The following is a 413,173-nucleotide window of genomic DNA, read 5'->3' on the forward strand; positions in this document are numbered from 1 at the left end:
GATGCTGACCCTCTGAAGTTTGATTGAGTAAGTAATGGGGGATGGTACTACTTATTCTAGCCTGGAACTCTTCCTGCATCACTTTATACTAAGTGTTGGTAGCCTTTACAAGGACGTTAAGTCCCATTATTCCTATCTCTGAATCTCCCACTGTGTCTAGCAGAGGAGATACACAAAGTACACACTCAATATTAGATGAATGAAATTCATCATGAAACTGGAACTCCTCATTACACATGACTGGGTTTCAAAATTGCAGAATCTGAGGTTGGAGGCATGGCTTAGTTGGTGGAGTGCTAGCCAATGATTGAAAGCCATGGCAGGTACCAGATTCAAGTCCTGATCTTGGACCTAAAAAAGAAAAGAATATTACACAATCTGAATTAAGAAGGGGCAATCCATTCATGTTTAACTCACCACAGTACCATACGCTGTTTGAGAGGAAGCCTTCTAGCCTCAGCTCCCTGATCATCTCCACAACTACAATGCTTAAGGAAGTTCAAACCTCTCATAACAGCTGTTTATGAGACAGTCATTTCATCTGTTGACCAAAAATCTATTCTTTCCACGTCTGCGTCCTACACACAATGACCACAGAACTGTACACAGGGCTTGTGTTTTCCAGGCTAGTTTAAGTAACACCAACTCAGTGACTTGAGTAAGCGCCCTGGACAACTTGGCTTGTGGGTTGGTTTACTAACTGAAAGTAATGAGTTCCCTCTAGAACAACTGGAAAAATAAGATGGTAGGAAGGGATGCCAAGCCTCACAGCTCTGCTCACGCCTCTCCCAAATCCACACAGCCCAGTGTCCACCCCTTCAGATCTTCTTCCTTTTGACTTAAGGGAGCAACTTTTTAAAAGCCACAGGATCCTAGAGGGGCTAGAGGGGTAACTTGGTGGTAGAGCATATCTCATATGTGCAAGGACTGCCTTCCATCTCCAGCACCACACACACAAAAGGATCCTAAATCACTGACTTCCTTCTGGATTCTACCCCCGTCTTAGGATATGGAAATGTTGGTAATGCTCTCTCCCCAAAGAACATGCTCACAGATGAGCTTTTGCACGGTCCCTCTGGCCTCAGTTCGTGTTCAGGACACTTAACTAATCCAGGAAATAAGAAAAGAAACATCAGGTTAACCTTGCTCTAGGTTTTAGACAAGATCTTCCAAAAACACTGTTTTGTTTTTTTTTTAAATCACTCTGGGGCTTTTTTTTTTTTAATTTTTTTTGGGTCCGGTCATGGGGCCTGAACTCTGGGCCTGGGTGCTGTCCCTCAGCTCTTCAGCTCAAGGCTAGCACTCTACCACTTGAGCCATAGCGCCACTTCCAGCTTTTTTTTCTTTTTGCTTATGTGGTGCTGAGGAATCAAACCCAGAGCCTCATGCATGCAAGGCAAGCGCTCTACCACTGAGCCACCTTCCCAGCCCCACCCTGGGGCTTTTAAGAAATAAGATGACACTAATAAAGCCAGAAACTTGGTTGGTAGTTTCTTGTCCATTTGGTTTTAAGTAAATGGAGACCCAGCTATTCTTTAAAAAAAAAAAAAAAATCACCACAGTGCAAACTTCTATAAGCATTTTGGCTACCAGATCAGAGGTGTCCATGACTAAAGCACTACCTTATCTGTGCTTCTGAGGCCTGTACTTGGCCCAGGGCCTAGGGTGGAGTCATATTCAAGAATATTTATTTCCTGAAAGGCTGAGTTTTAGAATTGGTGAGTAGTAGGTGCTGGTGTTGCTCCAGGGGTAGAGCACTGGCCTAACATGCCCAAGGCCCTAGGGTTTTGATCCCCAGTATGTAAAAAGTGAACTAAAAGAGTGGGGAAAAAAGTGGGATCATAACAGCTAAAACAAAGTATTGTTAAGTAGGAGAAACAACAGTGTCTCATGTTCACAGGTAGACTAGAAGTTCCTCAAGGGATGTTAATACACATTTCCTTCTGTGAGGCACAGGGCTACCTGTTGGACATAATAGAACCAGAAAGAAAGCCCACATCAAAATGTGTTCATAATTTGCAGCCTACATTGAACTACCTAAATGTCTGCATTTGCCAGTCTCCAACAAGGTGCTCTGTTAGGGTATTGCGATGAGAGATGGCAGAACCTTGGTTCTAGTGTGACCTTGGGCTTGACTTCCCAAAACTGTAAAGGAAAGAAGTTAAAACAATGAAAAGCCCTCCCACCGGATTCCACCTTCGGTTGGCCATTTCCTTCCTTCCCTCCTTTTTCCTTCCCTTCCTGCAGGAGCTGCTCTGCCCCACCTTCCTTCCTGAAGAAGACTGACCTGCCCTTTCCTCTTCTAGAGCTGGTGCCAAAGGGACAAACAATATGATTACCGGGGGGTGGGTGGGTGGTGAATGGAGACAGGCACCTGGCGTGTGAGCCAAGGCAAGGGATGCGTGACAAGCGGAGACCGAGCGAAAGATGTTCAGGACTTGTATTTCAAGGGTCTCTGGCCAGTTCCCAGTAGTTTCTTTCACTTGAATTTCTGCCACAGAGGCAAAACCCCCACAAGCCCCACCGATGGCTCCCAGATAATGAGCTTTCAGGGTGGCAGATACCACCAATGCGGGAGGGGGGGGGAATGCGATGAGACACAAAGGAGATTTAACCGAAGAAGCCATTGGAGATCTAGTGTCCCACGGTCCCCTAAGAAAAGCAGTGGGGAGGAGAGGGAGGTGTCAAGACCATCCGCCAAGCCTTGCCAGGACTAAGGGCAGAAAAGTAGATCCTGGTAGGAGGAAGAGGACAACTGAGAATGCGGCGGGAGCAGTCGCCCTCGCCCCAAATGTGCCAGGCTGCCCAAAGAGCGGGGGAGGGGGTCCGCTAAGACTTGCTTTTGGGGAGAAGGCCAAGCCTGAGGTGCAAGCACAAAAGACCGCACTCCAGGAGGCAGCCGAGCGGGGTGGGACGGAGGGAGAGGGACGGAGACGGAGAGGGGGAAGAAATCAAAGGGTTCGTCCCGGGAGGGGGGCAGGAAGCACGGCTGCGATGGCCCCCCTTTGTCTGGCGAGGCGGCGGCGGGGACAGCACGTGCAGCCCGCAGTGCCCCGGGGCCGCGGGCTCCCCGCCGCGGAGCGCGCACTCGAGAAGGTTCGACGCGCGGGGGCGGCCCCGACAACCTCGCCCTCCCCGCCGTTGAACCAGCAGGAGGTTTCTTGCCCGAGGGATCCACGCTGCAGAAGGGGCGCATTGTTACGTCCCCTGCCGCAGCAGATTGCCTCTGTCCTGCAATACCCTCGCACCCTGGCACCGCGCCACTGGCACGGCCCGGGGGTTGGAAATAACTGCGCCGTTCCCATGACGACCAGGCAGCGCCTCCCGCCCCCGCCCCGCCCGCTGCGCTCCGCCCGCCGGCTCCGGCCCCGCCGGCCTCTCCGCCCCCTCCACCCCCCCCCCGGTAACCCTGGCAACGGCGGCTGCGGCGCGCGGGAGGCGACTCCGGCCGCGGCCGGCCCCCTCCCCGCTCTCCCCGCCCTCCCCGCCCGCGGAGCGCGGGCTCCCGCCGCGGGCGCCGGCGCAGGAAGCCTCGGCTCCCCTCCGCCCGCCCGGCCCGGAAAGGCGGGAGCCGGAGGAAGAGCCCGCCCGTGCGCCGGGCTGCGGCCGCCCTCGTCCCGTTTTCTCTGCGGAGCCTCCCCGGGCTGGGTCTGACCTCCAGGCCCCACCGGGCCCTCCCAGGAGCACCCCGCCCTTCCTCCTGGGGTGGGAAAGAAACCTCGGGGCGGGCGGGCGGGCGTCCCCAGCCGGCCCTGCACCTCCCGCCCCGGTGCAGTGCGCCCCGGGAATGCAGGTCTCTCTGATGGAGCCGACTGTTAGCATGGAGGTGTTTGCGGGGTCGGGAAGGGAAGGCACCGCACACCGTCCCCACCAAGGGACCGTCTGCTGACACTTGACTTGTTTCTTTTGGGGGGATCGGCCGTGGAGCTTGAACTCTGGGCCTGGCGCTGCCCCTCAGGGCCAGCGCTCTATCACTCGAGCCCCAGCGCCGCTTGCGGTTTTCTGAGTGGTTTATTGGAGATCAGAGTCTCACGGATTTTTCCTGCCCGGGCTGGCTTTGAACCGCGATCCTTGGATCTCAGCCTCCTGAGTAGCTAGGATTAGGGGCGTGAGCCACGGGCACCAGGTTCTACTGACATTGAAAGTGAGCACTTGCAAGCAGAGGCCCCAACGCAAGGAAGCCTCTAAAGTTAATTACTATTGAGCAAATGAGGGTGATTCAAACTACAGAGAGCCTCCTTTGGTTGTCCTGGGTGGGTAGGGCCTCCCGAAGAAATACACAAAGTGTGGAAGGTGTCTTGAAATTGGTCTCAACACAAACGAGTAGGTTAATACCTGGCATTTCTAAACGTCCTTCCCCCACCTAACAAAATGACACCTTATTCCATTTGTATTTTCTTATTTCCAACTCCATTAAAAGCTCAGAAGGGGGCAACTCGGCTGTGGTCAAAGCTGCGGGGCTGAAAGTGGAGTCTACCAGTGCTTGGAGCTCTGTATTTCGTTTGGCGTTGGTGTGGCCAGACTGGATAACGGGAAGAGTTGAGTATGGTTAGAGAAAAGAAGCATAAGACTCTACTAAGCTATTTAGGCCTCAGCCTATGTGAAATAGTGATTATGAAGATGAGATAAAACATTTTATGGACTATCTTTTCTTTGTGTGCTGGTACTGAGACTTAAACTCAAGGCCTGGGTGCTGTCCCTGGGGCTTTTGTTCATGGCTAGCATCCTACCTCTTGAGCCATAGCTCCACTTCTGGCTTTTTGCTGGTTAATTGGAGATAGTCTCATGGACTTTCTTGCCTGAGCTGGCTTTTAACTGTTATCCTCAGATCTCAACCTCCTGAGTAGCTAGGATTAGAGGCCACCAGGCACCCTGCTTATAGACTATTCTTCATAAGCCACAGGATATCATTCAAATTCTTTAGTTACTGGGCCATCTATAATAATCTGTGCAAGTCATGCTCATATATTATAGCAGCAAAATGGCAGGGGGTGGGGGGCGGCTAGATTTGCAGGCTGGGGAAGGTTGGGGGAAGGGCCCAAGAGTTGTTGGTGTCTTTTAGGTCCCAGTCAGGGACTCAAACTCAGTACCTGATGCTCATTGGATAGCACTCTACCAACTGAGCCACACCTCCAATCCCAAAACCAAGGAGTTCTAAGTGTTAATGAATCCTTTAATGTTTCTAGGAACTGAATTATACTCTCTACTATTCATTTGTTCAAGCCCTGAGTCTACATCTGGGTCTTCAGGAGATTAAATGAGGTCATAAGGGTGGAGCCCTAATCTACTTGGACTGTGGCCTTAGAAAAGAAAGATCTACCAAGAGGGAACACAGTTGAGAAGATAGCCATCTTCCAGCCAGTAAGAGTACTCTTAACAAGAATCCGACTTTGCTGGCACTCTTGATCTTAGAATACCAGCATCCAGAACTAGGATAAAATAAAATTTCTGTTGTTTAAACCACCAAGTCCGATGGTATTTCATTATGGCAGCTTGAGCAGACTGAAGCAAATATGTCTTTGCTTGGAGATAAGCGCCCCTCCTACCACCTCCACCACCTGGCATTTTGTTCAGCACTTCCACAGTTGTCTCATTTTTAATTCATAACTGTGTGAGGTGGAATTGGCAAGATTTATTTTTAAATGAAGAACCTAAGTCTCAGAAAGATGAAGTGATTTGCTGAAAGGCCTACAGTTTGAATGACTGACCCAGGACTTGAGTTGCCCCAGACATTGCCAGTCCTTAGCCAGTTCCAGATTCTGGGGATAGAAAGATGGATGTGATTTGGAGGTCGGGAAGGCAGGGCCTGGTCAGAAAAACTTTTAAAAAGTAAATGAATAATTACAAACGTGTCTGCTGGGATTAATTGGCCCTGCAGGTATGAGGGAGAGCTGCCAGGAAGAGGAAGCAAGCGTGGGAAAACATGGCTTTGGGGGAGCTACAAGTTCTGCTGCATTTAGGATACTGAGGGAGGGATGGAAAGGGCAGAGATGCCCCAGATGCCTTTGGAGATAGGGGTCTTCATTCCTCTGCCAAAGACTCAGATGGCATCTCTCCTGGGCCCTAGCCAAAGGGGAGGGATGGAACCTGGATTTCAAGGCTGGGTCCTAAAGGACCCCATGCCCCTGAGGAAAAGCAATAGTAAACACTTCATTTAGGTTCTTATGGACACTCCATAGTAAATTACCTTTGGTTGGTTGACCAGGAGTCTCCTACAAGTACCTTTATTACAGCCCTTACCCTGTGTAAGTGAGTGGTAATGTGCTTTAATTGGAAAGTGTGGATTGTAAACACCTTGCTTTTTCTCATGAGGTCCCTGCCCCAGGTCAATGTTTTCACACAGAATGATGGGTCTCCAGAGGGACAGAGTCTTTTTAAAATGAATACACGATCATTCTTCACAAAAGGAATGCAGACAACTACTTTAATTAATGAAGGGACTAATGAAGGGTCTGTCTCCTTCTGGGAGCTTTGATACAAGCTCTTAGCAGTTATAGGCAGATATAAGGATCTACTTACCTTGCACAGTCTTTTTTTTTTTTTTTTTGTAAGTGTGATCTGCATACTTGTGCTTATCACATTTTAATCCATTCTGGCTTTGGGGGATTTATTAAATCCCAGCACTCAAATAACCCTGTCTGGGGAAGAAATGGGCCTAGCAGGGCTTCATGCACTTAGAGAGCCTCTCCCAGAAGCCAGGTTCCAGAGGCCTGCCCACCTCCCAGGGGTCCTCATTCCGAGCACCAGGCCAACAGCCAATTTAAAGGCTGGCTCTGGGATTTCAACTCCTCTCGGCCTGGCACTGAATGAACACTATCACCTCTACCTCACTGGAGACCTCATTAGGACTTGAACTCCTGTCTTTGTTCCTTCCCAGAGGGTTCTATACAGGAGGAGAAGTGGAGGGAAAGAAAGGGTCAGGTAAACCCACAACTCCCAGAGCAGCAGGAGTCCAACAGCCTCAGAGAACTGGGAAGTGAGTAAACAAGCAATTACCAAAAAGAAAGGCAAGAAAGCCAGTAACCTGAGAGGCGGCTTAACTAATTTGATTCTCCTCCCTGCCTTCCCTTCCAGGTCTCCTCCCACCCAGCCTCCCCAGGCTGATTTCTCCACCCAGTGCCTACTTTCCAAGTGAAATTTCATACCCCTTGGTTGCAAGGGCCAGGGGTGAGAGACAGTTATATTCTGGCCGAATTCCTCCATGGCTTGGCCATTGGCATCTCTGTTCTTTGTTTAAGGACAGTGCTGAAATCCTCCCTACTCCAATATCCGACAGCCTTTCGGTCCCTCTCCCGGGGAGAGAGGAGGTTAGGAAGAAGGAGGTGACTCAGAACTGCTTCTCAGAAACTGCAGCAGGAACCCAGCTGGGCTGCAGGAAGTGTGGGGTGGAGTGGAAGAACCCTCACACTCCCCACTTTGGCTTGTGAACAAGCTGCCTCCTGCCTACAGCTTCTAGGCTAGTCCGTTCTTTTCACTTCCTCTGGTTCTGCTGACATCAGATTCTGGCAGGTCCAGCACTTACCTTCAAAGGCTTTACACTTTGGTAGGGAATGAAGATGGAAGAACTTTCAGGAAGTTAGACATTGTATATATAAAGAACACCGCTGTACTGGCCCCAATAATTTCTCATCTGAATCTAGTTATCCTTATCTATCCATCCATCTGTCCATCCATCCATCCATCCATCCATCCACTAGGTCTTACTAGGCAACCCATGATCCTCTTGCCTCAGCCTCCCATGTGCTGATAATACAGGCATGAAATACTACATCTGGCTTTTCACCTGGAACATTGAACAGCTCTCTACCCTTCTTTTCTCTCCTCCAGTCTTTCTTCTCTCCAGTCCTATCTCCTTACCTCAGTGGCAAATCTAAATACATACCTGATTCCTACCTCTTCTTAAGTGCCTTCCTATTTCGTGCTAGGCAAGCACTTTAACTGTAGCTACTTCACATATTTTAAGATGAAACCATTTTCCCCAGCACAGCATGTTTTATCTTTTATAGTCTAATCCTTTGAACCTTGGGGCCATGCACCACTCTTCACTCCTACCTGGACCAGAATGAAGCATTTGTAATGCCCAGCTCCATTTCACTATCCTAGCATCAGTCTTGGTACAGGCAAAGATTGTTTTATCTGGAATGATTTCTTCCTTATTCCCAACTTAGTTAATTCCATCTGGAACTCGGTACAGAAATAACCTCCCCCTCCCCGGGAACCCTTCTAACTCTCTCTTCCACACTTCTCAACATTCCTGTATCACCCTAATATTAAACATGATGGAAAACCAGTTTTTTATTCCTCTCCCTTCTAGACATTAAGTCTCTTACTCATCATCTTACCCAGCATGAGGCACAAGGAAGACAGTAGATGGTTGGATGAAAAGCTGACTGGCAGACAGAGGAGTTTGTGGAAGATACAGAAAGTCAGAAACTGATAACATCACTAAAACTAAACTGTAAGATGAGTAACCTATTACTTGTAAAACTCAGCTGGGGTAGGATGGCGGGGGACAGAGGGTTGACATAAGAGAAGAGACTGAAGTGATGATTGTTTAAAATTACGAGTGAAGACAGTTTTCAGTGGAAGCTGGAGAGCAGGAATGAAAATAAGCTACACTAGAGGTAATGCTGCGGGTTTAACCAGTATTTGGGTGCGTTGGCCAGAGGGATGGGGGAGGGGAGAAAAGGCCAGGATTTGTCACTCTGGTGATTAGAAGGGATGTAGACTTGGGTTAAAGAGAACCCTCCTAAAGTCGAGAGAAGGTCTTGGGTGCAGATAGCAGTGAAGGGGTGGGGGGCGGGGGACAGGGCTTCAGGGAATGTGGGAGAGGAGATGATCTGTCTGTTTTTAGAAATAGCTTCAGCTAATTAAAACAGAAAGCAAACAGACTGGAGGAATTTTGAGCTCTGGGTTGAGTTTTGTCTCTGGGTGGTCTAAGCAGACAAAGACTAACAAGTTAGGGCTTTACCTTATCCTTTAGAAAATTGAGACAAAGGTCCAGTAATGATGTTGGTTTGTAAATCACTGTCACAGCTTTAACAAGAAAGGATCCCACTACCAAGGGCTGCTATTCCCCCTCCACCCCCCAATTTCTCACCATGTTCCAGAAGGCTTTCTTGGGGAATAATGCTATTTCTCCATTTGAATGGAGCTACGTTTTACCAAGTACATTCATTGCCTGTCTCAGTCCACCTTTTCCTACTTCTCACTGCTCTCCTGTTTTCTGACTCTGAGTTTATTTTAGTCTTCTGTTTCTCTTTTAATCATCACAGACATCTGTCTCTCTTGCTGTCCCCATCCAGCCACCCCACTTTCTCCCACTCCTATTTTCATCTCCTTACCTCTCTGGTTGCCTTAACAGGCCTACAAACTGCTTGGCTTCCCTCCCTCTTCTCTCCAGATCTGCAGTCTCTTTGTTGGACATGTCTCAACCTGTTTTCAGCCTCAAGACTAATCCTCCATAACACTGAAAAAGACAGATGAGGTCAGACTTGGTGGGGAGGGAAGAAAGAGAAAATTTCGTACCCAGGAAACCACACTCATTCATAACTGGCTTTTCAAATGAGAACAGACTACAAGTGTGTGTGTGTGTGTGTGTGTGTGTGTGTGTGTGTGTGTGTGTATACATGTGAACACGTGTGCAAATGTGTTTCCTCCTGGCAAGATCACCAATTCCTTCTTTGCTCATAGCACATGGCTACATTCCAGTAGGTTTTAAACTCTTAATATATAAAGGGGAAGAAGCATCAGAAATCTCTATCTTTAGATTAGTAGCTGGCGGCACTAGGGTTTCAGGAGTCATCCTTTTATTCTCCAGGATCCTCTAGCAGTTTGTTACCTTGCCAACTGGTAGGCTGGAGTTAAAGCTGCAAGGGTCTTCGTAGGCTGGGAAAAAGGAAGAGAAAGCAGGCTGCTGAAACTAACAAGGTCCCTGGAGTAATTTAGTAGTGTCTCTGGTCTCCTTTTATTTGACAGAAGAATGAAAAGAAGGTGTTTATTCCTCCTGATAAGAGACATATTTAGTTTTTTATTCCAACCTTTTTGACCCTCGTTATGGCCCTTTTTGTACCCACCCAGCTCTGTCTTCAGACATGTTCAAGTCCTTCCAGCTGACCCAAAGGCTTTCTTGCTGTGACCCTGGTTCTTTCTCTTTTGTCCTTTATGCCAGGTTTTTCTTGGGGAAAGGGTTATAGCCAGAGGTGCCACATCCTTCTCTTTACTCTCCTTATAATCTGGTTCTGTCTAATCTTCTGCCAGGACCTCTGTTAAAATCACCCATGATAATCTCTAGCTCTTTTTTCTTCTTTCCCTGTTCTGCTTTCCTAATCTTTGGCAGTAGCCTAGCTCTGCTCCTACCTCTTTACAGTACCCCACCATCACCCCCCCCCCCCCCCACACACACACACATACACACAAGCGCGCACGAGTACAGGCTTAAAGTTAGGGCTTCAGTTTTGTCCTTAGTTTTTTTCAAAGCTGATGCTTGACCACTGGAGCCACAGCTCCACTTGCAGCTTTTTGGTGGTGAATTAGAACTAAGATTCTCACTGACCAGACTTTGTGCTTGAGCTGGCTTAGAATGATGATCCTTAGATCTTAGCTTTCTGAATAGTTAGGATTATAGGCAGGAGCCACTGGTATTGTCCTGGCATCTTGCTCCTTTGGACAGCTCTCTCTTTTTCTCTCCTCAAGACCCCAGCTCTATCTTAGCTTTCTGCCCTTCTTTCTTTCCCTAAAGAGTTTCTTTAGGATCAAAGGTCTCAATGTGACCGTCCCTTCCCGTCCCAAAGCAATGGAGGAAAAGGCCCAGAAGCCTGCAAGAATGTTTCTCAAATTGCATTGTTTCATATGGCTGAAGGCAGCATGTGAGGGGAAGATTGACAAGAGGGAACTAGGCCTCCAAGGATCTAAAGCTGATTATTTCACACTTTACCTTGAGATCAGCAGAAATACCTGCTTTTTACATCTTTATGTGCACGTCAATCATCTGAGGGATCTTGTTAAACTGGAATCAGTAGGCCTGGAATGGGGCCTGAGATTCTGCATTTCTTGTAAGCTCCCAAATAGTAAAGCATCTTATTTTGAGACTAAGGAACTGGACACACTTGATCTATTATCAGATTTTCTGGAGGTTTCTATGTTGTTTTTTCAACTCAGCTAGAATGTAATCACCCTAAGGGCCAAGATTCTGTTTTTTTACTATATCTTTGCATTCCCCATAAGTGAGCTCCCTGTGGGTGTTTGTATGTGTGTTTATTTTTGTCATCACTGGGGCTTCAACTCAGGGCCAGAGCACTCTCTCTTAGTTTTTTCTCAAGGTTGGTGTTTCACTACTTGAGTCATACTTCCACTTCCCCTTCTGGGTATCCTTGTAAGTACTTAAATGGGACTCAGTGCTGAGCCCTTTACAGGTGTTTTGTTGCACTAATTTATCTTCTAACTACAATTACAAGCAAGTGGATAGTTAAAACAAAAACAAAAAAACAGCCTATATGAGCCGGGTGGCAGTGGCTCACTGAAATCCTAGCTACTCAGGAGGCTGAGATCTAAGGATTGTGATTCAAAGCCAGCCCAGGCAGGAAAGTCTGTGATACTCTTATCTCCAATAAACCATTAGAAAACCGGAAGTGGTTCTGTGTCTCAAGAGGTAGAGCACTCTCCTTGAGCTGAAGAGCTGAGGGATAGCGCCCAAGCCCAGAGTTCAAGCCCCACGACCAAAAAAAAAAAAAAGCCTATAAATAAAAATGAAGAAAGATCAGTGACTTTCCAAGCAGAAAGTCCATAATCAGATTCAAGTTCATAGTCCTCTGGTCAGATGGGTCTTTAGGAAATAGAGGAGCAATGAACTTGAATACTGCTTTTACTTGAGTCCTCACTTGACCATGCAATATGATCAACCACTTACCTTAAATCTCATTTATTCTCTCCTACTGGTAAGTAGGACTCTCCCCTCTTTCTTCTCTCTCATTCAGGAACCCTGAGTAAGCCCACTTAGGGGACTCATACCTGATGCTGAGGAGATTAGAAGGTTGGGAAGCAGACAGCTGGACCAGCCCACATGCCAGGACTGCCCACACGCCACACCCCAGCCTCCCTCAGCAGTGCACACTTGCTCTCAGCAGTGCCATTTGAACACAGTAAAGTGAGGGGAGAAAGCTACAGAAATTATAGAGCAACCACAGCCCTAGCTTAGTGTCCCATGTACCTCAACTTCAGTTTCTGAGGTGGAATGTTGGCTTTTAGTGACTGCTCCTGTGATCATAAAAATAAAAGGCACTCTAGTCTCTAAAGTGGGTCATGTGGGGGGCAAGGGTGGAGAGCTGATAAATGCAGATGCCAAAGAACTTTCACCCTTGTCCAGACCAAAAATAAAACTTGGAAATTGTCTGAAGAAGACAGAGTTACAGCCTAAGAAAAGTCTGGAAGAAGAAGGTGGGTGGGGTGTTCCTGCCCTAAATTCACTTGGCCCACAGCAGACCTTGAGCAGAAGTTCCTCCGGATGCCTCCCCCTACCCCATCACTTCAAAGCCTTGAGCTCACTTCCTGCTGGTCATATCTGCTGCTTGATGCCAGATAACTGAACCCTTCTCCCACTTCTAGTAGTAACTCACTGTAAAGTGTCTCTATTAATCAAAGCGAGAGGGAAGACAAGGCAAAGAGGCCCTTTGTGATTTCTCCATCCTAGCAGTTTTGTGATTGTTTTAGAAAGTGACCTCTGCAGTTCCAGAAAAGGACCACATTCTACATAGATGTTGTAGAGTTCATGTCTGGGCTGTCCTTGGATTTCTTTTTTTTTTCCTGCATCTGGCTACCAGCCAAGCTGGCTTTTAGTTGCTGCTAGTACGTAGACTCCTCTCCCATTCCTTCTATTATGATGGGACTGGGGAGTGTGATGAGGGACAGGGAGAGAGTAACTTCCAGCTCTCACAGCTGTGGCTTGATCTCTAAGTCCCAGAGTCTTTGCAAATCTTACAGTCAGGAAATCCGTGTCTTTGCTCTCTTAGTGGGCTGTTCCATTCCCGACCATAGCTATTCACTGAGCAGACTCGTTCTCACTTTAATGATGACAATGAGTACCATCCAGTGAGAGAGTCAGGGAAATGAGACTTAGAAGACTCAGCCAGACAGAAACGGAAGATGAATAGCTACAACCCTAGCGGAAATATCTATGCCAGATAGGCCAGGATGATGTAACTAGGGCGAAATAGCTAAGTAGGTGCAGATCAGCTTGGGAGAGAAATACTTGGTTGGATGGCATCCTAGATTCAAGAAGGTGACCAAGTATGGAGAGCAGCCACAGGAAGTCCCAAGTCTAGAAACAACTATCAGTGCTTTGAGAAAAGGAAACACAGGTTTACAAAGGGAACAGAATAGTTTGGTTTGGTTTTGCTTGTTTTTGGTTATTTCAGACCAAGCAAGTTCCCAACTACTTCTCTGTCCCAAGACTTAGGAGGTGAATGGGCAGAAGAATAAGCATGTGGGAACACACAGCTTTTAGCACATCCCTAGTTCTAGAAAAAAGGAGAAGAGCCTTGCCTTGGCATCTGGTGAAATGACTGGGCAGGGAAACTTGGCAGAAGTCCAGTTTGTTGGGAGAAAGCAGAGATCTGGGATCAGGGCTGGCTTGGTGCTAAATGAGTGGGAAAAGAATAGCTAATTCTCACCTTCATCCTGGAAGTTAGGAATATGGCTTATCACACAGGCCTAAGGGCTGCTTGTCACCAGATCTCAGACCACTTTATTATACAAGACTCTTAATAAGTAGATTTACCAGCAGATACCACGGGCCTCCTCTAAGCCAGTCCCCTGAATCACCAGCTAGAGATGCACAGTAGAGTAACTGGGACCAGCTCCTTTCCTCCTTTCCAAAATGACCACCATTCATCTCTGCAGAAGTGGACAGCACGCGCTGCTGTGGGCTGCTGTTGGTCTGCAGAGCAGTGAAAGGGAGAGGCACTTTCAGGAATGCAGTCCCTGGAGGTTTCCCCTTCCTTGCCCGAAGGATTCCAAAGGTCTGAGACAAACCCCACGATGTCATCCAACTGAGATGCTTTGGGCTATATTCTTCTGGGAGAGGGCAATCACTAGAGAAGGACTTTATTTTTTAAACCCTCATTCCCACTGGGGGAGGGGAGTAAGACTGGCACACTTTAGGAAAAACTGTTTGGATAAGGAAAGGAAACATTCAACTAGATGTGTGTTCTCTATGTACCCTGAGGAACTGTTACTGCAAACTCCAAGGGCATGAGTTAGGATCTCTGATTCCTAACACCAACTCTGCTTCTACCATGGTTTTTCCTCCCGAGGCTTTCCACGGGGTAGATTTTTAAATGTGAACAATGGTTCAAAGGTTGAGAGACAAACTGCTCATTACTGGAAAGAGTGCCAGGAATCCTGGGAAGTCGACCTCACTCTCCACTGGAACACTGTGCCTCATGGTTACGCTTCTTTTATAGTCACTGGAAGGTTGGCTCAGCTTTTCTTTTCATTCCCATCTTCTTTCAGGAACTGCTGGGATAAAAGGGAGCCAAGGAGAATAAAAAATTCACAAACGGGACAGGAATAAAATATTTAGGGCAAAAGATCAGAAATTCTTTGCTTATCAGAACTGAACTAACTCTTCGTTGTAAAAAAAAAAAAGTAGTATAGGGAAATAAATGCCAGTTAAACTCCATGTAACAGTGATATTAGTCTATAGACTCATCACTGTCTCTAAGCAAGACAGTCATGCCTCTTAAGTTGAAGACACTCAGATTAACCCAGTGATGAAAACAGAACATTTCTGCCATCATTAAAGTCTGTTCCAATATGAAATACATCCTTATTCTGAGTATTCTCTCCCACTTCTCATTCCCATTGATGAATGGGAGGAATGGAAAAGTTATCAGATGCTACAAAGAAAACCTAGTCACTTTGGAGTAGCAATCCAATTTTTCTATCATTAGCTCTTTTCCCAAATGAAGATAGTTTCTGAAAGGGAGGACAATAAAAATATTAAAGCAAGCTGCGTGCTGGTGGCTCTCACCTGTAAATCTAGCTACGTGGGAGGGAGGCTAAGATTTGAGGATCTCGATTTGTGATTTGTAACCAGCCTGGGGAGAAAAATCTGTGAGACTTTTTATTTCAAATTAACTCTTAAAAAGCCAGGGGTGGCTTTTGAGTGGAAAAAGCTGAGAAACATTGCCCAAGCCCTGAGTTCAAACCCCAGTACCAGCTCCAAAGAATTTATTTAAAAAAATTAAAGCAGTGCAATTGAAAAGTATTGTATTAAAAATCATTATCTCCTATTATAATCTTGGAGTGCTTGTCAAAAAGCACTTCAAATACTTAGCCTTTACATAGCAGTCAGAAAAAAGAAAACAAAATCAGGGAAGGAGTGCTTAGAGGTGAAGCTCAGAAGTAGAGCACTTGCCTAGCTAGTATGGCCTAGGGTCCCAAGTTCAATTCTCAGCATGAGGAGGCAAAAAAAATTCCAGACTACAGCTATGGTCTGGAGTTTTCCAAAGTGGTAGGAAATGGTTAGATACCAAAACTCTGGCTTTGTTTCTAGTCATCCTGCATCTGATTTAGCTATGTGATAATCCCGTCTTGGCATCATCTTGTTCAGGGTCTATCAATGGGCATGACTTAAGGAGCATTCTGTGCCAAGAAATTCAGGCTAAAAATAACTCTGTGAACTATTTTTTTTCCCTTTACTCATCACAGAGAGCATTTGTATGTCAACAAGAACTTTGCTCCTTGTGAGTTTTTCACTCCTGTTACTCCTTCCTGAAAATAGAGTTGTTTAATATAACCCAGGAAAGTCAGTTTGGTGTGAGACATACACAGCAACAAATCTATGTCGGTAGAACAAAGCTTTATGATGGCTAAGCATCCAGAGAAAAAAGAATGAAAGAACCCACACTCAGATAATTTAAAGATTTGTTCTTCTTCTTTCTTACAAACATGAGAATATTTGATTTATATACAGAATTTGCTTCTATAGTAGTAAAAACTATTAAGCACTTACTATGTATGAAGTATTTGGTTTGGTTTGGTTTTTTAAACAGTCTCACTATGTAGTCCAGGCTAGCTTGGTATTCTCAATCCTCTTGCCTTGGCCTCCTGAGGGCTGAGATTACTTTACAGGGACATACCACCACGCCCATCGGTTATGAGGTATTTTTCTAAGATCATTAACTCATTAATTTTCACAACTCTATGAGGTTCAATTATACCAATTTCATATTTGAAAAGAAAATTGAAGTAGAGAGATGAAATAACTTGTCCAAGGTCCAAGGTCCAAGGTAGCAGAATCTTAGCAGAGCTAAGATTCAAAAATCCAGGCTGCCTGGCTCCAGCCAGAGTCCATATTCAAACACTATACAGTTCTCTAACAATTCTGTAACCCCCCCACAAAGATTTTAAAAAAGTTTTCTACACAGCTTTCTCCTTTTCAAATATGTCAGTTTGCATTTTCTAAATTAAGCAGACACATGGTCCCATGGTTCATCTTCATGGGAAATGAGGCATCAACAGGAATTTCAGTCTCATCCAAAATATACAGCTTTTTTAACACACCAAGTGTCACCACCTTTCTAATATTGAAAAAAAATGCATTGATAGCTGTTCAAGTGTAACTACTATCTAGCAACAGGAAATTTGTTCCAACATTAAGTCCTCGTCACTTTTAGTTTAAGCAGTCAGCCTTCAGTGGATCTTTGGTGATTATGGCAGACCTAAAGTAGCTCATCTTTTAATGAAAATCAAAACAACTTAGGGAATTGCCTAGTTGAATAATATACAGTTATATGTGTATTACAGTGATGAGGCATAAAGTAAAAAATTCTGTATGCCTACTTATGTTAATAGTTCACTAACAGATTTGAAGAGATACCAAAGCAGTGGCTCACTTCCCTATGAAGGTTCATGTAATTGTAACTGTTAAGTAAGGCCAGGTACCATTCACAAGCTTTTTATTATAAAGGTCATAACCTTTACTTAAAGCTTTGTCTGTTTTGTCAACTTCTCCCACCTCTTAAAACATTCTAGTACTCATAAACTGGAACCATCTTTTAAAGTACTGGCATTTTAAAACAACTTTCTAATTGCTTTGCTCCTGAAATACAGATTACCTAATACCTTTCAAATACTGAACATCTTGATTTAGACAAAAACAGAAAACCTCCTGGAATAGCAATAATTTTAGCAAAATGATATGGCTGTCATGTGTTTTATCAGAACCAAAACACTGATGTCATCATTTAGGTGGCAAAAGCCAATCTGGAAGTGTTGCTTTATGAAAATTAACTTAGCTCTCTTCCTTATCTGGTTTGACACAGGAATTTCACTTTCACATATAAAACTACTTTCTACAGCTATACTAGTAAAGAAAAATAAAAAATTTCAATCCTGACACCTAGTGGAATGTAGGGGTGGACCTGTCCACTTGGACAAGTCTCAGCTTTACCTATGTTCTAGTTCTAACAGGCAGGTAAAGTCAGCATTTTTTTTTCCAGTTCAAATCTGTAAAATAATCCATGATATATAAATTAACAGATTAGTTTTAGGTAGAAACATTTTTGTGGATAAGGGCTTCAGAAGTTGATGCTAATTGGTGTTAGTTATTGATGCTTATTAATGTTAGACACCATCAGATTAGGCTGGAGAAAATTGGCCTAAATTGACTATAGAAAGGGCAGTTGTAGTCGTACCCATTTCAAGAAACTGCTGGTCACTGATATTAGTATCTAATAGCAGTCTTATGGTATGGGGATGGGGGGGACAGTACATGTGTCTCTCCTGATACTCAGTGAAACCAGTGAACAATGTCCTTGGTCTGTGAATGTCTGATATTAAGAACCACACCTTTAATTTTCTAGCGCAGACCTTGGCACCCCTCCCCCACTTTGCTGGAAAACCCAGGCAGGTGATTACAGACAAGGAGGCAGTGAAGTTGCTTCAAAATATTTAATACGTGTTAGACACGTAAAGTTACATTTTTATACAAAAATCAATACAAGGAAGGAGAAAATACTGTACAAAAACCTTATCAGCTCCCCCAACCTTTATACAACAAAGACTGGAGTCACCATATCTACAAACCCATAAGGTCTTTCCACATAGGGCTTGTCTGTAAACTCTGTTTCATTAAACACTTTTTTAAAAGCACTGTGTAGTTCTGAGCTAGAGCTTTTAAAAATATATCTTTTCTCTATAAACTCCGTATTTCCAAGCTTGAACTCTTGGGTGAAGTTCATCAAGCTTTCCCTCCCTCCCGCCCCCCCCCCCCCCCGCCGTGAGGAGATGAAGGTCCCTTAATATTCCCCTTTCCCCAGAGTAATCACAGGGTCAGAACGTTTCTTCTGTGCGAAGATGGTGGGGAGGAGAGAAGGAATGAGAGTCTCCGCTGCGGGCTGCTCCCCGCCAGTGGCAGGCAATCCGGGGAGGAGGCCCCTCCCGGCTCGGGGGGGGGGGCAGCTCAACTCGCACGACAAAGGTGTGTAAAGTCCCCTTCCTCCCCGAGATCAGCCGGGGAACTCCCGCGCCCCCGCCGTCAGCCGCTTCCTTCTCCGGGCGGAGGGCGGAGGAAAGTCCCTGTCAGTCCCCAAAGTCTCAAGCCCCGGGGAAGGGGTGGTGCGTTCCAGGCGGACAACAACAACAACAACAACAAAAAAAAAAGTCTAAATTCAACAAGACGGACTTACAGACACACACGTACACAAAAGGTTAACGATCGATCGTCCTCTTCCTAGGATTAAGCCTCCGACTCCAGGTCTCCCGCACGAGCCTCGAGTCTCGACACAGCAGGGCTGCCAGGCCGGGGTCAGGGTGCTGCCCCGCAGCCACCAGTCTCCCCCGACGCGCACGGCGCCTGCCGTCTCGGGGCGTCCTCGCCGCCGGGAGAGGCCCGGCCCTCACTTCGGGGACGCCCGCTGCTCAACCTCCACCCCGCCGCCCGGGACCTGGGGCTCAGAAGGCCACGATGGCTGTGCTCCAGGGGTTCATGTCTCTCAGCACCGGCTTATCGCAGCAGATCTGCCCCGGCTCGGCGGTTTCCGGACCGCCCTCCCCGGCCTCTTCCTCCTCCCGGCCGCCCCCGGGGCTTTTCCGTAAGAGTCCCGAGAAACTGGAACCGAAGATGCTGATGAGGTTAGCCACGTTGCCCGTCTCCATCTCCTCCTCGCCGCCGTCCTCTTCGCCGCTGCAGCCGGGCTGCTCGCACTCCGAGTGCCGGCGCGGCTTCTTCTGCGGGGTGGCGCCGGGCGCCGGGCAGCCCGCGTGGCCGCCGCCCACCCCCGCCGCGCCGCGCTTCCTGGGGCCCACGGCGGGCGGCGCGGGGGCTGCGTCCTCGGCGGGCCGGGGCGCGCAGCGGCAGTCAGCTCCGAGGGACGCGGCGGCCAGCGCGCCCGGCGGGTCCTCCCCGGCGGGGGGGCAGCCGCACGGACGGCGCGCGGCCCCGGGCCCCTCCGAGGGCGGCGCAGCCGGGCAGCCGCCGGCCGCCACGCTCGCCGCTTCCTCGCGGCTCCCGCCGGCAGCTTCGGCCGCGTCCTCCGCGCTCCCCGCCCGCGGCGCGCGGGAGGTCTCGGGGCACCCCGGCTGCGGCTGCTCGGGCTCCGGCCAGGCGACGACGTGGGCCGCCGGGGGAGGCGGCTCGCCCCAGCCCGCGGGGGGCCCGGACGCCGGCTCCCCGGGCTGCTGCGGCGGCGGCGGCGCCAGCGGAGTCCCCGCGGGGCCGGCGAGGTAGAGGCCAGGGCAGGGGTCGCTCAGGTAGACCTGGCGTGCGCTGCGCAGCACCAGCGAGACCAGAAGGTTCTTGTGCAGCTTGATGCCGCCCCGCTGGACCCGCGAGTTGTAGATCTTGCCCAGGGAGATGCTGACGATGCGGTGAGCCTCCAGCTTGAACTCCATCCTGCCTCCTCTACCCAGGGCGAGCGTCGAGGTGACTGGACCCACCCCTGCCTCCGGTCCGGTGGCGACAGGGAGAGCGACGAGCGCAGACAAGTCCGCTCCGGGGGCGCGCCCTCGACAGCGCTCCGAAGAAAAACGACTCCGAGCCGCGCGCGCCAGCCGGCTTCAGCCCCCTGGCCCCGGACAACCGCTTCCTCCCACGTCCGGTCGCTCAACTGAGGTGCGCTGCGCCGCCCCGCGCTTTATATAAGCTGCTCGAACGCCAATCACGGCGCGCTGCCAACCGTTCGGGGCGGGCCGGAACGCGTTTGTGTGCTGCGTGCGGCCAATCAGAGGCTGAGGGAGGAGCTTCAGCGCTCGTTCGAACGTTAGTCCCGCGGAGCAAGGCCTTAAAGGGGTCGAAGATGAGTGGCCACCGGCTAGTGCTGACCGGGCTTGGGCTCGTGGGGGTTCGCGGGTGCGGGGCTTGTTTGTTATGAAGGGTTCTGGCTCGTGCGCTGGCTTACTGGAACCAAAGTAAACGGGGCCATTCCAATTTTCAGTGGACTTTTGGTGGTCTCTGCTCCACCACAAAGTCCTGATCCTTCCTTGGCCAACCGCACATCCCTTTTCCTCCCCCCTCCTTCCCACCCAGTCTAGGCCTCTACTCCTGGCCAGCCACCCCGCCCCCCCTTCCCACCCAGTCTAGGCCTCTACTCCTGGCCAGCCACCCCCTTCCCACCCAGTCTAGGCCTCTACTCCTGGCCAGCCCCCCCGCCCCCCCTTCCCACCCAGTCTAGGCCTCTACTCCTGGCCAGCCACCCCGCCCCCCCTTCCCACCCAGTCTAGGCCTCTACTCCTGGCCAGCCACGACAGCACTGGAGGCAATGGCGGTACAAGGCCAGGGACGCCCCTGGGTAGAAAACAGTATTACTGCCGGGCACTTGGCAGTGTTACTTTGTGATAAACCCCTTGGCCTACTAGTCTTAGCACACTTACACACTCTTAGCATCTGACTAGTCGAATCCCGTTGTTTGTAAAGAGGTTCCAGAAATGTTGAGGTTTTTGTCCTTTTGAGGAATTGGGACTAGGTACAAGGTGGTTGGTTCTCACCTAAGGCCGGCATCTCTTTGTCTTCTAGGTTCTAGAACAAGCCCAGATGCTGCTACATGGTTTAAATGGAAGGTTTTTTTTTTTTTTTTAACATGTTTCTCCACAATGATTTTATTTTGTTATTTCTTTAGTGCCGGTCCTGTGGCTTGAACGCAGGGCCTGGGTGCCCACTCTGCTGCTCAAGCCTAGTGTTCAACTACTTGAGCAGCTCCACTTTTGACTTTGTGGTAGTTGGTTAATGAGGGATAAGAGTCTCAGGGACTTCCCTGTCCGGAGTGGCTTTGAACTGAGAATCTCAGATCTCAGCCTCTGAGTAGCTAAGATAATAAGCATGAACCACAGGTTCCTGGCCCTTGGTAATAGACTCCTTACCACAGTCACTGACTGGTAACTCTTGGGAAAACCTAACAAGTTCTGAAAATACAAATAGAGAAGTCATGAACTCCCATAATGATGGCATAATTTTATTTTGTGTCAAGGTAAAACTGTAGAAGTGTTCTAGAATTTTCTAATTGGTCAACAATGTAGTCCATCCACTGATCCTTATAAATACAGGATCTTAGGGCAATAGAATTGTATAGGGTCCTGAACTAGGATGATAGTCATTCTAATTAGTACCACTACAGCTCCACCACAGACCTTCCTGATGACTCCGTATATAATCTCAGGATCCAGGCAGGCAGATGGCTCAAGCCTGTACTACTTAGAAGGTAGAGATGTAGGATTGAGATTCAAGGCCTTCTCCAGCTTCAGAAAGCTTAGCTCAAGTAGAGTGCCAGACTGGGAACCACTGAGTTCAATATCAAGTACCACCCTGAAAATAAGTGAATAACCTCAGGGACCTGTAGTTTCAACTCTAAAAGGGACAAATCACCTAAACATCTACTTCATTATGCAGAAAAGAAATGAAAACTCCCAGCTTCAATCTGAATAGTAAAATGAAGCACAGCTTTCTTGGAGTCCATGGGGAACAGTTGGTTGATGATGCACCAGAGTTTGGTCAAGCTATGTATTTGTTTAGGAGGAATATTAGTGAAAAGTGGGCTAGATCCTGGCCAGTTCACCATCATGAAACCTTTGAAGATGTGATGGTTCAGTAACATTACCTTTGCCAACAGTTGTGGCTGGAAACTCAAACATCGTCTATGAGACTAGAATTTTTACCCTCTAGAAATTTTCAGCCCACATACAAAAGCAGATAAAATAATTACAAGAATAAACACAAAACAAATATAAGTTGAATAATGTTTTCTTCTATTTTTTCTTTCTTTGAGAGCTTTTAGCCACAGGAGTGTTTAAGCACACAGGATTCAGATCCCAGCTCCAGTTCTGGCTCTGTGCCTTTTGGAAAGATTTCATCTCCCTTGCCTTACCTGTGTCTTAGAGTTTTTCATAAGACAAAACAAGATAATACATATAGAATTGTTAGTGCAGCACCTGGCATACAGTAAGTAATCTATATGTTAGTTATTAGAGCACATTGGCACACACAAGAACTTTGTGCTAAAGGATAGAGAAGGTTTGAACAAAGAAGATGCATTTGAGGAGGGTATTGAAAATCCCTGAGGTAGAATCCCATAAGTTCTGAGCTAGGATTATAGGCAAGAGCCATCAGCACCTTGTCTGAGTAATTAAGTACTTTGCAACTACATATGAAGATGGCATAGGGAATCTCACAACTGTTGATAAAAGGGGCTGGGGAGACATGGAAAGAAAACAATGGAGGTGATTCTGATTAAATATATAATATCTGTATATCTGAAATGCTATGATGAAACCCTTTGGTAAAATTAATATATACATAAAAATAATGACTGGAAAGTTAAACGGAGCTTAACTGCCAAAATAGTTGGCAGGGAGTAGGGAGCTGGTACCGGCAGGAGCAGGTGGGTAGGGCTAACAGAGAAAAGATGAATGAGAATGAATGTGGTCAAAGTAGTTTATTTCCATGTGGGAGAATACAGAAATGAAAACTTGTGGAACTCATTTTAAAAAGGGAAGAAAGTGGAGATAAAGAAGAGTTAGGAGAAGAGATGAGTTTGATTGTATACATATGTGGAAATGTCATGGTGAATGCTCCTTCACTGTACAACTAATGTATGTATCTCTTAAAAGGCAAAATGTGGTGCAGGAATATCTCATTTGGTAGGTATTCTTGGCACATACCCAAAAGTTAAGTGGGAGAGTTTAGAAACCAAAGCTGGGGCTCCACTGGAAGGGCCATGGATGTCTCAATGAAAAGACAGGGCCACAGGAATCTACTTGCCGAGTAAGAAAACCAGAGTAGATTCTAGAGCAGGTAGTGCACAGAGATCCTTTAATTGTAAAACCCTTATTTGCAGTTAGGCTAAGGGTTATGTCATAAAGGCCTGAACTAGGTAGAGAGAATAAAAGTGAAAAAAGCCAGGAAACAAAAACCTCCAGCAATATAGAATGCTCCCACTTACTACCCACAAAGGATATTACTAAGACTCATTGTGTGTGTGTGTGTGTGTATGTGCACAAGCGCACGAGTACGTGCACACACTTGAACCAGGGGTCTTGTGCACTTGCCTGTTTTTTGTTCAAGGCTGGTACCACTTGAACCATACAATCTGACAGATTTGTCTCAGATTTGTCTACCCTCGATGGCTTTGAGCTGCGGTAATCAGACCTCAGCCTCCAGGTTACTAAGATTATAAATGTGAGCCAATGGCCCCTAGCCCAATTGTACTTACATTTTGTTAAGTTTTTAAAATCTATGTTATTTAATTTCATTAGAAAACTATTACCTATATAAAATTTTTGGTCTACTTTAATTCTCTCAGATGAGAAATACTTCATGTCATTAAATTGAATTAGATATATTCTTTATTATGTTTCAGGAACAATACCTCATCATTTCTATAATAATGCACCTCTTCCTTACATTTATTTATCTGAATAACCACGTAATGAGTGTCTTTTCTCCCACACTCTGTAATTACAGTTTATATAAGTGTAATTTATAGTGTTAATAACTGGATTCATTATCTAATCTTTAATTTATTTCAAATCTCCCTATGATGTGATAGTTCCACGATAACTAGATAGCGTGGTTATCAAAGCATTGACAAAGTCACTTTTGTTTTTCTGGTCCTGGGTCTTGAACTCAGGGCCTGGGCACTATCCATAAGCCTCTTTGTGCTCAAGGCTAGAGCCCTATCATGTAAGCACAGTGCCACTTCTGGCTTTCTCTGAGTAGTTTATTGGAGATAAGAATCTCACAGATTTCCCCACCTCAGCTGGCTTCAAACTGCAAACCTTAGATCTCAGCCTCCTGAGTAGCTAGGATTATAGGTGTGAGACACTGGTGCCTGGCTGAATGCACTTTTTCCTCAGCTCTTCAACTCAAGGCTAGTGCTCTACCACTTCCAGCTTTTTCTGCTTATGTGGTACTGAGGAATCAAACCCAGGTCCTCATGTATGCAGGGCAAGCACTCTACCACTGAGCCACCTTCCCAGCCCCCGAAGGCACTTTTTGATTATCATATGTTATTTTGCATCTTTTTTTTTCTCTTGGATGCTTGACTTCTACAGAATTCTTTATATTCATGTAGCTTTTGACTAGAGGTTGTCACCAAAACCTTTGCCCTTTTCCTCATTTCCCTTACTTAGAACAATATCACTCTCTTGTCCTAAATTTTGTATCTTTTTTTTTGTCAGTCATGGGGCTTGAACTCTGGGCCTGAGCACTGTTCCCTCAGCTCTTCAGCTCAAGGCAAGTGCTCTACCACTTTGAGCCACAGTGCCACTTCTGGTTTTCTGGTGGTTTATTGGAGATGAGTCTCACAGACTTTCCTGCCTGAGCTGGTTTAGAACTGTGATCCTCAGATCTCAGCCTCCTGGGTAGCTAGGATTATAGGTGTGAGCCACCGGCACCCTGCTTAAATTTTATATCTTAATGATTGCCTTTTTCATACTTTGTCTCCCTTAAGATTCTCAAGGAATCAAATTCCTTAGAAAGTTGAGCAAACTCATTAAAATGAGTCTAGCATCCTCCTAAATCCAAAATGGTAAAACACCACTGTATATAACCCTAACCTATGCTGTTCAGTATGGTGGCCACTAGCACATGTGACTGCTGAGCACATGAATTGTGGCTAGGACAACCAAAGCAAGAGGTTTGAACTGTAGTCAATTTGAATTTAGGAATTAAAACTGAACCATTTTTTCCCCCCTGAAATACAGTTGTGTTGTATTTTTGAAGTTTGAAAACCTAGCATCCCAACTGATATGTGCCCTAAATATAAAATATTCAACACATTTATTTCTTTTTTTCCTCCTCCTCCTCCTCCTCCTCCTCCTCCTCCTCCTCCTTCTCCTCCTCCTCCTCCTCCTCCTCCTCCTCCTCCTCCTCTTCCTTCCTCCTCTCCTTTTTCTCCTCCTCCTCCTCCTTCTCTTCCTCCTCCTCCTCCTCCTCCTTCTCTTCCTCCTCCTCCTCCTCCTCCTCCTCCTCCTCCTCCTCCTCCTCCTCTTCCTCCTCCTCCTCCTCCTCCTCCTCTTCCTCCTCCTCCTCCTCCTCCTTTTCCTCTCCTTTTCCTCCTCCTCCTCCTTCTTCTTGAGACACAGCTTTGTAGTTTAGCTGGCCCCAAATTAAAAATTCTCCTGTCTTAGCCTCCCGAAAGCTGACTTTACAAGGGATACATCATTATACCTGGCTACATGACAAGTTTCAAAGATTTAGTATCAAAAAGAAAATGTAAAGTATCTCATTAATAATCTTATAGTGGTTACATGTTGAAATGGAATTTTAGATGAGTTAAATAAAATATATCACTGGAAGTAATTTAGCCAATTTCTAAAACAAGGTTTTCCCCCCTAGTACCAGGATTTGAACTTAGGGCCTCAAGCTTGCTCAGCTTGCTCTACCATTTGAGCCATACCTCCAGCCCAGGCTGGATTCAAAACTCAGTCCTCCAGATCTGAGCTTCCTGAATAGCTAGGATTACAGGTATGAGCCATTGGTGGCAGCTCTTAATTGTATTTCAATTGGACAATACTGCCTTGAGGACAAAAAGGAGCTGGGCACTGGTGGCTCACCCTTGTACTCCTAGCTACTCAGGACACTGAGATCTGAGGATTACAGTTCAAAACCAGCCCAGGCAAGGAAAGTCCATGAGACTTTTATCTCCAGTTAACCCCCAGAAAACTAGAAGTGACACTGTGGCTCAAAGTGGTAGAGTGCTAGCCTTGCGCAAAAAAGCTCAGGGATAGCACCCAGGCCTTGAGTTCAAGACCCAAGACTGACAAAAAAGGCAGGGATGGGAAGCTTCAATATACAAATATGTACAAACATCTTGTAACAGCTTTGGTAACAAGTAACAAATAACATCTTTGGTTGGAGAAGAAGGAAAGGAAAAGGAAGACAAAGGAAGCGAAACACAAGCCAGTAGTAGAGTCAGAGAGAAAAATCAGAGTGTAAAAATGCCCAATTGGTCTATTTTTTTTTGTATGTTTGAAGTATTAGGTTTGATCTCAGGGCCTTGCACTGGTAGGCAGATGTTCTACCATTGAGCCACAACTCCAAGCCTGAAAGTTCTTTCTAAAACTGAGAAGCCACAGAGCTACAGAAGCAAAATTCTACTTATCTGGATACAATGATGAAGAAAGTTTTGCAATATCATATTTTAATTCAAAATACAAGCATATAAATGGATTTCAAAGAGAACACTTCCTTGGATAACACCATTCTCCTGGGGGTTTCTTCGGGTGAGTCTATTTTCTCTTCTAATGTTCACTTGGAAGTTGCAGGACCATTTATTTTTAATGTGCTGTTTTCTTCCACACAAAAAACTTTAGTGGCTTCCTATGACCTTTACGGCAAAAATCCAATTTTCTGGCCTAGTCTCCAGAGTACCACACAATATATTGTCAAGATGAACTACCAGGAGCCATGAACAAAGCTGGAGCTGAGCTGGATGCCTGGCAGTTCACTATAGCTGCACATTTAAATCACCTGGGAGCTTTTAAACATCCAGACACCCAGGCTTTACCAGATAACTTAAAATCAGAGTCTCTGATAGGAGAGACAAGCATCAGGGATTTTTACAGTAGCCAGGTACCAGTGGCTTATGCCTAGATTAATCCCAGATACTCAGGAAGCTGAAATCTAAGAAGTGAAGTTCACAGCCAGCCCAGGAAGAAAACTCCTCCAAACTCTTTATTTCCAAAGAAGCAGCAAAAACAAAACCACCCCCCGCCCCCCCCACCCCCAAAATGGAGATAGTAGAGTATCAGTCACAAGCAAAAAAGCTCAGTGAAAGCTTTGTGTACAAGCCCCACTACCTCTATAGTGATTATACTATGCTAACAGAATGAGTAGTCTAGCTTATTGTTTCAGGATCAGATGTAAAATTCTGATTCTCTAAATGCAGGCAAACTCTTCCAGTATTTTTACTAACCCGAGGAACATAAATGCCCTAAGCTTTTTTTCAGCGAGGCAGAGCTAACAAAAAGTGTATCACTTACAGCCAGGTGCCTATGGCTCACACCTGTAAACCTAGCTTTTTTTCTGCCAGCCTGAAACTGCCAGCCCTGGGCAGAAAAGTTCATGAGGCCACTTCTAACCAAGAGCTGGGCACGATGGTACTCACCTGTTATCCTAGCTGTGACAGGAAGCCTAAATTAGATGGATCATGGCCCAAACTTACACCAGGGCAGGAAATAAAATCTTATTTCAAAAAATCAGCATCACAAAAAGGAATGAAGTCATGGCTCAGAAGTCAAGTACCTGCCTAGCAAAGCAAAGCCTGAGTTGAGTTCAAACCCCAGTACTTCCTCTGCTCAAAAATAGTCTATCTCTTAGGGCTCAGAGTGTTTCTTAATGTTAGAGCCATTCTCAAGCATATAAGAAGCCCAGTATACACAACACACACACACACACACACACACACACACCCCACCACCACCACCACCACCACCACCACCACCACCACCACCACCACCACCACCACCACCACTACCACCATCACCACCACCACCATCATCATCATCTCATTTCCTCAACAAAATACCTTTTAGCCTCCTGCCCTAATTCTGTACCTTACTTCTTCCAGAAAGCTTTTGATGCCCATTGGTGTATAGTTCATTCACATGTACTCTCTTATTCTCTTCCTCTCTCCCTCCCTCCTCACTCTCATAACCCAGTATTTGTTAGTTAGAACCATAATACAACTTATTATCTTGTGATAACCCTTATTTCTCTGCTTTGCATTTTATTTACTCACATATTATTCATTGATCTTTTTATGGGTTTATTTATTTCCCAGTAACATTAAAAGGTGCTGGGAATTGTAACTTTGCATTTATTTGTGCCTGCCTCCCCGATACTACTCCTCCACCTTGACACTGCTATGTGTATGTCAATGAATAACTATTGAATATCTACTCAATAATTATTTTCAATTCTGAAACCAAAGCATTCAAATGCAGGCAAGTAGAGGATAAAAAAAAGAGTATGCCACCACCTAAATCACTCTATTAATGTATTAAGAAAATTATCCCCTTGAATACCTTCTCTTACCTCATCATAAGCATTCATGACCCTATGTTATATCATTTCCCTACAAAAGGTGTTTCCCACATAAAATGAGTTGATTTTAGATCAGTGGTTTGTTTCTTTGGCCATACTATTTACGAATATGTGATTTTTATTACTGAGAAAGTAGTGGCTTGCCTACTCTTCTTTATCACATTGACTGTGAGTTAGTGAAAGCCTACTGGGTAGGAAGTAGCTCCTACCAGGGATACTCTAGTGAGGATATGTCATGAACAGGCAACCGATACATCTTTCAGACAGAAGGAAAGGCTAGCCCCTCTCCTCTCTCCTATTCAAACTGCTGTGGCAATAGAACATTGTTTAGGTCCATTTTTATCCACACAGCTGATCTCAATTCTTTTTTTCTTTCTGTCTTTTTTTTCCTTCTTCTTCTGTCAGTTATGGGGTTTGAACTCAGGGCCCGGGCGCTGTCCGTAAGCTTTTTCCACTCAAGGCTAGCACTCTACCACTTTGAGCCACAGCCCTACTTGGTCATTGGAGATAAGAGTCTCACCGACTTTCCTGCCCAGGCTGGTTTTGAACCATGATCCTCAGGTCTCAGCCTCCTGAGTAGCTAGGATTACAGACGTGAGCCACCCAGTGCCCAGCTAGCTTATCTCAATGAATGTTCCTTCAGCTCAAAAACCCCAAAATCATTAACCCATCTCATGTTCATTTTGACTAAGTAGAATGATTAATTACTTACACAAACACTCAATACCTGCCCCCCTCCAGTGTAAAAGGGAAGTTTCAGAACTGTTGTCTAACCAGCAGCAAGCATGTGGATTAGCAGACCTAGATTTGTAAGACAGTTTGTGAGCTCTTCTGAGGACAAATGGTTGTAAAACAGGTAGATTTTCATATCCTTGCCTTACCACAAACACTAAAGAGGTTCTCTGAGTCCCACTCCTCTCTTTACCAGAAGCAAAAAACAAACAAACAAAAAACCAAAAGGAAATAAATTCCTCTGATGTTCCCAGAAAATACCTAAAAATATTGTTTGTTTGTTTTTAAAGTTGTCTTTTAAAAGTCAAGTTGGAGCCGGGGATACTCGTTCATTTCTCTAATTCCAATACTTGGGAGGTTGTGGCCAGAGGATCAGGAGGTGGAGGCTAAATGGACTACATATTGAGAAAAGACGAAAAAGAAAAAGTAGGAACTCCAATAGGGCAATTGGTTAGCACTCAGTGCGTACACAGAAGAAAAAATAGCACCGGAAGTCCTTCCATAGGAGAATTGGCAAGAAAGAATGAACTAACCCACTATGATTGGTGTCATTGCTCTTTTAAGAAAAGTAAGATTTTGGTTCCCAGTTTCCGGCCTCCTCCCCACCACACCCCACTTCTGTCACAAGCTGACCTAATGCTGAGAAAGTTTCAAAGTCATGAGGGGCCTCTGAGGTCAGACTCCCGAGGAGCTTTTCCTCAGTCTGGGTCACTTTCTGTTTGCTTTTGAGCTTGTCCGTGTCGCGTTGGAGTCTATGTCACTGTGAATGTTGAGTCAGTGTGCCTGGGTGGGATTGTTGTCAAGTGTGTCAGCGTGGGGGGTGGGGGGCAGAGTCTTGGGTCTGCTTAGTCTGGCGGTGGTTTGAATAAATGCTGTTGTCACAGTGGAAGGCTGAGCCCTGTTGTCTCTTTTTAGTTATCATGGGGCATTCCTGTGATTATTTTTGCTTCTTTTGTTTTTGAGTCTTATGTGTGACATTTAAGCTATCTTGATTGGTGCCTGGACCAACATTATGTTTGTTTTATGTGTTTCTAATTGTGGAAAATAATTAGATTTGTTATTAAAAAAATCAAGTATGTGAAGTGTGTGTGTGTGTGTGTGTGTGTGTGTATGTGTGTATGTGTGTGTATGTGTGTGTATGTGTGTGTGTGTGTGCGCGCGCGCTTATACACCTGAAGAAGTAAGGGCGCCCTTGTCCTGTTCCCTCTCACATATGAGACAGTAAAATAGAATGAAGCTATGGCTTGGGTCTTTTTTTCCTTTTCTTTTTTTCCATGAGATCTGACTAGACTAGAAGGGCTTGACAAACAATTAACAACCCTCCCTGCTCAGCTGCCGTTTCCCAAAATAGCATCTCCTCTGCTGCCAGGGTAGATGGGGGCCTTCAGGGGAGGAAGATACAAAGGTGCCCTCTTTATGAAGCCTGAATGTCTGTGAGATCCTGAAGGCAGAGGGGAAACCCAGGGGATTAAATTAGCAGGCAGCCCAGGCTCCACCTGGAAGGGAAAGAGATAATAGGTTTTAAAGACAGGAAGCAGCTTGTGCTCCAAAATAATAATTTTCAAAAGCAACACCTGATGGATGCTGGGAGGGGTCCATCCCCCTATGGCACCCCCACCCCAATCTTCTTCATCATTTCCAAGTGAAATTGACCTTTGAAACTTGGCCTTGTGAATGAGCCAGGTTGTCTGGTATTCCTACAATCCTGCTCTACCTTGCCCCCATATTTGGATGTACTGTCACAGCCAGCCCTGTCATAAACCTGATTCCTGGTTACAGAAATTGCTCAACACCAGGTCTTGAAGAGAGTGATTAGGACAGATGTTGCTTTGTCTTCTGCATATTCTGCCTTGTCCTTGGTCTGTTTTCTTCCTCTCCATGCCTCCAAGAAAGAAAGGGAAGGAAAGGAAAGAAGGAAGGAAGGAAGGAAGGAAGGAAGGAAGGCAGGAAGGAAAAGGAAAGGAAAGGAAAGGAAAGGAAAGGAAAAAGGAAAGGAAAGGAAAGGAAAGGAAAGGAAAGGAAAGGAAAGGAAAGGAAAGGAAAGGAAAGGAAAGGAAAGGGAAAAGAAAGCTCTTTTCTCTGAAAGACTGCCTCTCGCTCCCACATGTCAATGGGTTCTGCCAGCCCAGGCTCTCTGGGGTCCTGAAATGTTGCTTGTTTGTGCATGGGAAGAGAAAGCACACAATGAGCTAAACAAAGGAAGTAGGCAGGCAGCTCACCTTTGAGAAGGTCAGGAGCCTGAAGAAAAAGGAAGGTACAGAAATACAAGGACTCAAATATGTCCCCAAAGGAATAAAAGATTATACATATCATATTGGATTCTGGATTTTTGTTGTTTTTAAATTTCCTTCAAGCTATACTCAAGGGGAATTAAAACAGCCCTCAAGAAAGGTCTGGCCCATGAATTAACTCACCATGAGCTGTAGCTGCTGGAAACTATAGACTTGATTCCTTTGTTTTGTGTGCATGCTTTCACTCTAATCATAGGACTGTGTCCCTCTGGATTGGGAATTTGAGGTCAGAGGGCTGGTCTCATTCTGTATATGCGTGTCCTCAGCACCTAACATATTACTGGGTTCAAAGAAAGCACTCAAGTGTTCAAAGGATTCTTTTTTTTTTTTTTTGGTCCGGTCGTGGGGCCTGAACTCTGGGCCTGGGTGCTGTCCCTCAGCTCTTCAGCTCAAGGCTAGCGCTCTACCACTTGAGCCACAGCGTCACTTCTGGCTTTTTGCTTATGTGGTGCTGAGGAATCGAACCCAGGGCCTCAGGCATGCAAGGCAAGCACTCTACCACTGAGCCACCTTCCCAGCCCCTCAAAGGATTCTTAAAGTTGGATGGATGCATGGATGAATGGGTGGATAGTGGGTAGATGTGCGAATGGATGCATGGACGGATAGTGGAAGAGATATTTGGAATACTCACAAATCACCTTTTTCTTCCAATAGTCTAGGAAAGGAATTACAAAGTTGGCAAATTTTCTTCTCACAAATAGGTAAAAAATAAAGGACATGATTAACATGAAGATTCCAACAAGATCCACTCCTCATTATATCCGCATCAGTGCCTAGTGCTATAGACGATAAGCACAGAGTTACACTCAGCATATGTTCATTGAATTCATGATGTAGAAGATAAATAGCTATTCTACTTTGAGGAAGAGCTTTCCAGAAAAGAGAATGAAAGAGTATACAGCAATGTCAGTATAAGGCACTTGGTGACACCCTTTCTTGCCTTATTATGCGAAACATCGTAAAAGAGAGTAAACCTAGTGAGTACAAGGGATATTTTGGCCACCCTGGAAGGGCTTTCTACATAAGGAGAGTGGAATGGAAATATTTACGGTGTGGTATCTCCAAAGGCTGCCCTGTATAGGCAGCTGGGGCCCACTCAGGTGTTAGATATTTAGATCCAGAGAGGCTTCATTCTCTTTTGCCTTGGCAAGGACATGGCATGCTAGAGGGATAGTAATTAGGGAGGAAGGTCAGCTTCAGAACAGTGCGCAAAATAGAATCCTTGCAGCCCAGCGAGCAGAGCTTCTGCTCTGACCCAGGGGTGATAACAGATCTGCAAGGGGCAGAGGCAATGCTAAGCAAATACATGGTTGTGTATATTGGTGTATCACCAATTTGTAGTCTAACAAGATAGCTCATCCTGGGATTTGTCGTTCTGCTAGCTTTAAGGCCTTTTTAAATTCAATATTTCTTTGTTCCTCAGGCCCTGGGGTAGGGGAAGCACAAGAGAGCTAAGATTTGCCTAGATGAGTTGTGTTACCGAGTTTGGAACATAGAAAATGCCTAGAAGGTATTAGAAAGGGCAGTTAATTGGTTGGGTCCTGAATATGTTCATCTTGAGCAGAGCTCTGTTAGTACCTCATTAGCACATTAATTCCGCTGACTATTCTCTACAGTCCTATATCACTTAATATCCTGAACATTTCTGGAGGTGGTTGTTGCAAAAATCAAGTTGTATTGACTAGAATTGCAAACTAAGATACTTGGCTCAAAAGTCCTCTTTGCAAGCTGGGTGGGCGCCAGTGGCTCACGCCTGTAATCCTTAGCTACTCAGGAGGCTGAGATCTGAGGATTGCGGTTCAAAGCCAGCCCGGGGAAGGAAAAGTCCGTGAGACTCTTATCTCCAAAAAACCACTCAGAAAACCAGAAGTGGTGCTGGGGCTCAAGTGGTAGAGCGCTTGCCTTGAGCTGAAGAGCTGAGGGACAGTCCAGGCCCAGAGTTCAAGCCCTGTGACCAACAACAACAACAAAAAATCCTCCCTGCTCAAATTCAAAGATAAAGTTGTAACTGTGTGCCTGAAATACTGACTTTGGTTCTTTCTGCTTAGAAAACAGAGGTTGGTCTGGGTATCTTCAGGGCTCTTTTGTAAGTACACAAGAAGTGAGCTGCCAGCATTCCACCTCAGTGTCTAGCTGTGCAAGAAGTGATCCATGGGGACCAGCGGGGAAGGCAGTGTCCCCATCTCCACACACCCACCCCTGCTCCCTGGTGGCCATCAGAAGCCTCCAAACATGCTTAGTGTCCGATTTCTATCTGTGTTATTTGTTGAGGTGTCTCTGGCCACACCTGGGACAGTAGCCGGCACATAGTGAGGCTCAAAAATATTTGTGAAGTGAAAGTCTTACACTGCCCTCACTACTTTTTTGACTGGCTCAGAATGCTATATAGGGGAGTCCAAGAAAGGACTTTCAGGGGCACTATGGCATTGACTGCAAAGAGGGACACCCTCAGGAGGACCCTGGGAAGTTGGGAGTTTCTGGGTAACCTGCTTAGAGACAGCAGGCCACTAACAAACATGGAAGTGGTGACAGAAGTGTGCAGAGCACTGAAGAGCAGAGTGACCTGGACGTGAGGTGGAGGCAGCTAGCTGAGGCTCGCTCTTGGGAACTGTGGTAATAAAGATAAGGAAAAATCTTGAGTAGAGAGAAAAACACAGGAATTTGGGAGCTCCCCCCTCTCCTCCCTGGGGCTTGAACTCAGGATCTGGGCGCTGTCCCTGAGCCTTTGTGCTCAAGGCTAGCATGCTACCACTGGAGCCACAGTTGTTGTTTCTTCTTCTTCTTCTTCTTCTTCTTCTTCTTCTTCTTCTTCTTCTTCTTCTTCTTCTTCTTCTTCTTCTTCTTCTTCTTCTTCTTCCTCCTCCTCCTCCTCCTCCTCCTCCTCCTCCTCCTCCTCCTCCTCCTCCTCCTCCTCCTCCTCCTCCTCCTCCTCCTCCTCCTCCTCCTCCTCCTCCTCCTCCTCCTCCTCCTCCTCCTCCTCCTCCTCCTCCTCCTCCTCTCTATTGGTGATAAGAGTCTCACAGACTTTCCTGCCCATGCTGGCTTCCAAATGTGATCCTCTGATCTCAGCCTCCTTAGTAGCAGGCATGAACCACTGACGCCCAGCTTTGGGAGGAATTTTGAAAGCTGAGAAAGATGTATTAAAGGTCAAGACATTAATTGAGGCACCCAAGAAATAGAAGGCTAGCCTAATAAGCATGAGGGTCTGAGTTAAAGACCCATTATTGCCAGAAAAAAAAAAGAGATAAGGAAGAGGAGGAAGAGGGAGAAGAGAAGGAAGAGGAGGAGGAAGAAGAGGAGGAGGAGGAGAAGATAGAAGAGGAGGAGAAGGAAGAGGAAGAAAGTAAAAAAGGAGGGAGGGAGACAGAGAGAGAGAGAGTGTGGGGGGGAGAACAGATGAGCAAGTCTTTATGCACAGGAAGACCATAAAGAATTCAACAGCAGTCCGTCAACAAAGCAATGAAGGAACATCTGAAAATCTCCATTGTCTGTGAGGTTCGAGGCAAGTGGTGTGAAATCGAGTTAGGGGTCTGGAAAGGAGTGAAGAGCGTTTGGAATCCTTGTTATGGACCAAATAACCAGAGTAGATCTGTAAATATAAATAGATGCAAAGTAGTGTTCAAATCTGGCCAGCATGTTAACTAAATATGTGAATAAATTCCATGTGGAACTGCCCCTAAGGGAGTCTGTAGTTCACTGAACTTTGTTTATTGGGTTAACTGATGGTCCCTTTGGGAAGGAAGCATTAGTCATACTACACAGCGGCTTAAGGTTCAAATTATTTTGAGCTACTCACCACCTAGTGGTGACAGTTTTCAATCACACAGGTAAAACAGTGGTGGCCACAATGATGGTGACATCACATTGTGACAGACAATAGCAAGATCCAGGCACTAAATACCGTGGGCTTTTTCTTCCATGCAATTTTAAACCAATAATAATGATTTCATATTCCCCCAAACAAATAACACTTAGTGTTATACTATAAGATTACCAACTTCTAATAGTACAAACTTTTCAGATTATGTGTTAATGGATTTCCTGCAGTATCATAATTTCCAATCTTCTGACCGTGAACCAAGTGGGATTAAAAGAAAAACAAAAACCCACATTTATTTTGGATAGATGGAACAATGGATATATATATATAACTATATATGTCATGCATATATAAATACATATATTGTCATACATAGATTTATGTGATGACCACAACAATCAAGAGATAACACTGTTCCACCACAGTACAGGCCTATCTTCTGTTAACCCTCCCTCGACCATCCCTCATCATGGCAACCACTGGTCACTTTTCTATCTCTATAATTTTGTCATGTTGAGAATATTATGCAAGTGGAATTATATACTAACCTTTTACGACTGGCTTTTTTTCACTTAGCATAATACCTTTTGGATTCATCCAAATCATTGCACCTCTCAGTGGTTTATTCTTATTGCTAAGTAAGATTCCATAGCAGGGTTTTCCATTGTTTAAGCATTCACTTATTAAGAGACATTTTCAACTGTTTCCAGATTGGGTTATTACACCTAAAGGCTGCTGTAAACGCTCATGTACACATTCTAATGTGGGCAAAAGTCTTCATTTCTCTAGAGTAATGTCCAGGGGTGACAGTGGTGGGTAAGTGTATATTATGGGATTGTTTGTTGTAGTGCTTGGGATCAAATCCAGGGCTTGGCACATATTAGACATGCACTGTACTATACCACTGAGTTTCATCTGTAGCTCATAAATTGAGGAGGTTCTTTTTTTTTTTTTTGCTTTTGGTGATACTGAGATTTGAACTCAGTGCCTTGTAACTTGCTAGGCAGGTGCTCTATCTTTTGAACCTCCAGCCAGCCCTTCTTTCTTTACCTATTGCTTAGATGTGGTTTTTCTTTTTTGATTTTGTTGGCTTAGACTGTGTGGGTGACAGATGCTCACCATTCATCATTCCTAGCTTAATGGCTGAGTTGGGGATCTCACTTTTTGCCTGGGCTAGCTTTGAACACTGATTCTCCTGATCTCTGACTTCCAAGTTAACTGAGATTACAGGTATGAACAATTGTATTTAGCCTAAACTGAGTTTTTCTTGTTTTACATATGTTTTAATGATGATGATGATGATGATGATGATGATGATGATGATGATGATGATGATGATGATGATGATGATAAAGCACTATTATTATAGTAGGCCTTTTTACTCTTTGGGTAGCACTCTACCAACTGAGCATAAACTAGCCAACCCCTCAACTGAGTTTTTAAAGAAACCTAACTGCATTTCCAGAGTGACTGGAAATGTATTTCCCATCATGTCTGAGCTCAAATTTCCCATGATCTTGTCAGAATTTGGCATTGTCACTAGCTTACTTTTTTATTTTAGTTGTTCTTGCTGATGTGTAGTGATATCTCATTTGGTCTTAATTTACATTTCTATAACAATTAATAATGTTAAATATATGTCAAGATATGAAATTTATAATTAATTTAGAGTTTCTTTTGGAAAATCATTTTATTTTCTACTAAGTTCAATTATCTCATCTGTTAAATGAGGAAACTGACTTACATGACATCTAATAAGCTTTACATCTCTACAATTCTGCATGCCCATTGTCACAGAATGTGTGTGTGTGTGTGTGTGTGTGTGTGTGTGTGTGTGTGTGTGTGTGTGTGTGTGTTGGTCGTGGGGCTTGAACTGAGGGCCGAGGCGCAGTCCTTGAGCTCTTTTGCTCAAGCTAGTGCTCTACCACTTTGAGCCACAGTGCCACTTCCTGTTTCTGGTGGTTAATTGGGGATAAGGCTCTCATGGACTTTCCTGCACAGGCTGGCTTTGAACCATGATCTCCAGATCTCAGCCTCCTGAGTAAGCTAGGATTACAGGCGTAAGCCACTAGTGCCCAGCAGAGTGAGGTTTTTGATGTTAATGTTTTTGTTTTTGTTTTTGGCAAGGGGAAAAGCTTTTATCAGCTATTCCCATATTCCAAGAATTGACAAGCAATATATCTTATCCATAAGCTTCATTGACATTTCCATGAATTGTAAGGCAACCTCATTTGACTCTCCAGGATTTACTTAGCACTTAAGTCACATCATTAAAGGCTGAGCAAACAGATTCAGGCTTCCAGCAATGTATAAGAGACTTACATTCTCTGATTCATTGCATAGATGTTTGATTTTTGTTGCTGTTGTTGTTGCTCTCAAGATTCCAGTGTATGATAGCTATAATTTTTGGTCAAACATCAATTGAGGGCCTCTTGTATGAAAGGAAGGTGGTGTACTGGAGAGAACATAGTTGTACACAGAGCAAAGGGTGGGCTTGATTCCTGCCCCTGCCACTTGTTAATTATGTACACTGGTCCATTTCTCACTGTTACAAGGAAATACCAGAGGCAAGCTACTTTTGAAGTGTTTTTTTGTTTTGTTTTTAATAACAATTCTGTCCCTGACCTACCCAGGATCCCACCAGAAACACCTTAATTCCTTCTCAAGCCACACTCCTAGTTGACCTAAGAACTCCCATGAGGCTCAGTTCTTACAGGTTCCATAATGTCTCCCACCGCCATCATCCTGGCACCAAACTCCCAACACATGGGCCTTTTAGGAAGGGGCAACATCCACATCGTAGTGCTACATGGCCTTATGGAGAACCACAACTAAACTCCAACCATATGGGGACAACAGTATCTGCTGACAAGATGTCATGAGTAATAATGATGGCAGTTGATTGCAAGTGGTCTGTAGCCCTGTTTTTGTAACACTGAGACTCAGAGAACTGAAAGATGAAAAAAAAAACCCCAAAACTCCAAATCCATGAAACTAAGTGAAGGAGTTGACATTCAAACTGTATCCTTAAAGTACTTACAGTCTAGCCAGGGAGAAGCTGTGAAGACACATGAATGCAACAAAATAGCTAAGAGTCAGGCCCAGAGCCAAAAATTACTGGGAATTAGCAGGGGAGTTCTTTCTCAGGATCGTGCTGTTGAGAAGCCAAAAAGAAAAAGAAAAAAGAAAAAGAAAAGAAACTAGAGGATTAGAACTCACTATCATGCGAGTCTCAGAGCTCCTGACTGCCACCATCACAGCTGTCTCTGGTATGGGAAACTCAGCCCAGCTGCTGCAGGGAGGGAGGGGGCCTTGGGGTGTTCACAGCCCACTCTTCCTGTGTGAAGAGCTCACAGTAGATTTACATGCAGGCTATCTAATTTCACTTAAATTTTACCAATCTGTGTTTCTCAGTGTTATTACAAAAGCTCATTGCCGGAGTTGGTGTGTGTGTGTGTGTGTGTGTGTGTGTGTGTGTGTGTGTGTGTGTGTGTGTGTGTGTGTGTGTGTGTGTGTGTGTGTGCATATGTGTATATGTGTATGTGTGTGTGGTTTGGTTACTGGGGCTTAAACTTAGGTCCTGGGCACTGTCCTTTGGCTTTTTCCATTCAAGGCTGGCATGCCACCATTTGAGCCACACACTGGCTTTTGAATAGTTAATTGGAGCTATGAGTCTGATGGCTTTCCTGCTTGGGCTGGCTTTGAACTGCAGTCCTCAGATGTCAGCCTCCTGAATAGCTAGGATTACAGATGTGAGCCACCAGTGCCCAGCTGGTGCTTAGCTGGTTTTGTTTCGGGAACAAGGTATCACTATTTAGCCCAAGTTGAACTTAAACTCTCAGATTCTCCTGCCTCAGCCTCCCAAGTGGTAGGATTAAATTTATGTCCCCATGCATGGCTTCAGAGTTGTATTTCTCTTATGAACACAAAACCCAGGGCTATCTTATAGAAGTACTTTCTAGATTGCTTTCTTTCTCTAAAATTACTTTTTTTTTTCTGGCACCAGGGCTTGAACTGAAGACCTCTTGCTCTCTAGTTCAGCTTCTTTTGCTCACAGTTGGTGCTCTACCACTTGAACCACACTTTCAGTCCATCTTTTGGGCTGGTTAATTGGAGATCATCTCTTGGACTTTTCTGCTGGTCTGGTTTCAAACCCTGATTCTCAGATCTGTTTTTTGAGTAGCTAGGAATAGAGCTATGTGGCACTTGTGGATGGCTAAAATTATTTTCTATGATGTGAGCTCAATTTGCTATCACTGTTTGGTCGAGTTTTGCACTTGCTAGTTTTCAAGACAACTTTGGTTGGGTCTCTTGTCTATATTGTCTGGTTCTTAGCAGGTGTCATAGCAATTTATTTAGTCAATATTAAATGAATTCAAGTGCCTTCCCAGTCCAGATATTAGAGTCTCAGGCTTCATGGAAGCTATTCTCAGAATAACTGATTAGTGAAGACTAACAGAAGTTAATTTGAATATCAGTAACTGTGGCAGGTTATGAATAATAAATTGGGACAAACACATTTTGTGGCTTTAATGAGAATAGAGTACATATGATGCCACACAGAAAAAAAATTAATAGTTCTTGTGACAGGTCCCAGCCTTTGAAATTTTCAACACTGGGCCTAGAAACAGGACTTCTTTTTGTTTTACATTTAATTTTTTAATATTATCTTTAAGTAATTGTACAAAGGGGTTTCAACAAGTCAGTTTATGAGTACAAGGCATCTTGATCAATGTGATCCCTTCCACAGTCCTCCCCATCTTTCCCAACCCTATCTATACCCATAAGTCATGTGGCTCCATTTTCACATATGTACATTGAATAAAATGACTGTATTTGCCCACTCTTCCTCTCTCCATTCATCTATTCTGACTTCCCTTGACCTCCCCATCCAGACAAAACACAGTTCGTTTCCGTTCCTATTCATTTTGTTAAACTGTTGTTAGCTGTTCAGAGGAGTTTCCCCCATTGGAGTCTTAAAGCAAACAGGTCATGTTGTGGACTAATTTCAAGTTTAAAGAACTTGAGCTGGTTTACAAGTCTTTGAAATTTGATCTTGCAAAATCAAAATCAAATTACTGCAGCTTGCCCTTCCTCTTTAGAGATCCTCAGGGATCAATGACTAATTCCGTTTTCTAAGATTAAGGTGGAAGGAGGCCAGGGTACTCAGCCTGGGGCTGGGGTATGTCTAGTCCAACAACTTCCTGTTGTGTATAATACACAGACGACGTATTCGGAGCTGTCTGGTGAGTAATATGGAGAGTGAGTGCTTAGGTAAAGTATGTGAGAGAGTATTTTGGCAGCTGATGCAACTCCAACTGTTTCCATTTTTATTATTCCAGCCTCTCAAATTTTCCCAGAAAATTAAAGCATGTTTCTTCTCAGAGTGTTCCTGGAATTTTCTATTTAGGCTACTGTCATTTACTCAGGGAAAAAAAAAAGAGACCATTTACTCAGTTCAGGTAACTTTAGAATCTGCTCTAAAACCTCAGAAAGGAAACAAGGCAAAGACGACTTCAGCTTGGGGTTATGTGTGTCATTTTTCTGTTGGTTTCACTTCCTTTTCCCACAGGCCAGGTCCCCTCCCCCCTCCCACCCCCCATCTTTCTTCTCCCTCTGCTCCTCTTCCTTCTTCCCCTCTCCCTCTTTTTATGCCAGTATTGGGGCTTGAACTCAGGGCCTATCCACTGTCCCTTAGCTCTTTTGTTCTAGGGTGACACTCTTAGCACTTGAGGCACAGCTCTACTGCCAGTCTTTGTTTTTGTTTTGTTTTTGCTGGTTAATTGGAGATAACAGTCTCGTGGACTTTCCCATCCAGGCTAGCTTCAAACAGATCCTCAGATCTCAGCCTCCACCAGCTCAGAGGAGGTCTTTGCAGCAGCCCTGCTGCTTCTCCTTCATTGTCCCCACTCTCTGGCCACTCAACTGTCTTGCTTCTTGTTATATGGCTACAGATAACACACTTGCCTCAGACCCAGAGTTGCCTAGCAGGAGGCCCCAGGCTAACCCCGCCTCCCAGCTGCCACTCAGCTACTCAGAGCCAACAACTGGCCCCCAGCTTTCTCTCATCCCCAACACCTTCTAAGGGACAAGTGCAGAAGCCCCTGCTGGGTTTGGTTCAGACTGAGTGGGAGGAAGGGGTGAAAGAAAAACCATCCAGGATCAATGCTCTTAAGAGGAAATCGTTTTCTATACGTCCCAGTTTAAAGGTCTTAACAAGAATAGATGAAATTTGTATTTTAAGAATCTGATTCAAATACTGGTAGAAAAGAAAATCCACATTATATTACAACTCTAAGCTTGGAGAATAAGAAATACAGAGATGATACCAGGTATTTGGGCACCCAAGATGTCTGAGAATTCATTTCTCAAGCACCTGTTACTGGAAACCAGTGTTGTCTGTGAGAAAGCTCTGAAGTTGTCCTTGTCTTTCATATGGAGGTGGCAGGAGGGGGGGGGAGGTGTTAGAATCTCTGGTATCTCTAATCCCACAGACAAGGCAATGACACGATCCAGTTTATGAAATAAAGGATGTTAATGCTGCTGAAACTTTAGAAGAATTCAAATCAGTGCCTGGACTATTGACCCTTGGTACCCAGGATGATACAGGACCCTAGGGATATTTCCCCTCAATGACTCAGTTATAAGATGACACTGTTCTTTTGCACTCGTACACAAAGGCTAGCTAGTTAAAATACTGTACTGGTTCATTCAAGAAGTATTTATTGAGTCTCTGCTACATACAAGGCATCATGCAAACACTGTGTACTGTTACATAAAGATTTTAAAAATAGATTGACATAGATAAACATCATGATTGGATTATGTAAAGTCATTCAGATAATGTTGAGTATTTGGATAAATTACATAGAGCTGCTAGTTCTAACATTTTGGGTAAACTGACTTGGTTTTTTGGGTTTTCTTCCATAAAATTCATTCATTGTCAATCTCTATTTTTGAATATGACTTGAGCTTGGAAGGATCTCCCCTGGAGAGGGCAAACAGGGTCAAAATCCAGTCTATTTCTGCCTTCCCAAGCCATATGACCTGGCCTAGGCCAGTGTGCACCCACAAATGGCCTTTGTGGGTTAGCTAGGACCCTGCTTGTGTCCTACATTGTTTCACAGGCCAGAAACAGAATAAATAGGCTTAATCCCATATTTTAATCAACAAAATTGACAACACATCTAACGGCATATATAGATGCGTCTTATCTTTTTACATGGTAAATTTCTCATGTAATCATCATATTCATAAATCAATACTCACATATTTAGTGGTTTTTTTTTTCTTCTTCAGCCATGCCAGCCATGAGAAATGAAGAAGGGGACTTGTTGAACAAGAAGGCCACAGTGAAAGTCCCAGGATGTTGTCTTGGAGACAATTGTTTGGGCTTCTTCCTGGGAAACACCCATCCCCAGTCTTTCCAGAAATATTATGTACAGGGTACCTGAGGGCTAGAGGGGTTGTATGAACTAAACCTCTGAAAGGCATCAATATCTCCCCTTGGGTAGAACTTGGCCTTCCTGGTGGTCAAGATTCAAAGATGAATTCAAAAGAAATCTCAGGCTGCAGAGGAGCTATTTGGTTAGCTCCCATGTACATGCTCTTCTTACAATGTAATTTTTATAATCTATCCACTGAGTGTTGGGGTTTATGACACCTCTTCTTAAAACTGAGCAGGATTGTGTGACTTTCTTGCTTAAGAATATTACAAAAGTGATATACATCAATGGATTTCCAAGTCTAGGTAATAAAAACATGTACTTTTTGGTGTGTATATGTGTGTGCCAATACTAGGGCTTGAATTCGGCCTGGGCACAGTTCCTTAGTTTTTCCACTCAAGGCTGATGCTCTACCATTTGAATCAAAGATCCACTTCCATTTTCTTTTTTTTTAGGAAGGTTAATTGGAGATATGAGTCTCATGGACTTTTCTTGCTTGGGCTGGCTCTGAACTATGTATTCTCAAAACTCTGCCTTCTGAGTTGCTAGGATCACAGCCATGAATCACTGGTGTCAGGCTAATATTATGTACTGAGTTTAAGCTCCAGTACTAATGTACACACACACACACACACACACACACACACACACACACACACACACACACACACACACACACACACACACACACACACACACACACACAGAAAAGAAGAAAAAAAGAAGAGAAAAAACAGAGAAAAACCCTCAGAAATAAGGGGAAAATCAGAAAGTGAAAATTGTGGGAAGGAGGACAGAGAAAAGGGAAGCCAGATTCCCAACAGCAAAGTTCAAGAAGCTTCTAATAGAAAAGTTGGCCTAGGAAAACCTGACTTCCATACTGTGCCTCAAATTGTTTCTCCTTCCTTGCTTGTTACATCTATGATTCTGGGCTGTGTGATTTTTTAAAAAAGCAAAGAAATTTATCAAGCGATATTATCCAAAATATTTTAAAAAGATAATTTGACACGTGACTGTAACCTCTCTGTACATCACCTTTGTAATAACGGTTTTAAAAAGGGAAAAAGTAGTTTGAGGCCAAACATAATTCAAAGCTCTTGAATAGTAAACATTTTCATGACAGAAGAAGAACAAGAAGAAAGTTTATTTTGGGATGTATTGAGATACCCTGCACATAAGGTCTAAGTTGAATGCTCAAATCTAAAGCATTGTAGCGGTGGGCACTGGTGGCTTATACCTGTAATCCTAGCAGCTCAGGAGACTGAAATCTGAGGATCATGGTTCAAAGACCTGAGATCATGTAACTCCAAGTAACTACCAGAAGTGGAGGTGTGGCTCAAGTGGTAGAGTACCAGATTTGAGCAAAAAAGCTAAGGGACAACACTAAGGCCCTGGATTCAAGCCATAGAACCAGTGTGTGCATGCACACCCACACACCCACACACAGCATTGGAGAAGACATTTCCTGCCTAGATGACAAAGTTCCTTCCAAGTCTGAGATTTTCTAATCTCATAAATCATCACTGAGAAAAGCGATGTAGGAAGTGTTGTGTTATGAGACAAACCGTACTTAAGACCAGACATGATAAAGGAGTCTATCAAAAAGAGCCTTAAAACTGACAGTTCTTTTGCAGCCAAAGAACAAGGAGAAATTTGTGTCTCATATCTTTTTGACATAAATGTTCAATCCTGTAATACCCACGTGTTGTCAAGAGTGTCAAGCAATACACTTGAGAACATGTAGGACAGAGGAGATCTTGGTTACCAGAGGGTGAACTGCAATCTTCAATCTGGTGTAGGATGGTAGATGATTCCATTTTTCTTTGAAAGAAAAAAAAGAGTTTTCAGTCAGATGCATGTATGTTTCCTCACAGCTCAAAAATAAAATGTGCAGTGCTCAGCAAAATCTGCAAAGCAGATACTGACAATTTTAGCCTGCTTTGTCAAGATTCTCCTAGTACTTGACAAATTTTAGCACAAATTCACAAACTCCCCAAGATAAAAAGCAGGAACTCAGTTCTTGAAAGAGCTATAATTATTTTTCTTTTTCAGTAACTATCATTTATTGGATTGAGATTAGTGTTGTACTTTATTTAAGAAGGAAATATTAATGACCCACTAACAGTCTAGAAAATAATTTCTAGTAAAGGAGTCAGGCTTACTTATAATAATATGCTTTTGTTATTGTTGTTGTTGGTGTTGGTCATGAGGCTTGAATTTGGGACCTGGGCATTGTTACTGAGCTCTTTTGCTCAAGGCTAGCACTCTACCATGTTAAGCCACAGTGCCACTTTGGTTTTCTGGTGGTTAATTGGAAATAAAATTCTCATGGACTTTCCTGCCTGAGCTGGCTTTGAACTGTGATCCTCAGATCTCAGCCTCCTGAGTAGCTAGGATTACAGGCGTGAGCCACCAGAGCCCGACTTAATATACTTTTTATATAGCATTACCTACATTGAGTTTAACTCCATGACTATGAAGCACAACCAACATCTGCCTACCTGGGTTCCAAGTTATGCTCCAAGTCTCATCAATATTTGTTGTGATCAACTTGAAAAACTAGTAAAACCAGAGGCAAGAAATGACCTTATAGGACATAATGTGATCAGGGTGCTGGTAGCTCACACCTGTAAGTCCAGCTTCTCAAGAGCCTGAGATATGAGGATCATGGTTCAAATTCAGTCTGGACAGCAAAGTCTGTGAGACTCTTATTTCCAATTATCCAGAAAAATACCAGACATGGAGCTGTGGCCTAAGTGGTAGAGCACCAGCCTTGAGCATAAAAGCCAAGAGAAAGAAGCCTTGCATTCAAGCCCCAGTACCAGTGCATGCGCGTGCGAGCACACACACACACACACACACACACACACACACACACACACACACACACACACACACACACAGAGGACCGTACCATGATCTATGACAACAGAGACCAGGGATCATGTCTCTCTTCCCATTGCTATTTCCCAGCAACCAGTAGGGTACCTTGAACGCAGTAGGTATTTCATACTGAAATAATTAATGAACTTATTTTCCTTCACAATACCAATAGCCTATCTATCTCCTGTTTCTCCTTCTCCTTTTACTTATTGCAAATCCCATTTTTACAAAGATAACTATTCTTAAATACCTCATGTTTTAAAGAATGAATTTAGATGAAAAAGATCATAAGACTGGGAAAGAAAAATGGTTGTCAAAATGGGAAACTGACTAGTCTTGACATGAAAGACAACATTCCCTCAAGTCAATAGTCATTAATAACAAGGATGGCCTGAAAAAAGAGAAATCACAGTCACTGATACTTTTTGCCTCTCCTTGGAAACATTATCCAGGATATGTGCATTCCCTACATGCTGGCAAGGTGTCCCCTGTTCTTTTATGATCCCAATACGAAGGACAACCCATTTCTTTCTTTCTTTCTTTTTTTTTTTTGTCGGTCATGGGGCTTGAACTCTGGGCCTGGGCGCTGTCCCTCAGCTCTTCAGCTCAAGGCGAGTGCTCTACCACTTGAGCTATAGCGCCACTTCCGGTTTTCTGGTGGTTTATTGGAGATAGGAGTCTCACGGTCTCTCCTGCTCGGGCTGGCTTTGAACCTCGATCCTCAGATCTCAGCCTCCTGAGTAGCTAGGATTACAGGCGTGAGCCACCGGCGCCCGGCTAGGACAACCCATTTCTAAACGGAGCTCAGAGTGGCAGATGTCAAGTCAAACATCTCAGGAGAACAGAATAGAAGGGAATATCTGCAGCTCTCTACAACTCTTCCACATGCCTCTCACCTCGGGTCTTCTCCAGGCCAGAATACCAACTCCAGTCACAACAATGGCGAGAACACTGGCTCCAAAGACAGTTTTGGTTCCCGATTCTGCAAGCCAGCAAGCAAATGAGGAAAATCCACAAGTCCCCTTTTCTCTTCTAGGTTTCCTTTCTGGGACTTCTGTTCCTGTGATTACCAGAAACCTAACACCTCTCTCACTCATCAAACTGATGGGTAATGGAGTATGTGCTAGTGTTTGCTTGTGTTGAACTTAAGAAAAAAATTATTCTGCAACGCAATAAATAGCAATAGGTATAATTCACATAAACAAAAACCTTTTGGGATTTCAGAAATTTTGAAGTGGGACCAAATGTGAAAATTGCTGATCTAGGAGACCCATGTTATAGCATGTTGGGTGATGCTGTGATGTCTCCTCCTCTCCCTGCAGGCAGTGTGGCTTCCTGATCAGGCTCTTTCCTCAGGTTCACTCCTCAGCCAGCCATGATCCCTGTTCTTACCCTGGATGTCATGAACAACACAGAGGTCAGAGTGCTCCATGTCACAGGAGTAGAGGTTGCTGCCCTGAGGGTCCAGCTTGTGTCTGGTAGGTTCTATCCCCACTGGGAAGAATATCTCCATACTCTACTTCTTCCCCATTTTTCATCCACATTATGGAAATTTGTGGAGGGTAAAAGACAGGAGCTCTGCAGAAGAGAGTTGCAATCCTTGGAAAAGTTTCTTCGTGATTCAGTCTGACCAGTGGGGGGGTCTAGGAAGAAGAATATAATGTAAGTACAACTGGATCCTAAGCATCTAGCATTCAAATTTGGCAACTGGATTTCCCAATTAATTTTCTTCACTAAGTACCTAAAAATCAAGAATTTTCCAGAGTCAAAGTTCATGATCATTATTGTGTACGTCCTACTGGGCCAGGGGCTAGGCAATGAAGAATATGAAGGTGAGTCATACTATGTCCCCTAGGGGGTAAAAAGCCAGGTGGCACTCAGTGTTTTGGATGTGTGTTTGTGTGTTGTGACTTTTTACCTTTGAAATACCTTTTTTTTTTTTTTTGTCATGGGGCTTGAACTCAGGGCCCGGGTGTTATCTCTGAGCTTTTTTTCTCAAGGCCAGCGCTCTATCACTTTGAGCCACAGTGCAACTTCCAGTTTCTAGTGGCTAATTGGAGATAAGAGTCTCAGACTTTCCTGCTGGAGCTGGCTTTGAACTGTGATCCTCAGATCTCAGCCTCCTGAGTAGCTAGGATTACAGGTGTGAGCTACTGGTACCCCACTGAAATATCTTTCTGTGTCAAAGAAAAGTACACAAAATGTGTGACTATTCATGGGAGGTGATTTACCAGGAGATTGGGTATTAGAACTCAGTATTCCTCAATCTCAATTTTTGGTTTAGTAACCATAGCCCTTTTTAGCCCAGCTTTGATTCTGAATTGCCTTAGGTGTTCAGGTTGGCATTTGATGGCTGTCACCAGGTGCACACAACAGTTAACATTAAATTTTACCCTCAAAGAAGCCACAAAAATTTTCATGAGGCTGGGTGCTGGTGGCTCACATCTGTAATCTTAGCTACTCAGGAGGCTGAAATCTGACGATCATCATTCTAAGCCAGCCCTGGCAGTAAAGTCTGTGAGACTCTTATCTCCAATTAACACTAAAAAGCTGGAAGTAGAACTGTGGCTCAAAGTGGTAGAGTGCTAACCTTGAGCAAAAACAAAACCAGCTCAGAGACAGCATCTAGGCGCTGAGTTCAATCCCTAGGACTGGCACAAAACAACAACAACAATTCACATAAGAGCTCCAGCAGTGACAAGGGATTGTCCATTGGTGACATTGCTTCCTCATGACTGCGCTGTTAATCTTCCATATGGTGCTGCTCATAACAGTTCTGCTGAAACTGGACTATGGTGTCATATAGAGAGCAACCACAGTGTGGAAGACCTGTTTCCTGATCTTCATCATCATCTCTCCTTTCTTCCACCTTATTATCTGTCATCCCAGTTACAGAAAAGAGCCTCCACCTCAACAATACCCTCGTAGTCTTTTTCCTCAGACATGAAATTTAGTAGGAAAAGGGTCCCAACACTAAAAGTAAAATATTATGTTACCAGGAGGAACTGATTTTTGACAGTTTCTGTAACAATCTAATCCTACATTCTTTTCTAGGCATAGGATTTGATCAAAAGGCAGAGATCCCATTCGGACACTCATGGTAGATACTGAGAAGGCCAGGAGAGGGGAGCAGGTGCACTGAAATCAAACTTCCCACACTTACTACAGCTCAGGTTCCCCGTATTTCTCCAAAGAATTTCTTGCACTGGACCTAATCAACATAATTAGGATTAACCTTCAAATCTCAGTTGACAGCATCTCTGCTGAACTTTCCCTACTTTTCCTACAATGCTGTATTCGTTGAGGGCTACAGAAAAGGCAATTAGGGGCTCTCTTTGTTTCCAGTCAAAGGAGAGGCAGTGCATCAAGATCAAGAAGTGAGCTCAAGACCCTCTTCACATATACCTAGCCTTAGCCTAAAATGTCTCAGTAATTAAAGGTACAATGCCAAGTTGGCCTTAGATTTTAACTAGGTTCTAAGTTTTCATTCTTTGGCCAGGCAACAATAATGACATTTATGATGTGAACAGAGTCCTACAGATTACTGCTTTGCTGGCCTAGCATCTTAAATACTCCCCCTTTCCCCCTGATAACAGGAACCTCTTCTCCTGACAAACAATAGCATATTTTGGAAAATTACTCCAGTCTACTCCAACAAGTACTGTTATTAAGTATCACTTTTAATCTCCTCTCCCCAACCACTGGCTGTGGTTGTATATATTGATAGTCTCTCTTTACTAGTCTCCCATTTAATTCCTGACATCCTGCCCAGTGCTTCAGGAGCTTATACTCTTAAGATTGTACCCTTATTGGGCACAGTGGCTCAGCTCACACCAATAACGTAGCTACTCAAGAGGTGAAGATTGGGAGGATTATGGTTTGAGGCCAGCCCAAACCAATCCATCTCTACCAGTAAGAAGCTGTGTTTCCAGCTATATGGGAAACAAATTGGAGTATCAAGTTCCAGGCTGGCCTAGGCATAAACTGGAGACCCTATCTCAAAAATAACCAAAACAACCAGGCCTGTAATCCTCGCTATTCAGAAGGCTGAGATCTGAGGATCACAGTTCAAAGCCAGCCTAGGCAGGAAAGTAGCCCTATGGCTCCAGTGGTACAGAACTTGCCTTGAGCTGAAGAGCTTAGGGACAGCACCCAGTCCCAGAGTTCAAGCCCCATGACTGACCAAACAACAACAACAACAACAACAACAAAAACAAAGTAAAAAAGGTTGGGAGGTTGCATAGCTCAGTATGTAGGACTTCAGGCTAGTAAAGCACAAGTCCTTTTGTTTAACTTTCTGATCATTCCCTTAAAAAAACTGAGCGTACCTCTCCCAGTGATCCCTGATGCCAGGTTCTCTACCATCCATGGGGCCCGTGGCTCCTTCTGTCCAGTGATACTGTCATATGTGATGATAGGGTATGAGTCCACATACCCAACAAGAGATAAACTCAGGGACCCCATGGCTAGGATCAGAAATGCCCAGGGGAAAATAGCCGAGAGAATGAGTGCCGGGGAGAGAGCAAGGTAGAAGATAGAGTCACAGAAGACTGGGTATAGAAACTGTGTTCCAGGGGCTGGGAAGGTGGCTCAGTGGTAGAGCGCTTGCCTTGCATGCCTGAGGCCATGGGTTCGATTCCTCAGCACCACATAAGCAAAAAGAAAAAAGCCGGAAGTGGCACTGTGGCTCAAGTGGTAGAGCACTAGCCTTGAGCTGAAGAGCTGAGGGACAGCGCCCAGGGGCCCAGAGTTCAGGCCCCTTGACCGGACCCTCCCCTCCCCCCCAAAAAAAGAACTTTAGACTCTGTTCCACAGCGTCCCCGTCTTCATGTCTTCATAGTCAGTGGTATCCATGACTTCCTGGACCATTTCCAATAGAGGTCCATAAAATTGAGAGATTCAAATATTTAAAAAGGCATGAATCAAAAAGAAAACAAAAACCACCTTGTTAACAATGTTCTATCCTGCTATTTTGAGGGAAAATCCTTCATGTGACCTTGAAGGCCAAGTTCAAATTTTAACATCTTGGTCTTTGTGAAATTTTGGACCTGAATGTGGCAGCCCAGAGAATACTGGCCTCCATCCTCTAGTCTCTGGTCCTCAGTCTGGAACTCACTTTTTCTTCTCACTTCTGGCTTTACACATCTCTGCTGAAGGCCTTGTACTTACATTTAAATACCCATACTCTCTCATTCAAGCTTCATCCATAAATATGGCCTACTGGCCACCCCTCAGATATAGCAGGGCCTCACAAGCCACCTTTCAGAGGATGGACTAAAGTGAGAGACCTGTATGCACCCACACCTTAGACATCGAGCAGGGAACTCCAATTCCTGGGGGCATGGAGTGTGTACTGTGTACTGGAGGGGCACAGACACTGGGTGGCCACATCCTCTTAGCCACATGTACCTCTTGTTCTGGGTGATGGGTGTGGACAGTAGAGGGCCAGTGTTAGGCTCTGAAGAGTGGCAAAGCCTGTGTTAAATAAAGGTTTGCATTAGCCATCATTTCCCTAGACTCTTTCCAGATTGTCCAACCCAATGCTATTATCCCTTTTGGGAACTCAGTAGCACTCGATTTTCTGATGTGGCTCTTGTCACTACAGAGAAGCTCGCATAGCTACCAGGTTCCTATTTGTTAGGCTGAATTCCAGTTAATGATATTCTCGCCTGTCTCTCCATTCATTTACATGTAGATGAGGAGAAGAGCCCCAAAGTAAAACACAACACATAAAATGGTTGGGTTAGCTTTGCAAGGAAGTCTGTATCTATTTAACTTTCTGCTATTGTTTGGATCTTCTAGGTGTGCTATCCCCAAAGTCTTGGTGCCCAGTGTGGCACTACTGGGAGGTAGAAAAACATTTACCATCTCAGGTCTAGTAGAAGATCTTAGGTCACTAGGGCGTGGCATTGAAGGGAATTGTAGGACACCGCCCCTTCCTTGTTTGACTTCCTGGCTACCAAGAGGTAAGCAGTTAGCTTTACCACATGCTCCCACCGTGACGTGCTACCTCATCACAGACTGAAACCTCTAAAACTATGAGCCCCAAATCAGCCTTCTCTCCTTGTAAGTTGGTAAGTTCAGGCATTTGTTACAAGCTGACTAACGTGCTGCTTATGAAAGAATCTATGCTGTGCAGGTCATCTTTGAGTATTGGCCATCCCCAGTCAGAGATCATTTACTTACCTTTACCACTAGGGAAGACTTGATGATCTGAGATAGAAACAGGACTGTCAGGTAACTTCCCTCTAACTACACTGGTTCTGTAGGGCCAATGTGAGCACCTCTTTCTTCCTGCTCCTTGAATGAGGTGTACAGCTTAGCAGGATTCAGAAAAGGCACTCAGCTGCCTCCTGTCAGACTTCATACTGCATGTGGTGCTGAGCAAGATGAGGGCTGGTCTCTCCTTGGGTTAGGTAGCATAAAGGTCCATATGTTCCTCTCTATTGCTTTGAATTTTACGTTCCCCTTCCCCTTCTATGCTGGATGGGGTCAGGGTTGGGCAGCAACACAGCAGAAGCCTCTAAGGTGATCAGGAAGGTTTCTTCTCATAGAAGTGTTGGTTCCTGTGAACACAAGAGCCAGAGATTTGAAGCAGCAAAGTTCTATCACAAAACCAACAGGTCCCATATCTGCCTGCTATGTTATTTATCTTTGCCTACTTTTTTTTCTTTTTTGGGGGGGGAGGAGGTCCAGTCGTGGGGCCTGAACTCTGGGCCTGGGCGCTGTCCCTCAGCTCTTCAGCTCAAGGCTAGTGCTCTACCACTTGAGCCACAGCGCCACTTCTGGCTTTTTTCTTTTTGCTTATGTGGTGCTGAGGAATCAAACCCATGGCCTCACGCATGCAAGGCAAGCACTCTACCACTGAGCCACCTTCCCAGCCCCTTATCTTTGCCTACTTTCTACCTGCTTCTCCATCCTAGAGCATATGGACACTTAGCTCTTTTCTTTTGTATTTCCTGCAAGGCCTAACATAGGGAGCATGACACATGTTAGGAAGCTGGTAAATATTTGGTAAAGATTTTATTTCTCTGCTTTGAAAAAAAATGCTAAAATGAATATGTTTATTTAATCTTGAACTCATGGTTTAAAATATTTTTCATTTCAGGAACGGCTGATGGGTGAGTTACCAATCTGAAATCTAATTTACATCCAATCTGGAATCTGAAAAAGGTAGATATGCTTCAATCTGCAATTGACTTTGAAATTGTGTTCACATCTGGAAGTTTTATAGATACTCTGGAGATAAATCTGTTCAAAAATGGAGGCAAAGGGAAGGGCAAATCATAAGCATTAGCTTGCCTCCCTCCCTCCCTTCTTCCCTCCTTCCTTCTCTCCCTTCCTTCCTTCTCTCCCTTCCTTCCTTCCTTCCTTCTTTCCCTCCTTCCTTCTTCTTTCTCTCTCCTTCCTTCCCTTTCTTTCTCCTTTCTCTCTCTCTCCCTCCCTCCCTCTCTCTGTCTCTGTCTCTCTCTCTCTCTCTTCCCCCCCTCACTCCCCTCTTTCTCCTCCCCCTGGTTTTAATACAGAGTATTTCTATGTAGCTCAGGCTAGCCTAAAACTTGCTATATAGCTCAGGCAGGCCAGATCTCACATCAACCTGAGTACTAGGATTACAGTACTATAGTTTGCACATATTTTCTTTTTTTTTTTTTTTTTTTTTTGGTCGGTCGTGGGGCTTGAACTCTGGGCCTGGGCGCTGTCCCTCAGCTCTTCAGCTCAAGGCGAGTGCTCTACCACTTGAGCTACAATGCCACGTCCGGTTTTCTGGTGGTTTATTGGAGATAGGAGTCTCACGGTCTCTCCTTCCCCGGGCTGGCTTTGAACCGCGATCCTCAGATCTCAGCCTCCTAAGTAGCTAGGATTACAGGCATGAGCCACCAGCGCCCGGCTGCACATATTTCCTTTATATTCACTTATATATTCAACATATCTGAGCATCTTGTCTGTACTAGTCACATATAGATTTTGAGCACACACCAAACCAAACAGATACAAATGTCAGTCCTTATGGCACCTACACTCTAGGAGGGAAAACAGGAAAAAAGACAGCTAACAGAAAAATAAATATTAGATGTGTTTTTAAAGTGCAATGGTGAAAAATAAACCTGTAATCAGAATAAGTTATACAATTTTAGACAAGGAAACCTTTTAGGAAAGAAGCCTCCCCCCAAAAGTGGTTATTAAGCAAGGCCCAGCAGGGGGAAGACAGGTAGGTATCTGGGACAACAGTCCAGGTGGAAGGGACCTCAGAAAGGAAAGAGCATATGTGACCAGTTCCATGAGCAACAAGCAGGCCTGGGCCTGGAGCTGAGGCACGAGGGGTGGAGGAAGAGGTAGACATTACTTTCATGGTTATCCATAGGAAAAACCACTACTGAAAAGATTTTAGGCTAAGTATAGGAAGAGGGGAGAAAAAGGAAGGGGAAAAAATGCCATGTTATCAAGCAAAGTTGGATTGATCTAGAACTTCCCCTGGAATGTAGGGTTTCTGTTATAGTAATCTAAGGTTCACATTCTTCATAGATGCCAACAAGCAAAAAGAATTTGGGCCATTAACTTCCACAATGGGAGGTCTTATTCTAGTTCTCAATATCATCTCTAAACACTTTATTTATCATTTGTACTTTCTTAGTGTATTAGTCAACTTTCCATGGTTATAACAAAACGCCTGGAGTAACTAAACTTAAAAAGAGAAAGGCTTTATTTTGGTGCACAGTTTTGGAGGTTTCATGAACAACTGTCTCATTGCTTCAGGCCTGTGGGAAGGCAGCACATCATGGTGGGAACATGGGGTAGAGCAAAGCCACTTATATCATGAGCCCAGCGGCAAAAAGGAAGGAAGGAAGAGGCCAGAATCCCATAATGCTTTTCAAGGGGATGGCTCCAACAGTCTGAAGATCTCTCATAGGGTCCAGCTGTAAAAAGTTCCATTTTCTCCCACCACCACTACTCTGGCCACAATGTCTTTAACACATGGGTTGGAACGCATTCGAGATAAAAAAATACAAACTTTACTGCCTTATAAAAATATAACTTCATAAAATTCTGCATTTGGTGAAATAAGAAGTAGATATAAGTAAGATCTGACCATACAGTATAGTTTCCATTGTTTGACCCCAAACTCAGTCTAGTTCCTGGTTTTGGAGAGCCTTGACTTCAAAGGCTGCTTGGTCTCTTAAAGGCTGGACTCTGTCTGCTGTCTGCTGTCTACCCCTCATAGTCCATACAACTCTGCCCTTTCCTCTTCACTGGCCATGGGTGCATTTACCCATATGGTACAAGGCACAAATCACACTAGCAAATCATACTAGCTCCTTTATTTTGACTTCCAAATGTTACTTCACTGTGATAGGATATTGACTTACAGATATGAAATCAGTAACTGAGATCAGAAAAGGAAGAAAAGTTTCTGGTTCTCTCTCTGTCTCTGTCTCTCTCGAGCACTTTCTCATAGCATGATAGATCTTGTGATCATTGACCACCTACCAAGATATGTGGCCCAGTTCTTCAAACGTCTGGTATAACTATTAAGGTTGAGTCATATGAAAATAGCAGTATTGGCCTATGACAATTCCATCTAATCTTCCAATTTTCTCCTCCTCCTCCTCTTCCTCCTCCTCCTCCTCCTCTGCTTCTTCTTCTTCTTCTTTCTTCTTCTTTTTCTTCTTTTGTTGGTTGTGGGGCTTGAACTCTGAGCTTGGGAGCTTTCCCTGCGCTCTTCAGCTCAAGGCAAGTGCTCTACCACTTGAGCCACAGCACCATTTCCAGTTTTCTAGTGGTTTACTGGAGATAATTGTCTCACAGATTTTGCTGCCCCGGCTGGCTTTGAACCATGATCCTCAGATCTCAGTCTCCTAAGTAGCTAGGATTACAGGCATGAGCCACCAGTGCCTAGCCAATTTTCTCTTCTTGAGAAGCTACTTCTTATAAAGTATCTGCTGCTTTGTCCTATTAGCATCAGATTGGCTTAAAGAGGCTCGCTAAAAACCAAATCGCCCTTACATCTTGCATTGGTTACTTAATTGTTCCAAATTATGCTCCTTTAATCTGCAGCATAGCTAGTAGGACCTTTTTTTATTTTATTTATTTATTTTATTTTATTTTATTTTGTCAGTGATGGGGCCTGAACTCGGCCTGGGCGCTGACCCTCAGCTCTTCAGCTCAAGGTTAGCATTCTACCACTTGAGCCATAGCTCCACTTCTGACTTTTTCTGCTTATGTGGTGCTGAGGAATCGAACCCAGGGCCTCATGCATGCAAGGCAAGCACTCTACCACTGAGCCACCTTCCCAGCCCCCCCCTTTTTTTTTTTTTTAAAAAAAAACAAAACAACCAAAGGCTGTGGAAATTCTTGGCTTGTAAAATAATTGATCAAACATCAAAACAAAACCCCTTTATAAAACTATATATGCTAATAAAAGCAAAAAAATGATCATATGTTATTAGGTAAATACCTAATACTATGAAGTTAATTTATAAATATTGAGCATCTCCAAATAGGAGGAATTGGGAGACAATGTCAGCAAGAAAAAAACAAATCAGATATTGTGATTTCCTATAGGAATTTGTGGTATTATTGAGGAACTAATGCACATAACACAAGTAAATACAAGCCAAAGGAGGCAGATGGTAGATGGACTGCTCTAGCAACTCAGAGACAGAGACCCTGTTCTCACATGAAGCCATCCATTGGTAAATCTCCAAGGAGAATATACTGGAAGTTTATTTGAGTCTTCAATGAGTCATAAAGGGCAGCAGTATCTTTTATCAAACCATCAGAACTGCATGTATTTATTGATCAAGTACCATGTTTTAGAAACCATTCTAAGCCCTTGAGAAACACGGCTTTCACCCCTCACAACCACCTTTTGAGGCATGACTTATAATTCCCATTTCATTCCATAGCTGGAAAATGGGTACAGAGAGATTAAGCAAATTGCCCAAGATTATCCTTAGAATCTGTAAGTGGAGGATCTTGGAATCACAATCTGATCTCTACTTTAGGAGACCCAACCTATCCTAGAGGGGCATTTCCCCAACCTATGCTGTGTTTCAACCTTCTAGCCTCTGGATCATCACTGCTCTTTCTCGCCCCCTTGTGTCAAGGATGACTCATTGTCTCTGATTTCCCAGTCCCAGGTAGTGACAGTTTAGGCTCCAGACATTTCCTCAGGTGACAGTGGGTCCTAGCTGGGTAAGAGGTCAACAAAGTCCAATGTATTTGTTGTCCAATCCAAGAAGCTTGATGCCTAAATAAGGTCAAAATGGTTATAATTCCTGAGGACTGATTTGGAATTTCAGACATCGTAGGAATGAGGGGGAGAAGTAAATGGTGATATTTTTAGTTAAGAGAACCTTTGGACACTTCTGAAATCATGGAGCGGCGTAGACAGTTCTACACACAACAGGAGCTATTAGTCCCTTCTTCTAATTAGTCCCTTACCTTGTGACAGGGACGTACTGGGATCCTAAATGAGCTAAGTATGTCAGTCTTACTTCTTAGCTGCTTTTTTTAATGGCCATCCATTTGAAGATTACCAAGCTTCTCATTTTGTAAATCTTATTCTTAGGAAACTTCTACTGAATTTCCAGTAAGCACAGTTCTAGCTGTGAGGGTCTCAGTAATGAACAAGTCAGTTTCAGATCTCTGAGATAGTTTCTAGAAGGTAGCCTGGCAATCAACAACTATAGAAGACAAAGCAGAGAAAGAAGGAATAGAGACTGATCTTTTAGGTCAAAGGGGCCAGAAAAGGCTTTTCTGCACATAACTTTTGGGCAGAGATGACTAGACAAGGGACTGAGCCACAGGAGAAGAACTTTCCAGACACAAGAGCAGGCCCCATCCTTGAGACAGGTGCATGTTCCACATGTTGGAAGAATAACAAGGGGACCCAATAGGGCCCTGGAGAGAGTGAATAAATTAACATGAATGAATAAAAACGTAATGTGAGGTTTTTATTTCAGCACTCTGGGTACAATGATAACCATATGTCCCATATTTCCCAGAAGAATTCCAATTTTATGAGACCTATTCTTTTTAAATGATTCATTGAAGTTGTAATAGAATGTGATTTGGTATATATGCTCTTGAAAGGTTTTCCCTAATAAATATAAATACAGATGTCAGAAATAATGTCCTTTGTCATCTGTCTCAATTTGGACTTCATAAAAGTATTTAAAGAGTCACATGTTTGATCTTGAATCTAGACCTCCTCCCCTTCTTCCAGTTCTTGGCAATCCTCTGGGGTAGGAGGATTAAGATCAAGTGAGAAAATACAGATATTTCACCTCGTTAAAAAGCAAAACAAGATTTGGAGGCATGACTCAGGTGATAGAGTGCCAGCCAATGAGTGAACGTGTCAGATACTGAGATAGAGTCCTGGTTTTGGAAGGAAAAAAAAGGCAAAACAACTAGTTAAGTTTCTACAACTTAGTTGAATTTCTCTGATCTAGGTATATTCAATGTCAACCAAGAAGAACAAGGCCTTACAAAGTAAAATATTATCTTGGAGATTTTGCTATTCCATGTACTTTGGAAACAGCTCTATGGAAACACACCAAAGTCTAACGAAGTATATATCAAATGCCTATATTTTCTCCTGTTAACTCTTTGAACTTAAGATCATTTCTAAGCAATTAGCCTACGTCAGAAGCTGTCTTCAAACACTTGTCCATTTGGCAGCCTAGAGGGCTTTTCCATTATCGGTCCTTGTCTCTGAAGAAATCCATCAGTCACAAAATACATAAAAATATCAGACTGATAGCTGTAGAACTATGAGTAATTGATTATGCCACAGTGAAACATACAGATCATATACTGCTATGCAAGAGAAAAAAAGTCTCCCAAGGTCCTACCTGATGATACCCAGCCACATAGCAATTAAGTTTCCCAGGAGCTAAAATGAAGAACAAGATGAATTGTAAAAGCCCCAAACACCGTTTCCTTGTCTCTTGTATCTAAGGTAAATCAATTTGAATTTGTAGTCCTTACTGCTGCCCAAACTCTCCATAGCTCACAGTTAGATTCACTATCCTAAAGACATCATTTCTGAACATAAACTCACCCAGGTAGCACTTATAAGTTCTATTGGATTTCCTATTAGGTAGGAAAATAAGAGAAAAATGAAACTACCTCTCCCTGCTTTGAAGGAATGTTCCATAGGGAATATTCTGGAAATAAAACATCATACAACTGTAAATGGGAGCTATGGGAGCACAGAGGAAGGAGTTGGTACCCAAGGGCTATGGACTCCATGCCAACAACACTAAAAGTGAATCTGAGCTATTTTTCCTGGAGTTGTAGCCTCAAACACTCTGGTATCTCTATATACCATGGTCACTGTGCATAGTATAGAAGCACCTACTCAGGGCCAAGGCTAGGCACCAATGTCAAGCAGACTTCGTCTTTTGCTAAAACTCCAAACTACTTTCCTTATCAGTGATCCTTAAAATTCAGGAATGTTTAGTCAGTCATAGCAGGAAACAACCTTCTCCCAATGGGTCACACAGAGGGTCTTAATGAGGGGATTCCTTGTGGAGGTATATGCTATGTATGATAAAGGAACAAACAGGATCATATGTTCCTAGATGGTAGCCACTGGGAAGACTTTTTTTCTACTTAGAGATGAAGATGTAAGAATTGCAAATAAGGCTGGGCACCAGTGGCTCTTGCCTGTAATCTTAGCTACTCAGGAGGCGGAGGTCTGAGGATCACAGTTCAAAGCCAGCCTAGGCAGGAAAGCCCATTAGATTCTTTTTTTTTTTTTTGTCAGCCTCTGGGTCTGGGCGCTGTCCCTCAGCTCTTCAGCTCAAGGCGAGCGCTCTACCACTTGAGCTACAGCGCCACTTCCAGTTTTCTGGTGGTTTATTGGAGATAGGAGTCTCACGGTCTCTCCTGCCCGGGCTGGCTTTGAACCGCGATCCTCAGATCTCAGCCTCCTGAGTAGCTAGGATTACAGGCGTGAGCCACCAGCGCCCGGCCCCATTAGACTCTTATCTGCAATTAACCACCAGAAAACCAGAAATGGTGCTGTGGTTCAAAGTGGTAGCTTTGAGCAAAAGTGCTTAGGAATAGTGGCTAGGCCCTGAGTTCAAGCCCCACAACCAACAATAATAACAACAAAAAGGAATTGCAAATAAGAAAAACAGATGACCAGGCTAGCAGTGGCTCATTCCTGTAAGCTCAGTTACTCAAGAGGCTGAGATCAAACAAATCAGAAGCTAGCAATATCTCACCTCAATAGAAAAAGATGTATGGTGGCATGTACCAAACTATTCAGGAAAAAAACACGACCCTATCTGAATTGGAGGTATGTTCAAGTGGTAGAGTGCCTGTCTAGCAAGTATGATCCTGAGTTCAACCCCCAGTACTACCTTAAAAAAAGTTACTTAACCCCACTGGGACCTAGAACTATAAAGAAAAGGTTATTCAGAAATTAGCCACTACAGAGAGACAGCTCTGCAAAGGTTTTATAGGAAGACGGGAAGGAACAAGAAAAACACATCCATCCCATCTTCTCCTATTTTCTGGTCTCCTTTCAGTGTCTTCTACTGGGAAAACCTAGCAGGGAATCATCCAGCAAGTGAGAAGGGTTAGTATAGTCTTTTAATAGTTGGCTTCCAGGACACAAAACAACACAGAAAAGGAAGGGATTCAAAGGAGAATTATCAGCAAAGCGATCTACTTTACCTTTTCTAAGTCACTTGCTTTATTTCTCACTCTACCAATGATTAAAGCACCAAGTGCTCCCACATAAGATATTGTGGAAAAGCCCTCAGATAGCTCACTGTAAGAGTCTCATTAACCTTTCCAGGCATAGAGAAATCTAGGCTTCTTCCTAACTTTTTTTTTTTTTTGGTCAGTCCTGGGGCCTGAACTCTGGGCCTGGGCGCTGTCCCTCAGCTCTTCAGCTCAAGGCTAGCACTCTACCACTTGAGCCACAGCGCCACTTCCGGCTTTTTCTGTTTATGTGGTGCTGAGGAATGGAACCCAGGGCCTCATGCATGCAAGTCAAGCACTCTACCACAGAGCCATCTTCCCAGCCTTCTTTTTTTTTTTTTTTTTTTTTTTTGGAGATAGGGTCTCACTAAGATTGCTCGAGTGGCCTCAAATGCATATGTTCTCTCCTTAGTTTCCTGAGTAGCTAGGATAGCAGGCTTGTACCAACATGCCCAGTTATTATATTTCAAAAAGTACCTGGTACCCGTCAGCCTGTAATATTTGTATAATATACAGATGTTTGAAAGAGATCTTTCATAACATGTTCACCAGTCCTCAGCTCGGGTGGTGGCCACATCTGAGCTTTGAACACTTTCCCACCAACCCAGTGCAAGACCTAGCCTGGAGATCAGGTACTCAGGCTAGAAGGCTGGTGCTTCCTGAGCCCCAAAGGTCTTTTGTATATTGAGGACAAAGAAGGCTTCTCCTTCCCTAGTGACATGAACTTCCTAAGCTTTGAAACCTTCTTCCTTTTACAACCAGGTGGGCACTGGTGTCTCACACTTGTAATCCTAGCTACTCAGGTGGCTGAGATCTGAGGCTCATGGTTCAAAGCAATCCTGTGCAGGAAAGTCCATGAGACTCTTATCTCCAATAAACTAGCTGAGAACTGGTAGTGGCACTGTGGCTCGAGAGGCAGAGCACTTGCCTTGAGCTGAAGAGCTGAGGGACAGCACCCAGGCCCAGAGTTCAAGCCCCATGACCGACCAAAAAAAAAGAAAAAGAAGAGAGAAAGAGAGGAAGAGAGAAAGAAAGAAAGAAAGAAAGGAAGAAGGGAGGGAAGAAAGAAAAAAAGATCCTATTAAAAAAAATTAAGGGGACAACAAAGGTTAAGTTATGGTTCAAGCCATAAAGTACCTGCTTAGTGAGTTCAAGGCCCTAAGTTCAAACCCATTACTGTTCTCCCCACCCAAAAGTAGGTATGGTGTTCATTTTTAAGTTATCTCATTTTAATTGCAAATTAATATATTCAGTCCAGAACACTTGGAAAACATACCAAAAAATAAAACGACAGAGAGTAAGACTCATTCACCAGAGAAAATCACCGCTGGTATGTCTTAGCACATGTCCTCTCAGAGCTTTCACTGTGAATATTCACATCTTTTGTGTACCCAAGATTTCATATCCTCATCTGCTCATCGATTTTACAAATTATTTTCAAACTACTTTTTCCACCATCAGGTGGCTTGATTGTTTCTGATTTCCAATCTCCTTGGCTGGGTGGACTGGCCACATGTGGCTATCTCTTTATTTCTGGACAAGGTTCTGTGCAGGACCCAAGCAGCTCTTTCCATTGCTTACTCTCTTAACCTTGGGGGGTCACCCAGGGATCGGAGGTTCTCCTGAATGCCCCTTGGGAGCTTGAGGTAGAATGAAGGCTTGCTGTGATAGCAGAATTTTAGGGACAAAGTTCAATAAATCCAGACAAATGCATACACCCCTGTAACCCATACCCTGGTAAGATTGTGTATGTCTATCTTCCCAGGAAGTTTGCCTTCCCAGTAACACTCTCCACCCTGAGGCAGCTACTCTGGTGATTTTCTTTTCCCGACTTGATATAAATTTTAATTCTTTCTAGGGGGTTGCAGATAGGGAAGGAAATAAAGGAGGAGAAGACTGTTTGCAGTTATCTTTCCTAAGCTATTGCTCACCTCTCTCGACCTGAGAAGCAAGAAATCCAGAATACAAAGGAGTAGCTTCTTTTGCCTCTCCTGGGTTAGCAAATGCTTCCCGTTCACTGGAACAGCAAAGACCAAGGGTTAGTCTGATGGGAGGAGAAGGGGAACATTGTAAGGTAGCCAAATGGATTTTTTTTTTTGCCAGTCCTGAGGCTTTAACTGGGGGCTTGGGTGCTGTCGCTGAGCTGCTTTTTCTCAAGGCTAGCAGTCTACCAAATGAGACACAGCACCTCTTTCAGCTGGTTATGTGGTACTGAGGAATCGAACCTAGGGCTTCATGCATGGTAGGCAAGCACTCTACCACTAAGCCACATTCCCAGCCCACCAAGTGGATTTCTTATCTCTGCCCTTCACTATCTCTACATGGTACTTTCCTCCAAACTACTAATCAATCATAGAAATCCCTCCAACTCTCTACTGCTCTTTGTTTCCACTTATAAATCTCTGCCACTTGTGGATCATTTAACAAGTTTATGGACTGGATAATAAAAGGCTGTGGTAGGCCTTGAGCTGGTAATAACATTCACAGTCTGGTCCCTAAAGGAGTTTAAAGTCTAGTGAAAAGCCTCATTTATATCTGCCTTAAACTAAGTCTTCCTCCTATGTTCTTTCATGGTAATGCAACCAATAACTATTTATGGACAACTCCAGAACTTTGTAAGCCTTCTTCCTCCTTCTTTTACTAACTCCTCCATACTAAGTCTACGGTTGTTACCTCTCCAGTAGATCTTGAAGGCATCCCTCCTCTCCATCCTAGTTGCCACAAACCTGGCTCTAGATACTACTCTCATTCTTTCTCTGGACCTTGATTTTCCAGCCACCTTATCATCTATCTTAATTGTCAACCTAACCCAATAAACTCCCTCAATCCCCATGATCTATATATTTCTTTGCATCTAACCCTGTCCACTTTCAGCCTTAACTCTTGCCACTTCAGCAAGGCCCTTGGTGTGGCTCTTCTGTAGGCTACCATGTTGTTCCATGTTACTGACCTCTCCTCCTAAATGACTCAAGTTACTGTTTGGGAAACATCTACTCTAGCCCTGATACATCCACAAGGATACTGGTATCTTGGCTATGTGTTTCTAAGGAAACCTATGTCCTCTCTCATTGTGGGTAACTGCCTGCCTCTTTCACTAGTCTGACAGCTCCTTAAAGGCCAAAACCAGGCCTTATTCATCTCTGTGTCCTCAGTGCCCAGAACAGAGTAGGAACACAGCATGTGTCAGGTGCTGTTTTAAGCCCTTTTCACACATCAGTTTAGTCTTCATGACACTGTGTGAGGAAAGCATTTCTATGGTGTCCATTTCATAGCTGAGGACAGACAGAAATTAAGAAGCTTGCCCACAGATACTCCTGTATCTGTAGTCGAACTGAGATGGAAACTCAAGCAATAAGGCTGCAAGTATGGCTCTTAATCATGTGCTCTTCTGTCAGATTTGCTCCTTTCCCCTCCAATTACTTTTTTTTTTTTTTTTGGTCAGTTGTAGGGCCTGAACTCTGGTCCTGGGCACTGTCCCTCAGTTCTTCAGCTCTAGGATAGCACTCTACCACTTAAGCCATAGCCACTTCTGGCTTTTTCTGCTTATGTGGTGCTGAGGTATGGAACCCAGGGCCTCAAGCAATCAAGGCAAGCACTCTAACTCTAAGCCACCTTCCCAGCACCCCCCTCCAATTACTATTATCCTGTGTGCACTCATACCTTCAGGCCAGATGACCATAGTATAAGGTCAGCTCATGGATGGCTAGCAGACTCCACCCTCCTCGCAGCAAAGTCTCCACCAAGTACCTGCGTTACCTAGGCAACTGGGACACCTGGAAGAGGTCACATCTGCATCCGCTGAGGTCACACCTGAATTTGATGTGGCCACACCTTTCTCCGCCCATACCCTAGATAAGGCCTAGCCCAGGCCCAGATCCCTCTCTCTGACCTTTTCTAGTTCTCCCTGCTCTCTTGCTGCTCTGCTCTCTCTGCTCTTTTCTAGCTCTTTCCTCTCTCTCTTTCCCAGCTCTCTCTCTTTCCTAGGCCTTTTCCAGCCACGTGGTGTGCCAACCTTGCCTGGTCCCAGCAGGTCTACTGAATAAACCTACCCCTTACCTGAATACCACGTGCGTGCTGGTGCTGTTCTTACTCGGCTACCTCTTTTAAAAAACCTAACACATAGCAGCTTCCTGACTTGTGTCTTTGGCTTTATTATCTCTCTCCTTTGGGGGGCCTCAGGGTTTACATGCTATTATTGTTTATATTTAACTGACAAGGAATGATGCAGGTTCCAATGAGGTATGTCCAACTTGGAAGACTCTGCCAGCTCTCCAGAGCCTGATGATCTTGGGCAAGTCACTTAAATCCTTCCCATCCCCAAGTCTCAGATTCCTCATTTATAAAATGCAGATAATAAATAATAGTAATTATCTTATGGGGAGAGCTATTGTGATAACACAATCCTGCCTAACATTAAGTGCTCAGTGATTATTAGCAATTCAAGTTAACAGTTCACATCCAGGAAAGCTATAGCATATCTAGCATGAGTTGGCTAATCATCTTGGACTAAACCCTTTCTGTAAGTTCTTGAATCATAACTGAGAGGAAGTTACCCTACCTAGCTCCTTATTTGTTCCTCTGAGGTGTTCTCCATTGGGAAACATACCGTGTGAAAAAAAAACATGAGCAATCATTTGTAGAATGTTCTGCAAAAGAAAAATATACTTCATCCAGTGTTAGGTGTACAGAAACTTGTGGCTGTGCTTTGAGGACTATGAATCCTCTCTGAACTTGTTTTCTCACCTAAAAATATGATGGATATAATACCTTTCCCACAGGCGTATGGACAGGATGCACAGACACCTTTCAACACAAGGCTTGACCAAAAGAGTTGTGTAGCCTCCTCAAGATCAGATAACATGTGTGAGTTGCGGTACTGTAAATTGAAAATGAGATGGATTTAAAACTCACGTACTAAAAGGAAAGGAAAGGTAAAAGGATTATGCAAATCAGGCACAAACACTACTTTCCCCAAAAGCTGACTGCCTTCCTACCTTGGATTGAATCAGGTAGCTCCAGCGCCTCCAGGCTCCAGGGACAAGCTAGAGCCGACCGGCCCAACCACCCCGGAGCCCCGCCCACGCCCCCAGAACTCCGCCCCATTACCCCTAGAGCCCCGCCCCCAACGTCGCGCGACTCCTTGCCCAAGTCTCGCCAGCGAGAGGGCGGGCCCAGCCCGGGTCACGTGAACGCAGGTGCGGAAGTGGAACTGAGGGCCGCGTACGTGATTGGCCGAGGCGGAGAGCCCCGAAGGCGGAATCAGCCCTACGAACGTGCTGGGCGGAGCCGAGGGAGGAGGCTGCCGCTGGGGCCGGTCGCTGAAGTCCCGGGGCTCGGCCTGCAGTGCTGACCGAGTGCTGGACCAGCGGTGGTCCGGGCAGCCCCGCCTGCGTGAGCCAGCTGCTCACCGTCTCCTAAGCCGAGGCGCCGGCTGCTGTGGGAGGCCGGTGGGCAGGCCGAGGGCGGCCGGGAGGGCGCGGGCGCCCCGAGCTCGGAGCAGCGGAGGCGGCCGGGGGCCGGGACGCCATGTCCATGGAGGACCCATTCTTTGTGGTGAAAGGGTGAGCGTGGGTCGAGGGCTCTTGCTGGAGGAGGAGGTGGCTGCCGGGCCTCCCCGGGCTCCTCGCTGTCGGGAAGAAGAGGCGAGTTGAGGCTGGGGAGGGTGCCAGGGAGGGGTAGGGGGGAGAAGGCTTATCCTTGAAGGCCGCGACCCTGGGCCCGGAGACCTCAGGGCGACCTGGACTGGGACGCTCCCGCCTCACCCACACCCTCGGGTCGGTGCGCCGCGGACTGAGGGCCGGGGAGGGGGGTTCCGCAGCCCTGCAGGTGGGGAGGGAAGGCTGGGGCCAGGTCCGAGCCGCTCCGAAGGAGGGCTGGCAGCATCTGGGCAGGAAAAGGGAAATGGCCCTCCTGAGCTTTGTAGTTGGCGTGCTTGGGGGTGGGTTCCATTGTCCACCGAGTTGGAGCGCTCGCCCGCGGACCGGCGGGGCCGCAGCCCGCCCCCGAGGCGTCGGAGCGCGTTTGCGGGGAGTCGCGCGGGGGCGGGTGCGGATCCCCGGAGGCCGGGCAGGCGGGGCACCCCGAGTCCGGCTCCATCCCGTGAGGGGAGTAATGTGAGGGGAGGAAAGCAAGCCCTCTTCCTTCAGACTCGGTGCTGATGTTGGAAGGAACACAAAATGAATCGAGCCAAGCCAAACTTACCTCGCCTTTCCATGAGCAGCCGGGATTTTCCCACAGCGCTAAAGGAAATGAGTCGTTTCTCTTTTTAAAATTCCTTGATTTCGAACACAAATATTGGACAGTTTTCCGACGCGTCTTATTCGGCCTTTCAGAATAGAACTGTCATGGTTTTTTTTTTCCCTTGAGAACTCTCCCTGACTCCATCTTTGATTGCTCGATTGTTGGAAACTTCATTAGGATTTTGTTCTGTCAGCTTTGTAGCCGTTACACACAAGTGCCATGAAAATCAATTCTGATACTGCCACGCAACTTCTAGTAACTTGTCAACTTAGTTTTGAATGTCAAACCAGTGTCAACAATCTGAAAACCACCAAGGTCCCAGAAGATACCTACTAATAAACGATACGATGTCCCTTGCTTTCAGACCTAGTTATCACGAGCTTCTTCATGTAGGAGTAAAATCTGAACAGTTGTGAGGGTGTTTACTTTCAGATGTAAGAGTTCCTAGTGAAACATTTTTAAACATTTCCCTAGAACAGCTTTTATCTTTATTTTGTAGATTTACTAGTAACATGTGGCTATCTGGAAAATGTGGTATTTATTAGAAGTGTAATTTAGCGGTTACTTTTTAAAATCTAAAGTTGTATGTTTTCCTTTTGAATGCCAGGGTTTATTGTTTTGTTTTTGGTGTGTGCGTGTGCACATTTGCAAGCCAGTATTGGACATTGAACTCAAGAGCTTATTGCTCTTGCTCCATTTTTGTCCATTCAGGGCTGAGGCTCCACCACTTGAGCCATGCCTCCAGTTCTTGCTTTTTGGTAGTTAATTGGATATAAGAATCTTGCCAATTTGTCTGCTCAGGGTGTTTTCCAACTTAGATCCTCAGATCTCAGCCTCCTAGGTAGCTAGAATTATAGATATGAACTGAAGGGAGTGTTTTAAACAATTTGGTTAAAAAGGTTACAAAGGTTATCTTTTGCAGAGGTGAACAGAGATACCAGAACGTTTTTTTTGCGTGTGACTTTGAGTGGAATTTGTGAAAAACCTTAATTGCTGTGCCTTCTTACATTATTTTTACTAATAATGTCTAGCACAGTCTACTAATGCTTGCTTACTGATTAGGTATCACTGCAGCATTGGGATACTGGATGGTATTTTAGCTGACTTATGTTGTTTTACCTCATGTCTCTTAAGATGCCTGAAGGAAGAGGTTCTCATTATTTTCTGCTGTGGAAAGGTAAAATCAGCCTCATGGGTGTCTTAGATGTTTGTATTATGGCATATTTGGGGAAGACATGTACTTCAGTTTGTTGAAAGTATTAGAAACTCATCGTACAACATAGACAAAAATAAGGTGCCAAATATGGTCTTAAGCTGTGAGCTTTTTGTCTATAACCTGAAGAAATGACCCCAGAATTAAGTAGAAAGGACCGGCAGTAAATGAGTGCAGTAGTGAGTACTATAGATGATAAACATCCCGTAAGGCAGTTCCTTAGGAATTGTTATGATGGGTAAAACTTTGGGAGCTGGTAATAGGTGTAGAATGAAGATAGACAAAATTTAGATAATTGAAGCTTTTCTCATATCTTAATGATAATGAACGAGTTGTGTAATTGGTTCTTCCTACTTCGAACTATTTCCTCTGCCTTTAGGTCTATTTGATCAGCCCTTGTAGTAGAAATAAAGTATAAGCCACATATGCTATTTTACATTTTTTTAGTAACTACACTAAAAAATAAAAATGGGTGAAATTAATTTTAACGTCTTCAATACATTCACAATTTATTTCAATGTGTTTCAAGTAGAGATTATTAATGGAGCTATGTGCCAGTGGGCCTGTAATCCTAGCTACTCAGAAGGCTGAGCTCTGGAGGATAGTGGTAGGATAAAGCCAAGAAGCCAGAAAACTTCACTAGACCAGCAAAAAGCTTGAGTGGAGGTGTGTGTCAAGTGGTAGAGCACCAGCTGAGCAAGTGTGAAGCCCTGAGTTCAAACTCTGGAACTCACCTCCTAAAAAGATTATTAATGGCTGGGTGTTGGTGGCTCACGCCTGTAATCCTAGCTTTCTCCGAGGCTGAGATCTGAGGAATGCCGCCGTTCAAAGCCAGCCCAGGAAGAAAAGTCCTTGAGACTCTTATCTCCAATTAACCACCAGAAGACCAGAAGTGTTGCTGTGGCTCAAGTGATAGTGTTAGCCTTGAGCTGAAGAGCTCAGGGATAGTGCCCAGGCCCAGAGTTCAAGCCCCATGACTGACAAAAAAAAAAAAAAAAGATCCCCCCCCCAAAAAAGATTATTAATGAATAGTTTACTGATTTTGTGCCAACTCTTCAAAATCTATTACATTATTTTACACTTAGCATCTCCTTTTAATTTATATGTTAGATTTTCACAATGCATTGATCTGTACTTAGAGGTCATTAAACTTCACAGTTGAAAAGGCCAGTTCATATACCCTAATTGTAAATGTAATGATTTTCTGGTCACTAAATTCTGGGTCAATTTTTAAATTAAATTCTAGTTTCTTAGTCACACTAGCCACATTTTAAGTCAGTAGTTATATATGGCTTCCTTATGGTCCAGCACAGTGTAGATCCAAGCAGGTATCACCTACTTAGTATTTATGGCTACCTGTTGCCTAAGGAATAAAATGCAAGCACTTCATGGCCTCCCCAATGCAGCACCTTCCTAGGCCTAAACCTCCTACTCATTGTGCCTTCTCTGGCTTCAGTGCATTAGCATTACCAGATTCCACGCAGTGACTTTGCCTTCAGTGTTATGAGTGGGCCCACATGGAGCCACACTGTCTGATTCAGCTTCTCAGTCTTCAAGAGGCTGTGTAAAGCACCCCAGGAAGGACTTCCTGGGGCACCCGTAACACATTTTTGTGCTTTCCTCTGGCTCTCTTTCATTATTATACTATGAGCTATTGAAGTTTGGGACTGTTTGTTTTTCCTGCATTTCTAGCCTAATGCCTTGAGTGTATTGTGCAAATGTTGAACACACTGTAGGTTATGGTGATGATGTTTAGTGGGTGGGACCACTATCAGCAGATGCATGGACAGACAGACATTGGATGTTTAGAAATTACAAAGGGGAATAGCCCAGGAGAGCAAATTTACTGGTGGAATTAAGAATAGTAGCTAACATTTAAAGTGATTCATCTCCTGGGCCAGGCTTTATTTGCTAAGGAAGCATTTTGTACTGAGTTTCATGTTGTATGGACAGCCAGATGATGTGAACATGTACAGATAGGTGAAGAGTTATATGATTTGGAAATACTGGCTGACTGAACCTAGTAAGGCTTCAATCTAGTCCTTAAGGCAAGTGTCTGTTTCTAATTACAGGGATATAAGGGCTGTGTCAGGTAGGGCAGCAGCTGACCCAAAGACTAGAAGAAGAACCAGGAATGAGAAAGGTGAGGATGGGAAGAAAACCTGGCAACTGAAGCAATTCATTTTAGTGAGAAATCAGGTTGGATATTTCAGGTGGCCAATTTGGGCTGCAGAAAACATGAGGAGGGATTGGAAAGGTTGGATTAAGAGTTAAATTTTGTCGAGGGGGGGGAGGGAAGGATGGTCATGGGGCTTGAACTCTGGGCCTGGGCACTGCCCCGATCTCTTCAGCTCAAGGCTAGCACTCTACCACTTACGGTTTTCTGAGTGAGTTATTGGAGATGACAGTCTCATGGACATTCCTTCCCTGGCAGACTTTGAATGGTGATCCTCAGATCTCAGCCTTCTGAGTAGCTAGGATTATAGGCATGAGCCACCGGTGCCTGGATAAGAGTTTAAATTTAATCAGGTTCCTATTAGACATTTTATATAGTCACATGAGGACTCAAACTCAAATCTTCTGATTCCACAAAGAAAATAGATTTGTCTGGAGACTTTGTAAAAGTGAAGTTAAATAGATCTTGGTCATAGAAAGCTTCTGATAGGCAGGGTCAGAAGAACTTGAGGCAAGCAGCTAAGATGCGTGAACCCCAGGTCTCTCTTCCTTGTTCAGCAAGTATAGGTGAGATTATGTTGAAAGTTTCTTCATATCTAAAAATCCAGTGACTGAGTGTAGAGGTTGTACAAGGTGAGAAGAAGAAGGAGGAGTCAAAGATGACTTGTCTGCACAAGTTTTGAAATCTGGGGATTAGCCCTGTTGGCTAAAATGAAGAGGAGAAAGAAGCATGTTTTCTTTTTCTTTTTTTGTTTTACTTTTGTTTGCTTATTTGAACACTACTTTTCTTGTAGCAAAGATGTGGTTAGTTTGATTTTAGGTGAGTGGAAAGTTCCTCTACAGGCAACGGAAGATAAAGGAAGTAATCCTGTGTGAGTAATTAGCATTGGAAATGCAATTGAGGAGTCTTTGAAACATGTGAATGCCAGTGAGCCCAGGAGCTGTAGGAAGAATGCAGGGAAGTACTGGGATTGATCAAGTAGAGGGAAAGAAAAAAAAATGGTAGGAAACTAGAATAAAACAGTGTCACAGAAAGAGCGGAAGTTTGTTTTTTTGTTTTTAAACAGATGTGCTGGGTATTATGTCATGTACATAAGTTAAATGTTTATTGATGGCATTAGTGTAATCTGTGGAAACAGCAGGAAGCTAGGATCAAAATTACATGATAATGAAGATAATTAAGTAGTGATAATCTATTTTATTTGCTTTCCCTAACCATGGGAGTACTTACCAAAAAATACCATAGTGTAGTTAAATTTGGAAATGGTGTGTGGGGGGGTGGGGTGGGGGGGATATTTCTCTTAAAAAAAAAGATATAAGGCATGGATGGGCAGTGGATTAGGTTTGTGTAGTAGGAGCCAGCTTTGGTGGAGAGAGTGAAGGATGATGTGTTTGCAAAGGCTTGCACAGCCTGGGTCTTCCAGGTTTCATCACTGGATTAGAAACCATCTGCCTCTGCTAGCCTCTTACATATTCTAGGACTAAGCCTCCAAAATGAACCTTTAGGGCATCACACATAAACCATATCCAAACATAATGGATGAGCTACTGCTTCCTTTTCTTCTTCTTGGCAAACTTGATTAAGTACAAGTAAGAAAACTGATTTTGTGGACATTTGCATATATTGTTTGTCCTAGAGACAAGTTGCGGCATGATGGGAAAGATCAATCACAGCGATCTTACCAGGACAGTGCTTACTACCAAAGCAGCTCTGTTACAAGTGATCCCATGGGAATTGTGGTGGCTCACAGTGAAGGGCCTTCATTATGATGTTTAGTCCTTTAGAACATGATGAGTCTTGTAATTTTGACAGACTGTTTGTCGGACAGCAAAGGGAAGTCTCTTCTGGAATATTAACACTGGGGCTCTTGTTATCTGTGAAATGTTGTAGGATTAAGACTGACTTTGGGAGCATCTACAACAGAAAATGTGCTTGATTTAGTAATTTCTCCTTTAAGGACATGTATGTTTATCTGGGTCAGGAGCTAAAACTAATTCCTCAAAAAGTGATTAGCAACCTCTCAATGAAATTTTCAAGATGTTGGTGAATAGACTCTTTATCAATAAGTTTTCTGATCTGAACTCTTTAAGAATTCAAAGAATATCTATGCTCCATTTACTTCTGAGTATCAGGCTTTAATAATTTCGAGTACATTGTTGGAAGAAAAATATACTCTATAGGGTAAAGAGGGTGATTTCAGCCTTTCTGGAACCACAGACACATGGAGACTGTTAAGTAACCAGCAGCTGCAGTTATTCACTTAGACTGAAGTGCTCCTCACAGAATGAAGTGCTCACATGGGCTGCCTGTGTGGGGTAGAAAACAAAGCTGGTGTGCATTTGTGGGAAATGCCTAGCTCACCAGTTTCAGGAGTATCTATCTCCTGAAACAACTACCTTGCCTTTCCTGAGAAAGTGTAATAGAAATTGTGTTGACTCTCACACTTTCAAACAGATGGTACCATTATACACTGTCATGTTTTGTGAATTGACTTATTTGAAATGTGATCCTCAGTGTTTATTCCAGGTGCTCACAGGTGGTTCTGATTAGAGAGATGTCTGGTATATTAGGTATGTCTTGTGGCTTGACACTCTACAGAAGATTTGTTGTTGGTCAAGAGGTCCCTGATTGCTTCTGTCTGTATCCAGTATCATCTCTCTAATAGTCAGCCTTTGAATGCTCATCAGTATGCCAGAAACTGAAATGTTGTAAGGTTCTTTTCTTCTTTCTCTGTTTTGGGACTTGAACATGGTATTTGATGCTTTTGCTCATGAGCTGGCACTGTACCACTTGAGCCATGCCTCTAGTCCCTCTTCTTCATTTTTATTAGTGTTTTTTTTTTCTCTTCTGGTACTTAAAATGTTGGAAGGAATAAGATGCCTGAAATTTCTATCTTAAAGCCATAGTCAGCAGTCAGCAGACACCTTGATCAGCCAGAACACATTTTTGTCCTGGCTATTTCAGAAGAATTGGTTAATAAATTATAAAGGAACAGTTCTTTTAGTTTGGGCACAGTGAATTTCCTGCCTTTATGGGCTAGTGGTAGGGAAAATGTTCTTAAAACCTTGTAACGGTATCATATCTAAAAGCTTGCTCGATCATAGCAGGCTTGTCTCATATCTAAAAGCATGCTGGATCGGAGCATGCACAGGCCTTGTCTCAGACTTCTTAAAAAATATGATTTTATTGTTATTATTTAGGTGTTGTACAGAGGGTTTACCATTTCAGAAATCAAATACTACATACATTTCTTTTTTTGAACAATGTCACCCCTTCTTTTGCTTTTCTCCAGTTTCCCCCTCTCATCCCTGCCCACAAGCTACACATTCCATTTTCTACGTAGTGTATACTGTGTCCCCTATAGCCCCCCACCAAAAAGAAAAAAAAACCCCAAAGCAAAAACAGATACCACTATTACCACCAGCAACAAAGAAACCCATGTTTCCATTTCCTGGAATTCGTTTTGTAATAGTATTTTAAATTTTCAGAGGGGTTATACCTTTGTATTCCTCTGGTAAGGGTATCCTCCTTGAGTCTCTGTGTGAATGCCTAGAGTCCTACATAAGTCATTATGTACAGTTGCATTTTAGATCTAGCTTCCACCTATGAGAGAAAATGTGTCATTTGTTTCTCTGAACTTGTCTTACCTCACTTAACATGATTGTTGTAGGTCTATCCATTTTCCTGCAAATGACGTACTCTTTTTCTTTCTAATAAATAAGTAAAATTCCATTGTGTATGTGTACTATATTGTAATGATCCATTCATCTATTGTAGGGCATCTGGGCTATTTCCATAACTTGGCTATCGTGGTGAGTAGTGCAGCAGTGAACATGGATGTGCAAGTGTTTTTTACAGTATCCTGACTCAAAATGTGTACTGGGTAGATGCCCAAACTTTTCTCATACACCTAAAAAATAAAAATATTAACCAGTTACATAGCATTACTTAATCCAGGAAAGCAGGTATGTTTACAGCTAATAATATAAAACCTAGATAGATTTTAAACCCCAAATCTTCTAGATTAAAATATCTTAAAGTATTCAACCCATAAACACAAGATGCATAAGAGTCATTTTCCTTTCGCCCTTCAAGCCCCAAGAAAAGAAAGGTAGTGCCAGGGCATTTCCATCTAAATATAAATTATTATTAAAAATTAAATTGTTATTATAAAGGTGATGTACAGAGATATTACAGTTACATAAACCAGGTAAAGAATACATTTCTCTTTGGACACTATCACCCCTTCCCTTGCTTTCTTCATTTTCCCTTCCATTCTCACAAGTTGCATAGTTCATTTTCAATATAGTGTCTAGTGAGTACCACTGCTGCATTTGTTCACCCTGAATATAAATTATTATCAACACCAAATGGAAGCAGTGGGAACATTAAGTGCCCTTTAATTTGTGGAATTGTTTCTTTGTATTTTTTTTAAAGTCTGTTCATACAAAAATTAAATTTGTCTTCTTTAAATGTTGTATTATGGCTACTTAATGGTTCCTTTCACTCCCAGATACTGTAGTTTGAACTCAGACCTCCAGCTTGCCAGACAGGTGCTCTAGAATTTAAACTTCATTTCCGGCTGAGAACATAATAGTCTGTGTATTTGAATTTTGATACTTGTCCATGATGAACCTTCTTCTGTGGGAATGGTGGTTGATGAGGATGGTGTATGATTGTAATGTTAACTTAGGTCATGCACCAACTTGTTGGGAACTGTCATGTGTGATGTCTCCTTTTCTTCACCTTGATTGTAGAGAGGTACAGAAAGCAGTCAACACTGCCCAGGGATTGTTTCAGAGATGGACGGAACTCCTCCAGGACCCCTCTGTGGCAACAAGGGAAGAAATCGACTGGACTACAAACGAGTTGAGAAACAACCTCCGTAGCATCGAGTGGGATCTGGAGGACCTTGATGAAACTATCAATATCCTTTTCTGTGCCTGTCTGTGCTGCTTGGGGTATATGCACAAGTGGACAAGTTTTACCCACATGTCTCAAGTACATGGATGATACATTTCCTTTTCTAATCGATTGTGTTGCTCCTGTTTGTATCATGACACACACACACAATTTTCCCTGTAAGCTAAGGTAGCATAGCCCATTTCCCCAGTGCTTAACACATCCTGTAGTTACAGAAGCAGCATATTTGGTTGTCTGACTTTCACTGTGGAGTCAGACTATTAATGTTCAGATTCTGGTTCCACCACTAAGAGGTAAAAGCAAACTTTTTCTCTCTACTCACACTGAGTAAAGTTTTTCTGATAACACATATATGTGAATATTTTCCCCCCACACCAAGCATTTCTCCAGCAGACACCAGGTGGAAGTCATGCAGTTGAATTTCATTTTGGCACTGTCTTCCTGGAGATAGTATCACATCCCATTGGAGCCAAGACTACTCCCAATTCAGATGCTTCTCAGGTCCTAGTTTCTGACCTATTCGTCATCTTCCCTCAGAGCAGCTCATAGAATTCAGGGAGACACATTACTCATGTTCCCATTTATTATAAAGGCTGTTATTGGCGGCAGGGGGCAGTGCAGGGGAGAGAGAAATAAAGGCTATTACAAAGTAGGCAGATGAAAGAGATGCTTAGGACAAGGTATGGGAAAATAGAAAAGGACAATACTCTTTTCTGGAGCACCACCATCCACCATCTAAACAAATTCAGACAGCTATCTTGAAGCTCCTGTTACCCTATCCATTTGGGGAATTATGGGAGCTTCATTACATAGGCATGATTCATTACATCATTGGGCATTTAACTCCCCGAGGTAGGAAGTAGGTTGAGGCTGAAAGTTCCTACTCTCTAATCACACAGTTGATTTCTCTGATGAGCAGCCCCCATCCTGAGGAGCTCTGTGAACTCCTAGACCATAGTTACCTCATTAGCATACAGAATGACCCTTACAACTTAAAGAGATTGCAAGTATTTTAGGAACTATGTACCTGGAACTGGGACTGAAACCAAACATCCATTTAATACAGAATCACAACCAGTTACTGTGACTTTGAGCACATTGCTGAACCTTTCTATTTCAGTTTCTTCTTCAGTAGAGAATTGGGATAATCAGAGTACTTACTCCATAGGTATTCTTGTACTCGTGTACATGGGTAGAGGGTTACATAGGTAAAGAGCTTAGAATGGTGGCATGGCACATAGTAAACTTCTAGAAAACTTTCAGCAGTTGTGTTGGGGATGTAGCTCAGTGGTACGGCGTTTGTCCAGCCTAATATACAGGGCCCTGTATTCTATCCCCAGTACCACAGGGAAAAAATAGTATTTGTTATTATTATATAGATTTATATTGCATACTGATATACTACAGACCAATGTTATCCATTGTTTATCAGAGAACAAAAGAAAATATTTTTGGTTGTTAAGAAGTAATGTTAAGGGGCTGGGAAGGTAGCTCAGTGGTAGAGTGCTTGCCTTGCATGCATGAGTTCAATTCCTCAGCACCACATAAGCAGAAAAAGCTGGAAGTGGAGCTATGGCTCAAGTGGTAGAGCACTAGCCTTAAGCTGAAGAGCTGAGGGACAGTGCCCAGACCCAGAGTTCAGGCCTCATCACGGACCTAAATAAATAAAAATAAAAGAAGTAATGTTAAAATTCTGCTACATTGGAGAGTTATCTGTTACTGGGAAACTATTGAGTAAAAGCAGGTTTTCCTATTGATGTTCTAAGATCAAGTCCAGACACCTTACTGATGAATTAGAGATCTGTTGGAAGCTGAATTATGTGGGCTCTTTTCAACTAAAAAACTAACCAAAACTTTAGATGGAAGATAAAACAATTGCATGTCTGTGTTGTGTTACTGTTTTCTATAAGTGAAACAAAACATTAAGGAAACCAGCTTGTTTAAGGATCACCCACTAGTTAGCACAGGTTAATATGCAGTTGATAGCTAGTGCTTACTTGCTATTATGATCCTAGGTGCCTTTTAGGTTATTAAAGGCAAGTGTGTTACATAAAACATAGTAGGTGATGGATCAAAATCACAGTCTTATTCAGATACTTCTTCCTTTGAGATAGGAGGGAATTAATAAAGATCGGGGAAGATTTAAAAAGAAACAAAACTGGGAGGACCAAGTATAGTAGTTCAAGCCTATAATCTCAGCAGTCAGGAGGATATAAGAAGAGGATCACAAATTCCAAGCCAGGCTGAATTATGTAGTTGTTTGTCACAAACAAAAGAAATGATGAGCTAAAGTTTTGAGGGATACTCATTTATTTAGTAAACGTTTCTTTCTTTTTTGTTGGTTGTGGGGCTGGAACTCAGGGCCTGGTCACTGTCCCTGAGCTCTTCTGCTCAAGGCTACCTACCTCTCTACCACTTTGAGCCACAGCTCCACTTCGTTTCTCAGTGGTTAACCGGAGATAAGAGTCTCATGGGGACTTTTCTGCCAGGGCTGTCTTCTAACCCCCATCCTTAGGTCTCAGACTTCTGAGACCTAAGCCATGAGCCACCAGCTCCCAGCAAACATTTCTTCAGTGTACTATGTCCCAGGCATTTTGTTGGATTATTAAGATTAGGTTAGTAAATTAAATAGTGTACCAGCCCTCACGGAACTTAAGGTTGAGAACAGATATTAAATAATAACACATATTACCTAAAGTCCAGGCTAGAGTATAAGATAGCTTCTCTAAAGGTTTGATTTTTTTTTTTTTGGTAGAAGAGAGTATTTTGAAATGAAAATTGAAAATGCTTTTAAACACTATCATAAATCAGAAGATAAGTGTTGGTAGGTCAGGAAGAACCCAGCTTTCCTGTGATCAGAGAGGCCATAAGTATAGTAAATACAACCAGTAGGAGCTTGTGTGTATATGTGTGTGTGTGTGTGCAAACACACATGCAAACGCACGTGTGTGCGCATGTATGTGCCCTGGGGATTTAACCCAAGGCTTTGGGTTAGGCAAGCTATCACTAAGTTATATACTGAACCTTTTTTTTTTTTTTTTTGTCTGTTGTGGGGCTTGAAGTCAGAGGCTCTCTCTGAACCTCTTTGTGCTCAAGACTAGTGCTCTACTACTTGAGCCACAGTGCCACTTCCAGTTTTTGAGTGGTTAATTGGAAATAAGAATCTCATGAGAAGCCGGGTGCTGGTGGCTCATGTCTGTAATCCTAGTTACCCAGGAAGCTGAGATCTGAGGATGGCGGTTCAAAGCCAGCCAGGGCAGGAAAGTCCATGAGTTTCTTACTTCCAGTAAACCAACAGAAAACTGGAAGTGGCTCAAGTGGTAGAGCACTAGCCTTGAGCTGAAGAGCTGAGCCCAGGCCCAGAATTCAAGCCCCATGACTGACAAAAATAAAAAATAAAAATAAAAAAGAGTCTCATGGGGACTTTTCTTTTCTGCCTGGGCTATCTTTGAACTGCAATCCTCATATTTCAGCCTCCTGACTAGCTGAGCTTACAGGTATGAGCCACTGGTGCCTGGCCACCCTTTATTTTTTGAGAAAGGGTCTTGTCCCGTAGCTCAGGCTAGCCTGTAACTTGCTTCCCTCCTCTGCATCCGAAGTACTGGAATTACAGGTGTGTACCATTATAGAATACCATAGCAGAAGCTCTTTCTTAACTGGGAGACCATCTCACTTGTCGTGGAGTGAAGGAGTCTTCACATTGTTATGGGCAGAGAAAGTTTGGGAATGTTTAGGTTCAAATTGTCTTTGCTTTCAAAAAGTTTGGGTCAGCTTTTACTGATGGCATGTAAAACATTCTTTAGTTTAACTATATGTTGTTAGGCTTTTGATTGTGGAATTGCTGAGCCTTGACTTTCGACTCACGCATAGTTGAAGCAAATCCTAGAAAATTCAACCTTGATGCATCTGAATTGAGTATAAGAAAAGCCTTCATTACAAGTACTCGACAAATCGTCAGGGTAAGAAATAAGATCTTACTTACTGTGTTACCTGTGTAAGAAAAGGCCAAATTTCTTAGAACTCTTTCCTGTAATTGTAAACTAGTAGGTCAAGTCTCAGGCCATGTTTTAGTATGAATTCAATGTCAGTTTCCCACAAACAACTTCTCTGATTGAGAAAACAAAAAGAATGTTTTTAGTATTGTATGGCTTATTAGAGAAAAAAATAAACTACTGGCTATGGAAAGCTTGTTGTAATATATGATCTACTTGTTCATGTCTCTGATTTCTTAAACTAGCAAGTTCTTTTCCTTGGTATGCTTTGTTTCTGGACAAATGGAAGAATTCTGTTGTAGAAGACATTTGATGGATGGGTAATCACTTGTGTTCTGAACATTGCAAACCCTCTCCCCCCCCCCCCCCCCTTGGTTTGGATGATAGTCTCTTCTACCATCTGAGTTGCTTCTGGACTCTTGTAGCCTATGTTATTGACACTGTCATATACAACTTGGCAGCCTCTCAGGATTTATCCAGAACAAGCATCTATCAGTGTGGGGAAAAAACCCAACATATGCACAAAACGTAGTTGACTAAATTTTTAGTCCCTAATTTTTAAAAATACATCAGTTATTAAAAAATGTACGAGAGTATGGTTTAAACATAATCTTGCATCATTAAGATGTTTTGTATTTTGAAACTATATGGCCAAGCTATTTGGTTAGCGTAACTAGATGTAAGAGAACCAGATGTCTTTAACATATGTACTAGAGAGCAGCCTCTTTGAATAAAAAGACTTGGGATCAGACCAGTGCTAACATATGGCAGGAACCTTGGTGTGTATTTGCCAAAGACTTTCTGTCATGTGATTTCCTCTTGAAAGTATTTGAAATGCTAGGTTATCATTGAACTTTATATATTGTTTCTATTTAATTCAATAGTTGCATTTCTGTATACTTATGCCTAAATTGTTTATAACTAAAACCACATGGTAGAAACCTTTCTGACTTACGGTACTCCCATCTATGAAGTAAGTGTTTAGATTGTAGTCTACTAATATCTAGCCAGTTCAAAATGCTGTTCTAGTAGGCCCTGTTGGTAGATGACATCTTTTGTATAATGACCTAATTCCCTGGTTGTTTTTGATGAATATAATTTTCTTTCCTTCCTTTTTTGTAATAGGTTTTCAGAAAGATGCTACCGTCAATTGTAATATTTAGTGGTGGCTTGCAGGCTAAGCAAATACTCTTCTTCTTTCTTTTTTGGTGCCAGTTCTAGGCTTGAATTCAGGGGTTAGGTGCTGTTACTGTACTTTTGTGCTCAAGGCTAGCACTGTACCACTTGAGCCACAGCTCTGCTTCTGGCTTTTGAGTGGTTAATTGGTGATAAGATTCTCACACTTTCCTGCCCAGGCTGCCTTTGCAACACAATCCTTAGAACTCAGTCTCCTGAGTAGCTAGGATTACAGGTCACTAATGCCTGGCCTGGAAAGGTTTCAAAAGTGCATTCATAATAAGGAAATAGCAATGGAACTGGGTTGAATTTCTTCTAGAATCTTGGTCGTGATGACAGTTATTGGTTTTTATGACAGAGAAGCAAGATTTCCTTTTCTGGATGAAAATGTTGTCTCTTTTTCCTAAATTCCCTACCAGTTTGGGAAAAGGCAAATTTGGAATTGGTGAAAAATTACCTCTATGTCTTGCAGCTGTGGAACTTGGTCTTACATCCTCCACTATTCTGCCAAAATGGGCCATGCAGTTTGGATCTAGAATTTCAAAAGTGGAAAAAATAACAAAAAAACATCTGGAATATAATAATGTGGAAGGTTCCATATAGTTTCTTAGAAAACCTTTCTTTTGAAAAGAAAGGTTTTTTGAAAGGATATTAAGCCATAATATGATCTCATATCACTTACTAAATACTAGTTATATAAAAATATTCTTGTCTTATTATTTTTAAAAAAAGTACATTCAAAGGATTATTTTAACTCGTCAGTACATCAAAATTTTGCTGTAGATTGGCCACTACTGGCCAGTTGTGAGGTAATAGTATTTGACAACTCTTCTGCTTTGACTTAAATAAATTTTACTTGAAAGTATAATAGAAGAAAGTAGCAGTGATGCTAACGTGATTAAAAATAAAAAGAAGAAAATATATTGATTGCAGTGTTGCTTTATTCAGCTAAACAGTGTTTGTATAGGTACCTCTAGGTTCTAGATGGAGGAGATTGATAAGAGAGGTCAGGAAGTCAGCAGATGTGGAAAGTAAGACAATACCAAATTCAGATTACAGGTTTATAAAAATTCTTGTTACTGGGGCTGGGAAGGTGGCTCAGTGGTAGAGCACTTGCCTTGCATGCTCGAGGCCCTGGGCTCGATTCCTCAGCACCACATAAGCAAAAAGAAAAAAGCCGGAAGTGGCGCTGTGGCTCAAGTGGTAGAATGCTAGCCTTGAGCTGAAGAGCTGAGGGACAGTGCCCAGGCCCAGAGTTCAGGCCCCACTACTGGACCCCCCCCAAAAAAAATTTAATAAATAAAATAAAAATTCTTGTTACTGTTGTCAGTTGGCTCTCATTTAATATTCAGATTTTTTTTTTGTCGGTTGTGGGGCTTAAACTCAAGGCCTGGGTGCTGTCCCTGAGTCTCTTTGTGCTCAAAGCTATTGCTCTACTACTTGAGCCACAGTGCCACTTCTGGTTTTTGAGTGGTTAATTGGAGATAAGAGTCTCATGGGGACTTTTCTGCCCTACTTGGCTTCGAACCACAATCCTCAGATCTCAGCCTCCTGAGTAGCTAGGATTATAGGTGTGAGCCACCTGCATCCGGCTCAATAAGTTTTAATATACAAGTCAAAATATAGCATTGGTTAAGATAGCTAGTGTGGATAAGATATCTGATGTGTTCTCTGATAATGGAATGTGAGGCCTCTGAGTAGGAAACCCTGGGATTTTTTTTTTTTTTTTGGGTCCGGTCATGGGGCCTGAACTCTGGGCCTGGGCGCTGTCCCTCAGCTCTTCAGCTCAAGGCTAGCGCTCTACCACTTGAGCCACAGCACCACTTCCGGCTTTTTTCTTTTTGCTTATGTGGTGCTGAGGAATTGAACCCAGGGCCTCAAGCATGCAAGGCAAGCGCTCTACCACTGAGCCACCTTCCCAGCCCAACCCTGGGATTTATGATGTCTCATTTGTTCAGCCTGGAAGACTGTGAGATGGAAACGGGCATTTATTGTTCTTTTGCACATGAACCATATTTTATTGGGACTAACTGCTTCTTGATTGCTGGTTTTAAACTTCATGTGTTGGGAAGAGGATAAGTAATTAGGTTTTTGGCATAATAGATGGTTACAATGTTTTAAAATGGTTTAGTAACAGCTTAAAATTTCATATCCCAGTAAGGAAGGTGAGCTTCTGTGGAGTGTCTGTGATTTTAACCTACATAGATAAAAGGTCATCCTGGAAGTAAAAGCCATAGCTCCTGAAGCTCCTCTACCTGCAGCTGGGGCCTCATGCCGGCTGCCCATGACATGACTACCAGTGCTCCACGCATTCTCCATAGTTTTTATTAAGCAAGATCTTAAAATCTGAGATTGGAGAATAGCATTAAAATCTTGGTTGTAATTTTTTTTAGTCATTTTCCTATCAGTACAATCAGGGCGTGCTAGACAATCAGGCTACTCTGGAGTTACATCTGCAGGCCACCTTTATATTTTCTTTTATTCTGATATGGGATCTTGAACTCAGGGATTTGCCACTTGAGCAAGTGCTCTAGCTCTGCTTTTTGCTGGTTATTTTGGAGATGGTGTATTGAGTTTTCTGCCTACTCTAGCTTTAAACTGTCATCCTCTAGGTCTCAGCCTCCTGAGTAGCTAGGATTATAGGCGTGGAACATTTTGAAGTTGTGATCTTACTGTTTTTCAATTACATGTCTTAAAATTTTTTTAAGTAAAAATTATTTATACTTACTATTTAAAAAATGCTAATAATTGTAATTGTAATTGAAAGATGTCCCTCCATTCTGTAATTTGCTCCCTAGATATAATCGTCAGTATTTTTCTAATCATTTTGTGGACATTGAAATAACATCAATTCTTAAAAAGAAGTGACATGATATTCTGTAATTTTTTTTTTCTGTGAAAATGCATATGGTAAATTGTGTGGGAGGCTGAGATAGGAGGAGCTGAGCTTCAGGCCATTCTTGGCTATGTACTTGGCTATGTAAAAATTGTACTTTGGACACGATCTTATATCTATGCATATATGTGTATATATATGCCACACTGTCTAGTAGAAAGATATGTGAACCATTGTGTTTTGTAAAATTTTCTGGTATCCACATTAAAAAAATAGAAATAAGTGAATCAAATATAGATTATTGAGCCTAATATATCCAGACGATTATCTGAACATGCAGACAACATAAGAAATATTTATGAGAAGCTAAATTTTGTTTTGGCCTTTTGTACTGAGAATTCTAGGAGCCAGGCGCCATGGCTCACATCTAGTTACTCAGGGGGCTGAGGTCTGAGGATCGCAGTTCAAAGCCAGCCCAGGCAAGAAAGTCCTTGAGACTCTTATCTCCAATTAACCACCAGAAAACCAGAAATGGCACTGTGGCTCAGAGTGACAGAGCATTAGCCTTGAGCAAAAGAGCTCAGCGCCTATGCTAGTTTAAACCCCACAACCAATAAATAAATAAATAAAATTCTAGGGCTGGATATGTGGCTCAAGTAGTATAATACTAGCCTAGCAAACACAAAGTCCTGATTTCAAACACCAGCATTCATGGGAAAAAAAACTCAAATATGAATTTAAAGTCTGGGATTTTACATTTAAGTGCATCTCAATTCAGATGTGAATTTTTCACTGGAAATATTTAACTTATATTTAGAATTCATAAAACAACTGAAAAAGTAGATTTATAAACTCAATTTTCTCAGCTACACTTAAAAATTTTTCTAGTAAGAGAACATGTTTCAGTTAATTAAAATAAATGGATTCAGTTCCTTGATTGTACTGACCCTGTTCTGAGTGCTCAGTAGCTATAGTTGGTTGTTGTGTCTGTTCCTGGGCCTGACAGCTTTAAATGGTCCTTTGTTATAATTGTATACTTCCATATGGTGGTAATATTGACTTGCCCGGTTACTGTGTTGTTGACTGCTGTTAATCATACTTCATATACTATCTCTTAATTGTGCTTCTGTGATATATTACCCAAATGTGTAGAAGTAGTAGAGAAATGGGGTAATTTTGTCCGTCTTAACACTGATATTAAAAAAACGTTGTGAAGTCTTGACCCCAGATCTTTTACGTGAAAGAGTATATGACTGAACCTAATGGCTTCTGTAGTCTGGCTCTGCTAAGATTTAGTTATTGACCTAGCAGTCAAAAACTGTACTTTAGGTACCAGTGGCTCATGGCTATAATCCTGATTTAGGAGGCTGAAGTATGAGTTTAGAGTTTATTATCTCCAATTAACCAGCAGAAATCTTGAGTGTAGCCCAAGTGTTAAGAGTGTCAGACAGGAGCAAAAAAGCCAACCAAGAGTGCAATCCCCTGTACCATAAATAAATAAATAATAAATATTTAATTAAAATCTAGGGGCTGGGAAGGTGGCTTAGTGGTAGAGCGCTTGCCTTGCATGCCTGAGGCCCTGGGTTTGATTCCTCAGCACCACATAAGCAAAAAGAAAAAAGCCGGAAGTGTCGCTGTGGCTCAAGTGGTATAGCGCTAGCCTTGAGCTGAAGAGCTAAGGGACAGCGCCCAGGCCCAGAGTACAGGCCCCACGACCTGACCCCTTCCCCCCCCCCCAAAAAAAATCTAGCTTATACTTTGAGTATAAGCTAGATTTTTCTAAGTATCCAATTAGAATACCTGTTTTAAATATTGATTAATTTCAGAGTATATTATAAAAGGATTTATTTTTATAATCTGTTATTTATTTATTTATTTATTTATTTATTTATTTATTTATTTATTTATTTATTTAGGTCATGGGGCTTGAACTCTGGGCCTGGGAGCTGTCCGTGCATTCTTCAGTTCAAGGATAGTGCTCTATTGCTTGAGCCAGAGCACCACTTCTAGTTTTCTAGCGGTTTATTGGAGATAAGAGGCTCACCGAATTTTCCTGTCCGGGCTGGCTTTGAACCGTGATCCTCAGATCTCAGCCATCTGAGTAGCTAGGATTACAGGTGTGAGCCACTGGTGCCTGGCAGATTATATATATTTTGTTTTGTTTTATTTGTTTTTTGGCACTACTAGAACTCAGGGCTTATGCTTGGCAAGCAGGCCCTTTACTTCTTGATCTATTCCTCCTACTCTTTTTCATTCTGGTTAGCTTTGACATTGGGTTTTGCTTTGTCCAGGTCACCTTGGACTATGATCCTTCTGTTTTTGTTTCCTGAAGTAGCTGGGATAACAGGCACATATCACTTGTAGCTTTTTTTCTCCTGTGGAGGAGTCTCACAATTTTTGTTTATTTTCTGTGCTGGTCTTAAGTCTCATTCCTCTTGATCTTCACTTCCTGAGTAACCTGGTATGAGCCACCAGCACTGACTAGACTCTATATTTATTAATATATTCACCAAGTCTATCTTCCCTGGTCTGATGGGAAAAATCTGTTAGTTCTACTTTTGCAAAATTTATTTTTGAAGATTTAGTCCATTTACCATCTAATTATTATTTGGAAGCATTAGTATTAAAAAATTTTTTATTGAAGTATAACAATACATAAAAATTCATGTATCCTAAATACACAGCTTCAATAATTTATTAACTGGGTACACTCACCTGAGCAACTCCCAGAAGCATCATAGGGCATGACCAGATGCCACCCCTATCCCCAGGCCTCTCTGCGCTCCATTTCAGTCATTACCTTTGCCCTCACTGTCCAACTTCCAACCACAAAAACACATTCTGCTTATGATGCTTGAAGGCTAAGAGACTAATTTTTTCTGTATACTTTTGAAAGTAGCATGCTTATTGTTTTGTGGTTTATTTGTTTATTTATTTTCTGTCATGGGGCTTGAACTCTGGCCTGGGCACTCCCTCAGCTCTTCAGTTCAAGGCGATCGCTCTACTACTTGAGCCACAGCGCCACTTCCGGTTTTTGAGTAGTTTATTGGAGATAAGTGTCACGGATTTTTCCTGTCTGGGCTGGCTTTGAACCATGATCCTCAGATCTCAGCCTCCTGAGTAGCTAGGATTACAGGCGTGAGCCACTGGCGCCTAGCATGGTTTTATTTTTTAGAAAGACTTATAAAATGCATCAAGTGCATTTAAAAGCATATAGTAGGGAACATTTCAGATATGGTGCTATGTAGTTATTGGTAGATAAAGTTTATGGAATATTGGAATGTTTATCTTAAACTCTAATGGGTAAATAACAGTGGCAGTCCATAGATATGGTGGCTACAGCCATCTTGAGGTTTCTAGATTTGTGTAAACGAGAGGTTCTCAAGTTTTTAAGACATACCAAAAGGATTTGTTAAAGTGCATCATAAAAAGTTGGACCTAGGCTAACATCTGTCATCCTAACACTCAGGAAGCTGAGATATAAGGATTGTGGTTCAAAGCCAGGGCAGGAAAGTTCATGAGATTCTTATTTCTAACCACCAAAAAGTCAGAAGTGGAGCCGTGGCTCAAGTGGTAGAGTGCTAATTTTGAGCATGGTCAAAGTGAGCCCCAGGACACACACACTCTCGTAGATGTGTGATTAAGGCACACACACACACACACACACACACACACACTTGACACACACACACACACACACACACACACACACACACACACACACTTGTAGATGTGTGATTAAGACCTAGAAAGTGTCTTTTTTGTTGTTAGTTGTGGGGCTTGAACTCTGGGCCTGGGGCACTGTCCCTGAACTCTTCAGCTCAAGGCAAGTGCTCTATCACTTGAGCCACAGTGCCACTACCATTTTCTGGTGGTTAATTGGAGATAAGAGTCTCACAGATGTCCCTGCCCAAGCTGGCTTTGAAATGCGATCTCCAGATCTCAGCCTCTTGAGTAGCTAAGATGACGCGTGAGCCACCAGCGCCTGGCTGAAAGTGGAATTTTAATAGCCCCTCAGGTGTCTGACCCAGTAAATCATCATGTGGGCTCTAAGGGGACCGGTGCTACACAGTATCATTCACTGCTGTGTGCCTGGCATATAATAGACACAGGAAGTTTTTGCTGACTGAGTGATTGAATACTTTAAAGTTGAAGCAGGGTGGTTACTATTCAAATTTACTACACAAGGAATTATAAAAGCCACCATACTTTCTGACTTTGCATTCACTTGTCATGGGTCTTGGAGGGAGTTTCTTGCCAACAAAATGGTGCAAAGTACCTTGACGCCTTGTTGGTTTTTCTTTTTTCAGAAAACAAAATTGTATTGGAATTAGCATGTACTTTAAATCATTTTCTAGCATATCAGGTTGTAATTAAATATAAGAAGCTAAGTCACTAATAGAAAGTGTTTGCTAAATATATATGGAAGATAAAACTATGGAATAAAACATTTTGAACTCAAAAATAAGTGTTTGCTTCAGATTAAGTAATAGATCTATTTGTTCCTATGAAACTATTCTTGATACCTCTAGGAATTATTTTTGTTTAAAAGAAGAAAATAACAGATTATGAATATTTTGCTATTGTATGGAATATTAGCCATGATTTTCTTTTATGGATATTTTAAATTTATTTTCTGGTCTTCTGTTTGTCTGTTAGGACATGAAGGATCAGATGTCAACTTCATCTGTGCAGGCATTAACTGAAAGGAAAAATAGACAGGTGAGAAAACATCAGTATCTGTCAAACCAATCTCCCTTCCTTTCTCCTTCCTTCCCTTCCTTCTTTTCTCTTTCTCTTTTGCTTTCTTTTTCTGTCTCTCTCTCTCTTTCTCCCTCCTCCCTCTTTCTCTTTCTTTCTTTCTTTCTTTCTTTCTTTCTTTCTTTCTTTCTCTCTCTCTCTCTCTCTCTCTTTCTTTCTTTCTTCCTGTCTCTTTCTTTCCTTTCTGTTCTTTTTTTTTTTGGTTGGTCGTGGGGCTTGAACTCTGGCTTGGGCGCTGTCCTTCAGCTCTTCAGCTCAAGGTGAGCTCTCTACCACTTGAACCACAGCGCCACTTCCTTTTCCTACTTTCTTTCTGCTGTCTGTCTGTCTGTCTTTATTTCTGTCTGTCTCTCAGTATTTCCATGTCCCAGGCTGGTCTTGAAGTGGTCATATTCCTGCCTCAGCTTTGATTTCGGGCATGCAGTACATGTCAGGCCCAGAATATAAGTATCTGTCCAAGAAAATACATAGTTAGATATTTGGAATTTTTAAATGCTGACCGTTTTGCTGGGTCATGAGACCCAGGGCCTGGACACTGTCCCTTGGGCTTTTATTTTTCTTCTTTTGGTCATGGGGCTTGAACTCGGGGCCTGGACACTGTCCCTGAGTGATTTTGTTCAAGGCTAGTGCTCTACCACTTTAACTGAAGCTCCACTTGCAGTTTTTGAGTGGTCAATTGGAGGTAACAGTCTTCTTCTATCTCTTTTGCATTTATTTATTTATGTATTTATTTATTTAACAGTGCAGCTAGGAAAAGCCATTGGCTAGCTTATCCTCTGTGGCACTCACTCTTGAACGAAAGTAGTGAATGGCCGTAACTGGCTGGTTTGGAGTTTCTTTGTTCACATTTGACAGCTGAAGCAGTTGTGAAAGTGAGGTACCTGGTAACATTTGTCCTCTGCTACTAATAATATGGATGCTTTATTCTCTAGATACTGTAATTAAAATAACAAAGAAAATAAGTATATGCATTGTCCTTCTAAGTTGAGCTTTGAATCTCATTTTAGGCCATGAAAGAAATGTCATAGAGCCTCAAGTTTTCAAGGGTTCTCTAGATACTCTAGTGGGCAAAGTTGCCTTAGTGCCAGGTCCCAGGTGCTGCTAGTCTGGCACTCAGTATCCTCTCCCATTGTGACAGATTCTTGGAGTCAGACTGATAACTTCTAAGCAATTTCACTGTAAAATCTAGGTGATTCTAAAAGCATAACTGATACACGTCCCCCATAAGTGTACACCCTGGCCGATATGGGAGCACATAGACTGAAGGAGCCCCAATTTTCTGCCAGCAGCCTAACTCTGCCTTCATTTTGGCCCTGAAGAAAGTATCACGAGGTCCATGTGTTCTCCATGAAGTCCTTAAGAGTTTGGAATCAGAATGAGCAGGTTCTTTTCACAAACCAAGGCTGAATCAGGGCAGAGCCACCCTGTTTTTCCCAAGAGATAGTCTTTTGACAGGGCTGAGCCCCACGGCTTGGAGCTCTCATTAAGAACTTCTGGGCACCAGTGGCTCACGCCTGTAATCCTCACTACATAGAGATCTGAGGATTATGGTGCAGAACCAGCCCGAGCAGGAAAGCCTGTGAGACTTACCTCCAATGAACCACCAGAAAACCGGAAGTGATGCTGTGGCTCAAAGTGGTAGAGCCTTGAAAAAGTGCAAGGACAGTGCCCAGGCCCTGAGTTCAAGCCCCATGACCAACTGAGCAAAAAAGAACTTCTGAGAACTGAATGTATGAGGAACTCTTCTGATAATAACCTAAGAACTTGATACTCTGCATCCTGAGCTTTCTACTCCTAGCTCCTGGAATCTGGACAATAGATGGAGTTCACCTCTAAAAAGTCATGTCAGTGTCAGTATGGAAGAGGGGAATGGAGACCAACTACGTTGGTCAGGCTTTTAAATGTACCAGGGATAAATACGCTTGGGCTGGGCATGTTGGCTCATTCCTGTCCTCCCAGCTCTGGGGAGAGGCGTAGATAGGAGGATTGCAGTCCAAGGCCAGGGTTGGGCAAAAACACAAAACCCCATTAGAAAAATGACTAAAGCTAAAAAGGGTAGGGACTGTGGCTCATGTGGTAGAGTATCTTCCTGGCAAATGTGAGGCTCTGAGTTCAAACGCCAGTACTACCAACAACAACAAAAGGAAAGCTGTGCCTTTATCTTGTGGAATTTTGGGCAACACTGTTCAAGGGAAGAGTCTTGGTCACCAGTATCTTCTCAATCTTGTCTTGGTACAGTATTGCCATGAGCAGTTATTTGGCCAGTTAGGTGGGAGGGATCCTGCTTCAGATCATTTGCCACCACTGAGCTTTCACATGCCTATCTGCCTCTTATATGGGAAGATACTCAAAAACCTGACATTTGTGGCTAGACATTTCTGAGTTCATGTTTAGGAACCCGGCTCTGGCCTCTGGGAGCCCTGGTGGAGATCGGGATTTCAAGGCTGGCCCAATTTTCACATCAGGCTCTAATAGTCATACCTGACTGGGATAGCAGTCCTATATTAACTCTTTGGGAAGCCTGTAGCCTTCCCTTTTTCCTTTTGCTAAGGGGCTATTAATTAACATTGCCATTCTGGGAACACTCCTGCCCTCCCCAGAACTTCAAAACTTTGATGGATCTTTCATTAAGACTCCAGATTGGTTTGACTAGGCCCTTGGGTCCCTGGTGTATGTCCAAGGCTTCTAGGAAGAGCTGCTCTAAGGAGTGTGTACTTTTTAAATTGTAAAGTGATAAACAGGTCAATGTTGGTTAGTATAAACATTCATTAGCATTTTAAGAGGACAAAGCCATTTGTGGTGTCCATTGGGAGGGCTTGGGAAAGGCCCTTCCTGGCATTCCTTAAGTTGGATCATCCAGGGTACCAACCTACACTGCCACATAACCTGGTCAGGTTATGAGAAGTGTGAGCACAGTTTGTATCAGTTCAGAGATTATACCTGCCTGTTGCCCCTGTCTCTGGTTGACCCTTCTCACACAGGCCCTGCTGGGAGACAGTAGCAACCAGAACTGGAGCACTGGAACGACACATCAGTATGGGCACCTTGATCGTGAACTGCAGCTAGCCAATTCCCATTTCATCGAGGAGCAACAAGCGCAGCAGCAGGTACCCTGAGAATAGCCGGGCAAAGGTGGGAGGTGGGGTGAGGTACTTCCCCCCATTCCTTCTCCAGCCATGGGATTCATTGCCTAATGACAGTGGGTTAGGTCAGAGCTTATGCTTTAGTTGATTATGTATGATTACATACATGAAAAGTTTTTAAATCTTTAGAAAAAATACACATTTGATTATAACAATCTCAGGGAAAGCTGAACAGACATCAAAAGTGACAGGTAAGGGTAAGAATCATTTTTAAAATGCAAACTATCTTTCTCCAACCTCTTATTTGTATGCCCTGATTTTTTTTCAACATAGCTACTCTCAGAAAGATGGAGTCCTTGTTTAGTTTGTTGAAAATCATTAATTTGGTCAGTTATATAAAAATATGATGGCTTTGTAGAGGTTGAGGGGTAGAAGGAAGTGAAGGTATTATGTGCTGCTGTTTTTAATGTGAAATCATATTAGTAAAAGGAAGCTAATGATAATCTGAGGATTTGAAGTCAGCTGCTTGTTAAAACTCCTTAGATACTGTGCTTTATGTATATATACATGTTATCTGTTCTTTTGTTCTAGTTCCAGAAACGTGTCTGCTATTAACCAAGCAAAAAAAAAATTTTATAGAAAATCAATGAGATGCAACACAATGAAAAATAAACATTTATTTGCTAGTAGTTGTCGCTGAGGTAATTTATTACCACAGGGCCCCCTGGGTTGTCCTTCAAGAAGAAGAAAAAGACCCTGTGTGTATAATTTTCCCATACAACCAGAAATTTGCCAGGCTCTCCTGCATTTAAGCTGTGGTGCTGTTTATGGACTGAGACCTTGACCTTGGCAGTGGGCTTCCTCTTCCCAAACATCCCCATGACTCTGGTCAGCTGTATGTGTGCTTTCAGCCATTGTGTGTTCCTTCATTGGCCCTCAGCCAACCAGAGTAAATCTCTCTTGGTGGTTTCAAGCCCTGCTGACTGTTCACAAGTTGGATCAGCAGGAGATATCAGTAGCTTGACAATCCAGCCATTTGAGCAGTGTGTTCTCAGAGGCAACGGTCTGGTCCTTTGATTTCTGGGCTTTGCTTTTGAATGTGAATTGTCCCAAGCTGGCAAAGAAACTAGCAGCTGCTAGAGTGCTGGGCTTGGAACCAGGTAAGATGGATTTTAATTGCTTATTTCCGTTTCTCTGGCACCAGTTGATTGTGGAACAGCAGGATGAGCAGTTGGAGCTGGTCTCTGGCAGCATTGGGGTGCTGAAGAACATGTCCCAGCGCATCGGAGGGGAGCTGGAGGAACAGGCAGTGTGAGTATTGAGATGCCCTTCTTTCTGTAGTACATCTGAGGGGAAAAAGCACCCTAAGACCCCTGAAATTCTTAGTAGTTACATGGCTAGTAAAACTCAAATTTTATGTGTAGCTGCAGTTTTTATTCTGATACACAGACCAGCCTCCTCAAAGGAGCAAATGTATTGAATAAAATTCACAACAGGGTTTAGGCAAAGTTAATACCTCCTAGAACAGATAGCAACTCTTCTAAGACAATAGTTGAAGCATAATTAAGAATGAGAATGTGCTGAGTGCTAGTGGCTCATACCTATAATCCTAACTATTCAAGAAGATAAGATCTGAAGATTGTGGTTTGAAGCCTGCCCAGGCAGGAAAGTCCATGAGATTCTTCCTTCCAATTAACCACCAAAAAAGCCAAAAGGAGAGCTATGGCTTACGTAGTAGAATGCTAGCCTTGAGTGAAAAAGCTAAGGTACAGTGCCCAGGCCCTGAGTTCAAGCTCCACTGCTGGATCATACAATTTTTGCTTTAAAGAAAATAGGCAGCCATTGAACCTGAGAAGCTCATGCTAGGAGCTGCCTTAACTGAATTATCCTGTAACTCCTGCTGCATTCAATAGAACTCTGCTTTTTTCTTCAATTATATCTTTATGAAAAAGCTTAGAAATTTTAAAATTTATCTTTCCTTATGCTCTGAAGTATGATAGCAAAAGTTGTGTGTGTGTGTGTGTGTGTGTGTGTGTGTGTGTTTAATTTGGTTGCTGGGATTGAAGCCTCAATTCAAGATTTTCAACCCGTTCTTGGCTTATTTGCTCATGGCTGGTGCTCTACCACCTGAGTCATACTTCCTGTCTAGCATTTTACTTTTTAGAGTTGGGGTCTCATAAATCTTTCTGCCTGGACTGGCTTGGAATCATGATCCTTCAAGTCTCAGCCTTTTGAGCTGCTTGGGTTACAGGTACCTGGATATAAAGGCAGCATTCTTTTTTTTTTTTTTTTTGGTCAGTTGTGGGTCTTGAACTCTGGGCCTGGGTGTTGTCCCTCAGCTCAAGGCTCAAGGCTCTACCACTTGAGCCACAGCACCACTCCCGGTTTTCTGGTGGTAATTGGAGATAAGAATCTCACAGACTTTCTTGCCTGGGCTGGCTTTGAACCATGATCCTCAGATCTCAGCCTCCTAAGTACCTAGGCTCACAGGTATGAGCCACTGGCGCCCAACTAAAGGCAGTATTCTTTTTTTTTTTTTTGGTCCGGTAGTGGGGCCTGAACTCTGGGCCTGGGCGCTGTCCCTCAGCTCTTCAGCTCAAGGCTAGTGCTCTACCACTTGAGCCACAGCACCACTTCCAGCTTTTTTTTTCTTTTTTGCTTATGTGGTGCTGAGGAATTGAACCCAGGGCCTCATGCATACAAGGCAAGCACTCTACCACTGAGCCACCTTCCCAGACCCACAGCAGTATTCTTAAATGCTGCTGTACAATATTCTTTTACAGTTTTTTTTTTCCTGGAAAAAAATATGATGGTATTGTTCAGAAACTCCCCTACCCAATCTTAGATTCAATGTTAGACACTCATTTATTATCAATTCTTACTGGATATGTGTTCTATATCAGTTCTGGGGATATAGAACTAGAATAGACAGTGTCCACCATTCATAGAATTCATCACTTAGTGGGTAGAGCAGACATTATAGAAATGAAACATGATAGTGAAGCTGAAGACCACTGTAGACGGTAGAAGAAATGCTGCTGCCTGGAGAGTTCTGACTTAGCCCAGGTTCCCTGAGAAAGGGAGGTTTAACTGAAACCTGCAGGAAGTATAGGAGCTAGCCAGGAAAGTGAGAGCCAGCATTTGTATGAGGACATACATGATCATGGGATGGATACCAGGAGGGAGAAAGATTACCAGTGAAGACCTAAAAGTACAGACGTGCACAGAGCAGAAAAGCTCATGTGTCTAGCATGGGAGCCAAGGGTCAGGCAGAAATCCAAGTAAGGAGATGGAGAACAGACCTGGAAAGGCCTTGTCGGCATGGGTAAGGAAGCAAGACTTTTTCTTCCAAGTGTGATGAGAGACCAGGAAAAGGTGGTATTTGGGGTGATGGCATGATCAGATGTTGGAAAGGTCCATCTGGCTGGTTTGAGATGGTGTACTAGAGTAGAGTTAGGCAAAGATACCAGGTAGGAAACATACCAGGTAGACATGCAGGTTTAATTTCTGTCTAAAATGAGTTATCCTAAAGTTTCATGTTGAGATAAGCTTGATAGACTCTAAGTGAAGCAACCAGATCATAGAGAAAGGATAAAAGACTTGCAGTTAACAATGGTGAATTGAGCTTGGTGCAGTGACTTATGTCTGTAATTCTAGCTGCTTGGAAGGTAGAAGACAGAGGATCACAGTTCAAGGCCAGCCTAAGTGAAAAGTTCATAAGACTCCATCTCAACCAATAAAAGCTAGGTGAGGAAGTATGTACCTGTTATCCTAGCTATGTGGGAAATGTAAATAGGCCAGGCTGGGTGTAAACTTAGTACTCTACCAAAAAATAAAACAAAATGGGCTGGGGTGTGACTCAGTAGTCTGCCTAGCCAAGAATAAGGCCCTGAACTCAAACAATTGATGTTTTTGGCAGTCCTGACTGCCAAAAAGAAAAGAAAAGGATGAATTGAGCACAATACCCTTATCTCTACTCTCTTTAAAACCTAAAGGAATTTTTTTTAAGGCATAAAATCTATGGGACAAAGATCATGGAATAAGAAACAATAGTATTAACATTTTAGATTCTAGAAAGCAGGTAGATGACTGATGATGGACTGATTGTGGACAGGCCAGAGAAAGCTGAATTTTGAGCCAGCAGTGGAGACAGCCAAGAAACCCTGCTTTACACCACGAGTGCCCTCACCTGTCGACAGACCTTCTGTTCTCTTAAAGTCAATGCTAAACATTGGTCTAGTCTATACCAGAGGGAAATGGGACGGATGCAGAGGTGGGAATTGGCACTACATTAGTTGGTTAAATGTAGATAAAAGTTTGGGTCCTGAGTCGCAAGTGGTACTTTTAAAAATAGAGCGAGTACCAAAAGAAGATTTCATATAAGTAAGAGCACATGTTCTAGGGAACAGAAAATAGCTATGGTTTTTCATGAAAAGCCTTGTAGAACAATTTGTTAAACTGGGTGTGCATGTAAAAAGGAAAGGAAAAAATATGAGTGTTGGACCACGCTGACCAGTGTAATTGCCACTAGTCACATAGGGCTGTGGAGCAATGGAGCGTGTGGCCAATCTGAGCTAGGGTGTGCCTGGGGAGTAAAACGCACATGGAGGCTGGGTGCCTGCCAGTGGCTCACTCCTGTAATCCTAGCTGTTCAGAGGGTGAGATCTGAAGATCACTAGTTCAAAGCCAATCTGGGCAGGGAATTCTCTAACACTCTTTTCTCCAGTTAGTCAACAAAAGCCTGAAGAGGACTGTGTGGTTCAAGTGGTAGAATACTAGACTAACCCTGAGTAAAAAATCTGATGGACAGTACCCAGGCCCTGAGCTCAAGCCCCAGGACTAACACACACACAGACACACAGAATTTTGATGTAATAAAAGGTTAAAGGATAGCTTATTAATAATTTTTGTATTTACATTGAAATATTTTTGATATATTGAAAATAAAATAATGTTAACCTTAATTTTCACCTTTTGTTTTAAATGCACTTGCTAGAAAATATAAAGTGGTCTATGTGTGCATTGTCTTGTTGTTGTTCAGTGCTAAAGTAGAATGGGCTTGGGAGCTTGGTTATCATGTGGGTGTCCTTGGCTAAGGTTGAGTGACATGCCTGTTTTGTCCTCAGTAAGGAAAGTCATACCCAGCACACAAAGGTAGCTCTTGTTCCTAGTGTTTGGCCCTGCCTGTGGAGGCCTGCCAGCTGCGGGCCTAAAACGCTGCCAGGATCTCAGATGAACTAAAGATATTTTAATTTGAAAACTCAGGTAAGGAACAAAGATCTATTAATGTAGTTGTCAGAGTGGAGTTTATTTAATAATTGGAGGGCCCAGATCCTGTGAGGCTGTCACGTGTCCTTTGTGGGCACACATCAAGACCAGCAGTTTTTAGCTGACAGTGACACTATCAGAATGAATAAGGCCATTGTTTGTAGTAAGACCCTGGTACTAATTGGTGTGTTAATTCTAGCTTCAAAGTAATCACGTACTACTGAAAAGTGGAAAAGTCTGGAATGTTCAATGATTTATGAAGCCAGCACTGCTGGAATACTAGTACAGTATTTTGGTGTTTTCTTTCCCAGCTGTGTACTAGGCAGCAAACACTGGAAGGTGCCTGAGGCGGATCTCAAAGAAACACTGCTCCTCTGAGATGAGGAGGTGCACACACACACACACTGTTCCTCTGAGATGAGGACACACACACACATACACACACACACACACACTGCTCCTCTGAGATGAGGACGCACACACACACACACACACACACACACACACACACACTGCTCCTCTGAGATGAGGAGGTGCACACACACACACACTGCTCCTCTGAGATGAGGACACACACACACACACACACACACACACACTGCTCCTCTGAGATGAGGACACACACACACACACACACACACACACACACACACACACACACACACACACACACACACACACACACACACACACACACACACACACACACACACACACACACACACACACACACACACACACACACACACACACACACACACCCCCTAGGGAGTTGAGCTGGTAGGATTACCCCACTTTACAGATGAGTGGTAGGGTGCTTTGTTCAAGGAAGCAAGTGGCAAAGCCAGTCTGTCTGTCTTCAGCACTCACTTTCCACTGAGTTGGTTGTGTTGTCTGCAGTCCTAAAACCTAGGAAGCTCTATAACCTGAGTAATATTGTTAATTTGCAGCAAGCTGATGTAGTAAAACTACTAGAACTGACTGCAGCTTGATTCTTCATATTTCTCTGCAGGAATACAAATAGGTTTGATATTTGATTACCCAAGGCCCTGCTGTGGATGTTAATGCTTAGCATGCATAACTTTAAAAAAATATCCAGAATTCCAAAACCAAAAACATATCTTGTCCTAAGGAGTTTGGTTAAGTGTTACTTCTTTTATGTTTGCTACAATGGAGGCCTAGATCCTGATTGAATCTCATGTCCAGCGCTTTGCTGAGGCTCTGCTTACCACCTCCCTTCCCTGTCTGCTTCTCTCTAGCATGCTGGACGATTTCTCGCATGAGTTGGAGAGTACTCAATCCCGGCTGGACAATGTGATGAAGAAACTTGCAAAAGTGTCTCACATGACCAGTGGTATGTATGTTAACTCTCGAGAATTCATACTTAGTTCTGAACCGCTGTGGGGTCTTTGCCTGTGGGATGTTTATTTGAGCTGTGTCAAGATCAGAGAGTAGAAGACTGGTGTGTAGACGCCTGAACTTCTGCTTGTAGCCTTCACTTGGAAAAAGGGTCTGTGTTCCCACCATATTTGGTAGTTTTTCTCCCAGAGGAGCAACTTTCTTTGTGATCACAGCATCCCTTTTTACTTTTTTCTTTCCTGTTTCCTTTCCAAAATAGCTTATTTAAAGCAATAATTAAGAAGCTAATTGCTTTTTTCCTGAACTTTAATTGATTGATAGAAAAATACCTACTGCTTCAGAATAAGATGGCCTTATAGATTTAATTTAAATTGTTATATTTAAATCGATAGTGAAATGTCTTAGCAAATTTGTAGTAGACTCTTTTTAGATTACTCTATGGGAAGGTATGTTCTGTTGACTCCTCTCCCCCTGGCTGGTTGCTTCACAGAAGTCAGCCAAGGTTCAATTCTTATTTCTCTGAATGTACCAAAACACCCTATGATTTTTGTCATTTTCCAACCATAAGAATGTTAAGAATTTTGGTTACAATTACATTGTTACTATTACATGGAAAGTAATTGTGTGTGTGTTGTGTGTGTGTGTGTGTGTGTGTGTGTGTGTGTGTGTGTGAGTGTATGTGTATGTGTGTGTGTGCCAATCCTGGGGCTTGGGCACTGTGGCTTGGGCACTGTCCCTGAGCTTTTGTGTTTAAGGCTAGCACTCTGCCACTTGAACCACAGCTCTACTTCCTGCTTTTTGCTGGTTGATTAGAGATAAAAGTCTCATGAACTTTTCTTGCTCATTGGCTTGATCCTCAGATCTTAGTCTTCTGAGTAACTAAGATCACAGGAGTGAGCCATCAAAATCCAGCATTTTTGAAATTTAAAATATATTTCTTCTTGCTGAGCATCATTGATTCAAGCCTATAATCCCAGCTACTCAGGAGCTGAGATCTGAGGATCACTGTTCAGAGCCAGCCAGGACAGATAAATTTGAGAAACTTTATTTTTGTTGTTGTTGGTGGTGTTCTTGGGCCTTGAACTCTGGGCCTGGGTGCTGTCCCTGAGCTCTTCAGCTCAAGGCGAGCACTCTACCACTTGAGCCACTTCCAGTTTTCTGGTGGTTAATTGGAGATAAGCATCTCACAGACTTTCCTGCCGAGGCTGGCTTTGAACCTCGATCCTCAGATCTCAGCCTCCTGAGTAGTGAGGGTTTCAGGCATGAGCTACTGGCTCCTGGCTTAGGAAACTTTTAATTCACAAAAAGCTGGAAGTGGAAGTGTAGCTCAAGTGGTAGAATGCCAGCCTGGAGCAGAAAAAAAATCTAAGGGACAGTGCCCAAGCCCTGAGTTCAGACCCCAGTACCCTCACCAAAAAACAAAGCAAAACAAAAATAAGAACAACAAAAAACCCAACCCTAATAGCTCCTCTTCGTCTAGTGCCGAGAGGGGACTTGAAGGAAGGAGGAACTGAGATTGTTCTTGAGATAATAGGAGTGTTCTTAAACCTTAGAACTCCTCCTCCCATTTAGAGTTCTCCTGGTTCTTGACTCATTCTTCTGTTGGGTTTTTACCATTAGGTGTACAGAACATACAAGATTTAAATACAATTGCACGTTTATTTTCCAGCAGTTTAACTCCTAGCCGACTTTCCTACAGTTCTTTGGGGCTAGATGGGCTGGAGCTGTAGCTCAGAGGTAGGCATGGCTAGCTGGGTAAGCTCTGGGTTCACATGCTGAGGAAAAACCACATCAATTCCTACGTTGAGAGGTCATCGGAACATTAAGTGACATAATATAAAAGCATTGACCAGTGTATGAGCACTTCATAAATGTGTTAAAAATATTGTAAAGCAACAGATGGCCTGACCAGCCAGACAAAGGATCTATCAAATCCAAAAACTAGGGAAGCTTATATCTAGAGTTAGTTCCTTCTTTGCAGGGCAGATACTCTTTTTTTTTTTTTTTTTAGCTGGCTCTTCCTTGTCTGAAGCTGTGTCAGTTTGGGATACAGACACCAGTTTAGCTCATCTTTCACATGCTTGCAGCAAGTTTTGCTAGGTCTTCTCTCTGCTTCTGTGTGTTCTTTCTCTTACTCCAATCCCTGTACTTTAAAAAGAAATGTTTTAATGGAGTATTGTTTGTGTAACCATGTTAAACACCAGGCCTCTCACTAGAGTCTGTATCAGTCATGAAGTTAAGTATCTACTTCAGCACCAGTTCTGTTGGAGAAGAGAAAGTGAACAAAGATGCACTGTCTTTGTTTGCCAGCATTTGAGTCTAAATACTTAGGAAGGTACTTGCATTGTGATAAGTACCTTCATGTGTGTGAGTAGCACTGAGGCTTGTATTCTATTTTCTCCTAAAGGAAGCTTGGAGAGCAAAGTAAGAACTTTGCGTACTACATTTGTATACGAGAAACAGCCAGGAAACAGCAGTTAGCCTGAAAGGCCCAGCATTTGGGATAAGTCCCTATGTTTTCATTTTGTAACTAAAGGAATAATGCTTAGTGGCCTCTTCCTGTTGGCAGTATCTGTTTCAATCTGTTGACCAGGCTACTTACTGTTGTCTCTGTTCTACTTCTTAATTTAAAAAAAAATTTAAAAAATTAAGCCAGGTGCCTGTGGCTCACACCTGTAATCCTAGCTACTCAGGAGGCTGAGATCTGAGGATCATGGTTCAAAGCCAGCCCAGGCAAGGAAAGTCTGTGAGACTCTTATCTCCAATAAATCACTAGAGAACTGGAAGTGGCACTGTGGCTCAAGCAGTAGAGCGCTTGCCTTGAGCTGCTAAAGAGCTGAGGGACAGCGCCCAAGCCCAGAGTTCAAGCCCCAGGACTGACAAAAATAATTAAAAATTAATATCTTTTAAGTAGTTGCACAAAGAAGATGCCATTCAGTAAAGTAGTACATGAATACAATGAATCTTGCTCAGTGTCACCCCTTTTATCATTCCCCCCTTTCCTCCCAACCCTACCCCCTTCCCTTGATTTTGCTCTGTTTTTCTTTGGTCTTCAGAGGAGTTGACATTTCATAAGTCAGATAATGAGCACATTTCTTTTTGGATAATGTCACTTCCTCCTTTCTTTCCTCAGTTTTCTTAATTTTGTAGGGTATGCATTGAATTTTATGGCTGCATTTTCTCTTTTCATGCTCCTCCCTATCATTTGATTAAGTTCACTGCTTTGTAGTCAGCCCTGTACTTAAAGGAAGGCTGTGCAAACACCAGAGTTTGATTAAACAGTAATGAACACACATCACAGCGGCCAGGTGACAGGACCCCTTCTCTCTCCTCCCTTGCCCTTGGCTGGCTGCTTCACTAGAAAAATCAATAAAGACTTGACTTCTGGGAATAACCTAGGAGACACTATTTTTTATGATTATTAATTTACTTTATAGAGGTGATGTCCAGAGGGATCATATGAGTCAGGTAAAGAGCGTATTTCTTTTCATACAGTCTCTTCTGTTCCCTCAGTTTCTCCCAGTCCCTCCTTTCTGTTTCTACCCACAAAGTTGCATGGTTCACTTTCGTCCTGTCCACTAGCTCCACGGCTGTACTTTTTCACCCTTTGCCTTTAAGTTCTGTACCGTACCTTCCCCCGACTCTTCCGATCACATACACTTGAATACACCACACATAAGATGAAGAAGACGTCATCACCAAAAACTAAAAGCTAAAGAAAAGAAAGAAAAAAGAGCTTCATGTTTCCATATCTTGGAGTTCACTTCAGTGTGTATTTGTTAATATAGATATGAGGAGCACTCAGGCATTGCACCTTTGTGTTTCTTTCCTAAGAATATTCTCTTTTGGAAGAGACTAATTTTATCATTTTTCTAAGAAATATTGTTTTGAGGGCTGCATATACATTTTTAAAGTCCTCTTTTCACCATTCTGTGGTTCATCTTTTCTTCTTAGGGAAGAAAAATATTTTGAGAGAGAGGAGGGGAAGGGGAGATGGTGGAAGGGGGGGGAGGGGAGAGAGAGAGAGATATAACTGTTGCAGTTCTTTCAGTGTCCCTCTCTTTTCCGGTAACTCCTGAGGCTAGAAAGGTGGTTTAAGCCTTGGTAACTCCTGAGGCTAGAAAGGTGGTTTAAGCCTTGGTAACTCCTGAGGTTAGAAAGGTGGTTTAAGCCTTGGTAACTCCTGAGGTTAGAAAGGTGGTTTAAGCCTTGGTAACTCCTGAGGTTAGAAAGGTGGTTTAAGCCTGGGAATGTAGCATGTGCTTGCCATGCAACAGGCCCTGGGTTCTATCCCTGGCACCAAAACAAAATTAATTAAATAAAAAAAAAACACCTGTTTAAAACTTTTCACAAAAGCCTTGTGGTTAGTACTCATTTCTTCTGTGCTGGATACTTTACAGGAAGTGCTGGGGAGAAACCTGGTAAAGTACCCTGAGGCTGCCTCGTTCATGCCTCGCAGAAGCAGCTTACTACTTCCCAGGAAAATGGCTTTCAAAGACCATGCCCGGGCTGTGCTCAATTGTGCAACAGTCATTTCCACTGAGCAACAGTCATTTCCACTTGTTGAGAACCCCTCCTGATGCAGTTGGCTGAAGAGAAATGGGGTAGTAGTAGATTTGTAGAGGCTGTCAAAAAGCCTAAAAGTAGAAATCTTGTCAGTAGTGGAAATCACTCTTGAGAATGGTGGGATGTGCAGAAATACTGGAGGGGAGCAGGGTCAGGGAAGGGGCATAGGAAGTTTGTGTAAGGTTGGGGGAGAGAGAGGAGGAAGTAATTACCTTCTCTGTCTTTGCCCGGAAGAATATGAACTAATTATTTTAATGAGTGGTTTTTTTTTTTTTTAATTGGTTCCAGTCCTGGATCTTGAACTAAGTGCCAGGGCACTGTCACTCACTGAGCTTTTGTGTGCAAGGCTAGTGCTCTACCACTTGAGCCACAGCTCTACTTCTGGCTTTTTGGTGGTTAATTGCAGATAAGCATCTCATTGACTTTCCTGTCCAGGCTAGCTTTTAACTGCAATCCTCAGATCTCAAGCCTCCTGTATAGCTAGGATTATAGGTGTGAGCCATTGGTGCCTGATCAACTTGCCAGCCAGCTGCCGGCCAGCCTTCCTGTCTGCCTGCCTTCCCTCCCAATTCCCCACCCCTTCCTTCCTTCCTTCCTTCCTTCCTTCCTTCCTTCCTTCCTTCCTTCCTTCCTTCCTTCCTTCCTTTTCTTTCCCTCCCTTTCTTGGTCCCTCCCTCTACCCCCCTCCCCCCATCCCTTCCCTCCCCACCCCTCTGCTCCCTTCCCCTCCCCTTTACTCTTTCACTCACTTTCTCTCCCTCCCTCCCTTCCTCCCTCCCCCCCTTTCTCTCTCTTTCTTTCTTAACTTTGTTTTTTTAGAGCCGTTTTAGATTCGCAGCAAAACTGAGGAGAAAGCACAGGACTTCCTATATAACCCCTGTCTTCATTGTCACCCTGCTTGCCTCCTCCTGTTAACATCTAGCACTGCACGCAGTTAAAGTCTATACTTTAGGGTTCATTCTGTAAGTTTTAACAAAAACAAATATGACTATGTCTTTCATCATACTATAATGCAGAATAGTTTTAGGGTCCTAAGAATATTTTCTCTCTCTCTCTCTCTCTCTGTCTCTCTCTCTCTCTGTCTCTCTCTCTCTCTCTCTGTCTCTCTCTCTCTCTCTCTCTCTCTCTCTCTCTCTGGCTCTCTGTCTCTCTAATTTAGTCAGTCATGGGTCTTGAACTCTGGGCCAGGGTGCTGTCTCTGAGCTCTTCAGCTCAAGGCAAGTACTCTACCACTTGAGCCACGGCACCACTTCTGGTTTTCTGGTAGTTAGAGTTAAGAGTCTCATGGACTTTCTTGCCCAGGCTAGCTGAGATCCTTAGATCTCAGCCTCCTGAGTAGCTAGGATTACAGGTATGAGCCACTGGCGCCCGGCTTTTTCTCTTAACTTAATTTTTTGGATTGACATACATTATTTGCATATATTCATGAAGCACAGAGTGATGTTTTGATTCACCTTGCCTGGTGATCAACTGGCGGTAATTAGCATATTCAGTACCTTAAAGGTTTACCTTTTTTTTATGGTGAATACATTCAGAATCTTTTGACTAATTTGACCTATGTCAAATTAGTTTTTTTAAATTATATTCACCCCCAATGTAGCCTAAAACAGCACAATTTAATTCTTGGCTTCAAACTACCATTGTCCCTGTTGATCTACCTCTTCCCTCTTTCTATCTTTTCTCTCTCTCTTCTTTCTCCCTACTTCCTCTTCTTCCCTACCTCCTTCCCTCCAGTCACTAGTAAACACGGTTCTTTGCTCAGCTTTTCTGACATCAGCTTTTAAAAACTCCACATATGAGGAGATCATGTGGTGGTTACCTTTCTGTGCCTGACTTGACAGAATGTCCTTTCATTGCTGCTGTTGAAAATAACAGGATTTCCTGTTTTTATGGCTGAATAGTAATCCACCATGCACATATGCCACGTTTTCTTTGTATTTCAGGTGGTGGCGATTTAAACTTAGTCCATATCTTATTTGTTGTGAACAATGCCACAATGAACATGGGAATATGTTGTCTTTTCACTATGTTGATTTCATTTTCCTTTCTACCCAGAAGTGAGATTACTGGGTTATAGGAGCTATGTTTCATTCTTTTCAAAACCTCCGTTATTTTGCGCTGGCAACCACTGATCCAACCACGTTACTCTTTCTGTAGTTTTGTCTTTTCCAATATTCATATAGTTGGAATCATAGAATGTGGAGTCTTTTCAAATTGGCTTATCTCAGTGGTGCATGTGAGTTACCTCCAAACTTTCTCTTGGCTTGATAGCTCATTTCTCTTTTAGTACTCAATAATATTCCATTATCTGAATATACCATAGTTTGTGGTTATTTTCCCTTATCTATGAGTTCTAAGACCTTTAATGGGATAGGACCAAACCCTACATATTCTGCAACGTTTTTTTTTCTTTTGCCAGTCTTGGGGCTTGACCTCAGTGCCTGACCATTATTCCTGGGCTTCTTTTTGCTCAAGGCTAGCACTCTACCACTTGATTCAAACAGCGTCACTTCCCGGTTTTTCTGTTTATGTGGTGCTGAGGAATCAAACCCACATACTGGGTAAGCACTGTACCACTAAGCCGCATTCCCAGCCCATGATCTGCAATTTTTAGAGTGCACGTGTACCTCTCATAAAGTCCAATTTATCAGTTATAGTGAAAGATTAACAACAGCCTAATAGAACAATAAAGTAGAACAACTGTAACTGTATTCAGCAGTGAAAGTTATACGAATGCAGTCTCTCAAAATATTCCTTAAAATATATTCCTATACTGTTTGCCATTTTTCTCATGATTGTGTAAGGTAATACAGAGGCTGCGTGAGAAGATGAAGTGAGGTAGATGACATCAGCATAGTGAAGTATGACTTATCTCCTGTGCAAGGGTACTTGAACATAAATGTTGTGATACCCTTGATCCGATAACCAGAGTGGCCCTTAAGTGGCTTGGGGTGATTAGCACATACAGGGTAGATACAGTGGATGAAGCAGTGATTCACATTCTAGGCTGGATGGAGTAGGATGGTGGGTTTATTTTTGGAATTTTCTGCTTAGCATTTTCAGACCCCAGTGAACTTCAGCTATCTGAAACTGTGGAGGAATGGAGAGGAAAGCTCTGTTTATCCATTCGCCCACCAGAGGACACCTTGATCAAGTTTGGCAGTTAGGAACAAAGCTGCTAAGTAAAAGGGAACATGACTGCTTGATGGTTATGGCTAGAATACATTTAGTTTTGTAAGAAAGCACTGAATTTTTTTCCTCAGGTGGCTATACCAGTTTGCATTTCCACCAGGATTCCTGTCGCTGTACATCCTTTACTAGACTGTAGCATCTGATCGGTGTTTTTGTTTTTAGCTATTCTGTTTACTAAAGGCTGGCACTCTAGCACTTGAACTATACCTCCACTGCCTTAAGACATGTGATGTGGAACTTTTTTTTTTGGTATGTCGTCTTGACATCTGTTTACCTTTAATGAGGTAGGTGTCTGTTAGGTCTTTTGCCCATTTTAAAATCAGATTGTTTTATTACTGTTGAATTTTTGAAGTTCTTTGTACGTTTTAGATAATAGTCATTTATCAGATGTATCTTTTGCAAATATTTTATCCCACTGTGTGGCTTGTCGTGTGTGTGTGTGTATGCGTGTGTGCGCGTGCGTGTGTGTGAAGCTGTGGTACCAGTTGCTACTTTTGTGAATAGTGTCTTTGGTGATATCTTAACAGTCCTCACTAACACCCATGACAAGATGGTCAGCATATGGCAAGGGTGGTTATTTCCCATCTCCCAGGTTAGGCTCAGATAGACCCATAACCCCAGACACTTACGCTGTAGTAAAATAGTTTCCTTGGAAGGCTGGTCTTGTTGGGAGCAGAATGCCCTGGCATAGACTTGTCTATACTGAGCCTCCAGCAGTTCACCAATTACCAAGTAGGTTTCTCTACCCCAGCACTAGTTCTGAAAGGTGGGGGTTGCTAGGGTATGGGGGTGTTCCATTCTTACGGTGTGAGCTTTGTGTTCAGTAGTTGTTTTCTCCATTATTCACCACAGCAGTCCCTCCTGTGGCCTTCCTTCTTTGATGGGTCTAAGAGGAGTTTGTTGAATTTTCAATTTACTTAGCTTATTGTTGGTTAAGATAAAGTGATCTAATCATAAAGTTACTAGATGAGGTTCTGGTGTGCCTGAGGCAGACAGAGGAGCACATTGCTGTAGTTTAGAGGCCATCTCTTGGCTAGTTGAAAGAATTTGATAATCCATGACATTTATTAAGTCCACGTTTTGCTTTATGGAGAATTTTACTATCTGTTTTCTTATGCCAGACCTTCTTACAGTATGGCAGAAAAGGTATGATGGGGTCGGGAGCCAGTGGCTCACGCCTGTAATCCTAGCTACTCAGGAGGCTGAGATCTGAGGATCATGGTTCAAAGCCAGCCCAGGCAGGAAAGTCCGTGAGACTCTGATCTCCAATAAACCACCAGAAAACCGGAAGTGGTACTGTGACTCAAGCCGTAGAGCGCTCGCCTTGAGCTGAAGAGCACAGGGACAGCACTCAGGCCCAGAGTTCAAGCCCCATGACTGACAAAAAAAAAAAAAGGTATGATGAACTAAAATCTATGGACTTTCCATAACTAATGCTTCTATTTAACTAAGCCTCTTATCCCTAGAATTCAACTTCATTTTCATTAGCTAGTGAACTCTTGTATCAGTCTGCCCTTAGGGAAGACATTAGGATTCACCTGTAGAAATACTGCTTGTCCTTTCTGTGTCTTCCCAAGTTAAGGAAACATCCTGCTGATTGGTGGCATCCTGTGTGCCTCAAATTTGGGTCCTGCACATCATGTGATGTCATCTGTGTTATCTAACTCACACCATAGTCCTTTGAGGTGGCCATGGAGTTAGGGGGCTGCTGTTGGCATTGTAGGCTGGAGTAGATTTCCCCTGGGTCTGGCTATGGCCCTCTGTCCTGTGGGGCCTCCCTGCTGTCAGCCATTCAAAGGAACTCCTGCCACATTGTTCCCTGTGACTGCTGTTGGAAATCATTGGTAGACAGAAGGTTCCAGAAAAGACATTTGGCTTTCATTTACAGATGAGCTGTATAAATTACTTCAACACGGTTACTGGTTAAGTCATCTTACTCGACTAGGAGTGATGTGAAATTACTTACCCTTTCTCACTGGAGCTCCCCCCTTCCCCCCACTGTTCATATCCTGAAGTGACCAGCAGTGGCCTTCATCTCCTTTCCATCTTTCTGCAGTATACCTATTGAGAAAGCAATGTGATCATTGTTGAATCAAATGACGACTTTGGTGGGAGATGAATGCAGACAGACTTGGATCTGTAATTCCAATGCCAGCACCTTTTTTTTAAGAATTCACTAACCACCAGCAGAAAGCTGAGATGCCCGGATTTTGATGAAAGGCTTGGGACTCAAAGCATGTACTTAGTATGAGGCACATTTTGGGGGGACTGGCCATTGCAAAAGTGAGTGTCAGGCAGGCCAAGGGCAGAACAGTAGAGAACCAGACTTTGGCAGGTTCAAGATCCTCTCTGCCCGTTTCTGCTTCAGAGGTCTTGTCTGAAATCCCATGTGTGTGTGTGTGTGTGTGTGTGTGTGGGAGTGCAGCGTCCTGGGAGGGTAAATCTTCATGTCTTGCCTTCCAGATCGCCGCCAGTGGTGTGCCATAGCCATCCTCCTCGCAGTCCTGTTGGTTGTGCTGATTCTCTTCCTCACGCTGTGACGCGCCTGCCGCGGGCTCCTGCACATGGACGGAGGGGGGAGGGGAGGAGCAGCAAGCACCCTCCATCCTCACGTTCCTCTCTTGGAAACGTGCCTCCGTGCTGGCCTTCCACAGCAGAGGCGGCGCTGCTCTCCCAGTGCTGGAAGGGATGGCAAGAAGTGGAGAGATGACTGCACTCCTGCTTGGGTGACAGAGACAGTCTGCCACCTGTCTTGTCTTGGGACAGCCAGCCACTGCTTAGCCTTGCTGGACCTCCATCCCTGAGGAGGGACTCTGAGTCATCCAGGTGAATTAGACCCACTAGTGTTCTGTCGCTCATCCTTTTGTTTCTGGCAGCTTTTTTCTTCTGTTCAGACAGGTGCTGCGGTCCCCTCAAACTTGTCAGGAATTCGGGAGGCTGGGCATGTTCAGTTCCCTTTGCTTCAGGCTTCTTAGCTGGTCCTTGGTGAGGACAAAGGCTCCTGAGCATCGATGGCAGAAAATGCAGTGTTCAGTTTTCAGGGAGATTAAATTGCTTTTCCATGTGCACTTTTGGTGGTAGAAATGGCTACTGGGAAATAATGGAGCACTGTGGGGCCTGGCACTAGCCACCCATAGCTGTGATGGCCAGAACTCTCGAGAAGATCAGCAGAACCTGCAGTGACACAGTTCAGGGAAAGTTGGTGAAGTCGCTGGAAGTTAAGGCCAGATTTGCTGACTTCTTGTTTCTGTCCCCAGGCATTCTCCCCAGTGGTGCAGCCTGTGGTTTTAGGGTGACCCTTAAATGTACCGTTGCTGAACCGTGCAATAGCACAGCAGATAGGTCAGGATCCTGGATCTCCCTCCACTACACTCATTCTTGTGGCCCTGTGCAAGGAGAGTGGTTAATGAGTTTACTACATTTCCACAAATTCTGTCATGACACAAAAAGGCTGGTCTGGACCAGACTTCGCTTGACCTGTGAGAAATAGCAAAGTTGCATAAGTGAACTTGATTCTTTTGTTCCCTAAGATGACAGCTTGACCTTACCATCCATTCAAATAACTGAGCCAGTCCAAATTCAATGATAGATGCTTTAATTGAGTTTTGAGTAGCGAAACTGCTGAGACACTAAATGGCAAGCTTCTGATTATTTGTAAATGCCTCAGATGTGCACATGTATATAGGATATTTTTTATAACTGCCCTGATACAAAGTCGTAGTTGGACCCAGAGCCAGAGCTGGGCGATGGAGGCTGCCCGTCTCTCCTCTCCATCGCCCTTTGCACTTGGAAAGAGCAGCAATATCTGGACAGTTTGAATTTTGACTTTTCTTTTCCTTGTCCTTTCGTGTATTTCTCAGCACGCTAACCTTTTTTGTTGTTGTTTTGTTTGTATTTCCTGTGGTTTTGTTTCTGGGTTTTGTTTTGTTTTTCTCCTGTTTTTGTGATTTGCAATGATGTGCTTGCCTAGCTAACTTTTGAATTGCACTTTTTAATAAATATTTGTAACAATTTTTTAAAAGAAGGATATTTTATCTTGTTTAAGATCATGGTAAGTAAGGAGATCTGCCTGTTGATGAAGGCACAAGCAGATTTGTAAAACTGAAAGGATGGTTGGCATCCATGTTTACACTGATGCTTGATACATAAATAAGTTATTTCTTTTCAAATCAGAAATAAAGTGAATCCTACAAAGGGCTTCAAATGTAGAGTGTTAGGTTCTTTATGTTTTATAACATCTATAGACATATACACACATGTATATATACATATATATATATGTATGTTATTGTCTTGTATAAATTTACCCCAGAAATGGTCCTTAGATTTGCATTAAAATATAGATGTCTTTTGTTACAGATAAATGTGGACCATATCTAAGTACTGTAATTCACACTCTACGTTTCAAGAAGCAGTTCGAATCTCAAAGGATTAAAATTACCCCATTTAAAAGCCATGCTACTGTCCTGCCATGACCAGATAGTGTGTCCTTTGGGCCTGTTTAGAACATGGCTAGTGATTACAGAGAAGAGTCTCTCATTAGCAAACACTCCAACTTTTGTGACTTCCTAGGCTTTTCTTTGCACTATTTTGAATTGTCACGTTTCTCTCACTCATTTAAGGTATTGGCTAAACTGTGGCTGTTGTAGCCCTGATTGGGCCAAAGCTGAATAGAGAACTGTTTGGAGAAAGCTTCCAACATAGGTGTCCTTCCTCTGGCCATCCTGCTCCGGCCGGGGGCTGACTTAGTCCTGGCCGGGTTTTGTGCCTGCCTGGCAGACACTGCAGAGGGAGGCCAGGCCCCTTCTCCACTCAGGCCCGAAAGTGGCAGCCAGAGAGAACATATGTTGCCAGGGGCCTGCATTTATTGTTCAGGACAAATACTTGCTCCTCCGTGATCCAGGGGATATACGTGGTCTCTTCACCCCATGTCCTGGAACAGGGAGAGGAGAAACGGCCCCTGCTGCTTCTGATTGCTCCTGGTACCAGCTGCGTTTTCCCCTGCCACCTTCTGCTCTGAGTCTCATGTTCATCATTTTTAAAGAACTGGCAGAATGTGATGGATATCAGAGAGAGCTCAATGTATGTTTACTAGAACATTTTAGCTGATTGGGGGGTTGGGAGATAAGAAATAATCCATTGAGAGACTTTTGCCAGAGACTGAATCCAACTGGAAAACCAAAATACCTTTAGTTTTCAGTCTTACATTTGGTTTTGTCTTTGTTTGGACTGAAAAATCACAATGCTATGTATGCTTTGGACTTTTTGGCAAATGGAATTACAGTGTGTGTGTGTGTGTGTGTGTGTGTGTGTGTGTGTGTGTGTGTGTGTGTGTGTGTGTGTGTGTGTGTGTGTGTGTGTGTGTGTGTGTGTGTGTGTGTGTGTGTGTGTGTGTGTGTGTGTGTGTGTGTGTGTGTGTGTGTGTGTGTGTGTGTGTTGTGTAGAGAAAGCTAGAGCTAGATAGAAGTATCTTCCATAATTTCAGAATCCAGAATCCATGCCAGTGCTGAAGGGGAAACTTGGCACTTGCCCATTACTCTCTGCTTTTAGCCAGAGTTAAGCAGACTGATGGGTCTGGTAGCCAACAGCTTGGCAACGTGCACTCCTTCTCACCTCGTGAGATGAAGGGCTGTGAAAAGAAATCTAGTCTTAACTCCAACAGAAATCTGTCTCTGTTAAGTGTCTTACCTTCTCTAAGTAAAGGTGACAGAGCCAAAATTTTTTCTTTCAGTTGTTTCCCTGGCCATAAAGTGAAACCACAGGGGTCCCTATTTCCTGTTACTTTTCAAACACGTTCATAGCATTTGAATGATAAATGGGAATGTGTCAACTGAGTGGACTTCATATTGTTTGTATCACAAGATGAATTTGTAAACAAAAGTGGACTATCTGAAAAGCAAATTCTAAAATACGAAATGAATGACTTCTCATTTTTCCTGTCTCCCTCTTACTGGCATCTCCCTCCCTTCCAAGTTATTAAAAAAGAACGTTCTGGCAGTGCCAATGGCTCATGCTGTACTCCTAGCTAGCATGAGGCTGAGACTCGGAGGATCTTGATACAAAGCCAGCCTGGGCAGAAAAACCCACAAGACTCCTCCAGATAACTAGGAAAAAGCAGGGCTAGCGGAATGGCCCAAGCAGTAGAATACCAGCTGAGCAAGCATGAGGACCCGAGGTAAAAGCATGTTCTTTGCTCACCAGGAGTAGAGAGAAGGTAAACCAAGGGAGCCTCTGCCACTGTGCACCCTCCCTGTGATCAGTTCCTGAAATCAGACCCTGTGAGGGCCTGGCCAGGTTACAGGACACCCAGAACTCACTCCTCTGGGAATTTTGCTTCCGGTAGGGTCAATGGGTTCACCTGGCTGGCCTGGTGAGCACAGGTAGTCTTTCTTTATGCTGAGTTACCTCAGTTTCTACCCTTCAAAATATTCACTTACATTTATAGTGGTCTTCCTCCATGAGGACATTGGTCTGTTGTATGTAAGCATGGGTACCTCTGTCACCTGTTTATTTGATAATGCTTTCTGAGAAACTGCTGTCTGGTGTTGAATGGAGTTAAAAGTGGAGGAGAACAATTGTTTGGGCCTGAACAGCACAGCAAGGCAGTGAGAATTTCATGACTGAAACTTGGTGCTTGATGACAGAGTGGGTAGAACTCCAAAAGAGCAGGCCTGTGGTTATCACTTTGGCAGGTGAAGACTCACGTAGTGTGGGCAAGCCTCTTGTTGGACAGGAAGCAATTACAGCTCATCCACACTGCTTCCTGGACTTGGCCATTGAGCGCCACACACATGCTGTCAGACAGGTTAAGGTACTTAAAGCTCTGGCCTCCATGGCAGAACAAGGTTGATAGCTGCTGACCTGTGCTTATTAGCTCCTCTCCACAGCTTTGTGACGCTTTACAACATTTTAAAATTGTTATTATGGAGGTGAAGTACAGAGGGTTTACATTTACGTAAGTCAGGTAAAGAGTACATATCTTTTTGGACAGTGTTACCCCTTCCCTCACTCCTAATTTTTCCCTCCCTTTCCTTTTGGACAGACCCCAAGGCTCTGAAATTGACATGGCACCTTGGTTAAATTGCGGCTAATTATATAGCCTTGGAAGTTCTTGATATGTTAGTCTCATTGCTAACTTGGCTATCTATGGAGGGCTGAGAAACAAATTATTTCCCTCTGAACTAACACCTTGGTGTCATATTCATTTTGATAAAAGCCTTGTCCAGGATTGTTCTTCGCATGGCTGTGTAAATGTTTATATTCCTATTTGCCTGCCCTGCAAGAACAATACATGGTCATGGAGCTGCAGCCAGATCTTTATGAGAAGGCATTTTACACGTGTGTGTGTGTGTGTGTGTGTGTGTGTGTTTAAGCAGATCTTTATGAGAAGGCATTTTACGTGTGTGTGTGTGTGTGTGTGTGTGTGTGTGTGTGTGTGTGTGCGCGCGCCCCAGACCTGGGACTTAAACTCAGGAGCTAGGCACCGTTCTGAACTTCTTTTGCTCAAGGCTAGAAATCTACCACTTCAACCATAGCTCCATCTCTGGCTTATTTTTGGTAGTATAGTGGGGATAAGAGTCTCACAGACTCTCACAGATCTCAGCCTCCTTAGCAGGGTTGCAGGTGTGAGCCACTGGCTCCTGGCTAGTCTTGCCAGTTTTTAAGGGTGGTCTGAGCCATCCAGAGGCTACTCAGTTGTTGAGAGGATGTTGGGAATGAGATTGCCCAGCCTTGTTTTCTGATTAAAACCTTTGACCCTGTTCTCTGGCCTCGATGGCAGTTGAGGACCCAACTCTAGTTAAGCTTTTTGTCAGCCTTGGGGTAGGACCAAGTCTGATCTGTACCTTCTAGCACAGCAGAAAACAGACTGAGCTGAAGTTTCACGATTAGTGAAGCACAAGTGTGACCATGTTGCTGATGTCTTCCCTGGAAGAATGTCTGTGGGATAAAGCAAGGGCCACCAAGGGTCCCACCGATGGAGTTTTGGGATTGATTTTCTTTTGGTGGAAGGGGTAGGTATACTGGAAATTGGACCTAGAGCTGCACAGTTGCTGAGCACACTCCCTGTCACTGAGTGTGAGCTACATGCAGCCTCTGAAAGTGCTTTTTTTTTTTTTTTTAAAGCTCCCTATGATTCTTAATTGCCCCATGCTGGGCTCCCACTTGGCCCATCCAGATGTGAGGGGTGTCCTAGAAGCCATCTGGAAAGGAAGAAAGCAACCAAGCTGTAAGGTTTTTCTTCAAGTGGAAATAGGCTTTTCCTGGCTTATTTATCAGAAATTAGTAAATTCAAAAATAGTATGATATATAGCCAGACTCAATGGGGATAAAGTGCCCTATATTTTTTCAAGGATAAACTGACTAATTTTAAAGGGCACTCTGACAAGGGCTAGGATTAAAACCAACACCTGGGTGGCTTTCCGTTGATTCCTCTCCTCTGCTTGATAAGAGTAGACGAGAAAGACGTGCACGGCTCTTGGCTAGTTGACTTTTATTGTCTGTATTTGTGGATAGTGGCTGTCCAGGAGGTGTGGAACCAGCAGTAGTCGCGTCATTATTTGGAAGCTTGTTAGAAATGTCCTCTGTTGTAGGGGTTCCCGTGCACGCTTAAGTTTGAGAGCCACGGTTGCATTGTGGACTTCAGGCTCCAGGAAAACATTACTGAAAAATGAAATGTCCTCAAATTTGATGACAACAAAAACTTGAAAATGTCCAAAAAGAAAAAAAAATACTTGTGTAGGGACTGGGGAAAGGATTCAAGTGGTAGAGCGCCACCTGAGCAAGCATGAAGCCCTGAGTTCAAACTCAGTTCCACTACCTCCCCCCCAAAAATTTGTAAAACAAAATACCTAGCCATCCTCAAAATGGTAATTTTATGTCCTGAAGTCTTTTGGTAATGTTTCTTACTTTTGCTCTTGAAATCAAGCCACTACTGTATAAAAGAAGAATGTTCAGTATTAAAGAGAAACAGATTATTAGTGTTGTGTTTGTCACTGGTGCTTCTCATTCTTGTTTTCACACACCTCTCCCTATCCCCAGTTCACCCCCACTGATAAATATTGACATAGACATCTTTCTGGGGTTAGGAAATTTAACAGGTGCTGGGAGATTAGGACGATGAATTATTCTTTCTCGGACTACAAGCTACCAATATTTATTTATTTATTTGTTTGGCAGTACAAAGGTTTGAACTCAGGTTGTGAACTTAGTAAGCAGACTCTATCACCTGAACCACTTCCCTAATCCTTTTTGCTTTATTTTTTTCAGATATTCTCAAGAGTTTTGCCCAGGGCTGTCCCTGGACTGTGTTCCTCCTAAATTCACATGGTTTGCTAAACACCTGGCCAGCTACATGAATTCTTAAATCTCAGACTAAACATATCACATATTCAAAATAGTTTACAGGACAGAGTTTCCATTGGGACAAGGGGGGAGAGGGAGCAGAATGACTAGAACAAAAGGGAATTAGCTCTCTGTACCTTTTACTGACATGCTGGCCTTTGAGAAAAACTCATCAGCTTGTACATGGTCTAGTTTCAAAATTTGTATCTAGCTTTTTCTTTTTCTTTTTTCGTTGGTTGTGGAGCTTGAACTCAGGGCCTGGGTGCTGTCCCTGAGTTCTTTTGCTCATCATTAGCACTCTACCACTGTGAGTCACAGTGCCACTTGGGGTTTTCTGATGGTTAATTGGAGATAAGAGTCTCACAGACTTTTCTGCCTGGCCTGGCTTCGAACCATGATCCTCAGATCTCAGCCTCTTGAGTAGCTAGGATTACAGACATGAGCCACCAGCGCCCGGCTTCTAGCTTTTTTAGTCTAGCTAATGTTCATTGAGAATCTAATCTACTGGTTGGTCTTTAACCAAGGCGGTAGGAAGAACAGGTTGCTAGAACTATGAACCCATGTCTGACTCAGCTCCCTGAAGAGAACAAAGATGCTAGTCTGATACCAGTGTTGGCAGGTAGATGTGTCACTGAGCCGTTCTAACCTGAGACAGGGTAGCACATAGCTGAGGAGAGGAAGGGCATCAGAACCACTGAAGATAGTTGAGGATGGAAAGCTTGGACTAGAAGTGCCTCAGATAAAGCATGGATACCAGTCGCTTTGGACTTGACCATGCCTGAAAGCATTTAAACCCACTGTAGAATCAAGAAATCTAGTCCATTTTGTTTATTTGACAAGAAATAAGCAAGCCGTTTATTCTGTAAACTGAGAAAGGCCTGCAGACTCCAAGACTCCCAAGATGGGAGCTTCTAGCATGGCCTGCATTCCTTGTCCCTAAGTTAGTGTCAGGCTTGATGGAGGTTGGTGAACTGGGGACCACAGTTCTGGGGCTGCCTCTCCTGGGAAGCCGTTTGGTCCCCAGGTGGAGTAGGGCCTCCTCCCGTGGGCTTTTGTTGTGATCCTTGGAACACTGGCTCATCGTTTTCCACAGCTGTGCTCTCTGAGCTCTGGAGATGTGGGCACCCTAGCTGTAAGGACCGCTCCATGTGGTGAATAGGAGCCTGGGCCCAGGTTGCGGAAGGGGGAGAGAGCCAGGCGTAGTGGATGGCTGAGCGTCGGCGGGAGAGCCCCCCTCCCCCATGCCCTCAGGACTAGCAGGGCAGCTGTGGAGCCCTGGCTCGGTGGGCGTAGAATCTGAGCCAGTCCCAGCAGTCCCTTCCTCAGGGTCCAACACTGCGACCTGGCCAAAGCCACAGCCCGTGAGAGCCGGGCAGAGCCACTTGCCAAGGAAGGCTGTTGCCATTTCTAAGCAGGTGCTCTGGCTCCATAGGAAAGAGAAACTATTGAGGATGGTGGGGAGGGAGCGAGGGAGGATTGGACTTGGATAGCTCCAGAACTAGCCTGAGGATTGGGGGTAGGGAGTGGCTCGTGCAGATGCACTGGGTAGCTATTGCCAGGTAAGTCTGATGGATAATTCCGGCTCCATACCCCCACCACCCCTTTCTGCGTGCTGGTCTGCACTCACGGTGCTGGCTTTATAACCTGCAGGAGGGGGGGAGATAATGCCATGGTCTGCCTTGGAGCTCCACCCCACTTCCCAGGGCAGGGCCCAGGAGCCGCAGCGTGGCGAGGGAGGATGCGGCTGGTCAGACCACGGCCCGTGAGTCCTGCCTCTTGTGCATCCCAGGCTCGTCGCTGGACCTGGAGGTGAGTGCTGTAGTGTCCCTCCCAGATGCTGGCTTGCAGCCTTAACGACCCCGACAGCACTTGGGAATGTGTGCAGAGCAGGTGGACAGTAAGGGTGGGCACAACTACACATCCTGAGTTTCCAGGTTAACCTAGATTCCAAAATTCAAGATGCTCTTCCTTGTCCTGCCTCAAGTCTGGGGACACCAGAGGGGGCCCCAGGGCCCCAGGGGTCACCCCACTACCGTCACCCCTCAGGACGCCTGCAGCGAGGCAGGGCACTACCTGCTCTTCCCGGGGAAAGTGAGCACCTGGGTCCCCAGGACCCTTTGCCTGACCTCAGGCCTCCAGCCCTGCATCAGGGTGATGACCTTGGCACCAAGACCCAGGGCACCAACCTAAGGCCCGCCTCCTGGGAAGGAGGTGGTGGCGGGGAAGGGTAGGTGTGTGTGTTGGGGGGGGGTAGCTGTGACCTGCCCTACCCGCAGACACCCCCTCCACCCCTTTCTCACCCCTCCCCCCTTCCCCGCTTTTGCAGTGAAGAACTCCTTCCTGGCAGACTGGCAAGCCTGGTCACCTCCAGGTCCCAGCGCCTGCCCTCCCGCCGACCGGCTGTGCGTGGCCCGCCTGCTCCTCCACAACCTCAGAGAGGTGGTTTAAAAGGGCGTGCGGACTGCAATGACCCGATCCTCCGACTCTGCAGGTGGCTTTTGAACGCCCCTCCCCTGCCCCTTGTCCAAAGTCAGTACTGCGCACCCAGTGCACCCAGCGCAGTGCCTTCTGCCAGCAGGGGAGAACACGGGTTCTACAAGGAAACAAACCATGCCTTGCACACGCGGTGTCTCTGCTGTGCCCTCGATGTTGTTACAGTCCCTGCATTTTACGAAACCTGGTGTGTGTGCCGCCTTCTCCCTCCAATTGACAACACCGCCCTCTGCACAGCCCTGGAGTGATGCTGCTCTTCTGAGCGAGCGCGCACGTGTGTGTTTGTGTTTGTGTGTGTGTGTGTGCGTGCGTGCGTGTTGAGCCAGTCTTCATATCTTCTCTTGTGCCCACATATCCTGCAGCCTTAGGACTCCCCCAGGTTTCTGCCTTGACCCCAGCCTGGACCCCAACCCCAGAGGTTCTCCCAACCTCCCCCCTGCTCCGTTGCAGGCCTTCAAGACGAGTGAAGTTCAAGTGATCTCAGAACTCAGCAACTCAGACTGGAAAGAACTTGAGCTTTGCATTTTAATAACTTAAGACTGACACATGGCCATGCACTTGCACAGAGTCCCAGGCCCTGGTCAGTGTCCAAGCAGGATGGCTGTCCCCATTCTCTGTGGCCTCCCCGCCGCCTGCCCGCCCACCCACAGCTGCCACCAGGGAGGTCTGGACAGGAATCTGCAGCTGGGGCCCAGCCAGACACCAGCTGCAGCCCTGTCTCCCAGCCGGACAGGAGAACAAAGGCCAGGCCCGGCTGCCGCACCTCAGCCTCCGCGGGGCAGAGGCGCAGCCTGGGCTGGGCTGACCTCCCAGTGCCTGCAGCCTGGCCACCTTGGTTGTGCTTCTCTGAAACTGGCTAGAGTTTCCCCCCGCCCCATCTTTATATAGCATGCAAATTTCCTAGAAATTCTTAATATTCTGGACGCCAGATCACATCTCGTAGATGTTCCCACTGCCAGGAGGAGCATAAAACTCTAGTCAGGCCACACATCCTGATGTTTGGTCTGGATATATGCTTCCTGGCTGTGACTAAGGGCAGGGGACGCTGTGCCCTGTCTGCAAAAGGTGCAGAGGTGGTGTGTGGGAGAGAGGAGAGCTGTGGCTGAGAGGGAAGGGGCAAGGCCGAGGGTGGGGGGCGGGGGGGTGGGGGGCACTCCGGTTCTGGAGGGCTGGAGGCGGGGGGGGGGGGCTTTTCAAGGTGCGGGAAGGACCTGCGACTTCTCCCTCCATTGGCCGCCTGGGTCACAGAAGGAGCAGTTGTTATTTTCCTTTCCCCTGTTCTGCATAAATTAATGGCCTCAAATGAAATACAGATAGGCTCCTTGCTGTCTGTCTGGTGGCCCATCCACAAAGCCTCAGAGCCTGGACGCCACTGGGATCTGTGTTTTTTTGGTCCACAAAGCAGCAGTGCGCACGGTATTCCCCAGGCACCTCCCCCGTGGGACGGGGCCAGGGGAGCAGGGAGGGGAGGCCACCTCCGGGTCACCGCGGGACAGGCCTCTGCCTCAGGACACGGACTGATAAGCTCTCCGAGTGGGCTAGCAGCTCCTGAATGTGAGACAGACCCAGCCCAGCCACCTTGGCCCCGTTCACCTCCAGAATCTCGTCCCCCACCCCAAGCAGTCCTGAGTACAGCTTGGCAGTGTCCAGGTCGGCCATCTCCTGCACGTAGAGCCCTGCGGAGAGGGGGAGGTGAGTGAGGGGGGCAGTGGGAGGGGAAGGGGAAGGGGTGCATTTAGGGCACACTCACACACACACCACAACCGGCCTCTATGATGGAACATGTCTCCAATCTCCTCCTGAGATGAGCTGTTATAAAGAGAAACGGGTGTGTGTGTGTGTGTGTGTGTGTGTGTGTGTGTGTGTACGTGTACTAGGGCTTGTACTCAAGGCCTGGACGCTGTCCCTTAGCTTTTTGCTTTTTTGGTTAATTGGAGAGAGTCTCGCATCTCAGAGCCTGGGCTGGCTTTGAACTGACCCACGCATCATCTCAGAGCCTGGGCTGGCTTTGAACTTTGACCCACGCATCCCAGTCTGAGTAGCTAGGATCCCAGCCATGAACCACCTGGGTGAAAAACTTTTAAAAAAGAAAAAAGCCTGCCAGGTGCCAGACACTTTGCTCAGTGGGAATCCCAGCTGAGTCCTGGCGCTGCTTCTCATGGCCCTGACCCAGAAGCAAGCCTGGAGAGCGTGGGGCGGGGCCGGGTCTTTGGGGGTGGGGGAGTGGCTGAGGTCAGGGGGTTTACTTCACAGAACTGAGGAGGGCAGAACTGGCTCTCACCTTTAGCTTCCTCCCAGGTGGGTCCTTGGGATTTGGAAGCATCTAGACCAAAGCCAAGGAAAAATAACAATTCTACCCACGCACGTGAAAGGGTAGAAAGCGCTGAGCAAGTGTGTTTCTCTGTGTGAGGCTGGGGGGCGGGGGGGGCTGGCTTCCCTTGGTCACACTGGCCACTCAGCGCAGGGCTCTTGCCTGCCAGCTGCTCCCCCCCACCTGCCCCAGGCATGAAGGTGGTGCAGACTCCTGGGGAGCCCTGCCGCCATGCTGTCACGCCCCTGCTGAAGGAGCACCAGTGTCTTAGAGCGCACCTGCTACAGGGCTGCAGAGAAAGCCGTGGACCTCCCTCTTTGTCTCTTGGCCAGGCCAAGCCTGTGAAGCAATGCTTAGTCACCCCCTGACCACGCCCGTCTGCCACCCTGGCCGCACAGGGCTCTTGCTCAGACCTTGCCCTGTCTTTTCTTTCTCTTTCTTGCTCAGTCTCTGTGCTAGTGGTGTGGGGAGAGGGCAGTGAGGGGTAGCAAGAAAGGCAGGTGGGGGTATTGATAAAACCCCAAAGAGTGCAGCCGGGCCAGACCAGGCACCCACATCGCTGGAGCCATTTTGAGGAGAGCCGGGTAGGTCTTCCAGCTGAAAGTCATGGCAAAGTGTGGCCGCCAGGGTGCTCTTGCAGGCATTTGCCATGTGCTGGAGGTGGCTTTCGGGAGGATGCACGGTCTCCGTGTTGTAGTAAATTAAAAGGCAAAGCCTGTGTTCTCACGGATGGTTCAGCCTCCATTGGATGTGACAGCTTGTGCGTGAGATGCCTTTTAGCAAAGAGCCAGAGCAGCCCCAGCCCCAGCCGCTCCGAGTCCCCAAGACATGACCTTTGGCTGTTGGAGGGGCGCACGTGAGAGCCAGTAACACGGCACTGCGTGTGCAGAGAGCCCTGTAGATGCCAGGAGCGCTCCTGCGCAGAGCCAACCCAGTACGAAGTATCCAGGGAGGAAGATGAGGACAGAACCAAGGAGCCCTTGGTCATTACAAATGCCACGTATCAGACGTCCGTGACACATGCGGGGAAGAGGCTCACTACGTACAGAAGGGACCAAGGGGACATTGGGGAGGGTGTTGGGGGACAGGACAACACCACGTTATCCTTGCTGTCATGTCGGCAGATGAATGAAGACTACACTGGTCCCTGTCTGGGGTTCCATTCCTCAAATATACCTTCTCTTTCCTCTGCACCTTATTTCAAAGGGCATAAGTACCCTGCAAAAAGTTGCTTAGTCTGCCTCAGTGGTGCTGGGGCACACACCTGCTGTCTCTCTCTGTCTGACTCCAGAAGGCCTGTCTGGAAGGACTGGGCTGACTTGGCCTATGAGGAGAAGGCTACAGGAAGAGGCTGTGGCTGACCATCGGGGAGCACTGGACAACGCTCCCAGTGCCCTCTCCCCGCCCCAAGGGACAGGGAGCCCCTCCCTCTCATCTCCAGCCTATCTGCAAGCAGCAGATCATTAACACAGCAGCCCACATCCCTGTTTAACTAAATCACACAATGCCACACCCTGCTTTGAACCCTCCTGTGGCCCCCACATCACTGAGGTCATAGTCCCCAAGGATAGCACAGAATGTCACCTTTCTAAACATTTTTTTTTCAGTTGTGGGGCTTGAACTCAGGGCCTGGGCACGGTCCCTCAGCTCTTCAGCTCAAGGCTAGCGCTCTACCACTTGAGCCACAGCGCCACTTCTGGTTTTCTGGGTAGTTTATTGGAGATAAGAGTCTCACAGACTTTCCTGCCCGGGCTGGCTTTGAACTGTGATCCTCAGATCTCAACCTCCTGAGTAGCTAGGATTACAGGCGTGAGCCACGGGCGCCTGGCAGAATATCACCTTTCTTAGCTCAGCTCTAAGCCTGACCTCCATGAAGTTCCTCCAGCAGAACAAATTCATCGCTCTCGGGGCCTTTGCATCTTCCCCATCTCCCATGACTCCTCCTTCCCTCCTTCCATCTCCATCTCTGCTCAAATGTCACCTTGAAAAAGCCTGTTGACGCCATTAGCCATACCTGCTTTATTTATATTTGCTTTTTTCATATTGTTTTCCCTCTTTCATATGTGTGTTGTATTATATATAAGGCAAATGTGTTGTAGGGATGTATGTTCTGCCCTGTATGCTGCAGTAACCCCCAATATCCACAACATGCACTTGGTGCTCAATATGTGTATTTGTTGAGATACTGAGTGATTGTACAGACTTGAGAACCCCTGTGGTGGTCTGCAAACCTGACAGCAAGCGGACTAATTCTAGGCTAAACAACCCTGGCCCAGGAGAGCAAAGCATGGGACTAAGCCCGTAGGCCTGGTTGCATAGGCTCCAGAGTGAGTCTTTCTGTATCTTTTCTCCTGCTGCTGCCCTCTTTACTCCCCAGCAAACCTGCCTACCTTCCCCACGCATCCTGACAATGTCAGGGTTTCTTGCTCTCAGATGCATTCTGGACTCTAACCTTGAATGAAGGCCAGGAACGTGAGCTTGGCTGGGCAGGGCAGGAATGAGAACTGGCTAAGGTGCAGAATAAGGAGATGAGCTAGCTCCTCTCCCCCCTCCCAGCGCCAAATCAAGGTAGCAGGTAGCTCTGCTGGAGGCCCGGTTCCAGGAGCCATCTGAACACAACCTCTGGAGCTGGCTGAGGGCCGTGTACAGGCTGCACAGACAGGCAGGCACACTCGACATGCCCAGACAGACTGGAGCTGGAGGAAGGAACCCTTGCAACATCGACCACATCAAAGGGAAAGCTGAGAGGCAAGCACAGACAATTTCCCTCAGCTTCTCCCCGGAAAAGATGGCCTCCAAGATTCTGATTTCAAGATGTCATCCGTCAGCAGGAGGGCAGTGGAGTCCAACCTGCCAACTCTACCCTCCCCAGCCCTCACCCCCCCCCCCCACAGCTGCAGTTGCCTGGGGCAAAGTCCCGCTGCAGGTATGGGCTTCTGTGGTCTTGATACCTGGGGAAAACCCTGCTCCCTGGGGGTTGGGAGATGGGTGAGGGGAGAGGGCTAGTCCTGCAACTGAGAGGCGGTTCCACGGCTCAGCTAGGGACCAGAACCAACTAAGCACACCCCAGAGGCACTGCTGGGGTGCAAAGAGTAACAGGAGGTCATACCTGAGTCCCGACGCCCATTCCCATAAGCCACGCAGAAGCCAAAGGTGCCCTCACGGGGGCGCTGCAGCTGCAACTGATTCGTGCCATCTGGGAACACCTCTGCCACCCGGCCCACGGCGCGAACCAGGCTCGGGGCGCCCACATCCTCCACGCTGAGGGTGCGCCGGGGAGGGCCCTTGGCTGACCTGTGATGGAACCAGAGAGAGAGAGACAGTGAGGATGCAGGGCTGGGCGGCGGGATCTAGCCTTATCTTGGCTTTAAGATAATGGTGCTTCTCAGACTTAAGAGTCTGGTGCTAGCGGCTGGGTTTCCTCTGACAGCTATCACAGAGAACATCCTGGAGTGCAGAGGGGTGCATCTGCCAGAGGCCTCTCTATTCTGATACAGAGACAGCACTCCCCCCACCAAGAGTAGTACGCTCTCAATTTTTGGGTAGAGACTAGTAAGAGCCGAGGGAAACTCCACTGTCTTACAGCATTTCCACGAGGGAAGGGATGTTCTGAAACGCATCCTTAGAGAACAGTAGCTCAGAGCACCTCTGCAAAGAGCTAAGGGCTCAGGGACTATTGTGGGGAGATCTTAGGTCTTCATGTTGATTTCAAGATGTCCTCAGCCATCCAAAGGAGAGGACAGCAAGCCTGCCAGCTCTTGCCTCTCTGGCAGCCTCACGCCTCCTCAGTGCTCACCTGCACGCGTAAGGGCAGCTCCTGTGCCATCTGTCTGTCCATACATGTGATTTACTGACAGAGAGGCCCAGGTAGCCTGCCTCACTTAAAGGGACGTGTTCAGGGCCATGATGGTGTAGTTGGCGTTATAGCTCTACTACTATTCTGAGTTTATTCTTCATGCAATTTGTGCCAACACTTACCTGCCAGGTGTGTTGGGGTCCCCTGGTTCCTCTACCAGGTAGACATTGGACCGGTCTCCCTTGCTGCCCAGCAGAGAATGGAGGTTCTGAAAAGAGACAGTTTTCTGATGTTTATGGGAGGGTGACACCTGGTGGTCAAGATTCAGTATTGCAGGTGATAAGAGCCCTTTGGGAAGGGGTTGACCGGGAACTTATCCCAACCATGAACCTGAGGGCCCTCTAAGAAATCAAAGGCGCAAGCTTTAGTCATCAAATCGGAGTGCTTGGCAGGGCTTACTATACGGGCCATCGAAAGTATCAGGTACTGGGGGTCTCACTTCCTAGTAGTCTATTACTGAGCGACACTTTCAGCCCCATTGTTCACTTTATTTTTAGGATAGTGTCTCTCCTGGCCTGTGTAGGCTTCCTGTTGTTGCTGGAATCATAGGCATACCACGGTGTCTAGTTTCCCTTCCACTGGAGATGGAATTTCAGACTTTTCTGCCAGCACTGGCCTAGAACTGAGATTCTCCATATCTCAGGCTCCCATGTAGCTAGGATTACAAGCACAAACCACCAACGCCTCACTCTTAGCCTTTCTTGGGCTGGTGGCTTTCTGTCTGTTTACTTAGATTAAACTGCTTCTGTGTGACACAAGCAGTGTCACTTTCCTTGGTGTGTTCACGGTGAATGCATTTGAAGCTCTGATGGCAATAAACCAAGGTGCCACAGCTCAGACAATAGACAAATCTAAGTCCATGAGAAGATTGGCTCCCAAGGTGATCTGAGTAAAGGCCTTTCTTCCTAGCTTGCCATCTGCAGCTGCTTCTTCACCTTCCACTCATTGGCTGTCAGCTATTTATTGAACACCAGCCACAGGGTGGGTACTATCCTTGGTAAAGGCAGGCACTGACTTTCACTGGGCCTGCATTCTACTCCCTCTGTAGCCTGAGAAATAAGCAGCTCCTATACCCCCAGGCCACAGTCACCTACCTCATTCTGCCCAGAGCAGGGGACAAGGACAGAAGAAACACAGGACTTGGAAACTGTTGGAACAGAACAAGGTTTCCAGAGGCCTGGTTGAGTTGGTTGGTTGGCTTGCTAGGACTGGCATGGAGAGGGGGAGGGGAGAAGAAGAAGTTTAGCTCCCAGCATTCACTTACTCACTCAGTGTGTACTGAGTGCACCTTGTACGGAATGTAGCTACTGTAAGAGGTGTTGGGAGTATAACAATCTCATTCCAGTGAAGGAAGAGAGATGAAGCACAGGGTGAGACCGTACCACATAGCAGAGGTCGGAGGGTGGAGAGGTGGGAGACACATTCAGGGCAAGATCCACTCTGGCAGTGAGATCTGATTGTATAACGTCACGGAAGTCTACCATAACTGGGGGTGAGAGTAATAGAGAGGGATGAGAAAGGAAAGCAGATAGATGACAGAACCCTGGCAAACTAAGCAGTCTCAACTTGATTCCGAATGTACTAAACGACCAAGGACTGCCATCTAATAAGGATTCAGCCAGACTTACAGATCAGAAAGAATACTGCAGCAAGGATGCCAGCCAAATGTCACTAGAGTAATCTAGGTATAAAGTGATTTGTGTCTTGACTAAAAGAGTCACTATGACCATGGAGAGTGAGTGTGCTCTGCATTCTCCAGGACTTGGCTGAGGTGGCAAAGTTGAGGGAGAGGGGGGAGGGGGAATGAGCCCAGGCCCCCGGTCCTGGATGCGGGAGCCTGTCTCGTGGGTCAACTGTGGTCAGTACTGCCTCTCGGCTACACCATTGCTGGCATCATGACCCCTAGCCTGGGGCCCCGAGGACTCACCAGATGCAAGGATTGTAATGACGGGACTCTCTTCACTTTAGGGGTGCCGGTGTGTGAAGCTGGGCCTGGCGCCATGGGCTGCAGCTGCTCCATACTGTAGCTACGAGATTTGCCCATCTTGGGCTGCGAAGTATGACCCAAGGCTGAGAAAAGTTTTTTCAGCCCCAGAGCAGAGACAATGCTGTTGCTTCTTTTCTTTTTCCCATCAGAAGGGGCAGCTGAGGGTGGCCTGGGCTCTGCTCTGGCCCCTGGTGGTGCTCTGTAACACAAGAATGGTCGTGAGGTGGCTGGAGACTGCCAGGGAGGCAAGAGAAGGCTGCATCCAGGGGTCCCAGAAGATCCAGTGCCAATGCCCTTGGGGCAGAGGGGAGGCTAGAGATGTGGGCTCCGCCAGGTGCTCTCCTCTAGGGAGCCTAACTCAGGCAAGTCCCTTCCATAGACACAGCCAGGAGGCCACTCATTCACTCCGTCATTCAGTATTTCTCAAGAGCCTGCTGTACGTGGTGTCAGGGACAAACAAGGTTCTTGTTCTCAGCAGCTTATCAACAACACAGAGGAAAACCATCAGTGACTGGCATGTGAGTTGAAGCAGAGAATGACCAGGCATTTGTTGTAAATAATGACCAAGGAAGACCATCTTTTAACTGAGAGCCCAGTGGCAAGCCGGAGCCAGGCTGGGAACCTGCAGATGCAGGGTGCAGTCGAAAATACCTTGGCTAGAGCAGGAGGAGGCTGGGCCAAGCCACAGGGCCTTGTACACAGGAGGAAGAGGGACAGAGGCACAAGATGAGACCAGACAGGCAGGTAGAGGTGGGCCGACTGAACAGAATGCAGTCAACCACAGTACAAGGGCTTTAAATTCCACTCCGAGTGGAAAACTCATTGCAGGGTTTTATGCAGGAGAATGACATTATTTGGTTAAAGGTGACACCATTTACTACTGAGCACCAAGAATGAAGACAGGGGGCAGCAGGAGAGTATAGATGGAGGGTGATGACAGCAAATGAGAGCAGATGCTGGAGAGGATTTCCAGTGGGCTAGAGTGGGAGAGAGCAGAGGAAGCAGGTCTAGGGCCTGAGTACCGTGCGAACAGCAGCACTTTGGCTTTTGCTGGGAAGGAGACATGGGAGAAGCAGTTCTATAGCTTGTGCAGTTGATTCCAGGGGAGATGTCCAGACAAACCTGGAGCTCTGGTGAGCACACAGGGCTGGAGGCTGTGGGCAATATCTGGTCACTGGGTGTGGTATATGGCAGGAGCGGGAAGGCCCTGGCCAGAGCACTGGGCTCACTGAGGCTGAGGTCAGCTGAAGGAATTCCACAGGGCAAAGCCGCAGGTTTCCCCCCCACCCTCCAACCCTCACAGTGTCTCTCCGGGAATGCAACAGAGAAGAGAAACAGTCTTCTTGGGGTGATGGTTGTCCATTTCCAAGCCCAAAGTCAGGAGCAGGTCCTCCCAGTAGGAAATCTCCCTGGAGCACCCTGGGTGCTGGGACCAGTGGCTGAGGCTTCAGTGACTGAATAACCAGGCACATCAGATGCAAAGAACTAGGAAAGGGGTATCGGGGTACCAGGGCATTGTGTAGTAGCTCTTGGAGGAGGGTCCAGGGGACCTTTCCCCACCAGAGCCCTCTACTGTGGTCTGAGCTCTGCTGTCACTCACCCAGGTGGCACATGTCCTCCAGAACTGGGCTCCATCCTCTGCAGAACTCCTTCCAGTTCCTGACTAGACTCAGGCTCCTCTGGGGCTAAGGAGAGGGTGATGCCCATGGAGTTGACGGTGGCAACATCTGCTGAGCCTGGGGAGCCCCGGAGTCCTCCTGCAACAGCCACAGCATCCCTCCTGTGTCAGACTGACCATCTGCACAGACCCAGAAGCAGGAGAGTACGGGAATCTAGAGCAGGTGGGAGCCCCAAGAAGCAGTGGATGGTGGTGGGTGGCTCTCAAATGATCAAGGCCGAGGGCCCAGCCCTGACTGTCCTGCCCTCTACACTGAAAACCAATGACAGAGATCGGCTCTTGTGGGCTGCAGGAACCCCATCACCCCGCACTACACAGTGGACTGGTAAGTACTTAGGTTGATGGTATTGCTTGCAATATAAATCAAGCCCACCAGTATTAAGGGACAATCAGGAACAGAAGAAAATTTTGTGAGCCTGGACAAGGAAGCCAATATAGATTCTTCAGAGCTTTAACAACAGCCATGGCTTTGGGAGCACTTGTGTTATATGCTAGATGATGAGTGAAAGCCCCTGCAGAGATGGCCTGCTGCATTCGTGTGGGACAAGTGCGGTGAGGGTCCTTGCTTAGACAGGAAGACATGGACTGCGGAGGGAGGCAGCGACTCACTCCAGGCCTCACAGCTGAGGAGAGGAGTCTTACCTCTGTCCCAGGCCTCAACTGCCCATAATCACCTGGTGTCTGGATAGAAGCCCTCAGTAGGAAGTGCTTCAGGGCAAGCCCGCCCTCAGGCCCACTCAGGAATCTAGTTGAGCTTGGAGCAGGAGGAGACCTCAGAAGCGGCCCTGTCTGCCCACGGCTTATGTGACCATACAGTGTGAACGGGGGGGGGGGGGGGGGGGGGAGAAGGGGGCAGGGCAGCAGCCACATCCTTGCCAAGTCATTATGAGCTATCATTTCTCTGTCTTCTCCCCCCTCCTCCCCACAGTTCCCAAGCCCAAACCTCAGCCCCAGGCAGTCAGAACCATGGCCCATTAAGCAAGAATGTGTGTGTGGTGGGACAGCTATCTCTGTCTCCCGAGGTCACCTGAGATCACAGCAGTGGAAATAGAGTCTGGATCTGCCAGTCCCTAGAATCTGCCCACAATCCACAGACCCTTTCCAAGGAAAAGAGCTTAGAAATATTTCACCCCATCAGGAACCTTCCAGCCGCTAGCAAGGAGGGGTTTCTGGGAGGGCCACAGAGGCCACTGAGCAGCCCTTGCCTTTAGAAGCTCTGCCTCTTTGCTCTCGGTTTAGCTACCAGAAAGTCTCAAGGGCAAAGTTGCTACTAAAGTAATTCACTTATGCCATTCCCCACAGAACCAGATAGAGCCAGGCATGAACCCAGGTGCTCAGTCAATACTGAGAGTATGTGCATGACACAAACCCAAGGTGTTGGAGGGGGAGGGCTCTAGCCATGTGATGATTGGGCACTTACAGAGGATCCTGGAGTTGCTGCCTCTCCTGTTTTATAGGTGTCAAGTTCCCATAAAACCAGTCCTCCAGCAGCCAGTGAAGCTGGCATTCCCCTACACAGTTCAGCAGGAGGGTATCCAGCTCTCCCTCCAGCCCTGCTGCTCCAGCGGGGAATCAGCTAATCTGCACAGGCAGGCTGATGCTGCATCCTGTTTCCAGACCAGCCTCCCCTGGCTCCCTGACACTTGTCAATGCTCTGAGGTTCCTAGAGGCTGCTGGAAATGGTGTGTGGCTGTGGGCAAGGGCCAGTGGCAATCCTTACCATTAACACTGCTCTCCAGGGGCAGCTCTGGATCCCGGCTGCAGGGGCTCCTCTCCACCCTGCTCTTATGGACGGCTGTTCTCTGGGGCTCCTGCAGCCCCGGGGGAAGGTGGTTGTTGGTAGGTGGGCCTGGCTGTGGGTGCCTGACCTGAGGTCCGCAGGCCTGAGCCACAGTTCTTGGAGGAGACTGAGGCAGGGTGAGATCCACAGGTTGGGCTTGGCCCCCTGGCCTGCGGGGTCCGGCCAGGGCTGACTTCCTGTGAGGCACAGGGCAGGTGGTTTTCCGTGAAGGAGGAGGGGAGAGGGAAGCAGACAGCTGCTGGGCAGGCCGAGGGGGAGCGGGCTCTGTCTGGCTGTGTGGCAGGGAGGGAGCACAGGCAATCTCCAGAGGTTTGTGGCTGTCTATAACTTGGTCTGGCCTGCCCGGCCCTGAGGGCCCAACGTTTGTGGCAAGTGTTCTTGTGGCACAGGCTGTCTTGCATGGAGTACAGTCCACAGCGTGAGTTTGGTGACTTCCAAGCTCCAGTTTAGGAGGCCTCTGGGACTCTGGGGGAGCCCTCTGAGGTTCCAGGACAGGGGGCTTAGGAACAGCATCTTCTCTCCGAAACTCAGCCCCCTTGGGAGTGTGAGCTCTGTCCCCTCTCACCTCATCTCCCCTCTCCACATCAGCAACCCCAGGCAGGTGAGGCTGGGCCTGAAGGGTCCAGGGCTGCTCCATCTTCACCCTCCTGGACCACCGGTGACCTCCTTGAGGCCGCTGCCCAGGGCTGTTCCCTCGGGTCGGCACACCTGTCCTGCTGGGCTGAGAGGTCCCAACCTCCTTGCTGTCCAGGGCAGCATCTGCGTCCTCAGGGCAGGTGGCAGTGTCCCCAATGTGTGTTTCCCGGATCCGTTCTGTGTGGAGCCCCGGCTGGGCAGGGAGGAATGGGAATGGGGAGTTCAGGCCATGGGAATTATGGGGCTCTGGCAGTGGCCCCTCCACCCCGTCAGCAACCTGGAACCCCTGGGGTTTCCTCAGGTTGCAGGTCGCCTTCTCCTCAGCCGGGCGACCCTCCTGAAGACAGCTGCCACAGGCCGGGCACTTTCTATCACTGTCCCATGCGGGCGGTGGCACTGAGTGGCCACTGACATCCAGACGGCCCTCACTCAAGTCCCGGCGGATGTAGTGGGTGAGGTCAGGCTTGGAGCGCAGGGGTCCCTGGCCCACCTTCCGCAGCACCGTGCTCAGCACCCGCCGCTGGCGCTGCTGCAGCCGCTCCAGATAGCGGACCTCGGCTTCACCGGCAGACTCGTCCTCAAATCGGACACGCGACACGAGGCTGTCCGGCGTGGGCCCCTGTCCGCTGGAGGCCCCGCTGGAGCAGTCACTCACGGTCCCATTCTGGAGGCTGTCACTACAGGTCATCCTGGGGTCCTGGGCCGGGTTTCTTGGCTCATCTCTGAAGAAGAGACAGGAGAGACATGCAGAAGGATGAGGAGCAGGTGAGCCCTCTCCTGAGACCCACCCTGCCCTGTCCTCCCCATTCTGAGACCCACTCTCTCAGGGTGCTCTGTGGCAGCCTCAGCCCACAGTCAGGCCCTTGGGGAGTCAAGTGGTAAAGCCGACCCCAATCCTCAGACTCAGCAAAACAAACACGGTCTATAGTGTGGGCTTCCCTGTGCTACCTGGCTCAGCCTGCTATGATCAAACACTGCTAAATTCAGGAGTGGACAGAAGGAAGACACCAAAGACCTTACATTATGAGGGGTATATGCTGTGCTGCAAGTTGTGTGCAAGTGATATGAGTGATTTGTGCATGCGTGCTGTCTATTCATTGTATAGGGTGCATATGTGGTATCTGACGTGGGAGATATGTGATTTATGTGTATATTGCGTGTATTATGTGTGTGATGTGTGGGGTAGGGTGTATGCTGTTGTGTGTGGTATATGATGTGTGCTGTGTGTGTTGTGTGTAGTGTGTGTAGCATGTGTGGTATGTGGGGTGTTAGAAGTGATCAGAACATTATACATTTCTGGACATAAGTACAATCAGCTCTCTCCGTGGATACCACATCTGTGGATTCAACCAACAGTGTAGTGAAAATATTTGAGAAAGAAACTGCATCTGTACTGACCATGTAGGCTTCATTCTTGCTATGCTTCCCTAAACAGCACCATACAGTAACTACTACATGGCGTTTACATGGTATCCGGTAGTTCAACCACACTTATGGTGATTTAACTCATACAGGAAGATGTGCACAGTTCCTATGCAAATATTACACCCTGATTGGGGTTTAAGCATTCATGGATCTTGGTGTCTCCACTGGGCTGTGTGAGCCTTGAAGTCAGGGTTTCTGGGTATTCTTGGCCTACAGTTTCCACCCAGAATTCCTAATTACCTTACTTGGACAGAATTCAGGCTGAAAGACCCTTGGCAGTCACCTTTGGACTTGGAGAGAGAGGGAAAGAGAGAGAGAAATAGAGAGAGAGAGAGAGAGAGAGAGAGAGAGAGAGAGAGAGAGAGAGAGAGAGAGAGAGAGAGAGAGAGAGAGAGAGACCATATGAGAGAATAATACCACTATATACCCCAGTCTGTCTTCAAAACTTGGAATCTTCTGTCTTTGCCTCTTAAGTGCTGAGATTATAGGCATATACAACCATGCCTAGCTTTGAACTCTGAGTCCTAACTGGTCCAACCTCCACCACCATCACCCTTAATCCATATACAACCTAACACACATTCTCATCCTGCCCCTGGCTATAATGGCATTGTTGTGCTGGGAAACTTCACATCCACCATTAGCTTTGGCTCAGGGACATACAAGTCCTCCTTGGCTCCAGAAGCCCCCTCCCACTCACAAACCATAGAGCAGGACCATACTTGTCCACTCCTTTTCTTCCAGCAACCTCTCCACCAATCTACGAGGAAATGTTTGGGATTCACTTTTCCCTCTTTTATCTACCTGCCTCCAGTCTGTGGGTTTTCCTGGGACCCAGCTAGCTTCCCCCTTCCCTGCAAGAGGGCACAGTATTGCAGTGATGGGTTTTGAGGTGAGAAACAGGCCCTGCACATGCCTCTCAGCTATGTTTTTCCTTACCCGACACTACATGCACTCACTCATAGGCCTCCAGGCTTCTGACCCCACCCATCCCTTTTATGGTAGCCCTTGGGTCACCATTTCCTGAAATCTTCCTTTATAACCTGCCTGCCTTTAATACCTCTTTATTAAAACTTACCTACCATGTATGGATAATTTTATGTATCAACTTGGTCAGGCTATACTACCCACGCAAGTGAAATGTTATTCAGGATGTTTCTGTACAGGTATTATTTCTAGACAAGAATTAACATTTAAGTGGGTGGAGTCTGAATAAAGCAGACTACGCTCCATAATGTAGTAACTCCATAATGTAGTAACCCTCATCCTATCAGTTGAAGGCCTTAGGAGAACGAAGACTGACATCATTGAGCAGAATGGAATTCTGCCAGCAGATGTGTTTGGACTTGAACTCTTCCTTGAGCCTTCTGATTTACACTGCAGGGTTTGGATGTGCCACATCCCAAGTGTGTGAGCCAATTTCTTAAAATAAAACTCTACACGTCCTATTGATTGTGTGTGGGTTTTGTGTGTCGGTTTCCCTGGACACCCTAACTAATGCCCCACAACCATGCCTCCCTCCTCTGAACACCTGCACCGTGCATCTGCCATCATAGACTCAGAAGATGTTAGGGCTGAGGGGCCACTCGGAAGTAGTCACTATGCCCCCTACTGAGAAGAGACACTCTTCAAGCAGAAGCTTAGGACACTGTCACCAGCCAGGATCAACCAACAACAGCCCAATGGAAGTTCTGTACATGACTCAGAAGTCCAGCTGGAGGGTTATGTGATAAGAAAAGAAAAAACAATCTGGTTTTGAGATGGTAACGGAATCCAGGTCCCATGAGCTGCAGCAGTGCCCTTAACAAGATGGTGAATCGAGCCATCCCAGAACCCACTCCAAAGGAGAAATAACATTTTGTTCTAAAAGCAGAAGGGAAGCTAAGCATGTGTGGTGTTTTCAACCCAGTAACTCACACCCCGAGCACCTTCCCCTCCCACCAGCAGTGTTAGCAAGAGTGGAAGAGAGTAGGAGGGACTTTGGCGGCATATGCAGAGTGTGGGAGGCAGCTAAGCAGCCCACAGCTCCCAGGAGAGGCCTAGCTTCTCAAGAGAGGCCTAGCAGGGGCTCCAGTAGCCGCCCCTGGAGGACAGATTCTTCTCTGAATCAGGGCCCTTTCTATAGCCCTGAAGTTGTGTGGCCTTCATCAGGAGCCTCCTTTCTAAAGCCTCTCTTTGCACAACAAGGCTGTGATGTGCATGAGCTCTGCCATCTCACACAGCCACTAGCCACACACAACAGTATCGCTTATTGACACTCTCCCAGGCTTATCCTGGGAGATCAGGAGTGCTAATCTGAGTGTGCTTGTCCCCCAGATGGCAAAATCTCACACTTGTAGGAGCTGCTTGGTTCCTAATGTTTATTTGTGATTTGCTTCCAGAAAACATAGCTACCTCTACCTCCACCTGTATTCAGGCTTGCCCAGCTGCTTCCAACAAGGCGGAGGAAAAAGAGGGCTTTCCAGAGCCTGCTCTAGTGCCCCTCCTCTTCCCTCCTCTCTCTCCAAGCTGCTCTTTGGAAGGCATGATGCGCCAGGGATGGGGTAGAGGCTCTTGCATTGAGCAGAGAGGCCTCAGGCCTGCATGACATCACCATACTAACTCTGCCTGGCTCTCCAGGGTGATTTGATGGGGCATAACCTTTAGAGGCAGCTGCAGCAAGCCATCTGGTGTGAATTTTTCAGCTATACTCTCTGAGGATTCACTGGGGCTGCCAAGTCATAGTAATTCTTTTCTGGACACAGCAGCTGTTAAAGTGGGTCACCTTGCATTTCTACAGCATTTCTACAGGCAGGAAGAAAGGAACCTATTTTACCATAGTGACTGGGGTAGTGGTGAGCTGCTGGACTGATTTGGAGGAGAGAGGGAGCCTGGGAGGACACTGACACAAAGAAGTCTGTTTTGTAGATGGTCTTTATGTGTGTCTCCTCACTCAGTCTCATAGCTATGGAAAGTGGGGGCAGGAGAATTCCTTGGAAGTCTGAGGCTTCTAGCCATGCATGTGAAGCAGAGCAGTCCAGATGCCTCAAGGAAGCCATGCCATTCCAAGCCAGTTCCTTCTGTCCAGAAAGAGGAATAAAAGGAGAATAAAAAGAGAAAATAAAAGGATCTAGGGTCTCCCAAGTCCCCGTCCTAGGAGTTACAGTAACAACTAACATAGGCCTCTGTTCATAATAGAGTCATGTCAAGGGTTAAATACAAGTCCTTAGCATTTAATGAGTAGGCTTAGGGCTGGGAGTAGTGGTACATGTCAGTAATCCCAGCCACTTGGCAGAAAGAGGTACACAAATCACAGACTGAGCCCAACCCTGGGAAAGCACAAAATCCTTTCTGAAAAAGCAAACAAACAAACAAAAAAACAAACAACTGAAAATAAAGCTGGGCCCTGGCTTGAATGGTAGAGTAGTTGTCTACCATGCACAAGACCCTAGTTCAAAAAAAGGCTCAGGATCTCCAATAAAAGAGCATATGATCCAGTTTTACTAGAAGTCCCACCTCCAGTGCCATATAGTGATGGAGACAGGCATGTCCAGCATTCTTACTGTGCCTAAGAGCCACAGGCCTTGCTAGCTACAGAGGTATTCCTGTTCAGGCCTGGAATGGTCCATCAGCCTCATTTCAGGCCCAGAAGTGTGACCTGGAGCTGGCTCTGGGTGCTAGAGAACTCTTTAGTGGCTCTTTGAGTGTACACAGAGGGAGCAGGTGATGAGGGCAGGGTGTGTGCTCAAGGGCAGTCATGTGATATGCTGGTCTGAGGCTCTTGAACCTGTTCTCTGTCTCTTCATCCCTGATGAAGCCTTGTGGTTCCAGCATCATGCAATTAGGGCAATACTCAACTCTCCATTTCTGATGTTACTTGTGGAGCCTGACTCCAAGGGCCTGGTGGGTATCTCCAGTGGCTGCTCCAAAGCTGGACAAGCTCCAAAGCCTGTCCCTCACTTGGGCATCATCCTTTGGCCAGGGCTCCACTGGACACCCAGAAGCAAGTTGGAACCCTGGGCTCTGTTCTGGATACCTCTGTTCCTCATGCTCCCCCATAGATAGATAAAGAAATGTTGCGTAACTAGACCTGACAGTACTACAACACTCATGATATGCCTAGTGCTGTTCTAAGTACCTTTCAGGGGCTGGGAAGGTGGCTCAGTGGTAGAGTGCTTGCCTTGCATGAATGAGGCCCTGGGTTCGATTCCTCAGCACCACATAAGAAAAAAGAAAAAAGCCGGAAGTGGTGCTGTGGCTCAAGTGATAGAGCGCTAGCCTTGAGCTGAAGAGCTGAGGGACAGCGCCCAGACCCAGAGTTCAGGCCCCACAACTGGACCCCCCCCCAAAAAAAGAAAGAAATAGTACTAAGTACCTTTCATAGGTTATATAAACATCATGAAAACCCTATTATAGTCCGCAGTCTGTGGATAAGGAAAAGGGGCACAAAGACTTCTGGCAGGTACACAGCTAATGAGATGCACAGCCTGGCTCCAGGTCTCAGTCCTTCTTGGCTACTTGGTGGCTAGTTTGTTCCTGGTTTCTTGTACTCCCACCAGGACATGACAACAGCCTCTTCCCACTCCAGTCTCCTGGATTCAATGCAACCAGCAGCCAGAACAGCTCTACTGAAATGCAGATGTGATTACGCAGTCAAGCTGTCTCATGGTAAGTCTTCCCAACTATTACAGGAGACATCTAAGTTGTCCAGCAGGCCTGGAGGCTGCCATGAGCTCCAGCCTCCATCTCATCCTGTGACGCTGCTTCTCCTGGCTTTCATCCCTAGGATGCTCACTGCCTCCAGGTGCCCATGAATATGTACATGTTTTTCAAGCCCCAACTGTGAAGCCACCTCCTTTTGGGAGCTGTACCTGTCCTTTCCAGGCAGAGGTATAGCTTTCCAGGCAGGGTCTTTCCCTCCTACAACACAGCCTACAGAACTGAATATTTATCTTCCTAGAGACTATGATCTCTATGCCCCCAAGGAACTCAGATCATGTTTCTTCTTTGTATCTCAATTCCCAACATCTAATGGTTCCCTTTGTAAAGGGGTGTTGACTGATTAAATGATCACAGCACAAGAGCTTGACATGGAAAACATATAGACACAGAAGGAAGGAGGGAATAGAGGCATTTGGGTTAGATTTCACCTATTTCCTGCTACTGACCCTTCCCTTCCCTGGCCCTCCCAGGCCTTTCTGGCTCAGGCCCCACTCACCGGATGCCCTGAGCAATGGTGGGCACAATATCATGGCTGGCACGGAGGGGCCGGGTCCTGGCCTTCATGCGGGCGTGCTGCAGCAGATGTTTGGCTTCCTCATGCTTGGCACGCAGCATGGGCTCCGGCTTGGAACCAAAGGTCCTGCAGGGTGGCACACAGGCCAGGGAGGGAGGGGAAAGGATTAGAAGAAAATAACATGGATTAGAAGGCTTTAACAGTGTAAGGCACGGGCTACGCCAGGAAAAGCCCTGCGTGTGCAGCCTTCCCCCTCCAGCTCCTCCTCCAGAGGGTCCCTGAATGGGGTTTGGGGCCTGGAGAATGGTCCTGATAGGGGCCAGGGAAGTTTGGTCCTGCTTGAGGGACTAGAGGGAGACCCCAGGAGGATCTAGAGTGGATAAGGGAGTCTCCAGATTATTCTATTGTTCCTTCCCTGGGCAGATAGTAGAAGTTATCTGGGAGTAGGAGGAAGGGAAGGGCCTGGGGTTGTGGGGCTGGGCCTGTGCCCAGACAGATGGTCTTTCATTGTAGACCTCCCTGCCTCCTTCTGTCTCTCGGCACCCACAATCCCACTCAAGCAACACACTGCCACCCCTGGCTCCCACTGCAGAAGGAATCTGGGAGCTGCCCGTCAAACTTCCCATCTTTTGGGGGAGTGACATTTTTATAAATCCTGGTGCTTTCTTGCCTGAGTCCCCATCCAAACCTGTCAGGCATCAGCTCAAGGCTCACAGGCTCAGCACTGAGAGAAATGAAGCTGGACCCAAACCAAGTGAGCAAATGGCTCGATTTTCATAATAATAAGGGTCCTCTAGCAACCCCAACAGATGCACCGCCTCCCTGGCCAGTCCAGAGCTGCAGAAATGACAGTACCCCTTTCCAAAGCTGTCTTCCAGACAGTGACACACCACCTGCACTGGGCTACAGCAATAACGGCAGCCCGCACCTCCCTCTAATGGGCAGTGCTCTCTGTGGAGCTTGCTCTCCCTGGCCAGGCTGGCCAAGGGCAGGTGTTCGCTCCGCTTGACAGATGAGGGTGTCCAGTGCTGAGAGGAATGTTGGCACATTGCTCAAGGTCGAACATCAATTGAGAGCACAGCAGAGCAGAGCAGATAACAGCCAGCCCTGCTGCCTCCAGCATCACCCCCGTGGCCTCTCCTCTTCCTCCCTGCCTCCCAGGGCAGTCAGAAGATGTCTGTGGCTGAGGTCAGACACACTCTTTGCTGTAACTGTCATCTAAGCTGGGCTGCCTCCACAGAAGGGCCCCTAGAAAAATCAGGTATCACAGACTTAACACAGCCTGGATCTCAGACCTGTGACCTCCATGACAACAAGTCACTCCATATTCCCTGTGGGAGAAAGGGCCTTGCAGGACCATAAAATAAAGTACCAGGAAGTTTCCTGCTGCCAGAGATAGGTGTCAGGAGATAAGGGCACAACTTAGGCCTCCAGGGACGAGGGCTCCTTGAGACATCCTTGGACCAGCTCTGGACAGGCAATTTTCTTTTTTATTTTCTTCTCATCATTTGCATCAAGCTGTGCTTTGTGCCAGAGAGGGAAAGGCTGCTAGCATAAAGGCACCATCTGTGCCTGCAAACCCTGGCAGGGCCAGGCCTGGCTGTGGAAGAAAGAGGGCTTCGTGAGGTGATGCAAAAGTGCATCTCCAGGCCCCACTGCTGCTCCCCCTCCCCCCTTCCAGGCCTCTTTGGCAGGAGAGGGTCCCCCACGTCCCCCACCCCACAGCTTCCAGAGCAGGCTGCTCCTTCAAGAAGGCAGAGAACAGCTGTGCTCCCTGGGGCTCCTGCTCCAACAGCAGAGATAATGAGGTTACCAGCCCGGAGAGGTGGCCCTGCAGCCGCGGGCCTCTGGCGGCTCGCCCTCACATTCAGAACCTTCCGGTGACAGCTGTGCTTCCCTGGCTGTCGGAGGGCATTTGTCACAAGGTCTGGTGGGCAGGCAGGAGGGCCCCTAGGCAGCTGGCCAGATGCTGCCACAATCAGCCCTGCCCCAGGTTTTTAAGCCATTTTGCAGCTTTGCTGTCTCCTTTCCGTTCCTTCTACTTAGAGCAGTTTTTTGTTTTTTTGCTTTTTTTGTTTTGTTTTTTAATTTCTCATCAGCTTCCCTGCTTCAGTTTCTGGCAGACAAAGCTGGTTTCTCCACTGATTCGAAAAGCAGGGTTTTTAAGTGCCTGGAGGCATCCATGTGGTAACACACTGAGCCGGAGGATGGTGGCAGTCCCTTTCACAGACTGCAGACAAGGCCAGCAGTGCACAACTCTAGTCATTGTGTCTCTGTGGGGAGTTTGGGGAGGGGGTGTAATTCTTCCAGGAAGCAAGCGGATGTAGTGTCATGGGATGCTGAGCCTGTACTGCCTACTTTCCATCTGAGGGAGACTTTCCAGTCCAATCTGGCCCTGGCCTCTGACAAGGACATAAAGCCCCAGATCTAGTCCCTACCTATCACAGATTACGATCCCACAATTCTAGCTTTCACAATTCCTCTGGAAATTTCCTGGCAGAGGTGGAACAGTCACTGTACCATCAGACAAAGGCAATTCCTAAGAACAGACAATACCTACCACTATCTTGAACTCCTGCTTCTGGGGCTCATTTGTTCAGTGGGTGGGTATCTCAGTGCTTTGCCTTCCCAGGCTTCCATTTCCCCATCTGTAAGAATGGGGCTTGGAAAAGGGAGAGGACTCACACTTCCATCCTGCCAGTCTGGGTTCTGGGCCAGACAGCCTTTGGTGAGGGGTGAGAGGACTCAGAGGTTCCTACCTTGGGAGTTCACACCACACAAGTCTGGCTCTCGTGGGGTTGCAAATCCTACAAAGAGCTAATTGTTAAGGGAAACTGGAGGGCTAATAGCATGTACTAACCATTCCCGCTGCCTACCAGCCACCAGTATCCTAAGGACAAAGGGCAGAGGGTGTCTCCTCCCTCTCTGGTCTCTCCATCAGTTCCTGGAGAGGAATAGGCTTCGTTTTGACTTCATTTCCCTCACAGCCAAGCAGGTCAGGAGAACCATCATCCTTCTCCTAGCTAGGGAGGTCAAGAGGACACAGGGAACTTTTCTGCAGCCATCATAATCCTGGATTAAAGCAATGAGCTCCAGCAACTCTGAGTTTAACTCTTGCATCTCAGGTACATTAACTAGGAAATAGAGAATAGGAGATAGGTCCTTCCACATTCCAGTATGCAGACAATAAAGGGAAAATATATAGTATACAGAACACATTTGGACCTCTTTCCTTAGTATTTGTCTCTTTTCTGCATATTTGAAAGCTGTATCTTTACTTGTTTATTGTGATTATTAAATAGTTGTACAAAGGGGTTACAATTCCATAAGTCAAGTTATGAGTACAACGTGGAAGCTGTATGTTTAAAAGGACAGTTGCTGGGTGCTAGTGGCTCGCACCTGTCATCCTAGCTACTCAGGAGGCTGAGATCTGAGGATCACGGCTCAAAGCCAGCCTGGGCTGGAAAATCTGTGAGACTCTTATCTCCAATTAACTAACTTCCAGAAAACCAGAAGCGGAGCTGTGGCTCAAAGTAGTAGAATGCAATCCTTGAGCAGAAAAAGCTTAGGGACAGTGTCCAGGCCCTGAGTTCAAGCCCCATGACTGACAAAAAAATAAAGAGAAAGACAAACAAGAGGATGAAGTCCTACTGTGTGCAGTTTCCTGAGGGAAGGAAGCTGTGCCAGTAGTGGGTCGTGGACTTGGGCTTACTACAGTGCTTCCTTCCTGCACCTTCTTCGCAGACAGTGTCCTGCAGACACTGGCAGGATAAAGCCCAGAGAGGTGCTTCAGAGACAGGTGCCTGAGTTCTAATCCCCGGGTGGTCACTTCCTAGCTGTGTTGTGCTGGCAGGTGACCACTTGAAGATTAAGCCTCAGTTTCTTCACCTGCTAAATAAAGGCCGAGTTGTTAAGGTGAGTGAGATGATACTCTTAAAGGGCTTAGCATAGCATTAGGTACTTTTTTTTGGTGGGGGGGGTCCAGTCATGGGGCCTGAACTCTGGGCCTGCGCACTGTCCCTCAGCTCTTCAGCTCAAGGCTAGCGCTCTACCACTTGAACTACAGCGCCAGTTCTGGCTTTTTTCTTTTTGCTTATGTGGTGCTGAGGAATCGAACCCAGGGCCTCAGGCATGCAAGGCAAGCGCTCTACCACTGAGCCACCTTCCCAGCCCAGCATTTTTAAGATTCTATACATGCTAGCATTTAAAATTATCATCAGTACTTCTTTTTTAAACCAGTCTCTGTATATCATCCTTATCCTGTTAGGGCAAAGGAGTTCCTGCACATGAACTACAATCACTCAAATGACTAGACCATTATGTTGTCTGCAAGGAAGGCATGTCTGGAAGTGACAAACCATTCTGTCCAGCTAAAGAAAGCTTGCTAGGCTCTCTGGAAAAGAGATCCTTTTCTAAAGCCTTCATGGAAAAGTCTCCATGGAAAAGATGACTTCCACAGAACAGGGAAGGGAGCAGGCCAGCTGGCAGCACAGGGAAACTGATGCCCAATTGTAAACAGACCCTTCTCTTCCTGAAGAAGGAAGAATGCTCCCTTAGAAAGGGCTGCCAGTAGGCTCTAGCATTTAACACTAGGTCTAGGTTCTTCTAAGGAAAGCAGGACAGCTCTATCTCACCTTCCTAAAGAAGGCTAATCCTTGCTTAATATCAGAGCTCAGTGTGAGATGTACTGGTGATGAGTGGTAGCAGGTATCTAGGTGAGGGTGGCAGAGGCCTGCTCAGCTCTGGAGGGGCAGGAGGAAGACTTTTCTTGGATTTCAGCCTAGTTGGGCCAGGTGAATAGCCTCGGGTAAATTTCCTTTCTTGAGTTCCCTGATTGGGAAAGACTGGATGATGATTAAATATACATACGTGGTTTGAACGTGAGTGTGGTGGGGATGTGGCATAGGACATCTGAATGTTCCAAGTGGCAATGACTTTGTGTAGGGCTCAGGGTTAGTTTCCTCTTCTCTAGGGCTCAGGACACTAGATGTTATAAGAGCAAGTGAAGGCTAAATGCGATGTTTTTCCAGGCAAGGTTACCGAGGTTTTCATTGTGGCTGCATAAAGAAAGGCTGTAGCAGGGCAGGCTGGGGCAGGTGGGAGCAGCAGGACAAGCAGGGCTCAGCTACTCTTCAGTGATCTCTCTCACCCTGGGAATCTTAGAGCAGGCCAGGAGTGTTTCTCCTCATGTCCCCTGATGCTAGATAATACCAGAAGATTCAGAACCTAACCAGTGACACAGAATGGTCTCCAACCCCCATCACCTGACTCCTTGACACCATGGTAGCCCCCATTCCAGGAAATAAGATAGCCCCGCAATGGGGAGGCTCAGCGAAGAAGGAAGACCATGTGAATGTAAAACATTTTCAGGTGTAGATTCAAACCTAAATCCCAGTATTCTCCATAAGTGGCCTCAGCCCACCTTCCACTCTGTGTTTTATAGGAGTATGCCTATATTTGTCCTCAGCTCTCCCAAGCACGTGGGCAGCCCTCCTCACTCATCTGGAATGTCCTGTCTTGCTTCCACTCAGACCCTCACAAGCCCACACAGGCCCCAGACCTAGGTTCACCCTCACCAGCTCCTTCCTGCTTTCCTGTGCCAGACAATTTCTCAGCTCTTGTTCCATGACCTGCATAGTTCCTCCTCCAGAAAAGTCAAGAAGAAGAGCTAGCTATATTGGAACAGCCCCCACTGTGGCCTGGCTTGCAGTGGGAATTTACATCAAAATTTCCATCTAAAATTACACTCACATCTGTACCCAGTGCTAGGCTCACATAGGAGCTCCAATTTGTTATTGTGATGTAACTGAGATGCATTGGGTCTCTTTCTCCTCCTCCTCCCTGCTTCAGGACACACAGCTCCTAAAACCTTTGGACTCTGTAGAGTGATCTGCAAGTCTTTCATATGCTAGTAAAATGGTGGGGCTAGATAGGCTCAGGATGGGTCTGATCCCAACTAAGATAGAAGTAGAAAGTTTGAACTTTCAGTCCACTCCATTCTCCTAAGAGGTAAAGGGGAATGAAGGGTGAGCTACTGGCCAATGGGAAGGAAACGTGCATAAAAGACAGGAAGAGCTTCTAGATAGCTGAGAACATGGAGGTTCCTGGAATAAATATGCCCAGAAAGGAGATGAAACGTGGCACCTTTTCCATGACATCAACCTTGCCCTGTGCAACTATCTCTCCAAGGGTTGTCCTCAGTAATAGCCTTTACAATAAAGAAGTAAACTAAAATCTTTCCTTGAGTTCTGTGAGCTGTCTTAGCAAATCAATCAAATCCAAGGAAGGAATGGTGTAAGCCCTGACTGATAGCCAGTTGGTCAGAAGCATGGGCCATCCCTTGGGACTGGTATCTGCAGTGGGGACAGTCTCATAGGACTGGGCCTTCCACCTGTGGGAACTGACACCATTTCTATCACAAATAAATTGAGTTGTAGGATATTCAGCTGGTACATGGAAATAATACCTAGACATTTGATGAGGTATTCTGTGCTATGTTGTATGTGACAGCCTTTAGGCCAACTTGGTGTTTTTTCCCAATCTTAAAAATACTCTTAACATATTCATTTTTCAACTTTCTCACAACTGTAGGTCTGAGCACTTGAGCCAAGAGCAGGCCTCTGAAATTCATTAGAGCTGCTTGCCTTTACAATCTCCAAACTGCTGGAGTCAAGGAGTTTAGACTTCTAGCTATCCCAACAAGGGCCTAAAAATAGGGACCCTGCTGTGTGGCTGGCACTGTCTGCTCATGACCTCCAGAAGGGCATGTTCACTAGGGGAACAATCCTACCCCTGGGACGAGAAGAACGCAACCACAGAGGACATCTCCTGTTTTTTCTTCATCACTAGCACATCACAGCACAACCTAGAAACCCTCTCCTCTCATTCTCCCCTGCAGGCACATTCCAAGGTCTGAGGCCTCCCAGATCAGAATGGCCCAAAGGCAGGCAGTACAGCCTTGCAGTGGAGACTGCTAGCCTCAGGCTGCTTGGCACCAGCCTGACACAGTGCTCTGCAGGCCTGGCATGCTACTGCTACAGGGTGTTTTATAGCTTTAGGGTGTCCCATAGCTGCAGGGTATCCTATAGCTATCTGTGTGTCTCACATAGCTGCAGCCAGTACTCCAATGACTTCTGCAGCTCATCTGGTTTCAAAGACTTTTTGATCATGTCAAATCAATACAGGGTAATACCATACTCTAATTCCAACATGTCTTCCAGAGCATCAGGAAGGAAAAAGGCTGAGATAGTTGGCTGTGGCCATTTTATAGAGATGAAAATTCTAGATGAAACTGCTATTGACAGTAGATGAGATCTCCCCCCCCAGAGAAGTTTCTGTCAGTGAACCAGGACCAACACCTAAAGTTTGTCATTAGGATAAAATCAGAATGCACGAACAGTACTTAGCACAGCAGCTGGCATATAATAAAAGCATAAATGAGCTTGAAAACAGCAGCTGCATTTGTGACACTGGGAAGTTCTGATCCCCTAGGGCTTCCTCTGCCCCTTAATAACAGGGGAATCCCTGAGGTTGAGAGTAGAGGTCTCCTCTGAATCTGACCCATAGCACTTAAGGTCCTGGACCCTCAGTGGTTCCCAAGGATAGCTGACTCCATGGGACCACCATCAGGCAAGCTGGGTCTCTTCCACCCCAAGAACTGGGCTCAGCAGTCAATGTCATTTCATAAGCTTGTTGCATTATTATGTTGCAGAGCAGTAACAATCATGGGCACAATTAAGTACATGTTGAGTTAACTTGCTTGTGATGGTTATTTGCTTGCAACATTCAACCACATAGATACTAAGCTTAAGTGAATGTGACACAACAATTTCTCCCCCAAACCCTGAGAAATTCTGCAGAATTTCTGCCCCAAGAAGGCCCTGCCAGTGGTTGGCCATAGCCTTAGAGCACTCCTCTGCCCACTGAGGGGTGGTGGGACCACTCTAATGCAGGACTCTAGCCTCAAATGGATCTCCCAGGGCATGCTTTACTCACAGATCTCTTGAGAAGTTTAGCTCTATGGAAGTAGCACCCAAAAGTCATACCACTTATGGGAAAAACAGAGCCCTACAGGGTTCTGGGGCATTGTGGCATGGCTGTTACTTGAATCTGCCTATGTTCTCTGGACCTTCTTCCGGGTGTCTATCTAGCAGGGACCTGGCCCTCCTGCCAACCTTATGTCCTTCTGTGCTGGTCATCCTAGGTGGGTATTTCAAAAACTAAGATATCTCTCCTCACTCCACATATACTCCCCTATCTCCCTCTTTTTCTCCCTCTCCCTCCCCCCTGCCTCTCTCTCTCACACACATATACACACATCATAGAGTACATGTGTGCATGCACACACACACACACACACACACACACACACACACACACACACACACACACACACCTACTTAAACTCTTAAGAAGCAGCCCATGGTTTCAGGTGGCTGGAAGGTTAGATCATAACCCCAAAGTCCCTGTCCTGAGGATTCTGCAGCAATGCTATCTCCTCACATGACTATTGGAAAGCCTCTTCCACCCCTACTTGAGGTCCTCCTCTTTTTAAATGAGTGGTTTTATTACTTATTACCCAACATGTAAGTCAGGCTCTGCCAACAGTGGCCTCTGATCAAAGGCTGCACCTTCCTGAAAAGCCTTTCCCCCAAGTGATGGAGTTGGTAGTAGGAGTGGGCAAAGTAACTTCGGGGCAAGGGTCCTGGAGCACACAGCCTCTGCCCAGGCCTCCTCAGAGGGCTCCACAGGGCAGGAGGTGGAGAGAGGGCCAAATGGAGTGTCACTGAGGACCATGGTCCTTTCTGCAGTCAAATTCCTCCACACCGGCAGGGCCATGATAAAAGGACAAGAAGGAATGAGAACAGTGGCTAAGGAGATAAGAGAGGAGACCAGGTGAGAAGTAACTAGGGATGAAAGAGCCAGGCATTCTTTTCTCCACCAGACCCTTAGCCGAGCAGTAGCCCAATCACCTGACTCTGGGCAGCCCTGGCCTTGTTAAAGCAGGCTGTGGGACTGGGGTTGCCATGGTCTGAATGTTTTTGTCCCTCAAATTCATATGATCATATTAGGAGGAGGGGTTGGGGAAGCAACTTGTACCTTCTTTTTTTTTTGTCAGTTGTGGGGCTTGAACTCTGGGATTGGGCGCTGTTCTTGTACTCGTCAGCTCAAGGCGAGTGCTCTACCGCTTGAGCCACAGCACCACTTCCGGTTTTCTAGCGGTTTATTGGAGATAAGAGTCTCACAAACTTTCCTGCCTGGCTGGCTTTGAACCGAGATCCTCAGATCTCAGCCTCCTGAGTAGCTAGGATTACAGGCGTGAGCCACCGGCGCCCGGCTAATTACTTGTACCTTCATAAAAGGGACCCCAGAGAGCTTCTTTCTCCTTTCCACCATGTGAAGACAAGGTGAGAAAGTACCCTCTGTGTACCAAGAAACAAGCTCTCACCAGACAAGGAATCTCTCTAGATGTCAGCCTCCAGAACTGTGAGAAACACATTTCTATTGCTTGTAAACACCCAACGATTGTATTTTGTCACAGCAGCCTAGATGTACTAGAACAGAGGCCCTGCCCATGTTTTCTGGAGGGTAGGTCAAACTGAGTGGAATTTATGCAGGGAGCAGTTTGATCACAGAAAAGCAGCAATGTTGACCTCTGCTCTCAGCAGAAATCACAAGACCTTGCAGAGGCTGACATCACTGTGCAGCTGGGGAAATGGAGCCAGCTCCAGCCCCAGGGCCTCCTTCAGGCGTTTATACTAAGAGCTAAGAAAAGATGGATGCTGAAGCTATGAGGGTATCTGGGGTGGCTCAGGCCCCAGGTGTCCCCACTGTACCTTGAGTGTACTTTTCTTACCTTGTCTGGTTCAGGACACTGCCCAGGAAGGATAAGTGTCCCTCTTCCTATCCCTACACAGCCTGTCCAATTTCCGCCAAACAGTGGTAGAGGGGCTAGGAGAAAGTCTACTGGGGTTCCTGTCAGGTTGCAGGTGAAATCCTTGAGTGACTCCAGCACACAACTCCAATTAAGAAAAGAATATGTGGAGGAAAACTTTACATTCATTCTCTTATGTTAACGTCATAACAATTCTGTCATAACCAGACAGATTTTTTCAACTTTCAAGATAAAGAGACAGAAGCCTGGGCCGAGGATGGAGCCCTCACACACACCTCAAAACCTGGTGGTTTTGCTCAAATAGCAGCAGCCTAGGGCACTGGGCTACCTGTCACTTTCTCCAGGGTTTCAGAGTGATGATCTATAGTGGCCCTCAGCCTACCAGCATAGCTTCGCCTGTTTTGTAGTTTTTCAAGTTCTCCTATTGACCTGGTAAGGAATGAAGGTGAGTATGAGGCAAAGAAGGAGGGAGAGAAAATGTGGCTCTGCGCCCTTACCTGTTCTGGTCTGAGTCCTGTAGGGAGCTTCCTGAGTCTAAGTCCATGTCCCCTCCTGATCGCTCTAGGGTCCAGAAAGAGAGATCAAGTAACATCAGAAACTGGGCTTTCAGCTGGCACTTAATGACCATCAAGTAAAGTTTGGGCGGCCATTTATTTTCCAGATAAATCCAACACCTTGCCTGTGTCTCTGAGAAGTGCAGGCATAGGCTGTTACAATAACTGAAATGGCCCCCAAGAGAAGAATGATGAATGAATTCATGAAAGAAGTCTGTCTTTTGAGTTTGTCTAAACACTCACACCTCCCAGTACTGCCATTGTAGAACTCTGGCCCAGTGGGCCAGCATAATAGTAGGATGAAGAGAAGGGCTATCTTCTGCTTGCCTGCCAGAGGGTGATGAAAGCCACAGAGGGAGAGAGTTCAGGGCAAGACTACAAACACCATTCTGGAAAAGGCTACCAAAAAAACCAAAGGGAAGAAGTCTTGGAGCCTCTTCCCCAAAGTACAAGGAGCCACCTCCCACTGATCTGAAGGGATTAGTGTCTTGATCAGGCAGGCCTGCCTGTGAGGAGAGTAAAAAAAAAAAATTGCCAGTGCCAACAATAAAATGATACTCTGATTATTTTGGTGACAGCCAACTCTTTTCTTGCTCCCTACCATGAGTGCTTCCTTCCTTTCCCCTAGACCCTCTTCTGCCCAGCTATAGTTAGCCTCACCTGATATAGTTCTGTCCAAGGATGGAGTCCAGGCTGGGGTTGCCACCTTGGAGAAACTCTGTCCAGAGACCTTGAGCATCTCCTGCAGCAGAAGACGGTTCTTCTCTACTTGGTCAGACAGGGACAAAGCATTATCCCCTGGGCCCAAAGCTCCTAGCTCTCCAGCTCTCCAGAGGGTCCCCCGTGGGACTGCCCTAGGGTTTAAGTCCTTCTCAGAGGTCAAAGACGTGCTATCCAGGTCTCTCCCTGTAGCCAGATGGTATTCAAGGCGATACGGCCTTTCTTTTGTCAGGCTGGGTACATGGGTGGCTTTACAAGGACTAGACCCTTCTCGCTGACCTGGAGTAACTCTGTGGATGAGGCTGTCTTGCAAAGAGCTGGACCCTAGAAGCAGACTCCTCTCATGTTCACACAATATCCATGCTGCTTCTGGAGGCCACATGCTCTGCCCATTCCAGCACTTAAGCCCAGGGTCAAGTGACTTGGGAGGCCCAAGTCCCCCATTCCTGGAGGGTTGCTCTTCATTGACACAGCGGTCCAGCTGCCCATCAGTGAGGTTCTCAGCATGGGGGACCAGCACAGCATTTGGCAGGGGAGAGCCTTCTGGAGGGCTCTGGACTCCTTTGGTCTTGACTTGTCGGCATTTGGATGGCTTAGGGCTTTCACCCTGTTTACTCGCTGTCATCTCCTTCAAAGCCCTCACTTTAGACTGCAGCACAGAGGGCTTTTGTAGCTCCTGTGTTCTTGGGGGCTGAGGAGTCATCCAGTTGGGTGTTCTGGCTTCCTGAGGGCATGGCCAGGGTCTTGGGAGGGCTCTATTATCCAGTTGTGGTACAGCGGATGTTACCTGCATGGGGCTGGCTGTTCTGTCCCAAGTCTTGGATTCTCTGGAAGAGAAAACAGACAAAGTTCCTGAGACCCCAGCACCTGCACTCAGGTGGCTCTAGCAACTTGCTTGGTTCCCAAAATACCTTGGTGTGGAGCCATGCCCAGATGACCATAACCTGGAGACAGCAGTCTTCTAACATGAAAGCAACTTAGAGAAGTCCTCCTAATCATAGAGCAGTACAAATATGTTATTATTGAATTTATTCTTCTAAGTCTCAGTAGTGTTCTATCCTCCTATCTCTGCTTTATGGATAAACAAAATTATTTCAAACATCAACCTGATGTCTGTGAGGACAAGAGTAAGAGTTAGGATGGTTCTCCAGTCCCTGGCCTCTTCCTTTGCTGGCCACTGCTGGGAGGAGGATGTCAACATCTGCTAATGGCTACCATGCTGTCCCTTGTGGAGGAGGGACCTGAGGAAGGGATCAGGCTAATTCCGTCCCTCCAGTGAAAGGTGTATCCCCCCCAACCTCACCAGGCCCTGGGTCTATAAGCCTTAGAACTCAGCATGGGGTTGTACTCAAAGGGAGATTACAACCAGTCACCAAGTCCTATCAGCTCTCTGCCAGGCAGTCCTTTCACACACTTTCAATCATTCTCAAATAATCCTGACACAACTCTGTCAAGAGTGGCTTTATTATCATCACTTTTGCAGATGGAAAAACTAAGTTAACTAAGAGATTGTGTCACAGATGCTAAGGAGAGGCCCGGTGTGGAGTAAAAGGCTTATAATAAACCCAGGGCTCTTGCAAAACACTTGCCATCCCTCAGTCCCACCACCTCTCTTGGAAGATGGGACTGCTTAGTCCACAGGGAGTAAGTGATTTCCCAGCACCACAGAGCTCCTTCAGTAGCACAGCTGGTATTAATGGCTTTGTGGAGGAGGAAAAGCATGGCCTTTTATTCACCGAAGTGTTGCCTGTATACCTACATGCTAAGTGTTTTTCTTTTTTCTTATGCCAGCACTGAGGCTTGAACCAGGGCCTGGGCACTATGCCTTAGCTTTTTCACTCAACACTGACTCTTCACCACTTGAACAGCACCTACACTTCCAGCTTTTTGGTAGTTAACTGGAGATAAGAATCTCATGGAATTTTCTTCCCCGAGCTTTGAACTGTGATCTCAGCTTTCAGTCTCCTGAGTAGCTAGACACAGTGCTCCAGTGTCTTAATACTCTGTTCTCAAAGAAAAGGCTACTTAACATTACACAGCTAGAAATGTCTCTCCCCAAGTAAACTCAGTGTATGAAATCTATATACATATTAACTATAAGTTAGGAATTCATTATTCCCTTCACACACTGACATAAAGATTCACCATAAACTGTTCAGAAATGCCAAGTTCCCTCTACAGTTGTTTGTTACAGCTCAATTTATACAATAGTGTTTCAGGATAAAGCAAAACACACATATAATACAAAAAGTCACAGTCGTTTTAAGCCAGTGAAGTTTAAGAACTATCTTTAGGGTAGAAATCTTGTCCTCTATCAGTTAGCCTAGAATGTGCTGGGTTTCTCTTTGCTGTCCAGATACCTCTCTCTTCCAAGGTCCCAAACAGAAAACAGGGTTAGGATGTAATAGGAGCCCTTTCTGGGATGGCCAAACCCAGGGACAGCGTTCCAGAGGACCCCTGACGTGAGACCTTAAAGAATGAGATCGTCCCCTTAAGGTCCCTGGGCAGTCTTCCCGGAAGACAGTTCTGATGGGCGCCGTCTGCTCCCATGACCCAGGCTGTAACTCAGAGTCGGAATGAAGATGGACGTGAAGGGCGGGCCTCCTCCTTCTTCCCGCTCGGTGACCCGAGGAGGTCCCAGGTCCCCAGCAGCCAGCCGAGGTTCCTCCCTCCACCCGGTACCGCTGCATACTCACGGAGGGCTGTGGCGGGCAGCTTCGGCCTCCATCCCCTCCATCCCTCCGAGAGGTGAGGCCGTCCTCTACCCTCTCCCTCCCAGGCCTGCAGCAGACTTCAGGGAGGGACTTCCAGCCCGGGATCCGGGCGGGTGGGAGTGAGGCCCGTAGGCCTCGCCCCTTGTGGCCTGCCCGACTCCTCGGGGTCGGGGTCTGGGGAGAGCGAGGTGCGCGGCTCGGTGCGAGAGCGCACAGCGTTGCCCTGAAGGGGAGAGCGCTGCCCGGGCGCCCTCCCGGGCCATCGCAGAGGAGTGGCGGAGCGAGAGGAGGGGCAGCGGAAGGGGCTGGAGGAACCGGGACCTCAGCCTCCCCACCCCCAGCCTCCGGGAGCCGATCCTCCCCGACCGCCCGGGGAACAACCTAGGCACCGGCCCAGAGTTTGCGCCCAGCCCGCTCAGCCCGCCCTGCGGCCCGGGGGATGGAGCTCAGCTGACCTTCTGAGTTAGGCAGAAGTTAAGACCGCCCTTTGTTTACACTGCCTTCCCCGAGGAGTCTAAAGACTTCTTGGTGGGGCTGTCCCCCGGGTCTCCTCCGAGCCCAGGTCCTTGGCTTCTGTGTTGTGGTGGGGCCTAGGGTCACCCTGAGTGGACAAGGGTCCCCTCATCCTGCCTGCCTGTCACCTCGGTAGCGACAAACTGTGTTTCAGGACCCCGGGGACTCCTGCCCACACTTTGTCACTTGCTCTAGAGCTGGGAGCTTAAGCTATCGGCTCCCCACCACCACCACCACCACACTGTGGTTCAAACCAACAGCACTGTCTTTACCCACCGGACACGTGGTCAAGCCTATTTCCAAACCTATCCTCTCCCCCAAAGACAAGAGACAAGAGAGGAGCCAGAACATTCCAGGCATCTCTGCTTGTTCTTCTTTCCTTCTGCAAGTGAGCTACTATAAAGCAAAGGGTACTTGTGCTTGGTTGCACCAAGATCATTCTCCAGATGGCCAGGTTAGCTACTGAAAGGGCTCTGTCTGTGTGGTGTATGGCGAGAAAGATGCTTCCAGAAGGGCTTGGCTTCCCTTGAGTAAACAGGCTTGCCCTGCAGAAGGTGTGGAGGGGGGCATCTTGGCAGATAACCACATCCAGGTCTGAGAACTTGAAAACTGCCAGTAGCTTGACCTGAGATTATCCAGGTAAGCCTGGTGTTAGGGAACAGATCCAAAGTCACACAGCTCTGGGGACGGGTGGTCTATAGAGTCTGGGTACTTTCCTTTATGTGCCCAAAGCAAGTAGTTCCAAAAGCAGTACTGCCATATCACCATGTAGGAACAGTACCATCCGTGGCACGAGTGCAAGCACCAGGTGTTGGGCTGCATACTATACCTTCCTTATCTCACTGCACTTCACACCATGGGCACTGTGATCGCGTTCCTACAGATAAGGAAGCTGAATTTAGGTTAGCATCCTATAACACAGCGTTAGTAAGTCCCTCGCCTTCTGGACAGCACTCTTCCCCGGCATCTGCATATTCTACAAGAAAGATCTAGGTAAGTTTTATCATTGTTTGTTTTAAATAGAATAATTTGTGGAAAAAACATGAAGTACTGTGATACTCAAAATATCAGTCTAGCCCTTCCTTTCTGGATCCTGCCAGCTTCTCCTCTTCTACAAAATTCTGAAAACCAAGAAAGGATCCTTCCTGTCCCCCAGGGGCAAACATTAGTCCTATGGCCAATGCTGCTGCTGCTGCTGCTGCTGCGGCAGCTGGTGGACTTCCTATGAGCCAGGGCACCTCATATCAGATCTCAAATCTTTACAACCCTGACATATAGGAACCATGTTGCTTCACTTTAGGGTAAGGAAGTCTGGATTACAGAGAGGTTAAATGACTGGCCTAAGGCCACATTGCTAGCACAGCTAGACTCTGAATCAAATTCTGCCTGGCTCCAATGTTCTGCCTTACTTTTCAGAAATGTCTCTGAACTCAGATTTCTCCATGACTCCGGAGTCCTCTCTTCCCCAGAAGTTAATGATCTGTAAGGCAGGTTTCTGAAAATTCCAGCAAAGGTTTAATGTTTAAACCTCCAAAGGTCCCTCCCCACATCTTATGAGATGCAAATAATCACCTTCAGCTTACTCATTAAATCTGTTACTTTGTGAGATTGGAGATGAAGTGCCCTATTTTCCTGGAGGCTTTTAAAGCTACTGGTTTGGGGCTGGGAAAGGTGGCTCAGTGGTAGAGCGCTTGCCTTGCATGCATGAGGCATGATTCCTCAGCACCACATAACCAAAAAGAAAAAAGCCGGAAGCGGTGCTGTGGCTCAAGTGGTAGAGCGCTAGCCTTGAGCTGAAGAGCTGAGGGACAGCCCCCAGGCCCAGAGTTCAGGCCCTACAACCGGACCCCCCCCCAAAAAAAATAATAATAAAGCTACTGGTTTGACACACCAACATGTAAATCCTTAAGAAGCATCTTAGCATAAATTATAACTATCTTGGCACCTACACCTCAGAGGGACTGATTGCTATTTTGTTTTGTTTTGTTGATGTCAGGGATGGGAAATGTGTGTATGTGTGTGTTTGAACTCAGAGCCTTGCGTTCTTGCTTGGCCTTTTAAGCTCAAATCTGGTGCTCTATCACTTGAGCCATACCTCCACTTCCTTGGGGACTAAAATTTAATATGTAGGCCCTGCCCTTAACGATTCTGACCGAAGTTGAATAGGGCTTAGCAGACACACAAACCTGGTATGTTTCCTATTGACCTGGTAGCCTAGGGAGGTGTACCTTGGTCATAGGAAGAGCTGAGTTGAGGAGTGTGTTGGATAAGAAGATTCAGAGGGGGATGGAAGGCATTTCAGGCTGAGATTAGCATCTGCACTGCAAGGAGGAGCCTCATCTACACAGCATGGAGAAGCTGCCTTGTGCAACTGAAACCCATAAAGTTCAGGTGAGAGCAGAGGCGACAACAGGGATGCTGTGGGTCTGGTGGAGAGCCTCAGGGGCCTGTTGGAGGGCTTGGACTCCATCTTTGAGGAGAAAGTCCTGGTGGGTGGCCTTTCCTACAGCCTGGTACATTTCTGGGCTAGAATATTTTATCTAGTTCATTACTATGTTTTAGGCAAAAATCTAGGAGGGAAACAAATATGTGGTAGTGATTGTGTAGTCTCCTCCTCCATTTGAACAACCAAGAAAGCCCATCATTCCCAGAAGCTTCTTTTGAGTTTCCCTGGATGAAGCACAACCCCTCTCTCCCAGCTTCTATACTGGGCCCTGAACCCCCTGAGTAGGATATGAAATTGGGTTTCACATAGGATGAACTTGAGAGTTCACATGAGATGAGACAAGAAGGGAGTGGGAGAGACACCTTTATCAGGTCAGCACAGACCACTGGCACTCATCCAACCCAAACCCCACCTTTCCCTGTAGCTTCTGTCTTGATCATAGGCTCATGGTGAAGCAAGGAGGCAGCTGATCCAACAGTAGCTCCGGAAGTGATTCACAGCCCCAGGGCCTTCCCTCTGCCCTTTGTTTTCCTTGTGGCTGAGTAGTAAGAGATGTTGGGTCCCATCACTGCCAGGGCTTTGTCCCTGGGCTTGCCTTACCCCCCTCCCTGGGACTGAATGCCAGGCCTGAAGGGATCCTTGAGATGCTGGCAACAGGCCAATTTCAAGGTCCTCCCATGTGGGGACTCTTATGCCTTAAGATGCGGGAGGGTCCAGGAATCTGTTTCCTAACAAGCTTGCCAGGTGGTTTGAGGCAGGCAGTTTGGGAACCACAGGTTCCCCAGTTCAGAAACTCCTTCCTGAGATGCCTGGACCTTATGACCACTGACAGCTGCACTGCATGCATTGTATCATACCTACTTGTTTCTGGCTCCTTGACTGGTGATTCTGGTTTATTATCACCATGGTCCAGGACATGAGAAACCCTCCTTCTCTCCATACACATGAGCATCCTCTATCTACTGCATCATAATCTATTCATATGGTGAAACATTCACTGCTAATGTGATGGGGTTAGGAATGGGGTCATAGGATATAACTGGGTCATGAGAAGGGCCCCCCCCCCATGATGGTGGTAGTGGCTTTGTCAGAAGAGATACCACAGAGCTCGCTCTCTCTTCCAGAAGCCCCATCCTAGCTGTGAAGGCAGAGCAGGAAGGTTGCTGCCTTCAAGCCAGGAAGAACTCTGACTACCCTGACTGCCTGGAACACTATGTTGAAGTTCAGCCTCCTGAACTGTGAAAAAGGAATGTCTGCTGGTAAACCCCTCTCAGCCTTTGGTATTTTTTTGTAATGGCCATTTGAGCTGAGAAAAACATTTCCCTGTCCCAACAAGGCCTGTCCTCCCAGAGCTTCAGTACTCAGTTCTCATGTGCCCTTCTCAGGGATGTCAGCCATCATCCCAGCCAGCCTTCAAGAATACTTGTCGCACACAGTTGTCCATGCCAGATGCTACTGTCCCCTATATACCAGAGGCTTCTTGAAAGCAGCACTACACCTGAGCCTCACTGTGTCTCTGGCTGCTAACTTGTGCTAGGTGCACAAAAGGTATTGAGCAAATGTCAGATGGATAAGTGAAAGAAAAAGTCCCCACTGGGAAGGATGGGACTTTACAAAACTACTAACTCCAAAGGTTTTGGTTTAGCTACTCAGGCCATGTGAGAAAGGCAGTCTATGGAAGAGCTGGGGCTAGTACTAGGTATCCCGACTAACCCCAACATATAACCAGATGCACACCAAGATTTCCCACTCCTGCCCCTCTTCCTTTTCCCCCAAAATATTACTGATCATGGATGGTGATAAGAGCCACAAGTTAGCAGCTACTAGCTCTGATCCTGGAAATTCAGAGGTAAAACAGCTGTCAGATACAAGAAAGGGAGCAGAGCAGGGTGGGGGAGCAAAGAGAACACAGAGAGAGGTGCAGTCAGCAACTTGACAACTGGTCACCTTCACTCAACAGCTACTGTTTTCCTTTACACCTAACTATACCTTATACCTCACAACACACCCAGTGTCCACAGGGCTATCCCATCCCACAGGGGCTGGATTCTGCAAAAACCCAAGGAGAACAGAAGTGTAGTTCTTACCTGCTCAGGGCTGGCTTGCTATGGTCGCCAGGCTGCCAGGCAGGGATCCCACTGGAACAGCACAGGACCTACCCTGGGGATTTTAGCTCCATGCCTTTCATGCTGCTCAACCTGATGGACAAGGTCTGCCAGGCAGGCATCTGTTTCTATAGGGGACTTTTCATGTCATAATCCTAATCACAGGGAAATGCCTAGGATTAGGAAAACATTTTAATACTCTCCCTCTTATCCTACCAGCTGCTTAGTGTGAGGCTGCTGGCAATCTGAGGAGAGGGTGTCTGACCTTCAGCTGACTGTCAACAGTCATTGTCAATGTGGCCACATCAGCTTCTTCACCTACAAATAAGATTTTGGAGAATGGTGAAGACTAAAGGCACTTTTGGATCTTGAGAGAAGACAGAAAATGTTTAGTACTATATTGATATGAGAAACTATAAAAAACGGTATCAGTGTGAGTGACATACTAGGAGATCAGTTAAAAATACTATAAATATTTCAAGGTAAGTAAAAAAGATTAATTCTGAACAAAATTCAACACAGTGCCAAGAAGTCTTTCTTAACATGATAAAAAAATATCTTTCTCAAACCCAACAAGTAACATGTTTAAAATGGTACAACTCCAGGACAATCCCATAAAAAATAGGGATGGAATAAGAATGATTTATATCACTTTTACCTGCAACCATCAATGGATTACATTATTAAATTATTGTTTTAGGTATTATTATTAAAAAGGATTTTGCAGATCTTGACCAAAGCACCAAAACCTATAGTTTTCATCAAGCATGGTCAATAAATAAATAAAATAAAGTTTATAAAAACAAACAAATTCCCACCTGCACACATGTAGCCATGTGGGTGTGGAGAAACTCTCAGTCCTACATTATCATGCGTTAAAATCATTGCGTGATCTGTGCAATGTTTCCCTGCTCTTCATTTTGTGACAACCTGATTCCTCAAAAGTAAATGATGCCCTCAAAGTCAAGTAAAAGTGAAGTTATATTTAAGTAATAAAGTGAAAATTTTAGGTTTGTTGGAGGGCAGCTTGTCTTCAGCAGAAGCTGGGTGTGTATGTTTTATATAACACATTAAAAAAATACTTGGAGCCATGTGTTAGTGGATTATGCCTGTATCCCTAGCTACGCAGGAGAAAATGGAGGTTAAGAGCCAGCCTGAGCAGACAAATACAAGAGACTCTTATGTCCAGTCAACCAGTAAAAGCTGAAAATGGAGGTGTGGCTCAAGTGGTAGGGTGTCAGCAATGAGCAAGGACATGGAGCCCTCAGTTCAAGTCCCAGTACAAGCACAAACAAGCATGAAAAAAGGGGAAAAAACACACTATCATGTATACAACCTCTTTCAGCTGGTTTTTTCCCTTACCTCTGACTTCTCTGCTTTCCCCATCTGTCCTCAGGGCTCTGACTCCAGCTCCCAATGTGCAGATTCCTAGAGGGACATTGTGTAATTACAGGATGTTTGAGCCACCATCCCTGTATGCTGAAGGCTCCTACTCTGGCTCCTTCTCAGTGGGGCCTCCAGGCCTTGGGTTACTCAATAGATGCTTACAACTGAATATTTCTATGTGTTTGGGTACATTGATATATTAGGAACATAAATGGTCATCTTCCTCCACTCCATAAACAGTGTCATCCAACACCCAAGCCACACTGAAGACTCCCTTCTTCAGCCTCTATAGACAGTGAGTGATGTTGACCCTTTCAGTTAGGAGCTCCTGCTTCAGCTCAGAGATCAGTTTCAGATCCTCCACAGACTTCAGAATGCCCTGTCCTGATGACCCTAGCCTTTCTGTTTCATGTGTGGTGCTGGGCTGGAACCACTCTCACACATCCTAAGCAAACATTGTCATCAAGTTACATCTCTATCCTCCCAACTCCCACACCACCATTTCCTAAAACTTCAGGCTTGTCATGTCTTCCTAGCTCATAGTCATGGCCACTGAAATGCCTTCTCCACTTAAACTCACAACATTGAAACATTAGTCTGCAGTCCCTAATTCCTACCCTTTCTACACCAAGTTCACCCCATTCTCATCAGCTGCTTGCAGTTCCATACCTGGAGATAGTGTGGGTCTGGTTCCAGGCTACAGCAATAAAGCAAGTGTCAAAGTAAGGTAAGTCACACAATCTTCCTGGCTTCCCAGTACACATAAACATTTTGTATGTGCTCTCCGTAAGCCTATTAAGTCTGCAATAGCTTTATGTCTAAAAGTGTGCAGACCTTCATACTGCACCGCTAAAGAATGCAGCAATCATTAGGAAGCTGTGTTTTGCTGCTTCAATGTGGTCTGCTACTGACTGAGTGGACGTAGCAATTTCTTAAGACAACAGTAAAGTTCGTTGCATCAATTGGATTCCTTTCACAAAAACATTCTCTATAGCATAAGTGCAGTTCTGTAAGTGAAATCAGGGCACTAAAGGTTTATACCTGTAATCCTAGCTACTTAGGAGGGTGAGATCTGAAATACTGTGGTTTGAAATTAGCCTGGGAAGACAAATCTTAATAAATGAATTTATTGGTTCATTCATTCATTCATTCATTCATTGATAAGAAGAAACTCACCTGTTGAAGTTTTAACAGGAAACTACAGCAATGCAACCACAACTTTGGGCTCCACTTTGAATTCTAGTTCTCTTGATATTTCCACTACATCTGCAGTGACTTTTCTTCCTCCTCCTCTTGGTGACACTGGGGTTTAAACTGAGGACTTTGTGCTTGCTAGACAAGTTCTCTGCAGACTCCAATCCATGGAGTGACTTCTACTAAGTCTTGAACCCTTTAGAGTCATCCACAAAGGGGGTGGGGAAATAAATTGCTTCCTAAATCTTGCCTAGGTTGTTACTTGGACCTACTCCCATGAATGTTCTTCATGGTATTGAGATGAAGGATCCTTTCAAGAGGTTTTCAATTTCCTCTGCCCGGGTAAATCAGAGGAATCACTATCTTTGGCAGCTGTAGCCATATGAAATGTGTTCTTAGGCAACAAGGCTTGAAAGATAAGTTAGTTCCTAATTCATAATTCATGGGATGTTGAATAGAAGCAACATTCATTTTGCACACTTCCATGAGAGCTCTTGGGCATCCAGTTGCATCAACAAGAGACCATCTTTGGAAATCTTTTGAGGTGTAGTCTCAACAGTGGGCTTGAAATAGTAAAGCATACTATAGATAGATGTGGTACTATCCAGGCTTTGGTGATCCACAGACAGAACATCGGCAGATTAGGCTGAGGGTCTTTCTTAAGGGCTGTGGGATTGTCAGGCTGCTCAATGAGCCTTGATTTCAACTTAAATTATCAGATTGCATTTACCCTTAATAAAAGAGTCTCTGTCCTCTGAAGGTCTAAGCCAAACATTGATCCCTCTTCTCTAGCTATGAAAGCAGCCACATCTGATCTTCTTTCCCAGATGAATACACACACACACACACACACACACACACACACACACACACGCACGCACGCACGCACGCACGCACGCACGCACGCGTGCGCATAGGCGCACTTTGGGTGTGTGCAATTATACCACATCTTCTTTACCCATTCGTTAGTTGATGAGCAGCTAGGCTGATTTTGTAACTTTGCTGTCATGGATAATGCTGCTATAAACATGGCTGCTCAGGTATTTCTATTGTATGCCGACTCTGCTTAGATCAGGTGTATCCCCAAGAGTGGTATAGCTAGACTTCCATTTACTCTTTTAAGGAACTGTTTTACTGATTTCAACAGTAGCTAGTTTACATTTTTACCAACTGTGTAGTGGGTTCCTTTCCCCCTGCATCCTCCTCCTCATTTGCTAATTTTTGTTTCCTCCATGATAGCCAATTCTGACTGGGGTGAGCTGGAATCTCAGCATTAATTTTTTTTTCATTTCCCTGATGATAAAAAGGCTCAACATTTTAAAATGTATTTATTGGCTTTTTATACATTTTTTGAGAAGTGTCTGTTCAGTTCATTTGCCCATTTATTAATTGGATTGTTTGTTCTTCAGATGTTGAGTTTTTGAATTCTTCATATATTCTGGTATTAATCCTTGAGTATAATTTAACTCTGTAGTCTGAATTTGTCTGGATGATCTGTCCACTGATGAAATGGGGATGTAAAAGTCCCTGACTACTATGGTATTGGAGCATCTCTCTCTTTCTGTTGGCCAATTAAATCTGCCTTTAATATCTGTGTGCTCTAATATTGGGTACATATTTAAAACTATTTTCTTTTTTTTTTTTTGTCAGTCATGGAGCCTGAACTCCGGGCCTAGGCACTGTTCCTCAGCTCTTCAGCTCAAGGCTAGTGCTCTACCACTTTAGCCACAGCACCATTTCCAGCTTTTTTCTGCTTATGTGTTGCTGAGGAATCGAACCCAGGGCCTCATACATTCGAGGCAAGCACTCTGCCACTGAGCTAACTTCCCAGACCTCTTCTCTACTCTTATTGCTTTTGTTTGAAGTATACTGTAAACAGGGCTATTCTTGCTTTCTTTTGTACTCTATATGCAAGAATAACTTATCTTGTATCTTAAGCCAATGTGTGTTCTTAGAGTTGAAGTCAGTTTCTTGTAAGCAACACATAGGTCTTTTTCTTTTCTTTTCTTTAAAAATATTCAGTTAGGGGCTGGGAAGGTGGCTCAGTGGTAGAGTGCTTGCCTTGCATGCATGAGGCCCTGGGTTCGATTCCTCAGCACCACATAACCAAAAAGAAAAAAAGCCGGAAGTGGCACTGTGGCTCAAGTGGTAGAGCGCTAGCGTTGAGCTGAAGAGCTGAGGGACAGCGCCCAGGCTCAGAATTCAGGCCCCACGACCGGACCCAAAAAACAAAATAAAAATATTCAGTTACCTGGTGTCTATTGTAGAATTTACCCTGTTGATATTCAAGGTAATGCTAAGGTCTACTACAGCCATTAAGTCATTTGTTTTCTAGTTTTATATCTCTTCTTTTTTTCCCCCTTCTCCTACAGACCTTTCTTTTGTGGTTAAGCTATTTACTTTTTTGATTCCTTATTTACTCTTTTTAATTTGTGTGTTATAGATTTTTGCTTGGTGATGATCATGGCAATTACAAAAACATATTACAGAAACCACTTTGAAATAATAGCAATTTAATATGATCATAAAAATAGGAATAAAAACAGAAAATAAGAGAAGGTATATTAACAAGAAACCTCTTCACTTACCTTCCATTCCTCCTCAGTTTGAATTTTTGATGTCCCATTTTACATCTTTCCATAATGGCTGTCAATATATTAATAGACTTAATTTTCAAATCATACTATTCTTAATTCATACCTGGAATATTGTAATATTCTTAAGTTTTGTTTTTGTCAGTCATGGGACTTAAACTCAGGGCCTCTGAGCTTGTCTGCTTAAGGCTAGTTAGTGCTCTACCACTACAATAGCTCCACTTCTGGTTTTCTAGTGCTTAATTGGAGAAGAGTCTCACAGACTTTCCTGCTGGGGCTAGCTTTGAACTCATTCTCCGATCTCACCTCCTGAGTAGTAGGATTATAGGCATGAGCCATCAGTGCCCAGCTGAAGTTTGTATAATTATTCTTACCAGTTAACTTTATACTTTCCTGTGTGTTTTTCTTAACATCTTTTAGTCTGTAGAAAACCTTTTGCATTTTTTTTTTCTCTGTCAGTTGTGGGGCTTAAACTCAGAGCCTGGGCGCCGTCCCTGAGCTCTTTTGCTCAAGGCTAGTTCTCTCCCACTTTGAGCTACAGCTCAACTTCCGGTTTTTGAGTGGTTAATTGGAGAAATGAGTCTCACAGACTTTCCTGCCTGGGCTGGCTTTGAACAGCAATCCTCAGATCTCAGCCTCCTTAGAAGCTAGGATTACATGTGTGAGCCACTGGTGCCCAACTATTCATTTTCTTAATCTGGCTTCCTGCCTGTTTTCCCTTAATTTCTAAAGTGACTGCTTGTTTTCTCCAGGCCTGCAATCAGTTTCATTCATTATTTCAGTACTGAGTTAAGTGTCCAGGTCCATATTTATAGGAAGTCAGCTGCTGGTGTGTTGCCACTGTGTAAGTACTAGAGGGCAATTCAAACCCAGACTGATCCCAAATCTGTTGGTATATTGTTTGGTATATTGTTAGGAGAGTATGTAGCAAGATTAGTCTTCCATCCCAAGCCTCTTCCTGTGGAAGGGGGAGGCCCAAATGCCTCTTCTAGTTATTAGCTTGTGGTATTCTGCCCAACTCTGGGCAGTCACTATGGATAGAACAGAGGCAGTTCTATGTGGCACCTGTTGACAATGATGCCATCTGTTGCCAACTTTGCCCACAGTCTGCCCCAAACAGCAAAATATGAAGGAAGTCTACAACTGAGATGGACTTGTGATCCAAGTCCTCTGCAATCATCCAGTGTGATGGTCTCTGCAATATTAAACATCAGGACTGGGGCTACCTATCTTCCTCTGGCACTGGGGCAGTTCCTGAGGCTCTGTATGCAGGTAGGCCTGGGGGGAGGGTTGTAGGATTTGATTTCAGTAGCCCAGCACTTTAGTTCCTCAGGTGGATTTGTGCCTATGACCCTGTTCTGTCCACAACAAACAGGGTCTTATGAAATACTATACTGTCCAAAGTTGGGGTAGGGTGATGGTAGTCCTTTTGTTTTAGCTGGGGCATGTTTGAATCACACAGCTATAGGGACTAACAGTTTCAGTAGTCCATAATGCAGTTGACAATAATGTAGGCCAACACAGGTCCATTCCATTGTGATGCATGTCTATCAGGTGCTGGGGCAGTTTTGGAGTTCCATCTGTGAGCACTCACCAGTGATAGTGTTTGAGGTTTGGGGTGGCAAGATACCCCACAACCAAGGATGAAACTGAGCTGGGCTAAGCTGAGCCATCCCTGTACAGTCTGTACAGTCTTGTGAGAAGGGTGGTGTGTCTGGGATCTACTCCAGAGTGGGCAACTATGTAGGCAAAACTTGAGTCTGCTCCTCTGGCACACAGACCCCCACCACATGTTGCAGCAGTTAAGAGGATCTTTCTGAGTGGTGGCTGGTGTATGTATCCTTCTGTTTCTACCAAGGATGGAATCTCATAGCAGTGGGCCTGGCATTGAGTTCTGAGACAAAGCGCTGTATTAGCTTTGTGCTTTGTTCCTCAGCAAGTAGTCTTGCTCCCTACTCTGCCTCCTGACATTATGAGGGGTGAAGGCCCTCTGACCAGTGGTAGTTTCAGTGGCTTTGTTCAATGGGCAATGATGCAATGTAAAGGCTTATAGGGCTCTGCCTAGCACTGGATTTCACTGTGGCAGGCCTGCCATTGAATTACAGGCCCTAAATCCCAGACATAATAGGAATTAAGAAGAGGCTCCCTCCCCCAACTTCATGTTGGGTTGCTTAGAGTTGGGAATTTATGCTGGTATAAGCATCTTTCCTCCTTCCCTCCCCTTCTCCCTCTCTCCCTTGAATAGGTAGTTTAGTAATACTAAAAGCAGGTATAATGGTCTTTTATCTGATTTTCTTAACTTTGATACAGGTAGTTTAATGTGTCAACAGCTGTTCAACCTGGTTTGCCATAGGAAGGTGGTGACTGGAGGATCCATCTTGCTCTGCTCTCCACTTCTGATTGTTGGAAGGATGACTAAGATTCCAGGGGAGTGGATAATGAAAAAAGGTTTGGGGGCATGGTGGTGAATACCTGTAATCCTACTACTTAGAATGACGAGGTAGGAAAATAATGAGTCCAAGGCCAGTCTATGGTAAGTAGCAAGGCAACAATCACCTTATGAAACCTAAAAAACCCAGATGCGTGGATCCAAAAAACAATGTACCTATAAACAATGGTACCTATAAACAATGGAATTTTACATTAGAAAGAATATTATATCATTTGCAGGGTAATAGATGGACATAGAACAAATCGTTAAAAGAGTAGGCCAAGTTCAGAGAGAGAGAGAAACGGCATGTATTTTCTCTCAGATGTGGAAGCTAGATCTAGAATACACTGGGACATGAGAAATTATAAGGGACTCTAGACATTTATACATAGTGAGACCAAAGGAGGATACTCTTAGGAGAGAAGTGCAAAGGCATAATGCCTATGTGCCTCTGATCATATAATATTTATTGAAATGAACTCCAGGAAATTAGAACAAGAGGTTTTTTCTTTGTTGCTATTTTTGCTTTTCTTTTTTTCATTTATGTCTTTGGGAGGAAAAAGGGGGGGGCCACAGAAATGGAGGGACAAAGGTTGAACAAATGCAACAGTGGTACTCACCTAAGACATTAGACTGAAAATGAACTATATGACTTTTAGATGGGGATAAGAGGGGAAAACTGGGAGGAAGTGAGGGAAGGGATGACATTGTCCAAAAGCAAATGTACTCTTTACCTGAATTATGTAATTGTAACTCCTCTGTACATCACCCTTATAACAAAAGTAAATAAATAAAAAAGGAACCTAAAAACAAAAACAAAAAAAGCTCAAAACGAAAATGGAGAAATCAGAATGCACTCCAATATCTGATTTGGAAGGGGTGGTTGTATCTAAAAAGAAAAATCAGCTTACCTTGGAGTGCTGACACCTGGAGGAGTCTGGCTTTTATTTGCCAGGGTTTCAGAAAATTTGCCAGTACTTTAGAAAAACTTACTTTCTTGTTGCCCTGAAATTAATGATAATGAAAACAACTTCAACCAAAAATTTAAAGTCATTTACACACAGTAAATTAAGAAAAGAAAGACTAGGAACTTCACAATATCCTTATGGGAAAAGGTGGAAAACTAGAAGTAGTAGATCAGAAAGTATAAAATTGGCCATTGTTCTCATAACCTTTGAAAAAATTCTACAACTGTTACTCATAAAATGATTAAAAGTCATGCACCAGTGGCTCATGCCTGAAATCTTAGTACTCAGAGGAAGCTGAGATCTGAGAGTTAGAGTTTGAAGCTAGGCCAGGCAGGAAAATTAACTTTTTCTCCAATTAAACACCAAAAAAGGTGAAGTGGGGCTGTGGCTCAAGTGGTAGAGCACTAGCCTTGAGCACAAGATATCAGGGACAGCACCCAGACTCCTCAGTTCAAGCTTCAGGACTGTTACGTGCATGCATACTCGTAGACACCCTCCACCCCCACCCCCCCACAAATATACCCATATGATTACCAAAAGGCCAAGGATTCTGGATATATCTAAGGTAAGAAGGGCATGGGCTTCAAAGATCATCTAGGACTGTGACTGTAGCTTGAGGGTCTTTGTTTTTTAAATAAACTCAGATGGCTCACTGACTCACTTGTAATTGCAATACTATATTCTTGGAAAGTATAAAAGACAACAGGCAGCTGGTGCTTGTGGCTCATGCCTGTAATCCCAGATACTCAGGATGTTGAAGTCTGGAGGATAATGGTTCAAAATCAGAAGAGTACATTAGACTTCATCCCCAAAATAACCAAGAAGTATGGCTGGAAGATTAGCTCAGATAATACAATGCTACAGGGATGAGGTCCCTCTAGAAAGACAAAAAAATCAAAACCAAACAACAACAACAAAAAATACAGGACTGCAAATGTTATGTGTTAACAAATTATAGAGTGAGATGTTGGGCATCTACTGATTCATATATATATATATTCAGTTTATCATGCCTTTGGCTTGGAAACCCCTTGTTACTACATGCTTGTTTTGCTTACATAGAACATAGATCATGGCATTAAAATACAATAAAAAGGCTTTAATGCTTTAGCCAATAAATTACTTTTCTCTTTTCATTTTTACATTTCTCTTTTCATTTCTATTCAGTCTTAAGGGCAGTAAATTTTGTCAGTTTTCTTAGAATTCTACGCTATGCTTCCACACAGGGCACAGACATATAGTGATGACCAGTGTCTTGTTCTCCAACATGTAATGAGACATATCATTTCATTTAATATCTGAGATTCTTTGTGTGAGACAAATAAAGGACTTGCTGCATCTATCTCACTACTTTAAATTCACACCTCATGTGTTACCTACAGAAAGAAGGTTGCTTAAAATTATTTTTTTAATTTAGTAAAATAACTTAAAAAATTTGCTCCTGAATGGAAAGACTTGGAAAAAATTAAATTAAGTGAAAGTAGGCCCAAAGAAACATAGGTCCTTATTTGCAATAACTAGTATATATCTGGGACAAGCAGAAAAGGTCAAAAAGCTATGTACATACGATGATGTTAAGCGAAATGAACCCCAAGATAGGGACACAAGTGGTTTTTTCTTGCTTGCTATTGTTCCTAATGTATTTATAATGTACCATGTGATTTTTTTTTTGTTTCTTTGTATGTTCCTCCCCCACGGTATAACCCTGTTTCCACTGTATTTGATGTCAGTGCCCTGCATCTTGTATATACATTTCTCTAGCTTGGGGAGGGGAAGGGAAAAAACAAAATATCTAAATAGGGATACAGGTTGACCCATGATAACAATGAGATGTACAAGACACTATGTTGAAAAACAAACTTTAAAATTTAGGCAGGGAAGGGGGGAGGAGTGTAGCTGTGGAAGTGGGAGGGAAGGGAAGGTAGGGGAAAAACAAAGGAAGAGGTGACAATGCTTGATAGGAAATGTACTCATTACCTTGCGCATGTAACTGTAACCCCTCTGTACAGTATTTTTACAATAAAAATGTCTTTAAAAATATAAATTAAAAAATTGCTCCTGTACTCTATTTGTGCTAAACCCATATACAAGTTAGTTCTAAAGGGAATCAAGTTCAGAAACCCAAGAAATCCAAAGAAGAAAAACACACAGTAACACAAACCATTCACCAGCGACAAAGGAATCAGCAAACTGTTGGAAAACAGAGAGCTTGTAATAATGAAAAAAGGACAGTTTTGTAATCAATCACTTGTTTTCTTTGAAAAACACATAACCACATTAACTTTTTGCTTTATACATCCATCTAGAAACTATAAAACAGTACCACATTGTGCATTTAGCCTACTTATCAAGAAGGGAACTCCACATGTCGTAAGAATTCTACCCATATTAAAAAGGAAGGAGACAGCAAATAGCATAGTCACAGGTACAACATAAGTCCAAGCAAAATGATCAATTCTTTGACGTCACCTTTTCCATTTATCAGAGTGGAGAGTAAGAAAGCCAGGGGAAAAAAGAGGGAAAGAATCACCCACAGAGGACTAAACACAATCCATAGTTACTTTCCACAACTATTGTGCAGGGTTTCATAGAATAGTATTATTTGACCAACACACTGTGAATGGGGGTATGGGTGTGAAGGAAACTTGAGTAGAAGGAGAGAATGGTTTCACCCTATTCCCTTCTAAATACTCGTCAATGATACAAGCTTCTGTGCTAATCCAAAAAATGGCAAGAAATTAATATTCACAATGTGATCAAGCTTAAAGAGATTTGTTCTTTTTGCAGTTGAAATGTGTTTCACAACAGTACCTTACAGTTCAAAAGAATTACAATTTTAGGAGCAATTACTCCTTAACAGATTTCCCCACAATCCTTTTCCCTACTCTTAACATGGTGGCTCTGCTATGGACAATCTGTAAATTACTGAGTGGGAATTCAGAGATAAATATTAAGGGACAGAGAGATGGAATTCTTGCTCTTTCTGTAAGTCCACATCTTTCTAATAGTACTGAGGGCTGTAATCGTGATTTCTGGTGGTAGACAGGAAAGGAATTAAGTATTCAGCCAAGTAACTGGGTTGAAGGTGGGTAAGATGACACTGCAATTAGCACACATACTGAATTCAAGGCAAACAATAGGTTATTTTTGATTGTCCTTCTTAAGTGGATGGCACCATACAGAAAACTGAAGAAGGTAGCACTGATTTGATAAAAATAAGCCAAAGTGGGCTGGGAAGGTGGCTCAGTAGTAGCGCACTTGCCTTGCATGCCTGAGGCCCTGGGTTTGATTCCTCAGCACCACATAAGCAAAAAAGAAAAAAGCCAGAAGTGGCACTATGGCTCAAGTGGTAGAGCGCTAGCCTTGAGCTGAAGAGCTGAGGGACAGTGCCCAGGCCCAGAGTTCAGGCCCCACGACTGGACCCCCCCCCCCCAAAAAAAAATAAGCCAAAGGTTGCTACAAGGAAACATACTTCAGCTGAAAATTAGTACAGTGATTCTCCTTGCTTCAGGGAAAACTCTCACTTCCTCTTACACCTTTATGAAGAAAATATATTCTAGATTATTTCAGAGCAACAACTCGGTATCAAGAGTCTGACACTTCATCATGAGTAATGCCAATGAGTGGGCCTTTCTCCATTGCCAGACAAGCTTATATATACTACCTTTAGCTCTCCCAGAACTGAGATTCTTCAATTTTCTAAAATTTAATGAGTCCAATTAATGTTGGTTAGACTGTTGATACATAATAATTAAGAACACAAAACTTCTTATGCTAGTAATATAATCAACTCTAACCCACATAGCATGTGCTCTCAAACTGCATAGACTTAAAAAATTACAATGCAGAAAGTTGGGACATTTTATTTAGTATCAAGGCTGATATTGGAAAGGTATGTATATTACATACCTTCTATGTACATACATATGTACATAAGCAATATAGAAAGGTATGTATGTTATAGTAATTTAGAAAACTACTGTCCATTTTTTAGCAAATGACAGGCAAAAAGAAGAGAAAGAAGAGGAGGGGGAAGAGGAGGAGGAAGAGGTGGAAGAAGAGGAGGAGGGGAGGAGGAAGAAGAAAGGGAAAGAAGGAAGGGAGAGAAGGAGGGAGAGAGGGAGGGAGGGAGGAAAAGAAAAAAATGAATCAAGTAGATGTGATTCATTTTCCTTTAACTAACTTTTCCAAATGTTCTACCAGAAATTCTATTTTGACCTGAATAATATTGGTCTCTGTAATGACACTGGTTTGTTACATTTGAGAAAAGTATGGTGATTTTTGTGGCTAAGAAAACTAAAAATTCAACATTTTTTTAAATCTAAGAAGCCATCTTAATTAAAAAAAAAAAACCTAAGTGTTATGTAGTAAGTACAGACTTTTTTGAGCTAGGTAAATTTTATGCAAACTATTAAAAGAATAACTTGATATATGATTAGAAAATAAAAGTGTAATCACTTCAGAGAATCCTAAGCTTCTGAATAAAATGTCACGGATATATATATATATATATCTTCTTTTTCTTAGAATGTAAGGTAAAATAGTGAGGGAACAGTAAGAACATCTACCACGGCAGCTCTTTCTCCACAACATAATCAGGGAGAGAGGTCTGGAGAGGCATCACCAACATGTCACTGAGCTCACACACTTTTCAAATGGCCCTGCATCTACTGCCAAGGTCCAACGTCTTCCACTCTTCTCTGTTATATCCAAAATTATTTTTTTACTCTTCAACCATATGTCTGCTAATTTGCTGTGTGTTCTTACCTTAGTTCACCTGTTCAGAAACGAATGAGAAGCTTTTTCTGGTCAATGTACTTGATCTAATGATGGTAGAAAGCTAGCATATGTGAACAAATCCAGTAAGAGCTCAGTTAAAATAGCAGAAAAGCATTTTGAGTCATGGATCCTGGCCACAATTTTCCTTCTTTAACAGTTAGTATAGGTTACTATTGACTGCTAGTTTCTGAGTCTGAAGTGAAGCCGTTTGCCTAAGGAGTCTAATGACAGGCAGCCTTAAGTGAGAGTGCTTAAAATAGTGCCTACCAAATGAAACATCGTTGTTTTCTAATTTCTCTGCATACACAAGTGCTTTCATACTTACATAAAGCTAAAAAGTGAATTTTATTCTTTTGTTTAGAGTTTTTCTCCTCATTCCTCTGGGGGATATTTTAACTGGTATTAAAAATGGAGTGGTTCTCAAATAAAAACACTAGAATTTCTATATCAGATCATATTTTACACCTTTGATTAAACTAAGAATGAAGCTATCAGGAGTTTTAGTATATACGAGTCTCCAATAAAATTTTAGGCAGGATATTACATTCACAAGTACTAGAGCACAGAAAAGGTGGAAAAGGTGCATTACTTTTTTTTATGAGGGAAAGAATGTAAACATGTATTACTTTGTCTTCCAAATACTTTTGGTGAGGGATGTCCTTTTTCTCATTACAGTTCTAAGAGGAAAGAAATGGATGTTTAAGTAGGTATTTGAGACTTTGTCTCAAATACAGCCTATACACCAACAGGACAAACATACCAGAAAAAGAAAAAAAATGTATTTTTTATCAGTGTATTACCTATGAAAAAAGAAGACTGATGGGGCCTAGAGGAGAAAGAACTATCCATTTGATACACTGAAGTAAAAACCAGGAGTTGAAATACCAGCATTTAATGTAAGATTTTCTCTGTGCCATCATCTAGATTCACTAACAGAGAATGGAGCTGACAATTCAAGTGGCTCTAGATACAGAGTACCAGCAATTTTGTCTAAGAAATGACTGACCACTGGTCTCCTACATATACTAATAATTACTGCTATTGCTTGATAGACTAGTAATAGTTCCCTCAAAGTTTTAAAGTATAAAAAAAACAGGTTAGGGAAAAATTCTAAAGTAGAAATAATATAGCCTTTTATCTACTAAAGGTCTCAGTATATTGTCACCACTGATTATTAGGCAGGATTTATTTAAAATTAAGAAAAAGTAAACATTTCCCTTCTGTCTTAAGAAAGGGATTGCTTGGCAAAACAAATGATAGCCATAGAAGCCACAAAGTTGTATGATTTTTCAGGAAAAAGAAAATTTCAGTTCATACAGGGAACAAATTTTGGAAGCTTAACAGAATAAAAATGTAAGAAACCCCTTTTAAAAAATTTGCCAGTTAACTGATAGAAATTTATCAATAGCAGGGAGTGAAGTTTTATGATACAGAGAAGAAGGTCTGATAACAAAAACCTAAGTTGAAGAGTAGTAAGCATGATGTTAACAAAGAGGAACTGTTAACAGCTGCCTTTCTACTTGGTTGTTTCTTGGTCTAAAAATAAATGTAAATGTCATAAAATTTTACTTTCATGAATCTACTGATGTTTGACTTTGGAACTTCATCTGGGTCTTGAGTGGGCATTAAAAGACTACTTTTTCCTAATAGTTTTATATTAATTTTGGTAGATTTTATATATATATATATATATATATATATATATATATGTGTATATTTTTTCAGTGCTTGAGGCTGTACCTAGGGCCTTAATTTTCTTGGCAAGTATTTCCACTACTGAACTACACCCCAACCATGAAATGCTAAATTTAATGGACATCTTAGGAGGAAAAGGAATGAGAAAAGCAAGTGAGAATTGGTATTGTATACAGACCATATTAGTCTGATATATGAATATATATATATATTTTTATGTATGACCAGGTTTAGATTGCAACATTTTAGCTCAGGTTTCTACCATGGCAGGGCAGAAAAACTCAGTGGTTATTTCTTAAAACTGCTGGCAGAAACTGCTAACAAGGTCTTTTGTAGCAATATGTAGCAATATAATATGGAGGACACACTTGTTATACACAACAGTATATGGTTCCCCACAATGGACTTTTAAAAATTGATCAAATTCTGGCTTAAGTGGGTAAGAGCAGAGGAAAAAATACCTAGTATTGGTGTGAAGAACCTCCAAAATAGCTGTCTTTCAACTCAGTTAGTATTGTATTACAATTCCCCTACATGCTGGAGCATAGTAAGGCATAATTTTAGTTGTTATGGCTGGGATGTGGGCAAACATAGTCCACATCTACTTCTAAAAAACTAAGTACCAGAACCTCTTACATGAATTTCAACTAGTAGGAGTATAGAAGCGTGTGGGATGCTTTATTATGAGAGATGCTCAGGACTCTAAAGCAGCAGCAACTTAAAATTTAGTAATAAAACTTTGGCTTAAAATTAGAAAGAGAAAAAGTCAAACTGGTGCAAGTTGTATCCTGAAAGAGGTATGTGGGACTCATAAATGCCATCCAACATTAGTTTCCCCCACCTTCTTTCACTGTTATCACTATCATTGCACAGGAGTTATATCATTCTTTTATGGTTAAGTTCATAAATAATGAGAAAACCATATGTAACAAATACATCATATTGCCCACCCCCCCAACAACCCTCCCCCAAATAAGAAAAGTTAAATCAAATTAAAAAGTAGCTTCATGAATGAAGGTACTGCTCTAAGTTGCACTTTTCCTGCAAGTGCAGCCAGTGCCTTTGTGCTGGGTATGAAGGAAAGGAAAGGAAAAAATTCTCCACATAAACTGACAAAAATTTAAAAACCAATGTCCGGTTTCAACCAGTCAAAACCGGCAAAGCAGAAGCTGAGAGACATCTCCATACTATCCCATCAGAGGGTCCTTTCAATGCCTGTTCTGTTCTTCATCTTGATAGATATCTGTGTCCTTGTGATTGTAAACAATCCATAAGATACTATGTTTTTGTTTCTTAAAACATCCTCTAATTGGCAAAATGAAGTATTTGTTTTAAAAATAGAAAATTAAGATTAAACCAGAAGAAAAGAAAAGAAACACAGTGAGCTTGTTTGGAGTCCATAGGATCCGATCTGGAAGAGCTCGGAAAATGTGTTATGTTTTTTTCTCCTGTTTTCAGCTGGAAAAAAGGTACTAGAGGTTGCGTTGGTCGAGGAAAGAATCGTAGAGTAGGAAAACCAGGATGTTAATCTAGACTTCAGAGAATTCAAGTGTTAGCTTCATCATCCGTGTCTTCTATCAATACTTTAGTGTCACGAGTCTTGGATCTAGTGGTAATAAGAGGAAAAAAAAGCACTTAGTTCATTACTAATATATAAACATACTCATAGAATTAGGTGCATTTCCAAACTTACCACCACTAAACATCCTAAACAGGCATTATTTACTGCACTTAGTGGCTCATGCTTATAATCCTAGCTACTCAGGAGGCTGAGATCTTTTTTTTTAAGGTAAAATTAAAATTAAAATGACATCAACAGAAGCAATTATCAAAATGCTTTAATATGAATGGGTTTTATCTACATGTAAATTACTCTAATTGTCACACTATTTCTGGGGTTCATACTCAATTTCAAGGTATCACTAGAAAAACTCTATGGGGAAGGTAACAAACACAAGTCAAGTTCAATCAAGTACCACGACTGACCAAAAAAAAAAAAATCTAAATTTGAGTACTAATTTTGACTGACCAAACCTTACTTTTTTTTTTTTTTTTTTTTGGGTTGCTCCCTTTTTTTTTGGTCAGTTGCAGGGCTTGAACTCTGGGCTTGGGAATTATCTCTGAGCTCTTCAGCTCAAGGCGAGTGCTCTACCGCTTGAGCAAGAGCACCACTTCCGGTTTTCTAGTGGTTTATTGGAGATAAGAGTCTCAAGGACTTTCCTGCCTGGGTTGGCTTAGAACAGTGATCCTCAGATCTCAGCCTCCTGAGTAGCAAGGATTACAGGCATGAGCCACTGGTGGCCGGCCAAACATCACTTTTGGAATGCCCATTTCCATATCTGTAAAGTAGGAATACCTATTTCATTTACTAATCCTTTCACCTCATGGAGAGTGTGCTTATCCATCAAGTGAGGAAATGGGTACAAAAAGCATCAATAAGGCATTAAACAAATATAAGGAATTATGATGAGGATAAGCAAAATACTACCTGAAGAAGCCTGAAAAACTAGGAGAGTTAGCAAATAGAATAATAAGCATATAATAAAATTATTAAATAAATCATGTTGGAGGAAATTTAAGCCAACAACATCTACCACTATATCCAACAATAAAATTCAGCAGGTGTTTCATATAGTTACAGACTCCATTATCACTATTAATTGGCCATTAGCACAAAATGGTCATATGTTGAAAGATGCCTAAAAGACATTCCTGAACTGGATAAAAAAATGAGATTAGGTAATGTTTACATATCCTGCAAGTTATGAACCTCATAAGATATAAGCAGTATTTCATGAGATAGGAATCATTATTCCTACTTGGCAGAGGGGGAAGTTGACATTCACAAAGTTAAAGATGTATGCTAAAGGTCACACAAATTATAAAGTTAGAGCTCAGAGTCAGATCTTGTCACATTAGATTCCTTTACTACCTTTGTTGCACCGAGCTTGCTCTACTCTAAATATCTTCCTTTGGCTGTAGTCTAGTTATCCAGTGTTTTTACTAAACACCTGAAATTGAACATAATTGCTTAAAAGCCTGCTAGTTTCTGAAATAGTGTGATTAGACTTCCCTCTGCTGGAAAATCATGAAGATTGCACTTTGAAAATCAGGAGCTAACAGATCACACATCATGTAAGACATTTTCTTTTAGCCTCTAGTGGTACTTATCTTGCGAAGTATACCCACCCACTCAGTGTTCTTCTACCCCAGCCTCTTTAAACATTACTTCCTTGGTATAAAACCCCTTTGATTTTCTTCCTATCAATTTTCTTTACCACTCTGCCTTTTATTTATGTGTTTATCTCTTGCAAGTTTCTTGCTCTCTGCTTTTATTTTTCTCTCCTTTCTTTTCAGAGAATGTCTAAATTCCTATCTAAACCTTTGGAATTTTTTTTAGTTGGTCATGGGGATTGAACTATGGGCCTAGGTGCTATCCTTGAGCTCTTTAGTTCAAGGTAAGCACTCTACCACTTGGCCAAAGCACCACTTGCCATTTTCTGGTGGTTTATTGGAGATAAGATTTTAACAGACTTTCCTGACCTGGCTGACTTTGAACTGCAATCCTCAATTCTCAGCCTCCTGAGTAGTTATGATTACAGGTATGAGCCACTGGTGCCTGGCTAGAAATTTTTATCCTATTAAGAAAGAGGAGCAGTGGTGGCTCATGCCTGTAATCCTAGCTACTCAGGAGGCTGAGATTTTTTTTTAAAGTAAATTGGTATTTTATTAAAATGACATCGACAGAAGCAATTATTAATATCAATGAGTTTTAGCTATCATGTAAATTACTCTAATTGTCACAGGCCTAATTCTCTTAGAATGTGTCTCCTGATGGTTTCCTGTGCATCTTTCTCAACTATACGTTACTGAGAAGTTCCTACAGAACTGAGGCTGTAGGGGCTGGGAAGGTGGCTCAGTGGTAGAGTGCTTGCCTTGCATGCCTGAGGCTCTGGGTTCAATTCCTCAGCACCACATAAGCAGAAAAAGCTGGAAGTGGTGCTGTGGCTCAAGTGGTAGAGTGCTAGCCTTGAACTGAAGAGCTCAGGGACAGCGCCCAGGCCCAGAGTTTAGGCCCCACAACTGACAAAAAGAGAAGAAAAGAAAAGAACTGAGGCTGTAGCTCAGTGATAAGAGTGCTTGCCTCACATGTGGAGGTACTGAGCTTGACCCCCAGCATTGCAACCCCCCCCTCGCCCTCTCCAATTCCTTTTATAAACTTTCTAAATGTAAGTTTTTTACTTCCACATTCAGCTTTGGGGACACTAAAGGGCTTGTATATTATGCCACTTCACCCCCCTACCCTCCAACTCCTTGTTTCCTTTACTCTTGGTGTTGGCTGTTTGATTTATATGAAAGCATAAGTAGACACTGTATTTTGTAACAATAATGATGTTTTCTTTCAAACTTCTCAGTTAACCACTTTTAGTCCCATATTGCTAATATTTGACAGTTATTTAAATAAGAGGCTGAGATCTGAGGATCACAGTTCTAAGCCAGCCTGAGCAGGAACATCCTTGATACTCTATTTTTTTTGGTTAGCCATGGGGCCTGAACTCTGGGCCTGGGCGCTGTCCCTCAGCTCTTCAGCTCAAGACTAGAGCTCTACCACTAGAGCTCTACCACAGCACCACTTCTAGTTTTCTGGTGGTTTATTAGACATTAAGTAGTTTCACAGCCTTTCCTACCCAGGCTGGCTTTGAACCACGATCCCCTTTATTGACCATCAGTTTGTTTTATCATCACTGAAAGCAATGGTATGTAAACACTCCTGCAAATATTCATTTGTGTAGAGATGTGCGTGCGTGCGTGTGTGTGTGTGTGTGTGTGTGCGTGCGTGCGTGCGTGCGTGTGTGTGTGTGTGTGTGTCTGTCCTGGTACTGGGGCTTAAACTCAGGGCCTGAGTGATGTCCCTTTAACTTTTTTTGCTGAAGGCTGACATTCTACCACGTGAGCCATAACATGTATTTCCTATATGTAGCATTTATTTATTTATTTTTTTTGGGAGGGGGGCGTGTCGGTCGTGGGGCTTGAACTCTGGGCCTGGGCGTTGTCTCTGAGCTCTTCATCTCAAGGCTAGTGTCCTACCACTTTTAGCCACCGCACTATTTCTGGTTTTCTGGTGGTTTATTGGACATAAGAGTTTCACCAACTTTCCTGCCCAAGCTGACTTTAAACCACAATCCTCAGATCTCAGCCTCTTGAGTAGCTAGGATTACAGGTGTGAGCCACCAGCGCCTGGCTCCTAGATACTCTTTCTTTTTTTTTTTTAAATTATATTTTATTTTATTTGTGAACATACTGTACAGAGGGGTTACAATTGCATGGGCAGGATAATGCGTACATTTCTTACCAAGCACTGCAGTCTCCTCCTTTGTTTACCCTTCACATCACTTCCCAGCCTCCCCCCTCCCCCCCCCAACTTTCTTTTTTTTTTTTTGGTCGGTCATGGGGCTTGAACTCTGGGCCTGGGTGCTGTCCCTCAGCTCTTCAGCTCAAGGCCAGCGCTCTACCACTTGAGCTACAGCGCCACTTCCCTCCTAGATACTCTTATCTTCACTTAATAACAGAAAAAGCCAGAAATGGAGCTGTCACTCAAGTGGTAAAGCACTAGCCTTGAGCAAAACGAGATCAGGCCCAGAGTTCAAACCCCAGGATGTACAAAACAAACAAACAACAAACAGAGCTTTTTTTTTCACCCTACCTTTAAAATGCCTCTTTATGTCTAATCTGAATGTTTACTGTCCCATAGTTCCAAATACTACAATCATTTCCAATTGGTCTCAGGCCTTCAGGCCTTCCCTCTCTTAATGTGTTTTTCACAGTGCGATTAAAACTATTTCCTGCCTACAAGATCAAGTTTGTATTTCTCAATCTTTGGTAATCATACTTTTATGTTTATCCAACTAACTTTTTCTCACTACTGCTCTAGTCACATGGTTTTCCTTTCTGCCCCTCATTTCCACCTCTATACTCTTTACTGGGCTTGTGGCCTAATTCCTTTAAAAATCTCCTCCTTTATTCCTACTGTTTAGGCTATCAATTGTTTAAAATTTCAAATGCACTTACCATATACTCTATATTTATTTTTAATTCTAGAAATACACAGTCACCATTGTTATATATTATATTACCTATAATAAGATGTTATAGGTATTTAATAATACTCAGTAATACTTATAATCTCTTTTTGTAAAGGAACTGGTATAATCTAATAATAAATTTAGTCCTGCTAATCATTCTTTGTGCAGAAACTATATTAATTTTAATTTCCAGAAGAGGGATAATAGAGAATTTAAGGGAATTGTCAAAGATTACATAGATGACAGGACTCTTAAAGTAGATAGCTTGAAGATTTTTAGTATAACATATTCAAAATAAATCATTCAACAAAATTTTTCCCCAGTTTACCTTTTAATGCCTAACTGGTAGGTAATGAGTTGAATGACATTTACTCTATGTACTCATTAAGGTGTAAATTGGATCATATGAAATTGCTGTTTATCACAATGTTTTTTGTAAGTGAATAATGGTGAAAAAAACAGCAAATTCATTTGGTTCAATCCAACAACTTCTTGGATTAAATGTTACTAAATGTCAAAGCCCTTACAGAATTGGAAACTATACATACTGAGAAGCAAGGCGAGGCCGGCGCAGGGATATGCTCTGGTTATACTTCCATGACCGATTCTTTTGGCGGTTTCGAACCCCATCTTCCTGGTCCATCATCTGCTCAAGAAGTGTCTGATCATCTGCATTCAGTGGAGCCACGGAGATGTCTCGCACAGCACGGAATTCACCACAGTTATTTAGATGTTCATTCTCCAGACGGAAGAAGTTCCACACAAAACGCCTTGTAGAGCAAACACATTCCTCATAAATATGAATATACTAATTACTATCACCTATAAACCTCCCAGAGTATTCATGGACACACAAGCAATTAGTCTAGAATAAATAAATAAAGATGGAGTAGGGATGAAGGTAGGAAAACAAACGTGGACTCAAAGAATGTGGTTTTATAAAGTTCCACTGTTTCACATTATCCAGTAAATATTTACTGAGTATCTACTGTAAGGGAAGGAGGCATGAGACAAAGCCTTTGTCTTTATTTTACTGGTAGAGAGAATAAGGAATAACTCATTTGATGGAAAGTGTTCTGAAGAAAGTAAAACTGGAAAGGGCAGAGAATATCCTATCATAAGATTGGTTAGGGAAAGTGTCTCTGAAGAGATGGCATCTAGCAAAATTCTGAATGATACAAAGAAATAAGTCAGGAGAAAAATGGAAAAGCAAGTATTAAGTAGAAAAAACAGATGATGAAAATGTCTTGGTGTACTGAAACAAAACCAAGAAAGTCCTTAGGGCTAGAGTAAAACAAGTGAGGTTAAAATGCAGAAGATGGAGAGATAGAGGAGGGTATTACTTCAGGTGTAATAGAAAACAATGGAAATGAAGAATTTTGATTTATATAAAAAAGATCATTCTATTGCCTGAACAGTAAATAGGTAAGAGGAGAAAAGAACAGCTAAAAATGAATTAGAAGGGTGGTGTGGTCTGGACAGATTATGGTGAGTGAGCCAAAGATGATTATAAAGAGGTGATCAGGCTAGGCGCCAGTGGCTCACACTTATAATCTTAGCTACTCAGGAAGCTGAGATCTGAGGATGATGGTTCAAAGCCAGCCCAGGCAGGAAAGTCCATGAGACTCTTATCTCGAATAAACCACCAGAAAACTGGAAGTGGTGCTGTAGCTCAAGTGGTAGAACGCTAACTTTGAGCTGAAGAGCTGAGGGACAGTGCCCAGGCCAAAGGAAGTATGTTAAAACCTTCCACTAAAAGTATGAGTTAATCTACTTTTTAGCATCGGTAACTTTTGCTTTATGTGGTTTCAAGGTATGTTATTGGATGCATATACAATTGTCAATAACTACTGAAACTCAAACCTTCCATAGTGGGTAAATTTCTGTAGTAAAGAAGCAGTTTTAGGATGCTGCTTATCTTGGGATTTGTGCTTTCTCTTAGATTTTATGTTGATATGTCAGGCTGTTGATACTTTTAGGAAGACTTTAAATACAAAAACAGGAATAAATTGTAAAAATTAATTCTTACAGGATTTTAATAACTATACCAAGCTGTTTTTTGTTTTTGTTTTTGTAGTCATTGAGATTGAATTCAGTACTTCACACCTGCTAGACAGATACTCTACCACTGAAACTATATTTCTAGCCCCTTTCTGTGTTGGTTATTTTCAAGGACTCACTTTATGCCGGCCTTGCCTGGCCTGAGCCTCCCTGTTGCTCCTTCCCAAATCACTGAGGCTAACAGGAGTATACCACCATGCCTAGCCAGTGGTTGAGATGAAGTCTCAAGAACTTTTATGTCAGGTCTAGCCTTGAATTGTAATCCTCTGATCTCTGCCTTCCAAGAAGCTAGGATTACCGACCTGGCCATTCCAAGCCTTTTTAACCTCTTAATTTCCTTTCATAACTCTCAATAGAGCCCCTTTCTTAAAACTTAGAAATCATCAATAATTATTTTTAACTTAACAAGCATTAATCTCCAAGTCATTTAAGTAAGATTTTCTAACTCACAGGCTGATCAGAAGTTTGAGAACAGCAGGAAAATTTAAGCTTATCACCTGTTATAATTTATTCTAATTAAAGTATTGAACATGTTTTATGTAAAAAGAATCTGATAAACTTTTCAATGCTTACCGGAAAACTTCAAGGGGGGCAAAGACAGTTGCAATGATGTCCCCAACATTAGACAACTTAGTTGTAGAGGTAATTGAGATTTGGATAGTCCAAGCAAAGCGCAGTATGACATCCTCTATGATGGCACAGTAGTAGTAAGCCTAATGAACAATAAATAAATTAAGTATGTTTTCTATCACCTTTCTCACAAATAAACATACAAATATGTAAGACCCACATCAATAGAATCATGAAGAAAAAAAAGTTACATTCTAATTTTAGAGAGGATATATATTTTAGGAAGATATCAAATAATTTCTTTTAATGGTACATCATTCAAAATGAAGTAATACTAAGTGTCTGTAATTATTTAACATATATATTTGTCTTATATTGTATATCAGACTCTCTTCTAGCGCCCAGAAATACAAGCTAAAAGAGAACCTTGATCACTTTGGATTACATTTTAGCAGGAACATGATATGCTAATGACTAATAACTAACATTAGTGAGTATTAACAGATTTATTGACTGTACTATTTGCACTCAGTTTTTCAAATTACAAAGCTTAGATTTCACAAACATGGTTGGAATTAAGAAATGCTCTATTTTTTGCAGAGGAAGAGGCACTCACGGGGACTAGTATTGAGGACTTAGTAATCTAGTCTTAAATACACAAACTGCCAATTGATCTTGATATTTATGGATATGCTCATTAAAAATTCTTGTTCTCTCTTTCCCCCTTCCTTCTTTTACTTCTTTTCTTTTTTCTTTTTTTCTTTTTGGTCGGTCGTGGGGCTTGAACTGGGGCTTTGGTGCTGTCCCTGCGCTCTTCAGCTCAAGGCGAACACTCTACTGCTTGAGCCACAGCGCCACTTCTGGTTTTATAGTGGTTTTATTGGAGATAAGAGTCTCACAGACTTTCCTGCTTGGGCTGGCTTTGAACCGTGATCCTCAGATCTTAGCCTCCTGGGTAGCTAGGATTACAGGTATGAGCCATCGCCCCCCAGCCCTTCCTTATCTTATTCCTCCTCCCACCCTTTCTCTTTCTTTCCCTTCCTTCCTTTCTTACATTTTTTTTTCCCCAGAGTTGAGGACCAAACTCATTGAGCTAAATTTCCCCACCCCCAATAATTTCTTTATTATGCATTTAAAGGCCGAGACAATTCTGGGAACTAGAACTGTTGTATACTACTATGTACTAAGATTTAGCATTTAACAATGCAGTATTAGCCATTTTTGGAGGGCTATTAACAGAAAAGCAACCATGTTCTTGTTATTTTTTCCCCCATTCCCTAGAAACATTTTCAAAATTTGTAGTTACTTATTATACTATCTACCTTCCATATTTAATTACTATGTACTGTTCTATCTTGATTAGTCAATTTTGTACAATAGCCTTACATAGATTTTGTGAAGATTAAGAGGATTTTAATATAGCCACAAAGACTCCTCTGCTCTCTTCTCCCATACTTCTAATATAGTGATAATATATTTTCAAGAAAAATCCACGTTAAGTGTACTCATTATTAGTCATAAGTTAAGAACTACAATTTCTTTAAAGTTATCCCTAGTTAACTTGCATGGAAACTGCCAAAAAATTTCAGGAGGAATACATATGACTTAAGATCAAGAGGGAGGGAAAATGTATGTTCTAATATGGAGTAACAAAATGGTTCCTTAACCTGAGATGTGATGTTCAATATTATTGAACTACCAATCTTTATGAACTGATGCCATGGTTCATATTGCTGTATAATTATTTCTGAATGAAGTAACTGGACTCCACAAACGATTTTATTCTTTTTTTTTTAAATTTAAGTAGTTGTCCAAAGCTATTGCCATTTAACAAAGCAGTTTATGAACACATTGTATTCTGATCAATGTCACCCTTTCAACATTCTCAACCATCCCTCTCCTACCTACATCTCTTACTCTTCAACATACACTTAATTCTTGGCTCCTCTTGTCCTTTTCTTACTTTTTAAGCTGGGTGAATTTTTCTCAATATTTGCCTTTTCAAAACTCAAAGTGATGCAATGATTCAGCAAAACATTTTTCTTATAAATTTGAAAACCATATGGTAGGAAAGTTAGATACTTTATTTCTGAGGTTCATGATCATATGCAGTAACCAAAAAACCGACCAAAACATCCTTTTACTAACTTCATTATATAGAAATCAATAAATCTGAAGTGTTTAAAAAGATAATGGATTAATATTTATACAAAGTTACAATTTACCTAAGCATATCGTAATTAGAAATATATTACAGCTTTCACTCCAGCAAGAATAATATAAGGGCTAAGTACAAAAGGCCATTTAACTTAATTCATGCCTACTCTTGATTTTTTTTTTCATGCATTTGCTCATTTGAAGTTTCACTATATTTCATTCTTTGTGTTTACTTTATTACTTTTCTTCAATCCTCAAATTTGGAATCAGCTTTCCCTACCCAACAAATAAGAATTACTGAATTACATACTGCCAAAATATAATTTTAAGCTGAGCACTAGTGGCTCATACCTATGATCCTAGTTATTCAGGAAGCTGAGATCTAAGGCTGCAGTTTGAAGCTAGTCTAGGCAGGAAAGTCTGTCAGATTTATCTTTAATTACCCAGCAAAAGAGCTGGAAATGGAGGTGTGGCTCAAGTGGTAGAATGCCAGCTTTGAATGAAAAAAGCTAAGGGACAATGCCCAGGCACTAAGTTCAAGCTGCAGTAAACAACAATCAATCAAAACATAATTTTAAGGTACTTAAGGACATTTTAATATAATGTATAAAATATTAACTAATGATCAATCCATACCTTCTTACCCATAATGCAATCTAAATCTGAGCATATAGTCTAATTTCCTTAACCTTTTAGAATCCACCATAATCTGGTTGCTTACAGATACAGTTAAGTAACACAGCAGATTAAATTTACATATTAGGATTCTTAGTTCATTGTTTATTTCCTTCAAAGTCTAGTCACAAATGTATCTTTTTATTAATGCATCTGAGAGTACACTTTTAACCTTTTTTTTTTTTTTTTTTTTGGGTCCAGTCATGGGGCCTGAACTCTGGGCCTTTGCGCTGTCCCTCAGCTCTTCAGCTCAAGGCTAGCGCTCTACTACTTGAACCACAGCGCCACTTCTGCCTTTTTTTTTTCTGCTTATGTGGTGCTGAGGAATGGAACCCAGGGCCTCATGCATACAAGGCAAGTGCTCTACCACTGAGCTACCTTCCCAGTCCACTTTTAATCTTTTGACTTAAATTCAGCCTCCATCCTTTTAGTCACATGTGGAAAAAAATCTAAAATAATTATTGCCTATAATTTATAATTATATAATTATAATTGGCACTTGATTGTAACAAATACTGGTTGAACTGAACAAAAGCAGAAACCTATGTACCCAAGCAGTCAGGTATTCCCTTTCTTGTAGGTGTTCAGCTGCTCCTTTAGTCAAATAGGTATGCACTTGTTCCATATTCATTGACTACTACTTAACTATGCCCAAATAGATTATACTACAATTTATTAATCGCAGCAATGGAAACTTGCATAGGTAAAAATAATTAGTATGAATGACAAATATGCTTAAAAAGTTAGAAAGGTTTCTTAAGAATATATTATTCTTCTAGTTTTTTTTGTTAATTAACTTATATTTGTTTTTTTTGGGGGGGGGAGGGTCTGGTCGTAGGGCCTGTACTCTGGGCCTGGGCACTGTACCTCAGCTCTTCAGCTCAAGGCTAGCGCTCTACCACTTGAGCCACAGTGCCACTTCCGGCTTTTTCTTTTTGCTTATGTGGTGCTGAGGAATGGTACCCAGGGCCTCAGGCATGCAAGGCAAGCGCTCTACCACTGAGCCACCTTCCCACCCCTAACTTATACTTGTTATAGAGAAAGATTTCATTGTTACTTTTCCACATTAACAATATAGTCCAGGGCTGGGAAGGTGGCTCAGTGGTAGAACACTTGCCTTGCATGCTCGAGGCCCTGGGTTTGATTCCTCAGCACCACATAAGAAAAAAGCCGGAAGTGGCACTGTGGCTCAAGTGGTAGAGTGCTAGCCTTGAGCTGAAGAGCTGAGGGACAGTGCCCAGGCCCAGAGTTCAGGCCCCATGACTGGACCCAAAAATAAAAACAAAAACAAAAAACAAAAAAACAAAACAAAACAAAAAAACCAATATAGTCCAATCAATCTCACCTGCTGTTCTATTTTTTTGTTGTATTGTACTAGAATTCCTTTATTTGTTTAGAAAACAGTTTATAGCCTCCTGGAGGAACACAATTTATTTTGTTTATACTTCGAACAGTACCTATACATAATATATTGATGATTTGATTGTTTGGGGAAATACTTTCTAATTTTACTAGGTTAATATAATCAGGAATTAGATCTGTTTTGCAATAGGATGTAATAAATGAGACATAATGCAAACATCTTATACATACTTTTTGAGGATATACAATCTCTTCCCGGAGGAAAGTGTTTTCTCCAGCATTCTTATCAAATAGACCCCAATCCATCTTTAGATCCCAGATGAGGGTGTAGCAGGAACTGATGACACAAAAGACGATCCACAAGTAAAAGAACACATTAGTGTCAGAGTGTCTTTGTTCTGAAGAAAAGGGAAAGGAAAAGAGAGAAAGTTACTAAACAAGTAAAACTCTTTATTAAATAAAACTAATTTTAAAAGTTTTAAGGTAACTATGACTTTTCTAAAACAAATCTCCTTATAAGAATCATTGTCTAGCAAAAGTTAAATAAATGATATCCTTGAGATCTAAAATCATCATCAAACTTTTATTGAGTACATCATATTTTTACAAATGTGCATTTAGAATTTTGGAGACCCCACATCAAATACATAGAAATCTGAATGATTTTAATGGATCTTTTTTGAATATTCTACAAAATGTCATTAAAATCTTTGCCATCAGGTGGCAGCTTAGGGTAAAAGATGGTAAAATTTTGGAAACATCACTAACAAAGAATGTGGTATATTTGCTGCAAGAAATTTTTGAGTTGTTTTTATAACAACATTCCCTTCACACAGTTTGATCTTCTCAGTATTAACTGTGAAGACAATCCAATAATTGTAGATAAAATGCCAGAATATGGCAGATTGATGAGGAATTTAGTCTTAAGGACATATATAACTCTTACACTGACATGCTGAATTGAAACTCCTTATACAACTAAAGATAATACAAAGAAACTTTAAAAACTGAATTAAAAGATTAAAAAGTAAATTTCTTGAGTCCAAAAATGATATTTTACATCTTTTAGAAAGTGTTTATTGATACAAAGGTCAAATTTTGTTTTATGCTGAGAACACATTGAATACAAATAAAAATAACTGCATATGTAGTTACAGATTTATAAATTACAGTCTATATATAAATTATATTGATAAATTTATACATAGTTTATAAATTAGTCTATATAAATTTATAAGCTATAAATTTATATACAGATTTATAAATTATAGTGAACAATAAATTATTTATGATACAGTAATAAATATATAACAATATTATAAACTATTTAAAATTATTATTAGTTACCAATGTGGCTATATATGTTTTTTTGGTTATAAGTGTTTCCTATGTTCTCTGAAATTCATTTCTGGTAAGTTCCCAACTCATTATAATAAGTGCACTCTACATGGAAGATATGGGTATTTTAAGATCACTGCTGAAATTACCTGAAAAAATGGTGTACACTTTGCTTAGTATCATCTTATATGGTCATATGAACATGGCTGTTGAGCTATTTTGCTCTCTGCTAGGATTATTCCAGATATATACTAATTATTACCAATGAGAGAAACCATGAGATCTATGTTTCCTTGGGTCTGGCTTACTTAATATGATTTTTTTCTAAGCCATTCTTTTCCTTACAAATGGGACAGTGTCATTCTTTCTGATGGAAGCATAGAATTCCATTTTCTTGATCCATTCATCTACTGAGGGGCATCAGGGTTGGTTCCAAATCTTAGCTATGGTGAATAATGATGCGATGAACATAGCTTTGCTAGTAGCTTTAGTGTGGCCTTGTTTATGGTCATTTGGGTAAATGCCCAGAAATGGGATTGCTGGGTCATAGGGGAGCTCTATGTGTAGTCTTTTGAGGAATCTCCATACTGCTTTCCAGAGTGATTGAACAAGTATATACTCCCACCAACAAGGTAGTAGCATTGCCTTTTGGTCACATCCCCTCCAGCATCTACTGTTATTGGATTTCTTGATAATGGCCATTCTAACTGGTGTGAGGTGGAATCTTAATGTTTTGAATTGCATTTCTTCATGTATCTACTGGACATGGACAGAGAGGTTTTTTGTTGTTGTTTTTACTGTACTATGTGATTTCTTGTTTCTTTTGTATCTTCCCCTGTTGTCACTGTATTTAATTTTGGTACCCTGGGTATTGTATATACATTTATCTGAATTAGGGAAAGGAATGGGAACAACAAAATGGTGAGACAAAGGACAAAGGGGAAACCAATGCAGCAGTAATGCTCACAAGACAATATTCTGGAAATGATCTATACAACTGGGGAGAGGTTTTTGCGGGGGGGGGGAACTGGGAGAAAAATGAGGGAGGGGGTAATAAGTTCGACAAGAAATGTACTCACTACCTCACTTATGTAACTGTAACCCCTCTGTACATCCCCTTGATAATCAAATTAAAAATAAAAAAATTAAATGGTATACAACATCTAACATAGAAAGTATATTTCGGTTAGTTTTTCAAATGTACTAACAGTGAGGGCTATCTCAGGCACTATTCATACTGTTCCTATTAATATAAACAAGTATTCATCACTTTGAGAATAACATGTTAAAGGACAATATGATTCAAACGTAATTGTCATGTACAATCTAATAGGATTTATTGATGATCAATTTGAACTCAAATGAAGTATAAATAAAGAGGTACAAGGACATCAAGGAACATGGGAATGTTTCCAGTAGTAGGAAATAAAAGGAAATAGCATTTGAGTTATTTATAGAAAATGAAATAAATACTATAGTAAAAGGCAGGAAAATGAGGTGAGGTCATCCAAAACAGAAGGAAAATAATGAAAAGAGGTGTGAAAGCATAAGGTATGGTTGAAAAGCTAAGTCATCTATACCTAGAAGAGGTGACATACAGAGTAAGGACACTGGGTTAATGAGGGTGGAAAGGACATTTTAAACCTGACTGTGGAATACCTTTTTTGGTCTTAGGATCAGATTTGTGTTGTAGAAAGTTGACTGGTTATTTAATCAGAATTACTTAGATGGCTACAAAAAGTGGATACTACTGGATGCCAGTGGCTCATCCCATAATCCTCGCTACCAAGGAGACTGAGATGTGAAGATCATTGTTCAAAAGTCAGCTCAGGCAGCAAAGTCTATGAGACTCTTATCTCCAAATAACTAGCAAAAAAGCCAGAGTGGAGCTATGGCTCAATGGTAAAGTGAGCAAAAAAGATCAGGGACAGTGCCTAGGTCCTAAGTTCAAATCTCAGGACTATGAGCACATGCATACACAATACACACACACACACACACACACACACACACACACACACACACACACACACACACACACACACACACACACACACACACACACACACACACACACACACACACACACACACACAGTGCCTAGGTCCTAAGTTCAAATCTCAGGACCATGAGCACATGCATACACAATACACACACACACACACACACACACACACACGTATATATATATAATGGATAATTCAGAACTCCAGTACCAATTAAATTATACAAATTTATAACTATAAATTGATATAAAATCAATATACATTTATATAAACCTATATAAATGTACAGGTTATATCTATAAATATTTTTCCAACTCTAAACTAAATGTTATTTTATTATCAAAAAATTTGCTAATCGGTATATGATTCAGCAAAAGCTACAGTTGTGCATCTACTCATGATCACACTTGAGAAATGGTTTATTAGGCATATGTCACTTAAAGCATATTCTCTTAGAAAATCAATGGGAGGGAAATGCCACTGGTACTTTTTTTAAATGGCCCACAAGTCCAACTTGGAGATAGAGATACTTTCAGGTTTAAATTATTTTCACAAAAATTATTCCTTATCAAAAGCTTACTAGAGCTGGGTGAAGGTGGATCATCTTGGTAATCCTAGCTACTCAGGAGGTTTAAATATGAGGACTGTGGTCCAAAGACAGTCAAAGCAGAAAAGTCTGTGAGATTTCTCTCCAATTAATGAGCAAAAAATGTAGAGGTGTGGCTAAAGTTGTATAGTGCCTAGCCGGAGTAAAAAAGCTAAGCAAGAGTGCTAGGCTCTAAATTCAAGTCCTATTACCAGCACATTAAAAAAAAAGGCATATTGGGTTGAATATTTGTATTACAACATCATGTATATGAATTATTAATTTCTAAAAATATATACTGAGTATAGGTGAATGTGTTCCAATATGTTTATTTCATTCCATACAGATGCAAATCTAGTAAGTAGTATCATTCAGTAATTAGCATCATGGTTACATTTTAATGCATTGAGTAAAGTTTACAAAAAATAAAGTAATTTTATCAATTCACTAACAATTCACTCTTTTCAGAGTTGGGAATGTAACTCAGTGGTATAGATCTTGTCCAACATGTCTAAGACCCTTGGGTTTGATTTCCAGCTTTCCTCTCTTCCTTTCCCTCTCTTCTCCCCCCCCCTTTCCTTCCCTCCACTTCTTTGTTCTCTCCCTCTCCCTACCAAACAAAATCCACTCTTCTCATTTCTGAAAAGAAGCGAACTGAACTGTTAATTATGTTAGTGACTTTCAGAACTAAATGCTTATATGTGTAATCTACTCTACATATGGCTTGGATTTTCTAATATATTTTGTTTATTAGTAAAAATAAGGTTACAAGAATAGAGTAATATATATTTAGTAGGAGTTAAAGTATTCTCGTGAAAGCTAATTTCTGAAAGCTAATTTTCTTTTCTCTTTTACTGAATAATTGAGTATAAATTACCATATAAAAGACTGTAAAAAGTCAAATAATAAGTTAATAATGCTAATTTTTAGTATTCCTATACTTTAAGTCTTGTCATTATAGTTTAATTCTTAAAATAATACAATAGGTCAAGTGTCTCCCTCTTTTTTAAGCCTATATTATTCTACAAAATTTCTGTGAAACACTCATGAAGACTTACTAAAGTTTAAGTAAATAATAAATATTCTTATAGAATACTTCAGAGATATTTTATCTTGTGGAACCCAATGATTAACATATATCTGGCATATGCACATATAGTTTGGTCTCATTTTAATTACTACCCTCATTTCCCAGTTCCCAAATGAAGAAAGCCTTCTTGCTGAAATTATCTGCTTCATTGGTATTCGAAGGATACACTGAAAAGATATTATCACTTTAGGCAAGCAATTATATCTTATTCTCTCTTGGCTAACCTCAGTAGTCTACTTTAGTCATGTTCAGAATCACAGAAAATCAAGTGATTATTATTCTACCCTAACCTTCTATGTATCATGCATCTGCCAGCCATATTAGAAATACATTCATATTGAATGTATTTATGGTAATGATATCCACCCGAATCGAAAACAAAGAAAAATATATTCCTTAAGAGTTTTATACAGATCAGTTTTTCCTTCAGGAATGATATCTTAAAAAGGAAAAAAGTTAAGAGAGAAAGTGAACAATTTTCAACTAAATTGTTTTCTTTTCATATAAAATAGCCGATCTGCTAATTATTTGCTGGTTTTTAATTTAAATAACAAAATAGAGTGAACACTGTTTTCAGGGTCCAAACCTATAGAAGCTAAATTACGATTGAGCTTACCATCTTAGCAAGCATACAGATGTCTAACTTGAGTTTTATTTTACAATGATGTAAAAACCATATGTATTCAAAAGAAATCTATACTTTAAATTTTGATCTGTTCTAAGATGAGTGATATGCCATATAATACTCTAGTGATAATAGGCTATAGAAGCAAGCATAAGTCAGTCATGAGCTAATGAGTTTAAACAACTCAGATTCTACAGTGTGCTATATTGCCAAGCTTTTCATATTTGGTAGGCTAAATTATTAAATGCATTTAAAAAAATTGACAGTCCTAGGGGGATTGACAATGACCTTGTGCTTGCACCTGAGTCATGTCTCCAGACCTTTTATGGGCTGGTTATTTATAAGGCAGGGTCTTGCTCTGATGGGTTGTGATTCTTCTACTTGTGCTTCTGTGTCATCAGGGATGACAAGTATGTGCCACAAGGACCAGACAGTGGTTGAGATGTGGGGGGTCTCATAAACTGAACTGGCCTCAAACTGTGATTTTTCCAATCTCAGTTTCCGAAGGAACTAGGATTATAGCCTTGGGCCACTCTGCCTAGCCTTCAATTTTTGCTTAGAATATTTTTAATGTATAAGGTTTATCAAGATGTAGCCCAAACGTAAGTCAAGGTGCATCACCCTGACCTTATTTTAGTTATCTGTATTTTAGCTAGCATGCAAAATGATGTGTATTACACTCTTAGGTGATTATCATCTTCCCTGAGGGCAGGTACTGCAGACATTATTATTTCCATTTTACAGATAAGGATTCTTAGAAGGTCAGAGAGAGAGAAAAATATCAGATTTGAAGTTACAGGATCTGACCGTGGATGTAGATTATGCCACGTTCCTAACTTATGCTTACAAAAAGTCCACACTCTTTGCAATTTTGGGCAAAAAATGGAACTCATTAGATTTAAAGATAAAAGAACCAGAAATTGAAATAAGTCAGTAATCCAGGAAGGTTTTTTTTTTGTTAGTTATGAGGCTTGAACTTAGGGCCTGAGTGCTGTCCCTGAGCATTTTTTTTTTGCTCAAGGCTAGTGCTCTATCACTTTGAACCACAGTGCCACTTCCAGTTTTCTAACTGGAGATGAGTTGAGTCTCACAGCCTTCCCTACCAGGCTGGCTTCTAACTGTGATCCTCAGATCTCAGCCTCCTGAGTTGCTGGGACTACAATATAGTTTTGAGTCACTGGTGCCTGGCTCAGGAAAGTTTTTGTACTAGCGCTGTTTCTCTGAGTACATCTCAACTTTAAAAAGAAAAAAATTTCATAAAATTCCATCAAATAAGCAAGACATGTAAACTTATAGACTCAACAAGTAGAGCAAACCCCAAACAGTATAAATTCAAAGAAATCACTGCCAAAATACATTATGATTAAACTTCTGAAAAGTTTAAAATACATAAACTTCGGAATTTCCTCTTTTAAAAGATATTTCCATGAAGCCAGGTGCTGATGGCTCACAGCTGTAATCCTAGCTACTCTGGAGGCTAAGATCTGAAGATTGTGGTTCAAAGCCCAGGCAGGAAAGTCTGTGAGACTCTTATCTCCATTTGAACGCTAGGAAACTCGAAGTGGCACTGTGGCTAAAGTGGTAGATTTCAGTTTTCCACTGTGTAATACCATGAAAAAAGTTATGGAAAAGTTAAACGATATTAATGATTTTAAGATACCTAATGATCAAATTGATGAGTCTGTCCCTTCATATCAACATTTCCTTTGATAAATACTATTTTAATTTGAATTAATTTTATTAGTGAAGTGAAACATTATCCATGTTTAGCACTTGTTTTTATTTATCTTCAAAATTACGTTTATGTCCATTGCCAATTAAAAAAATATTCTGAGTATGGTTCAAAGCCATCCCAGGAAAGAAAGCTATTGCTACATAATAAATCAATATAAAACTCAGTAATTTAAAATAATAGTAGCTTATTCTTGTTTGTTCACCTTCAGGCCAGTTGGGAAGTGACTGAACTACAAAGTCTGAGACACTTATCTCCAATAAATTACAAAAAAAAGCCAGCACAGGCAGAAAAGTAGATGAGACTCTTATTGTCAATTAGCTAGCAAAAGGCCCAAAGTAGAGGTGTAGTTCAAGTGGTAGAGCTTCAGCCTTGAGCAGAAAAAGCCAAGAAAGAGCCCCAAACCCTGAAAGGGCTAGAGGGATGGCTGAACAGCAAAGGTCCTGAATCCAAACCCCAATACTGCAGAAGAAAAGAAAAGAAACAGAGAGAGAGAGAGAGAGAGAGAGAGAGAGAGAGAGAGAGAGAGAGAGAGAGAGAGAGAGAGAGAGAGAGAGAGAGAGAGAGAGAGAGAGAGAGAGAGAGAGAGAGGAAGGAAGGAAGGAAGGAAGAAAGAAAAGTAGATTCTTTTTAACCTTTATAGACTTTTGTTAAGTGAGTGTTTTCAAAAGCAACATGACTTATACAGAAATGCTGATCACATCTTCTAGTTGTAAGAGCAATTAAGAAATCAAAGGTGATTAGAGAAAAGACAACTAAAATGGTATCGGAAAAAAAGCATACAGCTACTTTTTTCAAAGCCTTTTCTTCAAGTAACAAAGGAGATAAGAAGGAAATTTAACTATTTTTAAAGCTACTTAATGTTAGTTTTGAACTATTTTCAATAGTAAGGCAAAAATGGGAACATTTATTGAAATGAGTTTTAAAAAATTATACATATTATCTTTTAATGTTAACAGGACAAAAATTTCTCCAGAGAATTAAAAAACAATTACCATTCCATTATAATATAGAAAACTCCAAATCTGGAATTGCAGTCTATTATTCAGCATAGAAACAAGACAGTAACAAATTGGTCATGCCTGAGAGAGGAAACACACCAGGACTATGTGTTCTTCATTAGAACAATGATGTAACTATTACATTAGAGGCACTAAAGTACTGCTGAGGAAATTTCATTAGAAGGCACAGCACACCCCTACTGAATGTTAAAGAAGGGATCTAGAAGGGATCTGGGCACCAACCATTTGGACACAAATGAATTCTAAGTGCATAGAATCTGTTTTTGTCCAAGCATTTAAAAAAGTTTAATAGTGAATGCTACCAAAACAACCTAAAGGAAAATAAGGAGCATTTTAAAATTGAATTCCCCCCTCAATATAGTAACAAGAGTAGGAAAGCGCTAAATCCACCAAGAACAAATGGAAAACAGAAAATCTAGTGAGCTAACAACATAATGGACCTTTTCTATTATTGTACCTCCCACAGGCTTTTCCTGCCAAAGCCAAAAAAACCTCAAGGACAACAAAACACCATTTAAAACACTTTCCTGCCTCCTGTAATCCCAATGCTAACAAAATACTTATAGGAGTTGGTTTCAAATTTAGCCCTGTAATGAAATTCAAATTCTGAAAAAAAAAAAAAAAAAGGCTGGCTGCTAGCTAAAAATCTGTTTCTAAAAATCAACGATAGAAAATTAAATTGAATATAATTTCAATATAATTGAAATGTTTCAAATGAGCTTTTCTTCCAATATAACCAATGAGGGTTGGCTCCCAAAAGCATCATGCTTAGTCTAACATGGTCAGCTAACTCTTCCCTAGCCTTCTAAAAAATTTTTCTAGGTGTAGAGTTAACTCTTATGCTTCCATTTTAATATACAGTAGTATAATATAAGAAATCATACAGCATAATATAAGAAACAATCTGTGACACAATATTGAGAATGCCTTTTAAATGTAATGCTGTTTCTATGGTAACCCTTGCAGGTTAGTTCTTTGAAAAGACTCAGATCTCTGAGTCTGGACAAGGCTATCTTGCTATCTTTTACTCATTCTTCCTTAAAATAGTTATCCTTTACAACTTCATACACTGATTCAGTTAAACACATTGAATTTATTCTTTTGATTCAGTGATTATTTCTCAGGTCTGTTGCTTAATGTCTTTTCTACTGGAATATTGTCAAAAATAATTTAAAAATAATAGAAATAAAATTATTTTATCACTCAATGTCATGTTTTCTATTGATAGTCCCCTCTTCAGTTGTCTTCTTGTTTTACTCCTGTTCTAAGTTTCTTGGTAGAAAAATTTGTGATATATTTAATATGTCACAACAATAAAATGTTTAAAAAAATTTCAGGGACAAAATTAAAATATGTAACTACTGGTCCCTCTAAAATTTTTTCTGACCATAAGCACATGAATTGTGTTCAATAGGTAAACAACTGTATTTCCAGAAGAAAAAGCCCAAAACATTTTTTTTCTTTTGATCTTGAATTTTATTTTTTTTATTAATAAGTTTTTTTTAATTGTGAAAATACCGTACCCAGGGGTTATAATACATGAGTAAGGTAATAAGTATATTTCTTATCAAGCATTGTTACCTCCTCCTTTGTTTCCCCTTAGAATCCCAGCAGATCGCCAATATCGCCCCCTCCCCCCCATCCCCACCCCCACCCCGGGCCAAAGTTGTAAAGTTCGTTTTTCACCATAATGTCTTGTACATCTCATTGTTGCAATGGGTTCTTTTTCCTTTTCGCTGACAGTACTGGGGCTTGACCTCAAGGGCTTCACTCTCACTTAACTTTTTTGCTAAAGGTTGAAGCTTTAACACTTGATGGACACCTCCACTTCTGGCTTTTTGCTGGTTAGCTGGAGATAAGTCTCTTAGATTTGTCTGCCCTGGCTAAATTTGAACATTGATCCTAGATCTCAGTATCCTGAGTAGTAAGGAGTATAGGCATAAGACAAATATACCAGTCCAAAACATTTCCAACTGAACATCCCTAACAGATACTTGCAACTTTCAACCCAAGGTGATCACAATAACAGTTTCTCTTAAAAAGACTCATCAACAAGGAAACTATATTGTATTTCAATATACATTCCATCTAGTCGCACATTAGAATCATCAAGATGATTTCATTCATACTCCTTTACTTAATACTTATAACAAATCTGTGAAGTAAACAAACAGTATCTCCACTTCTTAAGATGTGGCTTTGTGTGAAACAAAAGCAACAACAAAAGAGTTCTAGGGTGAAAGAAATGGGATTTCTTTTACCACTCAGATTGTATGGGTAGGATATAACAATTACCAAGCATAAGGTTCTGAGATCCATTGTCCAGTGTTGTATGTACACATATACATATATACACATGCATGTGTGTACTGCAAGGTCTTGAACAAGGCACTTAATGAAATAACAAGAATCTTTTTAGACCTAATGTATTGTAATAGGAGTTAGTCTAGTCATCACCCTTTGGAAATCTTCTCTAAACTCTTCATCCTGTGGCCTGAAGATTGGATTAGAAACTTACTTGTGCTGTAGGCATTTTTGATATCTTGTTTTTCTCTTTGTACTCTTATTTTAAAGCCCTTTGTGAAATTATAAAGAGTAAATAAATAAATTTACTTTGTAACCATATCTAAGTTGTGCTTCAGTATCCATATTGTCCTATAACCAATTAAAATAGTTTTACTTGTCTGTTTTCTCTATTAAGTTATAAATTATTGAGGGTAAGAACTATTTTGGGACATACTGAGAAAGAAATAAAAAAAAATCCCACTCACAATAGCCTCAAAAGCAAACCAAACTCAAAACAAAAACCACCACAGCATGGGCTGGGAAGGTGGGTCAGTGGTAGAGTGCTTGTCTTGCATGCATGAGGCCCTGGGTTCGATTCTTCAGCACCACATAAGCAGAAAAAGCTGGAAGTGGAGCTGTGGCTCAAGTGCTAGAGGGCTAACCTTGAGCTGAAGAACTGAGGGACAGTGCCCAGGCCCAGAGTTCAGGCCCACAATCGACAAAAAAAAAAAAAAAAAAGCCCACCACAGCAAAAAAAGTAGGAATAATTTTAACTAAGGAGCTCATAGATCTTTATAATAAAAACTTATAACCATGACGAAAGTGAAGACACTAGGCTTTCTACATTTGTAGATCAGTAGAATATTGTGAAATGGCCATATTACCAAAGTAATATAATTTCCATCAAAATTCTAATGACATTCTTTACATGAACAGAAAATCCTAAAATTCATGTGCTCTGCTGGACCAAAACTCAATGTTTACTAAAATGCCTTGATCTTTCATGGCTAACAGATATACTTTAGATAATTTAAAATTCTGAAACACTAAGATTTCTGTAACACTAAAGCATAGCCTTTTACAAAAAAATTATTGACAATTTCTACTCAATTATTGAAAAGTAAGTAAATAATAAATTCAATTAGTAACATTTCTTTACCAACTAAGATGAAAAAGTTGAGTCTAAGGTGAGGGCTGATATACTCTATAAAACAAAGAAGGAAAGCAGTTTAGAAAAAGGAAGTGAGATAGTTGATTGACAGTTCTTAGAAAAAGGTTAAAAATTCAAAAGGAGTGACTGCATGTGGCCCAGAACTTAAAAGCTTTTTTCTTTCCAACAGAAGAGCACTTGCAAGTAATAACAGGTTGCCATGGAGATGAGAACCTAGAGGGATCAGAGAACTGAATTTGCAGTTAAATGGGCTGGAAACAACTCTTACTACTTGGTAAAGGGAAGAGATTAAAAATATACTTGATGCCAGAGGTAATCTTGTTCACCTAGTTATTTCCCAACCCCATTAATGAAAAAAGAAGTCTAAAAAAGCAAATGAAAATTCAAAGCATCCATAGATTGAACATAATTCCAGGATTTCAAACATTATCATAATCCTTCCTATTCTGGATGATTGTACTTCTTTTCAAAGTACTTGCCAGTACTTTGAGACTAAAATTGTTTTCAAGAATAAACTGAAGTAACTGAGCAGACTCAAACTTCAGTGGAAAGACCATGACAAATGAAAAATAACAAGAGTAAGGACAGACTGAAGTAATAAAAATCTAGGTGGTAAAAATCTCTTTGTAGTCAATCATAGAATACCTTTGTGAGTGCTGTAAAGAGCTGCAAACGTCACCATGAAGAAAGTTGTGGAGTATTTGCCAGCATTAACTAAATGAGGAAAGGCCCTTTTTGTGTCACGGTATCGGCGCAGGCACTGGATGAACCGAAGCCAAGCAGGAATGCACTGAACGATGGCTCGCACACCGTACGTATATTTGTTGCAAATTTTTGTTTCTGAGAAAATTTCAAAAGAATAAAACATTAAAAAAGACAATATCTAGTTACATTAAGTCATAAATGTAACCATTAGCAAGTCTTAAAAGTCTTATATTTTAGTTTTTCCTTCTTGCAAATATCTGTATTTTCAAGCTTTTTAATCGTTGACAAGCTATTAAAAAAAAGGTAAAAAGAAATTAGTTGGACATTTTTTCCTCTTAGATTTTTGAATAGCTGTCCTAGAATCACTTTCTCTTGAGTATGATAAAGCTATAAGTGAATTAGAAAATGAGCATGCTAATCAAAGGAGAATAAATTGCTTTGTTGTATAATTTAAAGCAACTGAAACATCTACAAATTTAAAAGGTACTACAATTTCATTAGCTCCAAATCACTATAATACATCCAAGAAAATGTTTATATTACTTTCTTTTTTAAACCAAGAATAGTTTTACTTTTGTTGAACTCTGGTTATATAACATGACAAATCTAAACAAGAGTTGTGATCCACTGGCATTCATTCAAAATATGTCACACAGGCTCTAATGTATTTTGAGACAAGATCCTGCTTTGTAGCCCAGGCTGTCCTGGAACTTCTGGATAGTCCTGCCTTAGTCTCTAAAGTGCTTGTATTACAGGTGAATGCCATCTTGTCAAAATTATCAATAACTTTTGTTAGTCAGATGCTATAATATCTACATTAAATTGTTGTCACAAAGGCAAACTTCCTTAATAATATAATTCCAGGCATAAACTAAAGGTATGACAAAGAACTAGTAGTAAAAACAAAAGGTCTCAACCAAATAACTATTAAAAGGAATCTTTCATAAAGTACTTGATTTGAACTAAATAAATAGTACATTTGATCATTAATATCTATATAATAGTATAGAAAAATATTATGATGACAAATTATTGGCATTAAAGCACTGCACTATAACTACTAGAATTTTTTTTAAGTGTTAGAATCCTTTTTAAATAAGTTGTAAAGCTCTTGGCAAATGGATGGCTAAACTCATAACATGATTTAAAAGTCAGATTTCAGAATCAGAGATTGTTAACAGAATGCCAAGCACATTTAATTAAGTTTGTAATTTTTTTTTTTGGGGTCCGGATGTGGGGCCTGAACTCGGCCTGGGCGCTGGTCCCTCAGCTTTTCAGCTCAAGGCTAGCGCTCTACCACTTGAGCCACAGCGCCACTTCTGGCTTTTTCTTTTTTGCTTATGTGGTGCTGAGGAATTGAACCCAGGGCCTCATGCATGCAAGGCAAGCGCTCTACCACTGAGCCACCTTCCCAGACCAAGTTTGTAATTTTATTTGATGAAATTTCACCATGTCCTTAACTTTCCCAGTTACCATTCTCAATATTTCTTGGTATGAATGAAAATTCATACCCTACCTGCATTTGGCAACAGGCCAGTATTTTCATCCCATTTCAGCTCAAAACTGTAGAAGCAGATCATATATTCCAGGTCCATTAGTATCACTGACAGGCTGTTCAGCTGATCAGCTAGCCAGAAATCAGCAAAGCCTACTTTGTGGAAGGGGGCTGTAAATACTCGAAACTGAAAGAAAAAAAAATCTATTTTGTGTTTGATCATTCAGCATGATTACTTTAGCTAGTAAAACAAAACTAATGAGCACCAATTACCAACAAACACAAGGACCAAGCAACAGTAGCTGGGTATAATTAAGTATAACTAAGTAAGGAAATAAAGGACAGGAATAACTACAGTTAAAAAAATAGAGGTGAGCAGACTTAAAGCCAAGAACAAAATAAAGCAAAAGAAAGACTGCTGAGGATAGAACCACTGAAAGGAAGTCTAATTTAGAGTGTAAAGTACTATGATCACTTCTAGAATATCTTCCTATTGTAGCTAACTAAACACAAAGCTCTTCATTGCTTGCAAAGAAAAGCTAAGGAAGGACTATACATCATCCCACACATTATAGTCAAATAAAATTGGCTTCTGTTGCACTAATTTCATGATAATAATTTCACCATAAAAATCATTCTTCTGGGCCGGGCGCTGGTGGCTCACGCCTGTAATCCTAGCTACTCAGGAGGCTGAGATCTGAGGATCGCTGTTCAAAGCCAGCCCGGGCAGTAGAGACCGTGAGACTCCTATCTCCAATAAACCACTAGAAAACCAGAAGTGGCGTTGTAGCTCAAGTGGTAGAGCGCTCGCCTTGAGCTGAAGAGCTGAGGGACAGCGCCCAGGCCCAGAGTTCAAGTCCCATGACCGACAAAAAAAAAATCATTCTTCTGGGGCTGGGAAGGTGGCTCAGTGGTAGAGTGCTTGCTTTCCATGCATAAGGCCCTGGGTTCAATTCCTCAGCACCACATAAGCAGAAAAAGCCGGAAGTGGCACTGTGGCTCGAGTGGTAGAGTGCTAGCCTTGAGCTGAAGAGCTGAGGGACAGCGACAGACCCAGGGTTCAAGCCCACAACTGTCCCCCCCCCCCAAAAAATCATTCTTCCCACTGTTCTGAAAACAATAATAAATGTATTAAAGTTAAATGTAATGACCACTCTTTGATGCAGTGTATTTTTCTTAGGGTTTATGTATGATTTAACTCAATTTTTAGTATTCTAAAGGTAGGTACTATGCATATTTCCATTATAAATAAACTTATCCCTAGCTCTTCAGTGGAAATCTATTACCACTATAAACAGAAATCCTGACACTGCAGAGAAACTAAGATTAGAGAGTAATGCTATCACCAGAAATGTGTTTAAACTGTGAAGATTGCATTGATAAACCTGTGTGAAGATGGAATGAAGGCAGCTTTTATTTTCATTATATCAGACTCCATCTTATTATACAGGAGAAATGCACTGAAAGAATTTTGTCTAAGGAGTAGTCGTTTGGCTAAGTGGGTATACTCAATAGACAAATTCAATCTAAGAGTCTATGAAAACTCTCCTTTTAGACTTAGTTTGTTCTTTCTATTCTTTCTCTAAATATTTTTCTGGTGTCATCTATGAAAGTTATGTGTATTGGATCTCAGAAAGTGGTATCAGGTGTCTGCGGGACACAATGAAGGCTGAGACATTGTTTTCTGAGGCAATATATTTTGGCTCTCTGCTTCAGTCCATTGATAACGCTCATACTCCTTCTGTGGGTCCAACAAGCCAAAAAGATAAGCTATCCTATTTGTAACCATAAGCTCTGGATACTGTATATGTTTTTGGTAGTGAAGGAGGGGGAATGGGTAGAGTAGAATGTTAATCAATGAAGGTAAGTGAATAGATAAATGGCAAAGATGACCTTTAAATTTCTACTTTCTAGACTTGTGAATAAATGTATGTTTTCCAAAACTGACTTTTATATTCTACTAATTTGATCTATTAGATCAAAGTTAAATATTTAAAATAAAGTGACCAACAAGTGTAACCGATAAATATCAGTGTTTAAAAGTATAGTTTATTGGGCTGGGAGGGTGGCTCAGTGGTAGAGCGCTTGCCATGCATGCATGAGGCCCTGGGTTCAATTCCTCAGCACCACATAAACAGTAAAAGCAGGAAGTGGGCGCTGTGGCTCAAGTGGTAGAGCGCTAGCCTTGAGCTGAAGAGCTGAGCAACAGTGCCCAGGCCCTGAGTTCAGGCCCCACAACCAGCAAAAAAAAAAAAAAAGAAAATTGGCTGAGTTCAGTCACTGCAGTTTTTGCCACCAAAGCTGGGGTACCATGTGCATAGATGTAAATAGTAACCTTCTCAAATCCTACAACCCAGTAGCTTTGGTTTTATACTATTTTTTAAATGCTACACAGAAGTTTCTGAACTTACCAGCAGCTTAAGGAGCCAAAACCGAGACTTATAATAAAAAGTTTTGGTGGGATTGATAAGAAAGAAGATCATAAATCCATAAAGGGCAAGTGGATAGACATATGTGGGGATGACACTAATTGGAGCAAAGAAGCATGCCAAAAGGCTCAGGCACCACAATATCCCCAGGAATCCAGCAATCTGGTAAAAAATAGGGAAGGAAAGAAAAAAAGAAAATTAGTTTTATTTGTATTACTACTCAGAAGTATCTTTAATAAATGAAGATAAATAAAATGATTAGTAATAAGCCAATAATTCTAATAGATGGATTTCAGTACCTATTAAACCTACTATACAACTAAGGCAAACAATAGTCATAGGATTTTATATCTTGCTTTGATTACCTCAAAAAGATGTTGATGAGACAAATTGCTTCTTGGATTAAGTTCAAAGATGAGCACATGATTTACTCCAGCCTGTCTCCAACCATATGTGTTGATGCCCAGTAGAAAAAGGAATTCAATCAGAAGAAAGCCACCACGATAGATTCTTATCAAGGGCCATATACCTGTATCTGTTTCAAGTTTAAACACAGCTGAAAGAAAATTTATTGGTCAGTTATAAAACCCATGATGTCACTTTTACTTTTTCATTTTCTAAGACCTAGCCCTAACATGGAATTTTTCATAAATAAAACCTATACCTATATAATTTCAACTTGCCTCCAGATTCTTTTTGCATTTACTCTGCAGAGCAATTTTCCTCAAACTTGGCTTTTAGCATGTTATTCCACTGCTTCATTAATTTCTTAGATTATTATGAAGAATGCTGACATGGCTTAGAATCAAAAGATCAGTTATGTCAGCTGAGGATTTCTGATATAATATAATCTCTTTGGTTGTTTTTTTTTACTATTAAACTAGACATGATAATATCTAATTCACAGAATTGCTCTATTCTTCTTTCCCTCCCTTCCTTTTTAAAAAAAGAATAAAAAAGAACATATATCAAATGCCTAAACTAATATTTAGCCAATTATGAGTATTAAGCATATTCAGGTCACCTGATCAGGAAAAACTCTCAGGAGACACATTTGCTAAGATCTCAAGGAAATAGAAACAAAACCACTGGAATAGTCAGAGGACCCCAGGTGGACAAAGTACAAAGGGCCCTAGTTAACAAGGCCAAGGTCATTATGATTGGAATTTCAAGGAGGTAAAGTGGGAGAGTTTGTCAGTACTTCTTAAAGAATTAAGCTTTTATTTTGATGTATAAGTCAGTGGAAGACTTTGAACATAATTGACATAAACCTCATTAATAATTTTAAAGGGAATAAGTATGAAAACAAGGAGATTATTAAATGGAAAACTAGATTTAGCTTTACATTCTGATTCTAAAACAAAGATCACAGATACAGTACAAAAGTAAGGAAACAAAAATAACATATAAATTTCAAAGTAGCCATAATAGATTAGACATAGTAAAATCAATATACAAATTCCAATCATAAAGTATCTTAAAATGAAATTAAGAAAACAGCATTATAAATAAGAAAATGTCTACGAGTAACTTTAACCCAAAAAGTAAAAAGAGTTGTACAATGAAAACTACAAAATATTGCTTAAAAACTTAAAGTAAACTTGAACATATAAAAAGAATTCCAGCTGGGCGCTGGTGGCTCATGCCTATAATCCTTGCTACTTAGGAGGCTGAGATCTGAGGATCATGGTTCAAAGCCAGCCTGGGCAGGAAAGTCAGTGAGACTCTTATCTCTAATTAACCACCAGAAAACCGGAAGTGGTCCTGTGGCTCAAGTTTAGAATGGCAGGTAGCCTAGAGCTAAAGAGCTGAGGGACAGTGCCCAGGCCCACATTCAAGCCCCTCGACTGACAAAAAAAATAGAAGTTCCATATTAATAGATTAGAAGACTGATATCAGAATGGCAATACAACCTAAATTAGTATACAGATGTAAGGGCACCCATACCAAAATTTAGATAGCCCTTTTCCTTTGGGAGAAATGGAAAAAGTTGATCTTGAGTTCATACAATATTGCAGGAGATCCCAAAAAGCTAAAACAATAATAAAAAGAACACAGCCAGGGAACTCTTATTTCTAAATTTTAAACCTTACTATAAACCTACAGTAATCAAAACAGTGTGGCACTGACATAAAAACAGACATACAGCTGGTGCTGCTGGTATTTCACTCTGTAATCCTAGCTACTCAGGGTAAGATCTGACAATCACAGTTTGAAGCCAGCCTAGGTGGGAAAGTCTGTGAGACTGTTATCTCCAATAAACTACTCAGAAAAAAAGCCAGCAGTGGCACTGTGGCTCAAGTGGTAGAGTGCTACTCTTTAGCAAAAGCAGCTCAGGGGCAGTACCTAGGCCCAGAGGTTCAAGCTCCAGGATCAGGGGGGGAAAAAAAAAAGACAGAAAAATGTACTGAAAAAATACAAGAAACAAGCTGGGCACTGGTGGCTCACGCCTGTAACCCTAGCTACTCAGGAGGCTGAGATCTGAGGATCGAGGTTCAAAGCCAGCCCAGGCAGGAAAGTCCGTGAGACTCTTATCTCCAATAAAACTACTAGAAAACTGGAAGTAGTGCTGTGGCTCAAGCAATAGAGTGCTCGCTTTGAGATGAAGAGCACAAGGACAGTGCCCAAGCCCAGAGTTCAAGCCCCACAACAACAAAACAAAACAAAACAAAACAAAAAAAAAAAGAAACACACTGAAAGAAATCTATAGATCTATGGCCAGCTGACTTTCAAAATAGTGAGCAAAGATTCCACAGAAAAGCAAATTCTTTAGCTAGTACTTTGACAGTTGGCTATTCATATCATGTACAAAAACTGGTTCAAAACTGATGGTCACGCTCTCTCTCTGCTCTTTTCTAGCTTTTCCTCAGCTCTTTCCTTCTCTTCTCTTTCCCAGCTCTCTTCTCTTTCCTAGCTCTCTCTTTCCCACCTTTCCCAGACTCTCTCTCTGCTCTTTTCTAGCTCTTTCTCAGCTCTTTCCTTCTCTTCTCTTTCCCAGCTCCCTTCTCTTTTCTAGCTCTCTCTGCTCTTTTCTAGCTCTTTCTCAGCTCTTTCCTTCCCTTCTCTTTCCCAGCTCTCTCTCTTTCCCAGCTCTCCCAGCTCTCTTTCCCAGGCCTTTCCCCACCACGTGGAGGACCAAGATGGCCTGGTGTCAGCCGGAACGATGAATAAACCTACCCCTTACTTGAAAAAAAAACCCCAAACTGATGGTCACATATGAGCTAATGCTATAAAACTCTTAGAAAAAACAAAAAGGCAGATTTTCAGTCTTCAATTTGGCTATGGCTGTACATATGACACTAAAAAGATATGCAAAAGAAGAAGCAGGTGATTTGAGTTCATAAAAATTAAACTCTTGTAGATACATGGACTGTTACAAGCAAGTAAAAACATACTGAGCAGCCTAAAAGCCCTGCACTTGGAAAGCTGAGGTAGGAGAATCACAGTTTTATATCAGCCTGGTTTACATGGTAAGACTCTGTCTCAAAACAAAACAAAACAAAACAAAACATGACTTACAGAGTTAGAGAATATTTGTAAACTACTTATTTAAAAACAGCTTAATATTCAGAATAATTAGAGAACTTAATAACAAGACAACTCAATGAAAACATGAGCACAAGATTCGGATAGACATTTGTCCAAAGAAAAAATGCAAATGATCAGTAAGCTCATGAAAAGATGCTTAAAATGACTAGTCATTAGGAAAACACAAATTAAAATAACAAGCTATCACATCATACTTATTTGAATGGCATACAAATTTGTGAGACATTAATTCTTAGCTTTTGATAATTTTTTATAGTTTTTAAACAAGCATCTTTTTATCACATTTGCTTGCACCTAAATGGCCTTATATTGTCTTTTCACCAATTTATTCATTTACTTAAAATCAATTATTATTTTTCTTTGTATTTTACAGTTCTTAAAACAATGAGACAGAAAAAATAACATGATAGAGAAAGCCTGTGCTTTGGAATTAAATTCTATAGACTAAATATCAAATCCTAGTAAACCAAATGATGTATTTTTTCTAAAACTCACTTTCCTTATTGGTCAATTGGGTTAACATCTATTCTCATTAATTTGTTAATAAGATCAAAAGTAAGAACATTTGCTGGGCGTCAGTGGCTCATATCTGTATAATCCTAGCTATTCAAGATACTGAAATCTGAGGATCAAAGTTTAAACCTGCCCATGCAGTAGAGAGTCCAATCTTCAATTAGCCACCAAAAATCAAAAGCGGGGCTGTAGCTCAAGTAATAGAGTGCTAACTTAGTTAAAAAAAAAAAACACAGAAACAGCACCAGGGCCCTGAGTTCAAACCTCAGGACTGGTAGCACAAAACCCTCCAAGCCCCAAACAAAAAAAACAAAACCCCAAAACAAAAAACAAAAAAACCTCTGAGAGGTAGAAATGTAAGAAATTTTAAGGAATTAAGTACTGACACATAATGAACATAAATGAACCCTGAAAACATTAGGCTAATTGAAGGAAGCCATACAAAAAGTGCCTCATATTGAATATTGGTTATAAGAAATATCCAGAGTAGGAAATTTCATAGAGACAAAAAGTCTCACTTCTTTGTTAGACACATGATTTCAACTATTATAGATATGCTGTAACATATCACAATTTTTTAAATCTGTCCAATTAAAAATCTGTGGTTAGCCAGGCACTGGTGGCTCATGTAATCCTAACTACTCAGGAGGCTGAGGTCCGAGGATAGTAATTTGAAGCCATCCAGGGCAAAAAAAGTCCATTTAGACTCTTATCTCCAAGTAGTCAACAAAAAAATTGGAAGTGGAGCTGTGGCTCAAGTGACAGAGTACTAGCCTGGAACAAAAAAGCTCAGGGACAGCACCCAGGCCCTGGATTCAAGCTCCAGAACTAGCACCAAAAAAATAAAATAAAATAAATCTGTGACCATGGATAAAAGATAAATAGCCTAGCTAGTAGATATATCTATGATTCTAACAGCTGTAATATTCTTTCTACATATGAAGAAAACTACCATGAACAGAAAAATGTAATATATTCATAAAACATAATTATAAAACCTAAGTTCTACTTGATAACATAAACTTTCATTTAAGTAAATGAAATTTTTTTCTGGCAGGATCTTTCTGAAATAATCTTTTGTAGATGTACTGGAGATAAGCTACAACATCTCTTGCCAGTTAATAAGGTTATCATCAGAACTCCATGGAATTAAAAAAAAAACTAGAATTACTATCACTTTTTTTTTTTTTGTCAGTCATGGGGCTTGAATTCTGAGCCTAGGTGCTGTCCCTCAGCTCTTCAGCTCAAGGAGAGCGCTCTACCACTTGAGCTACAGCGCCACTTCCGATTTTCTGGTGGTTAATTGGAGATAAGAGTCTCATATGGACTTTCCTGCCCTGGTTAGCTTTGAACCATGATCCTCAGATCTCAGCCTCCTGAGTAGCTAGGATTACAGGCGTGAGCCACCAGCACCCCACTGTACCTGAGTTACTTTTGCTCAAAGCTGGCACTCTACCACCTGAGGCACAGCGCCACTTCTGGATTTTTCTGTTTATGTGGTACTGAGGTATGGAAACCAGGGCCTCAAGCATGCTAGACAATCACTCTACCACTAGCCACATCCCCATCCCCCAAACCTGTACAACACGGCTTGGTTGTATACACACCAGTGTGTCCATATTAAAACAAATTCTAGCCAGGCACTGGTGGCTCACGCCTGTAATCCTAGCTACTCAGGAGGCTGAGATCTGAGGATCATGGTTCAAAGCCAGCCCAGGCAAGAAAGTCCAGGCCCAGAGTTCAAGACACACAACCGACAAAATAAATAAATAAAATAAAAACAAAAATTCTGCCCCTGCGCCCCAAGAAGCCTATCTTAAAAGTTAAAAAAATGAATCTTTTATATACAGTACCAAGTTTCCAAACCAGTTTTCTTTAAAAGAAGTTTTACAAAATTTAAAAAGGAATACACATATAAGAAAAGGCCTTCAAATATTATGACGGATATAAAAAGCCTCTTCTCAGTCCAAGTCCCTTCCCTGGAGGATACCAAGCTAACAATTTTATCTATTATCTTTTAACAATTCTTCAAGTACAAAGAACTATTGGGAGTATGCTATCCATGTTCTAAAGCCTGTTTTTTAAAAAACAAAAAGTATCACAGAAGTGTCATTTTTCCAGATTAGCACACAAACAGCTGTTATTTCCTAATGCTGTGTAATAAAGAAATATGGATAAATTATAACTATACATTATCATGAGTAATGATAAAAGTGACAGAACTCAAAATAGGGAATACAGCACATTAACTGTATACCAGTGGCCCACTTCATATCCTTCTCTTTAACAAAATCTTACTCACTTGAATTCTATGTAAATGGACTCACAAAATTTGTACTTTAAAAAATGTGTGCAACCTTTTTTTAAATCAACATTTGTTTATAAGACTCATCCATGTTCTTCAATGAAGTTGTATTTCATTCTCCACACTATTATATATTATTTCACCGGGTTCAAAGTAGTTTATTTATTCTATTGTCTATGAATATTTGGATTGTTTCAAGTTTTGCAATAATCACAAACAGCACTGCTACTAAAATTCTCATTCATGCCTTCGGGTGGATAGGATTGGGCAGGGTTTTGGCTCAAATAGGAGAGTGTGAGAGTCTAGGCTTTTCACCAAAAAATTTTTAAAATTTATCTCACACACAAAAAAAAAAAGAAAAGAAAAGAAGAACTTTCCATTGATACAGCTGGATCTAAACTTAATGTGTTCAGATTTGGAAAGCATGTCAAACAAAAGTGCTCCCTAAAGTGCTATACCCCATTTTACTTCTACCTTTCCATCCATTTTAATATTTACATGGCATTCTGTTGTATCAGGGCAATTAAAAATATATGTGCATACATATGCACATATATAAGTACAAGGATATCTATAGAAATAAAGTTGCTTAGAGATATTTAAAATTTATATATGTATTCTTAAATTATTTTCAAAAAAGCTTGCAACCATATTCTTACCACTAGTTTGTGTAAGTGCCTATATCACACCCTTATATTGATTGTAAATGGCCAAAGACAGTGAAATATAGTATATATCAAAGAATCTCTATTGAGATACACAAGTTAAAAAAACCTTTCATCTTTATGAAATTAAATTATGGAATACATGATTTTTCAGACAAATTACTAAACACTGGGTCTTGTCTCCTGAGAAACCAAAGCAATTACACACATAATTTTTATGTTAATGCTAAAAAAAAATCATGCTGGAACATGTATTACTACTACTGCACTCTTCCTCACTCTCAACACTGAGGCCCTGCTGGGAGATAAGTAAGGGTAGTCAGCTGGGTTTAACTGTGCTCCCCCTCAAGAACACTCACAAAGACCAAACAAAAAAAGGTTCTGAGGTAAGAAAACCCCATGCATAACATTAAACACATAAATCACACACATAAAAAAACCCACCAAAGTGTATCACAAAAGTCTTTACTAAACAAAGCCCCCTTTATCCTGAATTTTAAAAAAGACTTTTTAATTAATTCGCATGAAAATAAAGTTTATATTTTTTGATGTCTTTTTTAAATGAAAGTGATGATGGTCATACTACCACATTTGTCTTGGAAATCAAAGAATGCCACCCACAAATGAGCAAGAGAGAGAGTGCTTTAGATAATACCTGTTTGACTCTAGGTAAATTTACTACCTTACTTTCACAACCCATTCCTTCCTCCTAAATCTCACTGGTATCCTGGGCTAACTAGATTTCTCCCATCCAAGTACTAACCAGGCCCGACCCTGCTTAGCTTCCGAGATCAGATGAGATCGGGCACGTTCAGGGTGGTATGGCCATAGACAGGCTAACTAGATTTCTTTGCTCATCTGTTTCCTTTTCAGAGAATACCTTTCATTCCACTAATACCTAGCTTAAACACCATGTCTTCCATCAGGTCTTCCCTGATAGTCTTATTTAAAAGCAAAGAGTTGCAGCTGGGCACCGGTGGCTCATGCCTGTAATCCTAGCTACTCAGGAGGCTGAGATCTGAGGACCACAGTTTGGAGCCAGTCCAGGTACAAAAGCCTGTGAGGTTCTTATCTCCAATAAACTACTCAGAAAAAGCTGGAAGTGGTGCTGCAGCTCAAGTGGTAGAGCACAAACCATGAGCACAAAGAGGTTCAAGGATAGCACCTAGGCCCTGAGTTCAAGCTCCTGGACAGGCAAAAAAAAAAAAAAAAAAAAAAAAAAAAAAAAGTGCTCAGTTATTCCTATTCCTTTGAACTGGTTAGAACATTTAATACCTTCTACCTCAAAATGTATTATAATTATTGTGTTAATCTTCCTAACATAATGAACTTTATAAGGAAAGAAGTTTTCTTTTCTATGTTAATGCTCAGCAGCTAGCTCGATAATGTAGGTCTAGCTTTGTGCTATAGTATTTCTATGTATTCTGTATCAGTACACTGTATTTATCCTAGATTATCCTAATATCCTAGCTAGATTCATATCTGATCATGGAGTACATATAACGATGTTACATCATAAGCTTAGGGTACTTAATTTTTAATAACTAATGGGAAGGAGAACTGTAACAACACAAAAACATACTTGTTGATAGGTAAAGTTCATATACTTTCTAAATGCTATTACAACTTGGGTTATAGTTTCAAAATACATAACTGGAAGTGTTAAAACATTTATGAAGTGTAATGAGTTGTGCAAATTATTTCTTGAACATCTGTTATATATAGTTGGCCCTGTTAAGGAACATGAAATATAAAATAATACATACTATCGAAGGCTGTGTAACAGTGATCTAAACTACCAGGCATTCATTTTGATTACATTCAAAGTCTAAAACAGAATATACACATTTCTAAATCATATTCCTTTGCAGAATGAATGGTTTAATTTTATAATAAATTATTACACAGTTGTAATTATAATCATATGGACTCTTGAAGGATACCATGATTACTGGCCCTCAAGTTGAAAGTATTTGCCTGGAGGAAACTAAGATTTTAGATATTAGTTGTTTTTCTGTTTCTGTTTTTCAATTTTTGCTATTTGTGTTTTCTTCCTATCATTTAAGTTTATTGTTCTTCTTTTCTATCTATTTAAATGTCCCGAATTTTTTCTGAGTTCTTGTGTTCCATTCAGTGTACTGGAAATATACTAGCGAACAGAAGAGACGAAGCTTAAGCATCAAAGAGTTTACATTTTAGTGGGAAAACAGAGATAAATATGTAATATATTTTAATTATAAGCACTAAAGGGACAGAATAAATTATTTTAGGGTAGGCTGGGAATGTAGCTTAGTGGCAGAGTGCTTGCCTAGCATGCATGAAGCCCTGGATTCAATTCTTTAGTACCACACAAGCAGAAAAAGCCAGAAGTGGCACTGTGGCTCAAGTGGTAGAGTGTTAGCCTTGAGCAAAAGAAGCTCAGGAATAGCGCCAAGGCCCTAAGTTCAAGCCTCAGGACTGGCAAAAAAAAATAAAAAAAAAAATAGAGTTGGGTTTAGGGTGATTAGAAAGGTCTACTGAAAAGGGAACCGAAATGAATGGATAAAGTAACCTATGTACAGAGCTTGGGAAAGATACATTAGGCCACTGCAAGTCCCTCAGATGAGAAAGAACTTAGAATTTTCAAAGAACAGTAGATAAAACAGAGAGTGTAGGGGAGGATGACAGGATATATAGTAAGAGAGGTCCATGGGGACAATATTTTATTGTATCTTATAGGCCACTGTAAAATGTTTGGATTTTATTGTAAGAGAATGGGAATGGATTTCAAATAGAAGAGTGACATGATCTACATAAAACAAACAAAACACCATAGGTTTATATTGTATAGGAGGTTAACAGTGGATTCAAGGAAACAAGCTCAGAAAAAAATGTTGCGTAGATAAGGACCATACAGGTAGAAGTAGTGAGAAGCAGTTAGATTTAGATAATTTGAAGACAGAGCAACAGGATTTGCTGATGGATTAGTGATGAATAATGTTTTAGACTGAATCTTAAATGTTCCCCCAAAGGTCATGTGTTAAAAACTGTTCTCAGATGATGGCTCTATTAGCATATTAGGAACTTTAGCAGGAAGTAGGTCTAGTTGGAGAAGTAGGTCATTGGGGATATGCCATTAAATGGTATATCATGAGCCAAACCCCTTCCTAATTTTCTCCCAGCGACCATGACCTTGGCTCCACCACTTGCTTCCCACCACATTGTTCTGACCAGGACCAAAATGACAGGGCCAAACCATGGGCTGAAATAGTGAGTCAAAACAAATATTTCCTCCTTTTGATTTTTTTGTTGGGAGTGGGGCTTTAACTTTGGGCCTGGGCTCTTCAGCTCAAGGCTAGCACTCTATCACTTGAGCCACAGCAGCACTTCTGGTTTTCTGGTGGTTAAATGGAGATAAGAGTCTCATGGACTTTCCTGCCCTGCTGGATTTGAACCTTGACCTCAGATCTCAGCCTCCTGAGTAGCTAGAATTACATGTGTGAGCCACTGGCACCTAGCTAACATTTCCTCCTTTTACACCGCTAATCTCAGATATTCTGCCACAGTAATGGAAATTTGACTAACACTAGGGAAAACTAAAAGGTTTCAGCCTAAGAAACCAGGTAACAAGTGATGCCACAGAAAAGAAAAGGCTGCTTAGGGACAGAAAATCAAGAGTTCTTTTTTCCTATGTAAGTGTGGGGTGCCTATGAAATAGTCATGCAGCTAATTAGTCCTTAACATGTAAATGGTATTTACAGCAATAGGCTCAAGTAAGACTACCTCAGCAGGAAATGAGTAATAGTAGAGATGTAAGGATTTAATCTAATGGGATGCCCCCAATATTTCAATATTACAAAGAAGAGTATAGCTAGTGAAAGACACTGGGAAAGATCCACAAGTAAAATTTAGTAGGAAAGCCAACCTAAGAAAATATTTCAAAAGAAGCAGTGATAAACAATGTAAAATGCTATTGAGGGGTTTGGTAAAATTCTTCAGATAAATTTAGTAAGACTACACTTTCCTTACTATTTCATTATTTCTTAGTATTGAGGCTACTATTGCTTAAGAGCAAGCAACCTTTTCTACTATCTAATTTTTTAACTTGATTACATAAACAAGTTTCTTAAAACTATATACCAAAGCAATCATAAATAGTTCTGGAGAAGGCTGAGGATCTCCAATAAGCAAAGTCAGTTTTGGTGAATAAATTGCATAAGGTTTATTGATCTTCATCTATGATTACGAAGGCTAAAATTCTGGAACCCAAAGAAGTCTGAAGAAACTGAAACTAAAACTAAAAAAATGATGAAGAAGCTGGGCATCAGTGGCTCTTGTCTTGAATCCTAGCTACTCAGTAGGCTGAGACCTGAGGATTGTGGTTCAAAGCCCACCAGGGCAGACAAGTCCATGAGACTCATTATCTCCAATAAACGACCAGAAACCGAAGTGGCCCTGTGGCTCAAGTGGTAGAGTGCTTGCCTTGAGCTGAAGAGGTGAGGGACAGTGCCCAGGCCCAGAGTTCAAGCCCAATAACCAACAACAACAAAAAAAGATGAAGATTAAGAGGTCAATGATTAAAAGTGTAACTATACCCAAAGGCAAAAGAGAAAATAGCTGGGTGCTAGTGGCTTATGCCTGTAATCCCAGCTACTCAAGGAGGCTGAGATCTGAGGATCATGGTTCAAAGCCAGCCCAGCCAGGAAACTCCATGGGACTTTTATCTTAAAAAACTACTCAGAAAAAGCCAGAAGTGAAACTGTGGCTCAAATTTAGAGCACTAGCCTTAAACAAAAAGAAGCTCAAGGATAGAGCCCAAGCCCTGAGATCAAGCCCCAGAACTAGTACAAAAAAAAACAAAACAAATAAGAGACAAATAACCAATCTCCAAAGAAAAAAAATTAGCCTTGACAAACTTCTTTCACTATTTTTGGTATAAGAATGCATGATTTTTTGGGTGGGCAGGGCCAGTCCTGAGGCTTGAAATCAAGGCCTGGGCACTGTCCCTGAGATTCTTTTGCTCAAGGCAAGCACTCTACCACTTGAGCCACACTGCCACTTCTGGCTTTTTCTGTTTATGTGGTACTGAGAAATTGAATCCAGGGCTTCATGCATGCTAGGCAAGCACTCTACCCCCTAAGCCACATTCCCAGCCCCGAATGCTTCATTTATTTATTTATTTATTTATCCAGGGGCAGAATATGACACAGGCATATTAATTTGGATAAATTATTTCAAACTTTAAACTACTTACCTGCAAGCACAAGGGTAATATTTAGTACAATGAATATTCCACAAAATAGGCCAACCCTAAAAGTAGTCCATGCTGGTGCAGGCTGTGGACCAAAAAACAGCATTTTGAGTATAAGACGATATCAAATAACATTTAGCATATGCTATAATAAGCAGTAAAGTTTCACAATTTATAAAAATAGCTGGTGGGAGAAAAAAATGGGGCTGAATATAGTCAAAATACACAATTTGCAACTATGAAAACAGAACAAGAAAACCTCCTGGAAATGCTGTTTTAAAGAGAAGGGGAAGAAAGTATGATATGTGAAACTGAAATACAGTGTAAACTGTATAAAGATGTAACAATGAATTCCTCCCCTATATAACTAAGCCAGTAAAAATAAATACAAAAGGAACCTATGAAACCTTAAGTGTTTTATGATCCATTTTTTCTCTCTCTTTTTTTTTTGGTGACAGGGTCTTATTTATGTCTATATAGTCCAGGCTGTTTATGTAGTCCATGCTGTCCTTGAACCTGCTATCTTCTTGTTCAGCCTCCCCAGTGCTGGGGATTTTGCTACTATGCCTTGCAATGATCTGGATCTTTATAAATCTGAATCACAGAATTATCCATGAACTATAACCCTATAAACTAGAATAGAGTTGTCAGTTATTTTATAAAACTCTGATCTGAGTCATGAAATAACCTGAAATATCTAATTTTGTATACACTAAAGACTTTTTTTTTTTTTGGGTCCGATCATGGGGTCTGAACTCTGGACCTGGGCCACAACGCCACTTCCGGCATTTTTCTTTTTGCTTATGTGGTGCTGAGGAATTGAACCCAGGACCTCAGGCATGCAAGGCAAGCACTCTGCCACTGAGCCACCTTCCCAGCCCCCACTAAAGACTTTTTTATAGCAGAGATTTTAAATGCAATTTTACCTTTTACAACATATACATCTCTAAATTTTTTGTGTGTGCTGGTCCTATGGTTTAATCTTATTAGGGCCACTGGCGCTGTCCTTGAGCTTTGTGCTCAAGACTAATAATCTACCATGTGAGCCACCTGCACTTCTGGCTTTTTTTCTGGAGGTTAAGAGTCTCATGGACTATCCTGCCTGGGCTAGCTTCAAACCACAACCCTCAAATCTCAGCCTTCTGAATAGTTAAGATTACAGGTGTTAACCATGATATATCTACTCCCCTCCTTTACGCCTCTCCCACCCCCAATTTCTGCAGCTTGAACTCTGGGCCTTGGTGCCTTGAGCCTCTTTGTGCTTAAGGCTAGCACTCTACTACTTGAGCCACAGTGCCACTTTCAGCCTTTTCTAAATAGTTTATTGGAGGTACTAGTCTCATCAAGTTTCCTGCCTGGGCTGGCTTTGAACCTCAATCTTCAGATCTCAGCTTCCTGATTAACTAAATCTACAGGATCACTGGGGCCCAGCCATCTCTAAATTTTAAAAATATTATTTAATTGGAGTTTATATGTTTGGTATTATGAATAATTAGAAACAATGGTAAAAATAACATTTATTTTCTGATACTGCTTATGCTATTATACTGGGATGACAAATTAATTTTTCAAGATATACTAGTGTATCTTTAGTATACTATACTATAAGTTTTAGAGTGTAAGAGTCAAATAATATTCCTCTTGCTAGGTACAGTAGCTGGAGTCTCTAGTTTGAGCTGTTTGGGAAGTGGAGAATGGGAAACTGCAATCTTGAGGCCAGCCTGGGAATTGAAAGTTTGTAAGACTCCATCACAACCAATGGCTAGACATGGCGGTGTATGCCTGTCATCCCAAGCTACAGGACAAGCACAATGGCTGCCTGCAATGGCATGTGCCTGTAATCCAAGAAATAAAGAGAAGACCAAATAGAAAAGATCATAGTCCACACCGAAATGGGAAGAGAGTCCCTATTTCAAAAATAACTAACAAAAAGAGATGCTAGAGGCATGGCTCAAGGGTAAAGGTTGCTAGAATCATATGATATATACTTTTTATTTTTTTGGTGGTACTGGGTTTGAACTCAGGACCTCAAATTTGTTAGGCTGGGGCTTTATCACTTAAGCCATACCTCAACCCTGTTTCCTTCCTTGTTTCCTTCCTTCCTTCCTTCCTTCCTTCCTTCCTTCCTTCCTTCCTTCCTTCCTTCCTTCTTTCCTTCCTTCCTTCCTTCCTTTTGTGGGCTATAGGGCTTGAACTCAAGGGCCTGGGTGCTGTCCCTCAGCCTTTTTGTGCTAGGCTAGCACTCTACTACCTGAGTCACAGCATCACTTCCAGTTTTTGAGTAGTTAATTAGAGGTAAGAGTCTCACAGAGATTTTCCTGCTCTGTCTGGCTTTGAGATCCTCAGATCTCAGTCTCCTGAGTAGCTAGGATTATAGGTGTGGCCACCTGTGGCTGGCTTCAGCCCTGTTTTTTGCTGCTTATTCTAGAGATGGAGTCTAGTTAACTAATTCTGCCTGAGGTGGGCCTTGCACTATAATCCTCTGGATCTCAGCCTCCTAACTAGTTAAGGTATAAGCAAGAACAACTGGTACTTGGCTTTTTTTTTTTCTTTTTAAAATGTGCCTCAGAGTAATTATTTTACAAGTCATCTGGGCAGTTTACTTACAGATACTGCTGAGTAGTATTACATTGTACAGAATTACTTCAAATATTTTATCCATTTATCTACAGATGGACATTTGGGTTGTTTTCAGTTGTATGCTATAATAATTAAAATTACTATCAACATTCATATACAATACCTTATGTATGCTTGTACTTGTTTTGGTAGATACCTGGGAATGTGATAGCTAGTCATATGGTAGGTGAATACTTAACTCTTAACTTTTTAGGAAATTTCCTATTTACTAATGTGGTCATTCCATTTTCTATTTCACAAGTAGCGTACAAGAGTTCCAATTCCTTCAACATTTAGCATCACCAATCATTCTAGTCTATCTTACTGTGGCTTTCATTTGCATGACTCTACTGTTTAATGACATTAAATACCTTTGTTGCATGCTGATTTTCCATCTGTACATCTTTGATGAAGCTCAAGTCCTTCCCATTGTTAAACTGGGTCATTTTTTGAATAGTATAATTCTTTATAAAGTCATTTGTCAGATACTTTTTGCAATATTTTCTCCTAACTGAATGTTTTCTTCTCACTCTCTTAACAGGATCTTTTGACTAGATGTTTTAAATTCTGATGAAGTGATTCTGATGAAGTTATTTCTAAGAAATCCCTGAATAATCCAAAGACACTGATGACTTTCTTCCATATTTTCTTCTTGAAGCTTTAGATATATGATGTGAGAAATATGGAAAAGGCCTTTTTTTAATATGGAATCCAATTGTTCCAGCACCATTTGTTAAAAACGTTCTTGTTTCTCCACCTACTTGCTTTGTATCTGTATTGAAAATTAAGTGTCCATAAATACTTAAATACTTTAGCCTGTTACTGGACTCTCTATTTTGTTTCAAAGAAATATCTGTCTATTTTATACTAATACCACACTGTATTGATTATTGTAGTTTCAATAATATCCCAGATAATGTTAATCTTTTAATTTAGTTGTTCCAAAATTGTTCAGGCTATTCTTGGCTCTTTTCATTCCCATATACATTTAAAAAAATTAGTTTACAACATTTATACATGCACGCACACACGTGCACACACACACACACACACACACACACACACACACACACACACACACACACACACACACACACACACACACACACACACATAAAATGCCTGAAATTTTTAACTGGATTGTGTTGTATCTATAAATCAACTTAAGAAATAAAATCTTATAAATATTGGATTAACAATATACCCATGAACATGATGTGTCTCTTACTTAAATATTCATTAATATATTTTAGCAATACTTATTTTTCACTGTCTTTCATATGTTTTGATGTTTTGTCAGAATTCTTTTTCTTTCTTTCTCTCTCTTTCTTTCTTTTTTCCTATTTTTGTTGGTCGTGGGGCTTGAACTCTGGGCTTGGGTGCTGTCCCTCAGCTCCTCAGCTCAAGTCTAGCGCTCTACCACTTGAGCCACAGTACCACTTCTGGTTTTCTGAGTGGTTTGTTGGAGATAAGAGTCTTGTGGACTTTCATGCCTAGGCTGGCTTTGAACCACGATCCTTAAATCTCAGCCTCTGGAGTAGCCAGGATTACAGGCATGAGCCACTGGCACCCGGCTGTCAGAATTATTTCTAACCATTTCATAGTTTGATGGTCTTATGAAGAGCATTATTGAAAAGTTGTTCTTCCTGAAATACAGGAATCTAACCAATTTTTGTAAACTTATATTGTAATTGAATTGGCAACCTTGCCAGACTCTTTTATTAGTTCTAATGGTCGATGAAATTTCTCCATAGATCATCAGTACATAGGCAGAAAAATCTCACCAGTTTTGTATTTTATAATAGTAAAATAAAATAATATTTTTAGACAGTCTTGTTATGTAGCTCAGGCTGACCTTGAACTCTTGATCTTCCTGACTCAAGTTTCCTGTGTACTAATATTATAAGCATGTGTCACCACACCTGGCTCTTGGCATCTATTTAAAAAAAAAAACCCACATACACACAAAACTAGAATAAAGAAGCAACTACTTATAAATTTTGGCTTAAAATTTTTTTAAGATAATGAAGCCAGCTAGCAACTAGATTGTGTTATTAAGTAAGATTTTAAATAGAGAAAAGCAAACAAACCTCTATTAGCAAACACTAACCTGAGCAGCTCCCAGAGGGGGCACACGCAATCGTTTCATAGCCTTTTGTCTATCACCATCTTCAAGTTCATTGGTCACTACAGCCTAGAAAACAAATTATTAAATTTTGACATGTTATAAATAATTCTATACTAAACAGGTATATACTTATATGTATATAATTTATATATGTAGTTTATATAGATACATATATACTCTAAATATAGATGTATATTGAGAAAACAAAGAATCATGAATTCAAAGATAGCAACTATTTACAAAAGGTAAACAGAAAAGCAGAGCTTTTTAAAAATATCAATATGAAATATATTGTAAATAGACAGGGTTATTGTACCTCAGTTTCAGAGATGAGCTGATTGATTTTCTTGCACGTATAAAATGGGGCCACTTCTACATGAGCCACTCTCCAATCTGCTCCACGAGATGTTTCCAGAATCTTGTCATGCTTTTTAAGGATTTTTCGAAACCCTGTAAAATTCAGATTCTATAGAAAAAAAAGAGACAAACTATTAATTTCTACCATCATTAAAGAGTATGAAAAACAATAAGCATTAACCCTTGAGAGAGCTGAACGAAGTTTGAGTACAAAAGAATTCACTACTGAACAGCTAAAACTCGTTATCACTAAGACATTTTAATTTCCCTTTTATTATGTACAACTATTCCAAAAATAGCTTCTATTATCTTACTGCATTGCCAAAAGTACATTTACAATGCACTAACACATTTACAATGCACTAACACATTTATGTAGTTCTTTGCTTCTGGGAGAGAATCAGGTATGTAACTTCTACTTCCTTTGCACTCATCTAAGTTTGAAGATAGGAGCATGAAAGAGTCAATAGAAGTGACCATATCTACAAGATCAGCTAAAAATGAGAAGCATGTTTTTCTTCAAGGATTCCATTACTTTTGAGAAAATTTTATTACTGATTAGGAGTTCTTATATTGCCAACAATGGTTTAGTAGACACATATAACTATCAGAGTTGCTTTTTTATTTTTGGGGGGGTCCGGTCGTGGGGCCTGAACTCTGGGCCTGGGCGCTGTCCCTCAGCTCTTCAGCTCAAGGCTAGCGCTCTACCACTTGAGCCACAGCACCACTTCCGGCTTTTTTTTTTGCTTATGTGGTGCTGAGGAATCGAACCCAGGGCCTCAGGCATACAAGGCAAGCGCTCTACCACTGAGCCACCTTCCCAGCCCCTCAGAGCTGCTTTTAAAAATAGAAAGCAAATTGTTACTCCTTAAGTCAAGGATACCTCTTGAATATTGTACAAAAGGTTTTAGAGAACTCATCTCCAAAAATAGAAGTCTTTTTGCATACTGGTGGCTCATACCTGGAAGTCTAGCCACACAAGGCTAAAGAGGCTGAGATCCAGAGGATCATATTTCAAAGCCAACAAGAGAAAAAAAAAAGTCTGTTAGAATCCATAATCCTAGCTACTCATGAGGCTGAGATCTGAGGATCACAGTTCCAAGTTGGCCTGGTCATGGAGCTATGGCTCAAGTGGTAGAGCACTAGCCTTGATCAAAAGAAGCTCAGGGCCAGTACCCAGGCCCTCAGAAAACAGCAATTGAAAAAAAGAAACGTGAAGAGCTAGGCTGGAGGTGTACCTCAAGTATAGAGTACCAACAGAGCAATTAAACAGAGCCAGCAAAAGCTGGCCAAAAAAAGAAAGAAATCTTGACAAGGCACAGAGTCTGAAACCTAGCTATTTGGGAAGTGGAGATGTGGAAGACCAACTTGGGCTAAAATGTTGCCAGGCTTTTTTCTTTTTTTGCCATTTTTGTTTTCTTTCCTTTTTGTTCTGTTTGTTCATTCATATGTCTTTGGGAGCTGAAGGGGAAGCACAGAAATGGAGGGACAAAGGGTGAACAATGAAGCAATGGTGCTCACAAATGAATTATACAACCTATGGATGGGGATGGGAGTGAAAAACTGGGAGAGAGCAAGGGGTGACATTGTCCAAAAAGAAATATACTCTTTACTTGACTTATGTAACTGTAATCCCTCTGTATATCACCTTTATAGTAACAATTAGAAAAAGAGGACTACATCTCAACCAATGGCTGGGAACAGTGCTATATGCCTCTCAGTCTGTCTATGCAGGGAATCATATTAAAAAAAGGAATCATGATCAAGATCAGCCTCAGAAAAATGATGGTGAAACTGTGCTGAAAACAATGGCTAGATGTACTGGCATATGCCTATCATCCTATTTATGTGGGGAAAGCACAAATTGGAAAATCACGAACAGGTTAGCCCAGGCATGAAGCAAGGCTCTTAAGACCAATGCAAAAGAACTGATGGCGTGGCTCATGAGGTAAGAGGATTTTGCCTAGCAAGCATGAGGCATGGAGTTTAAACTTCAGTAGTGCCAAAAATAAAAAATGAATAAACAAAAAAAATTTCAGCACTTGTCAAATCTGGCACATAGTTTTGGCCAATTAAAAAAACACTAAAAATTCCAAGAACCCCACACTAAAATACAAATTCCAAGAATAGACATATGATAACTTTTTTTCCTTTTTGGAAGCTTTTAATATACTTCAAGATAATTTGTCTTCTTAGAATTTCTCTATTATTTTAAAACAACACTGTTTAGGTTAAGTACCTGATAGTTCTGCAGCAGGATAAGACTGAGGTAGAACTCACTGAATGCCAGTTTAAGGTCTTTAATATTCCTATGTTGGACACGTTCCTCATGTGACAGGTGGAAGACCGGCTTTCTGCGTTGTCGCAATGTAGTAACACCAGTGGTTTCTTTCTGTGCATCCAGTGATGACTGAAGCTCATTCTGAAGTGTAGCAAACCTGCGTTGAGCCTCTGCAAGTTTTTCTATAAGAAATAAAACAGAAGCACTAAGTTAACAAAAAAGAAAAAGAAAAAAAACCTGATAAAAAGATGAGGAAATGGGCAAGTGCAAGCACAGGGCAATGAGTTCAAATCCTACAAGTGAGAAAAAAAAAGATAATGAGTTCTTATTGACTTCTGAGTTTTTACTAATTATACTAGTTTGCTATTCTAGAATTTCTAGGAAGAATGTTACATGTACTATTCAGAACTGGATATGAAAATTATTTTGGTGTAATACTGCCTTACAATCTCTAACAATTCCCTCCCCCCAAAACTGCTAGCCTAGATGTGAATAGAAGAAAGTTGGTCTACAGTCTCATCCTACAGCAACTTTCTCAATTCCAGAATGTAGTAGGCCAAAGGAGATTAAACTGATTCTGACTCAGAGGTAAGAAAAAGGGCTAAGTGGAAGGTGCTATTCCTTTCCACTATCAAGACTATAAATGGTCACACAACCAGATACATAAAAGATAAAGTATATTGAGTATAATAACTATAACACATTTCCAGATACTTAAAAAAGACAAGGGGAAGTGATACCTATATTACACTGTTACTTGACTCATCTGTTTACTTTGTGCAGAAGTCAGATGAATCTTGGAAAATGAAGATTTAATTGTAAACTTAAGCAAAGGTTCTCTCTGATGATAGCCTTCCAGATGTGGCATCATCACTGAAACAAATCAATATAGTACTCTAGCACTACATATGCAGCTACATATCCAATAATGCAGGTACTCAACTATAAACTTAATAATATAGCTACTCACTAGACAGCAGAGTTCAGCACTGATCCCCATATATGGTAATATTACTGGGACTGCCCAGACAGGCAACTAGGAGAAGATTGTATTGGTTATCTTCTATAAGCAGGAGAGAGAGATTGATATCTCTAGAATAAATGTATTTGTGACATGGATATGCTTTTCCCATCCATATACTTCTGCTAGTACTACCATCTTCAGGGTTGCCTTATCCACCATTACAGTATTTAACATAGAAGTATTTATGATCAAGGTACTCATTACATACAAAGGTAATAGGCAATGGACTCATTATCAACGGAATACCAAGACTTAGTAAAGTTGGGTTTGGGAGACAAAACTCTGAAAGTGTTATTATTTTTGTTTTTACTGGTCCTGAGGCTTGAACTCAGGGCCTAGGCACTGTTCCTGAGCTTTTCTGCTCAATGCAAATGCTCTATCACTTGAGCCACAGCTCCAATTAAAGCTCTCTCTCTCTCTCTCTCTCTCTCTTTTTTTTTTTTTTTTGCCAGTCCTGGGGCTTGAACTCAGAGCCTGGGCACTGTTCTTGAGCATTCTACCACTCAGGCCTCAGCACTACTTCCAGTTTTTTGTTTATATGGTACTGAGGAACTGAACCCAGGGCTTCATGCATGCTAGACAAGCATTCTACCACTAAGCCTTATTCTTAGACCTTATTTATTTATTTACTTATTTATCTATTTATTTATTTTACTGGTGGTAAGAGTACCACAGACTTTCCGGCCCAGGTTGGCTTCAAACCACGATCCTCAGATGTCAGCCTCCTGATTAGCTAGAATTAACCACCAGCGCCCAGCTGAAAGTGCTGTTTTACAGGCTATAACAAGGAGATCATCATATGGTGCCAGCTCAGCTCCACCATAACCCCAAAACACAAACTAGGAATCAAGCAATGGAAGCAAAAGTGGCTCCTCTCATTTGCATGCCTCATTATCACTGACGTAATTTTCGTTTCTCATCCTACAATGTGAGTTCTGCCTGTTGGTTAGTTCTCAATCAGCTAGCTCTCCTAAATTGGAAGGTGAGGTATCTACTTGGCCATTGGGGTATCCTCATACCATAGTTCCAAAAGGCAAAGCAGCTTATTGGTTAAAGTGACTGATTCTTTTCAAAAGCAAAAGTACTTTGCTGAAACACAATAGGAACAGGAATATTATGCCTGGAAACTAGGGAATCAGACTTTTACTTGATATTACTGAGCAATTTTTACAATATTTTTACACAGGATTTCTTGCAGTCTTCTACACTGCAAGAAACAGAAAACATTTCTTCAAACTCATATTGAAATTGATGTGATTTTATATAAATTCTTAGAGTCCTTTTGATACAAGTTATAAACTGTCTTATTATCCATATTATTAAAACAGAACTGAAATTTCTGGTTCTTTCTTGGGTCATGACACATTTTAGTTTTAGCATTTTTTTCTTTCACACAAGTCTTTATGTCCTAACCACTAGGTAACCATCTGAAAATATATATTATATATATATATATAATAATTTAACAATATTATTATATATAATATATACACACAGATATATATATATATATATATATATAAAATGAAAAACTAAATTGATTTAAAGTCAACTATGTTACTATGCTAATTAAAAAGCCAAAATAGCATATCTGAGTGATCAAGTTTTATAATGTTAAGGAACAATATATAAGTTTACTTAGGTTCATTTCCATAGTCAGAACTATCAAAACATATGCTTTTCTGATTACATGCATTTGAAAATGCAAGAAGTCCAAGAAATGGATACAAATGCCTCTTCATCTGGCAAGTTCCTTACTCATTTTGAAAGCTTACCTTAAATACTGATTTCTACATAAAGCCTTTCTTACCTAACAACTCTCTTGGCACAATTTGAAGTTTCCTCCTGAGAGATTTCCTGGAACAATCTACATACATGTATATGACACTAATTTCTCCTTTACATGTTTTCTTCATTAAATAGCTGTGAGCTTTCTAAAGGTAATACTTTTGTAATCCTTATCTGTGCTTTTGTAATAAAATTTTAATACCTTTTTGAGGTATAACTTATATACCATAGAATTCAACTACTGTTGAATTCCAATTTAATGATTAATAATTTAATGAATTTAATGATTATTGTTCCATTTATAGGGTTGTATAATTCATCACCACAATCCAACTATGCAACATTTTCATCACTGCATATACTTCCATCATGGCAAATGGCTGTCAGTCTTCACCTCTACTTCCAATCTTGAGCAACTACAGATCTACCTGTTGTCTCTACAGATTTCTATTTTGTGGATATTTCATATAAAGGAACCATGTAATATGTAATGTTTTGTGTCTGATTCCTTTATTTAGCATGATTTTGAGGTTCATTCATTTTGTAGCAGATTTTTCCAACAGTTTCTCACTGTGTGGATATACAGCACATTTGTTTAAATATTCATCAGCTGGTGGGTATTTATATTGTTTTTTAGCTGCTTCTTTTTTTGTCTGTCCTGGAGCTTGAACTTGAGCCTAGGCTCTGTTTCTGAGCTTCTTTTGCTCAAGGCTAGTGCTCTACCACTTGAGAGTGGTTTACTGGAGATAAAGAATCTCATGGAGTTTCCTGACCTGACTGGCTTTGAACTGCAATCTTTAGCACAGCCTCCAGAGTAGCTAGGATTACAGGACTGAGTCACCAGCACTTGGCTTCTTCAAGCTTCTTTTTAAACTACACAAATAATGCTGCTATTAACATGTTAGTCCAAATTGTTGTGGGGGCTATCATCACTTTCGTATCAGAGCTGGCATATAAAGATGGTCCTTGACTTACACTAACTTGCACACATGTGTTGACTTTTGATTATGAGAAAGTGATATACATTCATTAGAAACTGAAATTTCCATCTTACCTCACACTAATAGTATGTGCTCTATAACTTCTTGCAATAATAGGCAGCAGCAGCCACAGCTCCCAATCAACCACACAAACAAAAGTTATTTAACATGTTTTAATATAAAAATAGGTTTTGTGTTATAAAGTAATTTAGACCAACCTAAATGTAATATAATGTCCTTAGCACATTTAAGGCAGGCTAGGCTAAGTATGGGATTGGTGGTGGGTTAGGTGTATTAAATGCAATTTAAACTCTTAGGATACTTTCAACTTAAAGTGCACTTATTAAAAGTACCCATTTTTCAGTTGAGAAGTATCTGTAGTAGGTTTAATCTGTACTTGTTGAATAAAAGAACAAATAGGGAAAAATGCATAGTAATTCACAAAAACAAGAGAAATAAAAATTTACACTTATTTTGTTCCTTTCTTTAAACTAATGATTCTTTTCTTCAAGGCCTAACTATCTACAGTAACATATGAGAATCCTTGAATAGAAATAAGGGATCAAATCACATAAACATGTGATTTGAAAAAGTCACATTCAACATTATTAGTTAAGTTAAAAGCGTTTTAAAATAGTTTTAAAAGGGATGACAAACATTACTTTGGACCAGGTGTCCAACTCTATTTGGCAATGAGAATGCTTTTCCATATCCAGATTAAAAACTGGGCATCAGTGGCTAATGCCTGTAATCTTAGCTACACAGGAGGCTGAGATCTGAGGATCACAGTTTAAAGCTAGCCCAGGCAGAAAAGTCCAACAGACTCTTCCCTCCAATTAACCACAAAAAGCCAGAAGTGGAGCTGTGGCTCAAGTGGTTGAGCACTAGCCATGAGCAAAAGAGCTCAGGGACAGTGCTTAAGCCTGAGTTCAAGTCCCAATATTGGCACCAAAAAGAAAAAAAAAAGTACTTTGATCTATGAATGCAAATCTGTAAATAAACTTAGAAAAATAAAAACAGGAGTGGGATTACTCGATCATAGGGTAGTTCTATGTGTATTCTTTTGAGGAAATTCCATATCACTTTCCAGAGTGATTAAACCATTTCACATTCCCACCAACAGTACAGTAGTGTTCCTTTTTTTACCACATCCCCCACCAGCATGTACTATTGTTTATTTTCTTGATAAGGGCTATTCTAACTGGGGTGAGGTAGAATCTCAGTGTGGTTTTGATTTGCATTTCTTTTATGGCCAGAGATGCTGAACATTTACTTCATGGATCTACTGGCTATTTTCATTTCCTCTTCAGAGAAGTCTCTTTTTAATTCTTTAGCCCACTTCTTCATTGGGCAGTTATTTCTTAAGCTACCAGCAAAACTATGTTCACTGCAGCATTATTTACCATGGCTAAGATACAAAACCAATTCAGATGTTCCTCAGTAGATGAATGGATCAAGAAAATGTGATCTATCTATCTATCTATCTATCTATCTATCTATCTATCTATCTATCTATCTATCTATCTATCTATCTACAATGGAATTCTATGCTTCCATCAGAAAGAATGACATGGCCTCATTCGCAAGGAAATGGACTTGGACAAAGTCATATTAACTGAAGTAAGCCAGATACAAAGAAACATAGGCTCCATGATTTCCCTCATTTGTAAATAATTAGTATATGTCTAGATCTAGCAGAGGATCACAATAGCTCAATAACTATGTGCATATGACCATATAAAATGATGCTAACAGAAACGAACTCCAAGATATGGAAACAAGAGGGTTTTTGTTGTTGTTTTTAATGTACTGCATGAAGTTATTTCTTTTTTCTTTCATTTTTTTCTTCCCTTTAGTTTATCCCCTGATGTAACTGTTTTGTTTTGTTTTTTAAATTTTGGTACCCTGTGTCTTGTATATGCATTTATTTGAATTAGGGAAAGGAAGGGGAATAACAAAATGGTGAGACAAAGACAAAGGGGGAACACCTATGCAACAGCGATACTCACAAGACATGCTGGAAATGAACTGTACAATTTGGGAGGAAGACTGAGGAGGAGGGGGAGTGAGGGGGAGGGAAAGTGGGAGAAAAATGAGGGAGAGGGTAACAAGTTCAACAAGAAATGTACTTATTACCTTACTTATGTAACTATAACCCCTCTGTACATCACCTTGACAATAAAATTAAACTAAAAAAATTCTAATAACCACTCAGGAGATTTCAAAGCACTTATTTGTCCCTCAAAGACCTAAAATGAGAATTAGCAAAACGTCCCCAGTGGCTTGTGCCTGTAATATAGCTACTGGGGAGGTTGAGAACAAGAGGACCATTGACCCATACTCTTCTCAAATTGTAACTGGGTTTAGTGGTGCATACCTATCATTCTAAGCTACACAGGAGGCTGAGATCTACAGAACAGCCTGGGCAGAAAAGTCTGTGAGACTCCATCTCCCAAAGAAGGGAATCTGGATTCAGTGATATATGTCTGTAATTCCAGAAAGACAGAAAGCCTACAATAGGCAGGGAGATATTCAGGCTCAGCCAGAAGGGGAGCTATCCTAGAAAACCAGTGAAAAACAGGGCTGGAGGTGTAGCTCAGCAGTATCACATCAGTGAGCATAGGCCCTGAATTCAAAACTCCATTACTGCCAAAAAAAAAAAAAAAAAGAGGAAAAAAAACAAGATCTTTTTCTCCTACTAAGTTTATCTATTTTTACAAGAATAAGACTATTGTATTGTTATATAATTGAAGAAATTTTCTTTCCTGGTCCTGGGGCTTGAATGCTGGGCTCAGGTGCTGTCCCTGAGCTTTTGTGTTCAAGGCTAGAGCCACAGCTCCACTTCTAGTTTTTTGGTAGTTAATTGGAGATAAGAGTCTCATGGATTTTCCTGCCCAAGCTGGCTTCAAACCGGGATCCTCAGATCTTAGCTTCCTTGAGTAGCTAGGATTACAGGCATGAGCCACCAGCACCTGGCATGGAAGAAAAATATAATCTCAGACTATTTTTATTGTTTGCATTTTATTGAGATATTATTATCCTCTATCCTCTTGATTCAATTTATGGACCTAACACGGTGTTAATTCAAATATAAAGTAAGCGTGTAAGAAAGTTGGCCCATCATAGTTGAGTCAAGGTGGTTAATTTTGTTATATGCAACTGAAATATTACATCACCTGGAATTTTTACCAGCTGAAATTGTATACCTCAAAGACCTAAGAGAACATGCTAGGTCATGTATTAGTAATTTTTCTACCCACAAAGACTCTTTTTTCCTTTCCAAAATTTAAACAGAATTTATAATTCCAGTTGAAGGCACTTCTTTATTGGCATATATTTATTATAAAAAGTAATAGCTCTTAGTATGACATTTTCATATACAAATATAACATATTTTGATCATATTCACTCTTTCTATAACCGCTTGTATCCTTTCTCCCCCTTATCCTCTTTCATACACTAACAGATCCCTTTGTAATTTCTTACCTTTTCATTCCTCCCAAAATACTACATGAGATAAAAACATGTGATACTTGTAAGTCCGGCTTACTTCACTTAACAAGATGATTCTCCAGTTCTATCCATATTCCAGAAAATGACATAAATGTGATTCTTATGTTTGAACAATACTCCATTGTTTATATATGTGTATGCCTGTGTGTGGTATACATATGTGTGTACATATATCTATCTATATATGTATCTATATTTCTTATTTTCTTTATCCATTGTCCAATAAGCATATAGGCTGATTAGTTACTTAGCTATTGTGAACAGAGCTGCAATAAAATAGATAACTCTACTGTATACTGAAGTATATTCTTTTAGATATACGTCCAGAAATGATACAGCAGGATCCTACCTATTTATCAATTTTCATTATGGCTGGCTGATTTCTTCTTCAGTGTGAGCACATTAATGCCATATAGTAAAGTTACTTGTTTGTATGTTGACTTTGTACCCTGCTACTTAACTGAAAGTGTTTAACAGATTTACTGGTCTTCAGGTAGTCATGAGTCTTTTAAGTATAACATCTACAAAAAGGTATTTCCCTTACTTAAGGCTCTTGCTAGGATTTCAAGAACTATACTGAAAACTAGTACAGAAAGTAGACACCTTTCTATTTTCCTATTTTACAGTAAAATGCATTTATTTATTTAGTTAGTTAGTTAGTGGATTCTGGGGCTTGAACTGAGGGCCTAGGTGCTGTCCCTGAGCTCTTTTGCTCAAGGTTAGTGTTCTACCACTTTGAGCCACAATCCCACTTCCATTTTCTGGTGGTCAATTGGAGATAAGAATCTCATAAAAATAAGATAAGCATAAGTTTTTATTATGTTGATATAGGTTCTTATATTCCTAGATTCTCCATGTCTTTTATTATGAAGAAATATTGAATTTTATCATAGGCTTGCTTGTATCTTCTGTATGTACATACTAGTACCAGGGCTTGAACTCAGGGCCTAGAGCTCCTGCTCAGTTTTTTCCACTCCAGCTGGTACTCTACCCCTTCAGCCATGCCTCCAGCCCTATTCTGCATCTACTGACATGATGTAATTTTTGCTCTTGATTCTATTTATTAGGTACATGACATTTACTGATTTTTGTTTAAGTATCCTTGCACTGATGGAATGAAATTAATCATACTCTATGCTCTTCGTAATATGATAGTAAATTTGGTCTGCAAATACTTTGAGAATTTCTGTATCTATGTTCATTAAGGAAATTAGGACTAGCCTCCTTTCCAAAACTCTCTTCTCTCATGGTCTCCAATTCTGAAAGACTTTTACCTATAAAGATAAATACATGCCCATTTATTAGTAAATTAAAACACCCAATAAAAAATAAAAAATAGCTGCTGCCAGTGGTTCATGCCTTTATTCCTAGCTACTCATGAGGCAAGATTGGGAAGATGACACCATCTCCAAAATAACCAGCAAAGGGCTGGGAAGGTGGCTCAGTGGTAGAGTGCTTGCCTTGCATGCCTGAGGCCCTGGGTTCGATTCCCCAGCACCACATAAGCAAAAAGAAAAACAAATCCGGAAGTGGCGCTATGGCTCAAGTGGTAGAGCGCTAGCCTTGAGCTGAAGAGCTGAGGGACAGCGCCCAGGCCCAGAGTTCAGGCCCCACGACCGGACCCCCCCCAAAAAAAAACCCCCAAAAAACAAAATAACCAGCAAAAATCAGAATAGAGGTTTGGTTCTAATGATAAGAGTATCAGCCAAGCAAACAAGTTCAGGAATAGAATTCAAATCCCAGAACTGCCTAGAAATAAGTAAGAATAAGCTAACTTACACAGGTTCCTAAATACTGAACAATATGACTACTCTTAAGTGATCATTATGGAAATCAGTATGTTGGGTCCTCAAAAAACTAAAAGTAAAACTACCATAGGATTGTGTTGTACCACTCCTGAGCATATATCCAAATGAATGAACACTGGCATACAATTGAGATAACTGCATACTTATGTTTACTGCAGCACTATTCTTAATAGCCAAGTAACAGAATCAGCCTAAGTGCCCAGCAGCTGAGAAATGGAGAAAGAAAATATAACACACACACACACACACACACACACACACACACACACACACACACACACACGAGCGCGCATGCACGCACACACTCACACATACACAGATTATTATTAATCATGTCCTCTGTAAGAAAATGGATAGAACTGGAGATTGTAATGGTAAGCAAAATAAGCAGACTCAGAAAAGCAAATATTTCAAGTTTTCCCTCATATGAGGAAATCTAGACCTAAAAAGAAATGACATGAGCTGAGTGCTGGTGGGTTAGCCCTATAATCTTAGCTACTCAGTAGCCTGAGAACTGAAAATCAGGGTTTAAAGCAAGTCCAGGCAGCCAAATCTAAGACTTATCTACAACTAGGAAGCAGAGATGTTGCTCAAATAATAGAGTCCTAGCCATATACAAAAAAAGACAAACAAGAGTACAAGGCCTGATGTTCAAGTGCAGTAATCAATTCCCTGTCAAATGACACAAATGTGAAAGGGGTACACTTTGGAAGGAGGAACCAATTAGAAGGAAAAAAGGTAAGGCAAAGGGTGAGGCAGAGGTAAATATGATCCAAATACTTCATAAGCATGCATAAAATAGCATAATGAAATTAAAATTTTAAGAGGAAAAAAAGAGAAGAAAAGGGGAAAGGGTGCTGCTGGGCCTCTGTGGCTCACACCTGTAATCCTAGCTACTCAGGAGGCTGAGATCTGAGGATCGCAGCTCAAAGCCAGCCTGGGCAGGAAACTCCGTGAGACTCTTATCTCCAATAAACGACTCAAAAAACCAGAAGTGGCACTGTGGCTCAACTTGTAGAGTGCTTGCCTTGAGCTGAAGAGCTGAGAGACAGCACCCAGGCCCAGAGTTCAAGCACCAGGACCGCCCAAAAAAAAAAAAAAAAAAAAAAAAAGTGGAAGTGGTGGAAAAAGGTAAAAAGGGGAGAATATGATCAAAGTAAACTGAATGAGTACATGGAGATATAGCAAACAATCTCTTATATGTTAAATGTATGCTTAAAAATAACATGCAGGAATAATGATTAAGGTGGTAATATCGATCAAGATGTACTTTTAAAATGATTTGTTGAATGGGAAACTCCTTTCTACAACTATTTAAAGATAATAAAAATAGAATCCTAAGATGGCTGTGAATCAATGTGCTTTGTTTTTCACCTAAATAGAAGAAGACCTAGGAGGGTTAAACAGTAAAATCTTCAAAAAGCAAAAAACAAAAACAAAAAAAATTCAAAAAATTTTAAGATTCAAAGTAATTAGCTGATGACAGAATTATCACTTAATTCTGTTTTTTTAAAGTATGTTTAGAAACAAATGTAACAGTTGACAATGAACCAATGAACTATATAACTTGTTGGGGAGAGGGGACAGGAAGGAAAAACTGGGACAAAAAGAGGGAAGAGTTAATAATTTTTTTAAAAAGAAATATACTCATTACCTGACATATGTAACTATAACCTCTCTGTATATCACCTTTATAAAAATGATAAAAGAAAACAGACCCAATAAAGAATATGTTATGGGGGGCACTTAAGGTTTTAGTCAATAATATATGTCACTTTCCTCTGTACAACTACATAAAATAATTAAAAAAATAAAGAACATGTTACTTTAAAACAGACCATTTTTAGCTAACTTGTAATATATAAATAGATGGAGGCAGGTTAGTAAGCCTAACTTATCTGTATATGTTAGCTAGCCTAAGATGTTAGTAATCTCAGCACTCAAGAGGCCTCAAGCAGAAGGATCCGTGGTTCAATGTCAGTCTTGGCTACAGAACTACATTCTCTTTTTTAAAAGCTTGTCTCTATTGTGTATGAATTTTCATCTAGCCTCCTACGGAGAACTCTAGTCTTTCAGACAACCTGCTAAATAAGGAGATAAATGATACTATTTAGAGCCAAGTGCCAAATTCTGTTTCTGCCAATTCTATCTTCATATTACCTATCTCTTCCTGACCTGGCAAAAAAAAGTCAGTCTGCAGACTATCAGGTTATACATACTCTTATGGTCCTGCCAATATACACAGGGAAGTTATTAAACCACAGTATCCAAATTTTTAATAACATCTAGACTAAAATTATTTTTGAGACGTGACCTAGCGTATCATTTTTCAACCTGAGTGTTGTAACCCAATATAGGCTGGATGGATCATAACCAACATGTTAAAGATCAAACACAAATAGAAAAGTATGAACACTAGAAAACATTACAAGTAGGATAATATTGTCTCATGAAAAAAATTGTTTGAATACATGTGTATTCACATACATGCGTACAAACATACACAAACCATGCACATCTGTATATGCAGGCACCTGTTCATAATGTAGATATATTTATTTTATTTTTAAGTAGTTGTACAAAGCAGCTTTCACTCAATAAAGGAGTTTATGAATACAATGCATCTGATCAATGTCACCACTTTCATTATTTTCTCCCATCCCTCCCAATGCACTCCTTCTCTCAATTTTCTTAATTTTGTAGGATATGCCTTGAATTTTATGACTACATTCTCTCCCTACTTGCTCTCTTCATTAATTTATTCCCCTCCCCTTGGCCTTAACCCTTCTTTCGAATACCTGTTTCCTGGTGTTTATTTTGTTGGACTGTGAGTTATACTTTCTAAGGGATTATACCATTTGAGTTCTCCCTTGGATCTACCATATTTTGGTTAACATGTTTATGTATATCTGAATATAACCCCAAAGTGCTTATTTATATATTTAGATTGATATAGTTATACATTTAGAAATTAATTCTAGGTACCACATGTGTTTATATATCCTCTGTCAAACTAGGCCTCACTAACTTGACTTAACATGACTTTTCCAGGTTCTTTCATTTCTTTGCAAATGATGCAATATTCTTTCTAATGCATGAGTAAAATCCCATTGTGTATATACCACGTTTTCTTGATCTAGTCATCTGTTAAGGAAATGTGGGCTCCTTCCATACCTTGGCTATGGTCAATAGTGATGCAATGAGCACGATTGTATAGGCAGCCTTACTGTATCTTAGGTAAATGACTAAGAGTGTAACTGGTGGATTATAAGCTAGTTCTATGTTTAGTGTTTTTGAGAAAGTTCCATACTGCTTTCCAAAGTAGTTGAACAAGTTTACATCATTTCTTATGATAACTCAAAATACAAAAATGACCTATTGCCAAAAATAGGTATTTATTTTTGTTTGTGAGTCAAGAACCATTATCTGTTCTGTAAAATAAATCATCCATTTAGAATTGGGATCAGAGATTCTTCCAAAAAAATCACAGTTAAAGAAAATGCCAATAAACTTGATCTTGTATATTTTTCATTTTCAACCTTTGATCATATCTAATACTCTTCTCTTGGGCTGGGAAGGTGGCTCAGTGGTAGAGTGCTTGCCTCGCATGCATGAGGCTGTAGGTTTAATTCCTCAACACCATATAAACAGAAAAGGCCAGAAGTGGTGCTGTGGCTCAAGTGGTAGGGCACTAGCCTTGAGATGAAGAGCTGAGGGACAGTGCTCATGCCCAGAGTTCAGCCCCCACGACTGACAAAAACAAAACAAAAAACCCTTCATCTTTCAACTTCTTTTTTTCCCCTCTCCTTTTCTTTTCTTTCTTTCTTTTTTTTTTTTTTTTGTACCATGGTTTCAACTCAGGGCCTTACATTCTCTGGGTTTGTTTGCTTGGCTTGGCTGGCTCTCTACCACTAGAGCTACAACACTAGCCTGGCTTTTTGGTTACTTTTGTTGGAGATAGAATCTCTTAGCCTTTTTTTGTTGTTGTTAGAGATGAAATCTCTTAAGAAATCTCTTTTCTGCCATGACTTGCTTCCAATTGTGATCTTCCAGACTTCAGCTTCCTAATATTACAAGCATGAAGTATTACAAGCATGAGCCACTGGCTCCTCCTGGCAGTTTTGTGTGTGTGTGTATGTGTGTGTGTCTATATTGCTATATCCTATTTATCCTTCTACCTTCTAGTTGTAGAAGGTATCTTTGTCCTTAGAACACTGTCATTTCTCTTGCACGTTTTTCCCTTGAAGAAGATATATTCATTGGTATGCTTTCAAATCGTATTTTCATTTTGTCTCTGTATTTTAGGTACCTGTAATCTAGTGAAAAGGGCATCATTATGCACCATGACTTTTCATGGTCCTGTATCTGTATAAACTATTCTCTGTGCCTAGCAAGGAAGCCCAGATAAAATGAGGAGAAGAAGCTGAGTGCCAGTGGCTCCCGCCTGTAATCCTAGCTACTCAGGAGGCTGAGATCTGAGGCTCTCGGTTCAAAGCCAGCAGGGCGAGAAACTCTATGAGACTCTTATTTCCAATTAACCACCAGATAACCAGAAGTGGCGCTGTGGCTAAAGCGGTAAGGCATTTGCATTGAGCTGAAGAGCTAAGGGATAACATGCAGGCCCAGAATTCAAGCCCCACGACCGACCAAAAAAAAAAAAAAAAAAAAGAGAACAAAATTTAAAAGTTTGCTTATTTACTTTTTGTTTGAAAGGATGGCTTGCTCAAAGACTGAACCAGTTAAAAAAAAAAAAAGGTGGTGGGGGGGAGATAAGAACATTTATTCATTACTGGAGCAAAGCCTCAGAGAATTGAATCTGGTCAGAATGAAGAAGGATATCTATTCTACAAAAATTGAAGAAAAATAAATAAGAGTGAGAGGGGTGGAAGGGGTGGCATATATATGCATGGTATTACATGTAAACAAGAGTTGGTTATTTTTATTTTAAAACAAGGGGTATGATGAGCATATTGGGAAAAATCATGGGCTTAAAGAACTTTGAAGAAGGGTTAGAGAATGTAGCTCAGTGGAAAAGCACTTGCCTAGAATGCTTAGGGTCTTGGATATGATCCCCAGCACTGCAAAGAGAAAACAGAAGAGGAGAAGGGGAAAGAATTCAAGCAAGGTAGCTCATGCCTGTAATCTTAGCTATTCAGAAGGTCGGCATATGAGGATCACAGTTCAAAGCCAGCCCAGGCAAGAAAGTCCATAGGACTCTTATCTTCAATAAACTACCAGAAAACTGGTAGTAGAGCTGTGGCAGAGCACTAGCCTTGAGCACAAAAAAATTAGGGACAGACCCCAGGCACTGAGTTCAAGCCCCATGACCACCACCACCAAGTGCAAAAACAAAAATTAATTCAGAAGAAGGCACTTTAAAGAATAAGGAGGAAAAAACCCAATGAAGACCCATAGGCAGTTTTAAGCAATGAATTTATAAAAGTTCCAATTTGCCCTGCTGTTATCTAAGCAGTCAATGGGGGTAAATAATGGAATGGAGGTAAAGGGACTGAAAACATAGGAGATAAAATGGGTAAATGAGGAAAAGTAATTGTTTATGGAACAGGCATTAGTGACTGAAAATGAAGGAATTAAGGAATTAAGGAACATGAACTACGTGAGATGAAAAAACAGGTGTCAAAGGAGTAGAGGAGCAAAAATGAAAAGATGGGATAGAGGCTGGCTGTGGTTGTACGCACCTCTAATCTCAATTATTCCAGAGGCAGAGATAAGGAAGACAGAGTCTGGGGCTAGCCCCAGGAAAAAAAGCACTGTACCCTGTTTGAAAAACATATGAAGCCAAAAATGGCTGGGGCATAGCTTAAGTGGTAGAATACTTGCCTAGCATGAGTTATCCCTGAATTCAACCCCCAGTACTAAAAACAACAACAAAAAAATACTGGGAGACATGGCTTAGAGACTATTTTAAAGAAGAGCAATCTTAGGCAATGAGTATGGTCATCAGAACATTAGACTAAAACAAGGGCAACTAAGTCATCCAAAACAAAACATTGATAGAGTAAATTCAGATTGGGAGTCAGGAGTCTAAATTTTCAATCAACAGCCAAGAGATCAGTTAATACAAATAGGTATTAAAGTAGAATGCATTATTTTATACTAGATCTTAGAAGAAGATTCATTTTGCAAAAATAGTGACTCAGATGAACAATGCTATCACTGGGCTTTAGCCTCTTGCCTTTGTTTGTTTTGTGCCAGTATGGGGCTTAAAATCATGGCTAAAGCACTATTCTTTAGCTTTTATGCTCAAGACTGGCACTCTACCAATTTAGCCACAGCTCTACTTCCAGCTATAATTGGAGATAAAGAATCTCACAGACTACCCTATCTGGCTTTGAAGCACAATCATCAGATCTCAGCCTCCCAAGTAGCCAGGATTACAAACCCAAACCAATAGCACTCTGCTGAGCCTCTTGCTTTTTTTTTTTTGAGGGGGGGATAGGGGGTGGGTAGTAGGTCATGGGGCTTGAACAAGATCTGGGCCTGAGCGCTATCTCTGAGTTCTTCAGTTCAAGGCTAGCACTCTACTACTTGAGCTACAGTGTCACTTCTGGTTTTTTGGTAGTTAACTGGAGATAAGAGTCTTATGAACGTTCCTACCTGGGCTGGTTTTGAACCTCGATCCTCAGATCTCAGTCTCCTGAGTACCTAGGATTACAGGTGTGAGCCACTGGCACCCAGCTGCCTCTTGCTTTTTGAAAGCAACCTTTCATTGCTTTTTGCCTCTCTCCATCTCCCACTTAACATAAATTAGCCTTAGTAAGATGCTTCTGGTAGTTGTAAAAAACCTAGGAAAAAAATCATTCTCTAAAAAAGAAGCTAACAAAGCCATGAAACTATTCATGCTTAGACTAAAGCACACTAGAATATTTGGTTTATTATAATAAATATAAATATATATTATATATGCAATAATAGAAAACTAAAATCTCCTCTAATTTAATAACAGTATATTAGTAGTATGAATGTAATTTTCACACTAAACAAAGAAAGAAAAATCTAGAAAGTAATTTTAGGCCTTTGATATTAAATAAAGTTATAGAGTAGAATTTGTTCATTCATTAATCCCCATTGTTAGGTATGAAGTGGGAAGAGACTTTATCTAATTACAGAGTAAGAATCAGGGCCATTAGAAGGTGATTAGGATTAGTTTAAGATTCATCAGCATGGAGTCCCAGGACTAAATACTAAGGGGGAGAGAGATTAGAAGACGTGTGGATGGCTCCTCACTTGCTTCAAAGTGATGTTTTGTATTGCCTCAGAACTCTGCAAGCAAGAAGACCTTTAACACATACAGTTGTTTTACCTTGGACCTTCAGTTTTCTTGAAGGTTTTCTTGAAAACCTACCTAGTATGTGGTATTATTGCATTATTAACAATGGGAAACAGATGAAGAAATCTATTACTGTTCAAGGAATAGATCAATACATCTAAAAGGCATTCTAGTTATTAGGGATGTAAATTCAGCAGTGTGATACTCATTGTATGTAAGGTTTTTCCACAATCTGAATAAAATGTGCCTCTGAACCTAACTGGCTTTGCTTTGATTCTATTTTCATGAAACAGATTATCTGAGTATCAACTAGATATCAAAGGAATGGTGATACTTAAAGGCTGTGTTCTAGAGCAGAGTTTTTGAGGTTATTTTTTTCATTATAAAATTACTGCTTACTAATGTATATTTGTACATTTCAACACAGAAACAAAATAAACAGAAGTTCTAATATTTTTCTCTCACACCATAGGGCATTTTGTAAGTGCCACTCTGGAATGTTCTAGGCAGGAGTGTTCTAGGCAGTGAATAAGCATAACATCAGCCTAAGTCAAAATCTGGAGCTGTGAAATTTGATTCTTATAAATGGCAAAACCAGCATTCTTACTCTTGAGGTACTACAAGAAAATCTGACAATATGAAGTTTAATAAGCACTGAGGTGCTAGGAGAATTCTTATTCCAGCTAAACAAAATATTCCTTTAGAACAACAAGGAAAGCAAAGCCTCAACATGAATAAGCTTAAACAACGACATTACAGAATTTATTCTGTCCTACCTGTAGATAGTCTCTTAATATGACTACTTACCTGAATAAAATGTGTTGATTTTGGCAAGTTCCTTTTCACAGGTTTGGAAAAATTTTTCTTCAAACTTGGCAAAATACCTCTTTACTGTGTCTTCATCTGTAACTGAAAAACAATGTTTAAATTAAATACAGAAGGCTAATTGGGATAACTTAGGGAAGTCAAGACTACTGTTAGTACCATTTTAGTAGTCAAGATGACCAAGGCATATATTTCTTTTTTTTCTTTGTCTTTCTAAAATTTTTATTGTTACTACAAAGATGATGTACAGAGAGGTGCATACATTTTTGAAGAAAATGAATTATGAACCCTATTAAGAGATTAACCAGTATCTCTTCATAGGAGCACAAACTTTTAATCAATAAATTAAAGATAATATTTTGACCTGGCAGATGGAAAAGGTGGTAAACTACTGGATCGGCAAGTATTTTATTTTATTGGTTAAAAATTAGAAAAAAAACCATCAGAAAGAATAGTGTACAGAAACAAATTGAATAAATGTGGAAATTCAGATTAAGATAAAAAGAGCTTCTACTCATTGATAAAAAATGGGTTACACAAGAGGTCTTTCTTAAGAACTACACAAAAAGCAGAGAAGATAAAAGATGATACCTTCACAAAATAAAATGTTTCTATTCTATAAGATACTTTATAAACAGCTTTTTTTTGAAAAAGCAGCAGACATGAAAAATACATTATCTGCAGTTTTCTAAAACACAGAAGACTCAAATGCAAAACATATTTCAATTTTTTTTACAAATCACTAAATAATATCCAATTTCATAAGAAAAATGGAAGGATCAAAACAATTCACAGAAAATGAAATAATGGCTGACAAAGAAATGAAAGGATATTCAACATCCAGACATCATATAAATGCAACTTAAAAAACCACAGACTAATATTTCAATTCAACTACTTAATAAAATGAACTGTTTTTAAAAATCAAAAATAAAATACAATATTCACCACTATAACTGAAAAGATTTTAAGCTGCTAACATTTTGGTGATGATGAAGGTAAATGAATTCTCCCTTATGACAGATATATGAGCTTGTAAAATCTTTTAGGAAGATAATTTGGTGGTAGCTATTTAAAAATTCAGTATTTTCAATGGTACATGTAAGCTGGGTGCCAGTGGCTCACACCTGTAACCCTAGCTATTCAGGAGGATGAGATCTGAGGATTGCGGTTCAAAGCCAGTCTGGGCAGAAAGTATGTGAAACGCTTATCTCCAGTTAACCACCAGTAAACCAAAAGTGGTGCTGTGGCTAAAAGTAGTAGAGCCCTAGTTTTGAGATGAAGAGCTCAGAGACAACGTCCAGGCCCAGAGTTCAAGCACCACCACCGACGCCCCCCCCCAAAAAAAAAAAATCAGTGCTACATGTAGGAAATACATGTTATGGCTCAAGTGGTAGAATGTCAGCCTTGAGCAAACAGGCCCTGAGTTTAAGCCCCAGTACCAGGACAGACAGACAGACAGACCGATGGACGGACAGACAGACAGACAGACAGACACACACACACACACACACACACACACACAAATGAATATTTGCAGGAGTGTTTACGTACCATTGCTTTCAATGGTGATAAAGAAAACTGATGGTCAATAAAGGGGAGTGGTTAAATGAATTGTGATACTATTATATAACACTGTAGTCTAATCCAGTACATGAGAGATGTATGTGCAGGAGTCACATGGGCTGGCATCCACTTCTGAGACTAACTAGTCTCAGATTAATCTCCTCAAAGTCTTCCCAATGATCCAAAACATGAAAGCAGAGGAGACCTGTGGGAGAAGCCCCTTGTCCTGCTTCTGGCTTTACTCCTTCCCCAACCACAACAAAAAATAAAGAAGTTTGATTAAGAAAACTAAACACTACAATTATGACACTGTAGCAGTCATTATTAAAAATTATATACAAATATCATAGTATGTATAAAAATTATAGAGGTGCAGGTGTGTGTTTCATTGATTGGCTGCCCATCAAATCGGAATCTGATCTGCCTCATTGACAAACCCTGTCCTTCACAATAGGCTTTCATTAGTTTACTAAGTGGTGTGTGCCTCTTCATCTTAAACTGCACCACAGAACCATCCTGCCCCGCCACCTTCAAATTAATATGATCGTCTCAGTCTTGACTCCTTCCTTGGGCTATTCATCGGCTATCGCAAGCGCCGGAGTCTCTCCTCAGATGCCGCTTCACAAAAGAGGTCCCGGGTCCACACCGAACGAGCACACAGGCAGCAGCTGGAGGAGGTGGCAGCCTCAAATAGTTTTTCTTTCTTGCGATTGTTTCTAACATATTTATAAGATATTTCTTTGTTGTTTTGTATGTCCCTCTCCCACGGTATAACCCCTGTTCTCACTGTATTTGATGTTGGTATAATTTATGGAGGGGAAGGGAAAAAACAAATTGTTTAAATAGGGATATAGGTGGACCCATTGCAACAATGAGATGTACAAGACGTTATGTCGAAAAATGAACTTTGGCGTGGGGGGGGGACAAAAAGAGGGAAGAGTTAATAATTTTTTTAAAAAAGAAATATACTCATTACCTGACATATGTAACTATAACCTCTCTGTATATCACCTTTATAAAAATGATAAAAGAAAACAGACCCAATAAAGAATATGTGATGGGGGGCACTTAAGGTTTTAGTCAATAATATATGTCACTTTCCTCTGTACAACTACATAAAATAATTAAAAAAATAAAGAACATGTTACTTTAAAACAGACCATTTTTAGCTAACTTGTAATATATAAATAGATGGAGGCAGGTTAGTAAGCCTAACTTATCTGTATATGTTAGCTAGCCTAAGATGTTAGTAATCTCAGCACTCAAGAGGCCTCAAGCAGAAGGATCCGTGGTTCAATGTCAGTCTTGGCTACAGAACTACATTCTCTTTTTTAAAAGGTTGTGTATGAATTGTGTATGAATTTTCATCTAGCCTCCTTGTGTATGAATTGTGTATGAATTTTCATCTAGCCTCCTACGGAGAACTCTAATCTTTCAGACAACCTGTTAAATAAGGAGATAAATGATACTACTTCTCTTTAGTTGATAATATTCATCTAAAAGATAAAGGATGACAAGACAGAGAGAACAACATTTTAGGACTGAAAGAAGCTCACTAAGTAACAAGCAAACAGTAGTGAGATGAGATTAAAGTCATGGAGATAGACAACAGTCCTTCCACATACAAACAAAGGCCTTGTTAAGAAGTTTGGATTTAGGGCTGGGAAGGTGACTCAGTGGTAGAGCGCTTGCGCTTGCCTTGCATGCTCAAGGCCCTGGGTTCGATTCCTCAGCACCACATAAACAAAAAGAAAAAACCCAGAAGTGGCACTGTGGCTCAAGTGGTAGAGCACTAGCCTTGAGCTGAAGAGCTGAGGGACAGCACCAGGCCCAGAGTTCAGGCCCCACGACTGGACCCAAGGAAAAAAAAAAAAAAGTTTGGATTTTATACTAAGTGCCATGAAACTTACAGAAGAGTTTTTTTTTTTTTTTATACTATGTGCCATGAAACTTACAGAAGAGTTTTAAGTCCTCAGAGTATAAATAGTAGGAATAGTTCTAATTTCACTAAATGATCATTTAAAACTGTGCTTCTGAGGAAATTAGGAATGCAGTGAAGAAGAATAATTCTACCTTTAATCAAGTTTTGAAATAAGGCTGTGAACAGAATTAAACTGACTTTTTTCTAAAGTAGTAGTTCTCAATGTTAAGCTATGCTTGCTGCCCAGACAAATGGCAATGTCTGAAAACATTTTTGGTTGTAAAAAGTGGACATTTGAGAGGGTGTTAATAATCTACATCTGAGAGAGTGTTACTAATCTAATGGGTAGAAGCCAAAAATACTACAAATATTCTTTAATATCCAGGATAGCAATTCTTTCTTGTTCCTACAAAGAATTATCCAATCCAAACAAAGAATTACCCAATCCAAAGTATCAGTAGTACTAAAGGTGAAAAAGTCAGTCTCTTTTAAGACCATGTGATTTTTTTTTGTTTCTTTGGTATGTTCTTCCCCCATGGTATAACCCCTGTTTTCACTGTATTTGATTCCAGTGCCCTGCATCTTGTATATACATTTTTTCTAATTTGGGGAGGGGAAGGGAAATAACAAAATGCTGAAACAAGGATACAGGTTGACCCATTGTAACAATGAGATGTACAAGATATTATGTTGAAGAGTTGAGGTGGGGATTGGGGGGGGGAGGCTGGGAAGGGATGTGAAGGGTAAACAAAGGAGGAGGCTGCAATGCTTGGTAAGAAATGTACGCATTATCCTGCCCATGCAATTGTAACCCCTCTGTACAGTATGTTCACAAATAAAATTAAATTAAATTAAAAAAAAAAGAGTTGAGGTGGGGACGGAAGGGATGGTAGGAGAAAAACAAAGGAGGAGGTAACAATGCTCGATGGGAAATGTACTCATTAACCTACTCATGTAACTGTAACCCCTCTGTACAGTATTTTTACAATAATATATATATGGGGGGAAAAGAGGAGCCTTAAAATGAAAAAGAGAAGCCTTGGGGGATAAAAGGTAAACAAATGAAGCAGTGGTGCTCAATAGATACTATGTTGAAGATGAACTATACACCTTGTGGGTGGGGACAAGAGGAACAAACTAGGAGAGAGTAAGGGAAGGGGTGACACTGTCCAAAAATAAATGTACTTGTTACCTGATTTATGTAACTCTAACACCTCTGTATATCATTTTTTTTGTTGTTGTTGTTGGTCATGGGGCCTGAACTCGGGCTGGGCACTGTCCCTCAGGCTCTTCAGCTCAAGGCTAGCACTCTACCACTTGAGCCACAGCACTACTTCTGGCCTTTTCTGCTTATGTGGTGCTGAGGAATCGAACCCAGGGCCTCATGCATGTAAGGTAAGCACTCTACCACTGAGCCACCTTCCCAGCCCTATACATCACTTTTATAATAACAATTGAAAAAAAGATACATTATATTTGAATAACTGAAGTTCTATATAATGGCAGTGAGGGGCCCAGTGGTGGCTGTTAAAGCCACTAAAGACCAATGAGATTTCTTTGAAGAATATTAAACAGAGGGTATAGCAAAATGAGGGCATTTGAACAGGCAGTCTCTAAATCTCCTAACTCTAAATTTCCTATTCTGCTAATTTCAAAACTGCTATTTTTTGCAAAATTCAGAGTCCCAACTTTTATCCTAAGAGATTTTTAACCAGGTGTATTTTTCAAATATTCTCAGAACACACACACGAACACACACACGAACACACACACACACACACACACACACACACACACACACACACACACACACACACACTTTAGTACATACTAGTGATATGTAAGTGAAATAAAATTAATCCCAATAGCACAACTTCTGATACATGCTAATTATTATTCCAGGGAATAGTTACCTAGTATCTGTCCTGCTAGGCAATGAATACAATAAACAAAAACAATGACAAATAATTCAAACAAGGGTATAATTCAATGGTAAGGTGAGCAGTATGTGCTAATCAGTGACTTTCAAATGATGGCTGGCTCTTATAACCTCCAAAAGAATTCTAAATTACTAGTGGTGCTGTGCCTCAAGTAGCAGAGCACTAGCCTTGAGTAAAAAAGCTCAGAGATAGCACCTGGGCCTCAAGTTCGAGCTCCAAAACCAACCAAAAAAAATTCTAAATTAGTCTTGCATATTTTTACATTATGAAAAAAGATTTTTAACACATTCAAATAGTTATAAAAATGCAGCTTCTGATGCAGTGTAATTAAAATGACATGATTTAAAGTTCATATCTGACTTTAAGTGACAATGTAATTTGGTGACTACCATTACTCTTTATCAAATATATAAGCTTATTACCAGTAAGTTTATAACACTCCCTTTTCTTTGTGAACTTGTATTTTCATTTTACTCAGAAAACAGGATTTATCCTAATATATTTTTACGTCTTAAAGTCACTTATTTAACATCCTATCTTGGACTGGGAAGGTGGCTCAGTGGTAGAGCGTTTGCCTCGCATGCATGAGGCCCTGGGTTCGATTCCTCAGCACCACATAAGCAAAAAGAAAAAAGCCAGAAGTGGTGCTGTGGTTCAAGTGTTAGAGTGCTAGCCTTGAGCTGAAGAGCTGAGGGACAGCGCCCAGGCCCAGAGATCAGGCCCCACGACTGGACCCAAACAAACAAACAAAATCCTATCTTACCTTCTCTTTATTAAATATACATATATGCTAAATTTTACAATATACTTTTCTAATACTAGGTATCAAAATTTCTTCAGTATTGAGATTTCATTATAAGTCCTAGAATACACTGCATTAAAACAACATATTTATAAATATTAATCACAAAGCATTACTGGAAATGTGAAAATCTCATTTAAATCAACAGAGCTTCTACTGATTAATTTATATATTCATCAACAAAGTCACATTATTGCTAAAATGATATGACATTCTTTCTAGAATGACAAATATTCATTGTCTTCTAGAGTATTATGAAGACTGTAAAATGAGATACCAACAACAAACAGACTAGTTAGGCACTGTGCTACTGACTAGGAATATAGTGATCGGGAAGACAAATTCAGACCCTGTACTTTTGAGAGAAAGCAGATACTCAAGAAGAGAAATAGAGTAATGAAAATACACAATGCAAGTGAGCATCCCATTATAAAACACTAATTATTTAAAAATAAAGGTCAAACAAGCTTTTCTCAGGAAGTAACACTTCAGCTAAGATATAATGAAGAAACCAAGGTATATTGGAAAGGATTAGGTAATATTGAAAGTTGAGAGCATGGTTGCCTTGACAGGAAATCCAATATTGCTTGCCAAATAAAATAAAGTACTATAAAAAAAATAAGACTAAATAGAGTGGCATATGGCTGGGCACTTTTATTTTTTCCCCTTGTTTGTGGGGCTTGAACTCTGGGCTTGGGTGCTATTCCTCAGCTCTTCAGTTCAAGGTGAGCTTTATACTGCTTGAGCCACAAAGCTACTGCTAGTGGTTTACTGGAGATAAGCCTCATGGAGTTTCCTGCCCGGGCTGGTTTTGAACTGAGATCCTCAGATCTCAGCATCCTGAGTAGGTAGGATTATAGGTGTGAGCCACCGGCACGCAGCTAAGGCACTTTTTAATAAGTAGAGGATGAATACTAAGACTTTCATTTCTAGAAATAAAGGAGACTGAATAACTGGAGGTAACTTTCATATTCCAGAAAATCTAAAGATGCTCATGTTTTTCTCTCTCTTCCCAAATTCCTATGTTGAAGCTCTAATCTTCAATATAACACTATTTGGAAATGGGGACTCCATAAGGTACTTATGTTCAGATGCAGTATTGGTGGTAAAGTTCTCATGATGGCACTAAAAAAGAGGGAGAGACATGAAATTTCTCTGTATGTGCAAACCAAATAAATAATATTTGAAGGCATAGTCAGGAACCTCACCTGACCATGATTTTGGACCATCCTAATTTTGGACTTCCAATATCTAGAACTATGAAAAACAAATACATAGGTCCCATGGTTTCTCTTATTTGCAATAACTAGTATATGATTGAGACAAGCAGAAATGGTCAGATAAGTTGATGTTAAGTGAAATGAACCCCAAGTTAAGGACTCAAATGTTTTTTCTATTGTGTCTAACATATGTAAAAGATATTTCTTTGTTGCTTTGTATGTCCCTCCACCACGGTATATAACCCCTGTTCTCACTGTATTTGATGTTGGTATAATTTGTGTAGGGGAAGGGAAAAAACAAATTGTTTAAATAGGGATACAGGTGGACCCATTGCAACAATGAGATTTACAAGATGTTATGTCGAAAATGAACTTTACAACTTTGGCGTGGGGGGTGAGGGGGAGCAAGAGAAAGGGATGGTAAGGGAAAACATAGGAGGAGGCAACAATGCTTGATAAGAAATGCACTCATTACCTTGCCCATGTAATTGTAAGCCCTATGGTAAGGTATTTTCACAATTAAAAAAAAAAAGTTGGACCAAAAAAAAAAAAGAAAGAAAAACAAATGCCTGCTGTTTAAGCCATTCAATAGAAGGCAATCTGTTGTAGCAACCTGAGCTAAACCACCAACTCTAAATGCATAACTAAAAGAAAGCGAGGGAAATTTTTAGAGGTCAAAAACATGAAAAAAAAAATAGAGAGAGAAAATTTGCACTGAAGTGAAAGACTACAGCAAGGATGACACCAGAGATACTATGAAACAATTAAAAAATTATTTAAAGCAACCAATATTTATGCATAAGCATAGTAACAAACTTAAAACCATATTTTTAAGAAGAAAATACTGATTAAAAAACTAACTGAGAGATGTCATTTGCTGTAGATAATCTGAGATACATTCTCTGAAAGTAATTCCATGGCCCTACTATTGGAAACACCGAAGTTGATCTATTTTTTTTTTTCTTCCTAATTTATCTATGTGTTCTTTCAATTTTGTGTGCTACCATAGTGTCCTTCATTAAATCCTTCTCCTTTTGGACAAATTCAACTAATACTTATTTCTATACCTAAAGTAATGGTACAGGAATATCACATCAATGGGGTAAATTAATTTCTACCTAAATTAATGGTATCTGTTGCCAAGTGAATCATGGCTTTTGGACAATGCCATCCCTTCCTTTGCTCTCTCCCAGTTTTTCCCTCCAGTTCCCACCCCCAAGTTGGATAGTTCATTTTCAACATACTGTCTACTGAGTGTCTTTGAGCTTACTGAAATATTTAATCATAAAAATGTATTCACTAGAGGAAGTAAAGTTCTTTGCTTTGGGAAGTTTCAGAGTATCACTATGAACAATAGCTTAGAGCCTTTAGGACAATGAGAAATAATTGCTACCAGAAAGGACTCTGACATTTGAACAGGGTTGAACAGATTCTGTCATCAGAGCTCTGAATCCCTGTAGCAGTCTATGTGCGTTGCATACTCACTAGTTTTACCTTTAGTATTTTAAAAAATTTTTCTAAAGGATAGTATACCTAAATTCTACAAGGTAAAATTTTGATTATGGTTTCATTATACAAAATCTTCATAAAAACCCTTTTTCACAAAAGAATTACATAAATGTAATCACAGTTACATTTCTAATGTAAACTCAAGTGGAATTTTCCCAAGAGTTACAATAGACTTGAATGCCACTGTAGAGATTGAGGGTTTCATACAGAAACATAATTTCTGTTTATTGCACACATGAATCTTCTTTGAATGACAAAGAACCACCTCCACTTAGTAATAATATAAGGTCTCTACAAATTACAGTCTTCAAACAAAACAAAACTCTACAGTTATCCTAGGTTTTAGATTAAATCACTACTAACTTTATTTTTTTGTTAGCTTTTATTATATGAGGAGAAGCATTTCATTGTTACATCTCCATACTCACTAATCTTTAAAAAAGAAAAAGTTTCAGCCAGCTGCCAATGGCTCATGCCTCTATAGTAAAAGCCTGAGAGGAATGTAAGTCTTCCACCTAGACTGGAGAGAAAATGGTGTACTCTATTTTTATTCCTGAAATAAGTCTGTTGGTCTGTTAGTTTACTCTCTGTTCTTGTCTTTTCTTTTTTTTTTTTTTTTTTTGGGGGGGGGGTCCAGTCCTGAGGCCTGAACTCTGGGTCTGGGCACTGTCCCTCAGCTCTTCAGCTCAAGGCTAGCACTCTACCACTTGAGCCACAGCGCCACTCCCGGCTTTTTTCTTTTTGCTTATGTGGTGCTGAGGAATCGAACCCAGGGCCTCAGGCATGCAAGGCAAGCGCTCTACCACAGAGCCACCTTCCCAGCCCCTCTCTGTTCTTTTCTTCATCCTCTCTTATGACTCAGTTTACTTACACTAGGGAAGATGAGATCTGGGAATTGAGGTTCAAAGCTAGCACAGGCAGAGTAATGTGAGAGACTCTCATCTCCAATTAACCAGCAAAAAGCAATTGGAGGCCTGCTTCAGTCACAGTACCACTCATGAGCGAAAAAGTTGAATGAGAGCAGGAGGGGTGGAGTTCAAGCCCTAAGCAGTACCAGAACACACAAAAATGTAAAATAAAAATAAAATTTCTTGTACTAAGAGTAATAAATCTTTGAAATTTACAAAATTATCACTACTCCTAACATTCATGACAATTTAAGCAATATTTTGGATTTTTTCTGTAAATAATCATGCACGTGGTATTTAAAATTACAATGATTTCTATGTGGCTTAAATGCTTTTATGTAATATTAGGAGCACTTCACCATGGTGTTATATAGTCTTAATTTTTAAAAATTTTTATGGTTTCTCAGTGTTTTACTTTCTTTAATTTTTAAAAAAATCTTTTGAAGATACTAGGGTTTTAACTTAGGTCCTCAAGCTTACTAGCCATGACATCAGTCCAAGAAAATTTAAATTCTACATTAAGTCAATTAATGGTAAGCTATATAAACACAACCAGCTAAAGTCTATCTCAGGGGTAATTTGTTTGTATTTTGCTCCTTTATCCTACAGTCTCAAATTTCTACTCCCAAGAATTTATTGTTCACTTGAAGAATGTAAGTTAGTAATCTGAAGAAAATTAGACTGTTGAAATAAGACTCAAGTACTACAAAAGGGTGTATACACTTGAAAACAAGGTCAGATGGACCTTGATCTGAAATTTCGAAGGTTAGGGAAGATGAAGAAGTTAGGGGAAAAAAAGGAGACATAGGTAAATTAAATAACTGACTTGATCAAATTGGAGAAAGGAAGAAAGAAAGGAAGAAAGAAAGAAAGAAAGAAAGAAAGAAAGAAAGAAAGAAAGAAAGAAAGAAAGAAAGAAAGAAAGAAAGAAAGAAAGAGAGAGAAAGAAAAAAGAAAGAAAGAAAAAGAGGAAGGAAGGAAGGATGGAAGGAAGGAAGGAAGGAAGGAAGGAAGGAAGGAAGGAAGGAAGGAAGGAAGGAAGGAAGGAAAAGGATTAAATTGGCTGGAGCTGAGGCAAATGTAAAGATCACTGAGAATCTGATGGGCTGTCTTGTAAGGCAAATTTACTTGAGCCAGTCCAAATAGATCTATACAAATACTTTATATACTGACTCCATCTGCAGCAGTGCTGGAAGGTTAAAGAAGTAATGCATACGACAGCCTTTGCCATACAGAAAATTTCCCATAAATACTGATGCTGAAGAAAAGCCTGGAAACCAGATGTTTGGATTGGATGTAACACTGGGAAGCTAATTTAGATATTTAGAAAGTTGTAACTGTTAAAACAAATCTTTAAATTCATAAGAGAGTTGGGCAGAAATGGAAGGTAAAGGAAAATCAAGGGCACTGAAACAGACTAAATATTAAAGGGTTTAGAGGAAAATGACATACATATACAGCAGCAAACTAGAAGTAAGATGAGTACAAAAAGCTTACGACTACCATTTACCCACTGGCCCTGGATGTATGCTGTCAATATATTTAGCAAGTGCACTGTTGTTAAGACTCAAGACCCAGTTTGCCAGATACAAGTAGGGATGGGAGGGAAAAACTGGAAGAGAGAGAGGGAAGGGAAGACATAGTTCAAAAAGAATTGTACTCATTACTTATTGCAATTATTGTAACCATAACCCCTCTGTATATCAACTCTACAATAACAATAACTGTTTTTAAAAAGACACTTGCCAGTAAATGAGTAGGAAGTGTGTGTGTTGGGGGGAGGCAATAAAAATCTATTGAGGTTCTATTATGTACCAAATGTTATGGACAGTATCCTGGAAAGGTCCATTACCATCTAGTTATAAAAAAGAAAACTGCAACATAGAGGTTATGCTATTTATTTTAGGCAACAGGAATAAATGAAGATCTAATCTTAAACCTATGTTTAAAGAGCTAATTCTTTCCACTATTCCTAGAATGTAGCAATTCAGGAACAGTGAGAGAAAAGAACTGCTTCTTCTTCTTCTGAATATGTTGTAGTTTCCAATCATTACAATTGTATCTTCTTTGTATTTTATTTGTCTATTCAAAATTTAACCATCTTGAAAGTTATTCTTTTACAAAGCACTGTGATTCCATTGAAATAATCTTAGAATTTGAAACACCTGAGCTATTATCAGACATGAAACTAATTTTAGATTAATAATGCAGAAGAAATACAACATGGCCAATGTCATATTAGTTAATATAATCTAATTCCCATTACAGTGCTTAATAGAAAATATTCAACATTAACAAGGAAGAATTTATTAAGAAAATGATGTTTTAGGGGCTGGGAAGGTGGTTCAGTGGTAGAGCGCTTGCCTTGAATGCCTGAGGCCCTGGGTTCAATTCCTCAGCACCACATAAGCAAAAAGAAAAAAGCCGGAAGTGGCGCTGGGGCTAAAGTGGTAGAGCGCTAGCCTTGAGCTAAAAGCTGAGGGACAACGCCCAGGCGCAGAGTTCAGGCCCCACAACGGGACCCCCCCCCAAAAAAATGATGTTTTAAACTATATACTAAACACCCATTTGTGGAATTATAGTAGTCACAGCTTAGTTTAGGTGAAGCAAAAGTAGAATGACTAAAATAGTACAAAGCAAAGAACAACATATTTACAATATCTAATTGTATACTTTACTAAAAACAATGTTGAGCTTGACTTAAAATAAGTACTTATGCCCTCATGTCTGATCGTCATGAAAATCATTAATATGTAAGATATGCTAATAACAGAATGGTAGGAGTTCTACAACACAGCGGGTTTGACAGAGATACCCTGGCTCATTATTCAAGTCCATTCTGATTCAAATAGGTATCTAGGTAAGTGGATTTGTGGGTTACATTATAAAATATCAAATTAAAGCAGGCACTGGTGGCTCATGCCTGTAATCCAAGCTACTCAGGAGGGAGTGGGGAAAATAAGGGGAAAGAGAGAATGAGGGAGAGAGAAGGAAAAAGAGAAGAAGAAAAAGAAAGAGGAAGAGAACAAATTTTGTGAAAATATTCAATGCCCTCATACATGAGTAAATAAGAATAATGAAATATAAGTCAGAAAAAAAAGTCTGGGAAGTAATATTTCAGCAAATGGAAATCTAAAGTGAGTTGATATTCTTTTCAAGTAAACAGACTTAAGATAAAAAACATAAATAGACACTAAGATAAAAACTATAAGAATCAGAAAAGGCCACTGTATAATGATCAATTTAACAAGAAAATAAAACACTATTAATGTCTATGCACCTAATAATGGAATATTCAATTTTACAAAAACAAACATTGGGCAGATAGACTCTACTACAATAATAATAGGGGACTTCAATACCCCATTTTCATCAATGAACAGATCATCCAGATCCCCTCAAAAAATCAACAATGAAACAACGAAGAAAAACTATACTAGAGATTGAATGGACTACAAATATATTAACAGAACATCCCATTCGGCAACAGAATTTTTTTAAAGATTTCCAATAAACAACAATAACATTTCAAGGATTCAGACATCAGACAAAACCTCAAATCAGAAGGAAAAAAAATCACAAAGATCAGAAAATAAAATACTTAAAAATGCAAGAATAATAAAATATTTTCTTGAGAAGATACACACAGATCTGCAGCTATATCACTTTAGGTAAGCACAACACATTTACAATATTTAATTGTATACTTTACATAAAACAGTGTTGAGCTATAGGAGCTATAGGAGAAATGTAAAATACAGACAGCAGCTATAAGAGAAAAAAATACCAAACTAAATAATATCAAGAGATAAAACAGAATCAGTAAAAATGATAACCACAGAAATGCAATGGATTATTTGTCCTTAAAAAATTTATTATGAAGGTGATGTACAGAGGGGTTATAGTTATATAAGTCAGATAAAGAATACATTTCATTTTGGGCAATGTCACTGCTTCCCTCACTCTCAGGTGTTCTTTCATTCAGCTCCCACAGAATGAGAGAGACATGACCTAGAACCACACTGGCCAGGAAGTGAAGTGCAGAACAACCCAGGATGGTACAGGCTCCAGATGCATGCACTTAATCTGTTCAAGCCAGATCCCACTAAAATCCATCATGTTATACTTTTAAAAGCAATAATTTGAATTTGGGCCTGGGAAACAATACCCTCAGTGACTAAGTTTCAGCAAGCTCCTTTCAACTGTTTGGGAAGATCTGAAGCAGTGAGCAAGGGTACTTAGTAGATTGGTTTAGTTGTGGGAAACTGGATTATAAAAATTATTATGCTTATAAACTGGAAAACCTAGATAAAAACCTACCATATTTCTGGACACATGTGAGCTGCTGTCAACATTTTATCAAGAACACACACACACACACATACACACACACACACACACACACACACACACACACACACACACACACAATATACTTGATTAGTCCAATAACAGGCAGTGAGATTGAATTCCTAATAAAAAGTCCCCCTAACAAAGCAAAGTCACATGTGAGCTGCTGTCTACATTTTATCAAGAACACACACACACACACACACACACACACACACACACACACACACACACACACAATATACTTGATTAGTCCAATAACAGGCAGTGAGATTGAATTCCTAATAAAAAGTCCCCCTAACAAAGCAAAGTCCAAGACTTGTAGGCTTCACTGGTGAATTTTACAAACATAAAAGAACTATGTCAATTTTTTTTCAAACTATTTCAAAAAACCTGAAAGACAGTGGACTCTTACAAACTTATTCTGTGAGGGCAGCATTACTCTGCTACTAAAAGCAGACAAGAAATATATTCTTTTAAAAATTATATTCCTATTATCTTTAAGTAACAGCACAAAAGGAGCACCATTCAACCTATCCGTTTATAAGTACAATTCATCTTAATCCACATAACTCCTTTTATCATCCTCCTCTATCCCTACCATCCCAGCCCAGCCCAACCCAACCCCTCACTTCATTTTTCCTAATTTCATAGGATGTGCACTGAATGCTATGACCATTTTGTCCCTTCATCTGTCTGTTCCTCTCCCTTTAACCTCCCTCCCTCACATCTCAAGTACCAGTTCCTTGATATTCATTTGGTTGGATTATAAGTTAGTTTTTCTAACACTACTTGACTATACCATCTCTGAGGTTTTTTTGCTCAAGGCTAGCACTCTAGCACTTTGAGCCACCACTTCACATTTGGTTTTTAGGTGGTTAATTTAGATAAGAGTCCCATTGACTATTCTCCCTGGGCTTGCTTTGAATCACCATTCTCAGATCTCAGACTCCTGACTAACTAGATTACAGGCATGAGCCACTAGTACCTGACAAACATTCATCTTTTATCTCTCTGGGCCTAACTTAACCTAATTTTTTCCAGGTCCATTTATTTCTTTGCAAATAATGTAATATCATTCTTCCTAATGGAAGATAAACCACATTTTCTGGTCATATTCTTCTAAAATACTCTTACTTCTTCACATGCTAAACATACTTTAATAGTGTATTTATTATGTAATTATTGACTCCATGAAGACAGGGCAAGTGTATATTTTGTTCATTACCATCTCTAATAGCATAAGGACCACAGGAACTTATAACTGGTTGCTGTATAACTTGAGAGGTAACAAATTCTAGAGATATGAAAAGAAGGCTATGTGACCATATATTAATAATGAAGAAGTTTTATATGAAGCAGAGGAAGTGAATTGAGCACTTTCAAAGTTCTTAGAAATATTTTATTATAATGTGGATTTGAAACTTTCAAAATTCAAATTCAAAGGAATATAAAATGAAGCTATTCAGAAATTAATCTATTCTTTACTTTCTTAGATATCTATTTTTAAAACTATACTGCTTCAGTTAGTATTAACTATCTTATAACAAAGGGACTAGAAAGTTCAAGTTAAAATGTTGAATAGATCAGCTTTCATCTTTACTTCAATCTATAAAATATTAAATATAGTTATTATGCACAATCAAGTACTACATACCTCTATTTTCTTTTTTTTTAATTTAATTTAATTTTATTTGTGAACATACTGTACAGAGGAGTTACAATTACATGGGCAGGACATACCACTATTTTCAATCAACAATGGAGTGTATATGCCATGGTAGTGCTCTAAGATGATGATAAAAGTTGAAAAATTCTTACCACCTAGTGATTGTTAAAGGAGACAAAAATATCCTGAGCAATAGCGCTGCTAACAAATGTATGCCAATGTTGATATAAACAAGCTGACTATACTGCCAATCATATGAAAGTACAGCAATACAATCATGCATGATACATAATACTTGATGATAACCAGTGTTTATTTTGCTGGTTTATGATTCATTCTTGTATTTATACTATATTTATCATTATACTATAGTCCACTCCTCCCACTTATTAAAAAACATTTACTTTAAAACAATAAGCATGCTATGCCATCAGTAGCCTTATACTGTCTTTTGAGTTCATCAAGGGGCCACATCAGGTGAGTGACATATACTATCTTATTTTGCTTATGTACACTATGTTTTTAAAGATCATCTAAAGACATGCTTCTCAAAAGTAAAGCTGCCATTAAAAGAGATTATTATAGTTTAAGATGTAGTGTAACAGTTACTTAGTAAACGTACTTAAAAATACTTGAAATAAAAATTCTGAACAATAACAAAAATTTAAAAATTAAGTTCAATTCTGTTCTCCCAAATGAATTAACAGATGCTGCCTGTTTCTGTTTGGAATACATGTCACTTCACGGAATTGTTTAGCTAATATTGTCTGTCTTACAAAATCTGCTGTTAATTGGAAATAAATTTTTGGTAAGTCTAAACAAGTTAAATTTCTAGAGGAAAGCATAATGTAATACTCAAATCTGATTAAAAGCATTTCAAAAAGCCACTACTTGATCAGTTTTCAAACAGACTTGGACTATTAAATACAGAACACAGTCTGTCTGACAATATGTATTTCTAAACAGAAGTGTAATTCTGTGCTTCAAAAGACATTATTCAGCAGAGCACTGGTGGCTTACACTTGTAATCATGAGTATATGAAGCTGAGACACAATTTGAATCCAGCCCAGGCAGGAACGTTTGTGAGACCCTTCCTTATCTCCAATTAATCACCAAAAAGCCAGAAGTAGAGATGTAGCTTAAGTGGTAGAGCATTAGCCTTGAGCACAAAAGAACAAGGACAGCACTCAGATCCTGAGTTCAAGCTCCAGGACTGGCATAGACATAAAAGACATTATTCAATAGAGCCACAAAAACATATTCGACATTAATTAGCCCTATGAATAGTCAAGGCAACTAATTTTACTGACTACATTCTATTTAAAAATAGACTATTTGGGTCACAACACATTTTTGTTGTGGCTAAGACAATGGCCCCTATACTGCATTTCATATTCTGACAAGTCAGAATTCTTAACTATATATCTCTCCATAATGATATCCAAGATACCTATCGGTTCTTTCTATTGTAATCCATTACCTAATATGATGAAGTCTCCAAAATCTTCATCTCCACTCTACCACTTACAAGGTTCCAGACTAATAACCATACGTCAGCTTTTGGCTATCCCATATGCACCTTAAACTCAACATGTCCCAAACCGAATTCAGCAATCTGAAAGTACCATGGTTAGAAGCAAAGTCTCTGGAATAAAAATTCTGTGTGGGTTGAAATAATGACCCTGTCTCTTTCTTATCTTATGTATCTGACCCTGAAAAACAAATTCCAATTCTTCTTTGACAATGCCACTCATCTGTAAAATGGAAATAATTGTCCAGAAAGGACTGCTATGAAAATTGAATGCAGTAAAATATATAAAGCACTTAGCACAATACCTGATCTACAGTAAGCCATCAAATTACCAGCTAGTATAAATAGCATCATCACTCTGTCTCTGGTGCTTTTGTCCCAGGTGCCCCTCAGTAGATAATGATCAAGAAAATGGGGTGTGTGTATGTGTGTATGTGTATGTATATACACACATATATATATATCTGTATATCTATGTATGTACAATGGAATTCTATGTTTCCATCAGAAAGAATGTCACCACCTCATTTATTAGGAAATGGAAAGACTTGGAAAAAATCATATTAAGTGAAGTAAGCCAGACCCAAAGAAATATAGGTCCTATTCTTTCCCTTATTTGAAATAATCAGTACACATCTAGGATAATGTTATCAGATAAGCAGAAAAGCTCAAAAGCTATGTACATATGACCATATAAGATGATGCTTAGGTCTGGAAAGGTGACTCAGTGGTAGAGTGCTTGCCTTGCATGCATGAAGCCCTGTGTTCGATTCCTCAGCACCACATAAGCAGAAAAAGCCAGAAGTGGCGCTGTGGCTCAAGTAGTAGAGCACTAGCCTTGAGCTCAAGAGCTGAGGGGCAGTGCCCAGGCCCAAAGTTCAGGCCCCACGAGCAGCAAAAAAATAAAAAGATGATGCTTAGCAAAATGAACAACAAGATATGGACACACAAGGTCTTTGTTGTTGTTGTTGTTTTTGATGTACTATATATGACTTTTTTTTTGTTTCTTCTGTATGTTCTTCCCCCTATGATATATCTCTGTTGTCACTGTATTTGATTTTGGTACCTTGCATCTTTTACATACATTTACCTAATTTGGGGAGGGGAAGGGGAATAACAAAATGCTGAAACAAGGACACAGGATGACCCATTACAACAATGAGATTCACAAGACACTATGTTGGAAATGAACTTTACAACTTTGGAGGGGGGAGGGGAGTGAGGAAAGTGGGGGAAGGAAGGGATAGTAGGAAAAAAACAAAGGATGTAACAATGCAGACAAGAAATGTACTCACTACCTTACTCATGTAACTGTAACCCCTCTGTACAGCATCTTTATAATAAAATTAAAAAATAAATAAATAGCATCATCATTTCCCACTGCCTCTTCAGTTGCAACTTCTCTGGTTTCTTTAACTCAGATGCCTAAACTAGCTACCAAAGCCTAAGCAAGAAATCTGAAAGTTATCCTTCATTTCTTTCTTATTCTACCAAATGAAAATCTATTTTTTTAAGATTCTTTTAATAGTTTTAAAATCTGACCAGTGCTCTTCATTCCTACAAACTCTACCTCAATTTAGGCATTCTTCTTGTTATATTAACATATATTCTCAACTGTCTTCCTTGTTTCCAAGTTTAGCCTTTCTAATCAATTGCTACCCAAACAGCCACTAAAATCCCTTAATCCTACTCTCAGTTAAGTGACTTATTCTGGGAACATATCTTCTTTTTAGCTCATCTGTATCTATCAAATCTGTATATACTGAAAGGATTGGTCACACAAAAAAAATCCTATCAAAGATGCCAGAGAAAATTCAGATTTACTTACACCAAAACTGTTGAAATAAAGCCAGACACTAATGACTAGAACCTATAATACTAGCCTGAGATCAGAGGATAGCAGTTTGAGGCAAGCCCAGGACAAATGTTTCTGAGACACCTTTCAACCCATAGCTGAGTGCAGCGGCATTAACCTGTCATCTTAGCTATAATGGGATGCCTAAAATACTTGGACTGTGGGCCAGATGTGTGTCTGAGCAGGGAGCCAGGTGGGGTTACATTTTTAAACTTATCTGAATCTCATCAGTTTGCCCCACAATTTCCAGATCCAAAAAATCCAAGAGTGAGTAAGAATTAGTAAGACTAGCAGACAAAAAGGAAAAGGCAAGTCAGAGACATGGAGAAATTATCAGAGAAACAAAAGCACAGAAAAAAGAAAAACTAAGACAGAGGTGATAAGCAAACATGAGACAGGAGGTAAGGGAAAGAGGCCAGAAGAAACTCAGGAAGGATGGAAGAGCAAAGCCATTACCATGGGGAATAGGGATTGTAGTCATTGTTTCATTATTTAGAAGCATGTCCCTACAGTCTAACAGAACAGGAAAATGAACAGAAATTATCAAAAACATTATTAATGACACTGAGCTCTGAACTCTGTACACCAGTGGCTTTTCTAGCCAGAGGGGAGTTAGTGTTTGTCCATTTCTCTTTCTCTCTCTCCATCTGTCTCTCTGTCTCTTCCCCTCTTCCCCCCTGCCCCAGCATACTATCAGTAAGTATAATCTACAGTCTCTTCAGATATTAATATTCTCAAGAAGAATTTCACTGAGCTTTGTATGCTTCCAAGCATTTCTGCTCTAATGATTCAATAAATGTGCCAATATAACCACATAAAATCACACAGGAATCAGTTTAAAAAGAGGAAATTATTAAATTCTAATGCATTATGTCTTTAGGACATAACAGTTACACATTTCTTCTCACTGTGTTTCTAAGACTAGCACTAGTTTAGGGTTCTTAAAAAAGCTTTTAATTAAAATTTTAAAACAGTACAATAGTATATAGAAGATTAATGTAACTAACCTCAACATGCCCAATGCTGAGCTCCAAGAATCATTATTTGTTCTATGTTAAGATTATATCTTATCTAAACTTTCCAGCATGGGTTCAAAATTAAAGATTTTAGAAACAGTCAATTCAGTAAAGAAGAATGAAGTTACAGTAAGATTGTGAATGGTGAGACAAAGGACAAAAGGTGAACCAATGCATTGGTGACACTCACAAGACATTATGTTGGAAGTGAACTTTACAACTGGGGGGGGGCGGTTATGGAGGGAGGAAAACGAGGAAGGGGATAACAATGTTTGACAAGAAATGTACTAACTGCTTTATGTATGTACATCACCTTGACAATAAAATTAAATTTTAAAAAAGATTGTGATCAGATTACATTACATTACATTTAAATAACTATACCTAGTAAGGAAACATTGTAGAGACTGCTGACTATCCTAACAAAGCACTTTTTAAAAAAGTTGGTCTCTCTTTTTTATTTTCCAATTCATTTTTTGGAACTCGGTATACAGGATTCAAGATTATTTTTCTTAGCCCACAGCTTGATATATTTAAGTATTAGCTTTTTTGTTTTTTCCAGCTCATGAAATTGTTGATTCTGAATAGGATACTGTTATCAATCTCAAAAAAAATCAATGATTAAGCCAGGTGCTAGTGACTCAAACCTGTAATCCTAGCTACACAGGAGGCTGAAATCTGAGGCTCACGGGTCAAAGTCAGCTCAAATAGGAAAGTCCATGAGACTCTTATTTCCACTTAACCACCAAAAAAGCCAGAAGTGGACCTGTGGCTCAAGTGGCCAGAAAGCTAGCCTGGAACACAAAAGTTCATCAACAGCCCCTAGGCCATGAGCTCAAGCTTTGGTACCAGCACACACACACACAACTCCAATGATTAAAATGCTGATTAGAATAGTCAATGCACAGAAAAAGATAGCAATAGGAAAACTAGTTTTACAGAATAGACAGATAAAAATAACTTATAGAGGGCACCAGCAGCTCATACATGTAATCCTAGCTACTCAGGAAGCTGAGATCTGAGCATGGTGGTATTTAGCCAGTTTGGGCAAGAGAGTCTGTGAGACTCTTATCTCCAGTAAACTACATAAAAGATCCCAAAGTGGAGCCGTGGCTCAAGTGGTAGAGCACTAGTTTTGAGGAAAAAGCAGTTCAGGGACAGTGCCCAGGCCTGAGTTCAAACCTCAGGATTCGCATAATAAATAAAAAAATTTTACAATAGAAATTATTTTATTTTACATTAATCTTTGCAAAAGCAAAGCACAAAATCAGCTGTTTTATTTTCTTATAATGAACAAAAGATTTCTTTGTGAAGAGACTAATAAGGGCATACTTTATAATAAGACAGCAATTGTGGAACAATAGAAACTTCCAAATACATTTAACCATACTAGGTTTTCAGTGTCTTGTTTCAGAGTACAGCCATTTCAATCTCAAATAAAATTCATGTGCCCTGAGTGTATATGCAAAATTAATTGCATGTGATAACATTCCAATATGAATTCAATTTCCTTTTCCAATCTCACTGACTGCACCTTTGGTAACAAGCACATTGCAGGTCAATTTCTTATCCTGAGACACAAATTGGTACTCAATCTCCTAGGTGATAAACAATGTTTCACCTCTCAACCTTCACTAAGAAAATGAATTTTAATCAATATTGATTTCTTATCCTCAGAGACAATGGAATTTTAGAGAGCTGGATTTGTGGTTGTCATGCATGCCTAAGAATCCTATTCAATCTTAAAAATGATCGCATTTCAGCTACAGTACAGTATACTTTTTGAAATCCAAAAAGTGTACCTCTAAGAATCTAAGCTTCAAAGAATGAAGTATTTATCTTTAAATATATGCATGTATGTGTAAGTATATCTGCATGTATTTCTTTTCAATGAAAAAGTATAAAATGATGAATATGCCAACAGCAATGACATCTTGAAAGCAATGTCAGTTTGTGGCTTCTAAAGAAAGTAAGACTCCCTAATAATCATTAAAAGAAACAAGAGTACTTGGTAAAATAGTTTCAGGTCCCAGATTAGAAACAGATATCATTAGTCTGGGAAAGTTTATAACACCAGACAGAAAAGATATCAGAGATTAAACAGGGTCATTTCTTAGGACTGAGGAAAATAAAGAGGCTCCCACTGACAAAGTTGAGAATTTCATCATTAAATAGATATAAAAGTGCTCTGGACCATACATACCAAATATATTTAAATATATGCATTCATTCAAATACTTTTCATAAATGTCACTGGACATCTTTGGAAAATGCTAAAGAATACACACATATCTTTCCTAATGGAAATACACACCAGCACTGATCAAGTATTCTTGAAGAAACACACACACACACACACACACACACACACACACACACACACACGCACGCACACACACACACAATTTAGCCAGCACTGGACTAAAAAAAAAAGATTTGTCCCTCCAAATTTAACAGTTAACACCAGCAATACTAATCACTAACAATAATAATCATTTTCAAAAGAAAATTGAAAATACAAAAGGTTGGAGAAAAAACATATATCAGCTCTGACAAATAGAACCTTCCCAGAGGAAAGAAATGGTCTATGCTGCAAAACATAGTAGACTTTACATGGCTTTTCTGAACACTTGCTTGATATGTAGGTAATATGACTGAAGATCTGACTATTCCATTTTAATTGTAACCGATTTAGAGAATTATATTTAACTGGTGAGTACAATACTGGATTGTACTAGTATAGATCAATAAAAAAAATTAAAATATTATACTATTTTGTATGATTGACTATATTTGGTTCATTATTCAAACTAATAAATCTTAAATATGTTTAAAAAATTAGAAAAATGGGGAACTCCGTAAGAATTGTGAAAAAAAAAATGTTTCTGTTTTAGTCCATCAAGTTTTAGTAAACTGTTCTAACAGCCATGGGAAACCACTTTGAGGTATTATCTACTTTTTCAATTATTGACTACTTTTTAAAAAAATAATTAAAAATTATTTTTGGCTGTGATAATCAATTAATTTGACAGAAGGAAGCAAAGTAGTGCTGAAAAGCTGCTCAATGATCATAACTTCTGGCTTTCTTGTTTATTTTTCACTGAATACCTAAAATAGTCTTATCCAAAGAAAACAACCCAAAAAGGAATTTCTTATTTTAAACTTTGCCAACTTTAACCCTTAGCCATTTTTACAGTTTTCTAATGGTTATTATAGGAAATTCTAGTCAAAGTAATCAGACTCATTCAACTGGTATGCCACCTGTTGCTCGACCATTTAGTATATATACCAGTAATTCCTAGGGAATCTTGTTATATAATTCAATGTTTGTAGTTATTCTTTCTCAATTTCATGTCCTTCTCTCGGACTTAATAAAAAAGAAACAGTACTATGTAATAATTAGCAAGGGAAATTATAAAAACATATGGTACATTAAATATTCCTTGGTGTCAAGAAAAAAAAGATTAAAAACCTGTATTCAAAATATTTCATTTCTTCCAACTTTCCATCTAAAAGCTTCTCAAAGTTGTACTTATTTTTTTTATAAATTTACTACCAATTTGTGATCATCAATTGTCTAACAGTGACCTCTAATTTTTTTCAGGTAAGTAAATGGATATTTCTTCTGTTCAAGTAATCATGGCATTTGTTCTTTAGAAGCACCCTTTTTCGATTAGTGAACTACATTAATGTTGGGAATCCTGAAATATTCAAGTCCTTTCTTTTAAAAACAGAGTAGGATAATATCTACCATCTGGTACATGACACAGGACTGATACATATGCTTTTGGCCATCTGACTGAAGTGATAATTTTGTAGGATAGTATAACTATCCACATGGTCCTTGGCAGAAAAAAAAAAGTTCCCCACTTCTGCTTTAAGGTAATAATCTTTTTTATCTATAAGCTGTCATTTCCATACTACAAATAAATATGCTTTCCCAAAATAAACAGGAAACAGGAATCAGAAAAACACACTCTTAATTCCATCATATGACTTTAAGTACCAATTATGTCTTTTCATGCTTTTAAAAGAAACAAAAATTAACTTTCATTGGATGCAATGAAAATTAATTAATTCTAGCTACTCAGGAGACTGAGAGCTGGAGGATCATAATTTGAAGACAGCTTGGTGGGACAAATATTTTTTTTTAATTCAGTGCTGGATAAATTGTGTGTGTGTGTGTGTGTGTGTGTGTGTGTGTGTGTGTGTGTGTGTGTGTGTGTGTGTGTGTGTGTGTGTGTGTGTGTGTGTGTGTGTGTGTGTGTGTGTGTGTGTGTGTGTGTGTTTCTTTCTCCAAGAATACTTTATCAGTGTGTGTATTTCCATTAGGAAGGATATGTGTTATTCTTTAGCATTTTCCAAAGATGTCCAGTAAAATTTATGAAAAGTATTTGAATGAATGCATATATTTAAATATATTTGGTATGTATGGTCCAGAGCACTTTTATCGCTATTGATGATGAAGTTCTCATTAAAAAAGATAAGTATGGTGTTTCACACCTATCATCCTAGGCTATACAGGAAGTATGTATAGGAGGATTGCATTCTATGCTGACCTGAGCAAAAAATCTAGACCTTATATAAAAAATAAATAAAGCAAAAGGAGTTAAGAATGTAGCTCAAGTGGCTGAGTACCTGCTTAGCAAGTGTGAGGCACTGAGTTCAAACCCCAGTACCATGAATAAAATGATAATTATGTTGATGGCTTGGTTCTTGTTTCAACTTGCATTATTAGCTATCTCTATCTCTTTATGGCTCTTGAAATAAGGTTATAGTAGCTAAAAATAACTTTAGCGTTTCATTTTAGGGATTACTGTAAATATATTCATTTAGGGGTTAAATATACCTACCAGTCCTCTGGTATAGTCATCTCATGTGACATTACCCCATGTAGAAGTATTTTTGAAAATAGATTACAAATGGGCAAGACTCCAACCGGTAAAACAACACTAACAGAAAATCTAGGAAAGCGATTCTTTGCAACCACCCACCTAAAAATGTAACAATATAAAACTTTCCCTATTACAAATATCAAATTATTTTATTTCTAGGTCATAAAACTCATGTAAATAACAAGAGATAAGGATACAGCCTAGTCAATGAAACTGGGAGAAGGGGACAAAATTACACATAACATAAAAAAGTAATATACTTAGTGAACACACATTTATATGTGTAATTCTACACATATAAAACTACTTCATAAATTTTAGAAATATAATCCAACATTTTAGTGTTCAGAACTTAAAAAAAAAAAAAAAAGCAAGCTCGTATCTGTTAAAACAACAAAGATCCAGGTACAGAAGTGAGGCAAAAGAAAATGCCTGGGGCTGGGAAGGTGGCTCAGCGGTAGAGTGCTTGCCTTGCATGCATGAGGCCCTGGGTTCCATTCCTCAGCACCACATAAGCAAAAAGAAAAAAGCCGGAAGTGGCGCTGTGGCTCAAGTGGTAGAGTGCTAGCCTTGAGCTAAAGAGCTAAGGGACAGCGCCCAGGCCCAGAGTTCAGTCCCCACGACCGGACCCAAAAAAAAAAAAAAAAAAAAAAAGAAAAGAAAATGCCTGAAGTAGACCCTGTCCTTTCAGGCATATAATCACAATAAATTATTTACAAGTATACTTTCATCTTCAGTGTCACTAAGAGATCAATTCTAAGAGGCTTAGAAAAACTGTTCACACATCTGCTAGCCAAGAAGCATAACAGAGAGAACCTAAGCCAAAATGTTCCAACAAAAACTGTACACAGGGCTGGGAAGGTGGCTCAGTGGTAGAGTGCTTGCCTTGCATGCATGAGGCCCTGGGTTCGATTCCTCAGCACCACATAAGCAAAAAAAGAAAAAAAGCCGGAAGTGGTGCTCAAGTGGTGCTCAAGTGGTAGAGCACTAGCCTTGACCTGAAGAGCTGAGGAATAGCTCCCAGGCCAGAGTTCAGGCCCCATGACTGGACCCAAACCAAAAAAAAAAAAAAAAATGTACACAAAACAGGGAAGGAGATGGGGAAACTAAAAGATAATGGCAGGAAAACAAAATACTGTAACGGGCAGTTACTTATGTCCTTAATTGTATCCAATTATTTTAGAAAATCAGATAGCTGTATTAAGCTAACTGAATCAGAGCTGTGTTAAGCTAAGGTTGGCCAAGTGTATTATTCTTCATTAAGAGGAAAGCATCACAAATAATGAAAAGCAAAATGTAAAAGGAAGCCTATCAAACCAACTCTTTATATTTTAATTCCCACAGAATAAACATACATAAAAAATTCTCTAACAACTCACAAATGATCTTTCAAATCTATATCTACTTTATTTTTTGTTTTCTATTTATTGGTATAAAAGTGATGGAGAGAAGGGTTACTGTTTCATACTTCATGTTTTTCGCATTCAAAAATACAAAAAAAAAAAGGGTAGGCATACTAGCCCACATATGTAATCCTAGCTGAGTCGAGAGGTTAAATTTGAAGACAGCATAAGCTACATAGCAAGATACTGTCTTAAGCGGTATTTGTTGAGGGAAGAATGATAAGCTAGGTGCTGGTGGCTCATGTCTGTAATACTAGCTATTCAGGAGGCTGAGATCTGAGGATCACAGCTTGGGCAGGAAAGTCTGTCTAATTTCCAATTATCCACCAAAAAAACTGGAAGTAGAGCTGTGGCTCTAAGTGGTAGACCACTAGCCTTGAGCTCAGGGACAGCACCCAGGCCCTAACTTCAAGGTCCACCACTGACAAAAAAAAAAAAAGGGAATGAAATGACAGAGTGATAAGAGTGTTTTGCCTGGGGCTGGGAATGTAGCTTAGTGGTAGAGTGCCTAGCATGCATGAAGCCAAGAGTTGAATTCTTCAGTATCACATAAACAGAAAAAGCTAGAAGTGGCACTGTAGCTCAAGTAGAAGAGGGCTAGCCTTAAGCACAGAGAGAGGCTCAGGGATAGTGCCCAGGCCCTGAGTTCAAGCCCCAGTACTGGCAAAAAAAAAGTGCTTACCTAATTCAAATTCCAATTTTAAAAAAAGAGAAGTGTTTTTATGCAGAGCACTGTGACTCATCTGTAATCCAGCTACCTGGAGGCAAAGATTGGGAAATTAGAATTTTGAGACCACCAGGGGGCAAAAACCTAGCAAAATCCAAATCTCAACAAACAAGCTACATAGGAGGTGTAAGGTTGGAACACAGCCCAAAAGTAGGCTAGGCAAAAAGAAAGAAACCCTAACTGAAAAAGTAAGTAAAGCCCAAAAGGCTAAAGGCTTCAAGTTATAAAAGTGCTTGTCTAACAAGTATAATGTCCTGAGTTCAAATGCCAGTACTTCCAAAACAAAAGAAAAACACAGAAAATGACAAAACAAGGTAATAATGATTTTCTTTGTTTTTATCTGATGCTCTTTTCCTCTATTCTATGCATTAAATTACTTTACTTTTTTATAAGTTTTTTATTGTGAAAATACTGTACAGAGGGGTTACAGTTATATGAGCAAGGTAAAGAGTACATTTCTTATCAAGCATTATTGCCTCCTCCTTTTACTTTACTTTTATCTTAACATTCCATGTACACTTTTCCTTATTTCAAGCTCTCTGAGCTTAAATATTGCTACTTAACATGCTATACATCAAATTCTATACATATTTTCCAATGCTCCTTGATACTATTTTAAAAAATAGTAAGACTAGTTAAAAATACAATTAGCTTTTTCTAGTATTATTTAAAACTTTAAAAAAATCTTATACAATTTTAAAGATAGAGATTCAAGGAAATACCCAATTAAAATTTTTTTCAGGAAGTGGTTCTGTGGCTCAAGTGGTAGAGTGCTCACCCTGAACTGAAGAACACAGGGACAGCGCCCAGGCCCAGAGTTCAAGCCCCACGAAATACATACATACATACATACATGTTTTTTTTAATTTTCTCAAGCCAGCACCAGAGTATCACACTTGTACTCTTGGGAAGATGAAAACAAAAGGATCCCAGTTCCAGAACAATCTGGGCAGAAAAGTTGATAAGACCCCTTTCTTAACCCATAGCTAGGCGCAAAGGTACACATCTATCATCCTAAACTATGTGGAAGCCTGAGTGGGTGGGTTTCAATTCCATGCGAATCCAGGCAAAACAAAGGTCCAGAATACTCTATCAAAATGGAAAGAAGCTGGGCATGGCTACATGCACTAGTATTCCCAGCTAAGACTGAAAGCCAAAAACAGGTAGGTTGTGGTCAGGGACACACTTAGGCAGGAAATAAGAACTTAACCTCAAAAATAATCAGTCTCAGCAGGATGCCAACACTTGTAATCCTAGTTACTCAGAAGGCTGAGATATGAGGATTGTGGTTCAAAGCCAACCAGGGCAGGAAAGTCCATGAGACTCTTAATTACAATTGACCACCAAAAAGCTGAAAGTACAGCTCAAGTGGCAGAGTACTAGCCTTGAGCAAAAAAGCTCAGGGTCAGGGTTTAGGCCCTGAGTTTAGGTCCCAGGAATAGCACACACAAAAACTAGCAATAAAACAAAATAAAAATCAGTCTCCCCAAAAGCAAATGTCAAAGAAAAGAAAAAAGGCCTGGCTGGGAAGGTGTCTGAGTGGTAGAGTGCTTGCCTTGCATGCATGAGGCCCTGGGTTCGACTCCTCAGCACCACATAAGCAAAAAGAAAAAAGCCAGAAGTGGCGCTGTGGCTCAAGTGGTAGAGCGCTAGCCTTGAGCTGAAGAGCTGAGGGACAGCCCAGGCCCAGAGTTCAGGCCCCAGGACCAGACCCAACCACCCCCCCCACAAAAAAAAAAAGTGAGACAAAGGTACAATAGCTATGTGCAACTGATCAGATAAAATAATATTTGAACTCCAGAAAATGGAAACAAGAGTTTTTTCTTTGTTGCTGTTTTTTTCTTTTCCTTTTGTCTTGTTTGTTCATTTATCTGTCTGAGGGCAGGGGGGCACAGAAATGGTGGGACAAAGGATGAACAAATGCAGCAGTGATACTACATCCTAGGTGGAAAACCAACTATACAACTTGTGGGTAGGGATGGGAGGGAAAAATTAGGAGATACCAAGGTAAAGGTTGACATTGTTCAAAAAGAAATGTACTCTTTATCTGACTTATATAACTGTAACCCCTCTAAATATTACCTGTATAGTAAGAAGAAATTTTTCAAAAAAGTAAAAAGTGAGAGTTGTAGAAACACAGCATGTCTTGAGAGGAAGTTGGATAGCATTATGGGAAAGTTTTATTACTAGCTATGCCATTTAAAGATCAATGCATGGAATCATGTTTAACACAGAATTTTAAGTCACCTTCTCAGTTATGTACTTCCAAATGTAAATGGTATTCAAAATTAACAGATTACATAGAAGAATAGGTAATGACAAATACCAAAGAAGATTAGAAATAAAATGTTTAAGTCTTTAAGCATTCTTATCTATATTATTTCCAAATATGAGCATATTTTGGTTATAGTCTTAAGATATTTATTTTTAAATACAGTCCATGTACAATGTAAAAATAATTAAGGAAATTCACTCTCAAGGATAAAATATGCAAAATAACCATGTATCTGATCTGTCTCAATAATAAAAAACAACTTAAATACTCCACTTTTCAATACATTGCAATACTGTTTTGTTGGTTTACTTATAATTGAGATAACCCTATTTTGTCAATGAAAAATAAAGGTACCACCTTCAAATGTCCTAGGTTCACAATTATTTAAAAAGTGCCTGCTAGAGCTGGAATATAGCTCAGTGGCAAAGCACTTGCTTAGCAAGTGCAACGTCCTGGGTTTGATCCCCAGTACCAAAAAAGAAAAGACAAAAAAAAAAAAGTGCCTGTCTTCAACTTATCAACAGCTTTCATATGTTATGCCTTTAAAAATTCGGTGAGACTGGGGTTTGAACTCAGGGCTTATCACTTGCTAGGCTGGCTCTCGGGTTATTTTGGAGATAGGGTCTCACTTTTTGCAAGGGCCAGCCTAGATCTTCTCCTATTTATGCCTCCCACCATAGCTGGGATAACAAGTACATGCCACCATGCCCAGATTTTTCTGTTGAGATAGTATCTTATAAACATTTTAGCCTGTGTTAACCTTGAATTGCAATCTTCCCAATCTCAGCCTCCTACTTAGCTGAGATGACAGGCATGTAACACTGTAGCCAGCTACTGGTTGAGATGAATTCTTGAAACCTTTCCCCCCAGCTAGCCTCTATTATTCTACCAGCCTCTGCTTCCCAAGTAGCTAGGATTATTAAGTATGAGCTGCTGCCACTTGGCTTTTGTGGCATTTTATCTAATACACTTCAAAAAAACAAACCATTTCACTCTTTTTGTTTCTGATGGTACTGGAGACTGCACTCAGGTCCTCTAAAACAAAACGAGGCCTCCAGTCCCTTTTTCTTAGTTATTTTTGAAGCAGTGTCTCACTTTATACTCAGGCTAGTCTGGGCTGCAGTAATCCTACTTGTGCTTTCCCTATGTTGCTAGAAATGATAGATGCACTCTAATGTCTAGTCTCTAAGATTACATAAGTTCGTATAGCTTATTGCTTACACATATAAAATTAAACACTGTCTGGACAGTAAATAGGAGAAAATTCCATTATACTAATAAAATACAGTGTCTAATAATAATATAAAAAATTTAGAATCATCCAGGAGATGCTTGTTTAAAAGAAATTAGCACTAATATCAGTCTTTATACTAATATCTGTGTCCTACTCCTCAATCCTACTTCAATTGATCTAAAAATGGGGCCCAAGCACCAGGATTTTTGTTTTTTAATAAAATGACCCCACAGATGAGCTGAAGGTAAGGCAGATCTGAGAACCACTAATTTAAGATGGAAAACAAAAACAAAAACAAAATCCCAGCTGTCTGGGACATGAAGTTTAAAGTCCATAAAAACTTAAGGTATAGCTGGGCACCAAAGGCTCATGCTTGAAATCCTAGCCACTCAAGAAGACGAGACCTAAGGATAATGGTTCAAAGCCAGCCAGGGCAGGAAAGTCTGCGAGACTCTTATCTCCAATTAACTACCAAAAAGAGGTGAAGCTGTAGCACAAGTGGTAGAGCATTAAGCCTTGAGCACTGGAGCCTAGTCTCCAACCCCTAGGACTAGCACATACACAAAAAATCTTAGGTATAAAATTAAGAGAAAAAGCTAATATAAAAATAATCCAAGCCAGGAGCCTGTATTTCACACCTATAATACCACCTACTCAGGAAGCAGAGATCTGAGGACTGAGTTGAAAGCCAGCCCAAGCAGACAAATCCTCACTCTTCTCTCTAAATAACCAGCAAAAATCCAGAAGTCAAAGTGTGACTCAAGTAGTAGAGTACCAGCCTGGAGCAAAAACATTAAGCAAGAGTGGGAGGTCCTAAGTCAAGCTCAAATGGCAGCACCATCCTCAAGGAAAAAACAAACAAACAAAAATCCAGACCTACCACATATTTTTCCTTTTAAAAATGTTAAAGCTTGGGCTGGGAATGTGGCTAGTGGTAGAGTGCTTGCCTTGCATTCATGAGGCCCTGGGTTTGATTCCTCAGCACCACATAAGCAGAAAAGGCCAGAAGCAGCATTGTGGCTCTAGTGGTAGAGCACTAGCTGAAGAGCTGAGGGATAGTGCCCAGGCCCAGAGTTCAGGCCCCATGACTGGCAAAAAAAAAAAAGCTTAAAGTCTTGAGACTTTATTGGTAAATCTTCTGTTATAATATATTCTTTTTTTTTTTTTTTGGGGGGGGGGGGTCCGGTCGTGGGGCCTGAACTCTGGGCCTGGGCGCTGTCCCTCAGCTCTTCAGCTCAAGGCTAGTGCTCTACCACTTGAGCCACAGCGCCACTTCCGGCTTTTTTCTTTTTGCTTATGTGATGCTGAGGAATTGAACCCAGGGCCTCAGGCATGCAAGGCAAGTGCTCTACCACTGAGCCACCTTCCCAGCCCTGTTATAATATTTTCTAAGCACTAACAAAAGCCTAAAAATACTAATAGCAAGGATATAATACAGATTATCAGCAGGGCACCGATGGCTCATGCCTGTAATCCAAGCTACTCAGAAGGCTAATATATGAGGATGGTGTCCAAAGCCAGTCTGTGAGACTTCTATCTCCAATTAACTACCATAAAACTAAAAGTGGCCTTGCGCTGAAGAGCTCAGGGACAGCACCCAGGCCCAGAGTTCAAGCCCATGACTGACAAAAAAAAAAAAAAAAAAAGAAATGATTATCAGTAATTTTTTTCCAAATACAGCAAAGTATAAAACCTCAATGCAAGTGAAAGAACAATTAAAGTCTCTTTAGTAATTTCTACTAGTCTTAGTATTAGTCAAGACAATTAGTTCCCAATAGCTTCAATTATCCAGTGCTTTGAAAGAGAAAAACTCATGTGGAAAATAAAACATACAACAAGGACAAAGAATGACCCATTGCAGCAATGATACCCACAAGACATATTGGAAATGACTTCGGGGTGGGGGGGAGGGGCGGGGAAGGGATAGTGGGAGAACATCAAGAGAGGGTGTAACAATGCTCCACAGGAAATGTACTCTGCCTTACTCATGTAACTGTAACCCCTCTGTATAGCATTTTTACAATAAAACTTTTTTTTAAAAGAAAATAAAACATACATGGGTTTTTTTTTGGCAATACTGTGATTTGAGTTCAGGGCTAAGCACTTGTCATGCGGATGCTCTATCACTTGAACAATACCCTAGCCTCTTCTGTTTTTTTTTTTTTTTGGTTTTTTTTTGTCGGTCGTGGGGCTTGAACTCTGGGCCTGGGCGCTGTCCCTCAGCTCTTCAGCTCAAGGCGAGCGCTTTACCACTTGAGCTACTGCGCCACTTCCGGTTTTCTGGTGGTTTATTGGAGATAGGAGTCTCGGTCTCTCCTGCCCGGGCTGGCTTTGAACAGTGATCCTCAGATCTCAGACTCCTGAGTAGCTAGGATTACAGGAGTGAGCCACCAGTGCCCGGCCCTCTTCTGTTTTATTTTCAGATAGTCTTGTCTTTTTGCCTGGGTCAGCCTGAGACCATCATTATCCTACTGGCTGGGATCCTGCAAAGCTGGGATTAAAGACATGAACTATTATATTGTACTTATTTGCTAAGATAGGGCTTGAACTTTTTGTCTCAATCTATGAATTTCCCACTTTCCACCTCCTGAGTTGCTGAGTTCATGCCTTTATAGGTTGTTTGGAAGGCAATACAAAAAAGAACTAATAGGCACAGAGCATTGTGAAAGGGACACATCCTCCTATATGATCATCCTACATTAAAAATATTACTTCTGTATCAGGGTTCAAAGAAATGACATAAATATTTGTAATTTGAACACTATTTCTCATAAATCTATTTTATCTAATATTCACTGAAACAATTACTAGGATCATACTCCAACAGGATGGAGAATAAATATCATAGCTTTTAAACATATCTCAGAGTATGTTTATTACAAACTAGGCAAAAAACTTTTCAAAGTAGCCCTGCATTTTGAGTTAAATTAGAGAATTAAATACATCATAATCCAAACTTCAGTGACTTACATAAAACTAATAATGGACTAACTACTGATGCCCTGGTTCAAAATGTAAGAGGTAAAATTTTGACATGTTTCAGAGAAACAGCATTTTCAATTCAGAATGTTTTAGATAAATAATGGGCATTTCCATGTTATTAAAAAATGGGATTTGAATCTAAAATCTACAGTTTTATTAAACTACTTCAACATCTGTTTTATGTCATAGAAATAAGCCTATAATAGCTTGTTACTGGAATGACTTCAGAGAACACTAATGTAGTATCACATACAGATATTATTCAGAGACACACAGTAAGAATATTCATACATTCTTTTACATCCATTACTCCTGAAAAAAACTGAAGAATTTTATGTTTTCTTCAAATAGTGTACAAAAACATTTCAATTTAACATGTCCATTTATATACACAATGCATCATGATCAGTCACCTTTCCATCATTCCTCCTCTATCCCCTCCCCATCTGTCAAGTTTCCTCCTTCAGTTTTCATGTATATACATTCAGTATTATGACAATTGCATTTACCCTCATTCCTTTTTTCATCTGTCTACTCCTTTCCTTAACCTTCACTACCCTCAGTTAAAACATGTTTCAGCTTTCTGGTATCCATTTTACTAACCTGATCATTGTTCCAATCTCACTCCTAAGTATACATAGCATCCTTTAGTTAGTTTGATCAAGTGTATAAGCTTATGGCATTGTGTGCATTTTCAAATATGCTTATATTTATATCTAATTTCCACATATGAAAGAAAACATACACCTTTGTCTATCTGAGCTTGATATAATTCATTCAGCATGATTTTTTCCAGGTCCTCCCACTTCCCTAATAATGATATACTCTTCTTCCTGATTAAAAAAAATAAAATTCCATTGTGTGTGTGTGTGTGTTTGTGTGTGTGTGTGTGTATGTGTGTGTAATACACTTTCTTGCTGATGCAAAATTTTCAAAAAATACTCAGCCTCAAAAGGGACATTCCGTCAAGAACAGTTGCTAAACTGGATCCTACTTACTGACCCCAGAACATACACAACTTAACAGTCATCTCTCCAAACTAATAAAAGCTTTATCCTGTAAAGAACAGCTGATAAAAGAGCAGTGGAATAACCACACCCCTTAGATCAGTTGTTATATGACTGCCAAACTGTGCATATATATACATAAGCACAATGATTATACACACTAACATTCTCCATTTAATTACTAGTCCCACTCTAAAGACAGTAAGTAAACAGAAAGGGGAAATATGTCCTGTCCTAACTATCTGTAGACTTAGGATCCACTAAAGGGTGTCTAGATGGATGAGTGAATAGGTGGAAATAGTTAGATAGACGTAAAAATGTATTGGGAGAATGAAGCACAAAAGAACTGTGAGGAAATCAATATATGATTCAGTGCTAAGATGTGTTAATCAGATTTAGGTTGACAGTTTTAGAGGTTTCAGCCTATGGCTGGGAGCATGCAGTAGTGGAAAGCAGTTTACTTCATGGTGAACAGGAAGCAAAGGGGGGGGGGAAGTAGGGAGGAGGAAGGAAAGAGACAAGGAGCTAGACAAGGTATATCTTTCCAGAGGGTGCCCCAGTGACTTATACCTCCAACTAGGCTCCACCTTCTACAGTTTCTACCACCTCCCAAAATAGCATTGCCAGCTGAAGACCAAGATTTTAGATATGAGTACTCTGGCAAACAGTTCATATCCTAGCTTTAACAGATGACAAAAAAAAAAAAACACATAAGATCTATCATGGAGTAAATTTGAGCTAGACAAACAAATGGATAATCACATCATCAAAAGCAAAAAGACCACCTGGCAGCAGTGGCTCACATCTGTAATCCTAGCTACTCAGGAAGCTAAGATCTAAGGATTATGGTTTGAAGCCATCCAAGGCAGGAAAGTCTTTGCGATTCTTATCTCCAATTAAGCACTTAAAAAAAAAGTGGGAAGTAGAGCTGTGGCTCAAGTGGTAGACTGCTAGCTTCAAGCAAAAGAACTCACGTACAGCACCCAGGCCCTGAGTTCAAGCTCTAGGACTGGCACCAAAACAAAGGAAAAAGAGATACTCAAGGGAAAAGATCATATGTTTTATATTTTGAAGTTTAAAAATTTTCTCTTACTGTAACTAAATCTGAAGATTAATTTATCTTACCTTCCACAGAAGGTGCCTGGTCTTGAGCTGAATACAGCATATCCTTGAAAGCCTATCAAAAAGAAAGAAAAGCAATATAGAAAATCATTAAATAAACTTTATATTGAAAGTGTTCAAGTTAGACAGTACTTTTTCAATATCCAACTACTAAATTTAGTTAACCAAATATAGAATTTAGTGAAATACTTCAATTAACTTTTAAAACCTATCCATTACTGTCTAATCCTTAGGATAAGAGCTAATTTATACACTTTTAAAATTACACAGCAAATGGCACAAGAATAGGCCTAAGGACCAATGGAATAGAAGACCCGGAAATGAACCCACAGACCTATAACCACATGAAATTTCATAAAGGAGGCTAAAACACAGGGTGGAAGAAAGATAGCCCTTCAACAAATACTGCTGGCAGAACTGACAGAAAACTGAAGTTAGATCCTTATGTATCACCCTGCACCAGAATCAATTCCAAATGGATCAAAGACCTCAATGTAAGGCCAGAAGCCATGAAAATATTACAGGAATGGATAGAAGAAAATTAGGACTCCTAGGCACAGGTTGAAACTTCCTAAAAAGAGATCCAGAATCACAACAAATCAAAGAAAGACTGGATAAATGGGACTGCACCAAACTGAAGAGTTTCTGCATAGCAAAGGACATAGCTAGATAGATAAGTAGCCCACAGAATAAGAGATCTTCACTAGCTATGTATCAGACAAGGGCCTCATATCTAAAATATACTTAAGAAATCAAAAAATTAAACCCCCCAAAAACAAATACTCAAAGAAACAATAACCCAATTAATAAATGTCTTAAAGATTTAGAGAGTTCTCAGAAGTAGAAATAAGAATGGCCAATAGACATATGAAGAGATGTTCATCATCCCTGGACAAAACAACATTGAGATTCCACCTTGCCCCAGTTAGAATGGCCACTATCAAAAACTCTTAATAATAGGAGATGCTGAGGTATGTGGCCAAAAGGGAACACTACTACACAGTTGGTAGAATGTAAACTTCTTCAACCACTCTGGAGAGAAATATGAAAGTTCCTCAAGAGACTAAATATAGAGCTTCCCTATGACCCAGCAATTCCACTCTTGGGCATTTATCCAATTGACCACAAACTAGGCCACACTAAAGCTACCAGCACATTGCAGCATTATTTACCATAGCCAAGATATAGAATCAACCCAGATACCCCTCATTGGACAAATGGATCAAGAAAATGTGATATGTGTGTGTATGTATATATATATATATATATATATATATATATATATATATGTGTGTGTGTATATATATATATATATATATATATATACACATATATAATGGAATTCTATGCTTCCATTAGAGAGAATGATATTGCCTCATTTGTAAGGAAATGGACTTTTAAAAATTATATTAAGTGAAGCCAGACACAAAGAAACATAGGTCGCATGGCTTCCCTCATTTGTAATAATTGAAATTGTGTCTATAAATCTACAAGTAAACACAGTGGATGATAAAAAAAATTATACTTGGACATGATAAATTAAACAGGACTCTAAATATTCACACAGTGAGACCAAACGAGAATATTCTTAGGAGAGGATCACAAAGCATCAATAGCTATTTGCAAATGATCACATAAAATGATGTTTATAGAAATGAACCCCAAGAAAAGGAAAAGTGTTTAAGAGATTTTTTATTTTACTTTTCGTGATTTTGTTTTTCCCCTTTTGTCACTGTTGATTCTGCCTTGTATGTAAGTTCATGTGACCCACAGAAATAGTGGGTCAAAGGGTGAATTAATTCAGCAGTGATATTCACTAGACACTATGTTGAAAATGAACTATACAACTTGGGGGACTCGAGAGGGAAAAAATTGTGAGAAAACAAGGGAAAAGGTGACACTGTTCAAAAGAAATGTACTCATTACCTCACCTATGTAACTGTAACCCCTCTGTACATCACCTTTACAATAAAAAATAAAACTAAACAGCACTAAAAGAATTCTTAAAAATCACGTGAAGAGCATACACTCTCTGAACTAAGCAAAAACAGTGGGGGGAAAAAAAGAGGAACAGAAATCCTAGAGAAATACACTGGAACACTGCACACTTTTTTTAAAGTAAGAAACAGAATACAAGCATAAGTTTGTTTACCGGGCACATAGCCATTGATACCAATATCAACCCCTAGTCCCCAGAAGTCCCCAAAGAGGCAAAATATCACCCCCCTCTCAAAACCACCAGCCAATAGTTGTTCAAGTATTATAAATATCAAAAAGGAAGAAGTAAACCTCCAGGGTAACCTACTCATCTTCCAAGAGTATTCACATCTAGTAATTATATTTTCCCCTAGTGAATTCACTATTTACTTGGGGTTAAAAAAACTTAACAATAAGTAAAAAGGTGCTGATGTCTCATGCCTGTAATACTAGCAACTCAAGAGGCTGAGACCTGAGAATCTCAATTCAAAGCCAGCCCAAGAAGGTAAGTCCATGAGATTCTTATCTCCAATTAACCACCAGAAAAACTAGAACTGTGGCTCAAAATGGGAGAGGACTATCCTTGGTCAGAAAAGCTCAGGGATAGTGCCCAGGCCCTAAGTTCAAACTCTATGACCAAAAAAAAAAAAAAAAAAAAAAAAAAAATCCAGTGAAATAAGAAAATTTGAAATTCTTAAAACTGGTTCATTTTTATTCATTTTAACTCATGGGAGAGGGGGTTGGGGGGGTCCGGTCATGGGCCTGAACTCTGGGCCTGGGTGCTGTCCCTCAGCTCTTCAGCTCAAGGCTAGCACTCTACCACTTGAGCCACAGCGCCATTTCTGGCTTTTTTTTTTCTGCTTATGTGGTGCTCTACCACTGAGCCACCTTCCCAGCCCTTAACTCATGTTTTATACAAGTATTCATAAGACAATAATACAAATACAAAATTGTTTCTGTCACATATGCTTAAATCCAAAAATATGCAAAAATATTCAAAATTCACTTATAAAATTTGAGGCAATATAGTAATATAACTGAAGTACAATAATAAAACCAAATATTTAGGAGTGGAGGAGTTGTTCAAGTGGTAGAGCATCTGCTAGCAAGGGCAAAGGCTGAGTTTGAACCCCAGTACAGTCAGAAATAAATAGATAAATAATTACCTATATTTGGTCTTTGTGTCTACTTCAAGGCACTGAGCTTATAAAATGTTTAGAATTTAACTGACTTTTTTTGTGTGTGAAAATACCATAGAAAGGGGTTAGAATTACATGGGCAAGGTAATGAGTGCATTTCTTTTTTTTTTTTTTTTGGGGGTCCGGTTGTGGAGCCTGAACTCTGGGTCTGGGCACTGTCCCTCAGCTCTTCAGCTCAAGGCTAGCGCTCTACCACTTGAGCCACAGCGCCACTTCCGGCTTTTCTCTTTTTGCTTATGTGGTGCTGAGGAATCGAACCTAGTGCCTCAGGCATGCAAGGCAAGCACTCTACCACTGAGCCACCTTCCCAGCCCATGAGTGCATTTCTTATCAAGCATTGTTGCCTCCTCATTTGTTTCCCCTTCTGATCCCTTCCCATCCCCCCTCCCCTCCTGCCAAAGTTGTAAAGTTCATTTTTGACATAACATCTTGTACATCTCATTGTTGCAATGGGTCCACTTGTATCCCTATTTAAACAATTTGTTTTTTCCCTTCCCCTCCACAAATTATACCAGCATCAAACACAATGAAAACAGGGGTTATACCATGGGGGAGGGACATACAAAGCAACAAAGAACTATCTTATAAATATGTTTAATTGACTTTTATATGCTTGTAAGATGGGTCAATGATGGGTAGATGTGGTCCCAATAGTTTCAGGAGGTGGGCTATTCACAGAAAAACCAAGCGATAAGGTTACTATCTCCAGATTTATGGGGATGATAGAGAGAAGTCAAGTTCAATCACCAATTAAAATTCTTTAATCAATCATGCCCGTGTACTTACAACTCAATTAAATCCTCCAACACCAAGGCTCATGGAGCTTCTCAGTTCGTGAATATATCAATGTTTTAGAAAGGGCATGGAAAACATGTATCATCTCAATCCTCATAGTTTGCATTATGCATCTCATCTTGTAAGGGTATTTCTAAGCTGTATGCTTTCTAATGAATTTGTAATATTAAGCATAGTTATTTCCCAAGTTCTGTGGCCCTTTTAGCAAATTATTAAACCTGAGGGACAGTCTTGCAGTTAACCAGGCAGAAGTCTTGGTAGCCTGGCAACCCTATTTGTATGTGGCATCTCAAGTGGGAGATTCATGTGGAACCCTTAACCTAAGTATGCAGTCTGTGCTAACCACAGGTAGTGTCATAACTGAATTAACTTCAGACAACCAATTGCTGTTGGATAATTGGCTGGTTGGTGTTGGGGGGGAAAAAAAGTAACACATCTAGTGTTAGAAATGTTATCATAAGTTAGGCACTAGTGGCTCAAGCCTATAATGATAAGTTACTAAGGAAGCTGAAAACAGGATCTCATTTCAAAAGCAGCTTTGGCAGGAAAGTCTTTGAGATTCTCATTTCCATCACCAAAATGTGGTGGGAGAGAAAGAGAGAAGTGACACTGTCCAAAAAGAAATGAACTCTTTACCTGACTTATGTAACTGTACCCCTTCTGTACATCACCTTTATAATAATAATTTTTTTTAAGCTGCAAATGGATCTGAGTTTCAAGTGGTGGAGTGCCAATCTTGAGCAAAAATACTGCCAGGAGCTTCTAGCTAATGCCTGTAATCCTAGTTACTCTGGAGGCTGAGATCTGAGGATAGCAGTTCAAAGCCAGCTCCAGGCTAGCTTGGAACAAAGAAGCTCAGGAACAGAGCTCAAGCCCTGAGTTCAAGCTCTAGCGCTCTCCCCTAGTGCCCTCTCTCTGTGCCCTCTCTCTCTCTCTCTTTCTCTCTCTCTCTCTGTGCCCTCTCTCTCTCTCTCTCTCTCTCTCTCTCTCTCTCTCTCTCTCTCTCTCTCTCTCTCTCTCTCTCTCTCTCTCTCTCCCCCCTCTCTCCCTCTCTCCCTTCCCTCCCCCCCCTCTGGGTCAGCACCCAGGCCTTGCATTCAATCTCCAGTACCAGCAAAGAAAGGAGGGGAGAGGGGAAAGGGGAAGGGGGAAGAGGGGTCAGGAAAAGGAGGAAAGGAAAAGGGAGAGGGAAAGGGGAAAGGAAAGCGAAGGGCAAAGGAAGGCAAAGAGAAAGGAAAGAGAAGTAAAGAAGAAATGAAAAAGGAAAAGAAAGGGAAGGAAAGGAAAGAAGAAAATCAAAGGAAAAGAAAGGGAAGGAATGAGGAAAGGAAAAGAAAGGAGGAAAAGGAAAGGTGAAAGGAAAGGGGAAGGGGAAGGGAGAAGGGAAAGAGGGAAGTAAGAAGGAAAGGTGGAAGGGAAGAAGGAAAGATAAATGTGACAAAAGTCAGGAGCCTCTTTTGAGAAAAATACATAATTAATATGATCTTTGTACTTTAGTTGTCTCAAGGATCACTAACTTCCAGATTAAAATAAGAAAGATTGGGGCTGGGAAGGTGGCTCAGTGGTAGAGTGCTTGCCTTGCATGCATGAGGCCCTAGGTTCGATTCCCCAGCACCACATAAGCAAAAAGAAAAAAAGCCAGAAGTGGTGCTGTGGTTCAAGTGGTAGAGCGCTAGCCTTGAGCTGAAGAGCTGAGGGACAGCGCCCAGGCCCAGAGTTCAGGCCCCACGACCAGACCCCCCCCAAAAAAAATATTCAAAAATAAAATAAGAAGTATTCCGGAAGATCTCATTATTTTACTTTTCAGATTTGAATTTTATACCAAAGCTCTATATAGGTATAGCGTTCCAGTGTGGATATTTCAAAAGTGTAAATAAACAGAAGACTGCGGAAAACAGAACAAGTTTCTAAAAGGAAAAAAAAATAATGTAAAGAGAATGAAACACATATATCTATGTACAAAACAGTTTGGGAAATAAATCTTGGAATAACTAATAATAAAGACTCAAATGTATGAGTGAAATGTTACTACATCTGGGTATAATAGAAATGTCTACTATATGCGATCAAGAATTTTTAAAAACTCCATCACTAGCAGAGAGACTTGTGCACACTAGAAGTTCAATAAACAGTTCTTTAAGAGTTTCTTTTCTGGGCTGGGAAGTTGGCTCAGTGGTAGAGCGCTTGCCTTACATGCCTGAGGCCCTGGGTTCGATTCCTCAGCACCACATAAGCAAAAAGCAAAAAAAGCTGGAAGTGGTGCTGTGGCTCAAGTAGTAGAGTGCTAGCCTTGAGCTGAAGAGTTGAGGGACAGCGCTCAGACCCAGAGTTCAGGCCCCAAGACCGGACCCCCCCCCCAAAAAAGTTTCTTTTCTGAAGAAGATGAATGATAATGGCACAAAGTAGAATCTCTGACAGGTAACAAAAATGAGTTAAATTTATAAAAGCAAAACCTACCATTAAGCTTTAAAATACAAATTAAGGCAGGTGTGGTGGCTCATGCTTGCAAACTCATCCACTCAGGAGGCAGAGATCAGGAGGATAATGATTAGAATCCAGCCAGAAAAAAAAAAAAGCAAAAATCCATCTAAATAAATAAGTCAAGCATAGTGGAACACTACTCCTCCAAGCTTTACAGGCAAAAGCAATGAGACCCTATCAGAAAAAGAATCATGGTAAAAATAAAAATTAAAAATAAATAAATAGGATCATGTTCAGAGGTGGGTCCTGGTCAAAAACCTGAGACTATCAACAAAAGTAACCAAAAGTAAAATAGAATTAGGAGTTGGCTCAAGTTATAGAGCTTCTGGGAACATGAGAGCTGAGATCAAATTCCCAGTATTGCACCCCTCCCAATAAACACATACACCACACACATACCACTAAATTTTCATAAAAAGAAAATGTTTTTATAAATAGAATCATAATTTCATTTTAATAAAGACAAATCTTTATATAGTTATACATGGCAAATTTTGTTTTTTTACTATTTTGACCTATCTGGCATTCCCACCACCCCTACCCCCAACCTGATTAAAAAACCATTTTAAGGCTGACCAGTGATAAACCCAGCTTCAAGGAGGCAGAAGTAGGGAAAGTCAGAGCCTAGTATCAGCCTAAGCAAAAGAATGAGATCCTATCAGAAAAAATTAAGGTAAAAAGGACAAAGGATATGTTTCAAGTGGTAAAGTGTTTGTTAGCAAGCACTAGTCCCTGAGTCCAAACCCTAGTACTAGAAAAAAGAAAAAGAAAGAAAGAAAGAAAGAAAGAAAGAAAGAAAGAAAGAAAGAAAGAAAGAAAGAAAGAAAGAAAGAAAGAAAGAAAGAAGAAAGGAAGGAAGGAAGGAAGAAAGGAGAGAAGAAGGGAGGGAGGGAAGGAAGGAAGGAAGGAAGGAAGGAAGGAAGGAAGGAAGGAAGGAAGGAAGGAAGGAAGGAAGAAGGAAAGGAAGAAAGGAAAGGAAGAAGAAGGAAAGGGAAAAGAGAAGACAGTCTTTTTTTTTTTTGGTAGTAACACTCAGTAGAGAACTCTCTAAACTGAGCAACATCCTAGGCCTTGCAACAGAATTGCCCCTGACCAGAAATAAATTAGGTTAGAACCTGTGCACTGCTTGTTATAATGAACCGATCCAAAGCACTTAGTTGGGTTAAAACAGTACATCTAAATCATAAAACAACAAATTCACTCCCCCATGGTATAACCCCTGCTTTCACTGTATTTGATGTTGGTATAATTTGTGGAGGGGAAGGGAAAAAACAAATCGTTTAAATAGGGATACAGGTGGACCCATTGCAACAATGAGATGTACAAGTCATTATGTTGAAAAATGAACTTTACAACTTTGGCGGAGGTGGGGATGGGAAGGGATGGGAAGGGGAAACAAAGGAGGAGGCAACAATGCTTGATAAGAAATGTACTCATTATCTTGCCCATGTAATTGTAATCCTTCTATATGATATTTTCACAATTAAAAAAAAACTGATCAAGAGATTAAAAAAAATTCAGACTTTCTTCAATCTGCTACTTTACTTTAAGAAAATCCAACACTTTATATGAACTCTGAATTTATGTCATCAATCAATATGTATTTATATGAAATACAAAAGTGTTTTCTACTTACAAAGGATTGAAAACAATCTTTTACACATCAGTATTTCTACTGATATGTATCAGTTTTATATAACTGAAATATATATAATATAAACATAAACTAGGAAAAAACTCCCAGTGCTTATAACAATTCATATACAGTAAAATCTTACAAATTAAATCTAAATGAAGCCACAAAGCCAATACTATGAAACCTACAATATTAACATGAAAGAAAAAAGATGGCAGTTTGCTGAAAACATAATCTCAACTTGAACATGTTCTTTTGAGCCTGGAATGCCTATCTTACTTTGTCAGATGAATACAATTCTCTAAATATTTATCTCTACATTGAGACAGTGCAGAGGAAGAAGTCAGCTTTGAAATTATAAATGTATATTAAAAGCAACACTTTTGAGTCCCATAATCCTGGGAGAATTTATATCTTTGTACTTCAATGTCCTCATTTTTAAAATAGGGGTAGTAGAGGTTTATCTTGAGAATTAAAAACACTTAAAAAACAACTTGTGTTAATTTTGATTCACTATCATGCATGAATAATATCTGCAGCACAACCTAGAACATAAAAGATGTTCAAAACCAAGTTAGCTAACAGAATGTGAACTATCACAAAATGTATATCAGATAATGAGCTACCATATCATTTGGCCCTCTACTGAATAGGAATATATATCACAATGCATTAAATATACCTCAATCTGTTTGGATGGTTTGGGGGAGGGGAGAGTTGTTGTTGGGGCTTGTAGTTTTTGCAGTACTGAGGGTGGAACTCAGGTCATCACACTTGTCAGGTAAGTATTCTTACACTGAATTGCCCCATCCTTAGTTCTTAACAGTTTATTATAGAGTGGCATAGTTCTATCTAGAGCCAGTATAGACAAAGAAGTATTAGCATAAAATTTGAAATCTGGCAGTGCTAGTTTATAAAATGGCAATCTAGATGATCTACAATATGAATACCTACATAAGAATTTTCTGATAATTACCCATTAAAGCATACAATGTCTTTAATTCTCGTAGGAAACATAGACTCCTAAGAATGTATATGCAGATCCCAGTTTGAGTACGCTTTAAATAACAAAGTCACTTTAACTATACTATTCAATCTAAAAAATGGTTTAAATTTTATAAAATATATCTATTCACATATAGAGTATAGTTCAAAGTTAACACGGCTACTCTTAGCATAGTAGCCGCAATTCATTCCTTACCCCTAAACAGTTGGACAGGGGTATGCATGTTGATGGAACAGGTCGCATGCAGCTTATAGGAGCAAACATCATAGCCAAAAAAGTTTGTTCTCCAAATGAGACCGTATTTGAAAATTAACAGAAGCCAGAAGGGCTGGGGACATAGCTCAAGGGATAAAGTTCCTTTGTGCTACCTAGCAAGCACAAAGGCCTGAGTTCAAACACTAGTACTCTCTACCCCCCACCCCAAAAGAAAATTCCAACTAAGTTGTAAATGCAATATACAATCAAAATATATGCTGCAAAGTTTCAAAATTGTTATAGTCCGATATAGGTAAGATCAACATTATCTTAAAAAGGAAAACAAACAAAACAAAACAAAATAGAGGAGGGCAGTATTTAAAAGAATAAAGAAAGGAAAATCTCAAAATAATCACAGTACTTCCAGCGTAATTCAGGAAAACAGATATTCCACCAGGAATCTGACCCATCCAAATACCACCACAGGACCTTGGCCTAATAGTATAAAATAAGTGAATCATTAACTCTTCATTTCTAATTACATGCTCAGTCAGGCACCTTCTTGTTATAATTTATCTTAGCTCAGAGAGAAGAAAAGGAAACAACTTGGTGACAAGGCAAACCTATTTTAGGTACAATCTTCAATTTAGTAATTTGCTGCCCTGTGAACTGAAAAACATTCAGTCATTCATTCTAAATTTTATCAAAGCCCATCAATCCAGAGTCACTTTAAAAAAACAAATTCTGATCGGAACATGGTCACAGTAAATTCATGAAGGTAAACACTATTTTTTGTAATGCTTCTGTGGCAACCAGTGAAATGGTATTTTCAAGCAATGTGCTGACTTCAAAAGACAACTTTTGTACAAATTCTACTGCACTTACTAGTCCCTGTAGCAAACATCCTGACAGTTCTGGCTTCTATCAAATTTCTCAAAAATCCATGCTTCATCTTCAATCCTCTTCCTACCTCAGTGGAAATCATCTTAACTCTACTACAAACTACTTGTGTGACTTTGGACAATTACTTATATGGAGAATATTTTAGCTTAAAAATGTAATTAAAAACCTACATTAACATGCCTATATTATAAAGATTACATGAGCTACTTCCTTCAACAAATGTGTGTGCTAAATATACTAAATGTGACAATGTGCTAGATGGCATATTCCAGTATCTACTACCTGTCTGACACAAAATTAGTATTCAATTTAATAATATCTAATCTAAAATGTCACTAATAATATTCTTCTATATGCATCAAGCCTAATGAAAAACTGAAACAATATAACTTTAAGACAGCTTGCTTGATTTCAAGTGTGAAAATGTGAAAAAAATTACATATAAAATTGTTAAGATATTCATTTAAGCCTTCATTAATTATCTTGGGCTATATATTTGGCTTTTTTGTCTTTGGTCTTGGTCTTACAACCTCCAAAACCTAAATTATTTTATTTTATTTTGTTGTAAAGGTGATGTACAGAGGGGTTACAGTTACATAAGTAAGGTAATGAGTACATTTCTTGTTGAACATTGTTACCCACTCCTTCGTCCAAACCTAAATTATATATCTTACTTTGCACGGATCCCACTCTCCCATCTCTTCTTTAAAATCTTTTATGAGATCATAGTGGTAGATGCACCCTCCCAGGACTAAGAGATGCTGAAGTAGAAGGATCACAAGTTGGAGGGCAGTCTATACTGCAAGTTGAGGCAAGCAAAGCCTATATAGTGAGAACCCTGTCTCCAATTAAATGAGTGATTAATTTTAAAAATAAAATCTTTATGGTTCACACTCAGGAAAATGTTTAAACTCATTAACATGATACTCTTGGCCCTTTACCCTTTGAGCTCTCCCAGACTGCTTACAACCTCACAGCTGGTAAACTGTCCAACAATATATTAAAACCATATTCTATTCATTACATCTGGACAGTATCACCTAGGCCTTTGTTCACTATTACTCTTTCTGCTGGTTTAGGCCCTCAGTGTCCTTACCCTCACAACAATGTGATAAAATCATACTCAATCTCTACTATTCTATTCAAATCCCACTACCAAAGATTCTTCCAATATAAATGTCTTTGCTATACAGGACAAAATCAACTGCCCATTTCTCTGTAACATAATTATAGTATACTATGATTAGAAGGCCACCCAAGTTAATAGCATCTCTAAGAGAAGGACTGAGTCTCACTGGTTATATGTCCAACACCTACATCACCAGCACCCTATATGAATCCAACTGTGTAACATCATGTTAAGACACACTCGAAATAAGACACACCTGTATTTGCTTTCTGGTTCTACCACTTGCTAGCTAGGTGACCTTGGGAAAGCTACTCAGTATAAAATTCAGTACCTTTTGATAACAGAAATAACAAAACCTTACTTTGAGGATAAGAAATAAATGTAAAATGCCCAACCGACCAGAGTACACAATAATCATTAGCTGTTGCTATTATCATCACTGTTTTGTTTTGTTTTAAAAGGAGGTCTTCTTGAATTCCTAATAAATAAGTTTAATTACATTCTGATTTTCTCTATATACACTTGCCTTGCATGTCTTGGCAACTTAGGTAACAGAAGATGGGGATGTACTTCATGTAACATATGTAACCTATGCTACAACTCAAACACAGGTATGTTAGGAGGAATGAACAATTCATTACTCTACCTTGACTTTTCCTTTCATTGCTACCTGACCCCTTCAAGCCTTATTACAATTCTATACCCTGTTTCCTCACTGGAGATGGGTTTTTTACTAATGACCACACCTAAATGGAGCAATGGATAATTTTATGTAGGTGACTAAACAATAACATCATAATAGCTAGTCTCAATTTACTGGATCTTTTAGCTGGCACACAGAACCACTTTAGGTTGTTAATGTGATCTAATGGATTGGATTCAGATAAATTATTGGTTCAGAGTACCCCTGAATGATCGTTAACTAGAACATTTAAATCCCTACTAATTCTTACAAAGAATATTCATTTGTAAAATTTAAAAGCAAAGAAATGTTTATAAAGCAGTGATAACTCTCAGTAAAGTATAACAGTAAGCACAATGACTTGAATCCCAAATTCTGCTATAAGCTAGTTGTAAGAAGTCTTATCAAATATCTTTGCCTCTCCTCTCTTAATTCATTTGTCAAACAAAGAGAGTTAAGAAGGTCTTTTATGTGTGTTGTGAATATGTGCTTTTGCTCCCCCTCCTGGGGTTCAAATTCAGGGCCTTGGCTCTGTCCCTGAACTTGTTGGCTCAAAGACAGCAGTCTGCCACTTGAGCCACAGCTCCACTTCCAGTTTTTCTGGTAATTAATTAGAGCTAAGAGTCTCGTGGACTTTCTTACCTGGGCTGGCTTTGAATGATGATTCTAAGATCTCAGCCCCCTGAGTAGCTAGGATTACAGGTGTAAACCACCAGCACCCAACTAAGAATGTCTTTCTAAGCTCTAAAACAAATCCTAGGATTAAATATTAAAATTTCACCAAAAAATTTAAAGAATTAAAATTAGATACCTACTAAAAACTAAACCACCTGGACACACTTAAGAATGCACAGGTGAATTTCACCACAATTAAAAAACAAAAAAGGACTGTGAGTGTGGCTCAAATAATAGAAGCACAAAACCCTGAGTTCAATCTCCAATGCTATAAGAAAAAAAATTAAATTCAATTAAATAGAAGACACTGACTCTATAACTGAAATGAGTGTTACAAATGACAAGGATAACTAATTTACTTCACAGCTACATAATTGTTGTCACTTGGTTTTCTTACTACTTATTATTGAAGCAAAATTAAAAGAAAAACCCACAGATAAAGAGATTAGCAAAAAACAGTAAGATTACTTTCTAAGAAAACCTACACTGGATGCCCTAAAAAGATGAAGAGATAAACTTTGAGGTTCTGTTTTTCTAACATTATCTAAAGCTTTTAAGCTCTGTGGAAGAAACCTTATTAACAAATGTAGTTTTTACTATGTGCCAAGCACCAACCTAAAGATTTTCATATGTTCACTCATGAATCTTCATAAAATCCTATAAATGTTGTACTATTTCTATTCTCCTCTAACAAATGAGAAAACTGAAGCACAGAAAAGTTAAGAGAGTCTTGCCTAAAACTATTCAGCTAGTCTAAGTTGGTGGACCTGGAATATGAATCTAAGCAATCTGGCTTTTTACAATGTTTGAAGTCTGTATGCATTACTAACATACTTGTATCTGATACAAATTAATGGGCAACAAAATAAATGAGGATGATTGTGTTAATTCAGCCCTTAACCAAGCCAAGTTAAGTCACTTATCCTCTCTAATTTTATTTCCTACTTAAATAAAACAGGAAATTGGGCTAAATAATTTGTAAAGTTCCTTAAAGATCTAATACCAAAATTCTATGACATACAATCTAGGAACCAGGGCTGGGAAGGTGGCTCAGTGGTAGAGCGCTTGCCTTGCATGCGTGAGGCCCTGGGTTCGATTCCTCAGCACCACATAAGCAAAAAGAAAAAAGCTGGAAGTGGTGCTGTGGCTCAAGTGGTAGAGCGCTAGCCTTGAGCTGAAGAGCTGAAGGACAGCACCCAGGCCCAGAGTTCAGGCCCCATGACTGGACCCAAAAATAAATAAATAAATGAACAATCAAGGAACCAAATGCCACAACTGTAGCAGAACAAAAACTACATCTATTTTTTACCTCTTTTCACCCTTTCACTGTTAACTAATTTTTTTTCTTATGATCATCTTCCTAAGATTCTCTATCAGCTACTTGTTCAGTAATAGTTATGATAATCTTGAGGGAAATATAAATTAACAGAGGTAAATTCTATCTTACTGACTACACACTATGACCTTCCAAACTTTGCAGACTGAGACCTGAGGCTAAAAATACACCAGCCATTACTTCATCTTGCTACCTAACAGGTGTTATAGAACAAATCAGTGGTGCTCAAGAATAGGTCAAAACAGGCCTAAATACATATAAGTATAAATAGATGAGTTTATTCTTCCTAAAGTAGCACCTGCAGGAATTGAGAGCACAGGCTCTTACCATCTCATCTCCGCTATCCAAAATTAGCAATGTATCAGTTATTTCAATATCCTCATCTATAAGCAGTGTTATAAGGAGAACTGGTTTTGAAGTGTTTAACACAGTACCTGACACAGTAAGCCTTCAAAAAAAAAATAACAGCTACTGCTATTGCCACTACCATACCACTGTTGTTATTTACCATACAAGAGTAAAGTCTAAAGTCTGACAGTTGATTTCAAATTTTAGCCCTATTTTCTAAGTGTACAATCTTGAGCAAACTGCTAATTCCTCTAAGTTTGGGTTGCCTCAAGTAACAAGGAGACAGTATCTATCTTGCAAACATGGAGACAGTATCTATCTTGTGCAGACTAAATGACATAGCAATGTATAGCAGCCAACATCAGGTACCTGCTCAATAAATGTTAATTCTTTTCTCAAAACAAACTGACCACATTCCTGCTAATTAAGCTAAAAGAAGAGAGAAGAACTAGGAATCAGATAAGATCCCGAGAAGACAACTTTCTTTTCTTTATTACCTTTTATTGTGGGACAAACATCAGAAATCCTCATCCTATAGATTCCTCATCCTCTTGGCTGATGCCTAAGACTAAAGAGCTTTTTTCCCCCCCAGGACATTTCCAAACTTTCTGAAAGAAGTCCTGTGCTCTAAGGCAGAAACTGTACAGAGTGGTCCAGGAATCTTAGGGATCCTCAAAACCCTTTTGACAAACCCAAGAGGTCAAAATTATTTTCTTATCACAAGTTTGCTTTTTTCTGGAGTACAGAAGGCAGTTTTCTTGATGCTACAAATAATGAAATGCAAAGCCAAGCAAGCTCTGGTGGCTCACACCTGTAATCCTAGCTACTCAGGAGGCTAAGATCTGAGAATCCTGGTTCAAAGCCAGCCTGGGCAGGAAAGTCCATGAGACTCTTATCTTATCCAATCAACCACCAGAAAACTGGAAGTGGTGCTATGGCTCAAAATGGCAAAGTGCTATGCTAGCCTTGAGCAAAAGAGCTCAGGGACAGCAATAAGGCCCCAAGTTCAAACCCCATGACTAACAAAGAACATAAATAAATAAATGAAATGTCATGTCTCTAATAGCTAGTACATGATGTACTTGTATTTTAAACATTTCTCAGTTTTAATGTCAATAGATATTGAAATCCTACTATTTTTAAAATTTCAAGTGGCCCTAACTGAAAAAGTTTGAGGACTACGGCTCTAAAAATAAATATTAAAAAAAACCCCACAAAGCACATGAGTTATCACAATTTCACACATTTAGTCTAGGTTAAGCAATTTACACAATAACCAAACAACTTTCCATTTTCCTCTGTGACTATACTCCAATCCTTCAATTTAAAAAAAAAAAAACTTAGTCACTATTCATAGTCATCATCATCATTATTTGTGCTGGTACTGAGTCTTGAACTCTAGACCTTGCCTTCTTGTTCTGCTTTTTTGCTCACAGCTGGTACTCTACCACTTGAAGCCATGTTTCCAGTTCTGGCTTTTTACTGATTTATTAGAGAGAAGAATTATCAAGGAATTATCTGTTTGGGCTGGCTTTGAACTTCAAGCCTCCGATCTCAGCCTTAGGAATAGCTAGGATTGTAAATGTGAGACACTGGTATCTGGCATAGCTCCTTATTTCTAACCTAAGGTCTTTATAATACTGTAGATTAAGAATCAACATACTAACCTCATTACAGAGAATATAAAAAGTTATGCTCACAGAAGATTAATTATAATTTCTATAATTTTAAACTGATCAGTCCCTATGGATACCACATTTGGTTAGTAATACGAAAAAATAGAAGGCTGAATTTCAATCTGACTAAACAAATCAGACTTAGGTATCTAAGTATCATTTACAGAAGTGATGCAAATTTAGAACTAGTTTCCAAGTTTCCTATTCAGCAATCTTTCCTTTCTCTACCACATTCAACTTCTACAAACACTAATGTTGACAGAAAAACACAAACGTGTGCACGCACATACATTTTCCCCCTCTATTTTAAAGGTAATAAAAGAGCTACAATTCGAACCTTTCTGCCTGTAGCAAATAAGAACCCTACAAATATTGAATGAAATTTGTTTAAGGTCTTTATTTACGAGCTAGGTCTTCTTAGCTTCTTTTAGCATTTTCTAGCTAAGACAAGACCTGAAAAAGCAAATAGACTGGGTAAGAATCCTGGTGATTTTTTTTTTTCCTGGAGACTTCTGATATACTCTCAATCCCAAAAGCCATTACAATAAGGCAACCATACACCAGCTTTCATTAATCTGTATAATTTGGGCTCCAATTTTTTAGTATGATACACCTAACCCCCAAAAAACTATACAACTCTAGTGTATATATATATATATTTATTTATTTATTTATATATTTATTTATTTATATTTAAAAGTTATATCAAGCTGGGCGCTGGTGGCTCACGCCTGTAATCCTAGCTACTCAGGAGGCTGAGATCTGAGGATCGCGGTTCAAAGCCAGCCCGGGCAGGAGAGACCGTGAGACTCCTATCTCCAATAAACCACTAGAAAACCGGAAGTGGCGCTGTAGCTCAAGTGGTAGAGCGCTCACCTTGAGCTGAAGAGCTGAGGGACAAGCGCCCAGACCCAGAGTTCAAGCCCCACAACCACCAAAAAAAAAAAAAAAAAGTTATATCAATCTACAATTGGGTACACTATAAAACCAAATTTTTAAAGTAAGTTTTTTTAAAAAGCAAAAGGCCTACAGCTAACACCTGTAATTTTAACTATTCAGAAGGATGAAATTTGGAAGATCAAAGTCCAAAGCCAAAAGGTCCTCAAGATTATTTCCAAAATAACCAGCAAAAAGCCAGGCTACAAGCATGGTTCAGGTAGTAAAGCTCCATAGCAAGCAAGCTGAGCAAACCTAAGGCCTTGATTCAAATACCAGTACTAAGGGAGAAAAAAAAAAGCCTTAAAGCAAGCAAAATGGATGACATATTTTTACCTTTCACTTAGGAATGACTTTGAGATAAGAAATTATCACAATATTTCAAAGTCTAGCTCAATGTTCAGGATTCAGTTAATTTGCAACTTAATAATGGATATATTCCAAAAAAAACACACAAAAAAGTGTATTTTGGATGAATTTAACTGTGGATGACAGTAGAGGTAAAATCTTATTTCAAAGTTATCTTAATAATTTTGAAAATTATGGAAAATTTATCAAGTCTAGTAAGTGTTGGTTTATCTAATTGGCTGATCAAAAGCTAGTGCTAGAGGTAGATGTCAGCTCTATCATTTTCTTATTGTTCACCTATGCTTATATTACTGGTATGATTGTTACAGCATCTTACAGAAGCCTAAATCACATCCATGTTGTAAGGGTTAATTTTTTTTAATAAATAGTATTTGTACATTAATTTAACTAGGCACTCAACTGCTAAAAACAAACAAGAAAATCACTGGCAGTCCGGTTTCCCTCAGAATATTGTAGGTGGTCTCTTTAGCAAACATACTACATTAATGCAATTATTAAATATTAGTAAAATTGTATTTCTTGCTTTTCATATGCATAAATGAAATTAGTGGTTTTCATATGATCTTTTCTTGCTCCAGGGGGGCTTAGGGTATAGTGTTTAGGGGCTTATGATTCAAATCTACCTAAAACTCCTACTTAGGGCAACTCAACCACTTACAAGTACTTTCCAGAGTAGGACTAATTTTCCATGGTCACTCTAGGTTACATAAGATTCTTAGGTTCTTAATATCTGGGCCCAAAAGCAGACCTGAAGGAATGGATGGGCGGACAATTATAATTTTACCACCATACTCACTAACGTACTTTTTACAAAGATAATGAAGAACAGTTATAGTTTCCTATCTCTGCAAAATTTCTCACTTAAAAATATCTGTAAATACCAGGTATTTCACTGACATAATCACTTAAAGTGTTATATTAAATATAATACACTGTACTTTCATTTGCAGAAGTGCCTTTAAAAAAAAAGTGTGGTTTGTGCCCCATCGGGTGGCCAAACTGGAAATTTCAAACAAGTTTCAGCAAGGCAAGTTAACCCTAGCTAATCAACATAATACCTCTGAGGAATTGAAGCCTGAAACATAGTGTTCTCATGGGAGAGTCCTATAAATGAAAATCATAATAATGTTGTGGCAATGTTTCCTTAAAAATAAGGGTTTAAACAGGACTTCTCCTTTGCCAATACTTGCAACAACAACAAAAAATTAATCTATGACCATCACTTTTTATCTATTCAAGTTAAATAAAGATGTTTTATAGCCAGGAGAATAGATACCAAACAAGTGGCTTAGCTTCTTGTACCTTAGTTTCCTTGCCTAGAAAACTAAGGAGATAATCTTTTAATTCTCTTTCTACTCTAAAATTCTATAACCCAAAAATCTCATGTTAGTATCATACAAAACTGCAATATACATTTTTAAAAATTCCTGGTTTCTGAGAAATCAAAGAAACAAAGGGCTCTGATAAAAAAAAAAAAGCAGCACACATATACACACACGTGTGCATGTGCATGCGCGCGCGCACACGTGCGTGCGCGCACGCGCACGCACACACACACACACATACACACACACAAATCAGCAGCCTAAGGCACCGAATATATTTGCTTTCTTTGGCTACTTTTCTGTGAAATATTAACATGACTGTACCTGAATATTTGGATGAAACTTGTCTAAGTCAATTTTGATTGATCTATTATAGAGCTCTAAAATACACAGTAACTGATTCCAAATTATTGATGTCCTATTTTGTATGCTGAGATTTACTCTCAAATAGATTATTGGAAACAGGGATAGTCTGCTCACTTGTGTTAATTCTTTGTAAAGCCTATTCACAAAACAATCTTTATATGGTTTCTTAATGCTGACCTATTCTTTGCTGCATTTATGCTTTATGAAGAGTAAATCCATGAACTCTACAATTTATTATTAAGTTAAAACTAATAATATTCAGGATATTGGGATACTATCATTTACAAATTTTAACAATCCAAGGGATAAAAATCATTAAAAGTTAAGCCAAAAACTTATAAGCCAGAATGACCACTGAAAAGCTTTGGCCCTATATTCATTTTTTATGGAGAAAGAGCTCTGGAAGACAAAAATATTGTCTCCAAGGTATCATGGCTAACATAAACAAGAACACTTATCATGTTACCATGTATAAATAATAATATATAGTTAAATCAGATAAAATTATATAGTCTAAACAAAAGTTTCAGCTTCAACCTAAAGCTCTGTGTAATGCAAGTAATAGTGCATACGGTAAAATGACAAAAAAAAAAAAAAAAAGAAGCTGAACAGTTCATACAGCACTATATTAGAAAATAGCCGAGGCTACAGACCAAGAGTAATATACCAAAATTCCATTACTAATGCTTGAAAAACAAATCCAAGTGTCTACTAACTGTTTTAGGAGCATCATCTTCATATATGTGAAAGTAAATATCAATGCATTGTCAGAAGATTCTTTTCCCTAGCCAAGGCTAACATTTCTACAAATGTCCTTTTTCCCTGAAGTTTTTAAGCAGCTAACTTCCCAGGACCCCAAATGCTTTTACTCAAACCTCTTAATTATTTTTAAAGGAGTAGCACCAACTCTTTAGAAATAATACACAGAACAAAGACTTCAACCCTTAGCAAATATCTTTAATGGCTCCATCTTACAAAAAGAAATACTCCTTGTTTTTAATTTTGCCTATAAATAAGTTTGTCCAGAGCAGAAGACACAAAATAGAGACTCTCTGCAGAATCAAATTTCAATTATCTACAATATGAATTTTTTAAAGTAATTTATAATTGGCCCGAGAAAGACAATGCAGTTACACATAAGCTCAGGAATTCTGTCCCTCTGTGAACAACCTACAGTAATCATTTAGGAATAGAATCTAAATGAACTATGTGATTGAGGAGTCCCAGTGGTTACTCTGGCCACAAAACTGACATTACAAATCAAGAGTTAATTGCATTTTCAAACTAAATCTTATGCTTTCCTTTCAGCCCTAGATATTTCAAATTAATTCTATGAAATCGTCAAGTGTTGAAATACTTAAAATGAATCATAGCATGTAACCAGCCACTATTACTTCTGCCCAAATCAAGAATCTCCTGCTATATAACAAGAATAAGATGTGCTTCAGCATGCTGTCCTTCTATTCCTCCATTAAGAACTGGCAGTGGTGCTGAAAACTGCTACTAGAAAAAAAATTTTTTTAAATACCCTTCTTTCAATAAAACATATCATCTGGACTCGAGCCAAGGTTTTAAAATTGACCAAATGCTATTAGAAGCAATAAATCAATGACTCTACAAGCTAGAATGTTAGAACCTTTTCTTACAAAATGGGGCCACAAAACACTAGAAGAAAATTAAGTGACAACAATTAAATCTAGGCCATTCATTTCTGCTAATGATTAAATACTGTATCTTATTAAGTATATTTGTCTGACAATCTCAAGATTCTGTTTTACCTACTCACATCTTTATCCCTCAATTATTAAATCAACTACATGTATAAATGAACTCAGTTTTTTCCTAAACATCCTATCACTAAACTTAGAAATAAGAGAATTAATATAGTTTAATTCCTAAAAATCTAACTAGTGTGTGTGTGCACTCATATTGATTTTATACTCTTTGTTACTGCACAGAAGGTAGACATGAATTCCTGGAGGTTACAGTCTTTCTCTATCCAGAAGCTGAATTGCTGCTAGCTATTGAGAAGAGCCTATTGCAATGCTTAAAGACCTTCAAGTATCTTACTTTCCAAATACATAAATGGTGCATTATCTTTACTTTACCCTGAATTGATGTAAGGATCCTTATCACTAGAAAATATCCTCCAGGAGCTGTTGCTACAGAAACTGGAATGGAAGGGAGAGCATGATTTCTGTGACACACAGGTAAGGTAGTACCGTGTTTACAATGTAGTGATTTCTCCCTCGCTAACAAAAACTTAGAAGAAGAGGAAAAAAAAACAACCCTGAAATTTCAAGTAATTCTCTTGTCTCCTTCCTCTTCTTTGATTCAAAAAACTGGAGAGCCTAACCCAAAGATTTGTGTTTACTCTGTATACCTCATGTAATCAGTTTAAAAAAAAAAAAAGTCACCGTCTATCATGTAATCAGTTTTTTAAAAAAAAGTCACCGTCTAATCTAACCAGAATCGTTGATTACAAGACATTTGCAAACTAGAACCTGGGCATCAGTGATAAGACATTTAAGTCAAGTTTCAAATTCTGTTACAGGTCTTTGTCAACAGTGGACAAGTGAGGCAAAGCCGAAGGGTTGGATGGAAAGAGAAAAAAAAAAAAAAATCACCGGGGAGACTTAGCTCAGAAGAGCAGGCACCCCAGACGAGAGAGGTGAGCAGAGAGAAACAAGACCTAACCTTGGCGAGGGGGCGCTCGCCCGGGGTGGGGAAGAGGGGTTAGGGTGAGCTGCGAGGATTAACCGGGAGCTGCCGCGACCCTAGGCTGCACCCGACTCCCAAGCCTGCGGCTCGGCCCCGACCTCCACGCCAGAACCCCGGTCCGGTCCGGTCCGGGCCCCGGCCCCGGCGCCGGCGGTGCCCTTCCTCCGCCGCCGCCCGCATATCCGTTACCCCGGCGGCAGCGGGCTGCGGGGGAGGGGAAGGACGGCCCGGCCGGTGGGGGCCGGCCGCGGCCGCGGGGATGCCGCAGTGGCTCCCCGGGGACGGGGGGGACAAAGTCCGCCCGGCCGCCGAAGGCAGCGGGAAGGGAAGGCGGCGGAGGTCGGGACCGGTGGGAGGGTAGAGCCCCGGCGAGCGAGTCGCCCCGCGCCCCGGCCGCCGCCGGTACCTCATACTGGATGTATTGCTTCCTCCACTCGGGAGTGATGTGCGCGGAGAGGTGCTCGGCGAACTTCATCCTGCCGGGTCCCCCTCACTCCCACCCGAGTCCAGCAGCTACAGGCGGCGGCGGCGGCAACAGCGACTCCGACTCCTCCCCACATGGGCCCCGGCGCGGCGCGGCGCTGCGCTTCTCTCCTCCTCCGCCGCCGCCGAGGTCTCCTCAGAGTCGCCCTCCCGCCATCTTCCTCCTCCTCTCCACAGCTCCGCCCCGCGCCCGCCCCTAGACGTCATCACCATGGTAACCGCCTACGCCGCACCGGCGAGGGGGCAGGGTGGAGGGCGGGGCTTGGGTGCAGGTCTTGAGTCTCCGCCCCCTCGGGGCCGGACGTGCTGGAAGCACCTCCCCTGACCTCTTGCGTCTGACTCCTGGTCGGCCTCCAGCTGCTCTCCACCGCCGGCCTGGGGAAGCTGCGGTGTTGTTATTGTAATTAATACTGTAGCAGTAGTAGTCCACACGAGACGCTTCTATTTGCAGAGAACTGTGCAAAAAGTGATTCCCATTAATATGCAGTCTTCGTAAAATCTGTGAGAATGGATCCGCGTTCATCCGACTTGAGTAGTTAAGATCGTTAAGAGCCACATGTATTTAAAGGAACTGTATTTCGCACGCTCTAGTTTCTCGATAAATGCTTGTTAAACTTAATTTAAAAAGTCGGTGCCAAAAAGTGCATGCTGTTTCTGAATTTCAAGGTAATAATCGGCTCATAGGACTACCAGAAAGGCCAGTAACTTCAATCAAAACCAAGACTGACAATACCAGCTGAGCTGTGTGAGAGGACGGGGGGGGGGGGGGGGGGGGGGGACAACGCTGAGAGGAAAAAGTAATGTAGTAATACCTTGACTTCCAGTGAAACCAGAAATGGTCCCAGCATCCACCCAGGCTGAACTATTCCTGGAGAACATGAAGAGATCACTCACACTATACCGTGTGGGCGTTGGGGACTGACCTAGAGAACATTATTTGAGACAGAATCCCAGGTACCGCCCTGGGTGGAGGAGCCCTGGATAATATAATAGCTGACATTTATTGAGCACTTGTTGTCCCTGTACCACGCAGTGTTCTAAACTCCTTTATTCACTAAGCAAGTATGGTGCTTGGGACAGTATCAATCTTTGCTGTTGTCTCCTCTTCCTCCCCCACCCTTCCATGTATTTGCCCCCCCCCACACACACCCTCATCCTTCTCCCTTAAACTCATTCCAGTAGGGATTCTGCATTTGTTTTCTCAGAAGAGAGATGAGGCAGGATAGAAAATAGGTCTAAATCTTTCTGGTTTTGTTGTTCAAAGCTCCAAGCTCTTCTGGAAGGGTAATCATAATCAAAGAAAGAAAAAAGGAGGAGGAAGACAGGACTTGTACCTATCTGCTTACCATAAAAGTTCCCTTCTTCTGGAGGTATATAATTGCCAGGAGAAAGACACAGCAAAACAGAGGGGCTACACTTGGTAGCAATCCTAGTAGACCAATGGTACAGTGCTCTCAGCACAATCCTCCATGCTTTAATTGTGTACAAGATTCTGGAATTATGGCCCAGACCAGAGAAAAAGGAAATCCTCAATATTAGCCCTCAGACCAATAATTCTTAGTCTTTTTCTTGCCAGATCCACATACATTGACTTAATAAGAAATTTCCTTATTCCCAGCAATCTTTCAGATATTTCACTGACAACATGGTATTTATTGAACACCTTCTCTCTGAAGAACATCATGCCAGTTACTATAAAGGATTATCTGAATATTTTTGCTCTGATCCAGAAGGGACTCCTGCTCAGACTTCCTTTTGTGAATAGGCAAATAAATCTTCATTTAACAAAACACTATTGAGCTCTATAATATTCCAGTCATGCCACTTTGGAAATGAAGGATAGTTCAAAAATACATAAAATTGCTTTTTCTTGGAGGAAATCACAGTTTAGTCAAAATGATGAACAGATAGGCCAATAGCTAGACTACAGTGTGGTACATATTGTAATTAAGGTTTGTATAAGAAAACAATCACCCAGCTGACCAGAAAGTAAAGGATGGTGTCACAGAGAAGGTGACTTTGAAATCTAGTCTTAGCAAAAAAAGAAAGATGTCAGGATTGTTATAGAAAGACATTATCTGAAGAGAATATTCTTTCTACACAGCAACATGTCTACTGCTCAGTAAAACTCTCAATCACCTTACTCACCTCAATGTAGATATTAATCATTTGTATTATACCATCCGTTTCTAGAAAACAACTTGCTCATTCTCTAATTTTCTAACCTTAGCACAGAACCTGGAATTCACACATTCATTAGGTGTTGAACAAAGGAAGGAAAGAAAAGAGGGAAAGACAGAAGGAGGAAAGGGCAGGCCATAAGAAGAGATGTCAGAAAATGAAGGTAAGATGGAAAGGCTTGATCATAACAACATATAGTCTTTGAAGAAGTGTAAGTGGTAAGTGACTAACTCGGGTGAGAAAACAGTACATTTAGTGTAGCTTTCAACTTTTGAACATTCCAGAAATAGACAGACCTGAATTAAACATCAACTCTGGCATTTACAAGCTGTGTGACCTTGGTCAAAGTACATTAGCTCTTAAGGCTCATTTCTTTAACTCTCAAATAGGGAATAAAACATCTCCCTCCCTCACAGATTATTTTAAGAGTGAAGAAGACTCTACCTATAAATTATTTAGCATGATATCTCGTCCCTGGTTTATCACTCAATAACTGACAGCCCCTCAAAATCCTCTGTCAAAGTGTGAAGAATGGTCTGGAGCAGAAACAAACCCAAGAGTAATTTATCAACCAACAATTACTATGTGCTTATAGTAGTTTAAGAGTTTTGCAAATGTGAATTTATTTAATCCTCACAACACCAGGTGATATCTTCATTTAGAGCTGAGTAAACTCAGAAACAGAGGGTAAGCATCTTGCACAAGAACACCCACCTAATAAGTGGCGGACCTAGATTTGAACTCAGCAATCTACCTGAGTCCTTGCTCTGAGCACTACATTATGTGACAGTTGGTACAACAACTCAAGCCAGTCATGGAAACAACAGAAGAAGAGGAGACATGACTGATGACTGAGTAATGGTACCAACATAAAATAAGAGGGAAAAAAAAGGGAAAAAAATGAAATAAGGAATCCAAGTAGAGGGCAGATTTGGGCATTGTTGGATATTTTGGGATTTTTTTGGGGACATGCAGTATTCAAGTAAAATATACAAATCCAGAGTTCTAGACAGAGAGATTAAAACTAAAGACTAGAGATCTACTCACGTTGAAGTAGTAATTAAGTCTGGTAAATGTGCTGAGGGAGAGAACATATTGTGAAACAGAAAGGAGGCCACGGAAACATGCAGGTGTGAGCCTAATGAAGAGGATGGGTCAAGGAAGGCTGAGATGTGGTCAGAGGAGTAATGTCAAGGAAACCATAAAAAGATGTACATTTTTTGGCGTGGGGGGATACGGTAAGGGGAAACAAAAGAGGAGGGAACAATGCTTGATAAGAAATGTACTCATTACTTTGCTCAAGTGCAGTATTTTCACAATAAAAAAATCTTATTAATAAAAAAGATGTACATTTTTTTTTGGGGGGGGTCCAGTCGTGGGGCCTGAACTCTGGGCCTGGGCACTGTCCCTCAGCTCTTCAGCTCAAGACTAGCGCTCTACCACCTTGAGCCACAGCACCATTTCCGGCTTTTTTTTCTTTTTGCTTATGTGGTACTGGAGAATCAAACCCAGGGCCTCATGCATGCAAGGCAAGCGCTCTACTACTGAGCCACTTTCCCAGCCCCCCCCCCCATAAAAAGATGTACATTTTATAAAGGAGGCAGCAGTCAATAAGTCAAATGTCATAGGGAAGTTAAGCAGAGTGACTTAAAACCACTGGGTTTAGAGAGTAAGGATTCATTTATAATCTCAGGAAGAATGACTTCCAGAGCATGATGGATTGTACAAGTCTGAGCAGTGATCAACATTTTGTTTTTGTAGATCTTAAATTGTATTTATTCTGGCTACATGTTGTACAATGACCAGGAGTGAGAGTTTAATATTATACTCAGCAATCTATCTAGAAATTCATAAGTGCTGTCTCTAAAAGCTTTATATTTATCACACATAATTCTAAGTTTTAGAACAGTTATACTTACCACAAAGTACTGTTTTAAAGCTTAGAATTATGTGTGATAAATATAAAGTCCAACTGTTGCTTTAAAAAAAAACATAACTAATGATCATGTAGAAAGGTGAAGAACTGACCTTCAGAGAAATCAAGTATTAAGGTAACCCTGTTGAAGCTGAATAAGCAATGGTGGGGTGGCACAGGAGAAAAAAATCGTGTTCAAAGTTCAGCTAAGACTCACACTTGTGTGGGACCCAATCCAACTTTAAAATATGATGGACTTAGGGGCCCAGTAGGCATTCAATACATCTTCTTCAGATGGTCCATGACTCCCTTAAAATTACATGTAAAATTTTGCATGTTTGAGGGCATGGATCAAGTGATAGAGCTTAGCAAGTACATGGCTCGGACTTCAAACCCCATACAACCACCAAAAAGAAGAAGGAAGAAGAGGAGGAGGACAAAGAGGATGTGGAAGAGGAGGAGGAGGAAAAACTTTTCATGTTATTTGAGAACAAAAGCACCAGGACACTTTCTCCACTTAAAAAAAAAAAAAAAAAAAAAGAGGAGGGGCTGGGAAAGTGGCTCAGTGGTATAGTGTTTGCCTTGGATGCATGAGGCCCTGGGTTCAATGCCTCAGCACCAAAATAAACAGAAAAAGCTTGAACTGGTGCTGTGGCTCAAGTGGTAGAGTGCTAGCCTTGAGCTGAAGAGCTGAGGGATAGTGCCCAGGTCCAGAGTTCAAGCCCAAGGACCGACAAAAAAAAAAAAAAGGAAAGAAAAAATAATTTATAATAAAGTTTCAAACTATTCAACTGTATGATTCTAGAAATACTTTCATTTTGACACAGTTTAGATTAAGTATATTTTTATTATATAAAAAGTATACTATTTTGTTGTTGTTATAATGATGATATACAGACGGTTATAGTTACATAACTCAAGTAAAAAGCATATTTCTTTTTGGACAATGTTTGACTTTTTTTTTTTTTTTGTCGGTCATGGGGCTTGAACTCTGGGCCTGGGCGCTGTCCCTCAGCTCTTCAGCTCAAGGCGAGCCCTCTACCACTTGAGCTACAGCACCACTTCCAGTTTTCTGGTGGTTTATTGGAGATAGGAGTCTCACGGTCTCTCCTGCCCGGGCTGGCTTTGAACCGCGATCCTCAGATCTCAGCCTCCTGAGTAGCTAGGATTACAGGCGTGAGCCACCAGCGCCCGGCATGTTTGACTATTTTTAAGGAATAAAGATATTGAAAGAGCATTAGTGGGCTGGAGATGTGGATGTTCAGTGTCTGGCATACACAAAGCCAAGTGCTGGGTTCAATCCCTATTACTAAAAAAAAAAAAGGAAAACAAAACATGCATTTATAATATTCATTCATTTGTTCAACAAATATTCACTAAACACTTATTGCTAATCAGGTACTGTGGATAGAGCAATAACTAAAAGTCCTTGACCTCATGGAGCTCACTGTCAAATAGGAGAATACAGACAATAAAGAATCCCATATGCAATAAGTTAAATGGTAAGACATGAGTGGAGAAAAATAAAACAGGGTGTGGATAGAAAGAATGCCTTATGATTTTATATAGGGTAGTCAGGAAAGGCCTCACCAACAAGGTGAGCTTTAATCAGAGGTCTGAAAGAAGGGAGAAAACTATGTAAATACCAAGTGGAGATGGGAGTAGAAAGTGGATGTAGGAGTCAAAGTAGAGTAATCAACAAATGCTAAGGCCCTGAGACTAGAATATGCTGAGTATTGAGGAACAGCAAGAATGCCAGTGCAGCTAAAGCCACAAAGAGAGAGACGGGAGGAGGGAGGGGAGAAAGGGAGAGAGAGATTGAGAGAAAGAAAGAGAGAGACTGAGAGTTAGTTGAGAGCCATATTGCTTTTGCCAGCGTAACAACTTGGCCTTGGAGTAAATTAAGGCCTTTACAAGGTTTCTATTTTTCACTTTTGGTGTTTTGGAGTTTGGGATAGATGTGATAATAATTACTTTTCTTCTGGGCATTTAAAATTGGAGTAATTACCTATAATACATAATCTTCTATTTCAACCATTTTTAGTGTACAGTTCAATGTCACTAGGTACCTTCACAATGTAGTACAGCCAACACTGCTGTCCATTTTTAGAATGTTTTTTTAACATCCTTAACAAATTCTATGTCAACTAAACAATAATTCTCCACTCTTCCTTCCCCTAGCACCTGCTAATCCCCATTCCACTTTCTAACTCCACGAATTGCTCATTGTGGGTATTTCATAAGTATGACATCATATAATATCTGTCCCTTTGTATTTGGTGGATTTCACTTAGCACAATCTTTTCAAGGTTTGTCTGTGTTGTAGTCTACATTATCCAAGCATTCCTTGGCTTTTATACATTTATTTTTGACAGTATTGGGATTTGAACTCCTGGCCATATGCTTGGTAAGCAGGCAGTCTACCACTTGAGCCACATTCCAATCCTTTTTACTTTATGTTTCAAAATGTTTCTCTTTTTGTGCCTGGATGTGATCTTCCAATTCACATTTCCTGCCTAGTTAAGATGTTCAAATGGGGTCTTAAAACATTTTTGCCTGAGTAGGCCTAAAAACCTGCTCCTTCTGATCCAGCCTCCTAATTAACGAGGATTATAGGCATGCACCAGTACGCCTAGCTAAAATTGTATTCCTTTTTAAAACTGAATAGTATTTTGTTGTATGTGTGTATAAACTGTTACCCACCCATCTATTGAAAAACTTTTGAGTTGTTTCTACCTTTTGATTATGGTGAACAATGCTTCTGTGAAAATTATGTTCTGCTTAAACATACAAGTATCTGCTTAATTCCCTGCTATAAATTCTTGTGGGCATATATCTAGCAGTGGGATTGTTGAATCATACAGTGTTTCTGTGATTTTTTTAAGAAATGGAGGTTTAAAAAAATTATATCATTCTTCAGGTAAATCATATATTTTTCTGCTGTGTGGAAATAGTGTTCAGAGGAAGAAAGGAAGAAGCAGGTTGTTTAGGTTTCCTAAGGCTGCCTTAACAAAATAGTAGTAACTGGGTGCCCAAATGCAATGGAAATTTCTCTCACACAAGTTTAGAGGGACAAGTCCAAAACCAAGCAAAACCAATCAGGGTTGTCCTCTCTCAAAGGCTCTGGTGAAAATCTGTTCCCTATCTTTCTTTGTGTTTCTATTGTCACTGGAAGTCCTTGGTGTTTCTTGGCTTCCTGCGTGTGTAATTCCATCTCTGTCTCCATTGGCACATGGTATCCTGCCTGGATATGTCTCTATGTCTTCACATAACAGCCTCTTGCCTTTCTCTATTTTCTCTTCTCCTAAGGATACCAGACTTACTGTAGCCCAATTTGAATGCACTATAACTTGATAACACTAACAAAGACACTATCTCCAAATAAGGTCATATTTCCAGGTGTTAAGGGTAGGATTTCAGCACATCCTTTTGAGTGGGATACATACCCTCCCACACAGAGAAAAACTGTAAAGATACTATTGAAAGAATCCAAAGGAGAGATAATGGTGATTTGAATCAGGAGGTAAACACTGAAGTGATTTTAGAAATTAAATATATTTTGAAGGTAGAGCTAAGGTGGATTAGATATAAGGTGTGAGTAAAAGAGAAGCATCAAGGACAATTCTGGGTAAATAAAAGGTTAGGACTGGAAAATACTGCAGAAGGAGTCAGTTTGCAGTATGGGGTGGGATTTAACAGTTCAGCTTTAGCTGTGCTGTATTGATGCTAGTCAGACATCCAGGCTGAAATGTCCAATAGGCAACTCAGAGTCAAGAGCAACAGAGAATCTTTGGATGGAGAAGACATTTATGAGTCAACAGAATAAAAATTATATTTAAAGCTTTGAGTCTCCATGACATCACCTAGGAATAAGTGCAGATAGAAAAAAGAGAGGAGTCTGAAGATCTCCCTGTAGTCTTGCTGCAACATTCTTGAGCTTAACAGTTGAAAAGATGAAGAGCAATGTATAAAGGAGACTAGATGAGGAAGAGCTAGGGAGTCAATACAGTGAGCATTTATCATTCCTTCAGGAAACATTTCTATAAATGGGAGTGAAGTGATAAAATGAAAGTTGCATTAGAATATAATAATAGGGATGTTTTTAAGCTGGAAGGAATAATGGCATGTATATAGTCTGATGAGAATGATTCAGTGTAAGAAAGAAAATGATTATACAGGAAAGAAAGGTGACATAAATTTTCTCTATGTAATGCCAGGCATAAAATGCTGATGCATTTGAAGAGAGAGACTGGATCAAGGATGTTTGGAATGGTTCCCTTTCATTCAAGATTTCAAATGATTGTTTTATTCTTTGAGCTTTTCTGTGCTGCTTTTAATTTTTATAAAGTTCATTTATCCAGTCCAGAAAAAAAGTTCTATGTTAATAGCCTTATAATCCATTATATGCAATGTCTGTGAAAGTGTTCCTGCAGATTTGATATTGCAAGCTATAGAGAAGAGGGCAGTAGAACAGTGACATGATGTTCTCTTTTTCCCCTCTGCTCCTCAATGAGTATCATTGGCAAAGAAGAGCAAAATCTGAGTAGAGAAGATTTTGAATCAGTTATTTTGCCATTGTAATTGTTCAACAAAGAGATGCCTATGGATCCTAAGATAAAACAAGGTTCAATGGATAACTCTAGTACTTAGCCCATCTCCACAATTTATCTTTTCTTTTAATGAGAACTCTAACATCCAAGGTGGGAAGCTCAACTAAGGATCCAGGGAAGGCAGAATAACACCAAGGGAGGGATTGATCCTTTGAAGGAGAGACCCGACATCATTTGAGACCCCCGGTAAGGATGATAATTATAATAACTAAGGCTAATATAGTTGTGGTTGGGAGGGAAAAGTAGGAAATTTACATGTAAACTCTCTTTCCTCTGTAAAGGAAACAAACAAATCTATTTGCTTGAAGAAATTAGAGCAAAGGTGGGATAAAGGTAAGTCCAGCAGGCCTTAGAGATCCCAGAGGTCAGAAACTATGGAATTATCTGAGTGGTCAAGGGCAGGAGTTGAACAAAAGGATTGATCCAAGGTTAGGAATCAAAGAAACTGCTCCAGGACAAAAAGATAGAGGAATCCTCCAACTCTTAAATCTTGTTGGGAGGTAAGACTCTACGTCCAACTGGGTGTAAAACTCCTTGATAAGAAGCATGGGGCCTAGACTTGGTCCAACATGGTCTTGCCAGGGTTTTGCCTCATGCAGAAGTACCTAACAACCTGACAGTAGATAGACCATCTTTTCAGAGGCCAAAGCAGGTTTAAGACTCCAGCAGTGAAAATGTCCAATTGTCCAAAGTTGATCACCAAAGGCATATTCCCTGACTCTTCCCTCAAATGAACTTGAGTTTTGGCTGTGGGCTTTCCTTGACTTCTGCATTTTTTTCTTTTAGATTTGTTTACCTGCTTTCAGATTGGTATTATAAGCTACTCAAAGACATCCAATAAAATCTATTTCTGTTCAGGTAACCAGAATCAGATTTTCCCATTTGTAGCCAAGAGCCCTGAATGGTCATGGGGATTAAGAAATTTGCTCATGGTTGTTACTGAGAAGTTACTCAATAATTAGATACACAGAATGATTTTCTATGGATGTCAGTCAGTCTTTTTCATCAGCCAGCCAGGGACATGGCCAGAGAGCTTATAAATAAAATGGCCATCTAGCAGGGATAGAGAATATGAAAGGAGAGGTTCCCTATCACCAAGCCTGGTCCTGTAGGTGCTGATTATTTATCCTGACAGTAAGAAAAACCAGTGCCCAGTTCCAAACACAAGACCATCTCCAAGTGGGTAGATCAGTCAGATATATGATAGTAGGGTAATCATATTGATCTCTTTCCATTGTGGGGTAGTCTGAGAGAGGCAGTAACTTATCATCATTGGAATACTGGTTTCTAGATGTGGTTTTGCCTTTTCTGCCAGTAATGTGTGAATGACTGTAATTGCCATTCAATATCACACGTACCAAGTGAGAGAAAGAACAAGAACTTCATTGTAATCTCACCATACATCTCATTATGTACAAGTATGTGCCTGTATAGAGTGGTGAAATAACTGAAGACTCAGTTATGGTACCAGCAAGGAAAACACTCTGAAGTTGGGATACTGTGCTATGGAATGAGATAGTACTCTAACTAGTAGCCAGTACACAGTGCTGTTTCTCCTCATTAGATTGCAGAAATCTAGATATGAAGGGGTGGGATGGTAGTATCACCTTCCATACTACAGATCAGTACAGTTGGTATCTGTTTCTCATGGCTTTTGTCTCTCTGCAGGTTTAGGAGGCTTAAGAGCCTGAGAAGGATGGCATTTACCCTGGGATTCAACCAGTATTCCAGTGAAAATTGAGATAACCATTTGGCTGATATCATGATGGTTAAGTCAGCAAGTAACAAGGAGTTCCTTGTAGTGATTGGTCTTGACTTTCAAGACAAAGCATATTGGAATCAAATGGGTGAGATGAATACACTGGGTCTAAAACTAAGGGAATTCTGTAGAACATCCTTTATGCTACTCCACCCAGGGATGAAAGTTAATATATGTGTACTAACTCCATAGTAATAGGATTACCTAGGACTCAAACACCCTTAAAATGGGCTGGGAGTATGGCTCAAGTGGTAGAGCACTTGTTTAGCAAGCTCAAAGCCCTGAGTTCAAACCTTGAAAGCACCAAATGAATAAGAACTATAAATAAAGTCAACCTTCAAATGAAGATTAATCAGGTAAAGAGATGTGGCAAGTAAAGTGCTGGCTGAGGATTTTTAAAAAGAGACATGACATAGGAATAAAACAAAATGAGAAATGCCAACTCTGGACTTGGGACCAGATGCAGAAAAAAGATCTGTATGATCCACTCCAATTTTCTTTTTTGCTTTGTTATGTATACTATAGTAGACTTCCTTTGTTCCTTCTCTCATCTTTCTATGAGCTGGCTTTTTGTGTGTGTGGTTCTGAGAATGGAATCCAAGATGTCAAGGATGGTAGGCAAACTTTCTTCCCACTAAGTTGCGTCCCCAGCCCTCTAGCATTGAATATTACTGTACTGGAGGTGGTGATCTTAATTTTCAACATATGAAGATGATATAACTAAATCAGAAGCTGAATCAAATCTTCATTGGAGCCAGGAGCTCCCTTAAAGGTCTCCCTGATTCCTCAGACAGTAGCCTACCCCTCTAGCCCATTTAATGAATTTGTAAGCACCTAATGTCTTGTATATAGCCCTTCTTCAAATTGCTAATGGTGGTTTTCTGTTATCTGCTTGGAAGCCCTAACCAAAGAGAAAACAAAACAACCCTGCAAAGAATGAAGAGGTTTAAGACAGGGTTATTTTGTTATTGAGTCAAAATGACTAGGGAATAGTCATGGTTTAAATAATTTGTTTGGGTTACTAAAAGAGCTTTCTGGTTTTTTTTTTTTAATCAGGCAATAAAGATTGCTGCAGGCCACGATGTAGTTCACTTTAACATGGCTTTGTCTTTTATTAGTCTCACAGATGTTTTGATCAAAGAAGAAAAATCACAGTTTTCTGCCAAAGCTTTAAAGTTGGAGAAATAACCTTTCTTAAATTGCAGTTAGCTCCCAAGGGACAAGAATCGTGCCTGTCTTGCTCACTCTTAACAGTACTTAACATAGCAATATAAATAGGCTCCTTAATACATGGGCTTTTTTCCCCTCCAGGAATGATAAGCATGACAGTTTTAGACTCCGTGCAGATCCATGTTTGTCATTAAAATATGTCATCAGAATATAGTCTCTGCCAATGCTTAGAATGGTTGGAAAGGAAACCTCTGAAGAACTTAGGGAATAGGGAGTTTGGGGGCAATGGAATCAAAGTTCCCAACGATATCCCAAAGTTCTAGTGAGTTATACAAGACTCTTGGTACTCAATTCCAAGTAATCCTAATCAAAAAATTTCCAGTATGAAAAGCAAAGTTAGCATTGGGGTAATAGCAAGGTTCTTGATTTAATTCCTAATAAAAGAAAGGAGAGAAAAGAAAAGAGGAAGGGAGGGAGGGGAAGAAGAGATTCTTGACTTTAATTTTTAGGATGTTTTCTTAATTATCAAAATCATTGTATATAATTGAGAATGCACAGAAAAGTATAAACAAACACACATACACATCTCATCATACAAAAACTAATACTATCAACATTTGCTGCTTACTTTTGCCCAAACAAACTTCTTTTTTTTTTTTTTTGTCGGTCATGGGGCTTGAACTCTGGGCTTGGGCGCTGTCCTTGTGCTCTTCAGCTCAAGGTGAGCACTCTACTGCTTGAACAAACTTCTTTTCAAGTTAGGAAAAGTGACCAGTTTGAAGCAGAAGTGCCTGTCTCTTTTGTAAGTTTAGTCTTTTGCATCAGGTACAGACCTTGAAGGCAAGATCCCTCCCCCTTTACAAAACACATCCACAAACTGCTTGTGGACATTACTGACTTGGATATTCAATAGTCAATATCTCCACAATGGGGAAAATAAGTTCCTTTGCATGCCAGACTGATATTAAGAAATCCAGTTAGAGAAGTCCAACATGCCCTTCCTACCAGGTTTTAGTACATTCCAGCTCACATTTTTCCAACTCATGAGAGCCAGGATCTGGTTGGGAAGGTAGAGAAGTGCCCAAGAAGAATCAGTTAGATCTGGGGAGATAGGAAGAAGGATGTGCCTCTTTAAAGAAGTTTTCTAGGGTGACTAGAAGTATATAAAAAGTGTAGATTTGGGTGTTTATTAGGCAGGTGTATTTCAAAGATAATTCCTACAAACTTTTCTAGTGAATGTCAAGGAGGGAACAAGAAATAGATAAGGACACAACAAGCAGGACAATGACTACATAAGAAAAACAAGTCCAGGTATGGGGATATACACCTGAAAGCCCAGCTAGTCAGGAGGCAGGAATCAGGAAGCTCATGCTTCAAGGCCAATTTGGGCAAAAAGGAAGCCAGAACACATCTCAAACAATAAACCAGGCATAGTGGCTCATATCTGTGATTCTAACAATACCAGAGGCTGGAAGTAGGAGGATTGTGGTCTAAGACCAGCGGTGTGGAGGGAATAAGAGACCTGCCCTGCCTGAAAAATAAAGCCAAAAAGGGGAAGTGTGGTTTCTTAAGTTTTAGTGCTCCTTCCTGGCAAGCACAAGCCCGAGTGCCAACCCCAGTATCACCAATAATCAAACTGAAAACATTATTTCTTTGTTCTGATGTCTGTGTATCTCTGAAAAATGGATTCTGATGACAGCCTTATAGAACATAACTTACGTACTTTTTGAAATCCTGAAATGGACTGCTAAGCCTCAGGCAAAGCAGGCACTAAAATGAAAGGCAACTTCTCCATTTGCAGGTGAAGTTTCTGTCTTGGTACGGCATCTTTGCACAGCATTGGAACAGAATCTCCAGTGCTAAACAAGTGATTCATTTCCAGGTTGTTTGGATTAACACCCAAAGAATTCAGGGATCTATATGTGTTAATGATTTCTTTTCATACTCCTCTAGAAAGAGACTCACTGACTCTGTCACCAAAATGTCTCAACTCTGTTCCTTCTCTCTGCCAACACAGCACTGTGACCATCTTCTCTCACCTCAACTGTGCTAACAACTTCCCAGCTGGTCTGCCTCCTTCACTATCTACACAGTCATAAGAATGATCTTTTAAAGTACAAGTCTGATTGCACCTTTCTTCTGCTTAACATCCTTTGATATTTCCCATGACACAGGTGGTAGAATCAAGACTTGACGGCAGCTAGCCAAGGAACTAGCCCTTGTTCTCCTTCCCCTTCATCTTTTCTCACCCTCTTTATAATTCACTGTGCTGCCACTTCACTAGTCTTTCTTTTCAGCTTCTGTAAGGCATACACATTTTTCTACCTCAAGGTTTTTGTATATACTGTTCTTCACTGTTATTCTCCTTTGCTTCTCGCCTATCTTTGAGGCTCCAAATTATCACCGACCATCTATGCCCCCACCTTAACTTAGATTCTCCCTCTTGTACCTAGCACCCCATATATTTCTTTTATAGTTCTTCTTAAAGTTGATGGATATATATTTATTTGTAAGATAGTAGATTTAGTGAAGATATAGATCTTTGCTTCTGCTCTGTCTCCTAGTGTCTGGCACATTACCTGAAACACTGCAAACATTTACTATTTCTTGAATGGAGGAGTTAGGTAATCTATGCTTGAAATTTTATTTTTAAAAAGTAGTTACCAAAAGAATAGCTTCTTTGTGTCAGTTTTTTTTGCTAGTAAGGAAACATAAGAGATAATAAATATTTGATGGTAGACTGAATAAATGACTTTAGATTGCTCTCTTGGGTGGGAAGAAAGCCATCACACCTAGAGGCAGGTAGGATCAAAGACAGCTAGATATAATTACAGTCAACCCTTTTCTTGTTGTAGTGAAAGTGAAAACTGTCATAGTAGGGATTAGGTACAAACATTTATAATTACTTTAATTATAGGGGCACTCACAAGAAGAAAAAATCAAAACACACTATAGCTGAATATTACTGGCCGTGGTTGTGTTTTTCACAGTCAGAGGTTGTGATTGGCTAGATGGGGTTGTGGACTGGAATTACACATCTTGGTGGATTTAGCAAACTTGGAAAGAGGAGAGTCAAGTTAACTGTGATAGGCTTTGAAAAGTCCCGATTCCAGAGAAGAAGGGCTGGGTGTGGTGATTCATGCCTGTAATCCCAGTTACTTTAGGGGAGATTAGAAAGGTTGTAGTTTAAGGACAATCCAGGCAAAAAGTTAGTGTGACCTCATTTAAACAAACAAGCCTTGTGTAGTGGTTCTCACCTGCCACCCCAGCTACATAGGAGGACTAAAGTCTGAGTTCCTGGGCAAAAGAACAAGACCCTATCTGAAAAGTAAGGCAGAAAAAAAGGGTTGGTTTAGGTGGTAAAGCACCTGCCTACCAAATGCAAAGTCCTAAGCGCAAAACTCAGCACTACCTAAAATAAAAATAATATAATGCATCTATCATATATTCCCTATCTTTAGCTGCAGACCCATGAAATAGCACAACCTAAGAGTCATTGATGATAAGCCTTATGTTCTGATTACATTTTTTTTCTGATTAAATTTTGAACAAAAGTAATCTCAACACATGTGATAGGAAACCATAGCTTGGCTTGAGAAGCTAAATTGCATTCACTCTAAGATTCTGGTTGACTTTTTCAGATATGTCTGGGTATAGCTAAGCTTGATTTATACTAAGGAGCACCACAACAGCCATCAGACCAGGGAAAACAGAGGTGAGGCTCCCAAGTTTGTTTCAAGGACTCTGGCTCAAGTTTATTACCAGCAGGAGAATGATTAAGCTCCAAACAGTGTTTGTCCTCAAGGCCAGCTGAGTTTAGGAAGCTGGACAGGCAGAGGTGTGGTCAGGAAGGAAACACAATGCAGAGCCCTGCTTTGTAGTCTGCAAACCCAGTAGGGGATGCACAGGTGCGGGTCAGGTGACAATGTGGGAAATTTTAGAATTTAGAATGGACACAGCAAACACCCCCCCCCCCCCCATTGCTAGATCAGAGAGTGAGAAGAACAGGCACCAAGTACAGAGGCCTCAAAGAGAAGCCAGCTTGCTTGGTGAACACTGTCTCTCTGGGGCTTCCCTATGTTTTTTATTGTTTGTGTTTTGTTTTACTTTTGTGGCACTGGGGTTTGAACTCAGTACTTCCTGCACTCGCTGGGCAAGTACTCTACCACTTAAGTCACACTCCTAGTCCCTTTCTCCCTTTATGTTTTGGGCTAAATATCATGTTTTTCCCTGGGTCCAGCCTTGAACCATGACCTACCTACCTATCTACCTGTAGTTGAAATGGCAGACATGTACTCTTATGTCCAGATTGTTTGGTTGAGATGGGGTCTTGCTAACTTTTTTTTGGTGGGGGGGGGGTCTGGGATCCTTGAACTGTAATCCTCCCAATATCTACCTGTGGAGCAGCTAGGAAAACAGATGGGAGCCACTGCACCTGGTCTTCCTTTGCAGGTTTTGGAGCATTTGGGGCAATATATTGACCATGGCAGAGCATGAGAGATGTTACTGTAATAAATCAAAACAGGAAAGAGACATGCCTGTGGAAATAAAGAATACTAGTTTGAGATTGTCCAGCAGCCCTCCTTGGTACTTTCACGGCTAATTAAGGAACTGGAAATGGGTTAACCTGTGTGCCTTAGAAAAGGAGGCCTTACCCCTAGATTCTCCAGGTGAGAGCTTGTTTGGAATTCAGGTCAAGTTAAGGTGAGGTTTTCAGGGTGGGTCTAATTGGATGTTACCAGTGTCCTTATAAGAACTGAGAAATACTATTCCAAGACAGATGCACAGGGGGAATGACATGTGACACTGGAGACAGCTATTGGAGTGACTCAACCGCAAGACAAGGGATGCCATGAATCATCAGCTACCATTAGAAACTAGTCAGAGGCAAGAAAGTGCACCTCTGCAGACGTCAGAGAAGAGGGGGCCTTTCTAACATCTTGATTTCCAACTTGAAGCCTCTAGAACTGGGAGACAACTTAGTGTTGTTGTAAGGCACTCTGTGGGATGTAAATAGCAGCTCTATAAAACCGGTGATGAATTTGAGAAGAGTTTTCAGGAGTGATTAGGACAGAGCCAGGGAGGGATGCATGGCCTTGTTATTTTTACCCTTATTTCCTTAGGGATTTGTGAGGTCAGAGAAACACAACATACATATAAATAAACATATCACATATCAGAGCTAGGCATGGTAGTACCTGTAATCCCTGCACTCAATACAGTGAGGATCAAAAAGGGTGCCTAGGCAACATAGTGAGAACCTGTCAAAAGGAGATGGAGGGAGAGAAGGGGAAGGAAGGAAGAAGGAATGGAAAGCAAAGGAAAGAAAGACAGAAAGATGGAAGGGAAGAAGGAGGGAAGGAAGGAAGGAAGGGAGAGAGGGAAGGAGGGAGGGAGGGAGGGAGGGAGGAAGGGAGAGAGGGAGGGAGAAAGGAAGGAAGGAAAAGAGGGAAGGAGGGAGAAGTGAAGAAAAATACCAAAACCTAGGCTTTTATTTGCTGCCTTTGAGCTAACGCCTTTTGTGAAACTTTAAGACCTACCCTCCTCTACTAAATGAGGTGTGTATAAGGCTCTTAAACTAGAATGGAAGAGGTACTAAGAGCCTGTAATCTCAGTAACTCCAGAGGCAGAGATAGGAGATTAAGGCTCCAGGCTAGCCTGAGCAAAAGCAAGACCTTATCTGAAAAACAAACTAAAAAGTAGAAGGCGTAGTGGTATAAGTCCTGTAGTAGAATTCCTACCTAGATCTGAGTTCAAATCAAAGTACCACAAAATAAATAAAGAATAAATGAAAATAAAACTACCTGGCACCTAACCCTTCACTAAATGTTGGATTGTGCAGTATCAGTATTATTACTATTTGATTATCCTAATCCTAGGGCTCTCAGAGGTTTACGTATCCTATACATCCAAGAGCTACTTAGAGCTTGTGAGGCAACTTCACACCTAGGCAATCAGGTGCCACTAAACATTATACATCACAACCTCACTAGTCTCCCACCCTTACCCCCCCCCCCCCCGCCTTGGTTTCCCCAGTAGATGTTCTCTCCCATTATCTGCAATCTGTATTTCAAGTCACAGCTCCTCATACCTCCTCTCATACCTCATTTCTCAGCTTACCCTACAGGTGAACTGGGAGCATTCCTAGCATACAGAAAGACAAGACTTTAGAAAAAACTTGCCTGAAATCTCATCATCAGCCATATATATCCAATATTTCTTTTGTTACTTGGACAAAAGAGCTTCCCTGGATACTTCCTAGTCCAAATTCTCTTCCCCCTTTCCTTCCTTGCTCCCTCCTTTCATCCCTCCCCCTCTTCCCTCATCCTTCCTTCCTCCCACCTCTTCTCCCTTCCCTTCTACTCTCCCTTCCTCCCTCCTTCTTTCTTTTCTTCCTGCCAGTACCAGTGTTAGAAACTCAGCATCTCCATCTTACTAGGCATACCTCCAGCCATCAAATATTCTTTTTGTAAATTATTTCCTCTTCTTCATTCACAAATTTAATCCATAATCAAATGCAGTTAATATTCTGCCAATTCACACACTGTGTCCCTTGACCAGAGAAATCTAACAGTATCCCTGTCCTGCTTCGACCCTCTCAATGCTTTCCTGCCACTCTACAGATTAAGAAAAGACTGTACAAGTCTTTGCTCTTGGCTGGGTCCCCCCAGCCCAGGCTGTATCAGCTATAGCTTCACCTCCATCTCACACTTTTTACCATCTACATGCTATGCCCTTCGCTAGAAAGTAACTCCAAATTCCTTCATTGTCGTGTTTAAAGGACCAACATATATAATGTTTACTATGTGCAGAACACTTAGCAATTCATTTACCAGGAAACAGTTAGGTTATATGGCTGTTCTCCCACATAAAGATAAGGAAATGGCACACAGAAATTAAGTGACTTGCTCACAGTTCCAAGGAAAGTAGTAATAAGCCAGGACTTGAACCAAGAACCATGGCTCACATCACTGTGCATTCGCTCAACCTGCTCTCTTTCCCCCAGAGGCTTAACCTCAGCCTCAACATTTATCTCATCTTCATTCACCCACTTCCCATAATACCATCATGTCTCAGAACAAACATCCTTTCCTTGAGGTCAGACCTTCTTGCTATGCGTCACATCTCCCTGGCCTTCCCCAACCATAATCTAACATTTCCCTTCTCTTATCGACCACAAGTTCCATGAGACCAGGATATATCTGTTTTGTTCACAGCCACACTCTTAATTCTTACTAAAGCCTGACACATAGTATGTGCTCATTAAGTGGGTTTTTTTTTTTTCATGCTGGCTTCGTTTGTTTGGCTGGCACTTTACCCTTTAGGCCACGCCTCCAGCCCATCATTTTGTAAGTTATTTTGGAGCTGAAGTCTCATAGACTTTTCTGCCTGGGTTTCCTTTGAACTTCAGTCCTCTGGATCTCATCCTCCCAACTAGTTAGGATTATAGGCATGAGCCACAGGCACCAGATTTCATTAAGTATTTCTTGATAGTATAAAAGGATGAATAGATTCTAATCACCTTGAAGAAATGCTATGTAGTTAGGACACATAAGATAAAATACCCATGTCATGATGTGTACTTGATAAGTATTTGTTTGTTATTGTATTCAGAAAATGGCAGGGAGTATTTGACTAGTTTCAAGGGTTTGAAGAGAGGTTTTGGCAAATGATTGAAGTTTGTATAACAAGCAAGCTGAAAAAAGGAGAGCGTTGCATGGTGAGAGGAATTACCAGCAGTGTATAATCTTGCACAGACAAATATTAGCATTTTGAAATCCCTCCTTTCTCAGCCCAAGATGGTTTTGAATTTTTCTTTAACCACACCATCCAACTGTTATAGCAGACGTGAGCACAGTGTAATGAGTGAACTCTGGGGACTTTGGGGGTAATCAGAGCCATGCACTAATGACCCAGGTAAAATAAAAGATCAATTGTGGTATACTCTGTATAACACAAACAGCTGCCACCTCCCTACTTGAGAGAGGTCTGCCTATCTAAAAATCTAATCTCCATGAGCACAATTGAAGATTTCCTATTCCTATCTGCTTTGGAAAAAGTAAATAATTTATTATCCTCAAAGGGCTTCCTGGACACTGGGTTAATCCTTTTAAAAGGCTACATCTGGGCACCCTAACCTCATTACAATTCCTGACTTGAACACTACCAGGTATATATATATATATATTTTCTTTGCCAAACAGAGTGGTGCCAGGGAGTCTAGAGACAGCAGTCAGCAAGCCAGGTTCAAATCATTGTTTCTTTGAGGCTATATTTTGGTAGCCGCAGCAACAACAGGCTCCATCTTCAAGGAGCATACACTTCTTGTCACCCCTGAGTGACCTCAGGAAGAAGTGGAAAGGCCTCCAGGGGAAATAGTTGCCTTTTTACCTGAACAGACAGGCACCACCCTGGCCTATTCTGAGGGTCTTCTGAGAAGGGATTTTGTTAAACAACAACAAACCCAAATAGATATTGCCAATATATGGAATCAAGCCAAATGAACCTTGAATAGGCCAGAACCACAGAAGACTATATTAACTGGCTGAAATGACTAGCATTAGAAAGCTACCTTATTCCAAACCTGAAGGGTAGTGATTGTATAGGACTGTTATCATGGGATCAGCATCTTTGGTCCTATTTTCACACCACAGGAGACATCGCTCCTTCTACAATGCTCTGATCTCTGGCTAGCTCTTAATTACATTTGCCACCAAGAACCAGTTAATGAAGGGATATTTCGTGGCCTTTGGGAGAAACCTCAGACTCAGCAACCAAGGAAGTGAAAGCCTTGACCTCCAGGCAGTCTCCACACTGCCCTCCTGCCTGATGCATATTTCAGAGGTTTGCAGGTTTTAAAGCCTGGATTACCTTCACAAATGAAAAATTGAACAAGCAAAAGCATTTAGTGGCATGTGATTACAGTTCCAATGCATTTGAAAAGGCTTCTTGACTTAACTAGAGGCAGAAATTCAAAATGCCATAGAAACAATTCTCCAGTATTTTTTCAATATTTTTTATTTCCCCACAATATAAAGTATAGGATATATTGATCCCTGCCTAAGATTTCTTGACATTATGCCATGTATGTATCAACTTACTGAAAAAATTATGTGCATTGAAAAATATTTACTAGCTTCAGGGGTATTCAATATTCAACCATTCCCAAAATAGGCTGCTGGCTTTATCTAACTAGGATCTCACATAGTAAAGTGTTTTGAAACTTCTGCTGAAAGGTAGTCTTTCAAATATTCCAAATCTTTTAGGTATGAGAAAAATGATTAGGACAAAAAGGAAAAGAAATCAGTATTGCCTTTGGCACTTGTTTATTGGCATTGTACTAGCTGGATTCATCAACATGCATTGATTGTGGCTGGATGTCAGTAGTTCATGCCTGCTATTCTAGAATCTCAGGAGGCTAAGACTGGAGGGTCATGGTTTGAAGACAACCCAGAAAGAAAATTCTGTGAGATCCTATCTCCAATTAAACAGCAAAATTCTGGACTGGAGGCAGGCTCAAGTGTTAGAACCCCAGCTTGGGGAAAAAAAGGCCAAATAACAATGACAGACCCTAAGTTCAAGCACTGGGACACACACACACACACACACACACACACACACACACACACACACACACACACACGCCACTGGGTACTTAGAGTATACCAGATGCCTTTCCAAATGAAAAGACCACACAAACTGTCTTCATCTGCTGACAGCTCAGATCTAGGAGGAAAATCAGATTATTACTATGTAATATGGCAAATATTATGGGAGTACAATATGTACTACATGTAGTAAATTTAGAGATATATAAATGAAGGAATTAATGAATTAACAAATTAGCATGGACATTTATTTGCAGAGCATTAAAAATAATCATAGAGAAAGACAATAAGTTCATTGTTTTCAGGAAAAAAATGGGGCAGAGAACCTTTTTAAATAGAGAAAGCTTCAAGAAGCTGCTAATGGTAAACATATTTATTTATTTATTATCCTTTGTAATTGCACAAAGGCATTTCAATGCAACATGTGAATTTAGGAACACAGTGTATTTTGATCAATGTCTCCCCTTCCATCTCTCCCAACTCCACCTATCCCTTCAAGTTACCTGGTTCCATTTTCACATACGGACATTGAATATTTTGACTGTATTTGTCCACCATTCCTCCTCTCCCCTTAAACCACATCCTCCTCATTCAAAACATGTTTCAGCTTCCTGGTATTCATTTTGTTAAACTGTCAGTTAATTGTTCAAAGGAATTATACAATTGGAATCCAACCTTACATATATCATACTTCAGCCAGTTTGATTGTGTTTGTATGCATATGTTTTAATATATGAAGGTAAACATATTTTAGATGAAGGATTACAAAAGAAATCAGAAAAACTAAATCCTATATTCAGTTTATTTTAATGTATTGATAAAATTAGACATGAGAGACTTATGACGGTAAAGAGCTCAATTGCATAATACAGGATAAACAACAGGGATGGGAATTACATTGTTGCATGAGAGTATTATTACTCAAACTCTTCTATTGGATTTGTGTCTAGATTTGATGGTCATGACAGTCCCATATTAATTCCTCCATTGTTGCTATAATCAACTATATTCACTACTGGAATTACGATAATGGTAGAACCCAAGTAAAGATACTGGAAAGTGGTATAATGCAAAATCAGACCAATTCAAGCCTTGAAAATGCAACATACTATCAATTTTCAGTGCAAAGGGAACAAACCCCTCATTTATCACTCTCTCAGAAGGAAGATTGAAATATTTATATATTAAAACTTTTCAAGAACTTCTAAGGGCTCAGAATCAATGCCAGGGAAAAGGAAGAAAATAAAATTGCCCAAAAATATGGCAAGGTTTTGGTCTGAAGAAACCTTGTTATAATAAATAAGATGTTCAGGAAGTGCCTAATATTATCAGAATTCTCTTGGTCACCTAGGCCTCTGTAGCCTCATCTATAAAACTGGGACAATAGTGCATTTCCCTGTCTGGTTAGAGTACATGCTTTTGAATAAAGTATCATTTACATGCTTTTGAATAAAGTATCACTTAATAAACATGTGAAAACATTGTGAAAATATAAAACTGTATTAAAAGGTTTTGAAGATTTGAATAACACAGTTCCAACAGGATAGTATTTTTTGTCTTTAAAGAATATTATTCCAGGGCTGGGAAGGTGGCTTAGTGGTAGAGCGCTTGCCTTGCATGCATGAGGCCCTGGGTTCAATTCCTCAGCACCATATAAGAAAAAAGAAAAAAAAAAGCCGGAAGTGGTGCTATGGCTCAGTGGTAGAGCGCTAGCCTTGAGCTGAAGAGCTGAGGGACAGCGCCCAGGCCCAGAGTTCAGGCCCCACGACCGGACCACCCCCCATCAAAAAAAGGATATTATTCCTTTATGTTAAGGTGCATCTATTTCTAATTCCAGGGTAGTTTGCTTCCACATTGTTCTTTTATTCCCTTGTTAATCTTTCCATCATATTTTCATAAGTATATCTATTTCTTGACTTTTCCTTTAAAATATTATTTTGGTGAACAGATCTTAATTAAGAACCTGAGTAGAAAAATTATTACAAATATGTTCTTTCCTCTAACAAAGTTTGGCCTTGGTTCTGCCAAGAACATCTAGAAGTTGTTAAAAATAGCACAGTTCTTTATTTGGACTCAATTGACTTGTAATTTTGTGGACCTGTCAAAAAGTTAAATAATGAATTGTTATCTCTGAATAAATTCTTCCTTGCCCAAGATACAGTTGGAAAGTGTGTCTGAGATGAGTCATTGAACTGGAATAATTTTCTTTTAGATTGCTAGAGTCATTAGGGAAACAAAAAGAGAAACCATGTGAGTAGTTTTCCATGTATCTAGGGTCCAATATCACAAATGTTTCCCTGGGCTTTGGCATCACAAGGCAGTTTATTAAAAAAAAAATACGCACATTTTCCTCTCTTCTTCTCCCTGTCCCTTCCTCTTTAACAGTGCAAAGCAGGCTCATCAACGATAACTGAAGTCTCTATCAATGTCCCTTGTGCATGTGTGTCATTAGGCATATGTGAAGGAAGCAATGTCGAGAGCCATCCTCCTGCTTTCCATCATCATCCTGACCTTTTAACTACCATCACACTGACAATAATAACAAATATTATTAACAACAATCAAAACAGCCACGTGCACAGTACAAAGGTACAACCTCTCTCTAGCTATGTACAGCTGAAGCCAAATAGCCACCCACACATTTGCTGCTATTAGCTAGGGAAGAAAGGAAATGTGGCTTTGATTGGAAGACGCAGGGAGCGAGAGATTGAGGCAAATGAGGGGAGGAGGCAGAACCCTGTGTTCCACAGGAGTGTTCCAACTGAGAAAATCATTTCTCACCCCCGGTAAGGAGCATGTGAACCACAGAAACAGATAGAAAAGCGTGCTGTGCATGACCTCTTCCAAAAATTGCAAATTCAGTGCATTCATCAGGAGAGGGCAGAAGCCTGCATGAAAATCTCAAACTCTGTTATTTTGGTAAAGGAGACATTAAAAAAAAAAGTATAGCTAACATCACTAGCATTCACCTGTCTTGCTGTTGTGTATTTCATGGATGTCTTGCTAGGGAAATCTGATCAATATATTAGATTCCTGGCAGGAAGATGCTATCAGGCAGAGCATGTATGCTTTGACACAGCTCAATTTCCATCCATCCAAGAAGGTATTGATTTTTCTCTCACAGAAGTGCACACACACATACTAAGAGAACCTACAGAGGGTGGGGGTTGGGCAGGCACTAATTCAAGAACAGATAGCTCTGTCATTCCCTAAATGTATTCAAAATACCCTCTGGCTTGGTGACTTAATATTTGGATGAGTTGTATGAACTCCTTACATCAGGAATAAATCAATGGCTAATGAGCAAAGTTAGTTTTCCTAAGCTCCCTCTGAATGCTAAAAATTTTATCAGAGTCAGAAACATTTCTGAAAATGTGTTCCTCTTGAAATTCTTTTCCACAGTTACTTCACAACATGAAAGGTTTTCCTGGAGCCACAGCTTCCTAACATGATATCAAATTCATTCTGTCATTAGGTCTCAGCTTTCTCATCTAACATCTACAGATAGGTTAACATTTCCTTCACCCCTCTATTGTTTCCTCCTGTATTTCCATCTGTCTCTTTCTAACTTTGACCACTATAGCAGTCACTCATTGTGCTTAAAGAAATATTTCCAGTTCTTCACCTTCTGGATTGAGGCTCAGATTATACTTCCTGATCCTTCTGTGGTTGGGTGGGACTCTGTGATCAGTTCTAGCCAATAAGTTGTGAGCAGAAGAGCAAGTGTCATTTCCTGATTGAGTTTCAGTTGCCAATGAGAGACTGTGCAGTGATTACTAAAATGATGGTTGCTCCATCAGCCTGAGAAGTTGAGGGATCATGAGAACAGGGTTCCCTAGGGAAGACACCAGCAGCAGACCTCCTATGAGGGCCTTAAGCAAGTGGGCAAACATAGGAACACATGAAAAGGAAACAAGAAAGTGGTGGGGCTATGAGGAGGAGGGACAAAGACAAAGCCCACAGCCATGGTGGAGGAAGGGGTTATGTGCTAGAAGTCACACACATTTGTATTCTTTAGCTCTGTTTTCCTCTCTTTCTGAACATATAGAGACTCCACTTTTTCCCATACATATTACCTATTCATAAGTTCTACTTAATACTTCCATAACAATTCTCTTTATCTCTGTTTCTAAATTTTATGTAATTGCAAAATACATTGTAAAGAATGAAAGCATATGTATTTTTAGTTGGAAGCCAGTGGCTTGCACCTGAAATCCTAGCTATTCAGGAGGCTGAGATCTGAGGATAATGGCTCAAAGTCAAGCCAGGCAGGAAAGTCCATGAGACTCTTATTTCCAGTTAACCAACAAAAAGCTGAAAGTGGAGCTGTGGCTCAAGTGGTAGAATATTACCTTTGAGCATAAAAGCTCATGGACAGTGCCCAGGCCGTGAATTAGAGTCCCAGGACTGGCACCAAAAAGAAAGAAAGGAAGAAAGAAAGAAGGAAAGAAAGAAAGAAAGAAAGAAAGAAAGAAAGAAAGAAAGAAAGAAAGAAAGAAAGAAAGGAAGAAAGGAAGAAAGAAAGAAGGAAAGAAGGAAAGAAAGAAAGAAAGAAAGAAAGAAAGAAAGAAAGAAAGAAAGAAAGAAAGAAAGAAAGGAAGGAAGGAAGGAAGGAAGAAAGGAAGGAAGGAAGGAAGGAAGAAAGGAAGAAAGGAAGGAAGGAAGGAAGGAAGGAAGGAAGGAAGGAAGGAAGAAAGGATAGAAGAAAAGGCAAGGAAAATAGTAAATAAAAGTATGAGGAAAAACAGCATGTTTTTAAGCTTTTGAGCTAAGGAAGCCTTCCAAAACAAGGCATAAACCTTAGCAGCATAAAGTTAAATATTGACATGTCAGAAATTTTTAACAATTAAGAGCTTTGATATGTCAAATGATGTCATTAATAAAATTAAAGGCAAGAACCAAAGTGACATACATGATTTTCAAAATATAGAGCAAATGTGTGTATTTGTGTGTGTGTGTGTGTGTGTGTGTGTGTGTGTGTGTGTGTGTGTGTGTGTTTGTGTGTGGAGAGAGGGGGGAAGGAGGGAGGGCGAAAAGAAGGAAAAGAAGTAGGAGGAGGAGGAAGAGGAGAATAATTATTCCCAGAATTGGTCAGGATATACAGAAATAGACATTCTTCTTCCTGTTAAAATAACTTTATCAGAAACAACAATACCTTTCAAAACTATAAATATGAGTACTCCCCAAAATCTATTTCCAGGACTATAATATGAAGAACTATTTATATGCAATATTAGCATTTATTGAATATATGTCATATATAAAGCCTCCAGTGACTGTCTCATTCATGGTAACAGACTTTGTAAGTTCAATTCTAGTCTCTTCCCATTTTATGGATGAGGAAACAGAGGTATAGACAGGCTAAGCAAGTTGCTCAACTTAACAGGACCAAGAAGTTGATATTAAATGGCTCAGGTATAGCATGTGCTCCTCATTGTACCTGTCTCCCTCAAAGAAAGATTCATAAAGATATTTGTTTCACCATTATTTATTATAGACAAAAAGATGAATAAAACATAAATCTTGCCAGGTGCCATTGGCTCAAGCCTGTAATCCTACCTTCATGGGAGTTGAGATCAGAGGATCAAGGCCCCAGGCTTGTCCCAAGCATCCATACAAGACATCTTCTCAACCAATAGCTGGGCACAATGGCAATTTCCTGTTATTTGAGCTATGTGAGAGGCTGAGATTGGGAGGATCTTGGTTCCAGGCCAGTCTAGGAGGAAAGTCTATGCAACTGTCTGTCAGCAGAAGAAGTTGGGTGTAGTGATGCATGCCTATCATCTCAGCTATCACTAGGAAGCTTAAATTAGGCATATGCATACAAGGCAGGTGTTCCAGGTACATACCTAGAAAGGAAGAGCCTATTTCAAACCAATGACAAAAGGGGCTGGAACAATGGCTACAATGCTTAACTACAGAGCACCTGCTTAGCAAGCATGAGGCTCAGAATTCATACCACAGGACCACATACACAAACACACATACATACACACAAACATATATGTTGTTCCACAGAAGAAATGTTACATTGCAAATTCTGATTATAGAATGTTATGCAGTAATTCTAAAGCATCTTTCCCAATTGAAAACATATAGTTGCACACAAAAAAAACATTGTTCAGGATAGCAAGTAGAATCAATGTCAGTCAGCTGGTGAATGGATAAACAAAATGTGGCATACCCATAAAAGGGGTATTATTCAGCAATAAGAAGTAATAAAATATGGCTCTGTGTTCATATGATAACATGTGTGAAGCTTGAAAACAGGCTAAATAAAAATAGCCAGATAAAAAAGGTAATGAACTGTATACTTCAGTTTACATGAAACATTCTGAAGAGACACATTCAGAGAGACAGGAGTAATTTAGTGGTTGCCAGGAAATTAAAGGTACGGAAGAATTAGGACTAGCTACTGACAGGTACAAGGCATTATGGTTAATTTTATTCGTTAACTTGACTAGGTTAAGCAATTCCTAGACAGCTAGTAGAGACATTATTTCAGTCTGCGAGGGTGTCTCTAGAAGACATTAGCATGTGAGTCAGTAGACTGAGTAAAGAGGATGCGACTTACCAAAAAGTGAGCAGATATCATCCAATCCATTTAAGGAGAGACAGACAGACAGACAGACAGACAGACAGAGATGGAGACGGAGACGGAGACGGAGATGGGGGGGGAGAGAGAGAGAGACTGAGTAAAAGGGAATCTCATCCCTTCCCCTCAACCCCCCCCCTCCTTGAGTTGAAATATCCATCTTCTCTCAGACTTTGGAGCTCTTCATGTGGGAACCTTTGGACTCTGGGATTTACACCATGACACCTGCTCCACTCCGCAGTTCCCAGGCCTTTGGCCTTAACACTGACTTAGCCTACTAGCCGTCCTGGTTCTCTGCTTACAAACAACAGATTGGGGGACTTCTCAGCCTCCATCTGTGACTCTGTGAGCCAATTCCCACAATAAATTCACTCTTGTCTCGAGCCAAATATCGGCTCTGAGATGTCTGGATTCCCTAACAGGCCACCTTCCTTCTTGCTTTGTTGCCAAGGTTACTTGCAGCTCCTCCTTCCAAGCCATATTTTAGACAAGACAGCAAAGATAGCCACAGATTTACACTCATTTCAAAATCATGACCCTAAGGGTAAAGGGTCATCAACCTCATTACCCAGCTTTTGCTTAATTTTGACCCTTTTAGTTTGTTTGTTTTATCCATTCATGATAAGTTGCATGGTCCTTACAGCTGAGTGGAGTCATAAAATAATTCTTGGACAAAGAAGATAATTGGCCAGACAGTTCAATTTTTTGCTTAATACATTGAGATCTCATTTCAGAAAGCATGCCATCCTGTCATAATTTATTTTGCTTTCATCATGTACATAATCTCTCAGCTGTCTTTTCATTAAACGTTGCTGGCCCTGCACAGACAAAGAGGGAAAGAGAGAAAGGGGAGGGGGGAATTGCTCTGGGAATTCAGGGTTGTCAAGGTGCGCATTCATGTGTAGGTAGGTATGTATCCAGATCAGCATGCAATAAACAGCAAAGGAAGCTACAGAATTATCAGGGCCCAAGCTGTAAAGGAACTTTGGATCTGAGCAGCTGTAGAGGTTGCCTCTCTCAAGAGGGTGGATTTATAGTCAAGGAAAGAAGATTCAGTCCTTTTGGTCCTGTCAGGCTTTTTTCCTTGTCGGAGGAATGTGGTATCTTTTGGCGGTAGAGATCAGGTTCCTCAAACAGGGCACTCATGCATATTATAATACATTATTCCCAAAGACCACAGTAGTTGTGCCATCAGCCCCTGAACGTTCATAGACAGCTTCGGCCACGCTGCTGGGAACAACGCGCAGAGCTGTGCTGACCTGACTGTTCAAGTTTGTCTAAGGATCCTGGGTCCAGAGGCCTGTTGGAAAGTGGCTGACATGATCCTAGCCTGCTGGAGCTGGGGAATAGCCCAGCCTGTGATCTTCTGCACGTGAAGCCTAGCCTAGCCAAGAATGCATTGCATAAAGCCACATGCTCAACTCTCCACTGGAACAAACGGACAGCCTAGGTCATGAAGACCATGAGAATTTCAGGTGTAGTAGGACACGGATGGAGTCTCCCTTGGAGCTCAGGATGGAAAGAACTAGTATGTAGCAGGCAAGGAGACTGGCCTTGATCCTGTAAAATAGTAATCCCTCCATAGAATCTACTATTCAGTTCTCAAATGCCTGCTTGTTGCCTGAAGGGCATCTGCTTCCTTTCACAGATGAGAAGGTACATTGTAGGGATGGTAAATCTCCTCCACTTGGATTCCTCCAGTGTCCTGTGAACAGTGCCTCTGGGTCCTTGGACTAGAACCAAGGTAAGTTCTAGGACTTAAGGTCAGCCTGGGTATCAGAGATGGCTCTCATGGACTTCACCACTACAGGAGAGAACCACTCTGTTACAGGCACTGTTGTAAGTGTGGCATCTCTAGCTTCCACCAACCTCACAGTGTCACCCAGTATTCCTGTTCTCAGCTTAGTTCACTTTATTTTCTCCTCAGTGACCACTCAAACCTTCCCAGACTTTCAAAGCTCTTGCCTGACTTGCATAGCCTTCACTCTCAGGGAGCACGTCACCTCTTACATATTAAACATCCTCACTGGCATCTCCTTCCCTCTTCTCCTAGGGTGAGGTTTCCCTTCTGCTGGTCAAGGCCTCCATCTATATACTTGATACCCTTTCATTTACTCAAGATACTGTCCCTTCAATCTTTCTTCTCTTTCTTTTACTGGGAACATCATTTAATGGTCCTTTCCCTATGGTCTTGCTCAGAATGAAACTTCTTTTCTATCACATATCCTATTTATCTCCTTATGGGCTAATTCTGTGTGGAACTTGGACAAGGGAGAGATACTCTTGGGTTCAGAGGTCAGAACCTAGATGTTCATGGCTCGTCCTCAGGGCATAGAATAAAAAGGGAAAGAGAGGTGAGACAGGTGAATTAGGATGACAGAGACAAGTACAACACGATACCTATCCAAAATACTCTAGGCAAAGATGGAAAAATTGGATAGAAGTTTAAGGCTCTTTAAGTAGGAATAGGAAAATAAAGCCCAAAGTTTCAGAAGGCTGAGAGCTTCAGGAGGCTGGGCGAAAGCCAGATAGAAAGCTATCTCAGTGCTGATGGCTGGAATGCAGCTTCCATTTCTAGGTTCAGGTAGCCTTGCCCATGGATGGAAAGGGAACATTTGATAAGAGATCATATCTATCTACTTTCTCCTCTGTCAGTCCCCTTAGCCAATGATCACTGCCCTACATCCTTAATTCAAGTTCATTTTAAAACCCATTGCAATCCAAATGCTACCTTTCCTTCCTTTGAACACCTCCTAAAAAAGTCATTATGTTGGTCTATGCTCTGAGTGCTTTTGCGTGTGTTTCTCCTTCTTCTTATTAGTATGTATGCCTAGTATGTATTTCGTGCCATTCATGTTTGTGCCAAGTTCTTCCAACCACATGCACCATTATTTTTAACTTTCAAATCTAGGAGTCTACTCTGGGTGTGAGACTCGTATCTGAGATGCTCCACTCTGAGGTCACCTAACTGCTGCTTGTGTCTACCTTGCTGTTCCAGTGTATAGTGAGGCAAATGGAAGAGTGGGAATTACCGTAGGATAAGGAAGGGAAAAGCAATGAGCAGCTAGCTAAAACCAGATCAAACCCGATGAACTCATTTCAAGACATCTAGAAAAGTGGATTTTTGAGTGAGCTTTCCATAAAAAAGATGAATGTTTAAGGCGTTAAATATGTTAATTATCGCAGATCGATCAGTCCATAATTTATGCATGTGCTGAATATACATACTCCATATTCTACCCATAAATATTCATGATTATTATGTGGCAGTGAAAAGTATTTTTAAAAGCTATAACAAAGAAAAAGTAAATAAATTAAACAACTGTGCTTTTAGTGTCTTTCTGAGATGTTTATATACTTCAAACCCTCCTGTATTAGATAACTAAGTTAAGATGTTCTCTTTCCTGACTATGGGACCAAGCATGGCTTGGGTCACAAAATTGTCACTTTGGGGTGTTGTCATTATAGAACTTATTTTCATAGTGGGTAAGTGTATTTTTTTTCTTCAACTAGCAAATTCTTTGATTCTATTACTTTGATTTCCTTCAAAAGAGATTTTTCTTCTTTTCTTTTCCCTCCCTTCCTCCCTCCCTCTCTTCCTCACTCCCCCCACCCCTCTTTTTGGTGCTGGTACTGGGGCGTGAACTCTGAGCTTCGCACTCTTGCTTAGCTTTTCACTTATGCTTAGCTTTTTTGCTCAAGGATGGTGCTTTTACTTCTGCTTTTTGCTAGCTAACTGAATATAAGTTTCTCAGATTTGTCTGTCCAGGCTGGCTTCCAACCACAATTCTTAGATTTCAGCTTCCTGTGTAGCTAGGAGTATAGGCATGACCACTGGTGCCTGGCTGAAAGAGAATCAAAATTGGCGTAGCTAGACCTTACATGCCTGGCTGGCTAAATGACCACCTTGGATCCTTGGATTATTTTTGCATTACCCTCTGCATTAGTGATCACTAAAGTACATTGAGTTAAAAAACTAAGACTCAAAAAGTGATTTATTCAAAATTGAATTGCAAGTATAGTGGGAGTGGAGACATCCACAGAGTTGAATCGAAGGCAAGTCTCTAAAGCCTAGGTCATTTCTACTATATCACACTAGGATAACTATGAAACTATAGAGGAAAGAAGAATACTAAACCATATATTAATAATTTGGCATCATACATGACTAATATCTGAAATATTCTAGTTAAACATTGTTTCTTTTTTTTGGGGGGGGGTCTGATCGTGGGGCCTGAACTCTGGGCCTGGGCGCTGTCCCTCAGCTCTTCAGCTCAAGGCTAGCACTCTACCACTTGAACCACAGCACCACTTCCAGCTTTTTTTTTCTGCTTATGTTGTGCTGAGGAATCAAACCCAGGGCCTTGAGCATGCAAGGCAAGCATTCTATCACTGAGCCACCTTCCCAGCCCCTGTTTCTTTTCTTTTCTTTTCTTTTTTTTAATGGAGGGTTCAAACTGTAGAACCAAAGTGAGTATTCTTCTGAAACAATTCTGGAATTTAAAAAGGTCCTCTAAGCAGATTAAAAACACGATTTTATTTATTTTTTAAACAAGTGTATTTTAATAAGAAATACAGAAAAAATTTATAGTATTTGTTCTTTTCCTCTGTCATCAGAAGCACATATATTCTATTTATTAATATATAAGAGGTTGCTTCTACCTCATATGCTATTCATGCCCCACTGGGAAATTATTTATCATTGCATTTGATTAGCTCATCCTGTTTGTTGATATGGCTAGGAAATCAATCCAATCATTCTGAGTAACTTTATTTTTGCAACCCACTTAACTTTGAGACTGGAAAAGTAACAGATGCTCATAGTAGAAAAGGCAAATCATAAAGCTGTCTTAGAAAGTAAAAAGGCCTGACCACCCACCCCCAGACTAACAGCTATTAATAATGTGGTATATAGTCCTTCAGCTTTCTTCTATTCATATACTAGCACATATTATATTTATACATATTTTATATAAATGGGATCTGCCATGCATACTATTTGGCAATTTTTGTTTGCTTGTTTTAGTCTTCACAGCTTAGCCATCTTTGTTAGTGTTTATAGACTGATCTCAGCTTTCAGATAGCTTTTGACAAAGGAAAACATCCATTTCACAGAAACGAAATGCATATGCAGTATTTTGCCAACACACGCCTTCATTAAAGAAAGGTTTAGTTGAGAAAGTGGGGCTATTGCTCTTTCTTCTATCTATTCCTACTCCTGGGGGTGGAAATCAAAGCAGATGAATAGTTGCTACTATAAAACAGTAAATTATTGCAAGGAACTCAGACTTTACGAAATAATTGAGCAATTGCATCCACCATTTGAGTCAACAGCCAATGGACAGAGCTGAAAGGAGTCCTGTTTGGAAAATCCCCTCCCATGGAGTTGTCTTCAGGTGCTAAAGTGCAGGGCTTCAGGCACTGCCAACAGCTTGCCATCAGCTAGAAACACACTTCCCAACACCTCAGCACTGATCTGTTAAAGCCTCTCATTTAGTGAGAAACACAAGACAGATGATTCAGTGTGCCGGGCAATTCATTAGCCTGTCAAGCACTTTCTTCATGAGCCTGAGATACACAGGAAAAAACAGAATGTAATCCTTAAGGAACAGGCAACAAAGGGCTCTGCTAGCGGGATGGGAACACACACAGACAAGATGGAAATGGGCTTTTCCTTTCCCATTTGGAACAAACAGTTGTCCCTTGAACTCACACAGATTTTCACCAAGAATTGATCCTGCCTGGCAGCAAAATAAGGTTTTGGGGTTTTTTCCCCTGCTGTCTTAGAAATGGGAAATGACATGTTCTTATTCCCATTGATAGACTATACTCACAGAAGGTTGTATGTCTAGTACGCCAGACTTGGAGTGTCCACAAAGAATGAAAGAAACAGGCCGAGGCTTGCCAGAATTTTATCCCCTAGAGAATGTATCTTTCCAGGTGAGCCACAAAAATCAACATCCATTAGAAAACTCTGAAATCTGACTTGTTCTATCCTAGCCATGGATTTCAGAAAATTGAGTCTGCTGTATTCTTTTTGGTGCTTTCATGTAATTTCTGGGCTGACAGAGAACCCATGAAATTGAATCTATTTTTTTTTTTTTTGGGTCCGGTCGTGGGGCCTGAACTCTGGGCCTGGGCACTGTCCCTCAGCTCTTCAGCTCAAGGCTAGCGCTCTACCACTATGAGCCACAGCGCCACTTCTGGCTTTTTTCTTTTTGCTTATGTGGTGCTGAGGAATCGAACCCAGGGCCTCGAGCATGCAAGGCAAGCGCTCTACCACTGAGCCACCTTCCCAGCCCTGAATCTATTTTTTGTGATAATGTCCTATCACTCTTTTTCAAAACATATCTTCCTCTTTCCATCTTCTTTGTATATGTGTATGAGTGTGTGTGTGTGTGTGTGTGTGTGCGTGCGTGTGTGTGTGCGTGTGTGTGTGTGTGTGTGTGTGTGTGTGTTGTACTGAGGCTTGAATTCAGGGCCCCCTGTTATCACTTGACTCTTTCACTAAGGCTGACGCTCTATCTACCTGTGCCATAGCTCTACTTCCAGCTTTTTGTTGGCTAATTGGAGGTAAGGGTCTCACAGATTTTTCTACCTGGTTTGACTTAGAACTGTGATCCTTAGATCTCAGCCTCTTGAGTCGCTAGGATTATAGGTATGAGCCACCGGCACCTGGCACCATCTTCTCTATTTTATAAGAAATTTTGAAATCTGCCTACATTTGTTTTAGGAATCCCTCTTTTTCAACTGAGAAATTCACTAGTGTAAAATATTTACAAATTAATTTCCCTTCTTTTCCCCAGCTCTTTTGTTTGCTGTCATTAATACAAGAGCTGATTGATCACTGGGAGATTCATGTACTTTCTTATTGTAATACTGTGAGAGTAATAAAGTGGGTTGGAAGGATAGTAAGAGAATAGTTGGCATGTCTTGAGCTATTTGCAGAGCTGTCTTAAATTTGTAATGATCTTAGTCTCATTAATAATGCCTGCTAATAATTATTAAGATGAATAATTATACTAGTTTCCTCAAGACAATCTTGGCTTTTGCCTGTGGTCCTGGAATAATAATTACTAGAACTTTCTTAAAAGTGATCTGGTTTGAGTGTTCAAGTATGTGGCCACTCTATAAATCACATAAAACAGTATTTTGCTTCTACAATGGCAAGTAACTCCACATCTGTATGCTAACTGTACATTAAACAATGACATTTTTGTCTAAACTTTAATTATACATTTCATTCATCCTAGAAATTGCCCTTCTGGGAATCTATTCTACAGACATTCTCTTGCTATAAGTAGAACATGCACACAAACACAAATACAAGAATTTAGTGGAAACTACAGGCTGGGAATGTAGTTTAAGTTGTACGAGTGTACACCAGGCAAGAGTGAGGCCCAGAATTCAAACCCCAGTACTGGCAGGAAAAAAAAAAGAATATTTAGTGACAACTAGAAAAAGATCTCAATGCATTAAACATAGTGAAATCCTATGTAACTATTATCAAAGAAGATTCTAGGTCTATTTGAGGTAATGATATATAATTTTTATTTTTTGTAATTCAATTTTATGTTTTAAATATTTATTTGTTTGCAGAGATGCTAAAGGGCTTTCAGTTTGCTTGACTTTCTTGTTCATGGCTGGCATTCAAGCCACACTCCCAATCCAGCTTCTTGCTGGTTATTCATAGATAGACTATCCCAGACTCCATCTTTTTTGTCCAGGTTGACTTCAAACCTTGACTCTCTAGGCCTTGGCCTCTTGAGTAACTAGTTTTACAGGCATGAGCCACTGGTACTCAGCTCAAGACATTTAATTTTAAAAGTTGTAGAAGGCTGGGAAGGTGGCTCTGTGATAGAGTGCTTGCCTTGCATGCATGAAGCCCTGGGTTCGATTCCTCAGCACCACATAAGCAGGAAAAAAAAGCTAGAAGTGGCACTGTGGCTCAAGTGGTAGAACGCTAGCCTTGAGCTGAAGAGCTGAGGGACAGCGCCCAGGCCCAGAGTTCAGGCCCCACAACCGGACCTCCCCCTCAAAAAAAAAAAAACGTTGTAGAAATACACACTTTTAAATTTTAAAAAAAGTTGTAGAAATATACATATATAGCACGATTGGCCATGGCTGGTTCCATAAAGCCTTTAGCTTCACTCATAATCTCCTCCAGCTCCCACCCCTAAAATCATGCCAAGTCAATATCAACCTAAATCTTAACTGCTTACCATGAAAAACACAAGATACCCGCGATTCCTCCCATCATACCAGATTGCCTCCTCTAAGCTCCTCAGATATAGAAATGTTAGAGATGCCATGATCTCTAAAATATTCTGCATGTAATATGTATGTTGGGAAAAGATTCAAAAGCTGTTGACGATGAGTGCTTCTGGGAAGGCAGTGTTGTTAACTTACGTACTTTTACTTTAATCCTAAGTACATATTGCTTATAATTTTAAAAATTAGTTTTAAGGGAATATGTTCATGGTTAATTTCCTATATACAAAAGGAGATACACATAGATAAATGTATTTTAAAGTTGGTTCTAGGAACCTTTATATAAAGCAAAAGCTAAGGCAGGCCTCTGGCATTTTTCCTGAAATATACTTGGGAGTGGATATGTCATGTTCTACAGTTATCTCCCAATTATCAGGCTAATTGAGGAAAGGAATAGCTTGAGGAAATAAGGTTGAAATGTACCTTTTGGTTTCCAACATATTCGTGACCAATTTAACCCAATCAGTTGCACAGATACATTTATGATTTCCTCTTCAAAAGTAGGCTATAAAACATGAATCAAGGACTAAAAAGGACTGCCTGGCTTTCACTTTTCCCCTTTCACTTCTCTGATCTAGCTCCTAAGACAACTCTAAACACAAAAGGGCTAACAACATAGGAATGAACTGTGTAAAATTAACTGTATAAAATTAACAGGTCAGATTGTATCGTTTCCATTGTCAAGAGTTACAAAATGTTGTTTTCATTTAATATTCCTTATAGAGTTGAAGGAAGAATAAGAAAAACAAAAAAAAAACTGATACAAAAAATTCAACAACATGCCAGATGTAGGTGGCTCATGTCTGTAATGCCAGCTATTCAGAGGCCGAAATCTAAGGATCACAGTTTAAAGTCAGAACTGGCAATTAATCAGAAAAAAAAAAAAGCCAGAAGCAGAGGTTGGCCCAAGTGGTAGAGCACCAAATGTAAGCAAAAAAGCTAAGGGACAATTGCCCAGTCCCTTAGTTCAAGCCTCATACTAGCCCAGAACCCAAACCAAACCAACTAAATAAAAAGCACTTAAACATCTAGAACTGGAACACTCACCCCTCCTCTCTGGAACCTCATTTAGATACTTGGTTAGTTATTATCCTTGAAGACTTCCCTCCAGAGGTTCCCTCCTGTCTTCCCACCCTCAGCCCATCTTCCCCTCAGTCCTGGCAAGAGGACTGAAGCCCATTTTTGTTTCTTTTCTCCTCAAGTTTCTTTTAAGGATCAATCTGTCTTATGTGGTTTCCCCATGGTCATGTATCTCCACTGAGAACATCCAAGTGGCTAGATTATGCCTTCCTTTGGTTGTGGGGAAAACTAATGTACAAGCTTACCTGAAGCCCGGGTTCCTGACACAGTAACTGGCACATAATAGGTATTAGTAACTACTTGTTTAATGAATAAACCTAATATGTCTCTGTAACTTCTAATTCATGGGGAAGGGAAGAAAAGCCACGGAAAACCCTCAAAGCCTTTTTGCAGGTCCCTTGGGGGCAGGGATTCCCCGGTCAGGACAAGTGCAGCCTTGTTTTGGCATTGGCTACAAATGTGTTTTGTAGTTGCTCACTGCCTAGAGTTCAAAAGCTAGTGTATTCCTGCCACTGTCCCGTATTGGTTTGAAGTGCTTTCTGCAAATGCTTCAAATTACAGTTTCCCTAACTATCTATTTTTCCTTTTCCTAGGAAATTGGAGTAAATCTTTGGAACTAATAGTGTGAGACCACATGCATTCCACATACACCTATTGTTATTTGTTGGCTTAACCCTGCACAACATTCTGGATAAACTGGCTTAGGAGACACAGTGACTCATGCCATTTTCTCTGTAACCAGGGTGACCTGAGTACTTCAGGCTGGGAGGAAATTGGTTTTTTGCACTCTTGCTTTGTAGCTCCAACAGCAGATGAGTCTGGGTACCATCTCTGCATCCATCAACATGACTGAATTAGTTGCTGCTCTATCTGATATTAATAGCGATGGCGTCTGGCAACAGGAAATCTTTTCTGCTTGGCTAAAAGAGGTTGTGACCTACTTGCACGTGATTCTAATGGGAGCGTGAAAATCTGCATTTGCTAGAGTTTTAACAGCACCAATTAGAGACACAATAGCATGAACTAGGTAACCTCTAAAAACCCAGTGAGTCTGAGGCTATTAACTATTCAAATGTTATGAATGAACTTAATAGATATTGGTTCCATTTCTAACATCAGACTGCCATTTATGGGGAAACTAGCACTTGGATGGACAGCATGAAAATGGGAGAATATAGAAGTGCCAGAGAGAAAGTGACCTGAAAGCACAAGATTGGAAAGGAAACACCATGTACTTGGTACTGCAGGGGGTGAGCGGTAGAGAAATGTTCAGAACAGAATTTTGAAAGACAGAATCAGAAGTGTCCTCTCGACTCTGTAAAGCAGTTCCTGACTCTGGGATTTCCTAGTTCAGTAAGATAAGCTAAGGGGGAATATGCAGGAAACACTAGTCATGGTAAACATAGGCAAGATGTATAAAAAGAAGGCTTAATTTCCAACTGTGTGTGCCTGTGCATGTTTCAAAGCAATATATGTGCAGAAAACAGTTTTTAAAGGCACAAAAGATGTCACAAAGCAACCAAAGCAGAAGTAATTCCACACATACCCTTCCCCTCCAGATAATAGTCTTTGCCATTTGGGGTCTGTATGCTTCTAGTGTTTTGTTTATGAGCAAATTCACACATTTGCAGACCATTTTTTAGAATATAAATGATAGTTTACTGCAGACACTGTCTTAGAACCTGGCGTGGAATAGCTTAAAACATCCTAGTGAGCAGGTTGTGAGGAATTGTTTCCTTTCTTTCTGGGTTCTGTACGCTTGTCTTACCCACCCCACCTGACTGCCTGACTGCAGGAGGCTGATCTCATGGAGACTGATCCAGGGGCCTTTTGTTCATTGACAGGGAAAATGGCTGAGCTTAAAATAATGACAAGGCTCTGCTTTGTACATTACTTTGCATATATTTTCTTTCTACATATACAAGGCTCTTAAGTAAGCATGTAAGATAAAACAAAATAGATTGATTAATGTAGTCTACAGCCTAACATTCAAGGCATCCCATTTGTGAAATGAAACCATATAATCACAGCCTGGAGTCAGAAAGCCGACTCTGTACATGGAGAGCAAGACCGAGCCAAGCGGAAGGAGACATTCATTCACAGCCCTGCGCCTCATTTTTCCATCTTTTGTTTCATGGTGTTTCATATTTTTTTGAGACAGGAGTCCAGGATGTTCTTGAACTCCCAATATTCTTGTCTCTGCTTCCAGAGTGCTGGAATTAAAGTATGTATCCCCATGCTGGCATGTTTCATACTTCTGAGACTGACCAGTGGGTCAGAGTTTCTACTCTCTCCTTTCTTATTACACTTGGCACTGTCTATACAGATGTCCCCGTGTGCTCCCTTAAACATGTTACTTAGCATTTGTAAGGTGTTGAAAGAAACACTTTCTTCTTTCCCTCCCTCCCTCCCTCTCCCTCCCTCCCTCCCTTCCTCCATTTCTCCCTCCCTCTCTCCCTCCCTTCTTCTCTCCCTCCCTCCCTCTCTCCCTCCTTTTCTTCCTTCCTTCCTTCCTTCCTTCCTTCATTCTTTCCTCCCTCCCTCTCTCCCTCCCTCCTTCCCTCCCTCCCTCCCCTCTCTCTCTTTCTCTGGAGTTTAAACTCAGAACCTTTGACTTACTAAACAAGTACTACACTGTTTGAGCCACAGACCTTTTGTTTTCTTCTTGTTTCCATTTCCTGGAATTCATTTTGATAAATATTATTTTATATGATCAAAAGCACAGAGGCATTGCACCTTTGTGTTCCTTCCCTAAGAGCTAGACATTTCTAGCTATTTTTCAGGTAAGGTCTTATGATTCTGTTTATTTCGTTTCTGTGCTGGTCTGGGACTTGAACTCAGGGCCTAGGTGCCATCCCTGAGCTTTTTTTGCTCAAAGCTAGTTCTATACCACTTGAGCCACAGCTTCACATCTGGCTTTTTGCTGGTTAATTGGAGAGAAGAGTTTCACAGACTTTCCTGCCCAGACTGACCTTGAATTGAAATCCTTAGATCTCAGTCTTCCATGTCTCCTTGATTTCAGGTGTGAGCTATCAGCACCTATCAGGTTTTGGGATTTTTTTTTTTCTCAGATATCGATGCCTCCTTCATAGCTGGGATCAGGCACAATGCCTGGCTTATTAATTGAGATAAGATCTCACTAGCTTTTTTGCATGGATTGTTCCCTAACCATGATCCTCCAGATCTCTGCCTCCTGAGTAGCTGGGATTGAAGATATGAACCACCATGGGCATTGTGCCTGGCTGTTTAATTATGTGAACTTACTGATATGAATAGATCGGTCATTCCTGTTACCTATCATGATGTAACAAGCAACCCCAATATTAGTATTCTAAAATGATCACCATCTTATTGTGCTTGTAGATTCCATGGTTAGGAATTCACACAGAGTATACCAGGGTTAGTTTTGCCCTGCCCTGTGATATATAGTGATTATGTGTCTCTAGTGGGGCTGGGGACTAGACAACTGGAATAGAAAGATGACTTCCATTTTCAAATGTTCTTTCTTTATGGACTCAGTGCCCTGGTTTGCAATGCTGAAGAACTGGTTTAACAGAGACCGACCTGGGTGTGGCCTCCCTGCATCATGACCTCAAGGCAGACACGATTCTTGTGTGGCGGTTCAGGGCTTCAGGTGCTAGCTAGTATCCCCAGGAGCAAGGTGCAAGAAAGACCATGACATGTTATGATCTTGCCTAGGAAATCACAAGCTTCATTTCTACTCTATTCCATTGTTCAAAGCAATCCGAAGTTCATGTGGATTCCAGGGATGGGAATATGAACTCCACCCTTGATGAAAAAAATGTCAAAAAAATCAGCAGCTATGTTTCAAAATGTCTACCCAGCTATTTAGACATATCTTCTAGATTTTCATACACATAAAAGACAATTTTGGAGGATATATATGAAGTGTCCACGTTGAGAGGAAAGAAGATATTTACTCTTCTGGTCTATACTTCCGAAGGAGAGAGTTTTTTTTTTTTTAAATCCTGGTGGAATTATGGGTATGTTTCATTTTCTAAAGAAAATCTCTTCCTCCTCTTCCTTCCGTTTTTCTCCTTCTGCTTCTGCCTCTTCTGCTTCTGCTACTGCTTCCTCCTCCTCCTTCTCTTTTTCCTCTTCCTTCTCCTCCTCCACTTCTTTCTATTTTATAAGCCTTTCAAGGACTAAGAATACTACAGCAAGTCCTAAATTGGCATGTTTAAAAACAGAAGTACTATTCCATCTAGCTAGATGCAGGGCATGCCAAAAGACTGAGATATGGGGGTCTGTCGATATCAGCCCATTTCCCACCTTCAGGCCATAGAGAAAGGACAGAAAAACTCTTTGGAGCAGGGCACTAGTGGGTCATGCCTGTAATCTTAGATATTCAGGAGATTGAGATCTGAGAGTTGAGGCTTGAAGACAGCCAGGCAGGAAAGTTCATAAAACTCTTTTCTCCAATTAACCACCAAAAGTAGAGGTGTGGCTCAAGTAGTGCAGCACTAGCTGTGAGTGAAAAAGCTAAGTGAGAGCATGAGGCATAGTGTCAGCACACACTAACTTGCCACCCCCTCCCCAGTCACCAGTGTCATTTCTCACTAGAGCTGTAAGATGTCCAGTACGTTCAATAAATCTGGTCTATTTTTCTGTGCTTTTTTGATTGCCTAAGTTTTTGGAACATGTTATTTCTTTTAATTATTTAAAAAAGAATATATATTGCTTATTATTTAAGTGCCTATCAGTTATGTGCTTAAAACCTTGTGGTGCCTTTGTACTGTCTTCTAGATCAAAGTTGATGTGGCTTACACGGCACATCATGACTGAATCCTCCATTTTCGTCTCCCAGCTTCCCCTTGCCAACTACTTTCCATAGTCCAATAGTATGGACACAAAGGTACCAAATGCATCATGGTTTTCTGTGCCTCTCCTCGGCTCAGGATGTTGCTTTGGAATATCTGAGCATCCATCATCCACACGCTTTGTTTGAGGGCTGGAAACTTTCAGCTCAGGTACCATCTTTGCAGGCCAATTATCCATCAGGGGGTTCCATTAGTGAGAGACTGGGATTTTCAGATGATATTTTCAGTAGCTGGAATCGAGTTAACATGGTTAATACTCTGCTTCCAGTCCTCCACACAAACCAGCACACAAATGGTAGCTGGTGTTCATATAGTGTTAAGAAGCAAGGAAAGTCAGGAATGGTTTTGTTTTTTGGGGGGCGGGGGAGTGTTAATTAATATTGAAAATGATCTAAGGGGTTAATTTCTTTATGTTTTGATAGTGCAAGGCAGAGTACTAGTAAATGAATGCTTTGGAAGATGACCCTCCATATTGCCAGAGCAACAATCTGCCCTTGAAATTTGCCTTTCAGTTCAGGTAAAAGTGGTCACTGTTTGGGTATTTCAATGGTCAGGCCTGCAGCAAGGGTAGATTGTTGCTCTGTACTGATTTGATCTTAGTAAAACTGTTCCTTAGTCTTGCCCCAGTATGTAATGCTGAAGAACTGGATCAACCTTATTGCTCTCTTCCCCCATGGCTTCTTACCCCATACCTGGGGTGATGGACACAAAATCTTTTGGGTGAGAGTAAATGATCCAGAAACCCCATATGTTGAAAAAGTTGGAACATGTGACGTTCTGGTAACTGATCATTTTGCTTAGAAGCTCCTGACATACTTGTATCACATTCCCTTTTGTTTTTGTTTTTGTATTTCAATCCAATAAAGCACATTAGTGTTTCTTTGTTGTGCTTTACTTCTTTTGTTTGGCAGCAAGCCACTGTTTCCTTATTAAATAAAAGGTTATTTTCCTCGTTCAAATCAGCTGCTGATATAGCAGACTTCACTTGTAACTTGATATAGATTGGCCTTTTGGTGCCCTGCTAAAATGAACAGACAATCATGAACTTCTCAGATTGGGAAGATTGTAATACCTCATATTTGTAAAATATATAAAGGATTACATAGAGTCTGATTCTTAAAGATACACACTATTGTCTGAGTTTTACAAAAACCTATAAAGAATGTATCTTCTTTATCTAAAAGATTTTATAAATAGTAGCCAGGAGATGCAGCGCACATCTATAATCCCAGCTACTTGAAAGGTGAGAGTTGGAAGGATCTTAGTAACTTGCTGGGAGAGTACTTTTTTCAGCTTGTTCCTCAGCTTCCCACCCATGCAAAAAATGCAAGACCCCATCTGAAAAAGAAACTAAAAGCAAAAGGATTAGCTAATGTGAACACCCAAACAGAAAGACCTTATAGATGAAGAAAACAAGAACCATCAAAGTTCAGTAGTTTGTCTGAAATTATAGAGTTACATCGTTCTAGATCCAGCACTGAGCTAACTGCCAACACCATAACTTTCTTTATCATGGTTAGTACACGTCAATAGATAAGGTAATTAATAACTAACTTCATAATTGCTTGGGGTTAAGAGTTCAGAACAAAATCAACAGTGGCCATATCTCCTAGAAGACTGTTCTAAAACCTTACCAGGAGGCTCCTAGATCCATGTCTGGTGTCTAGGAAAAGTAAACATTATACTAAGAATTTACTTCATGCCTTGTTTTTTTCTTGAAGTCTGAAGAATCTTAAGTTCAAATTATCCTGATGTCAAATTTAAGAACATGCTTTGTATCTTTAATCAATAGCCACATTCCCTTTCTTTACCTTGGCAGCAGAGCTTAGCCAGTGACATACTGGAAAGAGAGATATAAATCCTTAGATAGCTTCTTGTAGTTTATCCCCTGTGATAAATTTCCAGGACAATATGGGGGGATTTTCATTATGGAGAATTTGACATTAATTTATTTACTCTAGTTATTTGTTCTTGCTTTTATTTAAAGATGAAGTATGGCTTTTTTAAGTATAATAGGATTCAAGCTCCTTGCTGCTAATCTTTTTTTCCAATTTTTACTTACTTACTTTTTTTTTTTTTTTAACAGAACTAATGAGTGAACTCAGAGCCTCATGTTCTTGAAAGGCAGATGCTCCAGCCCTTAAGCTATTCTTCAGCTTCTCTTCATGCTGCTTTTTCCCACATGCTACCAAATCCATGGCTCTGGCCTAGGCTGTGATTTTCTACTTATGTTCCTGTGTCACTAGAGATGACAGGTTCCCAACATTGCTCTTAGCCATTGTGCTTCTTCCATAGCAACCCGTGCCACTGTGCCCAGCCATTGGTTGAAATCAAGTCTTACAAACATATTTTTTTAGCCCAGACTGGCCTTGAACTGCTCTCTCCTGATCTTTGCCTCCTAAGTAGCTAGGAGTACAGGTTTGAGCCACCACACCTGATTTGTTCTGCTGATTTCTAGCCACAAGCTAGGGCCAGTTACTTAGTTTCTTGAGTCTTAGTTTCTTCCTTTTAAGTTAGTCATGACATGCATAAAGATTATGAAGATTTCTTGTTGCCTCTTCCCCTAATTTCCACTGGGGATACTCCTCACCTAGTCTCTATCCACTGGTCTTCAAAGCTGCTGGTCATGAGGCCGGTTCAAAGCTGAGCACTTGGTCATATCTAATCAGGGTGCAACTGGGCAGTCAGGAGGAAGCTGAGCACTGTACCTGAGAGCTGATCTCCATTTCCACCTGAAATAGAGATGCTGAAAGACTGTCTGGCTGGAGTAAACTGCAAGCTGACTGCCCCCCCCCCACCATCCCAACAGGGAACCTGAGAACAAAGCCAACACTGAAAGGAAGGTGGAGCCCAGCCAGGAGACAGAGAGAGACAAGGTTCTGATGACATTGTTTAAGTCCAGTCATATTTGAAGCCAACTCCATGCCTGGACTTTCCAATTTATTACAAGCCAATAAATGCACTTGGTGAGATACCATTTGATTCAGATACATTAAAATAATATTAAATTATAGTCTACCTAAATGTGAGAGTTAACAAAACTAATGTACTATAAAACGGTCAACAAAATATCTGGCACATACTAAGTGCCAATAAAGGATCAATTGATTGTGCATCTGATAGAATTTGGCCTAGAAAAGAAGGGACTCCATGGCTATTTTTCAGGCATAGTCAAGAGTCAGTGTTAGGGATAGATTGAATTCCAGGAATTACATTCTCATAGATTCCAAGAAGCTTTCCCTATCTCCCAAAAATATCTCTCTCATTGGCACAGATAATCCTAGGTGTCAAAAATAGTTCATCAGTTCCTTTAAGACCTTTAAAAAGAAATGTCATGTTTTGCCACAGCACCTGTGTGAATGAGTTCATTAGCTCCATTCCTCAAGACAGATTTTTGGTAGTGGCCTTGAGATGGCAGCATCTTCTGACTGCTTTCTGATTGTATCCAGGGGATTCTTGGGGACTGAAATTCCAAGTTTTCCCACAGATTCACTGGCTGTCCTTGCTAGACAAGTTTCAATCAGATTTCAAAGACTGTGTCTTTTTTTTTTTTAAGAGGTATTTGATTAAAATGACCCTGCAAGCCTTTTAAACAAGCCCAGTCTATAATTCAGTCCCCCTTCTCTGCCCAGGCAGCCTCAGATCCTATCCTTAGCTGCAGATTTTCTAAGAGAACTAAGGACCACAAAGCAGCCAAAAAGTAGTAGAAGCAGCCTGAAGGACAGAGCCAACTTTCCTCGAGGCAGGTTTGTATGAGACAGGTACTTTGCTCACCTGAGAGTCCCAATCTATAAAGGAGATGGCTGGAGACAAATAATGGAGATGCTGCCTGAGCTGAAAACAGAGTAAATAGTTCAAAGTTTGTCAGAGCAAGGACATACATACATACCCCTGGGTAAGGACTAGAGTCATATTTCAGAGAATAGGTGGAGCTGCCTGGAAGCCACATTGTAACCAATCTCAGGAGTCCCAATTTAACCCCCTTTTTCCCTTCCTTACTTCAGCTTACCTTTTTTTTGGGGGGGGGTGTCCGGTCATGGGGCCTGAACTCTGGGCCTGGGCTCTGTCCCTCAGCTCTTCAGCTCAAGGCCACAGTGCCACTTCCGGCTTTTTTCTTTTTGCTTATGTGGTGCTGAGGAATCGAACCCAGGGCCTCATACATGCAAGGCAAGCGCTCGACCACTGAGCTACCTTCCCAGCCCCTTCATCTTACCTTTTTCTTCACTTGTAGTCCTTGTTTTCTTGGTTTTCAACATTCATAACACCCTCTGCCACCCGCCAAAGTCTCATTCTGTGAATAGGAGTAGTTGCCACCTCAGTGACTAGTAGCTTCATCTTGGGACTTCTAGACACTTTCTACCTCTTTGCATTTCTTGGCCAACCCCTGTCAGGCAGCAAACCACCAAAGATCCTCACATAATTTCTCTGAGCCAGCATCAGCTGGGTCAGTGCACAGACCGCCAAAGAAGACACCTGCCACTTCCTGAGCTGGTGACTTGGGGGGAAATGGAGCTTTCTCAAGAATTTAGAGAAAAACATGTAGGTTAGAAGCATTTTGGTTCTATTTTATTTATTTTGGATAGGGACAAGGTTTTGTAAACTATTATTGTCTTCTTCACACAGTTATACAAAGGGGTTTCAGAACCCTTTTTGAATAACTACTTAAAGATAATTTTAAAAAATCAAAGTAAAAACCAAAGAGGTTTCGGTTGACTTGCCCATTTATATGTGTATTTTCAGTCCATGCATGTGTCCCATGCATCTCCATCATGCATCTTCTTTGCATCATTCACCTCCCACCCTCATCTACCCCATTCCCCACCCATCCCCTCCAGTTTCCTAGCTTAGTTTTCATGTATGTATGTTATTATTCGCATATTGGGTATTATCTCATGCATGTGTTATTGTGTATTCTCTCACCATTCTTCTTTTGATTTGTCTACGTCCTTCCCTCAACCCTCACCTCCCATCAGTCAAGACATATTTCTGCTTTTTTTGTATTCTTGATGAACTGCCTGATCATTGTTCAAAGGGGTTATATCTTATCATTTCACTCCTATATCTGCCATCCTTTAGTCAGACTGGTGTGTGGATATGGGAATGGTAGAGCATAAGCTTTGTGTGCATTATTGTTAATTACGCTTAAGAACCTGTGGTACCTCAAATTATTTTGCATTTACTTCCCACACTCAGGGATAAATGGAATTCTACACTTCTATCATTTTCTATCCTTTCCCTCTGTTATCCTTTTCCCTTTACTTTCCCTTCTGTATCCTTTTATCCATTCCCTCTCTATTTCACTGCTTACATTTGAATAAAATTTTATACACATCCCCCAGCTAGAAAGAATTAGCCCAATATAAACAAGCATTTCTAAGTGTCCCTGCCACTATACAGTATGCACAAGATAATTTGACTGACAGCAAGAAAATGTATGCAAGATGCCCAGGAGTAAAAGGGAACTATTTATCATAGATACCCTGGGAAAGAATATTGGGACTAATCACATCAGCATATCTTAGCTTCCTCAGAATCAGATTCTGTGCAAGAAAGTATTTTACTCAAATTGATAGGCAGCCTGATTTCACTATTTAGAAATACATTTTATATACTAAGGAATCTTTTTAAAATTATTTTTTTGGTAGTACTAGGCATTGAACTCAGGTCTTAGAGCTTGCTAGGCAACCTCTAACTCCCGTTTAGCTTTGTTATGTTTTCGTTATTTTTCACAAATGTCCAGGCCAGCTTGGACCATTATTTACCTATATGTGCTTCTTGTATAGCTAGGGTCCAGCTATTGATTGAAATTAGATTTCACATTTATGCTCAGACTGGCCTCAAAACTTAATCCTCACAATCTCAGCCTTCCAAGTAACTAGGATTACAGACAAGAGCCACTGACATACCTGACTTATACTAATAAATCTTTAATGGCATATAATTATTTTAAATGTTTATTTAAATTTATAATTTATTAAAATAAAATAATTGCTCATGTTTATTTTAATTGCTTATTTTTATTTTAACTGTTCTGGGAAATGTAGCTGTTTCTACAAAGAAGGAGTTGGGCTGATATAAAGAACCATAGCAACCCAAGTGCCAGTGGCTCATACCTGTAATCCTAACTACTCAGGAGGCTGAGATCTGAAGATCACAGTTCAAAGCCAGACTGTACAGGAAAGTCTGTGAGATGCATATCTCCAATTAACCACCAGAAAACTGGAAGTGATGCTGTGCCTCAAATTGGTAGAGCACTAATCCTGAACAACAATGACCAAAAAGAGCTCAGGGACGAGTTCAGGCCCCATGGCCACCAACAAAAACAAAAAGAAGCATGGCAGAAACAGAAGCTATGGGGGCTGGTACACTGTAGGTGGCCATCCCATTAACCATTTCTCATTCCTCCTATAAGAACTTTAATTTTTGTTTAGATAGCTGAGTGCCCAGGGCCAGAGTACAAAACACAACAGATCTTAATCAACTGTTTTAATCCACTGTGTTCTGTTCTAGCAGAATACCGGAGACAGTGGTATAATGTGTAAAGAAATTTATTTCTTAACAGTTCTAGAGAATAGAGGTTGGCATCTGGCAAAGGTCTTCTTACTTGGATCATTCCATGGCAGAAGGTTGAAAGGCATGATGGAGAGAGAAGGAGTTGCGGGAGGGCGGGGTGGGGGTGGGTCTTGAGAGAAAACACATAGGACCCAGTTCATTATTTTATAACGTACTCCTGGCTAATTCATTACTCTGTTTCTATTCTCATGGGGCTGGTCCTTTGGCCCAAATGTCTGTCCTCAGGCCTGACCCCAAAGCATTGCATAGGGAACTGAATTTCCACCACATAAACTTTGGGGACACATTCAAACTGTAGCACCAGTCATAGCCATCTCTTTTGATGATAATGCTTAGTTTCTAGGATTTAGCATTCAGTTCTAACCAAATAGTTTTTTAAGGGTTAAGGATATCCAGGGGAGAAATAGTTGGTTATTTGTGTGTGTGTGTGTGTGTGTGTGTGTGTGTGTGTGTGTGTGTGTGTGTGTGTGTGTGTGTGTGTGGTATGGTATGGGGTATGTGTTGTGTGTTTGTGTGTGTGTGCGCACACGCACACTGTGTGAGCGCACATGCACATGCCAGAGCTTGAACTCAGGGCCTTGGGGCCTCCAGCACTTATTCAGATTTTTTCTGCTCCTGGCTGGTGCTCTAACACTTGAGCCATAACTGTACCCTGACTTATTTGCTGGCTAATTAGAGATGAGTTTTATGGAGTCTTCTGCTGGGCTGGCTTAAACTTTGATCCTCCAAGAGTAGCTAGAATTACAGGCATAGCCATTGGCACCCAGCTCCTGATTCTTTTTGTTAATAATAGCAATTCCTGTTTTCATCCTTCTCTTCCCCTTGTGACTTGGATGTGATATCTAGAGTTACAAAAGCCATATTATTACCATAGTGAATAGCCTGAGAATGAAAGAGAAAGGAGAGAAAATGATAAGATCTCAACCAACATTTGTAAGGCTGTCTACCTTAGGCCTCACAATTATTTACTTTAGCTCAAGAAACAACACGTGTCCTTATGGTTAAGCCACAACAGTTGTGTTTATAGTAAAATTTGTTATAACTGCTGTTAAGGATGACATTTATACGTATGGAAAGAGACTTAGGGCATTATCATACAGAGGACTAGGACCTTGTGAAGGTTTACAGAAGACAATGAGTTGTCCAACTTTCTGCTTTAAAGTCATTACACATGCCAGGTACCAGTGGTTCTAGCTTAGGTAGGAAAGCCTGTGAGACTCTTATCTCCAATTACTCACCAAAAAGTAGAAGTGGAGCTGTGGCTCAACTGGTAGAGCAGTAGCCTTGAGGAACAAAGCTCAGGAACACTCAGGTCCTGAGTTCAAGCCCCAGAACTAGCCCACATGCACGCGCGCGCGCGCACACACACACACACACACACACACACACACACACATCATTACATGCATGTCTATAATACTAGCTACTTGGGAAGCAGAGATAGAAAGACCCAATTTCAAGGTTACCTTTAGTAAAATTGTCAGGACCCTATTTGAAAACTAAACTAAAAGCAAAATGCCTTGGGATATGACTCAAGAGGCAGAGCACTTGCTAGCAAGTGCTAGGCAAGACCCCAAGTTCAATCCCTACTACTATTTAAAACAACAACAGCAAAAACTGAAAGAAAGAAAACCAATTGTAACAGTGGCTGCTGTGTGCACAATAGGCTATGGGTGGAATGAGAAATCAAGGTCAAGACCAAGGGAACAATAATAAAGCTACTAAAAGTGTCCAAAAGATTCAGTAGAACCTAAGCACAGACAGGAGGAGCTAAGTCTTAGGAGTATTTTTAATCCAAAATAATGAAAATTAGGGACAACCTGGGTATAAGAAGTGAGGAAGAGAAAATAATCAGAAAGGGCGCTGGGCTTTTGGCTTGGTCAACAGACATGAGACAAATGCTGGTTTTTGCCACAAGCTAGTCAAATGCTCCTAAGCTTCTTTCCTTACTGCAAAGGAATATGATTAAAAATATGGTATCAGTTAGAGCGAATCTCTCTTGACAGCTCTGATTCTCAGAGGCATTTTTCTTGCCTAGAGGACTAAAAGCAGCCAGGATGACCACTTGGGGCAAGAGAAACCACTCTTTCAGCTTAAATGAGCAACAGTACGAGAAGCCTCAATGATACTTAGGCTATGTATGAGGATTCAACCCAGCCAGATATGGTTTCCCATTGGTCCAGGTTTATTTGTTTAGGCATAGTCTTGCTCTGTAGCCCATGCTGACCTGGGACTTGAGATCCACCTGCCTCTGCCTCCTGAGTGCTGGAATTATAAGTATCACAATCCCCAAGTGAGTTACGATTAATTTCTATTGAAGTTCTTATACACAGCCTTGTCTACATCCCCTTGGATTCACTATGAGAGTAGAAGATTTTATTTTCCAGATTTGCTTAGCTGCTTCTTTTTCAGGAAGATAAGAAGTAATAGAACACATAAAAATGATGTGCTTACCCTGGGGGGAATGATGCAAAACCAGGCAGAAAGCCCAGAGACTGTTGCCAGGATACATGCCTGCTGGATGGCAGAGGTCATGGAACTGTGGAGAGGATTTCTTTCACAAATAACTAATTAGTAGTGTTCTATTTGTCCTCATAGAAGATTGCCTCAGGTTCACCAAGACTTACTACCGTTCAAATAATTCATCCCTCCCATTCCCAAACCACATTTTATGTAAGTCTCTCCCATGATCTCATTAGATGGGGGAGGGGATGAAGGATGCAAAGGTCCAGACCTTTCTCTGTCCTCTGGGAAACTTTTCAAGGCTGTCCCAGCCTCAGACACCCCACAGGATCAGCTGAGGCTTCTGCTGCAGGCCTCTTGCTCCATCATTCAGCGTCTCCCTCTGTCCATGTGTTTCACTTACAACCTTAGATGTGCCATTTCTGCCAGCACTCCCCAAAGGAATTTCTGCATGTATCAGAGAAAAGCTGGAGCTTGACAGTGAAAAAAAAAACAGACTTTATTCAGTCCTATATTCAGTAAGGACAACTGTGGACCGAAAGCCCAGGAGCAAGGTAGGTAGGGGTTCAGTGGATGGAAAATTACTATGATGGAAAAAAAAAATCAGGGCCTAGGGAAGATTCTGATGTAACCAACTTGATAGGACTCCTGCTGAAAGCAGACCAGAGCAACTAGATTTTACCTGGGAGAATGAGAACTGGATCAGATATGAAGAGTGTTAAATTCTTCCTAATCTGACCCAAGCTGAGTATGCTTGAAGGCCACAACCTGAGCCTAGCTGAGAAAAGGGCTTAAAAGAATCTGCCTAAGTTTTACCAAGGAAAGAGTCTTTGTCACATGCAAATTTCTGTCTGTGTCTAGGAGACCCAACCTATGGCACCAACATAGGATTAACAGTCAACTCTAATCTCCTAGGCACAAACAACATTTTTGTGGGCTTTTTTGAAGCTTATATTAGCTATATGAAGTTGGGGGCTTTCATTGTTACATCCTCACACATGCTTATGCTGTATTCCAATCAATCTCACCCTCCATAAACATCATCTTATTACCTTTTAAGAGATAATTTAACTCCAATAAAGAAGGAGTCTCAGAGGAAATTTAATGTTCTTTGAATTCGATTAGTTTAATTTTTGAAAGGCAGAATTACTGGCTATGTAAAGATTTTTTTTAGATGGGACATAAAAAGAATGAAACATAAAAGAAATGGAAGGCTGAGGCTATAGCTCAGTGATAAAGGCTTGCTTGCCTAATATGCATGAGGCCCTGGGTTTAATCCTTAGGAAAGGGAAAAGGAAAGGAGAGGGAAGAGGACAGGAGGAGGAGAAAAAGGGGAAAGGAAAAAAAAGAAAGAAAATTGTATTTGAACCCACGTCTTTCCAATTCACACAGTTTTCCCATCATCATTATTTAAAATACAGTTGCCTAATATTCAATATAAAAAGTCCTTGTGGTTATGCATAGTACTCATAGACTGCTTTGTTGAATGGCAAAAAGAAAAAGAAAAAAAAGGGGGAAAGGAGGGAAGAGGGAAGAGAGAGAGGAAAGGAAATGGGAGGGAGGAGAAAGGGGGAGAGAGGGGAAAGGAGAGGAGGAGGGAGGGGAGAAGAGAAATTTCAGGCCAGATGTGGTTAGCATAAAACCTGTAATCTCTGCTCCTCAGGAGACAGAGGTAGGAAGATTAAGGTCCAAGGCTTGAGACTTTGTCTAAAACAATTACTAAAAACTAAAAGCCGAAGGACCTGGGACATTGCTCAAGTGATAGAGGAAAGTTCTGAGTTCAAACTCTAATACTTAAAAAAAAGAGAAGAGTTTGATAAATAGAATTTATAAGATGTAAAAGTTTGCTCTTTTGAAATTTTATGCATTCCTTTTTGTTGTTGTTGAATTTTTGTTTTGTTTTGTTAAACCTTTGAGACAATCTTGATACATAGCCCAAACTGGCCTAGAACCGGCAAGTTCCTGCCTCGGTCTCCTGAGTTCCCAGATTTCAGTGTAAACCTCTACTCTTGGAATTCTGCTAAAAGACAAGCCACAGATTAGGAGAGCGTATCTGCCAAAAATATCTGCAATCAAATTGGTTAATCGCCTGTAGAAAAACTAAAGCTAGATCCTACTATATCACCCTGCACCAGAATCAGCTCCAAATAGATCAAAGACCTTGGAGTCAAAGCAGACACCCTGAAAACATTACAAGAAGGAATAGGAGAAATCCTAGGTCTCTTTAGAACAGGCTGAAATTTTCTTTTTTTTTTTTTATTGTGATTAAGTGGTTACATAATTTCCCAAATTTCACAGTATTGTGGATAGTGATGCTGTTAAAGTCACAAACACATTCTAACTTTCCTGGAGCAAATTATCTATCATGGTCTATAACATTTATGAGTTCTATGAGCTTTGTGATACAGTTATTTCTTCCACATTGGGTGCTATGTACATTTCTTTTGTTTTGCATAACATCAGCTGTTCCCTCTTTCCCACTTGTTCCCTCCCTCCCATTGCTGCCATTAAGTTGCTTAGTTCATTTTGGTCAATTTCCTGTGCAGCTAATGGGTTCCGCTGTTGTATGTTTTTCCCTGATTCCCTCTAGTTCTGTGTCATCTTCCTGGTTCCCCTCCGGTGTACACATATGTACCATACATGTGATCAGCAGCATGGGGTTATTTAGTAGTGGTTCAACCAGATGAGTGGAAGTTCTTTGTTTCTTAAGTCCTGTTAATTTTGTCCTATCACCTAACATTTTGGATTTAACTTCCACTTAACAGAGAGACCATGTACCATTTGTCTCTTTGCTCTTGGCTTACCTCGCTCAACATGATTTCTTCTAGCTCCATCCATTTCCCTGAAAATGTCATTATTTTGTCATTTCTAATGGCTGCATAATATTCCATTGTGTATAGATACCACAATTTTTGGATCCATTCATCTGTGGTTGGATCCATCATCTGGGTTGTTTCCATATCCTACCTATTGTGAACAGTGCTGCAATAAACATGGAGGTGCATGTTTGAAATTTTCTTAATAGAGACCCAGAAACACAACAAATGGGATTGCATGAAGCTGCAGAGCTTCTGCATGGCAAAGGACATAGCTAGCAAGATCAATAGACGATCTTCACTAACCATACAAAAGACAAGGGTCTCATATCTAAAATATACTTGGAACTCAAAAAATTAAATCCCCCAACAACAAATCCTCAAAGAAACAACTGTCCAATAAATAAGTGAACTAAAGACTTACAGAGAAACTTCTCTGAAGAGGAAATAAGAATGGCCAATAGACATATGAAGAAATGCTTAACCTCTCTAGCCATAAAAGAAATGCAAATCAAAACAGCATTGAGATTCCACCTCACCCCAGTTAGAATGGCTATAATCAAGAAATTTAACAACAACAGATGCTTGTGGGGATGTGGCCAGAAGGGAACCCTACTGCATTGTTGGTGGGAGTGAAAACTTATTCAACCACTTTGGAAAGCAATATGGAGGTTCCTCAAAAGACTCCACATAGATCTTCCCTATGACCCAGCAATCCCACTTTTGGGCATTTACCCAAAGGATCACAAACAAGACCATACTAAAGCTACCAGCACAACTATGTTTATTGCAGCATTAGTTACCATGACTAAGATATGGAACCAACCTAGATGCCCCTCAGTGGATGAATGGATCAAGAAAATGTGGTATATATATACACAAAGGAATTCTATGCCTCCATCAAAAAGAATGACATCGTGCCATTTGTTAGGAAATGCAAAGACTTGGAAAAAATTATATTAAATGAAGTAAGCCAGGCCCAAAGAAACATAGGTTCCATGGTTTCCTTTATTTGCAATAACTAGTATATGTCTGGGACAAGCAGAGAAGGTCAAAAGCTATGTACATATGACCATATAAAATGATGTTAAGTGAAATGAACCCCAAGATAGGGACACAAGAGGTTTTTTTTCCTTCTTGCTATTGTTTCTAATGTATTTATAATATCCCATGTGATTTTTTTGTTTCTTTGTATGTTCCTCCCCCATAACATAACCCCTGTTTTCACTGTATTTGATGTTGGTGCACTGCATCTTGTATATTTGGGGAGAGGAAGGGGAAAAAAATGCTTAAATAGGGATACAAGTTGACCCATTGTAACAATGAGATGCACAAGACACAGTGTTGAAAAACGAACTTTACAATTTAGGTGGGGGTGGGGAAGGAGTGTAGTTGTGGAGATGGAAGGGAAGGGATGGTAGGGGAAAAACAAAGGATGAGGTAACAATGCTAGATAGGAAATGTACTCATTACCTTGCTCATGTAACTGTAACCCCTCTGTACAGTGTTTTTACAATAAAAAACATTAAAAAAACAAAAAACTATCTGCAATCAAGGAGTTAAATTAAAAATATACGAAGTATATACAAAGCAAACAACCCATTTTTCATCAAAAATCTTGTAAGAAACATTTAACATAATTAATTATTCAGAAAGTGTAAATCAAACCCACAGTGAAATATCACGACATACTCATTTGGATGACAAACTAACAAACAGGCAAACACATAAAACCCTCATAAAGGCAAGGCACCAGTGGCTCATGCCTGCAATCCTAGCTACTCAAGAGGCTGAGATCTGAGGATCATAGTTCAAAGCCAGCCCTGGCAAGAAAGTCTGTGAGACTCTTATCTCTAATTAACCACCAGAAAACCAGAAGTGGTGCTGTGCTCAAAGTAGTAGAGCCCTGGCCTTGAGTAAAAGAACTCAGGGACAACACCCAAGCCCTAAGTTGAAGCCCTATGACAGACCTCCCCCTCCCCCGCCAAATCTAAATACACTATCTGTATTTAGTTATTTACCTATTTAGGTTTTGCCACAGTCACTGAAAAATTCATCTCATGAAACTGTGACCCATGGATACAAAAGAATAAAGTTGAGCAGAATGGCTATAGCATCAAAGAGAGAAAGTCTGGAGCCCATCGTTGGGCTGTCTCCCCTGGAGGACAGTCCATTAAAGGGAGAGGCCAAAGTTGTTGGAGAAAGAACAGAGCTGACTGATGGAATAGAAACCCTTCTTTAATTGGAATCCTTGGTATCAAACAACAGAAGCCCCATTCAAACAATATTAGGCAAAAGGGAAGTTTGGGATTCACACATAATTGACAATCCAAGGTTTTAAACACAATGTCATCAGCACTCTAGCTCTGCATGTCTTCGTGTTACTTGCCTTTCCCTAGCCTTGTTTTTAGGAAGTGTTATGTTCATCAAGAAGCTGGAATCACAAAGAAAACATTGAATTGAATCCGTACTCCAGGTCCTTGAAACACTCTAACCTTGTTGGGGACACTGGCATTCCTGTGCCAAGAAAGGCAAAGTCACGTTATTGGCAGCCTACAGCATACAGAAAGGAGAAGCTAAGTTAGAAAAGGAAGGAATGTTCCTAAGATAGAAAAAAGATAGTAGCTGCTTGTCACAGAGCCACAGATCTGGGAGAGTGTGGGATTTAAAGGATGAATAAAGATATCATTTTGTTAGGGGATTCCTTCTGTAACAGAGACCTAAAATCTGCTTTTGCTGACTAGCACTGACTCCATACATAGGGTCACAAATTAACCAAAAACTGGATAAAAGCTAGGCACCTCTGCCTTTATTTTGTGTCTGTCTTTTGCTCTGAGTCATTCTCCCCTGTACCCTGTAGTCACTTTACAGCCATCTTGAAACCCAGGAAGAAGCAGACCAGAGACCAGACAACCCACCAAGCATCAGTAACTTGTTTATCCTGAGCAGGGTGCTCCTCTCAAGTGATAAAGCCATAACAACTTAACGCCTCCCAATAACAGAACCGAGATAATGACTTCTGGAACAAACCTATGACTGGGACTGTGCCCCCTTCCCTGCTCCCAGTTCCTTATCTATTTAAACCTATAGCTCTTTTGTACCCTGAAGATGTCTGTAGATAAACTCAAGTACTGCCTTCCCATGTGCCCATGCTAAGAAAGAGATCAGTCTCACCATGTATATTGGCCTTTAGGGGTTAGTGACTGGACTTGACACATGAAATCCCAGGTGTTTGGACCTGAGTTCTAAAATTCTAGTCTTACTTTTACACTGGCTAAATTTCTGTCCACTTGACTGGGCTGACAGAGCATTGTTTCTGGGTAGATTTGTGAGGATATTACTGAAAGAGACTGCCATTTGAATTGATAGACCAAATAGAGAAGATCCTTCTTCATCAATGTGGGTGGACCTCATCTAACCCACTGAGTCCAAGTAGAACAAAAAGGCAGCTATAAGCTGGGCGCCAGTGGCTCACACCTGTACTCCTAGCTACTGAGGAGGCTGAAATCTGAGGACCACGGTTCAAAGTCAGCCCGGGCAGGAAAGACCATGAGACTCTTATCTCCAGTAAACCAACAGAAAACTGGAAGTGGTGCTGTGGCTGAAGTGATAGAGCACTCGCCTTGAGCTGAAGAGCTGAGGGACAGCGCCCAGGCCCATAGTTCAAGCCCCATGACTCTCTCTCTCTCACACACACACACACACACACACACACACACACACACACACACACACACACACACACACACACACACACACACACACACGGCAGCTATAGAGCGATTGCTCTCTCTTCTTGAGAGGCAGAGAGTTGTTTTGTTTTTTTTTAAATTTTCTTCTGACAATAGGGATTAAACCCAAGGGCCCAGTGTGTTCTAGGCAAAGTCTCACAGCTTTCTGAGCTGGAATGTCTATCTTCTGTTCTTAGTCATTGGTGCTCTTGGCTTTTGAGTTGTTGGATGCTAGAATTTACTTTACTAGAAAGTCCTGGTTTACAGGGAAACTATTGGAGTAAATTTTGAATTAATCAGAGGTCCATTTGGCCTTGATAATCACATTAGCCAATTCCTACAATACATATATGTTTATTCTTATATATCCTGTTCGTTGTGTTTCTCTGGAGGACTCTTACACAGCTTCCTTTGAGACAGATGGGAGCGAATTAAAAATGGATGAAATGTATAAAGATTGTTTTTTGTGTTTTTTTTTAAACGGGGAGAGAGAATATACTCAGGAAAATAAGACCCTTCTAAGTTATCTTTGTCAAGTAAGAAGTTCAGTCTTTTGCTAAGAGGGGTGGGAGAGAGATGAAGGACTGGAAAATAAATGGTGCAAGGTTTAGAAGGAACAATATGGGGAGGGAAAAACAGGGATGAATAGAAGGACTGCTAAATGGTACTGAGTCTGAAGACTGAAAGACGCTTTCTCCTTTTCTCAGGACATTCACATCTGTCATCCAAAACTTGTTCTCCATTGGAAGGTAACAGTCCTCCACGCTTTAGCATGCTGGTCTGCTCATGTTTACACAGCACCAAGTATATGGTTTGGCACTTCAGTAAAGTTCCCGAGTTAAGAGACTGTTTGAATAGTGACATGGATTACCTGAGGTTTCTGAGTTTGGGAAAGCAGATAATAAAAGTGGAGATAAAGATATATTTCACAATATATCAGAATTGGCTGAATTTCTGAGTTTAGGAAGTAGAAGTTCTAACTGTGAGTTTAGTTAGTGAAGATCATATAGGGGTGTGTGTGTGTGTGTGTGTGTGTGTGTGTGTGTGTGTGTGTGTGTGTGTGTGTGTGTGTATGTGTTTTACTTGTTTGTATATTTTACTATCTGAAGGCAGATACCTTGTCTGACTCAACTTCACAGTCCTGCAGGTCCTAAGGTGTCATGGATTCTTCCATGTGCAGAGTACTCAAGATCTGTCAAACAAATCCATAAAAACTTCCAGTCCTCCCTTTCCCCAAATTGTTCCTACTAAACTTTACCATTCCATTACTATAATTTAAGGTGAAACCAAGAGAATCACTTTAAAGAGCAGTTCTTGTAACTAGGACTGACTCCAGCGGCAATTAGAATCATGTGCTTTCCTTTTCTTTTGTCTGCCCCTCCGATCAGAGAAAACCCAGATCAATTTCAGGAGATGGATTGTGCTGCTTGTATGAAATGTTATGGCTTCCATTCAAATGGACTTTTCAGGAGCTGGTAAAAATGGCTTTGTTCGCCACACAAATGAATTCATTTCAGTAACACACAGTTTCGATTTCTTATTACCTTTAGGATTGTAAAGGTATCATTTTTGTGGGAGAAATGCTGAGTAAGGAATACCTGAGTAGTATACAACTCCAAGAGTGCCTTGGTGCATTTAAGATAAGTGAGCCCATTGTTTATTGTACCTGAAACCTGTTTCCAATACAAGGATTATACATGCTTTACCTAAGAAAGAACAATAATAACATGTAACCTTGAACATACACTTAACAACTGCTGCTTGTTCCTCATTTGTAACTGTATCCTTAGACAAGGCTGAATCTCCTTGATTCCAATGAAAAGATTAAAAGATTCTGATAAATGTCTTTGTTTTTGCATATTTATGTGTAAATTAGACTGACATTAACACAGAGTTGAGGCCTAATAAATATTCATTGAAGTTGTGGGTGAGCAAAGAAACAGACTCTAGTAGGGATTAATAAAAAAAACATTTCCCCAGGAGGAGGCAAAGAAACAATGTCTCTAAACTAGCTTTTGTAAGCACCCTAGAATTATGTTTATAAGCTCAGAGATTTGGAAAAAGAGGCAAAATAGACACCTTGAAAACGGACTCAGGATGGAGGTTAAACAAGTCTAAAGCGAGTACTATACATTCTCTTCTAATTCCAAACAGCCAAAAATAAATGTTATTTGTCTAGCTAGAAACAAACAAGGAGGCAAAAATATCATATTTAATTTCTATGTGTACTAGCTGGCTCTATGGATTCTCTTTCCTGTGGATTCTCCTCTCTCTCTCTCTCTCTCTCTCTCTCTCTCTCTCTCTCTCTCTCTCTCTCTCTCTCTCTTCTCTCTCTCTCTCTCCTTCCCCCCCCCATTTATTCTTTTTATGTTGTTGTTTTGAAACCAGGTTTCATGGTGTAGCCCAGGTTGCTATCCTGCATGTTGTGATTACAGGCATGCACCACAATGGCTAAGGCTATGATTTTTGACCTACCATGCCATTCTCCCTAGCCTGTTTCCCCAGTTGTAAAATGAATGTAATTAAATACTTGATATATTTTGGACCTTAAATGTTTGTTAGAGGCCCATGACTGGGGCTTTGGTGAGTTAGCAAATATTTTAAGAAGTGGAGCTTAATAGAACATCGAATACATATTGAGGGCATGCCCCTGAAGAGAACAGTAGGACCCTAGGCTCTTCCTCTGTCTCTTATTTTTATTTCTGGCCATGAGGTAAATAAATGACTTTGCTCTGTCATGGATTTGTGCCATAATGTGCCACTACAGGCCCAAATAGCAGGTCAATGAGTCAGACTGAAATCTGCAAAGATAAACCTGAGCCAAAATAAACCTTTCTGCTTCATAAATTGATTACTTAAGATATTTTGTTACAGTAATGGAAAGCTAAGACAATACTACATATAAACACATGTAGAGTTGAACATGGCTTATTTATTCACCCACGAATTATTTATAGATCAGGTGCTAAGGATTCAAGGCCCTAGTTCTTAGGGAACTTATAGTTGCATTGTAAAGATGTGCAAACACATGAATATTGAGATAAGTATGGTTGCTGTATTAGTAAGAGGAAGAATGTCTAAATCAGATTGAGGAACTCAGGAACTACCTCCCTTGAGGAACTCAGTGCTCAAGCTGAGAGTTGCAGAAAAGGAGTTAGACAAAATTGGGAAAGTCATTTCAGATCAGATGGTAGCAATGTGCAGAGGCAGAAGGCATGAAGCAGCTGACTGTTCAGGCAACTACAGAAAGTTCAGCTGGCTGGAGCAAAGGTTGACTGTGGGAGTCAGCAGGTAGAGCAAGAGAAGCAGGCAAAGGCCTGATTGTGAAGAGCTGTGGGTGTTACGCTTAAAAACAATGAACTTTACCATGAAAGGCATGGCAAAAACCTCTGGATAGTTTTAAGGAGGGGTAAGCAAATTCCATTTATGCTTACAAAGAGCACTCTGGGTACAAGGTGATGGACAGTTTGTAGGATGTGCAGCCCTGAATATAGGAGAAACCTGAGCTATTGAAACAGAAATGGGGAAGCAGAGCAAAAGTAAAAGTAAAGCACCAGGCTAATGGCTCACACCTGAAATCCTAGTTACTCAGGGAGGCTGAGATCTGAGAATTGTGGTTCAAAGCCAGCCCAAGTAGAAAAGTCCCCATGAGACTCTTATCTTCAATTAACCATTCAAAAACTGCAAGTAACACTGTGGCTCAAGTGATAGAGTGCTAGCCTTGAAAACAAAGAGGCTCAGGGATAGCACCCAGGCTCTGAGTTCAAGCCCTATAACTGACAAAAAAAAGTAAAAGACAGCCTGTGAGGGAAGAGAAAGAGAGTATAGAAGATGATTCTCATACAACCAAGTGAATGACTTCTTCACAGAAGAGTTGCTCACAGGAGAGGAGCAGGACTGGTTAAGAAATGGGTTGTATAGCCGGGCGCTGGTGGCTCATGCCTGTAATCCTAGCTACTCAGGAGGCTGAGATCTGAGGATCGCGGTTCAAAGCCAGCCCGGGCAGGAGAGACCGTGAGACTCCTATCTCCAATAAACCACCGGAAAGCCAGAAGTGGCACTGTAGCTCAAGTGGTAGAGCACTCGCCTTGAGCTGAAGAGCTGAGGGACAGCGCTCAGGCCCAGAGTTCAAGCCCCACGACCGACAAAAAAAAAAAAAAAAAAAAGAAATGGGTTGTATAAACAGTATTTAGTACAGTTTACTTTTGTCACCTGTGAGTCATCTCAGGATGATAGGACTAGAAGTATAGATTGGAAAGAATGACATAAGGCTGCTAGTTGTCCCCCATAATTTATTATCTTTTATCCTATAATAATAGAATTTGCCCTTTCCCCTCTTTCCATTTTTAAGCTGACTATATAGGCATAAAACCTGGGAAATGAATTTCCCAGCCTCACTTGCAACTGGATATAGTCACATGACTGTAATGTGACCTAGACAATGAAACCTAAGTGGACATATCACATAATTCACATAATTTAGCTGCTATGGATCTTGTAATCTTCTTTTTGCATCTGTATTCTCCTCCATTTTCCTGCCTGGCAGATGCCACCATCTTGGATAAAATTGAGACCAATAAAAGAGGAAGAGAGAGAATGTGGTAGGTTGGCACTACTCCGAGAGAATGAACTGTTCATGTGGAACACATCAAGAACACTTCCTGGAGTTCCAAGGTCTCTGACCACATGAAACTGCTGTACTATTTACTCAAAGTGTGTGTGTGTGTGTGTGTGTGTGTGTGTATAAAAAAAGAATTATAAACTTCTCTCTTGTTTATGGTTTTTTGTTTTTGTTTTGCCAGGCTTGGGGCTTGAACTCAGGGCCTGGGCACTGTCCCTGAGCTTCTTTTGCTCAAGGCTAACACTCTACTACTTACACTGCAGCGCCACTTCTGGCTTTTTCTGTTTATGTGGTACTGAGGAATTGAACCCAGGGCTTCATGCATTCTAGACAAGCACTCTATCACTAAACCACATTCCCAGCCACTGTTTTAAGTTCTTACACCAATAGTCTAGTTTTCTATCATATGCAGTAAAATCTAATCCCAAACTACACATGGAATCATCAACCAATGGAAGGAATTAAAGCCACAGACAACCATCAAGTAACTCAGAGATCATGTAGAGAGAGGGTAGAGAGAGGTGACAACAGAGACTGATGTACAGGACTTAAGTACTCCTATGTTTCCTTCAATCATTCTGAAAAATTTACTATATGGTCTTTTCTTCCTTCCTTTGGAATGGAAGTATTTTCTACACTCATCCAGCATTCTGTCACAAGCTTCCTTACTCTAAGGAACCATGTTTGGGGATGAAGTAAAGAAAGCAGTAGCGGTGATTTTAATGGCTTTATTGAGATATAATTCCCCCTTTTAAAGTGCACAATTTGATGTTTTCCACTATTGTTAGGAGGTTATTCAGCAACCACCAATCTAATTTTAGAACATTTTTGACCTTCAAAGGGAAATGTTTTTCATTGTCCATTAGAAGCATTCTTACAGCACAACAATGGCATTGCTGGTTTCTGCTAAATCTGAAGCAATCTACCTTCACTTTTCTCAGTAATGCTGTAGGCATCCCTGAGTACTTTTTGTTGCAAGTAATAGGTACCATGGTAGAATAATGACATTGTTTTCCTTTGAGAGCCTTTATGTAGAAATAATTTCCATCTTACAAAAACATTGGAAGCTTCCTATAAAGAATTCTTATATGCCCTTAACCCAGATTCCTCAAATGTTAACATTTTTCCACATTTGTCTCTCATTCTCTGTACATATTTATATGCATTATTTTCTTCTGGATAATTTGAAGGAATTTGTGGACAGCACCCCATTATCTCTTAATATTTTAACATGCAGATCTTAAAAACATTCTTTTACATTATTGCAATGCAAATATTGAGACAATGTTATCATCTAAGAACAGTATCACAATTTTAACTATGGTTCCCAGTAATGTACTTTATGAGTCCAGATTTCAATCTAAGATCACACCATTAATTTGATTGCCAGATCTAGCTCTTTTAATTTGGGGAAGTATCTGTCTTTCCTTGTTTTGCAGTCTTCAAAGAGTACAGCCCATTCTTTTGTAAAATATTCCTCAAGTTGGGCTTGTTTGATGTTTTCTCATGATTGGGTTTAGGTCACACATTTTTGGCCAGAACACCACAGAGTAATATTTTGTTCTTCTCAGGGGTACATGAGGTCATTTTATCCCATTACTGGTTACTTAGTTAAGATTTGGTTACTTAGTTAAGATGATTTCTGTAAAGTTTCACTACAGAAAAGTTAATTAGTAAGTGTTTAGTGCTTATTAGTAAGGAATTGCTAAGTACATTATAAATATCCTATTTCCCATCAAATTTTCATCCACTAATTTTTTCAATCTATTGAGAATTTCTGCCCAAATCAATTTTCATCAGGATGACTGACAAAAACATGATTTCCTAATTCCACCATTCTTTTTATGTTATTACTTGGCTTATATTATGGGATAGAATTTTCTCATAGATGGATATTTCATTTATTTATTTATGTAAATACATTTGTATTACTGTGGACTCTTATTTACAGCAGATAATAACATGCCATTCTTGATATTGATGTTGATGCTTAATTATCTTCCATATGGTCTATGGATACTTCAAGGTGATCCCTGTATTCTTCTAACCTGTCTTTATCATTCTTGAGTACTACCTTACTGTTTGGTGTAAAAAGAAGCTCTAGGCTCAACTTGTACCTTCCCTATCCCAGGCCTGAATATATTAGCTTCCTGGGGCTACTATAACACATTATCACAGATTCGGGGGCTTAGAAGAACAGAAATGTTGGAACTAGCATCACTGAGCTGGCATTTAGCCATTGGCAGGAGCATGCTCCTGCCAAGGATCTAGGGAAAACTGGTCCCTTCGTTCTCCCAGTTGGGAGCAATTGCCACAGTCTTAGACTTGTGGCTGAATGACTCCAACCTTGATAGCCATTTTGTATCGACTCCTCCTCTTCTGTCTGGATTCTCCTTTGTCCTTCTTTTATAAGGACACTTGTAATAGCATTTAAGGACAGACAGAATAATCTTTTCCATTTGAAACCCTTAACTCAATCACTTCTGCAAAGATCCTTTTTCTTAGTGAAATATCATTCACAGGATATCTTTAAGTAGACCAGTTAAAAGCCAACCACACCTGGAATAGGTCATGTTTTAAAAATGAGTACTATCTCCTTTTCCTATGGAGAAGGATAGGTAGAAGGTAAGGTGTGAGTTCTGGGTATGCTCATTGATAGTTTTCTGTCTTTATTTCCAGGCCTTCTGTGCAGATAGAGCTAGGAACTTAATAGATGATAGATACATTTACCTGTATTAATGTGTATATATCTAAATATATCACATGCAGACAAATATGTGTGTAAATTTATGTTGATTTATGTAATCACATTAACAACAAGAAGTTCTTTTCACAGAGATGTCTTTAATTCTAACACAACACCATAGAGTTTATTCTAGACTTCCTCTATTTTTCTAGGTCTAACTGAGCTGTAGATCTCTCCAACAGTGAAAGGCGACTTCTGTTATTCTCATTCTTTATTATTTGTTTAATTCTCCTATACCCATTTTCCTAACTCACCACTAAGTCCACTTGGTCCTGTTACTATCAACCACACTGACAATGGGGGAGAATCTCACCAGCCCCAGGGAAAGGGAAGTCAGACAGTATATTCTAGCGTAAGGAGGAAAGAAAGGTTTCTTCATGTCTAGAAATGTCTAGAAATGAGAGACTGACTTTTGTAATCCAACATCCTCAAGAGCTTCCATTTTGAAGGCTTCAACATGACAGTGAGAGGCTCCAGCATCCCCTGCACAGCATACATATTCATATTTCATGCTGCATTTTCTCATCTTTTAACAAACTGTGAATTCCTAGACATGCTGCATTTTAAATTGCTTATAGACATAAAATGTTTTCAGTTGGATGAACACCTTTATACTTTAAAACCCCAGGAGAGCCTGGGGGGAAGCAATTCTAAAATCCACTCTGAGATAATAACAGATGGTTTTGCCCCTCACTAACTCCCTTTCTGATGCTGTTCATGGGAGGAAGGGTGGAGTTCAGCCATATCATTTAAATTATCCCAGGCAAGCACTGAATTTCTATTTCTATTGTAGAATATCATTGTCTAAGCCCTGAAGTGGTTTTCCTATGGGAAAATAAGAGACTAGAGAAATGGAGACAGAGTGGTGGGGTAGCTAGCAAAAGGAAATTAATTGATAGACTACGTTCAGGTGACCCTTTAGGGCAATATTCTCCTTGCTTTCTCCACTGAAGAAGCATGAGGGGTGGGTGCCGGGAGTGAGCCTCTCTATCTTGGCTGTTGCAATCCCTGGGCTGCTTAAGCATTAATAACATTCCAGAAATGCAACAGACTTTGTTTTTGCTGCTATGGCGTATGCCAGGCATCTGGGGTGAGATGAGGAAAATGGAAACCTGAAAGCCCCTGAAACCTGCAAGAATCAGACAAGCTTCTGTTAGCAGGGAATGAGTGTAATTTTCCCGTGTCAATTACAAAGGCTCAGGATTTACAGGGAGGAAATGAACAAAGGGAAAATGTGTCTCTGGTTAGAAGACACCACTGTTCAGAAAGGGAAGAACTGTATCTGAATAAGGAAGTGACCAGGCAGATTTGCAACAACTCAAGTCTTTTTCCAGGGGCTATGAATGTGTGACCATAAAACAAAGGGTATTTTTCTCTAATACCACACAATTTATTGAAACATTCAAAGGAGTGGAATCCACTTCAAAGTGGCCACCCAGCAAACTCTTGCACAATTCCAAGGATCTTTGGAACATTTCAGAAACATCATTTGGAGTTAACTTCAGTCACTTAATGAACCGCAAGCAATCTGAGGCTCTGAGGCTCGTGACTATAGCAACAATTTCCCTCTACTAAAATTAAAATTACCAACCACTTATTACCCACTTTTATACTCCTGATTTGACTTTAAACGTCTTAGAATTTTTATTTTAAAAAAATCACTCTCAAAGATCTGTCATTGCAATTCAAAGAGGACATGTCATGAATAATAGTTATTATAGTAATGAGTAGTGACTGGCCTATCTGAGATGTGGAAAGACTTTGCATTCATTTTCTCTTGCTCTCTTTCTTAGCTTTCCAACTAGGAGACTAAGGTTTAGGAAGAGGTTACACATTTGGTCAAGAAAAGAACAATCTAAAAGTGACCAAACTTTGTATCAGGTCAAGTACCTCCAAGATTGATGCTTTTTATTTTCATACACTAAAAAAAAAAGCTTCTCAGGATTTCTTTCAACAACATCATTAGTCTTGAAGGTGTGTCTTGAGACCCAGCTACTCTCAATCCCCCTGTAACAAGACCATTTCAAGGTACAATACTCATTTGCTGCATAAATTGCTGTGTTGTTTGTTTAAAGCCTACACCATTCTTTCATTGGTCACAGCCCATATTTTATTTCACAGGGAAAATGTTTACTACCCCAAATGCAAATGGAGAGTTACTCATGAGTGAACGTGGTAAATGTTAATATTACCATTTAGAACAATGATTCTCAGAATTGGAGTTTGTAAGTCCACGTGCACACACTCCAGAATCTCAAGGCGGGGCAAGCTGGGGAGGGGGGGGGAGGGCTGGCTTGAGAACAAAGCAATTCTTTCTTTTCTGTGCTTTCTGCCTCCTGATATTTAATTTATATTGAGTTTCAGAATATGAAAGGAAAGCATAAGATGTTTGAAAGGTTCTCAAAGGACACCGGGTTTTTAAAAGTTTGTAAAATACAATGTTCCTACATAATGTGCTTTAGTGTTATACATCCCTTTGCCTCGGTTCCAAGAAGACTCTAGTAAAAGCTGAAAGTACCAAGGTCAAAGAAAATGTAGCATGGAATGCCCATTGTTTAATAATTCAATGCAAACCCTCCTTATTGTGCCTTCAAAAGATCATTACTGTTCAGAGAGGAGAGCTGGGGAGAAGAGTCGCTGCCTCTGGGCACAGACTGGAGACGCAGCATGCGAGGCCACGGGAGCCCACAGACACTGAACCTGCTCTTGTCTTGACAGCAGCGCTGGCTGTGAGACACTGCGCTCCTGCGCAGCTGTTCCATACACAGTTGTGAATGGTGGAGGTGCTTTCTGATTGGAAGCTGCCGTGTAAACAGTTGGGTGAAATGGTTCCATTTTCACCAGCCTATTGTTTGATTAAGGAATTTGAATGTATGGCCTTGTACCCTGGGAAGGTCAGGGGCATTGCTTGTTGGCTGAGTGAAATGCTGTGTTTAAAAAGCACCGCACCTTCAGGCACTTGAATCTCGCGCATTCTCGTCAAGTATTTCTACCCATTTTCCTCCTTATTGTTGTGAGATTCCCATTATTTGTGACAAGCTGTTAAGATTCATAGGCTCCAGGGGACCTCATCTGTTTGATTGTCTGTGGGCACTCTTAGCAGCACAGAACGTGGCACAGGGTTGCTACTCAGTGAATGAAGAATCCAGAAGGCCTAGCTGTATCCTGCTGGAGCTCTGAGCTGTAGGCATTGCTCAAAGGCCATCTGAGTTCACTGGGTTGAATTACAAAGGGAGCTGGAGAGTCTGTTGTCGGTGATGTAGGAGTGCCTTGCCAGGCACTTCTGACTACCATGTGAAAGCAAACCACCGCTGATCCCTTTCTCCTGCCCGTCCCAGCTGGGCGGGAGGACATTGGCACTCTGACACATCACCCTGGAAGGATTTACCAAGCCCTCCTCTTAGCAGGCAAAATGTGGAGTTTTCTCCTATAGCGACACGTCTGGGTTTGGCACTACTTCCAGTCCCGTTCCACCACCGGGGCAGAAGCCAAAGAGCGGTGGGACCCTGAACAGCAGCCAGGACCACCAGAATGGCTTGGAGAGGCGGTTCTCCAGGGGCCTTTGGCCCAAGCCAAGGATGCCAGCTACTGAGAGAAGGAGTCAGCTGCACACTGGGGACTGATGCGCTGTGAGGGAGGAGCAGGAGAAAAGAATGCCAAAGTTAAAGACTCATGAAGCAAAGGGAGAGGACAGATCCAGCCAGCATGAGCAAAGGTCCTGGAGGAACCAAGAACCCTTCCCATTCGTGCCACCATTCTAACAGGGAACGTGCTCCAGTCCCGTTTTCTCAAGTGTTAGGTACACTATAGGGAAGGTCTATTTGAAGGATTGAAATCAAACAAGCTGAACCGAGGCCACTAGTGTCAGAGTGAGAGCTAGGACTGTGGTTCTCCTTAGAATATGCAAATCACTTAGGGGCCTTTAAAACCGATGGAGGCCAGAGCCCATCCCTAGAGGTCTCCATTTAATTTGTCTGGAGAAAGGCCCGAGTACCAGTGGTTTCGGAAAGATTCCCAGGTGGTTCTAATGCACAGGCAGAGGTTAGAACTATTGGCTTAGAGCACCAAGCAAAGGTAAATGAATGTCAAGCTGGGTAAGATGTATTCACTTGGTTAGTTCCCTGTCCCACAACAAAGACTCATCTGCTAGCTCAGCTCATTCCAGACACTGGACTCTGGCCCTGCCTCTTTCTAGTCCAGAGAACTTTAAAGAAGCTGAATTTTAATAGCTTGAAAAACTGAGCAAATTGAAAAACTGAGTGCTCTCTTCTTTCTAGTTTTGATAAGCAGACTATGCTCCAAATCAGTTTAAGATGGAAAACATTACACAGTAAGGAGGATGCTTTGTTATTATTGTTGTTGTTGTTGTTGTCATCTTGAGGTAGCTGTACATTTAACCAACCAGTTTATATATCTTGATCAATATCACCTCTTGCAGCCATACCTTCTCCACCCACCCCTTCCTTCACTCTTCTTAATTTTATGGGATATACATTGGATTCTTGACTGCATTTCCCCCTCTTCTCCTTTTCATTCGTCTACCCTTTTCTCCTTTATCTTTTTTTTTTTCTAGAGGTACTGGGGTTTCAACTCAGAGCCTGTGCTTGCTAGGCAGGTACTCTACACTTGAGCCAAGCCTTCAACCCCTTAGGATAAATTTAAATTTCAACTAACAATGAAAAGACAGTTTTGTTTTGGTGGAACTGGGATTTGAACTCAGTATCATGCTTGCTAGATAAGCACTCTACCACTTAAGCTACACCTATCCCTTGTTTTGCTTTAGTTTATTTTTCAGGGAGAGTCTCAATTTTTCCCTACTTGGTCTTCCTACTTCTACCTCTCTAGTAGCTGGGATTATAGATATGGACCACCACAGCAGGCTTGTTTTTCCAGGTAGAGTCTTGCTAACTTTTTTGCCCTTGAATTTATATCCTCACATTTCTACTTCCCCTGTAGCTGAGATTACATGCATGCATTACCACTCCTGGAAACAATGAACTTAAAAAAAATTGGTGCTAATATTAGAGCTTGAATTTAGGGACTGGGTGCTGTCCTTTAGCTTTTTTTGTTCAAGGCTAGCACTCTACCACTTGAACCATGGTTCCACTTCTAGCTTTCTGGTGGTTAATTGGAGATAAAAGTCTCACAGACCTTCCTGCCTGGATTGAGATCATCAGATCTCAGCCTTTATCATATCCTGATTTGCAGTCTTTTAGATAAATGCCCAAGAATGGTATTCTGAAAAACTTCTCAAATGTGGTGTTTGAATTGGAGAATATGAATAGTTTAAAAACACAGAATAATTGAGAGGATTGGTTCACTGTATGAGCTGGGGCTGTGAGGGCGGAGTAGAGGGCATGCATCTCAATTGTCCAGAGGTATACAGTTAACACTTGTTTTACTAATAGTACTCTTAAATGCGCTCAGTTTGAATGTTAAATAATGTAGTCATCCTATACATGATGGCCCAGGCTGTGAATGCTTGGTTAATCCCCTAAAAGAGTCTTTAGTAGTTTTCATACTGAAGCCTGAGGTAACTATGCATGAACTCCTGGGCTCTTCCTGTTAAACCAGTTGTAACTTGCTGGCTTCAATTTCTCTTCTCTGAATGGGGGGAGATGGGTCTGAGCTGGCCAGAGGCCAGCAAGAGGCTGGAATGTCAAATCCTCTCTCTTTCAGGGAGTGGCAAGCACTGTAAGCCTTCTCTCTTTTGGGCTAGGGGAGTCCCCTTACTCACACACCAGATGACTAAGGGACTAAGGGACAGAGCAGTGAGGCACAGCTTACATTGGCCTCTGATGATTGACTTTAATCTGAGGGACTACATAGCTAGAAAATTTAAAAGGCCGCTCTCTCAATTCTATTTTGGAACTGGAAAAGGAGTCTTTGACCAGATAAAAATATAAATACTTAGTCCTAAAGTGACTCTGGGTTTCATTCCATCCTGTCACTCTGTCTGTCCCAGGCTGTCCATCACTGAGCAGCAGGTACTTCCTTTCTGCCTCTTTGGATACTCAATCCCTAGTCTCAGCTTCAGTTGCTCCTGACTTCGGGCACCAGACTTTCTTCTCTGGTTTATCCAACTTGCCCCTCCCTTTACCTAGTCCTCTGACTTAGGACTGTTTATAGATCCCTGAGCTATAGCATTCTCAAAGCTTTAAGATGGAGATGAGATAGTCCCTCCCTTATCTGTGGTCCCACATCACACCTGAGCCCTCGGCACTCTAGTTCCATTCTGTCATGCAATTGGGTGCAACATTCTGCCTGGATAATGCCATTCCCAGCATAGAGGTATTACTCAAGTGTCTCAGACCTCACCAGCTTGCAAGTACCATACATAGTAATAGCATATGCTTCCCTGGCAAGTCCATCAACCTCCTGAACTAGAATAAGAACTCCGATGAGTCCTTGCAGCCTACTTTCTACACCTTCAGGTCTCCACACCACACAGACAGCCTTGTTGCCCTGGTTAAAGGGACAACTAGGTTTGGTAATTTCCTAGACTACCTCGGTAGTCTAGGAAAGCCAAAGCCAGAGAGTTCAGTTAGTAAGTAAATTATTATATCGATACCCATTTGCTGATCTTTGATTTGCTGAGCTGACTTGTGGTTTCACCATCCTCCCTAGCCATAGGGGCCCACTGCAGCAACTCATAAATCTGGATGGACAATGAGAGGGAAGGACATCTCAGAAAACCTCCACCAGGCTGAGTACCCCACCATTTTAGACTGCTTGTGCAAAGCTCCTGCCTTGAGCTGCCAGTCAACTTGATGCTGACAACTTTCGACAAGTCTGGATCTCCATGGATCTCTATTCCCCAAAGCCCTGCTGTTTACTTCACCCACCTTCTGCTACACCACCTGTTATCCTGGCTAGATTATACTGATAGTGAATATTGGGTCCCCAGGGCCCACCGCATTCTCTGTGATCAAGGAGACAGCCTAACATGACCCCATTTCTTGCCATGCCTGCAGCAGGAACTAACACTAAGCTCCTGCTCACCACTGAAGTCTAAGTTTGGCCTTTCAGATAATCCTTCAGCCGAACACCTTCTGAACTCCCATTTCAGCAGTATACTGGAGGAGGGACAAAAGGGAGCAAGACAGATAGGAAAGAGGAGGAGTAACAGCCAGAAGAGAGCAGAGTAGATATATTACCCTTGGCTCACAATATCCTCCTCTCTGCCCTTCCTTCTTGTCACCAGTTCATTGAGCCTGGAACACCATAACTCCTACTTCTTTGTAGAATTGGAAATGAAGAGCTAATATTCATTTCTCTGACCCCAAGCTGATTCACAAAATTAGCCTTAAAAATCAAATGTAAAGACAAGAAAGCCTGTGAGACTCTTATCGCCAATAAATCACTCAGGAAACCAGAAGTGGCACTGTGGCTCAAGTGGTGGAGCGCTCGCCTTGAGTTGAAGAGCTGAGGGACAGCGCCCAGGCCCAGAGTTCAAGCCCCACAACTAGGGGGAAAAAAAATCAAACATAAAGTTCTTTCATTTCACTACAAGAGCTGAGTTGGGTTAGGTAGATACTTAAAATGTAATTTAACTTACCAAAATGTTAATATACACACTTTACAAAATGATCTTAACTATTCTGAAAGCTAGCTAGTAATTTAACTTGTTGGAGGGCAAAATTACATCTTGTGACATAAGTAAATGGAAAATTTAATGAGAAAAATGTACATTCCGTTAGCCAGTAGGCCTAGATTATGCAAAGTGATTCTGATGTATATGAGCCATGTATAACTATAAAATGAAATCATTTCAGTAGTTATTGGGCCATGAAACAACATACCTGACTTTCTTTCAGACTCTGAAATATATAGCCTAATATCCAAATGCCAGTTACATCTAAAAGTAATTTCTAGTGTTTCTTTTCTTTTCTTTCATGCTGGTACTGGGCCTTGAACTTAAGAGTCTCAGGATCTGAAGCTCTCACTCAGTTATCTTGTTCATAACAGGCTGGTGCTCTACCACTTGAACATGCCTCCAGTCCAGAATTGTGCTGGTTGCTTGAAGACAGGGTCTCAGACATTTTTGTTCAGACTGACTTCAAGTCATAATCATCTGAACTCAGCCTCCTGAGTGTCTAGGTTTGTAAGTCACCTTGCCCAGCTCTAGTATTTTTTTCTTATTAATACAGACCTGGAGGAACATTCATCCAAGCCACACAGTAACACCAACTGACCATATCTACCTTCTACACAGTCAAAACATGTGAGTCAAATGCACCTGTGACAATAATCACTCATTGGAATCTTTCTTTGATGGTGTCGCTAAAGTTGGGAATTCTCCCCAAGCATTAAGTATTGGTTTTATTTTACTATTCTAGTAAAGAATGGATGCTCCAAGATACTCCAATTAACTGGTTATAATAGCCAACAATTCCAATGGCCAGGAAGCCAATGTGACTTCTGTCAGTTGCCTAGTACCTCTACTCCAATTAAATATTCAGGAAGTTGGAGAATTACTGTATGGGAGTGGGTATCCAGGGGCCTTCTAAGCTAGCTGCAGAATGGATCTGGTGAAAATATCTTTTATTATCTAACCTCCATAAATCCTCTTTGTGGGTTTTTGTGTCTTCAGAGATTCACATCAAGTTAGAGTCTATGTTAATAATGTCCTTGTGTTAACATAAGAAATCATATTAGGTAGCTCTAAACATTAGAAAGGTATTTTCTCATAATTGGAGGCTAGCAATCCAAAATTAAGGTATTAGCAAGGCTACTCTCCAGCTGAAGTCTCTGGGAGAGATTTCTTCCTCACCTTTTCCAGCTTCTCTTGGCTTCTTGGCTCCTGGTGCTCCTTGGTTTGTTACTGTCTAACTCCAACCTCTGTCTCCATCTTTATATAGTATTCTTCTCTATGTCTATCTGTCCCTTATAAGGACATTTTTACTGCTGAGTTCCATCTCAATCTAATATGAGCTCATCTTCATCCTTTCCTTAGTTACATCTGCGCAGAATCCATTTCCAAATAGGTCACATTCTGAGGTTTCAGACGAATGTGAAGGTAGGGGGATATATCCAATATATTACAATCTAGTGTCTCATAAGCCCATAAAAGTATAGTTTTTCCATTTTTCTTATGTACAGACAGTCTAGTAAATAAATGTACAGCCTTTATGGAAGGCTTAGGGGTAGATTTATAGTGCCTCTTTGTTACAATACTGTAGTGTTCTTTGAAATGGCCCAATCTCACTTTCACACAAGAGGCCATGGGACTTTGAATTGGCTTAGATAGGGAACTGACTGAGGAAGCATATAAATCAATTCTGGGGGACCAAACACTAAATAACAAACATACAGCTAAATGACCTTGAAAAGGAATGTTTTTTTAAAGGTAACATTAGCTTGCAGAATGTCCCAGCATACTTTGCTGTGATTATGTTAACTAGTTTTTTTGGTATGAAAAAGATACAGGTACAAAAAATAGAATAGTTAAAACAACATTAGAAAAAAATGAAAAAAAAATAACAGAAGCAAAAACAAGACAATAGTTCTTTGGTCCATCGGTCTTTCTCATAGTTTCCCTCTCTGACTTCCTAATTACAATTTCCTTTATCCTGATTTTTTAAAAAAATCTGGATTAAGGAGTGTACCAGCTGGGTAGATGCCCAGGACATCAATTAATAAGTAGGTAGTGAGACATCAATAGAATACATTGCCTATATGATGTCAATTAATGCAGATCCCCAAGAAAATTATCTATAGAACTGGCTAAAATGTAATGTAGTACACTCATCAAACTAGATAATCTCAGATGGGAATTTTAAAACATTCTTTTCCCACTAGAGAAACACTGAATAAATATTTAAAGAGTATTGGTTTAAAGAGGGGCTAAATTATTAGCCTTCCTGACCTATCTTGGTTTAATCCTGCGTACCTTTGTCTATATCATGGCTCTCAACTGATTTTCTCTTTGTCTCAGCTAGCATCAAAGGTCCTCTGAGTTTATTTCTTTTGCATTTTCTATCCTTGTTAATAGCAATGAGATATTTTAAAGTAACAGAGCATAAAATATGGAAATGGATGAATTGAGTACCTTCCCCACTTTCTCCAGGAACACGCTAACTCTTTTAGAAGGTAGCAAAGCAACTAATTAAATTGTTTCTGGTTATCTCATGGGCTCTATCGCCTGCTTTAGGATCACACCCCCCCCCAAAAAAATTATTTTCTTGTTTGTTGTTTTGGTTTTTGTCAGTCTTGGTGCTTGAACTCAAGGCCTGGGCACTCTCCCTGAGTATTTTTGGCTCAAGGCAAGCATTCTACCACTTTGAGACACAGCACCACTTCCAGTTTTCTGGTGGTTAATTGGAGATAAGAGTCTCATAGACTTTCCTGCCCGGGCTGGCTTTGAACTGTGATCCTCAGATTTCAGCTTCCTGAGTAGCTAGGATTACAGGTGTAAGTCACCAGAATCCATCATTAAGTTTCTTTAATCCTATCATTCTGTGTAATATTTTGGGGTGTTTACTTGTACTCAAAATTGACAAATTGTGAAGTAGAATAACTGAAATCTATAATACTGCTGACAAGTAAACATTTTAGTTCAGACATGAAGCTTATTACTGATCTTGAGTATCTTTACAACTAATACATTGCCTTTTTTGATTTTTTATTATTTAAAAACTGAAAAAAATGAAAATGAAATGAAATGAAAAACGAAAACAAAAAGGTACATTTTTGCTTTAAGTTAGCAGTTGCCTCAACTAGACCTTTTGTAAGCTAATACAAACTGCAGTTGTATTACTATTCATTCATTAGTTATCAAACATTAGATACTTCATTTACTAGTTACCATACATAAAATAATATCATCTCAGACTATAACTGGAAACTTAAGGACTGAGTGCTGTCCCTTATTTTTTTCACTTAAGACTGGTGCCCTACCACTTGAGCCACAGTTCTACTTCCAACTTTTTGCTGACTAATTGGAGATAAGAGCCTCATGGACTTTCCTTCCCAGTCTGGATTTGAACTTCAGGTCTCAGATTTCAAATTCCTGAGTAGCTAGTATTAAAGGTATGAGCCACCAGTGCCTGAGTCTGTTTAGGTTTTTGAGACAGTATCTTATTATATATCCCCAGGCTAATCTCAACTCAAGATTGTCCTGCCTCAACCTTCTAAATACTGATATTACAGGTATCTGCCACCATTCTCGGCTTATGTATATGAAGTTCAATAAAAGAAAATTTCACCTTAAGCATTTCTATTGTGACTGTGGTTATTATTTTCATTTCACAAGCATGAGCAAAACTATCATTGAATAAAACACCTTTTTAAATGGTCTGTTTTGATCTTCAAATATGAGTTGAAGCCAGTAAAAAAAAAAAAAGATGGTAGATGCTAGTGGTATCCTATCTTATCTATTGCTACAATTTTTTTCCATAATAAGAAGTTTAAAAGAAGTGATAAATGTCTGAATGTATGGATAAACACACTAGTCACACTTTCTAATCTTTTTGTAGTGGGGTTTGAATGCTGGGCCCCCCATTTGCAGGTACTTTACCACTGAACCAGGTCAGGTCTGGTCTGGTCTGATCATTATACATTGTATGCATGCATTGAAATATTGTATTCTACCCCATAAATATGTACAATTACAAGTCATATATATATGTATATATGTGTACATATATGCACATATACATTTTATATATATATATATATATATATATATATATTCTGTACTGGGGCTTGAACTTGAATTCAAGGCTTCACACATGCTCAGCTTTCTTTCCCAGTTCTGCCACAGCTCAAAAGGTTCACTTGCTTCTAACTGTAATCCTTAGATCTTAGCATGGCTACCAGCTGCTGACTAAAATATTTTTTAAAGGAGAAAACATTTGAAATGTTGAAACTTACATGCAAAACATGACATGCTTGTATATGGAAAGATTAGAGGCTTGAGGTTATAAAGGTAGCCAGTACGAGATGGAACAAAAAACAGAGATTGGACTCCTGTACAGGAGTCACTTAGTGGGCCCATTAAGTGTAGCAATGTGAAGATAGTGTCAACACAAATTTGAAATAGCAAAGTAGTTCTCAGATCTTTCTTGCATTTATTGTGCATTCCCTTGGGGAACCTACAATAAAAGAATGTAAAACAGACTATATACTGTTATTTTCCTTTGTGGATTATATTCAAGAAATTAATTGAGGTAAAGGAAAGAGCGATAATTGAGGCCCATGAATAACAGCAGGAACTAGAGCTCTGGTGGTAAATAATCTTTCTCTAGAGCCTGCTTCAGTTAATAAGATCCTTTATTATCATTGAAATCATCCAGTCCTGGGAAAGTAGAATTCCTGGATCCCTAAATGAAAGAAGGACAAGGGATGTGGACATCTGAGTAAAGGGAAAGGCCCATTCCAGACCAGTGGGATGTTTCTACTTCTCTGCATTTTCTTATTTTATGTGGGCCTATCCTGGGCTTCAAGTCAGGCCTGGGTACTGTCCCTGAGCTTTTTTGCTAGCTAGCACTCTACCACTTGAGACACAACTCCACTTCTGGTTTTTTGCGTGGTTACTTGGAGATAAGAGTCTCACAGTGTTTCCTGCCCAGGCTGGCTTTGAACAGCAATCCTCAGATCTCAGTCTTCTAAATAGCTAGGATTATAGGCATGAGCCTTCCTTCCATTTTTAAAGTGCAGGTGGGATTTAGTCATAACTTCCAAGAATGTGTAGCACCTGTTTGCTAGATTCAAGGTTCCTCATTGAGAGCTATAGAAGTACAATATTTTTTGAGGAGGGGACCAGGAAGGAGGAAATGAGGGAATTTGTGAATAGGTTTAATTTAATGGTTCTGAGTTGCTTCCTAAGGAACAACTTTCTAATGTTATCTTTTTTGACTTTGATTGCCTTTCCTACATGTAGTTTTTGAAGTTATTTGGTCATTGGTCAGCCCTTTGGGGATCTCCTGGCCACTTTTCCTCTCTGAGCCCAGCTTAGACCTTTCTCTGTATTTTTTCTTTTCCCACTTTCCTCAATACCTAGCATTCTTGTATTGTGTCCTAAAACTATGTTTTAGAGCTAATTTCCCATAACCCCTCATTGGACAGCTGAGGAAACAGAAGTCCTGTGAGGTTGGACAATTTGCCTGACATATCCCAGCAAGGCCATGGCCGATAGAGCTGGGCCTGAAAATGAGCTTTATGCCTCCTAATCCAGGACTCATGCACAAAACTAGGCTGTTGCTATGGCTGTGCTGGGAGCAATGCAGAACAAATCTGAGGAGCTTCTGAATGGATGAATGCAAAGCACCAAACAATAGTTCTCGTGATGAAAAGAAAACCTGGCTGGTAATTGAGATCTCTCAATGACAAGCAGTGAACGAGGTCAAAGGTCTCTGTAGGCTCCTGTCCTGCTTGGGGAGGGGTACTCAGAGTAGAGACAGGGTGGACAGAGACTTGGGTGTGGACCTGGCTCCACTGTGTCCTACATGGATCATGTAGGAAGCTCTTTGGTTGGATCACACTGTGGTAGGCACCCTGTGGATTTTACATCACCCATAGCTATAAATGGTTTTGCATGAAGAAAAAAAAAAAGAATTACAGGTCTCCCACAGCCCACAAAAATATGCTCCACCTAAAAAGAAGCCCATAATTTCCCTGCATCCAGCTGGGTTAAACAAAATTAGAGCCAAGGTTGCCCAGTATTGTCCTGAGAGGTGGCCTAGTGTTAGCAGGAATGAAAGAAATGTGAAATTGCTCACAATGGGCTAGATTTTCTTCATCGGGAAAGCTCTAACAGTTACACAGCAAGACCTTGGCATCAACCAGATTGGGTTTACTACCTACGTTAAAAGTCACTTTGAAGCTATTATTTATAATTTTATAGTAGCTTGCATTTGCAAATTGCCTAGTGATGAATTGAAGCCATTTCTTACCATTCTGAGTAGGTGGTTGAGGATTTTAACCCTTCTTTAACTATCACCTAAAGAACCTGAGAAAGATAATTTACAGAAATCATTAAAAATAACAACAACAGTAGCTACCAGACAGTATTTATTTTGGCCATGGCCAGCGATCTGTGATTTAGACTTAGTTTGCCTGTAATAGAGGCATTTTCTGGGATTTTCAGAGCTAAAACCTGGTTAGTCCTAGGCAAATTAAGGTAGTTGGTAGCCCTCTCCCCTGTACATCCAGCTAATTTTTTTATTACTTTTCTCTATAGATATTAAATTAATATGGCTGCTTTCTTTTTTAAAAATAAAAAGTCTAGTCTGTTTTAACTTGCTATATTTTGGAACACAGAGCCTAAACTTTAACTTTGTATTGTGCTTTCATAGGAGAATCCTTCAAACCAGAATTTATTAGTAATAAATTCTGACTATTCACTTTTGTCCCATTTCAAGGAATTTAAGTGTCTCTTACTGACTTCTGAAATGTTTTTTGGTAGTGTGTGTCCAAAAGATTTCTTAAAGCAAAATACGAGTAAGAGAATATGGTTTTATTTTTATATGAAGTAATCAACTCAAATACTATGGTCTCTTCCCCCAGAATACGAGGCCAAAGGTCACACTTTCTATCTAGTTTATTTTCTTTAACAGGAGAGCATTTAACCATATAAGATTTAGATGGCCACCAGGATAGATAGAATGAAACAATTTACCTCTGGCTAAGAAATCCCTTGTGTCAAAATCATTCCCAGCTAGAATCACTGACTATTTTATCACCAGCCTGGAAGATAAGAAAGCACCATGCATGCCAACATTTTTATGGGGGGATGTCATAAATTGGATAAATCTTTCTTTAGCATTACAGGATTAAAAATCCAGAAGGGTCTGAGAGAGCCTCATGATAAAAGACCTCATGAGACAGGTCAGTGGACAGGCAGGCTCCAAACACACTCAGGTAGCAGTGACAATTGCAGATAGGCTTTATCTTCACAGTACTGTTATTAATACATTCCATTGCCCTCTGGTGAGAGATAGCATGACCTATTTAAAGAAGGTCGGAGAAACTCAAGGGTGCAAAGGAGGAATCGCACAAATGCAGAGCTGAATTAAGGAGCAGGCCAGATAGCTGCCTTGGGTACCAATTTCTAAAGGGTATCTTCAAGAATAGAACAGCAATATGGTAATGCAGGTAAGTTCAGCCTAATTCTCCACACAGAACTGGTTAAAATGTATATCGACTGTACTCCAGTAAGACAGACTATGTCTTCCAGCAAAAAATAAAACAATACCCTTTCCAATTGTCACCTCCTACCAACTCTAGGTCAATTTGAAGGGCATCAAATTCCCTACCCACCTGGGATTCCCATATTTCTTGTTCTTCTTTATTGTATTTCCAATGTCAAGTACATACTGGTCCAACGTGCCCTACCTCTACCTCCAGACAACAGGTTGTCTCTTGTGAAACTTATTTTCTGAAACCTTCATATCACATAGAAATAACTGGGATAAACATCGTGGGTCTTAAGAGAGGTAATTAAAAGTTGTGACAGCCTTACCCAAGTCTAGAGGTAACTTCAGGTCATCTTTTTCCTCCCTTGTTTAGTCCCTCCCAGAGTAGCCTAAGCATTTCTTACCCTGAGGTATAATATGGGTCTAGTCATGATCTGTCAAGGCCAATCAGAGTTATATCATCCTAAGGATCTTTAGGTCTTGGCACAGAGCTCAGATCTCCAGCCCCAAGCTAATTCTGGAAGTTTTTCTTTATAGTGTATATAGTAGTAAGAAATTGTTTGTTTTTTTCCCCTGAATTCACACTGAACACAGAACACTTCTACTAGATTCTGAGATTTTTCTTTCCCATACCAACCAATTCCACGTTTCTCAACAGACATTGAATTTCACTCAATTCTAATACTATCTACCTGGACCTAGCACCAGATCACATACATTAATAGCTTTGTCATGGGACTGTTCTCTGCCCTAGATGCCAGTTTCAAATGGTAGATCCCAGGTCACCCACAACTTCAGACTTATTTGGCTACAAATCAGAGTTTCCCATGACCTAGGCTGGATCACTTGTTATAATACTTTGAATAACTCAGGAAAACAGCTTGCTTATTAAATTATTCTGTATTAGAAAGGGCTGTATTAAAGAATATAAATGTATGGCCACATAAAGACACACAGAGCAAAGTCTGAAACAGACTCTGAGCATAGAAGACATCTCAGTGGAGTTGGGGCTGTGCCACTGTCCCCATGGCATGAATGCATCCTTTTCTTTCTTTTTTTTTGGCAGTTGTATCACTGAGCTCTTTGGTTCAAGGCTAGTACTCTACCACTTTGAGCCATAGCTCTACTTCCAATGAATGCATTCTTGTTCATCGAGCTCTTCAACCTCACACTTCAGTCATTGTTATAGAGACTTCATCAGCTAAGCATGATTGACTGTTAGCACAGTCTTATAGTCCTCTTCCTTCTCCTTACTTGATGGGGTGTGGGACTGAAGGTTTCAACTTTCTCATCGTAGATGGGCAACAGAGACTACTTATATGCTCTTTGTAAGTCATTCTCTTTTCAGATGGATTTGTTTACCCCTGCTTTCTCACAGCTACAGAAATATATGAGGCTTGTTTTGACAGGCCACAGGAGGTTCCATTTTCTCTAGAGCCCTGACTATGCTCTGATTAACATAAGACCCACGCAGGGAGGCCCTCAGGATATAACTGCCCTGATTGGACATTAGGAGTGTGAATATATCTAGATGCCAGGACAGGAGTCATAGCATCAGGGATCTGAACCAGAGAGGACAATGCTGCCAAGAAAACCAGCCCTGTGAGATTGGGCAGTGCCAGCCTTGGTCAACCTTCTTGGATTATTTGCCTGTTTTGGAACTAATGACAATAGTCAAAATAATAATGCATTTGAATCTGATCAACTTGACTCCAATGATTGACATCTCCCTCAGGACCTGAGAAGGTAAAAGAAAGATGAATCTTTAAAGAAATGAAGGAAAATGTTATCAAAATAAAATGAAGACGAATCCAGACGAGGTCTGGATTCATCTTCAGTACCACAAAATTAACTAACTTCTATTCCTGGGCGAAGCCTTACCCTTTTAATGTTCTCTTACTGCCTACATAGACAAGCATTTTTGCAAGACTCCCATTTCTTGTAGCCAGGGTGATAAAGGATGATCTCTTTCTCTTTGTTTCATGTGAAAATTAGCATTGTTTTACTACAGCTCACTTGGAATGCTGCTATGCTGATCTGCTAGTAGAAATACAACCAGTTTTTCTGTAAAACTGTGACTGAGTCAGAAAATAATAGAAGTGACTAAAATAGAAAGGAAACAATTCCTTCATGCTTCTCAAAACCAAATGACTCCTGGGAAAGATAACAGAGGAAAACAAGTAAAGAAAATGGCCATCATTTCTGTTACATTTAAAGATGTCTTTGAGCCCGGAGCTTGTGGCTCATGCCTGTAATCCTAGCTACTCAGGAAGCTAAGATCTGAGAATCATGGTTCAAAGCCAGCCTGGTAGGAAAGTCCATGAGATTCTTATCTCCAATTAATCACTAGAAAACCAGAAGCAGAGCTGTGGCTCAAAGTGGTAGAGCACTAGCTTGCACAAAAAGGCTCTCAGGGACAGTTCCTAGGTCCCAAGTTCAAGATCCATGACCAACCAAAAAAAAAAAAAAAGAAAAATACTATACCAGAGAAGACAGTGTATTTGCTATTTTATTAGCTTTTTTAATTCCCAGGGTTGAGAAAGAGAAATACTTTTGTATTTACCTTTGTCATACATTTCAGAAATTCAGGAACTGAGGCAAAGGTGGCACCTTGATTCTTGGTTTCTATCAGTATGGGTTGCATTTGACATTTTTCTGAGTGCCCTCCCAGAGAAAAGAGACACTTGGGATGCCTAAGTCACCAATGAACTGTAAGTCCTCTTTAAATAGTATTTTTTCCATTTCTCTTCTTTTCTTTCTCTTCTTTCTTTCCTTCCTCCTTCCTTCTTTCCTTTCTTCCTTCTTTCTTCCTTTCTCTTTCTTTCTCTCATTCTTTCTCTCTCACTTTCTTTCTCTCTTTCTCCCTCCTTTCCTTCCTTCTTTCCTTCCTTCCTTCCTTCCTTCCTTCCTTCCTTCCTTCCTCTCACCCTCCCTCCCTCTCTCTCTCTCTCTCTCTCTCTCTCTTTCTTTTTCTTTCTTTCTTTCTTTCTTAATTTCTTTCTTTCTTTCTTTCTTTCTTTCTTTCTTTCTTTCTTTCTTTCTTTCTTTCTTTCTTTCTTTCTTTCTTCCTTGCTCTCTCACTAGTACCAGGGCTTAAACTCTGAGCTTTGTACTTTTACCTGGCCTTTTCACTCAAAGTTGTGTTGCTGTATCACTTGAGCCAGACCTCCAAATGATGTATAGTGTACCCATTCTGGGGGTTGGACTCTGGGCCTGTGCACTTTCCCTTAGCTTTTCCACCCAAGGCTGGCACTCTGTCATTTGAGCTACACCCCCATTGAACTATCAGTGCTGTCTGAATGTGGGCTTGGCTGCCCTCTCCAGCCACTGCCATTTGTCCAGTAGCTTCAGTCACAATGCTCAGACACACTGTGAAGTAAATTTGTAAGTTTGTCTTCAGCTTCTCAGTGCCAGGACCCCTGCTGTCTCTTTTCCCAGCAAGGGAAGGAAGAATGTCATTTGGGTTTTTTTTTCCTACTTTGTGGAAAATGAATTGTAGTCACAGCCTGATTATTTTAACTATAAATGCAACTCTAAAGGCAAGAAGAGCTTGGCCTCCTTATAACTTGGGATAGAAAGAGAGTGAGGGGAGCTTCTTCAGGAATGGAGACAGCTTGCCTCAGCCTCCTACAGTCACCATGCCTATATCCAAAAAGCATTGTTAAGGGAATCTTGTTGTTGTAGGGCATATGGACTTAGGGGGAAACAATAACTGCTATTTTTCTTCCTATGAATTTTCTGTTTCCAGAGAAAAGACTAGTCAAAGACTCACCCCACTCTGCTTCAAAGATCCTAGCACATTCCTAGGAAGGCCTGCGTCACAGCAGCCTGCATACCACCTGCTTGCAGTGAGGTTTCCTGCATGGGGATCTGCTGTCTCTTTCCCTATGCTTACCATACTGCTGATCTACTCCTCTATGCCTACACTCCAGCAGTCTAGAATTCAGTCTCACCAAAAGTTCTCACTACCAAGATTCCTTCCATGTTTCAACCATTTTTAATGGCACCCTGTATGAAATCTGCTTCTATGTCCAAAGCTGTTTCATCTGGAGTTGCTCTACCCATGGCATTTCTATCCATGGCTGTTTTTACTAGGGGCCCTCTATCCATAGCGCCTCCAGCCATCCATGGCTCCTCCAGCCATCCAGCAACAAAATTTTATGCCTGAAGGCCATCTCAGTGGTGAAAACAATGTAATAGAAAACCCACATTCAATAACTAACAAGTGTTTACCACATTGGTGCCATATCCCCCTCACCCTTTTTGTTTTTGTTTTGCTGAGATGCTTTTGAACCAATCCTAGACCTATTATTTCACCTCGGAATCTCTGAAAATATTGACATTTAATAAGACATAATCATAACACTATTATCCCACCTAACAAAATTAACAACAGTATTTTGACATCATTGACTACGCAGTCTGTCATTAAGTTTCCCTGATTGTCTCCAAACTGTATTTTTATAGTTGGTTTGCTCCAGTCAGGAACCCAAACAAGCTCCCCACAAGATATTCAATGTGCATTGGGATTTAATATCAATTTCCCCATCCCTGCATTGTTTTGTTTTGAGCTCCTTTTGAAAGTGCACCCTAAATAACATACCAGGGCAATATCTGATTCAGTGCTTGGTGTGTGTATGGGAGGGGAGAGGTTGTTTTTCCTTGTGGTGAGGACAGGTGGGGGGGTGTAGTAAAGGGAGAGGAGTAAGGTATTAGCATCTGAGGAGACAAAGGACACTGGCACAGAGAGAAAAGTAATATTTATAGCTAGTATATATCCAATGCTTGACAGATACCAGGTATTATTCTCAGGCTTCCCATGCAATTTTCTCATTTTTAAAGGATAACTAAATTGGGAGATTTTTTTTTTTTCAGTAAAGCGGAGGAGGGGTGGGGATTGTTATCTAAATGGGTCACAGAGCTTGCAATCATGTCAGGGAAACGGCTGAATTGTCTCCTCAGCGGCCAAATATGAAAGGAGGGGAGGGTACTGTCATTGTCTCAGGAGGGCCAAGAAGTCCTGTTGACCCTCTATTTCTTTGTTCTGGGCAGGTCTATGTCTTTCTCCTATGCCTTAAGTCACATGTGTGTCATCTCTTAAATGCCACGTTGCCGGCCGTGGCCTCTGATTCATCAACGGTGGTGGTGGCAGAAGGCTGCCTGGCAGCGCCTGGAAGGGGGACTATTACTCATCGGCTGGAACAGTTTTGGTTTCTGATCCCTGAAATGGGATTGCAAGGCATATAAGGCCCCATGTTGTTAAATACTACTTTTTACACTCAAGGTGCTCTGGGGTCTGACCTTGAAAAGATAGATGATGGATAGACGGCATCGCCTGAGATGCTGTACGGACTCCAGACAGAAGCCCCAGGGAGATGCACACAGGACAAACGATGAGATTCAAGTGCATCAGGGTAGGGAGCTCATGGGGAACACTGAGGAGTAGGACACTGTGGAGATAAAGCCAGGGACAGACTGACTGTGGGGCCGGATGACAGAATGTAGTCTTTGAACCCAAAGTAGAGTTGAGACACTCCAAAGTCTGATATCCCAAATATATTATCCTAAGGTATTTCTGAGAACCAAGCTGGAAGACATTAAGAAGATCAGATGTAAGATGGCTACCATGGCTCATGCTTATAATCTACTCAGGAGACTGAGCTCAGGAGGATGGTGGTTTGAGGTCAGCCCGGAAAAATTGGTAAGGAGACTCAAGGGTATGGTAGTATGTGCCTGACATCCCAATTATGCTGAAGGTTGGTCCCAAGACTGTACCCTGAAAAGTAAGCTACAACAAGAAAGGCTGGGTGTATGGCTTAAGTGGTAGAATATCTGCCTAGCAAGCATTAGGCTTTGAGCTCAAATTCTAGTACCACCACAATAATACATATACATGTATGTATAATAATACATACAGATACATGTATACACAATAATACATACATATATGTGTGTTATTGTATGTATAGATATATTTTATATAGAGAGAAAGAGAGAGAGAGAGAGAAAGAAAAAGTTTAAATTCTCTTCTATTTGGGCCTTGTTGAAGAACAGAGGAAACTGACACCATAGTGAGTCTACATCTATTTATGTTAAAGGTCACGAATCAGTGCCTTCCTCATAGAACTGCCTTTACCAAACCTCCCACAGCCACCTACTCTTGCTCTAAATGTCTGAATGGATCTGAGCATTGCAATGTGCCCAAGCGGCTGAATAAGAAGGAAGAATGCTTATTTGAGACAGTCCTAATCACATCTAACAACCGAAAAATAAAACAGAGTCATTGATTAGGTAAAATATTTGTCTATGAACTTTCACCACTTATTTCTGTTCTAGTTAATCTATTTAAATCTTTGGAAAACATACTTCTTTTTTGTGTCAGCACTGGGACTTGAACTCAGGGCTTGAGTGCTGTTCTTTAGATTTTCATTCAAAGCAGTATTCTAACCTCTTGAGCCATGGCTCTACTTTTGGCTTATTGCTGGTTAATTGGAGATAAGAGTCTCATAGGCTTCAAATCATGAGCCTAAGATCTCAGCCCCCTAAGTAGCTAGGATAAAAGTCATCAAACATTAGCTCCAGGCAGAAAACATACATTTTAAATATTGACTTGGCTGGGGATGCAGTTCAGTAATGGAGTATTTGGCTGGTATATACAAGGCCCTAGGTTCAATCCCCAGTACTACACACAGACCAAAAAAAAACACAGCACAAATGCCATTATCTTCTTTTCTGCATTAGGTACACAAATCTATTTTGAGATTCACAACCAAAATAAATATAAATTTAAATCCAATGGTCTTGCTCCCCCCTCCCATAATAACCTCCTTCAGTGGTAGAAATGTTTAATGATAGTGTAGGTTATGGAAATTCCAGCGACCAGGTTCCAAACAGTCTCAACTGGGAAACCCAAGTCTTTTCTTTCGGTAATTCTCAATGGTAGGTTTGCAAAGCAGCTGATAAAACAGTTAATTACAGTGAGGTGCTTGACTCCTGTGTAACATACACTTTCTCCTACTCTATGATTGGAGTCTCTTGTCCTGTATCCCAAGCAAGGCTTGCTAACGCTACCATTCATCTCCCACTTTGGACAAGAGCCTCCTTAAATTACAGCATAGGTAGAACTTCAGATCAAGATGCAAAATCTAGGATGACAGCATTCAGATGGGCATCCTAGGGTCCCACTTCCTTTATTCCTCTCCCTCTGGCTCATTTCATGATAGCCTGGTATATTTGGCAAAACTCAACCAGACCTTTACTCTAGCTCAGAGAACCTCCAATCTTAGGGAACATCAGAATGCTCTGTAAGGAACTACTGGACCCACAAGAGTTGTAAATGGAGTCTGAAAACGTGCATTTTAAAAATATTCCCTCAGAAGTGGTGCTGTGGTTCAAAGTTGTAGAATACTAGCCTTGAGCACAAAAGCCCAGGATGAGTTCAAGCCCCACAACCAACAAGAAACAAAACAAAACAAAACAAAACACCCTTAGCTGATGCTATTGCTATTGGGAGAGCCCACACTTTGAGAACTACCATTCTAGCTATATTTTTTCTGCCCAGACCTTCGTCTGCTTAACTCACCCCTTTCAGCTTTTGTGCAGATGTTACCTTCCCAATGTAACCACCTGCAGTCACACTCAACACCTTATCCTTTATCTTTTTCCATTGTACTTATTGGCTTCTAACATTCCATATAATTTACTTTACCGATCAGGAGTCTCACAAGAAATAACCCCCTCAATTTTGTGTGTGTGTGTGTGTCTGTATGCTCATATGGGGCTTTGAACTCAGGACCTTGTTTTCTTGCTTGACTTTTTCACTTAAGGTTTTAGTTCTGCCATTTGAACCACAGCTCCGATTTCAGCTTTTTGGTGGTTAATTGAAGATAAGAAAGAGTCTTGTGTACCTTTCATACCAATCTGTCTTCAAACTATGATCCTCAGATCTCTGCTTTCTGAGTAGCTAGAATTACAGGTATGAGCCACAAGCACCTGGCAAGTGCAACTTTTAAACTTGTTCACAAATATATCCCAGCACCTGCCAGTGCCTGGCACACTGAAGACTTCTGTGAATATTTGCTGTGTGCATGGTTCAGTACTTCATGTTCCTGTAAATTACAAGGCAAGAATCCTAACTTTTTGCCGGTTTCAAAAATATTTTTTCCTGTTTCTGTTCCTATTTTCTGCCTCTGTTCCTATTTTCTGCCTCTGTTCCTTTTTCCTTTATATAAAACATTTCCCCTTTTCTATCTTTTCACCTGAAGTCCATCCCTTAAGCAAATGTGTTCTAACTCCTTTCTAGTATAATGGCAGTTCAGCTTTTTCTATTCCTGATAGCTTCCTGGGGCTTATTTTTGTGTCCATAGTTATAAAGCCATATTCTGAAGACATAATAGAGTAGCAGAATCTGATGAAATGTTTGTGGAATGTTTTAACTGTTTTTTTCACCCTATCACATAAAAGGGGCTTCATGAAAGAATAGCTATTACATTCACATTTGGAAGAAAATTAACAATTTGCAAAGTCCTTTCACATTAAATTCTTTTAATGCTTATGAGAATTCTTTTAGCTAAGTAGAAAAGGTATTATTATGTTCATTTCACATCTGGGAAAAATGAATTTAGGTTAAATTTCAATATCAGAAGCTGCTTCATCAAGATTAAGTGATAAAGTCCAGGAAATTTCTGGCACAAAGCTGGTACTCACAGTATGTTAGCCACCCCCACCCCACCTCCTACCTAAAAGAAGAGAGCTGCTTAAATAATTTAATTTCAATAAATAAAGTATTTATTGTATCTCCATACTCTAACAAGAGCTTAACAAACCTTAAGCTGTATGTCTCTAAATCCTAATGTATTATCCTATAAAGTATTGTCTCTTACTGAAGTAAGACACTCAGAAAATCTAAGAAAGTTGCACAAAGTCACCCAGCTAGCAAGTGATGAAGTCAGGATTTGAACTCATCTCCAAAATCATGATTTTTTTCTACTTCTCTAGACTAAATGCCATCTCTGTTACTGTGACAAAATCTATTAGACAATCAACTTTTTGTTTGTTTGTTTGTTTTTGGGTCCGGTCATGGGGCCCGAACTCTGGGCCTGGGTGCTGTCCCTCAGCTCTTCAGCTCAAGGCTAGCACTCTACCACTTGAGCCACAGCGCCACTTCCAGCTCTTTTCTTTTTGCTTATGTGGTGCTGAGGAATCGAACCCAGGGCCTCAGGCATGCAAGGCAAGCACTCTACTACTGAGCCACCTTCCCAGCCCTTAGATAATCAACTTTTTAAACAAGGAAAGATTTTGTGTTAAGCTTCCATAGAGGAACAGAACTAATAGAATATACATGAATATACCTATTTATATACAATTATAAAAGGTTATTTATTGAATTGCCTATATGAGTAGAGGCTGAATTGTTTAACAATAGCCATCTGCAACTAGAGACCCAGTAGCTTCTTAATTTAAAAAGCTGGAAACCTCAGAACAAGGGGACCAATGATGTAGTCACAGTCCGAGGCTGAAGGGCTGGAGGATCCCTGGAGTATAAGTAGCTGCTGTGAGTTCATGTTGAAATGCTTAAAGAAGCTGGTGACTGATGACAGAAACATCAATAAACACACTGGCTCTGGAAAAAATGGAGCGTGTATGAACTGGCTGGCTTTCTCTTTTTCTACTTTTAGTCCCAGTCTCCAGCCTATTAGATGATGCTGCCCATATTCAGAGTGGACCTTTCTTCCTCAGTTTCAATCCCACCTGTCAGTCCCCTCTGAAAATGCTCTCACAGATGCACCCAGCAGTGTGCTTACTAATAATCCCTTAGGCATCTCTCACTTCAGCCAAGTCCAGATGAATCATGAATAGCCATCATGAATAATCATCACAGGTTTGTTTTGTTTCATGATGGCCAAGATTTCAGTCCATGTTCACTTGGCCCCAGTTGCATTAGGCCTGTAGCAAAGCAGTACATGTATGGCCAAGGGAGCTACTCACCTCATGGTGGCCAGGAAGCAAAGAGAAACTGACAGGAAAGGTCTAGGGTCCCACTAACCCCTTCAGAAGCACACTCCCAAAGACTTACTTCTCTACATTAGGCCCTACTGCCTAAAAGTTTGCCACCTCCCAATAATGCCACAGATGAGGGCCAAGTCCTAAATTCCCAGGCCGTGTAGCACATTCACGATCCAAACCACAATAGGTAGTTTAGAACTCATGTTTTTTGTTGTTGTTGTTGTTGTTGGTTGTGGGGCTTGAACTCTGGACCTGGGAGCTATCCCTGAGTTCTTCAGCTCAAGGCCAATGCTCTACCACTTGAGCCACAGTGCCACTTCCAGTTTTCTGGTAGATAATTGGATATAAGAGTCTCAGGGATTTTCCTGCCTGGACTGGCTTTGAACTGTGATCCTCAGATCTCAGCCTTTTGAGTAGCTAGGATTATAGGCGTGAGCCACTAGCACCCGGCATAACTCATGATTTTTGATCCCAGGACTTCTCTGTTTACACCAATCACTTGATATTATGCTGCCTCTATGCAAATTCCTGAAAACTATTAACAATGATTCTCTAGGTTCAACCACGGGGCAGGGACTCTGAATACTCCTTGCCTGACATTTTATTTGGCTTTTACATACACAGAATCCTAAAAGTTAGAGCTGAAGTGGACATTAGAAGTGATTGATCCTATCTTTTTTAAAAAAATAAGTAATTAAGGTTTATTCTTGTTTTCCTCTAGGAGGAGTAAAGGGGGGGCACAGAAAGGGAGGGAAGGAGAACAAATTCAATCCTGCTCTTCAGTATACACTGTGTGGAATGTGACCTATGTAGCTTGTAGACAGGGATAGGAATGAAAAACTGGGGGAAAGTAAAAGATGGATGACATTGTCCAAAAAAACAAATGTACACATTGCCTGACTTATGAAATGATAAGCCCCTCTGTACAACATCTTACCAATGACAATAAAATGATTTTTCAAAAAAAGAAAATAGAGTGTAGTGGTGGAGATGGGAGGGAAGGGATGGTAAGGGAAAAACAAAGGAGGAGGCAACAATGCTTGATAAGAAATGTACTCATTACCTTGCTCATGTAATTGTAACCCCTCTGCACAGTATGTTCACAATAAAAACTTATTAAAAAAATAAAAGAATGGCACAAAAAAAAAAAGAAAATAAGAAAGTAAGGCCCAAAAGGCATCTTTTGTTCTCAGGGTAAACCTTTCTCTTTCAGAATGCCTTTTGAAAGCTGGAGAGAAAAGGTGCATGGATGTCTATGTGGGGCTCTCATGCAAAGTTGATGGGCAACGCTGGTGTGGGTAACAACTGAAACTCATGCCTTTTCCTTGGTTAGTGGCTGCTGCAGCTGCTGTAGTCCTTTGTCATAATTGCTCAATGATGGTGAACAGCTCTGAATCTGCATCACAGGACAAAGCTCATGCCTGGAGAACAGATGATTGGAATAGTCAAATCATTCCATAAAGCAGCACGTGGAGGACCAAGACCAGAGACCAAGACCACAAGCTCTCTTAAAGATGGTGTAATTTGAGAGGAAAATCCTAAGACTTTAAGGTATTCATAGAGGCATGGCTCCTGTAGGTGTAGAAAGGGACACAGAAGCCACAATTGTGATGCTGAGGCTATTTCAATTATTCAGGTTATACAGTAAAGACAATGGTCAATGCTCCTACTATTGACCTAATACTTTGTACATACACTGAAATGAAGTTGGTGAGACCTAGAGCAAGCTGCTTTGTAGAATAAGTCAAGTGCCTAATTTGTCAAAAATCTGAGATGGAAATTTTCCCATCTGTCCTATCCTTAAAAAAAAAAATCTTGTAAAGGTTTCCATTAGTGACTTCAAACAATTGCATTTAATTCAAGCTTTCACACTGAGTAGGATCTTGGCACCAGTTTTAAAAGTAGTGCCCCCACATTCCACTTTTTTTTTAATTGTAAAGATACTGTACAGAGGGGTTACAGTTACATGAGTAAGGTAATGAGTACCTTTCCTATCAAGCATTGTTTACCTCCCCCCTACACACACACATTCTACTTTGTACTTTGGTCTAACCTTGACCATGCTGACCATAAGCTGAGGTTGCAAAGCTATTTCCCTATATGTCATATCAGCCTTACAATTTGGAGCTTTGAAGCTTGCCATGCATTCCCACTGAGTTGAGTAAAAGCTCAATATGCATTCGTTAAATAATTTCTCTTGAAAATGACTTCCTCATTTGAAATGGAATCATTATTAAAGGCATAGACCTTTTAAAAATGTTTATCTCTTAGTCTCTTAGGCAACACTCAATGTTGAGTATGAGGAGATAGAATACATTTGATGGTTAATAAATGGATTATGGAAACAGAGGAATTAGCCATGCGTACGGCCCTGTTCTTAGGGGTCTCTGTTCTCCTGCTGTGCCTTCCTTCCCCACTGAGAAACTCCCATATCACATCTACATTCAACATACACCCTCTGCCATCTATCCTGTGCCCTGGCACAGTAAAGGCAATCTGAGTCTTTTTTCGATGTGGATTCTTCCAAGGGTAGATCTCTGCCAAATAATTACTTTCCAGGAACCATACGATTCTGTTCTGTTTCTGTAACACAGCCAGAGTGAAGTGCCAAAGAGCTATGTGAAATGATAGATCTTACTCATTCCATGCCATTGTATCTGCAAAATCCACCATCAGGCTGTTTGCCCATTAATTAAATTGCCTAGTGAGGATGGAAGGGAGGGGAAAGGATCGCTGCAAGCTGTTTGTTCCCGTGTTTAAATGAATTTATATTAAACTTTGAAAGAACATTATGATTTTTCCCTTCCTTTAGATTGAAATCATTTTATGAGTAGAAAGAGGAAAATAAATGTGATTATGTGATTTCCGTTTTCTATCAAATTATTTTTTAGTGCTATTTGTCATTTTGATGTCTTCATTAAAAGATGACCAGCCTTCAGAATAAAGGCTGGATCTTATTTCAGAATAATTAGAAGAAAGAGTACTGGCCAAGAAGCAAATGACCTGCCATTTCAGAGCCATCTCAGGGTGAAACATGGAATTCACTTTCCCAAGCTATGGTGTCTGTGCTCAGGATTTTGATGGTCTTGTCAGACCTACCTTCTGAGACACTGTGCCCCAGTCCCCTTGGAAAACTGTAACACAAGATATTATTTCCAATATATGAGGTCCTTTGCCTTATTTTTAAGAAATTACTGAGATTGTTCAGGAGCATTCTGTCATAGGAAAGGCCAGAAACCAGGCCAGTAACCTTAAGAATTCTGTGTAGAGAAAGCTGAGAGGAAAATGGCGATGGAAAGGGAAGGAGGCACTAGTCTGCCCCCAAGTGGCAACTGAGGCATGTATTCTGGATGGTGGTGGGAGGTGAAGATTCTGCTGGTGTGACTTATAGTGTGAGGATGGGGGAGGGAGGAACAATCTAGGAAGGGGTCATATTCATCATAAGCGTTTAAATACCGTAGCAAAAACCAGAAAATAATAACATATTTCACGCAGTCCAATTGTACTCCAAGTCACCAGTTTCCCTTTTAAAGCCCGCCACTTTATATTCAATTCACCGCTCCAGTGAACACAATGAAGTGTTTAGATTCCATTAAGAAACCTCACAGAAAACAAACCTCAAGCCTTCGGAGTTAGCAGGAAAGCATTTTAAAAGCTTCACACAAGCTATCATTGTGCATTCAGAAAACCATTAGGACTTCCTCTTTTGGAAATGTGCGATTCTTTCCCTCCGAATTTTAAACATTAATATTCTCTTACAGTGACCCTTACACTCAGAACAGATTTCTCACACCTCACCAGACAATGCAATCAATTTCTAGGATGCAGAGATGTGGACTGGACTTAGAGTAATAGAGTGACATATCTGAGGGGAGGAAAATTGGAGTCAGATTTGGCAAAGTGGGGTGCATATGTATCCTGAACCCTTAGAAGTAAAGTAGGACGGGGGGGGGGGAGGTTGGGGAGGACCACAGTGCTGAGAAAGATGTTCATCAGCTATGGTGATACAGAGAACCAGACCGAATCACACAAGAACACCTCTTTCTTCCTGATGCTCTGAAGAAATGGGACTTGGGGCATGCAGTGGCAAAAGCAGGTGTCCAAACACCAGCTCCTTCCTGGCTGTATGAACTCAGGAAGTCAGAGAATAGTGTCTTCAGTAGTCTCAAGAGCAAAATTCAAATCTACTCATAGCAGATTCTACAATCTTCTATTTAGCACACCTAATAATGTTCCCTTCTTTACCCATCCAGTCTGTATTTACTAAGTTGGTGAATAGGAGTGCCTTCCATGTTCCCCTTGTAAAGGAGAAAGTAAGTTTATACGTGTAGATGGGAGGAGTGTGAATGTTGGAGGCAGACTGCCAGGGCTCAAGTGCCAGTTTCACCACCTGCTCGCTACGTGGCCTGTCTCTGTAAGCCTCTTTCTTCATCTGTATTTAGCACAGAGTAGGTACTAGATTTGTGGCATTTATTATTTTCATCCTTGATACTTGAGACATTATATTCTAGTGTCTGGTCAAGTTGAGCAAGATTAGGGTGTTGAAACATCACTTGGGGGTGGAAATATAGCTCCGTGGGAGGGAACTTACCCAGCACATGTGAGTTTAATCTCCAGCATAAAGAAAGATACCATTATTTGTATGAAAGTTTCAATCAGAGGTTTTTCAGCTGGATGCCTAGCAGCTACTCAGCTGATCTGAGGATCACCATTGAAAGCCAGCACATAAATCAAGACTCCAATTAATCTTCAAAAAGCCAACAGTGAAGATTTGGCTCAAGTGGAAGAGTGCCAGCCAAGAGTAAAAAACATGAAAACAGGAGGTTCGGAGTTCAGACATACAAAAAAAGAGAAGGTCTTCCATAGAGTAATCTTTGCATCTCTCTAAAAAGTAGCATTATCTGCTTTTATTTCTAATTACAAGGTGATCCATGATACAATAAAAAATAAAATAAATCCACACATGAACTATATATGTGTATACGCACACACACACACACGTGCACACACACACACACACACACACACACACACACACACATGCCATTGTGCTTCCCCATAGCACAGTGACCTGGACTTCAATTCTCCTATTTGTGTTTCCCTTTGTTGTCAGTATGAGAGGTGTGTGCCACTGCACTTAGCCATTGTGTTTCTCCTGTACCTTAGTAAGACAAGTATGAGACACCGTGTCCAGCCATTGGTTGAGATGGAGTTGAAACTAACATCCCAAGTAGCTAGGATTACCGGTTCAAGCCACCACACCCAGCTTGTTCTATTTCCTTCTTTCCCTCATACTCCCCATATATAAAAAGCAAAACTGACCTCATGCTGTACCTTGATATTTTTGCATGTAGTACTGGGATTTGGACTGGGGTCTTCAGCTTGCTAGGCAGGGACTGTACCACTTGAGCCATACCTTGGGCCATTTTGCTTTATTTATTTTTCAGATAAGATCTTGAGCTTTTTTGCTTGGGGCCAACCTCCTCCCCAGACCATCCTACCTATTCCAATCATTTAGCTGGGATTACAGGTATGTCCTACCCCACCTGGCTACTATACATAGTTTTATAATCAGCTGTTTTTCATTCAACAATATGGTATGAACATTGTGAAAGTGGTTTTTAAAACCATGTTTAATTTTGTAAGTTTTACTAATAAAACGGCAACTGTTTAATTGATGCTCTAACATTAAATATTTAGATTATTTCTAATTTTTCCTATTGTAAGTTATAATACTTATTTCTTAAGTTTAAAAGAAAAGCTATAATTCTTTTATGGCTTTTGAATCATGTTACCAGTGTCTTACTTGAAAGTGTAGGCTTACATTTTTCTAGTAGCATTAAAAGCGACCATTTTTCTGGATAAATAAAAACATTTGCCAATTTGATAAGTGTAAATGAGCTTTTCTTTATTATTTTTCATGTCTCGGATTTCTAGTGAATTTTCAACATTTTATTGGTCACTTTTATTTCTTGGTGGTGACTTCTCTATTCATGCTTTGCTTTGCCCATCTTTATGGAGGTGTTCCCTTTTTTTCTTAGTTTGTAAGAACCCATCTTTATATGATATGATCTTTGTCTTTTGTGATGTTCAAAAGTTAGAACTGGGGTTCAGCCTTCCTCCTTTCCCAAGTCTCATATAAGTGGAAAAAGGAGAATATAAGACAACCTACATAGTTTCCTAGTATTTATGTTTGTTTCTGGTTTTGTTTTTTTCAAGACAGGGTCTATGTAGCCTAGGCTGGCTTCAAACTCATGATCTTCCTGCCTCAGCCTACTGGATAAGAGCATACCAGTTTCTCTTCTTTTTTCCTGCCTTCCTGCCTTCCTGCCTGCCTGCCTGCCTGTCTACTTGCCTGCCTTCCTTCCTTCCACATTTTCAGGGACCGGGATTTGAACTCAGGGCCTCATGCTTGCTTATTTGGTATTCTACCACTTAAGCCACTCCTCCAGCTTGGTTTCTTATTAGTTAATTGGAGATAGATAGTTTGGAAGGCTTTTCGGCCCTGGCTGACTTCATGGCTCTCAACCACCTGAGTAGCTGGTTTACAGGCGTAAGCCATGAGGACTTGACATCAGTTGTTTTAGGGATAGGGTTTTTTTGGTATTTTTTTAAACAAACCTATATTTTAAACAATACATAATTGAGGAGCCTTACAAGTAGATACAGTTTTATGTTTATATTTTTCCTATTCCTCATATTTAAGTTATAATTATTGTGTGTATATTTCTAGTTAGATTATAAATTCCTAGGGGACAAAGATACCTATATTTAATCTGTCTTCCACAGTAGTAAACAAGTGTCTGACTAATAAGTCACTAAAATAGTATTTTTATTTTTTATGACCATAAGAGGTTTCTTCTCAGCATTATGTTTCCGTGTATCTGCCCCTTGGCTAGCTGACTGAGAATGTCCAGGGATAAGGTTAAGAAAGTAGTTGCTCAGAGCCAGATACCAGTGGCTCATGCCTATAATCCAAGCTGCTCAGAAGGTTAAAATCCAGAGGATCATGGTTTGAAGCCAGCTCAGGCAGAAAAGTCTATGAGAGTCATCTCCAAAAATAACCAGCAAAAGACAGGGCTATAGGAGTGATTCAAGTGGAGAAGCGCCAGCCAAGTATGCAAGATGAGCAAGTATGAAGTCCTATAAGGAAGGAAGGAAAGAAGGAAGGAAGGAAGGAAGGAAGGAAGGAAGGAAGGAAGGAAGGAAGGAAGGAAGGGAGGGAGGGAGGGAGGGAGGGAGGAAGGAAAAGAAAAGAAAAGGAAAAAGAGAAGAGAAGAGAAGAGAAGAGAAGAGAAAAGAAAAGAAAAGAAAAGGTACTTGTTCAGGTCACATCTATAGGAAGTAGCATCACTGGCCTTAAAACACATTTTTTGGTTGGGTTTGTATTTGGTTTTTGTGGGTCTTTTGTTTTGTTTTATTTTTGTGGTGCTGGGGGTTATACTTAAGGCCTTGCATGTGCTAAACAAGCAATCTACTATTAAGCTACACATCCTGCCCTTGGTCTTCTGAATTAGGATCTCACCATGTAGCCTAGGCTCAGTTCAAACTCTTGATCCTCCTTGCCTCAGCCTCCTAGGAGCTGGGATTACATTGGAGTGTCCCCAGGCCAGGCTCTTGCTTTGAAGATTTCAATAAACACCATCAAACTCCCTCCTCCACATCAAGCTTTATCCAAGGCTTGCTTATGAGGAGTAGGAGTCCGTGCATGCAAACAAGGCACAGGAATGTGTCACAATCTTACTTGGAGCCATTGTTAGCAAAAATCCCTCTCAAATAAAAGCTTCCTTTTCTACTTTTTTTTTAAATAGAAAAATTAGCCTTAGGCCTGTCACTAATGATGGTAAAAAAAACCAGAGCCTTAGCCTTCTCTGGTGGATATGAGATTTAGCAGTTAGAGGTGAGAGAGGGCAATGGATGGAGAAAGTAATACTTGAGCAGCTTACTGCCCTCCTGGCTGTCCATTGGCACACAACAGTTCCTTCACATACAGGGTCAAAGGGAATTTCTGGGATGACTTTGCTCTTGGCTTGCTAGGAATGCTGCAGGTAACGTCTTACAACCTTGTGACAAGAGATCAGAAATTGTCATGGGGAATGTTCAGGGCTAGAGTTATAAGTGAGTTTCCTACAAATAGGCAAAGGCAACTGCTCCTTAATATTAAAAGGTAGTTGAGAAACCCTTTTGAGAGATTGAGATCGTATTTGCAACATATTAGAATCAACTATTGTAAGACATTTACTTCAGATGGAAATGAGTTAGAAATGCAGCTCTGGGTGGGTAGGGGCAGGGAGCTGTTGGCTATCTACAGCATGTTACATTTCTGGCAGCAGAGGTGGTCATTGAGAAACTGTGGTATCGACTTTGCCTTGAAGGCTCCCTCTTTTCCTGAATAACAGATCATGGCCTTCTTAGAAAAGCGCAGTGCAACATTCTTATCGATCGGCCTTCAAAAGAGAGCCAAGTGTTGGAGAATGGGGTGGGGCCAGTCTCTTCCCTCAGCACTTTAGGCCAGGCAGAAGCAGACATCTCCCCAGGAAGGATGGAGACTTGCCAAGTGTTCCATTTACCTGGAAAAGAGACCCCTGGCAGATCTAGCTACAATTCCAAAGGTAACCAGTATGGCTGCCGGATACAGCGCTCCTGGTCAGCTATTCTCAGTCTTTCTTCCTTCTGCCTCCACCCCTCCTCCAGCTCACTTGCTGCAACACCCTTGATTTCCTTCTCTTCTGTGACAAAGTATAGTAAGGATAATGCATTTATAATACCCAAACAAAATCACTATATTCCACTGACATACCGGTAGAGCAGAGAAAGTCCTTTGTCTCAACACAGAAGACACTTAGAGAAATCTTACCCCATTATCGCCCAGGGAATTTGTCTTTTAAACACTTTTCCTCTATGGGGAGAATTTCATATGACAAGGCCGAAGAGATATATTTCATTTAGAGGACAGTAATAATGTAACAGCATTTCCTATGGTATTAATTAATGCTCCTTTAATTGCTGAATTTAAATCTCATAAAAGGCAGATATTGAAGTGGCTTTTTACAAAGAAGCTTTGTCCCTATGGTCCCTTTAAGTGTTACAGAAAAACCTACAAGCTGAGTTCCTTTGGCTCATGCATGCCTGTAATCCTAGTTACTTAGGCTAAGATATTAAGATCAAGGTTCAAAGCCAGCCTGGGCAGGAAAGTCTATGAGACTTTTATCTCCAGCTTACCGGCAAAAAGCCAGAAGTGAAGGTGTTGCTCAAATGATACAGTGCCTATCTCAAGCTAAGGAACAATATCTGAATTCAAGCCCCAGTACCAGCACAATGAGAGAGGGAGAGGAAGAGGGTGTATGTGTGTGTGTGTGTGTGTGTGTGTGTGTGTGTGTGTGTGAGAGAGAGAGAGAGAGAGAGAGAGAGAGAGAGAGAGAGAGAGAGAGAGAGAGAGAGAGAGAGAGAGAACCATACAGTTTACAAAGTATTTTTGTTATGTGTCAGTCATGGGGCTTGAACTCAGGTTCAACTAGGTGCTGTCCCTAAGCTTTTTTGCTCAAGGATCGTGCTCTACCACTCTGAGCCACAGCTCCACTTCTGGTTTTCTGGTGGTTAATTGGAGATAACAGTCTCATGGACTTTTCTTCCCTGGGCTGGCTTCAAACCAAGATCCTCAGATCTCAGCCTCCTGAATAGCTGGGATTATAGGTGTGAACAACCAACACCTGGCTAAAACATGCTTTTGCTATGGTCATTTTGTGCTACGGCACAATGGGTATTTATTTCCTCCTCATTTTCTAAATGACCTTGCCCGTTGAAGTTCTATGACTTGTTCAAGGTCACTAGCTCCCTGAAGCCCAGAATTTGCTCTCCATAATTCCGGTATATTCACGTCCACAGCTACGTGCTGTGTTCTGTTGTTTAAAACAAAACAAAAACAGTGTATTACCCCGGGCACCCTTTTGTGGCTAGTTTATACTTGGCAAAGCTTTGCACCTAGGCACCCTTTGAAATGTGATTCGGAGCTGGGGAAAAAGGCTATTTTAATACACGCAAAGCGGGGCTTAGATGAATTTTTCCTAGTATGTGTCTGTGACTAAGAGAACACAATGTCTCTAGTAGTTGTTCCTTCGGTGCCCTCATTATATCTGTTTTGCTTTTGAATTTTGCCAAAATTATGAAGTAAGAAATAATTGCCTTTCTAAGTAGACTGGAAATACATTGCAATCAAGTTGAGAAGGTACGTTGGTTAGACTTGGTTTTTTAAAATATAATTTTGTTATCATTAAGGTGTTGTACATAGGGGTTATCATTTCACAGTTCTGGTTATGTGTATATTTCTCTTTTGGACAATGTCATCCCTTCTTTTAGATTTGTTTTATAATGAGAGTGAATAAATGAATGCTTCTATAAGTTTTGAGATAGAGGCAGCTAGTATTCTTCAATAGAAAGTACTGGAAAAATGACTGCACTTTAATTTTTTTTTAATAGCAGAAAAGTAAAAAGCCTTTCTGCTTCTGACCTAGAGATAGAACTGTCTTGGGCTGCCTGACCAGCTACTACTATAAATGCATATAAAGACATTTGGAAAGACAAGTGGAAAGCATCAGCAAGAACACTAATCCTCAGGAAATGCATCTACACACACACACACACACACTGCTGATGTGAAATCACTAATACATTTGTGTAGTAATATTACCAGGATTAGTTTCCACCAGGAGACATTTCCTGGCTCCAGATAGCTCTCAAGTATTTAAGAGAGTGGAAAAGTTTGTGATTAATTATGACGACGTCAAAGTCATGGTTGATGTTGTGCTTAGTAATGGAGGCGAGTTCTGACCAGGTTATTTTTAGGTTCTTCAAAGAGCAGAATCCTGGACCATGGTGTTCAACAATGGAGTTTCCAGCCCACAGGGTGAGAATTTTTCCAGGGTTTGCATTCGCCCTGGGCTCAGGAATTCTCACTTCTTCATTCACTGAGTACTGACATCACATGCATAGTTTCTAAATTGAGAATTTGTGTCTTGGGATTTATTTTTGAGGGCTTCAAAAAAAAGAAAAATATAATCACCTGTTATATGCCTACTATTATGTGGCAGCTGTGGAGCCTAGAGAGCCAAGCAGGGTGACTCATTGCCCGTGAACACATCATTGGTGGTCTCACCCCCTCTGTTGCTTCTGCCATTCTCCAGGCCATGCCCTCCCTGCCTGGCCTACTGAAAGGTTCTGAGCAGGCAGCCTCAACTCAGACCAGAGCTCTGTCTCCCTCTCCCAGCTCAACGCCTGCTCCTCCTTGGAATTCCACCAGCCCTCACTGTCTCTCCAGCACATCACAACTTAGCATCTCCTCTAGCCTTTGGGTAGTTATTTTTTACACTCCCTCTATTGACCTGGACAAGTTCTAAGTTCACAGGCACACACACACACACACACACACACACACACACTTTTTTCTTTTTCCTCTTTTCCTACTCTTCCTCCTCTTCTTCCTCCTATTCCTCCTCCTCTTCCTCTTCCTCTTCTTCTTCTCCCCCTCCTCCTCCTCCTCCTCCTCCTCCTCCTCCTCCTCCTCCTCCTCTTCTTCTTCTTCTTCTTCTTCTTCTTCTTCTTCTTCTTCTTCTTCTTCTTCTTCTTCTTCTTCTCCTTCTTCTTCTTCTTCTTCTCTTCTTCTTTTTCTTCTTCTTCCTCCTTTGTGTGTGTGTGAGTGTGAGTGTGTGTGTGTGTGTGTGTGTGTGTGTGAAAGAGAGAGAGAGAGATGTGTGTGTGTGCATGTGCCAGTACTGGGACTTGAACTCAGGGCCCTGAAATCTTACTTGGCTCTTTCTACTCAAGACCGGTGCTCTATCACTTGAGCTTCACCTCCACTTCCAACTTTTTGTGGGTTAATTGGATTAATCTGCCTACTCTGGCTTCAAATCATGACCCTCAGATCTCAACCTCCTGAGTAGCTAGGATTACAACCATGAGCCACCAGCACCTGGCTCTTTTCTCCTTTATTAAAAAGGGAAGAAGAAGAAGAAAAACAACTTTAAAAAGTAATTCCTTGGAGTTGGACACTAGTGGCTCACACCTGTAACCCTACATATTCAAGAGGCTGAGATCTGAGGACTGTGGTACAAAGCTAGCCTGGGCAGGAAAGTCCATGAGACTTATCCCCAATTAGCTATTGAGGAAAAAAGCCAGAAGTAGAGCTGTGATTCAAAATCTAAGAAACAGTGACCAGGGGCATGAGTTCAGGCCCCAGACTGGCACAAAAATAATCAATCCATTAATAGGTTCATTAATTAATTCCCTGGGTTGTTTGCCTCATACCAACCTATCTGTTGATCGTTTCATGACTAAGTCGTGTTTCCTGACGTTTGGAGAGAAGATGTAGTCAGGGCAGCAGCTGGTTCTCACTACCCTTGGCTTAAGGTCTCTGTCAACAGAGGATTCCAGTCGTTACTGAGTCCCAGCAAGGTCAGGCAAGAGAAACCGTGTTTACTTTGTAACTCCATTTAAATGGTTCCCTCCTATCTCTCAGTGTCAAGGACATAATTAAAAATTAGGAGGCTTCAGGGAGGGTGAGCATCCTGGCTTAATAGAGTGCCAAGTGTAGCTCCAAGAAGTACAAGGGGATAAGAGGAAGGAAACACAACTTCCAGGTGGGGAGGAGACTCCTTTTCTCCCAATCCCACCAAAAAAAAAACCACATCAGAGAGACTCAGTGTGGAATCAGATAGCCTGTTGTTGCCTTGTGGAAGGGGCTTGAGTCACCCGCCTCAAGAGGAGAGAAGAGCAAGTGGAGCCCAGCGCCTGGTATTAAATGTGACTCTTCTTCAGAAGAGCTGACAAAGCAGACCGGGGGTGTGGGGGTGGGGAGCACAGGGACGGAGACATCAGAATGTTATCTAGAAGAGTCTGGGGCGTGAGACTCCTCTGGAAAGAAGATCAGAACGATGAAAGTTATCTCCCTAGGGAGGGCCTCTCTTTTGTAAGAGAGCTCTCGGAGAAAGGATTCAATTGCATGGGAGAAAATGTTAGGGGAATTTTTGCCTGAGTCTACAGAAAACTTTGCTGAGTTAAGGGGTAAGGAATAGATCTGAATTCTGATGACCTAGGGAGGATGTGAAGCTGGAGCTGTACAAGGATGCAGCAAATGTAGCAGTCAGGAGATGGGCCTGGTTAGAAGGAGCAGAGTTCAAATTCTGTCCTATGTGTCCCTGGCCAACTTACTATCTCTGACTCAGTTCCCTCATCTGTAGCAACTGCATGGCATTGTACCGAGAGGATCAGATGGCATAGTATAAGTGCTTAGTGTAGTCTCTGGCACTTTCTAAATAGTAGCCCCACTTAGATCAGATACATGGGATATTTCTTTCTTTCTTTTTAGACAACTTTGGCTTTGGAGTGTCCTGGGCCAGGAAGGGTATAGAAAGAAATTCCAGTTGGGTGCTGGTGGCTCACACGTGTATTCTTAGCTACTCAAGAGGCTGAGATCCAAGGATGGCAGCTTGAAGCTAGCCTGGTCAGAAAAGTTTGTGTAGTTTATCACCAAAAAACGGAGGTGTGGCGGCTCAAGTGGTAGAATGTCAGCCTTGAGAGATAAAGCTAAGGGACAGCACTTAGGCTGAGTTCAAGCCTTAGTACTGACACATAGAGGGGTGGGGAGAGAGAGAGAGAGAATGAGAGAGAGAGAGAGAGAGAGAGAGAGAGAGAGAGAGAGAGAGAGAGAGAGAGAGAGAGAGAGAGAGGAGAAAAGAAAAAAGAAATAAGAAAAGAAAAAATCCTCATGGAAGAACAAGCAATGCATTTCTAGGAAGAATAACATCCAAGGTTACATTTGAAATTATTTCCTCCTTCAGGCGATACTAACTCTGCCTGTTCTCATTAACTACGTCTTCAGAAAAGTCTGTTATGTACAGCTGCTTTGTGTTAGTGTCGCTCTCCAACAGAAAGGAAGCAGATTATGTCTGTGCTCTGTCTACATCAAGTGGGAAGGAAGACGTAAGCAGCAGGGCTGAGCAGGAAGCAGGATGTCAGAGCCAGAGGTGATGGACTCCTTAAGGAGAAGCAACTGGGTGTGCAGTGCTGACTGAGCAAAGGCAAGCGGCCTCCGAAAGGACAAGGGCTTGGTGACTCATACCCAACTTACCCAGCACTGCTGCAACTGGCATAGGTAGAAAAAAATTGGGAAACCCCCTGAGTCACTGAGCCAATCAACTCCGAGCCAAGACTTGATAGGAAGGGTTTCTTGGGCCATCTGCCCAGTGGCAGTTTATCCGCTCTGATTACATTAGGTCACTCACCTGAGCTGCTCTAGCACATTCGAGTTAGTGTGTATCTGCTAAGTAGATGAAGTTAATGTCACAGAGTCAGCTGTGACTTTCCCTCTGTGTGACAGGAGGTTTTCTCCAGGTGACTAGCCTCAGGAACAGGCTGAATACAAATTAAAAACAGCACAGAAAACAGTTTGGCTCAAAATGGAACATGATTTTAGGATGACTCACAGCTTGTATCAAGTCCTATATGGCAATGCTGACTGGTCCAGCACAGGCCACAGGAAAATAATTCACAGGCTCACGGGGATGATGTCTGCGCCACTGTGGCTACTACCCTCACACTTAGCATGCTCTGGACCAGCACTCTCACACTTAGCATGCTCTGGACCAGCACCCTCACACTTAGCATGCTCTGGACCAGCACCCTCACACTTAGCATGCTCAGGACCAGCACTCTCAACACACACAACCTGCCTTTGCCCGTGGAAGGGCAGGGCCCACTCTCCCATCCAGCAGGAACAGGTACAGGGACAGGTCTCCTGCCCTTCTGAGGCTCTTTGTCATCTGGTATGGTCAAATCTCCCTCTGTTCCTCCAAGGTAAGTCATCCTTCCAAGGTCAAGAGCTGGATGGCTGTTCCATCGTGTTCTACGTGGTTGTAAAAACCCAGTTCCCCCTTACATGTGACGTGAAAGCTTTCGCAGGCCTCTGTTCAAAATCTCTAGAACTTCTCCAGACCACGCCCTTATTCTTCTCAGTGATTCTCAGCTTCTACACCCCCTTTCCCTTCTTTTCCTCCTCCCCAATTTTGATTCTATATCTTTACTTTTGCACTCGCTGGAAGTGACCCCAATACCCATTTGGACAGAGCCCCAACTTTCCTCTTCCTTAAACACCTAGGACTGGATATAAACCTGGGCAACTAAGTAGTGAGAAATAGGAGGTGATTGAATTTAAGTTAAAAATCATAACGTGTCAGGACCAACAAATGAATCCGTTTAATACTTTTTTTAGTTGTCAAATGTGTGTGTGTGTGGTAGGGGGTGGGGTGGGGTTAACTGGTGATTAAATCAAAAGCCTCACAATCTAGCTGCTAGACAAGCCCTCTATCAGTTGAGTTATAGCCACAATCCTTTACTTTTAATTTGTTCATGCTGACCAGGAACTCACGATCGTCTTGGGTTCTTTCTGAGTGCCTCCCCAGGAGCTGGTATGAAAAGGCATGTGCCACCATGCCTGGCTTGCCCAAATTGTGTGTGTATGTGTGTGTGTGTGTGTGTGTGTGTGTGTGTGTGTGTGTGTGTCCCGTTACCAGAGCTTGAATCCATGGCCTCATTCTCTTGCTTGGATTTTTCATTGACAGCTGGCATTCTCCCGCTTGAGCCATGCCTCCATTGGTTAATTGAAGATAAAATCTCACAGACTTGAATTGCAGTTCTCAGATCTCAGCCTCCTGAGTGGCTAGGATTCTAGACTCAAGCCACTGATGCTCTGCTTTCCCAAGTATTTTAGGAGCTTGATTTGCTGGTGTAAAGAACCTGTGGCAGTTGCCTAATGGCAGCGCTTCCTCAGATACTCCTCCCTGAACTATACTTTACTGCCCTCTGGGCCACTGAGGACATATCAGCTGCAGTGGCCCGCAAGCCTTCCTGGTAGACCCAGCTGGTAGACTCACCACCGGCCTTGTTTCTTACTTCTTTCCCTGCAGCAGACCCACCTCTTTTCTTCCCTCCCATTCACCTGTGACACTATATATCTGCTTTGTCTCTTCCGCTCACTGTCATTGAATTGATTGCTACTCGTTGCTTTTTTTTTTTGACAAAGACGACTTAATGCACCGAGTGACAAGCACTGGGCTAGAGGCAGGTGTTGACTGCAACAAACATTACTCCTGCCTTAGCCAGGCCCAACCCTCTTGCTCTGACGCTAGGGCTAGAGAGAGCAATTTAAGCAACAGGCCAAGGCAATTGTTCTGAACCCAAACAAATTACACGGGTCATCAGCACATCCGTCATTTCTCACTGCAAGTGTTTGAATGCCAGTGGAGACAGTTATGCATAATTTAGCATCTAATCGATGTGACCAAAGGCCACGAGGGAAATTGCAGGCCACACAGAAGAGCTCTCTCTCTCCTTGCCTGCCTCCCTCCATCTCGTTCTTTCTTCCTCTTCCCCCCTCCTCGGTTTCTTTCCTTTTAATCAAAGCACATTCGAACATGCACCTACTTGTCATTTTTATTTATTCATTTTTATTGGCTAATATTAATTATAAAAGGGAGGATTTCATTGTTATCTCTCCATCCATTTTATATTGGATTTCAATCAGTCTCATCCCCTCTATCACATTCCCTGCTCCTCCCATTAGCAAGCCCAACAATTTTCCTTGTTTCGTTGTCATAGTGGCAAATAATCTATTTCAACATATTCAGCTACTTTACCCTCCCTGCCAGCACACTCCATTTCCCCCTTGCTGCCACCCACAGATAGTCTATTGCTCTTTCTTCCCATCCCCCTGTGGATGATAGGCTTTTGCTGAGTTTCTTTGTGCTGATAGGCTTATTTTTATACATTACTCAAAGCCTTTTCCTCATGACTACATTCTTAATTTTTTTTTGCAGTACTGAGGATTGAAATTAGGGCCTCAAGCTTGCTAAGCAGGTGCTCTACCACTTGAGCCAAGTCCCCAATCCTTTTCATGACTTTATTCTTGGTGGCTCACTCCCTAAGCTCCTTCTCAGACCTTTTTTTCAATCAACTGGAAGATTGGCCTGTGGGTGGCTCTATTTTTAATGATTAGTGATTCCCACTGCAAGCAGATTCCTGGTGATAATCTCAAGAACACTCAGAGGAAGTCCCCTTGCCAGAAGATAACTGCGTACCTGAGTTTAGCTTGGGCAGCATCCTAACACCGCCTGCTCAGCTCTTTTGTATTCTTGGCTTCCTCTCTTTGTTCTCTGAATCTCAATGTCCCAGAAACCCCTGCACTAACTTACTTGATTTATGCGCTTGTTTGATCTCTCTTCTAACTAGCCAGTGGTGTCTTTGTGGTAGTCTCAGAATTCCCTATCCATTCCTCCCTACCCATGCCACAAACACAAGAGACAATGAACCAGGTTAGCATTTTGAAGAGGATTTAGGGGTTTTTAACTGGTATCATGATGCGGAGTTTCTCAGAGGGACAATGGGCTTGGACCACATAGAGGAACTAAAACGTGGGCATGAGGAATATATCAGCTCCTTCGTGCTGCTGTGACAACTGAGTGGCTTTCAGCCATAGAGATGTATCATGTCATAGATCTGGAGGCTCTGAAACCCATAGGAGAATTCTTCTGTCCTCTTCTAACTTCTGGTGGCTTGCTGGCAGTCTTTATGAGTCCCTGGCTGTGGGTACAATCTCTGCCTGCAGTGTCACATGGTCTTCGATGTTCCTCTTTTCACATGGCTATTTTCTTACAAAGACACCATTATATTGGATTAGGGTCCATCCCAATCCACTATGATCACAGTGAACTCATTACATGAGCCAGTTTCCTAATAATTCTGAGGGACTATGGATTATGACTTTCATGTAATTTTGCAAGTCAAACATTTTATTAACACATTAATTATACAAGGGGAATGGTTCCTTGTGACATTTCCACACATGTGAACAATGTATTCCAACTAATCTTACCCCCTCTAATTTTTGAAGGGACACAATTACTCATAGCTATCCTAGGAATAGTGAATGGTTCAATTTGACCAGAAAGTTGGGTATGAGCAGGGATTAAGGAGAGATGTAAACCATATCACAAGTAAAATAATTGAAGAGCAAAGCTAGAGACTTACAGGTTAATTTAATGTGGCAAAGGTATTTGCATGTCCCATTCCAGTCCAGGAAGAAGTTTATAATCATTTTTCCATTGGTCAGAAAAAAGATAACTTCGACACAGATGAGCCAATAAAGTTTCGTATATCTGGCATCCATTGGATTATATATATATATATATATATATATATATATATATATATATATATATATATATATATATATATATATATATATATATATTGAGCACCAAGTGCCAGGACCATTATCATATAATTGGGGTTCAGTGACAAGATACATATGGCTTCTTTTCCTTTTTTGGGGGGAGGGATCTTCTTAGTCTTCAGTCATGCCTTCCCTACCAGCAGGTAATAGTGTTTAGGAGGAATTCCAAAATAGAAACAGACAGGTGGAAAAATTGCTAAACAAAGCAGGGAATCATTTGAAAATCAGAAAGCAAGTCAACAAGCACCCAGGTGGGTGGCAAGCCCGTGCAAAGCTGTTCCTATGTGGAGGCCAGTGCCCTTAGTATCAGATAACTAACTCCTTCCAACTGCTAAGGCACGCTTGTCATTCCCCTGAGGAAAACAGAAAACCCTCATGACCCTGCTGGAAGGTGACAGGATAGTTAGCACAGGGCCCAGTACTCAGCCAGTTGCCCAAGTTCAGGAGACACACTGGGAAATTCACAGCTACTTCCCCCCAGCATTAGAGATAATTGAACCAGGCCTGGACAAGCACAAGCCATCCAGGCAGCACACTTGTTGGTAATTTGCAACATGTCTCATGTTTCCATGGAAAAAAAACGGGTGCTACTGACATGTGACTCTGTGCAATTATAGTTGCTAAAGTTCATATTTTTCCATAAACTACAGATGGTGTCTGAATTGGACTGTGTTTGCAGGAATTATGTTCCAGTCAATAAAACACTGCAAAGAATTCCTTTGCAACGTAATAAGCAATTTCCAAGGAATATATGCATGAGGTAGCCCATCTCTTATTCAGCAAGTGACCTTGTCCTGAGCGAGAGTATTCTACTAAATCACATAGGATGTTTTCATAATTATCAGGGAAGAAGGAGGGGAAAAGGAAAAGGATAGCATGAATATCATTTAGGGATGGTCACTAACATTCTGGCTTTCCTCGGTTTTCAGGAGACAGTAGGATTGTGCATCACTGTCTCATTTGGAGCTAGGTATGATCATGTCATTTTGGCTAACGAAATGTGTGTTAGTGACCAATGTCACTCTCTATTGCTACACACTTTGTGGCATTCCACTTTATTGCTGCCTTCAAGACTGACATGGAGATGGGTTCTGTCAGCATGGTGAGGTCCCTCAGGGTCTCTACTTGGGCAGGAGAAGGCGGGTGAACATCTGACATTTATGGGGTTAAATTGCTGAAGCTCAGGAAAGGGGGCTTTGTTACCACCAAATGGCCTGATCTGGCTTGACTGATATCGGCCATGAATTCTTCATGTTAACTCCTGTTAAACACCCTAACAGTTAGTATTCATGAATAGTTATCTTTAGAGATGTTCTCAAAATAACTCCAAGTCAGCAAGGCCAAGGCTTGGCTCCAGATAGGTTACAAAGGTTTTAATAGGAAGCTACTTTACCTCCTTTCCTTTCCTTTGTTTTCCTTTGCTTTCCTTTCCCTTCCTTTCCTTTCCTTTCTTCCTCCTTCTCCTCTTCCTCCTCCTCTTTTCTCCCTCTTTCTAGTATCCGGGCTTGAACTCAGGACCTTGTGCTTGCTAAACTAGTACAGTATCTCTAAATCTCTGAGCCCTATTTTCTTCTGTTTATTTTTGCTATTTTTGGTTGTTTTTGGTTATGACTGCCCACTCAGGCAAGCATCTGAGCCTCGCTCCACCTACTTTTAGCATGTTCCTCATCTGTGGGATCACAGGTGTTCACCACTACATCCAGCTTCCCTCTATCCAGACAATCTTGAGGCTGGTCTGGTACCACAATTCTCTCAATCTCAGCTAGGATTATAGGCATAAGCTGCTTGCTTCCTGGCTTAATTTATTGTCTTTTAAACTGTTACAAACATGCCAAAATAGACCTGCTAAAGATTTAATATTTCATTGTATATTTTAGAATGTCAATTTCAAATTTAAAGTTCTCTGAAATATTTGGGAAAGGAGGGAGAAGTACAAGAACTTGTGCATGGTAAAAATATTAACTCACAAATAAGACATGGAACATCCAAATAAAAGCAAAACACCAAGCAATCGAAAAGGGGTAATGACATAGATTTGTAGCTAAGTTTATCTCATTCAACATTATGTGACCCTTATATCTTATTGTGACATTCAGAATGATAAGTAGATTTGCTGGAATATTTATTTTAGCTGCACATAATACAGCCTGTGCTCTTCACTCTCAGTTCTTGGTGAATAAGTCTAAAGAAGTAATAAAATTGGGATTTGGCTGCTATTTAAATAACAACATAGTTGCATGAACAATTGTTCCATTTACTGTGCCATACAAAATACAAGGTTTATATCTTTCCTTAGCAAAGGACCTAAAGGACAAAATAATCCACCTAGCCCTTTACCACGGCAAAACACAAATGTAGCTCTATGTCTCCATCATGTGGTCAATGTGAGTATTACACTTCCACTTACCTGTACAAGCCAATGAGGGATTCCTTTTTTTAAAAAAAATAAAAGAGGTTGTTTTATGATGCATAATGAATTCATTATACTTTTACTTTATGTTCTCTTTGTTCATCAAATCAGTAACTGAAATTATAAGAGATTATAAAAATAAGTAAGGAAATTTTCTTAGCTTCAAGTTTGGAGATATTGTCTCTAAAGATCTTTACCTTTTCTTTGTTTTTAGATATGATTTTAATATATGTCCTCAAACTTCTGGTCTTCCCATTTCAGCTTCTTCACATGCCTGGCTAAAAATCTTTACTTTTAATGCACCAGAATATAATCCAATATCAGCCTCTTCAATTGACTAATAGCTCCTTTTCATTTTATGACTCCATTTCATGCTAGTAGATATAAAGGGTACAAATTCCTTTCAAGACCTAGCCATTAGATCTATTTTGTCACTCACTTTTTTTTCCCGTAGGTTGTGGGGCTTGAACTCTGGGCCTGGCACTATCCCCTCAGATCTTCAGCTCAAAGCAAGTCCTCTACCATTTGAGCCACAGCGCCACTTCCAGTTTTCTGAGTGGTTTATTGGAGATAAGAGTCTCACTGACTTTCCTGCCCGGGGCTGGCTTTGAACCAGGATCCTCAGATCTCAGCCTCCTTAGTAGCTAGGATTATAGGCATGAGCCACCAACGCCCAGCTGTCACTCACTTTTTAAAAGGCTTAAAGAAAGTCACTTAATCTTTAGGGAATTCTTTTTGGAAAATAATGGGTCCACAACCGAGGACTTTTATGAAGAAGGTGTCTAGCCTTTAAAAACCCTCTTGTTGTTTGACTTCAGGGAAACATTAGGACTTACCACTTACTTTTGTCATTTCACTTAAGCTTTCAATTGTTTTATGAGTACTAACCTTGTTTTCCAAGTAAGATTGAAAGTCATTTGAGGGCAAGACTGATATCAGTCTCCCAAGCCAGAGTATTTTTTTACTGCATTACATTATCTGATAGATTAATGAGTTCGCATTTAATAAGATGTTATAATTTTAGCAAGTCAAAATAACAAGAAATTTTAAAGATATTTCATATTTGCTTCTAAGAAATATTCATTTAGCCATAGATACTGTATTAATAACAAAAATAAGCCAGGTGTGGTGACTCATACTTGAAATCCTAACTACTCAGGAGGGTGGAATTAGGAAAATCACAGTTTGATGCCAGTTGGGCCAAAAGGTTGTGAAACCACCTTCTCACAGACTTCCTAAGGCTCAGTAACAGCCTGTCATCCCAGCTTCTGTGGGAAGCATAAAATAGAAGAACTGCAATCCAGGCCCAGATCTGGGAAAAAGTGATAATATATCTCAAAATAACCAGTCCATAAAAAGACTGGAAGTGTGATTTAAGAGTAGAGCCCATGCCTAGAAAGCATGCAGCCCTAAGTTCAAAACTGAATGTTGCCCAAAACAACAACAAGCTATTGTAGATATAGGTAGGAGTCAGCTGCTGCTCTATCCTTAATAAAGTCCATTGATTTGTCTGGCTGCTCTGTGTATTCCAGATTTATCCATCAGAATGGATTCATTTCAGGACTGGTATCTGTGAATATGCTAGGCTTTTATTATCTAATCTTATTTTGCTTTGTGTATATATTTACTCCTATCTTTGTATCCATGTGAAGATAAATAACATTACTCAATATTTTAATGTAAAATCAGATTCTAAACTCATAAACCCATTCCCCCAGAAGTCTGCGTTACTTGTTGGGGCTAAGGTTATTTAGTGGTGTCTGTGGAAATAGTCCCAAAGCTATGCACATTTTCTTCCTCTTATATTTTAGCAGTAAATGCCTAAATTTTCCTGAAATTGTGAAGATGTGTTTTTTTCCCATTAAAACTTTTCCCAGTGAAATCATTAAAATTTCAGAAACTTCAAGGGTAGAGCTGTGATTTTCCTGCTGTGATTCCTTTTGCATGTGCATAAAATTCTGCCGATTATTTTACTGGAAGGTAATAGTTGTAGGAACTTCAAGATTATGCAAATTAGATAATACTATCTAATATCTTTACCTGCTAATCTTCCGGGATGCTGAAGCCCTGTTAATATGCTTAACGACTTGGATTAAGGGCTAGTGTTTCTTAGAAGATTATGTCATAGGCAAATACTGCTAATTTATTTCGTGATCTAAAAGTAAGCCAGTGAAAGTGGAGGAGTGGCTCCAGTGTTAGAGCTCCAGCTGAAGCAGAAAAGGCAAGTGAGAGCAGATAGGCCCAGAGTTCAAGGCCCAGTACCTGTTAACCACGCCCTCAACACCCACACATTTAAATAAGATAAAAGCTACTGAGCTGTATAGCTATGTTAAAAATATTTACAAATATATAATTATTATATATAATATATAGCATATGCATCTATAAATGTAATGTCATATAATATACACACATATTATAAATTATATATTTTATATAATATGAATCTATGATATAACATGAATTTATTCTATATTATATATATGATGTATTATATAACACATTTTACATATATATAATGAATTTTTTTCTTGTTGGGAGCAGGTTGACATATGTTATAATGTTTAGCTTATGCTGAGTAAGATGAAAACAAACAGCTTAGTACATTTCTGCAGTATGCTCATCAAACCTTATTAATGAACTGAAAACATATATGGCTGCCTTCTTGTTTTCATGACTGTGTCTTTGTCTGAGCCACTCCTCTGTCTTATGCCTTTTTCTGCATCATTTGCAATGGTTATTGTCCTTGTTCATTTACCCTTTATAAAATCTTATAGAACAATGATAATGTCTTTTATACATGTACTCAGTTGTTGATTCATTAAAGGGTTAATTATGTGCCAGCTGTGGGGAACAGAACAGTTATTTAAAAAAATCCTCAACCCAATGTTGTCAGACACCTTGTACTCATATATTGTTTTGTAGAATCGGAACTTCTTTGTACAAGTACTTAAAGATATAATAATAACAATCCTAGCTACTCAGGAGGCTGAGATCTGGGAATCATGGTTCAAAGCCAGCCTGGGCAGGAGAAATCTATGAGACTCTTATCTCCAATAAACCACTCAGAAAACCGGAAGTGGTGCTGTGGCTCAAGTAGTAGAGCGCTAGCTTTGAGCTGAAAAGCTGAGGGACAGTGCCCAGGCCCAGAGTTCAAGCCCCACAACTGAAAAAAAAAAAAAAAGATATAATAATTTAAAAAATGTAAAAAAAAATCCTGACCCTCATGGAACGTATACAGATAAATGTAATAAATGACAACACATAAGGACTGTTCCATGGGGACAGTGCTGAAGAGAGAGTGGGTGAAGGCAGGATCACAGATGGTAGTAGGATGCTCAAGGAACTTTAGACGAATGTGACATTTGCACAAAGACCTGAAGAGGCAAGAGCCAGCCCTGTGGCTATTTTGGGGCCGAATGTTCTAGAAAGAAGGCATAGCAGTGCAAGGGCACTCAGATTATGCTTAGTTTATAGAAGAGTTTCAAGAAGGCCCATGGGCATTATTAGAATATAAGAGGGAAAGAATGATTTTATTCATATTTTTATCTTTGGATTTAACACAGTCTGAAACATATTAGGAATTCATTTATGTTGGATACATTAAAGAACACTTGAGTAATAATATAAAAATGTCAATATTTCACAAGACTTGAATTATATCAGATCCAGTATGTTGTCTTCCCTTTTTTTGTTGAATACATATGCTTTTGTTCATTCAGGTTTTTACTTCATTCAGGAGGTCAACTTGGAAGTATTTCACAGCATTAATATCTCTTTTTGAACTTTTGTCAAAATTCTTGTAATATAGCTTATAGTGAATACAAACATTGCAAATGTCAGCAAACACAGATGAGGAGTAATCTAACAGCACACATTCAGAGCTGCTGCAAACATAGATGGGTAGTAGTAAACTAATAACATATATTTGGCTCTCCCACCATGGTTAACAATGCTACTTACAATCACTTAAAGAAATGATTAGCATAAGTATTTATTTTTGCTTCTAAAACTTAGTCTTTCTTAGAATTTCATTCATATAATTTTGTTTAGATTGTACCAGGCCAATCATTTCATCAGTATTTATTTTATTTGCCAGAATGACTTTTTGCTAGCAGTAGAAGGGGTCATCAATGCACATACATATACAATATGGCAGCTGTCCTATCCACATTGCAAGCTCTTGACCATTTCTCTTTTTTTGGGGGGGTGTCCGGTCGTGGGGCCTGAACTCTGGGCCCGGGTGCTGTCCCTCAGCTCTTCAGCTCAAGGCTAGCGCTCTACCACTTGAGCCACAGCGCCACTTCTGGCTTTTTTTCTTTTTGCTTATGTGGTGCTGAGGAATGGAACCCAGGGCCTCATGCATGCAAGGCAAGCGCTCTACCACTGAGCCACCTTCCCAGCCCCGCTCTTGACCATTTCTGCCTGCTCATTTCTCTGGCCACTTTAGACTCCAATCCTTAGCATTTCTTATTATTGTTTTGATGTGGCAGTTAACTTGTTTGAATCAGTGATGTCTCTATGTCGATTGATAAAATTTAATTCTAGCAAGAAGACTCTATTTCTTCTTACTTTCTGATGTCTTGGGATTCATAAAAACACATACCATCCCCAAGAAATAGGAATGCAGAGATAGCATGTAGAAGTAGAAGAACTAGCATATTTACTAGGATTAGAAGAAATGAAAGGAAGGAAGAAAACAAGGGAGGAAAAAAAAGGAAAGAAATGCCTGAATTGAAATATATTTTAAAAGATCTATCACCTCAAAGTCACCAGATGCTGATATTTTGGTGCTCTTAATTGAGTCTTCAATAAATAAAATGGTATTTCTGTGTGTGGTGGTACACTCCTATACTCCCAACACTCAAGAGATGAAAGCTGGAGAGTATCAAGTTCCAGGCCAGCTTAGGCTACATACTGAGTCTGAGGACAGACCATGTTACCTAGTAAAACCCAGTCTCAAAAACAAACAAGCAAGCAAACAAACAAAAACCACCACAGGGTTAGGGATGTAGCTCAGCAGTAGAGCACTTGCCTGACCTCTAGAATCCACAAAGCTCTGAGTTCTATGTCCAACATAGGAAAATAAAATATTCCCAATGGTTTATGCCTTTTAGTCAAAGTCCTCCAGGACTTTTGTTGGTGGTGGTAGTGGTTGTGGGGTTTGAACTCTGGGCCTGTATGCTGTCCCTCAGCAATTCAGCTCAAGACTAGTGCTCTACCACTTGAGCCATAGTGCCACTTCCAGTTTTCTGAGTGTTTTACTGGAGATAAGAGTCTCATGGACTTTTCTGCCTGGGCTGGCTTTGAACCGTGATCCTCAGATCTCAGCCTCCTGAGTAGCTAGAATTACAGGCATGAGCCACCCGTGTCCTGCAATCCAGGACTTTTTTTTCCTCTCATGAAGTATTTAAAGGGGCTGAGAAGGTGGCTCAATGGTAGAGAGCTTGCCTTGCATGCCTGAGGCCCTGGGTTCGATTCCTCAGCACTACATAAGCAAAAAAGAAAAAAGCTGGAAGTGGCGCTGTGGCTCAAGTGGTAGAACACTAGCCTTGAGCTGAAGAGCTGAGGGACAGCGCCCAGGCCCAGAGTTCAGGCCCCACGACCGGACCCAAAGAAAAAAAAATGAAGTATTTAAAATGTTTTTCATTCAAACCACATTTTTGTGCCTACAGAAAAGTATACAATTGAAATGAATTTTCATAATAAAGTGAATACAACTCTGTAATAGGAGTTTAGCTCAAGAATCAGAATGTCACCAATACTCAGGAGCCCCCTTCATGTATCCTTGAGGTTAAATGACACCTCCGCTCCCCCCAGCCACACATTGCTTGACTTCTAAAATCACAGATTAGTTTTATGTGATTTTAAATTTTATATTCATGGACATGTATATACAGTATGCATCCTTTTGGCCCAGGCTTCCTGGGCTCAGCATCATGTCTGTGGGATTTATTTGTGTTCGTTATGTGTTGTTTTAATTAGTTCATCATTCTGCTGAATAATATTCTAGTGTCTAAACAGTCACCACAGTGTGTCCATTCTGTGGATGAACAGTCATTTGGCAGTTTCCAGCTTGGCAAGTGAAATTGGGTTGTTATGCACATTCTATACAGGTCTTCTGGAAAATTCATGCATTCATTCTAGCTGGTAGGGAGAGGGGCTGTGTGTTTATTTTTAGCTTTCATCGGTAGTGCCAAACATTGCCCCACAACAGTTGTACCAATTTACAATGCACATCTTTCAGCCAAAGCCTCCAGAACATATCTCTAGTTTAGCAAGTTGGAATTCTCACTTGTATCAGCAGTGTAAGAGAATCCTGCTTGCTCAGTTTCCCACCACATTTAAAAACAGAAAAAAGGGGAAGATTTCTGAATGCATTCTACAAGACAACTATTATCCTGACACAAAACTGAGAAAGAGTAGAAAAGGAAAATTATATGCCAATGCCACTTTAAACAGAGGTGGAAAGATACTAAAGATAAAGGAACAAACTGAACCTACAAATATTTTTACAACGAAAGGACCAGATTGGTCTATTCCCAGTGATTTTGATGTATCATGTATTAATAAACTGTCTAGTTTTGAACTGGAATTTAATACATTAAAATTTATATTAACTTACATTAGTTATGTTTAAAAATCATTAAATATCTTTTAGTTCATTGGCATTGATTATAGATTTTGATTTTCAAAAATCAAAGAAAAAAAATCTTTAGATTTTTAGGGTAAAATATCTTTAGAAAATGTAGAGCTGCAAGAAAAGCAGCTAGAATATTCATCTCCTACCTCTGATAATAAATAAATCAATCTTAGAATCAGAGAGATATAAAAATTCCATGCAGTCTTAGCTGGGTGACAGTGGCTCATGCCTGTAGTCTCAGCTGCTCAAGAGGCTCAGATTTGAAGGATCTTAGTTCATAGCCAGCCTGGGCTTTTCATCCACAAGACTCGAACCAGGAAAAAAGGAGGGCTTGAGACAAATGGTAAAGCACAAGCTGAGCAAGAGACCATGAGTGCCCCAGTACTGGCACAAAAGGAAATCAAAGCCAGTGCATTGCCCCTTTAATTTACTTTTCAGGCTCATCATTTATTATTGCTGCAGGCTAACCTCTGATTCACAGCTTTCACATTTCCCTTGTCTCTTGCACGTGGTACATGTCTGGGCATGGGCAAATTGTTTAACCACTTTGTGCTGGTTTCCTAGGTGTATAAAGAAAATAAGGACATTACCTTGGACATTAAGTGATTCAATGAATTATTTGATCACATTTTAATTACAATATTTGGACACTAGACATCTCAGTGAGCAGGGGACTAACAGTGAAACCATTCTTAGTGTTAGGAAAATGGAGGAGAAAGGAAGGAAACAGACTGGACTCGATCTTAACAGGCTAGGATGGTTTATTGCCAGAGAGGGACACAGACCTTTCTGAAGGTATGGAGGAAGAGGGAGAAGTGAGAAGAAGCATGGTTATAATCTGAGGTGACCTATATACTCTAGGAGGTTTAGGAGGGGCTAGGAGGTGGAGACCCTGGTGTGCACGTGCAGGCCAGGGGCTTCATCATGGCAGACTAGGATTTATGGCTGGTATCCAAACAGTAGATAAGGGGTCCTACAGCTGCCCAGACCCGAAGGTCACGCTAAGGGGCTTTTGTTGCCTTCTATGGTAGTAGCTGCCCTAGAGAAGTGCCATCCCAAGGTAAAGGGGGCTGGAAGTGGGCCTAAGGGAAGGGCGCTCATTTCCCTAACATTAAGTCTTTGAAAACTGTCACAGATATGGTCACCAGCAGTCCAAGAAGTGTCCTGCTGGAGGAATTGATAAATTCCCAGATGGAAGGGGCATGGTTAAGGGCCATGTGTAAGGACGTCTGTGTATGTGTGTTTTATATTTATTTATTGAGTCCGATCGTGGGGCCTGAACTCTGGGCCTAGGTGCTGTCTCTGAGCTCTTCAGCTCCAGGCTAGTGC

At 41.1% G+C, this 413,173-nt stretch overlaps 5 protein-coding genes across 7 annotated transcripts; 1 reads left to right on the forward strand and 4 right to left on the reverse strand.

Annotated features, from left to right (window-relative positions):
* Positions 1 to 18,275: 18,275 nt before the first annotated feature.
* Ier5 (immediate early response 5) lies at positions 18,276 to 20,217 on the reverse strand. Its single transcript, XM_070034316.1, has one exon. It carries the CDS (start codon positions 19,891 to 19,893, stop codon positions 18,955 to 18,957), a length of 939 nt encoding a protein of 312 aa, XP_069890417.1. The 5' UTR covers positions 19,894 to 20,217; the 3' UTR covers positions 18,276 to 18,954.
* Positions 20,218 to 42,098: 21,881 nt separating this feature from the next.
* On the reverse strand, positions 42,099 to 50,212 carry LOC138835567 (major histocompatibility complex class I-related gene protein; the record flags this gene model as incomplete). Its single annotated transcript, XM_070034049.1, is given in 7 exon segments — positions 42,099 to 44,646; positions 47,101 to 47,180; positions 47,182 to 47,351; positions 48,987 to 49,041; positions 50,037 to 50,050; positions 50,053 to 50,148; positions 50,150 to 50,212. Coding segments are annotated over 7 exon segments (582 nt in total), but the record flags the coding sequence as incomplete, so codon positions are not given.
* Positions 50,213 to 65,719: 15,507 nt separating this feature from the next.
* Stx6 (syntaxin 6) lies at positions 65,720 to 114,195 on the forward strand. The gene is made up of 8 exons (XM_070034328.1): positions 65,720 to 65,987; positions 74,813 to 74,982; positions 78,843 to 78,937; positions 87,642 to 87,704; positions 90,725 to 90,850; positions 92,031 to 92,137; positions 97,354 to 97,448; positions 107,675 to 114,195. The coding sequence occupies exons 1-8, from the start codon at positions 65,953 to 65,955 to the stop codon at positions 107,749 to 107,751; spliced, it is 768 nt and encodes a 255-aa protein (XP_069890429.1). The 5' UTR covers positions 65,720 to 65,952; the 3' UTR covers positions 107,752 to 114,195.
* A 3,373-nt stretch (positions 114,196 to 117,568) lies between these two features.
* Kiaa1614 (KIAA1614 ortholog) lies at positions 117,569 to 150,160 on the reverse strand. Of its 2 annotated transcripts, none has more exons than XM_070034326.1 (10): positions 149,821 to 150,160; positions 147,065 to 147,951; positions 146,348 to 146,411; positions 135,938 to 136,081; positions 128,599 to 130,037; positions 126,801 to 126,957; positions 125,141 to 125,399; positions 123,336 to 123,421; positions 122,467 to 122,651; positions 117,569 to 118,722 (listed from the first exon to the last, which is right to left on the reverse strand). In XM_070034326.1, the coding sequence occupies exons 1-10, from the start codon at positions 149,859 to 149,861 to the stop codon at positions 118,529 to 118,531; spliced, it is 3,456 nt and encodes a 1,151-aa protein (XP_069890427.1). In that variant the 5' UTR covers positions 149,862 to 150,160; the 3' UTR covers positions 117,569 to 118,528. The 2 variants fall into 2 exon arrangements, with proteins under 2 accessions (XP_069890427.1, XP_069890428.1); XM_070034327.1 differs by lacking the exon at positions 149,821 to 150,160 and adding an exon at positions 148,036 to 148,095.
* Positions 150,161 to 165,666: 15,506 nt separating this feature from the next.
* Xpr1 (xenotropic and polytropic retrovirus receptor 1) lies at positions 165,667 to 294,558 on the reverse strand. Of its 2 annotated transcripts, XM_070034329.1 has the most exons (15): positions 294,313 to 294,558; positions 272,155 to 272,206; positions 236,201 to 236,302; positions 218,948 to 219,171; positions 216,668 to 216,817; positions 216,334 to 216,417; positions 211,608 to 211,689; positions 199,708 to 199,898; positions 199,325 to 199,504; positions 196,935 to 197,100; positions 195,359 to 195,553; positions 183,089 to 183,255; positions 178,667 to 178,806; positions 176,581 to 176,802; positions 165,667 to 171,555 (listed from the first exon to the last, which is right to left on the reverse strand). In XM_070034329.1, the coding sequence occupies exons 1-15, from the start codon at positions 294,379 to 294,381 to the stop codon at positions 171,495 to 171,497; spliced, it is 2,085 nt and encodes a 694-aa protein (XP_069890430.1). In that variant the 5' UTR covers positions 294,382 to 294,558; the 3' UTR covers positions 165,667 to 171,494. The 2 variants fall into 2 exon arrangements, with proteins under 2 accessions (XP_069890430.1, XP_069890431.1); XM_070034330.1 differs by lacking the exons at positions 272,155 to 272,206; positions 294,313 to 294,558 and adding an exon at positions 263,487 to 263,558.
* Between the last annotated feature and the right edge of the window lie 118,615 nt (positions 294,559 to 413,173).

Source organism: Dipodomys merriami, unplaced genomic scaffold (genome assembly GCF_024711535.1).
Source record: "Dipodomys merriami isolate MVZ:Mamm:240054 unplaced genomic scaffold, mDipMer1.0.p SCAF_24, whole genome shotgun sequence".
In the NCBI taxonomy this organism is placed as follows: Eukaryota; Metazoa; Chordata; class Mammalia; order Rodentia; family Heteromyidae; genus Dipodomys; species Dipodomys merriami.

Bases quoted from the DNA above. Each gene is read 5' to 3' on its own strand.
- Ier5 (XM_070034316.1), bottom strand. From the start codon at position 19,893: ATGGAGTTCAAGCTGGAGGCTCACCGCATCGTCAGCATCTCCCTGGGC.
- Stx6 (XM_070034328.1), top strand. From the start codon at position 65,953: ATGTCCATGGAGGACCCATTCTTTGTGGTGAAAGG. The intron at 87,705-90,724 runs GTGAGAAAACAT...CTTCTCACACAG, and splicing joins CTGAAAGGAAAAATAGACAG to GCCCTGCTGGGAGACAGTAG. The intron at 90,851-92,030 runs GTACCCTGAGAA...CTCTGGCACCAG, and splicing joins AGCAACAAGCGCAGCAGCAG to TTGATTGTGGAACAGCAGGA.
- Kiaa1614 (XM_070034326.1), bottom strand. From the start codon at position 149,861: ATGGAGGGGATGGAGGCCGAAGCTGCCCGCCACAGCCCTCC. The intron at 146,412-147,064 runs GTGAGGCTAACT...TCTGGACCCTAG, and splicing joins CTTGGACAGAACTATATCAG to AGCGATCAGGAGGGGACATG. The intron at 136,082-146,347 runs GTAAGGGCGCAG...GCCACCCTGCAG, and splicing joins CAGGACTCAGACCAGAACAG to GACCTTTGGTTCCAAGCCGG.
- Xpr1 (XM_070034329.1), bottom strand. From the start codon at position 294,381: ATGAAGTTCGCCGAGCACCTCTCCGCGCACATCACTCCCGAGTGGAGG. The intron at 272,207-294,312 runs GTACCGGCGGCG...TCTTTTTGATAG, and splicing joins AGCAATACATCCAGTATGAG to GCTTTCAAGGATATGCTGTA. The intron at 183,256-195,358 runs GTATTCTATGAT...CCTTTTCTTCAG, and splicing joins TCTTTACAGCACTCACAAAG to AACAAAGACACTCTGACACT.